Source organism: Maniola hyperantus, chromosome 7, assembly GCF_902806685.2.
Source record: "Maniola hyperantus chromosome 7, iAphHyp1.2, whole genome shotgun sequence".
Taxonomy (NCBI): Eukaryota; Metazoa; Arthropoda; class Insecta; order Lepidoptera; family Nymphalidae; genus Maniola; species Maniola hyperantus.
In genome coordinates, this window is record NC_048542.1 from 2,008,849 (window position 1) to 2,425,135 (window position 416,287).

Consider the following 416,287-nt stretch of genomic DNA (forward strand, 5'->3'; position numbering starts at 1 on the left):
ATCAAATTGTATTAAAATTTTAATAGGCATAACACTATATAAATAAGAACATTCAGATTAATATATTATGCAATGTGAGATTTACATAGTACCTACATTCTTTTAACATCGTAAAAAAAAAACATAATAATAAATCATATAATAAAAAACAAGATAATTGTTATATATAAATATTGTTATAAATGATAAAAATAATAAAAATTTGAATTGTAAATTAGTATTATATAACTATTATACATAGCAAATAATAATAGATACCATAATAAGTCTCAGCTTACCATAAAAATAAAAATAAATGTTTTTTCAAATTTTTAAAAAATTGTGATTTAGTATCAAAAATTTTAAATATTCAGATGTATTAATAAATTCAAAAATTGTGTTCTATAAAATAAAAACCAGAAAATATTGTAAACCAACTTGCTTACTGTAACTTTAAGCAACTATATTATGTACTTATACCTAAAGCAAAAAGCATGTATCTAATTACACATTTAGAATTGTAATAATATTGTAAATTTGTACCTTTTTCAGTAATAAAAGGCTTATTTATTATTATTTATTATATATGAGGACATTGAAGAATCATATATAACCTATAAAAGTGAGCTACAAAGTAAGATCTTGGAGTCAACACCACAAGAGCAAGCCAACAACTCCTCGCACAACTCAGGTCAGACCAGCACAAACACAGGCAATGAGGTAAAGTTGCCCACTATTAATTTACCTACTTTTTCTGGAAAATACACAGAGTGGCCATCAATTCATGATTTGTTTACATCCTTGGTAGATAACAATAAAAATTTAGATAATGTAAAGAAACTTCACTATTTGAAATCTAGTTTATCAGGAGAGGCGGAACAACTTCTGCGCTCAGTTACTATAACTAGTGATAATTATAGTCAGGCATGGTCAACGCTTAAGAAAAGGTACAGCAACAAAAGATACATCTCTAATTCTGTATTTAAGCGACTTTTTTCTTTGAAACCCTTGACGTCAGAGTCGGCTCAGAATATTAAGTTACTTTTAGATACAACTGTTGAATGCTTGAATCTGCTTAATAACATAGGTATTCGTACAGACCACTGGGATCCTATCATGGTTTACCTCACAGTTTCAAAGTTAGACATAGAGAGTCACAAGTTGTGGGAGCTAAACAGTTCTTCGGAAAGCGAAGCCCTACCTACTTTTGACACATTAAAGCAGTTTATGGAAAGTAGATTCAGATCCTTAGAGATGATAGAGCCATCTAAGCCATCAAGGCCAGAGCCTCTGAGAGTAACCAAACCTAAGAGTTTTCATACAACAGCCTCAGCTGATTCTCCCAAGTGCGCACTCTGCAATCAATCTCATCATTTATACAACTGCAAAGAGTTCTCAAAGAAGAGCATTAAGGATAGATATGAATTTGTTCGTAATGCGAATCTTTGTTTCAATTGTTTCATTCCAAACCACATGGTGGCTCGGTGCGGGAAACCAACTTCCTGCAGGATATGCTTTAAGAAGCATCATTCACTTTTACATCCAGAAAAAGAAGATTCTAGCACTCAAGAAGCTGATACAGAAGAACACACTACGCAATCAACCAGTATTTCAACAATTTCAACTCACTTTATCAATCAACCTGGTCAAGTTTTATTGGCAACAGCTTTGGTGGACATTATAGGAAGGAACAAACACACAAATGTCTACCGTGCTCTCATTGACCAAGGCTCACAGGCGTCATTTGTGACAGAGAGTCTCGTACAAGCATGCGGCTTGAAACGAGAAAGAATCAGTGGCGTCGTTTCAGGATTAAGTGAGGGCAAGCAACTCAGAACAAAATACATGGTTCAACTAGAAATACAATCAAGATACAAACCACATTTAGTTTTCCCTATCAATGCATACGTTCTCAAGACACTCACAAGCTATTTACCTTCGCAAGAAACCACAGTCTGTGACTGGCCAGACTTGGAAAATATTACACTAGCAGACCCAGGTTACAACACCCCGAACAGAATCGACCTCCTGCTAGGCGCTGAAGTTTATAGCAAGATCATAGACAACGGCTTGAAGAAGAGTCCCAATGGAGTAATTGCTCAATACACTCATCTTGGCTGGATATTGTCTGGAGACACCCATAGTGAACAACCTACAAAGAACAAACATGTGATCAGTATGCATATATGTACATGTGAGAATGACCTCTTAAGGAAATTTTGGGAAATAGAAAATGAAACACTCACCTCTAAGAGAAAACTTAGTGTTGAGGAACAAAGGTGTGAAGATATTTACCAACAAACAGTAACAAGAACTAATGATGGTACATACAAGGTTAACCTACCTTTTAAAGAAGATATTCAGGATCCTGTTGCTGCCTGTGGAGAAACTAAACAAATGGCGATAAATAGATTCATGTCTTTGGAAAGAAAGTTATGCAAGGATTCTATTCTTAAAGAAGAATATACAAAAGTCATAAACGAATATTTGGAGCTTGGACATATGACCCTAGCCGATGGAAACAAAGAAAGGGCTATTTACTTACCTCATCGTGCAGTAGTCAGACAAGACAAGGAGACCTCTAAGGTCCGGGTCGTATTTGATGCTTCGGCTAAGGGGTCAAAGGGTTGTGCCCTTAACGATACCTTGTTGATCGGACCTACTATACAAAAAGATCTGCTGACTTTGCTTATGAAGTGGAGAAAATACAAGATTGCAATTGTTAGTGACATTGTTAAGATGTATAGACAAGTCCTGGTATCTGATGAAGATTCTGACCTACAATGTATCATATGGAGAAACCACCCCGATGAATCACTTCAGTTTTACAAATTATTAACAGTCACATTTGGTACAGCCTCGGCTCCATATTTAGCAATCCGCACATTGTTTCAAGTCGCAGAAGATGAAGGTAAAAAATACCCCCTTGCAGCTGAAATTGTTAAGAATTCATTCTACGTTGATGATCTCACAACTGGGTGTTATACTATTGAAGAAGGAAGAGAAATTTATGAACAAACAACTCAGTTGCTACGTTGCGGTGGATTCGAATTACAAAAGTGGTCTAGCAATTCAGCAGAATTTTTAGAAGCCATTAGTCAGAGCTCATACAACAATCAACAGCCATTGGCAATAAAACTAGATGACAACATGAAGATATTGGGTCTGAAATGGGACAAACAAAATGATGATTTTAAGTTTACTGTGAACCTAGGAGAACCCACAACGCCAGTGACAAAGCGTAATATTCTATCAGATGTTGCAAAGCTCTTCGATCCGTTTGGATGGCTGTCACCAACAATTGTAATTGCAAAGATGCTTATGCAAAAATTATGGTTATGTAGCTCTGACTGGGATGACCTCTTCCAGCACAGATTCTTCAAGAATGGATTAATTTCAGACAACAATTAAATCATTTACGAGATATAAAAATAAACAGATGGATTCATATTCAACGGGAAAACACACACATTGAACTCCATGGCTTCGCAGACGCTTCAATTTCAGCATATGCTGCTGTGATATATGTCAAAGTAATACACAATGGACAAGTTCGAATCTCCATGCTTGAGAGTAAGACAAAGGTTGCTCCACTCAAACAAATCTCAATTGCCAGACTGGAACTTTGTGCAGCGGTGTTACTGGCTAGACTTCTATCACGAGCAACTGAAGTTTTAGATGTGCCAAAGGAACAAGTATATGCTTATACAGATTCAATGATAGTCTTAGCCTGGATTCAATCGTTACCTATGAGATGGCAAACCTTCGTAGGTAACAGAGTTGCAGAAATTCAGACCCTTTTAGCAAATGACAGATGGAGCCATGTTACATCAGAACACAATCCAGCTGATTTGGCTTCTAGAGGAGTGTATCCAGCTGAATTGGTGGATAAAGAAATGTGGTGGAACGGACCCTCATGGTTGGCCACAGAGAAATCATCAGTCCAAAAGGTTCAAGTACCTGAAACAAAGGAAGAAGAACGGAAACAAAAGATGAAAACCTTTAATATCAGTATTGAGGAAGATCCAATTTACACAAGATTCTCTTCGCTTACCAAGATGGTTCGGGTACTTAGCTATTGTCGAAGAATGCTCCAACTGAAAGACAAAAAGGAAGTTAGAAACCAGAATACAAAATATTTGAATAGTAAAGAATTACAAGCTACATTGAATAGTTTAATAAAAATAGATCAAGAGATAGATTTTGAAGAAGAAATTAAAGATTTAAAAGAAAAGCATAAAATCAAATTGCGAAGTAAATTAATAACATTATCTCCTTACCTGGATGATACTGGATTGCTACGGGTTGGAGGTCGATTGCAAGGTGCTAAAGTAGCTACAGAATTTAAGCATCCAATCATCTTATCTCAAACATCTCACATCAGTTGGTTATTAGTGATTGATACACATGCCAAGTTATTACATGGAGGATATGCGATGCTGATGAACTACTTGAGATCTCGTTATTGGATTATTGGTTTGAAACAATTGGTGAAAAAATGCGCTCGCCAATGTGTAACTTGCATTCGACACAAAGCACTAACACCACAACCCCCTATGGGAAACTTACCTGAAGTACGAGTCAACCCTGGACGACCCTTTAAATATGCTGGAGTTGATTATGCGGGTCCAATCCAGATCCGAGCAACAAAGGGTAGAGGACATAGATCATACAAAGGCTATATCTGTCTCTTCATTTGCATGAAAACAAGAGCAGTTCACCTGGAAGCAGTAACTGACCTCACCACTGCAGGGTTCCTCGCTGCTTATAGAAGATTTACATCCAGGCGAGGAAATTGCGCAGAAATCTGGAGTGACAACGGATTAAACTTTGTGGGAACGTCTAGAGAGCTCACTCTTATGTTGAATCAAGCCAAAAGTAGTTTCAGTCAGGAAGTTGCAGAGTTGTTAGCCAATGGAGGCACCACGTGGCACTTTATTCCCCCTAGGGCACCTAATTTTGGGGCAATTTGGGAGGCTGGGGTTAAATCAGTTAAAACACATTTGGCCAGAGTAGTAGGAAACTCAACTCTAACATTTGAGGAAATCACGACGTTGCTGTACCAAATAGAAGCCTGCCTGAATTCTCGCCCTCTGTGTCAAATGAGCGATCATCCCGAAGATTTGACGCCTCTTACGCCTGCTCATTTCCTGGTAGGAGAGCCGTTGTTGTTAGTACCAGAACAAAACCACAAAGAGACACACCTATCTATTCTCGATAGATGGCGCTTAGTTCAAAGAATGACTCAGCACTTCTGGAAACGCTGGTCTGCAGAGTTTTTACACACCCTTCAGCAGCGTTATAAGTGGCGTACAAAAATCGAGCCGCCGCAAATAGGATACCTGGTGATTATAAAAGATGAGGACACACCACCAGCTACATGGCTCATGGCAAAGATTACCAAACTCAACCCTGGTCCTGACAATGTTGTGCGAGTTGCCACTGTGAAGACCAAGTCATCGACACTAACGAGGCCGCTGTCCAAGCTGGTCTTGTTACCCACGGAGAAGGATTAATAAAGAACGGAGTTCTTGGGGGCCGGCATGTTCGCGCCATAGACTTTAAACGTTGACAATAGGCTACTTGACAATTTTTTTAAGTTGGTCTTAAATGGTTAATATTTGTCCTATTATATCAAAAAAATTAACACTATATTTTTTTGCGCCCTAAAAACCGTAAAACTTTAATTTAAAAAAATATTTTTCTTAGACAGGTGAAAACACTGTCGGCCATGTTTGGCCGATAGATTATCTGTGCTCTGACGTCATGCATTTGTAAACAACAGCATAACCACAGAGTACATTATATATACTGAGCATAACCTACCAAAGTTTAATAAACATGACTTCTATACTAGTTTACATGAAAAATATAGTAATTATCGTTATTGTATCATCCGAGAATGTAAAAAACGCATCGATAAAGACCACAGGAAAGTTGTGGATTAGAGTGCCCAGTGAAATAAATATACGTAACACGCAAAGACTTGCTTAAAGGGATCCTATATGACTAACGACTTCAACCCAAATTTATTTTTGCAAAGATCACTTTGTTGTAAGTCTTACTTAATAACTTATTCAATTTATAAAGAGAAAACGATATTTTTTTACGTTTACTATGAGTTTTTTTAAAAATATATAAAAACTAGCTTATGCTCGTGACTTCGCCCGCGTGGACTTCATAAATTTCAAACCTCCATTTAACCCACTCAGAGGTGGAATTTCAAAAAATCCTTTCCTAGTGGATACCTTCTCTTTACCTACAAAGAACACACTCACCAAATTTCATGTATCTAGGACCAGCTGTTTAGATGTTTAGGCTGTGCGTTGATATATAAGTTAGTCAGGACTCTAAATTTTATATATATGGATACTACGTTAGTCCCCGCGTGACATAGGAATGACATTTCTTTGTTTACATATTTAATGACGTCACATCATGGCTGACAGCGTTTTCTGCGTTTCAAATAAAAATAAAAATTGTATTTTTTTAAATTGGATTTATATATCCATCCTGCGTTTTTAATAATTGTTATTGATATATTTCGTTGTTTTAAGCAAAATACTATATAAATAATCATTTATTGGACGAAATTAGATATGAGTCAAGTAGCCTATTAGTTTCGATCGACATTTGACATTGACAACCAACAAGTGACATTGAAGTTTGTGTGAATGAAAATTCGTTATTTCATGAGTCATTGTAAGACATTCGTATCAGTAAAATCATCGTGAAAAACAGACAAATTTCGTGCAAATTAAGTAGTGTGTGATGTCGTTAAATTTGTTTGTAGGGGGTAATCTTTGGAACTACTGAACCGATTTTAAAAATTCTTTCACCAGTAGAAAGCTACATTATTCCTGAGTGACATAGGCTATACGGGATCTTTAAAAATCTAAATCTACGCGGGCGAAGCCGCGGGGATCAGCTAGTTATAAATAAATGTGAAAGTTTGTCTGTCTGCCTAGCCGTTTAACCGATTTTGACGGCTACAGAGATAGCTTGCATCCCGGGGGATGACATAGGCTACTATTTATCCTGGAAAATCAAAGAGTTCCCACGGGATTTTTAAAAATATGAAGTTTTCGGGGCAATAACCTAAGATTATATAACATAATAAAATCATTACCTACCGTTGGTTATCTTTGTAGGTACATTTTTGGGCTGATGTGATAAAAACATCTGAAAGAGTTCTTATCAAATCCATATACCTATTTAGATTTTTAGCAACTTTTTTAGTCATGGCCATGTTGCTTCTACAAGCAGTTCTTTTGAGGTAAGATTTTCTATTCAATGACAAGCCCTTAATATCAAAAAAAAAATCCGGCTCCTTTTTCATGTAGGTATGTATGGGAAAATAATTTCATTTAATTTCCAATTCAATTTTCGGTTTTGGGTCAACATTCTATACCAAACACCAAATTTCAAGTTTGTGACTCATTTCGTCTACGAGCTAGAGGACCCGTGACTCGCTGACAGACAGACAGACAGCAGTGTGACATGGATACGCTCCGTTTTTAGGGTTCCATAACTTAAAAGGAAAGACGGAACCCTTATAGGATCACTTTGTTGTCTGTCTGTCAAGAAACCTACAGGGTACTTGCCGTTGACCTAGAATCATGAAAGGCGGGTAGGTAGCTCTTATAGCAGACATCAGGGGGAAAATCTGAAAACCGTAAATTTGTGGTTACATCACACAAAAAAAATTTCATTGTGGTCATGGTCTTTAAAACAAGAGTGAATAAGCATCTTCTAGGTAAACGCGTCCCATCTAAGGCCACATCATTACTTTCCATCAGGTGTGTTTGTGGCTTGTTTGTGGTCAAGCGTATACCTATAATGAATTTTAAAAAATGAACTAATAATAATTAGGTAGTATTGTTAGTTTTCAAAGTAAGATAACGTTCTATATCAAGTGGGGTATCATATGAAAGGGCTTCACTTGTACATTCTAAAACAGATTTTTATTAATTTTTATGCATCATAATTTTTGATTTATCGTGCAAAATGTCTATAAAAATACGACTGTAGTAAGGAACCCTCGGTGCGCGGGCCTATAACTCGCACTTGGCCGGTTTATATACATTCACTTGTACAATATTACCTACTTGTACACTTGTTATGTACAGTATCTGCGAGAAAACTTTATAAATAACACGATACCTACCGTTTTTTCAAAACCATACTAAGTCCGCGACAGGTTGAGTTGGCAATCGCGGAGGGAACACCCCGCACACCCACACACCTCCCGCGCTAACCCGGTGCGGGCGAGCGCGGGTGACGTGCGGGTGTGCGAGCCGTCCCTCCGCCTCATACCCCGACTGCCATATCGATCTCTCGCGATGTATAGGTATAACTTTTACAGCGCCTTACTGCAAAATGCATGGACCATCAATAGTAGGTTTCCCCCCAACTTCAAGTTTGGCGCAGGTTCGTCAGCGTATCAAGTAGAAGGTGGCTGGAATGCTGATGGTAAGTGATATGAACAAGGTGGCTGGAGGCTGATCGCTAGTGGCATCGATTTAAAAAATAGAATATTATGATGATTCAATATTTAGATAATAATTATATTAATACATTGCTTTTTCCTTCGACCATTTGCTGTCATGGCTTTTAAGAAAATTTGATAGAACGTGGTTCCTATGATGCTTATAATAAATATAAATCCCCTTTATTCCCAACTCGTAAGAATTTAAAAAATCCGGCCTCATTCCTTTTTTACGTTATAAAGGGAAGCTCTGTGCAAAATTTCAGTTTTCTAGGTCCAAGTGCTGGGCGTTGATGAGGCATTCCATGGATCTATGAATCAGTCAGCCACTGAATCGGGACTTTTCTTTTTAAATAATAATTATTTGAATTAAAATCTTCTTCGTTATTTTAATTTCACAATTGTCAAATAATTTAGTAGATTATTACTTATTACCCCAGGTTCCATTTTTAAAAGCATCATGGGTGGTAGCTTATGCAGATACATCGGCGGAAGCATCATATTGTATGGGCATAATTATAATGATTAGTATTGATATAAAAAAACTTTAAAAAACGAAATGAGAACCTCCTCTTTTTTTAAAGTTGGCTAACAATAATCTTCGATTTTATTATCACTTGGAACACGAATATAGTATGCCCATTACATGACGTACAGCGCCATCTATGATACTTTTAAGGAACGGATCCTGGAAAGTGATTCCTGAATATTTTTGTCTCTCTCTTCGCATCTTTAGGAAAAGGACTAAATATATGGGATAGGTATGTCCAAGAATATCCCAGTCCGATTAAGAATAACGATACTGGAAACGTGGCTACCGACTCGTACCGACTGTGGCGAGAAGATGTCAAAGCTGCGGCACAAATGAAGCTCCAGTTTTACAGGTCAGCTTGGCAATCAAATTTACAATCATCAATAAACTGTGTTGTTGGCTCAACCGTAATAACTCCCTCTGAGCCGATGTCAAGCTCGGTATTCGGCTAGTCCGACCGTTGTATCCTGAATCTTGTACAATATAATATTGTTATAGTCTTTTGAGATTAAAACTTTGCTAGCGTGATTCAGGCTTTATAGTAAGGGATCGTGGATACTTGTGGTGCCATCTAGTGAGATTGTTGTGAGTTCCTTTTCGCCTTAAGCTCTTATAGTGTCACAGCGACCGCCAGATGTTCAATATTTATGATTCTCCAATTTTCATCGTCTTTATAGACTTTTTTTAATAAAAAACCCTGATAGAAACCTTGTAACTAACTTTCAGACACAAGTTAGCCCCTGACTGCAATCTTATAAGTGATAATGCATTGTAAAATGAAAGCGGGATAGCCTGGAAGGAACTTCTAGACACACATCTGTATGTTAAAAGTCATTTCATCAGCACTTATGAAAACGTTTGATGCTTATTTGTCATTAATTTGGAGCTGTTGAAATCGTCACAATAGTTTCGTTTCAAAATTTTCAGATTTTCTTTGAGTTGGACTCGAATATTACCTTCCGGTTTCACCAACGAGATCAACAAAGCTGGTGTCAAGTACTACAGCGACCTCATCGACGCCCTCCTAGCTGAGGGCATCGAACCAGTTGTCACTATTTACCATTGGGATCTACCCTTGAAGATTTCAGATCTTGGTAATAAACTATATTACTAAATGTGTTGCTGATCGCAAATCTCGAGAGCAGCTGAACCGATTTCGCTAATTCTTTTTTTATAATATTTCTTGAAGTACGAGGATAGTTCTTACGGAGCGAAAAATTTAAAAAATTTGGATCGACTGCTAGGTGGTACGAAGTTCGCCGAGGCAGCTAGTATCTATTATTTATATTATGTGAAAGTGTGTTTGTATATCTGCAAGCTTTTCACCGCCTATCCGATTAACGGGTTTGGCAAAATGAACACAGGTAAAAATTTGAGATACAGAAATAGTTTGTATCCTGGGGAAGGACTAGGTCTACTTTTCGGCCCGGAAAATCAGAGATTTCCTACGGCATTTTTAAAACCCCAATTCGGATGAAGTCGTAAGCATCATCTATTAAGTACAGGGTTAGCGTGCATGCCGTACCTATAGAGTATAGGCTATTTTTATCCTGAAAAATCAAAGAACCTACTTAGAGTAGTACTCTATTTTGATTTAGATTTTTAAAAACATAAAACCTATCATGTAGTAGGTATAAAAATAAAGCAGCAATTTAAAATAATGCATCTTATTTTTCAGGAGGCTGGACAAACCCCCTCATTGTAAAATGGTTCGGGGACTATGCCAGAATTGTCTACTCTCTTTACGCCAACCGTGTTAAAACCTGGCTGACTATCAACGAACCTATTGTGATGTGCGATTTATCTTACAATGCCGGCGCCACGGGAATCCATGAAGAAATGTTTGGACCTTATTTGTGCAATAAGTATGCATTACTGGCACACGCTGAAGCCTACAGGATATTTGATAAAGAATTCAGACCCAAGTATACAGGTTAGTTTTGAGATTGATCACTAAAGTTATAGTTTTTAGGGTTCCATACCTCAAAAGGAAAAAGGAACTCTTATACGATCACTTTATTGTCTGTCTGTCAAGAAACCTATAGGGTACTTCCCGTTGACTTAGAATTATGAAATCTGGCAGGTAGGTAGGTCCTATAGCACACTTAAGGGGGAAAATACGAAAACCGCGAATTTATGGTTACATTACAAAAACAAAAAAAAAATTTGCTCATGAACAATAATTAGTATTTTCAACTTTCAAAGTAAGATTAATATACCAAGTGGGGTATCATATTAAATGGCCTTACTTTTACATTCTAAAACAGATTTTTTATTTATTTTATACGACTGTAGTACGGAACCCTCGGTGCGCGAGTCTATGCATCATACATAAAAATAAATAAAAATCTGTTTTAGAATGCACAAGTGAAACCCTTTCATATGATACCCCACTTGATATACCTACTTAGTTATCTTACTTCGAAAATTGAAAATACTAATTATTAGTTCATGACCACAATTTAATTTTTTTGTGTGATGTAACCACAAATTCACGGTTTTCAGATTTTTTCCCGAATGTCTGCTACAAGACCTACCTACCTACCAAATTTCATGATTCTAGGTCAACTGGTAGTACCCTGTAGGTTTCTTGACAGACCGACAGACAGACAACAAAGTGATCCCATAAGGGTTCCATTTTTCCTTCAGAGGAGGAACCCTAATAATGAATAAGTTCTTATCCATAATATTAACTCACAGGTCGAATCTCTCTCGCAAACCATGCTCTATGGATGGAACCTGCATCTCCTAATGACACAGCGCTGGCTGAACTTGTAAGACAACATCAGGTAAATAAAATAAAAAACATCGGGTAATAGTACATTAATTATTTTACCAACATAAAACAGTAATGGATTAAATGTATGAATAAATAGCTTTTTTCATTGAAAATGTTACAATAAAACATAATGCTAGCCTTTTCTAATTACTGAACAAAATCATGCCCGCGAGGAATGGTGCAAAAAATACAAAAAATGAGCCAGCCCTTCTGTCACCAGATGAGGCCATTATAACCATTAGATACAATCTAAAATAATATTATAAATGCGAAAGTGTGTCTGTCTGTCTGTCTGCTAGCTTTTTACGGCCCAACAGTTCAACCGATTTTGATGAAATTTGAAATACTTTGTAGTACAGAAATACTTAGCTTACCTACTACTTTTTATCCCGGAAAATTAAAGAGTTCCCACGAGAATTTAAAAAACCTAAATCCACGCAGACGCGGATAGTAATATATTTTTTAATAAGAGAATATTAAAGCTGATAATATTCTCTTTTTCAGTTGGGCAGGTATTCTTATCCAATATTCTCAAAGGAGGGTGGCTGGCCGCCTTCTATTGAAAAAGTCATGTTGGAAGTTAGTCTTGCTGAAGGACACAAAGAGTCAAGGTTACCTGCGTTTACTGAGGAGGAGATAGAATTTGTGAAAGGTAAAATTCATTAAAATACTAGCTTATGCTCGCGACTTCGTCCACGTGGACTACACAAACAAACCCCTATTTCACCCCCTTAAGGGTTGAATTTCCAAAAATCCTTTCTTAGCGGATACGCACGTCATAAAATTTCAGCCCGATCCGTCAAATCCAATATCAATCCAAAAATCCATATCGGTGATGGTTACCAAAGTTGTGACCCCCAAATCTATATGGATAAGTATGGGTTATTTTGTTTTTGTCTCAACCTGTGCACTTACTTTTCTGTCAAGTGCTTAACTTTTTTTTAATCTGACATTTTGTAAGGGGTTTCACAAAATAATCTGCCAGTTCCAGCATCGTTACAAACTAAATTTAAATCAAACTACATAATTAAACCTAAAACTATTGAGAGAATCACTAACAAATTCATACACTTTCATTGCCGAAATGCTCGAAGGTTTGTTCAAAATACAGTTAAAAATACCAATGTTTAAACAAAAGGTAATTTTCCAGGCACTGCAGATTTCTACGGAATAAACCATTACACGAGCTACTTGGTAAGGCCATCTACCCCTGAAGATGAACCTGGCGTCTGGCCTCTCACTGGATCACCAGAGTTGGAAGCCATATTCATGTATCCACCGGATAGTAGTTACGGTGCTTCCCCCGTTTTCCCGGTAATTTTAATATCTTATAATTTTGCCCGTTTCAACTAGCAGTTGACACGGGTTACGTATCTAAAATGCCCGTGTCAACTACTGGTTGACAATGGGCTGGCCCTTGTGTCAACTAGCAGTTGACACGGGTTACGTATCTAAAATGCCCGTGTCAACTACTGGTTGACAATGGGCTGGCCCTTGTGTCAACTAGCAGTTGACACGGGTTAAGTATCTAAAATGCCCCTGTCAACCACTGGATGACAATGGGCTGGCCACTGATTTGCCCGTTTCAACTAACAGTTGACACGTATCTAAAATGCCCCTGTCAACCACTGGTTGACAATGGGCTGGCCACTGATTTGCCCGTTTCAACTAGCAGTTGACACGGGTTACGTATCTAAAATGCCCCTGTCAACCACTGGTTGACACAACGGACAATGAAATTATTATACACTGAGGTAGCTTGCGTCCCGGAAATTGACATACTAATATAGGCAAGTGGCAACTATTTATCCCGGAAAATCAAAGGGTTCTCACGGGATTTTTAAAATACCTTAATCCAAGCGGACGATGTCGCGGGCATCGTCTAGTCTAGTCATTTAAATTTTTTTATAAATCTTTTCACACCTAATCTCTTTTAAGGTCTATCCAGTAGGCATTCGCAGAACGTTGGCGTGGCTGAAACAACAATATGGCGACATAGATATCCTCATCACGGAGAACGGGTTCTCCACCAGCGGATACCAACTGGCTGATTATGGCAGAGTCAACTATATATGGGAGTATTTAGAACAAGTAAATTATTTTCTTTTATAAAAAAACCATAATACAATTTATTTATTTATTTCTTTCGCAATTCCCAGTAGTGGGCCGGCGATGTGTTGATCGTGATGGATGTTGATGTTGATGAGGCAACCACTAATGGTTTTTAGAGTTCCGTACCGCAAAAGGAAAAACGGAACCCTTATAGGATCACTTTGTTGTCTATCTGTCTGTCTGTCTGTCAAGAAACGTACAGGGTACTTCCGGTTGACCTAGAATCATGAAATTTTGCAGGTAGGTAAGTCTTATAGCAGACATTAGGGGGAAAATCTGAAAACCGTGAATTTGTGGTTACTTCATAAAAAATAAATAAAATTGTGGTCATGAACTAATAATTAGTATTTTCAATTTTCGGAGTAAGATAACTATATCAAGTGGGGTATCATATGAAAGAGCTTCACCTGTGCATTCTAAAAAAATGTTTATTTGCTTTCCAGGTCCAGCTCTCCATCAAAAAGGACAATGTGAGTGTGATCGGATACACAGCGTGGTCGCTCACTGACAACTTCGAGTGGGCGGATGGATACACGTAAGTATCACATCACACTAATCTTCTTGATATATAAAAAGAAAAGGTGACTGACTGACTGACTGACTGACTGACTGATCTAACGCACAGCTCAAACTAAAGGACGGATCGGGCTGAAATTTGGCATGCAGATAGCTATTATGATGTAGGCATCCGCTAAGAAAGGATTTTTGAAAATTCAACCCGTAAGGGGGAAATAGGGGTTGGGAATTTGTGTAGTCCACGCGGACGAAGTCGCGAGCATAAGCTAGTCTAAATATATATATATATATATTAATTCAGATACAAGTTAGCCCTTGACTGCAATCTCACCTGGTGGTAAGTGATGCAGCCTAAGATGATAGCGGGCTAACCTGGAAGGGGTATGGCAGTTTTTATTACACCCATACCCCTTTGGTTTCTACACGGCATCGTACCGGAACGCTAAATCGCTTGGCGGCACGGCTTTGCCGGTAGGGTGGTAACTAGCCACGGCCGAAGCCTCCCACGAGACCAGACCAAAAATTTAGAAATTATAAAATTCCAAACCCCTGCCAGGAATCGAACCCGGGATCTCCCACTATTAAGACCACAGCGCTCACCACTGCGCCAGGGAGGTCGTCAAATACTTATAAAAGGAAAAGGTGACTGACTACCTATATCCTATATCCACGCGGGCGAAGTCAATGCTTATCAATTTCAGTCATTTTTTCAGGCCCACGGCCTTTTAAATAATGTCGTTAAAAAAAGTAAAAAAAAATACCTACTAATATCAGTAATATTTTTTTTCAGGACAAAATTCGGTCTGTACGAAATAGACTTCAGTCATACAAATCGCACAAGGACCCCTCGTGTTTCGGCGAACTACTACGCTTGTGTTATCGCGGGGCGATCACTTGACGTTCAGGATTCTTGCTGGTCCCAGAACTAGGCCTTTCATAGAAACTAGGAGTAAACCATACAAACGATAGAAAGCAGGCGTTACTTCGCGGAATTCCATGATATACAAGGAACTACAAGCTTAATCCATACTATTATTATAAATGCGAAAGTGCGTCTGTCTGTCTGCTAGCCTTTCACGACCCATCCGTTCCGGCGATTTTGACGAAATTTGGTACAGAGATAGCTTGCATCCCGGGGAAGGACATAGGCTACTTTCCTGGTAAATTGGAGAGTTTCCACGGGATTTTCAAAAACCTAAATCGACGCGGACGAAATCGCGGGCATCATCTAGTTTGCTATAATCCGCAAGAACAAACAAGTATGTATGGTACAACGTGCACTATGCGATAGGATTTGCCCGCCCTCCCACTACTAAAGTAGAAGGAAAAGCAAGCAATACACACCATGTAACACCACACAGATCTTTAACACACTAAACATACTTTACGCTCCAACACTGGAGCATCCTCAGGAGATTATGTAGACTCAGGAGATTCACATTTGTCTGTTTTGGCGCATTATAGCAAATCAAGCTTGGGGTTCCTTGTACCTACATATAAATTTCATCATTACTAAACTGTAACTGAAACCTGATGGAAACAAGAAAAAAATGACGCACTCCTGTAACGCTTTTAGAGTTCCGTACCCAAAGGGTAAAACGGTACCCTAATAAGATTCCGCTGTCCGATCATCTGTCGGTCCGGCTGTTTCTCATGAACCGTGATAGTTAGACAGTAGAATTATTCACAGAATATTTAGTTACATAATAATATTATAACTATAGTTACATATTTCTAAATCAATATAAAAAAATTACATTAAGTAATTCATTTTTTATTTTTCCTAACCGTCTGAGTTCTCTATTCAACCATAGAGCTAAGCGGGACAACATACTCTCTACTCAACCATAGAGCTAAGCGGGACAACATACTCTCTACTCAACCATAGAGCTAAGCGGGACAACGACCTGGACCAGGTGACACTGACTACCTACATTAATTTATTAGAAAATCGTGGGGAAATAAAATAGTTCCTACGAAATTTTTAAAAACCTGATTCCACTGAGACGAAGTCGCAGGCATCATCTAGTACCTAATACTGAAATTAATCTGTTATATTAGGTCGGTATATTTATCTATTTTTATTATCAAAATAAGAATTATGATTAGGTACTTAGGTATTATCAAGGCCATTATAAACATCATATTTTGTGTGTATCTACCATCGATATAAATGACAAGATAATATGGTCAAGCGAACAAAACTTTTCACGGTTTTAGGAACCTAATAAATCAGCACCACCTCTTAGATACTAATGAACGACCCGTTTGAAATCCAGACGTCCGTCACTGAGGTTGCATTGGCGCTAAAGCACCACCGAGTCGGTGGCCGGTGCCATTTTGTTTGTTCAATAGCCCTGTCCATACGAAGTAATATATAAGTCAATGGTATCTATGTTTCATAAAATATGAAATTTTTGGGATTATCTAATTTCTAAATGTAAATAAATAAAAGGAAAAGCTGACTGACTGACTGACAAAACAGTGGACAGATTGGACTGAAATTTTGCATGCAGAAAGCTATCATGACGTAGGCATCCACTAAGAAAGGATTTTTTTAAATTCAACCCCTAAGGGGGTAAAATAGGAGTTTGAAATTACTGTAGTCCACGCGGATGAAGTCGCGGGAATAAGCTAGTATAATATGTATAAAAGTAAAACCTGACTGACTGACCGATCTATCAACGCACAGCTTAGACTACTCGTCGGATCGGGGTGAAATTTGGCATGCAGATAGCTGTTGTAGACATCCCATAAGAAAGGATTTTTCATCAACTAGGTACTAAGGAGGTAGAATGGGGATTTCAAATTCGTGTAGTCCATGCAGATGAAGTCGCGGGCATAAGCTAGTAACGTAATAAAAAAATTATCGTTGATTATTATCTTCGTAGTTTATTGGGCCAATGTAAATCCACAGACCACAACATTATTTTAGCAACTGTTTTTAGTCATGGCCACGTTGCCCCTACAAGCAGTTGTTTTGAGGTAAGTTTTTCTGTTCAATGGCAACCTGGTGGTAAAGTTGTTCTTCTTAATAAATGCATATCCATTACCTACCTCTTTAATATGAGTACATCACTGAGCCTTAAGAGGAGGTTTACAAATTTACGCTCGGCCATTCGAACCAATTCGAACGAAGCCATTGCGTGGCCATTTATTGTAAGAGTGATGTTTATAATTTTTTTATGCTTGATTAAATAAATGGATTGTTACCAAAACTATACAATCAGATTTGTTAAAGAACATTGTTTATTTTGATATAAATTTTTGGATGAATTTATGTTTTATTCAATACAAAAAGTTGTCTTAAACTAGCCATATAATTCGTGAAAATTGGCAACAGTCCTTTTTTTACCCAGTAATGTGATTAAAAATCCATATTCTAGTACATTATAAGTCAATAGGACAATATTTCGGATATTCAGGTATTTTTTCCAGTAAATTAGATGATTTTCAAGGACAGATTTAGGGCTTCAAAGTTGAGTCTGTTATTTATATAATTAAAACTAGGTGCGGGAGATTGGACACTACAAAATAAATAAAATAGATTTTGTAAATATGATACATTAAAGGTCAATACGAAAGATTGATTTATTTTAAACATGTATTCAATTATATGAAAGTTCGTCCTATGATGGTAAATTTGGAGCTTGAAATCTTATAATTTCATAGTTCAAGCGATAGCTGGCCCTTAACATAACTTTTTCAACTATTTGAATAGCTAGGGGGAAAAAATAAGTCAATGGTAAAAACAATGGACCATGACCGGCGCAGTATACATGCGCCTGCCTTCACCAGAAACTGGAAAAATCAAAATTTGAAAGCACATAAGACATAGACATAGAAGCATATAAATGTATTTTGAATTTTTCATTCGAAACAGCGGATTTTTATGATGGGAGCAGTAAATTAACTCTGATAACTATTAATGCTCAAAGTGTAATAAATGATTTGCTTCCAGAAACTTCTAAAGACAGCTAGTAGGTGCCTATTTAAGAATACGAATACGATTTTGATTTTATTGTCTCGACTCTCGCGAGTTGTGAAACCTTGCGGGTTTATACTATGTTAGTCTTGGGCGCTTTATTACACTTATAACTCTCAGCAATATTGATTACTAGTCTTAACTAGTCGTAAATAAAAGCACGAAGCAATTTTTTTTTTCTTATTACAATAACAATCCAACGCGTTTACGTAAGAAACCCACATTTTGAAAAATCTCACGTGAGATTGGGGGATGGGGGAGGGGGTTGAATAAAATCTCATGACATCTCACCAGGGGGGGAGGGAGGGACGGGAAATTCAAAAATCACCACACGTAATATTTTATGGACGCCCCCTAAACACCGCGCTTCACTGAGGATTCTAGATGCAAGTTACTCTAATATCTTTCGGTACGCTTGGGATTTATCCCGGCACCCGTGACGTAAGACATTACATTACCCCCATGTTGAATGATCTACTATTACCTAATTATATCATTTTTAACAAATTCAAATCAATTTTAAAAATACCCTATCAGTAGCTATAATTTTTTCAGTGCCCTTTTTCAAAATGTATGGACCAATAGTAGGTTTCCCCCCAACTTCAAGTTTGGCGCAGGTTCGTCAGCATATCAAATAGAAGGTGGCTGGAATGCTGATGGTAAGTGATATGAACCAGGTGGCTGGAATGCTTATGGTAAGTGATATGAACATGGTGGCTGGAATGCTGATGGTAAGTGATATGAACATGGTGGCTGGAAGCGGAGGGACGCCACTTATGATGACGACACGACGAAGATGATTTTGTGTTTAGATACATTTAATAGATTGCCGAGGAGATTCTTGAATATTGAGGTAGGATTCTATCTTCAGAAAGAATAACGATGAATTTCTCATAGTTTTATTAATCACTGTTACCACTTTGGATGTTGGTATAGGAATGAATCGGTGTGTCGTAAGACTAACTATTATAACTCAAAATAAACGAAGCGAATGCAGGCAACATTCGTTCTATAGCCTACCTTCACATCAATCCATTCCTACACTCACAAAATATAGATAAATTAACACTGTCAAGTCAATATTTAGAATCTACCTACAACTGTGTACATTATTTTATAATAGGTACCTGCATTTATTTATAATATCTAACATTCGGGCATTCTGACTACATTAAGTTTGTCCTCAAACTTATTATACAAAACAGTTTTTACCTATTTTCATAATATTATACCTATACCTAACAATATCACAAAATTTCAGCAATATGTACATTATAATCCAAATACATCCAAATTTAGTAGTAGACATAATTTTGTAATAAGTATTAATTTTTTCATTGGAATATTTAGGTTTACGTGTTTTATATCTTATGTACTAACTATCCATGTACTATAACTGTTTGTTTCCAGAAAACTAAATAAATAAAATTAAAGTAAATTCGTGTACAGCTTCTGAAACATAATCTGGATTGCATCGAGGACTTTACCCACTTTGGGCCACCCTCGCTTTCCAATCCAATTAATCGCATCTGCACCGGACCCCTCACCGTTAAGTCAAGAACTCATCGTGCTACCAGACATCACGGCCGTGTACGACTTCCAGATGTAACGACTCCACTACTCATCTGCACCGGACCCCTCACCGTCAAGTCAAGAATTCATCGTGCTACCAGACTTCACGGCCGTGTACGACTTCCAGATGTAACGACTCCACTACTCATCTGCACCGGACCCCTCACCGTCAAGTCAAGAACTCATCGTGCTACCAGACTTCACGGCCGTGTACGACTTCCAGATGTAACGCGACTCCACTACCCATCTGCACCGGACCCCTCGCCGTCAAGTCAAGAGCTCATCGTGCTACAAGACTTCACGACCGTGTACGACTTCCAGATATTGTAACGACTGTTGTTAACACATCAAAAAAAACAATAATAGCATCACCCGTTTTATCATGAGTATCAGATCAAATAAGTACTATTCATTAAAAACAAGACACAAAAATATCAAAACACATAATAAGTATCATAATTGTAAAACTAAAATCAAAGTATGTAATCATTCAATAATATACCTTCAAATATCACTACATATAATTAATATCAAAACATCATAACAAAGTATGATAATCGTACCTACTACTAAAATCAAACTAATTGTTTATCCACTCATCAAATACTATTACACAATAATATCTAAACATCATTATATAGTATCATAATCGTATTACTAAAATCAAATTAATTGTTTAATCATTCATCAAATACTATTACACAACAAAATCTAATCATCATAGTATGGTATCATCATCGTAGTACTAAAATTAAAGTAATAGTTTTATCATTCATCAAATCAAATACTATTACACAACAATATCTAAGCATCATAATATAGTATCATAATTGTTGTACTGAAATCAAAGTAATCGTTCGATCATTCGTCAAGTACTATTACACAAAATATCAAAACATCATAATAATAATGTATCATATTTGTGGTAATGAAATCAAAGTAATCATTTAATCTTATATAACATCAAATACTATTACAAAAAAAATCATATCATCATAATATTATAGTATCATAATCTTACTTACATTAAAATAATCATAGTCTTAATAAGCTTACAAATCAGTTCAATCTTTCATCGAGCCTGTCTCATCATCTAAGAATCACTCTGATTACTCAAGATTGTGATCCATGATCAACATGCCAATTGTTTGAATATTTTACTCTGATCAGAAGTAGCCCATTTCCTCATCATGAAATCAATTTTATTTATACCCAGGATAAAGTCGTAAGTTACTCTCAAATAACCAATTTTTCTTCTCACTAAATACCTAAGAATAATGAAAAGGGATATCTGATGGATATCTGGCTTATTTATTGGTTAAAATCAAAATGACATCAAAAACGTCACCATGGTAACGCAAGGCAAGCTATAAGACGATCAATTTCAATCGACATTGACAAATACCTATTTATACTTCAAACTAATGTAGGTATAAATGAGGTATAAGTAATCGGAGAATCGGAGTACTCTCAGTTTTTGATATTCACTAATTATTTGACTTATTCAATCGTTCTGGTCATTCCAATTTTTTTTTGTAAGCAAAAGTCTAACTACATATTTTGCACGCGTAAACATAAATGGCAAAATGTGAAAGAGTGGTACCATCCATGAGTGTACCATCATTTATTTCGTTACTCACATTTGGAAAAATAAATCATTTCATTTTATTTCATTTCGTATCATTTCAATCATGCCATGGACAGCTAACAAAACTCTATTTCAAAGAATAACTAATTTAAGATAGGTAGGTATAAATTGGTGAAACGCATTATAAGTCATCCAACAGCAAATGTAGCGGTTAATTTTATTCTTGACATAGTTATTCTCGGACAAAGCCACCCTTGGTAAAATTGGGCCTTAGCAATATTAGAGCCATAAATACTAGAGATATCGTACTAATAATTTATCTAAAATGCTAGTTTCTCTAAGAGAATCCGTTGTGTTATTCGGCAAAAGTTTCTCTTTCAGTCTTTAAACTTTTATAGAGATCTCATTTCGGTATAACCGTTTTTTTTTAGAACTAAATTCTATTTATATTGACTATTTCATGTATTGAGAGCCTTCGGGCACAGAACAGATGTGTCAAATGTTGGGATCAGCAGTAGACGTTGAAATCAGACATTATTTTTATTGATCAAAAGATGAGTTCGTTAATAATTCTAAATCGACTTTTAATCAAGCAACCAGACCACATCAAGAGTTTTCAAGCCATTTTTCATTTGTAATGACTATTCTATTTTAAATTATGGAATTTGTTTCAAATATGAATTAGGAGACTAATTTTGGAAAATCCATTATGAAAACCCCCGGATAATATTGTACAAAAATCAGCGTTGGATTTTTTTTTTCTTTTCTTTTAATATTTAAATAATGCCACCCTCTTGTTGTTTGTAGAATCGTCCGAAAACCTGTATCAATCACTATTACAATCGCAATTGTTGTGATTGGCTGAATTTATGTCATTCTTGTTGCAACAATGCATTGTAGCCAATAGTGTGCGAGTATCAGTCGATCAGAGGTGATTGTGATAGTCACCAATAGCTGACATTTTACCGTAACCGAGCACCAGACAATAGCCTAGCTATTGCAGAAAAGTCCTCAATAAATTGTTTCAAGTAACCTGCCCCCATTTAGTGGAAATTTCAAACCCAAAAGTGAGTGTCGGTATCCAAGAAACGACACTAATCTTGATATTTAATTGCAACTGGTTTCTTTTAATAATTACTCGTAAGTATACCTAATATAAAAGTTTGTTCGAGTTTGACCCTCATCATAATCTTTAATTCCAGCCATATTCAATGTTCACAAACCGCGTTTTTTTTTTCTACTTCAATACTTTACTACTACTGTTCTGATAGTACACCCTTCTATATACAATACTCTTGGCTATTTACATTTCATTTTAATTAAGTAAATCACTTCACTAATAACCTATAAGCCTTTACCTGACATAGGTATGATCTAACATTTCCGCTATTAAAACTACCTACATCAATATTGAAGAGTAGGTATTACAGGCTTTTAATTGCATGACAAACTATTAAATGACTTATCAGAGTTTATGTAATAATTAAATCAGGTAGTTCTGTAAAATGTTACCATTATGAAATTGAAATATAGGATACGTGCACATGCGGATAGTCAATTAAGTATGCGGTAATATTTGCTTCAACCCAATCAATGCATAAAGAGAAGGTACGAGTAAGTAAGTATGTAGTTTAAATCGGAATGACCACGTCAGCCACGCCTCCTATAGAGGGCAAACTTTTTTTTTTTTTCTTGACGACTTAGACCATTAGTAATGTGCAAAGAGGCGCTGCCCAGATTAATTAAATACTAAACCCGATAATTGACTACAGCTTGTTTGTAATATTCCGAGGTTATTCGCATTTTTATTTATTTATTTAAACTACTTCATCAATTAACTCATCATCACCATCATGATCACCCCATTACCAGCCCACTACTGAGCAGGGTCAATTAATCCCTCAATAATTATCTATTTATGGTTAATTGTTGTAATGCATAAGATTCCTTTTTAAATCAGAGGAATACCTACGCATTCGCGCTAAACTATAACTATTCATTTCTTTTCTTCAAGCCATTCTTTTATCGATTTTATTCTTACAAAATTCGTGTCTAAAAGTAACTCATCGACAATGTCACTAGCAGAAAATTCACTACTTACAACAAATTCTTACTAAAAATAATAAAGATTATTTTATTTCTGTTTTGGTTTATGGTTATATTACAGGTTAAATTACATACCAACATTGGGTTAAATGGTGACTATAGACCACAAACTACGGACGAATGGCGTAAGTAAATAATAAGTGGGTGAAATGCACCCAAAGCATCGATTAACAACATAGTTTCGTGATTAGCAAGGAATAAGTAGGTACCTATTTTGCAAACAAAACATTTTTTTTTTCCTCGTTCTTATTAAATTATCATTTAATATTGTATAAGAACTGACATTATTTAAGGTTATATAAAAACTTAAAGCACGAGTACCTATTAGTCTTCACGCCTAAATTAATTACACTAAGTAAACACAAACACTTTGACCTTGACTTTGCATCTATCCATGAGTAATTAGATAGCAAACAAATTGCAATCCCGAAAATTAAGCCAAATTCGTGTTCATTTTCATTTGAGATCAATTATAATTCTCGTGTAAATATTTATATGTTGGTAACTAAGTACTTTTTTTTTAACCCTTCCTAATATGATCATATTGTTTGCTACAACGACACAATATGGCGAACCGACTTCCCTTTCTTAGCTTGTACCTACCTACTCATAATAGCTAATATCATTGCGAAATAAGATGAAACAAAATCAATTAAAAGTTTACGATTACGAAAATATTGATATCGGACTTTTAACGTTAAAGTAGGTGCCTACCTGCCATTCTTGGTAATTACGTATGTAATATGTATCCTGAATCCTGATACCCTCTTTTTCTTTTGTATTATAGCTACAAGTTTCCTACCAGTATGCAATAATAATGAGCTTCATGGGCTGTCGTTTTTCTTTGATATCCCAAGTCAATTGCATAATTATTAATTATTTACCTACATTTACATTAATGATTTAACCAGGCTTTATAAAAGATTGCAATAATTGCGCAGTCCCTATAATTTACCCAAAAAAAATGTTTTATTACCGACCTGATGTATCTTCGTGCGATACCTGTACCTACTTGATGCTCGGACCCTCGCCAGCTCAAACGGCGGCGGCCGTATGGTGCCGCATCTATAGTCGCTCCAGGAAGGCAGCCTGGTGCCCGCACAATCGCGGCGGCGCAGCGCGGTTGCGGCGGCGCAGAACGGTCGCGACGCGCGGCGCGGCGGTGGCGGTGCCGGTTCCGGTTCAGCGCCCGCCGCGCCATCACTCGCCTTTACCGAAGGTAGTTAGGGTATATCTCGTCCAGTCGCAGAACCTCTTGACCGTACTATATCTCTTCTTTCGCCTTCAGTACAAATTTCAACTCGTCAGGTCGCAGAACTTCTTGATCGTTCCATTATTTCGCCTTCCTTCAGTACAAGTTTCAACTCGTCCGGTCGCAGATACAACGTCGCTCAATAATAATTATTGATGTAGCAGCAGCGGTTCACTATAGGATGAGTCACTCGTCGTTTCTTCGTGTCGTCGTCTTTGTTTGCCGAATTATTGTGAGCATTTAGATTGCTTCGTACCACTTCTGATAATAGATTGCCGAGGAGATTCTTGAATATTGAGGTAGGATTCTATCTTCAGAAAGAATAACGATGAATTTCTCATAGTTTTATTAATCACTGTTACCACTTTGGATGTTGGTATAGGAATGAATCGGTGTGTCGTAAGACTAACTATTATAACTCAAAATAAACGAAGCGAATGCAGGCAACATTCGTTCTATAGCCTACCTTCACATCAATCCATTCCTACACTCACAAAATATAGATAAATTAACACTGTCAAGTCAATATTTAGAATCTACCTACAACTGTGTACATTATTTTATAATAGGTACCTGCATTTATTTATAATATCTAACACATTTAAATAATTGTATTGCTTTTTCCTTCAACTATTTACTGTTCATTAAATTGTCTAGAGAAAACCGGCCAAGTGCGAGTTGGACTAGCACACGAAGGGTTCCGTACTGCCGTATAGTTCTTGCGTTTCACGAAGGCCACTGACTTATGCTTGTGTTTAAGTCGTATCGGTATACGTAAGGTACACTAAATGTGTGCGTTTGACAGCGCTTGCTCGCAACTGATTGGTCCGACATGCACGCACACTTACGCAATGACCATGTAAACCACGTTACCACAAGTAAAGTTCACTAGCCTTCGTGAATTGCAAGAACTGTACAAGATATTTTTACATTTTTGTGTGCAACTCTGCAAGATAATGACAACAGCGCCATCTATATGTGATTTGATGAATTAAAATTAATTTATCAAATCACATATATATGACGCTGTAATTAAAATCTGGTCACGATAAATTTCGTAAACAATCACGCGCCAACACGAGCCAACATCGACAAACATCGTCAAACATGTACGAACTATCTCTCCACACTTGGAAGGTTGGACGAACAGTTCGAGTGTTGGCTGACTGTCTGGAGCCGGTATTACATATTTAAATTATGAGCTCTTCTTTAATAAATTATTATCTTTATTTTTACGCTCATATGCCTAACCTATCCATGTCTGTGAATGGATCAAAACCAAAAAATCAAAAAAAACCTGATTCATGAATCTTTTTGTGTATCTCTTTTCATCTCCAGGAAAAGGACTAAACATATGGGATAGATTTGTCCAAGAATATCCCAGTCCAATTATGAATAATGACACTGGAAACGTGGCTACTGACTCGTACCGACTGTGGCGAGAAGATGTCAAAGCTGCGGCACAAATGAAGCTGCAGTTTTACAGGTCAGCTTGACAATCAAATTGAAGGAGAAAGATTAAAGAAACGATTAGACTTAACAATAGATTATGTGGGATCAAGAACAGTATTGATAACTCAGCTAATCATGGTGACTCAAGTTTTACCAGCTCAACATGTTGCCTGTTGTTCTATAACAATAAGCTTTTCATATGTTTGTACGGGGGCAGGATGTTGTGTGCTCGACCGTTACAACAGGAAGGTGTTCCTCCGAGCTGGTGTCATGCTCGAGGCTCAGCTGTTAATAATAATACTAACTTATGCTCGCGACTTCGTCTGTTACACTGTACTGTGTAACTGTTACATAAAATTATCCTAATTTGTGATATTATCTGCTTGTGATTTCTGCCGCGTCAGGTGTCGATTTTCGCGGCGACTTACTGTGGGAACGCAGTAAGCAGGTACGTCTAGCGTTGCGGCCTGACTATGCCTGCGTAACAACCATTCTTCTCTAAATTTCATAGTCTTTATTGACTTCTGGGCACACACCTAGGATGTAAAGTTTCATTTCATCAGCACTTATGAAAACGTCTGTTTTCTTTGTCATTTGGAGCTGTTGAAATCGCCACAATAGTTACTTTTCTAAATTTTCAGATTTTCTTTGAGTTGGGCTCGAATATTACCTTCCGGTTTCACCAACGAGATCAACAAAGCTGGTGTCAAGTACTACAGCGACCTCATCGACACCCTCCTCGCTGAGGGCATCGAACCAGTTGTCACTATTTACCACTGGGAGCTACCTGTGAAGATTTCAGATCTTGGTAAGAATTAATAGGTAGTAATAATATAGAAATTAAGCAGTTATTTAAAGTTTAATTCTAAAAACCTCAAGTACTTACATTTTTCAGGAGGTTGGACAAATCCTCTCATCGTAAATTGGTTTGGGGACTATGCCAGAGTTGTCTACTCTCTTTACGCCGACCGTGTAAAAACCTGGCTGACTCTCAACGAACCCGTTCTGATTTGCGATATTTTTTACAATACTGGTACTAGCGCCTCTAGAATTAAAGAAGAAGTGTTTGGGCCTTATTTGTGCAATAAGTATGTATTACTGGCACACGCTAAGGCCTACAGGATATTTGATGCGGAATATAGACCAAAGTATAAAGGTTAGTTTTGAGATTGAGTTTTAAGATTATAGTTTTTCTTCTTCTTCGTCGTAACACTCTTGGCAGAGCGGTCGTGGTCATCATGAAGCAACGTCTTAGAGGGCATGATGACACCTCACGAGTACTACCCAGTTCACCCTGCTGGCCGATATACTGGTACGTACACTCGTACGCAAGGAACCGCCCACAGCAGACTTAGTTCTTTAGGGTTCCGTGCCCAAAGGGTAAAAACAGGACCCTATTACTAAGACTCCGCTGTCGGTCCGTCTGTCTATCCCTCTGTCTGTCCGTCTGTCACCAAGCTGTATCTCATGAACCATGATAGTTAGACAGTTGAAATTTTCACAGATGATGAATTTTTGTTGCCGCTATAACAACAAATACTAAAAAACAGAATAAAATAAATATTTAAGGGGGCTCCCATACAACACACGTGATTTTTTTTGCTTCTTTTTATAGATAATTGTACGGAACCATTCATGTGTGAGTCCGACTCGCACTTGGCTGGTTTTTAGAATGACTCTAATAGCTGAAATAGTCATGATGTTTTACATTTACCTACTTCGGAAAATACTAATCTAACAGTGTGTAAGTCATTTTTGGTGGGTTTTAATATTTGTATACCATCCGATGAAGATAGTTTACCTGCTTCCATTCGACGAATCAGAAAGCAGATAGCTGATTCGTCAATAACATCATTTTAAATCCGTTTTCAAAATAATATTATTATACATCAAGAATTGCTAATGAATATTTTATAGTCTTATTACTCTCTTGTAGACTTTTTGACTTATGCACTGATAGAACTTCACTGACGAATACCTAACTTAATTCGTAGGTCGAATCTCGCTCGCAAACCATGCCTTATGGATAGAACCTGCAACTCCTAATGACACAGCGCTGGCTGAACTTGGAAGGCAGCATCAGGTAAGTAATAAAACTGATACATAAAATAGCAATAGTATAGTATAATAATACATTATACAAAAAGTTGCTAAGATATTCTCTTTTTCAGTTGGGCAGGTATTCTTACCCAATATTCTCAAAGAAGGGTGGCTGGCCGCCTTCTATTGAAAAGCTTATGTTGAAAGTTAGTCTTGCTGATGGATACAGCGAATCGAGGCTACCTTCGTTTACTAAAGATGAGATAGAATTTATAAAAGGTAAGATTGTTGTAATATTTAAGTAGTATTATTTTATTTGTACAACGACTCCACATTTACAATTCAGTTAAGAATGGTAATACTGGCTACTGCTAAAGCATGGAAATTTCTTGAGTCGCTTGGAGTTGACAAATCTTCTCATAAATCTTCTGATATCAATCTATTTACTAAACATTTCTCCACTTTGGATGCTATTGATAGTGTCGATAAAGAACATACTCTTAGATTTCTTTCATCCTTTTCAACTCCATCCTTTTTGCCATTTGCTTTAGAGTTATTCACTGTATGTGATGTTAAGAATAACATAATTTCCAAATCGCTCTTCAGTTCTTCATTTCCTTGGATATGCCTTCTTAGCTGTTAATAAAGATTTAGCTACAATTTTGGAGTGGCACAGATAGCCTCAAGATAAATCTATCTATGTCTCAGGACATCATTATTGGCAGCCCTAGAATGATTGCACGAGTTGATTGGCAACATCTTACTCCTATTGTCTACAATAATCGTAGACAATAGTAGAGTTGCAGTAACACAATTATTGTGCTTCAATACCTTACTGCAATTCTACTAAAAGCCTTGGCATATATTATTTAGATTAGAGGGAGTTATCGTGGTCCACGCAAATCGAAGAGCAGAAAAGAATGAGCTGACTTCATGTCTCCATTCTGTTCTGCCAATTTCAATCAAAGTTGTTGGCAAATTCTCTTCTTCTTTCTATTGTTGATTATGAGAGTAGGTACAACCTATTTTAATTTGACTGAGAATCAACTTAAATAATAATTTGAGCAACTCCGAAATTTTGCTATACGGTTCATTAATATTTGCTTTGCAAATATGACCACCTATCTGAATTTCGTCAAAAGCTCAAGTTGCTTCCTATTCATCTTCGCCAAGATCTACATGTGCTTCCATTTCTGTGATATTTAAACCTAAAACTCCTTTTTACCTGAAGGAAAAGTGTGCAATATTGATTTATGTATTAACTAAAATCAAATAACTACATATAGTTATTTGATTTTAGTTATTACACTTCCCGCAGTTCCATCTCCATAACTTCTCATAAGTAATCCTAAGAGATCTGGCAGAGATCGCTATTAAGCGATAAGGCCGCCTTTTGTATACTACTTCCTTCTTTTTATTCTTTGCTTTGTTTCTATTCTTTGCTATGTGTTGTGGTGCACAACATTATTATTTATTTACTCAGTACAATAATTATAGCCATGCACTACTTATTACCTATCTGACAAAGCCTAATTTTCCAGGCACTGCAGATTTCTACGGTATGAACCATTACACGACTTACTTGATAAGGCCATCTACCCCCGAAGATGATCTTGGTATCTGGCCTAGCACTGGTTCACCAGAGTTGCAAGCGACATTGATTTATCCACCGGGCAGTAGTTATGGTGCTTCTCCCATTTTTCCGGTAATTTTAATATCTCTAAGATTCCGTACCCGAACGGTGCACACAGCTAACGGGATCTTATTACTAAGCCTCCGCTGTCCATTCACCCGCCTGTAGCCTGTACGTCCGTCTGTCTGTCTGTCTGCGGGCTGTATCTCATGAACTGTAACGGTATAGAGTTAAAATTTTCACAGAGTATGTATTGCTATTGCCGCTATAAGAAAAAATGATGAAAACCCAAGATGCCAAATTTCAAAATTAAAAAATGTAGCGTGGGCTCTATCTAGGGCTTAAACGTGTAAGATACAGGCCTTAAGGATGTGTCAGTAACCTAAGCTAACTTGGGTACATCATGACCTTGTCTTATTAGTGTCTTTCGAAGGCGGTTGGCAGGGTAAGGTAAGAAGGGACCGGGCGTGTGCCCTCGGCGCATGCGTGGTGCCAGCCTCGCACTTGTCTGTTTTTATCATTAGATAATTTCAGCAGGCAAGAAACTCAGCAGTTACCTTTCTTATTCTTTTCCAAATGCAAAATGTTACAATAAGACAAAATCCTGTCTGTATCAGATAATATTATTAAACACACCTAATCTATAATATAAAAATGAACCACTAAATGTGTTGCTCATCGCAAATCTGAAGAACCGCTGAACCGATTTCACTAATTCTTTTTTTACAATATTCCTTGAAATACGAGGATGGTTCTTACGGAAAGAAAAATTTAAAAAAATTGAATCGACTGTTAGGCGGAACGAAGTTCGCCAGGGCAGCTTGTAATAATATAATAATCAATGTAGGTTGAAAACACGAAAGTTTGTATGGCAGAAAGGCGTTTGTGCACTCCTTCGTATTCGATTCGATTTCGTGATTCGTAAAAATACAATTGTGGCCGTTTTGATTCGTGTTTTGACGGATAGGTAACTACGTCAAAATATGAATCAAATAAGTGCACAAGCATACGTGCGTTCTTTTATGACGGCCACTTCGAATCGTACCTATTTTCACGAATCACGAAAACGAAAAGAATACAAATGAGTGCACAATCGCCCTAAAGCAGTTTTAAAATACCCATAATAATTATTATCATTTACCTATATTTTTTAATCAATCTATTCACATCTATTCTTCTTTTTAAGGTCTACCCAAAAGGGATTCGCAGAATGATGGCGTGGGTAAAACGACAATATGGTGACGTAGATATCCTCATCACGGAGAACGGGTTCTCCACCAGCGGATACCAACTGGCTGATTACAGAAGAGTCAACTTTATGAGGGAGTATTTAGACCAAGTAAATAATTTGATTAACTGTCATAAATAATAATGAATTTCCTACTTTATTTGTGTTAACTTCTAATAATTATACAAAGCTAAAGCTAAAGCTAGTTACAAAAAATCTAAACTATGAATATGAGTAAGTACCTACCTAAAGAAAACTATGGTACTTAATTGTTTAAAATGAATTTCTACTTTATATTACTTTAAAAGACTTTCCAGTATAGTAATTACTTTAAAATATACCCAAAATTTTGCTCATATTGGGTAGGTGGCAAAATGGGGTAGGTGGGCATGGCCAAAATTTGTCTCAAGCTGTACAAAAATCAAAGTATCCTAATTAATTTAGTAACGTAAGATTTTTTACTCCTTTATTACCATTGATCTCCCAAAGCCACCCTGATCGAAACAAACATTCAAACAAACTCTCAGTGTGGGGGCAATACGCAGAGAAACTATCAGCTTTTATAAAATAAGAAATGTCTGGCACGCAATCTCTCTCTCCCTTTAATACAATGATGATGAAAATAATTTTGTTTTGCGAATGTAGGAATTTAGGAAAAAAGTAAAAAAGGGAAAATAATTAAATACAAAAGTACCACACGAACAAAATTCGCGAATCCTAGCTTTTAATGAATTGAGAAATTGCTTCTCAGGTGCTGCTTTCCATAGAAGTGGATAACGTGAACGTGATAGGATACGCAGCGTGGTCTCTTACTGACAACTTCGAGTGGCTGGACGGATACATGTAAGTCCATCGAATCCAATCCCAAAAAAACCGGCCAAGTGCGAGTCGGACTTGCACACGAAGGGTTCCGTACTATCGTACAAGATATTTTAATATTTTTATGTGCAACACTGCAAGATAATACCAACAGCGCCATCTATATGTGTATGTATGTATGTATGTATATACTTTATTGCACCACAGAAACACAAATGACAGGTTACAAAAAGAAATCTTAATAAGTAGGTACAAAAAGGCGGTCTTATCGCTAAATAGCGATCTCTTCCAGACAACCTTAACGCTAGGGAAAAAACGAACAAATGGACAATGGGAGGTGGTGTAAAATAAACCTAAATACCAATAGCTAAATAAACTAAACCATATAATAAGAATATAAAATACATATTGTTAATACACTAATACATACAAATAAAGTATAATAGACATACATAAGACTACATAGATATATATACACATATAGATTTAAATAATAAACTATGCCGTTACTGATGATAGCAAAGAGATAGGTAATGATCTTTGACGTCAATTTTAAATTTGTTAAGGGATTCAGCACGATGGATTTGCGAGGGAAGCTCGTTCCATAAACAGATAGCAGTGACCGTGAAGGAATTCTTAAAGTATTTTGTCCGATGTGTAGGTGGCGCTAGAATGAGTTTTCCCGCTGATCGTAAAACTCTATCTGGTCTGTCATGGCCTAGAAATTTGAAATTTTCTTTTAAATAACTTGGAGTCATTGGATTGAACAATACACAGTACAGAAGAGAAACAATGTGCAGATTCCGGCGAAAGCGAATGGGTAACCATTTGAGCTTTGAACGAAATTCGGAGACATGGTCATATTTGCGCAAGCCAAATATAAACCTAATAGCAAGGTTTTGAATTCGCTCAAGTTTATTAAGTTGGTCCTCGGTTAAATCAATGTAGCTTGCGTCTGCATAATCGAGAATAGAGAGCAGTAAAGATTGAGCTAACATAATCTTAGTAGGAATGGGAAGCAAAGAACGTAGGCGCCTGAGAGAACCCATGGCAGCAAAGGTCTTTCTACTGAGTTCCTTTAATTGATGAGACCACGAGAGAGTAGTGTCCAAGTAGACACCGAGATTTTTCACAGTAGCACTATAAGGTATAACAACACCATTTAATGTAAGTATTGGTAGATTATCCCAATCAACCCTCGAAATCAAGCCAGCACCACCAATAATAATAGCCTGGGATTTACAAGGATTCACTTTTAAACCATAACTCTTACTCCATTCACTGACAGCCGCCAGGTCCCTATTAATAGTACAAATAGCAGAGGGCAAGTCTTCGAGAGTTGACTGAGTGTACACTTGGAGATCGTCTGCGTACATGTGATAGAGAGAAGTAATGATTTGGGAAATTGAATTAATGAAGATAGCAAAGAGTAAAGGATGTGATGATGATGAGCGGGTCTTCTCCGTTTGGCCGGAACGGCCAAGCGGGGGTACGGGCCTCGAGGCATGGCCTCCTTACCCGGGTGGGGCGCAGGGCAACTTTGTGCCCTGGTGACTGTTTTTAAGTCGGAATTACACCGACTTGGGCCTGCCAATCTTGGCTTATGGCCCTAGGGGACTTGTTCTGTTTGTTTGTTCTCCGCGCGCGGGCGGCGGCGTTCGCACTGTCGCGCGCGGAGATGTTTTCGGTCCAGGGTCGTCAATCCGAGGTCGGTCTCCGCGCGACGGCGTTAAGTTCGCCGTCGAGCGCGGAGACGAGGTCAAGTCCGGTGGGTCTCGCGTCGTCGTAATCGTCGTCGCTTGGATCATTTGCGTTCTGCGACAATGATGGCGATCGCAGGAGCTCACGAGGTAGTTGACGCCCGGTCGGCGGTCTAGGGATAAGTGGAGCGATGCCGTGGAGGTGCTCGTACGGTCCGTTGTCCGCGCGCGCAAACATGCGCCGCGCGAGTGTGCGGACGTACTCCTCCACGGTGGGCGTCTTGAGGTCGCGGTGGATGACGTCGTTCCTCACGTACCTCGGAGCTTCCACGATTAGGCGCAGGCACTTGTTTTGTTGGACCTGTAGGCGGCGTCTCTGGTACTCTGAGCAGAATGAGTACCAGGCTGGGGCCGCATACGTCAACCGTGAGCGGACATAGGCTCCGTAAATTCGGAGCTTGGTCTTCGGTGAAAGGCTTGAGGCGAGGACCTGGCGCAACATCGACGTGGCTGCACGTGCCTGGTTGACGGCGTGGTTCACCATGGGAACCATGTGCAGTCTTACGTCGATATGACACCCCAAGTAGCGCACCGAAGTCTGCCACTCTATGTCCTGCCCTCGTAGACGGAGTTGACGGTAAGGCTGTCGGGCGCCGAACAGGATGGCGGCTGTCTTTCCCACGTTGACGGCCATCCTCCATTTGTCCAGCCACTCCGGTAGCAGGTCCAACAAACGTTGCAGCCGGTTGATTGCGACGATCTGGTGGTATGACGACGTGAGATACGCGCTGTCGTCGGCGTAGAGTGACAACAGCACGTCTTCCTCCCCCTCGCGCAGATGTTCGGCGAGGGTAGGGATGTCGTCCGTGTACACCGCATAGAGACACGGGGACAGGCAGCTGCCCTGTGGTACTCCTGCCCGTATCGGGCGCGGCTGTGAGTCCACGCCTTCCACGGACACTCGGAAGGACCTGCCCTCTAGGAACGATGCTACCAGCCGCACGATCGCGGGTGGCAGGTTGGTCGAGAGAAGCTTCGCCAGGAGGCCGGCATGCCACACGCGGTCGAAGGCCTTCTCAATATCGAGAAAGACCCCGACGGTGCAATATCCTCTATTCTTCTCACTGGCGATGAAGTTTAGTCCTCTCGCCAGCTGGAGCGTCGTGGAGTGGTTGCTGCGGAAGCCAAATTGTTCGGCCCGCGGGCTTGTATGCGGGGCAAGCCTTCGCAGCAAGAGACGCTCAAACAGCTTGGCGATGTGTGGCAGAAGGGTGATGGGTCGATAGCTTCCTGGAAGGCGGCGGTCCTTTCCCGGTTTGGGGATGGTGATCACCTTCCCCGACTTCCATGAGTCCGGGAAGTGGGCCGTGCGGAGGATACCATTAAAGAGCCTCGTCAGCGCAACGAGGCCTCTTTTGGGCAGCAATATTTTAATATTTTTATGTGCAACACTGCAAGATAATACCAACAGCGCCATCTATATGTGATTTCATAAATTAAAATTAATTTATCAAATCACATACAGATGGCGCTGTATTTAAAATGTAGCACACGACAGCTTCTTACTTCTTATAAAAATTAGTAATTTGATCTTTTGTTACAGGTTGAAATTCGGCTTGTACGAAATAGACTTCAATCATCCAAATCGCACAAGGACCCCTCGCGTTTCGGCGAACTACTACGCTTGTGTTATCGCGGGGCGATCACTTGACGTTCAGGATTCTTGCTGGTCTCAGAACTAGGCCTTCCGCAGAAACTATGAGTGAAGCCTGCACAGACGAGGGACAGTCCGCGAGCACTTTTTTGACTGTCAAAATAGGCTTACAACTGCACGAATAACGCACACGAGGGATTAGAGTGAAACTACATGATGCGTTGCGTTGGCCGTGCAGGTGCGTCGCCTGAGCGGTGCCCACCGCTGCGTCATCCCACATAGAAATTGTTGGAACTGGCTGTAAACTAAATTGTTTATATTTAAATATGTTCTTATTCTTGTATGTTCCCCGATTACTCGAAGACGCCTGGACCGATTTTGAAAATTCTTTTTTTGTTTGAAAGGGTATACTTCAAAGTTGGTCCCATTTAAATTTGGTGAAGATCTGATGAACATCTTCGAAGATAGATACTGGAACTCCTCAACGGATAGGAGTAAATTGCTCGCGATCAGTGTAATTAGCTTAGTAAACAGTAGATTTTTAACCAGTCATAGCATAATTCCATGGGACCACTAAAAATTGTGAAATAAAATTTTTTTACAAAAAAAATAAAAACCGACTTCGATACACAAACACTAAAAATTGAAAAATAATTTAATTTATTACCGAATATATTATGTATACAAGAATTAATATAGTTCCATAATAATATTTTTTGGGGTCGGCTCGAATCAGCTGGTGCATGCGGTCATTCAACTAGGTGTTCAAACTTGCAGGATTTTAAAGTATTTTTTGGTCAAAATATAAACCACCGTAGTAAAAATGATTGCAATCGATTCTGTTACTGATTCTGAACAAACTATGTATTTTCAGGTTTTGCGTATACTAAAACCGTTGTATAGGGTAGGGTACCTTACTTACTAAATTCGAACTTAGATAAAACTGACGGATACTAGAACAAAATGACGGATACTGTAACGTTTTTGCTTTATTATGCTGAATTAATAATTAAGTACAATAAATAAATATTATCATAACATACCTAGATACGAGTACTTATTTTAATCTTTTAATATCTGTACGCTTAGTACGAGATTTTATGTCTCACCAACGTTGATAGTATTCGAGTGTCAAAATACTTCGGTGTTATAGTAAACTGGATCTTAACTGCCTTGTTTTAAAGCTCAAGTTTGTCTATACATCTACAGCCAGCGCTCCAAGCCGAAACGTTGCGAAATTAAATTCAGTGGCATTGAATTTTTGACTTCATTTCGAGGCTCTTTATGTCCATTTTACTTTGACATTATTGTGTTTCGACTCTGGAATTCTAGCAACGTTTGTTGAGACGTAAAATCTTATACTACTTATATAAGATTTTATACAACCTGCCGTTTCGTTTCCCGGTAGCGCTCCTGCACCCCCTTACGACACGAAAGAAAACTGTTGCAAAAGTTGATAAAATTCACAAAAGATGATTTCTTAGACATTTTTGTTGATTTTCGCGATTCAGTGTCTATGAATTTTATTATTAACAGCTACATGATGCCCTCGACATCATCCGCGTGGATTTAAGTTTTTAAAAATCCCATGGAAAAAGATTTTTCGGGATACAAAGTAGCCTATATAATATGTTCTTTCCCCCGGGATGCAAGCTATCTCTGTACCAAATTTCGTCAAAATCGGTTGAATGAATGCTTTGTGAAAAGCTAGCAGACAGACTGACAGACACACTTTCGCATTTATAATATTAGTAGGGAAGTGTGGATGTAGGGTTCGGTACCCGAAGGATGCCAAATGGGACCATATTACAAAGCCTCCGTTGTTCGTCCGTCTATTTGTCCGTCCGTCCATCCGTCTGTCTGTTAGCGAGCTGTATCTCATGAACCTAATAGGGTGGAGTTGAAATTGTCATAGATGCGTAGGTATTTCTATTGCCGCTAGAACAACAAATAAGTAAGGTAACAATAGGTAAGTTAATTAACTTTATTTAACAATAAATGAGGCAAGCCTAGTCAAATGATGACTAACAAGTCAGGCCTAGTCCTAGACCTAGATCCGACTGTCATGTTCCTTATATAATTTATGTCAGCACTCATAAAGGCAATAAAATTAATGATATGATAGATATGATATGAAAAAATTAATGAAAGTTTCAAAATGGCCGCCATGCAAACATTTTGTGAAATAGCTTGTGAGATAAAGAAAATATAAAAAACAAAGATAAGAAAAATACTTAAAACAAAAATTATACCTACGTAATTAAAAAAAACTTCATTATTTATTTGAATCCTGGTATACTTACTAAAACATTTTTAATTTGCTCATTATTTCAATCTGCGTCAGCCATCTTGGCCATTAGTCTAATTTCTCCTTGACTCCTGCAGTTATAATCTGAGCACTGCGAAGTCACATGGGGTTAAATAATTTAAAATCCATACTAATCCATACTAATATTATAAGTGCAAAAGTTGTTTGTCTGTCTGTCTTTATTTGACGACCTCCCTAGCGCAGTGGTAAGTGCTGTGGTCTTATTAGTGGGAGGTCCCTGGTTCGATTCCCGGCCGGGGGTTGGAAATTTTTTAATTTCTACATTTCTGGGCTGGTCTTCTGGGAGGCTTCGGCCGTGGTTAGTTACCACCCTACCGGCAAATATATTACTTTCTGCCGCGTACTATAACATCGCTCACAGCATAGCTTTTTATTTTATTTTTATTTTTTTATAGCTCGCTACATCGCACATCTCTGGTAGACAGGCAATCTAGAGCAGTGTTTCCCAAACATTGTTCTGCCATGGCCCGACTTAACATTTTTAAACTACCTATATTTATTTTTAAAAAGTAAACTAGTGTTGAATATCTAGCTCACATTTTTTTACGACGTCACATCGCAGTGTTGTGATACGAATATTTACGATGCGTCGATCGATAGTAGGTACTTAGGTAATATTTTTAAAACAAGACGGGAATGTTGCGACCCGGTATTTTATTTTGATGGCCCGGTACCGGGTCGCGACCCGGCAAATGGGAAACGCTGACTAGGGGAATTTTTTATAATTTTTATGATAGTGTAAAACACTACCTATCATAAAAATTATAAAAAATATGGTGAAAAAATGGCATTTATCGTTCAAAGAGCTGCATTGTAATATGGGCCTTTGAAAGTAGTTTCGATAACTGCAAAGTGTCGCTACTAGATGGCGTTAAACAGTCGCTTCAGTACTGAGTGAACATACGTATCACAAACGTCACTGGCAATAAGCGAAACCGTGGCCTAGTGGTCAAACATCGGGCGCGAACCCAGAAGATGCAGGTTCGATTCCTGCCGGTTACGCAATTTTTGATATGTATTTTAAAAAAAAATTAGAATCAAAAATTTGCGGACCACACGATGTCCACTCGTTGACCACGTGAGTGAGGTCCACTGGTGATAAAACGACGGCCACCCAGTGGACCACCTGTCGACAACGAGTGGACGCCAAGGTGCCAGATGACTCTAACGAGCTATGACCTTGATAATATTAATGCCTAAAGTAATGATTAATAAAGAAAAAGAAGAAAAGATTAAATATTTTGTCATAGGTACAAAAAAAATGTCGGGAAAATATAAATGGTACGATATAAATCGGGATAATGGAAATAGTACGAGAGGCATCGTCTTAAATGGTCAAGTCTAAACCGAGTCGTCCACACTCCACAGCTGTTCAGTGTTGCCAATTTTTAGAGTTCCGTACCTCAAAACGAAAAATGAACCCTTATAGGATCACTTCGTTGTCTGTCTGTCTGACTGTCCGTCTGTCGTGTCTGTCAAGAAAACCTATAGGGTACTTCCCGTTGACCTAGAATCATGAAACTTTGCAGATAGGTAGGTCTTATAGCACATGTAAAGAGGAAAATCCGAAAACCGTGAATTTGTGTTTGCATCACAAAAAAGTCAAAATGTGTCATGAACAAATAAATAGTACCTATTTACAATTTTCCAAATAATAAAATACCAAGTTAATTTATATATTAAAATAATTATCTTAGTTTAAGTCCCGCAAATTGCTAATGCGCGTAAGTTTCGAGCTGATGTATGATTCAGAATGTTGGGCGGTAAAAGGGACGGATGAAAGGCGAGTACATGCAACTGAAATGCGAATGTTGAGATGGATGTGTAGTGTGACAAGGATGGATAAGATAAGGAATGAATATAATATATAAGTGGAAGTTTGAAAGTAGCGCCAGTGGTAGAAAGAGGGGTAATAGGCTGGCATGGTATGGACATATAATGCGGAGGGAAGAAAGCCATGTCACTAGAAGAATGTTAAGTATGCATGTGAAAGGAAAAAGAGGAGAGGACGACCAAAGAAAAGGTGGATGGATTGCGTAAAAGAGGATATGCGTGAAAAAGGAGTGGATAGTGGGTTAACGAATGATAGAAGTGAGTGGAAGAAGAAATGTTGTGCCGACCCCACGTACGAACGAAGGAACGTGAGGAAGAAGAAGGTATGTTTTTATTCCAGCTGACGTCAAAATGACGTCATTTCGATGTTAATGAGACATGGTTCCAGCGCAATACCAATTTGCGGGACTTATATACCGTTGGCTTCCTATTAAATAAAAAACCGGCAAAGTGAGAGATTTTACCGAGATTCCGTACTATAGTCCTATTTTTTCGACATTTTGCACGATAATTCGAAAACTATGATTTATAAAAATAAATAAAAATCTGTTTTAGAATCCACAGGTGAAGCCCTATCATATGATACCCCACTTGATATAGTTATCTTACTTTGAAAATTGAAAATACTAATTGAACTAATGTTCATGACCACAATTTAACTTTTTTTGCGTGGTGTAACCACAAATTCACGGTTTTCAGATTTTTCCCCAAATTTCAGTTATAAGACCTACCTACCTGCCAAATTTCATGATTCTAGGTCAACGGGAAGTACCCTGTAAGTTTCTTGCCAGACCGACAGATAGACAGACAACAAAGTGATCCTATAAGGGTTCCGTTTTTCCTTTTGAGGTACGGAACCCTAAAAATACCAAGTTGGGTATCATATGAAAATGCAACGCTGGCTCTCATATTATTAAATTGGACAATTGTATTTATAGAAAAAAAACTAAGTACATGCGCTTAATTTTATGTAATCATAGTATTACATAATCCTATAATCCTTTAAGAAAATGAATCCTTTAATTGGTTGACCTCCTTGGTGCAGTGGTAAGTGCTTGTGGCACAGATATGTCCAGATATGCAACTAGCGTGGCCCCCTCAGTCCCTCTCGCTCAAGCAGAGGTACTTGTGAAATGTTATTCCGTCTATTTTACGTTCGCTTCGGCTATTGTAGCCTAGTATACTGCAACCCACCATTGCACAATAACTTCAAAAACAACAAAACAACAAAACAACAAAACGAATCAATTATTTATTTACAATACTTGAGTCAACATAACCTCACTTCACGTTATTTGCCAAAATCTCACGTACAAATACATTTTGGCAAACAAAAAAAAGTGGCCACGGTGATAAGGACAAAACATAATCATTTTCTCACGTTCTAATAAGAGCTTAAATGCATTTAGCTATCTCGCTCTAACAGTAAGAATCACAATAGGGCTACTTCTAATAGTCCTTGTTCTGAGGCTTGTAGTCTTAAAGGATAAGGTTGGAGTTTGATACAAAACCGAAAATAATTATTTTCACTCGACTACGGCAAAGCCAAAAGAAAGGGTTGTGATGTTGGCAGTCTATGTATGAATATTTGCATCTATGTGTTCCACTGTAGTGGCTAAACTACTGGGCCGATTTTGATGAATAAGGTGTCAATTGATTCGTTACTATGGTCCGGGTGATATAGGCAACATTTTATACAAACAAAATCGATCTGACGGATGTTACATCCAAAAAAATGGGGGTCTTTAAAAGTTGTTTACTATTGTTTCGAGTGGGATGTCAAATAAAAGAGGAACTAGACTATCACAGCTTATCTTTATACATAAAAGGAAAAGGTGACTGACTGACTGACTGATCTGTCAATGATCTGATGATTCAACTCCTAAATAGGGGTTTGAAATTTGTATAGTCCACGCGGAAGAAATCGCGAGGATTATAAGCTAGTTATATTATAAAAGCTGAAAGTTTATCTGCGAATTGTACCGAATCAAGGGAGGAACGATCAGCGATTATTAAGTTGCCATGAAGTCACTGGCACAATACGCAGAGAAACTTTCAGCTTTTATAAAATAACGAAGGTATGGCACCCGCTGGTTCTCTCTCTCTATAAACTACGTGTGTAGGTATACGGCGCGGCGCATATGAAACTAATTTCTCTTAATGACCAAATTACATCTATTGGTTGGTAACCATTGTATATACATTGTATTTAATGTGCCTATATAAAAAAACTTTAACATTAAAAATATTTTAGTAATAACCATGCTGTCATTCCACGCAGTTGTTTTGTGGTAAGCTCGTTTATCTATATGTAAAAAAATCAATGTTTGTATGTTTGTGTTCTATGCATTGTTAAACAATTGGTAAGATTGTGATGAAACTTTGGTAGGGTATTCTGAAGCCGCCTGTGAAGGTTTCTGGATTTTTTAGGGTTCCGTACCTCAAAAGGAAAAACGGAACCCTTATAGGATCACTTTGTTGTCTGTCTGTCTGTCGGTCTGTCAAGAAACCTACAGGGTACTTCCCGTTGACCTAGAATCATGAAGTTTGGCAGGAAGGTGGGTCTTATAGCTGGCATTAGGGGAAAAATCTGAAAATCGTGAATTTGTGTTTACATGACACAAATAAAATTAATTTGTTGTCATAAACTCATAATAATTAGTATTTTCAATTTTCAATATCAAATTGGGTATCATATTATGAAAAGGCTTCATCTGTGTATTCTAAAACCGATTTTTATTCATTTTTACGCATAATAGTTTTTGAATAATCGTGCAAAATGTCGAAAAAATACGACTGAATTAAGGAACCCTCGTTGCGCGAGCCTGACTCGCACTTGGCCGGTTTTTTTTTTTTAATCCTGATGCTGCAGGGTTACTGCCCGCCTAAGTTATGCAGATTTTAGAACACTATTCATAGTGAATTAACATTGTAGGTACCATGCAACGACTTCATGATTAGACTCCAAGTCCCAACTCTTCAACCCTGATGATGCAGGGTATAGCAATTGTAAACTATAGGGACTCAGGAACTGTTGTTGGTGAAATATAATTTAAGGTACCAATCATATTACATTGATCTTCGGGTCCTAACCCATCAATCCTGATGCTGCAAGGTACTGAACCCCTGAGCCATAAGGATTCGGGAATTTCTGCTGGTGAATTGATATCGTACTGTACCATCAATAGGATGTGAAAAGCTAGTAAACAGGCAGACATACTTTCGCATTAATCTTTTCTATAATATAAAAATGAATCACTAAATGTGTTGCTCATCGCAAATCTCGAGAACCGCTGAACCGATTTCGCTGATTCTTTTTTATAATATTCCTTTAAGTACCTACAAGGATGGTTCTTACGGAGAGAAAAATTTAATTCAACCTCCCCCTCGATTTTGTAAACTTCACCCGAGCGAAGCCGGGGCGTGTCAGCTAGTTATAAATATTGTAAAGCTGTGTTGTAAATTAATATGAAAGTATGGAAGTTTGAATTTAGAAAAAACCGGCCAAGTGTGAGTCAGGCTCGCGCAATGAGGGTTCCGTACTACAGTCGTATTTTTTCGACATTTTGCACGATAATTCAAAAACTATGATGCATAAAAATAAATAAAAATCTGTTTTAGAATGTACAGGTGAAGACCTTTCATATGATACCCCACTTGATATAGTCACTCACTTCGAAAGTTGAAAATACTAATTATTAGTTCATGACCACAATTTAATTTTTTTTGTGTGATCTAACCCTAAATTCACGGTTTCAGATTTTTCCCCAAATGTCAGCTATAAGATCTACCTACCTGCCAAATTTCACGATTCTAGGTCAACGGGAAGTACCCTGTAGGTTTCTTGACAGACTGACAGACCGACAGACAGACAACAAAGTGATCCTATAAGGGTTCCGTTTTTCCTTTTAAGGTACGGAACCCTAAAAACAGCCAAGTGCGAATTTTCATGGCAGCCATTCAGATTTTTTGATTATTTGTTGTTATAGCGGCAATAGAAATACACATTCTGTGAAAATTTCTCTCTACCCATTACGGTTCACGAGATAGGTACAACCCGCTGACAGACAGACAGGCGGATGGACCGTGGAGGCTTAGTAATAGAATATCGTTGGCACTCTTCGGGTACGGAACCCTAAAACATGACCGAAGCGTAGAATTGGATTATTTGTTTCCACAGTGGCTTGCTACAGAAGTCCTGGGCTATCGACCGCAGCTTTCCCCCATACTTCAAGTTCGGAGCTGCTACAGCCGCTTACCAAGTGGAAGGTGGATGGAATGCTGATGGTAAGTTCCAAGACAATATAAAAAAATGATGTGGCGGTTGCCACAATAGAAACTAGATGGCGCTGTTCAATCGATGACGTAGTCCCGAACAAATGTACCGCCGACAGTACTCGCAATAACAGAGTGTTCTGCAATCTGGACTATATATAGAAGTTTCAAGATACAACCGTCGGCCCAGCTGGCGCTACCGAGCACAACCAACCGCTCGGTGGGAGATCTCCCCTTTGGTACGGTCGAGCCTGCACACCGCTCCCGTACACTAGCTTATGCTCGCGACTTCGTCCGCGTGGACTACACAAATTTCAATCCCCTATTTCACCCGTGGCCCTACCGCGGTTGTTTGACAGCTACAATGTCACGATCGCAATCATCTCTGATTGGTTAATGCTCGCTCACTATTGGCCACAATGCATTGTTGCAACAAGAATCGCACAAATTCAGCCAATCAGAACAATTGAGATTGTAATAATGATTGATGCAGGTTTTAGACAATCGCCCTACTGGAATAGCGGTGGAATAGTTATATTCTGTTTTGTCTTTTGCCTTCAAATGTCAAATTACTGATGACAGAGAAAGACAAAACAGAGTATAACTATTCCACCGCTATTCCAGGTTTATTTGTTAGAGGGCTAAAGTTTAATAAATTATTAAAGATTAAGGGTGTCTGGCAGAGGGTTGCCACGATACTTAGTGTCTGGCAATGCATGGCGTGATTTCTGATCACTCCGAAGAAAATATAAAAAACTGATGTGGCGGTTGCCACAATAGAAACTAGATGGCGCTGTTCAATCGATGACGTAGTCCCGAACAAATGTACCGCCGACAGTACTCGCAATAACAGAGTGTTCTGCAATCTGGACTATATATAGAAGTTTCAAGATACAACCGTCGGCCCAGCTGGCGCTACCGAGCACAACCAACCGCTCGGTGGGAGATCTCCCCTTTGGTACGGTCGAGCCTGCACACCGCTCCCGTACACTAGCTTATGCTCGCGACTTCGTCCGCGTGGACTACACAAATTTCAATCCCCTATTTCACCCGTGGCCCTACCGCGGTTGTTTGACAGCTACAATGTCACGATCGCAATCATCTCTGATTGGTTAATGCTCGCTCACTATTGGCCACAATGCATTGTTGCAACAAGAATCGCACAAATTCAGCCAATCAGAACAATTGAGATTGTAATAATGATTGATGCAGGTTTTAGACAATCGCCCTACTGGAATAGCGGTGGAATAGTTATATTCTGTTTTGTCTTTTGCCTTCAAATGTCAAATTACTGATGACAGAGAAAGACAAAACAGAGTATAACTATTCCACCGCTATTCCAGGTTTATTTGTTAGAGGGCTAAAGTTTAATAAATTATTAAAGATTAAGGGTGTCTGGCAGAGGGTTGCCACGATACTTAGTGTCTGGCAATGCATGGCGTGATTTCTGATCACTCCGAAGAAAATATAAAAAACTAGCTTATGCTCGCGACTTCGTCCGCGTGGACTACACAAATTTCAATCCCCTATTTCACCCGTGGCCCTACCGCGGTTGTTTGACAGCTACAATGTCACAATCGCAATCATCTCTGATTGGTTAATGCTCGCTCACTATTGGCCACAATGCATTGTTGCAAGAAGAATCGCACAAATTCAGCCAATCAGAACAATTGAGATTGTAATAATGATTGATGCAGGTTTTAGACAATCGCCCTGCCGCTTAGGAGTTGAATTTTCAAAAACCCTTTCTTAGCTAGCGGACGCCCACGTCATAATAGCTATCTGCATGCCGAATTTCAGCCCGATCCATACAGTAGTTTGAGCTGTGCGTTGGTGGATCAGTCAGTCAGTCAGTCACCTTTTCCTTTTATTTAAAAAAAAATTTGATTTATTTTTCTGCATTATACATATTTTATAATGAGAGTTACAATATTATAATTCTGAACTTGAAGAAGCTGTGATAGCCTAGTTAGGACGTCCGCCTTCTTATCGGAGGTCGGGGGTTCGATCCCGGGCGCGCACCTCTAACTTTCGGAGGTATATTATGTGCGTTTTAAGTAATTAAATATCACTTGCTTTGACGATGAAGGACAACATCGTGAGGAAACCTGCATGCCTGAGTGTTCACCATAATGTTCTCAAAGGTGTGTGTAGTCTACCAATCCGCACATGGCCAGCGTGGTAGACTATGGTCAAACCCTTCTCACTCTGAGAGGAGACCCGTGCTCTGTAGTGAGCCGGCGATAGGTTGATCATGATGATGAATTCTGAACTTCAGGCAAAGGCGAAAGCATATGGGACCAGTATATGCATGAACACCCTGGCAAGGCCGAGGGTGGCGCGACTGGGGAGGTGGCCGCTGACTCCTACCACCAGTGGCGGGAAGATGTGAGAGCTGCTGCCAACATGAAACTCCAGTTTTACAGGTTCTAATTATTGAAGAGTAGTTACCCGCCCCCGCCTTCACACATGTGGCTTATTACAATTTTCGTAGGAATCTCTAATTTTTAGAGTTCCGTACCTCAAAAGGAAAAACGGAACCCTTATAGGATTACTTTGTTGTCTGTCTGTCTGTCTGTCGGTCTGTCAAGAAACCTACAGGGTAGGTACATCTCGTTGACCTAGAATCATGAAATTTGGCAGGTAGGTTAATCTTATAGCTGGCATTAGGGAAAAATCTGGAAACCGTGAATTTGTGGTTACATCATACAAAAAAAATTAAATTGTGGTCATAAACTAATAATTAGTATTTTCAATTTTCTAAGTAAGATAACTATATCAAGAGGGGTATCATATGAAAGGGCTTCACCTGTGCATTCTAAAACAGATTTTTATTTATTTTTATGCATCACAGTTTTTGAAATTATCGTGCAAAATGTCCAAAAAAGTACGACTGTAGTACGTAACCCTCGTTGTGCGAGTCTGACTCGCACTTGGTCGGTTTTTTGAAAATAAAATATAGCCTACTTTTCTTCACCTAATTAACTTGCCTTGTCTTAACCTGACGCGCTCGAGTAAATCCCAAAATCCCCTCTTGGGCTCCCCTACCATTAAACGCGTGTTCGTTTTAAACCTGACAGATTCCCTATGCAATTTTTTTTAATTTTCTAGATTCTCAATAAACTGGCCTCGCATATTGCCCTCGGGTTTCACCAACGAGATCAATAAAGCCGGTGTCAAATACTACAGCGACCTCATCGACGCCCTCCTCGCTGAAGGCATTGAACCAATGGTTACTCTTTACCACTGGGAACTGCCTGTAAAAATTCAGGAACTTGGTAAGAATCGGACGATCAACTCAGGATAATGATGACATATGGATCTGAGACATGGTCGCTAACTATGGGCCTCATAAGAAAGCTCAGAGTCACTCAGCGGGCGATGGAGAGAGCTACGCTTGGAGTTTCTCTACGTGATCATATCAGATATGAGGAGATCCGTAGGAGAACTGGAGTAACCGACATAGCCCAAGGGATTGCGAAGCTGAAGGGGCAATGGGCAGGGCATATAGTTCGTAAAACCGACAGACGTTGGGGTTCCAAGGTGCTGGAATTGCGACCTCGGACCGGAAGACGCAGTGTTGGAAGGCCCCCCACTAGGTGGACGGACGACATCGGACGAGTCGCAGAGAGCCGCAGGATTCTAGGCGGCACAAGACCGTGGTGTGTGAAAGTCCCTACAAGAGACCTATGTCCAGCAGTGGACGTCTATCGGTTGATGATGATGATGATGTGATGATGAAACGGGGATGGGGCTTGATGTGGTGCGTTGACACATTGACCCCGTGTCACATCAAGGAGACATCATCAAGACCGGAAGCTGAAGCTGAAATGGCCGAATTCGGTAAGAAGCGCTAAGCCACTCTAGTAAGCCAGTCAACCAGTTAGCCAGTTACATGCGCTGTGGACTTCCTGAAGCTAGTTTAGTAGTGGAGTCTTAACTCTTAGTGCTATAAAAACCTTTCAAGATTCGCAGCTGTCGATTGCTTCTTCTGGTGATAAAAGGCTTGGTCTACTTTTGATGCAAAATATATCAGCCTGGTGGTTTGGTAATACAAAGGACGAAAAGACTTAGGCAACTGAGTCCACTACGTTATTTCCTACGGAAAAACGGAACCCTTATAGGATCACCTTGTTGTCTGTCTGTCTGTCCGTCTGTCTGTCTGTCTGTCAAGAAGCCTACAGGGTACTTCCCGTTGACCTAGAATCATGAAATTTGACAGGGAGGTAGGTCTTGTAGCAGACATTAGGGGAAAAATCTGAAAACCGTTAATTTGTGGTTAGGTACATCACAAGAAAAAAATGTGGTCATGAACAAATATTGCTATTTTCGACTTTCAAAGTATACCAAGTGCTACACTGCTATACCAAGTGGGGTATCATATGAAAAGGCTTTACCTGTACATTCTGAAACAGATTTTTATTTATTTTTAGGCAAAATAGTTTTTGATTTGTCGCAAAATGTCGATAAAATACGATTGTAGTACGGAACCCTCAGTGCGCGAGTCTGACTATACATTTTCAATTTGATGTGATGTGCCTCTAATAGACCAAGTCTAAGACATGATTTTGAATTTGTCGAATAATGGGCTATCTTAGTATGATAGAATTGGCATGTTGTGTAGAAGTAGGAATAGAAATGTGTGAATCAATAAAGTTCTTTTTTCAGGAGGCTGGACCAACCCACTTATAGTAGACTGGTTTGGTGAATATGCCAGAGTTATTTACTCTCTTTACGCCGGCCGTGTAAAAACCTGGCTAACCATAAATGAACCTAACGCCTTTTGCGACATATTCTATATATCTGGCAATTCTGCTCCGGGAGTCAAAGAGCCAGAACTGGCTCCATATCTGTGCAATAAATACGTAATGCTGGCACATGCCAAAGCCTATAGGATATTTGATCAGGAATTCAGACCGACATATACTGGTACGTAGCTCAAGTTTCATATTACGTGGCTTAGTTTTGTCCACACACGTGTTTCAGTTTTTGGGTTTACTAAAAATAACGTTGTATAAAATCATTGGACAAATAATATATACAGTCTGTCAGTCAGCTGTCTATTTGATTTGAAATAATTATTTATGTTCTAACTTCAGGCCAAATTTCGCTCGCTAACAACGTGCTGGGGATCGAACCTGACACTGCTAATGATGTGGAGTTGGCTGAACTTGGGAGAGAACATCAGGTAATCCTTACTATACATGTACTACAAACAAATACTAAAATTAGATAATTAGTATAAAAAAAGAATTTTTTTCATTTTTAATGGGCATAAGTGCGTATTTCTATTATAACTGCACAATAAATAAGAGTGAAGTGAGCTTCTTGCGCATTGCTCTCAGCATTTTAACAGGCGAACGTCTTCTTATGGGAATGGTGGGATACCGCGAGTTCTTAGTTCGGGGCGAACCAGTAACCACTAGTCCATGTGAAATTGTTGTTATGCGTTCTAAATCAGGGTATTTCAACATTTTTTAAATAAATAAATAAATAATCATTCATTTGCAAGAATGTTTGTACAAGAAAGATGGAAAATACACTATAATCAGAGGCCATAACATTCTACTAAATTAATAGTGTGCAAATATTTTTGAGTGACAATTTTTAAAATAATTACTTAATAGTCAATAAACAAAAAAAAAAAAAAATTAATAGTCAAACACAATTACAAGCAAAATACATAATAATGATTAATTACAATTTTATAATGTCAAATTTCATTTATCGAAATAAAATAAAAAATTTGAAATTGAACAAAGTCAGTAATTATACCATGGTATTAATATTATCCTCGAAGATCTAATTCACCGCAGGACGAGTTCCTACAGAAACTATTAGGGTAAAATCAAAGAGTTCGGCTGCAACGTTTCTAATTTTCTATGGATTATTTAACAGCGTTTTGGTACTGAGATATCTTGCGTCCTCGGGAAGGACGTTGGCTACTTTTATCTCGGAATACCAAAAAGTTCCCTCTGGATTTTTAAAACCTTAATTCACGCGGATGACGTCGCGGACAACATCTATACTGTATCCACGGAAAGAATTTAATATAGCGCTCTCTCTTTTGCGTAATCCCATACAAATTACAGAGACGAAAATCTCAGTGGCAGTTAATTTTGAGTCACTAACCAATTACAAACGAAACTATGTTTTCGAATTGGATTTCGAATGTTTTTGAAAACATGTCTTTGGTCTCTGTCATTATTAATTGTATGTATTACTAACTGCCCTGGCGAACTTCGTTCCGCCTAACAGTCGATTCAAATTTTTAAATTTCTCGCTCCGTAAGAACCATCCTCGTGCTTCAAGGAATATTACGGTTCAGCTGTTCTCGAGATTTGCGATGAGCAACACATTTAGTGATTCATTTTTATATTATACTTAGATAGATATCATCATAACTACTTTCCTCAGATAGAGTATGGATTTAGACCTGTCAAGAAAGTTTAGTTTCGCCATTGTGTACCTACAACAGGATTAGCCACAGTGATTCGTCAGTTTGCTAAATAAACGTCTTTTCTTTCTTTCTTTCAATCAGAAAGATTTTTAATTTTTTTTCCACTATTTCCAGATTGGCAGATATGCTCATCCAATATTTTCCAAGGAGGGAGGCTGGCCGCCTTCTATTGAGAGGCACATGTTGGAAATCAGCCTTAAACAAGGATACGATACATCCAGGCTACCTAGCTTCACAGAGGCGGAAAAACTATTTGTTAAAGGCAAGAGCTGTTTTTTTAAATATATTACCTACTAGGTGAATGCCCGCGAATTTGCCCACGTTCATTTAGTTTATTATTAATCCCGTAAGAACTCTTTAATTTTCCGGGATAAAAAGTACACTTTAACAATTTATTAAACTTTAAGGGTGTCTGGCAGGGGGTTACGCACATGGCCAGCGTGGTAGACTACGGCCAAAACCCTTCTCACTCTGAGAGGAGACCCGTGCTCTGTAGTGAGCCGATCATCATGATGATGATCATTATCCAGCCTTTTAAATTTTTCAAGTCCCTCATAGTCAAACGTTAACCAGATATTTTACCTTTTTCAGGCACGGCTGATTTCTTTGGATTGAATTACTACACCACTTATATAATCAGACCAGCCAAGCCAGAGGACGAACCTGGGGTCTGGTTCCTGACTGGATCGCCAGAACTAAACGCAACTCTGGAGAACCCCCCAGACGCATACTACGGTGCTTCTCATATGCTTCCGGTATAAATAAATAAATAAATAAGCCTACCTCTAAATTTTTTTTTGTTTAATTCTTAAAAAAAAAAAATTATCTTTTTTTTCTTTTTTTTCCATTATCAATACTACTTTTTTTTTTAAATATACTCTTATTTTTCATAATGTGTGGCACATATTAAGAATTGAACTTTTTTCTCTGTTCTTCTTTCTATTTTATTAAAGGTGGTTCCAGGTGGGCTCCGAAAAGTGATCGCCTGGTTGCGACGTCAGTACGGCGATATCGACGTCATCATCACGGAGAACGGGTTCACTTCCCGCGGCAACCAGCTTGACGACCACGACAGAGTCAACTTCTTCAAGAATCACTTGCATGAAGTAAGTGGAGAAGATATTTTTTTTAATACAGATAGCGAGCAAATGAGCAGGCGGGTCACCTGATGTTAAGTGATTACCACCGCCCATGAACATTTGCAGCACCAGATTTTAAAACTAGCTGATGCCCGCGACTTCGTCCGCGTGGAATAGGTTTTTAAAAATCCTGTGGAAACTCTTTGATTTTCCGGATAAAAAGTAGTCTATGGCACTCTCCAGGTCTTTATCTATACCCATACAAAAAATCACGTCAATCCGTTGCACCGTTGCGACGTGATTGAAGGACAAACCAACAAACCAATAAACCAACAAACAAACACACTTTCGCATTTATAATAAGGGTACCTACTGATAAGGGTACTGATATTATACTTACCTTAATATAAAAGGAAATCAAACTACTGGATGTAGACATCCGCTAAGAACTTACCGACTGACTGAGTGACTGACTGACTGACTGATCTATCAACGTACAGCTCAAACTACTGGACAGATCGGGCTGAAATTTGGCATGCAGATAGATATTATGACCTAGACATTCGCTAAGGTATGATTTTGGAAAATTCAACCCCTAAGGGCGTTTGTGCACTCATCCGTATTCGGTTCGTATCCGTGATTCTTTGAAGTGGCCGTCATACAAATACGTACTTAAATAGAGCGAGAAAAACGACACTACCTACTCAGTCTAAATGTGACATCATTGTGCGAGAGTTAAAAGTTTCAGGTGAAAAAGCGCACTTTGGTCATTTATTATTAAAAAAAAACCGGCCAAGTGCGAGTTAGGCTCGCGCACCGAGGTTTCTGTACTACAGTCGTATTTTTCGACATTTTGCAAGATAATTCAAAAACGATGATGCATAAAAATAAATTAAAATCTGTTTTAGAATGTACAGTTAAAACAGGTAAACAATATTACAAGAACGAAACAGCAGTTGATTTGAATTTTTAAAATAACTTAAATAACTTACTCAAATTGTTGACTGGACACATAAAGATTACGATCAATTTATGTTAATTGCAAGACAGGATTGCTCTTGAGTCTTGACGACTATCAAGTATTTAATTATAATTATTCAATAGCGAGTCTAGCGTCTAGATTAAAGCGCGCTTGCCTTGGCTTGATGCTTCACTTCATGGTTTACAAGACTACCTTAAAATTTAAGTTATGGCATACCTATAGTTAGTCTGTAAGCTGTGGTAGCCTAGTGTTTAGGACGTCCGCCTTCCAATAGAATAGAGTATGTTTTATTCAAGTAAACTATTTACAAGTGCTTTTGAATAGTCGGGTAGTTTTAATTTACCACTGGTTCGGAATGCCGTTCCTACCGTGAAGAACCAGCAAGAAACTCGGCGGTTGCTCTTTTTAATTTTTCAATTTACAATGTTATTATATCATACAATCGGAGGTCGGAGGTTCGATCCCGGGCACGCACCTCTAACTTTTCGGAGTTATGTGCGTTTTTAAGTAATTAAAATATCACTTGCTTTACATCGTGAGGAAACCTGCATGCCTGAGAGTGGTGATACGAGCCGCTACGGTGTGGACTGTGGAATGCTCTTCCGTCGTCGTCCGTGCTTCCTGCCCCGTCTGTAACTTGTACCTTCAAGGCAAGAGTAATTAGGCAAGGCAAGCGCGTGCCAACCTAGCCCCATTAAGCATGTTTGTTGACAGGTGCTGCTTTCAATTAAAGTGGACAATGCGAGTGTGACCGGATATGCGGCGTGGTCTCTCGTTGATGACTTGGAGTGGCTGGCCGGATACTCGTAAGTATAATGCACAGATTAGATTCTCTATTTAAAATGATTAAAATTTATGCCTTAAAAAAAAATCTTTTTTATTCGTATAAACTTTTACAAGTACTTACAAATAGTCGGATGCATCTACCACTGGTTCGGAATGCCTTTCCTACCGAGAAGAACCAGCAAGAAACTCGGCGGTTGCTCTTTTCAAATATTTGATATAGGTACAAGATTATGCCATGTATAAAATAGTATTTGCAGTCTTGTGCGTTGCTGGAACGAGCTGCAGGTCAAATCCACGCTCTTTTATCATTTAGATAATCTTCAATTGTGTAATATGCTTTTTTCAGGAGCATATTTTTAATAGATTTTTTAAACTTGTGCAAAGGTAAGTCCAAAATAGTTTGCGGGATTTTATTATAAAAGGTAATACCCATACCCACAAATGACTTTTGGACTTTCCTGAGGCGGAAGGTAGGAGCTGCAAGCTTGTCTTTGTTTCTAGTTAGCCTATTGTGTAGATCACCAATTTTCTTGTAACTAAGAATATTTTGTCTTACAAAAATTATGTATAAATATATTGAGAGGCTACTGTAAGGATATCTATTTCCTTAAATTTCTCTCGAAGGGAATCGCGTGGTCTTAAGTTATAAATTGCGCGTATTGGCCTTTTTTGTAATACAAAAATTCTCCCATTATACCACAGATTATAATCTGTGGTATAATGCATACCACAGATTATAATCTGTGGTAAGTATAATGCATAAATTTTAAGTTCTCACTCGCCATTTTAGCTCTGTGTCAAATGTCATCTTGAAAGTACGGTTCTCTCTCGTTCGTTCGTCTCCAGATAAAATACGATTGTACTACGAAATCCTCAGTGCGCGAGTCTGACTCGCACTTGGCAGGTTTTTTACCCCGAAAAGAGCTTTTGAAAAAGTTTTAGCTCTGAACTTGTTTTATTTTAAGCTAATATTTTTTTCACAGGATGAAATTCGGTCTATACGAAGTAGACTTCAGTCACCCGAACCGCACGCGGACTGCGCGCCTCTCGTCGCACTACTACGCGTGCGTCATCGCGCGCAGGACGTTGGACGTGCCGCGTTCTTGCTACCACAAGAACAGCCACAGACTCAAACACAAGGACGAACAAAATGGCGGACGAATTTCAGCAAATGGCGGACTTGTTTTAAACGTATTTATTTTTATTTTAACCGTCATACTATTAAGTATACAAAATAATATAATATTATGATCATGATAGTTAGTTGTTGACTTTAAATAGCTTTAATTTATAAACGCTAAAGTAGTAACGCGGTAGTTTAAACGCTAAGATAGCTTTAATTTAAATAAATATAAGTAACTAAACAAATTTATTAATTATTGTTATTATTAAATTATTTATGTGGTATACATAGAAGCAGACGTTATTTTGCTTAAGTTCCTTGAACCAAAAGCTTAACTTGCTATAATCCGCTGAAACATGCAGCATGCAGATAATATGCACCGCCCGCCCTTGGTGGCTGGCTGGCCTGCATGTTAGCAGTGGGAGGGCGGGCGATGCATATATCGCATGCTGCATATTTCACCATACAGATATGTCTGTTTCAGCGGATTATAGCAAATTAAGCTTTTAGTTCCTTGTAAATTATTAATCGTTATTATTATTCAGTAACTAATGTCCATCCACGTGAATTTAACTAAGAATAAATAAAAACCCGTAGGACTTTTTTCGGGACTAAGCCTATGTCGATTTCCGGGACGCAAGCTACCTTTATACCAAATCTAAATATATAAAAGGAAAAGGTGACTGACTGACTGAATGACTGATCTATCAACGCACAGCTCAAACTACTGGACGGATCGGGCTGAAATTGTAGATTGCTATTATGACGTAGGCATCCGCTAAGAAAGGATTTTTGAAAATTCAACCCCTAAGGGGGTGAAATAGGTATTTGAAATTTGTGTAGTCCACGCGGACGAAGTCGAGAGCATAAGCTAGTTTCATATAAATCAGCTAAACAGATGGACCTTCAAGAATCCCGTGGGAACTCTTTGATTTTCTGGGATAAAAAGTAGCCGATGAAGGACATCGGAATGCAAGCTAACTCTATACCAAATATCATAAAAACCGGTTAAACTGGTGGGTCGTGAAAAGCTAGCAGACTGACAGACACACTTTCGCATTTTTATAATATTAGGATGGACTAGTTGATGCTCGCGACTTCGTCCACGTGGCTTTAGGTTTTAACCAACAAAGGTGTGTTAGTTTGTTAGTTAATCCTTGAATCACGCCGAAACCAATTCGAAAATCAAATCAATTTCGCATTTATAATAACGGGTCGGGACGGGATCTATCAGTATAAGTCCCGAGAATTGCTATTGCGCTGGAACCATGTCTCATTAACATCGAAATGACGTCATTTTGACGTCAGCCGAAATAAAAATTTACATCAGCTCGAAACTTCAGTCCAGTGCTGACGTCACTAAAATGGCGGCCACGCGCTTTAGCAAAGTGCGGGACTTATAAGTCGTATGAATAATGAGAAAATTATGCAAGGCGCATAGGTAGGTAGGTACGTACCTACTACTTACCTACGTACAACGTGTTTTTATTTCCATCCCGAAATTATTATTATCGCATCTGCTATTAAACTTTTTTGTTACTTTTGAATTAGGTAGGTAGGTACCTAAAAATGTAATGCTGACGCACTACTCATTTTGCAGTCGATTAAAGTTTTAATTGAATCTTTTTACATGTTATCTATTTATAATTACTTGATTAAGATTATATTATTTATATACCTTGGATAAAAAGTATTAACCAACTTGAGTTAAAAACATGATTAGGTAGGTAATTGAAGAGCTGGCGAACAAAGCGTATTCGAACTTCGAAGGCGTATTCGATTAATTATTTCATAATTATTATTTGTTTTATTAAAACTAAACTTAATTATTATTTGTTTTATTAAAACCAAAGGGGTACAGGTTTAATAAAAACTGCCATAATATCCCTTCACTTTGCTCTGAATTCAAAATAACGCCCTCGAGGAACTAAATATTACTTTGGCCCCTTGTGAAACAAATAGCTATTTTTTCACAGTAGGCAAGTAGTATAATATTATTGTTAAGGGTAGGTAGAATGTGTAGTTTATACTTTATATTAGCTTGTTTAGGCACCCATGTCCCACATTCATGCAAATAAATTAATTTTATCTTTATCTATATCTTTATCTTTAAATGCAACGCTACGCAAGAGATAATTAATTAATTAAGATCCAGTGGTGGACTAAAAAAGGGTTGGCTTGGAGGACTGTCCACCCTTGGGCCCCAGGTCTAGGGTCCTCCATTTGAGAAGTCCTCTAAAAACATTTCAGTTTCAGAGCAAGTTTGGAATTGGGGGCCCTCATAAAAAATATAGAGTAAATAAATGAGATAAAGCGGTGATAGCAAAGTGGTTAAAAGATGTCGGCCTTCTATTCGGAAAGTCATGGGTTCAATCCCGGGCACGCAACTTTTCGGTCTTTGCTTTAACGGTGAAGGAAAACATCGTGAGGAAACCTGCATGCCTGAGAGATCTCCATAATATTATATTCCCAAAGGTGTATGAAATCTGCTAATCCGCACTGGGCCAGCGTTGCAGATTGTGGCCTAAATCCTTCTCATTCTGAGAGGAGACCCGTGCTCAGTAGTGAGCCGACGATGGGTTGATAATGATGAAGATAGTTTCTGTAAAATTAAGAAAAAAATCCCACTCGTTTCGCTTGCCTACTTTGAATAGTTTCTTCATGGAGCCTTCTAGGAGTCAAATTCATGAAAAATTATAATAGGTACCTATAATCCGCGTCAGGTCGCGATGGCAATCGGGGTATGAGGCGGGGGGACGCCCCGCACACCTGCACGTCACCCGCACCGTCTTACGTATCTCGCGACAGGCTTGCGACAGACGTAAATCTCGCGATCATTGCTGTCAAACGTCACACGTAACAGTGGCTAGAGAGAGACAGCAACAGCCACAAAGCAAATAAGAAGAAGAAGAGAGACAGCAAAGGAACTGTCGCATTGCTACTAAAGTCATTTGTGGGAATGAGTGTAATATTTTATAATAAAATTCCACAAGCAATTTTAGACTTGCCTTTACACAAGTTTAAAAAATGTGTTAAAAGTATGCTCCTAAAAAAAGCATATTATACAGTCGCAGACTATGTAAACGATAAAAAAGCTTGGATTTGACTCGCTCCAGCAATGCACGGGGCTGCAATGGCTTGTATAGTACGGTATAATAACATTGTAAATTGAAAAATTAAAAAGAGCAACCGCCGAGTTTCTTGCTGGTTCTTCTCGGTAGGAACGGCATTCCGAACCAGTGGTAAATTAAAACTACCTGACTATTCATAAGCACTTTTAAAAAGTTTACATGAATAAAAAAAACATTCTATTCTATTCTATTCTATTCTACAGCTGTCGCGTTGCTGTCGCTATTGCTACGTTTTACGGGGTAATCACCCGGCGGGTCAGCATGGTGGCTGTGCGGGTGTGATGGGCGTTCTCTCCCCAATTGCCATCTCGACCTGTCGCGTAGGTACCTACCTACTATAGGTAGGTATAACAGAGAACGGGTGCCTCATTTAGTGATGCCGCCCACAAGCTTAGTCAGACCATAGACGCTGTAATAAGATCAATATCGTTCACTGACCGACTAAGACTGGGGGCACACGATGCGTTGCGGCCGCCGCACCGCAAAGACTTCAACATATCAGCGGGCACACGAGCGGTGCGGCGCCGCAACGTTGTTATATGTCGCAGCGGCGTCGTAGAAAAAAAATCGAAATGAGCGAGCGTGTGTCCTTCCTTGTGAGCTGACAACTGAGCGGTGCCGCTCCGACGCCGCAACGCGTTCACCCCTCCCCGCCTCGTCTCGGTAGTTGTACGGTCTGTTGCGGACTACACTTATTTTACCCCCTTACATTACAGCGCTCACGCACTCATCCGATCCGAATCCGTGAAAATACGGATATAAAAAATATCTACGACATGATATTATTATGTCATAAGCTACCATACAAATAGTTCGTAAAACAAAAAGGAACGTATTTTCACGGACTCGGATCGGATGAGTGCGTGATCGCTCAGGTGTTGAATTTTCAAAAATCCTTTCTTAGCGGATGCCTACGTCATAATAGCTATCTGCATGCCAAATTTCAGCCCGTTTCGTCCAGTAGTTTAAGCTGTGCGTTGATAGATCAGTCAGTCAGTCAGTCACTTTTGCTTTTATATATATTTAGATTTAGGACGTAGACCGTACCTAATTCTAACATGAAAGGTTGTAATACCTAGTATTTAGGTACAATTTTTAACGGTTCCGCTGTACCTATATCTTACCTTAATCTTGTCTAGAAGGAACTTTAAACGATTTCCTAAAATATTTACTTACTTGCATGAGTAATACTTATTTCTTTGTTAATTTATTATAGGTAATTTTATTATGTGACATATGTGATAAAATTATCTTCAATGTAAGTTGTAGTTTAGTCAATTTTTGAACTTTTGAAATGTTTAAATATTATTATGAACTCAAGTGAGTAGTACCTATATAAATATTATTATGAACTCAAGTGAGTACCTATATAAATATTATTATGAACTCAAGTGAGTACCTATATAAATATTATTATGAACTCAAGTGAGTAAAACATCATGTAAACCTAAATTTGAGCAAATAAAGATTGTTTTGATTTGATTTGATTTAAATTATTAAAAAAATAGTACTGTACCTCATCATCATCATCATGATCAACCCATCACTGGCTACACTACAGAGGACGGGTCTCCTCTCAGAGTGAGAAGGGTTTTTGGCCATAGTCTACCACGCTGGCCATGTGCGGATTGGTAGACTTCACACACCTTTGAGAACATTATGGAGAACTCTCAGGCATGCAGGTTTCCTCACGATGTTTTCCTTCACCGTTAAAGCAAAATGTGACATTTAATTAATTAAAACGCACATAACTCCGAAAAGTTAGAGGTGCGTGCCCGGGATCGAACCCCAGACCTCCGATTAGAAGGCGGACGTCCTAACCACTAGGCTATCACAGCTTATGTAGGTACCTACTTAGTTGAATTTATTTTAAAAAGAACTTTTATACCAAACCACAGTACCAAGACTCATTCCTCAGGGTTCCTTTTTTCCTTTTGAGATACAGAACCCTAAAAACATGTGTTTGTTACAGTGCTCTTATTCAACGATCATGGGCGATAGATCAGAGTTTTCCTCCCTACTTCAAGTTTGGGGCGGCGACGGCTGCCTACCAAGTCGAGGGTGGGTGGAATGCTGATGGTAAGCCACATTACTTTTTTTTCACAAATAGAAGCTTTTTATTAAGATTTTTACATATTAAATACAAAAGAAAACTATGTATAGTATATAAACATATAGGAAAAACTTATCACTAAAAACTTTATATTTACAAAAAATATACGCCGTCCAGTCCAAATGGTCATTTATGGGCATTGTGCCCAAAACACTGGCGCTATTACCTCGCTGAACGGCAAGGCTCAACCGTTGAGCGAAATAAGCACCAGCTCTTGGGTCACCAGACGCGTGGATCAGCTTTTGGGACACGACGTAGTCACATTTAGCCACATTACTTACGTTCGGAAAAAATCTCAATCCACTTGGACGAAGTCAAGGCCACAATCTTAATACCTTCGTAATTTTATTTTTTAATTAGGTAGGTATGTACCATAAAAAAACCGCCCAAGCGTGAATCAGGTTCGCGCAACGAGGATTCCGTACTACAGTCGTATTTTTCGACATTTTGCACGATAATTCAAAAACTATGATGCCGAAAAACATATAAAAATGTTTTAGAATGCACAGGTGAAGCCCTTTCATAATATGGCACCCTACTTGATATAGTTATCTTACTTCGAAAATTGAAAATACTAATTATTAGTTCATGACCACGATTTAATTTTTTTTTGTGTGATGTAACCACAAATACACGGTTTTTAGATTTTTCCCCTAAAGTCTGCCATATAAGACCTACCTACCTGCCAAATTTCACGATTCTAGGTCAACGGGAAGTACCCTGTAGGTTTCTTGACAGACAGACAGACAGACAGACCAACAACAAAGTGATCCTATAAGGGTTCCGTTTTTCCCTTTGTGGTACGGAACCCTAAAACTCTGCTTAATCTTATTGCTATTTTGTTAGAATATCTTTAAAGGTAAAAAAACTTAATCGAGTGTACAAAAATTTGCATAAAATGTAGTAATAATAATAATAATGAATTAATTGGTCAAGATATTGCATACACGAGACATACTGTAACATGGGTACTACAAATTATCTAAAAGTTTATTATGTAGTTTCTAAATCTTTATTTTTTTTAATTCAGGCAAAGGCGAAAATATATGGGACAGATACGTCCATGAGTATCCTCAAGACATCAGGAATAATGAGACTGGAGACGTGGCCGCGGACTCCTACCACCAGTGGCGAGAAGACGTGAAAGCTGCTATCCATATGGGTCTTCAGACTTACAGGTCAGCTCTTTTGGGCAAAAGTAAAGCCTTACTCGATTCTGACAATACCTAGCACTTGAAAAAATTTTTATTTATTTAATTATTAATATCTGTCCCGACTGCACTCACGTGTTTAGTCGACGTCAGCCCGACTAGTTTCGAACCCATCCGGGGTCCTTAGGGGGGCGCCGGGGTCAAAACCGCTGCTCGTGCGCGAACGGACTCCCTTGAAAAAGGACCCCGGATGGGTTCGAAACTAGTCGGGCTACGTCGACTAAACACGTGACTACAGCCGGGACAGATATTATTTAGAATTTTTTATTTATTTATGGACTAGTGCTTGACTGCAATCAGACCTGGTGGCAAGTGATGATGCAGCCTAAGACTTGAATACCCCGAACCCATATCAAAAAATGAAAGGGAAAATTCTTAAGAACGTTCCATACCCGCGGTTTGAACGTCTTATACGTCTCCGTCTTTCAGAACTGGAACTGTAGGTACCTATATTCTGCTCGTGATGACTACAGTCTGGATTTTTTCCAAAATATATTTTATACTGCCTTCACAGCAATTTGACAAAACATAGTATACTTACAACGTTAGTTTTAGTATCAGCAAAAACCGAAACAGGTGTCGGATATTTTTACATAAAGAATAAATATACAAAATTTCAAAAATATTTAATGAAAACTCACGAAGTCATACGCCTGTTGTGTTAAGTTATTGTCCCGTAAAAATATAGTCACCCCAAGCAAGCGGCTGTGAGCGAATGAGACGGCTAGCGTCGACCGTGCGCGCTCCCGCTTGCGCGGCTCGAATCAGCTGGTGCATGCGGTCATTCAACTTATTCAAACTTGCAGGATTAAAGTAATTTTTGGTCAAAATATAACCCGTTGTAAAAATCGATTCTGTTACTGATTCTGAACAAACTACTTCCAGGTTTTGCATATACTAAAACTACCGTTGTATCCAAATAACTTGACAAAGTATTGATGATACTTGAGAGCATCTCAAGTTTCTATAAAAAATATTTTCTAATCTTCCAGATTCTCGATTAGTTGGGCTCGAATACTGCCCACTGGCTTCACCAACGAGTTCAACAAAGCTGGTGCCAAATATTACAGCGACCTGATCGACGGCCTCCTCGCTGCAGGCATCGAACCTATTGTCACGATCTATCACTTTGATTTACCAGTGAAGATCCAAGATCTTGGTAAGATTTGACGGTTTGAAATTTTTGTGAACTTCCAAAATGTTCCGCTTTGCCACTGTTTTTGTGCAGGCCGCCTCTTATCTAGTTTTCTCATTGTTTTGGCACAGCTTGTATCCATAAGATAGGTACTTTTGATCCCCGAAAATCAAAGAGTCCGCAAGGGATTTAAAAACCGGCCAAGTTCGAGTCAGGCTCGCGCAACGAGGGTTCCGTACCACACTCGTATTTTTTCGACATTTTGCACGATAATTCAAAAACTATGATGCATAAAAATAAATAAAAATCTGTTTTAGAATGTACAGGTGAAAACCTTTCATAAATGATACCTTTTTTGTGTGATGTAACCACAAATTCACGGTTTTCTGATTTTTCCCCTAATGTCAGCTATAAGACCTACCTACCTGCTAAATTTCGTGATTTTAGGTCAACGGGAAGTACCCTGTAGGTTTCTTGACAGACAGACGGACAGACAGACAGACATACAAACAGACAGACAGACAGACAACAAAGTGATCCTATAAGGATTCCGTTTTCCTTTTGAGGTACGGAACCCTAAAAAAGCTAAATCCATGCTGACATAGAATTTCATTTTTAATATTTCATTCAAGGATCTAAACAAAAATGAATCCATTTTTTCAGGAGGCTGGACGAACCCTCTCATCGTAAAATGGTTTGGAGACTATGCCAGAGTGCTCTACACGCTTTACGCTGATCGTGTCAAAACATGGCTGACTATGAACGAACCTGTCGTTACATGTGACTATTTCTACAATCTCGGATTGTTCGCGCCACGGGTCAAGGAGCCCACATTCGCCCCGTATCTGTGTAACAAATATATTATGCTGGCACACGCTACAGCTTACAGGATTTTTGAACACGAGTTCAGAGGAACGTTTCAAGGTTGGTTTTAACTTAACCTACGACATTTTGTACAACCGATAGACGTTGGGGTCCCAAGGTGTTGGAATGGCGACCTCGCACCGGAAGACGCAGCGTTGGAAGACCCCCCCACTAGGTGGATGGACGACATCAGACGAGTCGCAGGAAGCCGCTGGTACCAGGCGGCGCAAGACCGTGGCGTGTGGAAGTCCCTACAAGAGACCTATGTCCAGCAGTGGACGTCTATTGGTTGATGATGATGATGATGATGATCGCATGCCGGGCATTATCTAATCAATCCAGGCTGCAACAATCCATACTAATATTATAAATGCGAAAATGTACTAGCTTTTCTAGGCTCACCCCATTTTGACGAAATTTGGTACAGTAATATGCTTCTTTTTATGTTTCTTTTTCCGGAAAAATCAAAGAGTTCCCATGGGATTTCTAGAAATCTAAATCCACACGAACAAAGTCGTAGGATGTGATACAATTATTAGTGTTGATCAACATCATCAAGGATTGTATCAACATATTGGGAACTTATGTTGCCAATATGTTGATACAAGTTAGCCTTTGACTGCGACCTCACCTAATAGTAAGTGACCGCATTATCAGTTACCAGGTGAGGTCGTAAACGATCTCCATATTTGTCACAATGGACATTGTTAATTTTTTAGACCGTTTTTAACGAATTCTCATTCGTAGGTAAAATCTCACTCGCGAACAACGTGTTATGGATAGAACCTCTCAATCCGAATGACGAGGCTTTGGCAGAACTTGGAAGACAATATCAGGTGAAAAAATTACCTGAGTACGCTATCTTTTTATCATCATTCTATACAATGAACCAAAAGCTTAATTTGCTATAATCCGCTGAAACAAGTCAGGCAGACATACACCGCCCGCCCTCCCATTGAACATGCAGGAAAAACCAGCCACCAGGCAAGCAATACGCACCACCACCAAGCAGCACCACACAAATCCCAAAACACACTCGACGCACGTTTCGCCCCGACACCGCAGCATCCTCAGGAGATGTACACCTTACACCTCAATTTGCAATTGTGTATGTCTATATAATGTAATAACTTTGCACCAATAAACCGCGGTGGCCGAGGAGGGGTGGCTATATGGTCTTATACCATATGCCCTTAGACTGGAGGCACACGATGCGTTGCGGCGCCGCACCGCAAAGATTTCACCGTATCAGCGGGCACACGAGCGGTGCGGCGCCACAACGTTGTTATGTCGCAGTGGCGCCGTAGCAGCGTTGGACAGTCAAATAAAAACAACTGAGCGGTGCCGCTCTCCGACGCGACGTCGCAACGCGTTCACCCCTCCCCGCCTCGTCTCGGTGGTTGCAAGTCCGGTGCGGGCTGCGGCGCCGGAGCGCAAAGATTTCACCGTATCAGCGGGCACACGAGCGGTGCGGCGCCGGCGCCACAACGTTGTTATGTCGCAGTGGCGCCGTAGCAGCGTTGGACAGTCTGTTAATAAAAACAACTGAGCGGTGCCGCTCTCCGACGCGACGTCGCAACGCGTTCACCCCTCCCCGCCTCGTCTCGGTGGTTGCAAGTCCGGTGCGGGCTGCGGCGCCGGAGCGCAAAGATTTCACCGTATCAGCGGGCACACGAGCGGTGCGGCGCCACAACGTTGTTATATCGCAGTGGCGCCGTAGCAGCGTTGGACAGTCTGTTAATAAAAACAAAGCGGTGCCGCTCTCCGACGCGACGTCGCAACGCGTTCACCCCTCCCCGCCTCGTCTCGGTGGTTGCAAGTCCGGTGCGGGCTGCGGCGCCGGAGCGCATCGTGTGACATGTCACAGATATTTCTAGCGACACCGCAACGCATCGTGTGCCCCCGCTCTTAGTCAAGGGTTACTTGTCATAGGTTTCAAAAACCTTCCTAATTGCAGACTGGCAGATACTCTCATCCAATATTTTCAAAGCAAGGAGGTTGGCCGCCTTCTGTAGAAAAGTGGATGTTGGAACTGAGTTTAAAGCAAGGATATGCTGAATCCAGACTACCTCCTTTTACTGAAGAGGAAAAAGAATTTATAAAAGGTAAGAAGTTATACGTATAGCTGTGATAGCCTAGTGGTTAGGACGTCCGTCTTCTAATCGGAGGTCGGGGGTTCAATCCTGCGCACGCACCTCTAACTTTTCGGAGTTATGTACGTTTTAAATAATTAAATATCACTTGCTTTAACGATGAAGGAAAACATCTTGAGGAAACCTGCATGCCTGAGAGTTCTATGTCTGAGTGTGCAGTCTATCAATCCGCACATGGCCAACGTGGTAGACTATGCCGACGACTATGCGGGTGGAGACCCGTGCTCTGTAGTGAGCCGGCTATGGGTTGATCATGATGATGAAGAAGTTATACAGGATGTAATTGGAACGCTAGCAAAAGCATAGCGCTATTTAATACTACCTAAACCAATAACCATTTGATTTAGTATTTTTTAAACCCGCAGTGTATAGCGTGCAAAACTCGGGGTCAATGCCCCGCCTACGATGCGGTATGGGTTGTTGCCTGCGCACCATGTTTTGTACGCGCAAATTATGAGTGAGATAGTATGAGTCTCTGTTGTTCTTGTGTATAAAACCTTAACGTGAAGCAATAAAGTCTGTATTTCATTGGTATACATTTGGTTTTTAGGGTTCCGTACCTCAAAAGGGAAACGGAACCCTTATAGGATCACTTTGTTGCCGGTCTGTCTGTCAAGAAACCTATAGGGTTGTTCCCGTTGACCTAGAATCGTGAAATTTGGCAGGAAGGTATTATAACAGACATGAGGGCAAAAATCTGAAAACCGTGAATTTGTGGTTACATCACAAGAAGAAAATTAAAATGTGTTTATGAACAAATAAAGCTATTTTCAATTTTCAAAGTAAGATTACTATACCAAGTGGGGTATCATATGAAAGGGCTTTACTTGTATATACAAAAACAGATTTTTATTTATTTTTAGTCTTAATAGTTTTTGATTTATCGTGCAAAATGTCGATAAAATACGATTTTAGTACGGAACCCTCAGTGCGCGAGCTGACTCGCACTTGGCCGTTTTTTTACTGATGCGACTTATAAGTAGGTAGGTACTGTACTTTGTTAAGGGTCGTACTTTGCCAGCGTGGATTGCCGGCCAAGTAACCAAGGCAATTAAATTAATATGGAAAATTTTCAGGCACTGCAGATTTCTACGGAATAAACTTCTACACGACCAGTTTGATCAGACCGACCAAGCAGGGAGACAAGCCGGGTGTGTGGTTCATCGATGGATCTCCGGAGCTGAATGCGACACTGGTACCTCCTCCGGATGCGTACTATGGGGCCTCACCTATTCTGCCGGTAAGTTGAGATTTGTAACACCCTTCCAGCATCAGTTTTCCTCTCCAATTATAATAAGGGTACCTTCAAGTCGAGAGTGAAGAGGCATCTTCTAGGCAAGCGCGCTCCATCTTAGGCTGCATCATCACTTGCCACCAGGTCTGATTGCAGCCATCAAGCGCTACTCATTATAGCTATCTGCATGCTTGCTGTCTACGTCACAATAGCTATCTGCATGAATGCTGTCTACGTCATAATAAGTAAGTAAGTAAGTAGAAGTAGATGCTATCTGCATGCCAAATTTTAGCCCGATCCGTCCAGTAGTTTGTGCTGTGCGTTGATAGATCAGTCAGTAAGTCAGTCAGTCACCTTTTCCTTTTATTAAAAAAAATGATTTCTTTTTCTGCATTATACATATTTTATAATGAGAGTTACAATATTATAGTTCTGATCTTGAAGAAGCTGTGATAGCCTAGTTAGGACGTCCGCCTTCTTATCGGAGGTCGGGGGTTCGATCGCGGGCGCGAGGGCGGCGGGAACTTTTCGGAGGTATATGTGCGTTTTAAGTAATTAAATATCACTTGCTTTGACGGTGAAGGAAAACATCGTGAGGAAACCTGCATGCCTGAGTGTTAACCATAATGTTCGCAAAGGTGTGTGTAGTCTACCAATCCGCACATGGCCAGCGTGGTAGACTTTTTATTTATTTATTTTTATTCAGATACAAGTTAGCCCTTGACTGCAATCTCACCTGGTGGTAAGTGACGATGCAGTCTAAGATCGAAGAAGACTATGGTCAAACCCTTCTCACTCTGAGAGGAGACCCGTGCTCTGTAGTGAGCCGGCGATAGGTTTGTGGCGGTTACCACAATAGAAACTAGATGGCGCTGTTCAATCGATGACGTAGTCCCGAACAAATGTACCGCCGATAGCAATCGCACTAACGGAGTTTTCTGCAATCTGGACTATATATAGAAGTTTCAAGACATAACCGTCGGCCCAGCTGGCGCTACCGAGCACAACCAACCGCTCGGTGGGAGATCTCCCCTTTGGTACGGTCGAGCCTGCACACCGCTCCCGTACAGGTTGATCATGATGGTCACCTTTTCCTTTTATATAATTTAGATTTAGATTGCGTAACAGAGAGAGCTTTATATTAACTTATCTCTTTAGGCAGTGGTCCGACCGCCGGCGAGAAAACGACTAACTATCGGCGATTTTCTCTCTCAAGAAAGGCACAATAAATGTACATTCCGTGTAAACGACAGAGATGCATATACCTATGTATATCAAAAGTTACTCTCTGACTATTCACACTGCCGACGACAACGACGACGACGACGACGTTTCAAAAATAAACTCGCTCAGCGATATTCGTTCAGCGATGCTCGCTTGCTGGAACACGTGTTACGCGCGCGCAGGTTTGCAGTTTGCACAGGACTAAACAACCGCGGGCGAATGGCGCGAGTAATCGCTCGTCGCACTTGCACACTCGCTTATAGCCCGGCAACAAAACTATCGAAACTACACACTCGCTTCCCGCTGATCGGCAACTCGTTAATAGTTTCTAGTTCTACTCGTTTCTCGTTCATCGGCGGCGGTCGGACCATTGCCTTAGATCCATGGACTAAAGACTAATAAAAATTTCCTCCTTGTTTAAAGGCAGTCCCCGAGAACATCCGCAAGGAGTTGCGGTGGCTGAAGCAGCAGTACGGCGACATCGAGATCCTCATCACGGAGAACGGCTTCTCCACGTTCGGCCGCCAGCTCGACGATTACGACAGAGCTGACTTCATCAGGGAACATTTGGAACAAGTAAGCTAATTTGTTTACGAATTGGCTGATGCGCACGACTTCGTTCGCGTGGCATTAGGATTTTTGCAAATCCCGTGGGAACTCTTTGATTTTGCGGAATAAAAAGTAGCCTATGTCACTCTCCAGGTCCTTATCTATACCCACGCAAAAATTCACGTCAATCCGTTGCACCGTTGCGACGTGATTTAAGGACAAACCAACAAACAAACTTTCGCATTTATAATAAGGGTAGGTACTGATAATAAGGGTACTGATTAGCAAGCCAGTAGCGTAGAATTATTGGCGATAATCACTTACGGCGATTACGCACTGCACTTCCAACATCCGAGTTCTATCCGTCATCCGTGAGGATACCAGCGATTATCAACGACATATGTTATAAGCTCCCATACAAAACAAAAAGGAACGTATTTTCACAAACTCGGATCGTGCGTGCTCCAACTTAGACCTCATCATTGCTCTGTTTCTCCGACATGATTGTCATCAAGCGCAGGCTTAGGTATCTCACATAAAAACTAAAAAAAAGCTGAAAGACCAACGGACAGGTCATGTCTGTCGCAGAACCGATGGCCGCTGGGGCAGACGTGTTCTGGAGTAGACACCGTGTACCAGCAAGCAGTGTGGGATGACATCCAACCCGCTAGACTGTCGACCTTAACGTAGCGGAAAGTGGGTGAATGAGGAAGGAGACCATGTGTGGTGGCGCGCTCTTGGGAAAACCATTTCTATTTTATTTTTTTGCTATACCGGCAATAGAAAAAATAACGCTCTTCTATTTCGGTTCCCGAGATACACAGCCAACTGACAGACGGACGGACAGCGGAGGCTTACTAATTAAATAGGTAAGGTCCCGTTGGCACCCTTCGGTACAGAACACTAAAAACAAAATTCTTACAGGTACTGCTCTCCATCAAAGTGGACAATGTGAACGTGGTAGGGTACACCGTGTGGTCTCTCATCGACAACTTCGAGTGGTTGGACGGATACAGGTGAGCATCTTGATGAATACCTATTGAGGATTTCTTCTGTAGGTACTCTGTAGGACTTTTCCAAAAAGTAAAGGCCGGCCCGTATTACAGCATTATATCAGTCATAATATTTTAATGTGGTGCATGTCACACTAGAACGACGCTGCAACGGTAATTTTATCTATTACCGTGACGCTGCACAGCGCGTTTCTGCGCGTCACGGCATACCTAAGACCGTTTACTATAATTTGCCCCTGACGTTATGTTGGCTGTTGCCACCATTGTAAATCACACAAAAGTACATAAACCCTAAGTTCTAAGTTTCTTATTTTTGCTCGCATATGGTTAAAAACCTCGAGAGTGACAAAAGCTACTTTTTATCCCGCCAAATAGGTAATGAGATGCCACGTGATTTTCAAAAACTAAACCCACGTAGTGAGCATCAGCTAATCAGCGTGCTACCCAGCCAATAAAGTCCCCTTAATCGCCTCGTTCTTTCGTTTTTGCGAGTTTATTCCCTATCCCAAACGTCCATATCTAATAAAATATAGTTCAAAATAATAATTATTAAGTATAAATCAAATGTGGCAGTAAGTATTGTTTATTATTTCCAGAACTAAATTTGGTCTCTACGAAATAGACTACGATCATCCGAATCGCACGAGAATTCCGCGTATTTCCGCACACTACTACGCGTGCGTGACCACGAAGCGATCGTTGGACATTGCGGATTCTTGCTTCAACAAGAGTTACGCCGTGCATAGAATCCGGCGGACGCAAAACAATGGCAGCAGTGTTGCAGCTAGTGGCGGAATGTTTCTAAGCTTCAGTGCTTTATTTTTAAGTTTTAGTCTAGGTAAATAGTTATTTTAGCTATTTGTAGCAATTTATTTATTTAGGTACGTTTAAGTGTGCATAGGTACCTCCTAGGTAATAATAAGTCTCTTTTCAAAAGAATCTTGAATTATTAATTATTATATCATAAGAGATGTTGGGCTACACTATTAAGATATTTCAATTCTAATAAGAATCTTTTTACTTTTTTATTTACAAAGTAGGTAGACTAGGTAATCGCACGAAAACTGCGCGTATTTACGCACACTACTACGCGTGTGTGACCGCAAAGCGCTCGTAGGATGTTGCGGATTCTTGCTACAACAAGAGTTACGCCGTGCATAGAATCCGGCGGACGCAAAACAATGGCAGCAGTGTTGCAGCTAGTGGCGGAATGTTTCTAAGCTTCAGTGCTTTATTTTTAAGTTTTACTCTAGGCTAGGTAAATAGTTATTTTAGTTAGCTATTTGTAGTAATTTATTTATTTACGTTACCTACCTCCTAGGTAATAAGACTCTTTTCAGTAGAGTTTTGAATTATTATATCATAAGAAATGTTGGCCTTACGTAGACTACACCTATTATGAAGATATTTAAATTCTAATAAGAATCTTTTTACTTTTTTATTTACAAAGTAGGTAGTATACAACAAGAGTTACGCCGTGCATAGAATCCGGCGGACGCAAAACAATGGCGGCAGTGTTGCAGCTAGTGGCGGAATGTTTCTAAGCTTCAGTGCTTTATTTTTAAGTTTTAGTCTAGGTAAATAATTATTTTAGTTAGCTATTTATTTATTTACGTTTAAGTGTGCATAGGTACCTCCTAGGTAATAGGTACCTAAGTCTCTTTTCAGAAGAATCTTGAAGTATTAATTATTACCTATATCATAAGAGATGTTTATTTTTTTTCAAAATTTCGATAGTAGGTACTAGTTACTGAGAGCAAATCGTTCTGCCGCGGGAAGACAACCACTAAAATTTCAATGTGTATAATTTTTTTCTGAAGTAGCACTATTCAGATAGACTAGCGCTTGGCTGCAACCTGGTTGCAAGTGATGATGCAGCCTAAGATGGAGCGCGTTTGCCTAGGAGATGACGGTAACTACCAATATTATAATTGGAGGGGAAAACTGATGCTGGAAGGTTTTTCCAAATCTTAGCAGATCGAATTAGAAACCCTTTTTTTTAAATAGATCTTTTTTATCATTTTCCTATCTGGCTTCACGCGTAGGGTTCTGCCACGCGCATTAGCAATTTGTTGGACTTATAGTGGCGGAGTGTTACTTTATTAATTTTAATACTTTATTTTGAAGTTTTAAATTATGTAAATAGATATTTTAGTTAGCTAATTGCATAAATTTATTTACGTTTAGATGTACAGACCTACATAATAGTACCTACTTAAGTAGTTCAAATTTTTCTTTTAATAAAATACTATAAATACCTACCTATTTAGTTTTTTTTTTCACGATCGCCCAAAAATAAAGAGGATTGGCTACACGGACAAAGGTCGGCGGCCAGTTGGTAGCTTATGACATTTATGTCGTAGATATTTTTTATATCCGTACTTTCACGGATTCGGATCGGATGAGTGCGTAACCGCCGTTAGGTTACGGAAGCCTAAAAACCAAGATAAGGTCTTTCAGAATGGCCGCCATGCAAAAAATTTAAAAATCCGTACGGCACCTACCGTGTGCGAGTCCGACTCGCACTTGACCGGGTTATATAGATGTACGAATAAAACATTGAAATTTCAAATAGAGCATTTATTAACATAATTCAAAGTTTTTTGAACTTCTTTTCTAACTTCAGCAACGCGTCGTTTTTGCCTTTTCTTTTTTCCTTCTTCAGCTCGCCCGTCTCTATAGCTTTTTTCATTACCTGTGCATAAAAACATAATCCATATAATAATCTAAATATATAAAAGGAAAAGGTGACTGACTGACTGACTGACTGACTGATCTATCAACGCACAGCTCAAACTACTGGACGGATCGACCTGACATTTGGCATTCAGATAGCTATTATGACGTAGACATCTGCTAAGAAAGGATTTTTCAAAATTCAACCCCTACGGGGGTGAAATAGGGATTTGAAAGTGTAGTCCACGCGGACGAAGTCGCGAGCATAAGCATAGTCTATACTAATATTATAAAGAGGTAAAGTTTGTAAGTTTGTTTGTAGGGGGTAATCTCTGGAACTACTGAACCGATTTTGAAAATTCTTTCAACAGTGAAAAACTATATTATTCCTGAGTGACGTAGGCTATATTATTTTATTTTCAAAAAGAAATAGTGATCCTACGAAATTTGTAATAAGCTACCCGTGCGAAGCCGGGGTGAGTCGCTAGTATGTAACCCGCAAAAAAGGAAATAAAAATACCTGTATTATTGTTAAAGTTCGCAATGTTCTATTGCAAATAAAACATTGACTGACGTAAGAAGTCAATGAACGTTGCGTAGATAGGTGGCGCGGGGTCAATCCCCCTGGGATAATAAGTAGCCTATGTCCTTCCCCGTGTTGTAAAATAACTCTGGACCAAATTTTATCACTGTTGGACCGTGAAAAGCTAGCAGACAGCCAGATAGACAGACATACTTTCGCATTTATAATTTAGTATATTGTCTTGTAATAAGAGCCGCGATAGCCTAATGATTAAGACGTCCGCCTTGTATTCGGGCGGTTGGAAGTTCTATCTCTAACTTTTGGGAGTTATGTCCGTTTTAGCCAGCGTGGTAGACTATGACCTAACCCTTCTCATTCTAAAAGGAGACCCGTGCTCAGTAGTGAGTCGGCGATGGGTTGATGATGATGGTGTTGATAGTACAAACCTGTAAAGCGTTCTCCTCCGGCATGTCCAATGCATTGGGGTCGTTAAGAGTAGGGTACTTGAAGGAGAACCCCCTAGGGAACAGGGGTCTCGCCAGCATGGACTCCAGCTGTTTCCTCTTCATCTTCAGGGCTTTGTCTATTGAAGGGTCGATTCGGGCTGTTGGGCTGATTTGTTAGTTAAGGATTTTGACTTTGACATTGACTAGATAATATAGTGTAACCAGAACGCTAGCAAAAACTTAGCGTTATTGTTATACTACCTAAACACAATCCAATAGCAATAACCAGTTGCCTCATTTTGTAGTTTTAGTGATTTAGTATTTTTCAAACCCGCTATGTATAGCGTGCAAAACTCGGGTCAATGCCCCGCTTACGACGTGTAATTGACTCCGAGTGACCTACTAATGTAACGTTCTTTGACTTCTGGCGTCAGTCAGATGTTTTATTGAAATATATCCTATTATATATGAATAATAGGATTTTTTTATTTATTTGTTACTAGATGATGCCCGCGACTTCGTCCGCGTGGATTCAGGTTTTTTTTAAATCCCATGGGGACTATTTAATTTTCCAGGATAAAAAGTAGCATATGTCCTTTCCCGGGATATAAGCTAACTCTGTACCAAATTTCATCAAAATCGGTTGAACGGTTGGGCCGTGAAAAGGTAGCAGACAGACAGACAGACAGACAGATAGACGGACACACTTTCGCATTTATAATATTAGTATAGATTGTATCATATCAGTAATCATCAGTACTATCACCTGTCTTCGTTTTTGCCAGCGTTCTGGTACACCCTGTAGATATACCTCATGAATTGAAGTAATGGAGAGTTCCCTTCCAATACATACTTGAAGCAAAAACCTACTTATCGCTATCCCACTTCGACTAACCAATTAGAGCGAGAGATCGGATCCCACTGGGATGCGATCTCTCGCTCCCGCTTGGCAGTCTAAGTGGGATAGCTTGCATCCTGGGGAAGGACATAGACTACTTTTTATCCCGGAAAATCAAAGAGTTCCCACGGGATAAAGATCTTAATCCACGCGGACGAAGGCGCGGACATAAGCTAGTCAGTACCCTTATTATAAATGTGGAAGTGTGTTTGTTTGTTGGTTTGTCCTTCAATCACGTCGCAACGGTGCAACGGATTGACGTGATTTTTTGCATGAGTATAGATAAAGACCTGGAGAGTGACATAAATACTTACTTAAAGCAAATACCTACTTATCGCTATCCCACTTCGACTAACCAGTTAGAGCGAGATATTGGATCCCAATTTTATGCAATCTCTCGCTCCCGCTTGGCATTTTAAATGGGATAGCTTGCATCCCGGGGAAGGACATAGACTACTTTTTATCCCGGAAAATCAAAGAGTTCCCACGGGATTTTTAAAGATCTTAATCCACGCGGACGAAGTCGCGGACATAAGTTAGTCAGTAGTCAGTACCCTTATTATAAATGTGAAAGTGTGTTTGTTTATTGGTTTGTTGGTTTGTCCTTCAATCACGTGGCAACGGTGCAACGGATTGACGTGATTTTTTGCATGGGTATAGATAAAGACCTGGAGAGTGACATAAGCTCCTGACATAGTTCCCACGGGATTTTTAAAAAAATCTAATTCCACGCGGACGAAGTCGCGGGCATCATCTAGTGTTTATATAAAGGATACACATCATCATCATCAACGATCATGTCCATTTCCTTGGCGACGCGATCCCGCCACCCCTGCGCCTGGGTGACTCTCCGCTTCTTCAGCATCAGGGCGTCCAGGTCGCGAGCCAAGTTCACCAGCTCCAGCACCGGCGCCAGGCTGTGGGACGCCACGGGGAAGCTCGCTAGCTCCGACGCTGTATATCATACATGAGAATAAACGGAGAACACCTCTTCATAAAGTCGGTTAAATATAATGATTTCTTCAGAACTAGACAGTGTTCATATACACAATCACGAATAGATCATAAGACAGACGTCTCATCATTAGATGCTAACATTGGACTCTCTATTCCCTCGCTCTCATTTTAGTAGGCAATAGCTTCTTCAGCATCAGGGCGTCCAGGTCGCGAGCCAAGTTCACCACACACACACACAGTAGTTCTACAATCTACACACACAACATAAAGATCCAAATCCTTACTCTTGTTCAAGGTCCTGCAGAGTTTGGAATACGAGTAGGCCTCCGCGGGCTCCATCATCAGGATAGTGAGGCCCTCCTTGCACGCGCGCGCCGTGCGTCCGCTGCGGTGCACGTAGTTCTACGAACAAAAGTGTAAGAATGTAACCAATCAAACTAATATTATAAAGGCGAAAGTTTATATGTGTGTATGTTTGTTACTCTTTCACGCAAAAACTACTGGACGGATTTGGCTGAAATTTGGAATGAAGATAGATTATACCCTGGATTAACACATAGGCTACTTTTTATCCCGGAAAATCATAGAGTTCCCGCGGGATTTTGAAAAACGTAAATCCACGCGGACGAAGTACGCGGACATAAAACCATATTTGAGGATTAAGGACTTTGAAGATTTTGTTAACATCATCATCATGATCAATCCTGCTACAGAGCACGGGTCTCCTCTCAGAGTGAGAAGAGAACCACTAGGCTATCACAGGTGACTTCGTCCGCGTGGATTACAAGCCCCCCCCCAATTTCACACCCTTAGGAGTTGACTTTTCAAAAACCTAGCTATTGTTGTTGTTGTTGTTGTTTATTGTGTGGCTTTCAATTGTGCCAACACAGCACACTTACTTCACTTCGCCAATATCGCGTAGCTTGGAGAAGTCATAATAGCTATCTGTATACGTCCAGTAGTCTGAGTTGTGCGTTGATAGATCAGTCAGTCAGTCACTTTTTCCTTTTATATATTTAGAAATACGAACTCACCTCAGCCGTTTTGGGCACTTGGTAATGTATGACATGGTCCACATCGGGTATGTCCAGCCCTCTCGCTGCCACGTCGGTGGCCACCAGTACACCGTGAGGATCGTCACGGAACCTGTCACCACAACACATATTGGCATTGTCTCTCTCTAAACTAAATTTAAAGTATCTGCATCTTTTTCTTTTTAATATTGCTAAAAAAGGACGGAACATGAATTTTACATTTAAAGACTAAATTTTAGTGCACGCTACAAATTTAAACAATACGCTAGACTGTGCGCTAAAATCACGGGTTTTAACATCTAAAAATTAAATGTAAATAAATAAATAAATAAATAAAATCATTTATTTACACGTACCTTAAAACTAATTATTATAAAATTCTTACCAAAACAATACTGTGCACCTGTTTTCCGAACTAGTAGAAACTGTGTCTCGGAAAACAGGGCCTTCAGCTCGGTGAATACAAATGTAAAACTGTCAAACTGTGTCTGTCCTTTTCATATTATATTAGTAAGAAGAGGATGTGAATTCTCTAAAATTTAGGTGTGCTCAGAATCAGTACCAATAACACGTTTAGCCACAAACGCTTTGAAAGAAAGAAAGAAGTTTAGTTAAGGCGATATGCGTCCCAAAAACGGTGTTGAGACACATTTCGGATGTTCAAAGAATCAAGTTTTGGCCACAAAAACTAAGTTATATATTTTTCAATATTATAAAAATTAAAGATATTCTTTAGTGAATCACGAGAGCCAAAACACGACTAGCACAATTTGGCTGGATACAAAAAAATCGCGAATTTTCCCCAAAATACGCATTTTTTACACGACCATTAGGAGAAAGCTAGTTTTATTCGATTGATATAAAACCAATTTCAATAAAATTTCGTATTTACGTTCAACGTTTAATAAACTAAGCCTTAGTGTATTAAACTTTGTACTCCAATTATAAGGGATAAAAGTGCGGTAATTGGAGTATGAAGGCCACATTATGAGAAATAGCAAATACGACTTCCTGCAGCTCATTATTCAGGGGAAAATAGCCAGCAGAAAACTACCTGGCCGTAAAAGAACATAGTGGCTAAAGAATTTACGCCAATGGTACGGGAAGAGTACCGATCTCTTTTCCACGCAGTGTCCAAGGTGCAGATAGCCCTAATGATTGCCTCCGATAGGAGACGGCATTTCAAGAAGTTTCTTCAAATTGAATACGTCCATAAAGTTATCACCAAATCTGCCAAAGCCCACGACTATAGGCTTCACCACCACGTTAACGTTGAAGCAATCCAGCTGCTTGACGTAACGGAGACAGTGAGAAGACTAAAAAGGACCAAACCTTTTGAGTTAGTGTATAGTGATTAGTGATAGTGTACATAGTGTAAGTGCTGAAAGAACACGTGAACAAAGTGTCATATCTCAAATCAAGAAAGACTAAGATGCGTCAGTGGACAATTTCTTAGTATATAAGATAATTTATAAGTTTAGGTTAAAATAAAATTACTTATTAGTCATACATTAGGCTAGATCGTAATATAATTGAGTAGCTAATTGGCACTCAACAATAAGAAAAAAAAAAAAAAAATTTCAAGAAGAAGGCCAAAGACGAACTACTACATAATATTTACCTCTCGAGATTCTTCAGCCTTTGTCTTTGCGGCATGCTGGCGTGTAGAGGCAGCGGCTGACATTTCAGTGACGTCAGTAGCTGCGCCAACCTGATCAATACATCACGCAATCAGTCATGATGTTAATAAATTATCAGAAGCCTCAATAGCTCAACCGGTAAAGGAGTGGACTGAAAACCGAAAGGTCGTCCGGTTCAAACCCCGCCAGCTGCACTATTGTCGTACCTACTCCTAGCACAAGCTTGACGCTTAGTTAGAGAGGAAGGGGAATATTAGTCATTTAACATGGCTAATATTCTTTAAAAAAAAAAAAACTTAAATCCATACTAATATTATAAATGCGAAAGTCTGTCTGTCTGCTAGCTTTTCACGGCTCAACCGTTCAACCGATTTTAACGAAATTTGCTACAGAGGTAGCTTGCAACCCGGGAAAGGACATAGGCTACTTTTTATCCCGGAAAATTTAAGAGTTCCCACAGGAATTTTAAAAACCTAATTCCACGCGTACGAAGTCGCTGGCATCAGCTAGTTAAAAATTAAGAAATATCTAATTTTTTTTAATTATTCTCTTTAATAATTAATTCTAGCCCCATAAACTGCCTCTATACAAAACACCACATCATTTTGTTGCTACAAACCAAGACCCTATTAAACTCAGAACAAGGACTATAAGAAGTAGCCCTATTGTGACACTTACCTACTGTTAGAGCGAGATAGCTAAATGCATTTAAGCGTTTATTAGAACGTGACAAAATGATTATGTTTTGTCCTTATCACCGTGGCCACTTATTTTTTGTTAGCCAAAATGTATTTTGTACATGAGATTTTGGCAAACAACGTGAAGTGAGGTTATGTTGACTCAAGTATTGTAAATAAATAATTGATTCGTTTTGTTGATTTTTGTTTTTGAAGTTATTGTGCAATGGTGGGTTGCAGTATACTAGGCTACAATAGCCGAAGCGAACGTAAAATAGACGGAATAACATTGCACAAGTACCTCTGCTTGAGCGAGAGGGACTGAGGGGGCCACGCTAGTTGCATATCTGGACATATCTGTGCTATTAAAGGTAAATATACCTTCGAACACTGCTAATGGAGTTACAGAACACTATGGTCCTGCCGGGGTGCCGCTTCAGGATGTAGTACAGGTACGCGTCCTTGTGCTCGAACGAGCACGTTATGCGAGACTCCGTCAACGTTTCTGCCGTGCCTGTGGACAACAACACAATCCGGTATTTTCCTACTTTTGAATTTGATAAATATTATTACTTTATTATAAACTAGGATAAAAATAATGACGTACGCTGAAAAAAATATTAAAATCCAACAAGATTTACAAAGTTACAGGCATTTTAATTTTGGAGTGGGAGGGTCTTCTATCCCTTTCTCGCAAAACGAAAATTTGTATGAAACCGCACGAAGCTACTATGGCATTAGTGAGGTGTGACGTCAAAATGCTATATCGCTATCTCTGTATAATCAGAAATATTTAAATGCTTATAACTTTTTTGTTATTTGATCGATTTAATTAGTTTTTTCAGTTTACGTCATTATTTTTATCCTAGTTTATAATAAAGCAATAAAAAAATTGGAGTCAAACACCCAATTAATATTTTTTTAAGTCGTCACCTTACCGCACCGTAGGGACCAAAAGCTTCATCATCATCAACCGATAGACGCCCACTGCTGCTGTATATAAGTACATGAGACCCTGTCAGGGTATTGCAAATACAATTTTAGAGAAATCTGATCACGAGATACAGCCCGCTGACAGACAGACGGACGGACGGACAACAGAAGTTCAGTAACACGTCAAAAATCGATAGTTTTACAGATTCAACTTATACTATAGATACTATTTTTTTAGGGTTCCGTACCAAGAGGGTGCCAACGTGACCCTATAATTAATCCGCTGTCCGTCTACTAGTCCGTCCGTCCGTCTGTCAGTAGGCTGTATTTCGTGAACCGTAATAGGTAGAGAGTTGAAATCTTTACTGAATATGTATTCCTATTGCCGCTATAACAAATATTAAAGATTTCAAAATTGCCGTCATGAAAATTAAAAAGTGTTATTTCTAGATGGTACGGAACCCTTCCTGTGCGAGTTCGACTCGCACTTGACCGATTGTTTGATGAAGAATATTATAATTACCTAAATCCGTAGTTATATCCACAACTTTAGGGTCCGTCATCCCAATCATGCTTATCAATTTCTTGATCTTTTGCTGAGCAGTCATTTTGTCTATTCTCCTGTTTATTATTTTACCCCCTTTTGTAACCTGGAAAAATAAGCATTATTAACCTAGGTTATAACTTTCAATACACCTAATAAATAATCCAAGTATATAAGCATCATCATTATCATGATCAACCCATCACCGGCTCACTACAGAGCGCGGGTCTCCTCTCAGAGTGAGAAGGGTTTTGCCTATGGGGATCTTTCACACACTTTCAAACAAACTACATACATACATACTAAAATTCACATACACAAACTACAAACAAACACACCTTTCATATATAGACCGCAGGTCGCGTGCATGAAATTAACTACATAAACCGGTTCGTGTGACGTCCCGCCTGCACCCGCCTGCGCCCGCGCATCGCATATCGATGCCGACCTAATAAATTGCAACCCGCCAGTCTGTTCCAACGCGCCACTGCGACACCGTGCCCACGCATGTTCAGTGGCCGCACGCCAGACACGCGTTATAATTATTTAATTTTGTTTTTATCGAACCGCGGGCCTTTTTCTATTCTTCAAGTTTGTTGTAAATATAGTTACGTTGTAAATAGTATAATATCTTTGTGTGTATATACAAATTCACAAGAAATACAGATCGGTGGTTAGAAGAAGAATACGGGATTTCATTTACCCACACCTCACGCACCACCATATTGCCCATGTGCGGATTGGTAGATTTCACACACCTTTGAGAACATTATGGAGAACTCTCAGGCACGCAGGTTTCTTCGCGCATTAGAGGGACCGGCGCAGCTTCTTAAGAGTTTCCGGAGCCTCTTAATATATGCTGAGGATAGCCACCCAGGGGTAGAAACCCCATATAATCAACTCCCCCCCCCCCTCCCCCCACATCAAAAAAGGGTTTAAGTTAAAGACTATTAGGATAGGATTACCAATCGTACCTTTTTCCCTTTCATATGGGTTGGCAAGTCGTGGACAAGGGTAAGTGTGGCCGAAAACACGAAGTTCTGCCTGGCGCTGCGATGTGCTTCGTCAGAGTTGAGTCTCTCCAACAGAGGCTCCAGTTCCTCGAAATGACCTCGCTCCAGCATTCTGTCCGTTTCGTCTATTGCTAGAAATCTAGCAACAATTTTTAATTTCAAGTGACAATTCAATTCAATTCAATTCAATTTTCTTTATTGCGAATCTGGGTAAACAGTGGAGATGTTACAAAAACAAAAATGGTACAGCCAAATTCTGCCTGTTAGCATGCAATATCTATATATAAAATTCAAAGTCCTGACTGAATGACTGACATATATATCAACGCACAGCCTAAACCGCTGGTCCTAGAGACATGAAATTTGGAGGGTGTGTTCTTTGTAAACAGTAGGTATCCACTAAGAAAGGATTTTTCGAAATTCTACCCCTAAGTGGGACAAATAGGGGATGAAAGTTTGTGCGAAAGTCCGTCATTTTTCAAGTTATTTGCATGAAAATTGGTATTTGGGTTTTCGGTCACAAATGAAGAAATACGTGTTCCAGGATTTTTGGAAATTCAACCCTGTTATCATAAACCTAACAACGTGTATATAGTTTTAATAAATACAGTAATAGAAGTCGTTTTGGAGTATTTTTAAGTCGCATTTGCGGGGGGGGGGATATTCGACTGGACTCACGAACGACGCACCTGAGGTCTACGCGGGCGTACGGACTGACAGATGGGTGGAACCGTGGCCCTACCGCGGTTGTTTAACAGCTATAATGTCACGATCGCAATCATCTCTGATTGGTTAATGCTCGCTCACTATTGGCCACAATGCATTGTTGCAACAAGAATCGCACAAATTCAGCCAATCAGAACAATTGAGATTGTAATAATGATTGATGCAGGTTTTAGACAATCGCCCTACTGATACTCACTTGACAGCGGGCAGCTGCTGCAGATGCGGCTGTCCCTGGCCGAGAAGCTCCCACAGCCGCCCCGGCGTGGCCACGACCACCTCTGGCCCAGACCGAAGCACTCTCTCCTGTTTCACCGCCGCCATACCGCCCACTATGGTGGCCACCTTTATTCCTGTTCAAAAGGTGATAAAGTGGTATTATCATCATCATCATCATCATCATCATGATCAACCCATCACCGGCTCACTACAGAGCGCGGGTATCCTCTCAGAGTGAAAACGGTTTTGGCCATAGTTTACCACGCTGGCCATGTGCGGATTGGTAGACTTCACACACCTTTGAAAACATTATGGAGAACTCTCAGGCATGCAGGTTTCCTCACGATGTTTTCCTTCACCGTTAAAGCAAGTGATTTTTAATTAATTAAAATGCACATAACTCCGAAAAGTCAGAGGTGATGAGAGGACATCAGATAGTATATAATAAATCTGTTCGCTAGTATGGAGTGTTGGGAATATGATAATATCTTATCTTACCTGTATATTTAGCAGCCGCTATCAAATGCCTGCTGATCTGCATGGCCAGCTCTCTCGTGGGGGTCAAGATGAGGGCATACAAAGGCTTCCCAGTTTTGATGACCACAGTTCCCGGCATCTCCACATTATCTATTACTTTTACGCATCCTATACCTGAAAATTGAGATTGTATAATGATTGATGCAGGTTTTACGAAATCGACCTAGAAGTTGCGATCGTCAGACTGTAACTGACAGGTTGCGAGAGTGTAGCAGTAGGCCTCCAGAATTGATTGCAAAAAGAAGTTCAAGCACATTTAATTTGACAGCTAGTGTGACAATCGAAATTTACTCTGATTGGCTGATAATCTTTCGCAAATTTGCTAAAATACACTGTTTAACACAGATATGTCCAGATATGCAACTAGCATGGTCCCCTCAGTCCCTCTCGCTCAAGCAGAGGTACTTACTTGTGAAATGTTATTCCGTCTATTTTACGTTCGCTTCGGCTATTGTAGCCTAGTATACTGCAACCCACCATTACACAATTACTTCAAAAACAAAAAACAAAACGAATCAATTATTTATTTACAATACTTGAGTCAACATAACCTCACTTCACGTTGTTTGCCAAAATCTCACGTACAAATACATTTTGGCAAACAAAAAAACGGTGGCCACGGTGATAAGGACAAAACATAATGATTTTGTCACGTTCTAATAAGAGCTTAAATGCATTTAGCTATCTCGCTCTAACAGTAAGTGTCACAATAGGGCTACTTCTAAAGGTATTTATTCTGAACAGTTTAACAATGATTACAATAAATTCAGCCAATCACAAAAATTTTGAGTGTAGCAAATTAAATGAATTATTATAGTTTTCAAATATGTTAACAATTAATATGTCGTTAAACTACGAAATAATCATTAGTATTATAACTTTAATCATATTAACATTATCAAATAAGATTGACCTACCTTGTTGATTTGCATCAACTTCATCAACCCCATCTGTTTCATTATCATCCTCACTTATATCATCTTTTTCATCATTTCCATCATCATCATCACTAGATTTCAAATCATCAGAATCGAACATATCTGACAAATGTTTATAGCTATCTTCATCACTATCATTTCCCTCATCCACTGATTCTTCACGTTTTCTAATCGGTACTTCAATTTCTTCTATAAAATCTTCACTATTTTGTTTATCACCGACTTTTGGTGATTCATTCGTTTCATCATCATCACCAGAACTGTAACCATCTTCAGAAGATTCCTTAACCTCTTTTTCTTTTTTCTTTTTAACTTCCTTATCTTTGTTACCTTTCTTTTTGGTTTTATTACCCTTTTCAACTTCCATTTTGCTTTTCTTTTTAACTGAAGTCTTTTTATAAGGTATTTCATACACATCTAGGCCTTTCAGTTCTGCTTTTTCTTTTAGTTTCATTATACCAGATAGGATTGGCAGGCCGAATGCCAGGGTTTTGCCACTACCAGTCTCTGCAGCTCCTAAGATATCTCTTCTACCTAAAATGTGATTTATAACTAACTGAATCTAATACTTAACTGACTTATTTAACTAGTGCTATTTCCTTTTCTGTTAGTAAAAAAGCTGTGATAGCCTAGTGGTTAGGACGTCCACCTCATAATCGGAGATCGGGGGTTCATCCCTGGCATGCACTTCTTACTTTTCAGAGGTATGTGCGTTTTAAGTAATTATATATCACTTTTTTTAACGGTGAAGGAAAACATCGTGAGGAAACCTGCATTGATTTATTAAACAATATCCTCGGTATGCTTACAGCAACGCCAAATCGCATATAGAGTCAGAAGTTACATATACATAGTTTATTGAATACACATATACTAATTTTAAAATCATCTAATTGTTGGTGCTGAGCAATCAGACCACTGAGCAAAGTGAGTGCTCTTAGGGTTGCCGCATTTTTGACAAAATTTGTCCATTTTGTTGCCAAATGAAAAAGGGCAAACATCTGCATGCCTGAGAGTTCTCCATAAAGCTCTCAAAGGTTCTTAACACTATAAAACTTACCATGAATAGCAGCCGGCAAGCTCAACTGCTGTATTTTAGTGGGTCGTAGAAACCCTAGCTCCATCAATGCATCAACAATTTCCTGTGGCAGTTTGAACTCTGCCCACGACAGCATATCTTCAGGTGTCAAGCTGGATACCACCTCGGAAATGTCTTCGCCTAACTTCCGCTTTTTAGTTTTATTTCCTTTACTTTGTGTTTTATCTGTGGTGGACGTCTCATTACTGTTTAGCTCCTTTTTGGTTTTATTATGGTTTGTTTGATTACCTGAATCAAGGAAAGGTTTTTATTATGGTTCCCTACCTCAAAAGAAAAAAAGGAATCCTTATAGGATCACTGTGCTGTCTGTCTGTCTATCCGTTTGTCCGTCGTGTCTGTCGAGAAAACCTATATATGGCACTTCCCGTTGACCTAGAATCATGAAATTTGGAAGGTAGGTTAATTCTAGGATATAGGTGTCAACTAAGAAACAGATTTGAGAAAATCTCCCACCCCGTAAGGGGGTAAAAGGCTGGTCGGAGGTTGTATGAAAGTCCTATGTTTTTGAAGTTAGAGACTTGAAAATCGACACTTAGGTTATTAGCTTTAAATAATAAAAATCTGTATAAGTCATTTTGGAAAATCTCTCCCTTAAGGGTGGTAAAATAGAAGGGAAAGTTTGTATAGACAGTTTTAATTATTGTTATTTTAACTTGAAATTTGAAACATAGGTTCTTTCTAGTCCTAATCTTAATAATATTATAAATGTAACAGTGTGGATGTTTGGATGTTTGAATGTTTGGATATTTGGATGTTTGTATGTTTGTTACTCAATCACGCAAAAACTACGGACTAGACGGATTTGGCTGAAATTTGGAATGGAGATAGATTATATCCTGGAATAACACATAGGCTACTTTTGATCCCAGAAAATTAAAGAGTTCCCGCGGGATTTTGAAAAACGTAAATCCGCGGGAATCATCTAGTTACGAATAAATGAATAAAATAAAAATACCTGTATAGAGTGTGTTATTTTGTTTTAAATCATTATCTTTGCCAATTTCATTGGTTGCAGATGGTGCCACTTTGTTACAAGTCTCTACAACAAAACCATTGGTTAATTTGACTCTTTTGCTTGGAACTGTGGGTGCCTCTTGTGGATTTTTACGTTCTTTATGTTTACGTTTCTTTGAATCTTTTGGCTTTGATTCATTTTGTTTTGAGATGTTATCTTGTTTTTTCTGAAAAAAAAATCAAGATAGCAATGAGTAAAATTAACAGTACATTTACACTGAAGTCAAGATGAGTAGACTGAAGATATGCAGGAATGTATTAAAACAACAACAACTGACAAAAGACTGACTGACTAACTGATTATTATTATTATTATTATTTAAAACAAACATACATTTTTAAATACTAGATTATCAACACAGTTGAAACTACTGAATGGATAGGGCGGAAGTTTAGAATGCAGAATGCAGATAGCTATTGTGACATAAGTAGAAGAAATATTTTTTTAGTTTGAACTTTTAAAGATGACTGGGCAGAAACTAACTCTGTGTGAGTTGGATCCTTCTCACGTAACAATATCCGATTGCATCATGTGTTCAACAAACTGATTGTATGCAACACACACCTATGCTTCACTCATCTCGCTTTAGTCCACACACACCCTTAAGGATTGACAACCTTCCTGGTGCAGTGGTAAGAGCTGTTGTCTTATTAGTGGGAGGTCCCGGGTTCGATTCCCGGCAGGGGTTTAGCATTTTATAAGTTCTAAATTTCTGGCCTGGTCTGGTGGGACGCTTATTCGGCTGTGACTAGCTACCACCCTACCGGCAAAGCGGTGCCGCCAAGCGATTTAGCGTTTCTGTACGATCGTGTACAAACCAAATGGGTGTGAGTTTAATAAAAACTGCCATAAACTAAGAAGTTACTATGTAGATTTAAATATTAAGTAGAGCAGGGCACTTGCTGCACCTTTCTTCGCAATATAGTAATTTATAATCAACTAACTGCAACACAGTTTCAACTTCCCAACCGCAAGATTTGTGGTATATTTCGGTATAGAAATAAATCAATAGAAAGTAGAAATTAGTTTAAATTCATTAAGTAGGTAGGTATAACATTTTAATACCCTTTTTGATCGCTTATTGCTTTTATCTAGACCGTAGTCGGTGCATTCCTCCAGTCCAACAAATCCGTGGAATTTGTCCATCATTGACGCTGGAAACCCATCCAAGGGCACTGAATCCCATTTCATAGTTTTTATTTTCTTCGACATATTTTTTTATTTGTTGAATGATAACAAAATGTTTTTTAACCTAAAATGTTTACAACTTTCTAACTGTTTCTAACCTCAAAATGATTTTAACATTTTAACTATGGATTTTAACCATAGACCACAGAACACATTTACTCCCATAGACGAGTGACCACAACAGTTGATTCTACAGATATAATAAAAACCATAGAGTAAAAATAAACAATTTTAAATATCAAAATTTCTAAAAGCTAAATGCAAAATTAGTTATTTCTATTGATTTTCACTAATGGTTTAGGAATTTTCATAAAAGATTGTTTAGGATTGATTATTGGTATTATATTATTTTTTTACCTTTGCTCGAAATGCAAAAAAAAGTAAACAACCAAAAACTAGCAAAAACTGCACGAAGCACGCTGCCGCTGCAACCATAGACAAACTCGGGGAGGAAGTTTGTGAGTGATCGATTTTACACCGGGCTCTAGCTCTACAAAACTTCTCAACGGCATTTTCTTTGTTTGCCGTACGCGTGCCTAATATCAAAAACAAAAGTATCGAGGTCAAAAGCTTTGTGAAAATGGCGAACACGTTTCGCGCGGTGACCGTGTCTGCCGTCAACAATGACGGTGCTCTAACACCGCGCTTCAACTTTCCTACAAACGTAAACGTGGATTACGACCCGCAAGGTCTCAGTGTTAAAGTAATACGTGCCGACCCAGTGCTGGCTCAAGAGGTGCTAGAGTTTCCCGTCCACAGCCAGAGTGAGTGCTCGCGAGTGGCTGGACAGTCTTACATTTTTACTATAGATAACGAGACATTGTTTTTTAAATTTGGCTCCGATGTCGACTGTCAGAGCTTCCATCTGCTGGTCAGCAAGATCAAAGCGGGCAGATCGTCGTCTGTTTTCACCGTGCGTACGGAGGACTCGTCGGCGATGCAATACTTCCAGTTCTACGGGTACCTAAGCCAGCAGCAGAACATGATGCAAGACTACGTGAGAACGAGCACGTACCAGCGTGCGATATTGTCTAATATTAACGATTTTAAGAATAAGGTAATCCTAGACGTCGGCGCCGGTTCTGGTATCCTATCGTTCTTTGCGGCTCAGGCCGGGGCGCGGAAAGTGTACGCGGTAGAAGCGAGCAACATGGCGCACCATGCTCAGGCGCTGGTGCGTGCCAACGGCCTCCACGATCGCATCACGGTCGTTGCGGGCAAGATTGAGGAAATAGAGCTGCCCGAGAGTGTCGATGTGATCATATCTGAGCCCATGGGATACATGCTTTATAACGAGCGTATGCTAGAGACATACCTTCATGCGAAAAAATGGCTCAAATCTAACGGCAACATGTACCCTACCAGAGGAGATTTACACATAGCTCCATTCACAGATGATGCATTATTCATGGAACAGTACAACAAGGCTAACTTCTGGTATCAAGCGTGCTTCCATGGGGTGGATCTAAGTGCACTGCGTACAGCAGCCATGAAGGAGTACTTTAGGCAACCTATTGTAGATACATTTGATGTGCGTATTTGTATGTCAAGATCGGTTAAACATGTGGTGGACTTTTTGGAAGCTAATGAGACAGACTTGCACCGTATCGAAGTGCCATTCAGGTTTGAGTTGACACAGTCGGGAACTTGCCATGGCCTTGCATTTTGGTTTGACGTGGTGTTTGCGGGCAGCACGCAGCACATATGGCTGTCGACAGCGCCCACCGAACCTCTGACACATTGGTATCAAGTCAGATGTTTGTTAGAGACGCCGATCTTTGCAAAACAAGGTCAAGCTCTCACTGGGCGAGTTCTTTTATTAGCAAATAAGAGACAGAGTTACGATGTAACCATGGATGTGACATTGGAGGGAACTAACATTTCTTCCTCCAATACGTTAGACTTGAAAAACCCCTACTTTAGATATACGGGAGCTCCAGCGGCGCCTCCTCCGGGTGTAAACACGACATCGCCTAGTGAATCATACTGGAACTCGGCTGAGTCAGGGTCTTTGAGCAATGGCCAAGGTGTGATTCTCACAGACGGTACCCAGCAGTACTGCTCCACCCCAGATCAGACCATAGCCTACGGTGCGCACCCCAATATGATCAAAACGGTGATGCTCCAAGAGGAATTCATCAAAAGGATTGGGATCAGTCAAAATGGCGACATTTAATCCGCAAAGTCGCGCCGCGCGCGCCTTAGGGCTATAAGGAACCGTCGCAATCGGTTGTGAACAATCTTCCGTTCAAACTCTATAGTGTGTAAGCAGACTTATTTATTAATGAAGTAAAAAACATCACAGTGAACTGTAAATCGTGTAGTTAAGTAGCTGAGGCCTCTCTCCATCAGATAGTGCAAACTAAACAACTAAAAACATTTGTAATTTGTATGGTTAGATTCCAGTAGAATGACAGCTACAGTGTGATGATCACAATCACCTATGATTGGTTGACGCTCACTATTGGCTACAGTGCATTGTTGCAACAAGAATAGTATAAATTCAGCCAATCACAACAATTGCGATTGTAATAATGATTGATCAGCAGGTCCATTATTCACTATGACAGTGTACAACCATGAACTGTCATAAAACACCAATTTTGACTAGAATTCATACACATATTGTCATAATATTTTAATGTAATATATTCTTGGACACAATTTATTACATCGTTTACAGCTCTTCACACTAGAACTGAGAGTTTAACGCCAGGAAATACAAAAATGGTGACCCTGTGTCATAAAATTTCACAGAACCTCACGTAAAACTGTCATAGTCCAAATGGAAAAATGTGTCATGATATAATTAATGTTATGTCATAGCAAGTAATGGCTCAGTCTTACAGTTTTGTAATTTACACCAAATTGTGTAAGTTTTGTTCTCAGTTTCTATGACGCTTGCTAGTGTAATTTGGACAGCTCTAATAACACTTGTTTTTTTTTAATTTGTAAATATTATCTGTAAACTATATGCCAAGTGGCAATGGTCTAACACTACTATAGCTCCCCTAGTATCATGCTTTGACAGTAATAATCGAAGAGGCTATGATAAGATGGCTCGACCGCTGAACTGATGATGCCACCTGATAGCTTATATCTCAGAGATGTGACACCATACAACACTTGTTTGTATTGATGCCAACTATTGATTACTACAGGTTTTGTATAGCCGCCATATTAGAAAAAAAATGGCTGAGTACTAATAAGGCCAGGTACTATACTAAAATATTCAAACTGCTATTTAAGTTCTACAATTCATTTGCTGAAACAAGATGGACAAAATTTGCCCCAGGCTGAACAAATATAAAGGTATTATGATAAATTCAGATAAAATATACAATGAATTTTGAATAACTATTAACATTTAAAAGCAGTCGCTGAAAAGAATTGAAAAAAAATAAGACTTTAAATCGATTTTGTCTAAGAGTTTCCCTTTTTTTCTTTACAGCCCTGGATGGAAGTTCTTTTATGCCTATCACAAACTTAATGCCATGACTGCAAAACAACATGCGACTTTTTTTTTTCTTAAAATAGTAGATTTTTACTATTAAATGGCACATTTATCATCTCTACATTCTGGGGCATACGTCCATACAATTTTTGTCCATCTCCTTTAACATCAACCTGTTCATATGGTGCTCTTCTAATGTTCACACAGAATTATTCACCGTTTTAATATCCTCTGTGGTTCACACTGAGGGAAACCTCAGGCAATGTCTTCTTTCAATGGTCAGTTGACTGCTTCCTTGGTAGTTCTGGACCCTTAGGGGCCGACCCTAGGAGTTTTTTCACCAAGGATTTCTCAGTAACAGCCTAGAGTTTGGAAGTCGGTGGTGTTTTATATGTCGTAGAGAAAGTGAAGCTTTCTCTGGTCATGTATAGATTAGTCTATAACTAACAAGTTTGATTCTCGGGGAGCCAATCGATGCTAATGTAGTTAATGCGGTTAGTTTAAGAATTTTAGAGGTTCAAGTACACTTAGATTAAGCAGTGAAATGCTAATAATGATAATATTGATAATATTGATAATATTCATATTGTTAACAATACTCATTTATCATTATTATGTAGAATCAAGTTGGCCGTGTAAATCGTTTTATGTTGTGCCAGTCTACGGAAATGTTTTTTACAAATGAATTATTTCTGTCTGCCAATATAGGGAAAGGGATTGTGATTTTTCTGGAAATATTTTGAAATTTTACAGATTGATTTCTAGATTGCATTCTCTAAAGCTGCTTTCATACTAGAGTCCTATAGTCACAGTCTAATACAGTCAACCAATGGAGATGTAAATGTACAACCTGTCGGAAAAATCTGAGCACCTCGCTTTAATGCGCTTCCTCCCAGATCGTCTATTTTCGCCTATCCAGTACCCAAAGAGTACATAAACACTACATTCTACCAGTACCGTTGCCAACGCAAGCACGTTGCATGACGTCATTAAGCCAGGTTCTCAGATATTTCCGACGGGTTGTAACATCTATTATAATTAAGAGGAAGAAAATAATAACTGGTCCAGTTTTACAGAATGCAAATCAGAATTAAAGTTGGAAGATATCATTGTCATTTCTATAATATGTATACAGTTTTGTGTTAATGTAAATATTTAGAATAGGAAATCAATAGAAGTGGTAAATGTTACACTGACTGAAATCAAAAATTTGTCTGTACACTAGAAATATTATAAACAATATTGGTTTTGTGTTTCATACCTATATAAAATACAGTACAGTTTGATAATGATGATGGTGATGATTGGGAGACGTGAGTCAAGTCAGAGCCAGCATTCAGTCTCTGTAATATGCGAAGACCTCAAGATTGAGAATTGGTTCAACAAATGGTGTGTACTGTACTGTATTTTGTAGATAAATGACAGGGGAAAACCCCGTGTTAAGGTGGAAGACACAGTCTGACCGTGAAATTCAAATTTAATTTGGTTTTTCGCAATTTGTGAACTAATACGACAAAGTAGGCTTATGGCATTCAAATTGAGCCCCTAGCAGTATCATCTTCGCAGGCTTATATAAAAATCTTTACTTGAAAATGCCCAGTTTAAGAAATTAGTCAAAATAATGAGTTTGACGTGAGCTACTCACAAATTAGTCATTATTTTGACTAATTTCTTAAACTGGTATAGTAAAGTAAAGATTTTTATATAAGCCTGTGAAGATGATACTGCTAGGGGCTCAATTTGAATGCCATAAGCCTACTTTGTCGTATTATTTAACAAATTGAATTTCGCGGGCAGACCCGTGTCTTGGGCCTTAAGTGAAGCTGAATTTTGTAAACTGATTTTTTTGACATATCATAAAAACCAAGCTTTATAGTTTCTATTTTTTAACAATTGAAAAAGAAATTATTTTTTTGCCGTAGAAAGTAGGTATATATTGCTGAATAAAATTATACCTATGGTTTACATTTTATGATTTTTACATGACAATGTAAAACAATGCAGATCATTTTTTTTTTAAATTTTGATGTAAGATAATCAGATTTCTTTTTATTTATTCATAATCTTTCGGGTGATTTTTTGGCATATTTTCAAATAAATTTTTTTCTTAGCCCTATTTTTATCGAAATTCTTCTTTTTATAGCTGTATGACAGGATTAAAATCGAGTGATAAGGTATGCACCCACTGTACATGAAGTAGCTAAATTTCGATTTTGTAAAATGGTATCGCTATATAGAGTGTACACTGTAGTTCTCAACTGCAACTTGCCAGTTGACGTGTAGCCTAAATGCAGACCTGTATTGACACTAAAGTGCTATTTTTTTATTAATTGTGTGGTTTTTACTGTCTGAGCATTGTAAACTAATTTCAATTAGGGCCGATTTATCGAGTCAAAAATCTTTGATCTAGAGGTTTAGACAGTTTTTATGATTCCGTATCTCCAGAAAAAAAAGGAACCCTTTAAGACACTACAGACAGACACAACAAAGTGATCCTTTTGAGGTACGGAACCCTAAATTAAAGTGTTATTTCTTGTTTAATATGGTACGGAACTCTTCGTGTGCGAGTCCGACTCGGAAATCTGTCAATACCTAGTCAAATTTGTTCGTCAGTAACGTTTATCTGACCATTGAAAAAATCAGCCCCTAAACAAATAACTTTTATGATTTGACTACAATAAAATAAAATTGCGCTAATAAAATAAAATTATTGTGATTCTGTATTTTGTTTATTTAACATTTAAGTGCCTATATTGGATGTGGTAACTTAAACTTTTAAAATTGTAATTTTTATGAATTATTAAGAAAGAAATTTCTGAGTTGAGTTAAAAATAAGTATAATAATTACATTACACACATTAGGTACATTTGTCATGTCAAAACTTTTTTGCGCGATAGATGTAACGTACTTTTTAAAGTACAATACAAGACTGTATAATGTACTTTTGAAAGCACATTATACAGTCATATTGTACATTATACAGTGGGTAAGACACTTTATGTAAAGTTTGTTGAACACAACTACCTCACAAATTGGCAGACGGATTGGGAAAGTTAATATGTCAATCATGTAAGTTTGTACTAATAAAAGGATTTCTTTCAGAACAATGAACAAGTGTATAATTAGCTTTACTTTTATTGTATAGTACTTATAAGTAATTGAATTCATGATTTTTTTGCTATGACGATCTAAATATGTTAAGCTAATAATCATGATAAAAATCAAAAACTATAACCTGACTATTAAAAACTCAGAACGGTTTAACTTTTCGCACTTTGTCTATCTAAAATATACTTGTAGTGTAATATTTTAGATTGAAATGACCGCCATATTGGATTTGTCATGACGTCATATAATCTATGACACGCGAAAGATAAGACTGCCAACAATACCACAGTAACGAAAATGTAATCAGTGGTTTAGGGTGAAATCTATAGAGCGCACTCTGTCTTAGCTTAGACTTAAGACAGAGTTAAAACGAGACAGAGTTATGTCTCTCACATAAATCTGTCTCGTTTTAACTCAATCTTAAATCTGAACAAAGTCAAAGTGCGCTCTATAGATGCGCCTTAGACGTACATCGGAAGAATATACTAACGTAGAGCCTATATTATACAAAACAAAATTGTTAATAGTTGGGATAAATAATGGGGTGACTGACTAACAGCCGTACTCAAAGTGGCTTAATGGTCACTTAAGATTGAGTTAAAACGAGACAGATTTACGTGAGAGATATAGCTCCGTCTCGTTTAAACTAAACTTAAGTAACGATTAAGCGACTCTGAGTACGGATGTAAGAGTCTTTCTATACTTGTTCATTTTTCTAACGGATTTCACCTCAATGATAAAATGTAGGATTGCCGAGTATAGGCCACAAATCTATTTGGCACTTAGAAGAATTGCTTAAAAATCTTTCGGGAATAATTCGGATAAGCAATATGTTTGAATTTTAATGAATAAACAAATTTTGTCACAATACTAACATTTTATTTCTACCTAGTTTTCATGTTTTCCATTTGATGGACCAAGTTAGCCCTTGACTGATTGGTCCGTTCAAATTACAAAAAACCGAATTCCATACGCGGCCAATTTCGGCTTTGCAGAGCGTTGTCTCTGTCACTGATTCCTATCATGACGTTTTGTCGGTATCAACGACAAGGACAACGCTTTACAAATCTGCTATCTCCTCTTATGCTAAAGGTCAATGTACATTAAGTACTTTCGGCCGTGTACTGTACACAGTAATAAGCTAAGCGGATTCCTAAAACCTAAGTTCCTCGTGGTTCAGAGAGACAGCGCGGAGAGCATAACATAGAGTTTTTGGGCATTGAAATAAGGTCTAAGGTAGGTAGGTAGCTATTAATTTTATTAGGCACGACCGAAGATTCCCACTAGACCAGATTTGATTTTGAAAAATTGCCCGTAGTTGGAATCGAACCCGAAACTTCTGTTTATAAGTCTACTAAGCGCTCATTAAGTCGTCAAAAATGTTATTTTTATCTTGTTTGTTCTTTAACAAAAAGATAGACGATTGGTTTTTGTTATCATCATGATTTATCACATCTATACTGATAGAGGATAAACCAAAGTAATTTAATAAAACTATTTTCACACCTCTGTAATCAATCAGTTTTACCTTTAAAATATTATGTACCTACCCAACAATGGCGCCGATTCTGTTGTCTTTCTCGAAACTAAATTTAGAGTAAGTATCTGCATCTTTTTCTATAATATTGCTAAAAAAGGACGAAACTTTAATTTTTGGCTCGCGACTGGCAGCTAGTCACAAGGTTTGGCAGATCTAAATTAAATTAGGTTTGTCTGTCCTTTTCTTATTACATTGCTAAGAAATAGATGCAAATAATAGGCTGAAATCTATAGAGCGCACTTTGACTTTGCTCGGACTTAAGATTGAGCTTAGATTAAGTTAAAACGAGACAGTCTCGTTTTAACTCTGTCTAAGTCAGAGTGCGCTCTATAGATCTCACTCTGAAATTTAGTTGTGCTCAGAATCAGTACAAGTGTCAGACATAAAAACAGATAGGTAATTAAAGTTTTATTTAAAGTCTCAAGCCACATGATGGGAAGAAATAAAACTAAACATTAAGTTAAAATTAAGATTATATTATATGGGTACATAGTATTACAATCAGATTTATTTTTATTTACTGAAGATGTTACATTTTTTGTAATACGAGTGAGTTTGTAATGAAATCACACCTGATGGAAAGTGATGATGTGGCCTAAGATGGGACCTAGAAGATGTTTTAAAGATACCCGGATTAGGTACAATTGGTAGGAAATACAGATCGATTCATTCATTGTTAAGTCTACGAATACGGAGCGCGCGGCTTGGTATGAATAAACCGTAAATTTAAATCAATTGTACCTCAAGTTAACTTCAAACATTCCAATACATTAGGTATAGTATCGCTCTTGTGTTTACACAACATTCTCAACAAATTAAGTTTTTTCTCGTGAGTTTTGGAGGATTCCAGTTCGTACAGCGTGCACAGGTTGATGAGGAGGCTCTCGTTGAGGCCCCGCTCGGGGTCGGCATGTATGGCCTTTTGCAGGACGGATATCGCCTCTTTGAGGCGGCCCATGTATAGCAGACACACTGCCAAATTGTTGGCAACCTGAAATAATCACTACCCATGTTATAAATGCGATAGTTTCTTGGTTTGTCCTTCAATCACGTCGCAACTGAGCAACGGATCGACGTGATTTTTTGCATGGGTATAATTAAAGACCTGGAGAGTGACATAGGCTACTTTTTATCTTGGAAAATCAAAGAGTTCCCACGGGTTTCAAAAACCTAAATCCACGCGTACGAAGCCGCGGGCATCAGCTAGTAAGCGATAATTTTATTACAAGGACTTGAGACACTGACCTCTACTATTGCAAGTATGCTAGACCTGCGATTGCCGACCTGTACTTGAAGCAACTTGGTTTTCACCAGATTTTGTTTCGTCTGAAAAAGGTGGACAATAGCAAGTCCAGGATGAATGGAGGTCAGTGGTCTTGACAGAATTCCTTTTTAGGATTCCGTACGCGAAGGGTACGAACGGCACCCTATTACTAAGCCTCCGCTGTCCATCTGTCCGTCCGTCTGTTTCTCAGAAGACTGTATCTCGTGAACCGTAATAGGTAGAGAGTTGAAATTTTCACAGAATGTGTATTTCTACTGCTACTGTAGAGGTGCAACCTCTACCGTTACTTGGCTGGCAGCTATTAGGAAAACTTCGCAGCTGCCACACAACAATATTCAAATTTGGAACGCAGTGGGGAATCCTCCTGGTCACGCACGTTACAAGATTCCACATTCCCTATCATCCGCTCGTCACGTCAACATCTTCTACCATTGTATTATATAAAGCTCGCGAGCCCGTCTGTATTGTACATAACATATCAATTGTAAAGTGTAAAATAAACATCACTATATGTAGCTGGTTCTTCATTACATCAACCCTTCAGCTACTATACAACAACAAATAAAAATTTCAAAATTAAAAAGTTAAAAACTACATAATCTGGTACGATAGTAAGGAATCCTTCGTGTGCGAGTCCGACACGCACTTGCCGGGTTCATATTTATTTATCTAAACGTCAAATGTAGTGTCTTACCATAATATTGGTAGGCTCCTGATCGGCAGCCCTCGCAAAATTGTTGTACGCGTCTTGATACTTCCCGTGCGCGATGTCTATGAGGCCCAGGTCCACGTACTCGCGGACATCTGGCGTCGGACATCTGGATACAGAGGACCACTTTACAACTCACCACAGCAAATTCAACCTCAAGAGTACGCATAAACAGTACGCGGCAGAAAGTAATGTACATCGACCTTTAGGAGTTGGAGAAGACCTTGTCTCTGTCGTTGAGACCGACGGAACGTCATATAGATACGAGTGACAGAGACAACGCTCTACAAAGCCGAAATGTCATTCTAATGGCCGATATACATTACTTTCTGCCGCGTACTCTACAAGGTTATGCGCAAACAAAATCGTTAAATGTTGGGGGATGAGGGAGAATGCTTTGTTGTGATTGGTGGACTCAAAAGTCACGTAATCAAGACAATGTGCGGAATGAGGGTACCGAACGGGCGTGGGCCCTCTTTTATGCTAAGCTCCGGTTAATGTCCGGCTATTCTATATAGGTGGTGGTCTTTGTAACTCACTGATTTTTTTTGAACTACCGCCAACAAGTATTAATAAATTAATCAACACGTACCTAATTAAGTTATTTTAAACTCTATTTCAATCCAGTTATATGACTTTTCTGTATGTTTTACAGAATATTGTTAGTAAAAACAATAACGCGTGCAAAGTGCTCAAGGTGTCGTTCTTTCAGCTGCCGTCGCCCATACAGAAATCATGTACGATCAGGCTGGTGTGCCGGTAGTAGTAGGAAATTAAATCAGTTTGTACCCCACTTTCCCTTACATGTGATGCCGGGCCTCCTTGGCGGTGAACGAGTATAACAAAGCCGCTTTGACGTGTCCCGCCAGTAGCGCAACTCGACAAAGCGAGCTTGACAACACTCTCTGTTGCTGAAGCGTCGTGCTTTGGTCGCGTAATCAGGCTATGTCCAACAATGGACGTCCAATGATGAGTGAGGAGTACTCACATGTGATGCCGGGCCTCCTTGGCGGTGAACGAGTGTAACAAAGCAGCTTTGACGTGTCCCGCCAGTAGTGCAACTCGACAAAGCGCGCTCGACAACGCCCTCTGTTGCTGAGGCGTCGTGCTTTGATCGCGTAAAGTCGTTAGGATCTTTGTTGCTAATCGATAATCCTGAAAGAACGTTTGATTGAGCAAACTTGTGTTAAAAACTCAAAATATGACATCACTACCCACATTATAAATGCGAAAGTATGTTTGTATTTTTTACCTGACTACGGCAAATAAATAATAAATAAATAAATAAATTTTTTATTCGCGAAATTGTGGGCATAACAAGTTAACAATAACACAACAGTCCCTTACACAATCGACTGTCACCGACAGTGTGCAAATATTTAGCTTGAATTTAATATTAACATAATTATACATATATAATAGAAATCGAAAACTTTAGTCACTTAATTATACTCGTATATAATGTCAAACAGTACAATTTCAAATTACTCAGTCAAATTATACAATATTATAGATTATAGATTACGCAGTCAAATTATACAATATTATAGATTACTAGATTATAGATGTAACATTAAAATAGTTAGGTTAACTGGTTATTTTTAGTATGTTAATGGGGCCGATTCTCTAGTACACAATCTCTAAACTAAACTAAATTAACAGGTCTAAATCTAGTGCTTTCCTTTTCCGCAAGCAACATTATGAAAGGGATAGCAATAGATTTAGACGTGATATTTTAGTTTAGTTTGGAGATTGTGTACAAAGGAATTAGCCACAATTGTCATTAAGATATTCTTTTACACTATAATAATTTTTCCGATTGAGAATTAAAAAAAAATCTCGCTTGAATTTTAGTAACGGCATATTTTTTTTACAATCAGGAAGTTTGTTAAACAAGGTTATAGCCATGCATGAAGAATTGTGTGAAAAGACAGTCAACCTTTGTGGTGGAGCCCAGAGTTTAAATTACGGATATGGCCTGCCTCTCTTATTAGGATACTTTTCTTTTAATGTGGGAAATAAATTAGGGTATTTCCTTACAAATAGCAGTGCTTCGTATATATAGAGACATGGTAACGGTAGAATTTTATTCTCCCTAAACAATGGTTTGCAGCTGTCTAGAGTTTCAGCTCGACATATTGATCGAACACAAGCTTTCTGTTTGATAAATGCTTTTGTAGCGTCTACAGAATTTCCCCATAATAAAATACCATATCGCAAAATCGACGATACATACCCATGGTATGCTTGTAGGGCAGTTCGTGTATTACTGACTTGCGATAGTTTTTTCAAGACATATACGAATCTGTCAATTTTCTTACATAGATCTTCAAAGCCAAAAGGGTTATGACTTTATAGTCGCACACCCCTCCCGCTACTATACCGCAGGAACCTCCTCAGTTATGCGTTATGCCTGTATTAGCTTACCTTCAAAGCAATAGCGCAGTTGACCACAGAGTGCAAGACCCTGGTCTGCCTGCCGGTCCACAGTCGAAGCGACTCCGTCTTGTCTTCAAGGGTTATGGTTCCACTGCCATCTTCCGTTTTTTCCTCATTGAGGTTAGAAATCATCTGAAATTGAGTTTTTTTATTCCATCGCAATCTGTCTTAATTGCGATCTCAACGAGCCGCCAAGCGATTTAGCGTTCCGGTATGATGCCGCGTAGAAACCAAAGGGGCGTATTATAAAGCGTCAAAACACGCGCTTAGTATGCGAATTTCTATGAAATACATTACAAACAAATATAAAATGCGTCAACTATAGTTTAAAACCATCCTCACGATTACATCTACATTACTCTATATCTACATTAAAATATGTAGTTAAACCACGAAATAAGGTTAAAATCATAAGTACATACGTGTTGTATAACTTCTAACATAGCATATAGTCTGTCCATAGCTTCCTCTGGTTTGCCCACGTGCGCCGGTAGCTCAGCGATCAACAGGCGCAGGGAAAACGGCACCAGGGAGCCGGTTCGACTCTCGTACGCGTCTGGGTAGAACTGGGATGGATAATATGATGAAGTTTAATTTACTAGAATCCAACTTCCGTTTGTCTCATTTTTTTTCATTCATTTTTAGGGTAACCCTCATAGGATCACTTTGTTGTCTGTCTGTCTGTCAGTCTGGATCGTTTGTTTGGATGATGGTGGCTCTGGGAGATAACAGGCAATAAAGGTGTAAAAAATCTTACGTCAAAGTATAAAAGTCTTTTTATGCCAACATGATCCAAACAAACGTTCCTCCCAATGTTGGGGACAATACGCAGATAAACTTTCAGCTTTTATAAAATAACGAAGGTCTGGCGCGCGCTGGCTCTCTCTCTATAATTACATTAGTGTCACTTAATCTTTGTCGTTTTAAGCTCAGGTATTGTTAAATGCAAAGCTTTAAACAGGCCGATTGAAAATCGAGGTTTTGGATAGGATCAGTTTTGTTTTCAACGTGCTTAATATTAAAAGTAAGTAAATATAACAAGACACAGGATAAATGGACCAAAGAGGTCACTTACTGTTACCCCAGAGATGGGAAGAGAGCGAGAGGACGGCCACAGAGGAGATGGGAGGATGACCTGCCACAGGGTTGGCGCGGACTAGCGTTAGATAGGAAAAAATGGAGAAGTCTAGAGGAGGCCTATGTCCAAAGAGGACAACCTGAACTGTAAACTGCTGGTGTTACTAATTTTTTTTAGAATAAATTATGTAGGATAGGATAATTAAATAATAGGAAATAAGAAATTAGTAATACGTTTAGTTAGTAATATAAGATGTAAAACTAGTGTATCAGTGAATAAAGGCTATTTTATTTATTTTATTTTTATAAATATAACAAGAAATATCATATCAGGACCTGATAAAACATGTCCGGTTTGCTGAAGTCGCCGAAAGGCTCGGCCTCCTTAGCCAGCGGCTCGTACAGCTTGATGCGACACATCACCGCGAACCGCGTCAGCCACAGCTGCAGAGATCGCGGCGTGTGTTTGGTCGGTCTGTGCATGCGACCTGCACCTACAATGCAGGATGATTAATCTCTTTACACAACTGCCAAAAAAAGGATTGAAATGTTTGCAGGATCCATGTATGTGAGTTTCTTTATTCCACCATAACTTCTACATCATCAACCATTATCATTAAATACCACTTGCTTTAACGGTTAAGGTAAACATGGTGAGGAAACCTGCATGCCTAAGAGTTCTTGTGTGTGTGAGGTCTACCAATCCGCACATGGCCAGCATGGTAGACTATGACTAAAACCCTTCTGTCTCTAAGAAGGAGAACTTGTACTCTGTAGTGAGCCGGCGATGGGCTGATCATGATGATGATGACTGTAATTTGACTAACCCTGTCCAGCAGCACTGATGAGGGTAGCAGTCAAGTTAATCGCAGCACGTAAGTATCCCGTACGTAACAGTTCACGTAGACCCGCCTCGTCCCGGCTCACGTGCTCCGCTCTAACCACGCCCCGACTGCCTGCTGAACTCACCCCCAGGTACTTGACTGCCACTTCTTGAAGAGCATCTGCCTGTAGGGAATTTTATTTCTAAGTAACGGATACCCTGGTCCCTGCGTGTGCTACTACGCTAAAATACCGGCCAAGTGCGAGTCAGGCTCGCGCACCGAGGGTTCCGTAGTACAATCGTATTTTTTCGACATTTTGCACGATAAATCAAAAACTATGATACATAAAAATAAATAAAAATCTGTTTTAGAATGTAAAGGTGAAGCCCTTTCATATGATACCCCATTTGATATAGTTATCTTACTTCGAAAATTGAAAATACTAATTATTATTTCATGACCACAATCACAATTTAATTTTTTACTGTAGATTTTTCTTTTCTCTATTTAACGATAACGACGACTCTCAATAACGTCATAAAATGCGCAGTCCCTTCAGTGTTGTTATATAGAGTTTATACTGTATTCTCAAATCCCATCAACTTTCAACTTACCAATTCCTCTTCCAAAACCAGGCCCGGCATTGTCAACACTTCCCTGTCAGGGAAGAACGAGCCTTTTGGTGATGATTGTGCCTGAAACAATGGCCTTTTTATGACAATTTGCTTTAGTTGACTCCAATGCACATTATCTGCTTCTGCCCTGCTCTGCTGCACAAACGTAGCGTCCACCTAGGGAAACATATCATTTACCCTGAGGATGTTACCTCAATTCCAGTCAAAAAGGTGCTGCTGTATTTGGCTTCCACAGGATTTGACAAGGAAGTGTGAAGTGGAAGCAAACACAATAGATCGGAGACGGTCGCAGTGATACAGGGATATCAAGGATCTGCATAGCCCCAAAGAAGAAGAAGAAGAAGAAGAATATGATGACAATTTAACATATGGGGCATATGCCCATGAATTTTGTTTGCTTGTTACTAGTTTTTGTCCATAACTACCAATAGGTCCTTGGACTGTAGAAATAAAATGATGGGATTTTTTGTATAGCGGTAGTTTAAGGGTCTAGAATTCATAATTAAAGAGAATGATTTCATGATGAAAGTAACAAAATTACCTTTAACAGGGTTTTATTAGCTTCCTCACTTGGTATCCATGCATCCCTTCTCCTATCAGCTTCTTTGTCAACTGGTTGGTTCTATAAATTAAGGACATACAAAAGTTTGCCACATAGTTGTTATGTCAATATGGGATTATATTTTTCAGTCCTAAGTTGTAATATAACTTCATAACAAATTTTTAAGGAAATTATGTTATTTTCCCATGGCATAAATGATAATTTTTTGCATCTCTAGAATACAAAGTACCTTTGTGCCTTATTTCACCAAGATTGGTTCAGCAGTTAGCAATAAAAAAGTAACAAACAGACAGATGAATGAAAGGAGTCTAAATTTACCTTAATACTCAAGCCATCCATAGCCTCAGTAAGAACAGATGGTGTCACAATATTAATTTTATTTGGCCCTATTTGCGGTTCAGGGCCTATAGTGTCGAAAAACGTGGATGGATCGGGTAAGCTAGTCGCAGGAATCGCTGTGGAACCGCTCACAGTTGGTAAAACATTGGTAAAACTGATTTCTTGCGGGCCTCTGTGTTCCGTAAAAGATGTAGTCATATTCGTTGGAAACGCTCCCGTTGTTATAGGCTGCGTCCCTAAAACCAATCATAACTATCATCAATTAACGATAAAGTACACAAAAGGGTGTTTTATTTAAGAAAATATATAGTTAAAAATACCTTCGGAGTCGCCTAAGTAAACGCTTTGTATCATGTCGGACGGCGATGTTCCTATTTCATCGAAGAACTGCGACGCAGGCGGGACCTCTGATCCTCCAAAATACTGGCTTAAATTAGGCTTATCCATAATCTTTCGATTTATTTACATCATCACCCATAAAGAAAATCAAAATCGAACTTGAAGTTTTCACGTTTGACGTTGACGGTTGACGTTTAGTGTTTCCACATACGATTTTGGTTTTACCCTAGTTACTGAAAGAATTGACTTTAAATTACCATTTAATATTTTTTTAAAACCAAGATTTTAATTTTAAAGACAAAATCAATTGCAGTTTTTAATATCATTTCACAATTCTAAATTTTGAGTCTTAATATGCTTGATCACAATGAGAGTACAGTACGCGCGGCGAGAGTTTGGCTTTGACCGTTATTGCGCAGAAATCAGAAATTGGGTATCAACGGGCAATTAGTGGGGTGCGGGGCGGGTGTGTAGGCGCACGCGGTGCTCTGATTGGCGCTCCACTGCTCCAGTCGTTCCCTGCCTCTGTTTGTACAATCACGTTCACAAGTGAATTGCTATTTTCGTTAATTGTTTATTATATAAGAATCTGAATAGCACTGCTGCTAAGACTTTTTTTTAATGTTAACTTTTGTATTTAATAATTATTTTAAGTTTTCTTTTGTTTGTATGTACCAATTTTACATGTATCTTGGAATAAATAATTTTATTAAAAAACAATTATTTAGAATTTTCATCGCTGTCTCTGTAAACTTTAAAAGGAAATAAACATTTTATATAAGTAAAATAACTATCAATAGTTTTAATAAATGAAGAAGTTTATCTATTTCGTATTATTTTCTAGCATTATTACCACTGTACATGAATTTTGACCCACTCAAATATCCAACCTGGTACATAAAAAAGGAAAAGTATTGTGTGCGTGACAGTACCCATGCGCAGTAATCCCCTCCACCCGAAGGTCAAAGCCAAACTCTCGCCGCGCGATCTGTAGGTATAATGTTCTGTCATCTGTGCACTGTGATCACAATAATTTACTTGTTAGATTGTCAAATTACTGCTTTCAGTTCCATACAGAATGAATAAGTAGCTAATTACTGCAATAACTGCGATGCAGAGTGAAAAGGTTTTCATTCTGCTCTTTTCTAACTCTTTTGAGTCTAAATAAATCCCACTGATAAAAAAACAATTTTATGGATTACAACGTAAAGTTTGATTTTACCCCAAATTACTCTATCCCTGTCAACATGGAAACGCCCTAAGCCGTACCTAATATTCGTCGTTTCGTCCTAAAGTAGGGCAAAATCCCCAAAAGTAGAAACACTGCGTTGTCACTTGGCAGCTGAGCTTGGCAGTTAACATATGACATTGACAAATAACAAATTTAGCGTTCAAAAATGTTTTAATGTCAGATGTTTTTAATCACAGTGTGATTAAAATATTATATTTCTATTCAAATTAGTAAAAACCCAAAAAACCGTTAATTGAATAAAAAACAGTTACATTTCAAGCATTCCGAAACGATTAGAAAGCAAATCATCCATAAATCATCCAAGAAAACACAGTATTCTGAGCACAGATCTTATTCTGAGATTCTGAGCATGAAAAGAATGATTAGGCCTTAAAGGACTGTTATCCAGGGCCGTAAAATATTATTAAAAAAAAAAGTATGATTAAAAAAAATCAAATCAAATATTTTTCTTTTTTCAAGATTCGAAATTAGATCGGCCGAAAAGAGTAAATTAAAATGAGCTAAGAGTTATGATATAACCACATCACTGCCCATCAGTACCTATGGTGAACACCAAGTAGATAATCTATGGTGAACACTATGCCGCACCGAAACCAAAACAATATCGATATTTGATATTTTTTAATTATTAAAAGCAAAGCCTGTATTATGGTAATAATAATAATGAAATCGTATTTATTATAACTTGTATACCTTGTGTAAACTATCAAATTGCTTCAAACTCCAAATAGTTTAAAAGTTTTACACTGATATGCAACTTATTGACAAAACTTGTTATTGATACTAATTGTTGTTGAAAATTGTTAACGAAACTTGTTGCAGAAGCTTTTTGTAGTAATTTGTTGTTGCAACTCGTTTTTGAAACTTGTTGTGGAAATTTGTTGCAAAAATTTGTTGCAGAAACTTGTTGTTGAAACTAGTTTTTTAAACTTTTTGTTGAAACTTGTTGCAGAAACTTGTAGCGGATTGGTATTTTATTTCTGGTCGGTGGATTGGTACTTTCCTTATGTAAAAAGTACTCTGTGATTGGTACCTATATAATCACTACGTGATACTTGTTAACGAAACCGCAGGGCGATTGTCTAAAACCTGCATCAATCATTATTACAATCTCAATTGTTCTGATTGGCTGAATTTGTGCGATTCTTGTTGAAACAATGCATTGTGGGCTGTGGCCAATAGTGAGCGAGCATTAACCAATCAGAGATGATTGCGATCGTGACATTGTAGCTGTCAAACAACCGCAGTAGAGCCACTGAATTTTCCATTTGTGTTCAATTTTGAACTGTTCTTCTAAGATTTTTCTGCAAAAATAACTGTTCGTAGTTTGTATTCTATTCTTGTTTACTTTTCGCAAAATATTGATAATTGAAATGAACTATTGCCATACTTGAAAATTTCAAGTCTTAAGTACTGCAACAATAATTTTATTATACTCGTTTAAAACCACGGAGCACTATTAACTAATTTTACTACTATAAATATTGTGAATTAGGAAGCCAAAAAACCTTAAAACTAATGTATCTATCGCAAAATTCACTATATCCTTCCAAATCATACGTACAGGTGCGTTTAATTAGCATAATTTCTACCCTAAACCTGTAATAAATTAATAATTATAGCCATAGGGTCAGCAACCCTACAAGTCAAATGTCAAATCCATTAAAAAAAAAACTTCAAGATCAACGAATTCCCCAATAATTTCAAGGAGATTTTCAGCAAAAACATCTTTATCAGCAAATAAAATTGCAAAATCGAGGCCGGTACGTATAATAACACGTCAATCTACACACATGGAGAATACAGATCACCCGTTTTTGTATATCTGGTCTAATGTTAGTGGTTTAAAAAGTATCGTAGTAATAAGTGATTGTAATTTTCGTTACTACCTACCTTATTATTTTAACTTTTTTGTGGGCAGGCCCAGATGACGAACCAAGCTTCGCCCGTCGAGGAGCAGGAGAAGCTTCTAGATGAAGCGCTGAACGTAGTTAAGGTCCAGGTAAATAAAATCCTTCTATACATTTTCATGACATTTAGAGGGGGTGTATGGTGCCTAAAACATTATCAATATTATCCCGCGATTCCCGATATCGCAATCCTATATCGAGGAAGTATTTATAGTATAGACAGTCACTATTTATCCGGATGTTCTTGAAATCCAGCAACATCAGAATCTGAAATGGTATATTTTGATATCAAAATCCACCTCTACACCCCTCTGGACTTACAATCCATACTAATATTATAAATGCGAAAGTGTGTCTGTCTGTCTGCTAGATTTTCACGGCCTAACCATTCAACCGATTTTGATGAAATTTGGTACAGAGTTAGCTTATACCCTGTGGAAGGACATAGGCTACTTTTTATCCCGGAAAATTAAAGAGTTCCCACTGGATTTTAAAAACCTAAATCCACACGGACGAAGTTGCGGGCATCATCTAGTATACCTATAAATCGTCAGAGAAAAATGTTTGAATATAAGATAAGGTGTGTGCCCGGGAACGAAACTCCAACCTCCCGAAGGAGATGGATACCTTAACCACTAGGCTATCACAGCTCTAACTACAACTATAATAAATGTTGTTTATATTCCAGGCATTTCAGATGAAAAGATGTTTGGACAAATCAAAACTAATGGATGCTCTGAAGCATGCTTCAACTATGCTCGGAGAACTAAGAACCTCTCTCCTGTCACCCAAGAGCTACTATGAGCTTTGTATCCTTTTTATTGCGATGACGTCTGTGACTTTGTCGGCATGGACATAAGTTTTTAAAAAACCTGCAGGAAAACTGTCAAATATGATGTGTAGTAAAATGTGTTTAGCTGAGTGAGCTTTTAATTATATTTTAGTGTCTAACTTGAACTAAACTGCAAACTTTTGTAATCTATTTATAGTTTAAAGTGTTATGAACCTTGGGAAATGTTATCTTGTGAAAGTGTACAGTATTTACAGTGTAAAACTTCGATTAAACTTGCAAACAGTTACATAGTGAACAAAAAGTTTTAAACTTACCTACCCTCTTTTTTTTTTTGTTTCCGAAAAATCATAAAACAATCAGATCTTGCTATAAATGCAATGTTCAAAGTAAATAATATGTTATGAGTTGTCTACATGACTTACTTTGATTTACGATGTTTTAATTACTAGGGTACTTCTCGTTGACCTAGAATCATGAAATTTGGTAGCAATGTCTTATAGCACTAGTAAAGGGGAAAATCCGAAAACCGTGAATTTGTGGTTATGTCACAATAAAAATGAAAAAGTGTTATTTCTTGTATGATGTAATGGAACCCTTCGGCTGCGGATCCGACACGCACTTGACTGGTTTTTTAATTGTATATATTAAAATAATCTATGAGTTTTGTACTTTTTAGTGGTCATTCATGTATAATCTACTTTCTACCAAAGCTAATAATCTAAATATTTAAAAGGAAAAAGTGACTGACTGATCTATCAACGCACAGCTCAAACTACTGGACGGATCAGGCTGATATTTGACATGCAGATAGCTATTATGATGTAGGCATCTGCTAAGAAAGAATTTTCGAAAATTCAACCCCTACGGGGGTGAAATAGGCGTTTGAAATTTGTGTAGTCCATGCTGACTAAGTCACAAGCATAAGCTAGTCAAGATATAAATAACTTATTTAACTTGAGTTTTATTCCCCTTAAGAGGAGGTTTACAAATTTAAGCTCTGCCATACGAACGAAGCCATTGTGTGGCTATTTATTGTGATTTAGAGTGATGTTTACAATTTTTTTATGCTTGATCAAATAAATGGATTGTTACCAAAACTACACAAATAGATTTGTTAAAGAACATAGTTTATTTTGATATAAATTTTTGGTTGAATTTATGTTTAATTCAATACAAAAAGTTGTCTTAAACTAGCCACATAATTCGTGAAAATTGGCAACAGTTCTTTTTTTTACCCAGTAATGTGATTAAAAATGCATATTCTGGTACATTATAAGTCAATAACACTATTTTTGATATTCAGGTATTTTTTCCAGTAAATTAGATGATTTTCAAGGACAGATTTAGGGCTTTAAAGTTGAGTCTGTCATTTATTTAATTAAAACTAGGTCCGGGAGATTGGACAATAAAAATAAAATAACAAAATAAATAAAATAGATTTTGTAAATAAACGGTAAAGGTCAATACGAAAGATTGATTTATTTTAAACATGTAGGTATTCAATTATATGAGAGTTCGTCCTATGATGGTAAATTTGGAGCTTAAAATCTTAGAATTTCATATGCCCCTTAACACAAAAAACCAGATATGGCAATAACAGATGAGCTTCGTCACTTAGAACTGTACCTGCTTGAAGAGTTCCAGAAGGGTCGCAAGGTGGCCGACCTGTACGAGCTGGTGCAATATGCCGGCAATATTGTGCCGAGGCTGTACCTCCTCATCACAGTCGGATTGGTCTACATCAAGACTAATTCCAACTTGCGGAGGGATCTGTTGAAGGTATCTCTTATTTCTTTAAACTCCACTATGTTACTCTATAATAGATATTCCAAAATTGGGTATTTTACTACTTTTGAATTAGATAAATATTATTACTTTATTATAAACTAGGATGAAAATAATGACGTACGCTGAAAAAAATATTAAAATCCAACAATGATTTACAAAGTTACAGGCATTTTGATTTTGGAGTGGGAGGGTCTTCTATCCCTTTCTTGCAAAACGAAAATTTGTATGAAACTGCACGAAGCTACTATGGCATTTGTCAAAATGACGTCATAATTCTATATCTGTCCAGTAGTTTGTGCTGTGAGTTTTTCCTTTCATATATTTAGATTAAGATACTTTTCAAAAAGTCTAGAATACTCTATTTTAACATTTTTTATACAGGATCTGGTAGAAATGTGCCGAGGAGTACAGCATCCTCTCCGCGGCTTGTTCCTCAGGAACTATCTGCTGCAGTGCACTAGAAATGTGCTGCCCGACACTACTGAGGCTGCCAATGACAGTGAAGGCACTGTGAGTGATATATTTAAAACTTTTCTGACATTACTTACTTTATACTTTACTCACTATCTTATGCTCACTACTTCGTTCGCGTGGACTGCACAAATTTCAAACCCCAATTTCACCCCTTTAGGGGTTGAATTTTCAAAAATCCTTTCTTAGCGGATGCCTGAGTCATAATAGGTATCTGCATGCTAAATTTCAGCCTGATCCGTCCAGTAGTTTGAGCTGTGAGTTGGTAGATCAGTCAGTCAGTCACCTTTTCCTTTTATATATTTAGACTTTAAAGAAAATTACGTTTTAATTTATTTATTTAATTTTATAACATTAATCATTGATAGTAGGTATAGATGGCAGCTCACAACAAAATGATGCAGGTTAGCACACATATACACATCTATGTTTCTTATTATAAAATGTAGAAAAAAGTTACTACTTCAGTTTAGTATAAACCTTAACACTTGAACATAAACTTTAATAACGATAATAACGTCTTCTTGTCATCAACAAAAAAGAAAAGTATTTTTTAAATCAGGACAAACATATTTATGCTAAAATAAAACTTAACACCTAAGCAATAAGTCTAAAAATTTGACTAATTTGAAATAAGGATACTCAATTTTTCGGTCTGCATTTGAAGCACTTATTTCAAATCTTGTAGATATGTACTCAAACAGATGACATTAATACAATTGAAATGACTTGAAATACTGTTTGTCTATAGGTTCGCGACGCTATAGATTTCATTCTGATGAATTTCGCCGAAATGAACAAACTGTGGGTCAGAATGCAGCATCAAGGCCATTCAAGGTATTTCCTCTTTCTGTATTTCTGAATCACAAATACAGTCCATATCATATTAGATGTACATTTTGGTAAAATAAAAAATATAGTAAAATTATAAAAATATAGTAAAAAGCAAAATATGTCCTTTGAAAGTAGTTTCGATAACTGCAAAATGTCGCTACTAGATGGCATTAACAGTCGCTTCAGTACTGAGTGAACATGCATATCACAAATTTCGTCCCTGGCAGTAAGCGAAACCGTGGCCTAGCTGTCAGGGCGTCGGGCGTGAACCCAGAAGACGCAGGTTCAGAGTCCTGCCGGTTCCGCAATTTTTGATATGTATTTAAATATTATTTTGGTAAAAAGTGAATTTGATTTATTGACAAAGGGACAAGGAGCGTCGGGAACGCGAGCGATCTGAACTACGTATCCTAGTTGGGACTAACCTAGTGCGCTTGTCACAACTGGAGTCTGTGGGGGAACAGGACTACAGGCGCCTCGTGCTGCCAGGCATACTGGAGCAAGTCGTCAGCTGCCGGGATGCCATCGCACAGGAGTACCTCATGGAGTGTATTATACAGGTGACTCCTTATACAGTTGGCACTAACCTGGTGCGCTTGTCACAACTGGCCTTGGCCAAACTCCGTGTCCTGTCCATTAAGTATTTACAAGGGCAACATGTAAAATGGGTACCATTATCACATACTATTGTTTTAGGTATTCCCTGATGAGTTTCACTTGGCAAACCTGCAGCCGTTCTTGAAGTCTTGTGCAGAGCTACAACCCGGTGTCAACATTAAGAATATCATCATTGCGTTGATCGAACGACTTGCGGCTTTCAGTCAGGTGCGTGAACTTTTATGTATGAACTTCAAAATGTATGTTGGTTTACGACTCTTAAAATATAGACTGAGACAAAACATCTTAAAAAGTCAATAAACAAGTCAAGAGTCATTTACATTGTTTTTTTTTTTAAACTGGTGTACAAGGAATATATGTAAATGCTTTTGCTCTTTTTAGAGGAATGAGGGTAACGTGAATCTCAGCGTAGTTTTAGAAGATGGGAAGGAGCAGGAAGTACAATTGTTTGAAGTCTTTTCCGACCAGGTTGCTGCAATCACTCAGGCAAGTCTTCTACGTTTAGTTTCTATGGATTGTTGATTATTAAAAACTCAAAATTATTACTAGAATATCTTTTCACCAGATTATGACGTGAGGATATAATGTTTGAAATGTCTGTTTATTTGTTGATTGTTTATTTGTTGTTCGCCTTTAGAGTTCGCGAGTATCATAGGCTATATTATGACGTCATGACCAATCCAATATGGCGGATATGACAAACAAACGTCAGTGAAAAAATAAACTTGAGATAATCGTATTGATTTGCTATCTAATGAAAGCTGTTTTTGTATAGATTCGGAACATATACAATTTGTATATATTAACATATGATCCGTTCGCTTATGGTGATGTTTTTGAAAAGTAGTCTACTTTAGTTTTGGAACTGTATATTGTTTTCAACAGAGTCGCACAGACATGCCTCCAGAAGACATGTTGGCTCTACAGTTGGCACTACTGAAGCTAGCGCAGCGCTGCCACCCTGACAAACTGTCGTATGTGGACAGAGTGTTAGCACACACGGACAGGATCTGTGCGGATATACATCAGAGCAGGTTAGTAATGTAACTGTACGCTATTCGCTTAATCTGTGGTTTTTCTTGTTTTATAATCTGTAATTACGTTCACATACTCGTTCTTTTGGTTTGAACCAATAGCGGGCGCTCGTTCGTTTGTGAGCATGCGTTTTGTATCGGTGATCTTCACAAGAGAAGCAACGGGGAGTTGGTCTCGACAGCGACGGACCGACGCCATTAAAACCCTAGCAAAATACCGTTAAAGTTAAAAGAGACAATTTAATCTAGATCTTTGAAGTCAATATTTCATCACCGCGGTGAACTTATAAATAAGGTTTAGTGTGTCGTGTTGTGCAAAGTGTATCTACCGATTTACCAGCTATTATTCATCATCGACACCTCATCTTCTTTCCACGTGGAAATACATCAAGATCTTGGTCATGCATGCGGCTTAGAAGACTCAGCATTCTGATAACGAATTATGACGTCATTTTGACATAGTGCTTCTTCTTCGTGCGGTTTCATACAAATTTTCGTTTTGCGAGAAAGGGATAGAAGACCCTCCCACTCCAAAATCAAAATCTGTAACTTTGTAAATCTTTGTTGGATTTCAATATTTTTTTCAGCATACGTGATTATTTTCATCCTAGTTTATAATAAAGTAATAATATTTATCAAATTCAAAAGTAGTAAAATACCCAATTTCTTCAACAGCGGAAAGCCACACCTGGAACACAACACACCAGTCTTCAAGGAACTGATGAAGATCCTCAAGCTCCCAGCAGACCACTACAAGAATATCCTCACGTTGATTAAATTGCAGAACTACGCCCCGCTGATCAGCCGGCTCAACCAACCAGGACGGTTGATGATTGCTGTGCATCTAATTAACGATGTACTGGAAAGTGATACCACAGTCTCTACTCCTGAGGATGTAAGTAATTAAGTTGATGTTGATCAACCAGCTCCACAAATGAGGCTGGTTGATGATTGCTGTGCATCTAATTAATGATGTACTGGAGAGCGATACCACAGTCTCTACTCCTGAGGATGTAAGTAATTAAGTTGATGTTGATCAACCAGCTCAACAAATAAGGCTGGTTGATGATTGCTGTGCATCTAATTAATGATGTACTGGAGAGCGATACCACAGTCTCTACTCCTGAGGATGTAAGTAATTAAGTTGATGTTGATCAACCAGCTCCACAAATGAGGCTGGTTGATGATTGCTGTGCATCTAATTAATGATGTACTGGAGAGCGATACCACAGTCTACTCCTGAGGATGTAAGTATTTAAGTTGATGTTGATCAATCGGCTCAACCTGGTGGCAAGTGATGATGCAGCCTAACATAGAGCGCGCTTGCCTAGAAGATGCCTATTTACTCTTGACTTGAAGGTACCCATACTATAATTGGAGGGAAAACTGGTGTTGGAAGGGTATTCCAAATCTTAGCGGTTCGAATTAGAAATGAGGAGGCAAATCGCTTCGTAGTTTGCGTAGAATATTATGAACTAGCTTATGCTCGCGACTTCGTCCGCGTGGACTTCACAAATTTCAACCCCCTATTTGACCCCCTTAGGGGTTTTATTTTCAAAAACCCTATCTTAGCGGATGTCTACGTCATAATAGCTATCTGCATGCCAAATTTCTGCCCGATCCGTCCAGTAGTTTGAGCTGTGCGTTGATAGATCAGTCAGTCCAGTCAGTCAGTCACCCTTTCCTTTATATATTTAGATGAATACAACTTCCTTAGGGACCCCCTTACTGTTTAATTTATTATTATTATTTGGTTTTATATTTTAGTTTATTTTGTTTGTTACCTCAGATTGAGGATTGATCTCTAAAGCGTTCAATCCTTAATCTGAGTATAAGTTTATAAGTTAGAATATAAGTTTACATACATAAGTACAATTTAATACGTAGATTCTAGTTATTTTTAAGGAGCGCCAGCTCGCCAACAAACTGGCTCACCAGTTTGGCGAGAAAATAATAATGTAAATATTTGGTGTACCTACGCTTGTTATTTAAAAAAAAAAAAAAACCAACACTGTGTAACATCGTAGCCAGGTTCATCGATGAAATGATAGACATACATAGCCCGTTTAGTAAAACTTTTATTTCTCTCGAGCACTAGTCGATTAGTTATTTACCGTGACTTTATTTCGTTTACGTGTTTAGCAATTGATTATTCACTTTATTAGGTAATTCGTAAATTTACGGTCGTGGACCGATATTAAAAATTGCGTCAATACTGACAGAGCAAGACTGGGCGTTAATACCGCCAAAAGATCTTATTTATAGACGTTATGATTCTAGTATCATGACTTGTAAAAATGTTTATATTGAATTTATTCAAATCAAGACATATATTTTTTTATATTTAAACTAGCTTATGCTCGCGACTTCGCCCGCGTGGACTACACAAATTTCAAACCCCTATTTCACCCACTTAGGGGTTGATTTTTCAAAAATCCTTTCTTAGCGGATGCCTACGTTATGTTAGCTATCGGCCTGCCAAATTTCAGCCCGATCCGTTCAATAGTTTGAGCTGTGCGTTGATAGATCAGTCAGTCAGTCAGTCAGTCAGTCAGTCACCTTTTCTTTTTATATATTTAGATTTAAGTCAAATGAAGACTTTGTATTTTCTTTATTTTAGTCAAATAGCCTCAAATATTAATTTATGAAATAAAAAGCTAACAGATGTTATCAGGTGGAAGCAGTATTATCGATGCTGGACGTGCTGGTGCGCGAGCAACCAGACCCGCTCGCCTGCGAACCTGACGCTGAGGACTTTATGGAGGAGCAGGGCTTGCTGGCCAGGTGTGTACAAATCTATACAACGTTCATCATCAACCAATAGACGTTCACTGCTGGACATAGGTCTCTTGTAGGGACTTCCACACGCCACGGTCTTGCGCCGCCGCCATCCAGCGGCTCCCTGCGACTCGTCTGATGTCGTCCGTCCACCTTGCGGGGGGTCTTCCAACGCTGCGTCTTCCGGTGCGAGGTCGCCATTCCAGCACCTTGGGACCCCAACGTCTATCTATACAACGTTAGATGGAATTAACTTAAAAATAACGTTGAAATGCGGATGACGTGTCCGTGCCGCACAAGTCTCATAAAATAAAATAAAACAGATAAAAAAATATAACAAAAGTTTTTTAGAAAACACGCGCGCACACACAAATTTAAATAATATCATTTATTGATTATACTTGATCTTTTTATTAATTCTCTTTTAATTTATGGTGAGATGGGTGTTAAAAATTAACTAACTAACACAGTTTCTAACTAATGCAGGTCCGTAGTTTTAAGGCCATGTAACTAAGAGAGATATCAAAGTTTTTTTTTTAATATGTGTTTTTTAATGGCAAAATTCTAAAACCCTTTCGGAATCATGTTCTAAAAGCGTATACTCGACGGCACAGTTCATAACGGTTAGGGACTTTCTAACAAAACGTCGAGACTTCAACGTCACTGGCAGGCGTCAAATGTCAGTACATTTGACGCAAGTAGCCCTATTTTTCTTTGATTTTACGTCACCGTAGTCTAATGTTTGACATGTCGATTCAGGATCAAACCTAGAGTTCCCTCGCTCTAGTTCACTCTGTCGACGGTGACTTATGGAAATCAAACAGCTTTACATCCATACTAATAATATTATAAATGCGAAAGTGTGTGTCTGTCTGTCGAATTTTGACGAAATTTGGTAAAGATATAGCTTGACATCTTTTTATCCCGGAAAATCAAAGAGTTCCCACGGAATTTTTAAAAACCTAAATCTACGCGGATGAAGTCGCGGGCGTCATCTAGTTTTACATAATTTTAACCTTAGTCTAGATAATTCCAGTAAGCCAGTAAAGTTTTCACAATAAAGAAGATTTATAATTACTAGTACCAGTGGCGTGCACAGGGTTTGAAGCTAGGGTATGCATTAGTTAGCTAGGAACCTGTTTACTGGCAGGTCATAATGAAAATATGCATCGTGCTATTACAACTGGGGTAAGCACTGCATTTCTGCCTCTATGACCTGCACGCTACTGACTAGTACATATCCCGATCCGATCGGGTAGATAGACTTTGAAATATGCTTTGTCTTTCCTTAGATTAATCCATCACTTCAAGTCGGATTCGGCGGATCAACAGTATCTAATACTAAGCGCCGCTAGAAAAGCCCTCCAAGGCGGAGGCGCCAAGCGCATACAACACACGTTCCCGCCCATCATATTCCACGCGTACCGACTCGCATTCACTTACAAGGAACTGAAGGATCAGGTAAACCTCCAAACTTTCTTGAAACATAACTTAAAATTTCATGTCTCTATATTCGATCGAATTATAAGCGAGATAGCAGATGTTAATGCAGGGTTCTCTCTATACAGGGTGAAGTTTTAGTGGTTGTCTTCCCGCGGCAGAACGATTGGCCCTCAGTAGTATTATCGAAAGGAGATCGCCCGTGAACGGGCCCTCTTTTGTGGCGTCGTGTCAAAACTTAAATTAATTTTTTTAAATGTATTATTTATTTACGATTATGTTTTATAACGACTTTTTTTCACTCTATTATTGAAAATATCCACAATTACAGTTAGAATCGTAAACATGCATTTATTTTGAAGAAGTATTAATTAAATATAACCTCAATATCAGCAATATAAAAAATAAGATTTCTTTATAACCAGGGTGAATAAATAGAAATCGTTTGCAGAATATAAATATTTAATTATTTGTCTACAAAATAAAATTAAAACCATGGTGACATAACAATTATATTAGGGGGGGCCCAAAGCTCCTAAGAAAATGGGCAATCTCTTTTGAGTTAAATTTAAATAATAAAAATGTTTTTGTTTTGAATTAATAATAATAAAAAAATCGACAACTCGAAAGTGTGAGAAACAATACTAACTCCCTAGACGTAACGTGAATAGTAGGTAGGTACATCCACTCGATCCGCGCTGCCAATAAAGTGAAAAAGTTTAGAGCAAAATAAGCTCTCGCGCGTAGTGATACGGCATAAACTAGCCTGCGCGCACGCGGTATCACTATTAGTTCGAGGTCTAATTCGATTTTTGTTATTCTCGATTGTAAATTTGACATTTTCGACTAATATTTTTTTATATTTATAAATCGATTGTAATACCATGACAAAATCATTTCGCTTCGGGAAAACAACCATTAAAATTTCAGCGTGTATATATCTCTCTCGCTATACGCGTGAATTATGAGCGAGATAGCACCAGTCTCTGTTGTTCTTGTGTTTAAAATCTTAAGGTCAAGCGATAAGGACTGTATTTCATTCAGTTTTAATCGTCGTTAGGTTGCGATTTTCTTCGCAAACGAATTTTGCCGATGTCTCAAGAGTATGCATATACATGGAAACAAAATCGTAAAATGTTGGCGGGGGACAGGGGAGAATGCTTTGTTGTGATTGGTGGACTCAAAAGTCACGATGTGCGGAACGAGGGTACCGAACTGGCGTGGGCCGACTTCTATGCTAAGTAACTGCCTAAGCTTGACGATCGGGGGTGTCGGGCTATAAGGCGTCTATAGGTGGCTCAGAACAAGGACTGTTAGAAGTAGCCCCATTGTGACACTTACTGTTAGAGCGAGATAGCTAAATACATTTAAGCTGTTATTAGAACGTGACAAAATGATTATGTTTTGTCCTTATCACCCTGGCCACTTTTTTTGTTTGGCAAAATGTATTTGTACGTGAGATTTTGGCAAACGACGTGAAGTGAGGTTATGTTGACTCAAGTATTGTAAATAAATAATTGATTCGTTTTGTTGTTTTTTGTTTGTGAAGTTATTTTGCAATGGTGTGTTGCAGTATACTAGGCTACAATAGCCGAAGCGAACGTAAAATAGACGGAATAACATTTCACAAGTAAGTACCTCTGCTTGAGCGAGAGGGACTGAGGGGGCCACGCTAGTTGCATATCTGGTATATTTGTGATGCTAAGTAACTGCCAAAGCTTGACGATCGGGGTGTCCGGCTATAAGGCGTCTATAGGTGGTATGTGACTGTACTTAACACAGAAGAAAGCTTATTTATTAAGCTTAAGGAGAGAGTTATTAAAAGTTTTGTTACAGGACGAGATGTGGGAGAAAAAGTGCCAGAAAATCTTCCAGTTCTGCCATCAGACCATCAGTTTGCTGGTGAAGGCTGAACTTGCTGAATTGCCTCTAAGGTAGGGATTAGGGCCAGTGCAGACTGACAGAACTGTGGTGCGAGCAGCTGTCTTGGTACACACAAATGTCTACCCCTATCCAATTGGGTATTTTACTCTTTTTAGGGTTCCGAAGTCCGTACCTCAAAAGGAAAAAAGAAACCCTTATAGGATCACATCGTTGTCTGTCTGTCTGTCAAGAAACCTACAGGGTACTTTCCGTTGACCTAGAATCATGAAATTTGGCAGACAGCAATAAACCTGAAAACTGTGGATTTGTGGTTACATCACACAAAAAAAATTAAAATGTGTGTGTGTGTGTCTGTCTGTCTGTCTGACCGTCCGTCCGTCCGTCTGTCCGTCTGTCTGTCTGTCAAGAAACCTACAGGGTACTTCCCGTTGACCTAGAATCATGAAATTTGGAAGGTAGGTAGGTCTTATAGCAGACATGAGGAGAAAAATCTGAAAACCGTGAATTTGTGGTTACATCACACAAAAATAAAATTAAATTGTCGTCATAAACTAAAATGAGTTGATATTTTCAATTTTCAAAATATTTAAAAAAAGACTGTAGTACGGAACCCTCGATGCGCAAGCCTGACTCGCACTTGGCCGTTTTTTTTTCAAAAGTGTCATAATTTGATATTAAAGTGATAATAAACTACCTACCATATTACTAAGCCTCCGCCGTCCGTCCGTCCGTCTGTCGTGAACGTGAATCTCGTGAACGTGAATAGGTAGAGAGTTGAAATTTTCAGAGAATATGTATATCTATTGCCGCTATAACAACAAATAATAAGAAATTCAAAATTGCCGCCATGAAATTTAAGTAAAATAAAAAAGTGTTATTTCTTGTATGATGGTAGGTACGGAACCTTCGTGTGCGGGTTCGAATCGCACTTGACCGATTTTATCCTGTTTTCAGATTGTACCTCCAAGGAGCGCTTGCGATAAGCGAGATAGGCTTCGCGAACCACGAAACGATCGCCTACGAGTACCTTTCGCAGGCGTTTTCTTTGTACGAGGACGAAATATCGGACAGCAAGGCGCAGTTGGCCGCTATCACACTCATCATTGCTACGTTCGAACAGATTAACTGTTTTGGTAAGTGTCCAGTGAACTTTCAGACGAATTCAGTGTTTTTAAACTATCATGTGTTAGCTTATTGAAGTTAGTTTAATGAATTAGACAATATTTGACTCATCCGATGTCACGCGATCTGTGGCGGGGAAGCCATCTTGAATCGATTTGTATAAATACCAGTGTTTGAAGGTTTTTAAGCCAGTCTCGTTCCGACTCGAGACTCAACGACTATTAAATACTTTTGTGTTTAGGTCGATATTTTGATTAAGTGGTTACAATAGCAATTGTGCCCTAATCAAGTTAATATTGCAGTTAGGTTATTATAAAGATTAAATCTCTCAATAAGCCTCTGACTTTTGCTTTTACATGAGTGATATTCATCATGTACTTACTGATTACCCACGGACTGCTGTGCTCCTCCCCTAATTGAAATTGAATGTGTGTTTATCATTGCTGGGAAATACGATAACGCATCTCCCCCCCCCCCCCCCCCCCCCCCCACCTGGAAGCTAGCCAACTTGTGGGAGGGTATGTGGGACTCGACAGCCGAGAGGCGACCGGAATACCCACTAAAACCTAGCGACTACCCACCCACTCGCTAGGTCCCCCCACCACACGTCCGAGGGGATGGGAATGAGAAGTGGGAATGGGTTTACTTGACAGACACGACAGATCAGACAGACAGACAACAAAATTAACCCTAAAAATAAAAAAACGTTGCAGGTGCGGAAAACGCGGAACCCATGCGTACGCAGTGCGCGCTAGCAGCGAGCAAGCTGCTGAAGAAACCAGACCAGAGTCGAGCCGTGGCGCTGTGTGCACATCTCTTCTGGAAAGGGGCTAAAGATGGGAAACAAGTGAGTTTTAGCGTTTAAACTATCGTGAGTGATCTCCATTTTATATAATACTAGCTTATGCTCGCGACTTCGTCCGCGTGGACTACAAAATTTCAAGTTTGTGGAATCTTGAGTTTTCCTTTATTAACTTGTGTGTTGAAATCGATGTGATGTAAAGTCCGTTAACGTTACGTGTTTAATGAATCTGAAGCTTGTTAGTCCGTTTCCTGCCTAATGTCAGGCTGTCACATTATATGTCGTATCACTCTCACTGTCAATGTCTTTAGAGAAGACCACAGACCCAGTGCCTTGTCTATGATCTATTTGTTTATAGTTGTTGTGTTCATCCCCCTATTTCATCCCTTTAGGGGTTGAATTTTCAAAAATCCTTTCTTAGCGGATGCCTACGTCATAATAGCTATCTGCGTGCCAAATTTCAGCCCGATTCGTCCAGTAGTTTGAGCTGTGCGTTACTGATCTAAGTAGACAGCTTTTCCTTTTATATACATACTAGCTTATGCTCGCGACTTCGTCCGCGTGGACTACACAAATTTCAATCCCCTATTTAACCCCCTTAGGGATTGAATTTTCAAAAATCCTTTCGTAGCGGATGTCTACGTCATAATAGCTATCTGCTTGCCAAATTTTAGCCCGATCCGTCCAGTAGTTTGAGCTGTGCATTGATAGATCAGTCAGTCAGTCAGTCACCTTTTCCTTTTATATATATATATAGATCTCTCACCCGGCTATACTCACGTGTTTCGTCGACGTTAGCCTGACTAGTTTCGAACCCATCCGGGGTCCTTTTCAAGAGAAGTCAGTTCGCGCACGCGTCGCGGTTAAGACTGAAACTTAAACTAACTAACTAAACTGAGGCTAACGTGGACTAAAAACGTGAGTATAACCGGGTGAGAGACATTATATCTGTGGCACGCTATGGGGTTCGGTGGACCGTCGCGCCAGAAGACTCATTGGTGACGAAGCGCTGGTCAATTCTAAACTTCAAAGGTTGGAACATCGGCGCAAACTTGCCTGTCTATCGGTATTTTATAGGATATATTTCGGAGTGTGCCCAATAACTTTTCGACCTGGTTCCTCCTTCACCTTTCTACTATTTTCAACCCGGGTATCTTTAAAACAAGAGTGAATAGGCATCTTCTAGGCAAGAGCGCTCTTTCTTCAGCTGCATCATCACTTGCCACCAGGTCTGATTGCAGCCAAGCGCTAGTCTGTAAATTAAAAAAAAGAGTTTCATTGCCTTCATAATGCTCAGCTCATAGCTTCATAAGCAGATGCGAGCTATAAAATATATAGAGTTTTATATAGAGTTGGATGACAAAAATTGCAAAATTTGGTTTACAGCTGTTGTTGCCCGTTTGCATTTGTGCCATATTGATATGACCTAGTATTTACCCTATTGTCCATACAAAATGGGGTAGTCTTGGTGTAGTAAAATCTTTTCAGACATAAACCAGACTTTTTCTTGAACTCCATCACAAATTTATTGTACTTTACAAATTTCAATATGGGTTTATTCAAGGGGTGGTTCAATAAATTCCTGAAATGACAACAACACATTAGCAGTTCCTCTGGCGCTACAAATGTTCATGGGCGGGCGGTTATTGCCATCAAGTGACCCGCCTGCTCGATCCCCCGCCATTTATCTATATATATAAAAGGAAAAGGTGACTGACTGACTGACTGACTGACTGACTGATCTATCAACGCACAGCTCAAAGTACTGGACGGATCAGGTTGAAATTAGCCATGCAGATAGCTATTATGACGTAGGCATCCGCTAAGAAAGGATTTTTGAAAATTCAACTCCTAAGGGGGTGAAATAGGGTTTTGAAATTTTGTAGTCCACGCGGACGAAGTCGCGAGCATAAGCTAGTATATATATAAAATAAAAAACTTTTTGTTTCTAGTGGCCTCTGAACGAGGCGGGCAGAGCGCTGGACTGCCTGAAGAAGGCAGCTCGGGTAGCGCAACAGTGCATGGACGGCGGCGTGCAGGCGCAACTACTGGCCGAGCTGCTGGGAAGATATGCGCTGCTGCGCGAGCGGGGCAACGCCAGCCTCACCACCAACCTTATTGAAGCTGTAAGCTATTTTTTCAAATTTCAAATTTCAAATTTCAAATTTTATTTATTGCATTTCCATAACTCATTACATCATATTAAGCATGTATAAAGTATTATGGATACCCAGTTTGGGTGTCGCAATTTGGTCCTTAGACCTTGGTAGGGAGACCGATATTATTATTTATTTTTATGTTCGTCGTTTAGGAAATCATTTACGGCATAGTAGCCCTTTTCTAATAAAAAGTTTTTAAATATTTTGTTGAATTTATTTTCATTGTTTATGTTACGAATGTTGTCTGGTAAATTATTATATATCTTTATAGACATTACGTAGGGACTCGAGGTATGCAGTACTAATTTTGATTGCGGAAGGTTTAATTTATTTGCATGTCTTTCGGGAAATCGACGGGATTTGATTTCTTCCACTTACTCGGAATTTGCTACTTTACTGAAGAAAGGATGTCACTACAAAGGACTGCTATCGGGTGTTTACTTGCCGCACGCTAAGAATTTCCAAGAGGACTGTAATGGAAATTGCTGGACAGTTTTTTTTTTTAAATTCAGATACAAGTGACGATGCAGTGTAAGATCGAAGCGGGCTAACCTGGAAGGGGTATGTCAGTTTTTAGTAAACCCATGCCCCTTTGGTTTCTACACGGCATCGTACCGGAACGCTAAATCGCTTGGCGGCACTACTTTGCCGGTAGGGTGGTAACTAGTCACGGCCGAAGCCTCCCATCAGACCAGACCAGAAATTTAGAAATTATAAAATTCCTAATCCGAATCGAACCCGGGACCTCCCACTAATAAAACCACAGCGCTTACCACTGCGCCAGGGAGGTCGTCAAAGTTTCATACTGATGACGAGGTTCTTTAATCTTTTTTAATGATTTTTTGCTTTTTTTAGGTACATAATATAATACACAATATACATTTTCATATGAATTAAAACTGAGTTTCTTGTATTAATTTTTTATTGTTTCCTCGCGATTGGAAGAAAAGTACTATACAAGTCTCGGCCGAAATAGCGATTACCAACCTCGCGATTACCAGCTTCGCCTTGGCCAGTAATTGCTTTATTTCAGGCCTGGAATGTAATATACTATTACCAACGTTAGTCTGTCTTGTAATTTAGAATTCTTAAATTGTTTTCCCAAAGTGACAGAAGGTTTTACTACATTCTACCACGGAGAATAGCTAATATAGGGCTCTCTCTGTTACGTAATTTCATACAAATGACAAAGATAAAAACAATCTTTAATTTTTTCCCAAGGCAACCATATAAGTCTTGTTCCTTTATTTGTTCTGTTCCTCCTACCGTTTTGTATCAAGTTCATTTGATTAACATATTATGGTTGATAATATTTAAAAAAAATACTCCGATTTTAATTAAGGGTTACCTAGACCTGATTTCATAATCGCTATATATAAAAATGAATCATTGAATGTGTTGCTGATCGCAAATCTCGAAGAACAGCTGAACCGATTTCGCTAATTCTTTTTTTATAATATTCCTTGAAGTACGAGGATGGTTCATAGTGAAAAATTTAAAAATTTGCCTGAAAAAGAATCGACTGTTAGGCGGTACGAAGTTCGCCGGGGCAGCTAGTTGAAAATAAATAAATTTGGTTAACAAATGTGTAAAGGTCGACCACATTAATTAATTTACAAAAATTCTTATTTTTCAGATAATACAAAAGATACGCGAAGAGTTAGGTAACCTCGACCAGTCGGAGGAAGTGGAACAGATCACCAAACATTTCCACAACACTTTGCAGCATCTCAAGAACAGGATGGAGTGTCCAGACCCTGAGGGCTTAGGTTATGAGGGACTTGTGCTGTCTTAGTGTACATTTTAATCGAACTCAGTGTATGGAATCATGGAAAATTGTACAAGAATCGGTCAAGTGCGAGTTGGACTCGCACAGAAAGGGTTCCGTACCATCATACAAGAAATAATCCTGTTTAATTTTTTTTTTAATTTTCATGGCGGCAATTTTGGCTATGGGACCCTAAAAAGCAGCGAACGACAAAGCATAGAACGCGTGTTAATTGTACCTGACTATATTTTTGTTTTGCTTTTTGTGTTTTCTGTATATTGATTTTTGTGGTGTACAATAAAAGTATATTCATTCATTGATAGAAAAAGGTTTGTATAACAATGTAACAAATATTGATTTTTTTTCTTATTATAATTCTATCTACCATCGGCTTACTAGCCATAATCAGATTTTGGGTGTGTAATTTGAAAAAAAAAATCTACAAAGGAGATCATTCTGCCTCCATACATTTTTGGGCCTTTTCTAAAAGTGCCGGCCAACAAAAAAATTGGTACGTATTGTTAGAACTAGTCATTTGGAGCAGTTAATATTGCACCAAAGTTGTAGGATTGCTCTGAGCCAAGGTATACAGGTTTGTTGACTCCTCATTTTCATACATGTTATTGATTTCTGAAAGTGCTGGGAAACTTAAAATAATGATAGATATGGCTAGAACTAATGATCTGAAGCAACTGTCATTATGGCCCGAAAGCTGTAGGGTCATTATCTGTTCTGTTATACAAGTTATACAAAAAATTAGTATACTCTGTATATTGATTATGGCCGATTTAATGAATGTGTTACTGTTCTGATTATTTTGCACGAATCTGAATAGCTTGTCTTCCACGAAGTGCTGGATCAGCTGCAATGTAGACATAATACGTTTTTAACGCACCATGCCTGGATTTTATACGGCTTCGTAATGCTAGGAGAACTCATCACGCCATCTCCTGAACATCTTCCACTGGGATATCTCCAGCGAAGTCTGCTGTGAATGCACCATTTGATTGTACGTGTTCACCATAGTAACTACAGGTTTTCTTCAGTTGATAGCTGCCTAAAGCAAACAGCGTCTAATTGAATTGGAGCATGTCGGCTTCCATAGCATAGCTCAACGGGTTGCGAAGCTGAAGTGGCAATGGGCCGGGCACATAGTTCGTAAAACCGATGGACGTTGGGGTCCCAGGGTGCTAGAATGGTGAGCTAGCACCGGAAGGCCTTCATTTTCCAGATTACCATTTCTATTGTTATTTTCCGAAAATTACTCTTTTTCACTTTTATGTCCTGATGCTCGTTCTCTTTGTTTTCATCAGCGTCGTCGAACTTCCACGCTTCCTCTTGTGGTTTTATATTACGATTACATAAATGATTTAGTCCAAACCACTGCAAGTGGTAATATGAATCTAAAGATTTCCCCCTTTTCTTTAACCAACTCTGCAATCTCTGTATCTCTTTTTCCGGTTTTGGAGGGCTTTTTGGAGAGCTTAGCTGTGGAGGTATTTGAAATTTGACTCTCTTACTTTCTTTTGTGACCGCTGAAATTACTTTCTCGCCTTTGTCATCCTCATCGCCTTTGTCGCCTTCATCATCATTTGACTCTTGTAAGTAATTCTTGTTAATATGGTCTCCTATTGACGCCCACTTATTATGTATGCAGTTAGGCAATTCATTTTTATTTACACCTTCGAAATGAATTGCAGATATTGAACGTCTAACTTTCCTTTGCCTAACATTTTTTGTAGCCTTTTTGGTGCAGTTCGGATCAGTTTTTGGTTTTGTTGCACTGTCTACAGTTTGTTTGTGTACAACAGTTTGTTTGTGTACAACTTTAGGCTTGTAAAGCCTGTCAAAAACAGATTCTTTAGAGTTCATACTATTATTTTTTTCTTTAACTTGTTAAAACATAGTTACTTGTATCAAAGGGTTCGCTATTAACTCTGGACGAAGAGGCAAATTCGTTAGGGGCTTTGGTATTATTCGTTACAATATTTTTCCCACTCACTTTATTTGGAAGGAGTTTAGGTGCTGCATTCCATCTATTTATTGGATTACTCCTACCACTGCCAGTATTAGTGTTTTTATTTATTTTAATAGTATCAGATTTAGATGTGGTAGGGGCTACTAAAGGGACATCTGGTCTGGTTCTAGATATAGTTGAAGCAGTTGGTTTTGGTGGTTGGAAATCATTTTTGCCGTATTTTTTCAAAATAAGTTCTCGTAACTTGTCAAGGCGTGCAATTGCAGCTGATCCAGCACTTCGTGGAAGACAAGCTATTTAGATTCGTGCAAAATAATCAGAACAGTAACACATTCATTAAATCGGCCATAATCAATTATACAGAGTATACTAATTTTTGTATAACTTATATAACAGAACAGATAATGACCCTACAGCTTTCGGGCCATAATGACAGTTGCTTCAGATCATTAGTTCTAGCCATATCCATCATTATTTTAAGTTTCCCAGCACTTTCAGAAATCAATAAAATGTATGAAAATAAGGAATCATCGAACCTGTATACCTTGGCTCAGAGCAATTCTACAACTTTGGGTGCCATATTAACTATTGCTCCAAATGACTAGTTCTAACAATACGTACCAATTTTTTCGTTGGCCGGCACTTTCAGAAAAGGCCCAAAAACAATGATCTCCTTTGAAAATAGGGGCCCACAAACTCATGTTGGTTTAAATCGAAACATACTTGATTCGTACTGTTTGTGATTGGACGAGTTAACGAGTTACAATCGAATTGAAGACAAGTGCAGTAGAGAACATATAGTTCGCGACAGGTCGAAATGACAATCGGGGTGGGGACGCCCCGCCCCTGCCATTGTCATGTCGACCTGTCGCGAACTACCGCTCACCACTGTCAAGATTTCGTTACGCTACAATAGAAAAATTTCTATGCTTTGTCGTTCACTGACAAAAAGCTAATTAATTATTAACAAGTAGGAGAGTTTTTTAAAACGAGGGTTACGGACTTCACTTGATTCAACAAGTGAATGGGAAAAATATTGTAACGAATAATACCAAATCCCCTAGCGAATTTGACTCTTCGTCCAGAGTTAATAGCGAACTCTTTGATAGAAGTAAAACTATGATTTAACAACTTAAAGAAAAAAAGAATAGTATGAACTCTAAAGAATCTGCAAGAAAAAATACGATATGAATGTGTTACTGTTCTGATTACTTTGCACGAATCTAAATAGCTTGTCTTCCACGAAGTGCTGGATCAGCTGCAATTGCACGCCTTGACAAGTTACGAGAACTTATTTTGAAAAAATACGGCAAAAATGATTTCCAACCACCAAAACCAACTGCTTCAACTATATCTAGAACCAGACCAGATGTCCCTTTAGTAGCCCCTACCACATCTAAATCTGGTACTATTAAAATAAATAAAAACACTAATACTGGTAGTGGTAGGAGTAATCCAATAAATAGATGGAATGCAGCACCTAAACTCCTTCCAAACAAAGTGAGTGGGAAAAATATTGTAACGAATAATACCAAAGCCCCTAACGAATTTGCCTCTTCGTCCAGAGTTAATAGCGAACCCTTTGATAGAAGTAAAACTATGATTTAACAACTTAAAGAAAAAAAAATAGTATGAACTCTAAAGAATCTGTTTTTGACAGGCTTTACAAGCCTAAAGTTGTACACAAACAAACTGTTGTACACAAACAAACTGTTGACAGTGCAACAAAACCAAAAACTGATCCGAACTGCACCAAAAAGGCTACTAAAAATGTTAGGCAAAGGAAAGTTAGACGTTCAATATCTGCAATTCATTTCGAAGGTGTAAATAAAAATGAATTGCCTAACTGCATACATAATAAGTCGGCGTCAATAGGAGACCATATTAACAAGAATTACTTACAAGAGTCAAATGATGATGAAGGCGACAAAGGCGATGAGGATGACAAAGACGAGAAAGTAATTTCAGCGGTCACAAAAGAAAGTAAGAGAGTCAAATTTCAAATACCTCCACGGCTAAGCTCTCCAAAAAGCCCTCCAAAACCGGAAAAAGAGATACAGAGATTGCAGAGTTGGTTAAAGAAAAGGGGGAAATCTTTAGATTCATATTACCACTTGCAGTGGTTTGGACTGAATCATTTATGTAATCGTAATATAAAACCACAAGAGGAAGCGTGGAAGTTCGACGACGCTGATGAAAACAAAGAGAATGAGCATCAGGACGTAAAAGTGAAAAGGAGTCATTTTCGGAAAATAACAATAGAAATGGTAATCTGGAAAATGAAGGCCTTCCGGTGCTAGGTCACCATTCTAGCACCTTGGGACCCCAACATCCATCGATTTTATGAACTATGTGCCCGGCCCATTGCCACTTCAGCTTCGCAACCCGTTGAGCTATGCTATGGAAGCCGACATGCTCCAATTCAATTAGACGCTGTTTGCTTTAGGCAGCTATCAACTGAAGAAAACCTGTAGTTACTATGGTGAACACGTACAATCAAATGGTGCATTCACAGCAGACTTCGCTGGAGATATCCCAGTGGAAGAAGTTCAGTTATAAGATCTACCTACGTCCTACGTGCCAAATTTCATGATTCTAGGTCAACGAGAAGTACCCTGTAGGTTTCTTGACAGACAGAAAGACAACAAAGTGATCCTATATGGGTTCCGTTTTTCCTTTTGAGGTACGGAACCCTAAAAATCGATTAAGTAAAATGAAATAAAAAAATATTCTAATCGATGTATTTTTCAAATCAATCAACGTGAGCGAGACAGAGTGCAGCTTCACTTCTGTTGGGTGTCCTTAGACACCACACAAGTTTTTTATTGTAATGAAACTAAAGGCATTGATCCTGATCTTTGTTATATCATGCAGAGTTATACTTTAAGTATAGTTAATAGTGAAATACTAGCAATATTTAATATTATTATTATAGAAAATATAGTAAATTGTTTAATAAATAATGCTTTTTATTTATCTACAAAAAAGCACCCGAACCGAGTAGACCCGGGCGGGGTGATTAGTGTATCTCGCGATCATTGCTGTCAAACGTCCGGCTAGAGAGAGACAGCATTAGCCACATTCTTGTGGCTAATGCTGTCTCTCTTCTCTTGTGTGTGTCTCTTCTTCGGTGTGGCTTCTTAGCCACAAAAGCAAAATAAGAAGAGAGACAGCAAATGAACTGTCGCATTGCTACTTCTGTCGCTACTGCAACGTTTTACGTAATCACCCCGCCGATTTGCTGAAAAGTTAAATTGATGGGGTATTAGAGGAATAACCCCTATTCATTCACGGCCGATTTGTTCAACCGATTTTGGTGCTTGCATCCCGAGGAAGAACATCATCCATCAACATGATCAACTCATCGCCGGCTCACTACAGAGCACGGGTCTCCTCTCAGAGTGAGAAGGGTTTGCATGTGCGGATTAGTAGACTTCACACACATTTGAGAACATTATGGAGAACTCTCACTTCTCAGGCATGCAGGTTTCCTCACGATGTTTTCCTTCACCGTTAAAGCAAGTGATATTTAATTAATTAAAACGCACATAACTCCGAAAGTTAGAGGTGCGTGCCCGGGATCGCACCCCCGAACTCCGATTAGAAGGTGGACGTCCTAACCACTAGGCTATCACAGAGGAAGAACATAGATAACCGATATCCCGCAGAAAATCAGTTTCCATGGAATTTTTGATAACCTAAATCCAGATCGTTGAAGTCGCGACTCACGATACTCGTAGCTTTTTTTTGTTTTTTTTTTAATAGAGATAGCGAGCTAAGGAGCAGGCGGGTCACCTGATGTTAAGTGATTACCGGCGCCCATGAACATTTCCAGCACCAGAGGAACCGCCGATGCGTGGCAGCCTTTTAGGAATTTATTAAAAGTTCGTAGCTTGCATCCTGGAGATGAAAAAAGGATACTTTTTATCCCGGAAAATCAAAAAGTTCCCACAGGATTTTTTGAAAACCAACCAAGATCTACACTACTCCACATCTTGTGAGTCTTATATCCAACAGTGGGACGTATATCCATTGAGACGATGATACGAAATCCAAGGAAAAATAAAACCGTAATATTTAAAATATATTTTTATTACATTATAAAATTTTATTCCCTTGAACATTATTTCTGTTGTTCATCATAATCTTCTCTTGTCGTTTCTTCTCGTCTCTGAAAGCCTCTTTGTTGGCTTTCTTCTCTACTCTTCTTTCCTTTCTGTATTCTTTGAGGAGGCGTTTTCTTTCTTTCTTTTCTTCTGGAGTTTCTTCTTTCGGTCTGAAAATATTAAGATTATTATTAAAATTACAATAATGCTAAATTTTATTTATTATTTATAGGTTATTCCAGCTATATTCATGGATTTAGTCGACGAAGGACTGAATTTTATCTTTTATCTGATGATGCCGCGACATCGTTTGCGTGGACTTGGGCTTTCAAAAATCCTGTGGGAACTCTTTGATTTTCCGAGATAAAAAGTAGCCTATGTCCTTTCTCGGGATATAAGCTACCTCTGTACCAAATTTCATCAAAATTTCATGAAAAGACAGATAGACAGACAGACATACTTTCGCATTTATATTTTTAGTATGGAAGTATGGATTTTGATAGCTTTTTTGCCTGGAGTAGTTTAAGGCAAGGGATGTCAACAGTGGCACCGATTTACAACAACCTAATTTTAGAGTATTCGCACCCTCTTCTTACTATTGTAATATGAAAAGGACAGAAGCAGTTTGACATTTCTAAATTTAATTTTTAGATGGTAAAACCCGTGATTTTAGCACGCACTCGCGAACCTACTGTTTAAATTTGTATTGTGCACTAAAATTTAGAGTCTTTAAATGTGAAAGTCATGTTCCGTTCCTTTTTTAGCATTAGTAAAAAGAAAAGGATGCAGATACTCTAAATTTAGTTTATAGAGAGACTAGAGAATCGGGGCCAATTGTAAAGCTAAATTTTTTCAATATGGCTAAATGGCTGCCAAAAATAGATTTTTGGCATACCGACGTTTTTTGTTCAGAGAAGGTTCATAGGCAATCTAGTGAAAAGGTTGTTTTAAAGTAACGTTTCTGGTCTATATTTTTTCTAGTCAGGTACCTTATAGACAAAACGCTCAACGTGGACAGCACAGTGTCCGCGTCGGTGACTCCGTCGTCGTCTGACACGTCATTGCTGTGGCTCTTCTGCTCCGCGTTGAACTTGGCGAGAGACTTGAGCGTCAGTTTGTTCTGCGTGCCGAGGATATCTTCAGGGATGCCCGTTTTTGGGTTGATTTTGATTTTTTGCGGCTTCTGAAACAATGTAATTGCCAAATTTTACTGAAAAAATAAATCATTATACTTAACTGGCTTATGCTCGCGACTTCTTCCGCGTAGACTACACAAATTTCAAACCCCTATTTCACCTTACGGGTTGAATTTTCAAAAATCGTTTCTTAGCGGATGCCTACGTCATAATAGCTATCTGCGAGCGATCTTCATCGCTGGAGCCATCACCGTAATCCAGGCAAGCGGAGCTAAGTGTCCTGTCCCACGACTGATGCCCTGACGTTTCGAAACTAGTCAGGCTAACGTCGACTAGATACGTGAGTATAGCCGTAAATATACTATGTATATAATCTTTGATGTTACCCTTGGTTCCTCTATGATCTTGGGATGGTTGTAAAGGTTGGAGTAAGTGGACAGGATGGTCTCACAGTCCCACTTCTCTTTGTTGTCTACTTCCACCGTGACCAGGTCGTCCTCTTCTGATTCCTCTTGTATTTCTTGAAGACGCTCCATTCTAGGAAAAAAAATTAGATGTAATAAGTATATTATCTATACCAATATTAGAAATGGCAAAATGGACCTATCTGTGTACTAGATTTTTAACCGATTTTGAATACAGTCACACAGATACCTTGCATCCCGGGGACAGAGAGAAAAAAGAAAATCAAAGAGTTCCCACTGGATTTTTAAAGCTTGCATCTCAGAAAAGAAATAGGCTGCTTTTTATCCTGGGAAATCAAATAGTTCTCACGGGATTTTAAAAACAGATCCACACAGGCATTATCTAGTCTAGTCTATATATATATATATATATATATATATATATATATAAAAGCAAAACTGACTGACTGATCTATCAATGCACAGCTTAAACTACTGGATGGATCGGGCTGAAATTTGGCACGCAGATAGCTATTATGACGTGGATATCCAATAAGAAAGGGTTTTTGAAAATTCAACCCCTAAAGGAATGAAATAGGGGTTTGAAATTTGTGTAGTTCACGTGGACGAAGTCGCAAGCATAAAGCTAGTATAATATAATTAGGGCACCCGAGTGAAGCCAGGGCGAGAGACAAGTATACCTGGCAATTTCCTTCTCTTTATCGAGCTGGTATCTTCTCTGCGACTCTTCGAACTGTTCAGCCGCTTCTAGTAGTCTCTTGTGCGATTCGGGCAAAAAGCCTTCGATTTCTTCCAGATCTAACGCGCCTACTTCTGTATCGTCATATTCCTCGAACATCTGGAAAGGAAGTTGTCATAAGTGAGCTATAAAAATTGCATATTGCTGTAAATATTGGAGACTAGCTTATGCTCGCGACTTCGTCCGCGTGGACTACAAAATTTCAAACCCCTATTTCACCCCTTTAGGAGTTGAATTTTCAAAAATCCTTTCTTAGCGGATGCCTACGTCATAATAGCTATCTGCATGCCAAATTTCAGCCAGATCCGTCCAGTAGTTTGAGCTGTGCGTTGATAGATCAGTCAGTCAGTCAGTCACCTTTTCCTTTTATATATATAGATTATAGATGTATATATAGTTTCAGAAAATATGAAATCTGATATAGTTTTTGCATTTCACGAAGACAAGTGGCTCATGCTTGTGTTTAAGTTGTATCGGTAAACGTAAGGTACACTAAATGTGTGCGTTTGACAGCGCTTGCTCGCGACTGATTGGTCCGACATGCACGCACACTTACGCAATGCCCATGTAAACACAAGTAAAGTTCACTCGTCTTCGTGAATTGCAAGAACCGTAACAAATATCGATATACAGTGTGTTTTTTAAAAATAGGGCAGTATAAGGAATTCCATAACCATAAGAGATACAGGGAAACTGTCTTAGGAATCTTCAGGTCTTTTTTGTGAAAACAAATTTGGCATAGTCAATTTTTTTGTCTAAAAACTTTGTAATATAGATTGACTCAATTTCATGTAAGAATCATTTTTTCATTGTATAGAAAGAAAAAATCAGGACTGCAGAAGTTAGTCAAATTTAAGTAAATGCTTTTGATATGATAATCAGAAAAAGCGATATTACCCATTCATACTGCACACGTTTTTTTTTAAATATTTGTGCTCATAGCTCACCTTTTCAAATCTGTTGTCGAGTAGGGAAAGGCCCTGGTTTCTACGAATGACGCTGGAAGACATAGAGTACTGTGAAAATCGCGACTTGGTCTCGTCTTTGTCTCCCCACGATGGCATCTTGTGTCTACCCTCCTGAAACAAAAAAAAATTGTTAATTAGATTTTTAAAAATCCCGTGAGAACACTTTGATTTTCCAGAATAAAAAGTAGCCTATGTCACTCTCCAGGTCTTTATCTAAACCCATGCAAAAAATCACGTCAATCCGTTGCACCGTTGCGACGTACATTGAAGGACAAACCAACAAACCAATAAACCAACAAACCATCAAACCAACAAAAAAACACACTTTCGCATTTATAATAAGGGTACTGATAATAAGGGTACTGATATCCATACTGATATTATAAATGCGAAAGTCTATCTGTCTGTTTGTCTGTATGTCTGCTAGCTTTTCACGGCTCGTCCGTTTAACCGATTTCATCAAATCTGGTACAGATGTAGCTAGCGCCCCGGAAATTGACAACGGCAACTTTCTATCCCGTAAAATCAAAGAGTTCCCACGGGATTTAAAAAAACCTAAATCCAAGTAAACGAAGTCGCGGGCATACTCTAGTGAGGAATCACTACCCATATTATAAGTGCGAAAGTATGTTTGTTTGTTGGTTTGTCCTTCAATCACGTCGCAACGGATCAACGTGATTTTTTGCATGGATATAGGACCTGAAGAGTTACATAGGCTACTTTTTATCCCGGGAAATAAAATAGTTCCCACGGGATTTTTAAGAAAACCTAATTCTTGTAAGACTATAAAGAAGTAAAACAATTATATACACTTACAGTATTGTCTAATCCACCTGTCCATTTGTATTTCACATACATTTTAAAAATCTACTATAAGAGCTGTAGGTTGAAAAATACAGTTATAAAAACCTTATAATAAATTTAAATAAAATAAAAAAACTTCAGGGTACATTACCTGTGACATATCACTGCCATCATCATCATCAGACACAAAGGCTTTATCGGAATCGTCACCAGACATACTGTCTTGATCACTATCACTATAGTCTTCTTCATCAGAACCACCTGAAAATAGGGAAACATTGAAAATTAAAGACTGTGAAGAATTATATTAGCTTTTCCGTGGATCTGAGTTATCTTCATATCAACCCATTGCCAGGGCCACTGAGAACATGTCTCTCAGAATGAGGAGGGTTTAGGCTATGGTGGCCAACTGTAGACTTCACACCTATGAATCCCACCAGTCTCCACCCAAAAAGTAGCTATTTCTAGGATGCTAGGAGGTCTATAAGCTCTCTGATTCAGCAGTTGAGCAGTGAAAAGGTAACATATGAATACTTTCTGATTTACAATAATACTAGTTGATACCCACAACTTTGTCCAGGTGGATTTCGGATTAATTTTGTTACCTTCAGCCATAGCCATCTCAATGAAATTGTCATCTAATTGATTGTCTGGATCATCAAAATCAAAGTCTTCATCTAAAGCTGCCACTACATCTGGGTCCAAGTCAAGGCAAAGTCCTGGAAAAAATAAAAAATAAACATTAGATGAGGCACATGACTTAGTAAGAATAGAGCGACTCGTGCAACTGAGTCGAAATATCGGCAGTTAAAAATCGCCTAACTAATTGTGGGATGTATCCGTTTTATACAATACAATATGTCGTAAGCCACGAAATAAGCTTAAAATGGATTTATATAAAAATAGGGATGTTGCCTATGTCAAAAATAAATTATTTCTCGGTGATTATTTAATAGAGGATCTTCCAAAATAGGTAAAATCCACATCCTGTGTTAGTTTTAAGTGTAATAACCATTTTAAATTATCAATTAAACTAAAAAAGCACGTCAAATCATTATGACGTCACATGCCAGTATTTCATAGAAGCTCGCATACTAAGTGCCTTTTGACGTTTGATAAAAAGATACTGATTTGACTAGTCAAACATCAGATTCTGTGGGGAGGTGACTCTTTGATTTTGTGGGATAAAAGGTAGCCTAATTCTACCTCCTTGATGCAAGCTATTTCTGTCCCAAATGTTGTCAAAATCAGTTTAGTGGATTGGCTGCGAAAATGTAATAGACAGACAGATATATTTTCAACGATTATGTATAAAGATTTGGGTCCCTAAAAAAAAACAATAATATCTTATATATTATCAAAATCTATATGATGAGGGCATACTTTGCTGTTTAGAAATCAGGTAAAATTACTTTTATCACTAATATAATAATATAATACAAGGAGGCAGTTTCACCAGAAGTAATTTTTTCCAGTTGTATTTTAGCTATAGCTATATTTTCTCGGTAGGAACGGCATTCCAAACCAGTGGTAAATTAAAACTACCTGACTATTCATAAGCACTTTTAAAAAGTTTACATGAATAAAAAAACATTCTTTTCTATTCTATTCTATTCTATACCTTGTGAAGCAGCCTTATTGAGTAATCCAACATTCTCTTCCACCTCAGATGCAAACACTGAGCTGGGCAGCTGCAGTGTCTCTGTGCCTTCCTTGATGTCTTCATCACCACTGTCCTGGCTCTGAGAGACTGGCTTTTGTTTCCTTTTGTGAGAGGATTTCTGTTCAGAATAACATAAATAAATATACTGTTGAATATTTCAAGAAAAAATTAAGTTACATTAAGAACCATTCCTAACATTTATGGATGTAATTTTTTTCCATCAAGTGTAGGTAAAACACTTGTATAAAATTACTAGCTTATTCCCGCGACTTCGTCCGCGAGGACTACACAAATTTCAAACGCCTATTTTACCCCCTCAGGGGTTGTATTTTCAAAAATCCTTTCATAATGGATGCTTACATCATAAAAGCTATCTGCATGCCAAATTTCAGCCCGATCCGTCTAGTAGTTCGAGCTGTGCGTTGATAGATCAGTCAGTCAGTTAATCCTTTTATATATTTAGACAAAAGTAAGGAAAGTTAGAGCTGTATTATGTTAAATCCTAAGAAATAGGTCTCCTGCTCACTCATGATGGTAACATAACCAAGATGAGAGTGAATTTACAAGAGGCAAAAATTTGTCTGTCAGTCATGATAGAATTTTAGCCTTTTATGCAAAGTTATATTAAGCCTATTATGCCTGTGATTATTTTCATCAAATTGTCTACTTTGACTTATTAGTAAAAGTTGAATTTTTTAAATTCTTTCTCAGTTTTTTCTTTAAATTTCCTGAAATTGTAAGACATAACAAAATATTTTATTGTAAGAGGCTACACATACAGGCTGTAGCACCAGTGTGACCTCCCTAGTGTCTTTGAGATGTTGCAAGTAGTTATAGTCATCGTCAAAGTATACTCCATACTTCATCTGCTCCTCTCTCCTCTGCTCGGGTGTTAATTCCTAAAAAAAGAATCATAAATTAGTATAGACCTACTTTGTAATTTGCACTTGCTTAAATTAACCCTACTTTTAAAAGTAGTAAGACATTTGAATATGGAAGTTATGTGGGTGTAATATTGAAGTTAAGTGGGTGTTCCAGAACTAAATGAGCATTGTAACCGAGCCATAATATGGTGCTATTTGTTTATCATTCGAAAATCAACATTAGATGACTGACTGTTGTGTTTACTTAGTGTACGACATGAAACAGACAAATGTGGGGAAACCAAACGAGGAATGGTGACAAAACTACTCTAACACTGTTTGAGAAAATCATATCCCGCAAATTTCGTTAACTACTCAAAATAACACGCAAAAGAGTCGCTTGAGGTTATGTTTATTTACGTACGGGTTCTTTCTCTTTTCTTGCCGGTATATTAGCATTCACTGGCACCAGGACACGCTGCGGGGCGCTCTCATCAGCTACCAGCGGATCCCTCTGGGATCTATGCACCAGGTTGAACGTTACTGCTTTCTTGCGGTCTATAAACTTCTTTTTGGCTTTCGGCTGAAATGATTAACCATGTTAAGTATATGCAACATATCACAGCATAATCTTTGCTCACAACTATTGTATTTAGTTACCATTTTGATGGTTTTTATTTAGTTGAAATTGATTATTTTTTATAGTTTTCGAGCAGGCAAAAACATGTGTTGTTTTTGAAAACATGAAAATGACAGCTCTGCCCAATGCCCATAGATAATATACTAATACGGGTAGCTCTGCCTCTTATCAAAAGTATGACACGAGTACAAGACTCCATTTTTTTTGTAAAGCCAGAAGAAGAAAAAAAAAAAAAAACTCCATTTTTTTCGACCAGAATTTCTATTATCTATTCCACAGACTACACATAGACACCATAGTCTGCCGACTCGCAATGACATTTAAATGACAGCATATGTCATAATAAATTTCTAACCTTAAATTATGTTAAAATCTCAAAACTTTACAATTTTCTGCTCTAATTATAGAAAATTAACCGCAAAATGGACTTGCAAGGCGTGCGTAAGAGTAAAAAGTACGGCAGAACCAAAAACAAAAACTTACTCTCATACAATTTTGTTTCCAAAAACCAATTTTCCGGCACGATCGAACAATGCAACTAAAGAAGAAATTCAAAAGGTCTGTAATTTCTTACTTTTTACCAAGTATAGAATAATTAACCAACTCAGTGGTTGATCTTGGTCAATTTGTAGCCTTGAACGTGATAAATTTGAAATAGTTAAGTAGCTACTTGATTTTTTTCAAAATATAAGATTAAGATTCACTAAGATTTTTGACTAACTCTGTAAGTATATAAACGATTTAATTGGGGAAATACTTACCTAAGTATTTTTTATCATGTACTATTTACTAAACAAGTCATTCGTTATTATGGTCATGCTGGCCAATTTATGTAAGTACTGTAAGTATAGTTCGCGACAGTTCGACATGGCACTTGGGGTATGAGTTATGGAGGGGGCATCCCCACCCCGATTGTGATGTCGAGTTTTTTTCTGTAGGTACCTATGGGTAAAATTTTATGGTGAAAAAATGAGGCATATTGTTTTTGCAGACAGCCAAGTTTTCTGAACTGTACAACTGGCAGAGAGAACAGCTGACAGGTGCAGAGTTTGTGTTGCATGATGGTCCACCTTACGCCAATGGAGACTTGCATATGGGCCATGCTGTTAATAAGGTGATAATTTGATTATTTATTTATTTAGTAAAAATTAAAAAATGCAATTTTTCACATGACTTGACTCACACTTGATATAGTTATCTTACTTTGATAATAATTGAAAATACTAATTATTAGTTCATGGCCACAATTCAATTTTTTTTGTGTGATGTAACCACAAATTTACAGTTATCAGATTATTTCCCTAATGTCTGCTATATGACCTACCTACCTGCCAAATTTCATGATTCTAGGTCAACAGGAAGTACCCTGTAGGTTTCTTGACAGACAGACAGACAGACAACAAAGTGACCCTATAAGGGTTCTGTTTTCCTTTTGAGGTACGGAACCCCAAAAATAGATTATACATATGAATGTAAAACTTTTCCACAGATTATAAAAGATATAAACAACAGAAGCCAGCTCCTGCAAGGCAATAAAGTCCACTACATCCCGGGCTGGGACTGCCATGGTCTGCCCATTGAGTTCAAAGCACTCAACACTAAGGCAAGGAAAAATGAACCCTCAGACCCTGTGCATACGAGACAAATTGCCAGGTCATTCGCTTTGGAGACTATTGAAAGGCAGAAGGAAGCTTTTAAAAGTTGGGGTGTGTTAATTTATGTATACCTAGCTTACCCCCGCGTCTTTGTCTGTGTGGACTACACAAATTTTAAACCCCTATTTCACCACCTTAGGGTTGAATTTTCAAAAATCCTTTCTTAGCGGATGCCTACGTCATAATAGCTATCTGCATGCCAAATTTCAGCCCAATCCATCCAGTAGTTTGAGCTGTGCATTGATAGATTAGTTAGTCAGTCAGTCACCTTTTCAGTTTACTTATGTGTTTAGATTTTTCACTGCTGCCTTTCCTGAAAAAAAAGAAATTAAAAGACAATAATAATATAAGTGATTAAAATCATTTTATTTCTAATTCGTTGAAAAATCTGAACTTTTAAATACACAGGCATCATGGCCGACTGGGATAAGCAATGCTACTTGACACTGGATAAGAAATATGTACAGAATCAGTTACGGCAGTTCTACAAGATGTATAAGTCTGGTTTAATATATCGGGCGTTGAAGCCTGTTTATTGGTCACCATCATCCAAGTAAGTTAGTTTATAAGTACCTAATAGAGAAAGGCCTGTGAGTGCTGTGAGATCAGTCAGTCAGTCATCTTTTCGTTTTATATATTTAAATTAGACTATGATTTTTCTTAGACCAAAAATTTTACAAGTCTTTGTTACCTGTTATCTGCCAAAGCCACCATGATCCAAGCTTCATAGTCCCTGATTGTTCCTCCCTGTGTTGTGGACAATGCACAGAAAAACTTTCAGCTTTTATAAAATAACGAAGGTCTGGCCCTCGTAGGCTCTTAGTCCATAAGGTATATTTTTGAGCATACATTTAAAAGGTATGCTCAAAGGTAAGGTGATGTGTTTTAGAACAGCATTAGCCGAAGCGGAGTTAGAATATGACCCGCAGTTCAAAAGCAAAGAGGTGTATGTGAAGATGCCAATGATTGAAACTCCGAAACCTGCAAAGCATTTAGAGTAAGTGTGATATATAATTTTAACAATAACAGTTAGTGTAAAGAGATACATTTTAACAATATTGGTTCAAACCCTGCCGGATCAGCAATTTTGATATGTGTTTAAAATTATTTAGAAATTTCTTTGAAGTGTAGGTAAAAAACACTATCATAAAAATCATAAAATATTGATACATACTTATTACTTTCTAAGGAAGAGTAAATATCTTAATCAATTAAATACCACTTGCTTTAATGGTGAAGGACACATGCCAGAGAAATTCTCCATAATGCTCTGAAAGGTGTGTGAAGTCTGCCAATCCGCACTTGACCGCCGTTCTGGACTCTGACCTAAATTTTCCATTCTGAGAGGAGACCCATGCTCAATAGTGAGTCGGCGATGGTTCCAGATCATGTTAATTCATATCCCTAATTTACAAACCATCCATAAGTTGAATAAGCACTCGAAAGAAATAAATGAGAATTAATACTCTAGGCAAAGCTCATACATTCATAATATTTTAAACAGTGAAGACAAATTCATACAGTACATGGCAGAAAATAATGTGCATCGGCCCTTAGAATGACATTTCGGCTTTGTAGAGCGTTGTCTCTGTCACTCATACCTATGTGACGTTTTGTCGGTCTCAACGACAGAGACAATGCTCTACAAAACCGCTACCTCTTTCTAAAGGTTGATGTACATTATTTTCTACCGCGTACTGAATGTACCCTCGTGTATAATGCGCGCGCGCATAGCGGCACCCATGCATATAAACTGCTGCGGTGTTCTGTTTACGCACATATGTATAAAACGACACCTAGGAGCTTCAAACTTACGATACCTTCAAAATATGGCGGGCCGTTACAGATGTTCTATCACGAAGACCATTTGGCTATGTTTGTGTGTGTGCACACGTACACATTGTTATAGCGTGCGTGGCGCTCCATTTCGATTGCGACGCGGTTTGCGTTAGAGAGCGCGCGCACTGGGGTGCGGCGAGGTTTTAGTTTTTAAAATTCGTAAAGTTGAATTTGAAAATCCGGTGCGGAATTAATTCCGCAGTGCGCGCGCTTCTATGTAGTTCTATAGTTCGCAAATTTTGCGGGAACAAAACGTACGGAAATTTACCGTGGATTACCGTTCTTGTCAGTACATTCACTACTACAACCAAGGCTGAATGGTCATCGTACTAGTCTAAATAAAATTCGTTGTTTCATAGTAAATACATATCAGCAATAATATGGACGACTACTCCTTGGACCCTGGTAGCGAACAAGGCGATCGCATACAGTGCTCAAATGATGTACGCTGTAGTCTCTCTCAGCACCAGGCCAGATGAGCTGTTCCTGATCGGGCACGACCAGATACAGGAGTTGGAGAAGGTTTTGGGCGCTGAAATTGGTGTTTTGGTTGAGTTTGAAGGTTAGTATTTTTGATCATTACAGTAAGAAGCATCAAGTACCTAATTGAAAACTGGTATCTTCTTCTTCTTCTTCTTAATATATAAAAGGAAAAGGTGACTGACTGACTGACTGATCTATCAACGCACAGCTCAAACTACTTGACGGATCGGGCTGAAATTTGGCATGCAGATAGCTATTATGACGTAGGGGATTTTTGAAAATTCAATCCCTAAGGGGGTAAAATAGGGGTTTGAAATTTGTGTAGTCCACGTGGATGAAGTCGCGGGAATAAGCTAGTATTTAAATATGATCGTGGACAAAATAAATTATTCACTATCTATAAGATTTCTTAAACTAAGATTTTTTAGAGTATGAATTTTATTTTATTTTATTTTAATTTATTGGACACACAAAACAGATTATGACAATAATAACTGAGTAATACAAGCCATGACTTATAAAACTAATCACTCTCCAAAAAAAAAAGTGTGTACAAATGAATTTGAATAGTCTAGTTTAATTTAACCAGGTCAGCATCTCGAAGGCTGTTCATATAAAAACAACTTATCGCCGGATGTTCTGCCGTTTTTGGAAGCGGATCACGTAACAAAAGGCAAAGGTACGGGACTCGTTCACACTGCGCCGGCTCATGGCCCGGAGGATTTCCTGGTCGCTTTGAAGAATAATATGACTGTGGTATGTTTCGGAACATTCATAACCAGATGTGTGACGTGGAATTAGGATTTTTTAGAAGTCGCGTGGGACCTCTGATTTTCCGGGACCAAACGCTACTTATGTCCTTCCTTTAATCACAAATCCTTTCTTAGCTGACACCTATGACCTACGTCCTAGAAAGAACCTACCTTCCAAATTTCAAGTCTGCAAGCTTTACATTTCCTGAGATTTCGTGATTAGTCAGTCAGTGAGTGGTATTTCGCATTTAACGTAGATGTTAAAGTAGTTTAAATAATTGGTTTTATATTTTATGGTACATAAGCATTGGCTCCAAATTTAACGGTCTCCAAGTTCTAATCAAGGTTTAGGCACCAGTCTCTTCGGAGGCGTGGGTTCGTATCCCACCGCTGCCACCATGTTGTGTTAATGAAACTCATATCGGATGACAACTTTATTGTCGAATACCCACAACAAAAAGCTATGCTAAATTCTATAAATCTACGAACAGGAATGCAACGTAAACGAACTTGGCCAATACACAAACCTTGGCCCCAAACTCGACGGTCTCCAAGTCCTAACCGAAGGCCAGGATGCCGTCATCAAAATGCTGGAACATTCCATCCTGCAGACGGGAACGTATGTCCACTCCTACCCGCTAGACTGGCGGACTAAGAAGCCCGTCATCATCAGGGCGAGTCATCAGTGGTTCATTGACACATCGGCGTTGAAGGAGAAAGCATTGGTAAGTTTGAAAAAAATTGCCTTTGTTGTGATTCCCAAAAAATCTTGGCTTTTCTTGACATTCTTATGTGGAGGTGGGCGTTAACAACTGTAACCCAGTTTCTAACTAAGGCAGTTGTTACCGTTCTTTACTTTTAAGGCAATCAATGTGAAGAGAAAAATAAAGATTTTTATATATATTTTTTTCATTTTTTTACAGTCAATCTAGAGGCAGAATTTGTTACCGATTACGACAAATATACATACAATAGGGCGGACATTTTAGAAACAAATAGGTATCTGTGTCCATATACAACCCAGGCAAACCACAAGGTTTGTCAGATTTCTATAAAAACGTGTACTTCCAAAGTTACACCGCCTCATAAAAAATTCATGTTTAAGTCCCGCAAATTGCTATTGCGCTGGAACCATGTCTCATTGACATTGAAATGACGTAATTTTGACGTACGCGTCAGCCGAAATAAAAATATACCATCAGCTCGAACCTTCAGTCTATTGTTGACGTCACTAAAATGGCGGCCACGCGCATTAGCAATTTGTGGGACTTATAAACACTCGTTCCAGGCAGCGCTAGACCAAGTCACGATCCTCCCGCCCTCAACAGCAGAGCAGTCGCGACAGGGTTTCAGAGCGCAGTTGGAGAAACGGCCATATTGGTGCATTTCACGACAACGCGCTTGGGGGGTGCCCATACCCGTGCTCTATAGAGGAAGTGACGTCATTTTAAACGAGTAAGTGCTATTTCCAGCCATTGCTGGGGCATATAGAGTAATGCCAGCATTAACGTAAAATAACTCTTAGCGAATTTTAGAACATTTTCAGTTCAGGGATTTTTAAATTTTTTATTTGTATACAAGTGCCAGCGCTTCACTGCAGTCACACTAGCAAACTTGTTTGAAGTTACCTACTTAATATAAAATATTGAAATGCATGTAATGTAGGTAGTTTACAAATTGATATAATAAAGCAGTTGTCACTATCGAGCAGCTGGTTGCTTCACTACAAAGTGTGCTAGTGTGACGGCAGTGTATGTCGTTAATATTCTTTAAAAAAAACCTCATTTGCATCATCATCCTATAGTGTCCACTGCTGGACATAGGTCTCTTGTGGGGGACCTTCCAACGCTGCGCTTTTCGGTTCTGCGCTGTCGCATTCTAGCATGGACCCCAAAGTTTTGCGAACTATCGCTAGTCGCTAATCCTTGTCTGTTATTTTTAGAGACATCCTGGAAAGGTTATGTTCTTTAGTGGACAAGCACGACGCTGACATCTGGTGGACATGTGACGTCAAAGACTTGATTCCAAAGGATGCTGCAAGCAAATATGATTTGAACATTGAAGAAATCAGTAAAGGCAAGGTAGGTACAGTACGCGACCGAAATTGCACAATTTGGAATGGAGGTAGATTATACCCTGGATTAACACATAGGCTACTTTTTATCCCGGAAAATCAAGGAGTTCTCACGGGATTTAAAAAAAATCTAATTAAAAAAATAATTCCACGCGGACGAAGTCGCGGGCATCAGCTAGTTATTATTTCTTTTCCAGGATATAATGGACATCTGGCTAGACTCAGGGCTGTCTTGGCAGACGCTAGACGGGAGGAAAGCTAGGCTTTACTCCGAAGGGGTGGATCAGCTGACAGGGTGGTTCCAAGCATCCCTCCTCACGTCTCTGGCTCTGAAGGGTGATGCTCCATATGAGTACGTACATGTAGACTTAACTAGCTTAGGACACTTGACTAGACTCGGGGCTGCCTTGGCAAACACTAGCCTAGGGAGGTGAAGGGTTCGATCCCGGGCACACATGCGTTTTTAAAACAAATATCACTTGCTTTAACGGTGAAGGGAAACATCGTGAAGAAATTTGCATGTCCGAGAGTTTTCCATGTTCTTAAAGGCGTGTGAAGTCTGTCAATCTGCATTGGGCCAGCGTGGCAGACTATGGCCTAAACCCTTCTCACTCTGAGAGGAGGCTCGCGGTGTGATTACGTATCTCGCGACAGGCTTGCGACAGGAGTAAATCTCGCGATCATTGCTGTCAAACGTCCGGCTAGAGAGAGACAGCAATTGTCACAAAGCAAAATAAAAAGAAGAAAAAGAGAGACAGCAAATGAACTGTCGCATTGCTATTGCTATCGTTGTACGTAATCACACGCCGGCTTGGTAGTGGGCCGGTAATGGGTTGATCATGATGAATAAGGTCAATATTATATTTGCACTGAATTTATATATATTTAACCGACTTCCAAAAAGGAGGTGGTCCTCAATTCGGCTCGTTTTTTTTTTCTTAAATGTATGTAAATCGTTTTTTTCCAGGTTTCTGGACCGATTTGCAAATATTTTTTTTACGTTTAAGGTCAATATTCGTGCACGGCTTCGTAGTGGACGAGAAGAAACGTAAAATGTCTAAATCTATTGGAAACGTTATAGACCCCAAATCCATCATTTACGGAGACAAGAAACAACCTGCGTATGGCGTTGATACCCTCAGGTAAGAAAAGATTTTATATCAAAATGATTTTGAAAAGAATAATTGCTGAATTTTTTACTCGCTCTTTCTCAGTAGAATTTTGGTATCTTGGTGGTGTCTTGACAATATGTTGACCTATGTTAAATAATAATGCGTAAGAAGCTTCACTTCTGTCGAGTGTACCAAGGAACCTCAGATCTTTTTCTTTCAGGTGGTGGGTTGCCAGTCACGCCACTCAACATTCCCAGATAGTGATAAGCAAGAAGCTTCTAGAAGACTGCCAGAACGAGGTCATCAGACTTCGCAACATTGTGAAATACCTTCTCGGCGTCATTAACGACATCAAAAAACCTAAGTTTACCCAAAAACCGATTTTAAATTACTTCGACCAATACATGGTAGAAGAATGCCATCAGTTTGACAAACAAATAACCGATTATTACAATAACTTTAGATATAACCAAGTCACTCAATCTGTATTATTTTTTGTTAGCAACAAAGTATCAGGACTGTACTGTCACTGTATAAAAGATAGGTTATATTGCTCGGAAAAAAATTCAATCGAAAGGTTGTCAGCGCAACTTGTAATTCATACGATTTTAGTCTCTATTTGTAAGGCATTAGGTCCAATTTTACCCCATTTAGTGGAAGAGGCGTGGTGTTACCATCCTTTGTATGAAAACCCGTTTTATTTTACCAAAGAAATACCTATTTTACAGACTAAAAATATAGAAATGTCTCTAATGGACGCCATATTGAATATAAAAAAAGATGTCTGCGTGATGACAAAGAATGAAACTTTAAAAAAGTTCAAATTAAATTTGAGGGTAGATTCGAATTTGTATGGAAAATTGAATGAATTAAATGTAAACGATGGAGTTAACGATAGCGTTTTGTGTGAAATTTTAGAACTGTCTGCTGTCAATTTGACAGTTAATCGAGGCGGGAAACGGGAAATCGAGTTGTCACAGAGTAAAAATGGACAGTGCTTGAGATGTAGAAAATATAATGCCACAGATAATAGTGATAAATGTTTAAGGTGCGATAAAGTCATAGCGTAGCAAAGACTCATGACGTATTTTTATAGGCATAAAGTTAAAGACAATTTTTTTCTTATATAAAAACTAGATGATGATTCGCCCGCGTGTTTTTTGGTTTAAAAAAACCCGAGGGAACTCTTTGATTTTGGGAGGAAAAAAGTAGCCCATATGTTAGTCCCCGGGATGCAAGCTATCTTTGTACCAAACGTCTGCCTATCTGTTCGTTACGTATATGTTCGGGCATGGTTCATTCAATTGAGTTGAAACTTTGTACAGTTGTTGTTGGGACTTGCTGGAAGGTTTCTAACATAGTACCATCAACATACAATAGTTGTTGCGCGTCGCATTGCAACGCATGCTGGGCATCAGCTAGTAGTTTATAAGTTGAAGTGAAAATGTATTTTTTTATTACGTATAAGATTGTTCGCAAATAAGTAATAAGTATTTATTTTATTTGCATAAGTAGATAAATAGTTTTTTTTATTAAAAGTTAAAGTGTTATTCTACTTTTATTTAAACACGTCACATAATCCCATATTATTTGCACTCCAGCTGCCGTACTCAGAGTCGCTTAATCGTTACTTAAGTTTAGTTAAAACGAGACAGAGCTATATCTCTCACAAATCTGTCTCGTTTTAATATCTTGAGTAACGATTAGCGACTCTGAGTACGGCGGTAAGGGCTGTCTGTTATGTAATCACTACATATTATAAGAATTCCTTAAGAGACCGATGTGGACGTCTATCCGTACACGAAGTCCTCGACGAAATTTAAAAGGCGAACTTTAAAAGTTGAAAAATTTAATAACTGAAATATAGCAGGTATTTTCCTACGAAATAGATAACCGAGGAATGTCGCCTCATCCTCAAAGATGAAGGGATACCACAATAATACAAACCAACAGTGCTATGTTGCGATGCTAAGAATTTAATCATATTACGAGTACCTATATTGCAATAGAGCAAACCACTTTAAAGGTCACGACGAATGTAGCGGAAATTCGCGTAGTTTCGCAAACTGAATTCCGCTACTAGATAGGCAGGTATACTACACGATAAAATTAAGCGGCAATTTCGCTTCGGTTCTGCGACGGTGGCAAACAGTGTTAAATTAGTGGCACTAGCACTAACGCTGAGACCTTGACTTTGCTCCACAGAGAATAATTCAACCTCGAGAGTACGCATATACAAGGTTTTGTTACATGACAACAAAGTCGTAAAATGTTGGCGGGGGACAGGGGAGAAAGCTTTGTCGTGATTGGTGGACTCAAAAGTCACGTAATCAAGACAATGTGCGGAATGAGGGTACCGAACGGGTACAACATGACTTTTATGCTAAGCCTCAGCTTGGCGATCGGGGGTGTCCGTGGTTTGCTCCGTTTTTCCGCTGGGCTCCCAGGTACTTTTTAGTCCTATGCAAACAGTATCCATCTGCCAGAACCATATTTTAATCAAAGGAAATAATGTGTTATTAATTGTATTTTATAATGGAAGAACGTGTTTTCAATCCTTTGAAAACACGAAAAACCATTGTACGAGTTAGAATAAGAACCTAAACCAACAGTTTATTAATTTATTTTAGTTTGCCAGTAGGGCGATTGTCTAAAACCTGCATCAATCATTATTACAATCTCAATTGTGGCTGAATTTGTGCGATTCTTCTTGCAACAATGCATTGTGGCCAATAGTGAGCGAGCATTAACCAATCAGAGATGATTGCGATCGTGACATTGTAGCTGTCAAACAACCGCGGTAGGGCCACTGTTTATAATAAGTAGATGTAGGTAACTAAGTATGATGAAAACTTATTTTATTTTCTTTCTTAATTAATTTTCCTTTGAGAATAACTCTACCGGAAAAAACAGTTCCGCCCTAATGAATAAGTATTGATAGAAATAGAAATAGAAATAGTAGGTACGATGTTTTTATTAAAATAAACTTATACTTACAGTAGCCGGCAGGAAATATCCTTCCTTCATCCTTCTATCCATCGACCTTTGAAAAGGGATTTCGGCTTTGTAGAGCGTTGTCTCTGTCACTCATACCTATGTGACGTTTTGTCGGTCTGAACGACAACGACAACGCTCTACGAAATCGTTATCTCTTTCTAAAGGTCGATGTACATCATTGGATTTACCTGTGCACTGGTTCGGAATGTCCTTCTTAGCGAATACGACAAGCGGGATAGCCTAGCGAACTCGAATAGGTATAGTTCGGTGTTGAGTCGGCATTTGCCAAATCCCTCTAGTGGAGCCGTACCATAAGAAACGTTTTTTTAAAATTAATATTATAGACCAGCGCGGCGCTTGTCTGCAACCAGCCTTTCTCACTGAAACAACCTAAAGATTCTCATACTCCAATTAAAATTGAATATCCCAAATCCCCTTTGAATTTGGAAGCATTCGCATCGAATAAATAGTGGAGCAGTCGTGAATCGTGATCGAGTGTTCAATAATCAAGTGCAGTCGGATCCTACGTCCGGACGTCCGGAATATCCGATTGTTATCTACATCGATTAGTGACAATCGAGCGAGCAACTCCGATATCTTTGATTCGAAATTGTATCTACCTACCTACAAATTATGATAGATACGTATTGTAAAGTACCTATAGTACGCGACAGGTCCGAGATGGCAATCGGGGTATGAGGCGGGGGGACGCCCCGCACACCTGCACTGCACGTCACCCGCACTATACTATCTTTGATTCTATTTTTAGGGTTCCGTACATCAAAAGGAAAAACGGAACCCTTATAGGATCACTTTGTTGTCTGTCTGTCAAGAAACCTACAGGGTACTTCCCGTTGACCTAGAATCATGAAATTTGGCAGGTAGGTAGATCTTATAGCTGACATTTGGGGAAAAATCTGAAAACCGTAAATTTAGGGTTAGATCACACAAAAAATAAATAAATTGTGGTCATGAATGACACTTTGGATGAGGAAGGCGGAGGACCCTGTGTGGTGGCGCGTTCTAGCGGGAAGGTCTATGGTAGTGTACGCAAACTGATTGATTGATTGACACTTTCCGTCTTGACATCTTTTCACAAAGGTGGCATAGTTTATCCAAGTGTTCCAAAGGTCGCGATGTACCTACAATAGTTAAATTATTATAATAGTTTGATCCTTCTCGTTATTTGTGTAGGTCTAGTGTAGGTATGAGGCACAGGTGGCGGTCCGACGAGTTGGGGCTCGGGGCTGTCAAAGGGATTGGAGTGAATTAATTATTATGTTCACTACTGTTCTAACAGTTTGGGCACAATCTATTTGGGAACGGGAATTGTTCTATTGTTATTAAGTAACTAGGTTAAGGAACCCTTTTTTTGTATCGCTGGGAAATGCGTTTACGCATCCCCCCCTGGAAGCCAGCCAGCTACCCAACCAGCCAGCCAACTGGAGGGAAGGTATGTGGGACTCGCCGGCCGAGAGGCGACCGGAATCCCCACTAAATAAAACCCAACAGCGCTCCTGCGCGTCGCCTGGCGACTGGGTCGCGGGAACACAGAAGCAATCGGGACGTCCGCAGAGGCGGACCCTCGGGCCACGCGGAAAAACCTCCCCCTACCATCCGATCATATCATATCTCCGAAGAGAAATTATTAGCCATGTTACCGGGGTGCACCGGCCCGGTGCTCTTCCGCTCGGACGTATCCAAAAGGGACCAGCAGCACCCAGGCACACTTGCAGGTTACCTGGTTGCCACCCCAGGTTAAGGAACCTACTAAGGGCATCTCAGTTAGAGATATCCTACTTTTCATTTAAGTATCTTCATGGTTTTTTTGCGAACTTGGATTGCGAGTACCTAGCTGTTTGATTTTCCGGGATAAGGCCCCTATCCCACTGGCGCTACGCGAGCGTTAGCGTTTCTTAAATGTCTGCGCAGCGACAACGTCGCGTTGACGCGACGTCAACGTTGAGAATGGCAACTGGCAACCGTTCGCAACGCTGCGCAGACGTTGGAGAAACGCCAACGCTCGCATAACGCCAGTGGGATAGGGGCCTTACCTAATTTAATAACTAGGTATCAATTCTATACTAATATTATGAAGCGGTAAAGTTTGTACTTCAGTGGTAATCTCTGGAACTACTAAGCCGATTTTTAGTAGTTCCTGAATTTCCGAAAATTCTTTACATTCCTGAGTGACAGGCTACGTAGGTACCTATATTTTATTTCAAAAAAATTAGAGATCTCTACGAAAATTGTAATAAGCTACTCGTGCGAAGCCGGGGCGGGTCGCTAGTATGTATAAAAGTAGGTAAGTAGGCGAGTCAAGATTTCCTTTGCAACTACAAAATAGCATAATATTGCAAAACTTTTTGAGCAGCTTCCGCCTTCAAATAATAGCGGAAAAGTGGCGTCCCAAGGCATAAGGAGGTACCTAGCAAACAAGTGCCGCAATAAACCGCCGCTTTTATATCCAGGGATCGATCACAAATCAGGAAGTTTGGAATATTAGGTAAGTATATGTATCCTTCTAAAGGTCAATGTACATTACTTTCTGCCGCGTAAGTAGTGGGTTGATCGTGAAATATATTGAGGCTTCTCTGTCAACGCAGCACCCACTTGAGAGCATACGAGTCTCTAAAACCGTGAGGCAGTCAAAATGTGCGTAAGTTAAATGTACACGCGTGAGGTCGAAAGGACCGCTATATGTCTGCGGCAGAGGGTTACAAATCACTTACGTGCGAAGCTTACAGTACCTACCTAATAATATATCCATACTACCATACTTAATATTATAAATGCGAAAGTGTGTCTGTCTGTCTGTGATCTGTCTGCGAGCTTTTCACGGCTCATCCTTTCAACCGATTTTGTTTTTTGACATAGCCTGCATCCCGGGAAAGGACATAGACTTTTTATCCCGACAAATCAAAGAGTTCCCACGCGATTTAAAAAAAACCTAAATCGGGATGAATTTGCGGGCATCATCTCGTAAATACATAAACTTTATGTACATGTATCTATAAGTAGGTATATACTTATAGGCAGTGGCGTGCAGGTCATAGAGGCATAAATGCACTGCTTACCCCAGTTGTAATAGCTCAATGCAAATTTTACATTATGACCTGCCAGTAAACAGGTTCCCCTAACTAATGCCTATCCTGGCTTCAAACCCTGTGCACGCCACTGCTTATAGGGTGTTTTCATTTAATAGGTGAGTAAACTTAATCCGTGTAAGTATCGCACGTCCGTGATTTGTAACCCTCGACCGCTGACATATTGCGGTCTTTGGGACCGCCCGCGTGTAAATCTAACTAATACGCGGATTTATGGACTCGTTACGGGTTATGGGACCGGTTTAAGTGTTAAAAGAGTGTGCCTGATTTATGTACTTTCCTATATACTCTTTTGATTTATTTCTGGAAAAAATATTCACGAAAATTGGCCATAAAAAGTCCATCTTGCTGTAAATTTTGCTGAAATGATAATACCTGCAGTAGTTAGGTATTTTTTAAATTACTGTGTATAAGTCAAGCACAAGCAATATGCTTAATTGGAGGGGAATGTAATTAGTCAGCAATAATTAACTTCGCTTGGCCCCGATTCTCTAGTCTCTCTCCAAACTAAATTTAGAGTATCTGCATCCTTTTCTTTTTACTAATGCTTAAAAAGGAACGGAACATGACTTTCACATTTAAAGACTCTAAATTTTAGTGCACAATACAAATTTAAACAGTAGGTTCGCGAGTGCGCGCTAAAATCACGGGTTTTACCATTTAAAAATTAAACTGTCAAACTGCGTCTGTCCTTTTCATATTACATTAGTAAGAAGAGCATGCGAATACTCTAAAATTAGGTTGTGCTCAGAATTAGCCCAAATTTTTTTTTAAAAAAAAGTTCTAAGTAGTACTATATGCAATTAATAGCAGTAGGCATAGTGTATACCTACATATGTGAATGGTGCACAAAATTAAGCCCATATTAAATTTGCTCTCTGATAGGTTTAGAATTGTTTTGGTTGAGGCATGGCATAATATATTCCGTTCCGACAAGATAAATTGACAGTCAAAATGCGAGGGGCAGGAACCGTGGGCAAGAATGTGGAAATCTAATTCTTGCACTGACCTTAATTAACACACGCTGGATTTGCGATCGCCGACCTGTTTTTAAAGCAACTTGATTTTCTTTATTTTGGCGCTAATAGCAGCTGTGGGCTTCATGTGAGATAACTCGGAACTAAATGTTAGTAGTGAGACTATTACAGGGTGTAACCAGAACACTAGCAAAACCGAAGACAGGCGCAGGAAGTACCTACTGATAATTACTGATATGACACCACAAAAAAAACGTTAAAAAAACCTTTTTATCTCTGAAAATCAACGAGTTCCCACGGGATTTTGTATGGCACACCCTGTTCCATTCCAGCATACTTGTAACGTCTATATCAGTGAATTCTTGTTATGAACGTCCGACTTTGAGTGGCGGCTGGAAGATGGGGTTATATTTCACCTCTGATTTAGGATTGAATTAATTATATCATGTTCTTTCCTTGTCGTATCCTCATATCCGCCATATTGAATTTCTCATGACGTCATAATGTGTGACGTCATAGTGATTAGTATGGAATTCCTGTACCGTATAAGGGAAATATATTCTTGCCATGCGACGCGAACGTGTCGAAAATCTAGCGTCGCATGTCGAGTGTAAACTAATGCAGGCAGACTAACTTCACACTTGAAGGTAGCTAACTATGCTACTAGACGGCCACAGAGTAATGTGGGTACAGACTATGTGGTTAAATATTTAAAGTCTGACAATGGTACTGATTCTGAGCACACCTAAATTTTAGAGTATTCGCATCCTCTTCTTACTAATGTATTATGAAAAGGACAGATGCAGTTTGACAGTTTTAAATTCAATTTAGAGCTGCCATACGTCGTGACTTTAGCTGCCAGTCGCGAGCCTACTGTTTGTAGCGTGCACTAAAATTTAGAGCCTTTAAATGTAAAATTCATGTTCTATCCTTATTTAGCAATATTAAAAAGAGAAAGATGCAGATATACTTTAAATTTAGTTTAGAGAAAGACAAGAGAATCGGCGCCATTATAACGTTTCGTATTATTTGTCAACATCTCTGTGAAGAGTTGCTCTGTAGACAACTGAATTGAATCTAGATCCTGCGGCTTTGGTCCTGGAGTTCTATTGATGTGTGGGGCCTAAGTCTAGCTCACTGCTGTGATATAGTTTCAGAACTAGATTGTTTTGCGGTTTTGTTTACCGACGGTCGACACGTTTCAGATATTAATTATAATGCACGAATCACGACGGAACTATTTGTTAATATCTAAGTACTTAGATTTTTAATCTAAGGCTACAAATCATCATCATGATCAACCCATCGCCGGTTTTGTCGGACTTACCCCTGGATCAAAAAACAATTCAGACTTTTATTTATAGACCCTTATGACCCTTATAGAAGTAAGATGGTAGGTACATACGTATGTAAGCCTCGTGTTATTGATGCCATTGTTTGCATTATCCACACAAATCCAGTTAGAGTCTCAATGCGCCCGTATGACAAGCAACTAATTAGGGATCTCGAAGTTACCCGTAACGTTACTAACTCCACTCCATAATACTTGGAGCTTGAATTATCTACTAGTCGCAAACATTGTTATACGAGAATATCATTTTGAAGGAGGATAACTATAATACTTACCTAGGGGTTAAATCAGTGGTAAACTAAATATATAGTATAATATATAGTACATAAAAGGAAAAGGTGACAGACTGACTGATCTATCAACACACAGCTCAAATTACTAGACGGATCATCGGACGGCAAGTTACATTGCCCCGAAACAGACAGGAAAAGAACCTTGTGCTTAGTGTTACCTTATATATTTTTAAAGAACCCATTTTCTGTTCTAATTTCAAATTCATCAAAGAAAGAATCATGGCTTCAAATAGCCAAAAAACAGCAATAATGTCTGTGGCAAAAAAGGACACATCTTGAAAATGTAACAAGAATCCTAAAATTAGAATGAAAGTGTAATCTCGCAGTTATAGCGTTCAACATAATTGGAATACATATCGTGCGTCTTCCAGGCGAAATAAATAATTCAATTCCAACAAAATATGTTAACGCACCGCCCAAAATGAATTGCGTCCATTTACCGAGCCTCATTTGAATTCGGAATGCTCGCGTTCGAGCTTTGAATTTGTATTTGGAAGGAAACGTGGCTAATTCTTTTGATTAGACAGCATTCATTAAGGCATTGATTCAAAAAAGTTTATACTGGTGTTTTAACGTCTTATATTTTTATACCTGAAAATCCGCACTTGGCCAGCGTCAAGCGTGGTAGACTACGGCCAAAATTCTGAAAGGAGACCTGTGCTCTGTAGAGAGCCGGCGATAGGTTGATCGTGATGATGATGATGATATTTTATGCATTATGTATACTCTATATTTTTTGCAATGATTTAGGTATTTTACTTTATTGAATTGGTTGTCTGAAAGATTCGACGTAGGTAAGTTCAGTACTTCGAAGCAAACAATGATATATATGTTTCACCAGTTTGGAAGCAAATTATTTCGGGTTCGAATTCCGATTTGTTTCATATTTTTACGGGGCCATAGTAATCTCCCAGTTATCGGCCATGTGTTAAAGATAGGGGCCCTGACTTTATTAAGCGTAAAAGGGCTAGAACCCAAAGCTCTATTTACAAAAAAAAGCTCTACGGCTGTGGCTAAATCATCATTTTTAATCATTTATCTTTAAACTTTAATAAATAACAAACCTGACATTGGCTAATCTGTGTGTGTAAAGCCAGAAGAACAAAAAAAATCATTTATCTGTATTTTGGTATTTATTAGTAGAGCGTACCTAGCGAAACCAATAATTAATCCCCCTGCCCTGCCGGCTAAGTGTATGAGCATTGCCATATATATTATTGGACATTACACTACCCGCTAGTCTACGATCGTGTTGTTGCTTACCACCGCGCTGTGCTGAAAGACAAAATTAGCTTAAGTTTGTTACTATAATGCCACCGATTCCGTTGTCTTTCTCTAAACTAAATTTAGAGTATCTGCATCTGCTAAACAGGGACAGAACGTGAACTTTATTTAAAGACTATGTTTGCAGACGCTCACACCAATGACTTTTTTGCCATAATGCGCAAAAAAGCGACATCTCTCCTGCAGCGCTTACGTACCAGCGACAACGGCATCCTAAAAGTAATTGCTGCCAGGCCTGACTGTCCCATACTACACCACTGTGTGGCGGTAGCTATTGGGTCAGTAAAATAAAATTAATTGTACCTACCCACTAATGAACTAACAATACTAACTTACTATTTAAGGAAAAATTGTAACTAACATACTAACAATCTATGGATCTATGAAGGTCTGAAATAAACGTTTATTTATTTATTATTTATTTATTTAAATAGTGCACGCTACAAATTTAAACAGTAGGCTCGCGACTGTGCGCTAAAATCACGGGTTTAACCATCTAAAAATTAAATTTAAAACTGTCAAACTGCGTCTGTCCTTTTCATATTACATTAGTAAGAAGAGGATGCGAATACTCTAAAATTAGGTTGTGCTCAGAATCAGTACCAATTTCTCATTAAGTGAAATTTGTATATCTGATTTCTTTTGAGAATAAAATTCTTTAACCACAATCTATGTTATTAACCAACTTCATTGTTTCGAGAGAGTATTAAACTAATACGCCACGGTAGGTACGACACGGTGCGCTGCGGTGCGGTGCAGTGCGCTGTGGTGCGCGGTGGTGCACCGCGGTGCGGTAAAATCGTCGATGGGTAAAATATTGCCTTCGCACCCTTGTAATATAATCATGTTTGATCTGTATAAAACACGTACAAAATATTTCCTCTACAAATCGTATTTATTTTTCCATCACCCGGCGCCAAACGCTTAACCAACTCAATTTAACATGCCCATGATACCTGGAGACTCGAAAAAGCTTGTGTGTAAGTACAATTTTCAATATACAAATCTCAATAATTCAGAAGATAACATCCATATTCTATATTAATATTATAAATGTGAAAGTGTGTCTGTCTGTCTATCTGTCTGTCTTTCTGTCTATCTAAACTCTAGTCTTCACTAGCTCTAAACTTCAGTCTAGTGCTGACGTCACTAAATTGGCGGCCACGCGTAACAGCAATTTGCGGGACTTATAATGAAAAGTTTTAATTTTTAAAACAACCTCTTCCCAAAATAGATAATGGCAAAAAGATTGACATTGAAGTATCTCAGCTGCTGAGGTCTGTGGTTGAGGTTATGGGCATCTATTGTGACACTTACTGTTAGAGCGAGATAGCTAAATGCATTTAAGCTCTTGATAGAACGTGACAAAATGATTATGCTTTGTCTTTATCACCGTGGCCACTTTTTTTTGTTTGTCAAAATCAGGTCAAAATGTATTTGGTTATGGCAGAGGGGGATTCCAACATCAATGGTTATGGCTTATGGCACTATGGGTTGAATAGACAATAATGGCAATCGTGACAATCCAATCAAACCCTAACCAAAACATGACCAAAACTCATTAAAATAAAATGAAATCTTTTGAACATTAATATATCAATTAAAAATGTGACTCAAACAAACCTAAATCCCGAGATTTATTATAATCCCAGTTATGTAATTTAAATTGGTACAATATTCCAAGTTGATCCAATTGAACAGAATGGGGAAATTTCCACCAGCTTACACCGATTCAGAAGAGGATTTCAGTTCAATGGAGAGCGTGAAGAAGAAGAAGAAGTTCTCGTAAGCCAATTCATACTTTACTATGAATTACATAGGGTACAATATAGCATGGCACATAACTAGCTTAGCTATTGTCCGAGACTGCTTTTGCGTTGAATAGGGTCTGTGTAGTTATAAAATGATGTGATTTTTGTATAGCGGTAGTTTATGGCGGTAGAATTCATTATTAATTAAAGAGAATGATTTAAAAAAATGATGTTTTTTATTAATTTTTAACATAATTAATTATTAACATCACGCTGTATGGAAAGCGAATAATGACGTCACAATGCGTAAACGACAAATATTTTTAAATTTTTTTAGCGTAAAAAATATTTTCCAGCAGAAATTGTACTCTATTTAAGTGCTTTCGAATCATCAAGTGAATCTATCACCGGTTCCGAATACTCTTTCTACTGAGAAGAACATCAAACTCAGCGGTTGCTCTTTTAAAATCTTCCATTTACAGATTATTCAGATACAGAAGCGGTACTTTTAGAAAAAAGAAATACCAAGCTAAGTCAGAGCCTGACTCCGAGTCTGACTGCCTCAGCCGGAGTAGAAGTAGCAGTCGCTCCAGCATCAAAGTGGCCAGCAACTCCACACGGAAGCTGGTTGGCATCCTGAAGCACACCGAGAGAGAATGTTAGTAGCACTAAGCTAAGTTCAAGCCCTTTGACTATGACTTTCGCAGCCGTAGTCGGAGTAGAAGTAAAAGCAATAAATATCGCACTTAATATGATATGCAAAGAAATTGTCTCAAAATTTTTCTTCACCAGACCACATGCAGAAAATTAAATTGTGAGGGTAGTTACGAAAAAATCTACAGAAAAGTTAACAATGCAAATCAAACGCAACACATTCGAATCGAACAGCAGAATCAGCTGTTATCGCAAGGCCGGTTTAAAACAAGATCTGCCACTCTTCACGACACGAGCCCCCCAATTATTGTGGAAGAAAAACTTATTCATCGTTATCGTAATCGGTAACAAATTCTGCCCCTTGATTGGCTGTGAAAAAACGTAAACAGCGAATCAACCAATCAAAGGGTAGAATTTGCTGTCGATTACGATAACGGTGAAATCGTTTTTCTTACACAATCGGGGAGGCAGATCCTGCATGCTGATCAGTTCGAATAGAATGATTGCGTCGGTCTACGTTCAAATCTAACTGAAACATTTTCATTCCAGTAATAATTATCCAAAAATAGCATCAATTTCGCGGGAACACCACTACAATAATAAAGACAGCTACTATGTAGGTACGAAGCGTAATTAGTTGGTAAAGTAATTTCCGCGACACACCAATTTGTGGCGTCGATATGATATTAAACCTCACGTTAAATGAGATACGGGCATGCCATTATGGCTGCTAATTGTCGAATAGGGATACTGGAAACGTTCATGTTTTCCAAAAGTAAGGAAATCGGCACCTTAATAATAAATTATCCATTATTAGAGTTGCGTACCTAAAGGGCGCCAACGGGTCCGGACAGACAGACGGACGGACAGGGGAGTCTTAGTAATATGGACCCTGCAAGAACGAAACCTAAAAAGGTTAAAAAAGGAGTTTAAAAAAAAGAACATTAGCCATTAAATCATGACTAATATTCCCCTTTCCCCTCCAACTAAGCGTAAAGCTTGTGCTAGTAGTAGGTACCTACTAGCACAAGCTTCACTTTCTGAATTCAGTCCGGTCCATAACCGTTGAGCTATTGAAGCTCTAAACTTATTTGGTTCAGTTTGCAAACCATTTGCATTTTGTTTATAGCCTCAGAAGACGATGAGGATTACATGGCACAGTCCATATTGTTTCGATCCCAGAACCGTTGCCTAGTGGGACAGGTGCCGCGGCCTCCAGGCACCAAGCCAGGCCGGGGCGGCGGAGTTGCCATCCTCGTGAGGAAGAATGTCAGTGTAAGTAGTTCCTCGTTTTACGCGTTTCTACGAGGTTTCTGCGATTTCATTGCAGATAAGAGTCCGCTTATAAACCGTATAAACCGCTTCTTTTATGCGGTCTGACTAAACGTCTCGGATTCCGTCCACGGGGTCTCTTTCCTTTGATCTTACCAGTGACCATGAGCTTTTCAATATTGCTGGTGTTCTTTCTTGCGATGTGACTGAAGTACTCGAGGATTCCTCTCAGGCAGATCTTAGATAGCCTCAAATTCAAATGAAATTCAAACCTAGTTAAATTGTGTAAACCGAGCCTAACAACGATTCCTACATACTAAATTGTATCTGCAACCTATTCTACGTTTGTCGGATAAGCACCAGTACACGCCGTAGCACTTGACTCCAATTAGCAGTTCACTGTTCAGTAATTCAGTATTGATCCAGCTGCCAACAGGCACGAGTGCTGTCAGTGAGCTGTGTTCAACACAAACCACTTGATTATTCCATTTGAACATAATCATGTTGAAAATGAGAGAAAAATTCTAGCATGTTTTTAATGACATTCCTGATTTATAATAAAACCGGCCAAGTGCGAACGTACTATACCTACGTACTAACCGTACTTAGCCATGATAGTTTTCCTTTAAAATTGATTATATTCACTACTGCTGTGAATTTTTTCACGTTCCTATATACTACCATTTGGGGGGGGGGGGACGACGACGGACACTTGGCTCTAATAAAAATTAGCACTTTAAAACATCATATTTTACAAACGGATCTAGAAATCGAAAAATGATGTTCCCACACCATTTTGTGTGGTGTGGTGTGGGTGCGGGGTGGGGGTGGGGAGTCCCCTACCCTTAAAAAAAAAAAAATTGTCGGCGTGATTAATATTTTTTATACTCATGTCAAATTACAGATTTCTAGCACTAATAGTCTCTGAGATTAACCGAGGACGGACGGACGGACAGACGGACGGACATGGCGAAACTATAAGGGTTCCTTGTTTACTACGGAACCCTAAAAATCAAAGCAATTATTTCAAATGGTCAATTTAAGGTGTAGGAATGGAGGTCGCCATATTTCCAACACCTTGAATTGAGACCCCCAACTTCTGTCACCTACAATTTACAGAGTACCTACCTTATAATAAGTACAATTAGTTTGTCCTACATTAAATTAAATAAAAGATAAGAAAGGTATTTCTTTTTTCTTCAATAATTGGCCTTTCGGAATTAAGTTCAATATTAAACCGTTGAGCTCATAGCATAACACAAGCTTCTTCATTCTAGGGAATGCTTACCGTAATATCACTATTACGATATAAAGATTGCTACTCTGTTGTATACCGACACTATATTAAAAATCCAATAAGCAAAACCCATACATACGATTATAGACTTACACACGAATTGAATAAGGTCGATTTTCATGTGAGGTTTGTTCATTTGATGGGGGCATGCAGCGTGGAAAGCTCGGATGCACGTGAAATAGGGTTTGAACATTGAAAATGGGGGTGATAACGCGACCAAAGGGAGCTCTTGCCAACGATGGTAATGGATGTATGAAAGTAATGGAGTTGTTACAGCACAATAAAAATACTATTTATCGAATAACCAAAAATACAAAATTTCTGTCGAAATGACTGAAATTGATGTCGAAAGAGTTAATAAAAATCGGTCAAGTGTGAGTCCAAATCTCACACGAAGGGTACTGTACGTAGGTACCATACAAGATCCCATCGTGACATGTCACGTGTGCTAGTTGGACTCACACTTGCAGTGTTCTACCTTACACTACCTAACACTGCAAGTTAATGACGGACGGCGCCATCTATCTAAGTTATGTGATTTTTTAACATGTTTTGCTTCAAATAAAATAAAATCGGACGTGCGAGTCGGACTCGTACAAGAAGGGTTCCGTGCCATTATGCAAGGTATTTTAACTTTTTATGTGCAACACTGCAAGTTAATGACAACAGCGCCATCTGTATGTGATTTGGTAAATTATTTTTTCGTGAATACAATTTTGATTGTTTTTGTAATGTAAACACAAGTTCACGGTTTTCGGATTTTTCCTTTACTTATATTATCAGACGTACCTACCTGCCAAATTTCATGATTCTAGGTCAACGGGAAGTACCCTATAGGTTTTCTTGACAGACACGACTGACAGACAGACAGATAGACAGCAAAGTGATCCTGTAAGGGTTCCTTTTTCCTGTTGAGGCGCGGAACCCTAAAAATATGCGACTCAGACATACTCGTATTTAGGGTTGCCAGGTCGCCAAACCTAATAGCCGGACAGACCAGCCAGTTTGGCCGGATATTTGGGTAGAAAGGCTGGACACCCTACATTATTGAGGATTTTGTCAAAACAATTGTATGTAAAATCAAGCTTTTTTTATTATTGTCATAAATCGCGGAGCGACCGAGAGTCGACTCGCCTGCGCTCAGCCACGCTCGTTTGCGAAATGTTAAAAGCCTAACAAAAGCCGGACAAGCCGGACACCGTTTATTTTGGCCGGACACGCAATCAAAAAGCCTATGTCCGGCTTTATCCGGACGCCTGGCAACCCTACTCGTATTGATGTATTTTTGTCTATTTTTAAAGAATCTCCTCTATCTTTGAAATAGATTTAAAAGACAAAAACAAGAATCAAACTTAAAAAGATTTCCCCATTCGTAGCTCGGCGTTCTTATAACTTTGTAGTAGTGTCGAGTTAGCGCTGGCCAGCTACATTTCTCCCGCACAGCCTCCCTCTGGAACTCGATTTAAAGCCTGATCTACGAAGATTCCAACTTCGATTCCCGGGCGGTTGTCAATAAATATTTATTTTAGAGATGATTTTTTACTTAGCTTTCTCTGATCTTATAGCATTTTGGGGTTGCTGTACATGGTTAATTATACTTACCTGTTATTTATTCCAAAGCATAATGCTCGAACTTCTGTCATTTCTTCAAAATAACGATGGCAATTACGATTTATTGCAGCGTCGTTGTAGAATCATAATCTAAATAATATGAATATATCTATAAACTATGGCTAAGTCCCTAAGGTTTAAATATTTTACGGTCCACGTAATCTTTTTTCTTTCAAATATAGAAAGAAAGCAGTTCTCTTTAACTCAACTTGATAAAAGAGTTTTGAAGTCTTGTTTCTTTGTTACTTAATATATTTTAAAGCTAGGAACTGTGCGAGTTTCTGAAAAATGCGTTGCGTTCGATGCGTCCGACTCTTGCGGCTCATACAGAACGGGTGGCTCAGTCGAATGTGCGCTAAGCATAAGTCGTCAGTGAAACGGTTATGTTAATTGCGTGGTCGGTACCTACTCTGCGACGCAAATGAAGCCAAAATTTGTTCGCAGGTAGATAGCCCAAGATGTTTCCCTAAAGGATAGAGTTGCTATTTATTATGAAACGTTTTTTATGACCGGATGCTTTAGTATGAACTATCCCTCTAAACTAAAGAAGTTTGTTAGTTTGCAGAAATAAGACAAACTGCAGAATAATGATCCGATTCTGAAAATGAAAATGAATGAAGTTTTCCTTCACCGTTAAAGCAAGTGACGAGCCTGCATGCCAGAGAGTTCTCCATAATGTTCTCAAAGGTGTGTGAAGTCTGCCAATCTGCACTTGGCCAGCGGGGTAGAGTTTGGCCAAAATCCTTCACACTCTGAGAGGAGACCCGTGCTCTGTAGTAAGCCGGCAATGGGTTGATCATGATGATGATGGTCTATCTGTCACATATAAAGTTGAAATATCTCCATAGGCGCTAGGAAGGCTGGCGGAAATTCGCTCGTTTAAATTCGTCCTAGGGGCGAACGGGAATCGTTTGCGCATTTCGACTGTTATCGGATTTCCAGTTTGCGTATGTCATTAGAGTAGCTGCACGTAGTATGAAATATCAAATTTGTATGTTGGAACCATTTTTTTTAACGCTGGGAAATGCGTTTACAACGGCCCATTACTGAGCACGGGTCTTCCCTCAGAATGAGAAAGGTTTAGGCCATAGTCTAGTAAGTTGGCCAAACCGCGGTGGCGGCTGAATAGCATAATAAAAACGTCGGCCTACTATTCGAATTTGTGTGCGTTTTAAGCAATTAAAATATATCCATTGCTTTAACAGTGAGAGAAAACATCGTGAGGAAATGAGAAGGGTTTGGCCACAGTCTATCCGCTGTCCAAGTGCGGATTGAATTAATACTTACCTACCTACTTAAACATTTTTTCTGTTCATTTACAGAATCTGCCATCGCAGCAAAGTTCTATAAGCAGTATCAAGAGAAAGAAACCCATGAAACGGCTGTCTAGAAAACGATCGTATTGACGGACTATATGATAAGCTTACAAAAATATGTTATGAGGTTTTGTTTATAAAAGTGTGAAAGGTAATCACAGGTAAAAAATTGGAAATTAAACAATGAGTAATAATCATTTATAATGAATTATTTGTCTTAGTTTTTGTCAGCGTTCATGGTTGCACCCTATATAATCTATCCAATGGCTTTGAATAGATTATATACATCATTTATATCACTATATATATCTCTATAATTTTTTTCTTAAATAGACGAGCGCTTAGTTACAATCAGACCTACAGACAAGTGAACATGGCCTGCTCTTTGCCACTTCAGCTTGCTAATCTTTGGAACCCTGGACCTAGTACTTGAAGGCCATACTTGATCTATAGGCGTGACGTATATCCATGCCACTTCTTCATCCACGGTACTTACATCTAAAAATAAAGTTCTCCAATAGTGAGATTCGATATATTTAGCCATAGCAGGTCCTACAGCATTCATATAACGTTGCTTCAGTGTTCAGTAACTGACATTGTCACAAAAGAGGTCGTGTAGTGTTAAGAATACAAGGGGACCGTTACAGACGGACAGACAGCCTGGCTTTTAATTATTCAAACTTGCATAGAGTAGACAACGTACAAAATACGTAAGATACAAACCTCGATGATTTGGAACGTCCTTTTATTTTGCCGTCCGTATTAGGGGGTGTTTTCTGCCGTTTATAATTTGAGCAGGAAACTTAAATAGGAGTAAAGAAAAAAGTGTCAAAGTAGGCATCTTCTAGGCAAGCGCGTTCCGAACTTGACCATAATTAACTAATTTTGAATAACATAACTTGCTATAATAGAAAATCCGATGATAACATCGACTTTTCTATTAAAGCACGATTTTTAGCAAGCGTAGAAGTCTGTCTTTCATGGGGAAAAAAGAAAATATTTTTCGGGTCTTAGGTACCTACGTTTTGGAGTTTGAACTGAACTTCGGAATAGACTTGGTAAGTATTCGGTAATTAGAAGTATCAACTGTCTTCGTTCTTGCTAGCGTTCTGGTTACACCCTGTATTTTATTCTGTGTGTAGACAGATAACCGGGTAACAAAGGGAAAACGCTTGATACCTAACTCACCTCTGTGTCCTCATTGCTCTACGTAAGCCCGCTAATGAGTATAGTAATTAATGAACAGACAAAAGATAGACGCCCCAGTCAGTTGCCCCTCGCTAGCAAATGTGCACGAATATTGCATTGAGCCCTTTATCGATACAGCAGAACAGAAATTTCTTCATTATGAATTTTCAATTGAGACATTAGTATTATTAACTAGCTGCCCTGGCGAACTTCGTTCCGCCTAACAGTCGATTCCTTTTCAGGATTTTTTAAAATTTTTCTCTCCGTAAGAACCATCCCCGTACTTCTAGGAATATTATGAAAAAAGAATTAGCGAAATCGGTTCAGCTGTTCTCGAGATTTGCGATCAGCAACACATTCAGCGATTCATTTTTATATATAGACTAGCTGATCCGCCCCGGCTTCGCTTGGGTGGAGTTTAGAAAATTGAGGAAGAGGTTGAATTAAATTTTTCTGTCCGTAGGAACCATCCTCGTACTTCAAGGAATATTATAAAAAAAGAATTAGCGAAATCGGTTCAGCTGTTCTCGAGATTTGCGATGAGCAACACATTTAGTGAGTCATTTTTATATTATAGAGATGAGTCAAAAGTTGAAGTCAGTAACTCCAAAGTTTGACGAGTTAATCCTCGTAATAACGTTGTAAGCTGTGATAGCCGAGTGGTTAAAATACCTCTAGTCGGATTCTATGGGCCATATACCTGAATACCAGAACGCTAAATCGCTTTGCTGGTAGATTGATAACTAATAGATAGTAAGTAAGATAACTAACCATTCAGAAATTACAGATTTCCAAATTGAATTAACCAAGAATCGAACCTGGGAACTCATACATTTACATCACGGTGGTTTCAATAAATGCGCTAATAAATATAAATTGAAATGGAGCCTGAAAAGATTTTGGAGCTGTTAAAAAAACACGCTACAAAAACACAGATAGACTGAAATAGAAATGAAATACGCGAAATCATTTTATTTCCGCTGGAAATACACCGATATTGAAAGAGGACGCTTGACCGATTTTCACCGATTTCAGCCGAATTTTGTCGAAACAAAGGCGCGGCCCGGGACAACGCGACACCGTGCATAAAAACTGCCTTATTATTTGTTTGTTAACTGTGAATATTTAGAAGGCTCTTAGCGAATTTCACGGGACGCTCTCTTCGATAATACGGTTACTTATTAACTAATTATTTTAAGCTTGTTTCGAGGTTTAACGACATAATCTACACTAATATTATAAAGAGGAAAACTTTGTTTGTTTGTTTGTTTGTTTGTTTGTTTGTTTGTTTGTTTGATTGTACTGAATAGGCTCAAAAACTACTGGACCGATTTTAAAAATTCTTTCACCATTCGAAAGCTACATTATCCACGAGTAACATAGGCTATATTTTATTTTGGAAAAAAATAGGGTTCCGTAAGATATTTGGGTTTTTCGGACACAAGGTGTAAAAAATCAACCAGAAAAGTTACTTATTTTGCGTACGCTGCCTAAACTATAAAAGATAGAACCATAAAATGTTCTAATTAATTGTAGATCTTATAAATATCTACAAAAAAGTCCGCGACACACTATACCCATCTATGTCGAGTGAGGCACAGCAACCATTTTTTTATTTAAAAATCTTGAATTTTTTTTGGACTACATTTAAACGCGTTTATTTTACTCATGCTATTAATCCTTATCAAAATAAATGATTTCATCACTAAGAACAGTTTATGGAGATAATATTTGGTCTTTGAATGATTAAAATTGGACGTTTGGTTTTGAAGTTATGGCGAAATTAAAATATTACGATTTCTGCTGCACGGCCCGTTGTATTATATTCACTAATATTATAAAGAGGAAAACTTTGTTTGTTTGTTTGTTTGTTTGTTTGTTTGTTTGTTTGTTTGATTGTACTGAATAGGCTCAAAAACTACTGGACCGATTTTAAAAATTCTTTCACCATTCGAAAGCTACATTATCCACGAGTAACATAGGCTATATTTTATTTTGGAAAAAAATAGGGTTCCGTAAGATATTTGGGTTTTTCGGACACAAGGTGTAAAAAATCAACCAGAAAAGTTACTTATTTTGCGTACGCTGCCTAAACTATAAAAGATAGAACCATAAAATGTTCTAATTAATTGTAGATCTTATAAATATCTACAAAAAAGTCCGCGACACACTATACCCATCTATGTCGAGTGAGGCACAGCAACCATTTTTTTATTTAAAAATCTTGAATTTTTTTTGGACTACATTTAAACGCGTTTATTTTACTCATGCTATTAATCCTTATCAAAATAAATGATTTCATCACTAAGAACAGTTTATGGAGATAATATTTGGTCTTTGAATGATTAAAATTGGACGTTTGGTTTTGAAGTTATGGCGAAATTAAAATATTACGATTTCTGCTGCACGGCCCGTTGTATTATATTATATAAAGAGGTAATGTCGTTAAGTTTGTTTGTAGGGGGTAATCTTTAGAACTACTGAACCGATTTTAAAAATTCTTTCACCAGTAGAAAGCTACATTATTCCTGAGTGACATAGGCTATACGGGATCTTTAAAAACCTAAATCTACGCGGGCGAAGCCGCGGGGATCAGCTAGTATTTTAATATAGATAACTAACGGGCACGTACCACGATTAATTTAATGGTTTTATTTGGTTATTAATCGTGGTAATATGTACCCGTTATCTACTTACATTAAAATAGGTTACTTTTAGTTATTACCCGATGCAATAAAGGGAGGGTACATACTTAATGGGTTTTTTGTACCTTTGAAAGCTGAAGGTACAAAAAAACAAAATACTATGCTTCGACGAAGCATAGCATTTTGTTTCTTTTGGGAATCATCTGTTTCGTTGTTTTTAGGGCTCCGTATCCGAAGAGTGTCAACGGGGCCCAACTACTAAGCCTTCACTGTCCGTCAGTCCATCTGTTTGTCATAGGAGGTTGTCTCTCATGAACCGTACCGTAGAGTTCACTCTGGTAATAGTTAGGGAGTTGAAATTTTCTCAGAATGAGCCGCTATAACAACAAATGAGTAAAAAAAATTCAAAATGGCCGGCACGAAAAAAAAGTTTCAGTTCTTGTTCGATAGTACGAAATTCTTCGTGGGCTAATCCGGGTCGCCCTTGATAGATTTTTTATTATATCCGCTAGATTTTAACAAAAAACGTGTGTATACTCATATAATCTTCCAATGTCTAGTTAGAGCCTTTGAAAATTTATGCTTAAAAATATCAACTACGAATCGTTTCATAGTTCTATCTGTATGTTTTATATTTGCTTAGCCAGTTCGATATCCTAGTATATTTTATTTAATAATATTTTTATGCTTTTTTATTAAAAAAATATTCGCTTCACCAACGTTTGTTGAAATTGGAAAAACCGTTCACATTTTATTTCCGTTGAAAATACATTCAGAAGCATGCATGACCGATTTCATCGTTATTTTTTTAATAAAAAACCGGTCAAGTGCGAGTCAGACTCGCACACGAAGGGTTCAGTACCATCGTACAAGATGCGGCCTTATGGCGGCCATTTTGAAATTCGCTATCTGGGTTTTCGTTATTTAATCAGTATAAAATCCCCCTGTCCCTTATTATAAACGCGAAAGTGTGTTTGTTTGTTGGTTTATTGGTTTGTTGGTTTGTCCTTCAATCACGTCGCAACGGAGTAACGGATTGACGTAATTTTTTGCATGGGTATAGTCAAAGACCTGGAGAGTGACATAGGCTAAGTACTTTATATCCCGTGAAATCAAAGAGTTCCCACGGAATATTTAAAAAACCTAAATTCACGCGTACGAAATCGCGAGCATTAGCTAGTTTTGTTAATAAAGCCGCAATAGAATTACACACTCTGTGAAAATTTCAAATCTCTACCTATTACGGTTCATGAGATACAGCCCAATGACAGACAGATGGATGGACAGACGGGCTGACAGACGGATGGGCAGCGGAGGCTTAATAAAGGGTCATGTTGATACCCTTCGGGTACGAAACCCTAATTTTGTTTTCTTTCTTTTAAAAAGAATATAAGCCATGTTTATCATGACTAACGGGTAGGGTTGAAACCGCCCACCTTTCGGATTTCAGTCAGCTCTTTTAACCGTTGAGATATTGAGGTATTACGGAAGCGATCACAGACAGATATAAAAGAAAAAGCTGACTGACTGACTGATTGACTGACTGCACGCAACGCACTGTTCAAACCACTGGACGGACCGGGCTGAAAGGCATGCAGATAGCTATTGTGACATAAGCATCAGCTAAGAAAGGATTTTTGAGAATTCAACTCCTAAGGAGGTAAAAATTTTTACACTGATTACACTGATCGCGAACAATTTACTCTTATCCGTTGAGGAGTTCCAGTATCTATCTTCGAAGATGTTCATCAGATCTTCACCAAATTGAAATGGGACCAAAAAAGTATACCCTTTTAAACAAAAAAAGAATTTTCAAAATCGGTCCAGGCGTTTTTGAGTAATCGGGGAACATACATAAAAAAAAAAAGATTCCGACGAATTGAGAACCTCCTCCTTTTTTTGAAGTCGGTTAAAAATAGGGGTTCGAAATTGGTGTAGTGCACGCGGACGAAGTCGCGGGCATAAGCTAGTCATAAAATAAAATTAATAATGACACCTTTCTTTTTATTTGAAAAAGCACTCTCTAAGCTTTTCGATACTATGATGTTGATTTTTACAAAAAAGAAAACAAGAATTCGTAAACCAAAATAATCATCTTTTTTTCAGTAGCTTTTTTTTAATAAATGAAAGTCAATCCAATTAAAACTCAAGTTTACTTCGTGGAGATTTTTGATCAAAAAGCTTCCCAATCAAGTGAGAGCCGTGCCCGAGAGGAAAAGGTGTCGATTTTTCACGTAAAACCGTGAAATGTATCTATATTCTATTTTTATAGCGTCACAAGTCGAAAGACTGATGCGACTATCCTTTCTATTTTATTTTATCACGTGTACTTATCTACATACGAGAGGATATTTCGATGAGCATATTAGTCTCTGTAAAGAGAAGGTATTCACTAAGGAAGCATTTTTCGAAATTCCACCCCTAAGTGAATTAAATGGGGGTTGGAAATTTATATGAAGGGGGGGCGGGGGAGGTCGTCAAGCTATAAAGTTATATGAAAGTCTACCCGGTGACGCTGTAGCGGCCAGTAGGGCCTACGCAGCATAATCAATCCGAAACAACACACAAAAATATTTATTTCGTAAGTTACAGACGTGAAAATCGACGGAATAGGTAAGTACATGCTTAAATTCATATTATAATTTCGGAAATACTCTGTACATATACAACAAAATCAACATCAGTCAAAACCCAACATAGAAAGAAATAATAAGTACGCTTAAAAACTCCAGTTTTTACTTGAGACTAGTATAAATAAAATTCCCAACAATCTAAATATTTCAAAGCAATTTTGTATATTACTTCTTTGGTTGAAATAATAATAATTCAGAACCAGTGGAGCTTTGACGGTTCTGAAAATGTTGTAATTTTTACATTTGATTTTCAAAGTAAAAAATATTATGCTTTTACATTTTGATTTAAGAAATAAGGAAAATAATTTAGCCAACAATTTACTGGTCTACATACGGGATTATATTTTGACGAACACCATTGTTAAAAGCATAGTATGTACATTAATTTGCTTGGTTTGAAATTCTAAACTATGTAAATGGAAATAAAATATAATATACAGTACGCGCGGCGAGAGTTTGGCTTTGACCGTTATTGCGCAGAAATCAGAAATTGGGTATCAACGGGCAATTAGTGGGGTGCGGGGCGGGTGTGTAGGCGCACGCGGTGCTCTGATTGGCGCTCCACTGCTCCAGTCGTTCCCTGCCTCTCGCATCGATACGACGTACCGCGCACTCGTGTTGTACAATCACGTTCACAAGTGAATTGCTATTTCTAATAGCAGCTAATCTGAATAGCACTGCTGCTAAGACTTTTTTTTAATGTTAACTTTTGTATTTAATAATTATTTTAAGTTTTCTTTTGTTTGTATGTACCAATTTTACATGTATCTTGGAATAAATAATTTTATTAAAAAACAATTATTTAGAATTTTCATCGCTGTCTCTGTAAACTTTAAAAGGAAATAAACATTTTATATAAGTAAAATAACTATCAATAGTTTTAATAAATGAAGAAGTTTATCTATTTCGTATTATTTTCTAGCATTATTACCACTGTACATGAATTTTGACCCACTCAAATATCCAACCTGGTACATAAAAAAGGAAAAGTATTGTGTGCGTGACAGTACCCATGCGCAGTAATCCCCTCCACCCGAAGGTCAAAGCCAAACTCTCGCCGCGCGATCTGTATGAACGTATATCTGTGTACAGACACAAAATAGACAGTGAATAATTACACGAATTAATTTTTTTTTCATTTTGCCAAATTTATAATTTTGAATACAATTGTATTGTTAATCTTAGTCATAATTTATAAGAGTACTAACTAGGAAACATTCGTAAGAGAAGTGATACTTTCGAAGAGATAATTTCATTAGTGCCCTACTACTTTGCAGAAGGTGGGCGGCAACTCGCTTATGCTGGTGCACTAATACATTGCTGCACCGCACCGCACCGCACCGCGCACCTCCGTGCTGCTCGATGCTCCAATTCTCTTAAAAAGTCCAGCTGTGAACGTCTATCGGTTAAGTTGACGAATTTTAATTTTTACTAGCTCACTTATGTTTCCTCAAGTCTGCTTTTCCTTGTATTTAGATTTAGTTTCGAGTTGGGTCTTGGGGCTTGACTGCAGTCTTACGTGGTGGTTAAGTGCTACTAAAAATAGTTTGGCGTCGATCTAAGCCTCCAAACTGTCACAAGTCATGGTTATGCAATTCCGTTTATATGCTTTGGTCCATAACAATATACCTACTTCATTTCTTTTTTGTTTTTATTTTGCTTTTCACATTGTAAGGACGAATAACCACCCGTGTACACCCATTCCCTATTAAGGGGAAATCTCTGAGAGGACTTTATGTACGTTATTTCAGCCCGTTTAATGATTTGTAAAGCCCCCATTAGCTCACCTGCCGTAGCGGATTTATGGCTGACTCCTGCACTACTCGCCTCTTATACTACTTAGCTCTTATACTACTTACGTGTAGGTGTAGGTACACATATGTGTGATACTTATGTCTTGAACTGTGCTTATGTTATGCTTCAAATAGAAAGATTTTATATAAACTTTTACAGCCGCTTTTGGACCGTCAAGTGATTCTACAAACTATCAATCTTTTGACGACCTTCTTGGCGCAGTGGTCGTGAGCGCTTTGGTTTTATAAGTAGGAGTTCCCGGGTTCGAGTCCCAGCAGGAACAATTTGGGAATTTTTACTTAACTAGCTGATGCTTGCGAATTCGTACGCGTGGAATTATGTTTTTTAAAGATCCCGTGGGAGCTCTTTGATTTTCCGGGATAAAAAGTAGACTATGTCACTCTCCAGGTCTTTAACTAATAATAACTAATAGGGGTACTGATTTCTAAGCTAGACTCTAGTGGGAGCTGCCGCTGTGGCTAGTTACCACCCTAGTTACATCAAAGCCGTGCCGCCAAGCGATTTAGCGTTTCGGTATGACACCGTATAGAAACCGATAAGGGGTACCTTTGGGTTTTATAAAACTACCATACCCCTTCCAAGTTAGCCCGCTTACTTACATCTTAGACTGCATCCTTACTTACCAAAGTTACCACCAGGTGAGATTGTAGTGGTTTTTACCACTGCCTTCCACAATACTTCGGAAATACCTTATTTCTAAGCTTATAGAAGACTAGCTTATGCCCGCAACTTCGTCCGCGTGGACTACACAAATTTGTAATCCCTATTTCACCCCCTTAGGGGTTGAATTTTCAAAAATCCTTTCTTAGCTGATGCCTACGTCATAATTTAGCTATCTGCATGCCAAATTTCAGCCCGATCCATTCAATAGTTTGAGCTGTGAGTTGATAGATCAGTTAGTCAGTCACCTTTTCCTTTTATATATTTAGAAGAGCTTCGACTATCTTGAATTTTACAATCTTTGGATAGACTCTGGAGGACTGCTCTGTCTAATGGATGTCAAAATACTCGTATATTAGCTTTTGTTACGAAGCAGTAGCAGTACTGCATTCTAGAAATTTCCTTTTAACCTAAATAAAATAAAATTTAAAAGTAGTAGGTACATTTATATGATTCCTATCTTAGCGAACGAGATGTCTCGCGGGAAATTATGTCGCTTCAATAGCGTTACATTTTCCCGTGGAAATGTCGTAAACACATAGATAGGTACAGAGAGGTGTCATGTACTAGAGTAGCGGTCTCCAAGCTACGTTTCTTATTTACTTGCAGTCAGGATGAAAAATGAGCATTGAACTATTCGAATCAGGGTAAGCACCACCTCTATGACCTGCACGCCGCTGAATTTATACATAACTGCATCTCTTCATATTATTAAATAAAGTCGCTTCCCGCTGTCTGTATGTGCCTACGCTTCACCATCATCATCATCAACCTATAGACGTCCACTGCTGGACATAGGTCTCTTGTAGGAACTTCCACACACCACGGTCTTGCACCGCCCGAATCCAGCGGCTCCCTGCGACTCGTCTGATGTCATTAGTCCACCTATAGTGTGGGGTCTTCCAACGCTGCGTCTTCTGGTACGAGGTCGCCATTTCAGCACCTTGGGGCCCCAACGTCTATCGGTTTTACGAACTATGTGCCCTACCCATTGCCACTTCAGCTTCGCAACCCGTTGAGCTATGTCGGTTACTCTAGTTCTCCTACGGATCTGCTCATTTCTGATTTGATCACGTAGAGAAACTCCAAGAATAGCTCTCTCCATCGCCTGCTGATGTACGCTTAGATCTTTTAAATTACGCAAAGAATTTTAATGCGAGCTTCACCAATAGATAGAGTGATTGAGAGGAAGGTTCATACGTATGGTCTTTTAATATTGTTATAAATATAACGAAGCCGTGCGAAGCAGGGCGGGTCGCTAGTGTATATATGTATACTATGTATGTACATATATTGTATACATATATATTATAAACTAGATAAACTAGATGATGCCCGCGACTTCGTTCGCGTGAATTTAGGTTTTTCAAAATCCTGTGGGAACTCTTTAATTTTCCGGGATAAAAAGTAGCCTATGTCCTTCCCCGGGATGCAAGCTATCTCTGTACCAAATTTAGTCAAAATCGGTTAAACGGTTGAGCCGTGAAAAGCTAGCAGACAGACAAACACACTTTCGCATTTATAATATTAGTATGGATATGGATTATGTTTAGTTCAAAATATTTGTTAGTTTTATTGCGTTTCATTTCCGGGGTCTGCTACTCCATCATAGTCGTCAACTCATTGTAAGTACCTACGTCACTGAATAGATGTGACCTAATTTAAAATCTGAATTCTAAATTAGGGCCTTTTCCCCGAATCTAATTAAAAAGTGTCTTTCAACTTTCGTGTAAAAAATTGTAGGTAAACATTCCGGAATATGATAAATTTGAATTAAAATTCAAAATTAAAATTCTTAATTAAAATTAAGGCCGCCTTTCCACCAAATAGCAAAGATGCATAGCGAAGTATGTGAAACCCACCAATACGATAATTTCATAATCGTAGAATAGGTACATCGACCTTTAGAAGGAGATAGCAGATTTGTAGAGCATTATGTCGTTGAGACCGACAAAACGCCATATAGGTATGTCGAGTGACGTAGCGCAAGGCATCGCCAAGGTCTGCACCCGTACGTTGTCGAAATTTCACGGCGTACGAAGCGATTTGCCTCCTCATTTCTAATTCGAACTGCTAAGATTTGGAACAACCTTCCAGCATTCATTCAGCATAATTAATTATTAGGCTATTATTTATTTTTATTGTTATTTATAATAATTTGCGTGCTTTTTTAAACTCTGGTTATGCTGTGCAACCATTTAGGATTACAATAAAGACGAAACTTTGAATTATGGAATCGGCCATAAATTAACCTGAACTACTACCGGACCGGTCTTATATAAAAATGGTCGAGAAAATAACTTTAATTGTATTAACAGATACTAAATGTATCGAGATTTATTTTATCTGTTCACAGGTTAAATGTACCTATGCCATATAGTTACCGAATACATTCAGTGGTGTGGAGTGGAATGATCGCGTGGGTGTAGACAATGTGCATCCAATTATTTCGCTGTGGGTGGCGGGAGTCGGTAATAAAGCTTTGAGGGTTTGATTGGACTATATTCTGTTCTATTTATTTATAAGTGTGTTTTGTTGGATTCTGTTTCTATTTGTGAGGCTCATTTTAGTACAGATATTCAGTAAATACAAGGTATGGATGAGGAATCTAATATAAAGCATGCGAAGAATGTCTGCAGCTTAGATAAATAATTATATTAAGTATTGAAATTAATGATTTTTGATACCAAAGTGAAATAAAAATAAAATAAATCATTAGAAAGGTTTTTACTACTGCTAACATACTTCTAACAAGTGTGAAAGTTGTCAACAAATAAAAATTTTGATTTTATTTGACCATTTATAATCGGCCATAAATTAACTTGAACTAGGTACGTACCGGACCGGGACCGGTCTTATCTAAAAATGGTCGAGAAAATAACTTTAATTGTATTGACAGATACTAAATGTATCGAGATTTATTTTATTTCACAGGTTTAAATGTATGCCACATAGTTACCGAATACATTCAGTGGTGTGGAGTGGAATGATCGCGTGGGTGTAAACAATGTGCATCCAATTATTTCGCTGTGGGTGGCGGGGGTCGGTAATAAAGCTTTGAGGGTTTGATTGGACTATATTCTGTTCTATTTATTTATAAGTGTGTTTTGTTGGATTATGTTCCTAGTAATTAATAGGTACCTACTATTGACTCATTATTGTTGATAAAGGGGATATGGAGACTCCCTAGGTGAGATAAATAGTGCAACTAGCCTAAATCCTTAGTTTTCCGAGATAAAAAATAGCCAACGTCCATCTTTCAGATGCAAGAATCTCTGTACCAAATTTCCACCATGAAATGTTAGCAGACAGACAGACACACTTTCGCATTTATAATATCAAGTAAGTATGTCTTAAGTTTGACAATTATCTAAATAAGTATATAAAAGGAAAAGGTGACTGACAGACTGACTGACAGATCTATCAACGCACAGCCCAAACTACTTACTGGACGGATCGTGCTGAAATTTGGCATGCAGATAGCTATAATGACGTAGACGTCCGCTAAGAAAGAATTTTTGAGAATTCAACCCCTAACGGGGATAAACAGGGGTTATATGCGTAGTCCATGCAGACGAAGTCGCGAGCATAAGCTAGTTATTATTATATGTTAAATGACAATAACCAGTACCGAACAGCTCAACGTGTTCTCTGACCTGTTCTAGAAATTGTAAGCAAAAATAAATAAATAATAGAAGAAAGAAAGTAAGAAAACTTGTTTATTCATCTTATGCCTAAGGTACAAACAAACTTAAAGTTAATGGTTAGTACTGTAGTAGTTAGTAGATAATAAAAAGTACTTAATAATTAATTTAATTTAAAATGAGTTCTTGCACCCACTTGGCACAGGATGAAATGGTCCCAGCTCATATTCTGCCAGGACCAATAATATCAATGCTGTCGGGATGAACCGTTGATGTAGTAACAGCTTACCAGTAAACTGTTTCAAAGTGATTTGCATTGAAGACGCTTCGATCGCGAAGTTTCACCGCCCCACCCCTGCGGTAAAGTTACGATGCATCTCATATTCAAGCTGGAGATGTAAGCGCACTTTGGCATACAAAAAATTTGATACTTATAGTGCGCGACAGGTTGACATGACAATCGGGGTATAAGGTGGGGGGACGCCCCGCACACTCGTAGGTCACTCGCGCTATCCCGCACTGGGTTTGTGCGGCCTCTGTGCGGGTGTGCAGGGCGTCCCCACCCCGGTTGCCATATCCGACCTGTCACGTACCATACACAATCATTGATCCCAGTCTCAGGTAAGCGTAGATCTCACATCACACAGCCTAATAAATAACGTAAAACCACTCAAACTTATTAGAAACTAGACTAGATGACGCCCGCGACTTCGTCTGCGTGGATTTAGGTTTTTAAAAATCCCGTGGGAACTCTGATTTTTCGGGATAAAAAGTAGCCTATGTCCTTCCCGGGGATGCAAGCTATCGTTATACTAAATTTCGTCAAAATCGGTTGAACGGATGGGCCGTGAAAGGCTAGCAGACAGACAGACAGACAGACGGACACACTTTCGCATTTATAATATTAGTATGGATTTCTTTAGTCACACACGCCCTCTATCCATTCATTTGTAACATGTAGGTACGAGGCGGGTACACCGTTAGCGGGTACACTAACTCACGGCTCGGTGTCACTTCTAAGTTGTGATTAATTGATGCAATATTAATTGAGCCACGCCGAGTTGCTGTTTGTTCCCAACAGACCTCTGGGGTGTGGTACAAGTCATAAGCTATGAGCAACCGATCCCTGTTATTTTATGTACTTACTGACACCAGAATAGTTTGAATGGAATTTTTGGTAATCGTTAAGGACATGGAATTCCCAAAAATTCTGAAATACGTACATTTTTAGTACGTACGACTTGCTTTTATAGAACTTGATAATTTATATTTTTATATATTATGTAATTTGAAAAACTACAGACTTCTATACAACCTTTTCAGCCCCTATTTAACGCCTTAGTTTTCAAAAATTATTTCTTAGTGAACGACTCAGCTAGAATAGTCCGCCGATTTCTCAACCCATCGCCTTGACCTCCAGCCGTTTGGTCTCCATGGGGGTGTAATTCTCCACCCTGTACACATATATTTTGAATGTACATATGTAAAGTTGTAGTTTAATGTTTTCAAGTATGTATAATATATAAAATAGTATATTTAATAAATAACTAATATACAAAAAAAAAAATCCTTAAAGGGCGCTTAAATCACCTGCTTACAAAAAGTCGTATAATAAGTATTCTACCTATGTAATTTGAGCTGTGAAGAATATCTTAACTACCTTGAAGGGTTTTAACTTTTTGTATCATTTTTCAGATACCTAGAAATATTATTCGCATAAACTTCTAACTTGTACCATCCATAAATTCGAGGCGTTTATTATAAATGGGGCTTGTAACTACTCCGCTGTTTGACCTGGATGGTAAAATATTTGATTAGCTCCCGTGTGCATCTTTGTAGGTAATGTTTGAGTTTGGCTTTCAAAATGAGATGTGGTTACAAGTAACAACGCTTTAATTCACAATTGAGGAATCTCCAATTTATATCTAGGTTGGTTCTATATAGACGGTGATTTCTTCTTGTTTTACTAAGCTACTAGTTGATGCCCGCGACTTCTTCCGCGTAGATTTCGGTTTTAAAAAAAACTTAGGTTTTTCTTTGATTTTCCGGTATAAAGTAGCCTATGTCACTCTCAAGGTCTTTAACTATATCCACGCAAAAAATCACGTCGATCCATAGCTCCGTTGCGACGTGATTGAAGGACAAACCAACAAACCAACAAACCAACAAACAAACACACTTTCGCATTTATAATAAGGGTACTGGTGTACAAATGAGAAACTTCAATTTCAATATAAATTATGTGAGTCTCCGTAGAAAGTTACGAAGCGAAAAAAAAACACGTAAAGTGATTGGTTTCCAGAGACGGTCTGAGTCTTACAGCGAATCCTTTCAGGTTTTACCGAGGCACTCAGGTTTTTAATTTAACAGAAATTATATAAAACCAATGCGAACCGTTTCGCAAAGAGGAAGTAGATCTATCATTTCTTTATAATGTCAATCCAATCCATCAGCCTGTGTGCGTTAACTGCTGGACGCATACTTACAGCATTAAAAGCTAGGCGAAATGGGATCACAAAGGCGAAATGTATGGAAAAGCGCAAATTTATTTATTTATAAGTATAAGTATTTATATTTAAAATACTATGACATGATTTTTTGCATGGATATATTCAGAGATCTGGAGGGTGACATATGCTACTTTTTATCCCGGAAATCCAAAGATTTCCCACGGGATTGTTAAAAACCTAAATCCACGCGGACGAAGTCGCAGGCGTCAGCTAGTTAAAAATAAGCTGGTTTATAAAATTAGCATTGAAGAACCTCATGAAGCGTAATAGCCTAGTGGTTAAGACGTCGGTCTGCGGAGATCCAGGGTTCGATCCCGGCAATTCTGACTTCTCAGTTGTGCGTTTTAAGCAATGACTTTAACGGTGAAGGAAAACATCGTGAAAAAACCGGCATGCCTAAGTGTTCTCCATAATGTTCTCAAAGTTGTGTAAAGTCTGTCTGTTGGCCAGCGTGGTAAGTACATTATGGCCTTCTCATTCTGAAAGGAGACTCGTGCTCAGTAGTGAGCCGGCGATGGGCTTATTATAATGGTGACAACAATGTTATCAAAGTTTATTACCTACTAGCTTATGCTCGCGACTTCATCCGCGTGGACTACACAAATTTCAAACCCCTATTTCACCCCCTTAGGGATTGAATTTTCAAAAATCCTTTCATAGCAGTTGCCTACGTTATAATAGCTATCTGCATGCCAAATTTCAGCTCTATCTGTCCAGTAGTTTGAGCTGGGCGTTGATAGATCAGTCAGTCAGTCAGTCAGTCCTTTTCCTTTAATATATTTAGATTTTTAGGGTGGCCTAAAATAGTACCTATTATACCTACGCCGGTTATTATGCTGAGGCTATGAGGTCACATTTAAGGACTTTAGGAGAGGAAGATAGGAGAATTTTGAATTTATTATCGTATGTTAGGAAGAGTCGGTACCTAACTGTATGAGTACCTACTATGTAGAACTTTCATTCAAATGGATTTAGTCACCTAACTCCGTCTTGATCGTGAGGCAAAATTAAATCAAATCTTAGCTCCACGCCCGAAGCCTAGCTTAATCATTTATTAAACGTGTTTGCACAAATCTCAAGTTTCATAAGTCGCATTACACACCAATCATGTCACAATATGTGCCTACGCTACGAGTAGTCGGAGAGCCAACGCATAAAATTAATAGGTTGTATTTTATAACCACATTTTATCGTTTTGGTCGAATTAAAACTCAGCTCAGAGCTGTTGATAGAAGCTGGATATTGGATAGAAGCAGGCGTTACTTAATATTCCTACTTTATGTCCATAGTTTAGTTACTTTAGGTCCATGACATACAAGGAACTACAAGCTTAGCTACACAACACAAGCTATAATCCGTGAAAATAAACTTATACAACGTGCAGGATGCGATATCTAACTTTTACTTAAATGAACAGATAGAGGCAGCCAAATTTATTTACAATAAATAATTTTATTAAGGATAGGCAAATTATTCTATGTATATTTTTGTTTTTTAAAAGATAATTATAAGTACCTACACTAGAGGATATTGCTGTATATCACTGTTGTATTTAAATGATTAAGTGCTTCATTCTCTAGGCCAAGCTGGGAAGGGACATTTATATTTATACTTAATTTTTTATTTACTGTTACTTTTAGATTTCGCTCTTTTTATATGTCACTGTTTTTGGTTTAGTTTATGCAATTTTAATATCTTGATAACGCAACGGGCGCGGTGCATCTTTATTAATCAATGCAAATTACGGCGCAAACTGAAAACCAGCGCTGAGCAGTGTGAGCGGTGCTCGGCTATGCTGAGTTTGCGACCTTATTGTATATTGTTAGTTTTTAGTTTAGATATAATATTAGATAAAAACATTGTACATAGTTACTACTAGCAATAACGAAACAATAAACGATATTATTTATTTATTTATATAAGTAGGTATGCACCGCCCGCTCTACTACTAAATGCCTGACCGCATACAGTCACTCTGCGCAGCGCTGCATAGCGTGGCACAACTCACAAGACGTCAATCATTTCGTATGCTGCATGTCGCACTAAAGCGGCGCAGTACAGCGCATCGCCGCTGTAAATCCACAGAAGAACCTCGCGTATAAGGTTATCGCACCCGGAACGCCTTTATGTACCTAAATAAATTATATGTATTACGTTATTTAAATATTCGCACATTTAATTACTGGCACAAAATAGTGTATTTTTTCATTCAAAGGCCTAGTAAAGATATGGACTCCTAGCCTATATTTAACACCTTGTCGTTAGAATGAGGAGCATTCATAATAATATTTGAATACACCTGCGTCTACACTCTACAGACCCGTACCATTAAATACAATGGTTGCGGCGTAAGGTTATTATTTTGCGCTCTAGAATAAATCATAAAACGAGTGGTTTCTCAGACTATGTAATGCGTATATGTAGGCGTTGTAGCACGTTCATATTTATGTTGAAGACGCGTCCGAAAAACGGAACCCTTATAGGATCACTTTGTTGTCTGTCTGTCTGTCTGTCTGTCGGTCTGTCAAGAAACCTACAGGGTACTTCCCGTTGACCTAGAATCATGAAATTTGGCAGGTAGGTAGGTCTTATAGAAGACATTAGGGTAAAAATCTGAAAACCGTGAATTTGTGGTTACATCACACAAAAAAATTTAATTGTGGTCATAACTAAAAATTAGTATTTTCAATTTTCGATGCAAGATAACTATATCAAGTGGGGTATCATATGAAAGGGCTTCACTTGTAAATTCTAAAACAGATTTTCATTTATTTTTAGGCGTAATAGTTTTTGATTTATCGTGCAAAATGACGATAAAATACGTCTGTAGTACGGAACCCTCAGTGCGCGAGTCTGACTCGCACTTGGCCGGTTTTTATAAACTGGACTCCAGTCCAGTCCAGAAAGGTGGAGTCCACTCCACCTGGAATCGGATTCCGAAACTTTCCGAAAAAAGCTCGTTAGTTCCGCTATGTAAGCTTCATTAGGCGCAACCAAAAAGCTTTCGCCAGCACTTTTGGCGTTATTCTTGTTTATCTCGTTAGTTGCTACCTTCAATGAACGATACTGATTGTTTAGATTTGGGGCTGATTCTACTGTTCTGTAAACCGTAGTTCTGGCTTTCATAGTACCTATCTAATATTTAAACTAGAGGTTTGTGGGTTGGAACGTTTTGCAGAGAATTCATCCATACATGTTACATGTCTTACATGTTTTTTTAGAATACTAGCTACGTTAATCATGAACTTATTAGAACTATCACAAAGCCGTTAAGCAACTCATTCCCAAGCTTTATCATTTCTCAGAATTGAGGGATCGACGCGAGAAGATTATATATTCAAAAAATTACTCTATAGTGTTACAAGTTTTCGTTATCTACAAAGTAGAACTTGTAGCAAGAGCGAAATAACTCAACCGGGAATTCAATTCAGGACTTTCTCGTTTTTTGTTTTTTTTTGCGCAAATTATATTGCGAAAAGGTCGGCAAAAAGAACTAGTCTGCGTGAGGTATTTTGCAATTTAATCTATTAAATATAACGTAATGGAAAATATCCTCTCTAGAAATGCTATTTCTTGTGCGATGTTTTCCTTTACCGAATAGCATTACAAATTGTTAAGAGTGTGTGAACTCAAAAATTTAAATATTGGCTCAGAAAATCGAACCAGTGACCTGAAGGTATTGGCTACCCCTCTCTTCTTCTTCGCTCTGGGCTGGTTTCCGCACTTAAACGTTTCCGTCTGTTGTGCGTCTCTCTTCTTCTCTTTATGAGTTTCTTTTCCGCACTTGGACGTAGCTGTCCGTTGTACGTTTTTAGGGTTCCGTACCTCAAAAGGAAAAACGGAACCCTTATAGGATCACTTTGTTGTCTGCCTTTCTGTCTGTCTGTCGGTCTGTCGGAAGAAACCTACAGGGTATTTCCCGTTGACCTAGAATCATGAAATTTGGCAGGTAGGTAGGTCTTATAGCAGACATTAGGGGAAAAATCTGAAAATCGTGAATTTGTGGTTACATCACACAAAAAAAATTAAATTGTGGTCATGAACTAAAAATTAGTATTTTCCATTTCAAATTAAGATAACTATATCAAGTGGGGTATCATATAAAAGGGCTTCACCTGTGCATTTCAAAACAGATTTTTATTTATTTAAATGCATCATAGTTTTTGAATTATCGTGCAAAATGTCGAAAAAATACGACTGTAGTACGGACCCCTCGTTGTGCAAGCCTGACTCGCACTTGGCCGGTTTTATGAGGTTAAACCATCTTCGTCTTGTTGCCTTTCTAATGAAACCAGTTTGGGTTACATCAGTTGAATGGTTTCAAAGTTTATAATGGACATAATTATGTAGAAACATTTTAAATGAAAACTCAAAAGTGCTTACTAAGAATTTTACCTAAGACCCTTTGGTCAGATAATAAACGTTCACTAGGTACTAAACTCTAGATCAATATAGCAAGATTCAAAACCAAATAGTTAATAATTCCATATTTCAAATTCAAAGAAAAGCTCTTGAAAACTGACTTTCAAAACTTTCCATCAATTCGTAACCTGAAAAGGTCACGTCGATCCCTCACCTCAGTCTCAAGTTGAAAAGACCTCTTTACACCATAAATAGTTGATTAAAACCCCCATTAATAATTACCATAGGTGTTTCGAATTTTCCGAACTACGGAATTGTAGCTGCGTAACATTTTTGGTGTGAAAACGTCTTATGCGTAACACTCTAGCAGCGTAATAAAAACCTTTACTGTAAACCTTTAGAGTTAAAAGTTGCACGCTTTTCTAATACACATGCGCTCTACTGGAAAATTCTAATTAGGAACAGTATTCCTCCACATTTTCAAAGCTTGCCAGTATCCATTCAGCTCCCGGGTTGGCTGGACGTCTGATGCTATAGGAAAAGCGCTTTTCCGACCGCGAATCGAAATCGTGTGTTAAGAATTCTTATTGTGGTAATAAGTGCTTATTTCTTGTTGTTATCAAGATTGAGAACATTCGAGATTTTCGTAGAATATCAAAGGTAAGTAAGGCTTTAATTTAAAAAAGTTTAGAAATATGCGAGAAAATATATGGGCAATTGAAAAGGCCTTTTTCACTGATACCTCCTTATGAAGGGTTGTTACCTATATTTCACCCAAGGGCCTTGTTTGGAAGGATCGATTGAACTTCAATGTGAAAGAATAATACTACACGGTTATTCATGGGTCTTGAGATATCGCTCGGTAATGTTGATTTCCGGTAGCGAAGCCGGTTATTCTTTTTGAAATATTATTCTACAGGAAAAATATCCTAAGTTTCTTTACGTTCACGTACTTCAGATGCTGAAAGTCAAAATTTATTCTTTACCTAAGTACCTATTACGAATTAAGTATAATATACTTAGTATCTTTGGTAGAAAGTAAATGACTTTGGTTATCACAGATCACCACCTAAGAGTTAGAATAGATTGACTCTCATACCCACGACACGTAGACATCTAGATCTCTCCTATCATAAAATTAAACAAAATAAAGTTCAAAACTAGCACCCGACTGCGATCCTCTTAATAAACGCTGAAATATAGTAAATTGTATTTATGACGCTTGGTATATTATAACAATTTATATAAATACTATATTTTATATTAATGATGATCTCAGAATTTTCTCCTTTATCACTTGACATCCCACTCGATACAAAAGCAAAAAATTTTTACATCCGTCAGGTACATTTTTTGTATAAAATATAAAATATTCGACGACCTCCCTGGCGCAGTGGTGAGCGCTGTGGTCTTAATAGTGGAGGTCCCGGGTTCGATTCCTGGCAGGGGTTTGGAATTTTATAATTTCTAAATTTCTGGTCTGGTCTGGTGAGAGGCTTCGGCCGTGGCTAGTTACCACCCTACCGGCAATGCCGTGCCGCCAAGCGATTTAGCGTTCCGGTACGATACCGTGTAGAAACCAAAGGGTTATGGGTTTAATAAAAACTGTCATACCCTTTCCAGGTTAGCCCGCTATCATCTTAGACTGCATCATTACTTACCATCAGGTGAGATTGCAGTCAAGGGTTAACTTGTATCTGAATAAAAAAAAAAAGCCTTTGTCACCCGGACCATAACAACGAATCAATGGACCTTCGCGATAAGAAAAATCGGATTATACCGGATAAATATGGGTGCCTAAGTATGGATGAAAGTAAAAAAAAATATAGATCCATCCAAACCATCTCCATTCTGTGATATCTTGTTCAAAACGAACGAGTTCCCACAAACAACTTATTCTATCTTATCACACCTATATTGAGCCCACTTATGATCTAAGAGCTCTCCCAAATGTACGGCACTTATCTCTATGGTGGCCACATTCCCCCGATGGATGCTGGAAACTTATCTTTATACTGCCGGGTCCACTTTGCTGAGTATTGACGCAATTTTAGAGCCTCGATAGCTCAACGGTTAAAGAAGCGGACTGAAAACCGAAAGGTCGCCGGTTCAAATTCCACCCATTGCACTATTGTCGTACCTACTCCAAGCACAAGCTTTACGCTTAATTAGAGGGGAAAAGGAAATATTAGTCAGCAATTAACTTGGCTAATAATATTCTTTTTTAGAAAAAAAAAAAGAATTTTTTGTGGTTTGGCGAAATGAGTTCACAAAGGCGAAATGTATGGAAACGTCTGGACCGCCCGAGCGCTTGCACGCTTTTATTAAATAAGTATGTATGTATAAAATTCTGTGTGCTTTGTTACCATAAAATAATACCGTTATCCCTTAGTGTATTAAACGTTGAACGTAAACACGAAATTTTATTGAAATCGGTTTTATATCAATCGAATAAAACTGGTTTTTCTCCTAATGGCCGTGTAAAAAAAGCGTATTTTGGGGAAACTTCGCAATTTTTTTGTATCGAGCCAAATTGTGGCCAATCGTGTTTTGGCTCTCGTAATTCAATAATTTATCTTTAATTTTTATAATATTAAAAAATATTAATAAATTTGTAGTTTTTGAGGCCAAAGCTTGATTCTTTGAACACCCGAAATATGTCTTTTGGGAGGCATAGCGCCTTAAACAAAATTACATTCAAGTAAGTAGGTTCCGAGGGAACCGTGATATTAGGTTCAACTAAAAAAAATATATTTAACTTAATTAGAAACGACAGGACCACCGCCTTAGGTGGTAAGTAACTAAGTACTGCTATATGCTTACTACCGAAGGGCACTCTAAGGTACACCTCTCAAGTCTCGATCCTCTACAACTTACTAATACGGAAGCCTCTATCCTGTCAGGTGAGTGTGTCCGGCCATCCGACGGCCATACCAATAACTAATGAACGTAGGCTATAAATTAGTATAATAAAATTATATTTCATTTAAATGGTAAATTATTGTCACTCACAGTTTGCTATCCATTTTGATTCAAACCGACGCGACTGGCCGAATTTGCAACTAATTTGAATTCATTAATTCTTTGGTCGGACGAACGATTTTCCGCGTGGAATCCTACACAAAGTCTCTTACCCTCGACGGGGAGTCACTATACTCAACGCTTTATCTTTAAAGGTAGCTGACCAATCGGTCCAATTATATACAGCTGTTATCGAAGTGGGTGCGTATTGTTTAAAACTTGCAAAGTAACCGAAATAGCTCAATGGGTTGCAGAAGTGGCAATGGTTGAGGCACATAGTTCGAAGAACCGATAGACCTGAAATGACGCGAAAGCTTACCGACACTAAAAGTGCAGACTAGGTGTCGGATACATGATAAATCAAACGAGTCGTAGGGAATCGTAATCCAGGGGATTCAGGTGGCGTAAAATCGTGGGGTGTGGAAGTCCATAAAAGAGAGTAGAGACCTCTATCCCGCAATGGATCGCATAGATTAAAGACCATGACAATACGACGTCGTTCTTTTGGATGTATTGGTAAGATTAATGATGCCTTCGACTTCATCCGTATGCATTCAAGAGATTATAAGACATAAAAAAAACTTAGTGACCTTAAATCACGGTCCAGAAAACGTCAAAGTGTGTACGAGGAGTAGAAAATAGGGTTGCTTGCTAAGCGCGTTGCTTACTGGAACCATAAAATTTGGGCCATTTTAATGGGAAACCCTTGTAGCTGAATGATGGCATTTGAAATAAATTAATTGACATCTTTTGAAGCGGTGCGTGAGGTAGTACCAAGGTGCCTTGGGAGTTCTTGGCAGGCTGGCCTGTAACCTCGTGCAAGGATGCTATAGCATACCCTAGAGAGTCAATTTAGGAAACTGTCTTTTAAATTGGTTTGAGCCGGTGAGTTTGATTGATATTGAGTTTGGTTAATATTTGAATGAGAATTAAACTTTTCTATGGAAAATGCTGGGGAGCGTACTAAGTAAGGTTATTCCTCTTAATAACGATGTTGACTGATTTTAGACCACGGCTGTCAATCTCAATCTCAAACAGCAGTCAACTACGCAGGATAAGCAAATAACACTTGCATTAACGGTGAAGGGAAACATCGTGACAAAACCTGCATGCCTGAGATTCCTCAATAATGTAATCAAAGGTGTGTGGAGTCCGCCAATTCGCACTTGACCAGCGTTATAGACTATGGCCAAACCCTTCTCATTCTGAGAGGAGACCCGTGCTCAGTAGTGAGCCGGCGATGGGATGACGATAAGTCAAAACTAACTAATAAACTGTTGGTTGGTACCGTGAAAAGCACTGAGCACCTTATAGCTTGGCAGGTAAGTATGTATTACAAGGTAGATAATCTACTTGAAAGACTTATTTCAATCAAAGTATCGTCTACTTAAAACTCTACTGCGTCGAAGTGGTTGAGAGATTTTTTAATGAATAAAAGTTTAAAAGGCACTCACCGAAAGAAAAGTAGCACAGGATAATGCGTTAGCAGATAAAAACTGGCAAACAACTGACAAACGCATTTTAGGCAATTTCCGCAATCGGCTAAATATTAATGCGGTATCGGCCCGCGTTTAGGGAGGGAAAGGGGGTGGCTCTTTTATATAAAAGCCTGGCAAACTATTTTGTAATTGGATCGCCGTGACTATGCCGAAATTCTGGCTTTGTTCGCCCGCGCCTTTTTCGGTTATTTATAAAGCTAATGTATTGAATAGACCGTGAGGCTATCTAGCGATGATTACCGATTTTAATGTCAGACATGATAAATATCAGGATCTAAGGTTTCTTATTTATAACGTTTTTAGAGAAAGAAAAGAGAATTTATGAAGCAATTTTCTGAATGAGAATATAAATTGTATTTGTATGGTTTTTTATTAACATTACAATGGTTTTTGATAACATTTTAGAAGCTGTTTAAGTTTTTAAGCATGGCTATATTTTTCGTTTTTCTCTTTGTTCTTTTTAATAATAACGTTAAGTAGGTACCTAATCGCATTGTTACCTAATGCATAAGCATTTATTGCTAAGTAACAATAAAATTAATACATTGATAACTTACCAAGCAATAATAATAACAATTGCTGCATAGCAATCAAGGCCGTAGCCAGAAATTGATTTTGGGGAAGGTTTTATCAAAGATTTTTTTACAACTCTTGTCTTATAGGTACAATTTTTTTTAAATTTTTGTTTTAGTGCAGAAAAAATTTAGTGCTTTTTGAAAAGCGAATATGAGCATAGCCATATCGAAATTTCATGCTTTTTAAGTACTTTTCAAAGAACAAATATAGAACACTTGCCTATCAAATAAAAGCGTGAGCGCAGTAAGCGTGAACTTTTAGAAATTTTAGCGTTTAAACTATCGTGAGTGATTTCCATTATATATAATATCTGTCCCGGCTTTACTCACGTGCTTAGTAGACGCTAGCCCGACTAGTTTCAAGCCCATCCGGGGTCTTTTTTCAAGGGAGTCAGTTCGCACACGCGTCGCGATTGTGACTGCGACATTTTAGATATATTTCGCTTTATGTATTCCATTTTGAGGGCTTGAACCTCCAATACCCCCCAACCCCTTGCCTACGGCCGTGAATTCCATGGCTTTGGCAGTTAGCACACACTTTATTCAATAAGTAACAAGAAACTTAAAGAAAAGTCATCAAAGGTGCTTCTATGCATTATTCAGAAAATTTTACAAATTACATGTTCCCTAGGGACTCCCTCAGAACATTCTACCTTTTCCAAACCTTCGCTACTGTTCCTTTATTCTTTTCTACCTTTTCTAAGACATTTTTCTGTTTTTCCGAGCGCACTTCGAGATCGATTCAAGAACTTTAAAAACAAGTCTGCAAGAAAATGTGTCGAGGATAATTAATTTAAATCCCGCCGTCAGTCACAGTTCCTCGTTACTTTTGTGAGTTTTTACAGTAATAAATGCCTTTTTTGCGCTGAGTACGTTTGTTTTTGCAGTCCATGAAGTTTCTAGTGAGATCTAGCGAAGCTATGAGGAACCTGTTTTAAACGAAAGAAAACTTAAAGTAATTTAGTAATTATAACTAAGAATTTCTAGAAAAAATAAACCTTTGATAATTACGTTCCTACTTTTTTAAAGTAAGTTATAAGTACCTAATAAATAAATGTCCCTTTTTTGCACTGGGTGCGTTTGTTTCTACAGTCCAGCAAAGTTTTTATAGCGATCTGGCTAGAGAGCGATCTTGTATTAAAAGAAAGAAAATTTAAAGGAAATAAATTATTAATATTATATTCTTGACTAGATAAGCATTATAGAGATACTAGATGATGCCCGAGACTTCGTCCGCGTGGATTTACGTGTTTTAAAATTCCGTGGGAACTCTTTAATTTTCCGGGATATAGTCTAACTCTGTACCAAAAGTTCATCAAAATCGGTTGAACGGTTGGGCTGGGAAAAGCTAGAAGACAGACAGACACACTTTCGCATTTATAATATTAGTATGGATTAGTATGGATTATAGGGCTTGATTGATTGCTAAGCTAAGCAACGTTGACCCAAATTGATAACTGGATGGGTAAGAGGTTCAAGTTTTGAACTTCTTACTTACCCATCCAGTAGTACCCATCCTAAAGTATACGACAGGCCGAAATGGCAATCGGGGAGGGAACGCCCCGCACACTCGCACAGTTCTAACCCGGTGCGAGCGAGCGCGGGTGACTTGTGGGTATGCGGGACGTCCCCTCACCTCATACCCTGATTGCCCTCTCGATCTATCGTGGGACTATACGTATAATAGTCGTCGTGGCGTAAAATCAGAGAGGAAGACATTTAGGTATTTTATTCTAAAAAAAGCAAGTCCGCGCTAGGTTGAGATGGCAAACGGGGTATGAGGCGGGGGACGCCCCGCACATCGGCACGCACCTGCACTAGCGCCCGCACCGGGTAAGTGTGGGGGCTGTGCGGGTGTGCGGGGCGTTCCCTCCCCGATTGCCATCTCGACTTGTCGACTCCATATATGTAAGAATCAATTTTATCATTATGTACAATACATATTTTGTCCTTATTATGTAAATAGCATTACGCCGTGGGGTTGATTATCAAAATATGTAAATAATATTCGTGTTGACTGTTTGAGACATCCATACAACATACATAAATAGTTGAACATGTACAGAATAAATCATCTATCCCCTACTATTTGTTTTTCTCAAAGATCTGTCTAAATAGACTTTGGTTCACTAGGTAGGTATCTAAATCACCCCAACATAATAAGGGTGGGTTTATACATGTATTGGGATTAGAACATAGGCCGCTCGACCGGTTCTTATATAGATAAATATGTTATGTAAAATATATAAACACCTATTATAATGTAGATAACGGGTATATACTACAATTAATTTTATGATTTTATTTTCTGGATCAGTGGTATGTACTTATGGCACGAACCACAAAATAAGCTTAAAATCATTAGTCTACAAACACTTCCTAAATTATTCGGAAATCGACACTTTTTGTATATGTGGTGGTGTTACACCTGCGCTAAAATTTAGTCAAAGATTTGAACAAACCCACATAAATCATAGCTTACGCTAGTTAATGCTGTAAAACCGATACTAAATTACAAAGTGGATTATATTATTATGTTGCAACATAATTAATTGCCTGTGGAGTTTAGAGGCTACAATATATTAGTCATTAGGGTACAAGACTTAGCCAAATCGTTTATTACAGTTAACTAAATTTTATGTTTCACCTCACTCACCCCAACCTGTAGGGCGATTTCGTAAAACCTGCATCAATCATTGTTACAATCTCAATAGTTATGATTGGCTGAATTTGTGCTATTCTTGTTGCAACAATGCATTGTAGCCAATAGTGAGCGAGCGTCAACCAATCAGGTGCTTGCGGTCGTGACAGTGTAGATGTCATTCTCCCGCAATCGCGCATTTGGTTTATTTCTCTATAGACTGAATGTGAAAAAGTTATACAAACAAACCTTTGTTCATGAAACGTTTTTAATTATGGCAAAAACCGCATGAGAATCCTCTAAGAAGTTTAAAAGTTTTAAGCGAAAATAAAAACACTGTAACTGGTTTCGTAGAAAGATAAAATATTCTTTGTACGGAACTGGTTTCGTACGCAGCTGAAGCGGGATTGTGAGCCTACTTGACGCAGCCCAGCTTCCGGTCTGATGAAATTTCTGAAAAAAAATTATTGGTGTCTAAAATATAGCAAATTTACATGCAAAATTTTAAGTGTCTAGACTCAGTGGTTTTAGCACTAGGTGATATTAAAACTAAACAAACAAATCTACAGAAAAATTAATTACCTACTATTTCCGATTACAACGTAAAATCAAGATATTTATAATAATTTAAAATAATTTTTATAAATAAATTGTGCCTAATCGTGTTTCTATTTCATGTAAAATTTACTTTAAAGACCTAAAATGCACAATTATAATATTATTGAAACATCAAAGTTAAGGCGTAAAATTTTGCATATGGACCTGGTAATAGGTATTTATAGAGATAAGTAGCATAAGAAAAGTTAAGGAAATCTTGTTCATTAAGGAAATCTTTACCAAAACAGGGTCTGAGATTTCTCAGATTTCTCTCGTGAAATTTTAATTTAATTAATCACACGCCCTTTGATGAAGAAACATACCGCATGGTAACCTTTATACGAAAAATTAAATTAAAATATTACTCATCAGCTTTTATATGCTCGTTTGAATCGTTAAGGGTTTCTCCGTAATTGAATTACCATTTAAGTATATTCGGAACGTTGGTCTTTCCGAGAAGACGAGAATCTTAGCTGCTACTATGTTCAAAATATATCGTACCGTTCCTTACCTTTCGTAAAACTTTATTTATTTACTTAGCTAAGTTACTTACTTAGCTTGATTACTGTAATACTTTCTAGAGAAAATTACAAGTAGTTACCCAAGTTAATAACAGTGGCAAGTGTTTCATTATTTTTCATCATATTATCGCTGACTCACTACAGAGAACGGGTCTCCTATCAGAGTGAGAATGGTTTTGGCTATAGTCTACCATGCTGGCCATGTGCGGATTGATAGACTTCACACACCGTTGAGAACATTATGCAGAATACTCAGGCATGCAGGTTTCCTCACGATGTTTTCCTTCACCGTTAAAGCAAGTGATATTTAATTACTTAAAACGCACATAACTCCGAAAAGTTAGGGGTGCGTACCCGGGATTGAACCCCTGACCTACGATTAGAAGACGGACGTCCTAACCTAGGCTAGGTCTCATACTCTCTCACAGCTAATTACCTAAATACTTAGTGTACTTTTAATTCGATAACAATGTTGGTGCTTGAATTGCGGAACCCTCGGTGCGCGAGCCTGACTCGCACTTGGCTGGTTTTTTTGTCTTCGAGTTCTACAAGTAGGGGTGTAATAAGACGTAACGATCTCGACGCGTAGATTCACGCTGTCTTATTTACACAATTCGTATGGTAATTCATTCGGAGCGAAAAAGATAACATCTTCAAAACATCTGTGGTGGTATTTGTCTACAATTAGTAACAGCAGATCGCATATTTATCCTAATATATATAATATAATTATAATTATAATTTATTTATAATATAACGAATATTATAAATGTGAAAGTGTGGATGTTTGGATGTTTGTTACTCGATCACGCAAAAACGGCTCAACGGATTCGAATGAAATTTGGAATGGAGATAGATTATACCCTGGATTAACACATAGGCTAATTTTTATCCCGGAAAATCAAAGAGATCCCGCGGGATTTCGAAAAATGTAAATCCACGTGGACGAAGTCGCGGGCATCAGCTAGTTGTACTATATCCACGAAGAGAAGTTAGTATAGGGATCTCTCTGTTACGTAGTCCCATACAAATGACAAAGACAAAAAACTCAGTGGGCGTTAACCATTTTGAGTCACTAACCAATCACAAACGAAATTATGTTTTAGAATTAAATTTCGAATACCTATTTTTTGAAAACAGTTTCAAAAGATATTCGAATTAATATCCGAAATATATTTAAAAAATATTAAAAGTCATACCCATTGATGTTGGAATCCTAGGGTCATACCCAGTTTCAAACCTTTGTCTCGTTTTAACGTTTAAGTACGTTCTACTGATCTTAGCCTAAGTATTATTAGAACTAAGTCAAAGTAGGCATATGCACTATAGTTCTCGGCCTTAGTGTTTATGCTCAATGGAACTCCCTGCCCTAAAGCTTACGGTACACTCATCATCATCATCATGATCAACCCATGGCCGGCTCAGAACAGAGCATGGGTCTCCTCTCAGAATAAGAAGGGGTTTGGCCATAGTCTACCATGCTGGCCAAGTGCGGATTGGCAGACTTCACACACTTTTGAGAACATTATGGAGAACTTTCAGATGTGCAGGTTTGCTCACGATGTTTTCCTTCACCGTCAAATCAAGTGGTATTTTACTGTTTCAAAGGCACATAATTTCGAAAAGTTTGAGCTGCGTGCCCGGGATCGAATCCCCGACCTCCGATTAGGAGGCGGACGTCTTAACTAGGCTATCACAATTCCCAAGACACGGTCTGCCTGCGAAATTCAAATTTAATTTGGTTTATCGCAATTTGTAAACTAATACGACAAAGTAGACTTATGGCATTCAAATTGAGCCTGTAGCAGTATCATCTTCACAGGCTTATATAAAAATCTTCAATCTCTCAAGTAAAGATTTGTATATAAACCTGTGAAGATGATATTGCTAGGGGCGAAATTTGAATGCCATAAGTCTACTTTGTCGCATTAGTTTACAAATTGTGAAAAACGAAATTAAATTTGAATTTCGCGGCAGACCCGTGTCTTGGGCCTTAACTGTGTGCACTACGGTTTATCAATTCGGGTAGAATCCAAAATTCAGCTGAATCCGAATTAGCGAATGAAACCTCGGGTAAGGGCTAGTTCATCATAATAAAGGGTTTAATTGCTTAACAAATCGCCTTTGTAACAAAATACTTCATCCGCAAACCGGGTTTCCGGATCATAAAATTTTGGAAGAAAATTGGCCAAATTAAACTTGTTTTCTCTCATTATTTCATTTTGAAAAATGAACATTCTAGCTCTTTCTTTTCTGTTTTTAATTTATTCATTATTCGGGTTCCGTACCTCAAAAGGAACCCTTATAGGATCACTTTGTTGTTTGTCTGTTTGTCTGTCTGTCGTGTCTGTCACTAAAACCTATAGGGTACTTCACGTTAACCTGAAATTTAGGTTAGGCAGGTAGGTAGATTTTATAAAAAAAAAAAAAAATGTTTTTATTTCGACCAACAAGGATCATATTGGTGTTAGTAATTACACGAAACTTAAACCTAATTGTTAGTAATTATTAATATTAGTGTTAGTAATTACACGAAACTTAAACCTATTTGTTAGTAAAAAATCTATAACTATTTAAATTAGGACAGGATCGATTTGCCAGCACGTGAATCATACAACAGTGATTCAAGTACTGGCAGTCGATCCTGTCAGAAAATACCTTCAGGAGGCCATTGGGGCTGGACCGGACTCTACGCAACAGGGATGTGCACCGCTTTCGCATAGTAGTATAAAAACAGTCTACATGCGCCTCGGCGAACATCCCTGACGCGCTGCAGAATCTGGGCAGCCCCATCAGCATCCTGAATGCATTATTATATTGTACACGCAGGGCATTGTACTGCTTTTGCGTGTAATCGATCCACAGGCTGCTCGTGTAGAAGGAGGTGCAATATGCTCTGAAAAGAGTGATTTTGACGGCTACAGAACAACGAGCAAACCTGCGGACGATCATGTTCGCCCTAACAGACAACGCCCTGCGTTCTCTCTCTATATCTGCATCGTCTTTCAGGTCAGAGGATGCCCCAGGTATTTAAACTGCTCCACTCTCTTTAGTGGAGTCTCATACAGCTTTATAGGTGGTACAGTGGGAGGAAGTGTTTTTCCCCTGGCCTGAAAGACCATGCATTCACTCTTCTTGACATTGTAGGTCAAGCCGTGACTGTGGGCATAGGTCTCACAAATGCCCAACAGTTTCGTGATACCACAGACAGACGCACTCAGCAACACCATGTCGTCTGCATAACTAATGTTATTGAGACACGCTCCATCAATATGACATCCGACACGCGTACTGCTAAGTGCCTCTATCAGCGCATTGACGTAGAGGTTGAAAAGCTTAGGCGAGGTTAAGCCCCCCTGCCTCACGCCACACTCCAACCTATAAGGCCTAGAAAAGCTTTCCGACCATCGCACGACATTGACCTGGTTTTCATACCAAAATTTGAAGATCCTGTTAATTTCATCGGGCATTCCAGTATCTTTCAGTTTTTGCCACAGGATGTCGTAATTCACCAGGTCAAATGCCTTGGACAGATCGAGAAAACATGCGTAGACGGGGGTACGTTTTTCCGTATAGTACCGGACAGTTTGCTTAAGACACAATATGGCTGACTCTGTAGATAAACCAGGTCTGAAACCAAACTGGTTGTCATGCAGCTTAATGAACGTATCCAATTGTGTATTAAGCAAACCGTCAAGTACTTTAGCAACAACTGTAGCAAGGGAAATCGGCCTGTAGTTAGACTTGGTCGCATCGCATATTTATCCTAATATATATAATATAATTATAATTATAATTTATTTATAATATAACGAATATTATAAATGTGAAAGTGTGGATGTTTGGATGTTTGTTACTCGATCACGCAAAAACGGCTCAACGGATTCGAATGAAATTTGGAATGGAGATAGATTATACCCTGTATTAACACATAGGCTAATTTTTATCCCGGAAAATCAAAGAGATCCCGCGGGATTTCGAAAAATGTAAATCCACGTGGACGAAGTCGCGGGCATCAGCTAGTTGTACTATATCCAAGAAGAGAAGTTAGTATAGGGCTCTCTCTGTTACGTAGTCCCATATAAATGACAAAGACAAAAAACTCAGTGGGCGTTAACCATTTTGAGTCACTAACCAATCACAAACGAAATTATGTTTTAGAATTAAATTTCGAATACCTATTTTTTGAAAACAGTTTCAAAATATATTCGAATTAATATCCGAAATATATTTAAAAAATATTCGAAGTCATACCCAGTTTCAAACCTTTGTCTCATTTTAACTCTAAGTACGTTTTTCTGATCTTAGCCTAAGTATTATTAGAACTAAGTCAAAGTAAATACATGCACTATAGTTCTCGGCCTTATAGTGTTTATGCTCCATTGAACTCCCTGCCCTAAAAGCTTACGGTACACTCATCATCATCATCATCATGACCAACCCATCGCCGGCTCACAACAGAGCACGGATGTCCTCTCAGAATGAGAAGGGGTTTGGCCATAGTCTACCATGCTGCTGATGCTGGCCAAGTACGGATTGGCAGACTTCACACACTTTTGAGAACATTATGGAGAACTTTCAGATGTGCCGGTTTGCTCACGATGTTTTCCTTCACCGTCAAATCATGTGGTATTTAACTGTTTCAAAGGCACATAACTCCGAAAAGTTTGAGCTGCGTGCCCGGGATCGAATCTCTGACCTCCGATTGGGAGGCGGACGTCTTAACTAGGCTATCACAATTCCCAAGACACGGTCTGCCTGCGAAATTCAAATTTAATTTGGTTTATCGCAATTTGTAAACTAATACGACAAAGTAGGCTTATGGCATTCAAATTGAGCCTGTAGCAGTATCATCTTCACAGGCTTATATAAAAATCTTCAATCTCTCAAGTAAAGATTTGTATATAAACCTGTGAAGAAGATATTGCTAGGGGCGAAATTTGAATGCCATAAGTCTACTTTGTCGCATTAGTTTACAAATTGTGAAAAACCAAATTAAAGGAGATCGCCCGTGAACTCTTTTATGGCGTCGTGTCAAAACTTAACATAAATTTTAAAAAATGTGTTATTTTTTTACGATTATGTTTTATTACGAATTTTCTTTCACTATATTATTGAAAATATCCACAATTACTGTTAGAACCGTAAACATCCATTTATTTTGAAGAAGTATTAATTAAATATAACCTTAATATCAGCAACATAAAAAATAAGATTTCTTTATAACCAGGGTGAATAAATGAAAATCGTTTGCAGAATATAAAAAGGTAATTATTTGTCTACACAATAGAATTAAAACCATGGTGACATAACAATTATATTAGGGGGGGCCCAAAGCTCCTAAGAAAATGGGCAATCTCCTTGAATTTCGCGGCAGACCCGTGTCTTGGGCCTTAACTGTGTGCACTACGGTTTATCAATTCGGGTAGAATCCAAATTCAGCTGAATCCGAATTAGCGAATGAAACCTCGGGTAAGGGCTAGTTCATCATAATAAAGGGTTTAATTGCTTAACAAATCGCCTTTGTAACAAAATACTTCATCCGCAAACCGGGTTTCCGGATCATAAAATTTTGGAAGAAAATTGGCCAAATTAAACTTGTTTTCTCTCATTATTTCATTTTGAAAAATGAACATTCTAGCTCTTTCTTTTCTGTTTTATAATTTATTCATTTTTCGGGTTCCGTACCTCAAAAGGAAAAAAAAGAACCCTTACAGGATCACTTTGTTGTTTGTCTGTTTGTCTGTCTGTCGTGTCTGTCACTAAAACCTAAAGGGTACTTCCCGTTAACCTGAAATTTAGGTTAGGCAGGTAGGTAGGTTTTATAGCACAAGTAAAGGAATAAATCTGAATAATATTTTGTGGCATCATAATCACACAAAAAAAATTAAAATGTGTCAATGAACAAAATAATTACTATTTTCAATTTTCAAAGTGGGAAGTACCAAGTGGGGTATCATATGAAAGGGCTTTACCTGTATATTCTAAAACAGATTCTTATTTATTTTTTATGCGTAATAGTTTTTGATTTATCGTGCAAAATGTCGAAAAAACAAGACTGTAGTACGGACCCTTCGGTGCGAGAGTCTGGCTCGCACTTGGCCGGTTTTATTTAGAAAGAGTAGGTATATTTGTACAACAGGAGCAATAATAATTATAATCATCCTCCGAGGCTCTGAGCTAGTGTTATGCTCAGGGACCAAGCTGTCCGCTGTGTCTACGAATGCTCCGTAATGAGAACTTCGTTTGCGCGATTCAGGCTCCATAGTGATGACTAAATACTTGTGGCGCCATCTAGTGTCGTCATGCAGTGAATAAAAACTGTCTGGTATAATAATTTGATGATGTGGTTTTATTGGTATCCAAAAAATCCGCACGCAGACCATAAATATAACGGTTCAATAATATAGTTATTTATGTCCCATTTCCGTTCATTGTCTTCCCCCACAATGCGGCTTTGTGTTTTTATTGAAAAAGGTTGTTTTGTCTCGGGTTAATGACAGCGGTGATCGCCGAGGCTTTTACGTGGCTGAAAATAGAAGATTCTCCTGTGTCTAACATAATATAAAAATACACGAGGGTTTTAGGGAATTCATTATGTTAGACCTTAACGCAGGTCATTTGTAACGTTTTTTAGTAGTATTTAGACTTAGGTGGCCCGAAGAGGCACAGAATAGGGAATGGTGGAAAATTCGGAGGAGGAGGACAGTGCAGATTAATTTAGATTTAGATTAGACTAGCTCATGCCCGCAGGCCGCACCTTCGTTCGCGTGGACTACTCAAATAACATACTCCCTTAGGGGTTGAAATTTCAAAAAATCCTTTCTTAGCGGATGTCTACGTCATAATAGCTATCTGCATGCTCAGCCCGATTCGTCCTGTAGTTTGAGCTGTGCGTTGATAGATCAGTCAGTCAGTCACCTTTTCTTTCTATATATTTATAAGATATTGATAGAAGACCTATAGACCTATAGATGGATTCAGGCGGCGCAAGACCGTGGCGTATGGAAGTCCCTACAAGAGACCTATGTCCAGCAGTGGACGTCTATTGGTTGATGATGATAATGAGATACCCATACCAAAAATCACATCGATCCATTGCTCGGTTGCGACAATCATGATTAAAGGACAAACCAGCAAACAAACACTTTCATATTTATAATATGGGTTGTGTCCTTTGTGATAAAAATAATATTATTAGCAAAATAGAAGAGAAATATTATATAATCTAGTAGAGTTCATTAGAATACACTAGAACATAACGATGTCCATGTCCCACCTTCATTATAATTTCCCCGGGACTTGTTTTGACGGACTTAATTGCGTTATGCTAAGCGTGAACTTGTTCGTTTAGATTTTCCTGAAAACGAGTTTGTTTTGTATCTCTGTATATTTGTATTGTTGTTTAAATGACGATTATAAAACTGTTCTAGTCGTTGTTATAAAGTAAAAAACCGGCCAAGTGCGAGTCAGGCTCGCGCACTGAGGGTTCCGTACTAAAATCGTATTTTTTCGAAATTATGCACGAAAAATAAAAAAATGTTATGCCTAAAAATAAATAAAAATCTGTTTTAACCACAAATTCACGGTTTTCAGATTTTTCCCCGAATGTCTGCTATAAGACCTATCTACCTGCCAAATTTTATGATTCTAGGTCAACGGGAAGTACCGTGTAGGTTTCTTGACAGACAGACAGACAGATAACAAAGTGATCCTATAAGGGTTCCGTTTTTCCTTTTGAGGTACGGAACCCTAAAAATGACTAAAGAACAGTTTTACAATCGTACTAACACAAAATGATATCCACGAATTCGTCCGCGTCGATTTAGGTTTTTAAAAATCTCGTGGGAACTCTTTGATTTTCCAGGATAAAAGTAGCCTATATTCCACTTTCCAGGTTTCAAATTATTATACCCAGGCAAAAAATCACGGCAATCCGTTACCCGGTTGCCACAAAGTTGATTGAAGGAAAAAACAACAACCCAATAAACAAACACACTTTGGCTTTTATAATTAACTAGCTTATATCAAACCCCTATGGCACCCCTTTAGGGGTTGAATTTTCAAAAATCCTTTCTTAGCCTATGTTATGCCTATGTCATAATAGCTATCTGCATACCAAATTTCAGCCTGATCCGTCCATTTGTTTGAGCTGTACGTTGATAAATCAGTCAGTCAGTCAGTCAGTCACCTTTTTCTTTTATATATTTAAATATGGGTAGGTAGAGATTATTATTTTAATTTTAAAGTTTTTACATAAGTAAAATTATTATTGGAAAGTTGTATTATAATGTAACGCATTATTTAAATGATAAGCAAGCTTGAAAATGAGTTGCAGCTTTGATAGTTCTTATAAGTTTAGGTTTGGGAAATGGTGATAATGAAAATAATGACGTGTAAATCTAGCAGATAGACAAACACACTTTCTCATTTATAATATTAGTAGATATTAGGTAAGTGAAAGTGATACAAGATCTATATTTAATTAAAAATTATCGATCGAACAGAAATTTCGAAGATTTCACCAAATCATTTTATTGCTTCCCCTCAACGACTGTCGGGTGCCATTTTGCGTGGAGTAATTACTACCAGCAAGGGTTGGGCATTTCCTCTCAAAATAATTAATTTATGAAGGAGACAAGTTTAATTTCCTGATCCATAAATCCTGTGTAATTCGCATTTAGGTTTTATTTTCATATTTGCTTGTTAGCATCTTCCCTTGACTTATATATTACTTCGTATGGACAGGGCTATTGAACAAATAAAATGGCACCGACCCAATCGTGCTTTAGCACCAATGCAACCTCAGTGACGTCTGGATTTCAAACGGTTCGTTCATTAGTTTCTAGAGGTGGCGCTGATTTATTTGGTTCCAAAACCGTGAAAAATTTGGTTCGCTTGACCATATATTGTTATTTATATCGATGACATCTTCTCTCCTTGTTACGAACCCTTGAATTTTGGTTCCATCCGATGACAAGTTAGGCTCTTTACACACTGCATCTGATCCAAATATGTAATTGTCGATTCGAAGTAGCCATAGTAATTAGTTAGTACTATTTGTATTTTTTAATTCCTACAAGTTAGCCCTTGACTGCGATTTCACCTAACGCTATGTGATGATGCAGTCAAAGATGAAAACTTGGAATAGGTATTACAGTTTTATTACACCCATGCCCCCTATCAGTTTATACGTGGCATCATACTGGAACGCTAAATCGGCAGCACGGCTTTGCTGGTAGGGTGGTAACTAGCCATGGCCGAAGTCTAAATTATAAATTCCCAAATTGCCCCTGACAAGAATCGAACCCGGAACCTCCCACAGCGCACACCATTGTGCTAAGGAGGTTGTCAAATTGTGTATGAATGTTTGCATACTAAGTAGATCCGAATTTCGTTTTACGACTACGGAGCACGACGTGGAAGCTGCCTATTAACATTATAATAATTATAAACTTCACCGAATACTTTACCTCTTGGGGAAATTCCGTGTGCTTCAAAAATTCGACGAGGCAATACCGCTTCACAAATTAATAATTTGGATACGACGACGTAGACGTAGCTGCGTAGGCAACGTGTAGCCACCTACGTAGCAGAGGCATCTACGGCGTAGGCGGAGGCTACGCCGTTCATTACTAAGTTTTACTCTTGAGGTGCCAGTGCAGTACAGTAAAATAATGGAAAGGGTCATAATACGGACCACAAAATCATCAATATTGAGGTTCTTTTTAAGGTTCCGTATCTCCAGAGAAAAAAGGAACCCTTATAGGATCACTTCGTTGTCTGTCTGTCTGTCGTATCTGTCAAGACTCGGGAATCAAAACCTATTGAGCAAATCATGAAATTTGGCAGGTGTCCTTGGAAAGTATTGGAAAAACTCTGAAAACCGTGAATTTGTGGATACATCACAAAAAAATTAAAAAGTGTTATTTCGTGTTCGATGGTACAGAACCCTTCGCGTGTGAGTCTCACTCGCACTTGACCGGTTTTTTCCATAACAAGGTAAAGTCCACAAAAGCTTTGCCTTTTCGTAAATTAACTTTTCAAATAAAACCTGTTTACCATGATCTAGCGCGCTTTATTTTAATGCAGCAATAAATTCTAGAAGTTACTACTACTAGTTAACTGTACCTACTCTATGAATTTTAAGCTCATATTTTGAGGCTAGAAAAACTCAATAATAAACTATCAAAATCGAAGTGAACGTTAATCTTCCATCGCCGCCATTAAGCGGAGTGGGCGAATTAATTATCGATTTTAATTAAAACTTCGTCGAAAATAAACGATGCGTATTCGAAACTTTCCATGTTTGAGCGAACGCTTCTGGGATAATACCGGCATTCGGCGCCCAATTGTAATTTATACCAACGTTGTGTGCTTTTCAATTGATGCTTTAGTTTGCCATTTCTGACGACCTGACAGAAACAGTGGTGCCATAATCCTATAAGTAGGTTCAGTACTGGAATGGTAACTACAGAGAGTTGCATCTTAGGGCCAACATATACTCTTCGTGCTGAGCGACGCGCGACGGCGAGCGAGGTCGGCGAGGTGTCACCGAGTACCGGCCAATGCACGGCTATATGAGCGAGAATCGACTGGCTTTTCGCACGGTGCAGAGATGTCGGAAGTGCAAAAAAAAAACCGGCCAAGTGCGAGTCAGGCTCGCGCAATTAACTATGATGCATAAAAATAAATAAAAATCTGTTTTAGAATGTACAGGTGAAGACCTTTCATATGATACCCTACTTGATATTATCACTCACTTCGAAAATACTAATTATTAGTTCATGACCACATTTTTTTTGTGTGATCTAACCCTAAATTCACGGTTTTTAGATTTTTCCCCAAATGTCAGCTATAAGATTTACCTACCTGATGATGATGATTCTGATTTCATGATTCTAGGTCAACGGGAAGTACCCTGTAGGTTTCTTGACAGACAGACGGACAGACAGACAGACAGACAGACAACAAAGTGATCCTATAAGGGTTCCGTTTTTCCTTTTGAGGTACGGAACCCTTAACCTTACCCGAAATTATCGCTATATAATGAAATCGATATTTAAAAATATCGATATCGATATTAAAATTTTCTCAACAAAATATCGATATATCGGCACAATTTCTAATTTTTAAGTAATAATTCGTAGGTCTGTAACACAAGCGATAACCAGATGGCGCTAGCCAAGGTGTGGATCGCGCTAACTCCCTAGAACTTGCCATGTTGCTACTAGATGACGTTGGCTGTAGGTTGGCCAAAAACGCATTGCGCTAGTGAGATTGACCGGCCTTAGTATAGGATCCCGCCACAGCCAACGGTCGTCAATCCGACTCAATCCTAGAGTTCGCCAGTCTTCGGATTCACCAACGTACCAACGTACGAGTACGCTGTGTCGTGCTTCCGACTGCGCTTCCACTGCGTGGGACGTTTGTTCGGGACATGGCTATCGGCTACTCGTACAGTGCAGTGCATTCGCGCTTCCGGTATTCGCTTCCACCGCGTGGGACGTGTGCACGGGACACGGCTGTCGCGTCGTACACTAGTCGCGCTTCCGACCTCTCGCTTCCACTGCGTGGGACGACGCTGGGACACGACTCTCACTCTTAACGCGAAAATAAACGTGGTGCTGTTACGACGTTGTTTCTCTTGTGCCGTCCGGACCCCGTCAACCAACGTGGGGCATTCCAGCATATCCCAGCTGGAATCTTTTACAGGTCATAAATAATAAAAAGTGATGATTTTGATAGTTTTCTTTTACGACCTTAGGTAGGTTCTAGCCTTTTTGAGCCTATCGACCATTGATATCTTGAATCAAAATATATAGTAAAAGTAAAAAGTAGGTAAAAACCTAAGTCATTTTGTTTGTCGGTCCAAAAAAATATCAATTTTTATACCTTTTCGATAGTTGGCATTTTATATCGATACATCGATAGGTATATCGAAAAATTATATATCGCTCAAAAATATCGATATATCGAACAAATAATATCGATGTATCGATATTTTTTCGACAAGCCTAGTACGGTGCACTTCTGGAACCCAAGTGCTGTGCATAGAGCCGCTAGAGCACGCTGATTTCATTATAACATTTATTTAAACCATATGTCAAAGTATATAAGCTAGAAAGAGCCGTGCTATGATGCCACTCTGCTCTGTCTGTGGGCGCTGTGTCTTAAACTGCCACCACACGTACACTGACAGAATAAATAAATCATACTTCGATGTCGCATACTCGAATAAATCTTTTGATCAATAAATCTTCCTTGTTTTATTTTGTGTTAATTCATCAAACTAACTACAAAAAAATAATTATATAATATCTGAATACTTCCACACATTATAATACTCAATAAAATTCCCATCACACTTTTGTATTTTATATTTTATTACTGCAAGAAATTTTTATGCGATAGTTAAAAAATAATATAAGTATTCATAAGTTTCATACATTTCATACAACAATGTATTTTGATCTGGAGTACTATGTTATGTAAGTAATAAAAAGTTTATAGTCCAAACTTAGCGGTGGTATGAGTACCATAAATTAATTTAACGGGAATTTACTTCATTTCAGGGTTAATATAATGTAAAACTATGTTACAAAATTATCTATGGATATTATATGTATTTTGTAAAGCTTGCTAAAATTATTTGGTCTCTTCAAACGTACTGTTATAATTAATAACTATTTTTAAGTAATCTGTTAAACAAAATTGTAATCATATTTGGCCTTATTTAAAAGAATAATATAATATATTATTAAATTACAAAAAACAAAAATACCAAACTTATTCTAGAACATAAAAATTACAAGTCGAAAATATCATCTAAACCACCGCAACGAGGCAGGGTGCCCAAAACGCTGGCAGCGTTACCTCGTTGAATGGCCAGACTAATATGCTGACCGAGGTAACTGCCAGCCCTCCGGTCCCCCGTGGATTCCGCGAGACGGGATGAAAGGTCCTTAAAAAAGGATCTAGCATCCTCGCCCCACGAACCCATGGTCTCCACCCCAAAAGGCACAAATATGAAACTATTTTCTATATTCTCATATTTGCGCCTCTTGGCCCTTTCTGCCTTAGTAGCCGCCGCTCCGGCCGCCACGGAGGTCGCCTGTACGTGTGACAGCGCCAGTGTATCCACACACGTGGCATCCCACACAAGCGACCTACCTTGCTTCCACGGGACAAGAGTCATACCGTATATACCGCCTTATTTTAAGTCTGAAATGTAAAATTATATTATTTGTAACGCTATTGATTACAAACGCCGCGGCACCGCTCAGACGTCGCGCCGCCAACGAAACGCATCGTGTGGATAACTTCTAAACAATACCGTTATAATATTATAGCACCGTCTGGAACGTTATGGCTATAGAAGCGATAACGTTATTACAATTGTAATTTATTTGGATGCCCCTTTGTTTAGTGTAATGGATGTCTCTTTGGACCAAGTTTCAAAGGAAAGTAATGTTTAAATCGGGAAAAATATAGCATTTAACTTAGGGTTAATTTGGAGGTGAGGATTTTTTAAATAGATGGTAGGTTTGCGCTGTACGTTTTACATGACGGAATGTGAAATATAGTACTAACTATAAATCATCATCGTTATCGTTAACAGATAGGCGGCCACTGCTGGATACAGGTCTCTAATCTCTTGTAGACTTGTAGAGACCTCCACATGACACCTTGCAGCGCCTGAATCTACCGTGGCTCCCTGCGACTCGTTTGGTGTTGTTTGTCGACCTAGTATAGATACAGTACAGTGCGACAAGGATCTTATGGCGCGTGGCCAAAATCGGAACTAAGGCCGCCATCTTCTTAGGTGTCACGCTGACCCTTGAATGTGGTGTTGCTAAGTAAAAAAACTGAAATTCATTGTTTATTTTTAAATATTAGAGCCTATAGATTAATATTGGTCTCGCTCCGCTCTACGTAGTATGTTAGAGCCATTCCATATACACTAACATCACGATAATTTATACTGTTAATAGATACAGCATAAATGTGTCTGCATCTTATAGCTTTAGGTAGTATTTGAGTATGGTAGGTTGCAAGTCTATCAATGGTTTTTATTATTCTTTCTCACTGTGGAAAAAGGGACAGCTTTCCCAATTTCTCATTCAGTTAAAATTAGATCAAACTTACTCGATTTTCAACATAGACTTTTTCACCAAATTCCCTATAATTTAGGAGATTTTATTTTCTGGCAGCCTTTCTTCTTCGTCTTGTTTTGTTTTGTGCTGCAACTACGCTCCCCTGTCATTGTCATTCAAGTGCCAAAAGGGCCGCCCAAGCTTGTCGTACTGTGACAGTCTATTATAAGTCCCGCAAATTGCTATTGCGCTGAAACAATGTCACATTAACATCGTAATGACGTCAGCCGAAATAAAAATGTAGGTGTAATGTGTAAACAAGAGTCAATAGGCATTTTCTAGGTAAACGCGTCCCATCTTAGGCCACATCATCACTTTCCTTTAGGTGTGATTGTGGTCAAGCGTTTACCTATAATGAATTTAAAAAAAGGTGCTGGTTGCTCGAAACTTCAGTCTAGTGATGATGTCACTAAAATGGCGGCCACGCGTACCAGAGAATAGAAGTCATTAAATGAGGGTAAAAATGAATTAAGTAATTATTGTTTATTCAGTCCTCAAATTGATTTACAACGCGGAAACGCAAACGTGCCCTAAATGTTGATTAATGTTGACCAGTTACCAGTTTAATTCGATTCGGACACATTATGCCGGCGCTGCTCTCTGGATTACTGGTAAACGGACATACAGATTATACACGTGGTTGTATGTAGATAGTATGATTTTTAATTCCGTGGAATTCTGACGTTTCTTAATGTTACCAGAGATAAAACAATTCCTACAAAGAAGAAAACTTTAAATATTGAACATAGGTAAATTTAAGTACATAAATCAATTGCCACAGGTATGTAAGATCATCACTTGAGAACAAATCAACCGATTTGGCCGATTTTTTGTTGTTTTCGTAAAGAACAAGAAAGAATTTTTTTAAAGTCCTGAATCATAATCTAAGCGTGTACTTTTAGGCACATCAAGATGATTAAAATTAAAAGGAACTAAAAATAAACTTAGAAATGTTCAACATAATATAAGTCAAGATTACATCCTCAAATCAACCGATCCCATTGGTGCCAGTTTCCACTTTCCACTGCTAAAGATTGCACCCTATTTTAGTGCGAAGAAGTCTTTTTGTGATGTAACCACAAATTCACAGTTTTCGGAATTTTCCCCTTAGTAAGTATCCTATAAGACCTACCTACCTGCCAAATTTCATGACTCTAGGTCAACGGGAAGTATCCTATAGGTTTCTTGATAGACACGACAGACAGATAGACAACGCAGTGATCCTATAAGGGTTCCTTTTTCCTTCTGAGGTACGGAACCCTAAAAAAGGAAAAAGCTGTCTTCTCCATTTCTTAATTGGTTTCTAGTTTCTACTTACCAGATGACTAGAATACTAAGTAGCTTGGTATTACGGTTTAGGTATATCATAATGAATGGACAGTCGTTTAATATTGCGAACTTCAAACGAAACTGAAACTAATTAGACTTTGTCCAGAAGGGGCGAATTCGCCGCGAATTGTTTCGCGCGAATTCATAGGTGCGTTGACTGAGGCCCATCATCCTATATACCTATCCTACTGGGTGGCACTAGTATCGCATCCATTGAATCCAGCGGCTCCCTACTACGACTCGTTTGATGTTGTCTATCTATTGGGGGTTTTCCAACGCTGAGTTTTCTGATGCGAGGTTGCCATTTTAGCACCTTGGGACCCCCACGTCAGTTACTCTGGTTCTCCTACGGATCTCCTCATTTCTAATTTGATCACGTAGACCTAGACCAAACCCCAAGCATAGCTCTCTCAATCACCCGCTGAGTGACTATTACCATTCTTATGATAAACTAGCTGATGCCCGCGACTTCGTCCGCGTGGATTTACGTTTTTCAAAATACCGCGGGAACTCTTTGATTTTCCGGGATAAAAAGTAAAAGAACTATGTGTTAATCCAGGGTATACTTAATCTATCTTCATTCCAAATTTCAGCCAAATCCGTCCAGTAGTTTTTGCGTGATTGAGTAACAAACATCCAAACATCCATACTTTCACATTTATAATATTAGTAGGATTAAGAAAAGAACCCCTCTCTTAAGAAAAGAACCCCTACAAAATATTAACAAAATATTAACAGTAACAAGTGAAGTTACACCATCGCTCTAAGAAGCATAGCTAGTGTGTAATTAAGTTTGTTCACGTAAAATTTAATAAAAGTATGGACTAATATTGCCAGCAACAAAACCGGCTGCAAGCAATAACCCCGGCGACATTTGTAATAGGTCAACCCTTAATTGGTTAGTACAACCACGTACATTTGTTTTTAAAAATTCGTAGGAACGTAGGAACCCAGCTTTGTTTAACTGGATAAAAAGTAGCTTAAAGCCATTTTCAGGGTTCCGTAATAAACAAGGAATCATAGTTTCACCATGTCCATCTGTCCGTCCGCGGCTAACCTCAGAGACTATACTTAGGCTGAGATCTATAGAGCGCACTTTGACTTTGCTCAGACTTAAGATTGAGTTAAAAAAGTCTAAGCAAAGTCAGAGTGAGCTCTATAGATTTTACCCCTAGACCGTAGGTGACCGACTTTGGCAGTCCGAATATGACCTTTTCGGTTTCCTCCATGCCTCGAAGAGCACGTGCAGGCAGGCTTCCAGACAAGCGCCCTCATCATTGCTTTCTTTAAAGCATGATTGTCGTCAGCGCAAGCCTATCATGCAATAAAATAATTTAAAAAAAAACGTGAAGCTGTCCTTCCCGGTTATAATCACTACCATTTGGTACTCGTATGATTTGTGAAAATCTTAAAGTCGATCTGAAGTGTTATCGCATTTGTATTTTGAATGAAGTCACGTGATGTTTTGCGAAGAGGCCATCTTGAGTCGATGGTATAAATACGGGTGGTTGGTGGTTTTGAAGCTAGTCTCGTTCCGACGTGAGACTCGACCGACTGTTAAATGCTTTTTGAATTAAGGTTGCCATTTTGATTGAGTGGTCGCAATAGCAATTGGGCCCTAATCAAGTTAATATTGCAGTTAGATTATTATAAAAGGTAAAACGCTCGATAAGCCTGTGCGCGTCGTGACTAATATGACAACTAATATAAAACTGCACTTCTGGTAGGTATGTTTATAGAAGCTAGGTGATGACATATAGATTGGAGACATGGCCGCTAACTATCGGCCTCATAACAAAGCTTAGGGTCACTCAGCGGGCGATCGAGAGATCAAATCAGAAATGAGGAGAGACCCTCTATTTAATAGTTTCTAAGAAATAGTTAATTTTTGACACAGTCATCAAAATTCCACTCGAACGAAGCCAGGGCGTGTTAGCTAGTTGCACCTAAAAACAGAAACATACCTAGGTCAGCTTGTATTGGTTTTCCTAGGTAGGTACAACGTAGTTGGTCTGTTCTTTTTGACTGCCCCGGCCTAATTGGTTCGAGCGCCGTTTGAAGCCTCCTATATTAGACGTGCTGTGACTGTGTGTGCATTTATTAATCTCCTCGTGCACGGATACAAGCTTTCGATTTTAATTCGTGTTTGAATTTTACTGTAGTCTAGAAATTTCGTGACTTATTTCACAAAATTATATACTTCGTTTCCTAGATCCACTCTGTTATTTTATGATACGTACTTGTACTTAGTTCCTTTCTTTTTCACCTTTTTTACATTACATAGGTATTAATTTTTGTTATTAATTATTAATCATTAAATTATTAATTAATCTCTTTACTTATATTGTGTTATTGCTAAGCCGTGGATAGTTGATGTTTTTAATTTCCTTGTCATGCCTTAATTTTATATTAAACTGGCTTATGCTCGCGACTTTCGTCCGCGTGGACTACACAAATTTCAAACCATTATTTCACCCCTTTAGGAGTTGAATTTTCAAAAGTCTTTTCTTAGCGGATGCCTTACGTCATAAAAGGTATATTATTAAGATAATTTTTGCAGATAAAAATGCAATAATAATAATTTCAGATTGTTTATACTGTTTGTACCCTCATCAGCCTGTTCCTCATGATACTGCACACGTACACGCACCTACGGGTCGTTCAGGAATTAATGGCATCCCTTGTTAACTCGTTTTTCACGTTGACAGCGAGCATTTGTTCCCGATTTTAAAATCTCCACGTCATTGCAGCTTATTTTTAGGGTTCCGTACCCGAAGGTTTGACGACCTCCCTGGCACAGTGATAAGCACTGTGGTCTTATTAGTGGGAGGTCCCGGGTTCGATTCCTGGCAGGGGTTCGGAATTTTATAATTTCTAAATTTCTGGTCTGGTCTGGTGAGAGGCTTCGGCCGTGGCTAGTTACCACCCTACCGGCAAAGCCGTGCCGCCAAGCGATTTAGCGTTCCGGTACGATGCCGTGTAGAAACCAAAGGGGTATGGGTTTAATAAAAACTGCCATACCCCTTCCAGGTTAGCCCGCTATCATCTTAGACTGCATCATCACTTACCACCAGGTGAGATTGCAGTCAAGGGCTAACTTGTATCTGAATAAAAAAAAAAAAAAAAAGTCAAGGGATAACTTGTATCTGAATAAAAAAAAAATATTTTGATACAAGTTACCTAGCTCTTGATCACACCCGATGGTAAGAGATGATGCAGTCTAAGATGAAAGCGGGCTAAATTGGAAGGGGTATGGCAGTTTCATTAAATCTATACCCCTGATCGGCTTCTATACGGCATCGTACCGTAACACTAAATCGCTTGGCGGCACGACTTTGCCGGTAAGGTGGTAACTAGCCACTGCTGAAGCCTTCTACCCGACCAGATTAGAGACAATTGGGACAAAAGGGTGCCATTATTAAGCCTCCACTGTCCATCCCTCTGTCTGCCATCCAGCTGAATCTCATGAACCGTGACAGGTAGAGTTAAAATTTTCAAGAGTGTCTGTTTCTATTACCACTATAACAGCAAGTTATAAAAAACTAATAATTATGCCTTGAAAATTACATAAAATAAATAGTACATAGTGTTATCTTGTACTAGCTTATGCTCGCGACATCGTCCGCGTGGACTACACAAATTTCAAACCCCTATTTCACCCCCTTAGGGGTTGAATTTTCAAAAATCCTTTCTTAGCGGACGCCTACGTCATAATAGCTATTTGCATGCCAAATGTCAGCCCGATCCGTCCAGTAGTCAGTCAGTCACCTTTTTCTTTTCCTACCTACTATGAACTGAGATTTGCGAACTAATTACGTAATGCTATAGCCAGATAAATTGGTGATTTGGTCTGCTCTAACTACCTACTCGTAGCGTGAAATTGCATCTCATACCGATGTCGGTTTATTTGCATGTTGCGTCCGTCCAGTAGATTGAATCTGTACGTTGATAGATCACTCAGTCAGTCACCTTTTCCTTTTATATATTTAGACGATGGTACAGAACCCTTCTAGTGCGAGTCCGACTTGCACTTGATCGGTTTTTTGAAGTCAGTAAAAAATATTTTTCTACGAAACCATAATACTTCATTTTCTTAATCCACTGACAGCAAATTCCTTTAAATTGGAAATTTTGGGAGCCTTAATTGACACAAAAAAACGTTATTAGTCATCGATATAAATGACAAGATATGCCCAAGCGAACAAAATATTTCACGGTTTTGGAACCAAATAAATCAGCGCCACCTCTTAGATATTAATGAACGACCCGTTTGAAATCCACATGTCACTGAGGTTACATTGGTGCTAAATAAACATTTTAGGACCAATGAATCGGTGCCATTTTGCTTGTTCAATGGCACTGTCCTTATGAAGTATTATATAAGTCAATGTTATTAGTACAAAAAAAATACAAAAAACTTCCCTCAGGTGTCTCGTCGGACTAAAAACAGCAAACTTTTTAATTGGATTATGAACCCAATTAAAAAGCTCTTAGTCACCGCCGTAAATCTTTACTCGAGATGAATTATTAAAAAAAAGAATCTAATAAGAAAATAAAAGTTGCATGAAAGTTTCACCAAGTTGGTCGGAAACTTGAATCTATAACGTTTTACAAAGTGGAACACTAGCTGATGTAAGTATCGCGAAGAATATTGCGTTTGCCACAACTTAGAAGCGATAGCGTTTCCTACTATATTTATTACGTATACGTATTTTTTTATTTTAACTGAAAGCTTAAATACCAATTTTCATCGATGTAACTTTAAAAATGACGGACTTTAAAACAAACTTCCATCTCCCATTTAACCCACTTAGGGGTGATATTTCAAAAATCCTTTCTTAGTGGATACCTACTCTTTACAAAAAACACAACTTCCAAATTTCATGTCTCTAGGACCAACGGTGTAGGCTGTGTGTTGATAATATAATATATCAGTCTCTCAGGACTTTGAATTTTATATCATACAGATTACAATAAGACTATGTAACACAAAGCAATAATAATATGACATTTTTTATATTTAACTAGCTGATGCCCGCGAAGTCGATCGCGTGGAGCTAGATTTTTAAAAATCCAGTGCGAACTCTTTGATATTCCGGGATAAAAGTCACTCTCCAGACTCATGCAAAAAATTACGTCGACCCGCTGCTCCGTTGTGACGTGATTTAAGGACAAACCAACAAACAAACATGATGGGTAGTGATATGGGTAGTGATACGAATTCCTCTTGCACCCACAGGTGGGAGAAACCAGTGGGTGCACGGGTTGTTTCCCATTTCTACTAGGAAAACCTGTATCAGGAGCGAAGTTGTATTGACTCTCTGATTTATAGCAAACGCCTATTGTTTGCGCCACCTCCCTCGACACCAAAACGTGATGTGCCTATGATATTACTACATATTTTCAGGGCGCCGTCCGTTAATGTAGTTTTATTACTTGATCACACTACTTTTGACCGGAAGGTCGGGTTTGGAGCAATTTAGAAGTTAGCAACTTTGTGTGAGAGGTCGACGAAGTTTCAAAGTAAATATTGGAACGGAAAATGTTATTAGGTGATGCACGACCTCACTATTACGTCATGGACCAGTGTTGGAACTTGGGAGGTGTAAAAACAAGGGTCTGAGTTGTGGAGGTACTAAACTTGAAAAATTAAAAAGAGCAACGGCCGAGTTTCTTGCTGGTTCTTCTCGGTAGGAACGGCATTCCGAACCAGTGGTAAATTAAAACTACCTGACTATTCATAAGCACTTGTAAAAAGTTTACTTGAATAAAAAACATATTCTATTCTAAACTTTACACCTACTTTAAACTGTACTTTACTACTTTAAACTACATAAGTATACTTCATCATCATCATGATCAACCCATTGCCGGCTCACTACAGAACACGGGTCTCCTCTCAGAGTGAGAAGGGTTTTGGCCATAGTCTACCACGCTAGCCATGTGCGGATTGATAGACTTTACACTTCACACTTTTCACATAATGGAGAACTCCCAGGCATGCAGGTTTCCTCATTCACCGCTAAAGTGATATTCGATTAATTAAAACGCACATAGCTCCGAAAAGTTAGAGTTGCCTGCCCGGGATCACTGCCAGACACCCTTAAACTTAAACTTTAAGGGTGTCTGGCAAGGGTTGCCGTGATACTATAAGTATCTGGCAATGCATGACGTGATATCTAATACTATTCTGAAGAAAATATAAAAAATTTGGACTTTATACTTGGACGTAAGATTTTATACATCTTTATTATGTTATCTCCCAAAGCCAAAATGATCGAAACAAACATCCAAACAATCGTTACCCCCAGTGTTGGGGGCAATACGCAGTGTATTTTTCAGCTTTTATAAAATAACGAAGGTCTGGCACGCGTTGGCTCTTAGTCCATAATGTTTTGGTTGAATTTTTATATTATTTATCAATAAAAACTTAATCATTTTGTTATCGCACTTTTATTTGGCGCCTTTTGGAATGGAAGTCGCGTGATCTGTTATGACTTGTGGGGCAACCATCTTGAATCGTTTGGTATAAATGCGAGTGTTTGATGATTCTAAGGCAGTCTGTGTTCAACCACAGACTCATTCGACTATTAAATGCTTTTGTGTTTAGGTCGCATTTGTGATTGAGTGGTTTCAATAGAAATTGTGCCCTAATTAAGTTAATATTGCAGTAAGGTTATTATGAAAGGCAAAACTTCTCGATAAGCCGCTGTGTGTCGTGGTTAATATTTAACTTCACTTCTGGTATGTTCATAATTTTCTTTTTCATTATTTAATAAAATTATGAGCAGTACAATTACTATGCAAGAACCACGAAACTATCAAAAGTTGTATTAAAATTTGATATGACGAAATTGCAGGTGGCTAGTGGTAGGTACCTACTATGGGTGCTAATATGTTATAGCTGATTCAATAGATGCAAAGCAAACGGTTTAGCTGAATAACGACTATTACTTCCGGCCCAGTGACTTGGTTTAGTGGAAAATGGAAATGTATTTAGGAGAAATACCTACCTACTCGTAATTATTAGGTGCGAAATAAACTATATATTTCATTTCTCTTATGTTTATACATCTAATACTTATTCCCGGCACTTTGCTTTAGCGGTACAGAGTCGTATTTGGCAAGCATATTATTGCGTAAAGATCCTGTTGCTAGAGGCCGACGAACATATTATAGGCTATAACTCATGTTACTTATGTACTTATGGGGCATTATCTGGACTCTGGCAATAATTTAGGATGCTACAAACACGTCAGTGCGAGAGCGGAGGTCGTTATTTACGAGTCAATCCCCATCTCGTAAATCATATCCGAATCACACGTTCACTCATTTACTGAAACATGACTGAAACGTGACGTCATCAGGCGGACGCCTATATTTTCGTAATGATCCCGCATAAATTACAGTAACATTAGTTTACCGTGAAAATTGAACGTTCACAAATCTGTCGAATGAGTTTTGTCTCAGTACCCGTAGTACAAGATTTTACGTCTCACCAAACCAAACCAAATTCGAGAGTCGAAATACTTCCGCGTTACAGTAAACTGGATCTTAAATGCCTTGTTTTAAAGCTCAAGTTTGTCTACACTTCTACAGCCAGTACTCCAAGCGGAAACATTGCGAAATTAAAATCAGTGGCATTGAATATTTGACTTCAATTCAAGGCTGTTTAGGTCCATTTTACTGTAACGCGGAAGTATTTCGACTCTCGAATTTGGTTTCGTTTGGTGAGACGTAAAATCTTGTACTACGTGTACAGTTCACGACATAGAGAGCTTGTAACAAAACGTTGAGGCATCGACGTCACTGGCAGGCGTCAAATGTTACCTACATTTGACGCTAGGTAGCCTACGAATCACTTCGTTTTCTTTAGTCTAATATTAGTCACCCATAGTCTAATATTTATTTTATTTCTTTGAGGCCAATTTTGTAAGAAAAGTAACGCGACTACCCTTTCATAAATGAAAGTAGTAGTGTTAGTAGATATTTCTTTTTTTTGCTAAAATTATTCTAGTAGGTATATAGTAGTCTTCGAACAGTGCGTGTTGCCAGTGATGACATTATGGATCCGAGACATTGTCGCTAACTACGGGCTTCATAAGAAAGCTCGGAGTCACTCAGCGGGATGGAGAGAGCTATTCTTTGAGTTTCTCTACGTGATCAAATCAGAAATGAAGAGATCCGTAGGAGAACTAGTGTAACCGACATAGCTCAACAGGTTGAGAAGCTAAAGTGGTAATGGGCAGGGCATATAGTTCGAAAAACCGATAGACGTTGGGGTCCCAAGGTGCTGGAATGGCTGACCTCGCACCGGAAGGCGCAGCGTTGAAAACTAGGTGTACGGACGACATCAGACCAGTTGCAGGGAGCCACTGGATTCAGCCGGCGAAGATCGTGGTGCGTGGAAGTCCTTACAAGCGACTTATGTCCAGCAGTGGACGTCTATTGGTTCATGATGATGATGATGATGTAGTATAATTACATTATAACTGAAGTTCTAGGTATATAAGTTCTAGCAATAATTTAGTAGGCCACAAACACGTCAGTGCGTAAGTGCCTCTCATAAATCAAATCCGAATCAAGCGTGCAGTCATTTAGCGGTGAGACGTGACGTCATTTGGCGGCCGCTTGCAGTTTCGGATGGTTTTAGAATAATTGGCTTGTGTATGATGTATGGAGCCCGGGTTAGTGAGCTTTTAACGCAGTTTTCATGGCCTAAAAACGGGAAAGATTTATAATAACTAGTGCCAGCATAATAATCGTGAGGTAACTAGACACGTGTTCTGGATCAGAAATAAGTTTTTTTCTTGGGAAAGCTTACGTCTCTTGTCGTTCTGATTTGATGGTAATTTTGCGCGGTTCTGTTCAGCGTCAGGAATGTTCGCAGATGAACGGACTGATGACTTCTTTGCAGTAATGCGGAAGAAGTCATCATCACTGCTGACAAGGCTGCGCTCAAGTACCAACTGCATCCTGAACATGTTTGCGAGCAAGATGGACTCACCAATGCTTGAACACTTTGTTCAAGTGTTGGTGAGGCCACATTTATAAATGTAAATAATAAAATAAAAATAAAAAACTGTCTTTTCCCACAATTGTATTATTAGTTACTAACATTAGTTTTAAGTAAGTCTGTCTACTAACAAATTGAGCCATAGGTGCTTTCAATAAAAAAAAATTTATTTATTTATTTATCTAGAGCTGAGTCGCAAGAGATGTAATACAAAACATTTTTCAGTATTGAAAATGCAAAAGATGTACCTTCCAACCTTATGTTACCTGCAAGGCATACCATACCATGCAGCAGGTACGCGGCAGAAAGTAGTGTACATCGAACTTTAGAAAGAAGTATCGGTTTTGTAGAGCATTGTCTCTGTCGTCGAAACCGACAGAACGTCACATAGGTATAAGTGACAGAGACAACGCTCTAGAAAGTTGTTTTTGGTAATATATCGTTGTACAACAGAAAAAATAATTTATAATGATTACCTATATCCTGATGGGAATAAATATATTATCACTAGCGACGCACCCCAGCTTCGCACGGGTAGCTTATTACATTTTTCGTAGGGATCTCTAATTTAAAAAAATATGATAGCCTATCTATCACTCAGGAATAATGTATGTAGCCTTCTACGTCTGGTTTCGAACATACAGTAGTTCCAGAGATTACCTACCTAATACAAACAAACTTACAAACTTTACCTCTTTATATTAAAGGTAGTAGAAATTTTGCATATAAAGAAAGATTGTCTTATTTCCAAATGTATTCGTTAGAAAAACGTAGGGAACTTTTAGATCTGCAATTCTTGTATAAAATTTTTAATGCTAAGATCGACTGTCCTCAACTATTGAGCAGCTTCAAATTTAAGGTTCCTGTCCATTATTCACGTAAACCCATTACACCACTTTGTCCACCGTTGTGTAGAACTGTCCTTGGCGCCAATTCTCCTGTCTCTAGATTATGTAAAACTCTTAACCACCACAGCTCTGTCATTGACATTAATTCTGACTCTTTATATAAGTTTCGGGAAAAGATCTTTGCATATTGGAAGTCTTGAGTAGGAAGTATTATCTTTAATCTTATTAATGTTTGTTTTTTATTTTGTCACATATGTTTGTAAATGTTGTATTAACTTATAATTGGCGACTGCACTTAGTAAGTAATATTTTCAGAATTAAGTTTTTTTTTAAAATGTATTAGTGTAAGTAGCCGTTAGTTAATTTAATAAAGAAAATAAAAATAAAATAAAATAATATTAGTGTAGAAGTATAGATTATAGAATAATTAAAAACACGACTGCCCTGCCTTTTTTAGGGTTCCGTACCTCAAAAGGAAAAACGGAACCCTCATAGGATCACTTTGTTGTCTGTCTGTCCGTCTGTCTGTCGGTCTGTCAAGAAACCTACAGGGTACTTCCCGTTGACCTAGAATCATGAAATTTGGTAGGTAGGTAGGTCTTATAGCAGACATTCGGGAAAAAATCTGAAACTACGAATTTGTGGTTACATCACACAAAAAGAAATTGTGGTCATGAACTAATAATTAGTATTTTCAATTTTCGAAGGAAGATAACTATATCAAGTAGGGTATCATATAAACGGGCGTCCTGTGGATTCTAAAACAAATTTTTATGAATATGAATCATAGTTTTTGATTTATCGTGCAAAATGTCGAAAAAATGCTACTGTACTACGGAACCCTCGGTGAGCGAGCCTGACTCGCACTTGGCCGGTTTTTTTTCTTAAAATTTATAATTAGTGTCACTCGTGATAATGAAAGAATTCTAACGATATCCCATATATCCAAATCGGCTTCGTATATCTTCTTCGGAAGCATAATATATTATTCTTTGAAGTCCTCGTTTGATATACTATGTCGTTCCGCCAGCCTCGACAGAGCATCGATCATACAGACAGCGCCATCCTGTTAAAGCGCTTATCTATTTTATATACATAGAGATTAGAGATAAAGCCGGTAGTCGCAAATTTGAGTGAAATTTGAATTCTTTTTTTTCCGTCATCTACAATATCTAGGTATCCATCAGCCGTGCCGTGCGTCTATTGTTGTACACGGGCCCTTTCGAGAGTGGTTCCCACCACGGACCTGAAATGGCTAGATATACAGCATGCAATCTCATCCATCTAGGATAAATCTATCCCGGGATATGAGGCTAACGTCTATTTATTCTACCCGTTTCCACGATTTTCTTGAGGAATTCAATCATACAGGGCCTTTCTCTGAGCTGTACGCTATAATTGGATGTTTTCCTACTTTTGAATTTGATAAATATTATTACTTTATTATAAACTACGATAAAAATAATGACGTACGCTGAAAAAAATATTGAAATTCAACAGGCATTTTAATTTTGGAGTGGGGTCTTCTATCCCTTTCTCGCAAAACGAAAATTTGTATGAAACTGCACGAAGCTACTATGGCATTAGTAAGGTGTGACGTCAAAATTATATATCGCTATCTCTGTCTAATCATAAATATTTAAATGCTTATAACTTTTTGTCATTTCATCGATTTAATTAGTTTTTTCAGTTTATCATTATTTTTATTCTAGTTTATAATAAAATAATAAAAAAATTGGAGTCCCAATTATACCCAAAAATACCCAATTCTGAGTGGTCATAGACATTTATTAAATAATTGACTGCCTTAGTCAATTATGAGGTTCCAGGTTAGTCCTGGGTCGGGCTAAAAATTTAAAGGGGTTTTCTGTCAAAAAATTCGTAGTCCCTGAAGTTGGAAAGTTTTTTGAAAACTCCTATACAAATGGTATGCGTATTTTCTTATAATAGACTAGCTAATGCTCGCGACTTCGTCCGCGTGGACTACAAAATTTCAAACCCCTATTTAACCCCCTTAGGACTTGAATTTTCAAAAATCCTTTCTTAGCGGATGCCTACGTCATAATAGCTATCTGCATGCCAAATTTCAGCCCGATCCGTCCAGTAGTTTGAGCTGTGCGTTGATAGATCAGTCAGTCAGTCAGTCAGTCAGTCAGTCACCTTCTCCTTTTATATATAGATTGTAGTTTTCTTATAATAGATTGTAGTCAAGTATAAACGAATAAACCAACTGAAGGAAACTTCAAGATTCCTATGGTACCTGTAGTTAAATAGATCCTTACACCCTAAACCTCTTGACCCGGAAAAACTGGTCAAGTGCGTGTCAGAACTCAAAACATAAAAAGGTAGGGTTCCGTTAGTCATGCTATACATATGAAATGTATACAGTATTTATGCCTTTGTGTATCTAATATCTAGATAGTATTTATGTATCATGTTGTATCACACTAATTAATTACCTATGTAACTATTTAAACAAATAAAAGAGAAAACTATTTAAACATTCTCACAATATTGTATTTTATTAGGTCACTTTTCTTAACTTCTTAACAATTTTACATTTAAGTAAGTACTCTCTACTCTCCAGACCATAGAGCGAGTCCCGACCACAGATACTATCTTATGATAGTATGCTACAGTAGGTATAGAACAGGTTCCTAAAGATAACTGTTCTAAATATAAACCTTACCGCCCTTAGATCAGTTACGCACTCATCTAATCTGAGTTCGTGATAATCCATATCCATACTAATATTATAAATGAGTGAAAGTGTGTCTGCCTGTCTGTCTCTCTGTTTATCTATTTGTCTGTCTGTCTGGTAGCTTTTCACGGCCCAACAGTTTAACCGATTTTGATGAAATTGAGTACAGCGTTAGCTTACATCCCGGGGAAGGAAATAGGCTACTTTTTGTCCCGGAAAATAAAAGAATTCCCATGGGGTTTTCAAAAAACATAAATCCACGTGGACGAAGTCGCAGGCATCATCTAGTACGGATATAAAAGACTCGGGCCAAACTGGGATATTGCTTACGCACTAATCCAATCTCTGATCCAAATCCAGATTCAAATCAGATATGACGTATCTGAGGCACATTATTCTTACAGTAGCTTCCCAATAATTATATACAATAATATAATTTTTGTACGACAAAACATTCACAGTTACAAAAAAATCAGTGATCTCCATGATAGGCAAACTAGAAACAAAAATAAGCTAGCTACTCCTGCGCTCCGCCTCTGGAAGGTGCGAAAGTCATTTGTGGGAATGAGTGTAATATTTTATAATAAAATTCCACAAGCCATTTTAGACTTGCCTTTACACAAGTTTAAAAAATGTGTTAAAAGTATGCTCCTAAAAAAAGCATATTATACAGTCGCAGACTATGTAAACGATAAAAAAGCTTGGATTTGACTCGCTCCAGCAATGCACGGGGCTGCAATAGCTTGTATAGTACGGTATAATAACATTGTAAATTGAAAAATTAAAAAGAGCAACCGCCGAGTTTCTTGCTGGTTCTTCTCGGTAGGAACGGCATTCCGAACCAGTGGTAAATTAAACCTGACTATTCATAAGCACTTTTAAAAAGTTTACATGAATAAAAAAACATTCTATTCTATTCTATTCTATTCACATCCGAGATATTGCGTAAGCTACCATACAAATAGTTCTATGACTACTTCGGAACGTATTTTCACGGATTCGGATTGAATGCAGTGCGTAATCACCCTTATTTTTTAAAATAGCTGTATTACACTAATATAATAATATGTGACGGATAGATTGATTGGACGAAACTATAAGGATACTTTGGTTTACCTTTGTTTGTATAAGGAACCCTAAAAAAAGAGAACACACTCATAAACTAAACTCAGGGCTTGAGACTTACCCAATTTAACTTTGCTAACGGCTTCACTTCTACTGTTTACGACTCTGGCCGCGTGTTACACCCACGCGTAACGTTTTATGTATTTAATAATAAAGCTCATCGGAGTTTAAAGACTAATCCAAATTTTTAATAAATACTCGTTTACGACCGATGCATGTTACACTGACGCGTAACGTTTTATGTTTTTAATATTTACCAGTTCATCGGAGTTAGAAGAATGATACTCGTGCAAAACTGCAAACATAACTTTGCTAACGAGCTCGTCGGTTGTTTACGGCCGACGCGTCGCGTGTTACTTGTAACATTTTAATGTAATATATCGAGTTTTTGTAACTCAAATCGAGGAATGGCTTGTAATGTTAGTTTGCAAAGTATCATTCGCTGCGAGTGCCGCGTGCTCCACTCGAATGTTGGGGTTTTCGCGAATTTTCTTTGAGTGTTACATTAGAAGCCAGTACAAGTCGCGGGTGCGGAGTAAAAATGTAGCACAATTGAGCCAAGAGCACGATTCCACTTCTTGATACGCCTTACTCACAACCTTGAATGGGAAGCTGGAAGAAATCTCTGTTTAGAGATAAGCATTTCCGATGTAACTTAATTTATTATTACTTTGTAACTAAAATTTTTGGTACATGAATAATAAAAATAAATAAATAAATAAAATGATATACTACAAACATAGATGGTACATTAGTATTGGTACATTACAAACAAACGGTACAATTCAATCGCCAGCTTTAGAATAGAATAGAATAGAATGTTTTTTATTCATGTAAACTTTTTACAAGTGCTTATGAATAGTTAGATATATATTATTATGTTTTTGATGTATCGAATTTGAAGACTAATCTTTTAATAATAATATAGGTACATATGAGTTCGCTAATGAGTTCGTCGACGACCCATATATACGGCAACGCGTAACAATTTTTTTTGGTATAGTCCGTACAAAATGAGTTCTCACTCGCCATTTTAACTACTGTCATGTCAAAAGTACAGTTCACCTTTGAAGTAAGGATTAGAATCGTACTTTTGACATGACAGTTGACACAAAAAGTTAAAATGGCGCGTGAAAACTCATTTTGTACGCATTATATATAACTTCGCTAACGACTTTGTCAACTGTTTACGATTGACGTGTGCTACACCGAGACGGGTAACTATTTAAGTTTTAAAATACTTAGCTTGAAACAGCTCATTAGAGTTTGAAGATTAACGCGAATTCACCCAAAACAGTTTTAATTAGTTCATTATTTTGAAGTTTGATGCCAAAATTCGTACATAACTTCTCGAATGTCTTTACTTCTGTACCCGTAGTACAAGATTTTACGTCTCACCAAACGTTGCTAGAATTCGAGAGTCGAAACACAATAACATCAAAGTAAAATGGACCTAAAGAGCCTTGAATTGAAGATTCAATGCCACTGATTTTAATTTCGCAATGTTTCCGCTTAGAGCGCTGGCTGTAGAAGTGTAGACAAACTTGAGCTTTAAAACAAGGCTTTTAAGATCCAGTTTACTGTAACGCGGAAGTATTTCGACTCGAATTTGGTTTGGTTTGGTGAGACGTAAAATCTTGTACTACGGGTACTGACATTTTATGACCAATGCTACTGTACTCGCGTAACTCCAACTGTATAAATTAAACCCCTAAGTGGGTGAAATAGGGGTTTGAAATTTGTGTATTCCACACGGACGAAGTCGCGGGCATTATCTAGTAAGTATTAGATATCCGGTGCTTTCCATTGCGGGGAAATTAATAAATGAATATCCAAATATGACAGGTCACAAAACAAAAAACCACGAAATAACCATTTAAATAAAACAACACACTGCTATAAATATAAAATAACCGCGAAAGCTCGTATTGGAAGCCTGGCTTACAACCACATTCAAACATACAATATTATGTTGCGCGTTGCGCGTGGCGTGGCGGTTGTCACAGCTGTCAGATAGAAACGTCAAGATTAAGCCGATGAGCAATTTGCGAAATTAACATTACCGTCGTGACTCGTAACTTCGCCTGGGTTTTGACATAATTTTGAAGTTGGCGCTAAAACTAGAAAGTTATTTGGCAACACTGAATGATAAAAGTACTTTTTCGGACCAAAGCTATTGTACAGGACAAAAATCTGTCTTAAAACAAGTGAAGTAAGGTGGAAAATTCGATCACAAAGTGATTAGGCGAAGTATGGGTGTGTTTGCCTAACTTCGCCTACATCACGCCATAGCATCAATTATTAAACAATTGTATGAAAAACGTCATAGTACAACAAGTCTAAGCAATTTAAAATGTCACAGTCGAATATAAACCTTACTAAAGCATTATAGACTAGGTTTTTGAAAAAAATGTATAGTAGGCGAAGATAAGTAGCGTTCTGAAGTCAGTTGCATACTTTAGTTATAACGCTGATAGGGCTGCCAAAAATCATGTTAACTTACCTCACTGCAAAATAAAGAGGGGTGATGGCTTGAGCAAAAAGGTTTTTTTAATTTTAAATATTTTTATTGTAGGCGCCTAAAATATTTAATCAAAAAAGTCGTAAAAACAATATTTCCATTTTTTTATAATAAATAATAAAATCAGACTCAACTAGGTCAGTTCGACATAAAAGCTCATATTATAATTTAATCCTTATTTTGAAGCTAAATGGTAGATTAAATGTTATCAAAAACAAAGGGAATGTTAAAAAATTTGCCTCGTAATGATCTTCAAATTCTTATTCATAATAGTATTATTTATTATTCTTAGACATTAAATCAGACTCGGTCAAGCATAGACATAAAAATACAAATATTTAGTAATCAGTTGCTTCTAGCTTAATAGTATAGTAACAAAAAACAGTTATCAAAAAAAAAACAGAATCAAGGTACAATATTTGACTTACAATTCTTAAAATATAAACTCAACAATTACTAATAATCAGGTCAGTCAAAGACATAAGAACTAAAAATAATATAATGAGGCATTCATTTTCATGAAAATAGTATAAGTAAAATAACTATTGTACGTTGTAATTACTCAAGTCGATATTAAATATGATTTGACCTCGTCGACAAATTTTTGGCTCAGGCAGTACTAAAATAATATCATCTAAATGCTTCATAGGCCAAATATCATCAACTGTAGGGTAAGTAAAAACTGATCCTCGGTTAACTTTCGATTCCTTCTTTTTTCTCAGAAATTTGACCTCAGGAATGTTATTTTTTATTGATATTACTTTTCCTACGAAGTGCTTCACACTCTTTTTTGTAACAAATTGAGCTAAAATCCAGGAGTCTGTTTTTAATTTATTATCACTTTCTGTGAAGTATTCAATGTCAGAAATTCCGTAGTGTATTGATGGTTCTATGTTTTCTTGTTCTTCTTTTTGGCAGGTCGCGATGAAATCGTCCATTGTTTCATATTCTGAATCATCCGTATCATCTATTTTCATTTCAATGTCAGTTGTTAAGCTAGATTGACTACTAGATCTCTTCTTTCTTCGTTTCACAGATGTGTGCTTTTGCATCTTCTTTTTTGCTTTAGTAGTTTCTCGACTTTTTCTTTCTTTAATTTCATCATTTGGTTCCTTTTCAACAGTATCTGTCATTTCTTCTTCCTCTTCTTCTGTTTCTTGTGTTATTTCTTTTAGGACTTTTCTTTGTTCAGCTACTACTCTTTGTCTCTTTTTAATTGGGACTAGTTTCATGTGTAAGGCAGACCGTGTGATTGTTGTAACCCCTTTCTTTTTCAAATTCCTGTTTCCTTTCTTATTCTGCAGTATTTTCTGAGACGGCCCAGCTTCGATAATGACATCAGAGGTTATAATAATTTTTGTTTGGTTTGTTTTAAGGCAGTCTGGGATTACGTCAATAAATGGCATATTTTCTTTATCATTCCTTGAAATTTCACCCAAATATTTAACATTTGATTCTTGCGACGAGGATGCCTCAGCATTTTGCTTATATTGAAGTAGGCAGTCTGGGATTATGTCAATGAATGGCATATTTTCTTTATCATTCCTTGAAAGTTCACCCAAATATTTAACATTTGATTCTTGCGACAAGGATACCTCAGCATTTTGCTTATATGGAAGTAAGTAAGTATTGACACTCCTGATACACAAGTTTTTGAGGCTTTCAGGATTTTTTTGCATTAGCAATGGCTGCAGCAATGAGTCAGAATTTACCTGCACAGTTTTAAGTTTTTTTTCTTTTTGCCTTTTATTTCTTTTTCCTGTTTTTACTAATTTTTGTTGAGTTGTTAAATCTTTAAAATCTTTTTCGCAAACCGATTTGCCCGGTGGCACATCTAATTTCTTGTTTCGTACTTTTTTATTAGGATCTGCACTGCGAGTCTCCTTCAGCCAGTCTAATAATGCATTGTCAATAGTATATGTCATCGTTTGTTGGTTTGAACCTGCCATTTTACTAATTACTTTGTCGGGGTTGAATGGCACAATGCCAGTGCTTTTAAATCCACTGATTATGTTATGATTTTTTTCGTTAAGTTTTTCCACTAGTTGTTTGAGTAGATTTGGAAAATGTCCCTTGTGAATTGTTGCTTCTCTCGGGTTTTTTATTTTGTAGTTTAATAGAATTTCCCTCCATAGTTTTTTTAAGGGACCAAAATAGCATACATCCAAGGGTTGGGTTAAATGTGTTGAATTTGGGGGTAAAAATATGAAACATATATCATTTTGTTCACAATATTTTACAATTTTGACGTTTATGTGGGACGCTAGGTTATCACCAATCAAAACTTTCTTACCAGGTTTATTTTGAGCCCATGGTAAAATCATACTTTCAAACCAATCTTCGAATAAATGGCTGTCAAACCATCCCGATTTAGAACGGTTGAATCTGGTTCCTTTAGGTCCATTAAGTGTCCATTGTGTATATAAATGTTCCGCCTTATACACAACGTATGGAGGAAGACATTCTCCTGCTGCAGTTATTGCAAACATTATAGATATAGCCCCCTTCGTATAGTTTAACACCCTTTCGGGGTACTTAATTCCTCTTCTGAACAAACATTTTTGGACCCCAGGATTATCTGTCAAGTTTGTCTCATCGTAATTTAAAATATTTTCACTAGGGACGCCTTCTAGTGATGATTTTAAATTTGTGAAGTAATCTCTCATTTCATCGGGACTTTTTTCTGCTCGGCTCCTTTTTATGTTTTGGATCACTCTGTGGGTTAATTTAGGTTTGTTTCTTTTTATAAAAGAGTATGCCCACTTCTTTCCAGGTAATTTGTTATTAAAAATTGAAAGTCGTCCATTGCCCTCCAAATATCTGAAAATGTAAAATATATTACTCTCAACCCAACTATCATTATTTTCCAATACTAATAGAAATGAATAATGTAGTAGATGCCTTAATTCAATAAATCTCTTGATACAAAATATTTCAAACATCACCTGTATACGACAATTCTCAAATCCAAAAGAGTCAAAGGACTGCCATAATCGGCGGCTGCAATTAAAACTTTTATTGTTTCATCTTCCTCCTGATCGGTAAGTCTTGTTGGGCATCCTGGTCTCTTAGGGTGTTTATTATGCAGCTTGTCCAATAAAGTTCGGCGAGGTATGCCAAAGGCTTTTTCTGCATCGTATGACGACATTGTCTTCTTTTTTAATGCTTCCACCGCTAAGTTTATCATAGTTTCTGAATGTTTAGCAGTGTACGGCCGCTTTTTGCGTTTACTCACTTTCTCTTTTTTATTTGCCATTATGAGTAGTTCTGTAATCAATTGTTTCGATTAAAAATCCGATTCTAGGTGATATCACCCATTACCAAGGGACGTGGGCAACCAAGCTTTGCTCAAGATAGATAAATATAGAATAAAAAAATCTCAGATAATATGAAACCTCTCGAATGATTTTTCGCCCTTGCGAATCTATATGGGATTATGATATTGAAAATTTCGTTTTCAAGAACACGATTATAAACAAATATACCACTTATAAATAAATATATTGTATAGTAGTATAAATTATGAAACAAAAAGAGCGACAGCCCTAGGGGCAGGTGAAGTTTGGCAACAAGATGGCCGCCGCTATCCCCTCAATAACATTTTATTCAAATACGACTTCTAAACGTGAATTAGATAGAATATAATAACGGCATAAGAAAGGGGATTAGATTAAGGTGATAATAAAATAAAAAGTTTAGCATTACCTGTTCTGTAACATTGGCTAAAACTAAAGTTTAAACACAGACAAAAAAAAACGTGTCGTTTGCTTCACGGCAAAAACGCACTGGTCACCAACAATGTGAAGTTAGCCACAAACAATCCGCAGAATCTTGCCATAGTTGAAAAATACTATGGTTTTCAGTACTTATATTCGCAGCCTGTCTTAAACTTATATTGGAAACCTTAACTTATTTAAAATTAGGCGAAGATCGGTACCACAGACGAAGTAACGAGTCACGACGGTACTTAATACTCGGTTATTATTACACAAACACGTTTCGAAATTTGCAATGCATTCTAGGTTTTGAACATGCTGATATAACTGAGTAAATTCGTATCTATATCCCGAAATTCGTACTGAAAACTGAAAAAAGTATTTCTTTAAATATAAAATTTACTATTAGTAGTCAGTCAGTTGCACACTTTTAAGGCAATGTTCAGCAATTTTTGTCTGTCTGTTTGTAATTTAAGTCCCGCAAATTACTAATGCGCGTGGTCGCCATTATAGTGACGTCAGCACTAGACTGAAGATTCGAGCTGATGTTATGTTTTTATTTCGGCTGATGTCAAAATTACGTCATTTCGATGTTAATGAGACATGGCTCCAGCGCAATAGCAATTTGCGGGACTTAGAACTGTTCTTATAATTATATAGTTAGGGAATTATTATTGGGGTTATCCATTAAAGTCCAATTCTTTTAGTGCCAATGGTAACACATTTGTAGTTTAAATCGGTCTCGGTAATTGGTCCAGGTGGTTTATGGGATGACATGCGCTCAAGAACAAATAAATGACCTTATAACTATAAATAAAGGGGGTTAATTTTGCTAGTGACGGTGTAATGAGGTGACGCACTAGTATTCTGAAGGGTTTCCAAGGGATTCACATTTCACATGGAGTATATATGTTACAAACAAAGCTTAAATAACGGACGCTAATACTAACGTTTAATTACTCGTCTATCTTTGATACTTTAGGGCCTAGGAGTTTAGCTTAAACTTTTTTGTATTTTCTAGGGACCTAGGTACAACAGGGTATATTATCAAACGATTGTCCTGCATTAGCAACGTTGACTCGAGTAGGTACCTGGATGGATAACCAATTTTGGAGATCTGAATAAAATTGACCTTCTCGTTTCCTCCGTACCTTGGAGAGCACGTTAAGCTGTATGAGTAGCTGCTGGATATAGGCCTTTTCAAGAGCGCGCCACCAGACACGGTCCTTCGCCTTCCTCATCCACCCTCTTCCCAACACCTTCTTCAGATCACCGGTACGCGGTCTACACTACAGAAGTCGTCTACCCCATCGGCCGTTGGTTCTAAGACAGAAATGGCCTACCCCCTGCCACTTCAGTTGCTCATCTATTGAGTTGAGCTATATCGGTCACTCTTGTTTTTCTGCAAATTTTCTCATTCCGGATTTTGAAAATGGAAGGACAAAATTATAGAGCGGCTACCATGACAGTTGTTTAATCAATGCAAATGATCTAGGATCTCCCATTAACCATTCAGGCGTAATTAGAGCAAAATAAAAACAAATGGCGAAATTTAAATTTAATATAGCTCGCCGTCAAGAGAGGAAATTATGTTTTTATCTCGGCACAGAATTGTGGTAAGTAGGTAGGTACAAAGTACCGGGTAGAGGAAGAAATACGGTTTTATTTTCTTGCTCACAATAAAGGTTGTAATTATTTCAACTTGCGTTTTTTTTTAATTTATAGACTAGCGCTTGGCTGCAATCAGACCTGGCAAATGATGATGCAGCCTATGGAGCGCGCTTGCTTAGAACATGCCTATTCACTCTTGACTTGAAGGGACCCATATTATAATTGGAGGGGAAAACTGATGCTGGAAGGGTGTTCTAAATCTTAGTGGTTCGAATCAGAAATGTGGAGGCTTTACTTTTACACCTAAAATACTTCATCGAGTTCTATGAGGTACAAAGATAACTTTCATCCTGGAGATAGACATACAATATTTTTTTATCCCGGAAAAACCGAAAATTCCCTAAGAGAGTTCCGTCGTGAACACAACTCAGTGGTTACATAATATGTATCTTTTTTTTTTAATGTATGTTTCGCTGGCAATCCTCCGACATGGTTATCGGAGACTTTGTATAGCTTAGCACGTCATTTTTTTTTAACTTTTTCTTTTTAGATTGTCATGAAACAAGTTCTTTTTTTTTGTACTGTGATCGTGCTTTTGAAGCTTATAGCCTTACGTTTTTTAACTTATTCTATTCAGACTTATATTTATATGCATATGTAACATATTATTCCAATAATATATTATATTTATATATAATTGGATACAGTCACAGACCTGCAAATAATCTTTGTCCACGAAACTATCAACTTTTCGTGGTCCGTCATCATCGCACTGTAACTATCTAGAGCTATGGCACCTATACTGCATTCATTGGCATCGTTCAAGGCGCTTTTGGGCAATAATGCTCAATGGGATACATTCAATGACGGGTGTACATAACTTTGATTCGGGAGTTACTGAAGTACGCGGAAATTGAAGACGCAGGTCATTCAATGTTCTCAGCGTACATTCAAAATCCTTGAATGTTTTATCGTTTTGTATTTTGTGGGTTTTTGTGTTTGTTTTTAAATTTATCATTGATCATCTTAGTTAGTATAAGAAGTGGTGTGAACGTTCCAATTAGATGTAAAATAAATAAATAATAATACTGCCATGGACTACTTTTTATTACGAGAAAACGGGGTAAAAGTTACATGCACAATGATTTTTGTCATGAATTGGATAAATGACACTTGTTATTTCGGGAAAACGGGGTGAAGATAACACTCACTGAGTACCTACTTTTTTTTTTTAATTTTCTCTGTTACCGCAATATCGTCAATTTTGTGGGAAATAAGTTAGTTGTTATTTTCTTTATCTCATAAAACATTTGAGAAGCTTGAAGAGCAATATTTCATTGCAAAAGTTTGAAACTTTAAGGCCTTTTGTCTTCGCTGCTTGCGGCTGTTGCGGCGTCGCTGTTGGCAAACTTTTACAGCAATATGATAAAACTATAATAAGTGTCGCACATAGCAGGGTCTTGTATTCATGAAGTTAAGAATTATCGAGAAAGATTTTTGATAATTATTCAGCACTAGCTGATGCCTGCCACTTCGGCCACGTGGACTTAGGTTTTTAAAAATCCCGTGGAAACTCTTTAATGTTCCGGGGTAAAAGTAGCCTATGTCACTCTCCAGGTTTTCAACTATATCCATGCAAATCACGTGATGCGTGCGACGTGCTTGAAGGACAAACCAACAACCTTTCAAGGGCCATAACTTTTGAAATAAATACAATTTTACTATAGAATTGTTTTAGGGCATAGATAATGGAGAGATAAATCGATGTAAGGCTTAGTTATAGAATAGAACTATCTTATGCCCACGACTTCGTCCGCGTGGACTACTCAAATTTTGAACTCCTATTTTATAACCTTAGGGGTTGAATTTTCAAAAATCCTTTCCTAGCGGATGTCTACGTCATAATAGCTATCTGCATGCCAAATTTCAGCCCAATCCGCCCAGTAGTTTGAGCTGTGCGTTGATAGATCAGTCAGTCAGTCACCTTTTCGTTTTATATATTTAGACTAGCTTATGCTCGCGACTTCGTTCGCGTGGACTACATAAATTTCAAACCCCTATTTCACCCCCTTAGGGGTTGAATTTTCAATAATCCTTTCTTAGCGGATGCCTACGTCATGATAGCTATCTGCATGCCAAATTTCAGCCCGATCCGTCCAGTAGTTTGAGCTGTGCGTTGATAGATCAGTCAGTCAGTCACCTTTTCTTTTTATATATTTAGATGAAGATGATAGGCGTAATACGTTTGTATAAAGAAGCGCCGCGCCACCTTTGAACGCACTTATGGTATGAATTTACACTTTGTGTATAAGACAAGGTAGGTATTTGATTAGTTTTCGAAAGGGTTTCCTGTGACGATATTAAGCCTCACACATCAAACGTGTGAAGGTACACGTAGCAATGTACAAACAATGTTTACCTAATTAAATCCCCGCCTTGGCATTTCTAAAATACAAAATGTGGTTAATTTGCTCAACTCTGTTTATTTATTGCACGCAATAATCACGCGGAGTTACGTAACGTAGAGATTTCGATCTCTTTTAGGGATCCGTAGGAAAATAAGGAATCTTTATAGTATCACCCAGTGCGTCTGTTTATCTGTCCGTCTGTATTTAAAAATAAATAAACTATAGGAACCATTTACAAAATATATATATAAGACGTACCTTCTAGAATATCGATTTACAATGAACCAAAAGCTTAATTTTGCTATAATCCGCTGAAACAGGTTGAATCTGTATGATGCAACAGCAAGCAATATGCAGCATGCGAAATGCACCGCCCGCCCTCCCACTGCTAACCATGCAGGAAAAAGCAGCTACCCAGGCAAGCAATACCGCACCACCACCACGCAACACCGTTGTAATGCGTGGTGGTGGTGCGGGTGCGTATTGCTTGACTGGTTTAAGTTAATACTTAATCCATATTTAATAACTTGATTAAACCCAGAAACATAGACGTCATTCTAAATTACAATAAATTGCCACGGAGAACAGAGCGCGATTAACTATTATATCAAAAATTCTAAATTACAATAATTGTAGAAGAATTATATCATCATTATCATCATAATTATCATCCGATCCACTACTGGGTCTAGGGTTGCCAGGTCTTAAAAACAAAAAGCCGGACAGACCAGCTGGTTTAGCCGGACATTTGGGTAAAAAGGCTGGACAATCTTAATTTTTTCCTCTTAATAAAAGACAACTTTTTTATCAATTACCATACCATACCAGAATGATCTTCTAAAATTCTAATGAAACAACAATAAAGTTGAACGAATCAATCTTCTTTTTTATTAATAAATAATCATTCATTATTTACTTACTACGTACTATATTGCGATTTGCAATGGACAACATAATTAAACGAAACTCTAATTAAAAATTAGATTTTAATTAGAGTTTTGATTAGAAATTTTCATACAAAACTTTGATTCTTATGAAATAAGAATAGAATTTAATGAATCAGTCCTATTTACTTAATATTATTTCAAAATGTAAAAAAAACTGCAAACTTAAAAAGCCTAACAAAAGCCGAACTGGCCGCGCCGCGCCGTCTAATTTGGCCGCACACGCAACCAAAAAGCCTGAATGTGTCCGGCTTTATCCGGACGCCTGGCAACGCTAACTGGGTAAATAATAATAAATATGTTTTATTCAAGTAAACTTACACAAGTACTTTCGAATCGTCGGATGCATCTACCACTGGTTCGGAATGCCTTAAGAATGCTATTGATTGACAAAAAAAGTCATTATCTTTTCGTCCCCCAGTCTTCTTTTATCATATCGGCGCCTTTTTCTGCTATCATATATGTTGGAGCATTAGTGTGACCTGATGTTATTTCAGGCATTACACTAGCGTCGATTACCCTTAATCTAGAAATGCCATGTACTCTCAATCTAGGGTCTACAACTGATGACGGGTCACTCTCTAATCCCATTTTACAAGTCCCGCTTTGGTGGTAAATTGTAAACGTGAACATTTGTGCTTGACATGCAAAGTACGCATCACTGCCAAATGCACCATATTTTAGACATTCAGCAATGGGTACATCATACAACTTTGTTCCTATCTTTTTCAAGGATGGTTGCTTTGAAATTTCAATAGAAACTTTGATGCCTTCAACAATTTTCCGCAAGTCTTCTGGATATTCGAAGTAGTTTGGAACCAAAGTTGGGTGCGCTTTCGGATTTCTGTTTCGCAATAACACTCTTCCTTTGGATTTAGGTCGCATGAGCATAGGGAAAACCATGAAAACGTCTTTATTTCCTAACGAAGAGTATGTATTAGAATAAATTCGTTCATCAAAACCAAAGTTTCTTGGCAATAAAGGGTCAGAATTTAGGCCTCCACTTATGAAAAGCAATTCTATATCAGCCCAGCCTGTTGTGTTGAATCTGTCGTTCAATTCCAGAAATATAAGAGCCTCACATCCTCCAGGTACCGATAAAGGACCTCGGTGATTATTCATCCATTTGAATACCAAGTCTAAGTGGTTCATTAAATAACCTGTAGAAAGGCTTTCATTTTGTTGTCGCACAATAAATTGAACTCCACCCGCTGCTATGTGATCCATTAGGTTATATCCTACAGGCAAATCTTTTATAACCGGTATATTAAGAGACTCCAAATTATCTCTGGGTCCTATTCCAGAAAGCATCAATATTTGAGGAGAGTTAATAGCACCTGCTGATAATATAACTTCCTTTTTGACTAATATTTTATATCGCTTGCCAAGTTTTTCTAGTTCTACGCCTATCACTTTAGTTTGCGTGTTATCGAAAATGAGTTTTGTAACCATGCTGACTTTAGACACATGGAGGTTGTTTCTTTTATGAATAGGATGGAGATATGCTCTATTGGAACTGTGCCGTGTTCCATTCTTCATAGAAAGTTGTAAGAAAGATACTCCAGCTGGTTTTGCTGCATTATAATCATTATAATATTTGAAACCTAACTCTTGCGCTCCCTTTACCCATGCTTTGCCTTTAATTGTACGAAAAGGTGCGTGCTCGACATTTAAGAAACCGTCATGACCATGATATTCGCGATTGTCGTGTGTAGGAATGTTGAAGTTTTCGATTTTTTTGAAATAAGGAAGAACGTCATTCCATCCCCATCCTTTATTGCCCATCGCTTCCCAGTTATTAAAGTCGTGAGCTGCACCTCTATTATATATCATATAGTTCAGAACGCTGGAACCTCCGAGAACCTTACCACGTGGCCAGTTACATTGCTTGTTTTCAAAGCCAGCACAATACCTGTCAGAGGGTTTGGTTTTGTATTTCCAATTGGCGTCAGTAAACTGGAGGAAGTTTGCTAGAAGAGGAATGTCCATAATATAATTTTCATTCCCACCAGCTTCTATAAGTAGTACTTTCCATTCGGGTATTTCTGTTAAGCGGTTAGCGACCACGCATCCCGCTGTGCCCGCACCGACTACGATGAAGTCATATTCCGAAAGAAAATTCGTTTGGTCTGGTGGTTCGTTACCTGTTTCGTGTATGCCTTCTCGCAGAAATTGCATCAAGGACAAAATCGGATCGGCAACCTGCGAGTCGGTTGGGATAAAAACCGTGAAGATCCATAGTGTCGCCAGCAACATCAGTGATCGACCCTGGCTCTTCATCTGAAAAATAAAAACGGTTATGAGGACAGGAATTAGAAAGGTTAACAGCCGAATGACTAACACCTAATAACGTCATTAATATTGTATGATCACTGAAGCTGTGATAGTCTAGTGGTTAGGACGTCAGCCTTCTAATCGGAAGTCGGGGGTTCGAACCTGGGCACGCACCTCTAACTTTTCGGATTTATGTGCGTTTTAATTAATTAAATATCACTTGCTTTAACGATGAAGGAAAACATCGTGAGGAAACCTGCATGCCTGAGAGTTCTCCATAATGTTCTCAAAGGTGTGTGATGTCTACCAATCCGGACATGGCCAGCGTGGTAGACTATGGCCAAAACCCTCACTCTGAGAGGCGACCCGGTGCTCTGTAGTGAGCCGGTGATGGGTTGATCATGATGATGATCATGTTGATGACTGAAACTATGCTAGCCTAGTGGTTCAGACCTAGAGTTCTTATTTGGAAGGCCCGTGGCGTGATTCCGAGCATGCACCTCAAACTTTTTGAGTTACATGCGTTTGAAGCCGCACATTGCGTTGCGTTGGCGGTGCGGCGCCTGAGTGGTGCCGCTGCGTCATAGAAATTGATGTACCATGCCACATGATGCGTTACGAGGTCAAGCGGCGTCGCACCGCACGCGCATCTGACTTGGGACCAGAGAGACGAAGATGGGAGGGGTTGTGCGTTACAATATCATACTTCTTGCCGCAGCGGCAACGCAGTACCCGTGTGGCACCCAATACTCAAATCCTCAGCGGAGTGGCACCGCAACGCACCGGAAATGCATCATGTGGCCTATACTCGAAGTAATTAAATATATCACTAACGGAAGGAAAACATCGTGAACATCTCAAAGGTGAGTGAAGTCTGTCAATCCGCACTTGGCCTGTGCAGTGGACAATGGCCTCAGTAAGCCCTTCTCATTCTGAGAGATCTGTGCTTTACAAAATTTTAATTTCAATTGTTTTAAATACATAAAGAATTTGCTCTATTTTTTTTTTTTTTAGAAAAAGAATATTAGCCATGTTAAATGACTAATATTCCCCTTTCCCCTCCAACTAAGCGTCAAGCTTGTGCTAGGAGTAGGTACGACAATAGTGCAACGGGCGGGGTTTGAACCGTCGACCATTCGGTTTTCAGTCCACTCCTTTACCCGTTGAGCTATTGAGGCTCTAAAGCCTATTAGATGTAGCAAAGAATATCAAATACTCACTTTTCAAATTAATACACTAGAGTAATCCGTAAGCATACACGATTTTTAAACACTCGTAGAACGCATTAATTAAAAAAAAAAACAACAAAATGCGCATAGGATCTCGGCTCCTTTACATCACTGATATAGCATGCGTGCTGCCTGAAATTATATTTATATATTGTAGGAAAAAATTGCAGAACTAAGTGACACTATCAGCACCTGCAAAGAAAAAATCGTAAGTCACTTTTTAACGATTTGGAGTTACAATCATATTCTTCGTGAACAAAAAAAAACTTTTTTGGCACTCACCCCTTTTTAACCGACTTCCAAAAAGGAGGTGGTTCTTAATTCGGCCCGGTTTTTTGTCCGACTTTTTTTTAATGTATGCACATCGATTGTTTTATGATACTGCAATCTAGAATCATATTCTAGAATCTAGATCAACGGGAAGTACCCGATGAGTTTTGATTTTCTTGATGGGTCTTGATAGACAGACAACGAAGTGATGCTATAAGGGTTCCTTTTAGGATTTTAAATGAATGAATGCTAATAGAATCACTTCGTTGTCTGTATGTCTGTCATGTCTGTCAAGATCCGTCAAATGAATCAAAATTAACAGGGTATATCCTGTTGACCTAGAATCATAAAATAATAATATGGTAGGTAGTAATGTCCTAAAGCACAATCAGTAAAGGGAAAAATCTGAAAAAAAAACTACCTACGGAAACTTACGAGCGATGGTACAGAACTCTTCGTGTGCGAGTCCGACTCGCACTTCGCCGGTTTTTTGTCTCTGGAGATACGGAACTCTAAAAACAAGTTTGACGCGCTGCTATCGTGAAAAGTTAAGAATAATGAGATAGGGTGTTTTTCCTTGCAGGTGTCGCTAATCGCCATTGCCACGGTAATGTTATATGCAGTATTCCAACTTCATACAAACGGGCGAAACGCGAACTATACCTACGCGCCTCGATCTCGCGGTGCGCTCGCGGTGCAGCCAGTCGCGTCTGTGCCGCAGTGACGAACGGACGGTGTTTTGTTTTTTTAATAACCGCGTGATTTTTTCACAAAAATTAAGTTCAAGTACATATTTAATATGACAAGTACATATTTAAACACAAAGTAGGCAAATGACAAGTACATATTTAAACAGAAAGTAAGCAAATGTAATTAAAATGCCGGAGGCGGGCAGCCCTATCGCATGTTTACGTACCGCGATGCTGTAGGTATTTATTTCAAAGATACGGCCGAGCTACAATACTGTATAGATAACATTACCGTGCCATTGCCGTGACCTCACTTTCATAATCAAGTTTAGGTACTTAATATCTACTCGAACAAATTGCTGGATAAACTATAGTAGGTACGCGACAGGTTGAGATGGCAATCGGGGTATGAGGCGAGTGACCGGGTACACTGGGTTAGTGCGGGGGCTGTGCGGATGTGCGGGGCGTTCCCTCCCCGATTGCCATCTCGACCCGTCGCATACTATACGTGTTACCATCATCAGCAGTGTTATCTATACTAGACGTTTAATATAATTTAACTGCGTTTTTAGGGTTCCGTATTCGCAGGGAAGTGGGATGTCAAATGAAAAAGGAGTTCATAAATATAGTTCATAAAATCACTACCCATATTATTCTTCTTGTCGACTCTTCTCAGTAGAATCTACATTCTGAACCGCGGTGGTAGAGTATTGACTTATCATAAGTGGCATCATGATGTCCTATATGAAATAAATTAATTTCAATTTCAATTATAAATGCGAGTGTATTGGCTTATTGGTTTGTTAGTTTGTCCTGCGGTGCAACGGATAGATCAGATTTTTTTACATGGACCTGGAAAGTAACATAGGCTAATTTTTATCCCGGAAAATCAAAGAGTTCAGTCGCTAGCATCAGCTATATTAAAATTTACCAAGCGTCAGGAAAACAATTTTACTTTATTGTGATATTATTTCAGCGTTTACTAATAGGAGTTTTAGTTTTGAATTTTATCTTGCAAATTCAAAAATCAAAAATTGTGGTACCGGCAGGATTTGAACCTGCGTCTCCCCTGGGTCTAAGTGACCTGTCTCGAAGACTCAAAATGACCTTATGGGTACTATGCTTGTTTCCGTGACATGCAATACGAGGAAAATAAAATACCTAATTATCATAGATTATATTTCAATTAAAGAAACAAAGGCTGTTATTGTGTATTCTAGTTCATCATAATATCCATTTTTAGGGTTTCGTACCCAAAAGGCGCCAGCGGGACCCTATTACCAGCCTCCGTTGTTCGTCTGTCTGGCAGCGGGCTGTATCTCGTGAACTGTAATAGGTAGAGAGAAGAAATTTTCACCGAATATGTCTTTCTATTGCCGCTATAACAACAATCAATCAATCAGCATGTTTGCGTCCACTGCTGGACATAGGCCTTCCCAAGAGCGCGCCACCACACACGATTCTCTGCCTTCCTCATCCACCCACGTCCCGTTACCTTCTTAAGGTCGTCAGTCCAGCGGGTTGGAGGTCATCCCACATTGCGCTTGCCGATACGTGGTCTCCACTCCAGAACACGTCTGCCCCGACGGCCATCGGTTTTGCCGCTATAACAACAATAAGAATTTCAAAATAGTCGCTATGAAAATTAAAAAAAAAATTACTCAAAAAGTTTTATTTCTTGTACGATGGTACGGAACCCTTTGTGTTTGAGTCCGACTCGCTCTCGTAGTGTTTTATTCATAAATCAGTTGCATAATCATTTATTGCTCGAGTCGGGTAGTTATATTATGTAATATACGAGTAACTAGGTATCTGACTCCAGTATATACAGAGAGATGTTATCGCACTTATAATTTATTATCTCTGACAGAAGTCACGTGATCCGTTGCGTCAACATCTTGTGTCGATTGTATAAATACGGGTGGATGATGGTTTTAAAGCCAGTCTGCGTTCAGACGCAGACTCATTCGACTACTAAATGCTTTTGTGTTTAGGTCGTCATTTTAATTGATTGGTTGTAATAGTAATTTTGTGCAGTTAATGTTGTAGTTAGGTTAGTATAAAGAGTAAACCTCTCGATGAACCGCTACGCGTGTAATCATTGTCTGCGCGCAAGTTTAAAAAGAGAGGACATTCAAATAACCAATCCAAAAATGCTTATAATGCCCTGCTTTTTTGTCTGATTTTAAACTCGCTTCTGGTACCCTTTTAGAGAATAAACAGAGAGATATAGAGATAGTATACACCGTTAGTTTTACGTGACCATAAATTCACGGGTTGCAGATTTTTCTCCTAATGTCTGCTATAAGACCTAGCTACCTGCCAAATTTCATGATTCTAGGTCAACGGGAGGTATCCTGTAGGTTTCTTGAGAGACAGACAACTGACAGACAGACAACAAAGTGATCCTATAAGGGTTCCGTTTTTCCTTTTGAGGTACGGAACCCTAAAAATTGTTATTTCTTATATGTTGGTACGGAACCATTCTTGTGCGAGTCCATCCTGCACGTGACCGATTTTACCATTATTTTAAGCCCAATACCGACTTCCCTACAGCTTGCGTAAGTACCAGACAAATTACTTTTCCTCATTGACTTATACATATTATATTACTTCGTATGGACAGGGCTATTGAACAAACAAAATGGCACCGACTCATAGCACCCGTGCAACCTCAGTGACGTCTGGATTTCAAACGGGTCGTTCATTAGTATCTTAGAGGTGGCGCTGATTTATTTGGTTCCAAAACTGTAAAAAATTTTGTTTGCTTGGGCATATCTTGTCATTTATATCGATGCTTTTCCTAATTCGTAACTCACAAAATGCGATACCTTTAATCCCGCGGTCCCGTAACTTACGAGGTATGCGGGATCCGAGATTTCAGTTAACTTGTTGGCTTAATTAACTTTGTAATTAACAGACTCTTAATTTACCGCCTCTGTTCACTTTAATGAGGTATTAGCGGGACAGATTTTAGGGCGATGTGATTATAAGGTTTCGTCCACGTTGGTAACCAACGTTTCTTAGCCACTAATTTAAATCAGTACTCTTATTATAAATGCGAAAGTGTGTTTGTTTGTTGGTTTATTGGTTTGTTGGTTTATCCTTTTATCACGTCGCAATGGAGCAACGGATCGACATGATTTTTTGCAAGGGTATAGTTGAAGACCTGGACAGTAACATAGGTTACTTTTTATCCCGGAGAACCAAAGAGTTCCCACGGGATTTTTAAAAACCTAACTCCACGCGTACGAAGTCCGGATCCCGCATACCTCGCAAGTTGCGGGATCCAGGATTTCAGTTAATTTGTTGGCTTAATTAACTTTGTAATTAACAGACTCTTAATTTACCGCCTCCGTTCACTTTAATCTCGTGTTGCGGCATTTTGGTCCCGCATCCGCGATTCTCAAAACGAGGTCCTCAGGGTATGCTCTGAGTGCCCTGAGAATCCCATACTGAAGTACTGGCTTGCCGTACATCGTGACAATAACCGTAAATAAAGTACGAACCTCCTATTTGGGGGCAATCTCTAATTTTAATTTAATTTTAATTTTATTATTGTATATTTTGTAACTTTATTATTTTCATTTTATTATTATTATTTTTAACAATTGTACATTTGTATTTGTATTTACTTTTATGTATGTTCAAATGGGTTCAAGTTGCCTAAATAAATGACTATTTTATTATTATTATTATTATTATTTAATGAGGACAGATGAGCGGGACAGATTTTAGAGCGATGTGATTCTAAGGTTTCGTCCACGTTGGTAACGAACGTTTCTTAACCAGCTACGAAATAAGATTTACTTATACTTCGTCTGTTCGTACCTGGTTATTAATCAAGAACATTTTATCCGGGCTCGTTACGGAATAAGATTAAAATTACGTTGTTTCGTAACTGTTTAGGTACTAACTAATAATATTTTATCCAGGATCGTAAAGGAATATAAGATGTATTTTTGTAACTGCTTCGTACTCGTACATATACGTGAAATTTCGACTACGTACGGGTGCAGACCTTGGCGATGCCTTGCGGTACGATAGTAGAAGGGTGAAGGAGGAACCAGGTCGAAAAGTTCTTCGGCAAACTCTCCGATATATTATATCCTGTAAAATATAGACAGGCAACTTTACGCCGATGATCCAAACTGAACTGAAGAGATGTCACTGCATATAATTAAATTTTCCATTTAAAAACTTCAGTTGACAGTAGACTGAGAAGGCTCTGGGTCATCGATAGAAATGACAAGATATGCCCAAGCGAACAAAATTTTTCACGGTTTTGGAACCAAATAAATCAGCGCTAGCCGCCACCTCTTAGATACTAATGAACGACCCGTTTGAAATCCAACTGAGGTAGCATTGCATTGGTGCTAAAACACCACTGAGTCGGTTCCTTTTTTGTTTGTTCAATAGCCCTGTCCATACGAAGTAATATATAAGTCAATGCTCTGGGTACGTAATTTTGTAGTAGCTACAGAGCAAATTAATTTTATCAAGTCCTTTAATCCAAACGTGAATTTCGCCTTTTAATCCTCTAAATCGGGATACGGGATTAGGGTCGACCTGTGTTATTAGCTTTTCTAATTGACTTTTCATTGTAGCTTCTTATTAGCTTAGAATACACGGAACTTTTCGTATACCTACTATTTTGTGAAATGTTAAATCAACATAAACATGCAAAGTTAGGTTTGCGTATAATTGAGTGCTTAATTTTTAGGGTTCCGTGCCCGAAGGATGCGTCCTGGTGCTGTTCATTCTATATCCGTCCTCTGTCCGTCCATCTGTCAGCGTGCTGTATCTCATGAACCGTAACTTATTGCGGTAGTACGGTTATTAGAGAGTTGAAATTTTCATAGTGTGCATTCTATTACCGCTGTAACAATTAATAACAAAATTTCAAAAGGGCCGCCATGCAAATTAAAAAAAATTAAAAAGTCCTTTGTGTTATATCTTGTACGATGGTACGGAACCCTACATGTGCAAGTCCCACTCACACTATTGACCGGTTTTATTTTAACAAGGAATCCTTCCTTCATCCAGTGTCATTCGTCAAACTTCGTGAGTAAGTAAAAAAAAACTTGAAATTTAGTAAAATTATCCCACTTCTGAAGGGTAAGCAAATAACTTCCAAGATTTAAGTAACTTTTTTCGGAACTTATAATAGTTAACTCAGAATAAAAATATAATATATACAAACATGTTATTATTGTTTAAAGGACAACCCCCAACAGTAATATATTATTATCACAGATGATTTGTACATCAACTCAGTTGTCAAAGTCAAAGTCAAATGATTTATTCAAAATAGGTAATTAATAACTCTTTTTGATGGTCAGATGTTGGATTTCTAAGATATAGTGGTGATAATTATTACGCAAACTTAAAACTAAAGCTACGAGGGTTCCAAACGCGCCCAGGTCTGAGAAGAGCCCACAACAAACTCAGCCATATAGGTATTAGGTAGTTCAACTGAGTTGATGTTTTAGTAATTGACGATGAATTGATTGTATTGTTTAATATAAACGGGTACCTATTAGAATACACAAACTGAACAGTTTTGAATACGTCTGATTAAATATATTGTTCATGTCAATAGTCTATGTTAATTGTTTGGTTTTGGTGTAGTTTGCTTATTTGTTTTGTCGGTGTATTGTAGGATTTCGTCAGCATAAAGTGAAATTGCTTATTGATTGAATATCAACTTAACAATAAATCTAAATATACAGTACGACAAAGCTCTTTTGGCACTTGAATGACATTGACAGGGGGGCGTAGTTGTCGCACAGAGGCTTAGGCTGAGATCTATAAAGCGCACTTTGACTTTGCTCAGACTTAAGATTGAGTTAAAATGAGACAGATTTTTGTGAGAGATATAGCTCTATCTCGTTTTAACTCTGTCTTAACTAAGTCACAGTGTGCTCTATAGATCTCAGCATTCTATAGCTATAGACTATTCAAACAAAAACAAAGGGGACACTTGACGGCAACGTTAGTTATAATTTATTAATTTTCGCCACGCGCCAAAAGAGCCTTGTCGCACTGTAGGAATTATGATTTTCTTGAACATTATTTACAGGTTTCTAAAGATCTTCTTCGCTTCTAATTAGTTAAAGCGTCATCCTCCTATTTGGGAGGTCGGGGGTTCGATCCCGGGCACGCAACTCTAACTTTTCGGAATGTTTTTTTTTTTTTAAATAGATATAGCGAGCAAACGAGCAGGCGGGTCACCTGATGTTAAGTGATTACCGCCGCCCATGAATATTTGCAGCACCAGAGGAGCCGCCGATGCGTTGCCGGCCTTTTAGAAATTTGTTGGTCCGCCCCTTGAATAACCCCATGTTATAATCTAGTGGGAACACCGCCGATGGGAGTTGGTTCCACAGTTTGCACGTGCGTGGAAAGAAGGATCTGGCGCAGCGGACGGTCGAATGTGCGTTTTATGCAATTAAATATCACTTTCTTTAACGGTGAATAAAAACATAGCCAGCGATGGGTTGGTCACGATGATTATGACGACGATAACTCACCCAACCTGCATCCAAGACTTGTTTTTTGAAATCGCGACTTTAAGACCCATTACGCTCGGTCGACTAGTCGCCCGGCAACTCAGTCGACGGCGATCATTAGAATAATATAATTTATATATACAGGGTGTATCCAGAACGCTAAGCTAGCAAAAACAAAAACATATATCTCATTACATTCCGAGCTAGGCAGCAATGTTCCGCTACATTGCTGCCGCGTCATTGCTGCCTAGCACGGAATGTAATGTCATATAAGCTTATAGAGATTGTATGGGGACCAGTAGTGCCACGACAGGACTGTGACAGCTGGTGACAGCACTGTTGCGGCAGCGCTGCTGCGTGCAGCGTGGTTCGGAATCATACCTTAATTCTGCAAATCTGCACACTGACGCGATTTATCTGTAAAGACTCGAGACTACAGCCTTCGCAATACAATAATTTCCCGCGGGACTTGAGACGCAACTCCTGATCCTACTCATCTGTCAGTTTCGTCTTTTAATGTAGGACAGTTTTTCTCAACAATCTCAACGTATTATAAATATTTACAATAGGTATGTATGGGTGCGTATGTGTGTGCGTGCGTATTTGAATGTGTGTACGTGTACGTGTGCGTGTTTATGTGTGTGTATGTTTGCGTGTGTGTACTTGGATATGAATACGATGCCCAGGCCCAGTTCAAACGTATTGCTATCTCTTTCATAATGCCCCCTGCGGAAAAGGATAGCACCAACTACCCTGGCTTTGAAGGCTGTGCACGCTACTGTTGATGCCTCATTTTGTCACTTAAATGTGCAGAAATAGAAATAGAAACAGTTTTTAATTGCTAGAATGTGGTACAATTTGGTCTTAAATCTATTTTGATACTAGATATTGCCACCCTCTTACACTATGACAGCGCGATGCTGATGAAGGTGCTCTCATTTTTAGGGTTCCGTACCTCAAAAGAAAAAAGGGAACCCTTATATCACTGTGTTGTCTGTCTGTCCTACCTAGACCTAGAATCATGAAATTTGGCAGGTAGCTAACTGTCATTATCTAGCTAGCGGTCTAGCTAGCGGTCTTATAGCAGACATTCGGGGAAAATCTGAAAACCGTGAATTTGACGGTACATCACACAAAAATTAAATTGTGGTCATGAACTAATAATTAGTGTTTTCAATTGTCAAAGTCAGATAACTATATCAAGTGGGGTATCATATGAAAGGGCTTCACTTGTGCATTCTAAAAATTATTTATTTCTATGCACCATAGTTTTTGATTAATCGTGCAAAATGTCAAAAAAATTCGACTGTAGTACCACAGGTAGTACGGAGCCCTCGGTGGGCGAGCCTGAGTTTTTGAGCATTACACAAAATTAAGATGACCAATTTAAGAATTTCTCATTTGAAATATCAATTTGTATTCCAATCTCACTTTCATTAGCCATATCGTCTCTTTTCACAGCCTTAAAATCTCTTAGAATGATCAAATAGGCTATTGTTGTGGTATAAGTTATATAAGCGTCAGCGTTTTATGAAGATCTTTTTCTTCTGATTATAATTTTCCTGGTATTTGAATGGGATACGTAAAATACTTGTAAAAAAAAAGTTAAAACTAGCAAGAAAAGAAAGAAAATAGGGTCTTGGACTTTAGTATATAATAAAATTATGTGATTTTTGTATTAAGTATAGCGGTATGTTTTATTGGAATTAATTATTTAATCAATTAACGAGTTGATTAAATTTTTAATTGATTGATGCCCAACTCAGCTAGGCAACAGATAATACGAGGAGTTATCGAAATTAAAACAAAAGAAAATGAAAGGCTTTTTAATCTTTTTCTCTAAGTACCTATATCTAAATATATAAAAGGATTGACTGACTGACTGATCTATCAACGCACAGCTTAAACTACTGGACGGGTCGGGTTTGGCAGACAGATAGCTTTTATGACGTAGGCATCCGCTAAGAAAGGATTATTGAACATTCAATCCCTAAGGGGGTGAAATAGGGGTTTGAAATTTGAGTAGTCCACGCGGACGAAGTCGCGAGCATAAGCTAGTATGAAATACAAAAAATCTACCTGTGTCCTTTATAGACTTTAAAACCATCTAACCGATGTACTCCAGGTTTCATTAAAAAGACAACAATGAGAAGATGGTTTTAGAGTGTTTTTTTTTAATTTTAGCGTAGTATTAGCACACGCTGGGTATCCGGTAGTCTTATATAAATCCTAAAAAATGTTTCAACCTGTGTCCGTTATAGGCTTTGAAACTATCCAACCGATGTGCCCCAAGGCAATAATGCGAAGATGTCTTAAGACAAATAAAAAATGCAATAGGCACTATTTTTTAGTGTAGTAGCACAAGCCGGCGCGGTGATTATGTATCTCGCGACAGGCTTGCGACAGGCGTAAATCTCGCGATCATTGCTGTCAAACGTCACACGTAACAGCGGCTAGAGAGAGACAGCAATAGCCACAAAGCAAAATAAGAAGAAGAAGAGAGACAGCAAATGAACTGTCGCATTGCTACTGCTGTAGCGTTGCTTTCGCTACTGTAACGTTTTACGTAATCACCCCCGTATCCGCTAATTCTCAGACTTGGGCCACTCACAAAATTGCTATTACAATGTAAATATTCCCAGGACCATTATCTGAGTACTATGTATTTTCATAATAAGACGCGGGCTTATTTTCTCAAGCTCTAGGTCTTTTATGACTAGATTATGTTCGTGAATTTGTTTGCTCGCATTATGAAATGTTTGTCTGTCTGTTACCTATACGTTCAAGCATCGTTCATTCGATGAGTTGAAACTTTGGTAATGCATGTCGGGCATTAGCTGTTAGCTAACGGCTAGTATAAGTCCCGCAAATTGATAATGCGCGTGGTCGCCTTTTTAGTGACGTCAGCACTAGACTGAAGTTTCGAGCTGATGGTATATTTTTATTTCGACTGACGTCAAAATGACGTCTTTTCGATGTTAATGAGACATGGTTCCAGCGCAATAGCAATTTGCGGGACTTATATCCCTACCCATATTATAAATGCGAAAGTATGTTTGTTTGTTGGTTTATTGGTTTGTTGGATTGTCTTTCAATCACGTCGCAACGGATCAACGGATCGACGTGATTTTTTGGGTATAGTTTAAGACCTTTGATTTCTCGGGATAAAAAGTAGCCTATGTCCTTCCCCGGGGTGCAAGCTATACCTGTACCAAATAACGTTAAAATCGGTTGACCGGATGGGCTGTGAAAAGCTAGCAGACAGACAGACATACTTTCGCATTTATAATAATATGAGTATGGATTAGCTGATGACCGCGACTTCATCCTTCTGGAGCCGGAAAGTCCTTGAGTGGAGACCGCGTTTAAGCAAGCGTAGTGTGGGACGCCCTCCAGCACGATGGACCGACGATATAAAGAGGCTGGCGGGAAGTGGCTGGATGAGGAAGGCTGAGGACCGGGTGTGGTGGCGCTCTTTAGGGAAGGCCTATGTCCAACAGTGGACGTCCACAGGCTGATGATGATGATGATATACCTATTTCTTTTAAAGAATATTAGCCATGCTAATCAGGACTAATATTCCCCTTTCCTCTCCAACTATGCGTAAAGCTTGTGCTAGTAGTAGGTACGACAATAGTGCAACGGGTGGGGTTTGAACCGCCGACCTTTCGAAATTCAGTCCGCTCATCAACCGTAGACCTATTGAGGCTCAAAATTTAAAACTCTATGTGCTCTGTTACCATAAAATAATACCGTAATCCATTAGTGTATTAAACGTTGAACGTAAATACGAAATTTTATTGAAATTAGTTTTATATCAATCGAATAAAACTGGTTTTTATCCTAATGGTCGTGTAAAAAATGCGTATTTTGGGGAAACTTCGTGATTTTTTTTATCGAGCCAAATTGTGCCAATCGTGGTTTGGCTCTCGTAATTCACTAAAGAATATCTTTAACTTTCATAATATAAAATAAATAAAGAATTTTGTTGTTTTTGAGGCCAAAACTTGATTCTTTGAACATCCGAAATGTATCTCAACACCGCTTTTGGGACGCATATCGCCTTAAGTTCTAACACCACGTCTGAAGTTGGACCCAAATTGAATTAATTAGGTAATTTCATTCCATTCCATAGAAGACTTCATTCGTTTCACAAAATTCTGCTAAATTAACAAGAGAATCGTCTAAGAAGTAAAAATAAATAGAGACTATTCAACGACTAAGACGCCAAAGTAATCAAATTATTCTAGGATTCGTGAGTATTTAGCTTAGGGTGGGTACCTACTTATCTCGGATTTTATTAGTAAATCTTGGCAATCGTCCTGAGATAAGATGGGAGATAGATTATATTCTATTATTCTCATTTAAATAATGAGGTATACACGAACCTAAGTCTTTACTCTAAGACCTAATTTACGTAGACGTAATAAGAGCCTCTTATCAGAACGCTCAGAGTCACTCACGCGGGAAATGGAGAAAGCTATGCTTGGAGTTTGTCTAGGTACGTGAACAAATCAGTTATGCGTATAGCTGCTATAGCATAACCAGAATAACGAACATAGTTTAACGGGTTACTTGCAATGGGCAAGACACATAGTTTGACAACCAAGGTCCCAAGGTGCTAGAATGGCGACCTCGCACCGGAAAGCGCAGCTTTAGCAGGTCCTCTTCCTCACATTACTTGAACAGATGACATCGAGCGAGTCATGGGGCACTGCTAGCTGAGTTCAGGTGGCGTAAGACCGTGGCGTGAAAGTCCCAAAACATCTATGTCCAGCAAGCACGTATCAAGAAAGCGCTGCACGCACCGCTGTATATTTAGCAAATTTAGCAGTGGGATGGCTGGCGTTGCATATTGCATGCTGCAAATTGCACCATACAGATTTACCAATTTGGTTCCTTGTATATTATGGACTTCCGCAAAGTAACGCATGTTTTTTTACAACGATGATGATAAGAAATTCCATCGGATAAACTTAAATCCAAGCGGGAAAAGTCGCGAGCAGAAGTTAGGGGTCTATTATAGCAAATAGTCGGTAGTAAAATAAAAATGGATCACCTTTTTAAGCCCTTTCCTCTCAAGGGTTTTCTATTCGTGATTGAAATTCAATCACAACCTTATCGGCGAAAGGTAGAGCGTAATTTTATAGTTTCACCTTTCGAAAATAGATTTTTAAAGGTTAACATATTCACGCTCTATCGATCTTGATAAATACTCATGTAAATCCATAAAAATGTGTGCTCAGGAGCAGTGGCGTGCACAGGAGTTCAAACCAGGGTATGCATTTAGGTATGAACTTGTTTTACGGCAGGTTATAATGAAAAAGTATGCATTGATTTCTTACAATGAGGGTAAGCAGTGCGTTTATGCTTCTATGAGCTGCACGCCACTGCTCAGGAGCTGTTCGATCTTGTCTTTCCCTCACCTTTCTACCACCGTACCGCAAGACACCGGGCGAGTTTCCACCCCTATGTCGTCAACATTCCATCTTCGCGTACGAAATGCTTTGCGTTATCGTTCCTTATACGCATGGCTAGGGTCTGGAATACTTTTCCTAGATCAGTGTTTCCTGACAATTATAATCCTGGTATCTTTAAAACAAGAGTGAATAGGCACCTTCTAGGCAAACGCGTCCCATCTTAGGCCACATCATTACTTCCCATCAGGTGTGATCGTGGTCATGCGTGCGCCTATAACGAATAAAAAAAAATAGAATAAATTTCTAACTCTGTGAGCAATAAATCCCTTTAGCTCAAGTAGTACCAAGTATTAACTTTATAAGCTGGTTAAATGGTGTAGTAGGTTGAATATGAACAAAAAATGATTGGTGGACAAATTGTATTTATAAATGTGAAAAAAAAAAGTATTTTTTCTTCAATTACACCGCAATGTAGCAACGGATCAACATGATATGGAGTGACAGACTCCTTTTTATCCTGGAAAATAAAAGAGTTCCCACGCATTAAAAACCCACATCCACATTCCACATGGACGAAGGCGCGGGCATCGTCCTTTTTTAGGGTTCCGTACCTCAAAAGGAAAAACGGAACCCTTATAGGATCACTTTGTTGTCTGTCTGTCTGTCAAGAAACCTACAGGGTACTTCCCGTTGACCTAGAATCATGAAATTTGGCAGGTATGTAGATCTTATAGCTGACATTTGGGGAAAAATCTGAAAACCGTGAATTTGTGGTTACATCACACAAAAAAAATTTAATTGTGGTCATGAACTAATAATTAGCGTATTTTCAATTTTCGAAGTAAGATAACTATATCAAGTGGGGTATCATATTATGAAAGGTGTTCACCTGTGCATTCTGAAGACAGATTATTACTTATTTTTATGTATCATAGTTTTTGAATTATCCTGCAAAATGTCGAAAAAATACGACTGCAGTAAGGTATGGAACCCTCAGTGCGCGAGTCTGACTCGCACTTGGCTGGTTTTTTTTTTAATTTATAGACTAGCGCTTGGCTACAATCAGATCTGGTGGCAAGTGATGATGCAGCTTAAGATGGAGCGCGCCTGCCTAGAAGATGCGTTCACTGTCGACTTGAAGGTACCTATATTATAATTGAAGGGGAAAACTAATGCTTGAAGGGTTTTCCAAATCATAGCGGTTCGGATTAGAAATTAGGAGGCAAATCGCTTCGTACGTATCCGTGAAATTTCGACTACGTACGGGTGCAGACCTTGGCGATGCCTTGCGGTACGATAGTAGAAGGGAGAATCTGTAGAATACCGATAGGCAACTTTGCGCCGATGTTCCAAATTTTTAATTTTAAAATCTAGTTAAAAATCTATTTTAAAATACTGTACCTAGTCACGAAAAAACTTTTCCACTTGTGAATTTGTTTTAACAAACAAAACTTGTTTTCCCCACCGAAAAATCAACCTGCATTCCGTGTAATTTTTTTCGCAAAATAAGCACTTTGAACAAGAAGTTAATTTCATAATTTACTCGTAGCATGTATTTTGAATGACTAATATTTAACTTTAAATGAACTTTAAAAGAAAAACAAGTGGCCATTTAAAATATTAACCCACTCGTGCGTTCAGGTGTTGTTTATTCCAGCGTTGCAAAGTTTTGATATAAACAATAGAGGGTTTTCACTGGCTCTACTTGAAGCGGTTCGTTTTGATACGCTCTAGAAATTTCAGAATTCAGCCATTTATTTTGGACTATACGTTTCATTTTAATGTGGATATATTTTTACCTTTGGGCTATAGTTCTATACAAATGAAATGTACTTATGGGCTTTTTATGTTATGCTACGAATACTTACTAAATTAGATGTACTCAGTATTACTTATTAATAAATTTTAGTTTTTAGGGCTCCGTACCTCAAAAGAAAAACGGAACCTTTATACGACCACTTTGTTGTCTGTCTTTCTGTCAAGAAACCGACAGGGTACTTTCCGTTGACTTGGAATCATGAAATTTGGTAGGTATTATAGAAAAAGTTACAATTTAAAACTGACTAGCTAAGAATTCTGTAAAAAAACGGTCAATTGCGAGTCGAACTCACACACGAAGAGTTCCGTACCATTACAAGAAATAGCACTTTTATTGTGATGTAATCACCAATTCACAGTTTTTGGATTGTTCCCTTTGCTTGTGCTATAAACATTGCTACCTGTCAAATTTCATGATTCTTGGTCAACGGGAAGCTCCTTATAGGTTTGATTCCCTTGACAGTCTTGCCAGAAACGACAGACAGACAGACAATGTATTCAGCACCCTTATTTTAATTGTAATTGACATCTTATAAATGTAACCTACAATCAGCAAATTAATAATTTGTATTTGTATTTGTATTTATTATAAATGCGAAAGTGTGTTTGTTTGTTGGTTTATTGGTTTGTTGGTTTGTCCTACAATCACGTCGCAGCGGTGCAACGGATTGACGTGATTTTTTGCATTGGTTTAGATAAACACCTGGAGAGTGACATAGTCTACCTTTTATCCAGGAAAATCAAAGTGTTCCCACGGGATTTTTAAAAAACCTAATTCCACGCGGATGAAGTCGCGGGTATCAGCTAGTGATCCTACAAAGGCTCCTGTTTTCTCTGGAGATATGGAACCCTAAAAAAGTAAAAAGTTAAGGGAAGTGGAACTTTGGATTTACCAAACACCTTATTTTATTTTTGCGAACCCCGCAAACTCTCTAATACACCTAAGTTGTCTATTAAAATCTAATTACAGCTTACGGGACTTATCTTGTTTGCTAACTTGCCTACTTAGAAATGTGTATTAAGAAAAGTTTTGCCAAACTTTGATTGAATTTATAATGCCTGAGGTTTTAACAACTTTTTAGAAATTGTAATTATATACCTACTTACTTACTTGTTAGTTTTTAAACCTCAATTATGTGAAAACTGTAATTTTGAAACTACTACCCACACGACAAAGGGCGAAGCCACAAAATTGCGATGCGATATCGCATCGCAAAAACGATGCCGCATTGCAATGCGATGCTTTGACCGCACTGCACGTATCCTACCTACTTCTAATAAAAAAAAACACACACAGGACAGAATGGCACACAGAGAATGACACCGACTGAATGGGAATACGTCGTCGCATCGCAAGTTTGTTCGGTGCGGCACCACATCGGTTGTGCGATGTCGTAGATTTTTAAAACCCGACGTCGCATCGCAGTACTGTGGTCTCAGCCTAACGCGTCACTACCTGTGCTACTTCATGTAGGGATCTGTACTCATGATACCTCCTCCTCCTCATCTTCCTCAGTCCTTAGTTTTAGAAAACTTGTAACTGCCTTCTGCAATACAGGGTTTTCCTAGTGCAGAGGGTAGGAAACTCGTTTCTTGTGTCTAAATTCTAAATTCAAAATAAATTATTCTTATTCTTATTCTTCTTTTTTTTTTTTTTTTTTTTTTATTCAGATACAAGTTAGCCCTTGACTGCAATCTCACCTGGTGGTAAGTGATGATGCGGTCTAAGATGATAGCGGGCTAACCTGGAAGGGGTATGGCAGTTTTTATTAAACCCATACCCCTTTAGTTTCTACACGGCATCGTACCGGAACGCTAAATCGCTTGGCGGCACGGCTTTGCCGGTAGGGTGGTAACTAGCTACGGCCGAAGCCTCCCACCAGACCAGACCAGAAATTTAGAAAAGCAAGCAGCAACGCACAAGACTGCAAATACTTTTTTATACATGGCATAATCTTGTATCTATATCAAATATTTGAAAAGAGCAACCGCCGAGTTTCTTGCTGGTTCTTCTCGGTAGGAAAGGCATTCCGAACCAGTGGTAGATGCATCCGACTATTCGAAAGTACTTGTAAAAGTTTATTTGAATGAAAAAGATTTTTTTTAAAAATAAGATCGTTGACAGAAACTGACGCGAAAAGTTTCATATGGGGCGATATCTGTAGCCATTTACTGCTTAGATTAGTGAAAGTACGAAACAACAAAGTTGCCAAGCTGTAAATCCAAATCCGACATTTCATGCCCTTACGCGATCTTGAACTTTTGCTTTGTTCGTACTTTGTTATTAAATATTTAAGCCATCAAAACTTGATCAAATCTCAAACAAAATAATGGCAGGAAATCATCACGCACAGCGATATTTTCTGAATAATGCCCCAGAAGTATCTAAAGAGATTTAAAGGGTAGAGCGGCTTTAGGAACCTTTCATCTAAATATATAAAAGGAAAAGGTGATTAACTGACTGATCTATCAACGCACAGCACAAACTACTGGGCGGATCGGGGTGTTTAGCATGCAGATAGCTATTGTGGCGTAGACATCCGCTAGGGGGGTAAATAAATTTGTGTGGTCCATTGGGATGAAGTCGCAAGCATAAGCTAGTCTAAATATAAAAGAAAAGTCTTGATACACTAGCTGACTCATCACCGCCCAGCCCAAGTCCTTAGAGCCTGAAAGCATAGAGGTTCCCTTTATAATAAGTGATTTTTTAAACATTCCTACAGTATAGGGAACAAAGAGAATTTACATATTCAACGAGCGATCGCTGTTATAGTCTAATATTATTGTTAAGATTAGGGATCACCCCGGTTTCAACCTTTTACTGATTATTAAACACCTATAATAATTGAATTTTTAATTCAAAATTAGTTGGGTAATACACAAGTTTCTTTCAAGGTTCAATCATTTTATGCTATGTTAGGTTTTAGAAATTAACTTCTATTCGCTGTCAATATAATTCTATCCTTAGCCTTGCACTTACATGTATGATATGATAGTTTGTCCTTTTTCCTATCTACATCAGTATAATAATATTTAAATATCTTTGCCCCGAAGTTATTGTTTCTTTACAACTTTCCAAAGTTCCAAGATTCTCGTTTAGTGCTCAAGTTTGCTTGTTCTTGAAGTTTCGATATAAAAACCTATACTTTAGAGACTGCTTCGGAATTATATGAAGAAGCCGTTGGGGAAATTCTCCTTTACACTTTGATTTCAAATAAAGGATATCATTATTATTGAAATTACTTATTTGAAATTGAGTTGGAACATTCTCATTTAATAAATTTTTTTTGCGTGTTTATTTAGACGGTTATTGAATGATATATTTATTACATATTAAACAAACATTAATCACACAATATAGAGTTATAAAATATAGAGTATAAAATATAGAGAATTAAACTATAGCTATAAGGTTTATAGCTATAGTTTAATTCTCCAAAAATTAGAGATCCCTAGAGAAATTGAAATAATGTGAATTAGGTCGGAAAAAAATCCTCTCATTTGAGAGTTTCCGAGGCAAATACACCTCAATGACACCACATTAGTATCTACATTTCACCCATGCGAAGCTGGGGCGGGTCGCTAGTACTTAATAAAATCGTAAAATCCGTTATAAAATTCCTTTTGAACTTCAGACGTTCTGTATTTACTTATATTATAGAGAAAAATTGTGCTTTGCCGACAATTTTCATTAGTCAGTATGGTTAGAATTATCTTATTTTCTTCGGTCAGCGGTCCTGAACAAAAACATTGTAGATCTTGTCAGATAATTCTGTATAATACAATATAATCTGGTCGGCTGAGCTTGAATTGTCGGGGATAGTCACGATTATTGTACCTTCTCTAACAATATTATTAACGTTTTCACAGAATAAAATATATTCAGAAATAGCTCCTATAACAATCATCATCATCATCATCAACCAATAGACGTCCACTGCTGGACGTAGGTCTCTTGTAGGGACTTCCACACGCCACGGTCCTGCGCCGCCTGGCTCCAGCGGCTCCCTGCGACTCGTCTGATGTCGTCCGTCCACCTAGTGGGGGGTCTTCCAACGCTGCGTCTACCGGTGCGAGGTCGACATTCCAGCAAATTGGGACCCCAACGTCTATTGGTTGTACGAACTATGTGCCCTGCCCATTGCCACTTCAGCTTCATTTTTCATTGAATTTCATTGGTTAATATTATAATCCGGTATTTGACTATTCAAATCAGTTTCTTTTTATCAAACGTCAAAACTCGCGCTTAGTATGCGAGATTCTATGAAATACTCGCATGTGACATCACAATGATTTGACGTGCTTTTTTAGTTTAATCATAATTTAAAATAGTTATTATACTTGAGAACTAACAAAGGACGTGGATTTACGTATTTTGGAAGACCCTTTATTTAATAATCACTGAGAAATTATTTATTTTGACATAGGCAACATCCCTATTCAAATCAGAACCAAATTACGTTTGTATGAAGAGCGCTGGGGATTGCGCTAGGGAAAGTTCTTTTAGGCAGTGGTCCGACCGCCGACGATGAACGAGAAACGAGTAGAACTAGAAACAATAAATCTATCAGTTGGCGATCAGCGGGAAGCGAATGTGTAGTTTCGATAGTTTTGTCGCTGGGCTATAAGCCAGTGTGCAAGTGCGACGAGCGATTACTCGCGTCATTCGCCCGCAGTCGCTCAGTCCTGTGCAAACCTGCGCACGCGTTACACGTGTGCGCTGAATGAATATCGCTGAGCGAGTTTATTTTTGAAAGCTCGTCGCTCAGTGACAAAACTAGTAAAGCGAGTATTCGCCGGCAGTGTGAACAGTCAGAAAGCAACTTTTGATATTATATGCATTTCTTTCGTTTACACGGAATGTATGTACATTTATTGTGCGTTTCTTGAGAGGGAAAATCGCCGCTAGTTAGTCGTTTTCTCGCCGGCGGTCGGACCACTGCCTTAACGCTGCACTTAGCTGTGTGAGGTCGCCGTTTTCTTTTATCCTAAGATGGAAGTAGTTTTACTCTTATGTCAAAGATACCCGAATCGCAAGAGTTAGGAAACAAAGATCTCGGAAGAGAATTCCTAGCTTTGTGTTTTGTATTGTGCATAAATTATATGCACGGCAGAAATGACTCGTTCTTTCTAAATCGGCCCAGTTTTATACATTTCCACATCCCTAACTTCTCCAACCGCCCTACAATTTTGCATCTGAGAGAACGTCTTTCTTTATCTAAATAGGCTAGATGATGCTCGCGATTTCGTCCGCGTGGATTTGATTTCATTAACAACTTCCATGTGGATTTTTGTTTCTAAAAATCACATGGAAAAATTGCGACTTCAGCTTCGCAGCCCGTTGAGCTATGACGATTACTCTGGTTCTCCTACCGATTTCATTTTTTCTCATTTGATTACGAAGTTCACCAATACAATTATTTTTCTTATTCGTGGGAAAAGAGAAAAAGGTGTTACTTATAATCAGTATTTTAAAGGAAAACCTCCGTCTACTCGGGACCTGTTGACACTTCGTTAGAAATAAATTTAACGTAAACAACTTCACCATTGTTATATTTCTCCACGAGTAGCAAGGTGGTTATTTTAATTTGTTAAAATGGTATAGGATCCCGCTATAGAACGACTTTCACCGAGCTGGTTAATGGATGAAATGTATTTTATATTCAATTTAATGTCAATAAATATATTGCATATGGGTTGCCTAAAAAATTTCAGTCCAGGATGATTAATTAATAATAAAAAAAAAATTTTTTTAATCATTTTTTGGCTGATATTTTTCGGGCCGCATTTGAAGCACTTATTTCATTTCTTGAGCATTTTATTTCAATGTGCAATGGGGAGTATTTTACGTGTCCCCGATACCGATCTAGATTTCAGATGAAATGTCAAAACACCCATAAATAGATTCGTCAAAACACGACATGCTGGATGATATGATCCGTCTTTTTATAGCACAAGAAAAACGATAATTTTGACGTACGTCGCTCGACCGAAATGGTTTGATTTGCGCTAACGTGCCCTACACACTAAAACCACTTAAATATAATATGCTAACAATTTTTTTGCTTTATCATCATCATCATTATCAATCAATAGACGCCCACTGCTGGACAAAGGTCTCTGAAGGGACTTCCACAGAACACGATCTTACACCTGCTGAATGCAGCGGCTCCCTGAGTCCATGGCTGCGATTCGTTTGGTGTTGTAGGTATGTTCATCTAGTGACAGGTCGCTGCGCTTTCTGCTACCTTGAGACCCCAACGGTTATCGTGTTTTTGAAATTCGAACTATGTGCCATGCGGCTTGCCATTGCCACTTCAGCCAGGAAGGTGTAATTCCTTGAAGGTGAACGGGTTCGCAACCCGTTTAAAGGTTTATTACACCTTCCTAAATGAGACGTCCTAAAAGGTATAGTTACCGTCAAACTAGCTAACTTTGCCATTCAATGATACTTTGCCCAAAAATTTATTAGCACATTCGCTATGTAATTTTTTTAGATAAATTCCGAGCAGATCTGACTAGTCAATGAATACAGCTCCTAAAAGTTATATATAAATTATGAAGATTGGCGCTACTCCAGCGTTACATAGTTGCTGTGACAGACAGACGCCGCGCCGTCCGTCGTCGGTGAATCCGTCAGGCGTAAACATTATACGTAATAATTATATTATAAATGTATGTACCTCCCTACTTACCTACTGATATGTTGGCAAAATAAATGTTTCAACGAATATAAAAAACCAGTCAAGTGCGAGTCGGACTCGCACAAGAAGGGTTCTGTTTCATCGTACAAGATATAACACTACGTATTTTTTAATTTTAATTCATTTGCATGGCAGCTATTTTGAAATTCACCATCTTGGTTTTTTACTATGTTACTAGATCGTGCGCGTGGATTTAGGTTTTTGAAAATCTCTTAAGAACTCTTTGATTTTCTGGGATAAAAAGTAACCTATGTCGATTTCCGGGACGCAAACTACCTTTATTCCAATACCAAATTTCACATAAATCGGTTAAACGGATGGGCCTTTAAGAATCTCGTCGGAACTCATAAATTTTCCAGGATAAAAAGTAGCCTATGTCCGTCCCCGGGATGTAAGCTAACTCTATGATAAAATTTCATCAAAATCGATTAAATGGTTGGGCCGTGAAAAGCTAGCAGACAGACTGGCACACCTTCGCATTTATAATAATGTATGGATAGCAGCAACAGAAATACACACTTTATGAAAATTTTAACTGACTACATACTCATGACTCATGATGAGATACAGCCCGCTGACAGGCAGACGGACGGTCGGACCGACGCGGGACAGACAGCGGAGCCTTAATAATAGGTCCCGCTTGAGTACGGAACCCTAAAAACATAAAAATATTCGTCTTATCTTTATGTCTACCTCTTCCTGTGTGGGAAAAGCAAACTTTATTTTGTCATTGAAACATTGTCTATATCTACAATTATTAAATAAAATACGTTATCATAATTTTGTCAACGGTGGTCGCCAACAAAATCTTATTATGTACACTAAGTACCTAGTTGTATTAAAGTACCTGTCTTGAAATTAGCATCTATGTACAGGATGTAACCAGAACGCTAGGAAGCTGGTAAAAACGAACACAGGTGACAGTACTGATGATTACTGATATGATACCACAAAGAAAAACACGAAAAAGACGCGAAAAAAAATATCCTACATTTTGTAAAATTTCACGATATATTGCAAATAAAACAGCTGACACTTGAGGTCAACGAATGTTGCATAGGTAGACCACTCGGAGTCAATGCCGCATGCCGCGTCGTAGGCGGGGGCATTGACCCGAGTTTTGTATAGCGGGTTTGAAAAACACTAAATCACTAAAATTACAAAATGAGGCAAATTGGTATTGGTGTGTTTAGGCAGTGTAATAACGCTATGTTTTTTCTAGCGTTTTGTTTGCAGCCGTTAATAAAGAGTGGACTATACTTTGGGCAGCCCACGGAACACTGAATAGATAGGTACCTACTATAATAAGCAATCTGATTCTTAGTTCCATGGGGCTACCAAAATGCTTTACTGAATTTCCTAGGTAGCGCTTTAGTTTCAAACACGTTTCATTCGAAGTTTGAGCCACTTTCAACTTTAAATTCTCTTTGGATCGCTAAACCAGTGAATAAGTGAATCAAATTATCTGAATATATTTGAAACTTTAACTAAAAGCTCTGTTAATGTGCTGGTGGTTGGGAGCAGTCATTTATATTTAGGGTTCCGTACTGAAATAGTAAAAAAGGAACCTTTACGGTACGGGATAGCCCTGGTGACGTGCGGGTGTGCGAGGCGTCTCCCCCGCCTCATACCCCGATGCCATCTCGACCTGTCGGGAACTATACCTATTGATACCTATCTATCAGTCGCAGCTAGCGTGTCGTATGATAGACCTTTTACAATATGTTTTTATACGTCTGGGACACATCTGTTGTCATTATTCAGTTTTTACGACGTTTGAGAGTTGCTTTGAAGATAAAAGCATTCGGTTCGGATATTCTATTTTCCTTTCGGTTTACCTCTGATTGGGCAACAATTTATTTTTTTTTATTTCCAATTCCCTTCACTAGAATTTTTAATTCTGCGCAACGCATACTGGCAGAGTGAAGCGGAGCCTAGGCGTGACGGCTAACTCAAGTTACCTTACATTTGCCTTACATTGATATAAAGGCTGCACAGCAGCACGCGGCTCGCAGGCGCGTCCTTTGAATCTCCTCTGTGTTTTATTTTCAATAAAAATTCTGTATTATGTCAGCTGTCAACCAACCTTCATAACGGGCCGCCATTTTCATAACGCTGCCACGTCTCAAAGTGCGTAAACCCCGCGCCAATATCAGTAGGTATATTATTCTGTCACACACACACACGCAAGCGCACCTCCTTACTAATTTGTGTACACTTTTTAAACAATAAAATTGTTTAAGCTTTGCTTATCTGAAGTTTTTTAAATATCTTTGAGGTCAATTGCAGCTAAGTATATTTACTTAAGTTATACCAAGTGTTAGGTATATATTTTGCTGTAGGTACTAAGAGTTGAAGTTGTTATCAAAATGACTCGACTTTATTCTACTATGCATGTATGCGCCGTCCCTTATTTCACCTATGCAGTAGCTTGTGTAACTAAAGCCTAATCATTTCTTTAAAATAATTTGTCGGTAATTTCTGTCATATTATAATTTGCAGTTAAAACATGTACAGAACTAACTATTGTTTATGTTTTGGCAGAATTTCATAGCCTTGGCTAGAGCGTGTAATTTCAGCGAAATCATATACCTACCACAATTTACAGGGAAAATGCACCGAGGTACCCAATTTGCTGTAAATTAAATGCCGGAAATAGGAAATTTAATAGTAACTTAGATATTTTAAAATATACTTAGGTAGCGAACATGCCGTGTCTCGCAAACGGTTTAGAAATAAAACATTCATTACAGAAGTATTATTTGAAGAAATAAACCATTAAGTGGCAACCTACACGTAGAAAATCATATTTCCGGTACAAATTGTACCTCGCACGCCTAGTTTTCATTTATTATTGGAGCTGATTCTGTTGTTTTTCGCTAAACTGAATTTAGAATATCTGCATCCTCTTCTTTTTAATATTGCTAAAAAGGACGGAACATGAATTTTACATTTAAAGACTATATTTTAGTGCACGCTAAGATTTTCGTTTAGGTAAACGATACGCTCGCGACTGGCAGCTAAAGTCACGAGGGTTGACGGCTCTAAATTAAACTTAAAACTGTCAAACTATGTCTGTCCTTTTCATATTATATTAGTAAGAAGAGGATGCGAATGCTCTAAAATTTAGTAGTGCTCAGGCACCGATTCTAAGCACAACCTAATTTTTGAGTATTCGCACCCTCTTCTTACAATTGTAATATGAAAAGGACAGAAGCAGTTTGACATTTCTAAATTTAATTTTTAGATGGTAAAACCTGTGATTTTAGCACTCAGTCGCGAACCTACTGTTTAAATTTGTAATTGTGCACTCAAATTTAGAGTCTTTAAATGTGAAAGTCGTGGTTCCGTTCCTTTTTTAGCATTGTTAAAAAGAAAAGGATGCAGATACCCTAAATTTAGTTTAGAGTAAGACAAAGGAATCGGTGCCTCAGAATCAGTACCACTATATACTTAGGGCACAATATTCCACGCTTCACAGGAAACTGGCGGGGTGGCCGGGGTAATGCATTCGCTTTATGTTCGCGTGTTTCTGTGAAACATCCTAGCTGTACCGCTATTTGCACGCGCAATTGCATGGAAATTATAATCAGCATGTACTAGGTTTATTCAGGGTACCCACTCTGTGTTTTGTAAACGCTTACTCGTATAAGTCCCGCAAATTGCTATTGCGCTGGAACCATGTCTCATTAACATCGAAATGAAATGAAATGAAATGAAAATTTATTTACGAAAACTATGAAACTATTAAACTTGACGTAAACGAAATGACGTCATTTTGTTTTGAAATAAAAGTATACCATCACCTCGAAACTTCAGTCTAGTGCTGACGTCACTAAAATGGCGGTCACGCGCATTAGCAATTTGCGGGTCTTATAGGCGTCTTGCTTAGGATTCAGACTCGCGCACTGAAGGTTCCGTGCTACAGTCGTATTTTTTTAATATTTTGGACGATAAATCAAAAACTATGAAGCATAACAATAAATAAAAACGTGTTTTAAAATGTACAAGTAAAGCCCTTTCATAATACGATAATGATACCCCACTCGGTATAGTAATATTACTTTGAAAGTTGAAAATACCATATTTAATATCTCACACGGCTAACGTCGACTAAACACGTGAGTAAAGCCGTGTGAGATATTATATACAATAGAAATCACTCACGATAGTTTAAACGTTGAAATACCAATATTATTTGTTCATAAACACGTTTTAATTTTTGTCTTGTGATATAACTACAAATTCACGATTTTTGGATTTTACACTTTACTTGTGCTATAAGCAGTGGCGTGCAGCTGATAGAGGCATAAACGCACTGCTTACCCTCGTTGTAATAAATCAATGCTTATTTTTCATTAAAACCTGCCGAAAAATAAGTTCATACCTAAATGCATACCCTGGCTTGAAATCCTGTGCACGCCACTGGCTATAAGGCCTACCTACCTGCCAAATGTCATGATTCTAGGTAAACGATCAACACGTGATTTCGTCTGTCTTCACGGATCTTTCGACACACAATCAACAATGATGCAACATCTATTCCCGAAATAATGGAAACAAACGAGACTAGGAAGCTGCTATCGGCCCATTCATAAATATCGAGTTGTGAGTCTGCCAAGAATCGGTTACTTGGGTGTTTTACAGTCTAATAAATGTTAGTTAGTTATTCCGACTTCAAGAAATAAGAGTAATATATTATTACAACACTCAGAAATAAAAGATGTTAACTTGTATAAATCAACAGGAATTTAATTTCCATATTCACAAGATTATGATGAAGCAAGTAAATCACTCAAAAATACACGGTATAATGCGCGCATGCGGCCCGACAACCGCTTTTATGCATCGCGACCACTCCTCCCCTCTCCTCTCCTCTCCTCGCCTCGCCACGCCTCCTCTCCCCTCTTCTCGCCTCACCTCGCCACTACTCATTCGCTCACTCACTCTCCTGCTCCTCGTGCGTTACAGTCGGCCGTCCTGAAACAATTGCACCGCAATTGGCGCGGCGCAAGAACACACTTTAGCTCTCCAACTAACAATTAAGTCATCTCGGCTCACAATTTTAAACTTCTAAACTCAATTCAAGTTTTTAGACCTTTACTCTCAATCTAAATTTTTAAAACTCATTCTGGACCAATTACTCAGTCTAAACCAACTGTTCAATCTAAACCAGTTGGTTTCAAACTAAACCAACTGCTTGAATTGAACCAACTGCTCAATCGAATTCAACTGTTCAAACTAAACCTACTGCTCAATGTAAACCAAATGCTCAATCTAAATCAACTACTCAAACTAAACCTACTGCTCAATCTAAACCAACTGCTCAATCTAAAACAAATGCTCAATCTAAATCAACTGCTCAAATTAAACCAACTGCTCAGTCTTAACCATCTGCTCAACCTAAACCAACTGCTCAATCTAAATGAATTGCTCAATCTAATTCAACTGCTCAAACTAAACCTTCTGCTCAATCTTAACCAACTGCTTAATCCAATTCAATTGCTCACATTAAACCAACTGATCAATCAAACCAACTGCTTAAACTAAACCTACTGCTCCAATCTAAACCAACTGCTCAGTCAAACCAACTGCTTAAACTAAACCAAATGCTCAATCTAAACCAACTGCTTAAACTAAACCAACTGCTTAAACTAAACCAACTACTCAATCTAAATCAACTGCTTAAACTAAACCAACTGCTCAATCTAAACTAACTGCTCAAACTAAACTAACTGCTTAATGTAGACCAACTGCTCAATCTAAACTAACTGCTCAATCTAAACCAAGTGCTCAGTCTAAGTCAACTGCTCAATCTAATTCAACTGCTCAAACTAAATGCACTGCTCAATCTAAACCAACTGTTTAATCTAAATCAACTTCTCAAATTTAACCAACGGCTCAATCAAACAAACTGCTTATACTTAACTAACTGCTTAAACCAACTGCTCTATCTAAATAACTGAACCAACTGCTCAATCTAAACCAACGGCTCAATCTAAACCAACTGCTTAAACTAAACCAACTACTCAATCTAAACCAACTGCTTAAACTAAACCAACTGCTCAATCTAAACTAACTGCTCTAACTAAACTAACTGCTTAAAGTAGACCAACTGCTCAATCTAAACTAACTGCTCAATCTAAACCAAGTGCTCAGTCTAAGTCAACTGCTCAATCTAATTCAACTGCTCAATCTAATTCAACTGCTCAAACTAAATGCACTGCTCAATCTAAATCAACTTCTCAAATTTAACCAACGGCTCAATCAAACAAACTTCTTAAACTTAACTAACTGCTTAAACCAACTGCTCTATCTAAATAACTGAACCAACTGCTCAATCTAAACCAACGGCTCAATCTAAACCAACTGCTTAAAGTAAACCAACTGCTCAATGTAAACCAATTTCTCAATCCAAGTCAACTACTCAATCTAAACCAATAGCTCCATCTGAGCCCAATAGCTCCATCTAAAGTAATAGCTCCATATAAAGTAATAGCTCCATCTAAAGTAATAGCTCCATATAAAGTAATAGCTCCATCTAAAGTAATAGCTCCATATAAAGCTTCATCTAAAATGATAGCTCCATCTAAAACCAATAGCTCCATCTAAACCAATACATCCATCTAATCCAGTACCTACATCCATCTGAACCAATAGCTCCATCTAAACAAATACATCCATCTAATCCAATATCTACATCCATCTGAACTAATAGCTCCATCTAAAACCAATAGCTCCATCTAAACCAATACATCCATCTAATCCAGTACCTACGTCCATCTAAACCAATAGCTCTATCTAAAACCAGTAACTCCATCTAAACAAATACCTCCATCTAAACCAATACCTACCTCCATCTAACCAATAGCTCCATCTAAACAAATACATCCATCTAATCCAATACCTACATCCATCTGAACCAATAGCTCCATCTAAAACCAATAGCTCCATCTAAACAAATACCTCCATCTAAACCAATACGTACCTCCATTTAAACCAATAGCTCCATCTAAACAAATCCTCACTAAACCAATACCTACCTCCATCTTAACCAATAGCTATATCTAAAACAAATACCTCCATCTAAACCAATACCTACCTCCATTTAAACCAATAGCTCCATCTAAACAAATCCTCACTAAACCAATACCTACCTCCATCTTAACCAATAGCTATATCTAAAACAAATACCTCCATCTAAACCAATACCTACCTCCATTTAAACCAATAGCTCCATCTAAACAAATACCTCCATCTAAACCAATACGTACCTCCATTTAAACCAATAGCTCCATCTAAACAAATCCTCACTAAACCAATACCTACCTCCATCTTAACCAATAGCTATATCTAAAACAAATACCTCCATCTAAACCAATACCTACCTCCATTTAAACCAATAGCTCCATCTAAACAAATCTTCACTAAACCAATACCTACCTCCATCTTAACCAATAGCTATATCTAAAACAAATACCTCCATCTAAACCAATACCTACCTCCATTTAAACCAATAGCTCCATCTAAACAAATCCTCACTAAACCAATACCTACCTCCATCTTAACCAATAGCTATATCTAAAACAAATACCTCCATCTAAACAAATACCTCCATCTTAACCAATAGCTCCATCTGAATCCACCTAAACCAACATGTAAACCAATGACTCGTACTAAGCCAATGACTTAATGAACTATGAATGACTCTTATTAAACCAGTTGCACATAAACCACCTAATTCACCTAAACCAACATGTAAACCAATGACTCGTACTAAGTCAATGACTTAATAAACTATGAATTAAACCAGTTATTCGTACACCTACTATAAACCAATAACTCAATAGAAATTAAAAACTGAATCAAATGTAAATCTCAATAAAATGTAAATAATATTTAGAACTAAACTAAAATTTAAACTGAATCAAATCTTAGCAGAACCTGCAGAACCGAATTTCTGCAAAAGCTATGTAGCATTTCCCCATACTGTCTCAGCTGTAAGTGTATACTTTATATGGCAAAATCCTAGACTCTCAAACACAAATTCAAAATCTTTAACTCTATATTAAAATCTTTAACTTTATATCAAAACCTTATGAAAACCTTAAACTCAATAACAAAATCTTTAAACAATATCAAAATCTTAAACTCAATATCAAAATCCTAAACTCCATATCAAAATGTTAAACTCAAGATAAAAATTTGAAACACCCACATCAAAATATTAAATTCAAAATCAAAATCCTAAACGAAACTCGAATTTCGATATAAAAATCTTAACTTGATATCAAAATCTGAAACTCGATTGTCAAAGACCATACCCTAGGTATAATAATAAATCAATAGATTTGCACTATTACCTTTGCTTTCTCTGAACATTGCTCGGCACGACTGATAGTACTCCCTTCCTCGTATAATTCGTCTGGACTCTGGGCTAATGCACTGAAAAGCTAATTCGTTTGCTACTCGCTCAGTAGGCTGTGTTTTATGCATGAAATTACTCCTTGGTTACTAAGCTAGTATTTGTAGCACTTTTATTGAAAATATTTCACGGTCTGGTTCGGCATTTTTTTTTCGGACATCAACTTCTTCAGTAACGTTGAATAACCATGGTATCGAGGAAAAACCTGCAGTAACATCGTCTTCCTTATTTCCTTATTGTGATCGTATGATTCTAGGTTATACCAACTACGTGCCTGACCCAGCAATTTAGATTCCAATTTGAATGATTTTAGCCCAACTGATCAATTTTGCTAATCTAGCTTTCTAAATAACACGATTTCCTTAATTTTTTTTTGAAGTACCCTCGAATAAATTCAAACATAACCTTCACTTTACTTCGTGATATGGCAATTAAATTTCATCTGCACTTACACATAAGGGTCTTGATAAAAAAATCAACGTCTTCTTCCCACAGACAGGTCTGTGATTCTTCCTTCTAACCTCTCTTCCGTAATCTTTCTGAACTTTGCATCCTCTTCAACCTTACTTACATTCCTTACTTCTTTCGCTTTATTGTGAGTTTTTGTGGGCCTTATTAATACCACTTCTGAATATTACAACACTCAGAAATAAAAGATGTTAACTTGTATAAATCAACAGGAATTTAATTTCCATATTCACAAGATTATGATGAAGCAAGTAAATCACTCAAAAATACACGGTATAATGCGCGCATGCGTTTTTGTGTGTGTTGTTTCGGATTGACTATGCTGCGTAGGCCCTATTGGCCGCTACAGCGTCACCGGGGGGGTTGGCGAGCGCGAAGCTCCGCCTGGGGGTGAGCCCTAGGGCTCGAAGAAATAATTCGAGAGGTCGGGGGGCAACGTCCTCCTAAGGGCGCCTCCTGTGAGGCTCGGACCACGGCTTAGGATGACGTTGGGCGCGCATGCGGCCCGACAACCGCTTTTATGCATCGCGACCACTCCTCCCCTCTCCTCTCCTCTCCTCGCCTCGCCACGCCTCCTCTCCCCTCTTCTCGCCTCACCTCGCCACTACTCATTCGCTCACTCACTCTCCTGCTCCTCGTGCGTTACAATATTCAACGCGTAAAAACAGGGTGTAACCAACGCTAGCAAAAACAAAGACAGGTAATAGTACTGATAATTACTGATATTATGACTAAAAAAACCGGCCAAGTGTGAGTCAGGCTCGCGCACCGAGGGTTCCGTACCACAGTCGTATTTTTTCGACATTTTGCATAAAATTAAATAAAAATCTGTTTTAGAATGCACAGGTTAAGCACTTTCATATGGTACCCCACTTGATATAGCTATCTTACTTCTAAAATTGAAAATACTAATTATTAGTTCATGACCACAATTTAATTTTTTTGTGTGATGTAACCACAAATTCACGGTTTTCAGATTTTTCCCCATATGTCCTACCATAAGACCTATACCTACCTGCCAAATCTTGATAGACAGACAGACAGACAGACAGACAACAAAGTGATCCTATAAGGGTTCCGTTTTTCCTTTTGAGGTACGGAACCCTGAAAACGCAAAAAGAAAATAAGTAAATCCTGTATTTTTTAAAAGTTCACAATCTATTGCAAATAAAACATCTGATTGACGCCAAAGGTCAACGAACGTTCCGTAATTAGGCTATTCGGAGTCAATGCCGCGTGATGCCACCTCGTAGGTGGGGCATTGACTCGAGTTTTGCGCGCTATACATTGCAGGTTTGAAAAACACCAATTCACTAAAACTACAAGATGAGGCAAATGAATATTGACATTCTCCAAAGTATACGTATTATCTGATAAAAGATCAATAAATAGGCGACCTTGCGTTAGTCATCATCATCATCAGCCTGTGGACGTCCCCTGCTGGACATAGGCCTTCCCTAAAGAGCGCCACCACACCCGGTCCTCAGCCTTCCTCATCCAGCCACTTCCCGCCAGCCTCTTTATATTGCCGGTCCATCGTGCTGCAGGGCGTCCCACACTACGCTTGCTTAAACGCGGTCTCGCCGGCCATCGCCTCCACGATCTTGCGTTAGTGGGTAGGTATATTAAAATAATATGTATTTTCAATACCCACTAAAAATCCAATGTCGCAGCTGTTATCATAATAGAAAGTTAATGTATTAAAAAAGCACTTGATGTTGATATTGCACGTTCATATTAAAATACACAGCGTATGTTCCCCACTACACTTCATCATACGATATTGAAAACAAACAAGAACGCTTTGTATAGTGCCTCGAACACGTGGGGAGTTTTAATTTAGTTGGGAATTTGTTATTTTGACGTTCCGTATAGGTACGTCATTAGGATAGTTATTTATTTGACTCGGTAGAAATAATTTTGAAGTCTCAGAACAAGGACTATTAGAAGTAGCCCTATTGTGACACTTACTGTTAGAGCGAGATAGCTAAATGCATTTAAGCTCTTATTAGAACGTGACAAAATAATTATGTTTTGTCCTTATCACCGTGGCCACATTTTTTTGTTTGCCAAAATATATTTGTACGTGAGATTTTGGAAAACAACGTGAAATGAGGTTATGTTGACTCAAGTATTGTAAATAAATAATTGATTCGTTTTGTTGTTTTTTGTTTTTGAAGTTATTGTGCAATGGTGGGTTGCAATAGCCGAAGCGACAATTCAATAATTTCACAAATAAGTATCTCTGCTTGAGCGAGAGGGACTGAGGGGGTCACGCTAGTTGCATATCTGGACATATCTGTGTTTGAAGTAGAAACTTCTTATATACAATCACTACGTACTCAAGGAATAACATAGTTCAATACAAAGGAGATGAACAAAAAAGTCTTCTATTTTAAGAAAAAAAAAGTGGCATGTTGTTTTGCAGTCAAGTCTGTGATAGGCATAAAAAGACTTCTATCTAGGCCGGTATCTAGTGGTTGGATTTCGCTACTTTAGCAGTAAGCTAGAAAATTACACATATTCCGTACATTTTTAATTTTATAATAATGAAAAAACCAGCCAAGTGCGAGTCAGGCTCGCGCAACGAGGGTTCCGTAATACAGTCGTATTTTTTCGACATTTTCAATTCAAAAACTATGATGCATAAAAATAAATAAAAATCTGTTTTAGAATGTACCTACAGGTGAAAGACCTTTCATATGATACCCCACTTGATATAGTTATCTCACTTCGAAAGTTGAAAATACTAATTATTAGTTCATGCCCACAATTTAATTTGTTGAACCCTAAAAATGACTAAGTTTTATTTTGTTTTTCTTTTTTGAAAATGAAACTGTGCGAGTAGCACTAAGTATTCAGAAGTGAAGGGAAATGGTGCAGTCGAAAAGCAGCTGCAATAATAGCTGAGGTTTGCGTTGAGTGGAAACCACTGTGGGGGAAACTGTTGGTGCACTTCTGGCCATGTTGCGGGGGGGCACTTTGATGTTCTGTTTTTTTAGAGCTCTATACCCGAAGGGTGCCAACGGGACCCTAAGAAGCTTCCGTTGTCCATCCGTCTATGCATAACAGCGGGCTGTATCTCATGATTTGTAACAGGTAGAGAGTTGAGATTTCCACAGAGTATGTATTTCTGTTGCCACTTTAATAGCAAATAATAAAAAGCAAGATGGCTGGCATGCAAATTAAAAAGTATATACATGTCTTGTACGATGGTACGGAAGCCTTCGTGTGCGAATCCAACTCCCACTTTACTGTTTTCATTATTATTTTTCTCCTTCGTTTGAGAACACAACCGTACGAGAAGTATGTGCTTACGTAAGTACTGTTCGAGCACTTTGACAGTCTGTCTTTTTTATAGTATCTATTACTAGTCACTACCCATTTCGAAAGTGTTTGTTTGTTGGTTTGTCTTTTAATCACGACTTCGCAACGGAGTGATTTTTACATGGTTATGGTAGTAGACCTGTAAAGTGACATAGGCTAGTTTTTATCCCGGAAAATCAAAGAGTTCTCTCGGGATTTTAAAACACTACGCGAGCGAACTCAAATTTAAATTTATTAAGATGGTTTCTGTTGGTTAGGAGGCGCCGGCCTTGACGAATTTGGTACTTTCCCACAAGCAAAGACGTGCCGCCAACCAATTTAGCATTCCAATACGATGCCACAATTAGGGGTATGGATTTAATAAAATCTGTAATATTATCTTCATCACCATCATGATCAACCGATCTATATGCCTATGGCCAAACCCTTGTCATTCTGACACGTCTACCACGCTGTCAAGTGTGGATTTTCAAACTCTAATCTTACACTGCATTAACACTTACCACCATAGTGATTTTAGTCAAGGGATCATAAGATCATAACATGCCATCGAGTGAAAAAAATTAAATAAGCACAATCGTATAACTGTTATATACGGTGCCTATTTTTTGTTTCATCGGATTTCATTTTCAAACCACAACGGTAGGTACTAAAGAAGTTTTCTTTTCAAAAATAATATAATGTTGTAAAATAAATGTGTGCAACATTTCAATGCACTGCAGTGTAAACTCCTGTGGAAACGCAAACATTCCAGACGATTGCGGACGACTTATTTGCATTTGCTTAAGCTTACAGTTAATGCATTTGAATTACCAAATCGCAAATTAGCTTCGTTTCAACGATCTAGTCTGTCCACGGAGAGAAGTTAGTATAGGACTCTCTCTTACAGGTAATCATCTTCTAAATATATAAAAGGAAAAGGTGACTGACTGACTGACTGACTGATCTATCAACGCACAGTTAAAACTATTGGACGGATCGGTCTGAAATTTAGCATGCAGATAGCTATTATGATGTAGGCATCCGCTAAGAAAGGATTTTTAAAAATTCAACCCCTAAGGGGTGAAATGGGGGTTTGAAGTTTTTGTAGTCCACGCGGACCAAGTCGCGAGCATAACCTAGTCTAAATATATAAAATTAAAAGGTGACTGACTAACTGACTGATCTATCAACGCACAGCTCTCACTACTGGACGGATTGGGCTGAAATTTGGCATGCAGATTGCTATTATGACGTAGGCATCCGCTAAGAAAGGATTTTTAAAAATTCAACCCCTAAAGGGGTGAAATAGGGGTTTGAAATTTGTGTAGTCTACTTACGTATGTACTTATATTATCTACTGTATTTTAGTACCTATACAATTCCATCGAATTATTTAAATGAAAATCTATTTACGTTACAAAGCTCATACATGTTGATACACTAACCTATTTTGATGTTATTTTATGGCTAACAATGTGTTACTACAAAATGAGACATCATTTATTTATGATGTTATGTTATATCTATACTTCGGCTCTTATCTTGTTAGGGTTGCCAAATCCCTGAAAAATATTGTAACAGTATCATATTATTATCTCTGCTCTATGAATTATAAAATATGCAATATTGGATTCATCATGGGTCATATGCACGCAGAATGCTTAAGCGTAACGCATACCGGCGTAGCCGAGGGAAGGCGTCTGTCTTGATGACACTTTTAACTATCTTTTCATCCCACCTATTCGAAAAGGACAACTTGATTCGCCTTTAAGCGCACCCAAAGGTGGTGTTTTCTATAAGTATGAGTTTTTAATCCTCTTTATACTCGTAAGTGCGCCGCAATTATCTTTTCCGCGCACTTTTTGAATTTAGAACATCTTACTGTTCAGCGCCAAAGTACTAAAGAATACCTCGCTACGCTCGGGATTCTACTCTGCAATCCCTAACTTCGCTCTGGATTCAAAAAAGCGCCCTCGCCATAAAAATATTATTTCGCTCCCTTATGATACAATCTACTATTATTTACTATTAAAAAAGCGGCGGTGTGCGGCAAGCCCAAGCAAGACGCGTGTCATTGTGTTTTCTTTTATGTATACATTCAACGTTATATAAAAGTACATTAAAGCGAAGTTTAAGTTGTTATCAAAAAGACTTGGCTCTATTCCATTCCGTCTGGGAAGGGAAAGGCTGGCCCTTAAGGGAAGTCAACGACACTCTATTTAAAAATCGGCCCAGTAGAGGCAATACTACATTGGAACTCTCTATCATATTATTATCTTAATACATACCTCGTAAATATACTCGTACAGTCAGCAACAAAGCAAGGTATGCACCTGTCCATAGTCGCTTGTACTGGCGGGTGCAAACCTAGCTTTGTTGCTGACCCTACATATATACAATATACATACAAACCAATGCATACACACACTATTAAGCACTTTACCCATTCTTGTTTTCATGATACTCAGATGAAAAAGTTAATAACAAAGTGCGGTTGACAACCCTAGAATTTTTCCACCTACATTTATAAGAAAATTGGTACGATATATATTTAAAATAACAAAATGGAATTAATCTCTGCAACGGGTTTGTCTTAAAACTGCGATGATCTATAATGCCTGTTGGTGAAAATTAAAATGAAACGAGTTTTCACTTGACAAGTCAAAACTTCCCGGGAACTCTGCCAAAGTTTATATACACCAAGAGCACGTGGCCTAGATTTGATTCACAACTGACTTACTTAGATCAGTAACGCACAGCTCAAACTACTGGACGAATCGGGCTGAAATTTGGCAAGCAGATAGCTATTATGACGTAGACATCCGCTACGAAAGGATTTTTGAAAATTCAATCCCTAAGGGGGTTAAATAGGGGATTGAAATTTGTGTAGTCCACGCGGACGAAGTCGCGAGCATAAGCTAGTATGTATATAAAAGGAAAAGCTGTCTACCTGTCCTCGCACGCGTTGAGCTATTGAGGTCTTTTACTGGAAAATTACTTATACATATTACCCGTGATTAAAACAATCATAAAAATAATAAAAGAATTTAATTACGTATAAGTGTTATTTCAAAACGCTCAAATGTAGGTACACGTAAAAATATATTAAACTAAAACTCGATAATTTTATAATCACCTTAATATTATTTTAACGTACAATATTATTAGTGTTTTAGCTACGAGCAATTTAGGGAATAAAATAGTTTAATTTGCATAACTGTTTCTAAATTTATGTAAATGTTATCGATAAAATATACTAAAATAATTTTATGTACCAACCTGCGTTACTATGAGCACTTTGAAATTATATCGAAACTAGCTGATGCCCGTGACTTCGTATGCGTGGACTCCACAAATTTTCATAAATCCTTTTTTAGCGGATGCCTACGTCATAATAGCTATTGTTCTGCATGACAAATTTCAGTTCGATCCGTCTAGAAGTTTGAGCTGTGCGTTGATAGATCAGTCAGTCAGTCACCTTTTTCTTTTATATATTTAGACTTGTTGTTTCACGTTACTTGGCCCGCGTGGATTAAGTTTTAGATATATATAAATATAGAAAAACTTTCTTAGTGTCGATTTGAAAAGTAATATTATATATTCCAAAAAAAATTGTGTTTGCGGGTCATTATTTGTTGTGTAGAGTGTTATAAATTATAGCCCTTAAAATATTAATTGCCGAGTAAAGTTTTTACTTGTTCTAGATTAAAATTAAATTATGAAAAGCTTTAACATATTTCGTATTTAAATGAGAGAATGTTTTATAACTTTATTTCCAACCAGCCAACTTTTAATTAAATTGCTATCGAATTAACCATATTATGGGCCTGTTTCACCACCTCCAGGTAAACTTTATCTAAGGAATAAATTCGACTAATGACAGTTTTTTATTGGGAATATGTTAAAATGTCGAACTTATCTGTCAGATAAAGTTTATCTGGAGGTTGTGAAACAGGCCCTTAGGCAAAGTCCTAATAATTGGCAACGATCGTGCGATGCAAATGTGTAGTGCGATGAAAATGATCGTTCGATGATTCAACAGGGGTGTCCTAATAAATCGTAAAATATAATCATAAAGTGGCCAACTTTAAAAAACTCATTAGTGTGGAAGAAAGATTGGTATTACCGCTCAGGTAAGTTTTTTAATTTTATTATGTACCTACTAGATGATACCCGCGACTTTGTCCGCGTGGATTTCGGTTTTTTTTCGGACATTCCAATAATTCGTTGAATATGTTTCAATAATGCCTGCTTCCTCTGTGTGACTCATTACATTTTTGACGTAATTTGACGTATTTTTTTAGTTAAATCGATAATAACTTGGATCGAACAGCGGACGTGGATTTTTCGAATTATGGAAGACCCTCTATTTAATAGTTCCTAAGAAATAATTTATTTTGACTCACCTAGTCATCATCCCAATTAGTGAACCACACCGCTGCGCGCTGTAGTAGTTTTACATTTGCGCATATTGTTCCAATGATATAATACTTCAAACTAGATTTAGTTGAAACTTTTAAAATAAAAAACTATAAGAAAATAGCAATAAATAAATAAAATAAATAAAAAATAAAATTGATTTATTTCAGGTTAACATACCCATAATAACAACTTTAAAATTAATAAAAATAAAATACCAATACATAAAATAATTAATAAATAAACGTAAAATTAAATATCTAGTACCTTCTCTCCGGCATTGGTACTGGAACATGTATTTCACAGCAATGCCGAAGATAAGGACAGTCGAGTCGGGCTGCAATCATCTGCAGAATGGTGTTGGGGCTGTCCCGCACTCTGCGCACCAACGACGCGCACCGTTTGCGTACAGTAGTATATAGCAATATTTGTTCATGAACACATTTTAATTTTTTTTTGTGAGTAACCACAAATTCACGGTTTTCAGAATTTTCCCCTAATGTCTGCTATAAAATCTACCTACCTGCCAAATTTCATGATTCTAGGTCAACGGGAGACGGACAGACAGACAGATAACAAAGTGATCCTATAAGGGTTCCGTTTTTCCTTTTGAGGTACGGAACCCTAAAAAGTATGAGCCTTGTTACGAATCACGAAACACAAGAACGTACTTTTCTCCTTCGGTTATTAACCACCCGTTCTTGGCCTATATTCGGAACATCTGTAAAAATAGTGGCGCCCCACAGCGCGTTCAGTTTATTGCACACTACGCTGAAAACAACCGCTTTAATAATTCGAACGCCGAATTCCGAATTCGTTCGAATTTTGAAATTGCCGCGCCGAATTCACCAGTTTGCCGAGTTAGAATTTGTGAGTCGAGATTAGTTTTTTCGAGCTCTAAAGAGCTGGATCCAGCTGTAAAGCCAGTTACAAAATAAATGAGTGGTGCGGCCTTTATGATGTTCGTTCGTTAAATAAAATCGAGTGAATGTTTAGGTTTTAATTTCTAGTTCTAGTAGTATCTTTTTTTTTTTTTTTTTTTTTTTTTATTCAGATACAAGTTAGCCCTTGACTGCAATCTCACCTGGTGGTAAGTGATGATGCGGTCTAAGATGATAGCGGGCTAACCTGGAAGGGGTATGGCAGATTTTATTAAACCCATACCCCTTTGGTTTCTACACGGCATCGTACCGGAACGCTAAATCGCTTGGCGGCACGGCTTTGCCGGTAGGGTGGTAACTAGCCACGGCCGAAGCCTCCCACCAGACCAGACCAGAAATTTAGAAATTATAAAATTCCAAACCCCTGCCAGGAATCGAACCCGGGACCTCCTACTATTAAGACCACAGCGCTCACCACTGCGCCAGGGAGGTCGTCAAAAATTTAATCTATAGTTAAATTAAATTAAAAAAAATTGTGGTAGAGTATCTAACAGGTAATTTATACTATACTTTAAATACTTACCTACTATAATACTTAAGCGGTGATTAGACTAGTGGTTAAGAGTAGGCCTCCAATTCGACGGTCTGTGATTCTATCCCGGATCCGAATCTAAAGTATCTATTATGTTCTTTTCATGACTATTTCTATCTTCTTTTTGTACCTATTCGTGACCTATTCCTCCCTTTACAACCTCTCGCACTGCCAAAGGTCTCAGGAAGAAGGAGATCTCTCATAGAGATAAGTGCTTCCCTGTCCACTTTTGCTCTCTTTTTCTCTTTACTGTAAATGTTTTTGGTACAAAAAAATAAGCTTAAAATCATTAGAAAGATTTTTTATACAAATGAACTTTTACAAGTGCATTTGTATCTTCACTGTATATATCTAACACTATTGTGTACCTAGACCTACACTATACTGTCTATAAATCACAATCATTGTTAAAGGCTTTTCTTGATCTTTAGTGGCTCTAGTCGTAATCATAAGCTTATGCTTGATGCTACCGTACAAAGTTCACGTACAACGTCCTATGCTTGTTCGAGCTCTAACAATCTCAATTTGTTTTCATTATTTTGGCGTACTGGCTTCCCTTATACCTAATGGTCTTGACCACAGCTTAGTAATCATACAGTTCAAATGTCAAAACCCAACGTTTATATAAGTCTCGCAAATTGCTAATGCGTGTGGCCGCTATTTTAATGACGTCTACCAAATTTCGTGTTTCTAGGTCAACGGGAAGTACACTATAGGTTTTCTCGAGCGACACGACGGACAGACAGACAGCCAAGGAAGTGATCCTATAAGGGCTCCCTTTTTCCTTTTGAGGTGTCAGAACCCTAATTATGTAAAACGTAGGTAGGTACATAACTTTGAAAAGTAAGAGGTGTGTGCCCGAGATCGTACCCTGGACCCCTCGAATAGGATCCCTTCATATCACGCTTGGGCTTAGAGAAAGAAATCTTTTGTCATTCTCACTAATCGACGGGATTTTCGACTTCGGTTTTCAAGTCAGTGGTATCAAGTTGCCTACGTTCTGAGTGTTTGAATAGTTAACACGTCGCTTTAGGTCTGGTGCCAAGTGCGAACCTGATATGTCGCTAAGCGCTTAAATACCCGACGATCTAATTGTCAGACCACCCATGTCATTGTTTCTTATTTTGAGTTGGTTCCAAAGCCGTGTTTTTTTATAGAGATAGCGAGCAAACGAGCAGGCGAGTTACCTGATGTTAAGTGATTACCGCCGCCCATGAACATTTGCAGCACCAGAGGAACCGCCGATGCGTTGCCGGCCTTTTAGGAATTTGTTGGTCCGCCCCTTGAATAACCCCATGTTATAATCTAGTGGAAACACCGCCGATGGGAGTTGGTTTCACAGTTTGCATTTGAGCTGGGAGAAAATTTCCGGAAATGTATTTAATAGTGCTTTTTCTTTCTAGGTATAAGCAGTGCAAGTGTAGCGGATGTGTAGTGCAGTGATGTACTAGTGAGGCCGCGATGGAAGCCTCTCTGCCTCTGGAGGTGGACGACGAGGGCCGCCCTCAGCAGACCTCCTCGAGCGGCAGCGGTTCCTCCTCCGGCACCGGCTACTATGGCCATAAGAATGGTGAGTCTTACGTGTGATGTGTAGTGCAGTGGTGTGTTAATTACAAAAAAAAATAAAAACCGACTTCGTTACATAAACACTAAAAATTGATATACATAATAATACTTTTTGGTGCCGGTGCCAATTAGCTTTAGCTGCGCGAATCGTCTAGACTTCATATTTTTATGGGACTCCACAATGGCACCTCATTGGCACCGACCCCAAAAAATATTATTATGGAACTATATTAACTCTTGTATACATAATATATTCGGTAATAAATTAAATTATTTTTAAATTTTTAGTGTTTATGTAACGAAGTCGGTTTTTATTTTTTTTGTAAAAAAATTTTATTTCACAATTTTTAGTGGCCTCATGGAATTATGCTATGACTGGTTAAAAATCTACTGTTTACTAAGCTATTACACTGATCGCGAGCAATTTACTCTTATCCGTTGAGGAGTTCCAGTATCTATCTTCGAAGATGTTCATCAGATCTTCACCAAATTGAAATGGGACCAACTTTGAAGTATACCCTTTCAAACAAAAAAAGAATTTTCAAAATCGGTCCAGGCGTTTTTGAGTAATCGGGGAACATACATAAAAAAAAAAAAAAAAAAAAGAACCTCCTCCTTTTTTTGAAGTCGGTTAAAAAGCACGCTCTAACTCGTGAACTATAATTAAGTAATGTCGCTAAAAGATGCTTTCGGTAACGCATTCATTTTACTTGGTCCAAAGTTGTAGGTATATTAGATGACCACTTAACCAAAGGGGTACGGGTTTAATAAAAACTGCCATATCCCTTCCAGGTTAGCCCGCTATCATCTTAGACTGCATCATCACTTACCATCAGGTGAGATTGCAGTCAAGGGCTAACTTGTATCTGAATTAAAAAAAAAAACTAATGTGATTTTTCTGCTGTAAACATCGATATAAATGACAAGATAAGGTCAAGCGAACAAAATTTTTCACGGTTTAGAAACCAAATAAATCAGCGCCACCTCTTAGATACTAATGAACCCGACCCGTTTGAAATCCAGAAGTCACTGAGGTTGAGGTTGCCTCGAGGCCCGTGCCCCGGTTGGCCGAACTGTCGTCGTCGTCACTGAGGTTGCATTGGTGTATAAGCACCAATGAGTCGCATTTTGTTTGTTCAATAACCCAGTCCATACGAAGTAATATGTCAGTCAATGGCTGTAAAAAATATTCAACCACGATATTAAATTAAGTATTACTTAAAATGAAAGCTATTCCTATTATTTTTATCGTGCATCGTGCCAGTCTACGTGTTATATATATATACCCACAGAAGTTCTACTCGGTGTATAGGTATACCAGAAGTTATCTATCAGGTTAAAAACATTTTGCCAAGTTTTCACTTCAATATTCAGAATCTCAGCTTCAGGTTTTTGCGTACATTTACCATCAAAGTTACAACTTTGATAATAGTTGAAACTTCGACGTTTCAACATCTGGTCTTAATTTTAAGTTACGAGTGATTCAAGATATTAAAATGTTTTGGAATAATTTCGGTAACTTTGCTCGCTGGCTCAGTGACCCATTGAGAATCTTATGACTACCTCCCTGGAGCGGTGGTGAGCGCTTAGTGGAAGTTCTCGAGGATACTCGGTACGGATAATTAACAATTTCCAAAATTCCTCAGTGCTTGAAGACCAAAGTCTTCGAACAGTGCGTGTTGCCAGTGATGACATATGGATCCGAGACATGGTCGCTAACTATGGGCCTCATAAGAAAGCTCAGAGAAAGCATAGCGGCGAGTAGGGCCTACGCAGCATAGTCAATCCGAAACAACAAAAGAATAAATAAACGCATTTGTTTAACAGTGGCACAGAAATGGAATAAAAATACCCGATGTTGTGCAGCGAGGGTGCAGTGTTTACATTTAAAACACGACGTGTTCTGTTCTACACGGAACCACAATATTTTGTTGTAGGAATTGAAAAATACGTTCCCTGATGTTACCCTGTCCACAGAGACACAGTCCTAGAAAATGTAGAGCTATTGACAGAAAGAAAGAAATAAGAAAGAAAAATGTTTACTAAGCACAGGTCTCCTCTCAGAATTAAAAGACAGACTTCATACACCTTTGAGAACATTGTGGAGAACTTTCAGGCAGGCAGGTTTCTTCAAGATGTTTTCCTTTACTGGTATCCTAAGCCTAAATCCACTCGTAGTATAATGTTATGTAATTCCAATTAGGTATTATATAGGCACCTATTTTCGTTATTAGTATTGTTTAGAAAACTATAGCAATAAAATTCAAGTTAATTATTTTTCTAACAACCCATCATTTGGCTTGGGATTTCGTGCATTTGGTAATAAGAGGTGAATTGCTAGTAATTAAGTAATAAATACGAATGTATTATTACTATTTTAGTGCCAATTCGAAATCTGTTATCAAGAATATAAAATTGTGTAGAGTTCCACGAAAAAAGTTAATTAATCGTTTATGTGCTAGTAGTTACTAAACTGCTCATTAGGCTTTTGTAAACGAGGTATCGTGGCTTCGTCTTTAGCGTTACATGATTATGTCATGATGAATTGCGAAGTCAAATCCAACATGGTGAATATCACTTTTATATTTTTTATAATAAACTATAACTTCGTACCGCCTAACAGTCGATTCTTTTTCAGGATTTTTTTTTAAATTTTTCTCTCCGTAAGAACCATCCTCGTACTTCAAGGAATATTATGAAAAAAGAATTAGCGAAATCGGTTCAGCTGTTCTCGAGATTTGCGATGAGCAACACATTTAGTAATTCATTTTTATATTATAGAGATACCATACCTACCTACCCATATTTCACTACCCATAAACGTGTGTTGGTTAGTTGGTATATTAGTTTATTGATTTGTTAGTCCGTTGGTTTGTCCTACAATCACGCAGAAAATGCTTTTTTAAAACTGTTTTCTGTCCAACCCTGGCAACCACTGGTGTCTTAATGAAATAGTGCCCATAGTTTAAAACTTTTACTTTGATAAAATAGTTCTGCAAGTTTTGTTTGGATATAATAGTCTCACTCAAGCAGTCAAGCCATTTGATTTATCGTTTGATTCTAATATTTTATGTCACGGAACCCATTACTGTGTCGGATACACGCTTAGCCATTTTTTTAGTTCCAGAACATTGAATCTGATAAAGCCGCGCGCAAGTTTCTATCGGCTATTTACAGCGAAATTACTTCTTTGCTGATTTATATCTTTTTATATTTGTTCAAGTGCTTTCGTTGAGTTTGTTTATGGTGCAAACTTGGTGGATTCAAGGAAGTTAGTCATGGAACATAATGATTTATGTCTGACTAGCTTTTGCACACGGTTTCGTTTGTATAAAAAGTCTAAACAGCTCTATGTGAAAGCTAATTATATAAAAGAGAACTTTTACAGGGTTCCGTAACCGAAGGGTGCCGATGTGTCCCTATTACTAAGCCTCTGCTGTCCATCCGTCTGTCTGTCAGCGGGCTGTATCTCGTGAACCGTAATAGGTCGAGATTTGAAATTTTCATAGAATGTGTAAATATGTATTTCTATTGCAGCTACAACAACAAATAATTAATTATTTTGAAAATGAATATAAATCATGATTTTTTAATTTATTCTCTTCATTAATTAATTCTAGGCCCATAATAAACTACCGCTATGCAAAATATCACGTCATTTTATTACCCTAATCGTTACTTAAGATTGAGTTAAAACGAGACAGATTTATGTGAGAGATATAGCTCTGTCTCGTTTTAACTAAACTTAAGTAACGATTAAGCGACTCTGAGTACGGCAGCAAGACCCTGTTATGCAATTCAGAAAACATCAAATAATGGCAGAGATAGCCTGGCATTGTTTGAAATGACATAAAAACCAATCAATAATTTTAATATCCCGTCCGTCTGTAGCTGACGTAATTATCGCCGCGTCTTCCTTGTCAGAGATGATACATAACTGATAAAGGAGGCAATGTAGCGTGAGGCTATTATGTACACCTGCACCGATCATTGGGTTTTGATTTAGAATTATTTTCATCAGCATAAAGAGAACAAACCTCTCTCTCATGGCCGCACCAACCGAGAGCGATTATTAAATCCTTTAACTCTGTTCTTGCCCCTTGTGTCTTTTTCCTAGGGCAGATAAACGGCTATATTTCGGGGAGTGTGCCCAAGAACTTTTTAACCTGGCTCCTCCTTCACCTTTCTGTACTCTTCGTACCGCAAAGCATTGCCTGTCTGCAGCCACAGAATACAAAATATTTCCTTCGTCGTACGGTACGGTAGTCGAAATTCCATGAACATGTACGAAGCGATTTACCTCTTCGTTTTCAATAAGAACCGCTAGGATATGGAACGCCCTTCCAGCATCAGTTATCCCCTCTAATTTTAATATCAAGTCAAGACTGAAAAGGCATCTTCTAGGCAAGCGCGTTCCATGTTAGGCTGCATCATAACTTGTCTGCAGGTCTAATTGCAGCCAGCGCTAGGCTATATATTTAAAAACAACCACAGATCCCCGCGTACCCCATAGTCCGGATCCTCTCACTACCTACTGGAGAACTGTTATATATTTTTGATCAGTGCTAATAAGTACCTAGGTAGGTACTTACCTACCTAGTAGAAGAACAGTATTTTTGTCATAAGGAAAATACGGCATTTTATTGTAGGAATTCCGTTTTTAATTTATAATAGTAAAACAAAAGATTAATGACACATTTAATTTTAATACTCGTTGCTTTGAAAAGGAATTTACATTTGTGTCACAGAAATTGTAGTTTTTAATTAATTGCAGTCATAAATAAAACAACGGGGCTTGATTAATTGTACTTAACACTTATACTAACTTTATTAAAAGTAACTTGTATAATGTGCTGTATACTTCATCTAAATATGTAGGGTACTTCATCTTCTATAATATTATTTAAAAGGAAAAGCTGTCGTTAATCGTCGTTAAACGATAGACATTCAGGCTGAACATCTAGATCTTTTTTGGACAGCCGCACGCCACGATCTTATTGCAAAATTAATGGAAAAATTATTAATTCCTCTCTTCTCATCAATAACTTAAGCTGTCTTGCCCAAATTTTCTCATTAATTAGGTCTCAATTAAGACTTCTTTATAAATTAGTACCGCTACTAAAACTGATAATCATTATCAATTTTTCTTTACAATTTTTTTAGCAGTTTTTAGGGTGCCGTACCTCAAAAGGAAAAACTGAACCCTGATAGGATCACTTTGTTGTCTATCTGTCTTTCCGTCCGTCTATCTGTTGTGTCTGTCAAGGTGTAGGTCTACAGGTTATATTTTACCCAAAAATACTTTAAAATCCTGCAAGTTTGAACACCTAGTGGAATGACCGCATGCACCAGCTGATTCGAGGCCCGCAAGCGGGAGCGCGCACGATCGATGCTAGCCGTCCCGTTCGCTCACAGCCGCTCGTTTGGGGTGACCATGTTTTTTCGGGACAACAACTCAACACAACAACTTTGTAAGTTTTCATTAAATGTTTTTGAAATTTTGTATAGGTATTAATTATTCTTAATGTAAAATATTCCACACGTGTTTCGGTTTATAAAACTAACGTTGTATATAGTCCGTCAACTGATCGCAAATAAAACACGACAAAAAACCAGAGCTCTACGCTAGATTTGGAAGATCCAGATATTAATAGTTGGTGAATATTTATGCTGAAGACACCATCGCGGTCCTGTCTCGTTTGAGATCGTCCATCCACCAAATTACTAGTGGAATGATTTAATACTCATTAAAACAAAATCAATAAATAATGAAGTGCACAGGTGCGTGAACCGAATTACATTTCACGCTTAATCATTAAATGCGGCCGCCATATTTACGCCGCATTAGCTTTGTTGTGATGCGGTGTGACATATACAACTTGATGGCCGATATCAGGTCTCAAATTATTGTTTAATTTTCCTGAAATGTGATTATGGCAGGGTAGATTTACACTATTCAGTACTAATATATAATAACTAGGTGATACCCGCGAAAAAAATACCGTGGGAACTCTTTGATTTTGAGGGATAAAAAGTAGCATATGTCACTCTGCAGGGTTAGCATGGGCGGGGATATAATTTTCTCCCCGGGGAAAGGATAAAATCTTTATCCCCTCCGACAGCTTTATCCACTCTCCGAGCATGGGCTCACGGGTGGATATAATTATCCACAGTGAATAAAACGGGGGACTTTTCGGTTTTTGGATCTTTTCCTTTACCTTTATTGGGTTAATGGTAATTGGTATTTGGGACCTATGTTGGGTTTATGTTGGGGTTTCCAACCATATTCCAAACATAACCCAAACACAACCCAAACATAACACAAACACAACCCAAACATAACCTAAACCCAACAGGTACCGCGAGACATGAGTAACTTAAAAAATCAAAACATGACATGTTTTGATTTTTTAAGTTCTATTAGAATAAACTTAAACCCACGTCTAATGTCGAGGATAAAATTGTCCCCGAATTAGGGTAAACTTCTCCTCTCCCCTGTTGCCGTGCTTTGAGAGGTGGACAAGTAAATTTTATCCCTCGTCAGTGGATATAATTGGGGGATAAAAATTTTGTCTCCTGCCCATGCTAGGGGGGCTGCAGGTCTTTAACTAATACTCATGCAAAAATCACGTCAATCTGTTGCTCTGTTGCGACGTGATTGAAGGACAAACCAACAAACCAACAAACAAACACACTTTCGAATTTATAATAGGGCTAGTGATTTGATATGATGTATTGTCAGTAAAGAAGACACGCAGTCCGAAACCGTATCAAGAAAGCAATCAATGGCATGATTGATGATGATGGCTGTATCAGCCGCAGCCATCGCTGTACCATGTTGCGGCCCTGACGTGAGCGCCGGGATGACTGGCGGAATACCAAGTTTGCTCCAAATGTATTTAGAAGGATTCTATAAAATGGCAAAATATTTGCATTTTGAAGAATAATATTTTGTATCTTTAGAGTTAAAAATCTATTGCGAAATTTATACATAAAATTATTACATCTCATATTTATATTATTGTGGCGTACTTATACAAGAAAGGGACAAACTCACACTCTAAATTTAAATTTATAAACTTACCAATTTGTCGACGTGTGCTTACTTTATTTTTAGAACGGTCTCTTTATTTTATTGGTTTAATGGGGCCGATTCTCTAGTACACAATCTCTAAACTAAACTAAATTAACAGGTCTAAATCTAGTGCTTTCCTTTTCCGCAAGCAACATTATGAAAGGGATAGCAATAGATTTAGACGTGATATTTTAGTTTAGTTTAGAAATTGTGTACAAAGGAATTAGCCACAATGGCACTGATTCTCTTGTCTTTCTCTAAACTATATTTAGAGTATCGGCATCTTTTTCTTTTTAATATTGCTAAAAAAGGACGGAACATGAATTTCACACTTTAAGACTCTAAACTTTAGTGCACTCTATGAATTGAAACAATAGGCTCGCGGCTAGCAGCTAAAGTCACGAGGTCTAACAGCTCTAAATTAAATTTAAAACTGTCTAACTGTATCTGTCCTTTTCATATTACATTAGTAAGAAGAGGATGTAAATGCTCAAAATTTTAGGTGTGCTCAGAATTAGCACCAAATATGTACTTAATATTATTTTCATTACTTAATCAATTTTCACAATAATAATATTGTTGTCGTAAAATCATAATAAGTAATAGCTAACTTATAACAGATGCTTTCAATCATAACTAATTTTTACTAGTTGAAACTAGTTTTAATTGAAAACGGGATTCAACTGTGACTAAACAGAAACTCTCTCAAAAAGTGTATCAAAATTCCCTTCCGCACCAATAAAATGCGTATATTTTGTAGTTTGCGTGCGCTAGTGGCCCTTTGCGTTACGCAACTAAAGGGCTCGTTGATTGATAGGGCTGAATATTATAAAGGATTTTATGTTCTGGCCCTTTCCCTTTACACACTTTTTTACTTCCCTGCGGAAAATTACTGACCTGCACGAAAATACTCGGTCATTTCATATTTTTAGATTGCGTCTAAAAATATACGAGTGCTTATAGTGTTTTTGCTGTAATAGTGTGGTCAGTTATTATGAAAATAACAAATGGTATCATAACCCTACTTAGTAGATTATTCAACATGGGTGTAATGTAATGTCTTACGTCACGGGCGCCGGGATAAATCCCAAGCTTAACGGCGAGGGTGTTGCATTTAGAATCCTGAGTGAAGTGCGGGATTTAGGAGCGCCCAAGACAGACAGTACCCCCAGGTTCAATACTCTACTTTTCACACCGCGCGAGACAATATAATCAAAATCTTCGTATGCTTAAATAAAGTCACTCTCCAGGTTTTAAACTATTTTCTTGCAGTAAATAATGCCGATCCGTTAGTCTGTTGCGGTATAATTGAAGGACAAACCAAAAAACTAAAAAACTTATGCACTTCTGCAATTTTCATAATTTTATATCATCGGTAGTGATGGAAAATATGGTAAAACTAGCTTATGCCCGCGACTGCGTCCGCGTGGACTACACAAATTTCAAACCCCTGTTTCAACCCCTTAGGAGTTGAATTTTCAAAAATCCTTTCTTAGTGGATGCCTTCGTCATAATAGCTATCTGCGTGCCAAATTTCAGCTCGATCCGTCCAGTAGTTTGAGCTGTGCGTTGATAGATCAGTCAGTCAATCAATCAGTCAGTCAGTCAGTCAGTCAGTCAGTCAGTCAGTCAGTCAGTCAGTCAGTCACCTTTTCCTTTTATATATTTAGATATGGATAAAATATAATTTGGTTATCCTATGATAGATTAACTTAGCAATTTGTGAACACAATTTCAGTTATACTATAATCCACGTTGACTTGTATGATATCACAGTAATTACGCTGTTTTAATTGAAATATGATTACAATCGCAATCGAGCAATTAGATTTCTGAGCCAAACAAAGCGCACTGATTGGTGGATCACGTTGGAATTTGGGATTAATCTATAATAACAAATATTTATGTAAGTATATTTGTTATGTTTGCATCTGTGATTCAGTGACCTGACTACCTACCAATTTTAACACCGGAATTCATAGTCAAGACCAGTTCATACTCGCGACTTCGTCCGCGTGGACTACACCAATTTCAAACCCCTATTTCACACCCTTAGGGGTTGAATTTTCAAAAACTCTTTCTTAGCGGATGTTTACGTCATAATAGCCATCAACATGCCAAATTTCAGCCCGATCCGTCCAGTAGTTTGAGCTGTGCGTTGATAGATCAGTCAGTCAGTCAGTCAGTCAGTCAGTCAGTCAGTCAGTCAGTCGCCTTTCCTCGAATTTAAATATTAATCATTGTTATTTATCACAGAACATTTCGGATGGATAAGACTTGTTAAATCTTAGATTTTACAGGAAAATCCTAGGATTTACCGCAGTTTAAGCTTTTCCAATGACAATATAGTCATATTTAAATAACGTTTTCCCAGCATTTATATCGCATTCAGAATCAGAAGCGGAAAATCGCGTCGAAATAAAATACGTCAACATGTTGTAACAATGGAAGCCACGCCGCTCCGGGCGCATATGAAAATACATTTAAAGAAGTAATATCGCGTAATATGTACACGGAATATACATACTTGCTTTTGTGTTTTTCGCATCGTGTAGTTTCATAATGGTGTGAGAGCGGTTATTTGTGGTTGTGTTTTGATAAAATTGAAGTTACGTTTTTATTATATCGAAGAAATGAATACACAAAGACCGAAGAGGTGGACCGGAAACTAGTGAACAGAGTTCTATCCTATATCAACGATAGAGTGAGTCAAACTGAACGTGAGAGTATTTTTTTAGTTTTTTAGCAACCTACAGCCTCAAGACTGCTAACGGAAAATGTCACAATTTTTTTTTAAATCGGTCCAGAAACCTGGAAAAATCGATGTACATACATTTAAAAAAAATCGAAAAAAAATGGGCCGAATTGAGAATCACCTCTTTTTTGGAGGTCGGTTAAAAATACAAATCAAAATACACTTTTGGGACCTTTACACTCTGCTATACAGATTTCCTCATGATATTTTCCTTCGCCGTTAAAGAAAGTAATTTAATTGCTTCAAATAACACCAACAAATTAAAGGTGCGTGCCAGGGATTGAACCTCTGACCACTCGAATAACCACTTACGACGTCTTAACCACTAGGCTATCATTGCTATTTTACTCTCAGATTGCCACAGATAATTTCATAAAAAAAGTTTATTCTCCATTTAATACCAATAAAAGGCGTTTAGTCGACCGCCAGTGAATGGCTCATAAAACGCAACTTTACGCCCCGAACGGCCCAGATACAAAGGACAGAACACACTTGACCACTTTACGATGTAGTGCCAAGTGTACGCTAAACCATGAAAGGGACTATAAAAATAGATTCGACAAATAATTCACACCCACCGCAGAATCTATACAACGTTAGTTTTAGTATACGCAAAACCGGCAAGTAGTTTGTTCAGAATCAGTATCATTTTTACTACGGGTTATATTTTGACCAAGAATTACTTAAAAATCCTACAAGTTTGAACACCTAGTTGAATGACCGCAAGCACCAGCTGATTCGAACCACACGAGCGGGAGCGCGCACGATCGACGCCAGCCGTTCCGTTCGCTCACAGCTGCTTGCTTGGGGTGACCACGTTTTTGCGGGACAAAGACTCAATACAAAAAGCTTATAACTTCGTAAGTTTTCATTAAATATTTTGGAAATTATGTATATTTATTCTTTATGTAAAAATATTCGTCGCGAGCATATTGAGCTAGTAGATAATAATTAAATCAGTTCGCTTGTACGGAGTGTCGGAGATGTGGCATTGATATACCGTAAAAAAGACTATAAAAATAGATTCGACCAATAATTTACACGCACCGCAGAAAGTAAAGATATCAAATGGCATACTCGCGGAATAAATACAGTATCAGATTATGTAAGGGTATCTCAGAATAAATATCTGTAGAAGTAGCTCTATTGACTCTTACTGTTAGAGAGAGATAGCTAAATGCATTAAGGCTCTTACTAAACTAGCGGCACGCTATGATGGCCGGTTTGACGTTTGTCCGCTCATGAAGTTCCGTATTAATTGATAACGACTTTGAAGGAAATAATTGTATTACTTTATTGACGATAGTGATGTGCAGAGATTCATAAATTTTATCGAATGTAGTTTTAGGTTTAGGACTCAAAATTTATTTATTAAATTGATTTCTTAAATGTATACAAGTGTAGAAAAATCAGTTTGCACCATTTAAGGGGTGAATGTACTTGTGAATATGAACAATTTTCACTATGTGGACAAACCTCTGAAATCGCAAAAAAATATCAATAAATTTTTAAAAATGGAATCTAATACGATCGTCACATAGGATCGCTGGCTAGCACAACTACTACCTCCGGCAAACTCGCGTCAATGCTCAATGCAAAACAAAGCAGTTTCGAATTGACGTTGCTTCGAAAAGTATAAACTGTCAGTGCAATGCGATTGTGATATAGTTTTGACCTGGCTTTGGATTTCAAATATTGATACTGCATTACTGTTGACCCTTGCTCGTTAATTTGGACTCTGTTCAAGCCCTTTGTTGTGGATTTCGTCGATATGACCGAACGTACGCAGAGAACTGTTCTAAATAGTCAGACACGTGAGTTCCTAATACGCCTTCGTAACTATTTCGATCGTGAAGCTCAAAATGGAGGGCCAATTTTACCTATAACGTCAGTGGTTGAACGCGTAGCTGATGCGCTTAATATTGGACAACGAACTGTTAGACGGATAACTAAAAAAAAATATGGCGAGACTGGCACAGAAGAAAATAAACTTCACACACCAAAAAAGAGAAAACGAGCAAAACCAGTCGTAGGCATCGATAGCTTTGATGCCGATGCTATCCGAAGACATGTTTACGGCTACTATTTACAGAAGGAGTATCCAACAAGAAAAAAGTTGGTGCATTCACTGAAGGAAGCTGGATTATTCTTCGGTGGGGAAAGTTCTTTAACGAAGATTTTGAAGACCATTGGATTTCGATACAAAAAATGTAACAAACGCAAAATATTGATGGAAAGATTTGATATAGCGATGGCAAGGTATACTTTTTTACGGCAAGTGAAAGAAATCAAAAATTGGCAAAATGTTGTGTTCTTGGATGAAACATGGCTTAATGCTAACCATACTGTAGGCCGTTCTTGGAACGATGACACAGCAGCATCTACTTCCAAAGTTCCTGTAGGAAAAGGATCGCGACTTATAATTTGTCACGCCGGAACCATCAACGGGTTTGTCGAAGGTTCTCTCATGGCTTTTGCGTCAAAAACCACTGGAGACTATCATGAAGACATGAATGGAGAAAAGTTTACTGAATGGTTTACCTCAATGTTGTGTAGCCTCCCTGAACCATCTATTATAATTATGGACAACGCCCCATACCACTCGATGCAAATTGACAAGCCACCTGCCCAATCCCAAAAGAAAGCTGATATCGTCGCATGGCTTCGTAAAAATGGCGTAGATGCAAACATGAATATGTTAAAAGCGGAATTAGTACGTCTTTTAAAAGAAAACAAACCAACCAAGATCCGATACGTCATTGACGAAATAGCATTAGAACATGGGCACAGAGTTATACGGTTACCGCCTTACCATTGTGAGTATAATGCGATTGAGTTGGTGTGGGCTCAAATTAAGGGATATGCTGCAAGACACAATACAGAACCCCCATTTACCACAAAAAAAATGCTAAAATTATTAGAAGAAGCTTGTGAACATGTGACTAAAGGAGACTGGGAAAAGGTTGTGAATAGAACTGTTAAATTAATAAGGGAAGATTATGAAAGAGATGTGAAAATAGATAATATTATAGAAAACGAACATATAATTATTAATGTATGTGATGATAGCAGTGACGACAGTGAAAATAGTAGTATGGACGAATCTGATTAATTATGGCCTTTTGTGGCACCTTTTTCGGTATCTTTTGTATTCATATGTTTCTTGTGTGCATATAAAGTATGTATATTCATTTTCGTTCAAATATTCAGTTCGTTCAAATAAATTAAATAAACATATACATTTTTGTTTTATTAAACCTATTTAATCAGGTACAAAAACAAAACTTAATTGTTTTTTGTTCGAGAATAAATTGACATTCCACATCACTATTGTAATGTGTCAAACCGGCCATCATAGCGTGCCGCTAGTATAGAATGATTACTTCTTTTCTGTCCTTATCACTGTGGCCATTTTTTTTTGTTTGTCAAGATGTATGTACGTAAGATAATAAGACAAACAACGTAAATCGAGGTTATGTTGACTCAAGTATTTTAAGGAAATAATTGATTTGTTTTGTCGTTTTTTGTTTTTGAAGTTATTGTGCAATGGTGGGTTGCAGTATACTAGGCTACAATAGCCGAAGCGAACGTAAAATAGAAGGAATAAAATTTCACAAGTAAGTACCTCTGCTTGAGCGAGAGGGACTGAGGGGGCCACGCTAGTTGCATATCTGTAGGTGTACATATCTGTGAAGGGGATTGAGAGATAATGGAGATTTGTAAGGGTTTCACTGTATTCTATTTCCTGACGAAATTTTTATGGTATTATGAAAGAATACTTCTGCCAAGACTAATATCTAACGTTCCTGAGTTGATCACTACCCCTATTATACTACCCCATATATAGTGTTTGTTTGTTGGTTGGTTAGTTTGTTGGTTTGTCGTGGATCGACGTGGTTTTTTGCATGATCAAAGACCAGGAGAAAGACATAGGCTACTTTTCACCAAAATCCACGCGGACGAAGTCGCGGGCATCAGCTAGTCTTATATAACCTATCTCTTATGCCCGTGATACACATGCTAGTTAAGGCATGCTAGGTGCTGGCAAGCTGGCATGAAAGGTACTAGCAGAATGTGAGTGCGTGATATAATGGGTTCCCAACGAGTCACACTCAATCGTGTCACAGTGTTACTCGTTGGGAGCTCATTGAAATTACACGTGCGTGTGCCTTGTAACTGGTATAACCAGTTTCTAAAAAGACTGCCTACCGTGCCAGTGCCGTGCGAGTTGAAGATCACAAAATAAACACTAATTATGAAGAAATTAATAGTGTTACAATATTCCTCGCGATTATATTATGAAGAAACTTTTTATGGCAAGGAAAAGACGCCAAAAAACGAAATAAAAACCAGCACAAAAAATTCAGAACCTCGATACACATGCGAGTAGCTCGTCCTTGCTTGTAACTGGCATGCTTTTGTGCGTAGTAACTAGCGTGTGTATCACGGGCATTACTGTTGGTGACATAACGATTGATGACACAAACGATTGATAGAGCGTAGACGCGGTATAATTAATAATCATTTTCCCTCTCGCCAAGCCGAGCCAAACGAAGAGTGTCGATGTCCGTTATTTATTACCTACCCTCAGAGTGTTTAGGCGTAATCGTTATCCCCTTATATAATTAACTTATATTGCTTGATAGGCAATTAATTTAGTACGTCACACATTAATGTAATGATCACAAAGTAATATTTTATGTTGAGACATAAAGTATTACTTTGTGAGGCAATGATTTCTATGTACATAATATGTAACGATGTGCTTATAACTTCTATCACATAATAAGGCTTTAATAGCTTAAAGGTCAAAAAAGAGAAAATACACCGAAAGTTCGTAGAATCCCAATCGAAAGGATTTCAAAGACAAAGGTATTAATCATAATAAATGTACGTATAAAATTATACCTTCAAAATTTTACAAGCAAATTACCTACTTAGTTTTATAAAAACGCGCGTTTTTTAACAAATAACATAACAATGGGTAGTAAATTAGGCACATATTTTTTGATATTGACCACCTGTGCCCCATTAGAGAAAGGTATGAAGGGACGAAATATCCCGGGATATTTCGCCCCTTCATACCTTTCTACCCTTTCAGCACCCTATGTGCTATCCTATTTTATAATCGTTAGCGATCATCCCGTGACCTTTGTACAGAATAAATTGGAAGAGTAGATACAACTTTTTATTCAAATTAGATTTTGTCAAGTGCTTTTGAATGTTCAAAATACCTAAACCATATTATTATTATACAATACAACGTTAGTTTTAGTATAAGCAAAACGTGGAAGTCGTTTGTTCAGAATAGATTGCAATCATTTTTACACCGTGTTATATTTTGGCCGAAAAATACTTTAAAATCTTGTAAGTTTAGACACCTAGTTGAATGACCAAATTGCGGCATATTATTATTTTTTTTTCTCTTTATTTTGAAGCTTAGTCACTTAGTGACTATGTCGCTTCGTAAGGTAAACAATAAACACAAAATCACCAAAATATTACCCTCTAATCTTAAAATAATTTTTAACTAGCTTATATAATAACTTGGCCTGATCACTCGCAGGGAAAGAAAGAAAGGTAACACAATTAAAAATATTTAAATTAGAATCCAAAATATTACACAAACTTAACCTGAATGATTCATTCCGAACACACTCCAGCAACACATGGTATATATCTTCAATTACTCCACATGTGGAGCAATTGCGAGAATCTGTTTTTTTTAATAAGGAAAGCAAATTTGTTCGTTGGAATGTGTCCGGAACGAAGTCTAAAAGCTATAGTTAGGTCCGCTCGACTGGTTTTATATTTATCGAACCAACAAAACCTCCAAGGTTCGGACTGCATCGTCCTGTACCAGATGCCCTTCTCTCTGGATCGCTCATCAAAATACTCGTTCCAGAGAGAATAGCACCTCTCTCTTACATTCCCAATAAGATCTGAAAAGTAAGGTTCTACCGATATATAAATTTTGTGGAGTTGCACGCACCAATAAAACCAATAAAATACGCGCGGATTTAATTTCCATGACACAGAATTCGGATGCCTGTCCACTGAAGCGGAGCGGTGCGGAGATGTGTTGAGCAAACCAATCAAATTTTCGGTAAATAATGTGATATTTTTATTCCGTCATCTGATAAAACTCTGATTGGTCAACTATACACATCTCCGCTCCGCGCCGCTTCAGTGGACAGGCACCCTTCTGCAGAAAAAATCACGCGGTGAAAATTCGGAGTGCAGGCTTACCCTTAGGAATTTTAATTTTACTACAGAACCCTAAAATAAGCATTCTATTCTCTGCCTCACCAGGGCTCTTCTCTACACTAAATTGTATAAATTTGCGCCACTTACTCTCATTCTGTGTTTGAAGTGCATGCAAATGTTACTCCCTTTATTACGCTGAAATTTAAATGTGGCTTCCCACGGTGCGAGTGATATAAAAAGGGATGTTTTTTTCAATGACCTAATTTTCCCCCTTCCTCTTCATACTGAAGCATGTTTGTGCTTGAATTAAGCTACGTCGCTACTTGCTCGATTTTTAGAGTTCAGGATCCAAACCAAAAGAAAGTGTGTACCTTTATAGGATCACAAGCCGTGGTGGTTACGTCCGCTTCCTATTCGGGTTCTCAAAGCTGTGTGAAGTCTGCCAATCCACATTTGGCCAGTGTGGTAAACTATGACCAAACCCTTCTCATTCTGAGAGGAGGCCCCATGCTCTGTAGTGAGCCGGTGATGGGTTGATCATGATGATGATGATGATGATGATGATAGGATCACTTTGTTGTTAGCTTACTGTATGTCGGTACAGCCCGCTGACAGACAGACAGACGGACGGACAGATAGACGGAGGGACAGCGGAAGCTAACACGTTCCCGTTGGTACTCTTCAGATACGGAAACCTAAAAATTATAAAAGATTTTTAAAAATCTTAGGTTTTATGTAAATTACTAGTATTAGCCGAACCTCTTTTTATAGTTTTATTTATGTTTCCCAATATACATGGAATAACATCGTAAAATCGGTCTGGTAGGCTGTTCTTTTGTGTCTGAGCACATTGCGGCATAAAAGTGCGTTTTACGGCCGACGTGCCAGCTCGGCTGAACGGCTGAACGGCCTTGCAAGCCCAATTTTTTTTTTTTTTTTTTTTTTTTTTTTTTTTTTTTTTTTTTTTTTTTTTTTTTTTTTTTTTTTTTTTTTATTAACTATCAAATATTGAACATTTTACAAATACTTTTAACACAACAAAAAAACCACTAAGGTTTAGTATGTTGCTTATCATTCCGTCCATTAATCGATTTTGGGTATAGTGCTTCCATAAATAATATATACATTATGTATAGAAGCACTATTAAATGAACTATTAAATTGAAAAGAGAAATATTTAAAAGGTTTTCTGCATGAATCTATAGTAGGTACGCGAAAGATCGAGATGACAATCGGGGTGCGGACGCCCCGCACACCAGTAGAGTCCCCGCGCTAACCCGGTGCGGGTAAACGCAAGTGATGTGCGGGTGTGCGGGGCGCCCCCCGCCTCATAATAATTTCCGTCTCGACCTGTCGCGTACTATACCTATAACTATTTATAAAAGAAAAAGCTAATTGACTGAGTGACTGACTGACTGACTGACTGATCTATCAACGCACAGCTCAAAATACCTACTGGACGGATCGGGCTGAAATTTGGTATGCAGATTGCAGAGCAGAGCTACATAACTCTATGATGTAGACGCCCACTAAGACAAAGAATGGATTTTAGAAAATAGGGTCTTGGACTGTAAGTACCTACTTTACAACTTAATACGTGGCTCTGCATTAATTGATGCGGATGCGGATGTATGAATTAATGCAAATGTTCCGCATTTGCGGATGCGAATATCCGTAACACCCCTGATATGAACAACAGAACTGTGGTAAAATAATCATTGTTTTACACATCAATATAATTGACAAGATATGGTCAAGCGAACAAAATTTTTCACAGCTTGGAAAACAAATGAACTACTCGTTTGAAATCCAGTGTCATTGAGATTGCATTGGTGCATAATAAACATTTACGCACCAATGAGTCGGTGCCATTTTGTTTGTTCAATAACCCTGTCAATACGAAGTAATATAGTTGATGGTTTTACAAGACCAACATTTGTTTACGAGACACCTATAGTCGACGCATTTTAAACTGTGTCGTCGAGTTATCTGTCTGTTTCGCTCGCACTACAGGTTGTAGGTAAGTGCGAACGAAACAGACAGATAACTCGACGACTCAGTTTAAAATGCGTCGACTATAATATAGTTACTTCATCATTTCGTGTGTTGTCACTGCTAGACCACACATTAATGGCGGCTGATCGTGAATACATAATGCATCAAAGCTTTCAACTACCTATCCATCAATCCGTGACGACATCGAGTGGGAATGGATTAATCCAAATAGTAATTAAATAACCAGTTCGATTCCGACGCTTATATTTGATTCAGTTACTGTAATTACTTTAGTGTTAAATCTGGGGGGCTAGCTGGACTTGGGAATACCTATAATAATTTTAGGGTTGTCGACTACAGATGTACCGTTTCACTGAGACGGCTAGTGAGGTAGAGTGCGGGTTGCGGGAGGGTGACAGTTGGCGTAAAAATCAAGGAATCTGGGGGACTGGCTGGACTTGGGAATACCTATAAATACAGGGTTGTCGACTGCCGTTTCACTGAGACGGCTCGTGAGGTAGAGTGCTGGTTGCGGGAGGGTGACAGTTGACGTAAAAATCAAGGAATCTGGGGGACTTAGAGATACCTATAATATACAGGGTTGTCGACTACCGTTTCATTGAGACGGCTCGTGAGGTAGAGTGCGGGTTGCGGGAGGGTGACAGTTGACGTGAAGATCAAGGAATTCGACGTTGTCACCCTCCCGCAACCCGCACCAACCCGCAACCTGCATCATTCCCCACGAGTCGTTTCAGCCCAGAGGCACCCAGAGGTATGTACACCGTACATCAACTTACATAAAATATGGCTAATTATAAGAACCTAGTAAGCCCTAGTCATCATCATCATCATCATGATCAACTCATTATCAGCTCAATAATGAGCACGGGTCTCCTCTCAGAATGCAAAGGGCTTAAGATCATTGTCCGCCACGCTGACTTAGTGCAAATTGGCAGACTTCGAGAACCTTATGGAGAACTCTCAGCCCCCACGAACAAGACCACAGCGCGTTACCACTGCGCCAGGGAGGTCGTCAATGCGTTAATCGTTTCCTACCTGATGTAACTGCATCAGTGTGCTATCGTTTAGTTGAACTATCCCAAAGCTATCCTATCTAGCCAATCAATGTTAACAGCGTTGGCAAGTGACAGTATTGCCTAATGCAAATACGGGTAATTGAATAGACAGCTTGATGTCGGCGACAGTTATATTAGTTAGTTAGTAATAATTTGCTTCGTCGCTGTTGAATCTGGGGGAATTTATTTACTCGTCTAGTAATAGGGTTGTCCACTGTTTCTCTCTGCGTCGTATCCCTCATCCATCATTGGTCATGACCCCCTTCCGTCTAATCACATGGTGCCTCGAGTTTTCTTGGGATAATCCATACTTCTATCATTACCCCTATTATCATCACTACCCATATTATAAATGATAAAGTGTGTTTGTTTGTTAGTTTATTGGTTTGTCCTTCAATCACGTCGCAACGGGGCAACGATTCGACGTGATTTTTTGCATGGTGTAGTAAAAGACGTAGAGTGACATAGGCTACTTTTTATCCCGGAAAATCAAAGAGTTCCCACGGGATTTTTAAAAACCTAAATCCATGCGGACGAAGTCGCGAAGTTTAAAATTTCGTCAAAATCGGTTGAACAGATGGGCCGTGAAAGGCCAGCAGACAGACAGACCGACACACTTTCGCATTCATAATATTAGTATGGATCAAGTATTTAGCATTTATAGATACTCTTATACTATTAATTTACAGATCAATACAAAAAAAAAAAAAAAACTATATATAGTATATACATTATACATACAGAAAAACTTATCACTAAAAAAATTATATTTACAAAAAATATACGCCGTCCAAATGGTCATTTATGGGCATTGTGCCCAAAACACTGGCGCTATTACCTCGCTGAACGGCAAGGCTCAACCGTTGAGCGAAAAAAGCACCAGCTCTTGGGTCACCAGACGCGTGGATCAGCTTTTGGGACACGACGTTTATAAAAGCTTTCGTGTCCGATGACCATGGGCCCAGAGTCAAGTATTAAGTATATACAAAATAAGAAAACGGAGAAGAAGATTATTTAGTAAAACCAAACTTATTAAATGTTTGGTCCAAAGTAATTCACTGGCTCTAGCACTATAATACTGTTCTGTTGGTTCATTTAATATGTTCCTAACGAGCGTGCCGTTCCGAACGAGCGCCACATTTGAATATAATGAAGCAATATGCCTAAAATATTCATTTAATCGTGTCACTTTATATGAATTTACATTTCGCTGTGAAAAATTTACCCTCTATTTTTCCACAGCTCTTTTACTATCTATGCAGATTTCATACAAAAGCGATTAAAGTATAGTTAACTAGCTGATGCCCGCGACTTCGTCCGCGTGGAATTGGGTTTTTAAAAATCCCGTGGGTACTCTTTGATTTTCCGGGATAAAAAGTAGCCTATGTCCTTCCCCGGGATGTAAGCTACCTTTGTACAAAATTTCGTCAAAATCGGTTGAACGGTTGAGCCGTGAAAAGCTAGCAGACAGACAGACAGACAGACACACTTTCGCATTTATAATATTAGTATGGATGGAGATTTTAGAGTACCTAGTACATATTCTTAGTCCATAATCTAAGGGTAGATACAACGCTAAAAAATATTATTTTAATATTCAAATAAAAAACCGACCCAGTGCGAGTCAGACTCGCGCAACGAGGATTCCGTACTACATTCGTATTTTTTCTACATGTTGCACGATAATTCAAAAACTATGATGCATAAAAATAAATAAAAATCTGTTTTAGAATGCACAAGTGAAGATCTTTCATACGAGTATGATACCCTACTTGATATAGTTATCTTACTTTGAAAATTTAAAATACTTATTATTAGTTCATGACCAAAATTTAATTTTTTTTGTGTGATGTAACCACAAATTAACAGTTTTCTAATTTTTCCCCGAATGTCTGCTATAAGTCCTACCTACCTGCCAAATTTCATGATTCTAGGTCAACGGGAAGTAGGTTTCTTGACAGACCGACAGACAGACAGACAACAAAGTGATCCTATAAGGGTTCCGTTTTTCCTTTTGAGATACGGACCCCTAAAAAGAAGAAATCATAGATCAAAATAATGTATTTTGACTTTGATTTAAAAATTTAACGCCTTTTATAATTTTTCAAAATAATTGTTGCGGGAACCAGCAAGATAAATATCACAATAGAGAAATATGCATAAATATTCATTTAATCGAGTCAGGCTGTACAAATTTACATTTATTATTGAGAAGAAAATGGACCAGCATTTTCTTTTGACTTTGATTATGCTTATTTTATACAATTTTGCGTAAAATATTTTCCTTTATAGGTAACGTCGTTTTTCTCGTAGTAAGGAGATCCAAAACATAAAATAAATATAATAAAAAATATTTTTATCAATTTACCTTTTACAAGTATTTTTGAATTGAATCGTCAGCTGCATCTACCACTGATTCGGAATAACTTTCCTACCAAGAAAAACCAGCAAGAAACTCGGCGGTTGCTCTTTTCAGAGAGTTGATATACAATATTATGTCATGTATAAAAAAAGTATTTGCAGTTCTGCGCGTTGCTGGAAAGTGCTGCAGATCAAATCCACGCTTTTTTATCATTTAGATAATCTTCAATTGTGTAATACGCTTTTTTCAGGAGCATACTTTTAATAGATTTTTAAACTTGTGTAAAGGCAAGTCCAAAATAGTTTGCGGGATTTTGTTATAAAAGGTTATACCCATACCCACAAATGACATTTGGACTTTCCTGAGGCTAAGGATAGAGGGCAACTCTCCGAAGCCAAATATGCCACTCTACCTGCGCTGAGTGGTTGCTATAAGTATTTATGGCACCTGAAAGACGAGTGATCGTTACCAAAAACAACATGATATGAGACTTCAGAGAGTTGCCCTCTATTCTTTGAACCTAACAAAATCCATATCCTTGATGGTTACCAAATTTGTTGTGACCCCCTAATCTGATAAGGCCCTTGCATAGGCCAGTTCGCCTCGCACTTAGGGTACCGCACGATTGCTGTCAATTATATTCCTATCTCTACATCTCTATTTCTATATATAAAAATGAATCGCTAAATGTGTTGCTGATCGCAAATCTGGAGAACAGCTGAACCGATTTCGCTAATTCTTTTTTCATAATACTCCTTGAAGTACGGGGATGGTTCTTACGGAGAGAATTTTTTCTTAAAAATCCTGAAAAAGAATCTACTGTTAGAGGCGGTACGAAGTTTGCCGGGGCAGCTAATCTATATATATAAAAGGAAAAGGTAACTGACTGACTGACTGACTGAATGACTGACTGACTGACTGACTGACTGATCTATCAAGGCACAGCTCAAACTACTGGATGGATCGGGCTGAAATTTGGCATGCAGATAGCTATTATGACGTAGGCATCCGCTAAGAAAGGATTTTTGAAAATTCAACTCCTAAGGGGGTGAAATAGGGTTTTGAAATTTTGTAGTCCACGCGGACGAAGTCGCGAGCAAAAGCTAGTATACTATAATTATATTCGTTGAAAGCTGTACCCTTAAAATCTGTGCTGTAATAAAATCATAGAATTACAGTAGGTACCTTTGAAGAAATATCGCACAAATACCGGTAGAAGGGAAATTGTTTAAGTGTCTTTCATTACTTTGACAAAGAACGGATGTCCAGATTCAATAAGCGGGGGCGGGGCGCGAGGGACAGACCCCAATTAATTGACGAACATTTATAACGTCGGAGTCAAAGTAAAGTGATTGTCGATATTATAGAGAATTATGATACCGTGCTTTTAGGGTTCCGTACCTCAAAAGGAAAAACGGAACCCTTATAGAAACACTTAGTTGTCTGTCTGTCTGTCGCTCCGTCAAGAAACCTACAGGGTACTTCCTCTTGACCTAGAATCATAAAATTTGGCAGGTAGGTACGTCTTATAGCAGACATTCGGGAAAAAATCTGAAAACCGTGAATAAATTAAATTGTGGTCATGAACTAATAATTAGTATTTTCAACTTATAAAGTAAGATTACTATACCAAGTGGGGTATCATACATTCCTGTACATTCTAAAAAAGATTTTTATTAATTTTTATGTATAATAATATTATTTATTTTTATGTATAATAATAATAATTGTTTTTGATTTGTCGTGCAAAATGACGATAAAATGCGACTGTAGTACGGAACCCTCGCACTTGGCCGGTTTTTTAAATAAAAAGCTAGCAGACACACTTTTGCATTTATAATTATTAGTATGGATAGTATGTATGTATTGTACGGGTCAGGTCGAGATAGCAATTGGGGTATCCCGCACCGGGCTAGCGCGGGGACTGTGCGGGTGTGTGGGGCATCCCCATTCCAATTGCCATCTCGACCTGTCGCGAACTATAGTCTATTATCTACTCGTGTGCTATAGTTATGTTAAAGTTTTTATGTTGACGACCTCCCTGGCACAGTGGTAAGCGCTGTGGTCTTATTAGTGGGAGGTCCCGGGATTGATTCCTGGCATGGATTTGAAATTTTATAATTTCTAAATTTCTGGTCTGGTCTGGTGGGAGGCCTGGGCCGTGGCTAGTTACCACCCTACCGGCGAAGCCTTGCCGCCAAGCGATTTAGCGTTCCGGTACGATGCCGTGTAGAAACCAAAGGTGTATGGGTTTAATAAAAACTGCCATACTCCTTCCAGGTTAGCCCGCTCCCACCTTAGCCTGCATCGTCACTTACCATCAGATGAGATTGCAGTCAAGGGCTAACTTGTATCTGAATAAATAAATAAAATAAAAGTTATCTATGATCAATCTCTATATTATATATATTATCTATGTGGTAGTCTCAGTTCCGTTCCGTCGCTGTCTCTTTTAGAAAGAAGCGACGCAGTGCTGTTTATTTACTTTGCCTGTTTTCTCAGTATTATATCACGCAATATCCTGCTATGAACATAGGTAGTATGGTACCAAAGGAAAGTACTTTTATATTGGGAAGCCTTAATGTACATAAGTACCTATTGTTTTCAAGGATACCCAGCTACTACGATGTTTTTCCGAGGTGCTCATGTTAACCAGAATAACTTTTAGTGATCCGCACCGAAAAGTAAAAACTTGGAACACTAATTTAGCGTTTAAGCTATCGCGAGTGATATCCATTATACTAAAATGCATTAAATTATAAAACCATAAAAATAAAAACCGGCCAAGTGCGAGTCAGGCTGGCGTATATATGGAGTCGTATTTTTTCGACATTTTGCACGATAAATCAAAAACTATAAGTAATCCATAAAAATAAATAAAAATCTGTTTTAGGATCCACAGGTTACCCTACATGACAAAGTTATTTTACTTTGATAATTGAAAATACTAATTACTTATTAGTTCATGACCACAATTTAATTTTTTTTGTGTGTTCGTACTTCGTACCTCAAAAGGAAAAACGGAACCCTTATAGGATTACTTTGTTGTCTGTCTGTCTGTCAAGAAACCTATAGGGTACTTTCCGTTGACCTAGAATCATAAAATGTGGCAGGAATGTATAGATAGTTCTTATAGCAGACATCACGGGGAAAATCTAAAAACCGTGAATTTGTGGCATGTTGCCACAAATCCACACAAGAAAAAACTTAAATTGTGTTCATGAACAAATTGAAAGGACTTTACTTGTACATTCTAAAACAGATTTTTATTTATTTTTAGGCGTATAATAGTTTTTGATTTATCGTGCAAAATGTCGAAAAAATACGATTGTAGTACAGTGCGCGAGTCTGACTCGCACTTGGCTGGTTTTTTTTTGTAAGAGGTTCAATCCCGAGCACGCACCTCTAACTTTTAGGAGTTATCTTAGTTTTAAGTAATTAAATATGACTTGCTTTAATAGTGAAGGGAACATCGAGAGGAAGCCTACACGCCTGAGAGTTCTCCATAATGTTCTCAAAGTCTGCCAATCTCTGTCTATTTAATTTTTCGGAATAAAAAGTAGCCTATGTGTTAATTTACGGTATAAGTTAACAGGGTTACCAGCCAGGTAACCTCCCCGAGTGCCTGAGTGCTGCGAGTCCCTCCCGGGGGAAGAGCAGCGCTTGGGCCGGTGTACCCTGGCAACATGGTTAACAGTTTCTCTCTATGGGATATTGCTGGCCATGGCTAATTGACCTGGCGGAAAGGGGGTGTAGTCCGCGCGTCCCTCTGAGTGAGCAGAGGGCGCAGTGGACGCACCCATGGGGCATAGCCCCAGGAGCGGAGGGTGGGTGTGGCTGTGGTGGGTGGCGGACATCCGCTGGCTGAGCAACGAGGCGTAGTTGGTCCCTTGTGCTCCGTCGTTAGCGGTGGGGTGGAACTTCGTGAGGTATAAGTTAACAGTAGGTAACTCCATTCTAGCCAAATGTCATTGTGAAGGAATAACAAACATCCACACCTTCACATTAATAATACTAGTAAAATAAGATTTCTTTAGCAAAGTTATCTGTTATTTTTTGTATGTTGAACGTAACCTTTAAGTTAAGTCTTAAATCTTACAAGGGTTATCTCGCTAAGCTTTTAGCTGAATTAAATCCCATAACATATACATTACAGTCAGCACACGGTTCCGAAGTTTACAGCCGAAGCCCTGAAGCCACGTTGGCAAAGTGCCATAGTGCAAAATTACGTTTTTTGGGGATAAACTTGAGCATTTTCCGCCCAAGAATTGAAAATCCTGGCGCAAACTGCCATGAACTATATTTATAGCACGTTTGAAATTTTATTGAAAAAACTTTTTACGACGGAGCATTACCAGGCAGGTACCTAGCTAGCTACCTTAGGTAGGTACGAGGATGTCTACCTTTCGTCATCATCATCATGATTTCTGAGATTCCGGTATTTGAGAAACGAAAATGACCTCTCGCACTGCCAAGGAAGGGTAGAAATCTCTTTTATTGTTACAACTTTATGATACAGATAAAAAAACACCATAATAATAGTATAAGCTAGTTTCCTACAACTACTAAGTTTCCTCAAAATGGATTTAATGGATTTGCCATGAAAAGCTAGCAGCCAGACAGACACACTATCACATTTATGATATTAGGTATGTGTGGATATTGATTCTTTCAAAGTACAAAATCTATACTACCATCCCGGAGACAGAAGTCTAACTACAGTACGCAGCAGAAAGTAACGTACATCGACCTTTAGAATAACATTTCGGCTTTGTAGAGCGTTGTCTCTGTCACTCATACCTATATGGCGTTTCATCGATCTCAATGACAGGGACAACGCTCTAGAAGCTTTACAAATCTGCTACCTCCTTCTAAATGTCAATGTACATTACTTTCTGCCGCATGTCCTAACCTCAGGTAGCAAGTGTAACATAGTTAAGTTAACTCGTCTACAAACGATTTCTCCATTAGCAACGATCAAGACAAATCGACTGCGCAATAATTCAACGTCACACGGGCTCCAAAGATAGAATGCTGACTGCTTGATACATTTCCTTGAGGAGTTTACTAGCTTGCAGTGATTTGTTCGACGCTTGTAAATCAATCTTGATACTTGCTATTTGGAGAGTGTGAGTTCTGTATTCTAATGGTTTAACCTGCACACAACAATTTACTTACTGAATTTCAGAAGACTTTGTAAAGGAAAATCGGTTTTCATTTCTAATAATAACTTTTGGAGAAACAAAATAGATCGATATCTACGTCATAATAGCTATCTGCATGCCAAATTTCAGCCCGATCCGTCCAGTAGTTTGAGCTGTGCGTTGATTGATCAGTCAGTCAGTCACCTTTTTTTTTATATAATACTAGTAAGTAATATCCATTGTCTATATTATAGTAAGCTGTGATAGCCTAGTGGGTAAGGTGTGATAGCCTAGTGGTTAGGACGTCCGCCTTCTAATCTGAGGTCGGGGGTTCGATCCCGGGCACGCACCTCTAACTTTTCGGAGATATGTGCGTTTTAATTAATTAAATGTCACTTGCTTTAACGGTGAAGGAAAACATCGCGAGGAAACCTGCATGCCTGAGAGTTATGTATAATGTTCTTAAAGGTGTGTGAAGTTTACCAATCCGCACTTGGCCAGCGTGGTAGACTATGGCCAAAACCCTTCTCACTCTGAGAGGAGAAGGGTTCTGTAGAGGGCCGGCGATGGGTTAATCATGATGATGATATTATATTATATTATACATAATGAATATTTCTCACGTTAGTTTAAACGCTGATATAATAATAATTTTTAATTAATATCTATTAAAGTAATCTGTAAAAAAAATTAATCCTATTTGGCCTTATTTTCAGTCTGTTATTATGTAAAATTATATTGTATATATCGCTGTTGATCGCAAAAAACGAATTAAAAAAAAATAGTACGTAGAATATATATTAGTACGTTGATTATTAGATATTGAATCAAATAATCCAACAAAAGTCCTTTAAATAGATCTCTTTTATTCCGGAAGGTGAATATACTTATTAGACAAGTCTTTTATATTAAAGTAAAAGACAATAGGCAAATAACATGAGAACTTTGAATCCTTTACAAGTTTGCACCCCTTTGAAGTTCACATTATGTATTTAATATTTAAACTCTGTAAATCCATTAATAATTCCGTTTGTTCAATCGCCGCCATCCCTCCGAGGAATCAACTCCCATCTCTCCAAAGATTTCCATCACAAAGAGTTATGTCGCCTTTTGTTAGGGATTTGTACCTATTGTTTTAAGTTTTAACGTCTTATAATATAAAACGAACTAGCTGATGCCCGCGACTTCGTTCGGGTGGAATTAGGTTTTTCTAAAAATACCGTGGGAACTCTTTGATTTTACGGGATAAAAAGTAGCCTATGTCACTCTCCAGGTCTTTATCTATACCCACGCAAAAATCACATCGATCCGTTGCTCCATTGCGACTTGATTGAAGGACAAACCAACAAACCGTCAAACAAACACACTTTCACATTTATTATAGGGGTAGTGATGAAGAAATGAGTTCATTCGTTATAATACTTCCTAAGTTCCTCATTACTTTTAAAGAAAGCAAGACATTTGAATGGTCCGTGACCTCCGGCAATATTATTTTGAATTTAAGCTTGAAGTATGTTCAACAAAAAGATGAAAGAGAAGGAAGTAGTTAGGTACCTAAGTATACCTACATTCATTAATTTAATTAAGTCGCATAATATTGAGGTCGTCGTGATAAAATTAGAAATTGTATGTATTCATTTAGGGTTTTCTGATTATTTCATCTTAGTAAGTGTCATACATAATTAATATGAAAATTTACAAAAATAATTGATTTCTAAAATATTATTGTATAAAATTGTAATTGTATACTACGGCTAATGTGTTAAACTTTATGATAATTATCATCTTTTGTAACACACATTATGCAAATAAAGACCTTATATTTCTATTTCTATTTCTACACAGATAATTCAATCTCAAGAGTTGCAGAGAGGTTTTGCATGAGAACAAAATCGTAAAACGTTAGCGGGTGACAGGGGAGAATACTTTGTTGTGATTGGTAGAATCAAAAGTCACTTAATCAAGAAAATGTGCGGAATGAGGGTACCGAATGAGCGTGGGCCGACTTTCGTGCTAAGCAACTGCCTAAGCTTGGCGATCCTCTTCCAAGTTAGCCCGCTTTCATCTTAGACTATAGGTATCATTCGTCATCTATTTTCCGAGCCTCGACAGCTCAAAATGGTTCAAGGGACGGACTGAAATCCGAGAGGTCACCGGTTCAAACTCCACCCGTTGGACTATTGTAGTACCTACTCCTAGCACAAGCTTTACGCTTAGTTGGAGGGGAAAGGGGAATATTAGTCATCATAAACTTGGCTAATATTCTTTAAAAAAATCTAGATCACAGTCAAGTGTTAACTTGTATATCGGAATAAAAAATTTGCGTAATCTGTGTGTATATAAAATGGTATCTGATAAGTATAGTGCATGCAGATTCGATATCAGAAGTGGGATCCAACAAAAATGTGCAACTCCGATACAAATTTTACACATCGGAACATGGAATGTTGTAAATTATTCACCGTTTTACAAAACAATATGTCATATCAGCAACAAAAACATCGCTGCCAGTGCGAAGCGGTGTAACAAATTGCTGCTGTCACGAACAACCCTCAGCGACGCGTCGCTATAAAATGCAGGCGTTGACGTAGAATAACAATGTGCTTTTATGCAAGCCTGGTCCCTGGACGCAATGTCCTATGAATTCTAGAGAAAATACGTTACTTTTTAGGGTTTCGTACCTCAAAAGGAAAAAGTCTGTCTATCTGTCGGGTTTGTCAAGAAAACCTCTAGGGTACTTTCTGTTGACCTGGAATCATGAAATTTGACAGGTGGGTAGGTTTAGGTTTTACTTATAGCACAAGTCAATAAAAAACCGAGACGCCCTGCACACCCGCAGGTTACCCGCGCTGTTCCGCACTGGGTTAGTGCGGAAGCTGTGCGGGTGTGCGGACGCACTATACATTGTATCGTGCAATTTGTAACAGGGCGCGCTTCTGTCAACAATCTCCTTGTAACGACACACGTCTTTGAAGTGCTCTGAGCAAGTTTACCTATACTCTACGATCTCTTACCGCGATCAAGAAATAACAAAGTTGATAATATTATGAGTTCGACGTAAGAAGACCACAAACACTAAATAACATCAGTACCCTTATTATAAATGCGAAAGTGTGTTTGTTTGTTGGTTTGTCCTTCAAATCACGTCGCAACGGTGCAACGGATTGACGTGATTTTTTTCAAGGGTATAGATAAAGACCTGGAGAGTGACAATATAGGCTACTATTTATCCCGGAAAATCAAAGACTTCCCACGGGATTTAAAAAAAATCACGTTTTTTAGATTTTTCCCCTAATGTCTGCCATAAGACCTACCTACCTGCCAAATTTCATGGTTCTAGGTCAATGGGAAGTACCCTGTAGGTTTCTCGACAGACAGACAGACAACAAAGTGATCCTATAAGGGTTCCGTTTTTCCTTTTGAGGTACGGAACCCTAAAAACTGTGGTTAGACGTAAAATCTCATACTAGCACTAATGAAGTAACAAGTAAAGAACTGAGCAATGAATATATTATTTATCCCTGCTCTGAAGTTATCCCATTTACGAGCAATCTCTTAAGCCTAACTAAGCTTTATACTTTGACCCTCTCTCGCCTTCTAAAGTTCATTTAGTCCCGTGTGTTAAAGACGCACCTTTTGAAGTATTTGGAAAACTTTAAATCTTCTTTCTTCTTTAGATTAGATTAGATTCAGCGTTCCGGTACGATGCCGTGTAGAAACCAAAGGGGTATGGGTTTAATAAAAACTGCCACACCCCTTCCAGGTTAGCCCACTACTATCTTACCAGTTACCACCAGGTGAGATTGCAGTCAAGGGCTAACTTGTATGTGAATAAATAAATAAGAAAAACCACTAACGGCCGAAATTAATAAGCTATCCACGATTTGCCCTACTAAAGATAGATATTTGTGGTAGCTTGTATGGAGTTTATGTCAAATTTGTATCTTTGGTAGAGCAAATCGTGGATGGATAGCTTATTAATTTCGGCCGTTAGACATAAGAGGTAGTCAAGTATAATAATATATATTTTGAGCTTATATCAAAGTCATACTAAGTTTTCCCAAAATATAAGCCAATTACAGCTAAGTTACAAAGTAAAGTGCCTAACTTTGTATTTTGATATAATGAGTTTCGACGTATTATTTACGTCAATTTGGAGTTGGCACAATCGATCCTAAAGCTTCGTTCACATCAGTCAACGAAAACGAACAGTTATTTCAAATTAAATTATTCTTAGGTATCTCATTTATATTAATTAACTTGCCAGTAATATGGCGATTAAGATTTAATATTATTTATCAGTCAAGTGGGTTTACATTAGCGCGGGGGCTGTGCGGATTTGCGGGGCATCCCCACCCCGATTGCCATCTCGACCTGTTGTGTACTACAGCTATTTAGTACAGCCCCCCAATTGTGTAAGAATAACCATTTCATGGCTATCGCAATCGTCGAGAAATTCTGCCCTTTGATTGGTTGATTCGCTGTCTACATTTTTTCACAGCCAATCAAAGGGCAAAATTCTTGACGATTGCGATAGCAATGAAATGGTTATTCTTACACAATTGGGGGGCAGATCAGTGAAAGAATTTTGAGAAACGAATCATTATCTTGGGACTGCAGACCACCCCTACATACAAACACCCAAATACTTGTTTGTAATATTACTTAGTAGGTATCGTATAGACTATAGAGGTAAGAGAACTTTAAAAGCCAATTTAAATAGAATTTGATATTTTAAGCCACTCGCTCTCTTCTACCAACTTGACATGTTAATCGCGCAGGTGTGGTCGCGAGCTAAGTTTATGTACCTAACTTATTACATTGAGCGAAAATCTATGAATGATTTATCCCCTTGGGAAACGAAAATTTTACATTGCCTTAGAAATAAATAGTAATTACCTACATATATAACTGAGAACATGAACAGGCTTAGTTTGTTGTGGGCTTCTTCTCAGGCCAGGGGGCGTTTGGAAACCTCGTAGGTTTAGTTCTAAGTTTAGAGTAGCCGGCAGAAAATAATTGTACATCGACCTTTAGAAAGACATTTCGGCTTCGTAGGACGTTGTCTCTGTCACTCATACCTATGTGACGTTTTGTCGGTCTCAACAATAGAGACAACGCTCTACGAAACCGCCATCTCTTTCTAAAGGTCGATGTACAATATTTCCTGCCGGAAAAAAATTACTAGCTCTTTACAAAAATAGATCTCTACGAATAAAATAGTATAATAATAAAAAAGAAATTATAGAATAGTAAAGTGAAAAGGGTAAAATAGCGATTACAATAAATTAATATTTAGCATTTAGCATGATTGCCTTCGAGCTTTCCATAACGCCCGTGTAAAATAGTGTAGGTGCCTAGCATAAAACCTAGGACTTCAGTTTATTGCATACCATAATTTATTATAATTTACATAATCGTTTCGGTGCTACTGCCTCCATTTTATAATACAGGGTGTTACCAGAACGCTAGCGAAGACGAAGACAGGTGATAGTACTGATGATTACTGATATGATACCAAAAAAAACGCGAAAAATAAATAAAAAAAGTATCCTATATTCTGTAAAAGTTCACGATATATTGCAAATAAAACATCTGACTGACGCTAGAGGTCAACGAACGTTGCGTAAGTAGGCCACTCAGAGTTAAAGCCGCGTCGTAGGTGGGGCGTTAACCCCAGTTTTGCACGCTATACATTGCGGGTTTGAAAAATATTAAATCACTAGGACTACAAAACGAGGCAAATGGTTATTGGTATTGGATTGTGTTTAGATATTATAACAATAACGCTAAGTTTTTGCTACCGTTCTGGTTACACCCTGTATACAGTCTTTATACGACCTTCGAAGGGGTTTAGTTCGTAAAACTAGGATTTACTGTTAGGTATATGTTCAATTTTAATTAAGTTTATAACCGTGTAAGCAATTTCAGCCTAATGCCAATAACACGGTTGAAAATATACAAAGGGGTCATTTCTATATTTAGAGTAGGTATAATTTCCCGAATAATTATTAATCGACTAGCTGATGCCCGCGACTTCGTCCGCGTGGAATTAGGTTTTTAAAAATCCCGTGGGAACTCTTTGATTTTCTGGGAAAAAAAGTAGCCTACGTCACTTTCCAGGACTTTTTTAGCGTTTAAAAAGAACCCTGAAAAAGGACCCCGGATGGGTTCGAAACTAGTCGGGCTAACGTCGACTAAACACGTGAGTACAGCCGGGACAGATATTATTCCAGGACTTTATCTATACCCATGCAAAAATCACTTCAATCCGTTGCACCGTTGCGACGTGATTGAAGGACAAACCAACAAACAAACACACTTTCGCATTTATAATGAGACTAGCTGATGCCCGCGACTTCGTCCGCGTGGAATTAGGTTTTTAAAAATCCCGTGGGAACTCTTTGATTTTCCGGGATAAAAAGTAGCCTACGTCACTTTCCAGGACGTTATCTATACCCATGTAAAAATCACTTCAATCCGTTGCACCGTTGCGACGTGATTGAAGGACAAACCAATAAACCAACAAACAAACACACTTTCGCATTTATAATAAGGGTACTGATTACTGATTATTAATCGACGAGCGTCATCTATTTGGTACAGAGATCGCTTGCGTCCTCACCCCCAGCCTCCAGGCTACCTCACCTCACTAATGTGTACATACGACTATTTGACGTCTCACTATGACTATCAGTACCCTTATTATAAATGCGAAAGTGTGTTTGTTTGTTGGTTTGTCCTTCAATCACGTCACAACAGTGCAACGGATTGACGTGATTTTATTCATGGGTATAGATAAAGACCTGGAGAGTGACATAGGCAGGACTTTTTATCCCGGAAAATCAAGAAGTTCCCACCGGATTTTAAAACCTAATTCCACGCGGACGAAGTTTAGTATTTTCCATTTTCGAAGTAAAGTTATCTTACTTCTAACTGTATCATATGAAATTTCTTCATCTGTGAATTTTTAAACAGATTTTTATTTATTTTTTGCATCTTAGTTTTTGAATTATCGTGCAAAATGTCGAAAAAATACGACTGTAGTACGGAACCCTCGTTGCGCGAGCCTGACTCGCACTTGGACGGGTTTTTTTATCAGACGATAGCCTATGGCTATGTCTATCCCTAGACGTGATTGTTGATATTTCGCAGCGTTCAATAAACATGTATTGCGAACGAAAATATACACATTTTTCATTACGTCCCTCCTGCAATAGCTATCAAAATATGGAGGCATAGAGTACCGCTTGCATAGACTTTTTTTCAAAAAGAACAACTTCTGAATAATGTATAATTAACAAAAGTCCTAACTCATCTGTCAATGCATTGACTGACTTATCAACGCCCAGCCCTTGGACCTAGAAAGCTTATATATTTTGCACATAGGTTCTTTTCTTTTATAAGGTAGCCCCTTTGGCTTTAAAACCTTGACCTCCCTGGCGCAGTGGTGAGCGCTGTGGTCTTAATAGTGGGAGGTCCCGGGTTCGATTCCTGGCAGGGGTTTGGAATTTTATAATTTCTAAATTTCTGGTCTGGTCTGGTGGGAGGCTTCGGCCGTGGCTAGTTACCACCCTACCGGCAAAGCCGTGCCGCCAAGCGATTTAGCGTTCCGGTACGATGCCGTGTAGAAACCAAAGGGGTATGGGTTTAATAAAAACTGCCATACCCCTTCCAGGTTAGCCCGCTATCATCTTAGACTGCATCATCACTTACCACCAGGTGCGATTGCAGTCAAGGGCTAACTTGTATCTGTATAAAAAAAAAAGGAATTACCTTATTCAATACATATTTCCAAGCGAAATACTTCCATGGTAAAAGTAAAAAAAAGCCAAAAAGTTTATTCAAAATAGGTAATAAATGACACTTTTTGATAGGCGGTTGTTGCATTTGTAAGATGATAATAATATAGTGGTGATAATTTTTACACGAACTTAAGACTAAAGCTGCGAGGGTTCCAAACGCGCCTAGGTCTAAGCGCGTACAATGAATTCACTGATAGAAATTTCCTTCTGATGTTCTCCTTCCAAAAGAGTTTCCTTTCAAAAGGGAAAACTTTAAATCGCCTTCTGATTTGCTCGTTCCAAAAGCGTTTCCGTTCATAAGGGGGAACTTTCCTACTGATTTTCTCCTTCCCGAAGCGTTTCCTTTCTATAGAGAGAAATTCATATTTTCTTCTCTTTTGTCCTTCTAAAACCGTGTCTTTTCAAAAGGGAGAACTTTTTTCTTTTAATTTTCTACTTCTAAAAGAAATTCCTTTCAAAACGGAGAACCTTATTTTTCCTTCTGACTTCCTCCTTCCAAACGTGTTTCCTTTCAAAAGGGAGATTTTTTAACTGATTATTTCCAAGTCGGAAAACTATAAAATTCCTACCGGGTGCTTTTGGATGGAAAAAAACAGAAGGAATGTCAGGGAATTTCTCTCACGCTCGTGCTTATTTCTCTCAGTGTACCTACTGTGTAACGTAAAATTGAAAATAAAATAAACCCTTTGTCTAATCGTCGCCTCTGTGTTTACAGTGCTCTACACATTTGAAGCGCATGTTTATTTAGGACGTAGTACGTTATTCAGACGTGTAAAAACAACGACCACTTGGATTTATGAGATTTTTTATTGTCATTGTTAGCATAGGATGTATTTTCGCGATATTTTATCCCGGTGTCGCGACGGGGAAACTACATAATTTGTCACATTAGCTGGGGCAAACGTAGTGGAAAATCGCATGGGGAAATTCTCTTCGGCATTCTATCGGCGCTGATATGGCGCGTTCCTAATATTTCAGTGAGTCCGTGAGCGGAATTCTGCGCTTATAAGACACAAGGCCCACACTTTTCAATCACTCCTTTACCTTTCTACTATCGTACCGCAAGGTATCGCCAAGGTCTGCACCCGTACGTAGTCAAAATTCCAAGGATTTCATAACTGTAGGTATAAGTCCCGCAAATTGCTAATGCGCGTGGCCGCCATTTTAGTGACAGCTGAAGTTTCGAGCTGATGGTATATTTTTATTTCGGCTGACGTCAAAATGACGTCATTTCAATATTAATGAGACATGGTTCCAGCGCAATAGCAATTTACGGGACTTATACCTACAGTTATGAAATCGCGTTAGACTCAATTGTTCAAAATGCAAATAAATACAAATGAAGCCGTTCTTAATTCACGTTAAATAATTCGCAATAAAATCGATAAAACTGACAAATTAATTCCCCTGCAGCATCTCCTCGAGATAATGTATCGAGGAATACATTCGACGCTGAAAATAAAAGCATCGGTAATGCAACCGGACGTTACTTTTACTCGATAATGTAGTGTGCAGTGTTATTGCAAACCAGCTGATGTCTGCGACTTTGTCCGCTTTTAAAATCCCGTGGAAATTTTCCGGGATAAAAAGTAGCCTATGTCCATCCCCGGGATGCAAACTATCTCTGTACTAAGTTTCATCAAAATCGGTTGAACGGATGAGCCGTGAAAAGCTGGCAGACAGACAGACACACTTTCGCATTTATAATATCCGTATGGATTTATTGTCTATTTATTATTTATACTTTTATAACATTTTATACACCTTTATTATCTGTCAAAGCCACGATGATAAAATAACGAAGGTCTGGCCCACAGGGGCTCTTAGTTCATTATTACATAATAATATATAAGCACAAACAATATTGAATAGATAAATAATAAAATAAATTAGAACTATTCAGATATTATTATAATAATATGACTATCAGATACCTAGATTTTATATTCAAAGTTACGACTTAATTAATATGTCACTTAGACAAGATTTATATTAAAACGTGGCTTGCAAACGTCTTTGTTTTGATGATTTGCATCCGAACAGCTGTGTCCAGTATAATTTTAAACCACGCCCTAGTTTCAAAAGCTTACGGTCTTTACATAAAAACTTTAGGCGCTGTTTAAACTGATGTTAAACACGCGCGTTGTACAGGATAATCGGATATAACGTAATATTATGTTTTAAGCTTCGTCTAAAGGTTTTTCATAAATGAGCAGCAACAAGCGACTTAATTTTTAGATGGTAAAACCCGTGATTTTAGCGCACAGTCGCGAGCCTACTGTTTAAATTTGTAGCGTGCACTAAAATTTAGAGTCTTTAAATGTAAAGTTCATGTTCTGTCCCTTTTTAGCATTGTTAAAAAGAAAAGGATGCAGATAGTCTAAATTTAGTTTAGAGAAAGACAACGGAGTCGGTGCCTATATGTGTTCAAGTCCTTATTGTTTTAATTTAACCTTACTTTTTCATACAACTTTTTCCAGTAGGTCAGTTCTCAGTACTGATGCTTTCAAGTTTCTTGCTCTTAGAGTAAGTAACTGTATTAACTTTGAGACCAATTTGGGACTAATTGCTTTAATTAGGTCTGAGTGGTCCTTTTTTACGCCACCCTTTGTATTTTGCTTTTTAGCTTTTATTTTTCATAATTTAATTAGCAAGAACTTTTGGTTGTATTTAAGGTGCTCGTATACTACGGACGACTCGCAAAAGCAAGAATGTGTCTCACAAAGTCTTAACACATTTTTCAAAATGTTTTTGACTGTATATTTAACTAGCTGTGATAGCCTAGTTGTAAGGACGTCCGCCTCCTAATCGGAGGTCGGGGGTTCGAATCCGGGTTTCAAGTAATTAAATACGGTGAAGGAAAACATCGCGAGAAAATCTGCATGCCTGACAGTTCTCCATATGTTGAATATACCCTTGATATAGCTGTTATCTTACTTTTAAAATTGAAAATAGGTACTAATTATTTGTTCAAGAACACATTTTTTTGTGATGTAACCACAAATTCAGGGTTTTCGGATTTGTTCCTTTACTTGTAATACGTATAACACCTATCTACTTGCCGAATTTCATGATTCTAGGTCAACGGGAAGTACCCTATAGGTTTTCTTGACAGACACGACAGACGGACAGACAGACAGACAACGAAGTGATCCTATAAGAATTCCTTTTTCCTTTTGAGGTATAGATGAATATCACTCTCGATAGTTTAAAAACGCTAAAATTAAATTCCTGCTGCTGTATTGACTTGTATCCAAAGTTACCGAGTAGGTACCTATCGTCATATTCATCGGATTTATTCTTAAAAGTGAATTAGGTACGATTGTCTCAGTTTAAAATAATTTAAAATTATTCGCGCGCCCGCAGCTGCGCTCGATGCAATTTCTTGGCAGCGCGGCGCGGTGAGGTTTAAATAAATAATACTCGTAATATCGTTCGAATGTATTATGTATTAGCAGAATAATAATATTATTCTAAGGCCAAGGTACACTTTCGGTTTTTTGACAGAAGCTCGAAGTTTCTATTAAGAGATAAGTTTCATCTTTGTCCACAAGTTGGATATATAATAATTTAGATTTAGAGCCTCAGTAGTTCAACCGGTAAAGGAGTGGACTGAAAACCGAAAGGTCGCCGGTTCAAACCCCACCCGTTGCACTATTGTCGTACCTACTCCTAGCACAAGCCTGACGCTTAGTTGGAGAGGAAAGGGGAATATTAGTCATTTAACATGGCTAATATTCTTTAAAAAAAAAAAGTACAAAAAGAATAAGGGGGTTCGATCCCGAGCACGCACCTCTAACTTTTCGGAGTTATGTGCGTTAAGTAATTAATTAATATCGCTTGCTTTAATGGTGAAGGAAAACATCGTGAGGAAACCTGCATGCCTAAGAGTTCTCCATAATGTTCTCAAAGGTGTGTGAAGTCTACCAATCCGCACATGGCCAGCGTGGTAGACTATGGCCAAAAACCCTTCTCACTCTGAGAGGAGACCCGTGGTAGTGAAGAAGTAGAATACGGTAGAAAATAATGTACATCGACCTTTAGAAAGAGATAGCGGTTTTATAGAGCGTTGTCTCTGTCATTGAGACTGACAAAACGTCACGCTCTACAAAGTTGAAACCTCATTCTAAAGATCAATGCACATTATTTTCTGCCGAGTACTGTACGCTAAATGCGTACTTTACTTGATTTCTCCACACATTGTTACAATGGAACAAAGAAAATATTGAAAAAGGCGAACCTCGTACCATTCCACGCTAATACAATCATGCAGCCTCTTTACAACCCCCGCAAGATCTTTTATAACAATTTTATTGCTCTCGGACCATTTCCTTTGATGCTTCAGCAGACTATAACGAGGGGTCTGATGGGATCAAAAGTTATTCAAACAATTGTATTTTAGTGCCTTTGGCTCGCATATATAAAGGTAGACCTACTTAACTATATTTGAGTTAAATTGAGAAAATAATATGTTTAATATAATAACAAGCATTGCCAAGCATTCGACGGCGGGTAGGTAGGTAGGTATATATAGATTTATAAAGGGACAATGGTACTGATTCTGAGCACAAAATAATTTTAAAGCATTCGCATCCTCTTCTTACTAATGTAATACTTTCTAGGTCATAAGAACATAGTGAACTGTAAGTACGTGTTAGAATAAACTAAGGACAGTTATTGGACTGTAAATTAGATTTAAAAATTAATCATAAGTAGAAGTTTAAGCTACAATTATATAAAAAAAAAAACTAATGTAATATGAAAAGGACAGACGCTGTTTGACAGTTTTAAATTTAATTTTTAGATGGTAAGCCCGTGATTTTAGCGCACAGTCGCGAGCCTACTGTTTAAATTTGTACCGTGCACTGTAAGAAGAGCATGCGAATACTCTAAAATTAGGTTGTGCTCAGAATCAGTACCATTATCGGGAAATCGTAAACCAAAAATGATACACTCTACCACAACTTATGAAAATACTTTAAAAGTAGATGCTTTAAGTTTTTTTTAATTGTGCAACCTACTTACCACTAAATCCTAAAAGGATTTTATTTCAGAGCCAATAAGAGTTGTACAAAATAGTCCAACATAATATTATACTATACTTATATATTAATTAAAATCGCTCGCACTTGGCCGGTTTTTTTGGGTCTGTAGTCTGCAGGGGCTCTAAGCCTTTGAAAGGCAAACTTTTGTCGGAGTTGTATAAGTTTAAAGGATAGCTTTACTTCTATGCATTATTTGTGATGAAAACTTCGCTTCTAGCACTTTACAATGCATGGCGTACAACTAGGAGCAACTAGGAGGAACTACAAGTTGCTACACACAAAACATTGCCTTTCAACTTACAACTTTCATATATATTTTATAACTAACTTTTGAGTGCGGCTTGGCTCGGAAAAATTTACTTTGCATATACATACGCATGTCCTATTTACACGTAAACCGACCACATCTTAGTGCGGAAAATAAACTTAGAAAGAATGTCCTATTTTATCTTAAATATATAAAAGGAAAAGGTGACTGACTGACTGACTGACTGATTTATCACCGCACAGCTCAAACTACTGGACGGATCGGGCAGACGTGTTCTGGAGTGGAGACCGCGTATCAGCAAGCGCAGTGTGGGACGACCTCCAACCCGCTGGACTAACGACCTTAAGAAAATAGCGGGAAGTGGGTGGATGAGGAAGGCGGAGGATCGTGTGTGGTGGCGTGCTCTTGGCAAGGCCTATGTCCAGCAGTGGACGCAAACAGGCTGATTGACGCGGACGAAGTTTACTGTAACGCGGAAGTATTTCGACTCTCGAATTTGGTTTGGTTTGGTGACACGTAAAATCTTGTACTACGGGCACAGAGGTATGCCGTGCTACGGATTGCTACGTTGCTATGGATGTGTGTGATGTCCACCAATTATTTGAATTGCTCCACATAGCTTAGCATTGGTGAAAACGGGTTCAATGAAGCTATGTTTCTATATGGAAGGATGCGTGCTACGAATGAGAGCTACGGATAAGAGCTACGGATGGGAGCTACGAATGGGAGCTACGAATGGGAGCTACGAACAGGAGCTACGGATGCGCGAGTGGTGAAGCCGCATGCTCTTCCTACCGTTGATGTATAGCTTAGGTCGAGTCGCGCATCTACCACCATATGAGTAGGTATCTACCTCGCACAGCTACCTCACAGCGGCGCATTTTCATAGCACTCCGCTACACCACTTAGCATTAGTGGAAACGGTCACATAGTTTCGTAGCTTAGCTTTGACCTCCTCAGTCACAGCATAACTGCATAGCACATCTCTAGTGGAAAAGCAGCATCCAGCAGGTGTAGATTTTATCACATTGCGAAAATGGCCACCGACAGAAGCCGATGGAAACAGATAATCCATTCGAGGGCAGGTTGCCAGGACCACGATCTTCAGCAATGGAGGAACGACCGGAGAGAGAGAGTGGAAAAGCAGTCTAACAGTCTTGTAACTGCGTATAAACTTTGCAACCAACCTTTTCAGTATCATGTGCCGTTAGTCAGAATTGGCGTGAAGAACAGCTAAAGTTTACCAAACATAAAATAAAGGGTAAATGTAAACAAAATAAAAAAATTCGTTGACGCAAAAACTAAGCGCAAAAGTCGGTTGGTACATAATACAACCTCTTTCATGACCTCTATTATAGAGCCCACCCTTTATCCCAATTTTATTACCTCCAGACCCTTTCTTTTGCTAGTTTCGCGGGCAATAATAAGGACCTTAATATTCTTTATGGGATCAACAATTTTGTTAACATATTTTGCTATTGTAAGTGGATTACTCGGGCCGTTTGTTTTATTATCATTGCAATGGTAACAGAGGTAACAGGTCATTATAAGTAAGAAATAAAACTTCAGATCAAAGAATCCAATTTTTACTTATATAAGCCCTAGGCATAGAAAATTATGGGCTGGCACAGGCGAATACCATACTATTTGAATTACAGATGGATGAAGATCGATCAGTTAATCATTTTTAGGGTTCCGTACCCGAAGGGTGCCAATATGTGATCCTATTACTAAGCCTCCGCTGTCCGTCCATTTGTTTGTCAGCGGGCTGTATCTCGGGAACCGTAATAGCTGTAATTTTGCAGAATCTAAATCAGTACCCATATTATAAATGTGAAAGTGTGTTTGTTTGTTGGTTTGTTGGTTTATTGGTTTGTTGGTTTGTCCTTCAATCACGTCGCAACGGTGCAACGGATTGACGTGATTTTTTGCATGGGTTTAGATAAAGACCTGGAGAGTGACATAGGTTACTTTTTATCCCGGAAAATCAAAACGTTCCCACGGGATTTTTAAAAACCTAATTCCACGCGGACGAAGTCGCGGGTATCAGCTAGTACAGTATAAAAGGAAAAGGTGACTGACTGACTGACTGACTGATCTATCAACGCACAGCTCAAATTACTGGACGGCTCGGGCTGAAATTCGGCATGCAGATAGCTATTATGACGTAGGCATCCGCTAAGAAAGGGTTTTTGAAAATTCAACCCTTAAGGGGGTAAAATAGGGGTTTGAAATTTGTGTAGTCCACGCGGACGAAGTCACGAGCATAAGCTAGTGTAGAGTATTTCTATTGCCGCTATAACAACAAATAATAAAAATTTCAAAAAAGTCACCTTGAAAAAAATTTATTAAGTGTTATTTTTTGAAAGAGAGCACGGAATCCTCTATTTGTTAATCCGACTCGCGCTTGACCGACTCTTTCCTTTCAGAAAACTGTCCCTCACAAAACCCTCTGTAAACTTTGCCGGCTTATCATATCAGTAATGTGGATGAATGAGGAATCAAGGGTTGAGCCCCTTGGAAAGCCGCTTCAAAGATTTATTTGAAACCTGAACCCAAAAAACAATCGATAGGAGATGAGAAAGAAAGGAGAAGAAAAAACAAAAATTGAATTTTATTGTTTCTTTTGGCGTGAAGTTTCTTTACCAGCGTTAGAACAAAGTACCTAATTTATGTATCCAAACACTTGCAATACGGGAGCGATTTATGAAAATACCTAATATGATGAAAATGGACTAAAAAAAATTTGGCATTCGCTTGTCATGTTCGGAAAAACTTATTAGATATGCATTATAGATGTCTACCAATCCGCACATGGCCAGCGTGGTAGACTATGGCCAAAACCCTTCTCACTCTGAGAGGAGACCCGTGCTCTGTAGTGACCCGGTGATGGGTTGATGATACATGTCTCACACCCGGCTTTACTCACGTGTTCAGTCGACGTTAGCCCGTCTAGTCTCAAAACCATTCGGGGTCCTTTTTCACAAGGACTCAGTTCAGTTCTTAGATATGCCTCTGTAATCTGTATACCAGTAACAGGTTAATTGTAAAACTTTTTTTTAATTTATACACTATCGCTTGGCTGCAATCAGACCAATCTATATCTAAGGGTTTCCTTACTAAGTACGAAATCCTAAAACACCCCCCCCTCCCCCCCGTATCCCTGGTAGAACAGCATCCGTTGACAACTTAAATCCCTATAAAACTTAATTTAAGACTAAGTAGACTCTCCACTCTCTAAGAAGTCATCATCATCATCAACTGATAGACGTCCACTGCTGGACATAGATCTCTTGTAGGGACTTCCACACGCCACGGTGTTACGCCGCCTGGAATCTAGCTCCTCCCTGCGACTCGTCTGATGTCGTCCGTCCACCGAGTAGGGGGTCTTCCAACACTGCGTCTTCCGGTGCGAGGTCGCCATTCTAGCACCTTGAACCTCTTAGAAGTATTAGGATATAAGTATATCCTAATAGAATTTCAAGATTTACGAACATACAGTTAAAAAAAGAAGAATACACGATCCTTTCATAATACGCTTCAATAGAAGAAGCGTCCATTGAAAGGGATAAGCCGTCACGTATTGTAAGGGATAAATTCTATCCTATCAAATAGTTAAAGCGGGCAAAAGTACGTTCTTTTCATACAATGCTTCCGATACAATTACTGATCCCATATATAACGAAGAAAAGGAATTGTACTCACATTTACCTAACTATCCTCTACAAACTAAGCTAGTTTTGCGGTTCGTTAGCAAAAGTGATTCTTACCGTTTTATTTCTTCTGTAATACGGAACACTCGGTGCACGAGTCCGAGTCGCACTTGACGGTTTTTTTTTTCAAAACCTCTCGGTCCCTACTCCCTACAGTCCAAGTACAACGTACAATCAGTGCCAATACTTTCTTGCGGCTTTTACATCGACGTGTTGCAAAGGACTGTGTGTGGTGAAATTTTGTCTCGTTCTTGTTAATCCGAGCTAAAAATCCATTCGTGCATATTTAATTCCTTCAGGCGTACCCGATATCTACTCGGTCACTTTGAACTATTTGTCTGCTAGCTTTTTATATGTTGCTTTGTTAGACACTGGACTTTGTAATTGTACTGAAACGATGCATTTCTTCTCTCTAATTTTGCTTAGTTTGACTTTTTGTCGTTGTAGTTTCATTACTCTTATCTTAATTAATCTCTTATTGTAATTTTCACATGCAGTTACATATACTTACCTCTTAATATTTTGAGCATCATCATAACTTGAGCAAGCCATCGCCAGCTCACTACAGAGCACAGGTCTCCTTAGTCTCAAAGTAAGAAGTATATTTTGGCCATAGTCTAGCACGCTGGCAAAGTGCGAGATCATTGTGGAGAATTCTCAGGCATGCAGGTTTCCTCATGATGTTTTCTTTCACCGTTAAAGCAAGAGATATTTAATTTCTTAAAACGCAACATAGCTCCGAAAAGTTAGTGGTGCGTGCCAGGGATCGAACTTCCGACCTCCGATTAGGAGGCGGACGTCCGTCCTAACCGCTAGGCTATCACAGCTTATTATGTGACCGTTTAATTTTAATGTAAATACAGTAGAAACTCTATTAACCGGACTAATTGTTGTCGTTAGGGATTTGGATTATCGAAAATCCGGATAATCGAATGTAGGTATGAAGAAAAACAGGTTTTGTGCATAATTATTATGTAGTTCACTATAATAGTATTTTCAATTTTCGAAGTAAGATAACTATACCAAGTGGGATATCATATGAAAGGGCTTTGCCTGTATATTCTAAAACAGATTTTTATTTATTTTTATGCATACCAGTTTTTGATTTATCGTACAAAATGGCGGAAAAATACCCGAGTATGGAACCCTTAGGTGCGCGAGTCTGACTCGCACTTGGCCGAACAATTTTCGGTTGGTAGTCCGGATAACCGCGAATCCGTATAACTGAGGGCCGGATAACCGAGTTTATACTATATAGGTATACAAGGAAAGTCCTAATCTACTCACTGACTTGACTGCTGACACTGACCTCAACGCCCAACCCTTGGACTTGGAAAGCTGAAATTTTTAAATAGGCGGTCGCTAATTAGTATGCCAATTATTTTACCCTTGAAGAAAAATGTTCAAGTAATAAAAAATAAATTCTCGTAGTAAGTAATGTTAGATATTATAAATAAATGCAGGTACCTATTATAAAATAATGTACACAGTTGTAGGTAGATTCTAAATATTGACTTGACAGTGTTAATTTATCTATATTGTGTGAGTGTAGGAATGGATTGATGTGAAGGTAGGCTATAGAACGAATGTTGCCTGCATTCGCTTCGTTTATTTTGAGTTATAATAGTTAGTCTTACGACACACCGATTTATTCCTATACCAACATCCAAAGTGGTAACAGTGATTAATAAAACTATGAGAAATTCATCGTTATTCTTTCTGAAGATAGAATCCTACCTCAATATTCAAGAATCTCCTCGGCAATCTATTAGTAGTACGTATAATTGAAAATGTTTCAGCAGAGATCCTTTTGCACAGATCAATCACACGGTCCGATCTGCTCTAACTGAGCGGGGTTTTTTCATGTGAAAAAACTATGTTTCTGGGCAAAAAAAAAACCTACGAGTATTTCACAATTTATATTTCGCAACATTTCGAACGAAAATTGTATTACTGTTTTTTTAAGCAATATGGTCTTGGACAGTAGTAATAAAATGACGTGATATTTTGTATAGCGGTAGTTTATGGTCCTAGAATTAGTTATTAAAGAGAATAATTTAAAAAAAAACATGATTCTTATTCATATTTAAAATAATAAATTATTAACGTCACGCTGTACGGAAAGCGATTTATGACGTCACATGGCGTAAACGACAAACATTTTTCAATTTATTAACATAAAAAATATATTCCCGCAGAAAATACTCTATTTTATGTGAAAAAACCGGCCAAGTGCGAGTCAGGCTCGCGCAATGAGGGTTCCGTACTACAGTCGTATTTCTTCGACATTTTGCACGATAATTCAAAAACTATGATGCATATAAATTCTGTTTTAGAATGTACAGGTGAAGACCTTTCATATGATACCCCACTTGATATAGTTATCTAACTTCGAAATTTGAAAATACTAATTATTAGTTCATGTTTTCAATTTAATTTTTTTTGTGTGATGTTACCCTAAATTCACGGTTTTCAGATTTTTTCCCCTTATGTCTGCTATAAGACCTGCCAAATTTCACGATTCTACGTCAACGGGAAGTACCCTGTAGGCTTTTTGACAGACCGACAGACAAACAACAAAGTGATCCTATAAGGGTTCCGTTTTTCCTTTTGAGGTACGGAACCCTAAAAATTGAAAAACTTGTCGTTTACGGATTGTGACGTCTTTATTCACCTTCCGTACACAGCGTGACGTTCATGTTAAAAATAAATAAAAATCATGTTTTTTCTTTAATTATTCTCTTTAATAAATAATTCTAGTTCCATATACTACCACCATACAAAAAAATCACTTCATTTTATTAGTACAGACCAAGACCCTATTGTTGCTCAATATCTGGAGCAATAGGTGGAGCAATCTGGAGCAATTATTTCGCACAATTATATCTCCGCGGGCTGAATCAGGGCTAAATCCCGGGCTGAAGTAAAAGCCAAATTTTATGTGACCATTTTATAATGGAATATTAATAGAACTTTAGCAAAATACACCCTAAACTTTTTTCATTTAGCGGGTGATTCAATTTCTATCAACGAGTACGAATTTATTGTATGTTATTTCACGCTTTATAAAAATAAGTTGCCATGTTAACATGGCAAATAGGTATTCGTAATTATTTTGACAAAAAGTACTATAGGTGCTTTTAATCAGGAATGTTGCAGTATGCTGTGAGATTCGCAGCGTATAAAAATTGCCCGGATGTTTCATAATTCAGTCACCTCCCGGATGTAAATGTAAACTGCGCTAGTTTGTTGAAAAGGTTTTAGGCATAAAAGGCTTTTATTTCCTCCTTTTGTTCATGGTAACAATACGGGGCATAGCAAACAGTCCCTAGGTAATTAACGAGTATGTGAGCTCATTAGGATTATTTTGCAAATTATCTTTTTTATGGGACGACATGTTAATGATCAAATCTAATGGCGGATTTGGATAAGTAACGATAAAGTCAAAAGTCCGGGAATTGGAAAAGGAATAATACTTTTATTAGAAGGATATATCACAGCTATTGCTAACAAAAATCGTGTTCTACAAAGGCTACATACAACTCGCATCAAATAAAATGTTATTTAGAATTGGGTATTTGCCTACTTTTGAATTTGAAAAATATCTCTATTATAAACAAGGATAAAAATAATGACGTAAACTGAAAAAAAAATTAAAATCCAACAAAGATTTACAAAGTTACAGGCATTTTAATTCTGGAGTGGGAGGGTCTTCTATCCCTTTCTCGCAAAACGAAAATTTGTATCAAACCAAACGAAACTACTATGGCATTAGTAGGTGTGACGTCAAACTGCTGTATAATCAGAAATATTTAAATGCTTATAACTTTTTTGATCGATTTAATTAGTTTTTTCAGTTTACGTCATTATTTTTATCCTAGTTTATAATAAAGTAATAAAAAAATTGGAGTCAAATACCCAATTACACTCGTGTATGTGTACAGGGTGTAACCAGAATGCTAGCAAAAACTTAGCGTTATTGTTATACTACATAAACACAATCAAATACCAATAACCATTTGTCTCATTTTGTAGTTTTAGTGATTTCGTATTTTCAAACCCGCAATGTGTAGCGTGCAAAACTTGAGTCAATGCCCCGCCTACGACACGGCATTGACTCCGAGTGGCCTACTTATGCAACGTTCGTTGACCTCTAGCGTCAGTATATATAATACCTGTATATAAAACTATTCCTAAAACACACAACAAAAGAAAACACCCTATACTACTTTTTAAATAACAAACTGTTGCACCAGTGGAAACACGAAAACGGTGACACATAAATAATATTTATTGGAAAAGAAAATTTAAAGTGGAATTAAATTCACTCGACGACACAAGTGGAAATAGAACCGGGCAATTTGGAAAATGTCCAACTGGAGTGCGAAGTGGCTGCTACATTCCGATACGCGACTTTATAGTACAACACTCATTGGGTGCCCAAATATGAGGCCTAGTATGAGTTTGGACCTTGTAAGCAAAGTGAACTAGTGTGAGCAATGATATTAGAAGAAAAAATATCATTGAGTGTGAGTGAGCCCTCGGTTTGATCCAGAATCGACATCTGTCAAAAATTAGGTATTTGAGCACTAGGGGTGACATGAAATCAAGATAAAAAATATTCCTAAAATTTTAAAATTTCCAGTGTTCACGGCATAGTTTAAATATAAGTAAGTGACAGCGTTTTAAATGGTTTTAAAAAATTATAACGTTTTAGTGATTTCCATTATACATGTATGATAGAATGGGTTTTCTCACGTATTTCGTTGACGTTAGCCCGACTAGTTTCGAACCCATCCGGGGTCCTTTTTCACAGGTACTCAGTTCGCCCGCTCTGATGGTGAGGTGAGGTGAGGGTAGGTGAGGTGAGGGCTAACGTCGACTAAAGCCGTTTTATCATACATTATCAAATTTTGATTTCTTGTCACCTAGTGCTCAAATAAGAACCTAATATATTTGACCTGATGAATCGATTCAGGATCGTACTGAGAGCTCCCTCACTCTAGTTCACTCTGTCCATGGTATAGTGTCATTAATTGCCACTATTATCTCAACTATTCGCACCCACTTTGTACCGCACGATGCAATTACGAATTCATTATTATAGCGTTTTATCGATAGAATTTACTCGCTGTAATTTGCAAACTATGCTTTGAAATCATCGATGTTTCAAATAGTCCTTTGTGATTAATATCGTGTTTAACAAATTGAGGCATCGTTTAGGAAACCGCGGGGCGTTGCGATTAGTCCGTTAATGCAAGAGCTAGCGCGCACCACGGTGCTGCGTTGCGTGCACGGTGGTGCGTTTTAAAATCCGTAAATTTAAGGCTAAGCGCGCACTGCGATGCGATTTTTTTCCGCATGTTCAATGCGAAATTTAATTGCAATGCGAATATTATTCCTACGCGCACCACGATTTATTTTCGCACTACAAAGAACATTTAATAAATTATATCTATTAAATAGAGTGAACATCTAAATATGGATTCAAAAAAGAAAATATGCATAATTTACTACTTAATATTACATAAAAGGATTGCGATTTTTTCCGCAGTGCGCGGAACTCAAATATTTTCCATATAATATAACACAAAAATTCTTACGAATTCGCATCACACCGCAATTGTAAATATTAATCGCTTGCGATTTTTTTTTTCGCAGTGCGTGGATGCTAATGTATTTTGATGGTTCACAGATTTGCGATTTTTTTTCGCAACGATTTTTTTTCGTTGTGCGCGCTTAGCCTAAATCTATGAAAATCCAGTGCGGAATTAATCCGCAGTGCGAGCACTACTGTATAGTTCTATAGTTTACAAATTTTGCGGAAAAAAACAGTACGGAAATTTACCGTGGTGCGCGCTGGCTCTAAAATGGTGGCGGCGGCGTCCGCAGCGATAAGGTTGCGAACGCACGAAGGGTCTTCTCGATCGACCTAAGTCAGCGGGGTGTGAGCTTCGAGGCTCGGCCTCGTTGCCCGAACATTTCCTCTCAGAACATTTCCTCCAGGTAGCGCCTTATGCTACCTGGAACCAGGTAGCATAAGGTCTTGTCTTCCTATGACGTAGACCTTATTGTATTGTCTTTTCTGTGAAGTATCAAATCCGGTGGCATCGTCAATCCCTTGAGTCGTCGCTAAAAGACAGATGGACCCTATACGGCACCCTAAAATCTTAAATCGCAGTTGCAGACGAAGTCGCAGTACTTTCTAGTTCTTCATATATAACGAAGCAAAACTTCATATCTATGAGTGCCGCAGTCAATTCAAGCTAACGGCGGCAATAAAAATTGATTTTAACATTAAAGAGAAGAAGAAACGCATCAAGGGAAATCTAGATCTCATATATTATCTAAGAATGCTGATAAAGTCTACTCTAAGTGCCTCAGAGAATATGCTAGTCTAGACCAGGGTTTTCCAACCTGTGGTACACGGAGCACTAGGGTCCGCAGAACTAATTTTTGTCTGGTTGGAGGCTTCGGCCGTGGCTAATTACCATCCAACCGGCAAATATTATAAAAAGACGAAATCATTTCATTTTTAATGGGCATCAGTATTTTTAACATAACTCCACAAAGATGTTAACATTAGGTATAATGAAGCATTATTGCAAAATTCAACTACTTCCACCACCACCTTTTTTTTAACGATGGGAAATGCGTTTACGCATCCCCCCCTCCTGGAAGCCAGCCAGCCAACCAACTGGAGGGAAGGTATGTGGGACTCGCCGGCCGAGAGGCGACCGGAATATCCACTAAAACCCAGCGGCGCTCCTGCGCGTTGCCTGGTGTCTGGGTCACGGGAACACCGAAGCAAACCACCGCGACCCAGCCAGCGACATCCGCCAAGGCGGACCCTCCACCGGGGACCCCGCTCACGAGGTCCCAACGGGCGACAACTGCAGACTCCGCGCACTTCGCCCGCGTTCCATCCTCCGCCTCGTCCGCTGTGCCCTCTGCTATTCAGAGAGACACGCGGAGAAACCTTCCCCCTGCCAGGCCATTAGCCATGGCTAACAATATCCCCGAAGAGTGATTGTTAGCCATGTTACCAGGGTGCACCGGCCCGAATACTGCTGTTCCCCTCGGATTCCCGATGCTTCCAAAAGGGACCAGCAGCACCCAGGCACACTGGGACGTTACCTGGCTGGCACCCCACCTCCACCACCACCTAACATAACTCTTTTTGCGTCTAATGTTAAAAGTTAACTGTTACAACATATAGTTAATCTTAATGGGAACTATGGGATACCGCGAGATCTTAGTTCGGGGCGAACTTACTTAGTACTTAGTGTGTAGGTACAATAAAATGTAAATAAATAAAAAGTTCTAATTGCATCTGATCAAAAAAATGTTGGGAGCAACTGGTCTAGCCTCTAGAGGCTGGTGCAACACGTGCTTGCACGTTTTCAATTTTATATTCACGAACTGAATTTGAATTTAAACCCGAAAATTTTCTAGGCGTTATTCTTGTAGTAAATCTTGAATTGCGAAATTTTCTTGGCATTATTCATATCTAAATCTCCTGAATTTTCTACGCTACTAAAAATATATGGATACAAAAATAGAATGTAGATGTGTGTGTGGACCCAGCACTGTTATAGGCAAGCGCGCTGCACGTAAGAAGCATAATGATGTGATTTCCGCCAAATATTAGCTGTTTCCGGGACAAAAAATAGCGAGTTAGTCAACCCGCTTTAAAAGCCGATTGGCCTTTCACATTGTTTGTGTGTAAGTATGGATTCTGTAGTAATGATACTATTTGGAAATAATGTATGATAGCGCAGATACACACTTTATATTAGAAAAAAAAGCCACTCTTTCTCCTAGTACTACTACTTTACGTAGCTACTTTTTATCCTGAAAAACCAAAGAGTTGCCGCGGAATTAAAAAAAACTAAATCCACAATCCATATGGACGAAGTCGTGCTCGCATCATCTAAGTATTAATTTTTATATAAAAAGAAGCCACTCTTTCAGCTTGAAGTAGCAGTCAAACTAGCTCGAATTACCTCGAGCCTCGAGTAGCTCGGCGTAATTAAACCCCGCAGACCCCGCGTCAGGCGGAGGCTCTATATTCTTATAAATTGTACAACTTCAAAGACGTTTCTCACTGTCGCAGCCGAGCGTGAAACCTGCGACACGCTTGTGCACAGGATGACGGTGTTATTCATAAGAGATAGCAAATTATTTTTGAGGCAGAGAACTGCAGCTAGATATTTTCACAAAATAGGATCAACTTTTTGGATCTAAATATTGCTTGATGTGAATATTATAACAAATGATGAAAACGATGATTTTAAGCTTATTTCGTGGTTAAACGATATATTTTAATGTAGATAACGGGTACATACCACGATTAATTTGGCGTTTCGCGTGCGGCGTGCGGGTGTATGAGGCGTTCCCACTCTCATTGCCATCTTGACCTGTAGGGCGATTGTCTAAAACCTGCATCAATCATTATTACAATCTCAATTGTTCTGATTGGCTGAATTGGTGCGATTCTTGTTGCATGTCACAATGCATTGTGCATTGTGGCCAATAGCGAGCGAGTATTAACCAATCAGAGATGATTGCGATCGTGACATTGTAGCTGACAAACAACCGCGGTAGGGCCGCTGTTTTCTTTCGTTGTTTTGTTTATATTTAACATTATTTCTAACATCTTTGACATCTAAAAAATGTGTGAAGCTCGAATTAAAGTGAAATCTTACTCGCTTTTGCCTATGTTTTGGGCCACAACCAACATCCGTACCGCGAACGTGAATTCAAGCCAAGCGAGGTGCCCACACACAGTCAAAAACTTCCTCAATTCGCAGAAATCCAATTTTCTTAGGAAATTAAATTGACATTATTGGATTATACGAGTTTCATAATACGTTTGAATTTCAGTTTTGAATATCACTATAGCAGAATCTCGCAACTTCCCGCAAGTCCTCCAACTTAGGTAAATTCATGAGTCCAACTATTTTTACTTAGTGAAAATATCCATAACGGCAGAAAACATGTGTGCATGCTGTTTTTTATACTTCTACGAGTACTAGTACATTCGAACCTTTGATAAGTACCAATTTTCAAGTCTACTAGATTTCTGAATAATTTCAAATACATATCAAAAAAATTAAAAAATGTTGGTTTATTGGTTTGTTGGTTTGTCCTTCAATCACGTCGCAACGGTGAAACGGATTGACGTGATTTTTTGCATGGGTATAGATAAAGACCTGGAGAGTGACATAGGCTACTTTTTATCCCGGAATATCAGAGTTCCCACGGGATTTTTTAAAAAACCTAATTCCACGCAAATGAAGTCGCGGGTATCAGCTAGTAAAAATACAAAAAAGACTAGCTGATGCCCGCGACTTCATACGCGTGGATTTAGGATTTTAAAAGATCCCGTGGGAACTCTTTGAATTCCTGGGATAAAAGGTAGCCTATGTCCCTGTTCAGGTCTTTAACTATACCCATGCAAAAAATCACGTCAATCCGTTGCTCCGTTGCGACGTGATTGAAGGACAAACCAACAAACCAACCAACCAACAAACAAACACACTTTCGCATTTATAATGATGATTTAGATTTGTTCATATTCACACAGTAGGTAGGTAGAGGTACCTTACGTAAGTAGTAGAACTTTGAAACATTAATTCATTTTACTTTGAATCATTTTAGAAAAAATGCGTCGCTTTTCTTTATCTTTGCGCTGATGTACCTTGAGCTTATGTTATTGAAACTTTATTTTCCATGTTATTTTAATTAAAAGTTACAGCAAAATAGCCCAGGGTCGAAGCTTTGTTCTTAGTTATATTATCTTTAACAGTTTTCAGAAAATCTTCCGCGTTTTGCCATTGTTTTAGACGATAAAAGATCCATTTTACTGAAAGCAACTTCAAAAATACAATGTTTCAAAGTTTTAAAACATTTAACTACTTCAAATAATAAAAGATTTTCAGTTTTGCTAAAATGTTTTTTAACTTTCTTAAGGGTCATGGTCGCTAACTATGGGCCTCATAAGAAATCTCAAAGTAACTCAACGGGCGATGGAGAGAGCTATGCTTGGAGTTTCTCTACGTGATCAAATCAGAAATGAGAAGATCCGTAGGAGAACTAGAGTAACCGACATAGCTCAACGGGTTGCGAAGCTGAAGTGGAAATGGGCAGGGCACATAGTTCGTACAACCGATAGACGTTGGGGTCCCAACCGTCCGTCCACCTAGTGGGGGTCTTCCAACGCTGCGTCTTCCGGTGCGAGGTCACCATTCCTGCACCTTGGGGCCCCAACGTTTAAATCGGTTTTCCAAACTATGTGCCCTGTAAATTGCCATTTCAGCTTCGCAACCCGTTAAGATATGTTGGTGACTCTAGTTCTCCTACGGATCTCCTCATTTCTGATCTGATCACGTAGAGAAACTCCAAGCAGCTCTCTCCATCGCCCGCTGATCTAATGTTTTAGAGAGATATAATTATAATGTAGGGAGTAGGTAAAATGGATTGCCAACTCGAATAAATTAGTGGCACTTTAACATTTTGAATTCTAAACCCGTTTGCTTAGAGTTCACATTTGTTATCATGTATTATTATTACTGGCCCTTGTCAGTTTGATATATTGAAGCCGGACAGTATGAGCGGTTAATCTTTCATTTGTCTACATTTATGGGCAATTTAGATGGCATCCCTAATACCTGACAAAAAGTATGGGTGTTTTAAATAAATTAAACTTATTACTCCAATGTTAACCACACCTGACAAAAAGTATGGGTGTTCTATATGTACACGGTGAAATTTTAGTGGTTGTCTTCCCGCGGCAGAACGATTTACCCTCAGTAGTACCTACTATCGAAATGTTGAGTTAAACAAAAAATAAAAATGTTTTTGTTTTGAAATAATTAAAAAAAATCGACAACTCGAAAGTGTGAGAAACAATAGTAACTCCCTAGACGTAACGTGAATAGTAGGTACTAGGTAGGTACATTCACTCGAACCGCGCTGCCAATAAAGTGAAGAAGTTTAGAGCAAAATAAGCTCTCGCGCGTAGTGATACGGCATAAACTAGCCTGCGCGCACGCGGTATCACTATTTGTTCGAGGTCTCATTCGATTTTTGTTTTTCTCGATTGTAAAGTTGAGATTTTTGACGAATAATTTTTTTATATTTATAAATCGATTGTAATACCACGACAAAATCATTTCGCTTCGGGAAAACAACCATTAAAATTTCAGCGTGTATAAATTAAAATTTGCAAATGCTAACCATCAAAAAGAATTTAAGAAAGATAGTATATTTTGCTTACTTCCATAGTATTATGTCTTATGGAATCTTAATATGGGGTAAAGCGGCAGATATTGGGAGAATTTTTGTATTACAAAAAAGGGCAATACGCGCAATTTATAACTTAAGACCACGCGATTCCCTTCGAGAGAAATTTAAGGAAATAGATATCCTTACTGTAGCCTCTCAATATATTTATAATAACATAATTTTTGTAAGACAAAATATTCTTAGTTACAAGAAAATTGGTGATCTACACAATAGGCTAACTAGAAACAGAAACAAACTTGCAGCTCCTGCCTTCCGCCTCAGGAAAGTCCAAAAGTCATTTGTGGGTATTGGTATTACCTTTTATAATAAAATCCCGCAAACTATTTTGGACTTACCTTTGCACAAGTTTAAAAAATCTATTAAAAATATGCTCCTGAAAAAAGCATATTACACAATTGAAGATTATCTAAATGATAAAAGAGCGTGGATTTGACCTGCAGCTCGTTCCAGCAACGCACAAGACTGCAAATACTATTTTATACATGGCATAATTTTGTACCTATATCAAATATTTGAAAAGAGCAACCGCCGAGTTTCTTGCTGGTTCTTCTCGGCAGGAAAGGCATTCCGAACCAGTGGTAGATGCATCCGACTATTCGTAAGCACTTGTAAAAGTTTATACGAATAAAAAAGATTTTCATTTCATTTCATTTCATTTCAATTAGGAACAAATAGATAGGTACCACTTTTATAACATCACTAGATTATGCCTTATGATTATGATTTAGGTTTTTGAAATCCCATATCCCGGGATAAAAAACAGCTATTAGCTAGTTTTGAATACTTAAAACATTTTAAAGCATTGCTATTTGAGTAGAGTTTACACAAAAAGTAGCGCATTTTCGCAAAGCGCGTGTAAAAACTGTTGAAACAAAGAAGTTTGAATGTTTCGAGTGAATGCAATACGAACTGCATGAATGTTTGGGTGCCATGTAGGGCAGGCTTGCGTAACAGACAACTCGCAACTGTTTGCACTTTTAAAAAGTTCCTTTTGTATTTATATTTTATTTCTTTATCAATCAGCACGGAGCTCTAACTTTCCCCACTACCTGATATGGATGTTGCCTTTATTTAATTAAATTATTTCTCAGTAGTTATTAGTCAGAGGATCTTCCAAAATACGTAATAATAAAATCCACGTCCTTTGTTAGTTTTATATGTGGTAGGTATATATTTTAAATTATCGATTAAACTAAAAAAAGAGTATTAAATGATTGTGACGTCACTTGCCAGTAGGTATTTAATAGAAGCTCGCATTTTGACGTTAGTTACTGATTCGACTAGTTGTTAATAATACCGAATTTCTCGTCATTTCAAAAAGTTTATTTCCAGTATCGCTCATATCGAACATAATAACATTAAAGTTATTTAGCTGTATTCACTTTTTAATTTAAATATTTTTCAGAAACTACGTACCTACACGGATATCCGCTCCGATCTTTCAGTGGGATTTCATTAAAATTCATATTTTCATTATAAGTTTTACATCGCACGAATCAGCGATGCATTCACATTTCATTTCGCTCCGAATACTACCGTATCAGCTGAAATATCTTGCCAATGTATCGAAGTCTTCATATTTTTCATTAGCTTAGGTATGTTCGCGACTTCGTCCGCGTGGACTACACAAACTTCAAACCCCTATTTCACCCCGTTAGGGGTTGAATTTTCAAAAATCCTTTTTTAGCGGATGGCTACGTCATAATAGCTGTCTGCATGCCAAATTTCAGCCCGATCCGTCCAGTAGTTTGAGCTGTGCTTTGATAGATCAGTCAGTCAGTCAGTCAATCAGTCACCTTTTCCTTTTATATATCTCGACTCTAGTATCATAAGGTCGGATGTGGATTTTTGCTACTTTTCAGGAGAGCCAAAACAAAAATGCTAGGGAATTCGGGTCATAATTTCTTAACTACTAGAGATACAATTTCAGTTGTTTTTGTAATATTTAACACTTAACTGTACCTATCATTAACCATTACTAGAAATACTTTATCATTAATAAATAAAATATAAACTCACAATTTCTTCAAAATGGACGATATGCGACTTTATGCTGGTAATATTCGTAACTGTGCTAAAAAATTGTGTGTATAAGTTGTAAACCGACTTTATGGCTGCAATTTTTACTATTACAAATTTGAAATAAAAGTCGGATCTATTACTTAATATTTCATAATACGTCTTAACTGATTATACATAAGTAATATTCGGACAAAAGATCACAGTAGTTATCTCACAAAAATCATTTAGGAGTTTTGTGAGATAGCAACAATATCTGATTTTTCTGAAACTGATTAGTTAGATCTGAAACATAATAATTGCATTCGCCCGATAGTCTGACCATTGCATCCGTGTAAACCTTGTGACTTCTGAATGAATGAAAATAACATTTACAAATTCACAAATAAAGCCCATTAATTTAAAAACAACGGCCAAAAATTGGAAAAAAAAATTACTAAGTAATTAGAAACCTACAGTGGGCCAAACATTTTTTGTGGAATTGCATACATGACGGTTACATCAATATAGAAATCTAAAACATGCCAACATAGCCTGATTTTCCTTATAATGATTAGGTACGTAAAGTAAGAATGGAGGTCAGCAGGTGCCTACTGCAAAAGTTGGTTATATTTTAACGTGGATAATGGTTTCTCATTATGTCGTATATTGGGCGAAAGCGGGGAAGAATTTTAAGTTTATATGTACCTATAACATACTAATGAAATACAAAAAAGTCTTCTTTAAAGTAGTTTTTATAAAATAATAACACCCAGCATTATTGCGTTAGTTGTAGCCAGGTAATATATTCCGAAATCTGAAAATCCCCGCCGTTCTTATTTTTTTTTTGATATAACAAACGGTCCTGATATATCACCTTTGTAAAGGGATGTGGTCTTTAAAAATATGTTGTAGTGCCAAATCAAACTTATCAAAAAGTTTTGTTTCCTTCGCATGTTCTTGTAAACTGTGACCAATCTCTTAGTTTAGTAATCTGCATTGTTTTCAGCTGTTTCCTTTTTTTCTATTTGTGCATGGATTACATCTTACTCCACGTAGGTACATTTTGCATTTTAGCATAAAGCTTGTGATTTATCATCTTTTAGTGTGGTAATCCTTATAATAATCATAAGTAAGCCATAACGATTATCATGCATTATGACCGACACAATTATCAGACCACAAAGTCAATTCTTCAACAATTTCGAGAATACTTTGTTTCTTCTCTAGTAGATTAATGAAATAAGACAAGATAATGTTTTATTCCTTCCGCTGCAGCTGATGTTTTCAGACCACATTAAAGTAGCAACACTGCTGGTAGCATCATGAATCGTTTTTAAGGTGCAGAAACTACGCAGGTATAAGGATATACTGTTAGTCAAATCCGGCATTGCCACTTTTGTAATAAAAAAATTACTTTCTGCTTTCTTGAAAATTCCATTGCTTCTGTTTCGACTGTTCTTTTTAACAGATACTTATTTAAACTGTTTCTTTCGTGTTTTAGTTAAGTTTTTTTATTTTTTTACTTTCACTTTTATTAGTTGTTTAATTAATAAATTAATTTATACTACATTTATATTTAAATTAACATAATCTAAAGCTTCCTATAATTAGGTATGTTTCGTTAGAATCACTATCATCACATATTGTAGGTGCCTTATAATTTCTGCTCTCGATTAATATCAAATTCGGTCGATTATAAGACGGGTAAAGAAGAAAAAAATTGATTAGGTACTCTAATTTTTTAAGGCTACCTTAAAAACTAGGGCAATAAATTTTTGAACTGATGATTTGAACTGTGATTCATAAAAAACACCATAAATGCACGGTTTTTTGCTTAGTGGGGTTCTATTATAATATATGTTTAGATTTCCATGGTGTGATTTTCGTGGTCCTAAAAGATTTTCTAGTCTACATTTTCAAAATGTCTTCAGCTTTATTCTGGCTCTTTTCTTTTTTCCCGCAGTTTAGTCCAAAATTTTGGTGAAATAGGATGGATCTCTTACCTATTAATCACATCAACTTTAATGTAGTCACAAACAAAAAGCTTTATTTCAACTTACTTCCATGAATTTTATTGCAAAATTATTTATATTACAAGGCAAAAAGTCTTAAATGATTCACAGTCCAAATATTAATACAAAAACTTCGAAGCATAACATCTGTTGTGATTTTACCTAACAAAATTATTACATATTTTAGAAGCAGAAGTGCGTAACTGCAGTACCAGCTAGTATTACAAATAAACTTATTTCGTAGCATAATGGTCGAACTCAAAATACATCTATCATTTTTCTCCATTGCTTTGGTGCATACATACGTAAGTCAAAAAATATAATTATGGTTCTCGAAATTTTTAGAATGTGTTCAGATACGACATTATGCATGTATTTATCTTTGCAACGAAAAGAGATAGAAATACTGGTGTCAGCTTGGCAGAAAGAGCCCGAAATGCTCATTACCTTTATGTAAAAAAGTGAGTTTGGTCGGAAGTACACATCCGACCTTATGATACTAGAGTCGAGATATATAGATTAGCTTGTGCCCACGACTTCGTTTGCGGGGACTATATAAACAAACCTTTGTTTTACACTCTAACGGCGATTACGCACTACACTTCCGTCATCCGAGTTATATCCGTCATCCGTGAGAATACCAGCGATTATCTACCAAATATGTACAAAACAAAAAGGAATTTATTTTCACGGACTCGGATCGAATGAGTGCGTTACCCCCGTTAGGGGTTTCTAGAAATTACAAAAATCCTGTCTTAGCGGAGGCCTACGTCATAATAGCTATCTGCACGCCAACAGCCCGATCCGTACGATTTGAGCTGAGGGTTGATAGATCAATCAGTCAGCTTTTACTTTTATATAATTACTAGCTTATGCTCGCGACTCAAATTTCAAACCGCTATTTCACCCGCTTTGGAGTTGAATTTTCAAAAAACCTTTCTTAGCGGATGGCACCTCGAACCTTTCTGACCTGCATGCCAAATTTCAGCCCGATCCGTCCTGTAGTTTGGGCTGTGCGTTGAGATGTGCAATCAGTCAGTCAGTCCTTTTATATATTGAGATGCAGACGCGGACGCGAGCATAAGCTAGTTGTATTTATAAAAGAGTTTGCTCCCCAAGCCACTAACTATAACCCTTTGTCATAAAGAGGTCCCCGTTGACTTGTTGTCATATTAACCAAAGTGACCGATACGGGTATGTTTGAATATAAAATTAGTTGGCGGGGAAGTTCGCCATGTTTGAACTTGGAGGCACGTACGGGCGGCGGGTAACGGGTTTAGTTAAACTTTGGGAGGCTTTGAAGTTATATGGGTACGTCATGATGGACGCGCCGCAAAGTTATTTGTTCGTAACAAATTGATATAATGCTGTCGGGGGCTGAGATTTGAAACATAGATAGGTCACCTATGAAATGAAGCTTCATCATCATCATCATCATCACCATGACGGCTCGAACTTCACCTCTCGCGCGCCGGTCTTCTAATTCGATAGGTCGGAGGTTCGATCTCGGGCACACACTTCTAACTTTTCCGTACCTCAAAGAGCACGTTTAACCGTCAGTCTCACTAACAATCCAAATTCATACTAATCCATACTAATATTATAAGTGCGAAAGTGTGTCTGTCTGTCTGTCTGCTAGCCTTTCACGGCCTAAATCCATGCGGACGAAGTCGCGGGCATCATCTAGTTGATAATAATAGTTAAATCTAATTCTTAATGTATTTAATTAGATCACTCCGGCCGTGCCCGTAACGTAAGGGTACGCCTAGGAACACTAAGAAAAGCGTTGTCCTTGTCCCGCTCGATTTATTTATAGCGCTGTCCTTGTCAATAGTAGATGATTAAATCTGTTTGCTTGTATGAACCGTCGGGGATGTGATACGATGCTGATTTTCAGCTGGATCCCTCCCTCCAGAGTCCAGATCATGAAAAAGATGGAGAAGAAAATCCATATCAAAAACACTTACCGCCGCACTCAGAGTCGCTTAATCGTTACTTAAGGCATTAATTAGTATGGATAAGGAATGCCTTAAGTAACGATTAAGCGACTCTAAGCGCGGCTGTTAGTGCAGTTTGCTTGAATGAATAATTCTATTCCGTAGTTGTTCCTAGTATTTAATTTTCAGTGTAACTAAAGTTTGAAATCCAGGTGGACTTAAAGTGCCTGCATCAGCTACAGCTACTAGTTATAACTAGTTTGTGCCAGTTAGCGCTGCTCGAAACCGAATTGTGAACTCGGACTGTTTCAACTAAACTAAACTATACAGAACTTTTGAGATCCAATCAAGTGTCATCTGTTCTCGAGTTAGTAAAAAGTAAATTGTTCAACAAGGGACTAAAATGGGTCATTTCATACGAGATGTTTAGCTTTCTTAGTGACAGCAAGGGGGGCTATAGAATCGAGTATAAATGGGTTTCAATCCCGAGTTAAACACTCTTCACTTCGATTGCGAGGAAATGAGCAATACGCGACCGCGACCGATGAGTGATCTTGCACTCATACTTAGCCTATTCTTGGTCATTACGTATGCTCTAGCCATACATCAATAAATCACCCACTGCGCAAGTTCAAGGTCGGAGACTTTTGACGTGACACCAACAGATTGTAGCTTACACGAATAAAGTACCAAGAGAGCGTAAGAGGCTAGGCTGATAGGAATAGACGACTATTGCATATCATTCGAATTGATCACTTGATTAATTTGAATGCCCAATAGAATCATAATATAGTCGGATTTTTAATTAAACAACACGTTTTGACATTAGCTAATGTCAAATCGTAAAATAATGATACCATATTTAAGATGTTAGTGATGTACCTATGTGGTACAGTTGGTTCATGTGAATGAGTCCATGAACCAATTCCTGCTTCTCTATTTTAGATTGAATTTTCACAAGAAGAGTAAAGAAGAAGCATTATAAAACTGGTAAATAATTACTAAAATAAAATAAGTACCTAGAGATGGTATTATAGTGCTTTAAAAAAGGGATTTTAGAATATGATTTACGTAAATATGTTTTTTATTGAGTAACAGGGTGTTCTTAGTAGATGTTACTAAATAATTTATAGCAGGATAAACCATTAATTCCATTGAACTATCGACTCGCAATGTTTGACACGTTTCTAAAGTTACCCGTAGTTACTGTGCCAACTGGATTGGTGGTTCATATACCAATATGTTGTTGCCCCCAGCACTATTTATTTTTCATAAAAATCTGGTAGCACTGGAAATGTCAAAAAATGTTGTTTAATTAGAAATTCGAGTATACTATGTTCTACAGAGCGATCCCGTCGATCTACTCTTAATAGTGTCGACGCTTGTACTTGATTACAGCTGTCATTGCACGTGATATATGGGCCACCTAATGACGTGTAGTGTCGGGGTGAAATGGGGTGAGTGAGATACCACACTTAGCTACACCAGTTCAGGATATACGGTGATGTTGTTAATTAAACCTTTCATTATACCTTACAGGAGATTAGTTTGGGCATGTAGATTATATTATGGTTTAGAGCTAGTGATATACACATAATCGGTTCGGCATAGCCGGGTGGTAAATGATTGTTCGACAAAAACATGTCAGCCGTTGAAATGCTAAAAACGACCTCAAATGAAAAAAAAACTAACTAAAAAGTGACCACTTTTCAGTTATTTAATTTTTATTTATGAACAACTTGTAAGGCTAACAATTTCATTAAAGCCATTTACGACATACTTAAATGCAAAAAAATATTTTTAACTAGCTGATGCCCGCGACTTCGTACGCGTTGATTAAGGTTTTTGAAAATCCCGCGGGAACTCTTTGATTTTCCGGGATAAAAAGTAGCCACTGTCACTGTCCAGGTCTTTATCTATACCCATGCAAAAAATCACGTCAATCCGTTGCACCGTTGCGACGTGATTGAAGGACAAACCAACAAACCAACAAACAAACACACTTTCGCATTTATAATAAGAGTACTGATTACTTTTATTAGTCTGTTTGTCATGGCTAATTTCGGGTAATATGTACCTAACAGAACATGATGAAACAGTATAGAGCTCGCCGGAGTAGGCTTGTCAAAAAAGATCGATATATCGATATTATTTGTTCGATATATCGATATATTTAAGCGGTATTTAATATTTTCGATGTATCGATATACAATTTCAACTATCGAAAAGGTATAAAAATCGATATTTTTGCTAGGACCGACAAACAAAAATAACTGTTTTTACCTACGTTTTTACTTTTACTATATTTTTCATTCAAAATATCGATAGTCTATCGGATTGGGCTCAAAAAGGCTAGGCAGAGTCGTAAAAATAAAACTATCGGGACTCTTTAAAAATACTATAATGAATGATCTAAGACTTTCTAGTTAAAAAATAAAAATTGTACTGATATATTGATATGTAGATGTTTTTTGAGAAAATTTTAATATCGATATTTGTTTTAATACGATTTGGATTAATATCGATATTTTATGGCACTTCCGACATCCCTACGCCGGAGTAAATGAGGTTTCTTTGAATGCACCTGCTGAATACCAGGAGATCCAAGCTCTGGAGTGAGAAAATTTAATAAACTCACTTCAAGGATGTATTTTTCGTGGAATGGTGGAATTTTGTAGTTTTACGCTGACTTTTATGAGCACTGTGTTCATTACCTGCTGTATTGTAGAAAATTGTTGCTGAAACTTTAACTTCGACTTCGTCAGCATGATTTTTTCGTTTTGTTTACCCATAATAAAATGTAGCCAAAGTATAATATTACTCCTGCCAATCTAAGTCCCGTCAAAACCCCAAAAACGATGTTTTTCTTCGCCGTTGAAACAAGTGATATTAATTAATTGCTTAAAACGCACACAACTCCAAAAAATTAGAGTTGCGTGCTGGGCATTAAACCCCCGTCCTCCCGAACGTCCCGGTGGCGGGTGGACGTCTTAACCACCCGGCTATTACGGCTATTATCATATTCTGTGGACTGTGTGTGTGTGATACCTACCATACATAAAATCCAGAGGACAGACTCTCGGGCCAATTTCGCAAATCTCTAATAGAGAAGTTTCAGTCAGAATTTCCAGAGCGGGTCAAGTTAGAGTCCGCTGCGAAAGTAAATTTGTTCAACAGCACTCGGAGCCGGGAGATCGACCAAAAGATGCGGCTGCCAACTCAAACAGCCTCCACTCGGTATCGTCTGTTTGATTTGTCTTTGGCGCAAGGTATAAGGTCATAGGAGCTATCATGCGTTCATTTTTTATAGTACGCGACATGTCGAGATTGTAATCGGGGTATGAGGAGAGGGAACGCCCCGCTCACCCGCACGTCACCCGTGCTATTCCGCACCGAGTTAGCGCTGGGGCTGTGCGGGTGTGCGGGGCGTCCACACCTCGATTGCATACACATCTCGACTTGTCGCGTACTATATATATTACTACCCATATTATAAATGCGAGAGTGTGTTTGTTTGTCAATTTGTCCTTTAATCACATCGCAACAAAGTAACGGATTGACGTGGTTTTAACATGGATATAGCTAAAGACCTGGAGAGTAGCCTCCTATCTGGTAGTCCTACGTATACCTACATAAAATCCAGAGCACAAAGTAGGGGCAAGTTCGCAAATCCCTAATAGAGAAGTTTCAGTCAGAATTTCCAGAACGGGTCAAGTTAGAGTCCGCTGCGAAAGTAAATTTGTTCAACAGCACTCGGAGCCGAGAGATCGACCAAAACGTGCGGCTGCCAACTCAAACAGATACCGCGAGTTGGGGCTGTTTGCTTTGTTTTTGGTGCAATGAATAGGAGATATCATGCGCAACGGGTATCTACCTACTGGACGAAATGCGTAGGTACTGGACGAATTAACGAGATATCATGCGAAACGGGTATATACTAGATGAAATATGTACATACCTACTAGACGAAATGCGCACTGGACGAATTAACGAGATATCATGCGAAACGGGTACAGTACGCGTTATAAAATACATCACCAGCATAAAGTACATCGGCCTTTAGAATGACATTTTGGCTTTGTCGATCTCGGCGACAGAGACAATACTCTACAAATCCACTATTTCCTTTTAAAGGTCGGTGTACATTATTTTCTGCCGCGTGCTGTACCAACTAGATGAAATGTTTCCTACCTATAAAATAAATGAAAATCATGATTTTTTAAATTACTTACTCTCTTTAACCGACTTCAAAAAAAGGAGGAGGTTCTCAATTCGTCGGAATCTTTTTTTTTAATAATAAATAGGCTACTTGACAATTTTTTAAGTTGGTCTTAAATGGTTAATATTTGTCCTATTATATCAAAAAAATTAACACTATATTTTTTTGCGCCCTAAAAACCGTAAAACTTTAATTTAAAAAAATATTTTTCTTAGACAGGTGAAAACACTGTCGGCCATGTTTGGAAAACACTGTCGGCCATGTTTGGCCGATAGATTATCTGTGCTCTGACGTCATGCATTTGTAAACAACAGTATAACCCTGTGGTTATACTGTTGTTTACAAATGCATGACGTCAGAGCACAGATAATCTATCGGCCAAACATGGCCGACAGTGTTTTCACCTGTCTAAGAAAAATATTTTTTTAAATTAAAGTTTTACGGTTTTTAGGGCGCAAAAAAATATAGTGTTAATTTTTTTGATATAATAGGACAAATATTAACCATTTAAGACCAACTTAAAAAAATTGTCAAGTAGCCTATTATAATAGCCCCACAAACTGCCGCTATACAAAAATCAGGTCATTTTATTACTATAGTCCAAGACCCAATTAATATCGGTTCTGTATAAGACCCATTTCCATCAAATCCATTTTGTTTTAAGGCTAGGACAATCACTTTCATTTTGTGAGTGAAGTTAGCATTTGGACAGAACAAAAAAAACTTTGCTTTATAGCTAGTACACGTAGTGTTATGCTACTAGAATTTTTATTTCAACCGTGCGCTATATTGCAGGATGCTCTCTGCTTCACATAAAGAATAAGCAGTTGGCGCACTCAAAGAAATTTAGATATACAATTTTGATACTCCGGCCGTTTGAGTTCAACCATAGAGTAGCAAACCTCTGTAAAAATGTAATCTATAGTATACTATTTTTCTACACTAATATTATTAAGAGGTCAAGTTTGTAAGTTTGTTTGTAGGGGATAATCTCTGGAACTACTGAAGCGATTTTGAAAAGTCTTTCACTAGTAGAAAGCTACATTATTTCTGAATGACAGAAAATTTACGAAAATTTTAATAAACTACCCGTGCGATGCCAGGGTGGGTCGCTAGTTAGTATGATAAAGAGGTAAATTATGTATGTTTGTATGTAAGGAGTTATCTCCAGATTCAGTTTTTTTTTTAACTGATAGATTGTTAGACTGTCCTCGAGTGCTTTTAGTAACTGCATGCCAAATCTTTGAACTTTATTTTGATATGTCAGTCAGTTAGTTTCACCAATTATAAATTATTCAAATTTAAAAAAACCCGGCTGAGTTTGTTGTGGGCTCTTCAGACCTGGGCGCATTTGGAACCCTCGAAGCTTTAGTTTGCGTAAAAATTATCACCACTATATCTTACAAATCCAACAACTGACATTCAAAAAGTGTAATTTATTACCTATTTTGAATAAATTATTTGATTTGATTTGAGTTGAATCTTTTTTGCAACACATTAGTGCTACTCTCGAGTAATGCGACAACTCTCTGCCCCGAGAATTTTAGAGGCCCTTATTTGCATAGCGTCTTGAGTCTTGACGCCTCAATGGCTAAAGTGAAATATTCATCACGAATTTTGTAAAAAGTGCAGGAGCGACCGAGTGGCTTGTTGAAGTCAACTCAAGGCAAGGTGGATTCTTGACATGATTTTTTAAAATAATTTCAAGTGCGTCTGTAACGAGGCTTGTTAAATAAAATAATGTCAACGTCTTTGGTTCAAAATTATTTCGAAATTTAGATGAGAAACTTTCCAGGGCGTATTGTTGGGTATTATGGGCTTCCAATGAGGTAGGTAGGAAAAGGATGCTATCACATAGTACTTTTAACATGGATGCTATTGTCCGTTCATCGTAACTTGACGCGTGAGAATATATTGGCACCATTGATTTGTTGGCTTTATTCCTTAGAAATTAGGGCTTATTATTGTGTGATTTGAAATGGTGCCAACATAATATTCTTACGCGTCAAGTTGCGATGAACGTTCGTTCATATCAATAGGTACTTTTTATGCCGAAAAATTAAAGAGCGTTTTAAAAACTTAAATCCATGCGAAATGTAGTGATAAATATATACTTTATTCGCGTTTAGAAAATAGTGAGTCAGCTTTGTCGACGACCAATCAAATCGCCTAATATTATAAAGGCAAGTTTACGGTGAGCACTTAAAGACAGACTTTTGGACCCGGTATAACATTGTAGTCTTTGTACTTTTGTACGAAACGCTTATATCCTTTGCGTGTTATATAACTTTAAAAATGAATGTCTCACATTATCACGATACGTAGCGATGGGTTGCGTTGCGATGCGTTGTGTTGCACTGCGATACCATGTGTTGCGATGCAATTGCGTTGCGTTGCGTTTCATTGCGTTGCGATGCGTCGCGTTTGGATGCGATGCGTTGTGTTATGATGCGATACGTTGCGTTTGGATGCGATGCTATGCGTTGCGTTATGATGCGATACGTTTAAGTTAAGACAATTGGCTTATGGCTACCTGTCAAAAATGATTCTAGGACAACGGGATGTCCCTATAGGTTTTGACTCCGTTGAAAAAGGCTATCTGATCCTATAAGGATTTTTTTTTCTGGACTTCTGGAGATACGGTATTCTAAAAAGTAGCGAAAAGCTCTAATATAGTGAGTTTATTCGAGCTTTACTCTCTTTGAATTGTTTGAGCGTCTATGTTTACAGAAGTAGGTATAAACCGTCGGTTTTAGTTAATCCGCACGAAGGGCTTTGTTTTTTTTCTTGTGTTACACATAGCTTGGTTGTTGAGCATTTATATACGTGTTTGTACTATGTTTGCTGAAACTCAACAGGATCTCTAAATAAGTTATTGTGTTCGAACTACCCAGATATTGTGTAAACTCATTAAATAAATAGGTACCTACCTCTTTTATCTAAAAATATTAAAAATGCTATGATACCAACGATTTCCTCCGCGTAGGTAAAATTTTTATAAAAATCCTGCGCGAAAGCTTTGATTTTCTGTGATAAAAGTACCCTATGGCTTGCCGATGAGCCTTGAAAAGATAATAATATAGACAGAGGTAATTATGATTACATTTTAACGTTTTACCACAGAATATGTTTTATACTCATTTTTACGAGGTTATATTTTTATAATCTTTCGTTAGGTATGAATCCTAATATTTTATGTTTTTTTTTTAATTTATAGAGTAGTGTTTGACTGTAATCAGACCTGCAGCCAAGTCATGATACAACCTAAGATGGAGTTTGCTTGTTTAGAAAATGCCTATACAGTACGCGGCACCATTAGAAGGAGATAGCAGATTTGTAGAGCATTGTCTCTGTCGTTGAGACCGACAAAACTTCATAAAGGTATGAGTGCCATCGCTCTACAAAGCTGAATTAATGTCATTCTAATGGCCGTTGTACATTACTTTCTGCCGCAAACTGTACTTGGGTACCTCTTAATTTGAATGGAATTGGGTATTTGACTCCAATTTTTTTATTGCTTTATTATAAACTAGGATAAAAATAATGACGTAAACTGAAAAAACTAATTATATCGATCAAATAACAAAAAAGCTATAAGCATTTAAATATTTCTGATTAGACAGAGTTAGCGATATAGCATTGTGACGTCACACCTTACTAATGCCCTAGTAGCTTCGTGCGGTTTCATACAAATTTTCGTTTTGTGAGAAAGGGATAGAAGACCCTCCCACTCCAAATTAAAATGCCTGTAACTTCGTAAATCTTTGTTGGATTTTAATAATTTTTTCAGCGCAATTCAGTTTATAATATTTATCAAATTCAAAAGTAGGAAAACACCCAATTTATTTTTGTAGTAGGTACCTATTGCAGTTAACCTAACGATTCAAATCAAACTAAATAGTTAAAGCAGTGATTCTATAGACAATGGCCTAAACTATTCAACAACAAATGGGAAATTGGGTGAATCCTATCTCTGGAGCCATCGAAGAGGCAATTCACAATGAAACAATGATATTGTTCCCAGATACTCGTATATCTTCAACGGAATAATTTAGGACATTTGAAAACTGATCTTTCTCTTTGATCGTATCATAAAGTTAACTAAATAAGGGAAACGCTGGTATAGTCGTCAGTGTACCGATACCCGTCAGATTGTAAAAAATGGTCAGCTATTAATTTCTAGCAAAAACTAAATGAAAACTTTTTATGGCAACATATTTGTGATAGTATTTTCCATAAATTAGTATAACAACATTTAATCCAAACTATAATAGCGTTGGAGAAAAACGCATTCAAAGTTAGCATTTTCAAAATTTGTGTTTTTAGCCAGGTTTAGTCACTCAATCGTAGTCCTACATGCTAGTATTCGAAGAAAGTTTTGAAACATCTGTTGGCCACTCTGGTAAATCTGATTATTTTATACAACAGTCAAGTTAATTTTCTAACGAAATAATCTATAAAACTGTGTTACTTTTATTATTATTTTTGATTTAACGTATGTGACATCTATTGGTACTTTGAAATCCCTACTTGACCCAATACTCGTCAAAATTCATACTATTTTGACGGTTACTGGGACACACTAGAAAAATGAACGTAATACCGACACTGTTCAATTTTAAACCTTATTGCATGGTGATAAGAGTTTCAGTTGCGGTACACAGACAGTGACAGTTTTGGACAGTTAATCTGTACTTGAATTGACCTTTAAATTGAAGATGCAATGTTTTTATTTTTTAACCTGACTACGACGAAGTTAGTTTTATAATTTTAGCATGCTGTGTAATGTTTATCTGTTCCCGTATATATTTGACCGAGCGAAGTGAGGTCTCTGAGTGTACTTGAGTGAAATAGCACTTGTCCGTCTGTCCATCAGAGCCTTATAACTTCTGAATTACTGAACGTAATTACTTCAAATTTAAACAATATGAAAACTGACGGCCTTCAGCCGAATATTACAAAAATACATACAAAAATATAAAAGCTTTATTTCAGCAAGGCTCTCATATGAAATAGGGAGTTTTAAAGTGGCGATTGAATTCGACGCTATATGTCAAAAACGGCGACATATTAGAAATTAAAACTTGTGTATAATTTCAGTTATATCGTGTACTTGAACAACAAAAATTAAAATCAGATATATGTTATAAAGAAACGAAATTATTTCATTTTTAATGGGCATCAGTATTTTTAACAACTTTACAATAATCTTAATATTAGGTTGTGGAAAAAGTTTCTTCGCATTTTTAAGAAAATTCAATTTTTTTTAGTATAGTTTATTTGGCATCGAAATTGTTTCACAATACAATTACCTTGGCCAAATAATTCAATTAGGTAGAAGCAATTTCGACGAGGAAGCCAACAGAAGAATTCGGCTAGGTTGGGCAGCTTTTGGGAAATTGAGTCAAGTCTTCTCATCGTCAATTCCTCAGTGCCTCAAGACGAAAGTCTTTAACCAGTGTGTTCTTCCCGTCCTCACCTATGGTGCTGAAACGTGGACACTAACAAACGGCCTTGTCCACAAATTCAAAGTCACTCAGCGAGCTATGGAGAGGGCTATGTTAGGAGTTTCCTTGAGGGACAAGATCCGAAATGAGGAGATCCGCAGGAGAATCAAGGTCACTGACATAGCCCAAACTATTAGCAAGCTGAAGTGGCAGTGGGCTGAGATATGTTGTGGCCGTATGGTAATAATTAACTGCGGCAACGGTGAAAGATGTTTATTGAGAGCCGTCTTATGATCTACTCCCGCTTATGGACTAACAATACTAATAAAGAAATCTTACATACTATTGTCTTAATTGTATTGCTTAACTACCTAACCTACATAATTTTGCATCACCTCTCTTTCAATCCGATGTGCAGGCAACCTAATTCGATATATTGAGGAGTTGCATTTTTATGTTACTTAAACTGACAATTCGTACATATTACAACTCCCCTGAAAATGTATGCGGTTACCCCTCCCCTTAAAAGAAAAAAAATGTTAGACGCTACATCGAATCAGAAGAAAAGATGATGACAATCACAAAAATAAAATCTAATGCTAAATAAAATTAAAATTATGTAAGGAAACATTTTTTTTTATCGTTACTTCCTGTGCTCAAGTGCAATTTATCTTATCTCTTACTTCGTATGGGCATACTTTCAACTTTACTTATAAATAGAAAAATCGTTATCTATTAAGTGCAAAGTCAAGGATTTAACTTATACAAAAGTTTCAAAAAAATCTCATCATAATAAAATAATCTCAAAATAGCATCATAGGTATTAGATATGTATAAGCTGAGGTATCGATTTCACAAATCGACTTCAAAAGATTCTTTGACCTATCAAATCGTCGTCATCATAAGTATACAGCTTTCGTATAGCATCGTCGTAAAACGGTAAATATAAGGTTTCTATTCTAAAACCCATAATAATACGTATTATTAAGTAAACATCTCAGGTATTCATATTTCCTGGACAGTCAAAATAAATCTCTCCTAGTCTTCATCTTCCTTTCAAGTTACTTCTTCACATAATACAAATAAATAAACAAATCAACAAACGCGGCGCGTACTCTCCTAATTAATATTTAACATAACATGCTTGCGAGCATTTTTCATAACACTTATAGTCTTCATCAAACTTATTTCTTTCAATAAGTATTTAAATAACATTCAACTTTTCATTAATAATTCTAGGTCTTTCACTAACACCAGCGCGGTAGATAATGATCAAGAGTCTAGACATATATATAGTTGAATGAGGAGGTACTAAATATGCGCAAAACATCGCGTCCAAACAAATAAATAACAATCATCTTCCTACGTCAGTATGTCTCAATCCCAAAATAAATATTGTATATTTTATACCTATAGCACTTCTACAGCCGAAGGGTGATCAAGCCTTTGGTTTGCAGAGTCCTAATTTGTCAAAGCCGGTATAGTCTTATATCGTCAAAACTAGCACGAAACTAGACGAAAAACGTCTGTAAGGAAAAAATTCTCCTTATTTCATATTCATTTCCTTGTATTTGCAAATTGCATCTTGAGCAAAACCATTGTCTCGTATAAGAATACAAAATGTTCGGGTACGCGTGTGTCGTTGACCACGCGATGACACCGTTATAATTCTCTGAATTATTATATTTCGATTTTAACACCGAATATTTACGAAAGAAGTAAGTACCTACTTATTCATTTATTAATTATTATCTATTATTAGTTTAAACTATCCTACACACTATATAAAATCTTACAAATAAAGTACGAATGGAACTTATTAGTAGATAGTGGAGCAAGTATTATTTATTATTAAAAAACCAATATTCACCTAACCTACGTACAAAATTAAATTATCTACCCAAGAGAAAAAAAAAATTATAATTGCTACATATTTTACCTATTTGCCCATTACGAGAGATAAATTGCACTTACTTTAACTGTTAGCGACGCATTTCAATAGTCAATTTCGTGACCGCCGTGTAGTCGCCGTCGTCATCAGGACTGGTTTTGGTCATCAGGTCTGGAGGTCTGGAGTCTGCGCCTCTTCTTTCTTCTTGGTGGGCCGGGAAAACCCTGGACTCCTCGAACTGGGCCGGGAATACCCTGGACACCTCCTAGTTGTGGCCGGGATAACCCTGGACGCACGATGATGCTGGGCCGATCAATGAAGCTTGAGATGTCTTCTGTTCATTATGGATTCAATTTTTTGGCTTATTTCTTGATATTAGTGTTTCTTGATTTTTAATACAGGACGTGGAATTAGTTTCTTCTTTTTGTTCTAGCTAAGTCTTGAATATTCTTTTGAAAATTGTGTAGTCTTCTTCTTGATCGGTGCCCAGCCGGTGCACGCACTTAGATTAGGCATGCACCGACTGGCAAGGGTCGCCATGAGATATGTTGTGGCCGTATGGTAATAATTAACTGCGGCAACGGTGAAAGATGTTTATTGAGAGCCGTCTTATGATCTACTCCCGCTTATGGACTAACAATACTAATAAAGAAATCTTACATACTATTGTCTTAATTGTATTGCTTAACTACCTAACCTACATAATTTTGCATCACCTCTCTTTCAATCCGATGTGCAGGCAACCTAATTCGATATATTGAGGAGTTGCATTTTTATGTTACTTAAACTGACAATTCGTACATATTACAGGGCAGGTCATGCCTGTCGTAGAGGCGATGGCCGTTGGGAGCCGGAAAGTCCTTGAGAGGAGACCGCGTTTAAGCAAGCGTAGTGTGGGACGCCCTCCAGCACGATGGACCGACGATATAAAGAGGCTGGCGGGAAGTGGCTGGATGAGGAAGGCTGAGGACCGGGTGTGGTGGCACTCTTTAGGGAAGGCCTATGTCCAACAGTGGACGTCCACAGGCTGATCATGATGATGATGATGATGATAGTTTATTTACATTTAACTAAAGTATGTAGGTACCATTTTGTTCGATAACTTTTTGCCATCTTGTAGGTAGGGACATGATCCCATTGCTATAGAAATTTTGGGACTTCTGATCAAAATAGCGCGACAAGTGGTTTTGGCAGTCCTCTAGTGATGTTGTAACCTGACACTGCCTAAAGAATTCTGAAGAGACCGAAACAGGTGGAAATCTGAAGGTGCAATATCAGGGCTATACGGCGGATGCATTAACACCTCCCAGCCAAACTCTCTTAACTTTTGCAGAGTGGCTTAAGATGTGTGAGGTCTAGCGTTATCATGATGAAAAACCACACCCCTTCTGTTGATTAATTTCAGCCGCTCTCTCAACTTCTTGCTTTAATCTCATCAGTTGTTCGCAGTAGAGTTCAGAATCGATGGTCCTGCCTGATGATAACAGCTCAAAATGAATAATGGTCTTCCAATCCCACCACGCACACAGCATCACCTTGTTGCGAGTTAACCCGGGTTTCGCCACAGTCTGTGAAGCCTGACCGGCCTTTGACCACGACTTTCACCGTTAAAGCAAGTGATTTAATAATTTCAAGCTTATTTCGCGGTTTGACGACATATTACTATGTAGATAACGGCTCCATTCCACGATTAGTTTGTAGATATCTTGACCCAATTGCACGATCTTTGCAATTGGGTCTGGGCGATGGAGAGACTCTGAGCTTTTTTATGAAGTTCATAGTTAGCAATCATGTCTCGGAACCATATGTCAACAGGTACACATACCTACTCGTCTACAATGTCGAGTGCAGAGCTCTTAATGATTACTGGGTGGGGCAGGACATGAGCCTTAGTCATGATTTTTGTCTTACTCATGTCCATTTCTAGGGCCACCTGTTCTGAAGCTCTGCTGTCATTGAGCATTGCATTAAGGTCTTCCAGAGTCTCGGCAATAACGACTATTCATTGTCATCGGCAAATCAAAGGTGAGTGATATACTCGCCATTAGTGTTAATGCCAAGTCCGTTCCAATCCTGTAACTTAAAACAGTCTTCTAAAGCAGCGGTAAAGGGCTTTGGGGGGGTTACGACTCCTTGCCTGGTCCTCAATGCGGACTGACATCGTGGCGGTTTTCGTACAAGCACTTCAGCACTTGAATATGCCAGTAGTCGATTTGGCACCTCTATGGCGATCTCATTACAGCCTATGTTTCCAAGGAATCTAAGGCTTTTTCATAATCCAAAAACGTTAAACAAAGTGGCCGATTATATTCTTCAGTTTTCTGTATAACTTGCCGCAGCGTGTGGATGTGATCCAGATCCTGAAGCTTTTCGGTATTTTTTGCTATCGAATTGAGTGGAGTTTCAAATGAAAGAGCGAGAGGGGTTCATAAATATAAATATTAAAATATAACAAGCAACAGAAAAACAATTATAAAAAGATGCCTATTTGACTAGTAGTCATCATCCCTATTTGAACAATATCTAAAAACAACTTGAACAATATGGTAGGTAATGCTACCTAATACTCGTAGGTGGACCCCCCACTACGTGGACGGACGATATCAAACGAGTTGCAGAGAGCCGCTGGATTCAAGTGGCGCAAGAACGTGGCGTGTGGAAGCCCCTACAAAAGACTTATGTCCAGCAGTGGACGTCTATCGGTTGATGATGATGATATATCATAGACAACGTAAACGGCCAAGGACGAGGCGCGGATTTCCCACCATGGCTTGAAAGCCCAGAATCCAATAGTTTTTCATTTAAAACGACTAGTTAAATTTATATTTTCACACATTTTCTCAGCTCGAGTGGCGATGTAAAACAAAATCACAACTTGAAGAAATTAAAATAAACCTTATGTCTAAGGCAATAGAGTTTAAATTATTCTTAAAAATTGACGAGTACTGGGACGCATTGACGATAATTAGGACAAATCTGACGGATACTGGTACAAATCACTCATTTTTGTATATTTTAATTATTTAATAACATTAATGAAACTTATTAATTTCAAAATTATATTTAATAAATACATTATAATATCTGCTTTCTTGTCATGTAATTTGTTTTGTTCTAAATTCACTAACAGCAACGTGGCAAAGCAGCAAAGTCAGCTAAATTGAGAAACCGACGAGTATTGGGACATTTCCCTTAGCTCATTGTGGTTTTGCCCGAGTTGTATCGCCGTATTCTATATTCAAGCTGTTAGATAATGTCCGGGTAACATCCCGACAAGATGAGGTCAGCACCGATGACGTGTAGATGTATAAAAAAAACCGGCCAAGTGCGAGTCAGGCTCGCGCAATGAGGGTTCCGTACTACAGTCGTATTTTTTCGACATTTTGCACGATAATTCAAAAACTATGATGCATAAAAATAAATAAAAATCTGTTTTAGAATGTACAGCTGAAGAACTTTCATATGATATATATTTCACTTAATATAGTTATCTCACTTCGAAAGTTGAAAATACTAATTATTAGTTCGAGACCACAATTTAATTTTTTTTGTGTGATCTAACCCTAAATTCACGGTTTTCAGATTTTTCCCCAAATGTCAGCTATAAGATGTACCTACCTGCCAAATTTCATGATTCAACGGGAAGTACCCTGTAGGTTTCTTGACAGACAGACAGACAACAAAGTGATCCTATAAGGGTTCCGTTTTTCCTTTTGACGTACGGAACCCTAAAAATAATGACCTTCGTAGCGTGATACCCGTGGGAGATATGACGAACAAATCGCGGAAACAAGCTCGTAAAATACTTCTGTGAACTCATTAAGTATTATAGGTAGACCAGAATCTCATGAAATCAAATTCCAAAGTTAGCAACACTGTACTCTGTAAATGTCCTATGTACATAGTACTCTGTGATGAATATTAACCACCACAGAGTACTATGTGCATAAGATATTCACCTCAGACTAAGAATCAAGGAGACTTGGCATTGAAATAATAATACCTTGTTAGAGCAAGCTAGGTGTATAGAAAAGCTCTGAAGAGTGATAAAGACAAAAACACAGTTTTTTGTCTTTGTCATAGTTTAGCTTTTTTTTGTTGGGCACGTTGTCGTTTGTGCCCTACACATTATTGCGAATATTACAAGTTTTTATTTAGTTTTCTGTTTTAAATTTAGTATTGAAGGTGTGTAGAAGCCATTTATGATGCATTGCTGTGTAAAAGCTGTAGCGAACGCAAATTATGAAACAACCTTTCATACGTGAGTATAATTTCTTTTGTTGTTTTGTCCCTTTCGGGTATACGCGTCGGAAAAATATCCTTGATTCTTAGTCTGAGATATTCACAGAGTACCTACAGTGTTGCTAACTTTGAAATTTCATTTCCGTATTTTTCATGAGATTCTGGTCTACCTATACCTATACTGCCGTGTAAATCCAAAACACTGTATCTTAGACAAACCGTTTTTGAGAAAACAGTTTTCTCAAAAACGGTTTGTCTAAGATACCTACAGTGTTTTGGATTTACACGGCAGTATACGTCCATGCGTTTTCTCAAGTAGGTACTTACCAACCCGCATTTTGATTCCATACATTGCCAATAGGTATCGTATCCATTGTCTCTTTGTAGGCTTCGAAGATAAGATTTACCCAATTTTCTACGTGTATTGTATCGTTAAATAGTTTATAACTAAATTTCGGTTCAGTGGAAGTTGTGAATATCACTTTCCGAAAATCGCTATATCATTATCATCATCATCACTACTGAAAACGGGTCTCCTCTCAGAATGAGAAGTGTTTACCCTAACCTTAGTCCACCACGTCAGGCAAATGTGGATTGGCAGGCTTCACACACCTTTGAGAATATTATGGAGAACTCTCACGCAAGCAGGTTTCCTCACAAAACCATCATTGTCACATGTTTGGTATAGTACGCGGCTGAAAATAATGTACATCGACCTTTAGAAGGAGATAACGGATTTGTAGAGTATTGTCTCTGTCGTTCAGATCGACAAAACGTCATTATACGTACGATAGACAGAGACAACTCTATAAAGCTCTATAAGAAATGTCATTCTAAAGGCCGGTGTACATTATTTTTTGGCCACGTATTTCCTGTACTTTACATCCTACGTGGAATATAAAATACTTAACTGTCGGGATTTTTAAAAACCTAATTTGGTACGAAGTCGCTGGTATTGGTAGAATACAAGATCTCGAATAGATCTATGATTTCAATGTAAAACCCCTACTCGTACATTAAAATCATAAACCTATTCAACTAATGAAATCAGTGTCATAATTCACTATAGTAATATAAACTAATTAATTTATTAGTCATTACTGAAATTATGAGTACGTACACAAGAGGCGAAATTAAGCCAAAACACCTGAATAATTCATAAAACACTCACGATCACGACACCCATATTTCAGATTTGACATCGATCGAGCAGGCGCGCCGCACGGCGTAATGAAAAATACGAAAAATAATACAAGCCAAAGGTCACAGTGGGCGGGAAAAATGACAGCTGTCAGACGCGGATTAAATGTGGCGGTCATGAAAATCCAAAAAATCGCGCGTTTAGAAATTTATCCCGGTTTCTATTGGTTGATTTGATTGGAATTGTTTTTTTTTGCATTGGATATCGTTAAAAAGTGTGTGGGCACTGGGCAGTGGCAGATTAGGAATTAATAGTTTAATTGATAAACAACCCCTTTGTGTTGGCCGCCATTTTTGAAGCACGCTTGAAGATCTCAAAAGGGCCCGGCATGAGCTAGCCCATTGATGTTGGAAGCCCGCTTTATATTCTGTGGTTTAGCCTAAGTCATCCCTAAATAGGCCTTAAAGGACTGTTATCCAGGGCCGTAAAATAAATTAAAAAAAAAAAAAAAAAAACATCCCTAAATCGACCGTGCCGCTGAGTCGCGAGTAGAATGCTGTATTTCTATCTCCTTTTTATACCTATTCTACTCCCTTTACAACCTCTCGCACTGCCAAGGGTCACTGGTAAAACCTCTCACAGAGATAAGTGCTTCCCTGTCCACTTTTGCTCTTTTTTCTCTTTACTGTGAATGTTTTTGGTACGAATAATTAAAAAAAAAAATGTTTGAGCGTCAACCGCCACGATGATGTCTACTTAGTGTAGTGTTTGAGCAAGTGGCCTATCTGTTGTCCAAAGTCTTTTCCACTAAATTGCAATCTTGTTCCTCCTTTCATTTGTACCTAGCTACTATGAATAATTTGTTCCTCTATTGTCAACAGGTGAATGGCGCGGTGAGAGGAGGATGCTGGACATCACACGAGACAAGCCTGTCAAGGTGTGCGTGCGAGTCGTAGTACCTGTTAGAGATCATCCAAAGGTAAGCTGTACCTACTTGTTATAGTCACCCTCGACTTAGGTCGCGAAGGGTTTTATTAATGCCTTATCTGATGTACCTATTGTGGTCGAAACCACCCCTTATAGCTCTATGGACGTATCAACTCATGCGATTTCTCCATTGCAGTCACAGACCACTACTTATAGACTGGCTGGCCAAGTTCAGGTCGATAGACTTCACACACCTTTGAGAAAATTATGTAGGTATATGGTAAACTAACTTATGCTCGCGACTTCGTCCGTATGGACTATACAAATTTCAAACGCCTATTTCAACCCTTTAGGGCTTGAATTTTCAAATATCCTTTCTTAGCTGATGCCTACGTCATAATAGCTATCTGTATGCCAAATTTCAGCGCGATCCGTTCAGTACTTTGAGCTGTACTGATAGATCAGTCAGTCAGTCAGTCAGTCACTTTTTCCTTTTCTGTATTGACGATTCAAAAGCACTTGTAAAAGTTTATTTAAAAAATATATTTCTATATTTTATTCTATTTTATTCCTACATTGAATTCAATGCTTTCAATGAAACATTTTACACTTAACGAACTAAAGACAGAAATAAAAACGACGACGCTTTGGGAATAAAGTTAGAATAATATAATAGAGCTTCAAGTGCAAGTTTTTCATTAAATAAAATGGTTCGCTTTAGGTGGCGTTATCTTTTCTATTTGCAACAAAGCTATAAAGTACATAGCTTATGTCTGCTAGGGTCCACGGGCGCTGTTCGTTTGCAAAGAGCGGGAAAGTCATTTTTAAGGTTCCGTACCGTAAACAGAAAAAAGGAACCCTTATAGGATCACTTTGTTGTGTGTCTGTCAAGAAAACCTATAGGGTACTTCCCGTTGACCTAGAATCATGAAATATGGTAGGTAGGCGAGTAAAGGAATAAATCCGAAAACCGTGAGTTTGTGGTTACATCACAAAAAAAATGTGTTTATGAACAAATAAATTAGTATTTTCAATGTTCAAAGTAAGATAACTATACCAAGTGAGGTATCATATGAAAGGGCTTTACCTGTACATTCTATAATAGATTTTTATTTATTTTTATGCATAATAGTTTTAGAGTTGTCGCACAAAATGTCAAAAAATGCGACTGTAGTACGGAATCCTCGGTGCCCGAGTTTGACTAACACTTGGCCGGTTTTTAAAGATAATATATAAAAGGTAGTAACACATTTTTTTTCATATGATGTAACCACAAATTCACGGTAGGTACCAAATTTCACGATTCTAGGTCAACGGGAAGTGACCAATAGGTTTTCTTGACAGACACGACGGCCAGACAGACAGACAACAAAGTGATCCTATAAAGGTTCATTTTTTTCTTTTGAGGTACGGAACCCTAAACATATGGCAGTACAAAGCGGAATAGTTTTCGCACCACAGAGGCATTTCACGTGAAAAGTTGGGAAAAATCTCATTCACCATGTTCGGCACGGGTCATCACGTTCCGATCTCATTTGTCCGCGACTCGCTGAAAAATGACGGGCATTCACGCTGGACATGTTAGGTTGGACGTACACCTCGCGCATCGCATTTTTATTTACTTAATTAATACACACCGATAGACAATGGGGTCCCAAGGTGCTGGAATGGCGATCTCGCATCGGAAGACGCAGTGTTGGAAGACCCCCCACTAGGTGGATGAACGACATCAGACGAGTCGCAGGGAGCCGCTGGATTCAGGCGGCGCAAGGCCATGGCGTGTGAAAGTCCCTACAAGAGACCTATGTCCAGCAGTGCACGTCTATCGGTTGATGATGATGATGATGATGAATTAATACACATGAACTCTATATCTAAATACTCGTATATAAAAGGAAAAGGTGACTGATTGACTGACTGATCTATCAACGCGCAGCTCAAACTACTGTACGGATTGGGCTGTATGGCATGCACATAGCTATAATGACGTAGACCTCCGCTAAGAAAGGATTTTTGAAAATTCAACCACTAAGGCGGTAGGGGTCTGAAGTTTGTGTAGTCCACGCGGACGAAGTCGCGGGCAAAAGCTAGTTCTTATTGTATTACTAAATGATGTCTGCAATTGCGACTGTGTGGATTTAGATTTTTTAAATCACATGGGAACTCTTCGATTTTCAGAGATAAAAAAATAGTTTATCCATCACCGGGATTCTCTCTGTACCTTCGTCGAAATCGGTTAAACAGATGGACTTTAAAAAGCTAATAGACAGACATATTCATACACACACACTTACGCACTTAGCCAATTACGCATAAATTTTATAATATGGATATCATTCTCCGTAATATACCTACTTGTACGTAATGCAAGTAGCAATTTTTCTTTTTGGATTTTATGTTGCGCGTTAAAACTCAAAAAGCACCACGATCTGCCGACTTTGACCAATTTCTGAGATTTTTAATATCAGAGAATGTAGGGCTCTAAAATAAATTCAAATACCTCAGTGTGACCCAAACTTTAGCTCGGTTACAACCACGCGTTATCCCATCTAATGTTCAATTTTACCTTTATTCTTTAGCTAAATCGCCCATAACCCTTCTATATCCTACATATCATGTATAGTATATAGTATGTTTAAGACATTTTCATTGTTCAACTTTCACTAACACACAAACACACACTCACACACAATACACACTGATGCACACACACACACACACGCACGCGCGCGCGCGTATTTTAAGTTTCATATTCTAAATTTAGTTTTTGTTTTAAGTAAGTGTTTATTTGTTAATTACGGAGGAGGGAGAGCAGGGACCCTGAAAAACGGGTTTTACAAACTTACTTCAGGGTCCCTGGCACAATTTTTAAAAAGACCTTTGTAGAACAAATAAATCATTTCATTAATTCATTTCATTTCAAATCTGCTCTAAAGCTTGCTTCAGTGGAGTTAATGGAAAATGACGTTGAATTTACTTCAATGTTCGTATAACCCATCGCCGGCTCACTACAGAGCACGGGTCTCTTCTCAGAGTGAGAATTGTTTTGGCCATAGTCTACCATGCTGGCCATGTACGGATTGGTAGACTTCACACACTTTTGAGAACATTATGGAGAGCTCTCAGGCATGCGGGCTTCCCCACGATGTTTTCCTCACCGTTAAAGCAAGTGATATTTAATTTATTAAAACGCACATAACGCCGAAAAGTTAGAGGTGCGTGCCCGGGATCGAATCCCCGACCTCCGACTAGAAGGCGAACGACCTAACCACTAGGCTATCACAGCTTATGCTTTTTCTTTTATTCATCATCATCATGATCAACCCATCACCGGCTCACTACAGAGCACGGGTCTCCTCTCAGAGTGAGAAGGGTTTTGGCCATAGTCTACCACGCTGGCCATGTGCGGATTGGTAGACTGATTGGTAGAGTGCTAACTCAAGTCGTGGATTAATGGACTACTCAAGTCCACGTATCGTAGTATAGTAGGTACTTACTGTAATTGCCAAAGAAAATAAACGCGCGTTGATTTCGCCTGAAGTTTCTCTGAAGAATAATATACAGTAGGTACCTTGATCTAAATAAATTTTGTTTGGACGTGTGAAGAAAGATTGGACGCGTGATGAAATATGAGGCGTTTGGACCCTTCTCCCCGTTGATTTATGGGTTTATTACATTAGTGAAACACAAGGCTTGTACACAGGCACCTAACGTATGGATTTCACAGATATCCAGACTAATATAAGTGCGAAAGTGTGTATGTGTCTGTAAGATAAGATAGAACAAAATTCTTAAAGTATAGAGGTAGTATAATATAACTAGTATAGTGAATCCCGTGGGATTTTATTAAAAAAAAGGCAAACCACTCTCTTCTAACAATTTAAATTTTAAATTGCGAAAATCACATCACAACAACTGAGGGTAGAACCGCACGCTTTGACGATCAATAACGAACTGCTTGGGCGCAGCGATGCGCGCTCGTTTTTATAGCCTTCGTGGTAGGTATTTTTATAATCTCCTGCACTAGCTTATACCCGCGACGTGGTCTGCGTACACAAATTTCACACCCCTATTTTACCCTCTTAGGTATTGAAGAGGTTAAGGGTCTCTGAGGGGTTGAATTTTCAAAAATCCTTCCTTAACGGATGTTACGTCAACAGCTATCTGTATGCCAAATTTCAGCCTGATCCAGTAGTTTGAGTTATTGGTTGATAGATCAGTCAGTCAGTCACCTTTTCCTTTTATATTTAGGTCTAAATAGATATCAAACGCTAATTATTTAGTCAGGTGAAGGTAATAGCTATTTTTGTCAATATAAAACTAAAGCTACTAAGTCAACAAATAACTATTAATTCCCTGGTCAGAGAAACCTACAACAAACTTCACCGAATCATTCTTTAGAAGTTTCATCAAAGGCTCGATTCAAAGTGGAAATCCGTAGTAAATTCGAGAGTTTATACCACTCGAATTTCTCGCGTAAGAAAAGGCTCTTTTAAAAAGCAACGCCTTACAGAAACTTGTCACGAGGCCCCTTTACTGGCGTCTAGTACACGTTTCTCGACAATTTAATACTGGAACTAACAATACAGTGCAAAACTACGAAATCAAGCGTGCTTCAACATGAGCGCGCTTCTGAGAATACAAGAATACAGACCTTTTTGAACGCTGAGCTGTACACACAGACACACTTATGTCGGTATGTCTTTGCTAAAAGCTTTTCTTATGCAGTCACTTAAATTATGCTGAAATTGTTTCAACCGGAGTGGTATCAAGATACCTGCATCTGTGTCTCTGTATTTTTGAGCTGCATAGTGCATAGATGCAATCCGCACATGGCCAGCGTGGTAGACTATGGCCAAAACCCTTCTCACTCTGAGAGGAGACCCGTGCTCTGTAGTGAGCCGGTGATGGGTTGATCATGATGACGAGTGCATAGATACTTACTTAAACGACACTATTATAATACCCAACTGTTAAATTAGTATTCCATCGTTTCAAGTGGTCAGAACGCGGTGTTTATCCACCCATCGTCATAGTTTAATCCTTAATAAGTTAATTTAACCTTAGTTGCAAGCTTTTCCATCAATTCAGAAAGTACCTATACTACGCGACAGGTCGAAATAGCAATCAGGGAGGGAACACCCCGAGAAACCGCGCAGTCCCCGTGCTAACTGCCTCATACCCCGATTGCCATCTCGACCTGTCGCGGACTATACCTTCTTACATAAAGCAGCGAATGATTATAAAGTTGCATCGCATTAAGATTCAATGAAAGCTCGGCACGTCTCGATATATAATGTCGTCTGCACAGAGAGTATTAAAAGGCTAACATTGGCAATCGCAATCGAGTGGCGAGTGGCCCAAGTGAAGGGATATAGCGGTGTATGTCAGAAGTACCTACATAAGATAGCGAATGGTTATAAAGTTGCATCGAAGCATCAGGGTTCAATGAAAGCTCGGCACGTCTCGATATAATGTCGTCTGCACAGAGAGCAAGACTAATATTGGCGATCGCGATCAAGTGGTAAGTGGCCCAAGTGAAGGGATATAGCGATGTATATCAGAAGTACCTACATAGGATAGCGAATGGTTATAAAGTTGCATCGAAGCATCAGGGTTCAATGAAAGCTCGGCACGTCTCGATATAATGTCGTCTGCACAGAGAGCAAGACTAATATTGGCGATCGCGATCAAGTGGTAAGTGGCCCAAGTGAAGGGATATAGCGATGTATATCAGAAGTACCTACATAAGATAGAGAATGATTATAAAGTTGCATCGGAACATCAGGGTTCAATGAAAGCTCGGCACGTCTCGATATTATGTCGTCTGCATAGAGTTATGATACTAGAACCACATCACTGGTCGTCTGACATTATATCGAGTGACTGACAGAGAGCAAGGCTAACATTGACCACCATTAAGTGAGTGGCCCAAGTGAAGGGACATAGCGCTGTATGTCAGAGAAGTACTTACATAAAATAGAGATGGATTTTTAAAAATTCAACCCCTAAGGGGGTAAAATAGGGGGTTGAAATTTGTATAATCCACGCAGCCGAAGTCGCGGGAATAAGCTAGTAAATAATATGCCCTAAAAATATCTCTTCATCGAAACTACATATTTTTACAAATTCCTTGTTATCTTGTTTAATGCATATATTTTTATTTAAGTAATGTTGTGTGCACATGTTAGGGGTTGTTGCTTAGATACTAATCTATTGTTTTTGTATTTAGACTACTATATAGTTACAATCTGTTTTGTGTGCCTTTACAATAAAATAAACTAAACGTCTACAGTTTCTCGTTTCTGTTCTTACTTCTCACCGCCGCCGCTCATAAATTGCGCCATAGGTACTTAGTGCGTGCTGGCGTAGAAAGGTTCTCTAAAGTACCTCTATAGTTTGCTCTTTCCACTACGGAGCAGCTGATTAAAGGTCACTGCCTACAAAAGGTTATTAAAGTACAATGTAATACTTACCTACTCTTCGTTTACGCGTAGTACGCGACAGATTGAGATGGCAGTCGGGGAGGGATGTAAGATGATATAGTCGTGATAAGTAATTACGTAAACATAAAACTAAAGCTACGAGGGTTCCTAACCCGCCCAAGTCTGAAAAGAGCCCACGACAAACTCAGCCGGACATACTTTTTACTATCCGCACCGCGCGCCACCGCGCCGTAAGGAATTTCACCCTCACCACCTGGCCTGGGTGTCTGGTGCACTTCGACCGTCCGCTGTGCCAGATCCTTCTTCCCACGTACATGCAAACTGTGGGACCAACTCCCATTGGAGGTGTTCCCACTAGATTACGACATGGGGTTATTCAAGGAGTGGACCAATAAATTCCTAAAAGACCGGCAACGCATCGGCGGTTCCTCTGGTGCTGCAAATGTTCATAGGCAGCGGTAATCACTTAACATCAGGTGACCCGCCTGCTCGTTTACTCGCTATCTCTATTAAAAAAAACACCACTTTACAAAATCATTTAAACTTATCAGAAATATCACAAAGCTGTTAGGCAACTCATTCCCAAGCTTTCTTATCATTTAAATACTCCTTTACATTGTGATAAGATTTTTTAGAAGCATATAGGTAGCTCTCTCAGTCTCCATCGCCCACTGAGTGTATAAGATACTATAAAATTGTACCTACTGACTTTTCTGCCAACTATAAATTAAATGTATAGACATTTTATAGCTCATAGCCAATCAATCTTTACCAGTCAAAGCACAATCTATGAAGCATTCTTCAGAGAAAATCAACGCGCATTCCTTTTCGCGGACAACACAAATAAATAAATAAATAAACAAAATTTGCCAAGAGCAAACATTATAGGGTTGCCTATGTATGACTTTATGACTATTTTTATAGATAAATTATTAAACAGTGGTGATTCTTTTTTTTTTTTGAGTTATGATAGTGTAGTAGTTAAAATATCGACCTCCTATTTGAGAGGTCGGGGGTTCTATTCCTCTCACGCATCTCTAACTTTTCGGAGTTATGTGCGTTTTAAGCATTAACATATCACTTTATATAATGGTGAAGGAAGACATCGTGAGGAAACCTGCATGCCTGAGAGTTCTTCATAATATTCTCAAAGGTGTGTGAAGTCTGCCAATCCGTACTTGGCCAGTGTGGTAGACTATGGCCAAGGTCATCATCCGAGAAAAGACCGTGCTATAGTGAGCCAGCGATATGGTTTGATGATGATTCATTTTGTAGTTTCTGCATATTTATTGGAAAGAAAATTTCTCTTGTCATTTCCACCAGACTTCAAAACTAAATTAACTTGTTAGGGTGTAATCTAATCAAGATAGTAAAACAATATTAACTATTTATTTTATCTTAGTCAATGAATCCAAAGTGTACAGCTGTAACCTGAACGCTAGCAAAAACTTAGCGTTATTGTTATACTATCTAAACACAATTAAATATCAATCACCATTTGCCTCATTTTGTAGTTTTAGTGATTTAGTATTTTTCAAACCCGCAATGTACAGCGTGCAAAACTGGGGTCAATGCCCCACCTACGACGCGGCATTGACTTCGAGTGGCCTACTTATGCAACATTCGTTGACCTCTAGCGTCAGTCATGTGTTTTATATGCAATATATAGAACTTTTACAAAATATAGGATTATTATTTTTCTGCGATTTTTTGTGGGGAAAAAAAAACGCGAAATCAGTGTTATCACCTGTCTTCGTTTTTGCTAGCGTTCTAGTTACCCCCTGTATAAAACAAACCTACTACTACTACTAACTACCTTTATTACTTTTAACAACACCCTTGCATACAAAGAACCAAAAGTTTAATTTATTATTGCCTGTTTCAGCGGATAATAGCAAATCAATCTTTTAGTTCTTTGTATATCATGGACTTCAACACCCTTGCATGTTTACCCAAATAAATAAATCAAGCTGAAATATTATAAGGGGACAACCCTAATGTTTGTTTTCACAGCCAATGTATATTTCACACACCTGAACCAATAAGTATAAAGATCGTCGCCAAACAAAACTTAGGGTATTCCTCAAATACAATTCTTGGACTCTGTCCAAATAGGACAGGGAGAAGTCACACTTATTCGCAACAAATAGTACTATTTTTTTGGTTATACACTTTTTTATTTCCTCGTTATTTTTAATGCTAATGTACCTACATGTAAACATTTTTTAAATATCACTCTATGAAAACAAAAGTGACCCAATCCAAAATATAAATTTTTCAGTATGGCCATTAATTAAATCAAGCTTAAAACGACAAAGTGGAAAGGGGCACTAGTCCTATCTAGAAAAGTATAGAAAAAAGATATGTAGTAGAGTGATGATATTAAAAAAAAATTAGAGACAAGGATCTTAACAACAGACATGTTTTTTTCTCGTAGATTTAGGTACAGATAGTTGTAACTTCAAATTGGAAATTATTGGATAATACCACTTTCAATGTGCGATATTTTCATCCACGGAACTTAGCTTAAAAATCATCTTTAGCCATGCGAACTGCGAAAGTGTGTTTGTTTGTTAGTTTGTTGGTTTATTGGTTTGTTGGTTTGTCCTTCAATCACGTCGCAACGCAGCAACGGATTGACTTGATTTTTTGCATGAGTATAGTTAAAGACTTGGAAAGGCACACCTCACTTCACGTTGTTTGTCAAGATCTCACGTCCAAAATACATCTTGACAAACAAAAAAAGTGGCCACGGTGATAAGGACAAAACATAAACATTTGCCACGTCCTAATAAATGCATTTATCATTTAGTTATCTCGCTCTAACAGTTAGTCACAATAGGGCTACATCTACAGGTATTTATTCTGAGGGTAAACCGCACTTTTGACATGACAGTTGACCCAGCAAATATTTATAACGAGACTTGCGTATTCGTGTAAGTTTACCCCCACAGTACAGTCAACTAAGTCGTTTGACAGGTGACGAAGAAACTCACTTTGTATTCTGCTCATATATCTTGCATTACTTCTACAGAATTGGGTTTGTGAGGAACCTAACTTTGTTTTCCACTCGGCTTGAACTGATATTTGAACAGTGCATTTTATAGTAGGTACGGACCTCGGTCAGCTTATGTCCCAAGGTTTAGCTTTAGTTACTTTTTCAGAACATTTTCTTTCTTTTTAGGGTTCCGTACCTCAAAAGGAAAAACGGAACCCTTATAGGATCAGTTTGTTGTCTGTCCGTCTGTGATTTATAATTTACTGACTTATTCCCGCGACTTCGTTCACGTGGACTATATAAATAATTTCAAACCCCTATTTTACCTCTTTAGGGGTTGAATTTTCAAAAATCCTTTCTTAGCGGATGTCTACGTCATAGCAGCTATCTGCATGCCAAATTTCAGCCCGATACGTCCAGTAGTTTGAGTTTGATAGATCAATCAGTCAGTCAGTCAGTCAGTCGGTCAGTTCGTTTTATATATTATAGACTAAGATAGTGATATTGCACGCGAATAAGGTTTCAAAACTTCAACAATGGTTGAAAAATCTCCTTAAGTTCACTTATCCCATCTTTATCTCTTTGAAGCAATGCCTGACACATTTTTTAACGTTAAACCTTCGGCGTGTAACAAATTGGCTCTCAAAAGCCCTATCCTTAACAATCGGCGTTTTTCTTTGCCATAATACATCTTTATGACAAAAAATACGGTCAGAAATTCGAGACAGGTACGCTTATCTGACTGTACTTTCATCTATTTATTGCTCAGCATATACTGGAGGAATCAACGGGCCATAGAGAGAGCTTTCTTCTTTCTCCGCTCGGGGCTGGTTTCCCCACTTAAACGTTTCTGTCTGTTGTGCGTGCGATTAGAGAGAGCTATATTTGGAATTTGTCTACGTTATTCAAATAGAAATGAGAAAATCCATAGGGGAACTAGAGTAACTGACAAGCTCAACGGATTGCGAAGTTGAATTGCCGCATTAGCTTTACCGATAGACGGCTACTGCTGAATAAAGGTATCTTGTAGGGACTTCTACACGCTACGGTCTTACGCTGCCTGAATCCTGCGGCTCCCTGCAACTCGTTTGATGTCGTCCATTCATCTAGTGTCCATCTTCCAACGCTGCGCTTTCCAGCCCCTTGAGACCCCAACGTATATCGGCTTTTCGAACTGGGCACACCCTGTCCACTGTTGTCTTGCCACTTCAGCTTCAAAACCCGCTGAACTATATTAATTACGGATGATGATGATGTTCAGTTTTAATCTATTCTATCACTTTTTTAACGCACGTTAAAGTCCGCAATATCGACACGTATGTTTCCGCTTTCTTTATTGATTTACGATTAAGGCGGCGTGCACACAACTCACCGCATGAATTCCAATGACGGCTTTAGACCGGGGAATATAGAATCTGACTGGATAAACATATTTCGCGATACCACGTTATATCAATATTTGAGAGGATTTCATTTCTTTTCATTGAATATTCGAGTTGCTTCGTTATGAAGATTTACTCGGTTTAAAAGAAGGAATTTCCCTCTGTGCGTCGTATTCCTTATTGCTGAGAGATGTGACCCCTTTCCTTTAATCGTAATATAATGGTAGGGATTTTACGACTCGATTTTAGAGCCTCAATAGCTCAACGGGTAAAGGAGTGGACTGTAAACCGGAAGATGACGGTTCAAACCCCGCCCGTTGCACTATTGTCGTACCTACTCCTAGCACAAGCTTGACGCTTCGTTGGAGAGGAAAGGGGAGTATTAGTCATTTAACATGGCTAATATTTTTTTTTAAACTAGAATACGATCTCTATTAGAAAAATATTATATTTGTGATAATAATAAATAGCCAGGATTGATTGACTTAGCGTGCCATCCAAGGCACGAATCGAGGTAATTTGGATCAATCGTCGATTCAATCAATAACCAATAGACATCCAAAACTGGATATAGATCTCTTGTAGAGCTTTCCACACTCCCCGGCGTGCTGCTCTACTGGGAGGTCTCAAACTCAAACTCAAATTATTTATTCAGAATTGGTAAAATTTTACGCTTCCTGATTGTCATAAATTTTTATTTGTAAGATGATATGATATAGATAATTAATACGCACTTAAAACTAAAGCTACGAGGGTTCCAAACGCGCACAGGACTGAGAAGAGCCCACAACAAACTCAGCAAACAGGTCTTCCTATCTCCTTTACTGCGCCGTACCTATTCGTTAGGCCGCGGAAACACCTGTAAGTTTTACTAACGTAGCTTACATGATTAACTTACGACAAAATTTACTAATGTAAACACTCTTATGTACAAATTTTACCTTAGTAAAGTTGCCAATTAATTCCGTAATCATACTTACACCTACCTACAATGAAAGAAAAAATAAAAATCAACAAAACATCAAAAACATTACACTGCTCAGCTTTTCCATGGCTTTTCCTTTGATATCGTGTTTATAGTAAAAAAATACAAAATGGGACAATGTTACCTGCCAAAAAGAAATGAAATCCCACCAAAAACATTTCATATAAATTTGGTTGCCAACACTCACAAGTTCATAATGCCTTCATTGTTAAAAAGTTATGAGATCTCTAGTAGAGCCAAGCCCCTAGCTGAGCTTCGATTTGTGCTGCCCATGGGACTTGTCCCAAGTCAAAGTATATAGCTCTTAAGTGCTCTTGACTGTATCACATTTATAACAATAAATAACAAATAACTGTACTTATTTACTGATTCTACTTACTGATTCTACAAACCCTACATCTTGGTAAAAAAAGTATGGCTTATAGAAACTCCTACGTTTGTATGAAGAAAGCACCGACCTGTGCCCTCTTAAGCATTTGGGACCTTTTTACAAGTTTCAATTACCAAATCGACCGCTAATAATTAACCTTTCGCGTTTAATTGAGCAGTTAATTGCGGAATATCAATTAATATGAGCTGTTGAATGCTTTGATCAGAGTTTCAGCCCATTTGCTTCGTTTGGCTGGTATTGTCTTGGGATTACTTAACCGTTAAGTTAATTACCTACCGTTAATAAAAGGTGGTTAAATTCAGTAGATTTGTTCTGTATTAAACTCTTTTATAAATTCTTCCTAATAGGATTTCATTCATTTATAGAGTTCAATTCTGCACGCTAGCGAGCAAAATTACCACTTTCCACTCAGATTTCAAAGGGCAAAGGGATTCTTTCCGAGCGAGTAAGATGAAAAATTACTTACTGTTCTAAACTATATTTGTTAAGGTTGAAATTTCAAGAAGAGGCTTTTAACAATTTTCAACAATAGCAGGAAAACCAGAAATCGAAAGATTGGCCCGTAGCCTACATTGCGCGCACTCAAAACTACATTTTTAAAAGAGTGAACTCACGCTCGCAGTAAACGGGCTGATGCATAAAAAATTAATGTTTGAATACTAACCCTACTGGTCGGCAGGCCCATCTTTCCCACTGGGCACTTGCCCAGGGCCCACGATAGATAGGGGCCCACTAGTCCCTGCCAGATAACCAAACTATATCCGACCGACCGATATTTTATTACCGAAAAACATATTTATTTCGATAAAATCAAAGGTCAAAAAGGCCCACTCAAACAGAGGACCATAGAGATAATTAACTATAGTCAAGACTGACTTATATTCGATCCTTCTTGTTTACCCCCGACCCACTACTCAGCTGTCATGGTCATAGGGGCCCAATTATTCTAATGTGCCCAGGGCCTCCAATAGGTTAAAGATGGCCCTGCTGGTCGGTTTTGTTATTCAGTACGAATTGCCGAATCGAATGTGCCGAACTGATAATGTGTATAACAAGCTCTAAGCTCTGATAAACAAAATTCGTATCGAGCTCGAGACCGTCAGTTCGATCACCAGAACAGAGCCGCAAGGGACAAAGAGAAATGATTTCCTCCGCCCGGACCCCGGTGTACCCAACCTCAACCCTGGGTTCAAGGCTAACTAGATACACGACAAACCCCGAAATTGAATTGGAGAGAAATGATTTATTGAGTGATAGGACTCGACTGTCTCGGCTATTTTGTTGTTTCAACTATTCAGACGGGTATTTGGTTAAATCCGTCATTTGAATATTTGTTTTTGTTGGCAGTAAAGAAGTTTGTCTGCCACAGGCTGTCTGTTATATTAAAATATGATAGATTCCCCAGGAAACAACACGTTTTTAAATCTTTTATAAGATATTAAAATTGATGATTCCTTAACCATCAATTTTAATAATATTTATTATGGGACTTGCCGGTCTTCTCTTAAAATAAGAAGAGTTTGAGGCGTTGTCTTGAGTCCACCACGTTGGCCAAATCCGGATCCGGATCGCGGCATTTAATGATCAAGTTATCCTTTACACGGCATCGCCCGAGACGCTTTCAAAGTCGCTACCGTTTTTGCTGGTTGAAACCTCCAGACTGGACCTGTGGCAATCCGCAATTTCATCATCACAATTGCTAAACATTCACTTCTTGACATCACCATTATCTCATCCCGTCGCAAGCTGACTTATGAGCATGAGTCTTCTCACAGAATGAGAAGAATTTAGGCTTAAGTCCGTCATGCTAGTAATGCGGATTGGTAGACTTCAGACACCTTTGAAAACATTATGTAGTACTCTCTGGTAATATGACGTTCCCGTGATTTTAGTTGTTAGCGCACAAAACTCAGAAAGAGTGCTTGACATAGATCTCTTGCACTCTTCAATGCACCCTCAAATACCGCTTTTCCACAACTTGCTTGATATCTGTCCATCTATCTCACCAATGCAATAACTTCCTAAAACATATAAGTAAGCCGACCATCCAGAAACCGAATCTAAGGCCAACTTTTAGGAACACAGCCATACTGCTTTACAGAGGCCATCGCCTGATTTTCTCAAAGTGACAGGTGCGTTAAACTCCTGCAGTGACCCTTTTTGTATGAAAACCCTTGGAATATTCCACGGCCAATTACACTAATGGGGCAACTGGGGAGCGGACAGCCGCCTGAGATCTGATCCCGGGATTCAGTGGACGAGTTATTAATTGATGTTCTACAAGCGATTGCGTGACTGAGTACCCAAGGGGATGGTTCGAAAATAGGGCTTATTGTGTCTCTGTCAAAGTTAATAACAATTTTGAGACAGTTCGTTGGCGAGCTAAGACATTTGGCGAGCTCTCTAGGGTGAACAAAGTTATTGGACTCTTGAAAAAATTCTGAATATCCCTACTAATATTATAATGATAAATTGTGTTTTTTAATCAGGCCACAACATCATCATCATCATCAACCAATAGAGGTCCACTGCTGGACATAGGTCTTTTGTAGGGACTTCCACACGCCACGTTCTTGCGCTCGCTTGAGTCGTCTGATGTCGTCCGTCCACCTAGTGGGAGGTCTTCCAACACTGCGTCTTCCGGTGCGAGGTTGCCATTCCAGCACCTTGGGACCCCAACGTACATCGGTTTTACGAACTATGTGCCCTGCCCATTGCCACTTCAGCTTCGCAACCCGTTGAGCTACGTCGGTTACTCTAGTTCTCCTACGGATCTCCTCATTTCTGATTCGTTCACATAGAGAAACTCCAAGCGTAGCTCTCTCCATATCGCCCGCTGAGTGACTCTGAGCTTTCTTATGAGGCCCATAGTTAGCTACCATGTCTTGGATCCATATGTCATCACTGGCAACACAGGTCACAACGGTTTTGATGTAATTTTTGCATGAATGTAAAAAGTACTTAAGTTACTTTTTATCCTGGAAAATCAAGAACTTCCACGAGATATCAAAAAAATTAAGTCTTATGAATGTTTATAAATACTTCCTTTTTACTTTAACTAAAATGTAAATGCATCCAATCCAGTATTTATTAGACCAAAAAACCAATGTTAACCCAAGCTTTCCCCTCGAGACCGATTTTATAGCCCAAGTAAGCACTTATCCCAAATTTTATAGTCGTACAAGCTATAAAGGCTCTAGTAATATTTTAAGCTCACTTGTAGACGTTAATTTCCACACGAAAGCTACAAAATCAGGCCACGTACGAGTACATACATCAACTAGCACGTCTGAGAGCATTCTCGGTGTCATCCGTTACAGAAAAATCTGAAATTGCCGGATCTCAGATTTTTTATTCAGTAGGGAAGTGCTTAGGTTTAGTTGCTAACAGGCGGTTAGTTACAGTTAATTTGACCGCCAAGTTTTACACAATAGAATAATTTTTAAATTATAAACAACTATAAATGATACCCGCGACTTCCCCCGCGTGGGATCTGGTTTTTACTCTTTGATTTTTCGGTATAAAAAGTAGCCATGTGTGAAGTTACTGGTTTTTGCGTGAAAAAATAACAAACATACACACACACACACACATACAAATACAAACTTTTACATTTATAATATTATTAGTGTGAAGTGTGATATTTTGGTAATTTGGTATCACTGCAATATGCCTGATTATCTAGGGTGAATTATTTTTTACTGGAAGTACCTACTTAGGTATATAATATGTAGTAACATCTCAACATGTAAAAAATACCAACCGCACGGGCTTACAAGCCAAAATCATACGCTGTCGGTCCGTGCTCCAAGGTTCTTGGCACAGGTTCTGAACATCCATCGACAGCCCCATGTCCACGTTTTCCCCCATTATCCGTTTCCCGATCATGTGTTCTGACCCGTTTGGCTGATTGTTTGGCACAGGGAAACTATATATATATCCTGCCTCCCCTTCAAAGGCTTCCTTGCTCTTTGGACCACAAGGGACAAAGGGAAACGGACAGCTCCGTCCGGGATACTGAATTAGATTCCGTAGTTCATGGCAGACGTATGTTCGGAAAATTGCGATAACGAATTGGAGTGATGTATTTAATTCCCTCTGGCGTTTGACTGCGATCTTACCTGATTGTAAAGAGCTCCCGAGATGGTCAAGCGGCTTGACGTCAAGCACGTAGATTTTGCTTGAGTCAAGCGTTTTGACCATCTTGCTTGATGCTTGAGTCAAGCATTAACATGCTTCACGTCTATAAGGCAGTGGTCCGACCGCGCCGGCGAGAAAACGTCTAACTATCGGCGATTTTCTCTCTCAAGAAACGCACAATAAATGTATAATCCGTGTAAACGAAAGAGATGCATATATCAAAAGTTACTCTCTGACTGTTCACACTGCCGGCGACGAGTCACTGTACTAGTTTTGTCGCTGAGCGACGAGCTTTCAATAATAAATTCGCTCAGCGATGCTCGCTCGCTTGAACACGTGTAAAGCGCACGCAGGTTTGCACAGGGACTGAGCGACCGCGGGCGAATGACGCGAGTAATCGCTCGTCGCACTTGCACACTCGCGTATAGCCCGGCGACAAAACTATCGAAACTACACACTCGCTTACCGCTGATCGCCATAATCATATAATCATAATCATAATTTATTATTGCAAATACACGTTTTATAGGTGGCACAGCAGTCAGGTCACTCTGTATTTACCATTATAATCGTGTGCCTTACCTCAAGCCGCTTGACGGGTGCAGCGAGCACGCATCTTGACGTCAAGCCCGTAGATTTGTTTTGCTTGATCTAGACCAAGTGTTAGGACAATCAGAATATCATCTTCTTCTGTATAAATAAATATGAACCGCCGAAATGTATGTACCTAGTACCTACACGCATATAACTTCTGAACGACTGCACCAAATGGAATTGGTCTGCACTGTCAGGCAACCCGCACCCCCTAGTACACGAGCCGCCTCAGTGAAAATTATAGAATACCTATACTTCCTTGGTATGATATATAGAATGGTACTTCCTATTTGTTATTCTCGTAATAAATTCACGTCTGTGTACATATTCAATAACTTAGCGTAGCCTCCGGCCTTTCAGTGAATCTTTGCAATTTGTTCCATCTCGCGTATCTTCCTTTGTTTATTACATCTTATATTGAAAATTTGATAATAAATTATGTAAAACATTTCTTTCTTTCTTATTATAAATGCGAATCCGGAGTCAGATATAAACTACCTACTTTTTAACCCGGAAAATCAAAGAAGTCATATTTATAAAAAATCTTTAAAAAATCATACGTTTATGAAAATATTTTTTTTTATACAATTAATGAAAAGTGAACATTTTACACCACACTCTTTTTTTTTTTTTTTTTTTTTTATTTATTTATTTCACAACTTAAAACTATCCTTACAGGCTAACCTAATGCGATAGCTAAGTAAACTTAAATTATTTATATCTACTTATTACCTATTACATACTTTTTACTATTTACAACTAACTGACTAAAACTTACATAACCCTACTTTATTTAAAAACTTAACAAAAATGTTGTGGCCCTTATGAACTCGCCCAGTGAGCAGCTGAACAGGTCGATGTGTTCAGCTACCGAGTTGAGCGTGCAAGTCGCGCGCGTGAGCGGCGCCCGCTGCCGCAGGCAAGTGCGAGCGCGCGGTTGCGCCAGCAGTGGAGGCCTGCGTCTGCGTGACCCACTGTCGTTCGGCACACAAAAGCGTAACTCCTGCAGAACAGCAGGGTTATGCACCTTCCCTCTTAGCACCTTAAATATGTATGCAGCCAGGGATACCTCTCTTCTTAATTCCAGTCTACTGTATCCCACCATGCCCATGACAAACAGAGTGGGATACAGCAACGGGTATCCCGGATACACTCCGTACAACTTTAGGTACATAAACCTTAAAAATTTATTTTGAATGCGTTCCAGCATCACTTTGTACTTAGCTTCACCCGGTGACCATATGGATGCGTTGCATTCCAGATGGCTTTTCACCAGGGCTTCATACAAAGCACGCAACGCCTTGATGTTAGTGAACGCATTCGCTTGTCTTAGGACAAAACCCAAATTCCGATACGCTCTCTTACATGTATCGGTTACATGTTTCCGGAAATTTAGACTCTTAGACCAAAGCACTAGTTAAAAATTAAAAACTGAGGACTGGTGTTTGCAAATTGCAGCCCAAATAGACCGTAGTCTGTGCTAGGGCTGACAAAGATCATCGACCTTACACGGTTGATAGATTTTTAGACTTGTAAAAATCAATTAGTTAGGCACTTATTAGTTAACCTTTCATACAAAACATTCATACAACCCATAATTTTTTTTAAATTATTATTTAGTGTACTTTCTTCCTTAAATAAAAGTTAGTTTATTAAAAATCAAAATAATTAAAAAAAACAGTTAATATGTAATTGTTAATATTTGTTATCTAGTGTGTTATATTATACAGAAATAAATTTAATTATATTATAGTTAGTAAATAAAGGACATTTTACTCCACGTTAAAAATATTTTAGCGTTTAAACTATCGTGAGTGATTTCCATATTGTACATATCTTACACCCGACTATACTCACGTGTTTAGTCGACGTTAGCCAGACTAGTTTCGAACCCATCCGGGGTCCTTTTTCAAGGAGTCAGTTCGCGCACGCGTCGCGGTTGAGACTGCGCGCCGCGCGCGCCCTGCCCACACCGCTCGTTGTGACGTCTACTAACGCCCGGGCTAACGTCGACTAAACACGAGTAGATTCGGGTGTAAGATATGTTAAAAATGATATGGAAAACTACCAATAACCAACGACGTATGACAACTACAGCAAATGTTAGAAAAATTATTGTTCGAGATAGGTAACTATTATCATGTCCCCTGCGGACAGCGGCATGTTGGGGCAGGCGCCCAGAAATAAAAAATAAAAACTCCAACTGCTCTTTTAAATTACCTATATTTTAAGCAACACCTTTTTTTTCTCTCTTTATTTTGAAGCTTAGTCACAGTGACTATGTCGCTTCGTAACGTAAACAATAAACAAAATCACCAAAATCTTACCCTCTAATCTTAAAATAATTTTTAACTAGCTTATATAATAACTTGGCCTCATCACTCGTAGGGAAAGAAAGAAAGGTAACACAATTAAAAATATTTAAATTAGAATCCAAAATATTACACAAACTTAACCTGAATGATTCATTCCGATCACACTCCAGCAACACTAAGCAACACTTGGAAGATTAAAACGAATGTATTATAGAAATAGAAGAAGAGCAGTTAAAGTCAGCCTATTTTGCCTTAAAACAACGAACTAATCTAAACACATTAAGTACCAATCGTTTTCGTCGGACAGTCGGATAGAATATAAATTGTTATAAAGGACCCTCTTACAACACGTTAAAAATATTATTGAAAACTCCTAACGACGTAATACAGGTCAAATGTTAGAAAAAATGTTCGAGATAGGTAATTATTATCGTGTCCCCTGCGGGCTGCGTCATGTTGGGGCAGCGCCCGGAAATGAGTTTCGCCCAACAATCCACAATTTCAGAATTGGGGACATATTGAGGGTCTGATTGATTTTATGAGATCAGTGGAATCAAATTGGACGGATTGTGTTATAGGCGACGATGGAATATCTTATCTATCTTCCGACTTTTTGGAACCAATTTTGTCATTTGTACCCTGAATTGTTGTCAACTTTATTTTCTGTACCATACTTAACATTATAAATGCGAAAGTATGTCTGTCTTTCTGTCTGCTGCTTTGATTATTATTTAAGGTCTGCTGTATATTAGCCTGTTTTGTATAACTATTACAAAAATGCATGCCGGTTTGCCAGTAATTGGGTGTGCACTAATTTTTTACTCTCTGTGCATTGTAATTTTTGTTTTATATGTATATTATCCCTTGGCAAACCAATAAAATAAAATTAAAAGTAACTTAAATAAATTTAACTGCCTGACAAAGCAAATAAGACTGAGTTTAAGTTGTTATCAAAAAGACTTAGCTCCACTCCACTCCGTGGGTAGGTATGCGTCGGCCCATATAGGTAGTCTAATTAGTATAATCTCGAGAACGTTCAGCTGTTCGATTTCGCTAATTCTTTTTTTATAATATTCCTTGAAGTACGAGGATGGTTCTTACGGAGAGAAAAATTAAAAAAAAAATTAAAAAAGAATAAATTGATAATTTTTGTTACAGTTTAATTTCGTGGGAAAGCTATTGGGGCCGAAAGGCAACTCTTTGAAGAGGCTGCAGGAAGACACCATGTGCAAGATGGCAGTTTTAGGACGGGGTTCTATGAAAGACCGCCAAAAGGTATCTACTTGAGCCACAATCTGATTACTTTTTTCTGTAGTGAGCATGCGTCTCTTCTCAGAATGTGAAGAGTTTGGCCATAGTCTATCACGCTGGCCAAATACGGATTGGCAAACCTTTGAGAACATTGTGGAGAACTCTCAGGCATGCAGGTTTCCTCACGATGTTTTCCTTCACCATTGAAGCATGTGATAGATATTTAATTTCTTAAAACGCTCATAGCTTCGCTTTGCAGAGTTAGAGTTGCGTGCTCGGAATCGAACTCCCGGCCCCTCTAATACAAGGTTGATATTTTGACCACTAGGCCTTCTACCACAACCTTTCACATTTGGGTATTTGACTCCAATTTTTTTATTACTGTATTATAAACTAGGATAAAAATAATGACGTAAACTGAAAAAACTAAGTAATCGATCAAATAACAAAAAAGTTATAAGCATTTAAATACTTCTGATTAGAGAGATATACCTATAGCGATATAGCATTTTGACGTCACACCTTACTAATGCCATAGTAGCTTCGTGCGGTTTCATACAAATTTTCGTTTTGCGAGAAAGGGATAGAAGACCCTCCCACTCCAAAATTAAAATGCCTGTAACTTTGTAAATGTTTGTTGGATATTTTTTTCAGCGTACGTCATTTTTTTATCCTAGTTTATAATAAAGTAATGATATTTATCAAGTTCAAAAGTAGGAAAATACCCATTTGCTATGAGTATTAATCAAAATTGCTTCTTGTATCAGGAGGAAGAGCTCCGTGTATCCGGTGACCCGAAGTTCGCCCACCTGTCGGACGAGCTTCACGTCGAGATCAGCGCCTTCGCCACTCCGGCCGAAGCTCACGCGCGTATTGCCTACGCGCTCGCTGAGCTGAGGAGGTTTTTAGTACCAGTACGTACTTATTTTATTTCGAAATTCACTCATATTGACGATGTGAAATCAGTGAGTGCCCTTTGCTACACCGGCCTAAGTGAACGCCGAGCAAACGAGTTTTTAGTAGGTACCTACTTACATATAGACGTACAAAATGACTCCTTACGCGCCATTTTAACTCTATGGGTCAACTGTCAATTCAAAAGTACGGTTCACCTTTAAAATAAGGACTAAAATCATACTTTTGACATGAAATTTGACACTAAAAGTTAAAATGGCGTGTGAGCAGTTAAATTTTACGCGTTAAACCTACTTACTAATGTATCCTGTGTTTTTTAATTATTATTATTCATATACAAGTTAGCCCTTGACTGCAATCTCACCTGGTGGTAAGTGATGATGCAGTCTAAGATAGAAGCGATTTTTTCTTAAACCCACACCCCTTTGGTTTCTACACGGCATCGTACCGGAACGGTAAATCGCTTGACGGCACGGTTTTACCGGTAGGGTGGTAACTAGCCATGGCCGAAGCCTCCCACCAGACTAGATCAGAAATTCCATAGTTCCATTCTACTTAGATAAAGTCGCGGGCATATCATCTAGCAGTACAATAATGGTGAGTTGTGCAAAATGTCAATTTCCACTGGCGACAGAAATTTTACTGTAAAATGTCCAAAATAAGGCAGTCCTAAAAGCCTGTACCTATTCCGTGTTAATTGTCTAACACATCAGGGTGGACACTTCTTTTTAACCGACTTCAAAAAAGGAGGATGTTCTCAATTCGTCGGAATCTTTTTTTTTTTTAACGATTGCAGCCATTTGTGAGGCAATCGAATTTGCAAAGCAAATAGATTGCGCAACGAGAAATTTAGGACAAGTTAGGACTCGCTTTTGGAAATGTGCAAATTCGGCTAAGCTAAAAAAGTAGGTTACCTTTAGTTCGATAGATAACAAGAGAGTATTTCAATCGCATTGATAAGTTAACAAAGGAAAAATATTCCAAAATATTTTTCACATTTTTCCACAACAACTTTTCTAGTAAGGGGTTTTATGAAAGACCGCCAAAAGATGCTTACTGAAGCCACAATCTGATTAGTACATTTTTCTCACTAGTAAGCACGGGTCTCTTCTCAGAATGAGAAGGTGAAGGTTTTGATATATTGCCATAGACTACTACGCTGGCCAAGTGTGGATTGGTAATAATTTGAAAACATTATGGAGAACTCTCAAGTATGCAGGTTTCGTTGTATAGAAGAAGCCGTTACTTTGCGGAAGTCCATGATATACAATGAACCAAAAGCTTAATTTGCTGTAATCCGCTGAAATAGGTCGAATCTGTATGGTGCAACATGCAGCATGCGAAATGCACCGCCGCCCTCCCACTGCTAAACATGCAGGAAGAAGCAGCCACCAGGAAAGCAATACGCACCACCACCACGCAGCACCACACAAATCCCAATTTGCAATTGTGCATTGTAAGGTCTACATCTCCTGAGGATGCTCCGGTGTCGGGGCGAAACGTGCGTCGAGTGTGTTTGGGATTTGTGGTGATGCGTGGTGGTGGTGCGTATTGCTTGTCTGCATGCAGCATGCATTTCGCATGCGGCATGTTGCACCATACAGATTCGACCTGATTCAGCGGATTACAGCAAATTAAGCTTTTGGTTCATTGTATATGCAGGTTTCATCACGATGTTTTCCTTCACCGTTAAATCAAGTGACATTAAACTACTTAAAACGCACATAACTCCCAAAAGTTAGAGGCGCGTGTCCGGGATCGAACCCCGATCTCCGACTAGAAGGCGGACGTTCTAACCACAAGGCTATCACAGCTTTTTCACAGCATCCGATAATAATGTTGCAATACTGAAAAACCGCTTGGGTTTACGAATAGATTATAGAACAGCCATTTTGGAATTTTACCACCTAGCCAGGTGCGAATTGATTTTACGAGCGTATAATAGACGACAACGGGGGAACAATTTTAAAGTTTATCCGTTGTGTGTAGAACAATATGAAGGATTTATTATACCTGACTTCAATGTAGCGTTCAATTTTCTTTAAGCCAAAATCTATAGCACTAACATAGACCTGTTTATTCAACCAGTGAAGAGAGTTTAATAAAATATCTGTTTTATACAGTTACATGTAATAAAAATAACCTCAACTCATAAGAACTGACGTTATTCCATCGTCTTAAGGAACTTCAACTATAGTTGTAAAGTATTAACTTTAACTAAACTAAAATTAACTGAAAACATAGTAATAAATTCCAATATTTTCTGTTTCGAGTCAATAGCCTCGCTTTTCTTGCCGCCAATTTTCTTTTCTTTTTAATTCAACTCTAGGCAAAGGCAATGTCGCTCACATCCCGACTTAATATTATAAAGGCGAAAGTTTGTATGTGTGTGTGTGTGTGTGTATGTTTGTTACTCCTTCACGCAAAAACTACTGGACGGATTCGGCTGAAATTTGGAATAGAGATAGACTATACCCTGGATTAGCACATAGGCTACTTTTTATCCTTCCTGTATTCCTTCATCATGAGGGAATCCTCATGCCTAAGAGTTCTTCATAATGTTTCCTGCGGTGTGTGAAGTCTGCTAATCTGCACTTGGTCAGCGCTGTAGACTATGGCCTAAACTCTTCCCATTTTGAAAGAAAACCTGTGCTCTAAACTGCTCCGCTGATGGGTTGTTGATGATGATGATGATTTGCTAAGTTCCTTTGGCAAACTATTTTGTATTCTGCATGGTTGCTGCAAAACGTATCGAATTGGTAATATTACATGACAATACCATCCAAGCATGTAACTAGCGAATAAATTTACGCAAAGTGCCATAAAAACATATTATTTATTTCCATAACGTTTGCAAACAATCACAAAAATATTTGATAGCAATATAAAGTGCCATTTCGATATTACGGCAACGCATAAAGTTATACGTGGCATAAAATTTGTACTCGTAAATATAAGCTCGAGTAAAATAAAAAGGCTTTCGCACCTTGAGTGAATTTGCTTCGTGAGGCGATGGGGTAATTGAAGGTTTTCGAATTTCGAACCCCGACACTATACAAGCGAACTGATTAAAGGTATGATTCCGAACTACGCTGCACGCAGCAGTGATGGCACAACATTGCTGTCGCGGCACTAATACTGGTCCCCATACAATCTCTATGAGCTTATATGAGATTACATTCCGAGCCAGGCAGCAATGTTCTGCTACATTGCTGCGCGGCATTGCTGCCTAGCTGCACACTAATTGTCATTAAATAAAAAATGGTTAAACAACAATTTACTTAATTTTTAAAAGTCGAGTAATTTTTTTGATTTGAAATTCAATTAGGTAAGTACTGTAGGTAGGTAGGTACTAGTAAAATATACCCATTAAACTAGATGATTATTCCTGCGACATCGTCCGCGTGGACTACTCGCTTTAGCAGTAAGGCCGCCTTTGCATGCTACAGCTATTAGATTAAGATCCTTGGATGTTTTTAATATGTTTACTTGTGTTGTGTGCAATAAAGTATAAATAAATAAATCGAAATATATTTTGAACCCCTATTTTCCCCCTTAGGAGATGTATTTTCAAAAATCCTTTCTTAGCGGATTTCTACGTCATAATAGCTATCTGCATGTCAAACTTCAGCCCGATCCGTCCAGTAGTTTGAGCTGTGCGTTGATAGATCAGTCAGTCACCTTTTCTTTTTATATATTTAGATATATATTTATTATTATGGAAGCCTATATAAATTTCGAATATTCGAAATATCCGAGCTCTATGGTACCTACTCAAAGGACAAAGTTGGATCGGCGACGTGTAAATAGTCACTGATCCTTGGGTGCGTGTGCGAAATTAATTATAATAATTATACTGCAATAGTATGGAATTAGCGGCAATGGTATGTGCAACAAAAGACCTAGAAAAAACAACAAAATAATGCCTAAAACAGATATATACAAGGAAGAAATCACTGACCTGTTCTTATGAAATTCTCCAGGACTCCTTGAATCAGCCTTAGGGATGCGTGAGAGCGTTTCTAGATTTTCGTGCTGGTACCAATGCAAGGCCATAGGTGGCCTGCGCGCGAGCGGATGTTAGCGTGTCGTTTTTCAGACTGCGTTTTTACATATAGCGTTGACAGGTGCTCCTATGACGGGAGCGTGTGTGCGCGCGATTTGCCGCGATGCAACACCTATATAGCGTCATCTAGGGAGCTATGAATGAATTAACTAAAGAAAACGGTACAATGATTCTTTCTAGTAATAGGTGTATTAAACAATATTCTGCGTAATAATTTCCAGGTTTCTCATTGCACAACCATACTCCCCGCGTTGACGAAGTCCAATACTTCATAATTATTGCAATAATTTGCGCGAGCGATAATTAATCTAACAAAATAAGATAAAGTTTATTTATAAATCTAATAAAATAGCGGTAAAGAAATTATATTTAAGTACATCAAATTAATCAAGTTAAATACTAAAGTACCTATATCTACTTATTCTATTACTTTTTATAAATTACAATGCGTTTATTGCGTTGGAAGTGGGTAAAGTTTTACAACCGGACGTTTGAATTCGCCAGATTCGGTTTTAACTAAAGCAACACGAACCACATTATCAGCCCCAGGATAAACCTTCGTAATTATTCCTAGCGGCCATTGTAAAGGCGGTAAATCATCATGCCCAATTAAAACTACCGTACCTACTTTAACCGGACTATCAGGTGTACACCACTTTTGCCTAACTTGTAAAGTGTGTAAGTATTCTAAGCGCCATTTCTTCCAGTAAGACTGAACTAAGCTATCTAGTAGTCTTTTTCGCTGTACGAGGTTAGGGCGTTCGCTAGGTAAAGGCGCTGCTGGAAAATATTGTAGCGGAGTAGACATTAAGAAGTGGGCCGGCGTTAAAATTTCAGGATGCGGATCTGACGATATTAAACAAAGCGGGCGCGAGTTTAGCATGCATTCAATTTGCGTTAGCACTGTAATTAACTCCTCGTAGGTAAGAAGCTGATTACCGATGACTCGATATAAATGTGTTTTGACACATTTTATATTACTTTCCCACATAGATCCAAAGTGAGGGGACTGAGGGGGAATATTTTTCCATTCAATGCGATTAATTTGTAATTCAAGGTTTAACTTATTTTTATAATCGGAACTATTCAGAAGTGAATATACTTCGTTCAACTGCGATTTGGCTTTAAGGAAAGTTCCAGAATTGTCACTGTAAAAACAGGAAATCGGACCTTTGCGTGCTAAAAATCTTTTTACAGCCATGAGAAAACAGTCAGTAGTTAAATCTGACGAAAGCTCAATATGAACGGCTTTTGTCACAAGGCATACAAATAAGCATATATAAGCTTTTTGCGACTGATAACCGCGGCGGCGCGTTGGTGTTACACGAAGTGGACCTGCGTGGTCCACATCTGTGTGCATAAAGGCTTTCGCTTCTTGCAGACGATAAGAGGGAAGATCAGCCATTATTGGCGTAGGATGCACGGGTTTTACTCGGAAACACGTGTTACATTTGTGCACTCTAGACCTAATGATTGTCCTAGCGTCTAATATCCAAAATCGTTGTCGAATAAGGGACATTAAAAGACTAGGCCCGGTGTGACAATTGCGCGAATGATAATGATCAATGATCAAGTTAACCGCATGATCATGTTTCGGAAGACGTGCGGGGTGTTTCGATTCGTAAGGTAAATCCGATTTAGAAAGCCGACCTCCAATTCGTAAAATATCGTCATTATCTAAAAACACGGCTAGCCTTTGCAATTTCTTTGAAGGTAATTTTTTATTTTTTAATCGCGTGATTTCATCGCAGAAGTGAACCTTTTGAATGTCCTTTATTATTGCGTTTTCAACAGAATTAAATTTGTCAACTTCTCCGGTCGGCGGTAGAAGTCGTGCGAAGCGTAATACATAAGAAGCGGAGCGAATAAGTTTATTCCATGAGGAAAAGCGTTGCGATAAAACATATAATATCGGTTGTTCACATTGAACATCGGTTGTTATTAAAGCGGTTGATTTGAATTCCGGTAATTGATCGTCTTTGGTAGGCGAGAACTTATTTATTGGCCATTCCGATGGCGAGTCGCGAAGCCATTCTGGGCCGTTCCACCAAAGAGGGTGCGAGAGTAACTGCGATGGCAAAATACCACGTGATAAGCAGTCACTTGGATTTTCGATTCCCGCAACATGGTAGAAATGTTGTGGGTCTAAATTTTCTTGACATTGCGCGACGCGGTTGCTAACGAAAGTATTCCACCTATGAGGCGAAGATTTTATCCATGACAGAGCTACAGTGGAATCGGAAAACGCAAAAATTCCTTCAATAGGAATGCGGGAGGAATATGTATCTTTTACGACCTTAACCAATTTTGACATTAAAAGCGCGGCACATAATTCCAATCTAGCGAGGGTTGTTATTTTGGTAGACGAAACTTTCGATTTTGAGCACAATAAATTAACGCGTATATTACCGAAAGCATCAGTAACATGTAAATAAATCACACAGCCATAGCCATTTAAACTAGCATCACTACAGGCGACTATATTTACTATGCATCCTTCGGTGATACCAGTGTGACGCGGTATTTTTAAATTTGGAAGTACTGAAAAGTCGTGGACCAAGTCTAAGTACTTTTTAATTATATCTTCGGAAGGAGTTTCATCCCAGTCGATTTTTTGGAGCCAGAGATCTTTGATCAATAGTTTAGCGTACAAGATACCTGGCGCGACTAATCCTAAAACATCGAACAATCTAGCTACGAGGGATAAAATTGTGCGTTTGGTGCATTTGTGGTCGATTTTTGAAATAGTCATGCGAAAAACATCTTCACTGGGCTCCCAAGACAGCCCTAAGACCTTTGTGGTATTATTGCGGTCGGTAAAGTTCACCGAAGCGCGATGCGTGTCTGGAAGACTGTCCAAAAGCGTTGACGAGTTACTTGACCATTTGATCAACTCAAAGGAACCTAATTTGAACAACTCGATTAATTCTTGCGACAATGTTATAGCGATTTGATCGTTAGTAGCTGAATGCACAAGGTCATCCATATATAATTGAGATTCAGCAATTTTTGCGGCGTCCGTGAAGCGATCACCTTCGTCCTGGCACAGTTGTCGTACAGTACGCATGGCCAAATATGGACTGGACTTAAGTCCAAACGGTACGCGGTTAAACTGTAAGGTGCGTATTTTATCATTTGCGTCAAACCTAAAGAGGATTTTTAAATACCTACGATCGCGTGGCAAAATTTCAATTTGTAAATACATTTGCTTTATATCCGCAGTCATAGCGACTGGAAATAATCGAAAATTTAATAACAGTAAAAATAAATCTGCCTGTAAGTTAGGTCCAGTATGAAGTACGTCATTTAATGATAGGATTCTATCCGCGGTTTTAGCCGATGCATCGGTCACGATTCGAACGCGACTCGAGCTTTTTTCGGGGCGAATAACAGCGTGGTGCGGAATATAATAGCCCTCGTCTGTATTGCTACGATCCGAGACTTCAGTTAAGTAACCTTTTTTTATGTACTCCATAATGACCTCATTATAAGCAAGGCGCAAAGAATGATCCGTCTTTAACTTACGCTCTAACGCTAGCAAGCGGCGGTGAGCGACACAGCGCGAGTTACCTAGTTCGGCTGCATTTTGCGAAAAGGGTAAACCGACTGAGTATCGACCACTCTCATCGCGAGAGACGGAAGCGCGGTATAAATTCTCGCATTCTGTTTCTGCGGGGCTGAGATGCGGTTTTTCATTAATTTGTTCCAGTTCCCAAAATTTTTGAAGATTTGTTTCTAAATCCTCCAGTGCGAGCGCGGAGAACGAGGATTCATCCAAATGTTTGGGACTGCACGGCGTGTAATCTCCCATTAATACGTATCCTAAAGTTGTTGATAAGGCGGCCGGGACGTTACTACCCGATAATATTTTATCGCCTAGATAAATATGTGGAAACAATTGGGCACCTAAAATTACGTCAATCTCTCCAGGTGCGTTCCATGTCAAGTCTGCTAGGGGTAAATCTTTGACATGGCTTATATCACAATTTTCAATAAAGTGTGACGGTAAATTGTCTGTAAGACAATCTAAAACTAAAGCCTTAATATGATACTTATTAACAGGGTAAACGCGCGATTCTATGTTTAAATAAACATAACCATGTATTGGTTGCGATTTTAAACCTATACCTTTAATAGATGAATTAAAAACGGGAGTAATAGGCAAATTAAGCAATTTACAACATTTATAACTAACAATGTTGTTCTGTGACCCAGTATCTAATAAACAGCGAATAGTTAATTTCTTATTACTATTATAAGGCTGGGCGTAAACTTGCGCGGTGGACAATAAAACGCTCGAACGCGGGTTATTTGTAGTGAACGAGCTCGAAGCGTGCGTAGGTAACGAAGTACTTGTGGATTGAACACTAGTCAGAGAGGCGGGCGCGGGAGACACGTCCACAGTTACAGCGGGCGTCGTGTTTGTGTGCGTGCGGCCTAACAGCGAATTGTTATTGTTTGTATCCGTATTATTATTTCGGCATAAGCTGGAATGGTGTTTTTTCCTAGCTGGGAGACACCGGACACAAGACGATCTAGACTTACATTTACTAAGAGTATGGAATAAAGATAGGCAATTTACGCACGCGTTCTTAGACTTAATAAAGTCGAATCTCGCTTGCGGCGATTCCATCTCCATATACTTATTGCACTGATATAAGTTTTTATGTATACCCTTACACAGTGCGCATTCGCTTTGCGTCGAGGTGGTGGACTCGTTGTTCTCACACGCGACAAATGACTTGTAGGTACCTCGAGAACTAACATTCGATTTGTCCGATCTATTAATAGAATAGGTAGGTTTATTTGAGCGCTCGAGAACTTTAACGTGATATTGAATGAACTCAATAAATTGCGTGTATGACGGTATGTCGGACTGACTTGATCGCACCGTCATTTCGAAGTTTTGTATAGTTTGCGAATCTATCTTCTTTAAAGCAAGATATAAAAATATAAAATCAGTAAGATCTGGAATGTCTAACTGTTTTAAAGCGGCGATCGAAGCGGAGAATTTTTCGATAAATGTATTTAAACTATTAGCGTTATTTGTACAGTTCTTTAGTTCGAAAATATTATTTAAATAATGCGTACCTAATGCTCGCTTGTCTTGATACTTTTTTACCAAACTATCCCAAATAATATGATAGGTTTCCCCTGTAGGTACAATACCTGCAGTGAAATGCAATGCACCGTGCGATAATTTACTAATTAAATATTGAACGCGCTGTGCATCGGTTAAATTACTATTATTATGTATATTGGCCTTAAAAGATTCATAAAATAAGGGCCAATTCTCATTTTTTCCATCAAAACTTGGAATATTAATAGGCGGTAGCTTTATTTGAGGCTGAAATTGGCTATCATTGTTGCTTGTAGTTGTGGAATCATTGCAACATGATAAGATTTTATTGCGTATTCTCTTAACAGGCGCATACAAATCCTCGAAAGCATCAAGAGGCTGATAATTAGGCGGTTCTGGTGGATCTAATTTCAGCGAAATAACGTTTATTTCGTCTAATATCGATTCAAACTTTGATCGAAGTTCATCTACCGTCTCTGACTCACTCAAGAATCTTTCATTTTTTCTCGAGTCAAAATTTGAAATACCTTTAGATAGTTCATATAACCTATTCATTCGTTGAAATAGATTTTCCTTTTTGCAAATTAAAATATTTAAATGCGACGTTAATTTGTCCATTTTAACGACAAATTAACAGCAATAGTTCACAAATACAATGTTAGCTAAGATGGCGGCTAACAAAGAACAGACAATGCGTTACGAGTAATTTACGTAAATCGAGTATATATTATGACTAGAAACAATATCCTAGGTTCGAATGGACCATAAAATGGATCGGCGACGTGTAAATAGTCACTGATCCTTGGGTGCGTGTGCGAAATTAATTATAATAATTATACTGCAATAGTATGGAATTAGCGGCAATGGTATGTGCAACAAAAGACCTAGAAAAAACAACAAAATAATGCCTAAAACAGATATATACAAGGAAGAAATCACTGACCTGTTCTTATGAAATTCTCCAGGACTCCTTGAATCAGCCTTAGGGATGCGTGAGAGCGTTTCTAGATTTTCGTGCTGGTACCAATGCAAGGCCATAGGTGGCCTGCGCGCGAGCGGATGTTAGCGTGTCGTTTTTCAGACTGCGTTTTTACATATAGCGTTGACAGGTGCTCCTATGACGGGAGCGTGTGTGCGCGCGATTTGCCGCGATGCAACACCTATATAGCGTCATCTAGGGAGCTATGAATGAATTAACTAAAGAAAACGGTACAATGATTCTTTCTAGTAATAGGTGTATTAAACAATATTCTGCGTAATAATTTCCAGGTTTCTCATTGCACAACCAAAAGTAACAAAGGTTTGCGATAAATGTAAAAAAAATTCTATATTATATTTTTATTTCGCAAATGTCGACAGCATTTGTGTTACAATTCAAAACTTTGTAAAGACCGGCCTCAGGACGAAAATAAACTCATAAGTACGTAACAATAAAAATTATAACACAAGTGAACTGTCCCTCGTAAACCTATAAGTACCTGAGGCTCAGAGCAGATCGCTGCAAAGTCGCCAGAGTCGAGTGAAACGTCAAACACGCCGAGAGAAACTGAGTGTACATTTTTCATTTTAGAAAAACGTGACAACGGAGTTAATAATAGAATAGAATAGATTTTTATTCAAGTAAACTTTTACAATTGCTTTTGAATGGTCAACTAGTTTAATTTACCACTGGTTCGGAATGCCGTTCCTACCGACAAGAGCTCCTTCAAACTATGGAAGTTTCAAATTACGACGTTTTATTTCGATAGTAAGTGACATAGTTACTCTAAGTTATCGTTAACTTGAAATTTTAAACTAGGCTGTAAGATTTCAAGTTAAAAATCGTGACACAAGTCACATAATTAAAGCAATTTATAAGGAGATGTCAAAACACGACATTATCATCATCAATCAATTATTTTAGATTTGTCATTACACTGTAAAACACACACTTATTAAGTGCTGTTTCTTGCTGGCTCTTCTCAGTAGAATCTACTGAGAAGAGCCAGCAAGAAAATCTCTAAAAATCTAATTTCGAATAAGTGGTAGAATTACAGACTTAGCATAAGAGACTTAGCATAGTTGTCGTACATAAAATAAATAAATTTTGTTTTTTTTTATCATCTTAATAGTCAATACTAGTTTACTAAGTGATATATTTTACCTCAATGGTTATGATACGTCAGCTAACTTGAAGAATTACGGCCTCAATTTATTCGCTCACAACACAACCAGATATGCGTGTGGCCTTGAATATCGCGGAGAATTTGCTACCTACAAAACTTAGAGTCAAAGTTAACATTTTGAGTCAAAGTTTAGTTTACAAAAAACCGGCCAAGTGAGAGTTAGGCTCGCGCAACGAGGGTTCCGTACGGCAGTCGTATTTTTTCGACATTTTGCACGATAATTCAAAAACTATGATGCATAAAAATAAATAAAAATCTGTTTTCGATTGTACGTTTCATATGATACCCCACTTGATATAGTTATCTTAGTTCGAAAATCGAAATTACTAATTAAAAGTTCATGACCACAATTTAATTTTTCATATTAATAATTAAATAAATTCACGGTTTTCAGATTTTTCCCCGAATGTCAGCTATAAGACCTACCTACCTGCCAAATTTCATGATTCTAGGTCAACGGGAAGTACCCTGTAGGTTTCTTGACAGACCGACAGACAGACAGACAGACAGACAACAAAGTGATCCTATAAGGGTTCCGTTTTTCCTTTTGAGGTACAGAACCCTAAAAACGCATCACGTCGCTCTGCCGCAATGTACATTGAGCCTAACTTACTTAGATAGGAAAAACATTTTCCCGACCATAAATTCTTCTCTTTGTGTAAGATGTTTTATCGGAGAGTTTTAGATAGAAAGGTCAGAAATCACCTTTTAGGACAGTAATAAATGTTGTTTGTATATTATCGCAAATGATATCTTTACCTTTCGGTACAAAAAGGTAAGTACATTTTTATTCGACAGTTCTATTTATTTTAGATTCAGTTTTGTTTATTAAGTTTCGAAAAGTGCAATGGATTTTTTGATTCCTCCTATGGAACTATTTCTTATGGAACACGAATCATTCCTTATCATCATCATCATCACGATCCCGTCGCCTGCCTACTGCTGAGCACAGATCTCCTCTCATATATGAGAATTAGTTTAAGACTTTAGACCATAGTCAGCCACGCTGAGCAAGTGCGGATTGGCAGACTTCATACACCTTTGAAAACATTATGGAGAACTCTCAGACATACAGGATTCCTCTCGATGATTTTCTTCACCATTAAAGTAAATGATACCTATGTAGTTTAATTGCTTAAAACGCACATATAAATCCGCAAAAAACATAGTTCCCTATCGTCATCCTCAATTTATCATTGCAACTGCAAGTAGATATAAGAAAACTGTTGATTTTGGGTGCCAAGCATAAATCAAGTCAACCAACTTTGTAACTTTTATGAATATTGGTATTTTTAACTGTATTTTGAACAAACCTTCGAGCATTTCGGCAATGAAAGTTTATAAATTTGTTAGTGATTCTCTCAAATTGTTATAGTTTTAGGTATAATTATGTAGTTTGATTTTAATTTAGTTTGTAACGATGGGGCTGGCATATAGATTATCTGTAAAAGTCCCTTACAAAATGTCAGATTTTTTGTAACTGATCTCCGAGTTCCAATTCGTCAATCCTGATGCTGTAGACATAATACCTAGATAAACCAAGAGAATTAAGCATTTCGTGATTACAAAATAAAAATGAAATTTGAGTAAAAGTTAAGATAACTTTAACATTATGCTTAAACGTGTTAATTTATCTAAAATTGAATAATTCATTTTTACAAATTACTCTCGGCAATCTTTATTAGCGTTTACGGAAATTTTAATTACAATCTTCATTTTACGATTTTTTGAATAAAAGATGAGATAAAGGCAAGCCAATTTGATTTTTTATGCTTAAAATTTAAATTAATTTTAATTTTTAATTAACTGGGTGGTTTGGTGTTTTTAGACTTGCTTAGATTTCAGTTATTACTACTTAGATTTCTTTAAAGTAGGTAAGTATATTACTTAACTATGTAGCTTGTGCCCACGACTTTCTGCGCGTGGACTAAACACTACTACACAACCCCTATTTTACTCCTTTAAGGGTTGAATTTTCAAAAATCCTTTCTTACCGAATATATACTTACGTCCTATTAGCTATCTGCATGCCAAATTTCAGCTTGATTCGTTTAGTAGTTTGAGTTGTACGTTGATAGATCAGTCAGTCAGTCTATCAGTTTTTGCTTTTAGATAATACTAGATGATGCCCGCGACTTCGTCCGTGTGGATTTAGGTTTTTAAAATCCCGTGGGAAATCTTTGATTTTCCGGGATAAAAAGTAGCCTATGTCCTTCCCCGGGATGCAAGCTATCTCTGTACCAATTTCATCAAAATCAGTTGAACGGATGGGCCGTGAAAAGCTAGCAGACAGACACACTTTCGCATTTATAATATTAGTATGGATTAAAAAAGGAGATAAGATAATATGATAGTTATGGATGTACCTATAGCATATATTTTGTTGCAGGATTACAATGACGATATAAGGCAAGAACAAATGCTGGAAATGCAAATCCTGTCTTCACAAAACGAACAAAGGCGTCCCACACCCACTGACTCCTCGAGGAGCGGCAGTGAAGAAACGTTGCCTCTGAGGGACAATGCCAACAAACCAAGAGTAAGTAAACCATTACTTGTTGACGCCCGCGACTTCGTCGGCGTGGATTTATAAAAATCCCTTGGTAAAAAGGATACGTCCTTCCCCGGGGTGCAAGCTATCTCTGTACCAAATTTCGTCAAAATCGGTTGAAAGGATGAGCCGGGAAAAGCTAGCAGACAGACAGACACACTTTCGCATTGATAATATTAGTATTAATATGAATAATTAAATCTATCGATGTATAAGTTTTTCTTTCAATAAAGTGAAAAAATGAAATGAACAATGGTACTGATTCTGAGTACACCTAAATTTTAGAGTATTCGCATCCTCTCCTTACTAATGCATTATGAAAAGCACAGACACAGTTTGACATTTTTAAATTTAATTTAGAGCTGTCAAACCTTGTGACTTTAGCTGCCAGTCGCGAGCCTATTGTTTAAATTAGTAGCGTGCACTAAAATTTAGTCTTTAAATATAAAATTTATGTTCCGTCCTTTTGAGCAATATTAAAAAGAAAAAGATGCAAATACTTTAAATTTAGTTTAGAGAAAGACAAGAGAATCGGCGCCATTGAAGCTTTATTTATACGAAAGCATCCAAGCTTATTATTAACTAGTACCTACGTAGGTGCCTACTACAATGTTTAGGAACAATCTGAAAGTTTAATCTTCGCACAACAGGTGCTATTGAAACAAAATAGTAAATACACATTCAAAAAGGAAAACACAAAGTAAATCCTGACAGAACAATCGCTGGCAGACGGCAGTGCTTAGACTGACAACTCTATGCCACTCGGGAATTGTAGCCTTCTCTTAAAATAAAAGGAAAACAGGAAATCACAGACATTGTTGCTTTCACTACAATAAACTGAAGAAAATATCGAGTGACAGGAGTATTTATTAGAGGTTTAAAAAAACGATATATTATTTTTTCGACGTTTCGCAAGATAAATCAAAAACTGTTATGCCTAAAAATAAATAAAAACGTTTTAGAATGTACAGGTCCTTTCATATGATACCTCAGACAGACAGACAGACAAATAGACAGACAAAAAAGTGATCCTATAAGAGTTCCTTTTTTCCTTTTGACGTACGGAACCCTAAAAAGTAAACTTAAAATGAAGATAAGACTATACAAGTAATTCCTATGTAGAAACTATTTGAAATCAAAGATTAATTATTCACTATTCATCATGTCATTCGTATGACAAGGGTTTATCAGAATCGTTATCGTAACCCCGCAGTACCTTTCACGTAAAGTATCAGATATCTGTCCCTGAGATCTACCCCATGTCTACGTCTAGCCATTCAAATAAAGGTAATTCTGCTCACTGATATTTGGATTGATTTGGCGTTATCTACTGCAGAGGTTCCCAATTTTATTTGGCCATGGAACCCTAATTGATTATACTTTTTTGGCGGAACCCTAGCTGGCTATTTTGATAATGATAAATTAAATTAAATACTATGACGTTAATTATAACCTCCGTGGCGCAGTGCGTGCAGCACTGTTAGTTAGTGTTGAATTAAAAGTTGGAGGCTAGTTACCACCCTACCGGTAAAGACGTAACGCCAAGCGATTGAGCCATAGATTATCTACTATATTACTGATTGAGCGTTCCCGGTATGATGCCGTGTACAGGGCCGTCTTTAACCTGTTGGAGGCCCTGGGCACATTAGAATAATGGGGCCCCTATGATCTTGATAGAGTAGGTACCTACTATTTTCTTAGAATAGGCAAAGAAAGTAGATAATAGTCCAGCAGCCGCCGAGTGTCGGATATAAGTCACTCTTGACAAGTTAACAATCTCTATATTCGTTTGTTTGAGAGGACCTTTTTGACCTTTGATTTTATCGAAATAAATATGTTTTCGATAATAAAATATCGGTCGGTCGGTTATAGTAGGTATGGTGATTGGCAGGGATTAGTAGGCCCCTATCGATCGTGGACCCTGGGCACGTGCCCTGAGTGCCTAGTGGGAAAGAGGGCCCTGGACGTGTAGAAACCGATTAGGAGTATACTTACCGGGTAGCTTCCATCTTAGACTGCCGTGTAGGCGTGACGGAGCGGCGCGGTTATGAGTCTTTTACACAAACGTTTTATTTAGGTAACTCTCGCGCAGACCACCAATTGGGAATCGCTGATCTACTGTACCTGTACTGTACCTATCTAGATAGGCATTAGTCTATCTACATGGAAGCAAAGCGAGCTAATTTGGAAGGGGTATTAGCAGCTTTTATTTAACCTATACACCTTATCGATCGGTTTCTACATGGAATGCTAAATCGTTTGACAACTTGACATAGTTTTCGTTAGATGTATTATACCTTGTCATTTTAAGCTCGATGACATATTTAAATGGCCATATTGAAAAATGGTGATTTTGGGATGGGTCAGTTTTGTTTTCAATGTCGATTTGTTAAGGCATGTCTGCCTACATACATTGTGTAGTATTGGGCACGTTGTCTCCCAGCTTTGTGAGCCTTTAAAAAAACCTTAATTATTTCATTTTGTGTACAAATGCAAAAATGTAAGGAACGGAAAGTTATAAATCTCACTGTCTTGCGGTAAGATGAGAAACGGCCGTAATGAATGCAAAAATAAAGATGCAAATTAATGATGCATGCTTAGCATAATTAACTTAGCAGAGGTTATTAATTGTTTCCTCTTCCTCACCAGGTGTTATAACGTTTTCATTTTCGTTATTACCTAATTTAGGATTTCATTATATTATGGGATATTAAAGACTTGAGGATGCCCGCGACTTTGTCCGCGTGGATTTAGGTTTTTAAAAATCCCGCGGGAACTCTTTGGTTTTTCCGGGATAAAAAGTTGCCTATGTCAATTTCCGGGATGCAAGCTACCTCTGTAGCAAATTTCATATAAATCGGTTAAGCGGATGGGCCTTTAAGTATCCCATGGGAGCTCCTTGTTTTTCCAAGATAAAAGTAGCCTATGTCTTCCCCTTGGATGTAAGCCAACTCTGTACCAAATTTCATCAAAATCGGCCGTGAAAAGCTAGCAGACAGTCAGTCAGACAGACAGACACACTTTCGCATTTATAATATTAGTATGGATAGCCTAGTGAATACTGAAACCGTACTTCTTATTTTTTAACTGTAAGCCCAAATACTAATTTTCATGGATATAACTTGAAACAAAAAGACGGAATTTTATACAAGCTTTCCCTTTTGCGGATCGAATTATTAAATTCCTTTCTTAGTAAATGCCTACGTTATCAAAAGACCCTGTAGTACGCGACACGTCGAGATGATAATTGGGGTTGGGACGCCCCGTACACCCGCACAGCCCCCGCGCTAACCCTATGCGGAATAGCGCTGCGGGTGATGACGTGCGGGGTGTCCTCCCGCCTCATACCCCGCTTGCGATCTCGACCTGTCGCGTACTATACTTAACTGTCAAAATTTCAATTTTCAAGTTTCTGACTAACTCTGACTTAGGCTGTGCGTAGATATTCCATTAGTTATTCAGGAAAATCTTTATATGTACGGATAGATTATATTATAGTTAACCAAAAGATTTATTAAAACAAAGAAGATACAGATACACATTGGCAATCTTTTGGTGTAAACACTTGTCTCTGACTCGGGTTACAATTACAGCCCGCAACTTTACTCACTAGTAACATAATATATTATTCAACAGTTACCAACCACACCCCTACCACCCGCACAGCCGGCTTTGCCTCTCGCCGTGAACCACACGAACGCACGCGACTTCTCTTCCCCCGCACCGACCCCGGCGCCCGAGCACCTCTCCCATCATCAGGTAAAACAAACACAAACCATACTTTATACAATTATCATCATCATCATCACTTTAACCCGTCGCCAGCGTACTATACTGAAGACGGTTCTTCTCCGAGAATCCGAAGGGTTCTCTGTACGCTGCTGGACAAGTGCAGATAGGCAAACTTCACATGCTTTTGAGAATATTATGGAGAATAATGGTGTTTCGGACACTCATACTCAGCTCTATGGGAATTATTGTAACCATGAATATTTAGTTTGACTGGGCTATATTGAAAGTAATGTTCTGCCATACTTGCCGAAATTTTCCGAAAAAAGCTTTAAAACTGCTTTCTAGGCCGTGTATTTATAGCACTTTCCAAATATACGAAGCATTTATCTTAATGCGTCACACGTCTACAAACTGTACTACGTACCTACATCCCAATGCAAACGCCAGAGAGAAGGGATTTTTTTCTTTTTACGCTGAGAAAAACAGTTTCCACATATCTTTGAAACTGTCTATTTCTGAAATTCAAATTCTTGAACATCTTTTTGCTTTTAGACCTCAATAAAATTTTCTTCGCCGTATCACGCTTAAGAATCGAAATCTAGTTATCTAATATCAGCTGTTGTCAATCTATAATCAGTTTTACGATAATGTAAAGCTGTGGTTGAGGTGTACGACGGAAGGATCTAGGAAACCACCGCAATAGGTAATAATAAAGAAATCAAGAGATCGTAGACCAAAAAGACCAGACTCAAATCAGCCGAAAACGAAATCGAAAAGTATGATAACTTTTTGAAATTAATTTGTCACTGAACAAAGTCTCAATTGTTCTCCATCTTTTCCTTTTATATTCCTTGATTCAGCAGGGCGATTGTCTAAAACCTGCATCAATCATTATTACAATCTTAATTGTTCTGATTGGCTGAATTTGTGCGATCTTGTTGCAACAATGCATTGTAGCCAATAGTGAGCGAGCATTAACCAATCAGAGATGATTGCGATCGTGACATTGTAGCTGTCAAACAACCGCGGTAGGGCCACCGATCTTATGATTGTAAACTGTGGTAGGTGATCAGTAAACGCCAGTGTAAGTTGACACTTATGATCTCGTGTTACTGTAGCAGCTGGCTCCGAGTCACGCGGGTCACAGCGTGCTGGTCAGCGGGGGCGTGATACAGCAACCGCCTACGCACCACTTGCTCACACAAAACACCATATTGGGTGAGTTTACTGTCACATACTATTTGTTATTTACATCATAAGTCCCGCAAATTGATATTGCGCTCGAGCCATGTCTCATTAACATCGAAATTACGTCATCTTGACGTCAGCTGAAATAGAAATATATCATCGGCTCAAAACTTCAGTCTAGTGCTGACGAACGTCACTAAAATAGCGGCCACGCGCATTAGCAATTTGCGGGATTTATAGGTAGTATAATTTGCTTCTTTATATCGACAAAATCGTTATAAAAATAAACAAAATAAATACAGAACAAACCTTCAATTTAATTTGTTCTACTTTAATAATATCAACTAACTTATTAATTATCTTCATATACCTACTCTACCTTATGACCTTTATTTAGTGCATTAAATATGAGTATATTATTATCTCTAGTGCTTTTACTACCGTATGAAAAACATGTTCTTTAATAAATTGATTTTCGAGTTATTAAAACTACTTATTATTAGATAAAATTTTCCATTTTTCCTAAAACTAATTTCTGGTTTACGATTTTCAAAGTTTGACTAATTTATTTCATGTTCCAAATTATCTGTTCTTTCAAATTTTTAATTTGTTAGCATGAGTGTTAATTGCAGTACTAACATACTAAAATACTAACTCACTAACCAGGTGGTGCTGACATACTAGGTCTGAGCAGTCCAGTGTTAGGGGGCATGCTGCACGCACACCCGGCACTGCGCGGCGTGAAGCCCGCCGCGGTGCACGCGCTCGCGACGCAAGGTCGGTACGTCTCTATTTACCTAGCACTTTATTACTGATACTGACCAAGTGGTGCTGACATACTAGGTCTGAGCAGTCCCGTGTTAGGGGGCATGCTGCACGCACACCCGGCACTGCGCGGCGTGAAGCCCGCCGCGGTGCACGCGCTCGCGACGCAAGGTCGGTACGTCTCTATTTACCTAGCACTTTATTACTGATACTGACCAAGTGGTGCTGACATACTAGGTCTGAGCAGTCCCGTGCTAGGGGGCATGCTGCACGCACACCCGGCATTGCGTGGCGTGAAGCCCGCCGCGGTGCACGCGCTCGCGACGCAAGGTCGGTACGTCTCTATTTACCTAGCACTTTATTACTGATACTGACCAAGTGGTGCTGACATACTAGGTCTGAGCAGTCCCGTGCTAGGGGGCATGCTGCACGCACACCCGGCATTGCGTGGCGTGAAGCCCGCCGCGGTGTACGCGCTCGCGACGCAAGGTCGGTACGTTTCTATTTACCTAGCACTTTATTACTGATACTGACCAAGTGGTGCTGACATACTAGGTCTGAGCAGTCCCGTGCTAGGGGGCATGCTGCACGCACACCCGGCATTGCGTGGCGTGAAGCCCGCCGCGGTGCACGCGCTCGCGACGCAAGGTCGGTACGTCTCTATTTACCTAGCACTTTATTACCGACACTGACTAAGTGGTGCTGACATACTAGGTCTGAGCAGTCCAGTGCAAGGGGGCATGCTGCACGCACACCCGGCACTGGGCGGCATGAAAAATACCGCGGGGCCCGTGCTAGCAATGCAAGGTCGGTAGTTGTTCGTAGTGCCTGGGTATAGCGCGAGGTAGTCATATGCTTCCTGTGACGATAATTTACCTGGGGTTCGCCAGCTAAAAGCCATGAGGGCGTGCTGCCTTCATGGATTTAGGCCTTCGGGATTGATCTCAGTCCGATAGTGCTCTCCGTGCTGCGGGCAATAGGGTCGCCCGCAGCACGGAGCAGCAATAGGCATAATATGAATTATGACACCATCCCGTCGCTCGTGGATGGTGTCATATTATGTCCAGTAAGCATCGTCGTCATTCGTTTGCCACGCTAGTATGGCGATCGCAAATGTTCTCGAGGCACCAGGTATATGTATTATTGACTCTAACCAAGTGGCGATGACAAACTAGGTTCAAGCATTTTTTTTTCTTGCTGATCTACTATCCTCATTCATTTACTTTCGTACAGTTTTAAAAAATTAAGTACCTACTACCTACTTACTTTTATTTTTTAATTCATTTCAGAGAGAGATTCTGAATACGACAGTATTCAGAAACTTATTCACGTAAAAGTTTTGTGCTACCTTACTTTCACATTAACGGTATCACTATCATTATGAATATTAACTTCCTTGTAGGTAAAATAATATGATGCAGTAAAATTTTATACGAGGAGCGCATAAAGTTTCGCTCGTGAAACTGACATACATCAAAGTTCTAAAGTTTCTGAATACTTCCTTACAACTAATGACTAAACTTGGCACAGTTTGGTCCTTCTAAAAGTAGGGTTAGTCATTAAACCGATAACAATCTTCCCCCTTCAACAATAAAGGTCTTGGCACATATAAAATTCAAGTTTTAGACGACACAGCTAAGGAGCATTAAAATTCAAATTACTCTAGCCATTAAACACTGCAGTTCCATTTAACGCTGTTTTAGATTTATTCAAGCCACGTTTTATTCATCCTGCCTTTTCCCTATTTCATTTGGAGTCAGTTTCTTATTTATCCTTGGCAAATATTAAAAATATTTCTTCTTCTAGAAACCACAGACAATTCAATTCACAAAGTTTAAGCCGGAACTGTTATGGGTATGTACTATAGCGGGTCGTGGTGGTTACAACCGATATGTTTCTGACACGACGCATAAGAAACATATCGGTTTTCAATTTTCATACATTTAGTTTAGTATAGTTAAAGACACAACACGATACGCCACTACAATACCTAATATAATAATATTATGTTTCTAACCATAGTAGGTACTAAACTTGCCACTTGCCAAGGTCTGATTACAGTTCCAGCGAAATAGCAATTTGCGGGACTTATACCCCCTACATCATTACTACAAATTACTTTAGGTACCTCTTTATTACTTGGACTGTAGACACGTTGAATACAACAAACACATCACAGTGGTCATGATAAATTCCAAAACGGTCGCGGTTTTAGATGAAAATTGTTTGCAATCCCCAAATAGTTAGTCCAAATACGTTTGAAACGGTGTTTCCCTTTGCCGATCCAAGTTGTGCCGCTGACCACAATCCGCTTTGTACGCTTTGTAACCATTTGTTTTGAGTAACAGTATGCTTAGCATGGGATCTTACATCTCACCCTACGTTGATAGAAATCGAGTGACGAAATACTTCAGCGTTAAAGTAAAATAAACTTCGATCAACACATTTTAAACACGTCCATATGACTGTAGCCAGCACTCCTAGCGTAAACCTTGTGAAATTAAAATCAGTAGAGCTGATTTTTTTAGCTTGAAAAATCAATAGACGGTCGGAAACACAAGGTGCTGCTAGAAATAGCGATATTAGGTGGACAGACGACATCAAACGAGTCACATAGAGCCGCTGGATTTAAACGCCGCAAGACAGTGGCGTGTGGAAATCCTTACAAGCGATATTTTATATCCAGCCGTGGGCGTCTATCGGTTGATAATGATGATGATTATCGTGAATTTTTGACTTTAAATCGATGACTTTTAGGCACGTATATTTCATTCTAACGTTATTGTGTTTCGACGCGAATTCTATCAGCGTCGGTGAGTTATAAAAACTTATACTAGGTACACAGACTATCTTGTGATTGATATCAAAATCACTGCACTGTTTGAGTTTGTTCTGCTTTTGTGATTTAATTAAACGTCGCGTATGACGGCTTTGTCATCGAGGGAGGCAGAAAAATAAATCCTACGAATTCTCCGTATGCTACGAGAAAATTGGCATTCGCTTAAATAACAAAAACGATAGTTCTTCACATTTTTCAAGTAATTTTATAGACCACCAGTCAGGCTGTCTTTTAAATCTTAATATTAAATAGTAGGTATAGATTGTATTGACTAACTTTTTAAAGTTGGGTCTAAACACCTTTCAAGTCTATCTTATCCAAATGGTTAACACATAGACCAAGACATACCGAAAAATGATGTAAAGTTCTGGTACGATTCTAGAGTATAAAATCTAGACTGACTGACTGACTAATTTATCAATGCACAGCTCTCAACCTACCTATTGGACGGATCGGGCTGAAATTTGCTAATATGACGTAGACATCTGCTAAGAAAGGATTTTTGAAAATTCAATCCCTAAAGGAGTAAAATAGTGGTTTGAAATTTGTGCACTCTACGCTGACGAAGTTATGAGCATAAGCTAGTGAAGATATCAAGTTATGGAAGTCTTTCCTTATCCTCATCACGTTGGAAAGTGATACATTTATTCATAAACTAGCTTATACTCGCGACTTCGTCCGCGTGGAGTACACAAATTTCAAACCCCTATTCACCCCCTTAGGGGTTGAATTTTCAAAAATGCCCACGTCATAATAGCTATCAGAATGCCAAATTTCAGCCCGATCCGTCCAGTAGCAGTAGCTGTGCGTTGATAGATCAGTCAGTCAGTCAGTCACCATTTCCTTTTATTTATTTAGATTTCTATCTGAAAATCGCTGTAGGTACTTCTCACTTGTTCCGGCCTTTAAAAAGAAGGCTCGAACGATTGTTCGAACTTCAAAAACGATAAAATTCGCCGCAAATTTTCCCGCGTGATGAGAAAATCGGTTGCGGTACAAACTACAAGAAAACAGCTGATTTACCTTTACAAACTATTTGATGTCTTCTTCATTGGCAGAAAACTACTTGAAAACTAACCTTCCAGCCCACTTCTTAACACTTCAAGAAATAAACAAGTTAAGAACTTTACTGGAAGGTTTCTTCCTTTGTTAGCAAGGTACATAATGACTGCCCATTTTTCTCAATGGCTGCCAAACTCAAATTCAAATCATTATTTCAAAGTAGGTACTATTGTACCCTTTTTGATGACGGTCGTTGGATTTGTAGGATGGTTATTGTGGCGATAATTAATTACGTAAACTTAAAACTAGAGCTACGACGGTTTCTATAACATGCTCTGGTCTTTTACCTGACCAATTACCTTCGAATTGTCATTCGTTAGACTCTTGTACATTAATAATAATAATAAGGTCTATTTCAACGTCTTCCAGTCCTTACAATATGGTTTAAATAAAGACATCAAGAATTAGAACTTCCTACTTACATGGCTTTATCTATCTCATAAAGTTATAACACTTACATAAAAAATCTTCATGTAATTTTAAAAAATCGCGTTCCGCAATGTACCATTGCCCCTCACTTCGCATTTCTCAAAATAGGTCCAGAAATAACTCACTGCGCTGGTTCAAGGTCAGAGCTATTTTTAATTGAAACCAAGCTTAGCTAAAATTCATAACAATAGTTACAAAAAAGAAATTAATAAAAACTCGTCATACGCTCAGCTTATATCTTGGACCATAGACTTGTTCTCCGAGAGTCGTTTCGAGTCTTTTGTTCGGGTGATATTTCGCAGATATCGTGATTCTTGACGCATTATATCCACCGCAGAATGAAATACACGAGACGTTTGTTTACGCGTGCCGCGGACTAATGGCGAATTATAGACCTTTGTTTGCGGATTTATGACGTCATAACTGCCGTTATGGGCACTACAGTCTTCACTGGTTAGGAAAATTGAGATGGACTAAAGACTGGTGTTGTTATGATTTCTGACAATCTAAAAAATTAACTTCCTACTGTATATTTGTATTTGTGAAGACGGAAAATATTGCTTATTTTGTCTATAACTTCTTCTACCACTCATCCTTACCTTCCTCCTTACTTGTTTATACCTACTCTATTTTCATCCTATTAAGATACCCGGGTACTTCTAGTATACTAGTACCTACTTAGCATGCTAGGAGGTCGCAAACCATTCGATTTTTATTCATAGCGGGAAAGGAAACTCGTTTCACTTCCTAAATCATTTCTTGAAACTGGCATGCCAACTACAGGCATATACCCTATTGACAAAAAATGCCAGAACCTGGTATGGCAACTGGCCAGCGTCTGGCATACCATCTGCACTCTGCAGGCACGTGTACACCTTAGGGCTTGTCTGCAGGTGCGGGTGGGGCGGGTGGCGCGAGCGGGCGCAAGCGGCCGCTGCTGGGCGCGCGGGCCGCCATGTCGCCGACTAAGCGCGCCGTCATGACACTGCTGGCCCGCGCGCGCGCCGCCACGCACAAGCACGCGCCACAGTGGCCCGCGCCGCACGAGTGAGTCCACGCCTTTATGCTATCCCCCGTGCTTCTGTGTGACCCCCGCCTAACCCGTGCCTGTCATTTCATGCATGCATTTTAATCTTGCGCGTAAAAGTGTTCACCTACTGTGTGTGTGTGGGTAAGGTGACCGACGCGCGTACCGCCACATACAAGCATGCGCCGCAGTGGCCCGCGCCGTACGAGCGAGTCCAGGCTTTTATGTTGTAGGCCCGGTTCGTGTGACCCCCGCCTTACCCGTGCCTGTCATTTCATGCATGCATTTTTAATCTTGCGAAGTGTCATGACGCTTCTGACCCACGCGCGTACCGCCCACATGCGCACGCGCCGCAGTGGCCCGCGACCGCGCGCGCCGTACGAGTGAGTCCACGCTTTTAAATGTTGTAAGCCCGATTTGTGACTCCCGTGCCTGTAATTTCATGCATGCATTTTAATCCTTGCTCTCGTCGCACGAATTAGGCCAATACTGAATGTATGTGATTGTGATTTTTAACCGACTTCAAAAAAAGGAGGAGGTTCTCAATTCGTCGGAATCTTTTTTTTTTTTTTTTATGTATGTTCCCCGATTACTCGAAGACGCCTGGACCGATTTTGAAAATTCTTTTTTTGTTTGAAAGGGTATACTTCAAAGTTGGTCCCATTTAAATTTGGTGAAGATCTGATGAACATCTTCGAAGATAGATACTGGAACTCCTCAACGGATAAGAGTAAATTGCTCGCGTAACGGATAAGAGTAATAAACAGTAGATTTTAACCAGTCATAGCATAATTCCATGGGGCCACTAATAATTGTGAAATAAAAAACTTTTACAAAAAAAATAAAAACCGACTTCGATACACAAACACTAAAAATTGAAAAATAATTTAATTTATTACCGAATATATTATGTATACAAGAGTTAATATAGAATATTTTTTGGGGTCGGTGCCAATGAGGTGCCATTGTGGAGTCTCATAAAAATATGAAGTCTAGACGATTCGCGCAGCTAAAGCTAATTGGCACCGGCACCAAAAAGTATTCTATATTAACTCTTGTATACATAATATATTCGGTAATAAATTAAATTATTTTTCAATTTTTTGTGTTTGTGTATCGAAGTCGGTTTTTATTTTTTTTTTCTGATTTAATTTTGTTTTTTTTACAATGAAACAAAAGCTTAATTTGCTAATTAATTTAATTAGATTTTTTTATCCGACAACAATAATAATTATTGGTAATCATCGCTGACTCATTACCGAGCACGGGTCTCTCCTCAGAATGAAAAGGGTTCGGCCACACTCCACCACGCTGACCAAGTGCGGATTGACAAACTTCACATACCTTTGAGAGCATTATGGAGAACTCTCAGGCATGCAAGTTTCCTCACGATATTTCCCTTTACTGTTGAGTGTTATTCAACTGCTTATAATGCATATCATAACTCCGATGAGATAGAGGTGCGTGCTTGGAATCGAACCCCCTGACCTCCCGAATACTTCGTTACTAAGTCTTAACCACTATAGGCTATCACGGCATTTTGGTAAAACAATTGCAAATAAAGAAATTAACTTGAAAATCTTTTATATATAAGTACTTAGTATATTTCTACGGCTATAATCACGTATCCAGTCGACGTTAGCCCGACTAGTTTCGAACCCATCCGGGGTCCTTTATCAAGGGGGTCAGTTCGCGCACGCGTCGCGTTTAAGACTGGATACGTGAGTATAGCCGTAGAAATATAGTATATATAATGGAAATCTAAATATATAAAAGGAAAAGGTGACTGACTGACTGACTGACTGACTGACTGATCGATCTATCAACACACAGCTCAAACTACTGGACGGATCGGGCTGAAATTTGGCATGCAGATAGCTATTATGACGTAGGCATCCGCAAAGAAAGGATTTTTGACAATTCAACCCTGAAGGGGTGAAATAGGGGTTTGAAATTTGTGTAGTCCACGCGGACGAAGTCGCGAGCAAAAGCTAGTCACTCATAATAGTCTAAACGCTGAAAATCTTTTTTTTACAGACACACAACACTACTTCCGCTTATAAGAGATGACTTCATGGGCGGCGTCGGCGTCAACATCAACCTAGCATAATGAAATGATCTAGTCGAATCTAATTATGTACTAAATAAATTATGTATAGAGATAAACGTTACCTTGCTTGAACCTTTGATGTGTAAAAAAACAAAATTGCTTTGCAAGCAAATTCGGAATAAAAAGAGGAAAAACCATCATGCAAGGTTTCTGAAAGGGCCCCATAATAGAGTTACTGTAACTCACTGTACATCAGTTCTTGCAATTCACGAAGGCTAGTGAACTGTACTTGTGGTGACGTCGTTTACATTGCGTAAGTGTGCGTGCATGTCGGACCAATCAGTCGCGAGCAAGCGCTGTCAAACGCACACATTTAGTGTACCTTACGTATACCGATACGACTTAAACACAAGCATATGAGTCAGTGGCCTTCGTGAAATGCAAGAACTATACTAATAGTGGCTCATGCCCGCGACTTTGTCCGCGTGGAATTAGGTTTTTATAATCCCGTTGGAATTCTTTGATTTTCCGGGATAAAAATCAGCCTATGTCACACTCCAGGTCTTTATGGTTTAGGTCTTCACCCATGCACAAAATCACGTCAATCCGTTGCACCGTTGCGCCGTGATTGAAGGACAAACTAACAAACAAACACACTTTCGCATCTATAACAAGGGTACTAATACAAGCAGATTCCTCCTCCCTTGCAGGGTTGTTGTTATTATTTGGACTTACAGTTCGTTCTTATTGATACAGTGACCCCTTTAAGACCTTTAAGACTTTGCATAAGTACGAATTTGTCCGTCTAGGTATTTACTAAATTCGGGAACCTGTAGCACTCCCCAATCCCCACTATTCTCTAGTAGAAAACTACCTTCCCGTGCACCTAAAAAAAATTAAATGATAAAAAACATACCTACAGAGTTTTTTTTTAATTGCCACAATGGCGGAGCATTTGTGTTATTACAAAGTATATTTTATTTCTAGCATTCATAGTAAATTATTTATACTAGATAACACTATAATGTACATAGTATATAATTAAACCCTAATTTTAAGAGATACTATGTTTTTGTTGGACATTTCACATGTCACTCATCATTCATCGATTAAATTTTAAATCAAACACAAAATGACAAATATTTTAACAATAGTTAACCAATTCTTTAATTGTAAGGGTTCGTTCAGATAGACCGACTCGGAAAGCGTTTTTGTTTCACACAGACCGGGGAACCCGCGCCGGTCTATCTGAACGAACCCCAAGGATACCTACTACATCATGATCAACCCATCGCCGGCTCACTACAGAGCACGAGTCTCCTCTCAGAGTGAGAAGGGTTTTGGCCATAGTCTACCACGCTGGCCATGTGCGGATTTGTAGACTTCACACACCTTTGAGAACATCATGGAGAACTCTCAGGTATGCAGGTTTCCTCGCAAAGTTTTCCTTCACCGTTAAAGCAACACATTGAAAAGACATAACTTTTAAAGTGACATTTGAAAAGTTAGAGGTGCGTGCCCAGGATCGAAGCCCCAACCTGCGATTAGAAGGCGGACGTTCCTACCACTAGGCTATCACAGCTTTTTTACCTAGGTACCTACTACATAGGCGAATGATAATATCATATCTCTCCTAAGAAATTGTTATAATATGAAAGATAGTACCGATAACTCTCAAGAAAATCTTAGTACCCTATTAAAGGAGCCAAATATCTCAATACAGATAAGACCTCTCGAGCAAAAGCCGTAATCGCACATTGATTTTCGATTAAACGGCTGAGAAAAGCTTAATAAAAAGTTCCAGACGTCTAAATTACCCTTGGCACTCTTCAGTACAGTCATCTTCATTTATAGAAGACCTTGACAAAAATAAATGACAAATATTTACGAAAAATAGCCAATACACTAAAAGAAATTTTAAGTTTCCTTCAGTTTTCTCCTTCCAAAAGCGTTTTCTTTAAAAAAAAATTGAATTCCTGATTATTTGCGAGGGATTGCAAATCTAGGAAAAAAGTGTCTTTTTTTATTTAAAAACGTAAAGTAAGATATAGTACTTATTTAAAAGTAAAAAGGTATTTATATTGACTAATCTAACACTTGCCCGAATTTTTATTGTTACCACATTTATTGAACCCAAGATATCTGAGGGTAATCATACACATTGTTCACTCTTGACAAACGCTGGGATTGCCATGTAAGTAATTAGCTCTATATACAAACACTAAAGAATCTCTGAGCAATTATCTACTAGCAGTCTTTAGATAAACATACGATACTCCGCTTTTTTTTCAGTAGAAACTCAAATGTCTTAATTTAATTTAATTCAGTCAATTTTTAAGAAACCCCAATAATTATAAGCTTTTACTTAGAAGATAATTAAAGGACCACGGTGTTTTTTAATCCTACGCCTTCTATAGAAATAGATGTAAATAATAAATACAATATATCATAATAAATAATTATTAAATAACAATTATTTAAGGAATTTAGTTAAGACGTTACAGACGAAAAAATATAATATCTTAGCGAAATTATAGTTCATATTAAATTATATTAATATTACTAATATTTAATAGTAAATGCGTTAATATTTAATGTTATGTTAATAGATATCTAAAGATGTTTAAACATAATTTATGAGTAAATAAATAATTAATGTAAGTAAAGAATATAATATAATGCACACAGAGCACATTTTATTCAAAAATAATCCGTTTATAAAAATAAAGTTTTTAATATGAAACACATGCACTTAAAGTGTTATTTGATGTCATAAAAATATTGTCAATAGGTTGTCGCCCACTTTATAATAAATTTTGATATGTACATACAACGTGACTTTAATTTTTTACCAATCTAAACTATTTTACTATCGTTTTGAAAGATACATCTTACTTTAATTTGTTCCCATAGATACTTTAAGGTGGTCGAAAATCTTTGAAATCAAGTAAGATACAAAAATATTTTTGATTTGGAAAACTATTTAATGTGAATTTAATTTTATATATTTTCTAATAAAAATTTCATCATTCAATAAAATATTTTTAAAGATAATAATTCACATTAAATTCTTACCCGAACTTGTCACAATATATTATCGTACCATAAATCATAATATTATAATAATTACATGATGATAATTACATACATTTGATTAATATACATTTAAAATTGAGGTAAGATTTTAAAAAGAAAGAAAGAATTTTAAAATGTTTTTTCTGATTAAATTAATGTTATATCATAAAGTAAAATTTTCGCATAAATTAAGATTCATATATTTATAAATTTTAATAATCTTAACTAATAATTAATTAATATTATCATTCATTAAAAAAATATTTGCCTGTACCTCGTCTGTGTTTTGTGATCTAGGTAGAAAAACAATTAATTTTAATAAAAACGGTTTTGTATGATTTTTCGTTAGTGAGTAGCAGTCAAAAATAAATAAAAAATTGATGTAAGTAATACTTGGTACTAATAATAACTCTTATTTCATTATGCTTGAGTTACTTTTCAAGATGGCTCTCAGTTAAATAAATGAATCACATAATGTGGGTTGATTTTAAGTCATTAGTAGATATAAATGTGCAAACTTCGTGAAATAAGCCCGCGTACAGTCAGAGCGAAAGAAAGTAGGTATATAGGCTTACGAAATATGATAGAGAAAGAGTATGTATGGACGATAAAGCGAAAGCGAACGGTTTGAAGAGAAACCTACGCTTGCTTTTGACTGTGCTCCGCTTTGTGCGGCGGGTTCTTTAGATTCGTTAATGTTCAGATTACGTGGACACAACCAGTGAAAAAGAGTCAGAGCGTACGGTGTCCATCGCCGATATTCAGTTTTGAATTTAGAAAAAAAATTGTTTCTAAAAAAATGTTCTACACAGGACTAAGGACTGTAGCATATTTTTCATAAATATCAGTTTTTCTAAATTCCTAGCCCTTTTTAGCAAAAGAACAGCAGCACTATTCTCCTCTGTTTGCTTTCTTTCACTCTGTCTGTATCTGCCATAACATAGGTTCATTCGATGTTCTAATTTGTAATTTTTACATCAGGGCACAAGTGCTCATTGGCAGAGAAAGATCAACATCCTTAATTAATTTAGATGTTTATTTTTGTGTACTCTGTGTCGAAATCATCGAATAATAATGTTTTATCAACTAAGTATATCATCATTATCATTTAAAGGTCATAACTTTAACTGTTATGATCTTTAAATTGATTTTTAAATTAATCGCTATGTGTAAACCTAAACAATATTTTAAAATTTCACCAATAAAAATGGATGGCTAAGAGTGTACATAGACGGGCTCCATTTGGACTGCAAGCCGTCTTCAAAATTGGCGAGTTAATGTATCGTGCTGCATGCAAGTGCCGACTGACTGCGCAGTCCGCTTGCAGTACAGTGTGCCCGACTGTCCGTACAGGGGTCTACCTACTAGAACTTCGCGCCGCCTGACTGCACGTTGACTGCTATCTGCAATTTCGCAGCTTTGGCTTGCAGTCCAATAGACCCTGTCTGTGTAAACCTTTAGTAAGTATTGATTAACTTGAGATATATTAATTTAAGTCCTATGTAGTGAGCGAAGAACTTTGTTTTTAAAACATCTGATAAATTAAATTTATAATTTTGTCATATCAACCATTATTTTATACGTTACATGCACTGATATTATAGAAATAAAGAAATCGAATAGACTTAGTGTACTTTTATTTTAGCCATAAATCTTATACTTTTAATAGTTGACTATTGGCAGATAAGTAATAATGCAGTCTAAGATAAAAATGATGGAAGCTAGCTAACGTGGAATAGATGTGGCAGATACTTGGATTGATCTAGTTTCTAGGACGTCGTACCGAAACCCTTACTAATTTAATGGCGACACAGCTTCACAAGTAGGATGGTAACTAGCCATGGCCGAAGCCTCCCACGAGTAGAGTGGGTTTCCCTTCTACAGACAATCTAGAAATCCATTTTTTACCCGTAGTCCGGTTCAGTATAGCGGTCACCACAGCATCAGGAAAATCGGAAAAACCTAGGGGTTTATTAAAATCCATTCCAATCCAATCCTTCCTTATAATAAAAAAATTCACGAAGTATCATGTTATTACGATAACTAAGTGTATGGTAGACTAACATTATTCGAGTCGTCAAACCTGTAACTAGCCGATAATAAAACTCATGAAACTAGCCGAAAATGTTATCACCACTTTATTAGCTTGTAAAGTTAGCTGTTATAGCACAGTTATAGTTATTACGGTACTTAGATGGCTAATACAGTGTAATGATCACATAACTATCATTGTTACTATTTGAACACTAGCTTAAGGCTGCCTGCCCACTGGTGCGGAGCGGAGCGGAGATGTGTATAGTTAACCAATCAGAGTTTTGTCAGATAACAGAATAAAATTATCACGTTATTTTTCGACAATCTGATTGGTTTGGTCAACACATCTCCGCTCCGCTCCTACCAGTGGACAGACAGCCTAACCCCGCAATTTCATCAGCGTGGACTACTACTAATTTCAACCCCCTATTTTACCCCCTTAGAGGTTGAATTTTCAAAAATCCTTTCTTAGCGGACGTCTACGTCATAATAGCTATCCAAAGTAAGTATATCTCTATGCGTATCACCTTCATATCTGAAACAAATATACAAATAAACAAATCTTCGGAATGTCTACCCTATGTGCAGTGAAATTGCAGTTGATCGTTGATCAACATCTCCACGCGAGCAGTCGTTGTCCACTGCTCAAGCGATCTCGTGTATGACAGTGATTGGAAAATTCAAGGATTTTCTTCCATCATCATCATGATCAACCCATCGCCGGCGCACTACAAGTACAGAGCACGGGTCTCCTCTCAGAGGTTTTGGCTTTTGGCCATACTTTCCAATTCTACCACGCTGGCCACGTGTGGATTGATAGACTTCACACACTTTTGAGAACATTATGGAGAACTCTCAGGCATTCCAGGCAGGTTTTCTCACGATGTTTTCCTTCACCGTTAAAGCAAGTGATATTTAATTACTTAAAACGCTATGTGCGTACTCTGAAAAGTTAGAGTTGCGTGCCCGGGATCGAAACCCCGACCTCCGATTAGAGGCGGACGTCCTAACCACTAAGCTATCAAAGTTTCAAAACTTTTCCATTATTCCCAAAAGTTCAGCATTTCAGCTTTTGAATAAAGCTAATGAACAGATTTTATATCTAAACCACGACCTCTCCTACGGCGGATTAGAGATAACAGTCGGATGTGGAATTTCCCGGAGGAAAGCCGGAGCTACGCCGGATGAACCTTATCGAGCGTTACCATGTTACCTAGTTCGATTTAAAATCATCTTTCTAAAGCGCAAGACACACTGATATAGTCGAGCCTGGGCATCTTTCTTGATCACAGCTCAAACTAGGCTTTATAATTCAACATCATCATTATCAACCGATATACTTTCACTGCTGGACACACTTGAAGGTCTCTTGTAAGGCTTTAACAGTCCACGGACTTGCGCCGCTGACTCCAACGGATAACTGCGTCTCGTTTGATGTCGTCTCTCCACCTAGTAGAAGGTCTTCCTAAACTGTGCGGTGCGAAGTCGCCATTCTAATAAATTATGGGGTCCCACGTAGTACACTATGGGTACATTAACTGGTTAACTTTTGCAAGACGACTTACCCGGACTACGAGACTAGCGGATACCCGGCGCGTGCTAATAAAAAATATACTACGCAAAAAAAATTGAAAAAAATAACTCTACTACCATCTCCTCAGTTTTGCCTTTCTAATGAAACCAGTTTGGGGCACATCGGTTTCAAAGTCTCCTAACGGACACGGGTAGAAACATTTTTTGAGTTATTATAAACAGAGTGTAACCAGAACGCTAGCAAAAACGAAGACAGGTAGTACTGATGACTACCTACTGATATGATACCTACCACAGAAAAAACGCGAAAAAAAATTAAAAATTCCTATAATTTGTAAAAGTTCACGATATTATTGCCAATAAAATATCTGACTGACGCTAGAGGTCAAGATACGTTGTGGAAGTAGGTTACTCTGAGTCCCGACCCGACCCCATTGACCCGAGTTTGCACACCATATAAACATTGCGGATTTGAAAAATACTAAATCACTAAACTACAAAATGAGGCAAATGGTTATTGATATTGGATTGTGTTTAGGTAGTATAACAATAACGCTAAATTTTTGCTAGCGTTCTGGTTACATCCTGTATATAAAGATAGTATGATATCAGACCAAATGGCCAGCATTTTCATGCACTTGTGCTAGGGGCTAAAATTGTTGCATCACATACAAGTACCTTGAATTTTTGATGCATAATTATTGAGAGTGAAGCACGTATAGGTATCCACGTAGGTATACCTAGTAGGTATGGTGCACGTAGGAAAATCTAGACTTAATAAAATTGAATAAATGAGCAGCACCGCCGGGGTTGCAGCAAAAACTGCCGCTTGTTGAAGTTGGAGTCACAATTTATGTATGGACAGTGTAAAAGCAAATTAATTTTGGTCCCCGGTACAAACAAATGTTATGTGTGGTTTAAGTCAAAGGCTGATTGAAGTTTTTTATGTCATTTAGTAAGTAAGTATGTTGTGGTTTGTAGAAGGTGAAGAGGTATGGCAGTGTTATAATACGGCTAGTCACATCTTACTAGAACGTAAGTGTCATACAATCATTTAATCATCATCATTATGATCAACCCATAGATGGCCCCCTACTGCGCACGGATCTCTTCTTAGAATGGGAAGGGTTTGGTCATAGTCCACCACGTTGCCCAAGTGTGGATTGGCAGACAGAATTCTAAGTCATGCAGTTGCGACGAGTTCACGATGCGTTTTCCTTGAAGCGAGCGACACTTATCGCATCGCGGTCACTTGCCTTAAATGCACTCCATACAGTTGTTAGTGTTTTTTAAAACACATGGACACCGAGCTAGCCGCTTAAGCTTGCAGCACAAACATAAGGTATCTGATTTTAATCAGAGCTGTATTAAAATTGAAGAATGAAGGCTGGCTTGCAAGCCCTAATACGGCACATCATTAGTCATTTGAAAAATATCCGTTTCATTTAATTTTAAAACACACGGCCCTACCAAGCTACCCGCTTCCGCTCATGGCTTTCAGCACAAGCATTATCAGATTTTAATCAGAGCTGGTGGTACAATTTTATTGCATCCCAATAACACGGCTTGGCTGTTTCGCCTCGCTTCCCGTTATCAAGATTAAGTATTTCGGTATTTCGTCGAGTAATCCCTTGCTCTTTCATTTCGTTTTTAGGGTTCCGTAGTAAAACAAGAAACCGATATAGTTTCATGCTGTCTTTCTGTGTGGCTACATTTTAAAAATAAACTAAGTATCGAATATCTAAATAAATAAAAGGATTGACTGACTGACTGATCTATCAACGCACGGCTCAAACTACTGGACGGATCGGGATGAAATTTGGCGTGCAGATAGCTATTATGACGCAGGCATCCGCTAAGAAAGGATTTTTGAAAATTCATCCCCTAAGGGGGCAAATAGGGGTTTGAAATTTGTGTAGTCCATGCGGACGAAGTCGCGAGCATAAGCTAGTAAACTAATAAAATTCTAAGTCCTAACTGACTGACTGACTTATATAATATCAACGCACAGCCTAAACCGCTGATCCTGGAGACATGAAATTTGGAGAGTCTGTTTTTTGTAAAGAGTAGGTATCCACTAAGAAAGAATTTTTCGAAATTCCACCCCTAAAGGGGGTGAATAGGGTATGGAAGTTTCTATGAAAGTTTGACATTTTTAAAGTAACATCGACGAATATTAGTATTTAGGCTTTTGATTAAGATTAAGACTATTATAATATATAATTAAACTATGTTTTAACATAGTTACAAGTTATTTCCATAAAAATTGATGTTTGTGTTTTCAGTTACAGAAAAAATACGTAGGTACCTACTTATTTTAAGGTTTTTGGAAACTCTACCCCCACGCCAATTTTCTAAATTCCACCCGAGCGAAGCCGGGGCGAGTCAGCTAGTATAAACTAAAGATGAAAAGTAGTTGAAGTAAAGACAAGTGCCTAATTAATCTTAGCCTTCCAGAGAGCCTAACATGCGCCGCACTAGAAAATTTTGTCTACGCATTTTCTCGTGTTCATTCATAGAGATAAGACGAGTAAATGCGTAGACAAAATTTTCTCGTGGGGCGCATGTTAGGCGTGCAGGTTAGTCCACTATAATCTTAGACTGCATCATCACTTACCATCAGGTGAGATTGCAGTCAAGGGCTAACTTGTACCTGAATAATAATAAAAAACTCGTTACACAACGACATATTCAAATTTTGCTAAAAAAATAGGTTTTCAGGATACCTCCGAAAAATGAAGTGTGAGCGGAAATAAATTTCGGTTTGCAGGTAAGTGTTTTAGAATCAGTATGAGATTTCTTAGACGGTTTGTGGGGAAATTACCTACCGTCAAAGTTTTTAGCAACTAAGTAGCTGAATACGGAACCCTACTTTATGTGTGTTCTGATACGCACTTGAACGGGTTTTCTTCTCCGAATGGCGACTCGATTTACAATTATTATAATAACAATTTTTGTTATGGATGATGTTACGGATAGAATATTTTTAGTATCATATTTCAATTTCGAAACAATCAGCTTTGTTATTTTTGTTCAAATCAATTCTGTTTTTTTTGTACAAAAATATTCTACGAATTTTATTATTAATTGTTGATAAGAAATTCAATCCTGTTTTGTGATTTAATGAAACTTTTTTTACTTTTTAATTAAATTATTTAATTTTCGCACTCCTATTATACGGTAGTAGGAAAATAATCCTAGGTTTTATTATGATTCTAGCTCAAAGGTAGATAGGTGCACCTTGGATTCACATGGGCCTGCGACTTCGTCCGCGTGGAATTAGGTTTTTTAAAATTCCCGTGTGAACTCTTTGATTTTCCGGGATAAAAAGTAGCCTATGTCACTCTCCAGGTCTTTATCTATACCCATGCAAAAATTACGTTAAACCGTTGCACCGTTGCGACGTGATTGAAGGACCAACGAACAATCCAACAAACAAACACACTTTCGCATTTATAATAAGGGTGCTGATTAGTCTCACAACTTAGATCAATTCTCTCACGTAGACTCTACGTGTTGCCTCCATGGCTCCGCGCAAGCTTTAGGTCCAGGATGTGTTCCGTGAGTACATCCAATAAACTGAGAACCTCACCTCGACTTAAGAACGTTTAACCCAGTAGTAATACGTTTACGACCGGCACAGTAAAGTCTCATACCTCAAACCATTAGGAAGTAAATGAGGGTATCCGTATATTCTAAACATCTTACGACATAAGTATCCGAGTGTTTCATGTAGGTATGAGTTAAGGCTCGACGATTTAACCCTTTATTAAATGATGTCATGTTGGAACATGGGGTTATTCAAGGGGCGGACCAACAAATTCCTAAAAGGCCGGCAACGCATCGGCTGCTCCTCTGGTGCTGCAAATGTTCATGGGCGGCGGTAATCACTTAACATCAGGTGACCCGCCTGCTCGTTTGCTCGCTATATCTATTTAAAAAAAAAAAGAGGAAACTCGCAGCGGAAAGCGCAGCGTTAGAAGACCCGCACACTAGGTGGATAAACGACATCAAACGTGTCGCATGGAGCCGCTGGATTCAGGTGGCGGCACAACAAAGAGTTCCCACGGGATTTTAAAAACCTAAATCCACGTGTACGAAGTTGCGGGCATCAGCTAGTTATGAAAGCTATTTTCCTTTCAGTGTTGTGATGAATCTTGAAATATGCTAAATTTCGCTAAAAACGCGAATATTTTCAAAAGGCTCGCAGGGAAAGTGTTAATTGGTGTAAATTTTAGCAGAAAACCTGTGCTTAGTTAAAAATAAATACTAGCACATTAATCTTAGACGTCTGATAATAGGTAACTATTTAGTAAGGTGACGTTGGTGCCAATCTCGTTAATATAATCTCAAGACCAACACAACATTCCCATTACGCTCCTGCCATTATCTTTATTAGTTGCGAAGCTCTTATAGACAAACACCGCCATTCGCTACCGGAAGAATCTAATGGTGCATTTAACGGTAGGTAGGGTTAGTATGAGATTTCACATCTCGCCAACGTTATAGATAAATACAAAACTTCATTGCACACAAAACAAGAAAAAAAACCGGCCAAGTGCGAGTCAGACTCGCGCAACGAGGGTTCCGTATTACAGTCGTATTTTTTCGACATTTTGCACGATAATTCAAAAACTATGATGCATAAAAATAAATAAAAATCTGTTTTAGAATGCACAGGTGAAGACCTTTCATATGATACCCCACTTGATATAGTAGTAGTAGATGTCTATTTAGTAGGTAGGCATAGGTATCATAAATTGGGCAACCGACAGGGATGAAACCTAGATCCTGTCGGTCCTCTGGCTACCGCGGTTCCGCAATTTTTGACTTATTAAATTAGCAAACAACTAACAGCCCTTTCACACGGCGCGGTCCAGTTTTTTGCAGGATCCCGTTTTCTGTAGGATCCCGTTTGATGGCGAATGTGTTTATATGCTCGCTAGCATCCCGCATGCGGGATGCTCGTGTGAACGCTAGCATACAGACACATTCGCCATCAAACGGGATCCTGCAGAAAACGAGATCCTGCAATAAACTGGACTGCCGTGTGAAAGGGGCGTTAGTAACAAGGGGACCAACAAATTCCTGAAAAGCCGGCAACGCATCGGCAGCTCCTCTGATGCTGCAAATGTTCACGGGCGGCGGTAATCACTTAACATCAGGTGACCCACCTGCACGTTTGCTCACTATCTCTATTTAAAAAAAAGTCCACGACACTACGTCAAGATAATAGGTACAGGTAAAGCAATAAAAATATGTCCATGCCCTCAATATCGGACATGGTCTACCACTATTAAATGGATATTGAATTCCTGCAAACTTATAGGAATATTGAGATGCCACGTTCTTCATAGTTCAGGCATGGGTGCACGCATTACATGTCGATATAGTTCTTGCATTTGACGAGGGCGAGTGACTTATGCTTGTGTTAAGTTGTATCGGTATAAGTAAGGTAGGTACAGTAAATGTGTGCGTTTGCGAGCGCTTGCTCGCGACTGATTGGTCTGACATACACGCACACTTACACAATGCCCTTGTATACGACGTAACCACAAGTAAAGTTCACTCGCCTTCGTGAATTGCAAGAACTGTACCTGAATACAGACACCTACTTTTGATTGTACCAAGTCCGCTTCAAGGTTCATCATCATGGTTAACCCATCAGGATATAGTCATCCACGCTGGCTCAGTGCCGATTGGCAGACTTCACACACCTCTGAGAACATTATGGAGAACTCTCAGGCATGCAGGTTTCCTCACAGTGTTTTCCTTCGCCGTTATATAATAGCAAGTGGTGTTTAACTGTTTAAAACGCACATAACTCCGAAAGCTAAAGGTGCGTGCCCGGGATCGAACCGTCTCTCGCGCCCTGATCTCTCGAGTAGGATGCGGAGGTCTTAACCACTAGGCTATCACGGCTCATATCGCTTCAAGGTTCAAATGAAAGGGCTTTACTTGTACATTCCAAAACAGATTTTTATTTAATTTTATGCATAATAGTTTTTTATTTATCGTGAAAAATGTCGAAAAAATACGACTATAGTACGGAACATCGGTGCCCGAGTCTGAATCGCACTTGGCCGGTTTTTCATTTTTAGACTAGCGCTTGGCTGCAATCAGACCTGTTGGCAAGTGATGATGCAGCTACTTGGTTTGCGAGCACTATATCAAAAGGCACATAGCTCCGAAAAATTAGAGGTGCGTGGCCGAGATCGAACCCGTCGGACGCCCCGTGCGTCAGGCTAGGAATAGGCTAGTTGAATCCCAGGAACTTTTCAGATCGAAGAGTTACTGAATTCCCAAAGTGAGGGATTCTAAATGGAATCCTGTTTGTAACAGATAAAAGGATTACAGGAATCGAGTTAACTCCGACAGGTGCTCCAAGCTCAGCTATTCAAAACTATTGCAGCATTAAATTCACTTGGACATTATTCATCTGTTCCTAGCTAGAAAATTTTCTCGGAAGTTTTAGGATTTACATGTAGTCCCTGGCAACCTCCTTGGTGCAATGGTGAGCACTGTGGTCTTATTAGTGGGAGGGTCTGGACTCGATTCCTGGCAAGGGAAATTTGGGATTTTATAATTTCTAAATTTTATCTGGTCTGGTCTGGAGGCTTCGTGCGTGGCTAGTTACCACCCTACCGGCAAATTCATGCCGCCAAGCGATATAGCGTACCGGTACGATCTCGTGTAGAAACCAAAAGAGGGTTTAATAAAAACTGCCATACCCCTTCCAGGTTAACCTGCTTCTATCTTAGACTGTATCATCACTTACAACAAGGTGACATTGCAGTCAAGGGCTAACTTGTCAACCCGTCAACGTTTTGATCAAAGCGTTGAGGAGCGGAGATATGTTCAGTAGACCAATAAGATTATTGAGAGATTATTATTTATTATTTAATATTATTTATTCATTATTTAATTAGAACGGCCATAAAGCCAATTACACTAATTAAACTACGAGTACAAACTAACATAAACATACTTACAAAAATTGTTAAAATTATTAATTTTCACAAAAGTGCAAGATCTGACCCATGAGGTGATATTTTGATAAAATTGTCACGTCATCTAACAATAACCTGATTGATCTATTGAACGCATGGGAATAAGGTAGGTAGTGTAGCATTACTAAATTGCACCCATGTGAAGCTGGGACGGGTCGCGAGCAGCTTACCTAAGTAGGTATAAAAAAATATATAAATTTTCTTAGATTCGATGTTAATGTGAATCGACCTGCCTGCTCTTCCAGCGATACCCGCACAAACTGCCTGGAAAAGGGCAAAGTAGCAAAAATAATAATGTGCAATCTTAATAATTTAACGCACCATTTCGA

At 38.2% G+C, this 416,287-nt stretch overlaps 12 protein-coding genes across 25 annotated transcripts; 7 read left to right on the forward strand and 5 right to left on the reverse strand.

Moving 5' to 3' along the window:
* The first annotated feature begins 7,136 nt into the window (after window positions 1-7,136).
* LOC117983834 (lactase/phlorizin hydrolase-like) lies at window positions 7,137-71,190 on the forward strand. Its single transcript, XM_069499707.1, has 21 exons — window positions 7,137-7,255; window positions 8,345-8,451; window positions 9,204-9,351; window positions 9,927-10,093; window positions 10,678-10,932; window positions 11,700-11,788; window positions 12,283-12,430; window positions 12,929-13,092; window positions 13,717-13,869; window positions 14,334-14,425; window positions 15,197-15,334; window positions 18,947-19,050; window positions 26,248-26,395; window positions 27,003-27,169; window positions 27,257-27,517; window positions 28,356-28,444; window positions 28,533-28,680; window positions 29,943-30,106; window positions 31,221-31,373; window positions 32,014-32,105; window positions 69,526-71,190. Exons 1-21 carry the CDS (start codon window positions 7,221-7,223, stop codon window positions 69,773-69,775), a joined length of 3,072 nt encoding a protein of 1,023 aa, XP_069355808.1. The 5' UTR covers window positions 7,137-7,220; the 3' UTR covers window positions 69,776-71,190.
* On the forward strand, window positions 46,165-68,936 carry LOC117983934 (lactase/phlorizin hydrolase-like). The gene is made up of 17 exons (XM_069499708.1): window positions 46,165-46,298; window positions 46,984-47,150; window positions 48,541-48,801; window positions 48,972-49,060; window positions 50,447-50,594; window positions 50,924-51,087; window positions 51,286-51,438; window positions 53,108-53,199; window positions 54,163-54,404; window positions 60,577-60,724; window positions 61,750-61,916; window positions 62,556-62,733; window positions 64,375-64,609; window positions 64,714-64,861; window positions 65,986-66,149; window positions 67,791-67,943; window positions 68,841-68,936. Exons 1-17 carry the CDS (start codon window positions 46,180-46,182, stop codon window positions 68,934-68,936), a joined length of 2,724 nt encoding a protein of 907 aa, XP_069355809.1. The 5' UTR covers window positions 46,165-46,179.
* Window positions 71,191-71,494: 304 nt separating the features above from the next.
* Window positions 71,495-86,150, reverse strand: LOC117983810 (ATP-dependent RNA helicase DDX24). 2 transcript variants are annotated; one of them, XM_069499737.1, is made up of 15 exons: window positions 85,867-86,150; window positions 84,778-84,967; window positions 83,748-84,014; window positions 82,667-83,221; window positions 81,711-81,863; window positions 81,193-81,346; window positions 80,232-80,409; window positions 79,237-79,363; window positions 78,162-78,294; window positions 77,085-77,174; window positions 75,464-75,575; window positions 74,714-74,831; window positions 74,249-74,426; window positions 72,575-72,740; window positions 71,495-71,624 (listed from the first exon to the last, which is right to left on the reverse strand). In XM_069499737.1, exons 1-15 carry the CDS (start codon window positions 86,011-86,013, stop codon window positions 71,523-71,525), a joined length of 2,670 nt encoding a protein of 889 aa, XP_069355838.1. In that variant the 5' UTR covers window positions 86,014-86,150; the 3' UTR covers window positions 71,495-71,522. The 2 variants fall into 2 exon arrangements, with proteins under 2 accessions (XP_069355838.1, XP_034826324.1); XM_034970433.2 differs by having other exon boundaries at window positions 84,742-84,967.
* A 257-nt stretch (window positions 86,151-86,407) lies between these two features.
* On the forward strand, window positions 86,408-93,420 carry Art4 (arginine methyltransferase 4). The gene has a single exon (XM_034970450.2). The coding sequence runs from the start codon at window positions 86,570-86,572 to the stop codon at window positions 88,163-88,165; it is 1,596 nt and encodes a 531-aa protein (XP_034826341.1). The 5' UTR covers window positions 86,408-86,569; the 3' UTR covers window positions 88,166-93,420.
* A 1,407-nt stretch (window positions 93,421-94,827) lies between these two features.
* Window positions 94,828-102,479, reverse strand: LOC117983817 (trafficking protein particle complex subunit 12). Its single transcript, XM_034970444.2, has 11 exons — window positions 102,283-102,479; window positions 101,942-102,198; window positions 101,603-101,683; window positions 101,041-101,121; window positions 100,430-100,610; window positions 99,939-100,096; window positions 98,948-99,091; window positions 98,514-98,657; window positions 97,075-97,241; window positions 96,072-96,195; window positions 94,828-95,083 (listed from the first exon to the last, which is right to left on the reverse strand). Exons 1-11 carry the CDS (start codon window positions 102,407-102,409, stop codon window positions 94,835-94,837), a joined length of 1,713 nt encoding a protein of 570 aa, XP_034826335.1. The 5' UTR covers window positions 102,410-102,479; the 3' UTR covers window positions 94,828-94,834.
* Window positions 102,480-105,002: 2,523 nt separating this feature from the next.
* On the forward strand, window positions 105,003-124,505 carry Vps35 (Vacuolar protein sorting 35). 3 transcript variants are annotated; one of them, XM_069499738.1, is made up of 18 exons: window positions 105,003-105,119; window positions 105,475-105,555; window positions 106,152-106,272; window positions 107,842-108,035; window positions 108,426-108,554; window positions 109,267-109,352; window positions 109,717-109,909; window positions 110,046-110,174; window positions 110,349-110,453; window positions 110,853-111,001; window positions 111,677-111,896; window positions 113,676-113,785; window positions 115,072-115,240; window positions 117,056-117,153; window positions 118,058-118,236; window positions 118,939-119,072; window positions 120,980-121,153; window positions 122,823-124,505. In XM_069499738.1, exons 1-18 carry the CDS (start codon window positions 105,072-105,074, stop codon window positions 122,979-122,981), a joined length of 2,478 nt encoding a protein of 825 aa, XP_069355839.1. In that variant the 5' UTR covers window positions 105,003-105,071; the 3' UTR covers window positions 122,982-124,505. The 3 variants fall into 3 exon arrangements, with proteins under 3 accessions (XP_069355839.1, XP_069355841.1, XP_069355840.1); XM_069499740.1 differs by lacking the exon at window positions 105,003-105,119 and adding an exon at window positions 105,191-105,316; XM_069499739.1 differs by lacking the exon at window positions 105,003-105,119 and adding an exon at window positions 105,253-105,388.
* Window positions 124,506-129,003: 4,498 nt separating this feature from the next.
* On the reverse strand, window positions 129,004-136,445 carry LTV1 (LTV1 ribosome biogenesis factor). Its single transcript, XM_034970453.2, has 11 exons — window positions 136,297-136,445; window positions 136,061-136,219; window positions 135,553-135,672; window positions 134,732-134,891; window positions 133,716-133,829; window positions 133,262-133,371; window positions 132,286-132,417; window positions 131,280-131,437; window positions 130,561-130,711; window positions 130,028-130,221; window positions 129,004-129,208 (listed from the first exon to the last, which is right to left on the reverse strand). The coding sequence occupies exons 1-11, from the start codon at window positions 136,297-136,299 to the stop codon at window positions 129,031-129,033; spliced, it is 1,479 nt and encodes a 492-aa protein (XP_034826344.1). The 5' UTR covers window positions 136,300-136,445; the 3' UTR covers window positions 129,004-129,030.
* Window positions 136,446-136,583: 138 nt separating this feature from the next.
* Window positions 136,584-145,741, forward strand: IleRS-m (Isoleucyl-tRNA synthetase, mitochondrial). Its single transcript, XM_034970430.2, has 13 exons — window positions 136,584-136,834; window positions 137,268-137,390; window positions 137,766-137,982; window positions 138,340-138,484; window positions 138,821-138,928; window positions 140,130-140,332; window positions 140,843-141,009; window positions 141,497-141,730; window positions 142,294-142,460; window positions 142,948-143,086; window positions 143,277-143,431; window positions 144,087-144,221; window positions 144,412-145,741. The coding sequence occupies exons 1-13, from the start codon at window positions 136,640-136,642 to the stop codon at window positions 145,259-145,261; spliced, it is 2,838 nt and encodes a 945-aa protein (XP_034826321.1). The 5' UTR covers window positions 136,584-136,639; the 3' UTR covers window positions 145,262-145,741.
* Window positions 145,742-155,109: 9,368 nt separating this feature from the next.
* LOC117983935 (uncharacterized) lies at window positions 155,110-162,234 on the forward strand. The gene is made up of 5 exons (XM_034970577.2): window positions 155,110-155,180; window positions 155,902-155,985; window positions 156,434-156,609; window positions 157,735-157,880; window positions 162,108-162,234. Exons 2-5 carry the CDS (start codon window positions 155,903-155,905, stop codon window positions 162,189-162,191), a joined length of 489 nt encoding a protein of 162 aa, XP_034826468.1. The 5' UTR covers window positions 155,110-155,180; window position 155,902; the 3' UTR covers window positions 162,192-162,234.
* Window positions 162,235-182,067: 19,833 nt separating this feature from the next.
* On the forward strand, window positions 182,068-407,005 carry LOC117983826 (KH domain-containing, RNA-binding, signal transduction-associated protein 2-like). 11 transcript variants are annotated; one of them, XM_069499802.1, is made up of 11 exons: window positions 182,068-182,218; window positions 275,201-275,367; window positions 353,890-353,987; window positions 374,345-374,461; window positions 375,205-375,351; window positions 389,053-389,202; window positions 392,851-392,973; window positions 394,068-394,164; window positions 394,801-394,911; window positions 400,123-400,276; window positions 402,294-407,005. In XM_069499802.1, the coding sequence occupies exons 2-11, from the start codon at window positions 275,259-275,261 to the stop codon at window positions 402,364-402,366; spliced, it is 1,179 nt and encodes a 392-aa protein (XP_069355903.1). In that variant the 5' UTR covers window positions 182,068-182,218; window positions 275,201-275,258; the 3' UTR covers window positions 402,367-407,005. The 11 variants fall into 11 exon arrangements, 9 of the variants coding, with proteins under 9 accessions (XP_069355903.1, XP_069355894.1, XP_069355901.1 ...); XM_069499795.1 differs by lacking the exons at window positions 182,068-182,218; window positions 394,801-394,911 and adding exons at window positions 273,255-273,344; window positions 273,711-273,759 and having other exon boundaries at window positions 394,065-394,164; XR_011236947.1 differs by lacking the exon at window positions 400,123-400,276 and having other exon boundaries at window positions 394,065-394,164; window positions 394,801-395,070.
* LOC117983812 (uncharacterized) lies at window positions 221,996-226,075 on the reverse strand. The gene is made up of 2 exons (XM_069500033.1): window positions 225,054-226,075; window positions 221,996-224,928 (listed from the first exon to the last, which is right to left on the reverse strand). Exons 1-2 carry the CDS (start codon window positions 225,362-225,364, stop codon window positions 222,651-222,653), a joined length of 2,589 nt encoding a protein of 862 aa, XP_069356134.1. The 5' UTR covers window positions 225,365-226,075; the 3' UTR covers window positions 221,996-222,650.
* On the reverse strand, window positions 231,190-234,331 carry LOC117983816 (glucose dehydrogenase [FAD, quinone]-like). The gene is made up of 2 exons (XM_034970443.2): window positions 234,282-234,331; window positions 231,190-233,067 (listed from the first exon to the last, which is right to left on the reverse strand). Exon 2 carries the CDS (start codon window positions 233,065-233,067, stop codon window positions 231,190-231,192), a length of 1,878 nt encoding a protein of 625 aa, XP_034826334.1. The 5' UTR covers window positions 234,282-234,331.
* Window positions 407,006-416,287: the final 9,282 nt, after the last annotated feature.

What these genes read in the sequence shown, in the direction of transcription:
- LOC117983834 (XM_069499707.1), top strand. Translation starts at nt 7,221, where the DNA reads ATGGCCATGTTGCTTCTACAAGCAGTTCTTTTGAG. An exon ending in TCTTGCTGGTCCCAGAACTA is followed by an intron (nt 15,335 to 18,946) that starts GGCCTTTCATAG and finishes TAATTTTTTCAG; the next exon opens with TGCCCTTTTTCAAAATGTAT. An exon ending in TGAGATAGAATTTATAAAAG is followed by an intron (nt 28,681 to 29,942) that starts GTAAGATTGTTG and finishes CTAATTTTCCAG; the next exon opens with GCACTGCAGATTTCTACGGT.
- LOC117983934 (XM_069499708.1), top strand. Translation starts at nt 46,180, where the DNA reads ATGCATGAACACCCTGGCAAGGCCGAGGGTGGCGCGACTGGGGAGGTG. An exon ending in TGTAAAAATTCAGGAACTTG is followed by an intron (nt 47,151 to 48,540) that starts GTAAGAATCGGA and finishes TTCTTTTTTCAG; the next exon opens with GAGGCTGGACCAACCCACTT. An exon ending in TCAAGAATCACTTGCATGAA is followed by an intron (nt 51,439 to 53,107) that starts GTAAGTGGAGAA and finishes GTTTGTTGACAG; the next exon opens with GTGCTGCTTTCAATTAAAGT.
- LOC117983810 (XM_034970433.2), bottom strand. Translation starts at nt 86,013, where the DNA reads ATGTCGAAGAAAATAAAAACTATGAAATGGGATTCAGTGCCCTTGGAT. An exon ending in AAATAACACACTCTATACAG is followed by an intron (nt 84,015 to 84,741) that starts GTATTTTTATTT and finishes TCCTTGATTCAG; the next exon opens with GTAATCAAACAAACCATAAT. An exon ending in AAGTGCCCAAAACGGCTGAG is followed by an intron (nt 74,832 to 75,463) that starts GTGAGTTCGTAT and finishes TTTTGTTCGTAG; the next exon opens with AACTACGTGCACCGCAGCGG.
- Art4 (XM_034970450.2), top strand. Translation starts at nt 86,570, where the DNA reads ATGGCGAACACGTTTCGCGCGGTGACCGTGTCTGCCGTCAACAATGAC.
- LOC117983817 (XM_034970444.2), bottom strand. Translation starts at nt 102,409, where the DNA reads ATGGATAAGCCTAATTTAAGCCAGTATTTTGGAGGATCAGAGGTCCCG. An exon ending in TGGTTTTGGAAGAGGAATTG is followed by an intron (nt 100,611 to 101,040) that starts GTAAGTTGAAAG and finishes AATTCCCTACAG; the next exon opens with GCAGATGCTCTTCAAGAAGT. An exon ending in AGGAGCCTACCAATATTATG is followed by an intron (nt 95,084 to 96,071) that starts GTAAGACACTAC and finishes TGATTATTTCAG; the next exon opens with GTTGCCAACAATTTGGCAGT.
- Vps35 (XM_069499738.1), top strand. Translation starts at nt 105,072, where the DNA reads ATGTATCTATCGCAAAATTCACTATATCCTTCCAAATCATACGTACAG. An exon ending in CTTCCAAATCATACGTACAG is followed by an intron (nt 105,120 to 105,474) that starts GTGCGTTTAATT and finishes TTTTGTGGGCAG; the next exon opens with GCCCAGATGACGAACCAAGC. An exon ending in CTTGCTGAATTGCCTCTAAG is followed by an intron (nt 117,154 to 118,057) that starts GTAGGGATTAGG and finishes TCCTGTTTTCAG; the next exon opens with ATTGTACCTCCAAGGAGCGC.
- LTV1 (XM_034970453.2), bottom strand. An exon ending in AAAGAGAAGGAAATTGCCAG is followed by an intron (nt 130,712 to 131,279) that starts GTATACTTGTCT and finishes TTTTTTTCCTAG; the next exon opens with AATGGAGCGTCTTCAAGAAA. An exon ending in TTGAGCGTTTTGTCTATAAG is followed by an intron (nt 129,209 to 130,027) that starts GTACCTGACTAG and finishes TAATATTTTCAG; the next exon opens with ACCGAAAGAAGAAACTCCAG.
- IleRS-m (XM_034970430.2), top strand. Translation starts at nt 136,640, where the DNA reads ATGTTAAAATCTCAAAACTTTACAATTTTCTGCTCTAATTATAGAAAA. An exon ending in AAGGGTGATGCTCCATATGA is followed by an intron (nt 143,432 to 144,086) that starts GTACGTACATGT and finishes TTTACGTTTAAG; the next exon opens with GTCAATATTCGTGCACGGCT. An exon ending in TATGGCGTTGATACCCTCAG is followed by an intron (nt 144,222 to 144,411) that starts GTAAGAAAAGAT and finishes TTTTTCTTTCAG; the next exon opens with GTGGTGGGTTGCCAGTCACG.
- LOC117983935 (XM_034970577.2), top strand. Translation starts at nt 155,903, where the DNA reads ATGGGGAAATTTCCACCAGCTTACACCGATTCAGAAGAGGATTTCAGT. An exon ending in AAGAAGAAGAAGAAGTTCTC is followed by an intron (nt 155,986 to 156,433) that starts GTAAGCCAATTC and finishes TTCCATTTACAG; the next exon opens with ATTATTCAGATACAGAAGCG. An exon ending in TCGTGAGGAAGAATGTCAGT is followed by an intron (nt 157,881 to 162,107) that starts GTAAGTAGTTCC and finishes GTTCATTTACAG; the next exon opens with AATCTGCCATCGCAGCAAAG.
- LOC117983812 (XM_069500033.1), bottom strand. Translation starts at nt 225,364, where the DNA reads ATGGCAAATAAAAAAGAGAAAGTGAGTAAACGCAAAAAGCGGCCGTAC. An exon ending in TTGAGAATTGTCGTATACAG is followed by an intron (nt 224,929 to 225,053) that starts GTGATGTTTGAA and finishes TTACATTTTCAG; the next exon opens with ATATTTGGAGGGCAATGGAC.
- LOC117983816 (XM_034970443.2), bottom strand. Translation starts at nt 233,067, where the DNA reads ATGAAGAGCCAGGGTCGATCACTGATGTTGCTGGCGACACTATGGATC.
- LOC117983826 (XM_069499802.1), top strand. Translation starts at nt 275,259, where the DNA reads ATGGAAGCCTCTCTGCCTCTGGAGGTGGACGACGAGGGCCGCCCTCAG. An exon ending in CTACTATGGCCATAAGAATG is followed by an intron (nt 275,368 to 353,889) that starts GTGAGTCTTACG and finishes TATTGTCAACAG; the next exon opens with GTGAATGGCGCGGTGAGAGG. An exon ending in GCACGCGCTCGCGACGCAAG is followed by an intron (nt 394,912 to 400,122) that starts GTCGGTACGTCT and finishes GCTTGTCTGCAG; the next exon opens with GTGCGGGTGGGGCGGGTGGC.